This window comes from Geotrypetes seraphini, chromosome 5 (genome assembly GCF_902459505.1).
Source record: "Geotrypetes seraphini chromosome 5, aGeoSer1.1, whole genome shotgun sequence".
Taxonomy (NCBI): Eukaryota; Metazoa; Chordata; class Amphibia; order Gymnophiona; family Dermophiidae; genus Geotrypetes; species Geotrypetes seraphini.
This window is the reverse complement of record NC_047088.1, coordinates 191,998,835-192,507,921: the sequence shown is the minus strand read 5'-3', so window position 1 is coordinate 192,507,921 and position 509,087 is coordinate 191,998,835. Positions and strand designations below refer to the sequence as shown.

Here is a 509,087-nt window from a genome sequence, read left to right as displayed (position 1 = left end):
GGATTGTTGCTCCCAAGATACTGCCTGATAGTAGACCCACATAGCCTCTAGAGGCTCAGGGCGTTCTAATTTTTGTGGCTCCAGGTGCTCTCGAGAGTATTCCACTTTCATGTCACAGTTCTCCCAGGGCTACAGGCAGAGATTCTCTGGATCTAGGCATGGCAATGCCTAAGAGCCCCATGCTGCACCCTCCAGCAAGAAATTGCAATGATGCCAGGTTGAGGGAGGTATCTCTTCATATAGGGGGCAGACTGAGTTCCTACATTCCTGGGTTCAGAATTTGCTTGACGATTGGGTTCTGGACATTATTCTGTATAGCTACAAACTGGAATTTGCCCAGCCTCTGTGAACTCTCCTGCAGGGTTCCTGGAAAAGGCGGTCAAAGTATGCTGTGAGAAGGTTGCTCAGGATTCAGGCCATAGAGCCTGTGCCACTCAAAAACTCAGGCTCAGGGAGATATTTCATATACTTTATTGTGCCAAAGAAAGGCTCTGACGATCAGAAACTCATTCTAGATCTTACTCAAGTGAATGCAGTGCTCCAAATTCTGTGCTTGTGCATGGAGATGGTTCAATCTATCTTAGCGGTGGTGTCCCCGGGAGAGTTCTTAGCCTCTCTAGATCTGCCAGAGACCAACTTACATATTCCAGTTTTCCCAGACATAAGAACATAAGAATTGCCGCTGCTGGGTCAGACCAGTGGTCCATCGTGCCCAGCAGTCCGCTCATGCGGCGGCCCTGAGGTCAATGACCGGTGCCCTATTTGAATCTAGCCTTACTTGTGTATGTTCTGTTCCAGTAGGAACTTATCCAACCTTGTCTTGAATCCCTGAAGGGTGCTTTCCCCTATAACAGGAAGTTTCTCAGATTTCATGTCCTAGAAAATCATATCAATTTTCTGCCCTACCCTTTGATCTGGCAACAGCTCCCCACACCTTCACCAAAGTGATAGTGGTGATAGCAGCCCATCTATGCAAAATAGGATTACAAGTTCATCCATATCTAAATGACTAGTTGATTAGAGCCCCTTTTTTTGGCCGAGAATCGGCGTACTGTAGATCTGATGATTTGAGTCCTGGAGGAGCTGGGTTGGATTGTGAATTACTGAAAGAACAATTTGATGCTAACTCAATCCCTAGAGTACCTGGGAGTCTTGTTCGACAAAGCTGCTGGCCGCATCTTTCTTCCAGAGGCATGCAGACAGAAGCTTTGTTCTCTGATTTCTTGTCTCCTGGAAAGGTCTGCATTGGCATGGGACTATCTTCAAGTCCTGTGGTCCATGGTGGCCTCAATAGATGTGCTTTGGGCAAGAGCCCACATGCGTCCTCTCCAGCATGCACTGCTCTCCTGCTGGTCTCCCCAGAAAGATGCATTACAGAAGTGTCTACCATGGGTGCTGGAGGCTTGAGCCAGCATGGATTGGTGGCTTTGTCCTCAGTCCCTCTGAAAGGGCATGCCTCGTCAGATAGTGTCCTGTATGGTCGTGACAACAGATTCCAGTCTCCTCAACCTGGGAGCTCATTGCAACAGTCATCTGATTCAAGGGTGTTGGATGTCATCCTAGAGGAAGTGGCCGATCCAACAGACTGAAACTGTGAGCCATTCAGTTTACTCTAGTGAAGTTGCAGAAGACTCTGAAAGGTCAGTTGGTCAGAATCTTCTCTAGCAATGCTATGGCAGTGGTATATGTTAATCGCCAGGGTGGCACCAAGATGCATCTCTAACTCTGGAAATCTGCATGCGCTTCCACTGGGCAAGTGCTATCGGCAGTGCATGTTGCGGGTGTGGACATTGTTCAAGCAGACTTACTCAGCAGGCAGACCTTGGATCTGGGCGAGTGGATGCTGTCGTCAACAGCATTTCAGGCCATTGTTCAGCACTGAGGTCACCCACACTTCGACTTAATGGCAATGGCGAAGAACAAGAAGGCAGATAGGTTCTTCAGTCAAAGATTTGAGCCTGGAAGTGAGGGTCTTGAAGCTCTGTTCCAGCTGTGACCTCAGGGTGTCCTGTTGTATGTTTTTTCTCCCTGGCCCATGATAGGCCGAATCATTCAACTGATAGCAATTCACCAGGGAATGGTCATTCTGGTGGCTCCAGATTTGGCCTCACAGGTTGTGGTACACAGATTTAATGCATCTTAGAACTGGCCACAACCTCCAGTTGCAGGTGCATCCAGACCTCCTTTCACAGGGTCCAATATGCATGGAGGATCTGGGTCGCTTTACTCTTATGGCATGGCTCTTGATCGCAAAGTGTTAGAATGCAAAGGATATTCAGAAGTGGTCATTGCCACCCTTCTCAAGTCTAAGAAGTCGACCACATTCTCTGCTTACGCTTAATCATGGAAGACTTTTCAGCATTGGTGTGCCCAAGAATGTGCGGAGTAGAGAATGACACGGGGAGCGATCCCCGCAGGGAGCTGCGGCGTGGCTGCGGGTTATGGAGACTCCAAAGCCAAATCGCCGCAGACACGGGGACAAAAGTTTTCACCGCCCGCAAAAACGGTGAAAAGATTTGTCCCCGCAGGCCAATGTACCCCCTTCTAGGAACCGCTATTTACCTGTGTTTCACCGTGTTCGTGACCGGGTGTTTGATGTCTCCGCCATGTTGTCTGTCTCCTCCAACTCTCGATCCAACTTGCACGTTGCCGCATTGACTCCGCCCCCCAATATACTGGCTCCTCATTTGTCAGATCAACCCTTCCTGCCAATAGAACCCGCCCCCCCCCCGACGATCGCCGGCAGGAAGGTGCTCAGCCCTTCATGCCGACAGAACCAGCCCTCCCCAACGATCGCGGCAGGAGGGTACCCATCCCCTCCTGCCTACCCCAACAGCCCCCCCGACGATCGCAGCAGGAGGATATCCAACCCCTCCTGCCAGCTCCCCAACAGCCCCCCTATGATCACTGGTAGGAGGGTGCCCAACCCCTCCTGCCGGCCTCCCCAACGGCCCCCTATATCGCCAATAGGAGGGTGCCCAACCCCTCCTGCCGGACCCTCCTCCGCCATCCCGAAACACCACCCCTTAGTCTTACTTTCCAAGTTGGACCGGACAGCTCCTCGCTCGTCTGGCCAGCAGGCCTGCCTCCGTCCAAATGAGGCGTGCCCGCCCCTCCCCTTCCCTGCCTAACCCACAGGATCCTAGGGCCTGATTGGCCCAAGCACCTAAGGCCCCTCCTATAGCGGGAGTGGCTTTAGGTGCCTAGACCAATCAGGCCCTAGGATCCTGTGGGTTGGGCAGGGTAGGGGCGGGCCCGCCTCATTTGGACAGAGGCAAGCCTGCTGGCCATATGTGTGAGGAGCCGTCCAGTCCAACTTGGAAAGTAAGACTAAGGGGGTTCCGGGGTGGGAGGGTTCGTTGGGGGGGGGGTCCAGCAGGAGGGGTTGGGTACCCTCCTGCCGGCGATCTTAGGGGAGGCCATTGGGAGGACCGGCAGGAGGGGTTGGGTACCCTTCTGCTGCGATTGTCGGGAGGGCCGTTGGGGGGGGTCTACAGGAGGGGTTGGGTGCCCTCCTGCCGTGATCGCTGGGGGGAGGGGAGACTTGCAGCCGTAGCCACGGTCACTATGCTAATCACGGCAGGGAGATCTTTGCCGCGATTAGGTACAGCGGCCGCGTCTACTTACCATGTAGGCTAACATTGTAAGCATTAAAAGTACATGTCGTGTTTGTTTTTGTATAGTTATTAACTAATATTTAACTAAGTTTTAAAGTTTTAAAGAATGTTTCCTTTATACGTAAATAAAGAAAAGTATTTAAAATCGTACCCGTTTGAGGCTTTTATGTATGCAGCGGTGGCGGTGACGGGGCGGTGAATGGGGTTGCAGTGGCGGTGACGGGGCGGTGAATGGGGTGGCAGTGGCGGTGACGGGGCGGTGAAGGGAATGGCGGTGACGGGGCGGTGCAGAGGATGGTGAGACGGGGACGGGGCGGTGACGGGGACCAATTTTTTCACCGTGTCATTCTCTAGTGCGGAGCCATTTTCAGCTTCATTTTGGTGGTGGCAGTTTTTCTCCAAGCTGGCCTTGACAAGGATATCTCACCATGGCTTCCTTTTGGGTCCAAGTAGCAGCGCTCTCTTGTTTCATGGCTTGGCACCATAAAACTATGCTGGCGTTTTATCCAGACATTGCCAGATATCTGAAGGGTGCTCTCCGCATCAAACCACTGGTCAAACCACCTTTCCCTTCATGAGACCTTAACGTGGTTCTGTGAAGCCTCACCAAACCTCTGTTTGAACCACTAGAAGAGGCGTCCCTTTGGACTTGACGCTAAAGGCATGTTTTTCTTGTAGCAGTAACCTCAGTGAGACGAGTCTTTGAGCTCCAGGCTCTTTCTTGTAGAGAACCTTTCCTTAAAATCTTGGAAACTGGAGTTTCTCTGCTTACTATTCCTTCTTTTTTTGCCAAAGGTGGTTTTGGTGTTTCATGTTAATCAGTAAGTCCACTTACCTGTATTCCAACCTACAGGTTCAAAAAAACAGGACCGTATTTTGAAGAAGTTGGATGTGCAAAGAGTACTTCTGTGTCATTTAGAGGTCATTAACGAGTTTAGATACTAACCATTTGTTCATGTTGACTCATTCAACTAAGCAAGGTGTGCCTGCTTCCAACGCCATGGTTTCCAGATGGATCCGTAATGCCATTTCATCAGCCTACATTATTTGTGGGAAACGGTCTCCTGTTTCTGTCAAGGTGCATTCATCTGGGAGTGTAGCTTCATCATGGGCTGAAGCTAGGGCAGTCTCCCTTGAAGAGATTTGTAGAGTGGCAACTTGGCCAACTCTGCATGTATCTGCCAAATTTTACAGAGTGGATGATGCAGCATGAGAGGACGCTGCCTTTGGGTCCTTGGTTTTAAGGGCCGATACAGTTAGCCCGCCCTAGATTTCTGGGACTGCTTTTCTATACCCTGCTTGTCCAGAATGACACACTTATTGCACTGGAAAAAGAGATTATGTCCTTACCTTGATATCTTTTTCCAGTAGATAGGTGTATCATTCTGGACCCTCACCCTGTCCTTCCTGCACCTGCCTACTGTCTCATTCTGTTTATTTCTCCAAGGCTGTATCTTGGATGCCAATCAGTTCTTTGGCCCTGAAGAATTCTGTATACTATGTTGTTAGCATCCTGAGCTCCTTTGATACTTCTGTTGATAGTTAATTGTTCATGATTTTTTCAACTGTTATTGGATTCGAGCAGAACAGTTTGTTGGGAAGTTTCCCATTTTTCCTTACTTCACATAATTTCGATGGAACTTTTGCATATTTGGATGCTAACTGCAGTTGGCAATGGAGCTCCTGGTGAAATAGGAGGGTCACAGAAAAAATCCAGAATGGATTCCTTCTGCAAATGGTCTGTGGCCATGGGGAGATAACCCGCTTGTCCAGAATGACACACCTATCTACTAGAAAAGATATTATCAAGGTGTCCCAGTTTCTGTCCGCAGTAGGCTTGAACGCAGGCTGATTAGGTCTGTGGCTGTTTTGCAGGATTAGGCCTGACTGTGTTCCTTCCCCCAGTTGAAAGTTTCAGTAAGGGGATGAGGTCTTATATCAGAGGGACTGAGATGCAGTTGGAAGAAGCAAGCAGTCTTGGTTTTCAGACTTGCCTGAGGCAGAGGTTGTCCCCTTCAGCTGGTTGCAGTGTCAGCCTGTGCAGCTCCCAGCACAAAACATGGCACTGTGAGTACAAAACTGACAGCTCATACAAAGAAGATCAGGGTTTGGGGGGGGGAATATCTCCTCCCCCCAATTTTTGTTTTTTTTTTTTGGGCGGGGGGTCGGAGGTCTGGGATAAGATCCAGGGTCCCCCCAACCTTAAAATCCTATAATCACTATTTTTTAACCCAGGGAAGCTCCCACATTTTTAGCACCAAAATTATTTTGGATTTCCTGATTTTTGAATAAAAGCCTTTATCTGCCTCAAAACACCTTCATTTTGCTTAAAATCAGGTTAGATGGAATTCTCAGACTAGGCTACTCTGCATTCATGCCAGATTTGTGGTGGCTGGTCAAGGATAGTCCATGTTCTATGTACAGCATAGCATGTGAAGAGGGAGGGAAGAGAGCCATGGACTTTGCCTCCCCTAGTTCCCCTCTGGTGGTTTGGGTTCCCAGACAGTCTAGGTCCCAGGTTAGAGCAGGGAAATGCTGACTGTGTGGCCCTGATGAACCACAGTTGTGCCATAACTAGGAGACCCCAGGAGGAGACAGGGCAACCACAGGACCCCTTCGGGTGGCCTGGTCAGGGTTTTGCCCAGGAATTTATTAGTATAATGTACAAAGTGTACTTGAATTACAGTGGCCGCGTTAACCCCTCGGGCTCTTGGGAGCTGTAGCGCCGGGGTTTTCTCCCCTTCAGAGGGCCTGTACCTTGCACCAAAGCCATGCTCCAGTGACGGAGGTCCAGTCTGATGAAGACTGAGAGGAAGAGAATTCGGTTTCTATGCCATTACTCTCCTAGTCAGAGTCATCAGTAGCAGGCAATACAGCCTTCTACTTGGAGATACTGGAGGCTAATCAGATAGCGGCCCTAAATTTGGGAGAGGACATGACAGTGTGCAGGCTTTTCAAGTCATCAAGAATCTCAGAATTAAAAATAGAGCAGCCCCAGTGTTCTATAGCTCAGTGCTCACTGATTAAGCAGTACAGAAGCTCAGAATAGGTGCTTTCCCTCACACCTGGATATCATTAAGATGCTAACAGACAATTGGGATACTCCAGAGGGTCCACTCCGGGTTGCAAAGGCCATGACAAAGCTGTATCCTATGGATGCCAAATTCCAACAGCTTTTCATCATGCCTAAGGTGGATTCCTTTGTGGTGCAAGTTACCGAATGTATCTCCCTCCCCAGAAAAGGGGCAGTCACCACATACCGCAGGGTGTTGGACATTATTCAGGAGGGGGTTCAAGTTCAAGTTCTTCCCTTCCCTCTGAGATGTTTGCAGACTACCCGGCAGGAAGATTGGAAAAAGTAGTCAAGGTCCAAGCCACAGTGCGGAGGCTATTAGACCTGGCAGCTATCGAGGCAATACCAGATTAAGAATCAGGATTGGACAGATACTCTATATACTTCATTGTGCCCAAAAGACTCAAAAGATTGGAGACCTGTACCTGAAATCAGTAAGTGCTGCCCTCAAGATCCCGCACTTCAACATGGAATCAGTTTGGTCATTGGCTCGGTGGCGCTGGGAGAATTTCTGGCCACCTGCTTTGATACGAACTGAGGAGTATAGGACAGCCCAGAGAGAAGCGACAGAGCAGAAAAGTGCAAATGAGGCTTTCTACACCTTGTGGGTGAAGGTGCATAAACCTAGTGCTTCAAGACATTCCTATCTCCTAGAAAGATTAACATGGTAGATACGTAATCTTCCCATATTTACTATTGTTTTGATTGTGATTTCACTCCTTGTCTTAAATATACACACACATGGTTATATAAAGCTTTAGTAAGTGTTGATAGTTTAGAAAACTGAATTTGTTTCCAGAGGAAGGGAGATTTAGGAAAAATAGCATTAAAAAAAGAAGTCGTCTTTAAGACTTGGCTCTTGGTCTCCTTGATTGCTTAGGCATTTGTTAAAGTTTTCCAGTCATGCAAAGACAGAAAAATGAACTGCCAGTGTTACTTCTTTGCTAGCTAGCTGGGTTTTAAACTTGAGCAGCAAAGGATTGCTGCAGTACTTCAGGCCGACTCTGGTTGCAAGAGCTATTTTAAAAGTAATCAAAGCAGGTCACCTGTTACCATCAACCATAAGTGTTTAATGTTTAGTATCTGAAATCTTTCATTAAAGTTATTGATATTTTTGATCACAGCCTTCAATATTTTTGTGAGCTTGAAAGCACCAGAGCAATGAATGTAATAAGCTGTAATGCAGCATAACAAAGAAAAATGGGGAGACCCAGTGATCCACAGTGAAAACAATCCACCGATTAAAAACAAAAACTGTGGATACAGATGTTCTGGAGATAATTTATTAAACACCGACATAAAACCATGAAAATTCAATTTAAAAAAATACAATGATAAAAAATACTGTGATAAAAATCCAACCAGACCCTACACGGTCCGTGTTTCGGCGAACACGCCTTCCTCAGGGGTCCAATGGTTTGCAACCTCACATATAAAGAATTGGACTGAAAACAGTCTATTTTTTTTGCTACTTCAGCTTGTCTGTGGTGTTCTTTGCTCACATGTTTAAAGACAAAAGACTGTTTTCAGTCCAATTCTTTATATGTGAGGTTGCAAACCATTGGACTCCTGAGGAAGGCATGTTCGCCGAAACACGGACCATGTAGGATCCGGTTGGATTTTTATCACAGTATTTTTTATCATTGTACTTTTTTAATTGAATTTTCATGATTTTATATGTCAGTGTTTAATAAATTATCTCCAGAACATCTGTATCCACAGTTTTTGTTTTTATAAGCTGTAATGCACCTTCAGGAGGCAGGAAAAATTACAGCATTTTGTTTAACGAAAAATGGATTCCAGGACATGAGAAAGTTCATCACACTTTGAAATGTATGTTGTGTTCTTTGAGCTATTATATAAATGAGGGTGAGGGTTTATATTCGTTATACTGCATTTAATATATAGTGTGAAATGTTCAGCCTTTAAAGAGTGACTTCATATTTCTGTTAACACAAAACAAATGCACTAGGTGAGTAAGTTTTTATTAACTATTAGCTTCAAAGATTTGGGCCTTTTGATTTGAAGGTGCCTCCTAATCCTAAAATGAAGTATGTAGTGATAAATATTAACCTGAGGCCTCTTTGCAGAGATGTGAAGCAGTTTCACTGTATTCTGAATTTTGTACATAATGCCACAAAGTAGTTTCTAAGAAATCATTTTCTTTCACAGGTTCCCAAAATATCAATATGAAACTTTTTAAAACAGAATTTAAAAGTCTGCTTTTTTGTTTGTTTTTATGTTTCAAACGTTGTAATAATTTTGTAACTAATAAAACTGAGCCATCTAAAAGTTGTGAAAGTAAAGGTTGCCTTTTTTAAAATTTCTTTCCAACCCGATAGAAGTTGGAAAGAATTATACAAAAGGGGTCTAATGTATGACTGGGGGCAAATAACTCTGAAAATGAAAGAAAATGAGACGAAACTTAGCATGCAGAAAAAATTTGGTATAATGACACAATTAGTTTGAAAATAAGCCAAATTAGATTGAGGATGCCAAAGAAATAAGCACCCTACCAAAAATACAAATGCAAAGTGATGCACATTGGGAAAAATAACCTAAATCACAGTTACTGGATGCTAGGATCCACCTTGGGGGTTAGCACCCAAGAAAAGATCTAGGTGTCATTATAGACAATACAATGAAACCTTCTGCTCAATGTGCGGTGGTGGCAAAAAAAGCAAACCGGATGTTAGGAATTTTTTAAAAAGGGATGGTTAATATGACTAAGAATGTTATAATGCCCCTGTTTCGCTTCATGGTGCGACCTCAGTTGGAATATTGCATTCAGTTCTTGTCTCCTTATCTCAAAGATATAACGGCACTAGAAAAAGTTCAAAGAAGAGTGACCGATATAAATGGGATGGAACTCCCCTCGTATGAGGAAAGACTAAAAAGGTTAGGGCTCTTCAGCTTGGAAAAGAGACTGAGAGGCAATATGATTGAAGTCTACAAAATCCTGAGTATAGTAGAACGGGTACAAGTGGATCGATTTTTCACTCAATCAAAAATTACAAGGACTAGGGGGACATTTCGAAATTACAGGGAAATACTTTTAAAACCGATACAAATATTTTTTCACTCACAGAATAGTTAAGCTCTGAACGCATTGCCAGAGGTTATGGTAAGAGCGGATAGCGTAGCTGGTTTTAAGAAAGGTTTGGACAATTTCCTGGAGGAAAAGTCCATAGTCTGTTATTGAGAAAGACATGGAAGAAGCCACTGCTTGCCCTGGATCAGTAGCATGGAATGTTGCTACTCTTTGGGTTTTGGCCAGGCACTAGGGACTGGATTGGCCACCATGAGAACGGGCTACTGGGTTTGATGGACCATTGGTCTGACCCAGTAAGGGTAAATGCGTTTCTATAGAAAAATAATTTTGTTTGTAGAATAGAAACTTAAGAGTGAAATGTAGCAAAAAGAAACAGTATAAAGTAGTCTTTAAGTTGAAGTTCTCAGTCCAAAACCAGCTACCCCCTTGCAACTGCTACACTTCTCTGTAAACTGCCTCATCCCAAAAGTGAAGATCCATGACTGCTTTACCACTCTGCAAGCTGTGGTTAGATGCTATCGACTCGTGCTTGAGTCCTAGCAACTTGATGGATTGCAAATCTAAAATGAAATCAGTTTTGTGCTAGTACGGAAAGGTCCTCCTGCATCATCCCCATGGTTGTTTTCAACATTTCCAGCCATCTGATTGCAGGTTGCCCTCTTCGCCTGGTTCCTTCGATCTTCCCAAACATGATGTCCTCCTTCAGTGATCTCTCTTCTGATGGTGTAACTAAAATAAGACAGTCTTAACTTTATCATTTGGGCATCGAGTGACATAGCTGATTTGATATCTTCCAGAATTGATTAGTTCTTCTGGCAATCCACGACATGCTTAAAATCCTCCAACACCAAAGTTCAAATGAGTCAATCTTCTTTCTGTCTTGTTTCCATAGTGTTTAGCTTTTGCATCCATAACTGACCACTGAGTAAATGAGTGCGTGGACAAGTCTGATCTTAATTTGGAATGTTACCTCTTTCCCTTTGAATACTTTGTTTAGAGTCTTCATTGAAGAGCGACCAAGTGCTATTCTGCGGATAATGGGGGTAAATCGACAATACTCGGACTGGAAGAGTGTCACCAGTGGGGTGCTGGAGGGCTCGGTGCTTGGACCTGTGCTCTTCAACATCTTTATAAATGATCTGGCCATTGGTACGACGAGTGAGGTGATTAAATTTGCGGATGATACGAAGTTATTCAGAGTAGTGAAGACACAGGGGGATTTCGAAGATCTGCAATATGACATAAATTCAAGTAATGAGCATCGACATGGCAAATGAGGTTCAACAAGGATAAGTGTAAAATGATGCGTTGGTAACAAAAATCTCATGCACGAATACAGGATGTCTGGGGCGGTACTTGGAGAGACCTCCCAGGAAAGTGACTTGGGAGTTCTGATCGACAAGTCAATGATGCCATCCACGCAATGTGTGGCGGCGGTGGCGAAAAGGGCAAACAGAATGCTAGGAATGATAAAGAAGGGGATCACGAACAGATCAGAGAGGGTTATCATGCTGCTGTACCGCGATGGCCATGGTGCGACCTCACCTGGAATACTGCGTCCAGCAATGGTCACCATACATGAAGAAGGGTCCAGAGAAGAGTGACTAAAATGGTTAAGGGGCTGGAGGAGTTGCGGGGCTGGAGGAGTTGCTGTAAAATGAGAAACTGGGCCTCTTCTCCCTTGAAAAGAGACTGAGAGGGGACATGATCGAAACATTCAAAATACTGAAGGGAATAGACTTAGCAGATAAAGACAGATTGTTCACCCTCTCCAAGGTAAGGAGAACGAGAGGGCACTCTAAAATTGAAAGGGGATAGATTTCGTACAAATGTAAGGAAGTTTTTTTTAAACCCATAGAGTGGTAGAAAACTGTAACGCTCTTCCAGAGTCTGTTATAGGGGAAAACACCCTCCAAGGATTCAAGACAAAATTGGACAAGTTCCTGCTAAACTGGAACGTACACAGGTGAGGCTGGACTCATTTAGAGCACTGGTCTTTGATCTGGGGGCTGCTGTGTGAGTGGACTGCTGGGCACGATGGACCACTGGTCTGACCCAGCAGCGGCAATTCTTATGTTCTTATGAGTATTTCCTCCCTGCTAGTTGCTTCTTTGTTTACGAAAGAGCCCAGGAGATTGAAATCTTTTACATCTTCTATTCTATTGCCTTCAAGCTAAAAATCTTCATCATTTTCCATGTTCATGATCTTCGTCTTGTTTATGTTCAGTTCTAATCCCATGTTATGACTTTCGTCTTTGACTTTTCTCAGTAAATACAGCATGTCTTCTTTGCTGCTAGTGATAAGCGTTGTATCATCTGCATAGTGCAGGTTGTTTATATTTTGGCCACCAACTTTGAAACAGACACTTTTCTTCCAAATTTGTTATTCTAGTATAAATCATGTTTTATTGGCACATCATCAGTAAATACATAATACAACACGACCATACAACAAGGTCTCGAACATCAAATGTACCATCAAACACATTTTCACCCCAACCAAAGAATCCCCCCAATCCCCACCCACTCCAAAGCCCAAACCCCCACCCCAACCCAAACCCACACCATGAGACCCAATCCATACCCAAAAACCCCCCCAGCAAGAAAGGATTATGCTGAGCAAGCTGTTTGCTTATGCCGCTCAGCACAGATCAAACAAAACAAGAGAACCAAATCCCATCCTCCCACCCACAATGTGTAATCCCACCCTACCCACTGAACTCCACATACTTCCAACCACTCATACCCACCATTCACACTCTCCCAAACATCCACCCACCAACCCGGGGAAAACAGCTGAGAGCATAAGGTATCAACAACAGAGTGAATTCAAGACCAGACTTCTGGCCCTAGGGGAAAGCGAGGAAATGTAGGGGTCCCAGGTCTGCAGGAAAATCTTCGACCGCCGGACAGATAATCGAGCATGGCGCTGCTCCAAGAGCATCAAATTATGAAAACGATTCCTCCAAGCCCAGTAAGCAGGCGCTATGTCTTGCGTCCAAACGCTAAGAATGACCTTCTTTCCTATAACAGCACCCTTCCGGATCAGCAACCGATGTCTCCGAGCAGGCACTCGCAAAGATTCATATCTATCCAAAAGCAAGCCTACCGGAGACATCGGAATAGCGTGACCAACCAGCCGCTCCAAAAAGCGGAGTATGGCTCTCCAAAAGACTTTCACTCGAGGGCATCCCCAAAATGCATGAAAAAAGGAGTTGCAACCCAGTGTACACTTAGGGCAGATTGGAGAAGAAATGCCCCCAACCTTGTGGACCCGCTCTTGGGAAAAATACGCTCTATACACCACTCGAAATTGGCATTCCCTCAGTTCTGCACTAATAGAAATAGAAGAGATACGACCAATAAGGGAAGGAAAGTTCAAGGACTCACCAGGTATGCCCAGATCTCTACCCCAGCGTTTCTCCAAAGCCGTATAAGACTTCTGAGGAGTAAGCCGCCGCAAAGCCCCATGCAACGCAGACACCGTCAAGCCACAAGCATAAAATTGGGCAAAAAATAGACGAAATTGGTTACCCAATCGAAACCGTAAGCCCGGGCGCGCCAAGGATCTCACATAATGATGAATTTGCCGGTACGCAAACAGACCTCCCACACCCAAAGAATGAAGCATGGGAAAATCTCCCCAAGGTCTCATCGCCCCTTCCTCATCCAATAAATGCTCAAGAAGAAGAAAACCCTCTCCAGTCCATCGCACAAAGACCGAGTTATCACAGCCAGGCAGAAACTGCGGATTCCCCCGTATAGACAACTGATCCGAAACTTGATGGTCCCCCCCCAGTAACCCTACCAATGCCTTCCAAGAAAAACGCCACGACCTAAGGATGAAACTAGATCGGAACGCGGGGGGCAAGAGGCGAACAGGTAACTGAGACAGCGAAAACAAGTGCCAAGGAGAGAAAAGAGCATGTTCAAAGTCCCGAAAAAGATAGTCATCACTCTGTAAGCACCAGTCTCCCAAAAATCGCAGCAAGCAAGCCAGATTATAGAGGCCAATATCCGGAAGCCCCACACCACCGATCCTTCCCGAGCCGAACAGATAAGAGATCGATATCTGAGACTTCTTGCCTTGCCAGAGGAATCGGGTCAGCTGCCTATGAAGCCGTTGAAGATCGCTACGACGCAGACAAAGAGGCAGCAACTGGAGTACATACAACCAGCGGGGGAAAATAACCATCTTATACAACTGAACTCTACCATAAAAAGAGAGAGGTAGAGACATCCATTTTGCAAAACAACCCTCCGTAGCGGCCAACAAAACATCTACATTAGCACGATATAACCGTCCCACACTGCTCGTGAGTTGCACTCCCAAATATTTGAATACACCAGCCGCCCACCGTAAAGGGAACTGCCCCGGCCACTCCAAGCGCACCGCCTCGGCCGTAGCTAATGCCAAAGATTTATCATAATTCAATTGGAAGCCTGAGAAATCTCCATACTCCGTAAAAAGCGACATAAGAGCAGGAAAGGATTCCCACGGGGAGGTCAAATGAACCAACAAATCGTCTGCAAATGCCGAAATCTTAAACTCTCGGCCGCCAAGAGAAACACCCCGAACCGCCGGATTAGCAGAGATTTCGCGAATTAAGGGATCCAAGGTGAGCACGAAAAGAAGAGGAGACAAGGGGCAACCTTGTCTAGTACCCCGCTGAATTGGAAACACCGCCGAAGAAACTCCATTAACCAGCACCCTGGCCAGCGGAGCATGATATAACGCAGCCACCGCATCACTAAAGAAACCTCCCATACCATAATGTTGAAGAGTACAAAACAAAAAATCCCACAAAACCCTATCAAAGGCCTTATGGGCATCAAAACTGACCAACAAAGAAGAGACCTGCTCCCGCTCCACCCACTCCAGCGAAGCAAATATAGTACGTAAATTGCGAGTGGACGACCGACCTTTGACGAACCCAACTTGAGGCTCCGCCACCAGTGAGGGCAAAATACCCGCCAACCGGTTGGCCAACAATTTAGCAAAGAATTTAGCTTCAGCATTCAACAAGGATATGGGGCGATACGAGGAGGCCCTTAATGGGTCCTTGCCGGGCTTAAGCAAAACCACAATCTGAGCAACCCGAAGAGAAGGCGGGAGAGCCCCCTCGCGTACCGCAGTGTTAAACACATCAACCAGAACTGGGGCCACGTCCGCAAGTAGAAGTCTATAGAATTCACTGCGAAAGCCATCGGGCCCCGCCGCCTTCTGCAGCGGAGAACTACCAAGAACCAGCGATAGCTCTTCAACTGTAAAAGGAGCCTGCAAACGCGCATTCTGAGCGTCTGTCACCACCGGATGAGAGACCTGATCCAAATAAAGATCACCCGCCAACGAAGAAACCGGTGGAGCAGCATACAACTCCTGGAAATAATGGTGAAACACCGCCGCCATATCCTCATCTTTGTGGACCAAACCACCATCTGCCCGGCGGAGATGGAGAATTGGGGAAAACCCCTTAGCACGTCGAATCAAATTTGCCAAAAGCTTACCGCTCTTATTAGCATGCAAATACAGTTGAAATTTATAGTATGCCAAAGACTTCATAGCCCGATCATGTAATAGTTCCCGCAACGACAACTGCGAAGCCAATAATAACGCTCTATTGATTCCGGTGGGATGAGCCCCATAGCGGCGACGATCATCCTGAACCTGGCGCTCCAGCTGGAGCACCTGACGGTCGCGCCTTTTTTTCTTTCGGCTAGAGTAAGCAATGATCTCACCCCGCAACACCACTTTAGCAGCCTCCCAGTAAAGAAATGAGTCACCCCTATGAGACGCATTGTGAAAAGCATAGTCCTTCCATTTATCTACCAAGAAAGCATGAAACTCCTGATCAGAATAGAGCGAGAGAGGAAACCGCCAATGAAAGCCCCCAGGGATATCTCCAGGAAACTCTAAAATAAGAACAATCATAGCATGATCCGAAACATCATATCCTCCAATCTCCGCCGAGCTCACCTGCGAAAACAGGGAGTCCGTGAGCAACCAATAATCAATACGGGACTGCGTTGCATGGGCACTAGATGTATGAGTGTAGTCGCGGTCTCCAGGATGTAACACCCGCCACACATCAATCAAAGACATAGAAGAGGCAAACAAGGGAAGGCCTCTATTCGGGGCATACCTGTCGTGAGGAAGGGGATTAGATTTGTCAATAGTGGGATCAAAAGCTTGATTAAAATCCCCACCCAACACCACTGGAAGGTCCTGATGAAGAAGTCTGGTAAGTGAACGCATAAAGGACCCATCCCAAGTGTTAGGAGCATATATATTACACAAGAGCAAATCCTGCCTATTAAGTGTCACTTTAGCTACCAGATAACGCCCCTGCGGGTCAGACCATACCTTATGGGTAGTCAAATGCAGACCCTTACGACATAAAATGACCACCCCCGCCTTCCGGTGCAGACCCGAAGACTCCAAGATCTCGCCAACCCACCACCGGCAGAGTTTAACATGTTCCGCAGAAGAGAGGTGGGTCTCCTGCAAAAATGCTATATCCGCCTTTTGTCGATTCAATGCACTAAGAATTTTTTGGCGTTTAACAGGAGATGTAATACCATGGACATTCCAGGAGATAAACTTAATTACCATGAGTAGGAAAAGCTAAGATAAAAAGAAAGATAGCTGAATAGACTACCGGGGGAACCGTCCCAGCCAGCGGCTCCTTCCCAGAGCAAAAAGTCACCCATAGTCCAAAAAAAACCACAAACACAACCAAACACCAATACCCCGGGTCACACAACCACCTCCAGGCACACCCAAACACACCCTTCCAAACATTCCACACATACAAACCCCCCTCCCAAGCCCAGCCCCCAACCACCCAGCAGCCCTCCCCCCCCCAACAACCTCCCAAACTCCAACCCCCAAATTCTCATGCACAGATCCGGGAGAAACCCAGATACCAATCACGCTGAAAAGCCCTCCCGAGCCCACCCCCCAACTTCCATAGAAACTAAACACAAACCCACGAAGAAGAAGTACTGGAAATTAGACTAAAGACATACCTCAACAAATAAAACAAGAATGAACAATTACTGCGGAGGAACAGGCAGTTATGCGGGGAAACTTTCCCAATATAAGCCGCAAAGAAGACAACATATCAGTAAATAAAATAAAAGAAATCCCCCTTATGCTGAGAGAAAACAAAACGAGAACTATGTCAAAAGCAGATGGGGGCACCATGGCAGAAAAGCACGCCATCCCCCACGGGGGAACAGCGCCATATAATCCAATACTCAGGCAAACAAGAACAGCAGAAACAAAACCAAAGGGCTGGAGTCCTCGGACATGGGTCAGGCAGAGAAGATGGCAGCAGCTCCCAAATCTCCAGCACCACCGCCCCACCGGCAGCCCACGGCAAAGTCCAAGGCTGCTTGCTAGCAGCAGCAAAACAGCAAGAGAGCCAGCCCAGTACAGTCCAGAAACTAGGAAACAGAGGACGATCAGGGGCTAGGCGCCGCTCCCGCCAGACGTTGCACATAAGCCAAGGCATCGGCCGCAGAGTCAAAAAAGTGAGAGCGACCCTCATGTTGAACTTTGAGGCGTGCAGGATAGAGAAGCGCGAACTGGATGCGCCGCTCATGGAGTTGACGACAAACAGCGGCAAACTCCTTTCTCCGGGCAGCCAATTGAACCGAGAAGTCCTGGAAGCACAAAATCCTCTGATTTTCATAGGTGAGGGGGCCTTTCGCCCGAATAGCCCGCAGGATCTCCACCTTGTGGGCATAATTCAACACCTTGAAGATTACCACCCTCGGACGGGTAGCATCTTGGCGGCGAACTCCCAGACGGTGCGCTCTTTCAATCCGCAGGGGCCCCGCAGTCGAAGGAAGCTGAAGAGACTGCACCAGCCAGGATTCCAGAAAGGAGTGCAGCTGCCCATCCAACACCGACTCGGGAACGCCAACAAGTCGCAAATTGCTGCACCTGGAGCGATTCTCCAGATCCTCCACCTTAAGTTCCAGCTGGCGAATTTTGGAGTCCGCCGCTGTCTGAGCCTCCCTAGACTGCCCGGCCGAGTCCTCCAAATCAGATACCCTTTGTTGAAAAGAGCCAAACTCCGCTCTAATATGGCTCACAGAAGCATCCAAGCCATCCAGTTTGTCGGAGAGCTTTTGAAGCTGAGAGGTAAGGGTGTCCTGTATCGCTGCCCGCACCTCCGTTATAACATCCGCTACCCACTCAGACCGTGGGGAAGAGGGAGACACGAGGGCCGGCTCCGCCATCTTGGAATCTGCAGCCCGAGGCTTCTCCCGATCTTTGCGGGTCACTTTTGCAGCCATAGTGCCCCAAACCGAGCTCAAAACGCTGCCGGGACTTCCCCTCCGAAACCGGAAGTCGGGGAGAGCAGACCGCGCCGATAGCAATGCCGGTCGAGATCGAGAAAACAAGCGGGCCCGGGAGCTCTTCTTACGCACGTCGGCTCACCGAGACGGCATCACGTGATCTCCTCCAAATTTGTTATTCTAAAGATGGTTTCACTATACAGGTTGAACAGATAAGGTGACAAGATGCTAACTTGCCTGATGCCACGTTTTATTGAAAACCAATCAGTGTTGCTGTATTCAGATCTCACTGCAGCTTCTTGATTTTCATATAAGCTCTCTATCAGTTGAGTTATGTGTTTGAGTATTCCTATTTGCACTAGAGTTCTCCATAGTTTGTGATCCACACAGTAAAAAGCTTTGCTGTAGTCGATGAAGCAATTAGTTTGGAAATTAGCCAGACTGGGGATGCCAGAGAAATAAGCACCCTATCAAAAAATGCATTTATCTCTGGAAAAGAAAGTGATGTAATTGCAGCTAAATAACAAATATTTTCCTTGATTTACTCATGAAATAAGATATCTACAAAAATGTGTATTCTAACAGAGGAATAAATTAGGACACCCGCACATATTCTTCCACTTAAAGTGGCTCAAATCAGACATAGATGTACCACATCAGGTGCACATGATTAGAACACCATTACTCAGCATTTTGAAGGAGGTTTGCCCTTCTTAAACCTCAGACATTTAATTTGTTGGGCTCATGACTGCTGCGGTGAGAGTGAACACCATGGTGAGATCAAAAGAGCTGTCTGAGGCCTTCAGAAAGAAGATTATAGCAGTTTAAGTCTGGTAAGGGATTTAAAAAGATCTTGAAAGTATTAGCCATTCCACGGTCCGGAAAATAGTGTACAAGTGGAAGACTTTCCAAACAACTGACAACATGCCCAGGTCTGGTCGGCCAAGCGAGTTGACCCCCAGAGCAAAATGCTAAAAGAAGTCTCCAAAAATCCTAAAAGTCAACATGGGACCTAAAGCAGGCTCTTGCTACTGTTGATGTGAAAGTGAATACCTCTACAGTCAGAAAGAGACTGCACAAATTTAACTTACATGGGGGGGGGGGGGGGGGTGCAAGGAGGAAACCTTTGCTGTCTAAGAGCTGAAGTTTGCCAGAGAGAACGTAGACAAACAACAGGACTTCTGGAATAGTGTTCTATGGACAGATGAGCCTAAAATTGAATTATTTGGACATCAGAAAAGAGGACATGTTTGGCGTATACCAGCGGTCTCAAACACGCGGCACGCGGGCCGCATGCAGCTCTCCAGGTGCTATTTTGCGGCCCGTGGTCTGGACGCGATCAAAACAGCATTTCTTTTCCCCCTTCCCATCCTTTTGGAGCAGCAGCGTGCCTGGCCGGCTCAGTCAATCGTTCCGTTCAAAGCCGCGGGTTGGCGGTTCCTCGCGCTATCCACTCCTGCATCGGAAGCCTCTCTGACATCACAACATCAGAGAGGCTTCAGACGCAGGCAAGGATCTCGCGAGGAGCCGCTACCCGCGGCTTTGAATGGAACGATCAACTGAGCTGGCCAGACACGCTGCTGCTCCACAAGGAAAAGAACGGAAGGGGAGAGGAAAGAGAAATGCTTCTGCTGCATAGGACAGGGGGACCCTAGGGAAATGCTGCTGCTGCTGTACAGGGAAAGGGAGAGGGAGGGAAAGGGGAAGAGAAATGCTTCTGCAGCACAGGAAAGGGGGAAGGGAAATGCTGCTTCTGTTGCTGCTGCACCCAATTGGAGAAAGAGAGGGAAGGAAGGAGAAGGAAGACAAGGGAGAGGAGAGGAACAAGAGAAGCCAAGTTCATGGGAAGGAGGGAAGGAAAGGAGATATCAGACCATGGAGGGGGAGGGAGAGATGCCAGGGCATGGGGGAAGGGAAGGAGACAGATGCCAGACCAGAGGAAAGGAGGGAGGGAGGGAGAGAAAGGAAGGAAAGAGATGCCAGATCATGGAAATAGGATGGAAGAAGAGAGAGATAGGAAGGGAAGGTAAGACATGGAAACATAGATTTTGAAAAGAAAGCAGAAAAATTGAACATTAAGTTAATGCCAAAGATGGATGCAAGGCAGAAAGTGAAGACGGAGAGAAAAACAGTCAAAGGACAAGAAGGCCTTGGAAACATAGTTGAAAGCACAGAAAAATAAAGTCACCAGACAACAAAGGTAGGGAAAATGATTTTATTTTCAATATAGTGATTGAAATGTGTCAGTTTTGAGAAAGAAAAGATATTAAACTTTAAATGTGAGGGCTGCAGAATAAATAGAGTTCTTGGAGGGCCGCAGAAAAAATAGTTAATGTCTTATTAAAGAAATGACAATTTTGCATAAGGTAAAACTCTATAGTTTATATATCTTTCCTTTTAACTGTTAAAGGAAAGTTTTATAAACTATAAAGAGTTTACCTCATGCAAAATTGTCATTTCTTTAATAAGGCAACTATTTTTTCTGCGGCCCTCCAAGTACCTACAAATCCAAACTGTGACCCCACAAAGGGTTTGAGTTTGAGACCACTGGCCTATATCAAGTATAGCATTCTAGGAACAACCTCATACCAACTGTGAAGCATGGAGGTGAAAGTGTCATGGTTTGGGGATGCTTTGCTGCAGCAGGACCTGGCCAGCTCTCCATCATAGAATCCACCATGAATTCTACCGTGTATTAGAGAGGGTGCTTGAGCATGTGAGACCACCTGTAAGAAAATTAAAGATGAAGCGAAACTGGACCCTGCAACACGACACCAAGGACTGGCTGAAAACTAAGAAATGGAGAGTCCTGGCCGAGTCAAAGACCTGATCTTAATACCATTGAGATGCTGTGGGGTGATTTAAAATGGTCTGTACATGCAAGAAACCCCTCAAGCATCTCACTGCTGAAAGAATTCTGCATTGAGGAGTGGGCCAAACTTTCCTCAGAGACTGGTAGATGGCTACAAGAAGCGTCTCACTGTAGTTATTTCAGCCAAAGGGGGTAACACTAGCTACTAGGCTGTAGGATGTCCTAATTTATTCCTCAGAATACACATTTTTGTGAATATTTTTTGTTTCATGAGTAAATCGAGGAAAATATTTGTTGTTTACCTGCAATTACATCACTCTCTTTTCCAGAGATAAATAAAAAAAGATTTTGACATAGATATGTGAACATTTCTTAAGAAAGAACTGAATTTTTCATGGGGTATCCTAATTTTTTCATATGACTGTAGCCCAAAACCCAGCTACCCCCTTACAACTGCTACACTACTCTGTAAACTGCCTCATCCCAAAAGCTTGGATCAATGACTGCTTTACCACTCTGCAAGCTACCCCTTATACTTGCTCCATACCCAAAAACTATCTCCTGCAACTGTCACACAACCTCACACACTGCCCCATATCTAAAATATTGTCAACTAACCTTCCCCCCCAAACACACACATAACTACCCTACCTGTAATCGCTCTAACACTCAACAAATTATCCCATCCCAAAAACTAGGCCCACCTACTACCATATGTTCCAAACTGGCCACCATGCAAATGTCCTCTACCCCCTGCTGCCTTCCTCACAGACACAACATATGTTTAGCACATGCAACACAGAGCAGAGAGATATATACAAGGAGACTCCACAGATAATATACTGTGAAAGTAATTCAAGAATTATACAGTTTTCTTATTGGGTGCTATGTATATTGCCAAGCAATGGGTATTATGTGTTGACAGTTTTATGAGTTTAAAACCCTTAGCTGCAGTTTTCTAATCTAGCCTTGCATCCATGAATCTAGCACCAAAGATTTTAGGCAGGATCTAGCCAAAGGTGAAGGCTGAGGACTGACCTGAATCCATTTCCAGTCAGGAAGGAAGATTCTGTACTGTGGATGGAAGAGAAATGAATCCCCTCCAAAGTGTGCCCCAGTACATTCTCAGAAGCTTCAGTATGTACAATGGGGCTTGTAATCAAAACTTAAACATGTCTAAAAACCCATTCAAGTTGGCACTTGGATGACCTAAAAGACAGGTTGTCCAATAATCCGATAATCAAACTGAGTTTCTGGATGTGTAGCAGGACGTTTTAGGCTTCTGAATCCTGCTGTGCCCCCAGAGCTAAAAAGAGTGTATCTGGAGGAGTGGTGTGGGCGGAATGGGGGGGGGGGGGATAATCAAAAGTTTTACTAATCTAATCTTTAGTTTTATATACCAGATCATTCCCAGAGGGACTCAAACCGGTTAACAGAACATTATCTTAAGACCATAGATAAACAGTCATAACAAAGGAAGAATCAGTAAATATCAACAGAGTTACATTACATTAGGGATTTCTATTCCGCCATTACCTTGCAGTTCAAGGCGGATTACAAAAGAATTATCCAAGATGTATTACAAGAACTTACAAAAAAAAAAAAAAAATTGGTCATTTTCAAAAAGAGTAAGAAATGGGTAAGGTTATTTGTTTGGGGTAGTAGGCTTTAGTGAGAGGTGGAGTTTGAGACTTGCGGTATTATTTCTTTTTTCAGAGTTTTCTTAAAGAGTATGGTCTTTATTTCTTATCTAAAAATCTTGTAGTCGAGGGATGCCGTCAGTAGATTGGCGATTTGGTTGTCTAGTTTGGCTGCTTGAGTGGCCAGGAGGCCATCATATAGTTTTTTCCGTTTGACCTCCTTAATTGGGGGGTATGAGAATGGGGTGTGAGTTTTCCTATGTCTGGTTGCGGTGTTGTGGATGAGGCGGTTATTCAGGTAGTTTGGACTGTCTCCGTATAAAGTCTTAAATAGTAGGCAGTAGAATTTAAATTGTATTGCTGGGATCGGAAGCCAGTGCGATTGGAGATATGCTTCTGTAATGTGATCATGTTTCTTTAATGAGTAGATGAGTCTTAGTGCTGTGTTTTGGATAGTTTGTAGTTGTTTTGTTAAGGTTGTAGGGCATGGGAGGTAGAGGATATTACAGTAGTCAAGTAGGCCTAGTATTAAGGACTGAACTATGAGCTGGAATTGAGTTTTCTTGAAGAATTTCCGAACTTGTCTTAAGTTTCTCATGACTAAGAATGACCTTTGTATTGTTTTATTGATTTGCGTTTGCATGGTGCAGCATCTGTCGATAGTTATTCCTAGCAATTTTAGGGTGGTTTGTATGGGGTAGTTGATTGCGTTGATTTCAATGTTGGTTATGGTTGGTATTTTGTTGTTTTCTAGGAGGATGAATTTCATTTTATCTGGATTCAATTTCAGTTTGTGATCTTTCATCCAGGTTGCTATTGATTTTAGTGTTTGGTATATTATGTTCGTCATGGAGAGTTCAGGTTGATCGAAGGGTATGAGAATGGTAATGTGATCGGCATAGCTGTAGGAGGTTATGCCTTGTTTGTCCAGGTGACAGCTGAGGGAGGCTGTATAGAGATTGAAGAGAGTCGGGGATAGAGGGGATCCTTGGGGAACTCCGCAGGGGTTTGACCAAGGTTCAGATTTTTGTTTGTCTGATTTTACTCTATAGGTTCTTGATTTAAGGAATCCTTCAAACCATATGTATACTTTATCTGTGATATCTATTGTATCCAGGATTTGTAGTAGAATGTTATGGTCCACCAAGGTCTAATTGTATGAGCATCATTTTTTTTCCTGTGCTGAGATGTTGTCTGGCTGTGTCCAAGAGAGATCCTAGTAGTGTTTCCGTGCTGAAGTTGTTTCTGAAGCCGGATTGTGTGGGATGGAGTATGTTATGATTTTCTAGGTAATTGGAGAGGAATTTGGCAACTAGTCCTTCTATTATTTTGACGTAGAGTGGAATAGAGGCAATGGGTCTATAGTTGGCTGTTTGGTATATCGGTCCTTTGGGGTCTTTGAGGATCGGGGTGATGATGATTTAGCTGAGTTTGGTAGGGTAGTGGCCGTTTATTAGCGGCTGGGGCACGGGCAGTGTGTCTGGGAGGGAATGCATGGATGGGAGAACATCGCAGGGGAGGAGACATAGGCATCCTGGGACTGTCTGCCAAGTCTCTTCCCTGAAGAAGCCCTTTCTGGAAACGTCAATCGCTCCTCCTAAACTTACTTGCTCCACTTCATCACTGACGCTGAAACCGTGGATTGAAGACAAAGTTTTATTTTATTTTTCTTTCCAGCTTATGATTTATCTTTAATCTTATCTATTGTTTTGCCTTTTGTCTTTGTTTTGTTCAATTTCTATCATTTAAATTTCTCCAGAATTCTACTGTTCAACGGCTCCCCCTTCTGCTTCTATTCCTTTCTCTCCTCTCTTCTACCTTCCAAAGTATTTAGATCAATGCTGTCTTGTTAAAATGTTTATTTTATTTTTATTTTTCCTCTAACTCTACTTTTCACTTCTCTATTACCCTCCAGGTACTTTAGTTAGATTGTGAGCCTTCGGGACAGTAAGGGAATTTTTCAAGTACCTTTCTTATTTCTAATCTTAATGTATATTTTCTGTAAACCGCTTAGAACCTAACGGATGTAGCGGTATATAAGAAATAAATTACATTACATTACATTACATTTGTATCCAGTTTAGAAGAAGAGCGTGGAATTTTGTGCTGGATGTTTTTAGGAGATATGATGGACAGTTGTTGAGGTCACAGGATGTATGGCTGTATTTTTTGTAGTATTTGTTGAATTCGGGCCATTGTATGTTGGGGAATTGAGACCATATTCTATCTGCTGCAGTAGAATCTATCTATGGGGAGAATTGTGAATTCGTTAGGATGGGTAGAGGTGTCATTGAGGGTAGCTCTTGCATTGGTAATTTTATTTTGAGCTAATAGAGTGGCTGAGGGGTGGTAGTATTGTTAGTGGTCAGATAGGGTTTGGTGTTGGTTAGGGTTTTTAGAATTTGGAATAGTTTTTTGGTGTCTTGGGTTTCAGTGCCTATTAGGTTGGTGTAGTGTGCTTTTCTCTTGTCCTTTAATTGTAATTTGTATTGTTTGTTGATTTTTTTCCAGGCGGATTTTGTATGATCCGAGTTCGATTTTCTCCATTTTCTCTCTAGTCGTCTACATTGTCTTTTGAGTTGTAGCAGTTCGGAGTCAAACCATTTATCTGATCTCCTGCTGGGTCTGGATTTGGTTTGCAGTGGGGCTAAATCATCAAGGGTGTTGGAGCAAAGTCTTTCCCAATGTAAGATGAAGTCCTCGGGGTTGTTTTCTAGAATAGTTTCATCTATTTTAGACCAGAATATGGAGGGTTCGATGTGTTTGCGTGAGGTGTATATTACTTTATTGAGTTTTGGTATAGTTTTTTTTTTTTTTTGTCCAGTTGATGTTGAAAGTGTAGGTGTAGTGGTCTGACCAGATGGATCTCGACCATGTTCCGTTAGATGTATGAATTTCTGTTAAGGATAGTTGGTGGGTCCTGAAGGCTGCAATATCAAGTTGGCCTTTTTCATGAGTTGTTTGTGAATTTAGCATTTGGAAGAATAAGGCTTTTAGAAATGAGAGAAAGTTGTCTACTTGTTTGATGATTGATCATCTAGGTGTAGATTTAGGTCTCCTAGGATCATCTAGGCGTAGGTTGTAGGTTGCTATTAGTGAGTTTTGGTATATGAAGTCTTCCACTTCAGTTCTTGCTAAAGACCAGTTTCCCGGCGCTATGTAGCAGAGCATGCAGTTTAGTGTGTCTTTTAGTGTGGTGCTTGAGAGTTGGCAAGCTAAAAGGTCCATGTACGGGTTAGATGTTTTCTCAATTATATTAAGGGTTAGATCTTGTTTGATTAAGAATGCTAGGCCTCCGCCTCTTTTTTTTTCTCTGCAGACCACTGTAATTTTGTATCCTTGTGGGCTAACAATTCTAACAATTATCAGTAAAATATTCTAACAATTCTAACAATTATCAGTAAAATATTTTGTAAATAGATACGTTGTCAAGGTTTTTCTAAAACAAGTCAGAGAAGAGAGAGTTCTAATAGCTGAAGCTCATTCCAAATTTTAACCATAACGAATGGCAAAGAATGTGAAAGCCTGCCTAAAGTTTGAATCCCTTTAATGGCAGGGAACATTAATTTAAATTTATGTATATTCCTTGTGGACTGAAAATGATAGGAATTAAAAGAAAGAGGAAATAATGGGGAAAAGATCCCATGTAAACTCTTAAAGATCCTCCACTACATCGGAAGCCAGTGCAGTGGAGTAACATGATCATCCTGGATGAAACTTAAATGATGTAAAAACAGGAATAAGCGCCAAAAAGGTTTCCAAAGTGACCAGATAACCACTGCAGAGACAAAATAAAGACCCCCCTCCCCAGTGTTTATATCCCCCACACCCCCACAATGTTCAGAATAAAAACGCATATACCTGTCTCCAGAACATCAGCACCTAGTAACATAGTAGATGACAGCAGATAAAGACCCGAATGATCCATCCAGTCTGCCCAACCTGATTCAATTTAAATTTTTTCTTCTTAGCTATTTCTGGGCAAGAATCCAAAGCTCTACCCGGTACTGTGCTTGGATTCCAACTGCTGAAATCTCCGTCAAAACCTACTCCTGCCCTTCTACACCCTCCCAGCCATTGTTAAAACAGGTCTAACCCCAAATAGGCAAACTGCCCTAGACATTTTCTAAAATGTTAAATTATTTCAAAATGTCCAAATCATAAGCCCAACCTAGTTCTGCTCAGACCACGCCTCTAACATACTTCCTTAAAATTTAGACACGCTGCAACCACCTTAGAAACCAGTCTACAAAATGGGTTTTGAAAATAGCAAATTGGAAGGATTTGGCAAGAAAAATGACCATCTGCCCTCTTAAGGCACATTTTAGTCGTTTTTATTTTTTTTGAAAATGAGCCCCTAAGTGAATCAATGTGCATGGAGGGGCATAATCACAACATAAGTCTAAGTCCAATTTGGTCATAAGGCGCAAGATGCCCAAAGTCAACAGTAGGAAAATGCCCATTCTTGAAAAATACGCCTAGAATATATATATATATATATATATATATATATATATATATATATATATATTTTTTTTTTTTTTTAATCATCTATCTGGACATCCAGGCTATTGTTCATCCAGCCCATCCTCCCCCAAATGGCCATAAAGAGACCGTGCAAGTCTGCCCATGGTATAGGAAAGCCTAGTACACCTGCACAGAGGTGTCTTAAATAGCTTGGGAGGTGGGCTAGTGAACTATAGAGAGGAGGACCCATAAGTCACTCTAAACCATTGCATTTATGGTGGAACATGTGCGCCCACCAAACCCTACTCTCCTGCTATATAGGTGCCACCTGCAGCCTGTAGACAGGTATGTATAATGGATATGGGGGTATGTTGGGTGGGCTCACCATAATCTATAAGGGAGTTCTGGTGAGATGTTTATGTGGCACCCTATTTGTGAAGTTCACAGCAGTGCCCCTCTAAGGTGCTCTACTGCTCTGTTGCCATGTCTGGGTGGCTAGCCAATTACAAGAGTGGCCCCTCCCACACCTAAATGGTCTTGTTCTGGGCATTTGGGCTTGGTTGAAAATGTGGTATAAAGATAGACATACTGGCAGTCTGGATGAACAATAGCCTGCATGTCCAGATAGATGATTTAAAAAAAAAATAAAAATATATATATATATATATATATATATATATATATATATATATATATATATATATATATATATATATATATATATATGTATATTCTAGGCGTATTTTTCAAGAATGGGCATTTTCCTACTGTTGACTTTGGGCATCTAGCGCCTTATGACCAAATTGGACTTAGACTTATGTTGTGATTATGCCCCTCCATGCACATTGATTCACTTAGGTGTTCATTTTCAAAAAAAACAAAAACGACTAAAATGTGCCTTAAGAGGGCAGATGGTCATTTTTCTTGCCAAATCCTTCCAATTTGCTATTTTCAAAACCCATTTTGTAGACTGGTTTCTAAGGTGGTTGCAGCGTGTCTAAATTTTAAGGAAGGATGTTAGAGGCGTGGTCTGAGCAGAACTAGGGTGGGCTTATGATTTGGACATTTTGAAATAATTTAACATTTTAGAAAATGTCTAGGGCACAGTTTGCCTATTTGGGGTTAGACCTGTTTTAACAATGCATAACTGCCAAAAGGGATCCCAAACTGACCAGATGACCACTGGAGGAATGAAGGCATGACCCCCTGGCTATATTCACCTACTGGTCATTGATCATATCCCACTCCCAGCAGATGTGAATGAAACAGTACATACCTGCCTATATGATAGCTTCAGAGGTTATGGCCAGTCCTAGTAGAGCATCAAGCAGGTTCCTGGAGTATCCTAGTGGGTAGTAAAGTCAACCATAGAGATGGGGACTCAGGCCTATATTACATTACATTACATTACATTAGATACTTCTATTTCACCTGTACCTTGCAGTTCTAAGCGGATTACAATTGAAGAAGGCTGGACATTTCCAGGAAGTTGCAAATTTTAGGGATAGATACAGAGAGAGGCTAGGTTATGAATTAGGGTTAGATACATAATAGTTACAGTTTAAGTTACAATTTAGGGATAGATGCATAGTGGAGGCTAAGGGGAAATTTAAGGAAGGGGAGATATTTGAGGAAACTTGTAGGGAGGGAGGAGTTTAGGGTTGGTTACATGAAAGAGTATGCAAGGAGGGGGATGTTACGGAGGAGGGGGGATAAGCGGACAGGATAGTTTCTTTGAATAACAGAGTTTTGATTTCTTTTCGAAAAGATTTAAAATCACATGTGGTTGTCAACAGGATAGAGATGGAGGGGTCTAGCTTCGCCGCCTGCGTTGCTAGGAGGCTGTCATACATCTTCTTGCGTTGAATGCCCTTGAGTGGTGGGTAGGAGAATGGGATCTGTGTTCTCCTTAGTCTGGATGTGAAGTTTCAGTTTAGGTGGTTGTTCAGGTAGATGGGTGCAGTTCCGTTTATTGCCTTGAATAATAAACAGTAGAATTTGAATTGAATTTGGGCTTGTATTGGTAGCTAGTGTGAGTCTAGGAAGGCATTAGTGATATGGTCAAATTTTCCAAAGTGAATTGATCAATCTAAGGGCTGTATTTTGGATGGTCTGTAGCTGCTTTATCAAGTTTAAGGGACATGGTACGTAGAGTATGTTACAGTAGTCCACTAGTCCTAGGACAAGGGATTGGACTATGATCCTATAGTGTTCTTTGTCAAAGAATTTTCAGATTTTATGCAGGTTGCGCATGGTGAAAAAAGCTTTTTGGGTGATTTTGTTGATTTGGACTTGCATTGTACAGCATCTGTCTATAGACACTCCAAGGATTTTGAGGGATGGCTGTATGGTTTATTTGGTGGTGTTTACCTCAAATTCTGTTATGGAAGGGGTTTTATCCTTTTCAAGTAGTAGAAATTTTGTTTTCTCCGAGTTCAGCTTCAGTTTATGGTCTAACATCCATTCTTCCACTGCTTCCAGTGTTATTTTTAGGTTGCCTAATGAGATGGGGTCTTGGGTATCAAAGGGGAGCAGTATGGTTATGTCATCAGCGTAGATGAAAGATAATACATTTAGGGTATCTAGAGAGGTTGAAGAGCATAGGTGACAGCGGTGATCCACAGGGGTTAGACTTTTGGGGGAATATGTGAACCTTCCACAACCTGTCCTAATCCCACTGTACATACATATAGGTGATCTCTGTAGGCATAAGGGCTATTGGTACAGTTGGGTTCAGTAGGTTTTAGAACGATTTTGGAGGGCTCACCATATACCTTAAAGGAGTTATGATGAGATATGCACCTGGACCTTTCTATTTGAAGCTCACTGCAGTGCCCCCTAAGGTGCCCCATTGCTCTGCTGGCATATCTTTGTGGCCCTCTCCTATATTCCAATGGCTTGTATAGTTTTCTTTTGGATGTGTGTTTTTTTAAAAAAAATGGTTCTAAAAGGGGTGTGTGGCTTGCCTGCAGACAAGATGGTTGGGTGATTCCGTAGCTCCTCCTTCATCTGCACCATTCAGCTGATTTATTATTGCAAATAGAGAAATTTTTTCTCTAAAAAAGGGTAAATCTTACTAAGCTTAATTGGTACAACAATAGCTACTGGAAGACAATCAAAGTTAGAAGCAGCGTTTGCGGCAGGGGGAAATGCTAAGCAGGCCAAGTCTGACCCACCAACCCCCTCTAAAGTACTCCTCCCAAAGGAAACTTCAGAATTTGAACAGCTGATGGAAAAATTAAATAATATCATAGACATGCTTCAGGATAATACAGTGCTCCCCTGCGAATTCACAGTCCGCGATTCGCGCTCCTGATCATTTGTGGTATGCAAACTTCACATTAGAATTAGGTGACTCCATGTGAATGGGGAGATTATTATCATTGTTACTATTATTGTTATCACTCTCCAGCATTATTTTATGGACATTAGGGTGTTTGAAAATGTGAGGGTATTTATACGTTCACATGGTATAAAGTATAGTTATTATGATATAAATATATTTACAAGCAGGTTAGATAAATATAAGCTTAACATTAAATAATGCAGAGTTGATTACTATCCACAGAGAGGCAGCTTATGATCATTATCCCCCGAGGAAGACCCATTGAGTATTTAAAGAGTTTGGTAGGTGGTGGTGGACATAAATGATTATAACGATATACAAGACAGGAACTTGGAATGATAAATATCATAAGAGGTTCCGAAGACTGATGTCTGTATAATTTATGATATGTCCACCACAAATGTATGCAATTACTCAGAGAGGAAATAAAAAGTACTAAAATATACAAAATAGTGAACATTTGAATATTAGAAATTAATAAATAATTTATTTGTCATAACGTTTAAATCAGTTTTTGAAAATTCATTTATAATTTGTTCCTCTTGACTATCTGATAATCCCTTTCTCTCTTGCTATAAACATTTCGATACGTGGGGTTGATGTATTAAGGCTTTACTCTGTAATATAAATATTCAAATAGCACCACCACTCACCACTCTTTAGAGAGTAGCAATATTTAGTTGCTATCTGGACCGATTGTCCAAACAGATTTAGGACAGCTGGTCTGAGTTGTATATTACTTTATTGTATATTACTTTTGTGCTGGTCTGAGTTATCTGAGTAGCTACACTGAATATTGCTGCTACCTGAATAACTCTGGTCTGCACTCTAACACTATCCAGATAGGGCTGAACAGTCTATAAAGATATCTGTCTTGGTGGGATGTATTGAAGTAGCAAATCTACCCTCCTAAATCTTTTAAAATATTGACCTCATAGCTACAGTAGCACTGCAGGAGACTAACATAGAGGGAGTGACATGTGGAAACCATTTACCCTCTCACTGTATAACAGGTCACCTAATACCCACATAAGGTACAGAATACCCGCACTTCTACATGTGAAAGTTATACATGTAAATGCAAGCAACATGCTCAGTAGTAGTCTATAACAGTGTTTTTCAACCTTTTTACACCTATGGACTGGCAGAAATAAAAGAATTATTCTGTGGATCGGCATCGGTCCGTGGACCGGCGGTTGAGGAATACTGGGCTAAGTCGTGGGCCAGACCCCGCTCATCTATACCCAATCTCCACCCCAGACCCTGCCCCATAATAGTACTAAGTGCACCTTGTACGTCCCGTGCCTCATCTGGAAGCCTTCCCTCTGATGTTGCAACGTCAGAGAAGGCTTCCGGTTCAGGCGCAGGACACGCTTAGGAGCCACTGCCCGTGGCTTTGTGCACTGAATCAGTTAGGAAGAGGGAGCTGGCTCGAAGATAACGCCGCATCGATCGCACCGTGGACCGGCGGTTGAAGAACACTGTGTTGGGCCTGATGCACGTGCTGGCCCTGTGGACTGGCAGGAAATTTCTGTGGATCGGCACTGGTCAATGGACCGGTGGTTGAAGAACACTGGTCTATAACATATGAGCACACTTGCTCCTCCCCCCTTTTACAAAAGTGCGGAAGAGGTTTTTAGCACCGGCTGGTGCACTGAATGCTCTGTGCTGCTCCGGCACATAGGAATTCTATGACCGTCGGAGCAGTGCAGATCATTTAGTGCGCCAGCTGGTGCTAAAAACCATTTCTGCGCTTTTATAAAAGGTGGTGGTGGTGGGGTTAGTGTGTAAATGCAAAGGGGTGTTTACAGAGGGGAGGATCATGGGTAGAGTTATCAGATGATTCCAGAAAAAAAGCGGACAAATTGAGATATCTGGGTTTTACTTTTATTGAAAGCAAAGGAAGTAAAACCTGGATGTCTCAATCGTCCTCCTTTTTCTGGATCCATATGGTAACCCTAATCATGGGTATGTCTTCCACTTGCATACAAAACATACAGAGTTGTGTTATGTGTTAAAGTACTGTATTTAGGTGTGCATACTTACACCTACTATTGATATAGTATATTGAGGATGGTTGACAAGACTGGGAGTGTTATGATGCCCCTGTGCGCTCCATAGTGCGACCTCATCTGGAGTATTGCGTTTAATTTTGGTCTCCTTATCTCAAGAAAGATATAGTGACGCTGGAGAAGGATCAGAGAAGGGCAACCAAGATGATGGGGGATGGAGTTCCTCTTGTATGAGGGAGGACTGGAGGGATTGGGGCTCTTCAGCTTGGAAAAGAGATGGCTGAGAGGAGATGTGATTGAGCTCTACAGAATCCTGGGTGGTGTGGAATGGGTACAGGTAGATCAATTTTTCACTCTGTTGGGGATTGCAAAGACTGGGACATTCGAAGTTACAGGGAAATACTTTTGAACCAATGGGAGATTATTTTTCACTCGGAGTATGGTTGGGCTCTGGAGCACGTTGTCTGAGGTGGTGGTGGGAGCAGATAGCGTAGATGGTTTTGGGAAGGGTTTGGACAATTTCCTGGAGGAAAAGTCAGTGGACTGTTGGGGGGGGGGGGGGGACATGGGGGAAGCCACTGCTTGCCCTGGATCAGCATGGAATATTGCTGCTCCTTGGGTTTTTGCTGGGTACTGGTGACCTGGGTTGGCCACCGTGAGAGCAGGTTTCTGGTCTTGATGGACCATTGGTCTGACCCAGTAAGGCTATTCTTATGTTTTATATGTGGCTGTGCCTAAATGAAGGCACCTAAATGCCAACTTATGCCACCCAGATTCTATTCTAGGATTAGTGCTCAATGTGCTGCATCTTAGTGCTTAACTTTTGGCACTTTTTATAGAATTGCCACCCTAGTGTACGTAATGGACCATATTGGGGTAGGGATGAATAATCGACAAAGGGGGGAAGAGTAGCTCTGGAGAAGAATCATATGTAGTAGGGAAGCCCTGGTAAATCTGTTAATAATAGGATGAGGGATGATGGGGTAGGGGAGGAAAGGAGAGCAAATAAAACAATCAAGATATCGTAGAAACATACAATATATATCAAGCAGAAAGCAAAGTTCATATTTTATATTGTTTACACTGCAGTGTTCTGTAATAATTAAGCACCTATTCTTGAGGTTAGTATAATGTGTTTTGTTGATGAATATAATGGAATAGTTAAATGTGTTGGAGATCTATCAATAAATAGTTATAAAATGTTGACCACATAATATTTTCTAAAGACTTGGCTTGAAAAATTTACCACCCCCTTTTATAAAAGTGCAGAAGAGGTTTTTAGGACTGGCCGGTGTGCTGGATGCTCTGCGCTGCTCCGACGGTCATAGAGTTCCTATGAGTATTAGAGCAGGGCAAAGCATTCAGCAAGCTGGCCGGCACTAAAAACCTCTCTGCACTTTTGTAAAAGGGAGGGGAGGGCTAATTCATGACTGCTCAATTGTACTACCTAGATATAAATGATCTGCATTGCTTTCTGCTTCTGTCTATAACAGCTATAATACATCATACAACAGGCTGAAAAATGAAACAGAGTCTTGCATACTAAGGTGCAGATAACATGCTTTATTTCAAATCAACAATATATTCTCCAGGAGGTTCCATTAACTGAATTTATATTAAATACTACAAAAGCTACCCCAAATTGAAGTGAAGGGCAATTTCATTTCTTAGCAACAGTGTTTCTTCACTGTGGTCCACTCTTAGATGCCCTGAACTGACAATAATATTCTAATACTACCACACAAAAATTCTAATCATTGCACCCTATAAACCTCCAAGAGTTGGCACAGTTTCTGCACTGGAGTACCTAAACAGCTTGGTTAATTGAGGGTATGGCCAGGTGATGTTACTTTTTCAAGCCGTTTAAAGCAGTCCATATGTCAGAAACAGTGCTTTTAAATCAATGAATGAACAAAGTGCTGGCCGCTTGCACTTTGCCCAAAATATTATATTTGTCTCTGAAATATAGTAATGTGACATCATTAGTTCCAAGGTAAAACATTAAAGCATTGCTTACAGGAGGGTATTTGCAAACAATGCTTAATGTTTACATTTCTTGAGTCCACATAAATTATTTTCTTGCACGTACGAGGAGATCGTGTGCAGTATTCTCTCTTGGGTATAGGTCATCTTCAATAGGGAATCTCTCTACCTATTGAGGCATTCTTAAACATCAACGTTGTGTTGAGGCACAAAATTAGTTCAGGATTGAGCAGGGTATTCGCTCCTCGAGGAACTTTCTCCTACCAACCATTAGTTCCAAAAGTTACATTTTAAAATGTCACAAAATAAATGGTACAAAACTTCATAACCGTTAAAGTCGGCTATATACAGTATGTACATGTCAATGAACAATGTTTAAAATTCTTAAGTTGAAAGTAATGACAAGTTTCAGTCTATATCGCTGGACTTTTTTCATCCAGATAAGTACAAAAATATTTTTTCTTTTAAATATTTACAAATCCGATATTTCAGTTCATGTCAACCACTTGCAAAAAGTCAAGTGTAGCTAAGATAGATCAAGCCATTTAAACTGATCGAATATTAATATTCACAGTTGCAATATCACATCCAAAATCATTTGTTAATTTTAGTGTATAAAGTCCACCATCTTCTTTCCGAGTGTCCATAATGATAAGAGTAGTCAGATCTTCAGTGGTTTCAATATGAAATCTTCCCTGCTGCTCTTGACTAGAAATTTGTCTTCCACCACAAGCCCAAGTCACTTCAGGCATAGGCTCGCCTGAAAATGCACAAGCCACGGTGAGAACTTTTCCTTCATCAATACTGATGTCAGATGGAAGAGCTTCAATTTTTGGAGGTATTCCTTAAAAAAAAAAAAAAAATCAGAGAATACAGAAGGAAAATAAGTTACATGCTATATTTACTGTTAAAATAACTTACATGGAATGTATTGAGGTACACTGCATATTTAAAACTTTTGCAAACTGAAAGCTGAACTAAATTTATTTAGTGTGATCTTGAGGACCACATCTACACATCATACAGAAAGAATGTCAGCATTCTGAGTTAATTTTTTAACTCATGAGGTGAGTAACACACTTAGCTCAAACTTATTATCTACTGAAAGCTGTCTCTGTATAATTTACTTCTCTAAAACTGTTCTCTAAAACTGTTGCCAAGGTACCACTACCAATAATTTCGCTTACCTTGCAAACCTTTAATCATTTTACTAGCTGAACTCTCCAAATGTGTCAGACTGGCTTTTTCCATAATACTGCTGGAGCTCATTTCTACAAGGGATTCTGCCATGGAGGACATGGAAGACATGCTTGCAAATTTCTTTTCAGTCATGCTGCTGAAGGAAGTCTCTTCTCTAGAGGCCATTTGGATTGACTGAGACGAGAAACTCTGCTGCATACTTATATCAGCAGCTGTTTTCAACACTACTTGTTTTGATGGTTCTTCAACTAGAGCTGTGGAGCATAACAAATACAGAATGAACAATAAAGGACTGTAACATTAATTCTTATATCATCAGTGACAAAAATAGAAGTGTTATTTTATATTCTATCCATTGTTAAGTTATTGATATCTAGTAGTTTTTTTCCCTCCCTGAACCTCTACCCTGCCGTAGAAATGATACAGTAAATGGTGGATACAGAAATAAAGGCACATGGATATTACAAAATTCACTGCTTAGTGCCAACTCTCCAGAGCTCAAATACACCTCAAATTTTATGATATAAAGGCAATGTCCGCCGTCTTGTTGCAGTCAATTTACACATCAATTGATCATAGTCCAACTTACGAATCAGCTCTTGTGAGGCTGGTAGCTTCACGGAACGTCAACAGCGGGCCAAGGCCAGGGGCGATGGGAGTAGTCAGGCAAAGCAGAATTTAACAAACAGCATTGTATCAACATAGGACAATGTGTACCCACTAACACGCCCTACCATATACTGTACCATGGGATAGGCCCATCAGATATGCCAAAAAAACAACAATTGCCCACAACCCCTCCAACATCTCCCTGAAGAGCAGCTATAAATTTTCATCATATGTTGCGGTGTCATGTACCACCTATAGTAAATCTTATAACCATTTTCTATCAGAGAGGCAGATAGTGGGACTGTAAACAGAGATAATAATAATAGCTTTATTTATATCCCGCTATACCTTGCAGTTCAGAGCTGTTTACATCAAGAATAAACTGCATAGTATGCAGCAAAGATACAGCAACACTTAGCTAGAAGATACAACAATGTAGATAAGAAAAATCAATCAATAAAATTTAAACAAATTTATCAAATAAGAGAGTCTTCAATGATCTTCTAAATGTTTGATATGAAAATGAGTTCAGAAGCAGATCACTCAAGGTTTTATTCCAGATACCTGTCTGAAAGGATAATGTTTTGTCAAGATATCTTTAAAACTGACATCCATTAGGAGTTGGAAATGAAAATAAGATAATTCTACGTGTAAAGCAAATTCTGTCTGAAAGAACAAATTGTTTCCTGAGATACGTGGGTGAAGTGCCAAAAAGTGTTTTATAGCACAAACAAAATCCCAGGAAGACATTAGACCCTCTGATCCCAAATCCTTCTCCACTGCAATTTATAAGGGTCCATGGGATCCTCCCGAAGTAACAGTGCCTGGTATAAACAGGATATCCCACTAGGCCTGCTTACGTAAAAATATTCGTAATTGCATATAAGTAAAAGAATCTTGATCCGAAAGCCCAAATTTCTCCTGTAGATAATCAAAAGATCGAACATTCCCCTCCATCCAAAGTTTGGTCCACCATGCATAATCCTGCCCTCACCCAACCATGCCTAATAGGCTCTTCATGCCCAGGAGTGAAGCCATACAAAATATTAATGGGGTAAAGGCAAAATACAAACTCAGGAAACATTTGTTTGCGTATGGTATACCAGGCACCCAGAATCACTCTTAAGAAATGATTTGTGATTGACAGCCTAGCTCTAGGTTCTGCAATAGGGGCTCAGGGCAACTTCCACAGGGTAATATCTGGGAGGAAAGCCTGTTCTATACAAACCCAAGGTCAGTCCATATCAACTCAGGCTGCAACATGCAAAATAAGCATAGCTTTATAATAAAGAGCAAAGTGGGGCACTCCCATTCCTCCATTTTTTGGGGGTTGATAATAACATAGGTGGGTTTCTGCGCCAAATATAAGCAAAGACCTTCTGAGTTAATGATCAGAAAAATACCTGAGGAATCCTAATAGGAAGGGCCAAAAATAAAGTAATTTAGGCAACGACGTCATTTTAATAGCCGCAATTCTCCCCAACCAACCCAGTGTCAACCCCTCCCATCTATCCAGGTCCTCAATCAGCTGGCGCTCCAATGGCGGAAAGTTATCCTCTGGTTATCTGGGGGTCATATAAACCCCTAAATATTTGATAGATTTATCAGCCCATTGAAAGGGAAACTTAGATCGTAAAGCCTGCAACTGGCCCTCTGCCACATTAACATTTAAGATTTACGATTTTTCCATATTAATCTGAAATCCAGAGACCACCCCATAGCTATTCAAAATGTTCATCAATGCCATCAGGGAAGTCTGCAAATAAGATCTTATGCTGATGATCTTGAACTGAGATTCCCAAGATTCTCTCTTGCTGACGTATCTAGTAGTTTAATGATTTAAATGAAAAGGTACTATTAATGGCAATATTAATGTTTTGGAATCTGTTTTGGTCCTTCCAGTTATGTTTTTAAGATCCTTTCCTACCCTGGTTGGCCTTAACTGGTTCACTTTCCCCTGTACTTGGCCTGAATTAGGAAATGATCACAGGAAATGATTTGATAGTAGATGTCACAAGATTTACCTTTTGATTTTCTCTATCCTTTAAGTATCAGGTCAATATCTCATGGCTAAATAAGTAACACAGAGCTTCCTATATAACTTGTAGGACTTAGGAAAAATGGCTATCAGTTTACTAACAGGTGATTCTCTTTCCTGGCAGCAGAAAGGATTATTTTCATAGGTAAAGATAGGAGTTCTCTATTTGCTTTGTCTGCCTAGGGCTTGGTAGTAGGCAATGCTTAAGGTTTCCCATATAACTCATACACAGATCCTTGATGAAATGAGTCTTTCATGGATACAAATTATTGGGCTTTCAATCTAATTCTGATTTAAGATGTACAGTTCTCCTAACTTAGTTTCAATTTTGTTAGCAGCATTGTTATACTATGCATAAACATATAAAAGTATTCATATACCAATAAATCATAGAATGAAAATATTATAGGATAAAGTATGTGGTAAAAGTCATGCAGTGCCCTTGCAAAATGATGTGAACTTTCTAGTTTATAAACAGTTATATTTTTACATCTTGATAGCATAATCCAAAGACCTTAATTTAATCACACTGTATCTCATTTTATTAGGTTTGTACTATCAATCAAAATAAACCCATAACAAGCATGAAGTTTAAAATTCCAACTTACGTAGAACATTCAAAGATGCTGTAGCAGAGCACTGTCCATGGAAATTCTTTGCTTTAACTGTGTATTTTCCACTGTCCTCCTCTACTGCACTTCGAATTTCAAGCGTATATATATTTTTGGAGCGATGCACACTCACATGTGATGAAATAACAACCTGAAATAGATTGTTTGTCATTTTTTTTATTGTAGATACATAGCAAGAAGGCCCCTGCCTAAGAATTTGCTCTAGTAGTACAGTGGTGATGTTAGTATACACCAACTTTCCCCTGTAGAAAATTGGCAACAACTGTTTTAGCACTGGAACAAAATGAAAAATCTTCCAGCTGCATGCCAGTATGTATACCCAAGGTATATTACAGGAATTCAGCACTTGCTTGGGTAAAATGTATTAACCAGCCAGGTGAGTAGTCTTACCTTGCTGGACAAAATGTCACTTGAAATTTCAGCATGATATTCTTCAAAAATATTTTTTTGAACTTCATGTTTATATTTTCTGTGCTATCAATTTACTTGAGATAGGATGAACACCAATATGTTCATAGGGAGGGTAATTTTAAAGGGAGGGTATGTGAAGCACATTAGAATATATTTGTATGTTGCACCTATTTCATAAAGGCAACATATGCATCTACATAAGAAAATCTTGGCCTATATGGCAGTGTTCCTAAGGATTCTATAAATGGCACCTAGTGGATGATTGACAACTGCACAGAATGATGCCTAGGAATTAGACGCCATTTATATAATCAGGGCCTAGACAGAATGGTAGTTTCAGGTTTATTAAAAATTTGATATGCTGCCTTATCAAATATTAAGGCGGTTTTCCAGAGTATAAAAAAGAAATTATAAAAAATACATTAAAAAAAGATTTCAAAACAACAACAATCAGACGCACTAACAAACAATGACTTATTGATACGAGGGGTAAACTGGGCAGAACTACAATATTTTGATAGAAAATAATGGGGAGAGGGTAAAACAGATGGAAGGGGAAACAGGCAAATTATCTGAAAATACAAGGCTAATGGGAGGGAACAGACTTCCATTACTGTCCTTAAAAGGACTATCATAGGAGTTAGGCACCATTTATAGAATGAGGGCCTAGATTCCTGCATTTATGTGCTTCTAGCATGCATAAATTTAAAGAATACTAGAACTTTGCATGGAAGTGTGTACTTGCCTGCAAACATGTGAGCAGGGCACCTAAGTGCCATTCTATAATGGTGCGCTTAACATGCATAGCACATAAAGGCAAGGGAGCGTATATATAGATGAGGCTCCAACTTACATGCATAACTTACAGAAAACCGTGAATTACATGTGTCCCTGCCACACTTGTGCACTCACAGTTATGCCAAGTCTATGCTGGTGTTACTGTGAGTGTGGAAATGATAGGGGTGTTGATATAGGTTATGCTAGTATTCTAAATGCCATTATAGAATAGGTTCTCATCCGTTATTCTTGCGACATCTAACTGAATATGCCCAGTTGTAGAATTGCCCCCAAAATGCAGTTTTCTAAAATGACCCCCGAGCATCCATTTGAAATTGATAGAACTATCATTGACTATCCATTCTTTTGTTCTAGTACCCACCACAAATAAATAAACAGCTTCAGCTGTACTTTTTTCTCTTCATCTAAATTTGCACAACTATAGTTATCTCTAATAGCTTCGAACATTGGCTTGCCTGAACAGTTACCTTGAGAATTTACATGGCCTCTTCCTTTTGTTATGTTTCCTTTCACTTTCTAAAGTGTGTGTTTTAGGCATATTGTTTGACAGTAGAATACTGGTTAAGTTAAACAATAAACTGTCATCGATTACTTACTGGTTGGTTGTCTTTGAACCACTCAACCTCAGGAGATGGATCACCAGAAATTTCGCAAGTGAAAATAACATTTTGACCTTCATTGCTATTTTGAGACTTTGGTTGAGTAATAAATGCTGGTGCATCAGAACGCTCTTTACCAAGTGTCATATCAAACTGGCATTTAACTAAACCTTTTTCAGTTTTACCCTCACAGGTAAGTACTCCTTCATCTCTATGGCTGACTTTTCTGATGGTTAAAGTGTGTTCGCTTCCAGATACACCATATCTGTAATCTTCTGAATTATTTAGTTCTACACCATTTAGCACCCATTTCACTTGAGATGCATCAGGAATGTTAGCTTTAAGAGTAACAGTCTGATCAGCTGACACATTCAGTTGAGTGGAAGATGCTTTAATTTCTCTATAAGATGTTTTTGCTTCTTGAGACATAACCTCCTGTTTTAAAAACTCCTCCTGGACAACTGTTTTCTCTTCAGAAATTATAGCTGATTTCTTCTGTGCATTAGAGTCCTTAATATCTGTAGAAGAAGATAAAATCAAATATCAGTGTTATATATTTGTGTGTAGGAAAAATTACTTGACATTTTTCTTAATATGTATTAAGCAGTATAGAAAGAAAGAGAATTGGGCACTTCTAGGGGCCTGTTTACTAAGTCACATTAGCTGCTAATGCAGCAGATAGTAAGCTCTAAAAATTAATGCAAGTGCCACATTAGTAGTTAATGTGCCTTAATTTCTGCTCTGACTTCCAAAAGCAAAATGGTCATACAATTAGCCAGAGATCATTACTGCATGTTATCTGTCCTCTCCCACCAGCAGCTGAGGTATACTACATACACTAGTGAACAGAGAGTTATAAATTTAGAGCACAATCTTCAGAAAGAAAATATCATCCTCCGGGGGCAGATTCCTAGCCAATAGCTACAGCAGAAGAGCTACTTTTCCAAGCCCTAAAACTTCTGAACAATGCAGCCTGTGAAATCAGTGCTTCCCTATGTCCAAGGACTAGTGAACTACATAGATAAATTGCTAAAGAAGAGTAACATCAGAACACCATAGCATGCACTGGTGAAGGGCTGGCTAACTCTGCTTCAAACCTCTGAAGTTTACAAAATCTCATGCAGTTGCAGCCATTCTTACAATGGCAAGTCTGGCCTCACTGTAGACTACAAGAGCATATGAGACACCACAAACTCAGTAGCAAGGAAAAATCAGCTGTAGTCCTCCATGTAATACAATTAGATATAAGAACACAAAGATCTGTATATTTATTAAGCTATGTATATGAACCAGTCTTCTGTGATTAGCCCTTAGGAACATCTGTGTTCTGCTCAATGTCTTTTGGTGCTTTGTTTCTGCTTGCCTCTGGGCATTCTGAGAGGAACAGAATTCCCCCTCCCTCCAATGGCTTTCTTAAGGGGAATTAACGATATGATAGCTGTACCTAGATCACAAATCCAGTTTGCAGAGGGCATGAATCCACTATGCTGAGGCAGTAAACTACTGCTTGTTTTTTCCTCTCAGGATAGTAATTCATAATGAAATTTTACTTGTGCGGTTGTGAAGCTACCTGTTATCGCTGTGTTTCAGGCCAGCTGCAATTATTTCATAAATTCCTGAAAACTTTGTTGTTCTCGCAATTTTTAAATAGTTTAACTACAGTCTCAATGAAATGATAATATTATAGTTATTTTTCTTATGCTTTTCTTATGTACTTTAGTTTTTAATTAGTTCTTCCTTCTCCTATGTTTTCTGCTACATACTCTAGTCTTAATTACATGTGAACCGAGTCCAGCTCCACTGGGAGATGACCTGGTATATAAACCAAAGATAAGATTAGATTTCAAGCCCAGTGACTAACAGTTCTCCTTTCTGGAGAGGGCTGATCACAGACTCAGACTCACTCTGTCTGTACAGAATCCTAATCTGTCTCAACCAACAGTAATGATTGATCTGTTTTATCATGTCATCAACTGTTTTAAATAAAGAATGGGATTAAGGATGAGAGTCAGTTCTTGATAAAGAATCTAATCCTAAAATTAAAACACTAGCCAGAGGATTTGTTAACCCAATAGAATTTTGAAACCATTATGAGCAGAATTATCAACAACATCCCCCTGATGATTTTTTGGAGTATTGGGATAAATCAAGTGTAACAATCCTAGATGCTATAGCGCCAAAACATTTTATTAATAAACAAAAAAAGAAAACAAAATTATGGTTCGACTTAGAACTTCAAACACAAAAAAGAGTTTTAAGACATTATGTGCGAAAGTGGCTAAAATCCAAATCAAATGAAGATCGATTAATCTGATGTAAAGAAATAAGGGAGTATGTGAAGGAGTCGAGGATTCTCCCTCACGAGTAATGATATTATGCTAGTGGGCAGTAGAGGGTGCTGGCCAATTAGTGGGTAAACTACAGGGTCCAGAATGCATTGAGCTTTGTAGCTCAGAGCTCAACCCTCATCCATCAGTTGGCACTGAACTACAGGGTCCAAGATGCATTGAGCTTTGTAGCTCAGAGCTCAACCTTAATCCAGTAGGTGGCGCTGAACTGCGTGAACAGGCTACTCTGCTGAGTCATGGGGTGGAACCCAGGCAGGAAGAGCTTCATATGCGCAGTCTGGATTTCATTCTGAGAGGTACCCGTGAGAGGCCCTAGGAGAGGGTCACCTGTGTGAAGGTGAGAGCCTCCATAATGAGACTTCACTGAGCAGCGAAGGCTCAGACGCTGTGGGTTAAGGAGAACCCTGGAGGAAGCTTGGACAGTAAAGGTAAGCCAATGTTTATTTGATTGAGGCTATCTGCTGAAGAGCCTAACACTGCTGTGAAAGGAACAGCTAATATTTGGTGTGGCTGAGGTAAGCCACGCAGGTTTGGAAATTGCTGAGAGCTGATTGAATAAACATTGAATGGGAATTCATGCTGTATATAGACTAAACTAAGAAACTGAACTTAAAATATAGAGCTTTGGTTTTTCTGAGCTTGTGAAGGAACAGACTCAGGTTCTATCCTATATAATAAAATGCTAGCCGCGCATGCGCACTCAGACCTGCGTGATCTGTGATCCGTAGGTCTTTGGTCAGAGTGCGTATTCGACGGCCAGATCGGGAAAGCACAGCCGGCGACTCCCCCCTCCCGCCCTCACTCACCGCCAAAACCACCACCGCCAAAGCCTCCTCCTTCTCGCCGGCTCACCTGCGTTTAAATTGAGAAAAGCACTGCACCGCGCTAACGCTGGCTTTGCCGTCTTCTGTCCACTGCGGCCCGCCCTCTCTGACTACTTCCTGTTTCCGCTAGGGTTGTCCGCAGTGGATAGAAGACGCCGAAGCCAGCGGTAGCGCGGTGCAGCGCTTTTCTCACAATTTAAATGCGGCGGCTGGGAAGGGGGTGGCAGGAAATGCTGCTTCTGTACAGGGAAGTGTGTGTGTGTGGGGGGGGGGAAGTGGTGTTTCTGGACAGGGAAGGCCAGGAAATGCTTCTGTTGCACAGGGAAGGGTGGGAAATGCTGCTTCTGCACAGGGAAGTGTGTGTGTGTGTGTGTGGGGGGTGTGTGAAATTCTGCTTCTGCACAGGGAAGGCCAGGAAATGCTGCTGTTGCACAGGGAAGGGGTGGGAAATGCTGTTATATTCTAGCACCCGTTAGTACATCAATAAAAGTAAAGTGTTCATTATACATTCTATGAGTGTCTAGAAGTGTATAATGTGTGTGAATACAGAAAGGGTTGTTAGAAATCCTGGCCCGGAACAGAGTACAATAAAATGTTAAAAGACAATGTAGACAATTTTATTCAGCAAAAATAGGCTCTACTAAGATAAAAATAAGATAAAAGAACTCTTTTGACTAGTATCAAATATCTATGATGTTTCGGATTTAACAATTGCTTCGCAAGATAAGGCTCCATCATCTCTTGAAATTGCCACCTATTTTGAAAGAAAAATAAAGATTCTTCGTCAGTCCTGCTCTACTATATCAGATATTGAGCTGATTTCTAAAAAATACCTATAGATGTCTGTTTGGTAAACTTGAGTTGGCATTCTTTTGAGGCACCAGATTTGAACCAGTTTAAAAAACTATATGTAAAATATGCTGAATCCTCTTGCCAATTAGATTCTTGCTCTTCAAACATGATGACCTCAAGTTTAACCTTTCAGAGAGATCTCTATAACTGGTTGATGGATATATTGAATAAGGGAGAAATTCCAAAAGAAAAAAACCCATATAATAATTACCGCAATGATTAAAAATTAGAAAAACTCAATTACAGAGGTTAATAACTAGACTTGTTGCCTCTGTACCTCTATTTATGAAGTTATTGGAGGGTATTATTTGCCAGCAATTGATGATTATTTGAATTGTTTTCCTTTTTTACATTCCTTTCATTCAGGTTTTCGCGCTACATATAGTACAGAAACACTAATAATCTCACTTGTCAATTATTTGTATTTACTCTTTAGTAGAGGAACAGAAACATTAATACTGCAGTGTGATCTTAGTAGTGCATTTGACATGGCTGATCATGATGTCTTACTTGATTGTCTTGATGCCATATGTATATGGGGTAAGGTCTTACAATGGTTTCAGGACTTTCTTAAACTTCGTACTTATCAAGTATTTTTCAGTGACATTCTCTTTAGAATTTGGAGGAACCCATGTGGGTTTTATGATGGTCCCCAGTACTTTTTAACATCTATTTGGCATCATTAGGTAATAAATTTGCTTCTTTGAATGTGAACATCTTCAGTTATGCAGACGACATAACAATTGTGGTACCTATCTCAATGGATTTCTCTGCATCCTAAAACATAATCCAAGAGATTATGTTTAACATGAACAACTGGATGAGAGATTATAAATTGAAGTTTAAACCCAGACAAAACTAAGGGCTCCTTTTACAAAGCCGCACTAATGATTTTAACGCATGCACCAGATTAGCGTGTGCTAGCCGGAAATCTACCGCCTGCTCAAAAGGAGGCGGTAGCGGCTAGCGTACGCGGCAATTTAGCACACGCTATTCCGCGCATTAAGGCCCTAGTGCGGCTTTGTAAAAGGAGCCCTAAGTTTTTCTTTGCTTCTCTTTTTAAAAAGGTGGTAGATAGAGAGATAACATTAGGTGGGATTACTTATCCTATCGAATCCGAAATTAAAATCTTGGGAGTACATTTGAATAGAAATCTAAATATGAAAGCATTTACCTCGGTATTGGTGAAAAATGTTTCTTTATTTTGTGGAAACTGTGGACCATTAAATCATATTTTGAACCTATGGCATTTAGATTGCTTGTTCAGTACTTTGGATTACTGCAATTCAGTTCACATTGCCAGATATCGTACAAATGTAATTAGACTACGAAGAATGCAGAATGTCACAGTACATTTGATCTTTGGCTTAAAAAAATCAGATCATATCACATTATAATACAAGGAGCTCCATTGGCTTCCATTTGAGGCCCATGTGATATTTAAATATACTGAGAACATTCTGTTATAAAACCTTACACAGTCAAGCGCCTGAGTACCTGTAGAATTATTTACTTTATTCACATCAAACCATCCACTAAGTAATACTGCTTTATTTGTTTTCCCCCTAGTTTGAGGTTGCGTTTATAAGAAGTTCCAGCAATGCCTATTAGTTTTTTCAGGCAGCTAGCTGGGATAAGGAGTTACGCTCTCTATTTAGAAGGTCTTGTTCTTATACTGAAATATTTTTGTTTGTAAAATTTTTAGAGAATTGAATTGATTGATGTTTACTCTGTAGTTCACTGGGAATGTCCAGTCTTTTCTATTTTTGTGAACCGCATCGATCCATGAGGTTTTGCGTTCTAGAAATGTAATGTTATGTAATAAGCAGTTCTAAATTCAAACTATCATAAATAATGTTTCACATCCTATATGCAAACTCTGCAGAGCCACTTAAAATCTTTTTGTCAACTCCTGGTCAATATCAGCCAGAAAATTTAAAATATTTCAATAAATCCTTCCTTCTCCCAAAGATGTAAAATGCAAGCACATATTTAACTCACTATTCGCCTATCTCAGCACCAAGACCTGGAACAATCTTCCAATAATTATCAAGACAGAACCTAACTTTCTTTTTGAGAAAATATACTCCTTCAATACTTAACAAGTATGTTCTTCCACAGCAACCTACACAGCATTTCACCCTTCCAGAAACCACAAGCGCTCCTTCCCCAAACTCTACATAACATAGGGGTCCTTTTACTAAGGCGCGCTGCTGTTTTAGCGCAAGCTAAATATTAGCGCGCGCTAAACGCTAACAAGTCCAGTATAGTCTATGGACGCATTAGCATTTAGCACGCGCTAATATTTAGCGTGCGCTAAAATGGCTAGCATGCCTTAGTAAAAGGACCCCATAATCACACCAATCTACTTGAATCTAACTCAACTGTATTACATTACATTACATTAGGGATTTCTATTCCGCCATTACCTTGCGGTTCAAGGCGGCTTACAAAAGATTTATAAATAGGGTTACAATGGGATAACAATAGAATTGCTCGAGTGGTAGAGAGTAGATCTTTTGACATTTCTTTGGTAGTTAAGAACAGGGAGGCTTAACAGAAGATTTATAAACTACAATTGTCCTTGCTATGATAGTAAAGGGTAGATCCTTTGTCTATTATTAGTGTTGTTGAGAGAGCGTGAGGTTAGGGCTGTTTCAGGAATTTCTTGAAAAGTATGTATTGTACTTCAAACTGCTGTACTGTAATTCTAATGACGACTAAACATTCCCAATGAATGATTACTACATCTCCTATCTCTGGTAACTACCTCATAGTATACTGCTTACTTTATATTTCATTGTTGTAACGTAAAATCTTGATTTGTAAGTCGCTGTGAACCTAGATAGGCTTAGATCAACCCAGAAATGAAAAATTAGATTAGATTCAGTACATAACACTGAGACATACTCAATATAAAACATTGAATTGAGTTCGGAAGAAACAGTAACATACCTTTGATAGTTAGCCTGCAGCTTGAAGATGTAGATCCTGCAGAATTGGTTGCAGTGCATGTATATAACCCACTGTCTGAAACATCTGTGTCATAAATTTCTAAGTGGACTTTTCCTTTTTCTTCCCATATTTTATATTTTCCCCCTTGTGTGATGTCCTGTAAAAACATGTTAAAATGATTTTTGAACTCCAGTTTATTTCTATTTTATAAAGAATAACAGAGTACATGATTTTAAAAAATGTACCTTTCCATCCTTGGTCCAGGAAACAGATGGCATAGGATCTCCTGTCACTTCAATGGCAAACTTGGCAATTGTGTTGGAGGATACAGTCATATCGTTCAAACCAGCAGTAATCACTGGTTTTAAGGCAGGTTTTGGAATCATTTTTGCAGTTTCATTTTTGTCTGTCAATTGGGAATAAATGTTCTTAAAAGTTGCACCAACAAATTGCAAGGTAGTTCTGGAAGCACCTCCCTCGCTGATAACTTCACATACATATTCACCTTGATCAGCATCTGTGATACTATGGATTTTAAGTTCATGGATACCATCAGCTGTATCATGTAAATGGTAGTGACTGCCTTCCTTCAGTTTTTTGCCATCTTTGTACCATGATATTTCTTGTACATTTAAAAGAGGGCTTTCAACTGTACAAGTCAATTTTACTTTGTCTTCTTGAACTTCTGCTTTCAATGGCTGAATTATCTTAGGAGGAGCAGTAACTAGTAATTCTGCTTTTTCACTTGATGTGCTGACTCCAGTTGCAGACTTAGCTTTTGGGTGAGTGCTATCAGGTTCTGGAGATTTTACTCTTCTAGGTGATTTTGTGTGGTCTGGAGATTTCACATGAGGCTCAGGAGATTTTACTCTTCTAGGTGATTTTGTGTGGTCTGGAGATTTCACATGAGGCTCAGGAGATTTCACTCTGGGTGGTGAAGTAATGGTTTTTTCCACCATCTTTTCCCGTTTAATTGTCAAAGTAAAATGTGCTTCTTGTTTGCCATCAGAGTTCTCTACCAGGACTTTATAGCTTCCTTCATCTGAAGGCTGAACAGAATAAATCTCAAAGGAAGATTTGTATTTTGTTGTTGTAACTTGACAGCGATTAGATGAAACAATAGTGTGACCTACTCTTGACCAAGTCACTGTTGCTGCTGGTTCACCATCAATGTCACAAGCAAATCTTGCAGATTCACCCTCTGAGACAGTAAGAGATTGTGGTTTTGTTAAAAATTTGGCTGGTGTACTGGTCTTAGATTTCCTTGACACAAGTTTTTCTTCCATTGCCTTTGCTTCTGCAGTAACAGCTTTCTTTTCTTCAGTAATATATGAGACAGATTCTCTTGTTTCTGTCACCTTTGATTTGACTTCTTTCATTTCAGAGCTAGCTTCAATTGCAGATGCTTTCTTAAATGAGGTAAAGGCATAATCCTCTGTTTTTATTATGTCAGGTAAAACAACTCTTGGTACACCTTCATCTTTTCGTTGAGATGTACGGGCAGCATACTCTCCTCCTGCAACATCTAACGTTGCATAGTCGGAGGCTTCTCCTTTGTAATTTGTGCACATGGCACGATATGTTCCACTGTCTTCAGGCTGGCAATCAAGAATTTCCAAAGTCAAAACGCCACTCATATTACTGAAGTGAAACTTTCCACTCTCTTGAATTTCAATACCATTATGATACCATTTAACTTCAGCTGTTGGTTTTGACTGAACATTTAGAATAAATCTGGTATTTTGCCCAATAGGCACACGGTGAGATCGCATTCTTAAAGTGACACGTGGAGAGTGATCCAAGCTAAAAGGTTGCTGGCTCAAAACTTCATATTTTCTTTCTGATGTTTTCTGAGTTTTTAGTGCTGCCTTCATTGACTCATATCTGGAAAAGATATCAAATCTGGCAGTCCTCTCAAATCTAGAGAGTGATCTTTCACTAGAAACAGGACTAGGTGAACGTGGACGAGTTCTTTCAGGTGTAGGGGATCTTCTCTCTGTTTCTTGTTCTACAGGAGGTCGTGAATGGGGCCTAATTAACTCAGATACAGGCCGCATTAATTCTATATATGTTGGAGAAAGAGATCGTCTTCTGCCTAACAACCTAGAAACTGGAGGAGATGTTTCACGAACATGTCTTTTTACTACCTCTTCAGCTTCTGTAAATTCTTCAAAATCTGATTTTATTTCAGTTATTTCTCTTTCTCTTCTTGTTCTCACTCTTGTCTTTTCTTCTTCCTCCATATACTCAAGCTGTCTTTTATATTCAGAAAGTCTTTGTGTGGTGGTAAATGGACGAAGCAGTTCTTCATCTTCCCTTTCATCCATTACTCTTTGCCTTTGTTTTGTTGGCCTATATACAGTTCTATCATGACGCTGGCGAAGTTCTGAAAAACTTGTTCCAGATTCAATCTTAGCTGGGATATGATAGCTTCTGTATTTCAATTCTTTTTCCCTCTCATCTTCTCTACTTACAAGAGCTCTAGGTGAAGAGTAACGAAGAGCAGACAGCTCAAAGCGTGGAGGACTTCTGCTTGGAGGAGATGCAGAAAAGCCCAATTCAAGCTCTTCTTCAAGACGCATTCTTTCTTCTTCAACTCTTCTCATAGCCAAGTAATCATCAACTGGGAGGAGCAACCCATCATCTGAAATATCACTAAATGAGCGCCTTCTTGGCCTGTAATAAAGTTCATAATCAGGGGATGGTGTACGACGGCGAGCTGGCCTGACAATTTCAAGATCATCTTGGGATAGTTTTGGTATGCGCCATTTAGGTTTATATTGGTCAGAAATGCGTGGAAGTGGCATTACATAGAACTGTTCCCATCTGGAGAGACGGATACGCTTTGGTCTTTTCTGAACAATTCGTTCAAGTGGTCCTGGCATTTCATATTGATCTCGCAACTTCCTGTACCACTTCATATCTGACATAGGTACATACTGCTTAATATGTTGATCTTCTTCAAGGGAAGTTGCAATATGTATGCGAGGTTCTGGAATTTCATAAGGCATACGAAGCCGCTTTTCTTCTTTTCTCTTTTCCTCCTGAATTTCAAATTCACCCTTTACAGTCTTAGTGCTTACTGCAGGCTTATATAGTATGGCAGCTTCTCGCAGAGCTTCCTGGGCAACTGCTGTCAGTGAAACAGGTTCAACCCGAGCAAGAATTTCTGCCATTCTAAGTGTTTTGTCAATTTGTTTCTGTACATGTACATGGCGCTCTTCTTCAGTTTTGTACTCATGCTTGACATACTTCAAGCGTTCTACTTTCAGATAAGCTTGGCAGCTTGTAGAACCAGCACTGTTTGTAGCTGTAACTCTGTAATATCCTGAATCTTCTGGTAAGGTATCTCTGATGTACAAAGCATAATAATCCAGGCCTTCATGAATGACTTCTACAGTAGGACCAAATGATAGAGGTTTGCCATCTTTTTCCCATTTTAATGTTGGAGATGGTGTGCCAGAGACCCTTATTTCAAACCGAACACTCTGCCCTTCATGACACTCAGCATTGGCAAGGAGTCTTTTGAACATTGGTCTTAATGTATTATCTGCCACAGCTGGATGAGGAGTAACAGTTAGCTTAGCTTTGCAGCTGTCTTCACCATATTTGTTCCTTGCCATAACTGTATATTCAGCGTCATCTTCTAAAGTTAAATTATTAATAATAAGCTGATAGAGACCCTTGTCAGATATAAATGTGTATTTCTTGTCATCATCACCTGGTTTGATCTTCTGACCTGATTTCAGCCATGTTACTCGAGGTTCTGGATGGACTGTTATAGTCACACCAAACCTGATATTTTCACCAACATAAGCAGAACGATTATATAATGGAAGAGTAAATTCTGGGGGTCTTTCTAGAAGTCTCAAAGCATCCACCCTGCGTTTTACTTTCTTTACAGTCCTGCATCTGTAATAGTCATATGTTTCTCTTACACCTTTAACAAACAGTTCAGCATAAGAGCTGTCTTCACCATAATCATTGACCACTTTGCATCTATAAGTACCATCATCTGTTCTATGAATGTCTTTGATGTAGATAGTTGCTACACCTTCATGGAAGCTGATTTCATACTTCTCATTGTGTTCTAGCTGCCGAATACCAAAGTGCCAGGTCACTTGTGTAGATTGATCATAGTTGTCAATTTTACACACATATTTGACATGACCTCCTTCCTCTGCAACAGCATGCATTATCTGTCCAGTAACTGGACCAATTTCAATTGGTGCAACCTTCACTTTTGCTACAGTAACTCCTTTCTGAGATCTAATTGCTCCACCACATGATATTCGAGCTACTGACAAAATAAAATTCCATTCTTTCTTTATTAAGGTCTGATAATAGCGCCTGTGTCTCAATGTTTTAATGACTTTTGTGCTCATACTTTCTATCCTCTGCTTTAGCCATGGGTGTTCAAGGGCTTCAGTAGCAGTCATACGAGCCTTTCTTTCTTTTACTAACAGGCGATCAACAAAATCCATGGCTTCAATGCTTACATCTTTGAATGCTTCATCATCAAAATTATATTCTCCACTGATGATATTGTCAATGACTTGTTGATTTGTTTCAGCCATGAAAGGGTTGAGACCACTTAAAAGTATGTATACTAGGGTACCAAGTGACCACATATCAGTGGCTGTATTAACCATATCATGTTGGTGAACTTCAGGTGCATAGTACTCAGGAGCAGTAAACTGGATTCTAAAGTTATCCCCAGGTTTCAGTTGTCTAGCCTGGCCAAATTCAGTAATTTTAATGACAGAGCTTCTTCTTGTATAGTAAATAATATTTTCTGGTCTAATATCAAAGTGTCCAATGTTGTGAGTATGTAAGAATTCAAGTGCTTCACAGATTTGGCGTGTATAATTTATAATTTCTCTTTCACAGAGCTCAAATACAGATGTATTAATCCTCTCAAAGATGTCAATTCCAGATATAAACTCAAAAATCATAACTAATTCTTCTAGGCTTTCAAAAGATTCCTGAAGATATAAGATATTTCTGTGGCGTGCAATATTAAGGATAGAAATTTCTTTCTTTACCAGAACCTGATCAGCACCTTTTACCTTCACAAACTTGGCTAAATAAGCTTTCTTAGAAACATTTTCAACACAGCGATGAACAATTCCAAATTGTCCACGGCCAAGTTCTTCAGCAATCATGAATTTTTCATGGAGTTCTTTAGTTGATGAGTGTGATGCTTTTACTTTGCTAATTTCTGTGGTTTCACAAACTTCATCATCATAATTCAACATTCTTGTCTTATCTTCTTTTGTAACAATCGGATCTGTAGGGTCAGAAGGCTGGCTCTGCCCAAACTTATTTTCTGCTATTACACGGAACAGGTAGCTTGTCTTACCAAATAGATTAATTACAGTGTATCGTGTCTCACGAGACTGAGCAACACGAATCCATCTTTCTGATGTAGTGGGACATTTCTCAATAATATAATTAATGACTTTGCTTCCACCATCAGTAGCTGGAGGATTCCAAGTTAAGTTGACAGAATCTCTTGAAATATCAGTGACTTTTAGCCCTCTTGGTGAGTCAGGGACATCAGCCACCTCTAGTTCAACTGTCTTTTGATCAATACCAAATCTATTTTTGGCACAAACGACGTAGAATCCTGCATCTTTTCTTTCTACGCCATTAGTGAAAACCAAAGATGTAAAGGATCTTGTAACAATAACTTGATATTGACCATTATTATCAATAAGATCTTGTCCCTTCTGCCATGTGATGACTGGAGTTGGCTTGCCACTGAAAGGAATTTTGATGCTGACCACTTCCCCTCGGAGAGCGTGAACAGCTCCCATTCCTTCAAGATTTTTGGGCAAGTGAATCTTGGCAGGAACTGTATATAAAAATGGAAATAATATTGTTGTTAGTAATATAGTGACAAAATTAACAACCAATTATTTTTAGCATACATAATGCAGAATAAGGAAATAATTACCTTCAACATCCAAAGAGGCAGTAGCAGACACAGCTCCTCCCTGGTTTGTTGCTCTAATTTGATAGACTGTAGCATCATCTTCTGTTACATTTGCAATTACCAACTGGTAATAGCCACCTTTAAATTCTTGTATTTTGAACTTTTCACCATCTGCCAAAATTTCTTTTCCTTGCCGGAACCATTTAACAACTGGTTTAGGATACCCAGCGACCTTGCAAACAAAGGTTGCATTACCCTTATATTTCACATTTAAGTTTCTTAATTCTTCCTTAAATTGTGGTGCACGAATTGTTACATCGGATTTTGGAATAATGGGGTCAGATGGCTCACTCCATTCACTTTCACCACCAAGATTTTCACATTTTACACGGAATTCATATTCAAGACCTTCAATTAGACCATGCACTGAGTACACAGTTTCATGGATTTCTTCAGTTGTAACAGCAATCCATTTATTCTGTTTCTTTTCTCGTTTCTGAAGGTAGTAATTTCTGATCTTTGCACCTCCATCACTGGCAGGTGGTTTCCAGGACACCACACATGAATCCTTTGTAACAGCAGTTACTGTTGGTTGTCCTGGAGTACCTGGTTTATCTGAAATGAAATGAAGTTATTGATGTAAGAAAATAAGCACATATAGTTAAAAATTGTACAGAAGCATGCATTTAGTATAGAACATACCAAATGGACTCTTGATGACAACAAGAGATGAAATTTCCAGTGCTTCACTGATACCATATAAATTCTGAGCAGAAACACGGAAATAATAGCCTGCATTTTCTGTCAAGTTAACAATTCTGCAAGTTGTTCCAGAAATGGCTGAAGAAACCAGTTGCCATTCTTCTCCTTCCTTGGCTTCTCGTTTCTCAACAATATAGTTTGTTATCATAGCACCTCCATCATCTTCTGGTGCCTTCCAGCTGATTACTACAGAGTTCTTCAACAAAGCTTCAACAACAATGGGCCCTGTTGGTTGATCTGGTTTATCTATAAAATAAAATGTGCAATATTTCAGAATTTAAAAAATGATTTTCAAGAATCATAGTGTTGATAAAACTACTGAAAATGTTTAAAAGTTACCTTGTATTTCTACATTTAGAGTGGTGTCCACAGTACCAAAAATGTTGCTTAGCTGCACTTTGTATTTCCCAGCATGTGTTTTATGTTGTACATTCTTAATAACTAGATGTGTGTAATGTTCAGTGTTCTCAATTGTAATATTTTCAGATGTTTTCAGAAGTTTCTTGTCATGGAACCAAGTAATAGCAGGCACTGGACGACCAATGTATACAACATGGAGTCGAAGTGTGGAGCCCACCCCTGCATAATACTTCTCTTTTAGTGGGAAGCCAGAGTGGAATTGGGGAGTAGCCTCTAAGAGCAATTTGCCACTAGTTTCAATTTCTCCAGCATCATTGACAGCTGTACAAGTATAAAGGCCTTCATCTTCCTGTTCTTCTGTTAGTACAGTCAGTGAATGATTGCGACCATCTGAAGACATTTTATATTTCCGACTTTGCATTAGTTCCTTGCCAAAGCGGTACCATTTAATGTCGGGAAGAGGTCGTCCAATAATCTGGCATGCCAGTTTTCCAGCTTCACCCAACTTGGTAGTAACATCCTTCATTTCTTGTCTTAAGCTTGGTGCTTCTCCAGCTATAACAAAATAAGAAAACATTATTCAACTGTTCTGTTTATTATTGGAGTACATCTCCCATTTATAGTACTGTATTACTCCTTGACTATATTGGTTTGACACATTTTGGGCTGGATTCTACAACAGCCACATAACTTAATTGGTTTAATTGGTTTTAAGTGGCATGATAATTGGTTGAGCCATTAAAACCTAATTAAAACCTCATTAAAAAAATAGAAGCTGCTATGCAGCCTCTGGGACCAGTGCTTAGGCCTCTGGTGGCTAGCAGCACATAGTGATACCAAAGCCCGGAAATGGGCATGGTTAGGGGTAGCAATGGATTTCGGCATCACTATATGCCACTGGCCATGATTCAGCAAGGATGCTGGGCATCAGAAATGTAGGTTTGTAAACCCCTGGCCTACATTTCCAGAACCTAGGTTCCTTGGGAGCAGTGATTCTGAGAGTGGCGCCTGTCGGTGATTGACATGCAGCAGGCGCTGCTTACAGAATTGGGGCCTTTTTGTCTTTGGACCAATTATTTATTTATTTTTATAATGAATCTCCATTCTTAGTCTTGTCATCATTATCCCAGTACCACCCCAACCACAGAGTAGCCCCAGTGAAGAGGTAGAAAGTCATGTAGGTCTTCTGGGGACATTTCCAAATAGATTCTTTAGCTTGTAATTCTGATGGCCAGCTACCAGTGCTGCATACTTTTTCTCATCAGTGATTATGGGTTGCTTCTGCATTGCTTCTAGCTCTGCCTGTCTTGAAAAGCAAGCAAACTTGTAGTCTTTGGTGTGACAGCACAGACCACTAACTATTGTGTCAATGTGTTAGCTCTATGGCCCCCTTTTACTAAGGCGATTAACGCGGGCCAGTCAGGTAACAGTACAAAAGCCCTTTAAATCTCTATGAATCCGGTGCCACTTAGTATAAGGGGGCCTATAGTATTTAATCTCTTGGAAAAATTTTTTATTAATTACTATAGTGAAGAAAAGAGCTTTACTTCTACTATTAAATTTCACAATTCATCACAGCGTTACATATAATAGTTTGCCATGTAAAACCTTGGATTGCAAGTAACTTGGTATGCAAGTGTTTTGCAAGACAAGCAAAACATTTTATTGAATTTTAACTTGATAAACAAGCAAGGTCTTGTAATACATCATCACAATTGAGCCGATGGTTCTTCTTTCTCTGACACTGCGGGAATGTAGTGACTGTTCTACATGAGCGAGGTCTTGCAATATTTATTTATTTATTTATTTAGATTTTTATCCCGTCCTCCCAGTAGCTCAGAACGGTCTACAAGTGAACATACACAAATTAAGGGTAATTAGACATATAAGAAGCACAGTATTTTGTATTAAAGTTTTGGGGTTGTGGAATGAATCATCTGAGTTTCCATTGTTTCTTATGGGGATATTCACTTTGATATACGAGTGCTTTGGATTACAAGCATATTTTTGGAACAAATTATGCTCGCAAACCAAGGTTGTACTGTACATTATTCAATTCCTTATATATAATATAGGACACAATAAAAAAACTTACAAGTCAGTTTTGTCTTTACTGTTACAGCAGTTCTACGAGGTCTGCTGAGTCCAGTTTCATTTTCAGCAAAAACTCTGAATTCGTATTCTGTTGCCTCAAATAGACCACCCATTGTAAACTGTCTGTCCTTGAGACGCTCTTTATTGCACTTCTTCCATGCAGTCTCACCAGACTGACGGTATTCAACCCAATATCCAAGGATCTCTTTGCCACCATCACTTTCAGGGCGCTCCCACTGCATAGAAATACTATCCTTGGAGACAGTGGTGATTTCAATTTCTCCAGGCTGGCTTGGTTTATCTACATTTACAAAGAAAAGTTATCAGATGGTTGATAATGATATCTCTTTATATTAGACTAACTAAATATTTTCAAACTAGTTTAGACTATTTACTAAATTAAAGCTTGTTTTCCAAAGAAACTTTGCTAAAGGTAATGTGCAGCAGCATTTTAGAAAGAACATTTACCCCCAATTTTACTAAGGCGTGGTAGAGGTTTCTACCATGGCCTGGGGCGCCAAATGCTCTGACGTTGCTTCAATGCTCATAGAATTCCTATGAGCATCGGAGCAGCGTTGGAGCACTCAGCACCCTGGGCTGTGGTAGAAACCTCCACTGTGGCGTAGTAAAAGATTGCCTTAATTTGGAAAAATAGATGTCCAAGTCGGGACATCTTAAGTTCCACTTGTATTTTAGAAAGGAACTGCTGACATAGAGCCTGTTCAATAATACATGGAGAAAAGGACCGATTACGTTCTGCATAAACATCCATTTTAGAAAAATGGATATTTAAAATATCAATTGGGCAAAACAGGTACATGAATATCTATGTGGGAGCACATGAACATTCATGTTATGAAATAGTAACACAGATAATCATGTGTGGGTAGGGTAAACAGATGTCCGGGATTTACCCAAACATGTCTTCCTTTTTAGAGGACTGTTCAGGTGCCTGGATGGCTTTTCAAAACCTGGCACTTTGTTTGGGTTTTGAACAGCTTCGAGCTTGGGGCCAAGTCTGGAGAGCATCTGTGCATGCGTGGATGCAATGTTGTGATGTCACGGATATGCGCATGCGTGTGACGCCATCGCGTCACACCTGTGCATGCTTGGAGATCCTCCAAACATGGCTCCAAGATCAAGGAGAAGAGGTTGAGGGGCATGGCTGGGGCAGCATGGGGTGTGATGGACGGAACAGAGTGGGGCTGGATGGAACTGGGTAGGCCTGGGGTTGGGGCCATGTGTCCGGATTTTACAGTCATAAAATCTGGTAACCCTATGTGTGGTTGCACAAAAGGGAGAAAGAAAATCCAACGTAGCCTGCAGTAAACAACAGCAAGCAGAAAACAACGAACAGACTGCAGATAATGTACAAAATGCAGGCGTTGTTTATTAATAAATGCAGTAACATATACAACCTTATAGCCAACCAAGGGACCCGACACGGTCCGTGTTTCGGATAACACGCCTTTCTCAGGGGTCCATGGTGGTTAAGGTATAAAACAAACTGCATAAAAGATAACAAACACATACCAATCACGATCAAATGGGGTCGTGATTGGTGTGTGTTTGTTATCTTTTATGCAGTGTGTTTTATACCTTAACCACCATGGACCCCTGAGGAAGGTGTGTTATCTGAAACACGGACCGTGTCGGGTCCCTTGGTTGGCTATAAGGTTGTATATGTTATTGCATTTATTAATAAACAACGCCTGCATCTTGTACATTATCTGCAGTCTGTTCGTTGTTTTCTGCAACCCTATGTGTGGGAACATAAACTTCTATGTGAGCCATTTTAGAGATATGAATTCATTTTTCCTGAAGCTGTTACAGATCTCAATATCCCTTGATAGTTTTCTTTTGGGGGGGCACAAAACCACTGGGGGATTAAGGAGGACACTTCCCTTAATCCCTTCAGCACAGCACTGCTCAATATGAGAACTTATCTGACACCTAGACATCTTGGATAGTAACCTAAATGCCAATATCCATCTTTTTAGACATAGATATCTATTTTTTCTGTCCTACCCAAAACACCTACAGCCCATGTCCCTTATCATATGGATATTCTTCAGTTTGAGATGTCTGTTTCCTGGTTTTAGAAAGTTGAGATTTTGATGTTAATGCAACAGAGTTGTCTAAATGCCAGTTTATAGATGTCTAAAACCCAAAGGATTATGGATGGATTATGCAGCTGACTCATGGCAACATGCACAGTGAGGAGTCCACCCTGTCATGATCATGGCAGAGTACAGGGGTGGTTTGCCATCGCCTTCTCCCATGCAGTGTGCGGCTCCACTGTATTGCTGCTGTCCAACATGGGGCCCCTCAGCCTACAGCTTCTGATGGTAGGGGCAGGCCTACTCAGGGGGGCCAGGCCATGCACCCAAAGAGTGCTTCTAAAATAAGGACTATGATCTAGCATTTCATATTGATACAGGCAGTTACCCAGTGCAAAGTGGTTAATACATAAATAAATCATTTATTTATATTTATCAATAAAAGTAAAATATATATTATTTATTTTACCAAACGGATCTTTGCAGACAGTTGGTTCAGAGGCTGGGCTCGGTTCACTGAGGCCAACATCATTTTGTGCAATGATACGGAACTGGTATTCAGCATCTGGGACAAGTCCTGTCACAGTATACATTGTAGTTGTGATCTGAGTCTTGTTTTGTCTAACCCATTTGTCAGTGGTTGTCTCTTTGCGTTCAATATAATAACCCGTGACACGTGAACCACCATCATCTTTAGGCCTGGACCATGACAAACTGACAGAACTCTTTGTAACATCCATTATTTCTGGTGGATTGGATGAAGGCTCTGGAGGATCTGTAAGAAAAACATATAAATGTTGTCTTTTGAGAATTATGAATATAAAAGCATATCATTTGACAAAAAAAACATAATATACTTTTTATTTAAAATAATAACAATATATACATACTCAGAGGTGTTTTGGGTATAACAGGTTCTTCTGATTTCAGGGGCCTACTAATACCAAACTGGTTTTCACTAGAAACACGGAAATGGTATTCAACATTTTCTTTTAGGCCTCTGACCACCAAGGATGTCCCCTTTACTCTGGAATCAACAGTATACCAAGCAGCTTTAGGTACTTCTCGTCTTTCAACAATGTAGCCAAGTATGTCTGAGCCACCATCATCGGCAGGAATTCTCCAGCTTACTCTTACAGAGCGAGCTTGAATGTCATCATACTCTAATGGCCCTTCTGGTGTATCTGGGCTTCCAATGACTTTAACCTTGATGTACACAGCTTTCTTGCCACACTTGTTTTCAAGCACTAGATCATATGTGCCAGAATCTTCTCTAGTTGCTTCCTTGATCACAAGTTCAGTATGTGTATCAGATGTAGCAACCATTGCTCTATGGCTAACATCACGACCTTCTTTGGTCCATTTGCAAATTGGAATGGGTTTGCCCTTGATTGGTACTGGAATCCTAATAACTCCACCTTGTCTTACAATCAGGCCTTCCAGATACTTTTCATCTAGCTCATAATCAGGATATTCTACAAACAAAAAAAGAAAACATATTGAGGTGTATTTATTTCAGATTTAAAAAATGTATACTTCTGTTGAAATAATGATAGATTGGTGGCACCTTATATACTGCCAGCTTCTGTATATGGCACCACTATCAGTGTCCACCTAAAAAGTGACTGTTGATTGTGTGTCAATCATGTTATGGCACCAGATACAGAATCGTGCCAGAAATGTAGGCCAGTGTTTTCCGAGCCTATATTTCCAGCACCTATCTATGCCATGAATCATGCCTATGTAGGCTTTTTCTGGCACCTAATGCCACTTCAGCATTAGCCATGCCCATAGTAGTGTTAGGCACCAGAAAGCACCTATCTAGGCGTGATTCTGACGCCTTTTATTTAGGTGCTGGTAGGCGCTTGACCATCAAAGTTTGTTGCCATTTCTAACGTCATTTGTCAGTTAACTTAGGTGTTGGTAGGGTGGCTACCCACACCTAAGCTTCAGTGTCAGTTATAGAATTTCCCCTTAACTGATTTAATTAGACATGACCTTTTGAGGACATGAGTTCATGTTATCTAAAGAAGCAGACCCTTGTCCAGAAAATTTTATACCTCAAAAGATTGGTTAACCATAAGGTTCCAAAACTATAGTATATATCTTACCAAGCATTTCTGTTACTTTTACTGTCCCGGGTACATCAGAAGGTTCACCGGGTCCACCAGCATTACATGCTAGTACACGGAATCTATATTCAGCGCCTTGTGGTAGATGTGTAAGAGTGTATTCACAAATCTTGGTTGGAGTAGTATTACATTTAGTCCATTCATACTGATCAACTTTTTGCATTTCAATCAGGTAACCAGTAACTTTAGAACCTCCTTCTTCTTCTGGTGGACTCCAGGCCAGTGAAACAGAAGTTCTTGTAGTATCTGTAACTCTTGGATTCTGAGGCTTGCCTGGAGGAGCTGAAAGAGATATCAGGGTGAAATATTAAATGTATTTTAAAGCTTTTCTCATTTTTTCTAAAATGTTAAAAGTCAGAATAATGAAGGATGATATAATCTGCAATGTAGGATTTTTGCCCTTTGATTCTGTATATAGTTAATTCATGCAATGAAAAAAAATCTGTCCACAGGGAGATGTACCATAAATTGAAAATAAAACATCTTTGCAATTCTACACACCAGACACAAGAATCATAAGTCAGTTTATAATTTAGGGGGTATATAACAGTAGCTAACCAGCTGGTTGCCGCCATCTGAATTAGACATGAATATTCAGTGCCAGCCACTATCCAGGTACCAGCACTGAATATCTGGGTCTTTTGTGGCTGCCGGAAGTTATTTGGGTACAGATAATATTCACTGCTGGTACTTAGATAACTGTCTGGGGAAGTTAGAACTACTCTATATGCATTCTTGTCCAGCTAGTTATCTGGGCATTAGCACCGAATATCATTAGTGCCTAGTTAACTCCTCTAATTCTTCTGTTGCTCCAGGCCCAGACCACTCCAGCATAGTGCTGAGGTGGTCTGTGGTGACATTCCAGTTTAATGACGACTACAGGGCTTGATGGACCATTGGTCTGACCGAGTAAGGCTATTCTTATGTTCTTATGAATATCAGCACAGGAGCTGATCAGCAGGATTGAGTACTGGGTAGAAGCCCTCATACTGAATTAAATCCTACTGAATACTGACCCCCTATGTTTCTACAAATAATTGAAAATAGGTATATTGTCTGAATATTCATTTAAATTACTCAATATTATTTTCTGAGATTTAAATCTCCAAACTTGTATGCACAACTTATAAACTATCAGAGAAACACATCTATAAATACTTTTTTTATGCATTTCAAGTAATTTACCAATTGGATCCATGGCAACAGCAGGTTTAGAAGGACGGCTTGGTTTGCCTTCTCCTCTTGCATTTATTGCTGTGACACGATGCTCATATTCTAGACCTTCAACAAGTCCAGTGGAACGATAACGGGTCATAGTCACTGGTACTTTGTTTACACGAACCCATCTCTCTGCTCTAACTTCTTTACGTTCCACAATGTAACCAGCAATATGTGAACCACCATCATCTCCTGGTGGATGCCAAGTAAGTGTCATGCCATCACGGGAGACATCAAACACTTGTAGAGTGTCTGGAGGACCAGGGATACCTATGACAAATATTGTAAGTGGATTGTTAAAATTGACTATGAAAACAAAAAACACATTTGCATTTGAAAAGCTAATACTGTTGATAGAGAATGATACGGGGACAGGTACCCCATGGGGTGGGGACAAGGACAAACTTTGTCCCCATGTCATTCTCTATGTAAAAATGTAACACATCTTAGACGATTGGCAACTGAATTCGATGGATAAAATAAAAACTGTCAAAGCTGCTTTTGGATTTAAATGAACTACTGTTAAATGACATAATTTGTGTCTTGCCTGCCTTTGATGTGGCAACAAGAGCCTTCCATCATGTGCCCAGCTGCTCAGCATCTTACTGTTACTGCAACAGATTTATCATTGCAGTAACATCATTGCTAGCATCAAGGAACATTTCCAACATTTAATAGACACTTATTTTCCTGTTCATCCGCTACACAGTTTAGGCTCTTTTCTACACCCATGTTTGAAAGACAATCCAATTACCTTCCCAGATGATGTAAAAACATAGGCAATTGATTTTCTGGGAAGTTTGTATCAAAGTCAGATCAAAATGGAAGGCTCTAATTGTGAGGTGTAAACAGTTGTACAGAATGTAGTCCTTTTTTATACTTTAATAAAAAGATTTAAATATAAAATCATGTGTTCAAGGCTTGTGCAAATGAGAACAGAGCTTGTGGGGACGGGGCAGGGACAGAGACAGAATCTGTGGGAAAGGGGCGGGAATGGGGACAGAACTCAGAAGGTTGGGCAAGGACAGAGACAGAGCCCATGGGGATAGGGACAGAGCCTGTGGGGATGGGGACAGAGACTACGGGATCAGGGCAGGGAGAGGGACAAACTTTGTCACTGGGTCATTCTTTAACTATAGAAAGAGAAATATAATGCTGTATATATGTTTTTGAAAAAGTTTATATATATATATATATATATGCTTCAGTGCATTTGCAATGGCAGAATCACTACTAAGGCTTTGTAAAAGGGGCCCTTAATCTGATTTTCATAAACTCTGATAGTAGCAGTGGTCAACACAAAGTTGTGAATAGATGTAGTATAGTAAAAGAAAAACAGTAAACTTCAAACTTTTTAGTTCAGCAGTTAATAGGGTCTAGATTGCAAATGCAAAAGATATTTCCAGTGATTTTAATACGTAGGCTTTTATGGATAGAACAAAAAAAATGATATTCTATAGGAAATAGAATAAGAATGTATTAGAAGTAGCCAGTAATCTGCAGTTCTGAGCCAGATAATGCATTATGGAGAGGTTTTTTTTTAAAAAAAGTGAAACATTCAGGTTATTTGTTTATTAATAAGCAGCTATTAAAAAAATGTGCTGTGAAGTCCAATGGATATGTATATAGCATAAATAGTCTAGTAACTCGGAAACATATGTGAATGTACACTAGAAAGGTGCAAATTGTTCCAGACTTAAACATATAAAACAGAGAAAAAAACTTACTGATACGACTCCTGCATTCTACAATCTCAGATTGTAAATATGATCCAATTCCAAAGCGATTTGTGGCAGCAACACGGAACACATATTCACTGCCTTCAATAAGTCTTGTGTACTTAAATGTTGTTCTCGTTACTGATTCAGAAACTGGAAGCCATCCAGGACGATGAGCATCTCGTTGTTCTGCCACATAACCACTAATTGTAGCCCCTCCATCCTTCTCAGGTGGATCCCAGGAAATTGTTACAGAAGTGGCATCAATTTCATCAATTCTGACGGGTCCAGTAGGAGGTCCAGGTTTGTCTATGCAAAAATGAAAAGAATTTAGGTAAAACAATGACTCTTTCAAACTTTTATAGTGAAGGTAGGAAGAGCCTAGGACTAACATCTTACCAAGTATAACAACTTTTATTGTTTCGGTAGTGGTTCCAGATGTATTCTTAAGTTCAAGCATATATTCTCCAGTATCATTTATTGTAGTCTCTCGCACACTTAATTTAGTTACTTTAGTGGTGGTTTCAATCTTAATGCGTTCAGCAGTTTCTCTTAACTTAGAACCAGCAAAGTACCAAGAAACAGTTGGAGGTGGTCGACCACTGATTGGAATAATCAATTCTATGGGTCTGCCAGCTGGTACATGAACAGTCTTTTGAGGTATTCCAGCTAGATCAATTGAAGGCACCCCTATATAAAGAAAAAGCATATACATCAAATTAATATAATCACAATCAAGATAAACCATATGTCTTAAAGAGATCTCTATCGGTTCAACATACCTTTTCGTTCTTCTACAGTCACTGCTGTGATAATCTCTCTTGGTTCTGACACACCCATCAGATTTTGCGCTCTTACTCTAAATAAGTACTGTTCACCTTCATTAAGTGAGATGATAGTATGCTCAAGGACTGTGGGCTTTAGTGCTGCAACTTTCATCCATCTTTCTGTACCAGCTTTGCAAGCTTCAATAACATAGCCAGTAAGTCTGCTGCCGCCATCATGCAAAGGTTTCTCCCATGCAAGTGATACAGTCGATTTAGTAGTATCAATAACATCCAGCTTCTGTGGCACCATGGGAACCTCTGACACCAAAATTGCATCAGATGTTTCACAAGGTTCACCAATACCATACATGTTTTCTGGCAGTACTCTAAAGTAGTACATAGTTCCTTCTGTAAGTCCACTGATTCTGTAAATAGTCTTGCTACACTTGGTGGTTACTGTCTTAAATGCCCTCAGAGCAGCTTCACGTCTCTCAATTATATAGTTGTTGACTGGTGCTCCACCATCAATAGCAGGAACATCCCAGGTAATTGTCACTGAATCTCTAGAGACCTCCTTAACTTTCACAGATCCGCAAGGACCAGGTGTATCTGAAACAAAAGTTGTTTTATAATTTCTTGATTTTATAATACAAACAAAATCAAAATGAATGCATACTATTTCAGAATTTTACATACCAAATACTTTGACAGCGATAGTAGCAGATTTTTTGCCAGACTGGTTTTCAGCTTCAATTGTATATTTTCCAGCATCATACCGATTAACTTTATCAATCACGAGCAATGTGTAGCTGTCAGTTGTGTCAATAATACTACGGCTGGCAAGATCAACACCTTGCTTGCTCCATGTAATTACAGGACAAGGTCTTCCAGAGAAAGATACCATGAGGCGTAAAGAACCACCTGCTCTGACTGTAACGGTTTTCTTCAGATCATCGGCGAGCTCAAGGTCTGGTATTTCTAGAAAAAGAATTCATACAACATCATTTTTTGTGCTATATTGATTGGGAATAAAATAATCTTGTTGCAGTACTCGGGATGTTCTTATTACCTATTCTTTCCACAGGTTCAATTGCAGCAGATGATTCACTGAATTCACTCAAACCATTAATATTGAGGGCAGCAACTCTAAAGTAGTATTTCTGGCCAGTCTGAAGTTCAGTTAAAGTATATTCAGGGTTTCTAAGAGTAGCTGCAGTATGTGGCCTATACCACTGTTCAGTGCCTTCTTCTTTAATTTCAAGAACATAGCCTAAGATGTCAGTACCACCATCGTACATTGGCTTTGTCCATGCTAAGCTAATACTGTGCTTTGTTGTATCCACAACTCTTGGGGCAGAGGGTGCAGCAGAAGTATCTTAAAAAAATGAAAAAAGAAGGAAATGTGATACATACATCCAAATTTTTGCAGGCTTGATAGACATGTTTTATAATTATTTTATTTACATTTAAATACTTGACAGGTATTAATAAACAAACAAATCTAAAGGATATGAATTGAGATTGCAGGGAGGTAAATGGAGGAATAATATAAGGAAATTTTATAGCATAGCTTCCAGACTTATGGTTAAGCCGCTTCTCAAAAAAAAACAAAACCTCACTGGACCCCACCTGCCCATCTAACTATCACCCTGTCTCCCTTCTTCTTTTTCTATCCAAGGTACTTGATCATGCTGTCCTCCGTCACTGCCTTGACTTCCTTTCATCTTAACAGAATCTTGATCCTCTACAATCAGGCTTTTGCCCCCTACACTCCACAGAAACAGACCTCACCAAAGTCTGCAATGACCTCTTCCTGGCCAGATCTATGGGCCTTTACTCGATCCTCAACCTTCTTGACCTGTTTGCTGCCTTTGATACTATTAATCACTGCTTACTCCCTGATATGCTGTCCTTGATTGGATTTTGAGAATCTGTCCTCTCCTGGTTTGCCTCCTACCTCTTCCATCACACTTTTAGTGTATGCGTTGATGGATCCTCCTCTGCTACTATCCCGCTAGCGGTTGGTGTACTCTAGGGTTCTGTCTTAGGATATCTTCTTTCCTTTCTCTACAACTCTTCCATTGATGCCCTGATCTCCTCCCATGGCTTCCAGTATCACCTATATGCTGATGACTCACGGACTTCTCTACACCCGAAATTTCACCAAAAGTCCAAGGAAAAGTCTCAACCTGTTTGACTGACATTGTTGTCTGGATGTCTCGCCACCATCTGAAACTAAACATGTCCAAGACTGAGCTGCTCCTCTTTCCTCCTAAACCCTCTGCTCCTCTCCCTCTGCTCACTATCTCTGTAAATAATACTATTATTGTTCCAGTCTCCTTTGCTCACAATCTTGGAGTCATCTTCAACTCTGACCTGTCATTTTCCATGCATATCCAACAAACTGCTAAAGCCTGTCACTTCTATCTCTACAACATCACCAAAATTTGCCCCTTCCTTTCTGAGCACTCTACCCAGACCCTTGCCAATACTCTCATAACCTCATGCTTAGATTGTTGCAATTTATTTCTAACAGGTCTCCTGCTGAACCACCTCCCCCCCTGCAGTCAGTGCAAAACTCAGCTGCATAGTTTATTTACTGCCAACCTCGTTACACTCATCTTTCCCCTCACCTCAAATCACTTCACTGGCTCCCAATCTGCCTCCACATACAGTTTAAATTCCTATTACTAACTTACAAGTGTGTTCATGCGACAGCTCCTCAGTATCTCCTTTAGTTGCCTCCCTGAGAACTCCATTCCTCAGATAAGCTGCATTTATCTGTACCCGTCTCCTCCACTATCAATTTCAGACATTATTCCTTTTCATCTAGCTGCCCCGTATGCCTGGAATAAACAACTTGAGTTGCCCCTTCCCTTCTCTTGTATATAAACAGACTGAAAACCCACCTTTTTGATATAGTCTTCAATCCATAACCCTACGCCCCACTGCCCACTAGCCAGCAGACTACCAATACCTCTGTAACTATATCACCCATCATGGTATCCTGTTTGTCTGTTTAGATTGTAAACTCTTTCGAGCAAGGACCATCTCCTTTGTGACTGTGGTAGTGCTCTAGAAATAATACTAGTAGTAGTAGACTTACCCCACCCCCTTTTTATTAAACCACGATAGCAGTTATTAGCACAGGGAGCCGCGCTGAATGCTCTGCGCCGCTCCTGATGCTCATAGAGTTGCTATGAGCATCGGGAGCAGCACGGAGGCTTCAGCACGGCTCCCTGCGCTAATAACCGCTATCACGGTTTAGTAAAATGGGGGGTTAGTAACTTAGTAAATGATGGCTGATATAGATCTGTATGGTCTATCTTGTCTGCCTCTCCATGCAGTTTATACTCTTCCATGCCTTAGTTTCTTGTTTAGTTGTGAAAGTCATTTATATTTTGTTTTGATTCGAACCTCTTTCTAGGTAGGCATCCTCTGAGTTTTTAAATTCTGTCACTGTTATTTATTTAAAATATTATTGCTTGTTCTGTCCTACTCATTATTGACCTCTCTGCCTCCCCTGGGAGAGCATTCTAGGCATCCAACACCCTCCCCGTAAAAAAAGTATTTCAAAACATTGATTGATATGTTGCATTACATGTATTTAGAAATTACTTTCAATCTCCTCCTTTCAAAATTTGATAGGACTTCATCCTAGTCTCCCTGGCTGTCATTACAATAAGGAAATCTTGACAATATCTGCTGTCATTCATTCCCACTTCCTTTCTAACTGTACCTACATGGTGGCAGTATTTTTGGGCTTCACTTGGAAACTTTAAACTTCCCAGTAAATGCCACTGATATGAAATCCAGCTCATATTTCTGGTCTGTAGCCTTCTCATACCCTGGCATCATTAGAAGAAACAAAACTTTGGAAACAAAACATGATTTCTAGCAATACCATAAATGCTTTGTCATACATCTCTGTTTCCAAATTAGTACTTTTGTATATAATGGTGGTGCTCATTTATGTTAGAACGAATATGACTTTCTAAACCAGGGCATACTATACCAAATTTCATTCCAGATATATCTCTGTACAAAAAAAATGCTTACAAATGGGTGTCCAGAGACATAGGAGATACACTTCTCTCTCCATATTCACAGTTTCAGCATTCACGGTTTAGATTATTCACGGTTTGTAGCTTGCTGGCTCCTCTCCCCAAATTACATCAGCTTGCATAGAGAAATCACTGATTCCAAGCGTTTACAGAGAAAATCGCTGATTCCCAGCACTTTCTTCACCGTGTTTTGCCTCTCCTTCAGGAACAGGCCAGATCTCCCACCATGTTATTCGCGGTTTCACCATATTCACGATGGTTTTTAATAGAAAACAGCGAATAACATCTGAAAAAATTATTTGTGGTTCTGTTAATCCCCTATCACAGCGAATACGGAGGGAGAAGTGTACATGCCTATGGTCATCGAAGTGCTCTTCAGCATTAGTTTATCCTGTTGCCAATGCACAGGTTCCATTTTTAAATATTTGTCATGAGATATTAAGAAAACTTACATGTTGGCTCTTTGCAGAGGATATAGTGTGACGAATCACTAGGTTCACTGTTACCAGCAGCATTTACGGCACTAACACGGAATTGATATTCACTTCCTTCTAGTAAATTGGTAACTTTCAGTCTTGTATCATATACAGTAAAATCTCTGTTGACTCGGGTCCAGCGCACACTCTTCTTTTCACGTTTGTCTACAAGATAGGTGCTAATCTCACTACCACCATCTGATTCTGGTTTAAGCCACTCAATGATGATGTATTCCTTGCCCACGCCTACTGCCTCAGGCTGACCAGGTGGTGATGGAATAGCTGTTAAAAGGTATAAAAATAGTTAGAAAACAAAATTCTTCCTGCTCTCCAATTTCTGACCCTTATTTGCAGAAAATTGATTACTTACTGAAATAGTTTCTCGCAATGACAGGTTCTGATTCAGTTGCAACACCAGCTCCATATTTGTTCACTGCTCTCACACGGAATATATATTCATTATTCTTAATGAGTCTTGGGACAACGCATGATAGTGTTTGGCATTCGGCCTCCACAATTGCCCAGTTGAGCCTGCTAGTCTCACGTCTTTCTACAAAATAATGAGTAATCTCTGCACCACCATCTTCGAGAGGACGGTTCCATGCTAGAGTGCACTTTTCCTCTGTTACTCTGCTGACAGTAATTTTGCCTTCGCATTCCCCAGGTGAATCTGAAAACAAGTGAATACACTTAACAAATATGTTACTTTGTGTTATTACTGTGAAGTGTAATAAATGGACATCATAAATTGATAATACATACCAAGTACTTTGACAAGGACAGATACTGTTTTTACTCCACTAGCATTTTTAACAGTTAATGTGTATTTTCCAGAATCATTTCTGTCACAGTATTTAACGATGGCAATGGCACGTTTGTTAGTATATTGTAGAGAAATCTTTTCAGAAGGATCCAATTCTCTGTCTCTCTTGGACCAGAAGACCTTTGGTTCTGGCTTGCCACCAATTGCTGCATCAAGAACAAGATCAGATCCAGCTCTAATGGTTACAATATCTCCATGTAATCTGAAGTCAAGCTCTGCTTTGGGTGGTGCTGTAAAAAATGAAGTAGACATAAAAGCACAGTTTTAGTATTGAACAGAACTGAGAATAGAAAAGTTTTTTGAAGGACTTCATATGAAATACACTTACAGTATTCATCTTTACAAGTGACTGGGCCAGTTGATTCTGATGGAGCACTAATTACACCAATGGCATTCTTGGCCAGTATGCGGAATTCATAGATATCTCCTTCACTAAGAGCTGTTACGGTAAAGAAAGTCTCCGACACTATAGTGTAATTGCATTTCAGCCAACGGCCATCTCCAGTTTCACTGTATGGTTTGCGTTCTATAATATATCCAATAACTTTGCTGCCACCATCGTAAAGTGGAACAGACCAGCTCAATGATACTGTAGATCTGGAGACATCTGTTACTTCTGGTCTCCCTGGAGGATCTGTAAAAGTAATGTATAAAATAAGAAAAAAATGGTTCTATTTTCTTATTTATAAACCATATATTCTATTAGTTATACAGTACATGGTTATTTTTCTCCAAGTACATATTAAAAAAAATTGGCATTTTGACATGTGTCCTATATCCTTGTAAAAACTACTGATTGTTTTGTTAGCTTCTCAGAATTATGAAGTATTATACTAAAAGATAGATTTTGCATAGGCTGTTTATGTAGGAAAAGGATATTTAAATCAGAACATTCACAATTTTCCAAATATTTTACAATGGACTTGCCGAATGTGTAAAATACCTATAAGGCCTCAAGAAATACAAATGCAGTTTGCTACATGTCCAGTGGGATACATTAAAAAAAAGAACAGCATTATTTTTGAACATGGAAATATTGGCGCTTATATGTATAAAAAGTGATTTTTTTGTAGGCTAATCATTTAGGTTCCATCGCTTACCTATATAAATGTCAGATTTTTATAAAACCGTAGGACTAACTGGTACCATATATACTCAAATATAAAACCAGGATTTTTGGGCCAAAAAACTGGCTCAAAAATGGGGTTCTTGGTTTATATTCGGGCCAGTGCCCTCTTCCCAGAATTATTGCAGGCTGCCGCCAGACTCTGCACCCTGTCCTCCCTCCCTGCCCTGTCCTCGTACCTCCTTTGCTGATCCCTGGTTGTCTAGAGGTGCAGTGAACAGGAACGAGCTTTCCACTCTCCTGCCCCGCTGCTAACCCGGTTGGTGGTGGCTGCCATGAGATCGGGTTTCTTCAGCCACTGAGCAGCACCTGCTCGGCGCTGAGAGGCTTCCTGATTGGCTCCTGTGAATTCTCGTGGGAATTCATGGGAGCCAGTCAAGAAGCCACTCAGGGCCAAGCAGGAGCACCAGAGCACGCAATTTGAGTGCAGTTTTTAGATATAATTATGGGGGGGGGGTGATATATCTTTTTGTCATAGATTATAATTGTAATTAAGTGCTTTTATAGAGTTATACGATTGTATTATATTGTGTTCTTACTTAAGGCTTTAAAATGAATAAAGAAATTTAAAAACAAAAATAATTATTCTCACGATATACATTTTTATATCATACACTTACCAACTGGGTTCTGAGCCATTATAGGTCTTGAAGCTTCACTGGCTTTGCTGACTCCAGCAGCATTCAATGCATAAACTCTAAACTGATATTCCAGGCCCTCCACCAGTCCTGTGACTTTGTAGTTGCATTCATAACATGGCACTTTGTTGTCTTTGACCCAAAGAATGGTATTACGCTCCTTCTTTTCAACCCAATAGCCATTAACTTTGCTGCCACCGTCATGGAATGGTTCCTCCCAACGAATGGACATGGCATTGGCAGACACAGAGTACACTTCTGGTCTAGTAGGTGGACTTGGTGGAACTAATGGCAAAGAATAACAAAAAACATGTTAATTAATTGTCATTAATTGTATTAGATGGAAAAATATTAAAAATTGTTAAATACTTATTGTTTGCTTACTAAAAGGATGCTCTGCTACGACAGGTATAGTTTCCAAGGGCTTGCTTACTCCAAATCTGTTTTCTGAGCTTACACGGAAAGTATACTCCATGTACTTGGTAAGATGAGTGACTTTTATCTGTGTACGTTTAACACTGGAATTAACAAGCTGCCAAGATGTTGTACCCGATTCACGTTTTTCAACTATGTAGTTTGAAATTTCAGTGCCTCCATCATCTTCAGGTTCTTTCCATGATAAGACACATGACTCAGAAGAAACAGATGAAATATCAACGGGACCTGTGACTGGACCAGGTCTTCCTATTACAATTACTGTGACAGTAAATGTTTTCACACCAGCTGTGTTTTCCAGTGTTAGGTAATATTTACCAGAATCACCTCTCATGCTGTCTTTAACAGTCAGAGTAGTTCTCTCTTTTGTTGTCTTTATGCTTACTCTGTCAGTTTCCTTAAGCCTCATTTCTTCTAGTTTCCATGTTACTTTAGGAGCTGGACGGCCACTAATTGGTATATCAATGGTAAAGTTGTTTCCAGCTTTGCAAGTTATGAGTTGCCTAGTAATTCCACTGAGATCTGCTGTCGGCTCAATCTGTGGTTCCTTAATTATAACAGATGAGAAGGCCTCTCTTGGCTCACTATAACCAGCATCGTTCCTTGCCTTCACACGGAATTCATATTCAGTATTCTCTGTAAGATTGGCAATTGTTAATGTAAGTTGTTTTGTCTCACCAGCTTTGAACCAACGGTCAGTTGCTTTTTGTTTCATTTCAATGAGATAACTAGTTATACGACTGCCACCATCATGTTCAGGTTTAAGCCAAGCTAAAGTTGCAGAAGATCTAGTTGTATCAATGACATCCAGTCTCTTGGGTGGTGCAGGCTCTTCTGTAGCTACAATTGGCTCTGGTGTTTCATATGCTTCACCTACACCATATTCATTTTCTGCAGCAACACGGAAGAAGTATGGCAAAGCTTCCGCAAGATCTGTAACTTTAAAGATCTGGCGATTGCATTTTCCACTGACCTCTTGCCAACTACGCCGACTTGCTTCTCGTTTCTCTATGACGTAGTGATGAATACGTGCACCTCCATCATTTACAGGAGCATCCCACATTAGAGTAATTGATCCTCTGGTCACATCTTTAAATGTAAGAGGACCTGGAGGACCAGGGGTATCCTGCACTTTGACAGTAAATGTAATAGACTTGCTACCACTGTTGTTTTCTACAGTGAGGGTATATTTGCCTGCATCATATCTGTTGCAGTTCTCCACAGTCAGAGTACTAAATGTTTCAGTTGTATGAATGTTAGCACGCAAGCTAAGATTGGAATCTGCCTTGCTCCAGATGGCAGTGGGAATAGGTCTACCTTGGAAAGCAATAAACAGACGAATAGTTCCTCCAGCTCTAACAATATGGGTCTGCTTGAAGCTACTATCAATATCAATTTCAGGGGATGTCAGTCTGTCTGCTGTTTGAACTGGAGCAGGAATTTCACAGCTTTCTCCTCTGCCTGCTCCATTAACTGCTGAAACACGGAATTTGTATTCTTCACCTGCCTCTAACTCTGTCACAACATATTTTGTATTGATACAGGCTTCAGGATTAACTTTTTGCCATTCTCCCAGAGAAACTTTGGCCACTTCAATGATGTAACCAATAATTGCCATGCCTCCATCAAAAACTGGTTTAGTCCATTCTAAGCTCACAGATGTCTTTGTTGTATCTGTCACCTTGACCACAGAAGGGGCACTTGGTGGGCTCACGGGCTCTCTACATTTAACCAGCCTTGAGACACCACTTGATGGGCCTACACCTGCATTATTTTCAGCCATAACTTGGAATTCATATTCATTGCCTTCAGTAAGGCCAGTTACTCTAAATCTTGTTTCAGCAATGGGCCTTTTACTTGATACTTTAACCCAGTGCAAACTCTTCTTTTCTCTTCTTTCAAGAATATACTGGTTGATTTCATTTCCACCATCTGATCGTGGTCTCGCCCAGGTAAGAGTAATGCTGTTTCCACATACATGACTGGGTTCTGGAACACCGGGTGCCTCTGGGACAGCTGAAAAAATGAGCATAAATTAGATAATGCCTAAAAAAATATGCATAGTAACTGTATGATTATACTTCTAAAAAATACAAACTTACTGTACTGTATTTTTGCTGTAACTGGTTCAGAATCAAGTGGCCTGCCAACACCAAACTTGTTAACTGCAGAGATACGGAACTGGTACTCATTGCCTTTTATTAATTTAGTTGCGGTGAAGGAACAGGCTTCACAATTGTCCTCAATTAATGCCCAGGAAATTCTGGTGGTCTCACGTTTTTCAATCATATAATGGGTTATAGCAGCACAACCATCATTTTCTGGAGGGGCCCACCATAAGGTCATCTTCTCTCCAGTAATATTAGTGAATCGTATTGGCCCACTTATTTGCCCTGGTGAATCTGTAACAAGAAAATATGAAAAGTATAATTACATTTTTCCATTTTCTTCTGAATAGTTTAAACTAGAGAATTCCTCATCAAAAAATGTGACAGGTACCTTGTACTCTCACTGTAATATCTGCTGTTTTGCTGCCAGAAGCATTTCTTGCCTCTACCGTGTATACACCCCGATGATCACGAGATGCATCTCTAATAAAGACTGTGCTATATCCAATGCCATTGTTTATTTCAATATTTGTCTTCTTGCCAATCTCTTTTCCATCTTTAAACCAGGTTACTTGAGGTACTGGGCGACCTTTTATCAAAGCTTTAACTCTAATGCTGTCTCCAGACTTGACAGTCAGACCTTCAAAGTGCTCAGCACCAAATTCAATTGAAGGTGGAACTAGAACAGACGAGGAAAATTGTAAAAAATATTGCAAGTAGGATGCAATAGGTTATCAAATTTCTCAGATTTTACTCTCACAGTTTTGTATCTTTTTAACATTTTTAAAAAATCTCATTAGTATAACAAAATAATGACTTTATACTTACGATCATACCCCCTCTCCTTTTTACTAAGTCACGATAGAGGTTTCTACCATGGCCCAGAGTGCTAAATGCTCCAATGTTCATAGAATTCCAATGAGCGATAGAGCTTAGCGCTCTGAGCTGTGATTGAAACCTCTAATGCAGCTTAGTAAAAGAGGGCCATAATTTGGAATAACCCAATTTTACTGACTTATCATACTAATTATAAGATTCAAAACCATGTTCATAATATCAGACTATATCCTTTTTGGGCAGAGAATTATTGTACTGTATGATTGGCTAATTTGCTGTATGGCTGGTTTATCATTCCATGTAAATGCTAACGTAAATAAATAAACATGCAATATATCTTGTAAAGAAATATTTAAAAGATAATTTGTAAAGCTTTCTCTATGTGTTAAGACAGTTTTACACATGGAAAATGGTTCTTATAAAGTTGCACAGGAGTGTACATGCATAAGGAGTGGGTACACAGAAAAATAAGGCATTCACAGCTGTGTAGTTTGGGCATAGTTGCAATCTTCACATGAACTTCATAAAATACATAAGTGTACACATTAAACACATGCACAAATTTACACCATCTTTGTACTAGTTGCACATGTGTGCATACATTCACATTCTATTGCGGTTGGTTCTTGGTGTATAGTATATATTGTAAAGGCAAATCAGTGCCTATTAGGGGCATAATCAAAAAACTAAAACGTCCTAAAATTGCCTAAGTCAGCACTTGGACGTACAAGTGCCAATAATCAAAACTGGTTTCCTGGACATCTAGCAAGAGGTTTCACCGAAGTGCATCTAGAGTTCAAGGGAGTGTGTTAAGAGAGGTGTGATGAGTGAGCTAGACATGGATATCTTGTTGGGATAATCAAACTTTTTGCAAAACGTCCTGGATTGAACTTAGACATTTTGGGCTAGACCTCATTTGGTAGCGTCTAAGTGCCAAAAAGGTACTCAAACTGACCAGATGGCCATTGAATACATTAAGATATGCTCACTCTCCCACTGCTCGCTAACTCCCCCCATAAATCATAATTAAAGAGTACATACTTGTCTCTAGAACTGCAGCACTCGGTATGGGAAAGCCTAGTAGAGCATCACACAGGTGTCAAGTAATCTGGTGGATGGGGTAGTGAACCATAAAGAGGAGGACCTAGGCCCATAAGCCACTCTAACCAGTACATTTATGGTGTTAAGTATGAGCCCACATTGATTTCGGGAAAGTTTTGGTGGGCTCAGCATAAATTATAAGGGTATATGTTGAGATGTATATCTCGAACCCATTACGTGACGTTCATAGCAGTGCCCTCTAAGGTGCCCCATTGCTCTGTTGGCATGTCTATGTGGTCAAAAATGATGAATAAAGTTAGACATCCTGGCACTCCAGATGTTATTTATTGCTTTATTCATTTGAGTTTTTAGCCTGTCCTCCCAAAGGAGCTCATAATGGATTACAGATCATGTATGCAAGCATTTTCCCTATCTGTCCTAGTGGGCTCATAGTCTATCTAATGTACCTGGGGCAGTGGAGGATTAAGTGACATGCCCAAGGTCAAAAGGAGCAGTGTAAGATTTGAACCGACAACTCAGGGTGCCGAGGCTGTAGCTCTAACCACTATGCCCCACTCCTCATTTTGGCAGTCAAGATGTCCAAGTCCAAGGTGATTAAAAAAAAAAAAATTATTTGGATGTCCTGTTCGAAAAAGGACGTTTCTGTGCTTCCAACCTTGGATGTTTAGCAGGAAACATTCAAAGTTGGACTTAGACGTCCTTTTCAAAAATGGCCCTCCAAGTGTTTTTAAAAACAGCACCTAAGTAGGTGCCTACTTGACCTCTTAAATTAAGCAACTCCCTATAAAATTACCCCAATAGAGGGTAATTGTAATATAGGGTGCTTACTAAAATTGCTATTTAAGGTGCCTATTTTAAACTTAAAGAAAAGTAGATGCACACTTATACTCTCTGCCTTCGCTCTGCCCAAGCATATGCCAAAATATCTGCCATCAAGCAATGCAGATAATTTTATATTGGTTGTGATTTTATAAGAGGTTATTTAGATGCACATATGTTACCTCATATGTGCATTGAAAACTAAGGCCCCCTTTTATCAAGCCGTGTTAGCTTTTTTTTTTATTGCCGACTGTTGTGATAAAAGCTCCGACGCTTATAGAATTCCGATGAACGCTAGAGCTTTTACCGCAGCAGCTGGTGATAAAAACCCTAATGCGACTTGATTAAAGGGGGCCTAAACTAAGCCCCAGTTAGGTGCATACTTTTAAACTAAAAATACATAGTCCCTTATTAAATTTTCCCCTGCTTGGTTAGGTATTTATCATTAATTATTTTATTACATAAAACAAAACAGATAAATACAAGAAAAATATAGAAAAAGAACAGACAACACTTACTGCTTTCATCTTTGGTCATAATGTAGCCAGAAGACTGGGAAGGTGGACTGACTGTTCCCACAGCATTTCTTGCAAGAACTCTAAACTCAAATCGATCTCCTGGACTAAGCCCTGTAACTGTGTATTGACATTCAGTAATATCAGTAAAGTTGCATCTGAGCCAGCGATCATTTCCTTGACGTTTCTCAACACTGTAGGCGACAATCTTGCTGCCTCCATCACGCAATGGGGGGGTCCATTTAAGTGTAACTGTTTCTCTGGTGACATCAATGTAGTCAGGTGTGCCAGGTGGATCTAAAAAGAAAAAAAAAAGGTAATGAAGTTTCAAGTAGATATATTTATATGGTTTAAATAAGTACAATTGTTTCTAGGACATGCATTTTTATAATACGATATGTTTTTACTTACCTACTGGTGATACAGCTAGGGTAAATTTGCTTGGTTCACTAAATGGGCTAACACCAGCACTGTTTTCAGCATATACACGGAACTGGTAATCTAGACCCTCAATAAGTCCAGTAATTCTATATTCCCTGTTAGACAGTGATGTAATATTAACTTTCTGCCATAATATGCTATTTCTTTCTTTCTTTTCAACATAGAATCCAGTAACTTCTGATCCACCATCATAAACTGGAGCATCCCAAGATATTGTCATTCCATCACTGGTTATATTGTACACAACTGGTTTTCCTGGTGGACCTGGAGGTCTAAACTGGTGTTTTGCTACAATATCAGCTGAGTTGAGTGGTGGACTCACTCCATATCGATTTTCAGCCCGAACCCTAAACTGATATTCTGTTCCTTTAATTAGATTAGGAATTTTGAAGGTTGTTCTAACAACACTGGAACACACCATCTTCCAATTAGTTTGAGATGTTTCACGCTTTTCAATACTATAACAAGTGATTTCTCCTCCTCCGTCATCATCAGGAGCATCCCATGAAATAACAGCACTGTCAGCTTTAATTTCATCAAATCGAATGGGTCCTTTTGGTTTAGATGGAGGACCAAGTGTTATGACAGTAATTGTAAATAACTTTCTAGACACTGCATTATCAAGTATCAATGTATATTTTCCTCCATTTTCTTTCTTTGCATTTTTGATGATTAAACTTATTTTGTCTTCAGTTTTCTTGAGACGGACCTGTTCACTTTCTTTCAGAGGAATGTTGTCTTTCAGCCAAGCTATAGTTGGTTTAGGCTTACCTTTATAATGTAAATCTATGTGCACATTGTGTCCAACACGTACAGTAATTTGACCACCAGGTAATTCAGAAAGGTCAACATCAGGTGTTATAACATATTCTTTTACTGTAATAGGTCCAGTAGAAATAGCATCACTTAATCCTTTTTCATTCTTAGCACTTACTCTGAATTCTACAACAGAAAGTTCTTTAAGTTTTGTGACTTCAAATTCACATGCCTTGCTAATACCAGCATGCGACCATTCATGTTCTTCTTTTAGTTTCTTTTCAAGAATATACTCTGTGATAGAACTACCACCATCATAATCAGGCTTGCTCCAAGTGAGTGTAACAGATGTTTTAGTTGAATCTTTCATTTCAAGGTCCTTTATAGGCCCTGGTATTTCAGAAGGTTTGACTGGTTCAGTGGTCTCACAAGGTTCACCCATTCCATTTTCATTTTCTGCAATAACTCGGAAAAAGAATGAAGTTTTTTCTGACAAATTGGTCAGCTTAAATGAGGTGTGAGAACATTTAGTTGTAACGGTAGACCATGCTCTCTTAGTAGCATCTCTCTTTTCAATAATATAGTTAGTAACTTGAGAGCCACCATCAATGAGAGGTGGTTCCCATACCAGTGTAACTGTGCCAAGAGATACATTCTTCACTTGCAGGTTCTGGCATGCTGCTGGAGTGTCAAGCACTTTAACATTAACAAATGAAGATTTAGGTTCACCTATTCCATTCTCAATGGTAAGGACATATTTTCCTGTGTCATCTCGAGTAATTTGAGGAATGCTAACCAAAGTGGATGATTCTGTATTCTGAATGTTATATCTTGGATCATTGCTAATGTTTTTATCTCCTTTTCTCCATATGACATTTGGTGTAGGCCTTCCTTTGAATGGAATCATTATTTGTACATCTTCGCCTGCTTTTGCTATAATGGAAGTCCTGAGAGCAACATCCAGGTCAATCTCTGGCTCCTCTGAAGAAATAAAAGAACAGTAATAAATAATAACAGAAATAAAAATAGCAATTTTTGAATACACATAAAAATATCAAAATTACTATAAAATATAGCAATTATTTGTACGCACCAAGTATATCTTTAGCCTGTGCAGGTTCGGTCATTTCAATAGGTTCACCTTTTCCTGCACAATTTACAGCAGATACACGGAAATAGTAGTTGATCGTTGGTTTAAGATGAGACACAACATATTCAGTTGTTCTCACTTCTCCTTTGGTACTGACAACAGTCCATCCTTCTTCACTTCCTTCCTTCATTTCCACTACATAGCTGGTTATGGCACTTCCACCATCATAAACAGGTTTAGTCCAGTTAAGAGTTATAGATGATTTGGTAGAATCAACAATATTTAGCTTACTTGATTGCCCTGGTAAATCTGCAAAAATATATATACAATTAGCAAAAGCATAATAATATATATATAGAATATAATATAATACAATTCAATATAATATGTATACAATATAATATATATAATATACAATATAATATATATACAATATATATATATAATAATATATATATATAATAATAATATATATATACAATTAGCAAAAGCATAATAAGAGACATACAGCTAGTAAGTAATGTTGGTTATTGCTGTTAATGCATACTATTTTACTGCAGTTCCCATTTTATACAATAGGACCTAGTTACTACTATGTGTTATAGCATTAGCACTTGCTTAAAACAGCAGTATCATACATTAATAATTTCGGTAGATAGCATTACAAAACCTTGCTAGCATCTTTAGTACTGGCCACGGTGATAACAGATTGGATGCTCATAAGAATTCTATGAGTATCGGAGCTTTTACCAAGGCAGCCGGCGCTAGAAACGCTAGCACAGCTTTGTAGAGGAGGGGAATAGTTTGCAGATGTTTATTGTTGATCTGGCAATCCAAATTTTAGCCGTTCTAAATTTTTTCTCTTCATTTTATAATATTCCTTATGATTATGAGTATTTGATTTACTTGTATGTTTTATTGGTACTACCTCATCTTTTAAGTTACATTTTACATTGTTTTATGATACATAATAACATTTTTTAGCATTATTTAGTATAACCTTAATGTAAAATTGACAAATAAAAGTCAGTACTATCCTTGGAAAATATAGAATATTTCTTTATTTTTTAATAGGATTAACATGAATATGTTTTTTAAAATCATTTGATCAACACAATAAAAATGAATATTAGAAATAAACACAATGCTAGGATATATGCATGGATCACTTCTTACCAATAGGATCAGCAGCTTTGTAGAAATCAGATTCATCTGAGAATGGACCCTGCCCAGCTGCATTGATAGCAGAAACTCGGAAATGATATTCAGTGCCTTCAATAAGTCCTGTTACTTTTTGCCTAGTGTCACGAATAGACTCCTTGATGACTTTGAACCACTGTAAGCTCTTCTTGTCACGTTTTTCAAGATAATATCCAATTATTTCACTGCCTCCATTCACAGTGGGTCTGTTCCAGGTTACTGTCATTGAATTCTTGGTAATCATTGTGGCCTCTGGCATACTGGGTGGTCCTGGTGTAACTGTGATTTTAAAAAGTTGAAATTAGTTTATTTCAACAATTAAAAAAACCAGAAAAATATAGTACTTAATAACATCCTATGTTTGGTGCTTACCAAATGCATTTTTGGCTATAACTGGGTCAGACTCAAGTGAATCACCGATTCCATATTTGTTGACACCTCGGACACGGAACACATACTCATTTCCCTTGATTATTTTGGTAACAGTGACATGACATTGCTCCAGTTTTTCATCTATTAAGGACCATACTACACGACTTGTTTCACGCTTTTCTACAATGTAGTGTGTGACCTTTGCACCCCCATCATCTGTTGGAGGATCCCACGTGAAAGCAATCTTTTCAGCAGTAACTGTCTTGAACTGTATAGGTCCACCTGGAGGTCCTGGTTTGTCTGTTTAAAAAAGAATACATAATCAAAATCTATGATAATTCAAATACAAAATCAAAAATTGAATACTGCCATCTTAACTAAATACACACCAAGTATTTGCAGTCTGATACTAGCTGATGCAGAACCCATGGCGTTCTTAAGCTTTATTTCATAGTGTCCACTGTCAAAGCGGGCTGCATCTTTGATAATTACAGAGGCAAACTCTGTTGTGTTTTCAACTGACACTTGAGCACTGGTTGTAATTTCTTTGCCATTTCTGTACCATTCAATAGCTGGTATAGGCTTTCCTGAGATGCCCACTTTAAGCTTCACTGCTGAGCCTGCTTTGAATTTGACAATATCTGTATATTCCAGTGGTAAATCAATTTCAGGTGCACCTATAAGAAAAATTAATGAAAATAATTGAATAAAAGCTTTTATTTTAAATCTTATAAAAAACTGCAGACAAAAGGCAAACATTTTTAAATATAAATAACAAATGGCACTCAACCACCACCGCTCATTATTCTACTTACACCTCCCATGCACACCGAATAATTCCTCATCACTCATATGTCAACCTGGGAAAACATTTTTAGCTGCCACTTTATTCAGTACAATTGCCTTTAAGTACAATCATCAATATAGTATAACCTAACCCATTAAACACTAATACATAGTACGGCTATACAACTCACATGGAGCCATCCGGTATCGGAACTAGCTTCCCATATTAAATGTTATTCTTTCAATTCTACTTCCTTGGTGACTTACGGTGTCGCCTTGAGACTACAACGGGAACTCACAGCAGCCATTTTGATGATGGCTCTGCACGGGGCAAGAGCGTAGGAAGATCGCTCCTGCCCTGGGTCACCGCTAGACCACCAGGTAAGGTCAGGGATGCAGGAAGGAGGCAGGAGGGAGCTGGGGTGGGTTAGAGCTGGCCCAAAGAATTATTCATGATTTTTCCCTATTCGTGGACCAGCTCTGCCCCAACCCCCCTGAATATTGAGGGTCTGCTGTAGTTATAAACTATATATCACTAATTATATGCCTAGTCGCATCTGGTAGCAATCCTACTTTCATGGCCTACCCTGACCCTAAGCTGGAACAGATTCTCCCTGCACACCCAAAAGGTCTCACCACCAGTTCATCCACAATCCTGCAGTAGCATCCGAACCAGTCACTCCCCAATCCCAATACTCCCTCTCCCCCACCAAGAACAAAGGACGGGAGGGGAGGGTGAAACTTCCCATTCAAAAGTCACTTTCCTTCCTATTCCTGCCCATACCACAACCCACTATCCCTAGCCCGCCAAAATGCCGGTTCCTCTCCTCTTTCTCTCCTCCTCCCTGTCCCTCTAATCATAACCTGACCCTTTCTACTACCCACCTACCTTCCCTTCCTCTGGCTTTCCCTAATTTCCATTACACTCTCTTCTCGCTTTCCTTCTCCCCATTATTAGCCTTCCCCCGAATACTGGGCGCCAATGTTACTAGCCACCCAGTTTTGGTTATCTGGACCTATAAGAACACAAGGTCTTGGTTACAGGTTGTATTGATGATTGGTTGTAGATGGGTTTTTTTTTGTAGGGGGGGTGTAAAGTGTTAAGAGAAGGGGGCACTTGGTTATTGGATTATTCACCAGTTACAGAAACTTTGTTAATAGAGTTTGGGGATTCATAGCGCTGTATCATCTTTGTTGATCTTGGTTGTATGGTGCAATTCTTCTACACTTTGTTCTGTATTTTCCTGCTCTTCTTGTTCAATAAAAATTGTTTCTACGTAATAGCCACCCAGTTTAATCTGGGTGGCCTTCTAATTTTGATTGGTACTGAATCTTTAGTCCGAATTGGATTCTAATACACTGCAATTCATACTTCATAAATGCAAATGCAGCCACCTGTGTGATGAATGAATGCTGAGTACACATCATGCATCTAATATCCAGATTGCATAGAAACTTCAAAGAGACAAAGAGAGGAGGAACAATAATATTATTACAACCTAATAAGTTCTTTAAACATGTGCATATTGAGATAAAATCTTTTTTTTTTTTGCTAGTATTATAACCACACAATAACACAGGTTACCATCCAGTTCTAACAAGTAAAATAGATTAAGTGTTATCTATTAAGTAAATGAGATGCAGATGTCTGCTGGAAGGTATTGGAGATACCAAAACCAACACTAATATGGGACACAAATGGCTACAATGTTAACTTCTTTTGATGAGGTGTAGTTAACTTTCTAGCATTGCAAAGTCCACATTATATCTGTTAGGTATTAATACTTGATAGTGAATCCAGCATGAGTGCCTATTGAACTTATTTATAAAAAATAGTTCTCCTCTGGGTTATCTGTACATATGCTAGTGTTACTAATTTAGTAATGCTAACACACATGAAATCTATGCTTGTTACTGGCCTTAGTAGGTTGAACATTAGATAACATGTGTATTGAGCCTAAAGCTTGTTAGTAAGCAATCCTAAAGTGAATTATGCAAGTTAACACAAATGATAATAGTCAATAGAACTTATATTACAAAATTTTCCATATTTAACTGAATGATCTAAACATTAGAATATATTGTATCTCTTTTCATAGAAAGTTGAACTTTCTATTATTGTGCCCAAAAACCAGGATATAAACAACAGCTGCTATAAAAATGATAATTCAATCCTTGGCCTATGATTCACATTCATGAAATACTTACCATAGGTATCGATGCATGTGACAGGTCCTACAACATCTGATGGGTTGCTAAAGGCACCAACAGCATTCTTGGCAATAACTCGGAATTCATACTGTGAACCTTGAGTCAAGCCTGATACTGTAAATTGCGTCTCAATGACATTAGTGAAGCTGGCCTTTGTCCATCTGCCATTTGGAAGATCACGTTTCTCAACAACATAGCCTGTTATCTTGCTACTACCCTCATATGTTGATTTCTGCCATACAAGGCTAACAGAAGCCTTTGAAATATCTGTTACACGAACATTTCTTGGTGGCTCTGTAAAAATAATGGCAAATATTAATACTGGATAAATGAATACGGGAGTTTTTAACTGTCATACCAATTGTTAATTCTCAATGGCAAACAAGCAAAAGAATTTATCATTAATGCTATAGCATGTTTTGTTTCTAAAATACACCAAAATTATAACTAGAAGCTACAGACAACAAACACACTTTGACATACAAATAGTTTTGATTTATATCAGCATGTTCACTATTTCCAGCCTATTTTATAAAGGGCAGAATCTTTTGTAAAATATGAATAAGACAGTTGCAAAATACATGTGTTATTTTATTAAATGGTTTATAGTTTAATCATAACCATTTTCCATAATAACTCATTTGCAGTGAGAGCAAGCATTTTCCACACATACATGTTGAGTAATACTACACTGGAGACCTATGTAAAAAATGGTTGAAAACTGACCTTGTTAAGTCCCTACATTTTTAAAATGATATATAATGCCATCTTGAAGTGCTAACAATCTGTGTTACCTATCAGATGTGCTTTGGGTAGACACAGGAATTGACAATCTGCATTAAAGGGTTGCTAGAATAAACCTGAGCTATCGTATCACTGCCATATAATGCCAGCATGCTAAATTTTCCAGCACTGCAAACCATGGCAGCTGAAAAGATACCTCTAACATGAATTCTATCTATAAGTTAATACCAGATTTATTTATTATTTATTTATTATTCACATTTATAACTCGCCTACAACTAAATTTGAATTTGTCCTCATTTTCTAATCTTGAGCATGAATTTTGGAAGCAATTCTATAAGTGGTTGTCTTCATTTAGGTTCTCCAAGCTTGAAGAATGGTCTGAAATTTGGCAGCTAAAATTTAATGTTATGAAAGGCAAGGAAACGCATTTGGGGTGCAAGAACCAGAAGGAATTGTACAGTTTAGGAGGTGAAGAACTTATGTGCATGACAGAAGAGTGGGATGTGCATGACAGAAGAGTGGGACTTGAATGTGATTGTATGTGATGATCCTAAAGTGGCCAAACAGGTTGAAAAGATGACGGCAAAAGCTAGAAGGATGCTAGGGTGCATAGGAAGAGGTATGGCCAGTAGGAAAAAGGAGGTATTGATATCCCTATATAAGACTCTGGTGAGACCTCATTTAGAATATTGTGTACAATTCTGGAGACTGTATCTTCGTCATAAGGTGTATGGGGACAGACTTAAAGATCTCAATATGTATACTTTAGAGGAAAGGCAAGAGAGGGGAAGTAAGATAGACGCTTAAATACCTACGTAGCATAAATGTGCATGAGTCAAATCTCTTTCAATTGAAAAGAAGCTCTGGAATGAGAGGGCATACAATGAAGTTAAGAGGTGATCAGGAGTAATCTAAGGAAATACTTTTTTACAGAAAGGGTGGTAGATGCATGGTACAGTCTCCTGGTAGAGGTGGTAGAGACAGAGACTGTGTCTGAATTCAAGTAGGTGTGGGATAGGCATGTGGGATCTCTTAGAGAGAGAAAGATATAATGGTTACTGCGGATATGCAGACTAGATGGGCCATTTGGCCTTTATCTGCCATCATGTTTCTATGTTTCTATCATAGAATCTAGGTGCCCAGATTTGTATAACCTGGTATTGGCACATTCAGAGTTACAGCAGCCATAGAGCTGGCTTAAGTGCAGGCAAATAATGCAGCAGGGATACATGTAATTTACAGTTATGTACAGTTATGTAAGTTATATATGTAACCGAGAACTCTGCCCATGCTCTATCCATGTGTGTGACCCCCTTGCAAACAGACGCTGTGTATGTTACATGGATAGCACTTAGGCCTCTTGTTGGCACTTCCGCAGGTATGTATAGGGTCCAAATTCTATAGATGGCATCTAAAGTTATGCACATACATTAATGCACTTAGCCAATGTATGCACATAACAATTAAATAATAGAACTATTCAGTGCTGATAATTGCCAATTAATACCTCATAATTGGCATTAACTGGAGTTAATTGACAGTTGCATGTACAACTTGATAGACGTAAGGCAGAAAGCGTTATGCATCACATCTAGTGCGTGTAGCTAAAAGTAAGCATGGTTTGGGGGCAGATCGTGGACATATTTTAAAGTTATGTACAAGTTTTTGGCTTATGCATTGATATGAGCACAACTTAGGCACAGGCATTTAGGTCAAGAAAAACCTGGCCTAAAAATTATGATGCATAGTGATGGAAAGCAACGATAAGGCAGTGCTAAGCGTAATTCTATACAGTGCACATAATTTTTATAGAATCACACTTAGTGCCACACTAATCATCACTGATTATTTTTGGGCTGGATATATAGAATCAGGCCCTGTATGCATAAGATATTTACAAATGTAAGGGGCACATACATGTAGATACCAAGATTACAGAATTGCCTTCCAATCTTTTGCTATAATTCATTTCTCAAATTTCACTTTTAATCTTTTCCACATCTCTTTTCTATCATTCCCAAATTCACCTTAATAATGACATTTTATTACTCATTCCCAAATTCAACTCATTTCCAAATCCAACTGCCAATAATGACATTCTATTACTCATCTTGACTACAACAGTTTTAAAAATAGACAATGTCATAGATTATATGATGTTTGTCCAGTGGTTTTTGATTGGTTGAGATATCCATACCATTTTATCATAAAATAATTTCTAGTCCAACTACTATTACACTAATGAATGATTTTTAAGTAAGAAAACTTATATCATACATACCACATGCATCGATTGCAAGAACAGGATCTGAAGGATGACTAGCCTTTCCTATGCCAGCAGCATTTTCTGCATAAACTTTGAATTCATAAATAAGACCAGCAGAAATGGTTGTGACTTTGAAATGAGTTGTGCGAACAATGGTCTTGTTAACCTTCTGCCATAAAATACTGTTTCTGTCTTTCATTTCTATATGATATCCAATTACTGGGCTTCCTCCATTAGAGACTGGCTCATGCCATCCAACAGTGATGCTCTCTTGTGTAACCATGGTGACCCATGGTGTTGATGGTGGTCCAGGTGTTGCTAAAAGAAATTATAAAAATAGTTAATAATATAATATTTCTTAAGATATACTTCCATTATTAATTTTTTTAGATGTAATAGTGACTTACTGTATGGCAGCTTGACAGTTACACATTCAGAGTCAATATGATCACTGATGCCAAAGCGATTTTCTGCTTTAATGCGGAATTGGTATTCTTCTCCTTTGGTTAATTTCATCACTTTCATAACATTTCTAGCAACAGTGGCAGACACTTCAGACCAAACAGCAGTGCTTGTTTCTCTTTTCAGAATAATATAGTTGGTGACTTGACTTCCACCATCATAAGATGGTGGCTGCCATCGGAGAATTAAGGTATCTTCTGTGACATCACTAATGGCAACAGGACCAACTGGAGGACCAGGTCGATCTAATACTACAATTTTAAGAACAGCTTTAGTTGTTCCACTTGAGTTGGAAGCAGTAATATCATATACCCCTGCATCAGCAGCAATACTTTCCTTAAGATTAACAATGATACTTTCTGCAGTAGTTTCTGTATTAAATCGTAATGTTGGTCTTAATGGAAGTCCTTCCTTGGACAGTGTCACCTTAGGCAATGGTTTACCAGAAATTGGAATATCAACCTTGAGGTTTGATCCTGCTCTGACATACACAGTATTATTTGGGTAGCCTTTCATATCAATCTCAGGTGGTTCTAGAAAGAGAAATTTGAAAATGAATAGCGGTCATGAATTTTTATTAACAATTTACAAAATTTGATATAAAGGTATCATAGTCTATTACTAGATTTACCTAGGTGTTCTTTGACTGTAACAGGAAGTAGCAATTCTCTAGGTTCACTAAGACCAGCTTGGTTTTGAGCAAACACTCTGAAGAAATAATCAACATTCTCCTTGAGGCCCTGGATAATGTGGTGAGTTATCTTTGTAGTTGTACATCTAATCCATTTTTGTTGTCCTTTCTCAAGAACTTCAACAAGGTAGTTTTCAATTCTGCTTCCACCATCATGTTCTGGTTTCAGCCAAGCAAGAGACACACTGTCTTTGGTAACACTTGTTACACCAAGTTTTTCAGGTGGACTTGGTTTTTCTAGAATTATGCCATAAAAGAAAACAATGGTAAATAAGAAGCAGTTATCTAAATATGATATATAACTACTGTAAAGTTTCTGTTATTCTTTGAGAGAGCATGATTGGAATTTAGAAAAAGCAGTAGATTAAATGGTATTTAGAAATTCATATATTATATTATATTATATTATATTATGTACAATTTTAAATCCCGCAGAATCCTCATTAATTAGAGTTCTAGACTAGTTACAGGCAACCCATACCCCCTCCTTTACAAAGCCGCACTAGCGTTTTTAGCGCCAGCTACTGTGGTAACAGCTCCGACACTCATAGCACGGGTTTGTAAAGGAGGGGGATAGTTACATATAAGAATACCAACCTATAAACAACTTTATAAATTTTATTTTTATCTTGGCAACAAGTCATATTATTTTAGAGTCTACAACTATTAGTTAAAACTACAAGTTTATAATTTGATCTGGCTAGAGTATATCCATTGTTCTTTAGTTTAAAAAAATACAATAGAGTTTGGGCCAGATTCTATAAATGGCACCTAAGTACACCTACATTGTAGGCACTGCTCCATGTCGTTGTCAATCAACCATATGGTGCCGTTTATAGAATTATGCTTAGCAGTGCCTAAGTAGACTTAGGTGTCAATAGGTATACTTGAAATAGATGCCAGTATATTTGGCTTAATTTAGTGGCACCTATCTCCGATACCTAGCAACACTTAAGTAAATCACACTATTCTCCGCCCATAACCCTACCTAATTTTCAGATAGGCATTGTTATGTTTTGCTAGGTGCCTCGACTTAAGTGTGGCTAGGTATCCTAAGAGTTCTGTGCAGAAGTCTTAATTGGTAATTTAATTTATTTTGATTGGCTGAAAACTTGCAAGGTCAATTACCATGCAAATTAAGTCAATTAAAAAAGTTGCGCTTGGATTTTGAAGTTAGGCGTCGTAAGAACCCTTGATTAGGGCACCTAGTGGCACCTAATGTAGGCGTCCTATACAGAATCTGGCCATTTATGTTTACTTTCAAATAAAATAGAAACAATATAAAAGGACTTCAGAAAATATAGTATGTCACCTTACATATTTATGTTAGATTATGAAATGGAACTCAGAATGTATACATAATACAAGCACTAACCTGTTATTTTAACTCCTTCTTTTGTTTCAGCAGGTACACCAACACCAAATTCATTTTCTCCAGAGATTCTGAAATAGTATATTGCACCTTCTTGAAGGCTGGTAATTTTGTAGGTAAGTCGATGACAGTTGTTAGTAACAGTAACCCAGGCTTTCTTACTGGCTTCTCTTTTCTCAATATGATAATTCTTAACAGGAGCACCACCATCAATTTCAGGAACATCCCATGACAAAACAGCAGATTCTTTTGTTACTTCTTTTACAACAATATTTAATGGTGGGCCAGGAGAGTCAAGAACTTTGACAACTAAAGTCAATGAAATAGTGTTTAGAATATTCTGCAACATCAGAGTATATTTGCCAGAATCATTTCTTGTTGCTTTTTCAATAGTAAGTGATGTGCAAGAATCTGATGAATCAATGTTTGCTCGTGAACGTAGATCAGTATCTGGTTTACTCCACATTACATTAGGAACTGGTTTTCCTCTAAAAGGCACAGTCATTGTAAATGATTCACCAGCTTTTACAATTAAAGTCTTGCGCATTTCACTATCAATGTCAAATGCAGGTTCTTCTTCTCTTTCTTTTGCTATCTGAGGATCAGAGACATCACTTGGATCACTTGTTCCAACTTTGTTAGCAGATCTTATTCTGAAGACATACTCACTTCCTGATGTTAATCCTATTACTGTATATTCTGTACCCCTTAATTTTGTAACAGCAATTGACCAGTCAGTTTCATCTGATTTCTTGTATTCAACTGTGTAACTAGTTATTGGAGAACCTCCATCAAATAAAGGTTTTGTCCATCCAACAGTTATGCTTGACTTTGTTGAATCTACAATTTTAGGTTTGGATGGAGGAGATGGTAGGAAAATTGGATCTTCTGCAAGAATTAGTGGTGAAGGTTCACTGGGCTCACTGAAACCAGCAGCATTTTCTGCATAGACACGATATTCATATTCACAGCCTTCTCTTAGACCAGATGATTTCACTCGTAAATCATAAACTGGTTTTTTGTTTACACGTATCCATCGTAAGCTATTCTTTTCATGTCTCTCAACTGTATATCCTGATATTTCACTACCTCCATCATTATCTGGTCTTGCCCAGCAAAGAACCATTGATTCTTTGGTCACACTTGTGATCTCTAAAGAATGGGGTGCACTTGGGACTGTGAACGGATCTATTGCTTTTATTGCTTGACTCTCCAAAGGCTCACCAACTCCATATTTGTTAACAGCTATTACTCTGAAAATATATTCATTGCCTTTTAGCAGTTTTGTTATTTTACAGAATGTCATTCTAAGTTCTGCTTCACAAAGTGTCCAAGCAAGTCGGCTAGTCTCCCGTTTTTCTACAATATAGTGGTCAATTTCAGCACCACCATTTTCTTGAGGTGGACCCCAGGAAAGTGAGCATTTTTCAGCAGTAACACCAGTTACTTCTATTGGGCCTGCAGGTGGACCAGGCCTATCAAGGACTCTGCAGTTTACAGTGAATGATCTAGTTCCTGCAACATTCTGCAGTGTTAATATATACTGTCCAGAGTCCTGTCTAATGCAGTCTTTAACAGTTAAAACAGTGGTATTATCTGTTGATTGTATTTCAACTCTTGCTTTTTCTTCAATCTCTTTACTATCTTTTGTCCATGAAATTACAGGTATAGGACGCCCTGCAATGTCTGCATTGATTTTCAGGATTTCTCCAGCTTTAACAACAACAATATCTCTGAATTTGACATCCATCATGATTCTTGGTGCATCCATATCATCTTTGACTGTGATAGGTCCAGTTGATTCAGATGGTTCACTAAACAATCCAGCAGCATTTCTTGCAATAACATGAAATTCATATCGTTGATCTTCTGTGAGTTCAGTTACATCAAAGTAGGTTTCCTGTATGTTAGTAAAATTGCATTTCAGCCAACGTCCATCTGGAAGCTCCCTACGTTCAATAATATAGCCTGTGATTTTAGCTCCACCATCATATTCTGGTTTAGACCAAGATAGTGAGACAGACTTTCTTGTAATATTAGTAACTTCTGGTTGACCTGGAGGATCACATGGGTCTCTTGCAGCAACTGGTTCACATGATTTACTGCATTTTCCAATTCCCGCAATGTTTTCAGCATACACACGATACTCATACATCAGTCCCTCTTCAAGGCCAGTGACCTTTAGTTGAGTGTCAGCTATAAGAGTTCTATTTACTTTTGTCCATAGAATACTGCTTCTTTCTTTATGTTCAAGATGATACCCAAGCACTTGACTTCCACCATCATTAACCGGTATCTGCCAGCTTACAATCATAAAAGATTTAGTTGCGTGTTTAACATGTGGAGTTCCAGGTGGACCAGGTGGTTTAAATGGATACTGTGCAACAATAGGTGAAGATTCAGTATAGTGGCTCTTACCATAGCGGTTTTCTGCAGAAACACGGAATTGATATTCAGACCCGGTTGTTAGACGTGCTACCTTTATTGATGTTCTGGCTATTGTTGCAGATACTAATTCCCATGTTGTGGTGGTAGTTTCTCTCTTTTCAACAATGTAATTGCTAATATGACAGCCACCATCATACTCTGGAGGATCCCATGAAATTGTTATGTTATCTGCACTGACATTATCAATGCGTATAGGTCCTGGAGCTCCAGGTCTGTCAAGAACTATTATACTGAGAGAAACTATTGTTGAACCAGCACTATTTGAAACCAATAGTTCATAATTTCCTACATCTTCTCGTGAAGCTTCCTTAATGGACAACAGTGTTGAAGCCTTGGTTGTATGCACATTTACCCTAGTTGTCTGTTTTAATAACTCTCCGTCTTTCTTCCAGACTGCAGAGGGAGATGGTCTGCCTCTAAGGGGTATATCAATCTTTAGATCATCTCCAGCTTTTACACTAAAAGTATTGAAAAGAAGTTCAACAGAAGGTTGTATTTCAATGTCCTTTGCAACTACAGGAACCCCAAGTTGTCTTGGATCACTTTTTCCTTTTTCATTGACAGCAACCACTCTAAAGCTATATTCCTCTCCCATAGTTAAGCCTGATATTGTTGCTTCTAGAGTTTTAACTTCAGTGCATGTCCTCCACTTTTCACTACCTTTAGTTTGCATTTCCACTATGTAGCTAGTGATTTTACTACCACCATCACTTTCTGGTTTCTCCCATGTAATTGTAGCAGTATTACGAGTTACATCTACAAGGTTTACTCTTCCAGGAGGCAAAGGTGGTTCAGAAGCTTTAACTGGATCTTTTGTTTCTGCTGGTAAACCAATCCCGTATTCATTAGAGGCCAGGATCCGGAAATAGTAAATGCCTCCTTCTTGTAGCTGTTCTACTTTGAACATAGTCTTAGTGCAGTTATTTGTAACAGTGGCATATGCTTTTCTTGTAGATTCTCGTTTTTCAACAATGTAGTTTGTGATTTTAGCTCCACCATCAATCAGTGGTGGTTCCCAAGATAATGCCACATAATCTTTCCTTACTTCCTTAATTATTAGATTTATTGGTGCACTGGGTGAATCGAGTACTCTTACATTAACAAAAGCTGATTTAGAGCCACTATTATTTTCCAAAGTTAAATTATATTTGCCACTGTCAAATCTGTTCACATTATCAATAACCATCATAGTATATGAACTTGTAACTTCAATTTGTGCTCGGTCAGTAAGAATGCCTTCTGCTTTTTCCCATTTAACCTCAGGCTCAGGTCTACCTTTAATAGTAACAAATAAGCGCAATGTGCCACCAGCACGTACAGTAACAATTTTTCTTAAGTCAGCATCAAGTTCAATTTCAGGAGGTTCAACTTTTTCAGCTGCAATAACAGTTCCAGGTATACTTGCTGGTTCCCCAACTCCTTCAGAGTTGATAGCACAAATGCGGAAATTATATTCAGCATTTTCTTTAAGTTTTGTTACAGTGAACTGCTTTCCTTGTAATCCAGTTGGTGGTGTACAAGTGGTCCAGTCATCTGCAGATACTTGTTTCATCTCTACTACATATCCTGTAATTGGGGCACCACCATCATAAATGGGTTTGTTCCAAGCTAGGGATACTGAAGATCTGGAAGTGTCTGTTACCTTTGGATTACTTGGTGGGCCTGGTGGATACACTGCATCACAAGCTCGATAGAGAATAGATGGTTCACTTGGTTCCCCTACACCAGCAGCATTTTCTGCAGCAACTCTGAATTCATAGAAATGTCCATCTGAAAGTCCAGTTACTCTTAATCGCAAATCTGTTAGTTTTTTCTTGCTGCACTTGGTCCATCTAATACCATCTTTATCACGTTTTTCAAGTATGTAACCTTCAATTTCAGCCCCACCATTATCCACTGGTCGTTCCCAATTTACAACCATAGAATCTTTTGTTATTGCTGTAACCTCTGGCACCGAAGGTGGACCTGGTGTTTTGAATGGATTACGAGCCAATATAGGCTCAGATTCTAGTGGCTCTCCAATTCCATATTTGTTCACAGCCATTACACGGAATATGTATTCATTGCCTGTGAGAAGTTTAGTCACTTTGTAGCTAAGGGCCTGTACATCAGTTGCAACTTGTGTCCAAGACAGTCTACTTGTCTCTCTTTTTTCTATGTTATAGTGAGAAATGTTGGCACCACCATCCTGTAGTGGTGGATTCCAAGACAAATAGCATTTTTCTGCTTTGACTCCTGTGACTTTCAAAGGACCTTCTGGAGGTCCTGGCCTGTCCAGAACTCTTACTGTTATTGGTATAGATTTCGTGCCACCCACATTGCTCAGATTAAGTATATATTGTCCTCCATCAATTCGTATGCAGTCTTTAACTGTTAGAGTTGTTTTTTGAATGGTAGATTTAATTTCCATTCTTGCAGCTGTTGCTTCAAGTTCTCTTCCATCTTTGGACCATGTGATGTCAGGAATAGGTTTGCCATGGATGTCAGCCTCCAGAACAAATGTTTCTCCTGCACGAACAACAATTACATCTTTGTATTTGGGATCCATTGAAGCTCTTGGTGCATCAATTTCATCTCTAGCAGTGATTGGTCCAGTGCTTTCAGATGGTTCACTAACGTTACCAGCTGCATTCATTGCAATTACTCTAAACTCATACCTTTGATCTTCAACAAGACCAGTTGCAGTAAATTCAGTATCTAGTACATTTGTAAAACTGGTTTTCATCCAACGACCTTCTGGTAGTTCTTTTCTTTCTACAATATATCCAGTAATTTTGCTACCACCATCATATTCAGGTTTTTTCCATTTAAGTGTGACATAATTTCTAGTGATAACAATGGCTTCTGGGCGACCAGGTGGATCACATGGGTCACGTGCAACATAGCATTCAGATACTTTGCTAGCTTTACCGATGCCAACTATATTTTCAGCATAAACTCTGAACTCATACTCCAGTCCCTCTTCAAGGCCATCTGTTTTTAATTTTGTATCTTGAACAAGGGTTTTATTTACTTTTGCCCAGAGAATGCTATTTTTCTCCTTGCGCTCAAGATGATAGCCAAGAACTTTGCTACCACCATCATTTACTGGTTCATGCCACTGTACAATCATATGGTCCTTGGAAATTGATGTTACAAATGGAGTACCTGGTGGACCAGGCTCTTTATATGGATACTGTACAACAACTGCTGAAGAATCCAAAGAAGAGCTCTTTCCATATCTATTTTCAGCAAAAATTCTAAACTGATATTCAGAACCAGTAACCAATTTTGCTACTTTAATGGTTGTTCTGGCAACTGTTGCTGATACTATTTGCCAGGAGGTTGTAGTTGTATCACGCTTCTCTACTATATAGTTATTTATTTGGCATCCTCCAGTGTACTCTGGTTGATCCCATGAGAAGACAACAAAGTTTGAGCTAATTTCATCAAATCTAACTGGTCCTTTTGGTGGACCAGGCTTATCAAGAATAATTATACTGATTTGCTCTGTTGCTTTGCCAGCACTGTTTGATGCGGTTACAGTATATTTTCCAAAATCTTCTTTGTTACTGTCTTTAATGTGCAAGATAGTCGATGTTGGTGTATCATCAACATTTACTCTAGTTGTTTGTTTAAGTAACTGATCATCTTTTTCCCAAGAAATCTGAGGTTTGGGTCGGCCAATAACTGGTATTTCTATCTTTAGATTTTCTCCAGCTTGGACACTGTATGTATTAAACATAACTTTCAAACTTGGTTCAATAGTCAAATCTTTAGCTATTACAGGAATTGCAAGTTGTCTTGGATCACTTTTTCCTTTTTCATTATAAGCAATCACACGGAATTGATACTCTTGTCCTGAACTTAAACCAGTAACAACAGCATTGCAAGTTTTGGTTTCTGTAACAACATTCCATTTATCTATTCCTTTAGATTGCATTTCAACCAAGTATCCAATTACTCTGCTGCCACCATCATGTTCAGGTTTCTCCCAGATAAGCGATGCGCTTCTCTGAGTTACATCAGTAAGTGTGACTTTTCCGGGTGGTAAAGGTGGTTCTGAAGCTTTTACTGCATCTATTGTTTCAACTGGTGTACCAATACCAAATTCATTTTCAGCCATAACTCTAAAGTAATAAATGGCTCCTTCTGTAAGATTTTCAACCTTAAAACTTGTTTTATTGCATTTTGTAGTTACATTAGCATATGCTTTTCTGGTTGATTCTCGTTTGTCAATAACATAGTTCTTAATCTTTGAGCCACCATCAATTACAGGTGGCTCCCATGTTAGTGTGGCAGAATCTTTTCTTATATCTTTTACTATTAGGTTCTGTGGTGGCCCAGGTGAATCAAGAACTTTTACTGTAACAAAGGCAGATTTGGACCCACTGCTATTTTCCAACTTAAGAATGTATTTCCCAGCATCATTTCTATCACAATTGCCTATTGATAGGTGGGTATAGTTGATGCCTCTTTCAATTTGACATTTATCAGTAAGTTCAGCATCTTCTCGAGACCAGCTGATATCTGGGGTTGGTCTGCCTTTGAATGGTATATGAATACTAACATTTCCACCAGCTCTGACCACTATTCCTTTTCTCAGTTCTGAATCAAGATCAAGTTCAGGTGCTTCAAGTTTATCTTCTGGTTTAACTGTACCAGGAACTGCTGCAGCCTCACCTACACCAGCTTTATTAACAGCACATACTCGGATCTGATATTCTTGATGTTCAATAAGTTTTTTAATTTCATATCGTGTGACTTGTAATCCAGTTTGTGGGGTGCATATTTTCCATTCTTCTTCATCTGCTTTACAGATTTCTACAATATAGCCTTGGATTTCACTACCACCATCATAAATAGGTTTACCCCACACAAGTGTAATTGAATTTTTAGACGTATCTACTACATGGGCATTAGTAGGTTGTCCAGGTTTGAATATAGGATCACAGGCCTTATAGAAAATTGAAGGCTGACTTGATTCACCAATGCCTGCAGCATTTTCAGCAGATACACGGAATTCAAATTCATGATCTTCTGTTAAGCCTGTAACTCTGAAACGTAAATCTGTAACTCTGCGTTTATTGCATTTTGTCCATCTTATTCCAGTTCGATCTCTTTTTTCCACAATATATCCAATAATTTCACTGCCACCATCACTATCTGGTCGGCTCCAGCAAACAGTCATTGAGTCCTTTGCAATGTTAGTTATTTCCAGAGCCTTTGGTGGACCAGGAAGGACAAATGGATTTTTCATTAGTACAGAAGCAGATTCCAGAGGCTCACCAATACCATATTTGTTAACAGCCAATATACGGAAAATATATTCATTGCCTTCCAAAAGTTTAGTTACTTTTAATGATGTGGTTACTACATCTGAAGCGACAACAGTCCAGGTAAGACGGCTAGTTTCTCTCTTTTCAATAATGTAGTGAGAAACATCACTACCACCATCATGTTCAGGTGGTGACCATGATAATGAACATTTGTCACAAGTAACACCAGTAATTTGAACAGGTCCGACTGGAGGCCCTGGTCTGTCCAATACTTTTACAATTATTGGCACTGATTTACTGCCTGCTACGTTAGAAACTTGTAGAGTATAATGTCCACCATCAATTCTAATTGCATCTTTTACTGTAATTAATGCCTTAAAATCTGTGTTCTTTATCTCACATCTTGCAGATTCTTCAACTTCCTTATCACCTCTAAACCACTGGATAGTAGGGATGGGTTTTCCATGTACATCAGCTTCAAGTTTGAATGTTTCCCCTGCATTCACAACAATAGTGTCTTTGTACTTTGGATCCATGGAGACTCTTGGTGGCTCCACTTCATCCTTTGCTGTAATTGGCCCTGTACTATCAGAAGGTTTGCTAATTGTGCCAGCAGCATTTCTTGCAATAACTCTAAAATCATATCTTTGATCTTCAGTAAGACCTGTTATGGTGAACTCAGTTTCAATGACATTTGTAAAGCTAGCTTTCATCCAGCGTCCATCAGGGAGATCACGTTTTTCTACAACATAACCAGTAATCACGCTACCTCCATCATATTCTGGTTTGGTCCACTGGAGAGTAATTGCATTTCTTGTTACAATTATAGGTACTGGGCACCCTGGAGGATCACAAGGGTCACGAGCTACATAGCACTCTGAAATTTTGCTTGCTTTGCCTATACCAACAATATTCTCTGCATAAACCCTAAATTCATATTCAATTCCTTCTTCAAGATTAATTGTCTTCAGATGTGTATCTGGAATAATAGTTTTGTTGATCTTAGTCCACAAAATACTGTTTTTTTCTTTTCGCTCAACATGATAGCCTAGTATTTTACTTCCTCCATCATTTATTGGTTCATGCCACTGCACAACCATACTATCTTTAGTAACAGTTGTCACAAATGGTGTACCAGGGGGACCTGGTTCTTTATAGGGATACTGGGCTATTATTGGTTCAGAATCCAAGGCAAAACTTCGTCCATATCTGTTTTCAGCATATATTTTAAACTGATATTCTGTGCCAGTTTTGAGTTTAGACACTTTCAGAGTGGTTCTAGCAATTGTAGCTGATACAGTCTCCCAAACAATCGTTGTTGTATCCCTCTTTTCAACAATGTAATTAGAGATCTGGCAGCCACCTGTATACACTGGAGGATTCCAGGATATTGTAATGCTCTCAGCACTAATTTCATCAAATTTAACAGGGCCACTTGGTGGATCCGGCTTATCTAGTGTTATAATTTCAATATTTGCTGCTTTTTGTCCAATAATATTGGTTACTGAAATTCCATACATGCCAGCATCTTCTTTACTGGCTTCTTTAATATTCAGTACAGTGACGTTAGCTGAATCGCTGACATTGACTCTTGTTGTTTGTTTTAATGTTTGGCCATCTTTTGTCCAGACCACTGTTGGCTTTGGTCGTCCAGATATTGGTATTTCAACTTTCAAATCATGGCCCACCTGAACACTGTAGCTACTGAATGCTGGTCGTATATCTGGTTCAATGACCAAATCTTTAGCAACAACAGGAACAGCAAGAGTTCTTGGATCACTTTTGCCTTTTTCATTTACTGCCATCACTCTAAAGAGATATTCTCCTCCTTGTGCTAAATTAGTAATCGATGCTTCAAGTGTTTTCACATGTGCGCAGTCTGACCATTTATCACTTCCTTTAGCTTGCATTTCTACTATGTACTGAAGGATTCTACTTCCACCATCATGTTCTGGCTTTTCCCAAGTGAGAAATACACTATTTCTTGTGACATCAACTACTGTTAGTTTTTCTGGAGGCTGGGGAACCTCAGACACCTTAACAGGATCAGTTGTTTCTGCTGGAAGGCCAATTCCATATTCATTTTCAGCAGTAACTCTAAAGTAGTAATTACATCCTTCTTGAAGCTGGTCTATTTTCCATGATGTCTTATGACAATTTGTTACAACAGTAGCATATGCTTTTCTGGTGGTTTCACGTTTTTCAACAATATAGTTCTTAATTTTAGCTCCTCCATCCAATAAAGGTGGTTCCCATGTAAGTGAAACTGAATCTTTGGTGATTTCTTTCACTTTGAGGTTTACAGGGGCACTAGGTGAATCCAACACTCTTACACTGACAAAGGCAGACTTTGTTCCACTACTGTTTTCTAAAGTTAAAGTATATTTTCCACTGTCAAATCTATTAACATTGTCAAGCACAAGTGTAGTAAAACTACTGGTGACATCAATCTGAGCTGTTTCTCTGATTTCACCATCAACCTTTGCCCATTTGACTTCTGGAGTAGGACGCCCTCTAATAGGAACAAATAATCTCAATGAACATCCCGCCCTTAAGTTTATAATTTTCCGAAGTTCAAGATCAAGATCAAGGTCTGGGGGTTCCAATTTTTCTTCAACAACAACAGAACCAGGAATATCTGCATGCTCTCCCACACCAGCTTTATTGACAGCACAGATGCGGAATTTATATTCGTGTTTTCCCAGTAATTTATCTACTTCCAAATGTGTTTCCTTGATACCAGTTGGTGGAGTACACATAGCCCATTCATCAGTGCTAATATCACATTTTTCAACAATGTATCCCTGAATTTCACAGCCACCATCATAAATTGGTTTGCTCCAGGAAAGGAAAACTGAAGATTTGGTAACATCTACTACTCTAGGATTATTAGGTGGACCTGGCTTGTAAATAGGATCACAAGCTTTACAATAAATGGAAGGTGGACTAGATTCACTCAGACCAGCAGCATTTTCAGCATACACTCTAAATTCATAGTGATGGCTTTCAACAAGTCCAGTTACCCTGAAGCGCAGTTCACTGACCAAACGCTTGTTGCACCTTGTCCATCGAATACCTTCTTTGTCTCGTTTTTCAACTACATAGCCAATTATTTCACTGCCACCATCAGAAGCTGGCCTTTCCCATATGACAGTCATTGAGTCCTTTGTCACTGCTGTTACTTCAGGAGCCTTTGGTGCAAGTGGAACAGTAAATGGATTTTTTGCAACCACTGACTCAGATTCAAGAGGTTCACCAGCACCATATTTGTTTACAGCCATTACCCGGAAGATATATTCATTTCCTTCCAAAAGTTTGGTAACTTTGCAACTAAGAATTTGTACATTAGAATCAACTACTGTCCAAACTAAACGACTAGTTTCTCTTTTTTCCACAATATAGTGTGAAATATCACTACCACCATCTTGAAGTGGTGGTTTCCATGCCAATGTGCATTTTTCAGCAGTTACTCCAGTGATAACAATAGGTCCTTCAGGTGGTCCTGGCCGATCAAGAACTTTAACATGCACAGAAGCAGATTTTTCTCCTCCAACATTTTTGAGTAATAATGTATATACACCACTGTCAACACGAATAGCTTCTTTTACACTGAGACTTGTGGTAAAATCGGTGCTCTTTATTTCCAAACGAGCTGTATTTACAAGTTCTTGATTGCTTTTAAGCCATTGAACAGATGGTATAGGTTTGCCATAAATATCAGCATCAATCTTGAATGTTTCACCAGCGTGTAATACAATCATTTCTTTATATTTTGGATCCATACTTATACGAGGAGGCTCAATTGCATCTTTAGCTGTTATTGCCCCTGTGCTTTCTGAAGGTTCACTGAAAACACCAGCAGCATTTCTTGCTATAACACGGAATTCATATCGCTGATCTTCAACTAAACCAGTTACTGCAAACTTAGTCTCTATAACATTTGTGAAGCTTGCTTTCATCCAGCGGCCTTCAGGTAACTCTTTCTTTTCAACTATGTAACCAGTAATCTTGCTTCCACCATCATATTCAGGCTTTGTCCACTGAAGGGTTACTGAATTCCTTGTAATAATTATAGGTTCTGGACGACCTGGAGCATCACATGGGTCACGTGCTACATAGCATTCAGATACTTTACTAGGCTTTCCAATGCCTGCTATATTCTCTGCATAAACTTTGTATTCATATTCAATGCCTTCTTCAAGACCAGTTGCCTTAAACTTTGTGTCCTGAATAGCTGTTTTGTTTAATTTAACCCAGAGAATGCTATTTCTTTCCTTGCTCTCTAGATGATATCCAATGATCTTGCTACCACCATCATTGACAGGTTCATGCCATTGTACAACCATACTATCTTTTGTGACAACTGATACAAAAGGTGTTCCAGGGGGACCAGGGACTTTAAATGGGTATTGGGCTATAACAGCATCAGAAATAAGATATCCACTTTTCCCATATCGGTTCTCAGCTGCAATTCTGAACTGATATTCACATCCAGTCTTTAATCGACTAGCCTTTATAGTGGTTCTTGCAACAGTTGCTGAAACTATTTGCCAAACTGTTGTGGAAGTATCTCTTTTTTCAACAATATAATTGTTTATAGAACTTCCACCATCATATTCTGGTGGCTCCCATGAAATACTAATGCTGTCAGCTGTTACTTCATCTATCTTTACTGGTCCTTTAGGTGGTCCTGGTTTATCAAGGACAACAATATTAAGGTTCTCATGAGCTTCACCTGCAGAATTTGCAAGTTTTATGGTATACTGTCCAACATCATCTTTACATGCTTCTTTTATCATCAGCATTGAGTTATTTTCTGTGCTCTCTGCATTTATCCTAGTAGTTTCTTTAATTGGCAGATTATCTTTATGCCACGTTATAGCAGGTTTTGGTCGTGCAACAAATGGAACATCAACCTTTAGGTCTTCTCCAGCTAGCACAGTAAAAGTGTTAAATAATAGTCTTATAACTGGTGCAATCACAAGATCTTTTGCAATAACAGGCACTCCTAACTGACGGGGATCACTAATTCCTTTTTCATTTTGGGCTGAAATGCGGAACATATATTCTTCACCTTGAATTAGTCCAGTTATAGTAGCTTCAGTAGTTTTCACTGTTGCACAAGTTGCCCACTTCTCACTTCCTTTGCTTTGCATTTCTACAATGTAGCCTAAAATTCTGCTTCCACCATCATGTTCAGGTTTTTCCCAAGACAAACTTACACTGTTCCTTGTAACATCTAGTAAGGTTATTTTTCCAGGTGGAAGAGGTCTTTCGGACACTTTTACAGACTCTGAAGTTTCTACTGGAAGGCCAATGCCATACTCATTTTCAGCTAGTACTCTAAAGTAATAATTGCAACCTTCCTGCAACTGTTCAACTTTCCAACTATTCTTGTGACAGTTAGCAACAACTGTTGAGTATGCCTTTCTTGTTGATTCACGCTTTTCTACAATATAATTCTTTACTTTAGAACCACCATCTATGAGTGGAGGATCCCATGTTAATGTAACAGATGACTTTGTAATTTCTTTTATTTTCAGATTTTGTGGAGCTCCAGGAGTATCAAGAACTCTTACATTTACAAATGCTGATTTGCTACCTGAGCTATTTTCTATTGTGAGCATATATTTACCACTGTCAAATCTGTTTACATTTTGAACTATAAGCAGTGTATATGAGCTTGTTGATTCAATATTAGCTCTTTCTAAAGGTTCGCCATTTTCTCTTGTCCATTTCACTTCAGGATCAGGCCTTCCTTTAATTGGAACAAATAATCTTAATGTACAGCAAGCTCTGATGCAAACAACTTTTCGAAGTTCAGCATCTAGCTCAATTTCAGGTGGCAACATTCTTTCTTCTGCTTTAGGTGATCCAGGAACAAGGGCGGGTTCTCCAACACCTTCAGAGTTTATAGCACATATATGGATCTTATACTCCTGATTCTCTTTAAGACCAGTGATAGTAAAGGAAGTGGCTTTGAGACCAGATTGTGGTGTTACAATTTTCCACTCATCTTCTTCGGGTAAGGATATTTCAACAATATAACCTGTGATTTCTGAGCCTCCATCATAAACTGGTTTATTCCATGCTATTGTAATTGAAGATTTAGTGGTGTCTAAAACTCGAGGGTTACCTGGTGGACCAGGTTTAAATACTGTATCACATGCTTTATAGAATGGGCTAGTTGTGCTTGGTTGGCTAATTCCAGCTGCATTTTCTGCCATGATTCTGAATTCGTACTCATGATCTTCAGTCAGCCCAGAAACTTTGTACCGTAATTCAGTGACAATTCGTTTGTTGCATTTTACCCAACGATGTCCAGTTTTATCACGCTTTTCTACAATATAATTTATTATTTCACTACCACCATCAGAATCAGGATGCCCCCAACAAACAATCATAGAGTCTTTTGTAATAGCAGTTACTTCAGGATTTTTTGGTGCATCAGGTGGTACATATGGATTTACTGCATGCACAGGCTGTGATTCTAGAACCTCTCCAACTCCATATTTGTTAACGGCCATAACACGGAACACATATTCATTGCCTTTCAATAGTTTTGTGACTTTCAGTTTTGTAACTGGAACTTCTGTGGCTACACTTGTCCATGCCAGTCTGCTTGTTTCACGTTTTTCAACCACATAGTGATCAATACTTGCACCTCCATCATCCAGTGGCGGCAACCATGACAACACACATTTTTCTGCTGTTACTTCAGATACAACCAAAGGTCCTTCAGGTGGGCCTGGCCTATCAAGTACTTTAATATTAAAAATATGCTTTGCAAAGCCACCAGGATTAGAAGCAGTGAGTGTATATGCACCACCATCTCTTCTTGCTGAATCTTTATTGATCAGTGCAGTTGAGAAATCTGCTATTTTTATTTCTAGTTTCGAAGTATCTTCAAGATCCTTTCCTTCTTTTGTCCATGACATTGTTGGTAGTGGGCGACCAGAAACATCAGCATCAAGTCTGAAAACTTCACCTGCTTTTACTACTAAAACATCTTTAAATTTGGCATCAACCATAATCTTTGGCTCTTCAATTTCATCTCGGCATGTTATTGCATCTGATGGTTCAGATGGCTGGCTAACAGCTCCTGCAGCATTTCTTGCAGTTATACGGAATTCATATTTAGCATCTTCAGTCAAACCACTTACAGTAAATTCAGTCTCTAGTATATTGCTGAAGTTAGCTTTTAGCCAACGTCCATTAGGAAGATCTTTCTTTTCAACTGTGTAACCAGTTAACTTAAAACCTCCATTATATTCAGGCTTTGTCCACTGTAGTGTCACTGAATGTCGTGTTATGTTAAGAGCCACTGGCTTGCCTGGTGGATCAATGGGATCTAAAGCAAATGTAGGATCAGATGATTTGCTTGGTTTACCTTTGCCAGCCATATTTTCTGCAATTACACGGAATTCATATGCAATTCCATCGGTAAGTCCAGTTGATTTAAATATATTGCCTACCACCAAGGCTTTACTTATAGTTTGCCAAAGAATGCTGTTTCGTTCTTTTCTTTCAATATGATATCCCATAATTGGACTTCCACCATCAGTGAGAGGCTCATGCCAGCTAATAGTCATTGAATCTTTTGTTACTGCAATAACTTGAGGAGTTCCTGGTGGCCCAGGAACCTTAAATGGATAGGCAGCAATGATAGAATCTGAATTGAGAGCTGGACCAGTTCCATATCTGTTTTGAGCTTTAACTCGGAACTGATACTCGAGGCCAGTGGTAAGATGAATAGCTTTGTAGGCTGTACGTATCACAGTGGATGCTAATTCAACCCAAGATGTACTGTTGGTTTCACGCATTTCTACAATATAATTGCTTATTGGTACTCCACCATCATTTTCAGGAGGATCCCATGACATAATTATATGGTTGGATGAAATTTCATCAAATTTAATTGGTCCAGTTGGAGGTCCAGGAATATCATGTACTTGAACAGTGATAATATCACTGATTTCTCCAAGGATATTTTTAGCTGCCACTGTATACTTTCCAGAATCATTTCTTGTGCATTCATTAATGTTTAGGATAGTTGCATTTGCAGTGCGTTCAACATTGATTCTTTGTGTTTCTTTTAGGAGTTGATCTTCTTTTTTCCAAGTCACAATTGGCTTTGGACGACCAAGAACAGGAATCTCAATTTTGATATTGTCACCAGCTTTGGCAATAACAGTTTTTTGGTAAATACCACGAAGATCAAATTCTGGATGTGCCATTAGCTCTTTAACAACAACAGGTCTGCTTTCTCTTGGACCACTTCTTCCAGCACTGTTAACTGCCATAACTTGGAAAACATACTCTTCATTTTCATTAAGATTTTTTACTACATAGTCTAATGTTTTCACAGTTGTGACATGTGTCCAGTGAGTCGAACCCTTTTTCTGTAGTTCAAGTACATAACCAGTGATCTTGCTACCACCATCATGTACTGGCTTTGGCCATGCAAGGCTAACACTGTTCTTAGTCACATCCATAATATTAAGGCTTTCAGGTGGTGATGGTGCCTCAGAGGCTCTGATAGGTTCAGGAGTTTCTGCTGGTTCACCAATTCCAAACTCATTTTCTGCTAGCACTCTGAAGTAATATTCACATCCTTCAGACAAATTAGGAATTCTTAGAGAACATTTTGAACACTTAGTTGTTACTGTTGAATACGCTTTCCGAGTTGATTCACGCTTTTCAACAATATAGTTTGTTATTCGTGAGCCACCATCTATTAGAGGAAGCTCCCATTGAAGAGTGATGCTATCCTTAGTTACATCCCTTGCTTTGACATTTATTGGTGGTCCTGGTGTATCTAAAACTTTTACATTTACAAAACCAGATTTCTTGCCAGCAGCATTTTCAAGGAACATAGTAAATTTTCCAGTATCATTTCTGTTGCACTCTGGGATGATTAAAAGAGAAAATGATTCTGTATTTTCAATGTTGGCACGTAATTTAAGAGGCATATCGCCTTTCATCCATGTGACTTCAGGAGTTGGGCGACCTTTAATTGGCACAAATATGCGAATACTTAGTCCAGCTCTAACAACAAGTGTTTTTCTAAGTTCAGCATCCAATTCAAAATCAGGGCTTTCTTCACGTTCTTTGATTTCATCTGTAATTTGTGCAGGTTCACCAACACCTACAGCATTGATGGCACAAACTCTGAAGTGATACTTTGTTCTTGACTGAAGATTGGCAACAACATATTCAGTGATTCTTAGAGCTGTTCCAGTTGTGTCTTTTATCCATTGTTCTTCTCCTTCCTTTCTGTGCTCAACTGTGTAGCCAGTTATTTCAAGTCCACCATCATAATGAGGTTTGCCCCATGCTAAGGTAGCTGTAGATTTTGTTGTATCGGTCACTCGTAGGTTTGCAGGTGGTCCAGGTGGATCTGCAATTGTCAAAAAAACAGTCATCAGTGTATTGTAGTTCTGTTCCTTCTTACCTTTTGTATTAGTTGGTCTATAAGTCTATTTGTCTAACTCATTATTTTAAATTTTAAATTGTATGTCTAAATATATGTTTATATTTTTATCGATTTTGTATCTCGCTTAGTAAAACTAAATAGGCGAGTCATCAAACTCAAAACATGAAACTTGAACTTGAAACTATCAGTAAATATTTAACAGCAAGAAAAGCATTGACAATGTCAAGAAATTCTTACATGCCACATCCTTAATTAATACTGGGTGTGAGGCATCACTTGGAGGTCCAATCCCTGCTTTATTTTCTGCGCTTACACGGAATTCATATTCATTTCCTTCAAGGAGTCCTGTCACTTTGAATCTGAGGTCTGAAACTGGTTTCTTTGTTACCCTGACCCATCGCAATCCTTTCTTTTCTTTCCTTTCTACATAGTAGCCTGTGATCTCACTACCACCATCATCAGCTGGCCTTTTCCAGTTCACAGTCACAGATGACTTAGTCACATTTGTTATTTCTGGTTTGCCAGGGGCACCCGGAGGACCTAGTAAGAAAAAAAAGAAGAATTTTGAACTATATAAATCAATACTATCAAGAAACAACTTCATAATACGTCTACCTGTAAAGTCTATAGGTACTTTTCACCCAGAGACTTTACACTAGTTTTCAAAGGGAACAATTTCCACTTTGAAAAGTGATTTGAGAAAATGCCCAAAATTTTCACTTGCTATTTGTGTGGGGTTTTCTATGAAAACACATGCAGATACTTTAGTAAATCTAAAACCATATATGTGAATGCACATTCTGTACCAATCCCACCCTCAGGAACATCTCTCTGATACACATAGTACAGTTATTTGTGTATTGGCTACATGTACATAATTGTACCCATATATATGTAGTGGGTAATTTTCAACAATCCCATGTAAGCAAATAAAACTTTCTATGTTCCACTTAGCACTTTTAAAATCTGTGTTACGTACCATATCTATCCACCATCTTAACTGGTTCTGATTGTACAGGTTCACCAGTTCCATAATGGTTCACAGCAGAAACACGGAAGATATATTCATTTCCTTGAATAAGCTTGCTAACAATATGTTTGCAGACGTTAATATTTTCAGCGACTAATGTCCAAAGCAACCGACTAGTTTCTCTCTTTTCAAGTATGTAGGAAGTGATTGGTGATCCACCATCTTCAATAGGAGGTGTCCAGGTAAGAGTAGCTTTTTCAGCTGAGACACTGCTTATTTCAATAGGTCCAGGAGGTCCAGGTACATCTAATACTTTTACATGCACATGTTCCTCTTTTGTACCAAATGGATTTGTAGCAGTTATTGTGTATTCACCAGAATCCTTCCTGGTTGCATATTTGACAGAAATTGTGGAAGAGGTTGGGGTTGTATCAATCTGAACTATGTCAGAAGGTCTGAAATCCTTTCCTGCCTTAGACCATGCAGATTGTGGGAGTGGTTTCCCCAGGATGCTAGTAGCTGTTATTACAATGGTGTCACCTGCCTTAACTGTTAAGCCTTCTTTCACGGCAGGATCAATAACAATAGTTGGTGCTTCTGTAATTGATAAAGAAAATTTATTGTCAGAAAACAAATAGGCTTGGGTATCATATTCACACAATTACTCTTAATACAAATTTGCAAGGAGATACTAACCATATTCATCCTTGCATATAATGGCTCCTGTAGACTCCGATGGAGGGCTAATTGCTCCCGCGGTATTCTTGGCTTTAATTCTGAATTCATATTTTGCACCCTCAAAAAGATCATTAACAGTAAAAGCACATTCTTGTACATTTATATGATTAGCTTTCATCCAAGCCTTTGCTGGCAGATCACGTTTCTCAACAATGTAACCAGTTAGTTTATGTCCACCATCATATTTAGGTTCTGTCCAGATTAAAGTTACTGAGCTCCTTGTTACATTAATGACCTCAGGTTTACCGGGAGGATCTAAACATAAAAAAAAAACCATGTAGAGCAAACAGAAGCGTTTTTTAAAAGCATGAAAACTGAATAAACTCATTTTTATTTTTCTTACCAATGGGATCAAGTGCCACAACTGGTTCAGATGGCAGGCTTGGTTTACCTACTCCTGCCAAATTGATTGCCATAACCCGGAATTCATATTCTAGGCCTTCAGTTAACCCTGTTACTCTGAATTCTTTCATTCGTATTGGGGTCTTGTTAGCTCTCTTCCATAAAAGGCTATTTCTTTCTTTGCATTCAATATGATAACCTAGAAAATAAACACATGAATTGGATATGTCTTATTATTAATCAACTCAATAATCCCAACTATAGCGCAATGATACTTCAAAATACACAATAATTTTTTTGCTATAAGGGAAAACAGGATAGGGGCAAAAATCCCCTGGCATTACATGTTTAAGTGCACTAAATATAAAGAAAATAATTAAATGTTACTTAAATAAATAGTGAAAGCAGGGCCATCAGTGTGAGGTGATAAGCTTTATAGAATGGGTCCAAAAACCCCATTCAATGGCTTAAACAAGAAGGCTAAAACTCAATGTTTTGAGCCGCACACAATCATAAGAGCCCTGCTTGTGTGGGCCCTGTTTTCCCTATTTATTTAAGTAACATTTAATTATTTTCTTTATATTTAGTGCACTTAAATATGTAGTGCCAGGAAATTTGTTCCCTTAATATTATTTGTGTCACAGACTTACATATGGAAAAAGAAATTTTCTTGACTTGCATCTTCACAACTCTTCACAAATAAGATAAGTTTACCTATTTTCGAATTTATGAATTGAATGAGCACTTTTTAAGTTATTTCAAAAATATATTTTTCAATGGCCTAATGATAATCCTCTAAGGACTGAGTATAAGATCAAGTTACTTCAAAGACATACCTCTAAAGGTCATTTGCCTTAAATTAAAGTTTTCTGAAATCTATATATGTTTGCTTTTAATATTATTTATTTACATTAAAGGGGCTATTTTCAAAATGTCTGCCTTTGCCAAAGCCTGTTGCTGGCACTTTATAGGAGCAGACTTTGCACTATTATTCAAAATGAAAGTACACTTTTTTTCTTTGAAATTTGCCATAGAGTCATTCATACCAGCCTTTTCTACAGGTATTTTTTTCATTGAAAATAATGTGCATAGATTTGAAAATGCAATCTAAGTGCATTATTTTCTTCCATTAATGATAATTCTCATTGCATAAAATGGGACCTGTGCTAAAATATCATGTTAGTGATAAAACAATATGACTTAATGGTAGCCCATGTTGATAACTACATCTCTAATGTGGGTAAAGTGCTTTTTATTCATGCAAATCATTCTCTTTTAAAATGTTAGCTTCAATTTCTTCTCTTACAAAGTAGCTTAGAATGGAAAATTACCTGTGATTGGTGAACCACCAGTTTTTCTTGGATCTGTCCAGGTTAACGCTGCAGAATCATGTCGGATAGCAACGACTTTGGGGGGAGCAGGAGCATCAGGTACATCTAGAAATATACAGAAAATTAGATTGTAGAGCAAAGTAAATATAAGACATATCATTTTTTTTTACTGATTGATTCAATATTTTCATTTTTTGCTTACCAAATTGATGTTTTGCTACAACAGGATCAGATTTAAGGCCTTCTCCAACTCCGTATTTATTTTCAGCACTGACTCTGAAAGTATACTCTGATCCCTCGTGAAGCCTAGTGACTCTAAATTTAGTTTTTTGGACAGCAGAGGCACAAGTCACCCACTTGTTGGTTGTTGAATCTCTCTTTTCGAGAATATAGTTAGTGATTTCTGAACCACCATCATCTTTTGGTGGACCCCAGATCAGAGTTATAGCATCTGCTGTGATTTCTTCAAACTTTATTGGTGCTGTAGGGATACCAGGTTTCCCAACAACTTTCACAAACACAGCAGACTCTTTACTTCCGGCAACATTCTTCAGTGTAATTGTGTATTTTGAAGCATCGTCTTTCTGGCATTCTCGTACTATAAGAGTGGTATTAATTGGAGTAGACTCCACATTGACTCTTGTAGTATCAGTTAACAGATCTTCACCTTTTTTCCAGGTTACAGATGGGGCGGGTTTTCCACTTATTGGGATCTTAAGGTGGAAAGTGCTACCTTCTCTTGCCACATAGCACAAGTCAGGCAGACCTCTTAAATCCATATTTGGTGCCACTATAAAGTAAAAAGTTCAAAATATTTATATCCAATATCTAAAATATTTGCAGCTGAAATACAGTTTAAAATGTATTTATTATAGTTTGTTTACCTAGTCATCTTGAATATTAGGCAAAGCTGCAGTGTTCTCTATGTATATACATAGAGGGAAATTCTTTAAATTGTGCCCAAACATAGGCACCAGGTTGATCCACCCTAAGCTAATATTCTCTATGACACACTCTACATGGAATGACATTTACAGAATACTAGCTTAGGTGCATTTCATGCCTAGCTTTGGGCTGGTGTAAACACTCACACTCAACTGATGGCATTTACACATGCAAATGTAGGTACTTTATAACATTGCATTTAATTTCTGAGAATGCCCTGACCCAACCAAGGCCATGTCTCCTTTGGAGTTGTGCGCTATGAAATATGGGTCTGCATGTTATAGAAGAGAGCATAGGTTAGATCCTTGTGTAACTCATAATTACTTCAATTAAGTGGAGTGGAAGAGTAGCCTAATGTTAATACAGCTGCCTGAGAATCTAGGGGACCGAGTTCAATTTCCACTGCTGCTTCTTGTGACTCTGGGCAAGTCACTTAACCCTTCATTGCTCCACGTGCAAAATTTGCACCTGTATGTAATATGTAAACTGCTTTGACTGTAACCATAGAAAAATGGTATAACTTAATTTTTTAATTGATTCAATTGGCACTGTTAACCAGTAGGTATGTAACTCGATAGATGCCTACAACTTCAATGTAGGCATCTACACTAAAGTGCCTACCGGTGCCCACAGTCAAGTAGGCACGGTTGGGGCAGATTTGGGGTGGAGCTTAGGCATGGATAGATTTATGTGCCAGTATTTTAGGCCAAGAAAACCCTGGCCAAATATACTGGTGCCTAAGTTTTACACACCTACTAGCACCTAACTCAATTTAAGTGATACTATAAACAGCACATAATTTTGAATGACATGTTGCAGGTGCTGTTGTCCTACCGAGTTATGTGCTGTTTATAGAGTATTGAAAGAGAAAGTGATTAATAGGAGAATCGGAGGATCAGCTTTTTATATTAGATATCAGGAGGGAAGGGGATTGGTGCTTGGAAACATTTTCTTTATTTATTGGCTGTTTGGGGGTAAGCTCCAATTCCTTTCTCTACCTCCTAACAGCCAATAAATGAAAATGTTTCCAAACCTTTTACTGTATATTCTTTGGGTGTCAGGAAAAAAGGAAAGGGATCAGGGTTGATGGAAGATATTTTTTCTTATGTATTAGATCAAGGGGAGGGTTCCTGAGCTCAGATGTAGCACTGCTACTGATGGCAAGCTCTGAAAACCAGAGTTTGCCATCTAACTTTAACTCGCCAGACCTAGCCCTGCTTCCTAGACCACCCAGAATTTGAACAACTAAAGTTAGCCACTTACCCCCAGATTCTATATATATATATTGCATAAAAGCATGTATGCAAATTTGAGAACATGTGCAATTTGCATACACAATTTAATTGAGTAACAAACCAATCACCAGCAATAATTGGGCGCTAATAAGCAATTATTGGCATTCATTTACATGCACATCTTGCTAGGTGCATTCTATAAAGCTGCATGTGTAAATTCTTGTGCGTGGATCTGAAAAGGAGGTGTGACCATGGGGTGGGGGGCATGGGCAGGTAATTGGTATTCCAAGAATTTGCATGCAGTGTTACAGAATACAGCAGATCTGTGCCTAATTTAAAGATTTACACCAGGTTTCAATAGGTGTAAATTCTCATGCCTAAAAGTTTGGCATGTATCCTGGCACTAGGCCCATTTCAAAGTGCCATTTATAGAATAGTGCTTAGTGCTCATTTTTTTCTACAGCAATGTTTTGGTGCCATATATACAATCTAGGAGGACATGTTCGGGAAAATCCTAAGCTAGTGATACCTATTGACATGGTTTTTACCACATTCAAGATCAACCTATAATTATCAAACCATAATCTCAATCCTGCAACCCATCTGAAATTCTCTTTGTCATCTCATGTCAGTCCCAGTCTACCAGGATAGCCAGCTGAATATCATCAGCATAGCTAGAAGGCACCTTATTTGGACCAGGAAAATATTGTAAGAAATGGGCAGCATTATTTCTTACACTATTCTTGAATCTGCACCTCTCCAATTAACCTCTCTAATTAATCACTTGAGTCTGCACCTCTCCAATTAACCACTTTTCTATAACCCCCCCTCCACTTGCCACTAATCCTTTGTACCTGAGGTATTTGACAATTTTTGTCCTATCCACACTCACTCTCCTCTGTTCAATCCAAAAGATGTAGTTTTTAAAAGTGGGCAAAATATTTCACATGAGGCCTCAGGAATGATTTTAAACATCATATCACTATCTTCAACTATATGCAGGTTATGACTCTTCATATGTATCCCATCATCCCTGACTGTTTGGGCATTTACAATTCATTATATATGATCAGATTTCTTTTCCTGAATAGATCAGACAATTGCTCTGGCATTGTGGGTCTCTTTAACAGACTGAGTAATTACTGTAATGTCTTCCAGCACATGGTTCCCAGAGTAGAACAAAAATAATTTTTAAGAGTTGTCTTTCAGTATTATAAAAACAACCAAAAGTAACTGAATTGGTGACATGCAGAACATACCAACATCATCCTTTGCTACAATTGTGATTTCACAAGGTGAACTCAATCCAGCTTCATTCTCCGCTCTCACTCTAAAAGTGTATTCTTTTCCTTCCTGCAAGTCTTTCATGGAATATTGAAGATTCTTGGCTCTCATGACTTCTTCCCACTTGCCTTCAGCAGTCATAACATCAACAACATATCCAATAATACGGCTACCACCATCGCTGAGAGGTTTTTTCCACCCAAGGGTACAAGCAGATTTTGACACAGCTAAGGCTTTCAGGTCTATAACTGGTCCTGGTTGTTCTGGATAAAAGAAATAGATTAATAAGTCAATGTTCACAATAATTACAATCAATATCCTATTAGTAGTAACATATGGCAAAATACATATTATCTTACCAGAAGCTTTAACAACATCGTGTGTTTCACATGGCTCTCCAATCCCATATTCATTTTCAGCTAAAACCCTGAAGTAGTAAGATTTGCCTTCTTCTAAGTTAGGTATTCTAAAACTAGTCTTTGGGCAATCAGTTGAAACAGTGGACCAGGCTTTTCTCTCAGCATCACGTTTCTCAACAATGTAGTTCTTTACTGGACTACCACCATCAATGAGAGGAGGGTCCCATGAAATAAAAGCTGAATTTTTGGTTGTTTCTTTAACAATAAGATTAACTGGAGGTCCTGGAGTATCTGCAAAAAACAAAAACACAAATATATGAATATAAAAATAGACAACAGTCATATTCCCTCCCCTCCTTTTACAAAACTGCTGAAGCGATTTTTAGCACAGGCCGGAGCATTGAATGCTCTGCGCTGCTCTCGATGCTCATATGCTCGATGCTCTATGAATGTCAGAAGCAGCGCAGAGCATTCAGTGCACCAGCTGGCGCTAAAAAACACTTTCATGGTTTTATAAAAGGGGGGATTATTTTTAAAACACCAGCCATAGCAATTAAAAAATATGAAAATGTTCTATATTGTTATATAAGACCAATCTTAGAAAGTACAAATCGGAATTGAGACATTCGATGTTCGGACATGCCAATTTTTACTAGTATTTTAGAAAAGAAAGTGCTGATGTAGAGGTTTTTCTAAAATACAAGCAAAAATTGACATACACTGTATGTGTTAGCTATGTGTGGTGGCAGCAGCTATTTTGCAATGGTCAATATCCAAATTAACAATGTGGTCAACACAGCAATGCACACATGTATATGCCAGCACATCTTGTATGTCTGCCATTTTAGACACATACACATCTGTGTTTTCCAAAACTGTCACAGCATTCACCATCAGTTGTCAGAATTGCTTGGGGTGGGGGGGGGGAGGGGGGACAAAAACACTTGGGGAATGAAGAGGGACAATCTTCTCTAATGTCTCCAGGTTTCAGAAAAGTGCTCCTAATGAGCACTGCTCCACTGGAAGGAATAGGAGCGTTCACCCTCTTAATCCCCCTGTGGTCGATGTCCCCTCCAAAAGTAAAATTGGCAAAGGATCCTGGACTCTGACAGTTTTGGAAAAAATAAACATCTATGTTTTCAAAAGTGGCTAAGATAAACACTAATATTCAGCCATCTACACATTTATGTTGCTATTCTGCAACATGATTGTTCAAGTGTTAACAAGTAAATATTTATGTGCCTGTTTGACCCATTGATATTTTAGACTTTTATTTTATCTGAAATGGATATTCATATCAGATATAACCAGCATAAAATTGTCAATTTTTCCATGTATTTAAAAAACATGGTCTATCTTGGCAGATCCTGTCCTAAAATACTAGAGAACTCAAGCCTTCCTGACCTGGACCTCTCAATTCTGATTTGTTTGACCTATATGTATAGTAGTGATTTTTAGCTGCTATAGTTATAACTATGTTGTTTAATTTAGGACTACTGAATGGCATTTCTGCAAACCAGGCACTAGGATTTACATGCTTGTTGTATACATAAATATTTAGAATGCTATATAGGGCACATGTATGCCAGTATACTGCCTAAGTGTTATTCTGTAAGTATGACATGACTATCTTGCATAGTGTGTATTTGCAAGGAGGAAGAACATGTGTGGGATATAGGCAGAGATCCTACTTATGAGGTGAACTTACAAAATACTGTAAATTACACGCAGCCCTGATAAATTTAGGCACCCACACTTATTCCAGCTCTATTACTGGTGTAAGTGTGGTTACCTAAATGTTAGCTATGCTGATATCAAGTTATGTCTAGGAGTGCCTAGATTCTCTTATTAAATACGTTCCTATTGCCCACACTGTTCCCTCTTAGTTGAGTGGATATCCTCCAACTGCACTGCTACCAGTAGGTACTTCAATATTATGTTTTCAAACTCTAGGACAAAAGGCTTTCCACCAGAGACAGTTGGCTCTGGTGGAAAATCTTTTGTCCTGTCCCACTGTTTTCTCCATTGGCACTTTGTTTTGTGGACCCTCCTTCTGTTGGACCTTTTTTTTTTGGCATTCAATCTCAAGGGACCGACAGGTTCTCTGGAGTCCTATAGAACTTACCTTTCTCTCACCATTGAAAATATGATAATGAAATGGCACCCCCAAATGGAGGACTGTAGATGGAGGACTCCTGCTCAGCTTAGAGGGAACAGTTATTGCCCAGCTTTGGGTGCCTAAATGAAGGTACCTAGTTATAGAATTGCCCCAGTAAGAGTGAATCTATATGAAGCTACCTAGTTTTAGGCAGCCGAAAGACATATAAATAGCAATTTATGCATATAAATGACTAGTGGAAATGTATGCACCATAATTTGATTGTTTGTGCATTGCCAGTAGGCATGTGTAATGGGTGGAGTTTGGGGAAAGCGTGGGTGGAGCACACAGGTATGCACATAAATTACAAAATTCTATCATTGTGCTAAATCTAGGTACTGGCATTTGAACCAGTTGTAGGGCTGGTGTAATTTATTGCACCTTAAACATAAGTATATTTTCAGTCTTCATACTAGTATTCTAAAAGAAAAGTAGGCTCCTTATTTTCTTTACAGAATGGATTTTAAGTGGGCATCATAAACAGTGCCTATAGAATCACTCTCGTAGCTATTCCAGCCTAATTCTGCAATGACACTATCTGGACAGTTCCACTGCAGTTAGATAATTTTTTCTGTGGCACTATCCATGTATAACAGCTTATATGTTTAGCAGGAGCCTCTGTATGTAAATGTCCATTTTAGTATTATCCAGCATAAAGATATATAGCAAATAAATTAAATATACAGAATAATTTAGTATTGTTTTATGGATATTTACCTAGAACTTTCACAACAATGGAATATGTCTTGGTGCCACTGCTGTTCTCCAAAGTCAAGATATATTTGCCAGCATCGTACCGGTTTACATTTTCACAGAATAAGAAGGTATCATAGTCAGATGATTTTATTTCAAGTCCTTGTCTGTCTCTTATGTTTGCATTCATTTTAGACCAAGAAATCTTTGGTGGTGGACGCCCTCTTACTGGTACGTATATTCTCATTGATACTCCAGCACGTAACACAAGTACCTTTCTTAAATCAGCATCAAGATCTCCCTCTGGTGGAACTATTTTAGAGAAAAAATATAATATTTATAAAAATAAGAAAAATACACTTTAAATTGCAAAACATTAATAAATTTTGTATTTTTGAATTGTAACACCTACTTAAAATGTCTTTGGCAACATGTATATCAGGAACTTCACTTGGTTCACTGTATCCAATTTTGTTGACTGCAGAAACACGGAATTGATATTCGGTACTTTCCATCAGTCCAGTCACAACATATTCAGTATTCTGTAGGTTTTTCGGCACATTGCATCTAACCCAGTTATTAGTATCAGCTCTTTTTACTTCAACCAGGTAACCCAAGATAGGGCTTCCACCATCATAAGCTGGCTTACTCCAAGAAAGTGCTATGGTATTGCGAGTTGTATCAGTTACTTTTGGGAAGGCAGGTGGTCCGGGAGGATCTGTGAATTAAAGCAAAGTTAGAAATATTAGATACTATACCAAATGTCCAAAAATATATGAATTTAACAAAAAAATGTTAACTTACATCGAGGATCAGCAGCAATTGCTCCTTTAGAGGGATCACTAGGTTTACCCGGGCCAGCTTTGTTCAGAGCGGTCACTCTGAATTCATACTCTGTTCCTTCCTGAAGTCCAGTTGCTTTTACAGTTCTTTCTATTACAGGCTTCCTAGTCACTTTAGTCCAGGCATAAACTTTGGTATCTCGCTTTTCAAGGATGTAACCAGTGATAGGAGAACCACCATCATCTGCAGGAGGTTTCCAACTCACAGTCATGTGATCCTTTGTTATATTAGTAATTATGGGAGGATCGCAACGACCAGGAACATCTGAAAATAATTATTTAGAGCATTTTAATGTAAATCATATTTATTAAATTTCAAATACAAACAAAATAGTAAAAGAAATCATTTCAAATACAAGAAGAAAACTAAAAATTACAGAGTTAATATATAATAAACATTATCACTAAAAGCAAATAAACCCAATTCCCTCCCTTTTTTTCCACATTTTAGAACTGTAATTACATATTAAATAATAGCATATTAAAACAATTCTACAATCTTAAGACATAAAAAAGACAATCACATCATATATCTCTTACCATATGGATTTTTCGCAACCACTGATTCAGTCATTATGGGTTCCCCAACGCCATATTTATTTTCTGCAGAAACACGGAACTGATATTCATGTCCTTCAATAAGCTTTTCTATGCTGCAGCTTGTAATTTGTACATTTGCAGTGACCTGTGCCCAGTTAGCTCTACTTGTTTCACGTTTGTCAACAATGTAGTTAGTAATTTGTGCACCACCATCTTCAAGAGGAGGCTCCCAAGTAAGCATAGCACGATCAGAGTAGATATTGCTGATTTTAATTGAAGCTGGAGGACCAGGTTTATCTGCAGCAGATGTAAAAGGTTATAGTTCTAGTCAGTACTTGTCAGCTTAATGAAGTTCAATAAAGTGATGCTAAGTAATTATTTTCAACTTACCAAGTACTTTGAGTTTAAGAGTTGCTGATTTGGAACCACTTGCATTTTCAGCAGTGATAGTGTATTCTCCAGTGTCCTTCCTAGTGACGCTGAACAATTCTAAATTGCACAGATGTCTCTTAGTAGTTATTTTAATGCCTTCTGCTGGTTGTATAAGATCTGTACCTTTCTTCCAAACAACTGTTGGCATAGGTTTGCCAAATACTAAAGCTTCAAGACAAACATTTGAACCAGCTTTTATTGTAATCAGAGACTTCATTTCTATACTCAAGTCTATTCTGGGTGGAACTAAAAAGAAATAAAAATAGTGTTAAAAAGCAACATGTTTTCAAATTAAATGAAACAATAAACATTTTATTTATTAAAAGCTATATATAATGAATCATTATTGCAAAAGGGGAAGTTTTCACACTGTCCACATTTTTAAAATTCTTACCATTTTCTGGTTGGATGATAACTGGATCAGAAGGTTCAGAGGGTTTGCTAATGTTAATTGCTGTTTTGGCAATTGCTCTAAATTGATATTGAGCATTTTCTTCTAAATCAGTAGCAGTATATTCTTCAGTAGGTACTTGAGTGGCAGACATATTGCATCGAATCCATTTAACACCAGGAAGTTTACAAGATTCAACCAAATAGCCAATTATTTTGCTACCACCATCATGCTTTGGTCGGGCCCAGATCAGTGATACAGTGCTCTTTGTGATGTCAATAACTTCAGGTTTACCTGGAGGATCTACAATAAAATCAAAAGATTGTATTTATTGTATTAATCCTTTGCAAAGAGTGTTATAAAGTACATGCTTTATGTGTTTTCTAAATAGGGCTTGGTCTTCATAGGCATTGTAAGGCATGACTTTTTACTCAGGCATTTCTTTGAAAATTTAGGGAGGAAATTATCAACATGGGCTACTGTTAAGTTGGGTTATTTTTCAAAAGTCAGATTATTTAAGCACATGTTCCATTTTATGCAGTGAGACACTGTGTTAAAATAACCTAAGTTGTGGTAAAATAACTTTCTCAGTAGCCCATGTTGATAACTTCCTACCTTATTGCCATTGTGCCCTTTCTTATTCTGGTTTATGTTTTAATGATTATCTCACTATATGTTATGATTTTACATATTGATAATCTGGCTGCCTATATCAGATCCTTGGATTTCACTAATGTTCTACTATGGTATGAAGCCATATCCTACTCATTTTATTTTTTTCTCACTTATGGAGACCTTCTATACTTTCCAATGGAAATACATTTTTAAAAGATTTGTTTCTAACTATTTTCTTCAATTCGACTATGGTTAAACTAAATATAGCCAGTTGGAATATAAATGGTCTTAATAATCCTACAAAATGTAAAAAAGTCTCTGACTATGTAGTCCAAAAGAATATTGATATTCTACTTCTTCAAGAAACACATCTAAATGATGTGGATTGTTTTAAATTAAATTTGATTGGGTGAATGTATACTGTATTTTCATTCCTCGGCGTCCTTGAAGAAAAGAGGTATATCCATTGTTTGTGGAAAGTCATTTTTACATACAGTACTACAACAGGCAGCTGATTCGGAAGGGATTTGGAATAACTCATGGCTACACGACCTCACTTTATTATAAATTTTTTATATCATCGTCTTTAACCATTCCTACATGTACTAAATGTATTTGGACCTCTGAATCTACTTGGTCGGGATCTGATGACCAATGGATAGATTTTTTCAAATATACACAACGTCCTATGTTATCTACCAGTTTAATGCAATGATTATTTTTTTTTCAATAAAATATTTTGGACTCCCAGTAGGCTGCATAGGGCTCATCGAATGGATTCTAATGGAAGTTTGGGTGACCTTAAACACATGATTTATGATTGCCCAATTGTCCAACCATTCTGGAAACCTGTCTGGAAAATCATATGTACAATTTTTCCTATTTCCTCTCAACTATCTTTTGATATTGTTCTCTTTCGCTCTCTTGTTCTGCCTGATACCCTAGATAAATGGCATTCCAAGCTAATTGATGTGTTAATGGCTATTACTTTACAAATGATTCTATCACATTGGAAATCTGCCCAACTATTAAATGCCTCTTTTTTGTGGGCTACTGTCCTGGTGATTCATAATTATGAATATAAAGCTAATTCCCTCACTAATAAGTGCTTTAAAACTAATAAAATATGGTCGTCGATAGCAAATGTCTCTTCTCAGTCTTGAACTTTGGATACATTTCAACTGGTATATACACTGAATATAATATTTAACCCTAATGGTTCTTTCTATTGTTAGCTTAGATTAATTTGTTAGGTTATGGTCTAATATTCTGATCTCCATAGGAGTTTATGTTTTATATGGCTTCATATTTATATTAGATTAGATTACAAGGATGCTTGTTAGTCCTTTCTGCATCTGTGTTTAGTATGTATGTATTATCTGGACTGTAAAATTCCTTTTGTTATATTAATTTAATTTATGTTGCATTTCATCTGTTAAAATTACAATAAAAAAATTTTAAAAATGAAAATGAAAAGTCGGATTATTTAAGCACATGTTCCATTTTATTCAATGAGACACTGTGTTAAAATAACCTAAGTTGTGGTATAATAACTTGACTCAGTAGACCATGACGATAACTTCCTACCTTATTGCCATTTTGCCCTTTTTTATTCTGGTTTATGTTTTTATGATTATCTCACTGTATGTTGTGATTTTATATATATATATTATATAATATATTACGCTGATTTTACTGTTGTAAGCCACCTTGAGCCTATTTGGAGCTGAAGGTATAAATACAACATCGTACAGTGGCTGATTTGACTTTTTTTTAAATCTGAGTATACACCATCACACAATGGAAAAATAATGCTGGTTCTAATGGATGCACTATTTTTTAACTATCTTTAATGCCATATTTTTAACTATATGATGCTACTTTACATGTGAAGTATAATTTCAGTTTGGGTTATACTAGTTTTTTTCTCAACCATAAAAAAGGCAACACTTATCTCTAGTGGATCCTGCCACAGTCGGCGCTGGTCTACAAAAGTGTCTGTATTGTAGACCAGCTCTGACTGTGGCAGGATTCATTAGAGATAAGTGTTTGCCTTTCTTCACAGAGATGTTAAGTTAAGACATATGTATAGAGTGGAAGGGATTAGTGTTGATGTATTATTATTATTTTTTAAAACGTATGTTTATTATATACTTTTAAATGCATAGAGGAATTGGAAGGCGGAATGAACATAAATGATTATGGAAATAATGGTACAGTATGTAGACTTGAAATGATATATAGATCATAAGAGGTCCTATGATCTGATTTTCCAGTACATTATGATATGCTCACTCTCCAGTATAAATGAAGTGTTCAAGGGAAAGTTCTAAGTGCTATTGTGAAAGTAACAGTGCTTAAGAATAGTATTTTGTTCAGTGGATGAAAGAGTATTAATATTTAAGATTTTTTGCGTCCTTGAGGAGGTATTGAGAAATTTTGTTGATAGGAAATTGTTTAATCATCTTTTTACCCATTTGTTTTATAAAAGTTTTGATTCGGGTTGGATGTTATTTTGAGGCTGGTCTTTGTGGTAGATTCAGCTGATCCTGGCAGGAGAATCCACCATCAGCTAAGCTGGCAGGACTGCACCAAAAGTGACTGAGCAGATGGGGATTCCACTGCTGTGATCACACAAGGTATGTCTGCAAACTTGCTTTTATGTCTTTTTCATGTGGTCATTTTTATTTTGAAAATGGTCAAAAAAGATATACGTACTAAGGACCAAAATGTCTACATAGGTCATTTAAAAAAAAAAAAGAGATGTCTGACTGTTTTGAAAATGGACATTTTCTCTACTGGATTTCTAGATTTTTAAAAAAAAAACAAAAACGTCCAAATTAGACTTATGATCTGGTTAGTGGCACTGATTACCCAGATATTTTTTGACTGCACTGACTGCAGAGGCTGAATATTGTCCCATAAATGTTTAAGAAAATTCATATAAGAATGTAGTTCTTTAAAGGTTCTATGTTTTTTTTCATGCATACCTAGCATCATACTCTTTTTTGTATGTAATATATAATAAATAGGTTATGATAGCTTATAATGGGTGTGAAATACTTAAAATATACTTTTAGTATGTTCAAACAGAGGGAGGATTGAATGCTACGATAGCTTATAGATGTAACTTCTACTAGAAGCTGATAAGCTTTGTTATGAATTGTTCCATTAATGCTTACCGACAGGTGTTCTTGCTGTGACAAATTCAGTTGGTTTGCTAGGTTTGCTTGAACCAGCTCGGTTTAGAGCAAAAATCCTGAAAGTATATTCCAGACCCTCAATCATACCAGCGCAAGGGTATTCTGTTGAACGCACTGCTGTATCATTTGCTTTCACCCACAGTAAACTATTCCTTTCCTTGCGTTCAATCAAATAGCCTGTAATTGGACTGCCTCCATCACTGTCTGGTCGGTCCCATGCCACAAAAATACAGTCTTTGTTGACCTTGGTAACATGTGCATTCTTTGGTTCACTAGGAACATCTGTATAAATGACATGAAATAGGATTAATATTCTCAAGTTTATTACTAGTGATGAACCTGCAGAACTTAAATAAAAATGGACAGTCTATGATAATAGTACTGGATAATTGACTACATTGATAAAGGATTGATTTTCTTTAGGTTATTGGTTAAAATTTCTTACAAGTTGTCATTGGTTAAAAGGTTTATTTCTATCTGATGATCACTGTAAGATAATAGGAAATAAATTTTATGTTCTCATTCCAATTACAGTACCATAGAATAAGGGAGATATTCACATCTCAAAAAAAAATAGTGGCATTAGTGGCCTAATGGTTAGAACAGCAAGATGAGAACCAGGAAATCTGATTCAAAGCCCACTGAAGCTCCTTGCACCCTTGGGCGAGTCATTTAACTCACTATTGTCTCAAGTACAACCTTAGGAGCCCTTTTACTAAAGTTTATGCTATGAGAATTAGCACGCACTAAATGCTAAGCGACCCATAAAATGGGGTTCATAGCATTTAGCATATGCTAGGCTTTAGAAAAAAAAAGCCCTCTGAGGACAAGAAAAATAACTATTGTATCTGAATGTAACTTCCCTTGAGCTACCACTGAAAAAGGCTTAAGCTAACTCCAAATTCCCTTTCCTTCCCCACCAAGCTGTGGTGTCAGCAGCAAGGATCAGGGTCTGATTTACTAAGCTTTTTCCCAAAGACAAAGAGAATGGTTTAAGAGCATTAGTAAATTAGGACCCACCAGGGGTGAATTTCTTCCAAAAGGCAGTAAATATATACTAATTCAACAACAGGCAAATAAACTGAGCAAGTAGCTGTCCAAGAGGACACATGCTTTTAGCAGTCAGGGAGGAGTTTTTCTGGCATTATGAAATTATGGGAATGCCATTTGAACAACAAAGAGAAAATACTCTTACATACCAAATGAGAACTTAGGAATCATCCTGTCAGATGTTATAGGTTCGGAAACGCCAAAACGATTTTCAGCTCGTACACGGAAGATGTACTCTTGTCCAGGAATTAGTTTTCCAACTCTGCAACTTGTTTTTGTAACTGAAGGTACAGCAGTAACCCAGTCTCCTCTGCTTACATCACATTTCTCAACAATATAATTTGTGATGCTACTGCCTCCATCCTCAAGAGGCAGGTGCCATGACAGCGAGCAAGCATCAGCATCTATCTCAGAAATTTCAAATGGTGGTTCTGGTGGACCTGGGATATCTACAGTGCATCAAGAAAGCAGAACATTAGTAATTGGTATGATACAATATCAAAGCTATTTGTATCAACATCACCTTATTGTAATATTTGACTCACCCATAACAATTGCTCGAATTCTCTGAGAAGTTGTACCAGAACTGTTTTCTGCAGTCAAAGTGTAGAAACCACTGTCTTTTCTCGTCACATCCTTTATAATGAGAACAGAGGTATTTGGCGATTTATGCACTGCTAGACGACTTGAAGGCATCACATCCTCTTCTCCTTTCATCCATTTAGAAACTGGTATAGGCTTGCCATAAATATAGGCCTCAATCCTAAGCTTCTGCCCAGCTTTAATAGTCATTTGTTCTGGCATTAAGATCTTTGGTGGGACTGCATAATAAAATGAAGAATAACATAAGTGTTTGCTGTAAAATAATCCACATGTTAATTAAAAAACTAGTTTAGTTTTATAGAAATAACATACACGATTACAGTTTAGTAAAATTACTTACTGAGTTGATCTTTAATTTCAAATACTCCTTCAGCTTCCCTGGGCAAACTCACTCCTACAGAATTTCTAGCTGCTACTCTAAATTTGTATTTAACTCCCTCTTTAAGTCCAGCTACGATTATGTTCAGATCTTTCACAACAGAATATTGTGTCCACTTGTTTTCAGGCTGGCCTTCCTCATTATAATGTATAAGGTATCCATCAATTTTAGAACCTCCGTCTCGTAAAGGCGGTAGCCAAGTTAATGTGGCACTATTCTTTGTAATCTCAGCCACCTCAACTTTTCTTGGTGGGTCAGGTGCACCTGTGGGGGTTACAAATGAAAAAGGTTAAACAACATTCCTTAAACTGATAATTGAACAGTTATTTTAATTACATAGTCTGACTGAACAAAGTTACTGGATTCAAGATACAGTACTACCTTGGTTTGCGAGCATAATTCATTCCAGAAGCATGCTTGTAATCAAAAGCACTCGTAAATCAAAGTGAATTTCCCCATAGGAAATAATGGAAATTTAGACGATTCATTCCACAACCCAATAACTTTAATATAAAATATACTGTACATAGTTGTATTGCAAGACCTCGCTCATTTAGAACAGTCACTACACTCCCGCAGCATATTGAGATTAGGTGGGAACTTGGAATTTGGTAGGCCTATGTAGACTTTGAGCCAAATGGGATGAAATTGGACACTGGCAGAATGAGTAAGGGGTTCAGGGACTGTACAACGATGAAGGCAAGGCTGGGATATATTGGGCTACGGTATATTGTAATGCGGGTAAATTTTGTGTGCACGTTGTGCATGCTTGTATTATGCTTAATTGCTGTGTTCAACTGTGCTCAGCGATGCAATGTGCCCATGTTATGCATACTGTGATGACGTGGCATGCATTAAAGTGCTCGTATTGCAAGACAATGCACGTTGATCAAGTTAAAATCTTATCAGATATTTTGCTCGTCTTGCAAAACATTTGCAAACCGTGTTACTCGCAATCCAAGGTTTTACTGTACTTATGTTTGGGTATTTTTATGTTCATGATAATCCAAAGGAAAGGTAAAAGCTCTCACAGCTTGATTTAATTATGCTTCATGTGTTAAAACAACCTTACTGACTCTGAGAATCTGATCACAACCAAATCCCTTACTTAGAGCTATCCACTAGAGCACAGGTGTCAAAGTCGGTCCTCGAGGGCCAGAATCCAGTCGGGTTTTCAGGATTTCCCCAATGAATCTGCATGAGATCTATTTGCATGCACTGCTTTCAATGCATATTCATTGGGGAAATCCAGAAAACCCGACTGGATTCCGGCCCTCGAGGAGGGACTTTGACACCCCTGCACTAGAGTATCTAGAAACCAGGTTTGGATTTAGGCATAGGCAACTGCCTCCAGTGCCAAATTTTGATACATGCTGGAGTGTTGCCTCAGCTGCAAGCCTTGATTGGGGTCTGTTGCTCCTGTCTCTGAACACGGCAGCAACATGGGGCCTATCCAGGTCTCTCCATTCAAGGTTTCCATGGTAACAAGAAGACTAGTGTGAGAAGAAGGTAGGATGATTCAAAGTCTGAATAAGACCCCCTACTGAATTTTGTTATCAGCCTTGTGGCTAAGCTTAGGGACAGGACTGCTGAACTAGACAGTGGTAGGTGAGAGAAGGATATCAAGAGAGGGCAGAATCTGAGCAAAGGTGATTGGTGGAGGGCTGGGAAGAGCAGAAGACCTTTGCCTGGCTGCCCATGAGTGCCCACAATGGAAATCTGTCCCAGCTAGAAACTCTAACTTTTTTTTTATAACTAAAGTAGCTAAATGTATATCAGTCAGCATAATATTCCATAACCTTACCTTCCTCAAGGTGATCTCTTTTTTCTTAGTTAGACTTTCTATCTAATCCTAATTTATGCCCAAATGGATGTTCATATGCTTAAAATGTCCAAATATTGATTTTACAAAGGCAGAGAATGGACATCCAACATTGCTATATGTCCAAATAGCAAGGGTTTTTTCCCCATAATTAGGACATTCAACAGTGATTACTGAATAGGAAGAAACTTATATGCCTAAAATGAAGGATGTCTGAGCATCTGACCACTGGAGGGATTAAGGCATGACACCTCCTTAATCCCCCAGTGGTTGTGTCCCTCATCCCTCTCCCCTGAAATTAAAATTGAAAGGGGATACCAGGCTCTAGGACAACTTCAGGTATTATGGGTATTCTTGACAACATAGGAAGTATGCCCCTCTCTCTTGAAGGAATATCTGAAGTAGTTTGGAAAATACATGTCCCTGAATTAAGCAGGTGCAATTGCCTGTAATGCCTTTGCTGCCTCTGCCTTATCTGGGCCTGCACTTATCTGAAGTTTCAGAAAGTAATTTTTAGTTGCACATAACAAGTTGAATAGCAGTGTAGAATCCAGATGTTTAAGGAGTCAGACAAATGACTAAAAAAAGATATCTGTTAAACACTATGAAAGTGAAGGACTCCATATAATACTTACTTAGTGGATCTGTAGCCAGGACTGGTTTTGGAATGTCTCTTGGAACACCAGAACCATATTCATTGACAGCTGCTACTCTGAAGAAATATTCAGTTCCAGGTACAAGATTAGCTACATGAAAACTAGTTTTCTTTATATCTGCCATAACAGTCGCCCATGTCTTTCTGTCCACTTCACGTTTCTGCAGGATATAATGAGTTACTGGGCTACCACCATCATTTTCAGGAGGTGACCACGAAAGTTGACATGACATTTTTGTGACATCAGAAACAGTGAAGTCAGCCACAGGGCCAGGAGTATCTATAAATAAATACAAATTGAAATGTAAAAGGACCTTTTATTTAAAACACTTTTTATAACACAATTTTTTTTAATATTTGGTTACTCACCTAATACTCGAACATGCACAAACACTGCTTTTTCTCCTGCTGCATTAACAAGTGTCAAAGAGTATTTGCCTGAGTCATCACGTGTAGAATTAGGGATGACAAGGAAAGCCATAGTATCCACCAAATCAACCTGCCCCTTTCTGACCACGTTATCAATTCCCACTCTCCGCCAGGTAACACTTGGTGCAGGTCGTCCTCTAATTAGAGCAAATAGCCGAATCGGGCATCCGGCTCTGACAGTAACTACTTTTCTGAGGCTTGCATCCAATTCAATTTCCGGTGGTTCTGTGCATTAAAGAGAAATTATAATATTTAAAATGTTAAATAAAACATTAAATTAAGGGGTCCTTCACACACTTTTAAGTGGATCTTTCCTGTGCTCAAAGGCCATTTTTACCCCAGTGGAAAAATGGCTGATTTGCCATTTTTCAATTATTGGCTTTATGCTAATTTTGCCATTAACGATGATTAGTGCCATTAACGATGATTAGGTGGTAAGGACTCACACACTAATTTTGTGCTAATCTTGTCCACTCAGCCACCAGAAGTCCCCTACCAGAAACTTAAAAAAAACTATTTTTTAGCATGTGTTTTATGTGCAGATCCAAAATTTACTACAAGACACCTGAGCATGTCCACAGTAAGCTATTTTAAGCTGCAGTAAGCGGATGGTAGCACATACTGCAGCTTAGTAAAAGAAGGTCTAAATTAATAATATTCCTCTTTAACTTAAAAGAGCTGCTATAATTAAGGATGTTCTATACAGTCATAAATAAAGCTGAAAATTACCGAGTATTTCTTTTGGAGAAACAGCTTCCTTAAGTTCTGCAGGTCGCCCAAGCCCCACTTGGTTTTGGGCAGAAACTCTAAACTCATATTCTTGTTTCTCATCAAGACTAGTAGCAGTAAATTCTTTATGAATAAGTTGTGCAGGAGTATTGCATCTTTTCCATCCTTCATCAGGAACTGTACTTGTACCTTTAGGTCTCATTTCTACTAAATATCCAATTATTGGAGCACCACCATCATAAACTGGTTTTCCCCAACCTAGAGTAATGGAAGTCTTCGTGCTATCAACCACTTTCAGATTAGTTGGTGGACCAGGAGGTTCTGAAATGTAAGAAAGAGAACAGTGTTAACTACAAAATAACTATTAACTAAATTGCTCAATTACAATACTATTATGGTATATAAATCAGTACACTACCTATTGGGTCTTTTGCCACCACTGGCCTTGAAGGTAAGCTTGGATCGCCAAGTCCAATTTCATTTTCAGCCTTAACACGGAATTGATATTCATGTCCTGGGATCAGATTTGTAACATGTTTACGTCTTTCTGGGATTGGAGTTTTGGTAACTGCAACCCATCTTAATGATCGCTTTTCTTTCTTTTCTAGAATATATCCAGTGATTGATTTGCCACCATCATATTCTGGTGGATTCCAAACTACAGTCATGTCTTCTTTGCTTACTTTAGTGACTTCTGGTGGATCAGGAGGACCAGGTCTATCAAACTGTGTCTTAGCAATAATTGGCTTAGTTTCTGTTGGTGGACCAGTTCCTATCTTATTTTCTGCACGAACTCTGAAGATATATTCATTTCCTTCTACAAGATGTGTTACATGTGCCTTATTAATTATCAGAGAGGAAGATGTAGTAGACCAAATCATTCGTGAAGTCTCACATTTCTCTAATATGTAGTTTTGTATTTCACAACCACCATCATCCTCAGGCGGTTCCCAACTAACTATACATCTATCTGATGAAATCCCAGAAACTTTCAGGTCTCTTACTGGACCAGGTACATCCAAAACATTAACAGTTGCATATGCTGTAAAACTGCCAGCTGAATTTGTTGCAGCAATTACATATTTACCACTGTCAGAACGTTTTGATTTTGTGAGTAAAAATTTAGATGAATCACTTGTTGTTTCGATTTTAACTCTTGGCGATCTGGTTAAATCTGTGGCATCTTTGTCCTTCACCCACGTAACCTCTGGTTGTGGTCGGCCTTTTACACCAGCTTCAAGTCTAATTGATTCACCTGCTTTCACTACTAGTACTCCAGATAATTTTAGATCAAGGACAGGTTTCTGTAGTTCTTCTTTGACCACAACTTCACTTGTCTTAACCCAGTTACTTTCACCTCCTTCATTCTTAGCTTGAACTCTAAATTGATATATTTTATTTTCAATGCACTTATCCACTATGTAGTTTGTTTCCTTGATGCTGCCTTTATGTACCCTTTCCCATTCATCTGAATCTTTTAGTTTTCTTTCAACATGATAAGATAAATTGGGACTGCCACCATCATAATCTGGCTTCCTCCATTTCAGGAGAACAAAGGTCTTTCCTACATCTGCAATATGAAAGTTTTCTGGTTCACCAGGCTTGTCAATAGGGTTAATAGCAAGGATAGGTGTTTTAGTTTCAATTACTGGACCTGGACCAACTTTGTTTTCTGCACAAACTCTGAAAAAGTATTCATGGTTTTCTATAAGGGATGCTTTTATCAATCGTTTAGTAACATCAGCAGAAAGAACTGTCCATCCTCTCTGGCTTGGCTCACGATATTCTACTATATAGTTTGTAATTTCAGATCCACCATTATCTTCAGGATTTTCCCATGCAACCATACAAGAATCTTTGGTGACATAACTTGTCTTCAAATTCCGGCATGGTCCAGGTCTGTCAAGTACATTAACAAGAACCACTCCTTGTGCTTGACCACTGTTGTTTTTAGCCATAATAATATACTTGCCATGATCAGCTCTAGTAGCAGTTTTTACTTGCAGAGCAACATGAGGCAAATCGTGAGTCATTTCAATTCTTTTGTCTGGTATTAGAATTTTGCCATCTTTAGACCAAGTTATGTCTGGATCTGGTCTACCTTTCACTCGAGCAGAAATGGGAATTGTTTTTCCTACTCTAACAGTGATTAAATCACGACAAGTCACATCTAGCTCTACTTCAGGAGGATGAAGAATATCCTTTGCTAAAACAGATTCTGGTAATTCTCTTGGTTCGCCTTCTCCAACAATGTTAGCAGCTTTTATACGGAATCTGTATTCATTTCCTTCAATTAAGCCAGGTACCCTAAAGGCACATTGTCTGATTAGGTCATCTTTATTAATTCTGTTCCACTGTGTAGCTCCTGATTTCTGGCATTCTACAATATATCCAAGTATAGGGCTACCACCATCTCTGTTGGGCTTTGTCCATACTAAGTCAGCTGTTTCTCTGCTCTTGTCTTTTAGTTTAGGATTGATGGGTGGTCCAGGGGGAGAAATAGGACGTGAAACTTTTATTGGATCAGAAGGGGGAGATGGTTTACTTAGTCCAGCGATATTTTCAGCAAAAACTCTAAATTCATATGTATTACCTTCATAAAGGGCAGGGACTCTAAACTTCAGATCTAGCACTGGTGTCTTGTTAACAGATACCCATTTTCCCGATATTTCACGGCGTTCAATAAGGTATCCAATTATTGGACTTCCACCATCAGATTTTGGAATTGTCCAAGATAATGTTGCAGCATTTTCTGTAATGTCAGAAACCACTGGCTTGCCAGGTGGAGAAGGTGGATCAAACATATGCTTAGCAACTGTTGGTTTGGATTCAAGTGGTTTACCGATGCCAATCTTATTCTCTGCTTTTACTCGGAAAACATATTCAGATCCTTTCTGAAGACGCTGGATCTTAGCCTTAGTGCTAGTACTTCCTGAACTAACAATTCCCCAGGTTTCCTTTTTGCTTTCTTTTTTCTCAATAATATAGTTCATTATAGGACTTCCACCATCATCTTTAGGAGGCCGCCATGAAATAACCATGTGCTCTGGTGTAACTTCCAGGATATTAATAGGACCAGTTGGAGGACCAGGAACATCCAAAACTGTAAGATGAAGTGCTACAGTCTTGCTGCCACATGTATTAGTCACAGTAAGCAGATATTCTCCAGTATCCTTTCTTGTGCAGTTCTTGATAGTAAGCACTGTTGAATAACTGTCTGTGTCAATTTTGTAGTTGCCTTCAGATTTAATTTCACTGTTATCAAATACCCATTTTGGAGTTGGAACAGGAATGCCTTTCATGATTGCAGGAAGCCTTACAGTGGTACCTGTTTTAACAACTAGGCCTTCAATTAGCTTTACATCAAGCTCCACACTTGGAGGTACTGCAAAGAAAGAACACATATACATAAATAAGAATTATATTTTTTAGTAACAAAAAGTATTCAAAGTATTACATATGGAGATTAGAAATTATTCAAGATGAAGTACCAAGTTTTTCTTGACATTCTATTGGGATAGTTGTATCTGGACGACTAAGACCTGCAGCATTCTGTGCCTTTACACGGAACTTGTAAATCTTTTTGTGTTGTAATCCAGTAACAACACATTCTGGTATGGCAACCGTCTTGAATTTTATCCAGTCCTCTTTACCATCTTCTTGGTACTCAACTAAAAATCCAGTAATTTCAGACCCACCATCTCGATCAGGCCAATTCCAAGCAAGTGAAACTTCTGTCTTGTCAAAATCTACATGATGCAGATTCTTTGGAGGTCCTGGAGGATCTTTTAAAAGCAATAAAATACAGTGATTAAACAGGGCCAAATCAAACATTATGCATACCTTACTCTTTTTAAACTCTATTTTAAGACTTACATATTGGGTCAGCTGCTTTAATTGGCTTAGTAGATTCAACAAAGTCACTCCGTCCATACTGATTCTCAGCAGCAACACGGAAGAGGTATTGTGTGCCTTCCATCAAATGCTTAGCTATTATACTATGTTTCTTAGATGAAGATGAAATTGGTACCCACTCTGGATGTGAAACATCTCGTTTTTCAATTATATAGTTTGTAATAACAGAACCACCATTGTCCTCTGGTTCTTTCCAGGTCAGATAGCAAGAATCTCTTCTTACTTCACTAATCTGTAGATTTCTTGGTGGACCAGGCTTATCTAAAATATAGAAGTCAGGATTAAAAATATATCTATCTAAAATAAGAAAGCAACACAAATTTGAACAAAATCAAGTTATTACCTAATACAACAACTTTTACTGAGACAGTCTTTGAACCAGCTGGATTTTCAACTGTCAGAGAATAAACTCCACCATCTTCCTTGGCACAATTGCGGATTTCTAGTGTACTACCAACTTTTGTAACCTCAATATCTGCTTTGGTTGGCACTTCTTGATCTTCCTTCTTCCAAGATACTTTTGGGAAAGGTCTACCTTTAATTAAGGCACTAAGTCTTAAAGTATTTCCAGCCTTAATGTGCTGTTCTCGTGCCATGTTAGCATCAATTATCAACTCAGGAGGTTCTGAAAGACAAAATGGAGTTTTAGTATAAAATGGCTTTTCTATAGAAATCAGAGATACCAACTGCTAACTGCAAAATTAAATTCTAGGAGAAAAATGCTAGCTTTGCAGTAGAAAGGGAGATGAATTATTTTCTTATAACATGGCCCATTTAAAAACAAACATATCTACAAGAGTGGTTTGAAAAGTTTGGTAAAAAAACACAAGATAAACAATGTAGTCTCCATGAGGGCTATACACTTACGGTAGTCCAGCGAGTTTCCAGTTTTTTTCGTAAGATATATTTTCTACAATACGAAAAAACTGGGAAACTCACTGGACTAAGTATATAGAGCTTCCAGTTTTTTTGTAAGATATATTTTCAAACTTTTTTTATTGATAAATGTTTCTCATTCTTTAACAACTTTAGTCTATACCTAGGGTTAACAGACGTCCGGATTTTCCCGGACATGTCCTCCTTTTGAGGACATGTCCAGGGGTCCAGATGGCTTTTCAAAACCCTGCACTTTGTCCGGATTTTAAAAAAACTTGGAACAAATCACTGTTGGGCAGGAGGGCATCCGCGGATGCCATGCAATGATGTAATACGTGCGTGTGCATGTAATATTATCACGTCACATCCATGCATGCACGGATGCCCTCCTGCCCAATGAGAGCAGGCAGCGGGGTGCGGATCTAGGGTGGGATTGGGGGCAGGACTGGGGTATAATGGGGCGGGGATGGGTGGAACTGGGTGGGCCTGGGGTGGATTTAGGGGTCTGGATTTTCCAAATGGAAAATCTGGTAACCCTATCTGTATCTGATGCTGAAATTTTACAGAACCAGTGGGTCACAATAGTTTTTTTCCTCATCAGACTAACCCCCTCTTTTACGAAACTGGGATAGTTTGTGGAGCTACGCTGAATGGAGAGTGCTGCTCCCAATTCTCATAGGAACTCAATGAGTGTCGGGAGCAGCGTGGGCCATACAGTGCGGCTCCCCGCACTAGAAACTGCTATCGCAGTTTCGTAAAAGGAGGCCTAAAGGTTAACTTTTGCAGGGCTAGTGCAAGGGAATTGGATACCTTAGTCAAACCTTCAGCCTTATAGCCTCTTCCCCCATCCATTAACTTTCAGGCCCCTAATAAGCCACCCAAAGACATCATAACATAAACACACACATAAATGAGAACAATTTCCAAAATTCTTTTCCCCACCCCCCCTACAGGGAAAAATATTCATTATTGGTTCTTTCAGTTTTTATGGCTATTAAAATCTATTTCTTTCATTTGACTGCAGCTGCTCTTTGCTGCACCCAGAAACTGTCTAGCTTTGCCTAATATCTGAATCAGCACTGAACTATGTTGTAGGCATAGAATGATGCTTATTTAAATATTTCCTTGTAAAACAATTCAACAGTAAAAAACTTACCAAGTCTGTCCTTGACTTCCACAGGGTCACGGACATAGGCTGGTTCAGATTCTCCTGCTGCATTGACTGCCTTTATCCTGAATTTATAGGTACCACCTTCTGTAAGTTCAGTGACCTTATATTTTGTTTCAGGGCAAGAATCTGCAGTATGATTTGCTTTTTTCCAGTCTTCAGTTCCAACTTTCTGGTACTCAATGAGATAACCAATAATCTTGCTTCCGCCATCATGTCTTGGTGGTTGCCAAGATAAATCAACTGAATTTTTGGTTTTGTCTATTGCTTCAGGGTTGACAGGTGGACCAGGTTTAGCTGAACAAACACAAGACAATTAATTTAAGTTGGAAATATTGCATATATAATTAATTAAAAATGCAATTATGAACACATGTATATGTACATAGACATGTAGTTTTTAATTTTGATACTGTTAAAATGTGTTCTTTATCTCCATTATGCTATGTTAGCACAGGCACATGGAATCTCTTAGGGAGAGGCCAAGATAATGGATGCTGCGGATAGGCAGACTGGATGGGCATTTGGCCTTTATCTGCCATCATGTTTCTATTTTATGCAATGAGATCTAATTACTAATAATTGGGGTAAAATAATATAACTTGTCTTAATGGTAACCCACATTGATAATTTCCTCCTTTATTTTGTAACATACCAATTGGATCTCTTGCGAAGAAAGGTTTTGATGGTGGGCTAGGATTACCAATGCCAATTTCATTTTGAGCCGAAACTCGGAATTCATATTCACATCCTTCAAGCAAGTCAGACACTTTAAACTCATTATTTGGATATATAGGTTCTGAAGTGGTTTTGACCCATCGATTAGACATAGTTTCTTTCCTCTCCAGAATGTAACAAAATATCGGCTTTCCTCCATCACGTGGTTTATTCCAAACAACTACTGCAGAATCTTTGGTTATATCCTTAATGATTGGTTGCTCAGGTGCATCAGGAACACCTGTGAAATGTGAGTAAAAATATTAAATACTACTTCTTGCTATTCATCTATGAAATATGATGTTTGAATGTTAAAGTGAAATATAAAGAGCAAACATACTAAAACGATCCTTGGCCTTCATTTCATCAGATAACAGTGGATCACTTATGCCATAAATATTTTCAGCACAGATACGAATTATGTAATCTCGTCCTTCAATAAGTTTAGGAACTTTGCACGTTGTCTTGGTAGTAGCAGAGGTTACCGGCATCCAGAGGTCTCTGTTAGTATCTCTTTTTTCAACAACATAATTTGTAATTGGACTACCACCATCATCAAGAGGAGGTTTCCAAGTGATAACCATGTGATCTTTATAAACTTCATCAAAAATAACTGGACCAACTGGAGGCTGAGGACGATCTGTTATAGAAAGAGAAAATTATGACTGTTTTCCTCTATTCCAAAGATTTAAATAAATTAAAATGTTATTGAGTATAGTGCTTACCAACAACAACAACTTGACAAATGCCTTTTCTTGATCCTGTACTGTTCTCAACAACCACACAATATTTTCCAGAATCTTTACGAACAGCTTTCAGTACTCCCAGATACAATGTTGTTGGAGTAGTTTTGATCTTTGTGCGATCATCTTCTTTAACATTAATTTCATCTTTCAGCCATGTTACCTTTGGTGCTGGTTTACCTGAATAGCGTCCAGTCAAGCAAAATGATTCTCCAACACGTACAGTAAGCTTCTCTCTGAAGTCAAGATCTAATAATGGAGGAGCTAAAATTGAAAAGAAAAAACATCAGTAGTACTAATTAACAGTAGTAAATATACTAATGCATGTTTTACAAACTATACAAAAATGAATACATACCAAGTTCATCTTTGCAAGTGATTGGTTTGGTGCAGAATGAAGGCTTGCCTTGTCCAACAATATTGCAAGCACTTACACGGTACTCATAAGTGTCACCTTCTTTCAAACCATCATTTGTATATTTTCTGTCAAGCAATTTTTCCCTAGTAACTCTGGTGTACTTCTCTGTTCCAATGAGACGACTTTCGATCACATACATAGTTATATCAGATCCTCCATTATATTTAGGTGGGTTCCAGGCTAAGCTAACAGAATCCTTGGTAACTGCTGTAACTCGAAGATCTTCAGGACGTTCAGGTACAGCTACAAGTAAAAATATGCAATATAAAGTAGGCAATCCAATTTGCTTTATTTTTGTCAAATGACAAATATTAATAAAGTAGAAACATAAAAACATGACGACAGATAAAAGCCAAATGGCCCATCCAGTCTGTCCATCCACAATACTTACTTATTGGATCTCTTATGATAATTTCCCTTGGTGTTTCAACAAATGGGCCCATGCCAATAAAATTTTCAGCTGCAATTCGGAAAAAGTAAGCCACACCTTCTATCAATCCTTGCACAACAGCATTTTGTCTTGTAACTGTGTATGTTACTGGAGTCCACCCTCTACGATCAGACTCACGCTTTTCAATAACATAATTGGTGATTGCAGAGCCACCATCATCTTCTGGAGAGAACCATGTGAGTTTGCAAGAGTCAATGGTTAGATTCTCAGTTTGGAATGGCTGACTAACTGGACCAGGCACATCTAAGGATATAAAGAAAAATAAAATTTGTGAAATCCATGCTTTATATTTCCAGCTGCTATTGTTTAAAACCAGCATGGCATAAAACATTTAATGCTTCCAGTTTACCTAATACATCTACAATAATAGTCTTTTTTCTTTCTCCACTTTCATTTTTAGCAAGTAGTGTGTAGATGCCCTGATGTTTTCTTTGGCACTTCTTAATAACCATGGATGAACTAATGACTGTTGTTTCAATTGTAGCCTCTTCTGGCAAAGCTCTTTCATCCCTACTCCAGAAGATTTGTGGAGCTGGCTTTCCTGAGACATAAGCTATGATTCGAATAACCCCACCAGCATGAACAACAATTCTGTCTTTGACACTGGCATCTAATGAAATATCAGGAGCAGCTGTAACAGAAATAGAGAAATTAAATTATGTTTGCTCTTTCACCTGGACCATTTTTTTTTTAAACAATGAATATCTTTGATAAATACCAGTTCGGTCCTTGACTTCAATAACATCGGTAACTTCACCAGGTTCTCCAACACCAGCAGCATTCACAGCTCTAACTCTAAAACGGTAGAAACTTCCTGCCTTTAGTCCTGGCACAACAAATTTTGTGCCTCTTACTTCTTTGTCCTTTGCCTGGGAAAAAGAAACATGCTACATATAAAAACAATGGAGGCAATAGTGAGTGGAAGAGCTGAAGAATAAAGATATAAGGATAAATTATCTGGATATCTTTATGCAAATCTTCCGACAGTCTATCTTTACAAATGAGGCCACTCAGTATGAAGTCATAAACTTAACACAGGGAGGTCATCCATTTAACATTAGGTCTGCTATTTATGTGGTTCCCTTATACATATATAGCTATCTCAAAAGTAGCTGAATATGGCTCCTCTCTGTAACACTTCGCCCCTTCCTCAATTTAATCAGATACATTTTGGTTGTACATTAATATATGGGAAAAACTCCGATGAGGGGAGGGTTGATAATTCTGTATAGTGCATGTTTATTACTGTGCATTGATGCTTGAAAGAATTATGCTTTTCAATAAAAATGAATATAAAATATATGGAAAAATATTGGTAATTTTAAAAATAAAGGGTGGGGAGATTCTAAAACTGGCGCCTAAACTTAGGTGATGGTAGGTGCCTAAGCTAACAGCGAGGTTGAAGCACCAACGGGTTCCTAAATAAAAGGTGCCAGAATCATACCTATGTAGGTGCTTTAGGTCACAGACACCAAATTAGGCATGGCCTAAAGCGCCTACATAGGTACAATTCAAGCAAAGATAGGTGTTGGAAATATATGCCCAGAAAATCTATAGGCACGATCCTGAAACCAGCACCAATGCATGATTGACATGTGATTGGTAGCTGCTTTTAAGGTGGCCGCTGATATCGACACCGGTTACAGAATCTGGGCCAAAGTGCTTATTCAGCCTTCTGAGGTCAACCATCTAAATGCTTTTGCATATTTTACCAATCTAATCATGCACTTATAATCCATCTACCTTTTCCCATTCTTCTTTTCCTTCTTCTTTATATTCAACAAAATATCCTGTAATTTTAGATCCGCCATCCTTTAATGGTGGTGTCCATTCCAAATCCACAGTTGACTTAGTCCAATCAGTGACCTTTGGAACTGGAGGACCAGGTGGAGCTGAAAAACAAATAATTACTTTATATTTCCCACTATGTTCTATTTCAATATAATTAATTTTTAAAAATTATGATTTAAAAAATTTACCGATAGGGTCTCTGGCAATGACTGGGTCAGATGGCATGCTTGGAGGACCAACACCAGCAGCATTAATGGCCAATACACGGAACTGATATTCAGAGTTTTCAATAAGGCCTGTTGCTTTATATGAAACACCCAAAGGCATAACTTTGATGGGATCACGATTAACCCTCTTCCATCTTTTTCCAGTAGTTTCTTTCACTTCAAGCCAATAACCTGTCACTGGTGAGCCTCCATCATATTCAGGTTCCTCCCAATTGACAGTCATGGAATCCCGTGTTACACTGCTAATTGAAGGCTTTTCACAAGGTCCAGGAACAGCTGAAAGTGATCAGTAAGCAAAGTTACCTATTGTATCAGTAAGCAAAGTTACTTATTGTATTTTAATGGATTTAAAATCTGACTTCAGCATCTAGTAATACCACACTTACTGAACAAATTTCTTGCTGTTTCAGGTTCACTGTCAAGAGGTTCCCCAACACCATACTTATTTTGAGCCATGATTCGAAACACGTACTCATGGCCTTCTAGTAACTTTGGTATTGTGTAGACACACTCTTTAGCCTCATTAGTAACAGGAGACCATATCTTTCTATTAGCTTCTCTTTTCTCAATGACATAGTTTGTAATCTTTGAACCGCCATCATCTTTAGGTGGGAGCCATGATAAAGTCATTGTATCTGCTCTAATTGTTTCAAATTTAATGGGGCCCACTGGTGGTCCAGGACGACCTAAAAAAAAAGGGAACAAAGTGTGAGATTATTATAAAAGTACATAAACATAGAACATCAAATTTGTAATAGGGATTGTGATAAAGTGGGAACACATTGTTTCACTGAAAAATAGATAATAGATAATGGCTAATAAGCAAAATCAATTTGATATCAACCCCCCTCCTTTACAAAGCCGTACTAGCATTTTTAGTAAGAACCCCGACAAAGGAATTCTATGAGCATTGGAGTTCTTACTGCCACGGCCCATGCTAAAAAGGCTAACGCGGTTTTGTAACAGGAGGGGGCAAGTGATTAAACCATGCTTCCATCAAAAAAAATTTGTGTCATCATAATACAAAGTCATGAAAAGAAACTTACCAAGAACATTGAGTCTCATTTCCTTTGAATCACTTCCCAGATTATTTTCTGCCGTGAGGGTGTACAAGGCTGTATCATTTCTGCGTGACTGCTGGATCAGTAAAGTGCAAACATTTTCACCCACAACTTTATTAACATGTTGATCATACTGAACTGGTTGTTTGTCATCAGGTTTATTTGGAGGAGCTTTAAACCATTTCAGTGTAGGGAATGGTACGCCTTTAATTCTGCCTACAATGCTAACATCTGTTCCTTCTTCAACCTCCATAAATTCAGAAAGTTCAATAGATGGAGGACCTATAATAAAAAAGATAACTATTTAATTTGCTTATGGAGAGTAATTTTATAACAGATCACCTTTGGGTGAAGGTCAGGTAACTATTTCAGGCAGGTTTTATAAAGATGGGGGATTGATATACCACCTTTTTGTGATTATAATTTAAGCAATTTTACATATAGGTTTACATTTTGTACATGGGACAATGGAGGATTAAGGGTCCTTTTACAAATTTGGCACCTAAGTTACTTGAAGAACGCTTTTAGAAACAGCAAAAAATGTTGAGGTTGAATCACCTACCATTGCCTAAATAAAAGGCACCAGAAAGGCACCTACAATATGTAGGTGCTTTAGGATGTCGAATGCCAAAGTAGGCAGCCTACAGCACCTACATAGGTTCAATTCATGAAAAAATAGGCACCGGAAATGTAGTCCAGGAAAACCCTAGCCTACATTACCAGCATCTATCTTTCCCGTAGGTGTGATTCTGAAACCAACACCAATGCGTGATTGACACGCGATCAGTGGTCGCTTTTAAGCCAGCCGCTGATATCAGCGCTGGTTACAGAATCCAGCTGTCCATAGGAATTGAATGGGCTTCAGTGCATTTACTGCAGCTTTGTAAAAGGGGCCCTAAGTGACTTGCCTAGAGTCACAACAAACTGCAGTGGGAACTGAATCCAGTTCCCTTGATTATCAAGCCACTGCACAAACCATTACGCTACTCCTCCACTTATCTATGTTTGTAAAATTCAAGGGTCAAAACAATCACAATTGTTGCTAGATTGACAATGTGGACATTATGCCTGCTCCTGTCTTTGCATGTTTTTAATGAACGGTGGTATAGCAAATGTTCAAACAAAATAAATACAAGGCCTTATTATTCTCCATCTGTTGCTCTGGGAGAATGATAGGCAGCATTTCCAACTTTGTCTTATTATGTTTATGTTTTTACTAAGCTGTGGTAGAGGTTTCTACCACAGTCCTGGTTATTAAATGCTCTGATGCTGCTCCGATGCTCATTGGAATTCTATGAGCAATTGGAGCAGCATCGGAGCATTTAGCGCTCAAGGCCACAGTAGAAACCACTACCACAGCTTAGTAAAAGGGGGAATAAGTTATTTGCACTTTCTCATAAAAATTGAAAGAGAAATCCTCTGTAAAAATCAATGTGTGCAACTATCCCCGCTGCCTTCAAACATGCAGTGGTTAAGCTACTTCTCAAAAAACTCTCACTGCCTGTCCAACTATCGCCCTGTCTCTCTTCTTCCATTCCTACCAAGTTACTCAAACATGCTGTTCTCTGTCACTGTCTGGACTTCCTTTCAACTCAACAGATTCTTGATCTTCTACAATCTGGCTTTTGCCCCCAACACTCCACAGAGATTGCCCTCACCAAATTCTGCAGTGATCTACTCTTGGCCAGATCTAAGAGCCTTTACTCGATCCTCATCTTTCTTGACCTATCTGCTGCCTTTGATATTGTTAATCATAGCTTACTCCTTGATACACTGTACTCACTTGGATTCTGTGAATCTGTCCTCTCCTGGTTTGCCTCCTACCTCTCCCTTCGCACCTTTAGTGTATGTGTTGGTGGGTCCTCTTCTGCTGCTACCCCACTAGCGGTTGGCGAACCCCAGGGTTCTGTCTTAGGATCTTTTCTTTTCTCTCTCTCTATACCTCTTCCCTCATTGCTCTTATCTCCCCCCATGGCTTCCAGTATCACCTATATGCTGATGACTCCCAGATCTATCTCTCTACACCTGAAATTTCACCTAAAGTCCAAGAAAAAGTCTGCCAGTTTAACTGACATTGCTACCTAGATGTCCTGCCATCATCTGAAACTAGGAATAAAACAGGAGAAACAAAACCACAACCTCAGATACAAAAAGTAAAGAGTGGAATTGTCCTAATAAGACTGGTGAATACAAGCTATTGCAAAAATGTCCTTTTACTAATCCAATGGTTCAAATGACTTTATTCATCCAATAACTCAATAACTCGACATGTACATGTTTCAGCCAAACTGCTTGCTCCAGGAGTCTTGAGAATCTTCTAGATTATATCAAATGATGTTTTGAATAATATGCAAATTCACAAGTCAGTGCTATGATAGAGAGTATTTTGCAACAGTGCATGAGGCCCAAATGAACCATGGGCATGCTGGAACTTATATGCACATTCTAGGGGCTTATTTTATAAAGGCAGCATAGGCACCTTTGATGCTTTTATAAACTAAATCAATGCTTCCAGACTCATATAAACTCCAGGAAGGGCTGTACACTGATGACCTTAAGAAAGAACATTTTTATGGTGCCAAGGATTTTATAAAATAAACATTAAAATGCATTTTTCAAACTTGTTGTAGGCACTCATCATCATAGTTCTACTTGATGCTTTAAAACAAACAGCAAGAAAATTTACAAAACATGTTTTCAATGCTTACATGTCTGATCCTTCACATCGACTGGCCCTACAGTAGCTGAAGGTCTGCTAGGTCCTGCTTCATTTACAGCTCTGACTCGGAATTCATATTTTCCACCTTCTTTAAGGTCTTCTACAATGAATTTTGTTTCTTCAACATCTCGTCTATTGCACTGTTTCCACACCTCTTTTCCTTGCCCAGTAGGATCCCAGGCTAGTTGTTCAATAATATAATGTGTAACAGGGGCTCCTCCATCATTTAATGGAGGTTTCCAAGACAAGGCAACAGTATTCTTTGTTATAAGACCAATCTTAAGTCTGGTAGGTGGATCAGGTGGATCTGTGAACCAAAATAGAAGTTAATAAGATCTTAACCAGAGCTGAGTTGCACTACATAGATTGCATACAGGAAGGTATGTATTACATAAATCAACATTTAGAATACTATGAATATTATGTAAAGGCCTTAGAGAGAGAGAAATTTTATTGACAAAAATGCCAAGGTTTATTTTACAAAAACAATCTGCTGGTTTCCAGATGCTTCATAGCTGGCAAAAGATATATATATAATGTTTTATTGCAGAAAATTAGCTCCAAACTGCTATAAATGTTGGATTAGGAACAATAAACATTCTGCTTCTTTTAGAATTATCCCCCCAAAAGGGCTAAATGTTTTGCATTCAATTTTCCAGCAGATGGTCCGAAAGCTAGGGTTTCTAATGTGCACTACCACATTTAATGAATGCTGTTATTAACTAGTTAAAATGACATGCTTTAACGGCGTTAACTTGTGCTAATATGGTAGCACACATTAATATCTGTTTATAATTATCTTACAAATAATCACACTTACTGATTGGATCTCTGGCTTTGGTCCTTTGAATTGTTGCCACAGGGGGTCCAACACCAAAACGGTTTTCTGCACGTACACGGAAGAAATATTCTTGACCATCCACAAGATCTGGTACAAGTAGAGAAGTGCCTGCACAATCTGTTGAAACTTTTACCCAGGCCTTTCCTTCAACAGTCTTCTTTTCAATAACATAGTTCTTGATTCTGTCTCCTCCGTCATTATCTGGTGGTTTCCATGAAAGTTTGCATGTAGACCTTGTTATATCACTTACTTTGAGATCTTTTGGTGGTCCTGGCATGTCTGTTATACAGTGAATACAACATAAGTATTTTTTCTAAAAATACTATAAAACACAAAAAGACACTGAACAATTCAATAGCTTTGGCCTTACCTAAAACATTAACTCTAACATTGACAGTTTTTTGTCCTGCTTTGTTTTTTGCTGTAATAATGTATTTTCCAGAATGAGATCTGTCGCACTTAGGTATGGAAACCACTGATGTGGTGTCAGTCGATTCAACCTATACACAGAAAAATATCATTATTGTTGGGTCATTTGATTAATTTAGCATACTCTAGATCAAGATGAATCTTATAGAACTAGTTATATTACCTGTGCATCTTCTGGCAGATTATGAATTTGATCCTAAAAATAAATTATTATGAGATGCTGAATACAGAATATATGATGTTATTTGATTTTTATTGTTTAATGAAGAATGTGACAAGTCTATTTTATAATCCCACATATATATTTTTGGAACCCATTTAGGTTTAAATGGGATATATGTTTTTAAAATAAATAAATAAGAGAAATTAATTAGTATTAATTTTTTGAATATACAAGTATAATGATAGTTTATTTTCAATTTGCTCTACATAGCTTCATAAAAATATCAAAGCAGTTTAAATTAAAAACTCATAAAAGATATAAATATAAGTTACAAAATAGAATCAAGATTATAGAACCTTTCCAAGAAGCCAACCCTCATATCATCTCATATTATACTTCACTTAAGAGAAATAGTGGGTTTCAAGGTCTTAAACTTGGCAAAATAGGCCTCCACCCTCAAATGTAAGGGTAGCCATTCCATAATGCTGGTACCAGAGGATAAAAAGTTGGTTGGCATATCCATTCTTGTATATGCCATTCTTGTAATTGGAAATACCAGGTGATTCTGATCTTATGATCGAGAAGCTCGACCAAGTATCAGCAAATCTGATAAGTATATTGGCTGGCTTGATTTCAGTGCTTTATGTATTAACATCAATATTCAAGTACTTTATTTGTGTGGTTTTACCTTTACAGCTTTCTTTGCCTCTCCTTCAAATTCCCAAGATGATTTTGGAAGTGGACGTCCAGTGATTGTGGCTACAATTCTTATGGCTGAACCAGCTCGGCAATTGAGAAGATCTTGTGCTTTCAGATCAATTGAAATATCTGGCTCCTCTGTAGATTTATTACAAAACTGAATTAGAAACAACTTCACAATTTATACAAAATATTAAATCTTATATATTATAGGAATTACCTAAGATTTCTTTTACAGGTATTTCTGCAGTCCCAAGACTTGGTTCAGATTCTCCAGCAGCATTTACAGCTTTCACTCTAAATCTATACTTTTTGAGCTCTTTCAAATTTGGCACTACACATTCACAGGTGGGGAACAGTTTGTCTGGTTCATTAACCTTGTTCCAATCTGCTGAGCCTTCTTCTTGCATTTCAACAATATATCCTTTGATTGGGCTACCACCATCTTTTTCTGGACGTTTCCATTTAAGAGACACACTTGATTTGGTTTTGTCTTTTACCTCTGGGCTAGATGGTGGACCTGGTGGGTCTTTTAAGAAAAATAAATATACAATACTTAAATGTTGCATTCTTAAATATCAACGTTTCAATCTCTTGTTTCATCATCTCCGTTTTAAAAGACATTTCAAACTTATTAATTGAAACTTAGTAAAACATGTAGAGGGTTTATGTGGCCTCACAAGAAATGATTACGAAATAAATATTTTTTCTTGATTTTGTGGCTTTGAGTCTTATAAACCTGGCTTGCATATCTGCTTGATGGAATTAAATTTTATTCAAAGTAGAGGCAATGGACACTTTGGTTATGTCCACAGGAGATTTGAAGGCAACAAGGGAGGAAATTCTCTGCTATGTGCAACAAAAACCAAAATCCAAACAAATTTTTATATAAAAGTGTCAAATCTTTAAAAATGCAGGTAATCTATGGTTATGTCACAGATATCTGAAATATTTTGCCATTTACTTCAAAGTGGACTTCAGGACTTTCTGTAAACATTTGCAAATTGCCAGTGATTCATTTTTTAATTAATAGGACTGGCTATTATTTATTACTGATAACCTAATACAATAACATATGCTACCACATGATAATGTGCAATATGTATTTTATGTATCTGATGACGTGGACTCATCTTTAAAAGCACATTACTTAATAAACTGGGTGTTAATAAGATGCCTCCAGCCTCTTTCATTAATGGTAGAGATTGTATTCATAATTCTACAAATGAACTTCAACTTCAACTTCTTAAAAGTATTTTTAAATATGATATGACACTTACAGATAGGGTCTGCTGCTAAAGCAGGATCCGATGGTTCACTTGGAGGACCAACTCCAGCAGCATTTATGGCCATGGCTCTGAATTGATATTGAACTCCTTCAATCAAACGTAATACAGTGAAATCAAGGCCTTTTACTGATGGTTTTGTTACAGGGGCTCTGTTAACACGTCCCCAGTAAACACCGTCGACCTCTCTCTTTTCAAGCCAGTAACCAGTGATTGGAGATCCACCATTATCTAGAGGAGGTTCCCATGATACAAGCATTGATGATCTGGTACAATCTGAGACCTTTGGTTTCTTTGGAGGTCCAGGAAGACCGAAAGGATCCTTGATAACAACTTTTTCAGATTTACACTCATCACTTATTCCATACTTGTTGATTGCTCTGACTCGGAACTGGTATTCACCATCTGTTGTAAGTTTCCATATCTAAAGACAGATTAAAAAAAGATTTAAAGCATGACATTTTACAGGGCATTTTCACTTTTGTGAACATCCAGTTCTATCAATCTTACAATTGTTAAAGGAAATTCATTTTTTTCCCCTATTATCTAGTAAATGATCACTTACACCTCTTGAGTTATTAAATTAATTTAATGTGGTGTCTTATATACCGCTAAATCTCCCAAAGGATTCAAAGTGGTTTACAAAACAATTAAATTAAGTAATGTAAAAATCTAATCAGGCTTTGAATTTCCCTCTCTGTCCCAAGGGGCTCACAATCTAACTATATTACCTAAGAATGAAATAATTACATATAAAGGACATTGAATTATTTTCTACTGTGCTTACAAACATACATCTGAGGTCATTAAGCATGGGTTAAGAGTAACACTACTGCATATGCATTCAGGACTTTTGCCAAAAAATGAAAGAGCACCTTTTGGAATGTGAGCCTCAGTATTAAGGATCTAAAATATCTTAGATTTGACCTAAAGTAGTAAACCTATTTAATAAACATAAAATTATTATTATTTTGTGTAGTGGACCAAAACATAATCCCAGAAAACCTGAAAATAAGAAACATAGAAATATGATGGCAGATAAAGGCCAAATGGCCTATATAGTCTGTCCATCCACAGTAACCATTATCTCTTCCTCTCTCTAAGGGATCCCACGTGTCTATCCCAGGCTTTCTTGAATTTAGACACAGTCTGTGTCTCCACAACCTCTTCTGGGAGACTGTTCCATGCATCTACCACCCTTTCTGTAAAAAAGTATTTCCTTAGGTTACTCCTGAGCCTATCACCTCTTAACTTCACCCTATGTTCTCTCATTCCAGAACTTCCTTTCAAATGAAAGAGACTCGACTCATGCGCATTTACATTACGCAGGTATTTAACCGTCTCTATCATATCTCCCTTCTCCCGCCTTTCCTAGCTACATTTCTGGATGAAGCATCCTTAAATATCTTAATGCACTCTTTAGTCATAGCAAAAATTGATTATTGTAATGCTTTATATAAGGGAATTACTCTTAAAGAAATACACAGAATACAACTCATACAAAACACGGCAATAAAAATAATCACTAAAAAGAAAAAAATTGATCATGTGACTCCCCTTTTAAAAGAAAAACACTGGCTACCTGTTAACCAACGAATCACATACAAAATAGCTCTACTTTCACATACAATTTTAACAAACAAAGCCCCTGCGATTTTAGAAAAACTTTTAATTCCCTATACTCCTATAAGATCTTTAAGATCAGAAGAGAAATCACTCCTCCTAATCCCTTCGCTAAGAGTCATCTACTCTAGGAGAGACATGATCTTTTCTGTCACAGCCCCTTAAATCTGGAATTCCCTCCCAGCTAATATAAGGGATGAAAAATTGCTTGGCAAATTTAAAAACTTACTAAAAAGTTGGCTTTTTAAGGAAGATTTTAACTAAGTTACATGCATTTTATATATCCCCAAGACTTTTTTTAAAAATTTTTTTTATAGAAAGCTATAAGTAAAATCGAGCAGGTAATCTTTTACCCATCCTTTTGTTTTAATATCCTACTCTGTTTGATTTACTTTATAAATTGTGTTTAATCCATTTTATTTTTTCCTTGTGTTTGGCTGGTATATAGTTGTGTAAATCAATTGTCCGAGTAATGTGTTATTCTTATTACGTTACCCCAATTTTTAACAGTTTTTGTAAATCACATCGAAGTAAGATTTTGCGATCAAATCAAAATTTTATTAAACTTGAAACTTGAAACAAACAGACAAGAATATACAAGCTCCAAGCAGAGAAAAACAAACAGAACTACAATAACTAAACTGACCAATAAAGAAAGCACCATCAGTTTTTTTTTAAAAATGAGCAGTAACAATCCCCTCCCCAATCCCAATAGAAAATAGTTAAACTTCAGGCCACCATTTTAGGACCCTATACTCTTATAGATCCTGAGGAAGAATATCATCACTGCCCCCCCCCCGTACACTAGTACTGTATAAACACAGATTGAGATCTTTAAGTCTGTTCCCATACACCTTATGACGAAGACCACGCACCATTTTAGTAGCCTTCCTTTGGACAGACTCCATCCTTTTTATATCTTTTTGAAGGTGCAGTCTCCAGAATTGTACACAATATTCTAAATGAGGTCTCACCATAGTCTTATACAGGGGCATCGATACCTCCTTTTTCCTACTGGCCATACCTCTCCCTATGCACCCTAGCATCCTTCTAGCTTTTGCCGTCACCTTTTCAACTTGTTTGCCCACCTTAAGATCATCACAAACAATCACACCCAAGTCCTGCTCTTCTGTCGTGCACATGAGTTCTTCACCCCCTAATCTGTACTTTTAAAAAAAATCCTAGTATGCAACATCTATAAAAGAAAATAGAAGCAATTATTGGATCATTTACCCCATATCTTCTATCCACAACAGTGTTTGAGACTTCCTCCCATTCAATTTTCTTTTTACTGGCATCACGTTTATCAATGATATAGCTGGTTATTTCACTTCCACCATTGTCTAGAGGGGCATCCCAAATCAAATAGCACGATTCAGCTTTAATATCAGTAACAGCGAGATTTCTTGGTGGAGATGGCCGATCTAAATAAGGACAGGATACAAGCAATAATATTATAATATGAAATGAAAACAGACAAAATATTTTGTTTTGCAGATTTGATCACTAAAATTTATATCCTTACCAAATACTTGCACAACAGCAGTTCGATAGGCTGCCCCAAGGCGATTGGAAGCAGTGATTGTGTAATTGCCTCTGTCACTCCTAACAGCTGAAGGAATGATAACTTCTGATTTTGCCTCACTTCTTGATAACTCTTGCTTTTCAATCTTAAGGTCTGCTGATGGTTTCTCAATTACAACTTCATTTTTTGTCCATTCAATCTTAGGTAAAGGAAGACCCGTTATATCAGCCGGAATGTTAACAGGCTCTCCTGCTTTAACGCTGATAGTATCTCCTTTAACAGCCAAGCGTAATACAACCATGGGAGGAACTAAAAAAAGAGAAAGGGGCACAGTAATTAGTTTATGAGCATGATATGCATTAGACAAACACACCAAAGTTCATAAGGATAATCAAAATCTAAATATGCAATTCCCATATGTCAAGACAATAGAATTGACTAGAGCATCATTGTCAAATGTTACTTACTTACGTAGCAAATCATTGTACCAATCTCTGACAGTGTTTAAAGATGTGTTAATAACCCAGGAGGAATCAAAAAGCCTAAGAACCCCTCCCACACCAACCTTAGTTGAGAAAACCGGGGTGAGTTACCTCATCGGCATAAAAACCTCCTCGACTGAGTAATATCGAAAAAAGCCTTGCACAATACAGAGAACAGTGATCAAACACCGAACAAATCAACCAAATAACTTATCCGATTAATGGTTACCTTTTAATTGAGATATTCAAATTGAATTATCTAGTTAAATTGGGCTGGTCAATATATGTGATTAACTTTAGGACAGTGATTTTAACTGGACAATGCTGAAAATTAGCGCTTTCCATTTAAAGTTTAACCGCACTCTGGTATCCCTGTTCCCAAATAACTCGTTGTCCAGACAAAATTTATTGGTCTGCTGGGTGGGAAATTCATATGGTAAGGTTTGTTCAGGTATCTTCTGATGCTGTCCTGACAAATATTTTCAATATTGGCTCATATTCTTTTAGATATTTAAGTCTTGCAAAAGGTATTAAAATCAATTACCTTCATCATCTTGAATAACTACATTAAGAGGTAGGGATGGTTCACTTTCACCAATTGCATTGACTGCTCTTGCACGGAATTCATACATATGTAACTCAGTAAGATTTTCTACAACTAGTGAAGTATCTGGACAAAGTTTCTTGTTAACTCTTTCATATTCGGTCTTGTCATGTCGTCTCTTTTCAATGTAGTATCCTATAATAGGACTGCCACCATCATTACGGGGTTGTTTCCAATCAAGTGTAATTGTTGACTTTGTTCTTTCTGTGTATGTAAATCTTTCAGGAGCACCTGGGGGACCTATAATCACAAAGAAAACATAAATCACAGTTACAGAATTTTTAAAACGTGATTAAATAAATCCTTATTGATTACTATAAATTGCCTTCATATTTCCAATTTTAGACAGTTATATATTGTTTAGCCTTTGCCTAAATTAGATACTTCCTGAGGGTAATATTATAATAGGATGCCTTAGCAGGGAAGACACAAAAGCGCATATGTCATTGCATAGCTGCTTTGCATGTTCAGATGGGGAGATACAGCTATTTCATTGCATTGAGACAGTGGTTCCAGAAGAAGTATCAATTGAAATGGGGTGCTCTGTTGAATTGAAGATCCTGTCACAGTGCACAGTTAAGTTATTAATTATACTTTCATTGGTACACTGAAATGCATATTACTGTATTATTTTGTTCATTTGCTATTGACTAAAATATTGCAGATTGCAAGAACAGAGGGTCACATATCAAATCATCTATTGTATTATTTGTATCTGCAATTAGTTTTATTTTTTTCTCTATAAACTGCTCTAACACTACAGTAAAAAGCAATAAATAAAATTAATATATCCTAAATTCATCCTTATATGAATTGAAGACTTTTTTAATATGACTTTTTCATTCTTTAATATTTGGGGCACATTAATCACTATAGTATACATAGAATATACTATGGGCTCCTTTTACTAAGCTACAATAGTGTTTTTAGCACACGCAGAATTTTAGCGCGTGCTAAACCCACGCTACGCAGCTAGAACTAATGCCAGCTCAATGCTGGCATTAATGTCTAGCGCGCACGCTAAGCGCACGCTAAAACCGCTATCACAGTTTAGTAAAAGGAGCCCTATATTATTCATTGGGATGTTAATAATGTATAGCAAGCACTAAAATGAGAACCTGCATGCACAGGTTAATTTCATTATTGTAGCTTCAAGAATTACCCCCCTCTTTTACTAAGGTGCGCTAACCGATTAGTGCGCGCTAATAAATTTAGCGCACACTAAACACTAAAGCGTCCATTGACTAACATGCATATATTAGCATTTAGTGCCCACTAAATCGATTAGCACACGCTAATCGGTTAGCGCACCTTAATAAAAGAGGAGACAGGTATAATGAGCATTGCATTGGTTCCCAATTAATGCTACTCAATTGCATATTTATTTGCCATCGTAATTCTATAATTTTAGGAGGAAAATTTTTGTGTGTTTTATAAAACTCACATGTGCACCAATGCATGAGGCATTTATACCTGCTCTGACCCTCACTCACATTTCTCATTCTGTTTTACACAATTCTGCATATTTTTAAAATATCTGCATAAACTGCAGTTCTATAACATGTTCATCCAAATTCTATCCTAGGGAACACTTACACTTACTTTCCATAAAAGTAGGAGCTATATTGTCTTAACACCTATTGTTAGTGTGTACAGGCTGGGGTAAATTTATAAGTACCCCACTTCCAATCCTAGCCTTCTCAACTCCAGCAACCCCATTATAATCCTAGCCCTCCCCCCCAATATCAATCCCCTTGCAACCAGAACTCCCTAAATTATCAACCTGCTTCCAGATCCAGCCCTAGTATAAGTCCTGTTCCAGTCCCAGCTTCCAATCTGCTCCCTTCTACTTTTAGCTCTTCCCCAGCATTAGCCACCTTTTTCAGTCATAGTCCCTCAATAATCAGCTTATTATAGCCAAAGTGTCCTACCACCCTATTATCAACCTCCTTCTAACCAGAGCTCCCCTTCACACAGTGGTGAAAACTGCTCCTTCGCATGCACCACTGTGTTCTTCTGGATTGCACCAGTACTGTTGCCAAAACTGCTGTTGATTTTATATACGAGAATCTGTACTTCTTGTATTTTTGTGAGAACACAATATAGTGCTGGCTGTTGTTCAAATGGTGTAAATTGTGCCACATTATCTGCCATGTTAATTTGTGTTAATTACCACTGTGTTAACTGTAAGGAGTGGTCTCCATCCAATCTCCACCCTATTGCACATTAGCTGTTTACATGGAAACTTCCATGTGTTAACTGTTAATAAAGAATCTGCATTAACTTTTAGGGCATGCCTAATTGTCAGAATAGCAGGCCTCTTATTTAATAATCTTAATAAAGTGTACAACAGTTGCTTATTAAATTTGTTAAAATAAAAATTTAGACTAAAAAATACTAGTTGGTGTTTTGTATTTTGATTAATAGGCTTACAAAAGTTAAGATTATCATTCATTTATGCTGTACATCTTACAAATGCTATATGCATTCACTATATTATGTAGAAAACAACAATTTTTACCTAGAGGATCAACTGCAAGAATTGGGCCAATGTCAACAGGAGGGCCACTTCCAAACTTATTTTTGGCAATAACACGAAACATATATTCTTGCCCTTCAAGAAGACCCACTATGTCACACTTAGATCTTTCTGTTTCTATTGGTTGTCTCCAAATATGCATCTTAGCATCTTTTCTTTCTATGGTGAAGCCTATGATATCACTTCCACCATCATCTTCTGGATCAGACCAATTAAGCAGGGCCATCTTTCTGTTCACAACTACAGGTTTTAGGTCAAGAACTGGGCCAGGCACATCTGAAAAGAGAACATAATATTTATCAGAAGAGACAGGTTTTGTATTATTTAAAGAAAGCTAGCAAAATTCGTAAGTATTATTTCTTACCAAAGACATCTACTCTTGTTGCTGCAGATTTAGTGCCACTCTCATTGCTGGCAGTAATCACGTATCTTCCATGGTCCTTTCTCTGTGCATTTACAATTACTAACTGAGATGAGGTGCCAACATTATTTATGACAGTTCGTTCCTTGTCCAGTTCACCTTCCTCCAAGGTCCACACAATATTAGGTGCAGGCCGCCCAGTAACTGTAGCTGGGATATTAAGAGTTTGTCCAGCCAATATTTGAATGCCTCCTTTGACAGAAAGATCCAGTTCAACCATTGGAGGTTCTATATAGAAAATAAAAGAATGTTACAGAAATTTCATAACATTTGAGTGAATCCCTCAAATATTTTCAATTTCATTTTAGATGCAAATTATCATTTATAGAATTTACCTTGAGGTTCAGAAACTGTTATTGGTTCAGTTACAGCTGGTGGCCCTTCACCAGCAGCATTAACAGCACTCACACGAATCCTGTAGTCTGCACCTTCTCGAATTCCTGTGACTGTGTATGTACGTCTTTTTATCAGTTTATCTGTGCAACGTGACCATTCATTGGTGCCCATTAGCTGCTTGTCAACATAATAACCAATGATTTCACTACCACCATTATAAAGTGGAGGATCCCACTCCATTTCAATAGCAGATGAACTTGTATCGACAATCCTTGGAATTGGAGGCCCAGGTGGTGCTTGAAAGAAATGAAAATAGAATGAATTCACTAACATTGATATTTTAAAAAGGACATATTACTTCTTAGTGTGTTACTTACAGATTGGATCATGTGCTGTCTTTGGATCTGATGGTACACTAAATTTGCCAGGACCAGCTGCATTTTCTGCACATACTCTGAAGACATAGGTAAGTCCTTCCAAAAGGTCTTCAGCTCTTATTTCTAGTGCGTTAACAAGCTCTCTATTTACACGAGCCCAGTGTGTGCTATTAATTTCACGTTTCTCAATCCAGTATCCTATGATAGGACTTCCATTGTCTTTAGGTTCATTCCATTTAACTAACATGCTACTGCTGGTGACATCTACAACATCAGGCTTGTCAGGTGCATCTGGTGGAGCTGATGAAAAATCAAAGGAAGCTTGATCAAAGACTGCCAATAATTATTTTAATATTATGCATTAGTGAAGATATTGACAACATTGTTTGTACAACACAAACAAAACATTAATACAAAATTGTAAAACTTACTGAATGGATCTTTAGCTGTTACTGGTTTTGAAATGCATGGTGGTCCAGGACCAAACCTGTTTTCGGCCGTCACTCTGAATACATATTCCTTTCCTTCGATGAGTTTTGCAACAGGATATTTACAGTGCCTGATTGTTGATGTGACAGAAATCCAGCCAGTTTCATCTTTGTTCTTATCTTTCTTTTCCAAAATGTAGTTCAAAATTTCACTACCGCCATCATCAAGTGGAGGCTCCCATTTACAGATAACAGAAGTTCTCCGAATTTCATCAAATATGAAATTGATAGGAGGTCCAGGTGTATCTTTTACATAAACAATAAAATGGTATTAAAATATCACTTCTTTGGCTATTCTTTTATTTTAAATAATAAAACAATTATTGTCTTCTTACCTAACACATTTACATCACATGATGCTTTTGCTTCGCCATGATCATTTTCAACGCTGATAGTAAATATTCCATGGTCTGGTCTGATAGAATCCCGAACCCACAACAAAGATTCTCCAGCCTTTCTATTATCCAGAGTCATGCGTTCTGGCAGAGAGAGGACAAATGGCTCTTCCACTACAGCTTCCTTTCTTCTTCTAGCAGACACCATTCTATCTCCTCTCTTTTTAATTTCTTCTGGTCTGATTGTTACATCATCCTTTAACCATGTAATAGTTGGATAAGGCGACCCACTAAGGTGTGCTTCAAGTGCAATCTCATCACCTCGTCTTACGAGAAGGGTGGTAGGAAGCAATACCTTTGGAGGCTCTGTTATAAAAAGAATATACCATTTTAGTTAAAAAGTTATTAAAATCAGTGGGGTCAACACTCTGCATGGTTTAAATGGACAGGAGAGGCTTCTTTCCACTTAAACCATTCTAAGAGAGGGTAGATGCTGAAATTCAACAGCACTTAAGCAGACAGTGCTGATGAATATCAGCTCTGACTGCTGCAGCACTACTTAGATATTGCTGAGGCAGTCAGGGGGGCAGAGTTGGGAAAGAATTGGCAGTTAAGCAGGAACCAGCCATATTCAGTGCTGGTATCTGCATAGCTAAATGGGCAGATAGGACTACTTATAAGGCAGTCCAGTCTTTATCTGCTCAGCTATGAGGGTGCTAGCACTGAATATTGCACCTGCTTACTTGATTCTGGATATTCAATGCTGGTACCTGGGCAAGGCCCAGCATTGACTATCTGGGTTTTAATATGCCCACAGATCTCAGTGTCTTAAAAAATCATTGACTGCCAAGGGTTGAATATCGACTGGTGTATTTCTTCTATAGGATAACAACAGAAACTATGGAACATTTACTTTGAACAATCAAACATACCAATAGGATCCAAAGCTTTAATTCCAGGGGTGATACGAGAAGGATCACTGATTCCAGCAATATTTTCTGCACGTGCACGGAACTGGTATTCCTTGCCTTCCTCAAGGCCTTTTGCAGTGTAGGTTAAAATAGGAACCAATGAGTCATTGCACCTTTCCCATTTTTCTTCACCTTTTGGCAGTTTTTCTATAATGTAACCCAGAATCTTGCTGCCTCCATCATACAATGGTGGTCTCCATGTTAGTGTTATTGACTTTGAAGTTGGATTATGTGTATCAAGATCCACAGGTGGATCTGGCCGTTCTATAATATAATAAATCAAAACATTGGGAAAAAATTAATATATTAAAACTTTACATTATTTGTGTCAAATCTGGGCTATTTATCCATTATTATAAACTTACGTTTCGAGTCTTCAGCGATGATAGGATTTCTTAGCTCAAGATATTCACCTCCACCAATTTTATTTACAGCCTTAACTCGGAAGTAGTATTCGCCATTAGGTATCAGATCCTTCACGTTCCAAGTTAGTTTGTTCTCACCAGACATCACTGGTGTATATGTTCTCCTACCAGCTTCTCTGCGTTCAAGAACGTAATGTAGTATAGGAGTTCCACCGTCATCTTCTGGAGGCTCCCATGTTACCTTGCATGAATTCTTAGTTATTTCACTCACTTTGATATCCTTGCACTGGCCAGGTAAACCTGATTGAAATAATGATACAATGGTGATAAAAATGGTAGTATTCATAAATATATTTGTAATGTCAACACTGAACATTCTTTATTAGGTGGAGCAACTATATAGAATTTTTACCTATGACTTTCACATTGATAGTTCCTGTTGTTGAACCTAGCTTGTTCTCCAGGGTGATAGTGTAAACACCAGCATCTGAATGGACACAGTTGTCAACATGCAGCAAGGCAGACTTGTAATCACTCTTCATTGTTATTCTGTCTCCAGCTTTAAGTTCTTTGCCACCTTTATGCCAGCAAATACTTGGAGATGGAACAGCTCTGAATGGCACAGGGATATTCAGCTTTTCACCTTCGACAACAATAATATCTTTTGTTTTCAGATCAATAGTTGGATTGCCTGTAAAAGGAGAGAAAACTGATATAATATCTTAAAAGAAATAACACAGAAATACTGCTAGAATTATGGAGGTGGTTTTAGAACTACTCCAGCTGCATAAATAGAAGGGGTTGTTAAATGTGGCAATTTCAAAAAGGAAAAGTACACATATTTTTTTCTCTTCTAAAATTGCCTCTTAGACGTGCGAATAGTGATACCGGACATGTACATTTATTGCTTCAGAGCAGGCATAAATACACTTGCTTTGGTCTGTTAGGTTATGGACAAATACTTTGCATTCTGCAACATATATGTGCAAACCCTACACTCCTTTTAACTTTGATCTCCCCCTCCCCACAGGAAAACCAACTTTATACATGTGTGAAAGTATATGTATGATCACTCCCTACATATACTTTTATATGTGAATTTTGCACAGCTGGCTTTCTACATGTAAAATGATGAAATAAACCTTTCTAAAATCGTCTTCTATTTAGTGTGCTACTTATGGACTCAATTTAGAAAAGTGCATTACTGCGTTATCATGCACTAATGCTGCTAATGCACATTATTGGTAAATACATCCTATTGTAAAAAGGGTCCTGTAGTAAATAATGCAGGTTAATGTATGCTAGCGTGTGTTAACATTATAGCATATTTTAGTCAGTCTAGTCCTATTTGGATTATCTTGGGGCGGCTTCCAGAATATTTCTGGAAATAACCCTCTTTGTGTTACTTGATTATGTTAAATCATAGTTTCTTACAGTCTGGATCTTTTGCAACAACATTTTCTGAAATTTCAGATGGATCACTAGCTCCGATGGCATTCACAGCTCTGACTCGCAAGATGTACTCCTTTTCAGGAACTATGCCCTCTTCTGCTTTGTACTTCAATTCCTTAATTGGACGAGAGTTAATTCGCATCCACTTTTCAGTTCCTGCTTGGCACAGCTCAATATGGTACCCGATAATAGGACTACCACCATTTTTCTCTGGTGGTTTCCAAGCAATAGAAATATGCTCTCTGCTTGCATCAGTCACATGCAATTCCAGAGGTGGTGATGGAGGACCTAGAAAAAAAAAAAAAAGAAAAACCTCATCACTTTTCCACTCTATATTGTATGGGGCTGATATTTATTTTAAAAATGTCTAACCCGCTTAAAGCTATGTGGTTTACAAAATACAAACATAATCATAATAAATATAATTACTATTCACCTTTTGCATCTTCAATGGTAAGCATATCTGTGGGCTCACTGGGGTGCCCAACACCTGCTTCATTTTCTGCACGGACTTGAAACTGAACCTCTGTGCCTTCAATGACATCGGTTACTTTGTAGTGACAGTCTGGTCCACTTGTCTTTCCGGCTTTTACCCAGCGTGTTCCTAGTTTATCTTTCTTTTCAATAACGTATCTATACAAAATATAAAATAAGGGAGAGGAATATATATACTGAGCCCTGGTAAAAATGGCATAGCAATGAAAATTAACTGCTGGTTTTAATGTCCATACTATCAGCTGTGCACTACTATGTTATCACAATCAGACACTGTTAATTTAAATTATTAGCAACTAGGTCCCATTGCATAAAAAGGGACCTGTGGTGAAATAGCATACATTCATGGCATTAGTGTGTGCTAATGCGATAGCTCACATTTAAGCAACTTTGGGGTCAAAAGTCAAAGGATTTATGCTCCTACCTTTGAAAGTTATACTTTTGATTTGGCTTCTTTGATAATTTACTAGGGCAGATTATATTAATTTTTTACTCAAAATTCTACTAAAGTCTTAAATTTAGGATGCCACTTATTTTCAGTCCCAGGCTCCTAAATCTAGACAAAGGAATGGCAGGCTTAAATTTATGAGCATAACTTGTAAGCTCTTACATTAAGATGAATTTTCAACTAACAAATTATGTTCCTAGGTTTGGCTGAAAATATGGCACACATTTAGGAGACTAATAAAGGAGCATAAATTTAAGAGCACAGCATTTTCTGAACATTGAAACTTTTAGCTGTACATGGGGTTTTAATGCCTGATCCATATAGTAAAGAGATGCAGGATGCAGAAGTATTACCATGGCTACATTAAAGACAGTGTGCTTGTGGTATTGCTATTCTGTTTGGAAGCCCAGATATCCCCTGCAATAACTGATCCAACGTGAAAGGGTAAGTGCAGGGAAGCTCCTTATCTCCAAAACACTATAAAGTCTTCCCAACCTTCCCTTCATCCTATTCTAGAAGTCATCATACCTTTTGAAACACTGACAGACCTTCCATTATTTCCCCCAGTCCTCCCCCTGAAACACTCTGAGGTATTTTATGCCATTCACCTCCCACCCTTTTGACCTTAAAGTGCATTGGACTTTACAAACTTTCTACCCCTTCAACTCCGTTCCATATTATACAGACCCTACGAAGACAATTTTAAAAGCCATTTGTGTAGAGACAAACATTTATAAAAACTGTGCATCCAGTATGTACATAGAGATAAGGATCTGTGGCAGGTATATATGTTACCTGAAAGGAGTGGAGACACACCCAAAGGCACATAGGGGTTTGCATTTAGGTGCATACTTTTGAAAATGTGCATGTGGTAAGGTAACTTTACCCAGAACATTTGTGTTTACTAAAAAGTGAGCATTAAAGTAAGCACATAAATTCTTCAGCATAATTTTCAAAATGGATGTATATATGAAGTACATGCTTTCATTTTGAAAATTCGACAGACCCCAAATAGGGAAAACTATGCGCTCAGTTAAAAACTTATCTCCCTAACCTTAATAATTGCTAAATGAATGAAAACAGCACCTACCTCAAGATTGGTCTGCCACCATCATTTTTAGGAGCCTCCCATTTAAGATCAACATGGTTCTTTGTTACATCAACCACTGTCAGAGCATAAGGAGGCCCAGGGGTGGCTGAAAAAAAAATAAATTAAAGCATATTATTGAAGAATCTTTACACATTATCCTCCTAATTCTAGAAAGTTGCATACCTAAATTTGCAACTAGTGGGCAAATTTGCACATGCACATGTAACAATAATAGGCTATAATTGTTCTTAAATGGCATGGGGGGGGAGCATGGACTTCAGAGGTGTATGGTTGAGTCGGGGTGTATTAGGCAGTGAGGCACAAAGCTTATAGAATACTAGCGTTTACATGCCTAACTACCTATTGTTAGGAGTGAGAATTTATGTCACTCATTGAGCTGGTGATCACCCTGGAACTTATGTGCACAAATGGAGACTTACTGCTAATATATAATTTGAGCTTAGTGTGCATCATCCCGGCACCTAAATATCAGTGACCTCTTCTGAACTGGGTGCCTCCATTTAGTTGCCCTGAACTCAAGTGGTGGGAACTCCATAACTGCATCTGGGTGCCCAGACTCTGTTATAGAATGTTAGTTTTACCTGGTATCAATGTCCCTAACATTTATGCAAGGAAAGACAAAAAACAAGTCCACCAAAATAGTTCCACAAAAACAGAAGCAAAGTGGAAGGCCAAAAAAAATGTGGAACTGATGATCTTGTTAAAAGGTACAACCCACGAAAGTGTGAAAAACGTTTGGGGGTTGTAGCTCGCACCAGGAACATTACAGAGGTACCTGGGAAGGGAAACGGCACAAGCACGTGACAGTGGGGGGGGGGGGGGAGAAGGAGTGTGTAGGGTGGGGGGGCAGAAAAGGGGGTGGAGGAGGGGTACCACCTTCCTTACAGTATGCTGTAAGTTACACATACAACTGGGAGCCCTAGCTAAGTCCCACCCATATATACACCCCCCTTGCACAGTAACATAGTAAATAACAGCAGATGAAGACCTCACTGATGCATCCAATCTGCCTAATAGGTGCACACATTATAAATTCATGATTAAATTGTTTTTTCCCTTTGATATTTATGGCCACAGACCCTAGAAATCTGTCTGGTGCTGCCTTTAGGTTCCATGATAGCATGCATGCACACCCTGCAGGAGAGGGCTAGATACATTGGGACTGCTGAGGCTAAAACGCAACACCATGGGAACTGAGAGAGCTGGTGTGGCTTCAGCAAGTGACGTTCTATAATAATGTATGAACCAAACAGCCATGGTGTAATGGAAGCAGGTAAGCCACAGGAGTGTGAGAGCAGGGAAGGGGGGCAAGAGAGAGAGAGAAAGAAAGAAAGAAAGAGCCAGGTTGAGGGACAAAGGGAGGGAGGTGGCATGAGAAAGAGCTTTGGAGGAAGGAAAGAGAGAGAGAGGGAGAGTGTGTCGGGAGAGGGGTGATGCATGTTGGGGCACCGCAAATGATTTGTGGGTGTCTATTAAGTTAGTATAGTATAATGCAAAAAGAACAGAAAGCCAAACAAAAACTTACTGAATGTATCCTTAGCAAGTACTGAATCCTCAATTTCACAGTAGTCGCTCTGTCCAACAGCATTTTCCGCAGCAACACGGAACACATACAAAGAACCTTCAGACAGTGGTGTTACTGTACATTTAGTGTCTTTCAAGGTAGTATCAACTGTTTGCCAGCCTTTTCGTCTTACATCTCTCTTTTCAACAATGTAATTGGTAATTGGTGAACCACCATCTTTTTCTGGCGGGCTCCATTTAAGATCTGCAGTATTCTTGGTTATATTAATAACCTCAAGCCAGCGGGGAGGTGAAGGAGGAACTGTTAAAAACATAAAAATGCTTGTAAAGTTTGGAAAAAGCAGAAACAATAATCTTTGACTAATAATATTCAGAAATCTCAAAGGACTCTACACTCTCAGGCTATCTTCGGCCATAGCTTCACATGTTATCATAAGAACAAAGGAAAAGTCCTACTGGATCAGACCAATGGTCCATCTAGCCCCGTCATCACAGTGCCCAATCCAGGTCACAAGTATCTGGCAAAAACCCAAAGTGCAACATTCCTTGCAACTGATCCAGGGCAAGAAGTGGCTTTTCCCTTGTCTGTCTCAATAGCAGACTGTGGACTTTTCCTCCAGGAACTTGTCCAAATCTTTTTTAAAACCAGTTATGTTAACTGCTCTTACCACATCCTCTGGCAATGCGTTCCCGAGCTACTCTGAGTGAAAAAATATTTCCTCCTATTGGTTTTAAAAGTATCTCCCTGTAGCTTTCTCGAGTGTCGCCTAGTCTTTGTAATTTTTGATGGATTAAAAAATCGATCCACTTGTACCCATTCTACACCACTCAGGATTTTGTAGACTTCAATCATATCTTTCCTCAGGTGTCTCTTTTCCAAGCTGAAGACCCCTATCCTCTTTAGCCTTTCCTGATTCGAGAGGAATTCCATCCCCTTTATCAACTTGGTCACTTTTCTTTGAACCATTCTAGTTCTGTTATATCTTTTTTGAGATAAGGCGACCAGAATTGTATGCAATACTCAAGGTGTGGGTGCATCATGAAGCGATACAGAAGCATTATAACATTCTTAATCTTGTTTATAATCCCTTTTCTAATAATTGATGACATCTTGTTTGCTTTTTTTGGATGCAACTGCACATTGAGCAAAAGGTTTCAGTGTATTATCTACAATGACACTCAGATCTTTTTCTTGGGTGCTGACCCCCAAGGAGGAACCTAGCATCTGGTAACCATGATTTGGGTCATTCTTCCCAATGTGCATCACTTTGCATTTGTCCACATTAAATTTCATCTGCCATTTGGACGCCCAGCCTTTCAATTTCCTAAGGTCTGCTTGCAATTTTTCACAGTCTGCATGTGTTTTAACAACTTTGAACAATTTAGTGATGTCTGAAAATTTAACCACCTCACTCATTGTTCCAGTTTCCAGATCATTTATATTGTAAATAAGTTACATAGAACAGATCCCTGCGGCACTCCACTATTTACCCTCCTCCACTGAGAAATACTGAGCTGAAATACTTCTTTACATTAAAAGTATTACTTTTATGTGGAAATTTTGAGACTATAAGCTATTTAACAAATAAACATCCCTTATGAGGTTTCCCATGCAACATCAGGTCAGTGGTGCATAGAAACTTAGAAACTGAGCCCATTCACACCTGCTTTGTATGCACTTGCGCTATTAAACAATGTATGTAACATGATGCTGGCTCACACAAGTAAGCAATCTGCTGTGGCAGCATACCCCAAACCCTCCATTCCTTCACTCTCCGTGATAAACAACACTTCTACTGCATTATTCCTTCATCCTGATCAAACCCCCCACTCCAATCACACCCACCCTAATCCTCTAATACCTATCATCTTCCCCAGATCACTTCTACCCGTGCTATCTGCTTAACACAGCTTAGTAAAATGGCCTCTTAGTATTTGAGTAAAGTGTGATTGCAATACAAATTATGTATTTATTTATTTAAAATTTTTCTATACTGTTTAAGGAACTAAACAGTTCACATCAATTCAAAGTTTAGAAGTGAAAATAATGCTAGAAACTATTTGATAGCTTTCAATATTACCATAGCCACTACAGAACAGTGCATCTAAATGTAGAATATGGCATATATTGATGCAGGTGAGCTTGGAAAGCTTTAAGGGCATTGATCTGTAAGAATATTATTTTAAAGAACAATTTATTCAACATAAGCAGACTACTTACAGAGTCTTTCCTTAAATAGCACAGGATCACTGGGTTCACTAGGTTCACTCTCCCCTGCTTTGTTTACAGCTCTAACACGGAATGAATATTCTTGCTTTTCCATAAGTCCTTTAAGGAAATGTTCAGTAGAGGGAATGCCATCGGCCACTCTAACCCATTCATCTGTTCCAGTCTTCAGTAGTTCAATGACATAAGATTCAATCTTGGCACCTCCATCATGTTCTGGCTTGGTCCAGTTTAAGAATGCTGATGTCTTAGCAACATCTTTAACATTGGGCTTGCCAGGAGGCCACGGTGGATCTAAAAATATGAACATGTCATAATGTAAAATCTTAAACATCTTTCATTCAAACTGTATCATTTTAAACAGATTTTAGCGTACCAATTGGATCCTTCACTAAGATTGGCTCAGTTTCTTTGCTCGGTTTTCCAGGCCCAGCAAGATTTTCTGCCAAAACACGGAACTTATACTTCTTTTTGTTGGCAAGACCTTTCACTCTGTTAATTGAGAAAAGAATGTTCAGTGAAAAACTTGAACATAAAACAAGTTGTACATGGCTGATAATGACTAGATTAAAGGAAACCAACAAAATATTTTGGAATATCTTTAGAAGGCTAATGGATTTTAAAATATAAATGCTATTGGAATTACTACTATCTATCTATCATTTAATTGTGCTGAAAGGTGTACTCAGTTCCTCCCATCAGCGATGACCCTCCAATCACCTCCCCAAGTCCAACCCAACCCCGACCAGGAACAACACTTTCTCCCTCCACTCACCCCCCCACCCATTCCCTTCCCTTCATTCCCAACCTGCCCACTGGGGCTCGGCCACTGTTATTAGCCCCCAGTTGAATGCTGAGGGCCCTGATATACCAGTACTTAACAGTAACAAATGGGAAGGAGTAACAGAATACAAAACTTTATACAATATAAGTGAACAATCTAAATTTGGTGGAAGGCTATGAACACAAATGCTCACAGTCCTGGAAATAAAATTCCAGAATTAGAAATGGTAATGGTAGAAATGGACCTGATAATTGTGGTTATTATGAAGATATGGTTCAACAAGACAAAATGATGTAGACCTAATAAGTATCTAATATCTACTCTTTTTTTTTTTTACACTGCTGTAGAGCATTAACAATTAAATTTAAACTAAAGGAAATGAAAGTTATGACTATTAAAACAAGTATACTAACTAATGTTTGCTTAATGAAATTAAAACAGATTTTTATGAATAAACTTCAAATTCTCTTCTATTCCAAGCTCTAATTCACTAAATCTCCCAGCGAAGTAATATTCACTTATCCTTTGAAATGTTTCCCTTTGTTTCAGAACTCTTTCTAAAATACATGCTGAAATGGATGTTTATGTACCGATTATGTGCAGAAGCAGCATGCATTTTAGAATTATGACTGTCTAAAACAGGGGTGTCAAATGCCGGTCCTCGAGGGCTGCAATCCAGTTGGGTTTGCACTGCTTTCATTGTATGCTAATAGATCTCATGCATACTCATTGGGGAAATCCTGAAAACCTGACTAGATTGCGGCCTATGAGGACCGACATTTGACACCCCTGGTCTAAAAGATCAAAGGGGCCAAAATGGGAACATAAATATTTATGTTATAAAATACCAATATAAATGTTTATGTGTCGTAACATAAAAATTAATGTCACCCCTTTCAGAAATGTAAATGTTTACTTATCCTGAGGTTGTTGCAGAGTTCAGTGTTCCTTGGCAGTTTTACTTTTGTGGGTAGGGGAAGAAGACATCAACCACTGGGGTGATTAAGAGGGTGACCTCCCTTAATCTCTCCAGTGGAATGCTGTTCAATGGCACCATTTTCCTGAAACTTAGAATTCCTGGGTAGCAGGTGCAATCCCAACATTAATCTTTCTGAACATAGATATACATTTCCCTTCATAAATGAAGAAGACATATTTGTTAGATTTGCCCTAGTCCCACCTAGAACCCACTCAGATGACAACCTTTTGCCATAACGGGCATTTTAGAGTTTTATGAAACTGGTATGTAGATGGCAGTTTATGCATATCTAAAGTCTAAAATAAGCATCTAGAGGTGGTAGATATATGAAACAAACCTCCAAGAGAGGCCAAAACAATAAGAACATTCAAGAAAGCCTGGAATAAGCAAATGAGATCCTGCGTTGTGAGGATATACAGTAAATGTAAAACCTGAGATTGTATAAACTCTGAATTATTGTAAGAAGAACGGGTAGACTAAAAGAACCTCACCACCTTTAACTGATATTCTACTCTTTGGTTCACCATTACCTGAAAGTTGTATCCTTTATTGGAATCTTGTTGCATTTTATCCACTTGTCAGTTTCAGGGTCCAACTTTTCAACCCAGTATCCAGTAATAGGACTTCCACCATCTTCATCTGGTTCACACCACGTTAAAGTCAATGCATCTTTGGTAATGTCAGAAGGCTGAAGACGTGTTGGAGGACCAGGTGGATCTATATTTATATTAAAAACATAAATGAATATAAGAGATGTGGAGGGACGATTTCAATATGATGTCCAAATCCGATTTTGGACATTTTGCAAAAAAAGTCCAGAAATCCAGTGCCAAACATATTCATTTTTGAACCAGAAAAATGTCTTTTTGGTTCAAAATTGCTCTATTTTAGACATATTTGTGCTCAGTGCATCTTTCTTTAAGGGCCATTTTCAAACAGAAAAAATCCAAAAGAAAATGATCAAAAAAATAAGCTACTGGGAAATCTGGGGGTTAGCAGTCTTACTAGACTGGCTGCACAGACATCCCAGCAGAGCAGAACCTCACATAAAAGGTCCCAGTTAAACTTCACATCATAACCCCCTTATAGTGTATGGTGAGCCCTCCAGGAATAGCAAAAATATGCAACATACCTAACTGTACACCACTGAATATCCCTTATGCCTGCTGGGGTCACCTATATGTAGGTTCAGTAGGTTTTTGAGGCACTCACACTTTCCAACACAAGTGTGCCAGTTAGAGTGGAATATGGGCCTGGGTCCCCTTCTCTACAGTCCACTGCACCATTAGACTACTCCAGGGACCTGCTTTCTTCTCTAACAAGAATGCCCATTATATCTACAGCTGTCATAGAGCCTGGTAGTAGCAGTAGTATGTACTGTCATTTTTACCTCTTAGGGAGGTAGGAGATTAAAAGGGGGGGGGGGGAGGGTGTCATGCATTTATCCCTCCAGTGGTCATCTGGTTAGTTTGGGCACCTTTTTGGCACTTAGTTGTTACTGAAACAGATCTAGCCCAAAAAGGTCTATATTTAGACCTGGTGGTTTTTATAATGTACCATTATCATAGAAAAACTTCCAAATTGTAAACCCACCGTAATCCCACCCAAAACATGCTTCCAACACCCCCCTTAAAAATGAGTTTTGAAAATATCGATTTGGATGTTTTTGCACAAAAAGAACCTGATTCTATAAATGGCACCTAAAACATAGGCGCCGTGCAATGCAGCATATAGCGGCTGTCAATCTTGAGATAGGCGCTATTTATAGAATTGCACCTATCAACCCCTAATTTGGTGGGCATCAAAACCTTAGGCGTCCCCTATTTGTGCCAGGGTTTTCTTGGCCTAAACACTGGCATCTAAGTCTACATGCAACACAAATGCAAGATTTGCCCATAATTTATTTATTTACTTATTCAATTTTCTATACCGTTCTCCCATGGGAGCTCAGAACGGTTTCCATGCATTTATTCAGGTACTCAAGCATTTTTCCCTGTCTGTCCCGGTGGGCTCATAATCTATCTAATGTACCTGGGGCAATGGGGGGATTAAGTGACTTGCCCAGTGTCACAAGGAGCAGCGTGAGATTGAACCCACAACCTCAGGGTGCTGAGGCTGTAGCTTTAACCACTGTGCCACACTCTCCCGCAATCTGCCCATAACCTCACCTACCATCTAATAAATTGTTTTAATCACTATTTAATGGTGATTTTCAATTAATAGCAATAATTAAGACTAATTGAATAATTAAGTTAGGTGCCTAGATAAGCTATGCGTGCTGATCTAGGCGCCTAATTTTAAGCATCTTGTATAGAATCAGGGCCAAAGTGTCTATCTGTCGTTTTGTGCTTTTTGGGTGGATGTTGTTCTGTTTCAAAAATGCTGACCTATAGTTCACTACACCATGTTATCTGCACGTTATCTGCAGTTAATGAACGGTAATGACCTCTAAAACAAATGCAAGATGCCGTCCCCACCTATTCCCTACCTATTATATGGTCTAAAATAGTGTTTTTTGTGTTAGCTGTTTACCATGGCAATTAGCACATGGGAATTTCTATATTCAGGGGGAAATTCACCAAGCAGCATAAGCACTTTAAGTTGCTGTAATTGGTCCTTACTGTAATTTAAACAGACCTAATGCTGCTTTTCTAATCATAGTGCAGCAAAATTTAAGTTACCACATGTAATTGAGATGCAAAATATGCAATTGCATGTTTTTCATCTCATTACTATGCAAATGTATTAACACAACTTGCAGTAAGATGTTACAAATCGCTTTAGGGCCCAAAAGCCATGGTAAAATAACCCCTGTTTTTTGCTGGGGTTATTTTACCATCTGGGAGCATCAGGTCACGTAAAGCTGTGGCCCGATATTCCTGGGCTGAGGTGCTGGATTTCCCCCATGGACCTAACCCCATGATGTAGGGTTTCCCCCAGGTCTACCCAGCCCCCCTAGTGGTTAGTTGAATCATTATTAGTGGTCCGGGGAGAACCAGGGAGTTTGGGGGGGAGGGGGTCCTCTGTGGGAGGTCTGGGGTCCAGAGCAGTGCCAATCACTCCTGGCTACTCCACTGCCATCATCAAAATGGCGCCCCTAGCGGCAGTCTTGCATAACTATTGCTAGGGTCATATTTTCCTGGACCCTAGACCTTCCCCAGACTCCCTGGACCCCCATGGAAACCACTAATGATTCAGGTAACCACTAGGGTGGTTGGGCAGGCTTGGTGGGGTTGTTAGGGAGACCAAGCACCACAGGCCAGGAGCATCTGGTCATTGCTTTATGTGGTCCAATGTTCCTGGGCCACTGCTTACATGGTGGCTTGCAAGCAGCATTATTCCTGTAAAATGAGATTCAGCAACCTGCGATACAGGGATACCACAGGTTGCTGAATCCTGCGGGGCATCATGTTGTTGCAAAGGGTGAACCTTCACTGCACCTTGATGAATTACCTCCTATACAGCTTACATAACTTAATAAATGGTGGCCTTTAGTGCTACAATTATACCTTCTCTATGGGGTGATGAAATTGTGGGTTAAAATATATATATATATACAGTGTATATATATTTTGGGTTATATATATAAATTGTGGGTTAAAAAAAAAAATATCCTATAGAATAAAACCCTAGCTGTGCATGCGCACGCCTACCTGCTTATTCCGTTTTCCCTGATCCATGAGGTGTATGTCTGTGGCGGCAGGAGTGCGCATGCGCGAGTCCCCAGCCTTCAAGCACCTAACTACACTCGCGGCAGACTGGCCGCCAGCGCTGGATTCCCTGCTCTCTTGCGGCAAAAAACTATAAGTTTTTTGCGGTCTCCCATCCCTTCCCAACGTCTGACCGGTCCCCCCCCCCTTCCCTTCCCGCGGTCCAGACTCCAAACCTGTCTGCAGCACTCTACACATGCTGCTTCGGGGACTTCTACTGCCCTTATTTGCTCTGCCGCGTCTCTGATGATGTCATCAGGGACGTGCCAGAGTAAATCAGGACAGTAGAAGGCCACGAAGCAGCGTGTATAGAGTGCTGCAGACGCTGCTACAGTCGGCAGGTTTGTCAGGACCGCGGGAAAGGAAGGAGGGGGGGCAAAGGACTTTTAAGGGAGCTGGCCAGACTTCTAGCACCCTTTAATGTAACGGGCTAAAATACTAGTATATATATATATATATATATATATATATATATATATATATATATATATATATATATATTAACCATTCCTGAACTCTGCCCTTGGGAATGCCACATTGGCTAAACAGATGTATGCACATTGGCTAAACAGATGTGCATACAGGCCATATGCACAAGTTTGCCTCCATGCTGGGTAACAATTTTGCAACAGATTATTTCTACATATAAGTCCTACTTTAACTACAGAAAGGTCTTTGAAAATTATGCTCTCAGTGAGTAAGGGCAAGTATCTCAAAATGAGAGTATTAGTTAATTTCATATCAGCTGACTTAACTTACCAAATGGATATTTTGCAGTAATTGGGCTATGCTGAGCTGGTTCTCCAATACCATACATGTTTTCAGCACTGACTCTGAAAATGTATTCTTTAAATGGTACTAAATTGTTAGCCTTGAATGTTGTTTCTTTAATTGTTGATGACAGTTTGTGCCAGATTTCACTATCTGTAGCTCTTCTTTCTAAAATGTAGTTTGTGATCTTAGAACCGCCATCATCTCTTGGAGGGTTCCACGTTAAGACGCAAGATTCATTTGTAATTTCTGAAATATCAAATGCAGCTGGTGGACCTGGTTTATCTGTTGGAAAAAAAATAAGGATTTTAATTGGGTATGTCCTCATACTAGGCTGAATAATGCTTCTGCCTTTTGGAAAATACATTTAAAATACCTAGAACATTAACTTCAGCAACAGAAGTAGCACGGCCACAAGTGTTCACTGCTTCAATAATGTAAGTGCCAGTGTCAGTCCTCTTGCTGTCTGTGATAGTGACAGTAGATTTGCCAGGTATGGTGTCAATGGTGATCCTGTTATCAGATCTCAGGAGGAAATCAGCCTTGGTCCAAGAAACTTTGGGTTCTGGTTTTCCTTTTATCGTAGCGGGTAATTCAATCTTAGTTCCGGCCTTCACAGTGAGGCCAGCAAGCAATTTAACATCCAGGAAAATTTCTGGAGCCTCTGTTATGAGAGATAAATGAAAACAATGCTTTTATTTTATTTTCAAAGATCACCAGTAAACCTTGATTTTAGCTTAAAAACAAATTTTTTTTAGTAATGGAGTATGCGTGTTAATACCATCTGTTTCAATACTTCAACAGCTGAGTTAAAGCAGCCACAATGATATTTCATATTTATTCAAATTTGGGACTAGGGACTCCTTTTACTCAAGTGTGCTAGCGTTTTTAGCGTGTGCTAAAGATTAGCGCGCGCTAACCACGCGCTAAACGAAAAATACTAACGCCAGCTCTATGGAGGCGTTAGCGTTTAGCACGTGCGGTATTGTATCACGCACTAAGCGTGCGCTAAAACCGCTAGCGCACCTTAGTAAAAGGAGCCCTAGATTTTCTAACAGGTACTACCATCTTACCACGCATCAACACACGGTAATCAAAAATTTGTGCATGTTTGGCCAATAGAAAGGTCTCACCTTAACCTATTTGCTGTTTTTTAATTACTTCTGAAGAAAACTAAATTAGACATCCCTTCCCCTTCTGAAATTGGAGTTGTATATCCATATTTTGGACCCTCCCTTAGTCATACCCAAAACACACACCCTTGCCATATGGATGTATTGCAGTTTTAGACATCCATATCCTGGCTTTATAAAATCAGGATTTTTACATCATTGCACTATGGATGCCTATATGCCAGTTTTCAGACATACATAAACAACGCTTATTCCTGCATTAACTTACTAATGTGGAACGGGGTACATTAGAGAAGGGACTATACCTTACATTTAATGCAGAAATAGATAGCGTGAATGTATTCATCTTGCAGATAATGCAGTGCAATTAATACTACTTCTAAAGGTGTAGTTAAAAGTATCAGATTACCTGCAATGTAGTTAATGAGTGGTAGGTGTATTACCCCCTGCTAACTATCCCCCTTCTTTACTAACGCATAGCGCAGGTTTTAGCACTGGTAACGGCGGTAACTGCTCTGATGCTGCGCTACGTGGAAGGAAGGGATATATGAGATAATACTAAAAACTCCCCTAAATGTTGACATAGAAGTTTTGTCAAACAGAAAAGGCAAGGGAGGTGTGTATAATTAGGCATCTGTTATTTTCCATCATTACCGTGATTAAAGTTAAAGAAAAGTCTACATTTGGCACCTGAGAGGAAAAATTTGCATCAGTTCAACAGCGGTATGTGGTGGCTATGACAAGAAGAAATGGACTGCTAATTTGACCTGGCTTCACAGTGTTCAAATTCATGAATGTAGGAAACAAATTACTTGAAGAGAAAGGTGATGGTTACATTCACATTTGTAGAAGATATGCAGCTGAAATAATGAAACTGAAAATTCAATAAATATGTTACAGCAATTCAAATGAAATTATATTGCAAATCCAAAGGCTTCTGTCAGAAGAAGTGTCCCAGAAGCATGAACTTGCTGTTTGTAGCCCAGCACCATTCTTTTGCATAATGACACATGTAACAATATACTTGAAAGGCTTCCCCAGATTTGTTAGTTGACTCAGAGTTGATTCTACCACAGTTGTAGTCCAATGATTCACCTTGTTGTGTTGGTAAGCATTACCACCACTTGCACTTTCTATAGACTCTTTAATGATATTGCTTACTTCATCAATAATGAATGAGGTCGTGTCTTTTCAACCAATGATAAGTCTTTATTAAACAAATAAACGTCCCAACAAGGATTCCTGTTTCAGCGTATACAAACGCCTTCCTCAGGGGGCATGGCAGTACTCAGGCAGCAGTGTGCAGAGTACTATGAAACTACACGCTGCTGCCTGAGTACCGCCATGTCCTCTGAGGAAGGCATTTGCATACTCCCAAACAGGAATCCTTGTTAGGACGTTTACTTGTTTAATAAAGACTTATCATTGGTTGAAAAGACACCTTCCTTGCCTCCAAGGCAAGGCATTCTTCTGCCTATCTATTTGCTCAACATAGAAGTTTTGTTATTACTGTATAGTAATTATGGCAGTTACCATGTGCTAAATGCAAAATCATACCATAAATTAGTAAATGGGCCCCTACATGGACTAGAAATTCACAAGCAATGCAAAATTTACCTTTAGGATCAGCAGCAAGAATATCATCTGTTGGTTTGCTTGGTTTGCTTGCTCCTTGTCTGTTCACAGCCTTTACACGATATGCATACCACTGACCTTCGGTGAGGCCAGTCACTTGGAATCTGTTAATTGCAAATATTTTTTTAAACGAAAAAGTGACATTATAAGAAATTAGATATTCATTTGTTTTCATTAGTCATTGTACTTACTTTGTTTCAGGAACAAGATCCCCACAGGCTTCCCATTTTTCAGTGCCACGTTGGCATTTTTCTACAATATATCCCTTGATACGTGAGCCACCATCATACTTGGGAGGCTCCCAGGTTAAGAAGATTCCTTTAGCAGTTGCATCTCTCCATCGAACATTTTCAGGTGGATCAGGCACAGCTGTAAAATTTAAGCAATGTACCTTTTAGTTTATTTACGCTGGCTTTTACAAAGCTGCGGTGGAGGTTTCTACTGCAGGCTGGCAAAGTAAGTGCTTCGACATCCATAGAATGCCTATGAGCATTGGAGAATTTATTCACCGGCCCACACTAAAAACCATTAGCAGCATTTATAGGAGTAAACACCCTCCAGGGGTTCAAGACAAAGTTAGACAAGTTCCTGCTGAACCAGAATGTACGCAGGTAAGGCTAGATTCAATTAGAGCACTGGTCTTTGACCTAAGGGCCGCCGCGGGAGCGGACTGCTGGATACGATGGACCACTGGTCTGAACCAGCAGTGGCAATTCTTATGATCTTAGTAAAAGGAACATTTAATGTTTTCCATGTAGAAGAGGAGACTTATAGGGGATATGATAGAGACTTACAAGATCATGAAGGGCATAGAGAGAGTGGAGAGGGACAGATTCTTCAAACTTTTGAAAAATAAAAGAACAAAAGGGCATTCGGAAAAGTTGAAAGGGGACAGATTTAAAACGAATACTAGGAGGTTCTTTACCCAACGTGTGGTGGACACCTGGAATGCGCTTCCAGAGGACGTAATAGGGCAGAGTACGGTACTGGGGTTTAAGAAAGGATTGGACAATTTCCTGTTGGAAAAGGGGATAGAGGGGTATAGATAGAGGATTACTGCACAGGTCCTGGACCTGTTGGGCCGCCGCGTGAGCGGACTGCTGGGCACGATGGACCTCGGGTCTGACCCGGCAGAGGCATTGCTTATGTTCTTATGTTCTTATGTCCTGGACCTGTTGGGCCGCCGCGTGAGCAGACTGCTGGGCACGATGGACCTCAGGTCTGACCCAGCGGAGGCATTGCTTATGTTCTTATGTTTAAGTTATCACAAACCCAGGTGGTTTACATTATATAAAATATAATAAAAATGCAAAAATAAACAGGAACTCCATTATAAAATAAGAAAGACCTATAAACAGCCATTTAAGACCAATCAATCATCATAAAACCACCACTACTATCTGTAATGCAATTGTGTAGAACAGAGGTGCCAAAACCACTCCCTCCCAAGCATGCCAATCCATGACAGCTTGTACAAATAAAAAAAAAAAAATAGTCTTTAAAGCAATTTTTAATTTTTTTAAGATTCATCTCCCCTGAATGAGTCATTTCATTATATTACTTATAATCTGTACTTCCCTGTACCAATTCAGGCAAACTAACTCCAGCAATATATTATATGAAACACCTAGCCCTACATTTTGAATTGTTAATATACTCAGTCCCATCCCAAATCCCAGCCATAAAACAGCTCACTCTCTCTGACCAATTCATAAAAGCTGAACAACTTTTTCCTCCATTCCAACGAAATGTAAGAGCAGAATATTTTCTTGCATCCATTTATGTAAACAGAGTCACTTGCCCTTGAAAGAATACATTGACATTTTCACAGCAATTTATTTAGCTAAACATATTACTCTAATCTAATCTTCTATTTGTGAGTCATGCATACCTATGCAGGCTCAAGGCGACTTAAAGAGAGAAGAGGGTAGAAAGAAGGCAGGTCAGAATAAGAAGAAGGGGAAGGGGAGGAGTGTAAGAAAGACTTGTAGCTTTATAGCTTGCCAATTTCTTTAACAAATGGTGTTTTTAGATAACCAGCAACTTTCTCTATAGATAGTTCATGCTAGAATTAGATCATTTTCAAGAATTACTGAAATTCCATGAATAGAACTTACTGGCTGGGGCTGACATGTTTACAGGCTCATCAATGTATGCAGGCTCTCCTGGGCCACATTTGTTGCAAGCTGAAACCTTGAATAAATATTCCTTCCCTTGGATGAGATCAGGAACAGTGAACTCTTGGTCAAGAATACCATCCATAACCTGTGAAATATGATGTAGTGCAAATTCATTAAAACTTTTTTTTTTACACGAATGCACTAAAATATATTTTTAGGGGTACTTTGACTAAAGTGCACTAAGTCCTAAAGCACACTTAGCATGTGAAAAAACAGGCTACCGCAAAAAACATTAAAGTGTTTTATGGTAGTTTGTTTGTGAGCTACTTTTGAAAAATATTTTTGGCAAGGGACGTGACATAGGTGGAGAATGGGCATGGAAGCATTATTCAGCTAGAAACATAGAAACATAGAAATTGACGGCAGAAAAGGGCCACAGCCCATCGAGTCTGCCCATACCAACGACCCACTCCCTGACTTCTACTCCCCTATAGATCCCACGTGAATATCCCATTTTCTCTTGAAATCCAACACGCTGCTGGCCTCAATCACCTGCTGAGGCAGCTCGTTCCAATGATCGACCACCCTTTCGGTGAAGAAATACTTCCTAGCATCACCTTGAAACTTCCCTCCCCTGATTTTCAGCGAGTGCCCTCTGGTTACCGAGGGCCCTGTAAGACTGAAGATATCATCTTTCACCTCTATATGCCCTGTGATATACTTAAAGGTCTCAATCATGTCCCCCCTCTCTCTTCGCTCCTCTAGTGCATGCTAACTGGATAATGTGATATTAAGAAGTGAGCACTTTGTAAGTCCTAAATAGGAGGAAGTAAGTGGTTCCCCATAATGTTTTTCTTTTTAACATGCAAGCAACCAGAAAAATCAAAAATAGAAAATGGTCAATAATAGTGCAGTGTTGAATCTAGGCTTAGCACTCGCTGTATCCTTGCATTTACCCAAAGTCTAGCACATTTTAGTAAAAGAAATCTTTTGTTTTTTATAAAGTACCATGCCAAAGATTCCAGTTTTCTCTGGGACCAATATGGATGCTAGAACTTTAGATGTGTTTTTTTTAGTTTCAAAATAATTAACAAGCAATATACAATTGTCTGAATAGAAATATCACACTTATCAAAAAGTAACTATAACAGAAATGTTACCTTAGCCCATGTCTTGCGGCTCACTTCACGTTTTTCAATGAGATATCCAGTTAGTGGACTTCCTCCATCATTCTCTGGTGCTTCCCAGGACAAATGCACTGTGCTTCTGGTTATGTCTCCAACTTTCAAGTCTCTTGGAGCACTTGGGCGTGCTGCAAATGTTACATAAAATTGCCTACATCAGTACTTGGCGTTATATAAAAGATTTTTGAAATGGAAAAATTATTTTGCTGATAGTTGGTAAAACTCATATAATGACTGCATAAGGAAATTAAATAAATCTCATCTTAAATTTAATCCTATCTGATAACTCAAAACTTTGAAATGTTTCTTTAAAAAAGGCAAGTTCTAATTTATAAAGAAGGCACTTATAAAATATTTACTTAAAACCAGATTCACTTGTTCTTCACAAAACACCCAAGTGATGTCATTTTAGGCTTGCCTTGATTTATTTTATTTCTGTATTACACCCCCCCACCTCTTTTTACAATGTTGTGCTAGTGGCTGCCACTGTGGTAACTGCCCCGAAACCCATAGAGATTTAAAGGGTTTAGGGGCTTTTGCTGCACTGAAACACCATTAATCCCAACACCTGCTGGTTCAATCTTTAGTCTTGAGTCAACTGGACTATTGTAATATTGTCCATTTGGCTGGCACACAAAAAAACCTTGTGCAGTTTACATATTGTTCAGAATACAGCGGTTTGACATTTTCAGTTTGAAAAAGTATGATCATGTAACCCCTTTTATTTGTGAATTTCACTGGTTGCCGATGGAAGCTCAGGTTTGATTTAAGTTCGGTTGTATCTGCGATAAGATCTTGACTGGCTTGACACCTAACTATTCAAATTTAAGAGTAAAAAAAACCCAAACTATCTCTTAGATTCATTCACATTTACTAATAATAAAAATTCTAGATGTTCATATGCATTATTTATTTTCCCATCGGTTAAAGGGTGTAAATCTAAAAGATACTATCGTCGCCTCTTGTCATACCAGGCAGCAGCTTGGATTAGTTTCTCTAATTGAGACATCTGGGTCTTACCAATTTTTTAGGAGACATCTGAAAAAAGTACTTGTTCTCTAGATACTTAGGTGATTAAAACTTTTCATTCATCTGTATTATTATTCTTTTGTAAACCGCTTAGAACTTAATGGTGACTGCAGTACAGAAGTAAATTTTTATGTTATGTTTATGCTATGGGTTAGTTTGCTTTGTACCCATGCAGTATAAAAACAAGGAAACTTACCAATTACATTGACATCAATTTCTCCTGAAATGAAACCAGCTACATTTTCTAGTTCTATTTTATAGATGCCTTTATCAGGACGTTCACTTGGTGAAATAACCAAGCTTGCAAATGCATAATTAGTGTCTATTTTCACACGGTCATTGTTTTCCAGAACTTTTCCATGCACAGACCACTTTGCAGTTGGCACAGGGTATCCAGTAATGGGAACATGGATTTTGAGAGGCTCTGGGACAATAACTTCTAGTCCATCTTTGAATGCATCCAAATCCAAGGTGGGGGCCGCTGGAACAGAAAATTGAAATATTTGTAGCCAGAATGCTTTATTCCAACAATAAGGTCCTGGTTCTATAAGTGGAGCCTAGCCAATTTTCCATGCAGAACCTACATTTTTTTATTGGCTTAAGTGGTGTGATAATTGTAAACTAATACAACACACAAAGAAAGGGAAGTCTAAATACACAACAAACCAAATAACACCCAATAAAGAGTGTAGACGCTTGAAGAGCTGGGACATATATTTCTTATTCCAGATGTGATAATTGTAAACACCATTAAAAGCCAATTAAAAAAAACACTTAAAAAACTATTAAAAGCTCTGCGCAAAAATTGGTGTGGTATTGACGCTTAAAATGAGCCAGCTACCTGCACCTACCCACGCCTACATGAAAAGTGGGTATGGTTAGGGGCAGAGCATGGGCATGGAATGAATTAGGCATCAGTAGGCATCTATGTTGGGCACCAGTAAATTAAACCAGGACAGCCCTGGCTTAATATACTGGTGCCTAACATTAGGACACCTACCAATGCTTAAGTTGAGTTAGATGCTGCTAGGCAGGATTTTATAAAAGACACCTAGCAGTTGATCGACAACTGCACCGAACAGCGCCTAGCTGTTTATAGAATCAGGGCCTATAAGTCATTGTAATAATTAAGTTGAAATTAAGTTGTATGTTATATGGCTAGATAGGTAAATGAAAACAGCAAATAACACATTCCTTACCAGGAGGGTCATCAGCAAATAATGGTCCGAGCACATCAGCAGGATCGGAAATGCCTGCTGCATTTTCTGCACAGACTCTGTAATAATAGCTGACTCCTGGTTTCAAGCCTGTCACCTAGAAAAGGAAAAAAGCATGCAGAATCATTTATAAAATAAAAATATGGTTAACACTATGAATATATAAGGCTGGTCTTTCTTAAGAATGATTTATCCTACCTTGTAGGTAAGATGAGGGACGAGCCGTACGTTGCAACGTATCCATTTGTCTGTTCCCTCTTCACAACGCTCAACGATATAGCCTAATATAGGACTGCCCCCATCTTTAAGGGGTGGTTCCCATGTGAGCTGAACAGTTGACTTAGTCTGATCAGAATAATCAAGATTAATGGGAGGGCTTGGTTTTTCTGAAGAGAAATCAAAGATATCATATGTTAGTAGATATAATTTGATTCTCAGTAGCTTAAACTACACTACTAGTTGTGCAAATTCTTATCCGTAACAGAACATACATATATTTTGATCCCCAGTTCTGCTAAAATTAAAAGAAGTCAAAGATCTGTCCTTTTAACAATTTTGAATCAATAAGTTAATAGAGTATTCTATTGCTTTCCTACAACAATATATAGCTAAACTATTGTCATTACATTTGCATGTTCATATTTTTAGATAGAGTAAAAATGAAAAAAATAAAAAATGCTAGTTAATTCAGTCAAATTAGGGTGATATTCAAAAGCCTTTATGTAGTCAGCATCAGGTGATTTTTAACAAATGTTCCTGGCACTTATACAGTATAATCAAAGTGGGGAGTGGCTTGAAGAAGGTTGGGACCAAAGGATATTCAGTTAAAGTGAGGTGGGATTGGAGCAGGCCAGGGACTTGGGCCAAATGTTATACCAAAAAAGGCAAAATTTAGTTTCTCTCCATTTAACTTATGCATTCAAGTCTGAATGGTGCTGGTACTTTCAACATTCAGACTTGAATGCATATCTTTGCTTAAAATCTGCATAGATTTCAGGACATGCATATCAATTCTCCTAAAGTTCTTTTAGAGGCCCTTTTCATAAGCTGCATAAGGGGCTAATGTGTGCCTAATGTAACTTAAAATGGTGCTCAGGCATCTTGCAGTAAGTGTCAAGTTAGTATGTGCAGATCAATGAACTATAAAAATTTTAACTTTTTTGGGAGGGGACATACAAAATTAAAAGTCTTGCGTAGGGGGCATTCCTGCTGTAATCAGCACAACTACTATTCACTGGTAACTGCAAGATTACTATACGAGCCCTTACCACTTACAAGATTAGCACATGGCCATGGCTGCAGCAAAGATGGCCTTAGAATGCAGGAAAAAAAACCATGCAAGTGGCTATGGCCACCTTTTGCCACAGCTTAGTAAAAGGGCTCCTTAGCTCAAACTTATGTATCTTTGTTGCTGACAGATTTTGACTATAATGTAATAGTTGCATTTCATTAATTCTGATATATACTAACCGATTGGGTCCATAATTTTCACAGAACGAGTAGCAGCACTTGGTTTACCAACTCCAACCTGGTTTTCTGCTCTCACTCGGAAAATGTATTCCTTGTTTTCAACAACATCAGTCACGGTAGCAGTTAATTCATCTGGCTTGGTTGTCAGGGCTGGGTCCCATTTGGTGGATGTTCGATCACGTAATTCAATAATGTAAGCAGTGATTTCAGTGCCACCATCATACTCTGGAGGTTCCCAAGTAAGTGTAGCGCCAAACCTATTCACCTCGGTAACATCTACATTCAGAGGAGGACCTGGGACATCTGAAAATTAAGAAAAGACATAAATTATTCATTAAGAAGAAAATACAGAGAACGCAAAAAAACAGTAATGTAATAATGAAACATTTCTTAAAGACTGTTTACCAAATCTGCTTCTTGCTTCAACAGGTCTGTCAGTCTCTACTGGTTCCCCAGTGCCCACTCTATTTCTGGCGCTAACACGGAATAGGTACTCTGCTCCTTTCTGAAGACCTGTGACAGTATATTCACAACTATCTGCATGATCAGTAGCCAAAATCCAAGTCTTGCGTTTAATATCACGTCTCTCAATAACATAGCCCAGAATTTTACTGCCACCATCACTTTCTGGTTCTTGCCATGCAAGGCTCACTTCACCATCATATGTTTCAGTTACTTCTAAGTTTCTAACTGGACCTGGCACATCTGGAATACAAGTAAAAAAAATTATTTTGTAGTTCACACCATTCTTGTCTCAATCAGCTTCTGTAAATTGTAGGAAACCATTAGCTTACCAATCACATTCAGATTAATGAATCCCTCAGCCTTCCCATGTTTGTTTTTGAGAATAATCTTGTATCTTCCTTTATCAGTTTTCTTTGCATCAAAAATTCTGAAGCTGCTTTCAGTTGGTGTTGTGTCAATATGCAGATCAGGTAAGATTTCATCTCCTTTCAACCACTCTGCTTCCGCTCTTGGGTAGGCGTCATATGGTACAGTCATTGTCAAAGACTTTCCAACATCTACCACAAGGTTCTGATCTGCGGTCTTGATTTTTGGTGCCGCTAGTAAACAGAATTTCCATATGAGTAATTGTATTTTTTATGAAATATTTTATAAAATCTTACATATTAGGTGCATGTTAATCAGAATCATAGGCCTGTATTCACAATCAATTATGCAATTGACAGCAGGTAATAATCAAATAAGTGGTTTTGTTTCATGTCTAAGGGCTTAAAACATAAATTTTGGCCAAGTCACTATACATTCAAAATTAATAAGGTTTAAACTGAGCAAGATTTAGGGAGGCACACAAGCACCTATACTTCCTCTTCAAACTGTGCAAGGACAGCAGTCCCCAGAATATACATTCAAAAAGAAAATTAAACAAATCTTTAGGAGGAAAAATCCTCAGAATCATAGATGAAACAGTTCCAGCCATGCATTCTTTTTATATATTATGCATACAAGGAATTCTTAAAAAAAAAAAAGAACATCATAGATAATACTAAACTTACCTGCTAATTCAAGTTTTGCTCTGGCTTCCTTATCCTTGGCAATAAATCTGTATTCACCTTGGTCACGAGGTTTGATCTCACACACCTGTAGCCTATGAACTTTTCCTTCACTCATCATCTGGTGTTTATCACCCTGAACTATGATCATGTTATTTCTTAACCACTTGACTTCTACTCCATCTTTATTCAGTTCAGCTTCAAAGATCACATCAGAGCCTGGAGCTTCATAGGCATCTAGTGGTGGTCGGATGATCTCAATAGGAATTTCTGTAGAGAAAATAAAATAAATACCCAAGTGATTAGTACTCACTGAATACATCAATGCACAAATTATAGAAATGTGGGCAACTTTTAAATGTAGTATATTTACCCTCAACGAAAAGTCTTGCTCTGGATCTCCTCTCATCTACTCCACAAGAATATTCACACTCATCTTCTAGTCTGCAATCTTTTATAATTAATCTGCGCAAATTGCCATCTTTTTCAAACTGATACCTTCATCAGAAAAACAGATTTAAATTAGACACATAACAAGACAATTACATGAAATAATTATGTGCAAAATCAAACAGTGAACGTCCACATACTTTTTGCCCTCTCTGATTTCTCTTCCATTTCGGTACCATTTCACATTGGCTCTCTCTTTGGAAAGTTGGCAGGAGAAGATAGCATCCTCAAATTCAATGACAGTCTGATCTTGAAGATGCTCAATGAAGTCTGTAGGAGCTTCCGTAATAATGAGTTCTGCAACAGATTTGTCTTGTCCAGCAATGACAGTATATTCACCTTCATCCATAAAGCCACAGTCTTTAATGATAAGAGTGTGTTTGTATTTGTCTACTTTATACAAAACACGTCTGTCTAATGGAACTTCTTGACCATTCTTCATCCACTTTAAGGTGGCATTGAGGAGATTCACTTTGCAAGTGAAAGCTACCGTCTTCTTCTCCATTGTTTCAATGTCTTCAAGAGGCTCAACAATCCTAAGTTCCTCCTCTGATAGGATAAAAATAATATTGTTAAGTTCCTGTGTGCAATTTTGAAAGCAGTAAAATTTGTATGCAATATAAGCCAATTTGCTTACCCAGTACTGTTAAGGTGGCGGAACACTTAACATGTTCTCCCCTGTGATTTGTCAGTGAGACAGTATAATTGGCTTGGTCATCCATTTGTGCATCCCTAATTCTGAGAGTGTAAACCAAATCTTTGTGGACCATAACATATTTTGGACTGTCAAAGATTGCTTCCTCATTTTTGAACCATTTAGCTTTGGCACCTTCTGTGTTGACTTCACAGTTGAAGACAAGTTCCTGTCCCTCTTTGACATATTGGTCCTTAATAGGCGTTATAATCCTGAGTTTTTCTGTAACAGAAAGAGGAAACGTATATATATAAGCCCTGCATTCATGAAATGCAATACAAAAAGTTTGGACTAGATCAAACCGCCCAAACTCTAAAATTTGCCACAGTGATCAAAGAAAATGTATGCTTTTGCTTTGATTACTGTGCTACCATAAAGTACTTGCTCAAATTTGAGCCTTTCTTTTTCCAAGACAAAACTACACGCAGTTTTGATTATCCAGAAGTGCATACACTTTTCTCTCCCTACTTAATGCTGCCCCCAGAAATGCTTCTTAAAATGCCTGAGTAAAAATGCATGTGTTTGTGACACATGTATGTACTTTTACCCATATGTAGGTTAGGCAATAATTACAAAGCTCATTTCCACATTTTCCTGTGAAAATGGGTTCTCTGATCACTGCCCCTGATGTGCCCAAATTCACATAGTAACAATAATTACCAATCACTGTTAATTGAGCCGGAGCTTTGGAAGCTGCAACCATAGCAGTGTATTTTCCTTCATCCTCTTTTGGGATGCAATCCTTAATAGCCAAGATTCTCTTCTTGCCATCAGAAATAATGTCATACTTATCACCAGACTCAAGTATAGTATCACCCTTCAGCCATTTAACTTCATAGGTGTCTTTAGATACTGAACAGACAAATTCTGCTTTATCACCTTCAAGAACTTCTAGATTCTGAGGTCGAGTAATAAATTCTGCAGCAAGTTCTAGAAAAAGAGGTTGAGAAAAAACATTTATACCATGTTTCAATTCAGTGTATTAACAAAAGATATGCATTGTCTTTTTTCCCTTCAGCCCTATAGTCAAAAACACTTAAACTTGATAGCAGAAGCTGCTATTCATGAATGTTCAATGGTACTATCTGGAGATTGCAGCTAAAATTTCTTACAGAATACCCTGATACTACTCAACTAGTGCTGGAGCAGAGTGTGGGTATTCACCTAACTCTACATATATTCAGCAATTTTCAGCCACTATGTAGTTTAAGTTAGGAAAGCAAATATACCGTACTAACATAAACCGTATATTTATCCAGATAGTGGATGGGGGATTTTCTAGAGGTCACCTAAATTTAGACACTGGGATGATGAATGCTAAGCACAAATTCAATATTGGCAATTGCATGTGCAATTGACTTTATAGAATACCAACATGAGTCTGCAACTTTGTGCCCAATTTTATGCATAAGCAGTTCCTCTAGCTCATTGGCTGGTGCAAAGACTCACGCCTAAATGTAGGCAATTAGACAAGTAACTACTAGTATTCTATAATATGTGCACATAAGTGCTATGTATGCCCCTCCCAGGTGCACATACCCCTTGCAATTGTGCACTAGGGATTTTGCATGCATGTTTTATAGAATACCAACTAAAGGCAGTTATGCATTTAACTGAATATTAGTGAGTGCCATTAACACCAATTTTAGCCAATAATTGGTTATTAATGTCAATTAGCAGCTTGTTGTTCAATCAAGTTACACACATAATTGCCATTACTCTATAATTTGTACACACAGCTAGTCACAAAGTTGTGCATATAATGTTATAGAATCAGGGGATATCTATATAGCTATTAGTAGTCACCACTGAATACAAACGTCTAGTGCTGCTAGTTATGTGGATAGCAATGAGGAATATATAGGATAAGCAGCCTAAAATCTGTTTCACTACTTGGGATCTAGTAAGGTACTTGGGACCTGGGTTGGAAACAGGATATTGGGTTTGATGGACCTTCGGTCTGACCCAGTCTGGCAATTCTTATATTCTTATGATTTGACTATTGACCTGCATGTTTTTAATTTCTCAACAGTCTCTGCAGCTTCTTCCTTCCACAGATAGTCTGCCTAGGCAATGTAGAGGACTCATGTTGGCCTGACTTCTGAAGGGGAACCTCTTCCAATGCAAGCCCTTCAGTGTCACTAGTTGAATGTCAGGTTTCGCTGCAATAATGGCAGCAGTCTTCCCTTCTCTCTGGGACAGAGTGATCCTCTTTTACAGCAAATCATTGCCTATCCAACCTCGATAAAAGGTGTATATACTGCTTATTTTAGAGATTTATAGACAAAATTCATTCTCTTACCCTTTACAGTGAGGTTGGCACTTGTGCGAGAACTTGGAAGTCTACAATTGTATTCACCAATGTCATCAGGATTAATGTTTTGAATAACCAGAATTCTCTTTCTTCCATCTGTAATCTGTTCATATCTTCCAGCATCTGGCAATTCCTTATCACCTTTATACCAAATTACATCTGCACTGGGTTTGGATACTTCACAAATGAACTTTACAGTATCGGTTTCGGTTGCTTCAATATTCTTAAGATTTTTGGTAAAAACAGCTTCCTCTTCTGCAAAAAGAAGCATAGAAGTACATAACTAAAAATTACCATTTTATCTTTCTATAGAATAGATAGAAAAGTTCGATTTTTTTTCTCTTACCGATTACTGTAAGCAAGCCAGAGGTTCTAGCTGTTCCTGACTCACATACATATTCTGCTTCATCATCAAATACACTTTTGCTGATTACTAGGATACGCTGGGCACCTTTAGAAATTATATCATATTTTTTACCCTTTTTGATTTCAACACCATCCTTAAACCACCGAACCTGCATTTCAAAAACAGTGAAAACTGTAGTGTTAGATTTTTCTGAGAAAATAAATTGCCATCTTAGAACATAAATCTTGCACAAGAATTCAAAAGAAATTGTTATAGTTAGCAGCAAAATGATTACAGACCTTGGCATTTTCACGAGAAATTTCACATTCAAACCGAGCAGTTTCTTTTTCTTTAACTACTTGATCAGTAAGAGGCTTTGTAAACTCAACATGAAGTGCTGAAACCAAAGAAAGTACTCATGTTAAAGTTGGAACTATATATGTGGAATGCTGGCCAGCAAGTTTCAACAACTGAACACAATAAAGTAAATTTTAGAATCCTTAGGTGCATTTACATGTATAAAAAGCATTTACACATGTAAACCGGCATGTACATACAATTAGAGATTTTAGAAAAGAGATTACTTAGACATTTAAATAACAGCATGCGATAATTTAAATTAAACATATTCTAGATTAGCCTTCCTGGTATATGTGTATACTGTAGTTTAGAATAGCAATACAAGTATACCTCAAAAGATGACTTTATTGGCATTAATACCTGCTTAGAGTCATGTATAACCTCCAGCTAATTTATCTTTTAGGCCCAGGGCTTTGAGGAATGCTTGAGGAGGATATATGCTCACTTTTCTAATGTTCAAAATCACCTCACTTAAAGGAGGCATGTTCTAGAACAATGTTTGACTTGTGTGTACAGATTGCAAAATCAGTTACTAGCATTCACAGCACACTGCAACCATCCTTACCATTCATCCAACAAATAATAATTCCAATACACTATTTGTGGGAAAACATTGACCACAGTCCATTTATTTAACAAGTTTCAAATCTCTTTAACTAGTCAAATTCAAATCCACCTAACCATTATTACCAGATGGCCTTAACCTCCCCCCTTAACTATTTAACTGAAGACTAGTTGGTGCCGGCCTAGCCTTCACGCCTCCCCAACATCAATTTTTCCCTAACACTACAACAATTCATTTAAATTATCTTAATAAGCTTAATAATAACGCGGTATCATCAAACCTTTTTTCTTCCCCAACAACTACATTGAACTTTTATAGTTCTCCATTCACCCAAACTAAAGGTCCATCTGGCTTTCAACCCTTCTATCCTTGTAGAACTGTGACCCCAAAAAATATCTTCCCAAACACCCAACATGCCCCCATACTTGCCTACCCCAAAACTCCTCTTTATCTGCCCTCAACAGTCAGGGCGAGCAGGGAGGGTACACAAAATGTTTCTCTTTACACCCCGCCTAACTCACACACACACACTCCCCCATCCCACAACACAAAACTTCTGTCCGTCAAAACCTACACCTCATACAACCACAGCCCACCTCTTTTACCTCCCACCAATCAAAAGTCCTCTTTTCCTTCCACTTCACAACCTAATCTGCCCAGATACACTTCTTACTGCATCACTTTTATACCCCCTTCACACCTCACCCTTACCTCTCTATACCTCCACACTCTTATACCCTGCACTTTCACCCCTTCCCTTCTCCTTCTCGCACCTCTCTGCCCCTCCCCTTTCCCCCCCAACAGTCTAAAATCCTGTTAATATGCTGCTCAGCTCAGGTTAATAGCCCTTTGGTAATTCAAGGGGCTTTACTCATATGTGTATATATAAGCAGTGGCACACACAAATATATGAAGGTATATATACTTTGTATTTACAAAAACTGTGGTGTTTGATTATTGACTCATATGTTTTTAATTTCTCAGCAGTCTCTCCAGCTTCTTTCTTCTCCAGATGGCATGTGGAGAACCCACGTTGTCCTGAGTTCTGAAAGGGGACCTCCTGCAAGGCATACCCTTCACTGTCACTTTATGCCATGAGTTACATGTATGTCACCAAGTGCCACCATTCTTTTTTGGAATGTGTACATTTCTAAAACAGCACCCATCGTAGAACCAAATGTAAATCAAATAAGGTGACCAGTGATAGAATTGAGAGCCCTAGTAAAGATAGTGGGTATTTGAGTCTTTTCTTCATTGGTCTGTAGTATACACAGTTAACCTTATTTGGTTTAGATTAGTTCTGTGGTGGGTGATATTTGCAATATTTCTGAACACAAGTGAATTTCCACTTTATATTTGAAATCATTTCTAAAAGAGCCCTAAGTATATGTCATTTCTATTAATTCTTTGAATTAATGATTGCCATGCCTTCTATAAAATGCTCAACTAATTTCACCTAGGTTGAAAAACAACCATTTAAAACCTACCTAATCTATACCAAGTTATTCTTCTTATTTCTTATTGAACATATTTTTAATGTGTTATTATGTGCTTTATTATGACTGTTATTCAATTACTGTAACTGTTTAGATGTTAATGAATTAGAAAGTGAAATATCTGTGGAATGATTTGTCGGATGTATTAAAGTTGAAGAACTTTGAATCTTTCCAGAAACATTTAAAGGTCTGGCTTTTCCCTAAATAGGAAATATGTTTGCAGGTTATGGTTTGTTCAGATCTAGTCAATCTTGGCAGGTTTATGTATTGGGTGTGGGGCTTGAAGAATTCTGATGCTTTTATGTTCTTTGTAAAAGTGCCCCTAAATAAGTTATTTAGACTAGGTTCTATAAATTTAGAATATTATGCCAACTGCATTCTTTCTTATTTGAATCTGATTTTTTTTGTTTTTTGCTATGCTCTATTTTTCAATTACTGGGGTATTGTATGCCATTAGTTACTTTGCATTCTCATGTTTTACAAGGCATTCCTTTTATTCTCTTAGATGGTGAAAAGAAAACCTAGCAATAAAGAGGACAAAGAATAAACAACAAAGATAAAACTTGTTGTCTTGAACTTTTACAGAGATAAAATATTAGTATAAATGAAAAATAAAAACAGAATACTAAATATAAATAAAATAATTTCAGATGAAGCAAAAATACTAAAGGCACTGGGTTATTTAGTATGTTTGATATCAACAGGGTTAGTGGTATGTTTGGCAAGGCATAACTCTCAATGGGAAGAATTTACCCTTGTTTGCTATTGTACTTACGTTCTACATTCAGGAAACCAGAAGTCTTGAAATCCTTGGAATCACATGTATACATTTTAGTGTCATCCAATGTGCAGCCATGAATAATAAGTTTTCTGACTCTACCATCAGCGACGATGTCATATTTCTTTGTCTTGTGAATTTCTTGACCATTTTTGAACCACCTGACCTCTGCATTTGGTCTAGATACCTCACACTCTAGTATAGCAGTAGCTTCCTCTTCTACTGTTTGATCCTCAAGTGGTTTAGTAAATTCAACAGGAGGTTCTGAAAAAGAGAATTTGTGGTTTTGTTTTTAAATAAAATAATTTAAGATAAACTCAGAAGACATCATATAAACTTTTATTTTAGTAGCTATTTTTAGAAAGTCTTCTGGAGATAAATCAATTGAGATAAAATGTAAAACAATGATGTCTTTTTCAGGAGCACAAACTATAGACAATAAGAAGGCATTGCAATGACTTCAGATTTCAGCTTCAGAAAGAATTATCCTATATGCAACTGCTGTGAGTCCATTTAAAAAGTTGTTTATTGCCAGGCAATTGGGCAACTGTGACATGTTCCACAAGAAACAGCAAAATCACATTTTTACAGATTGACTTTAATCTCCAGAGGCTATCTTGAAATTAACTCTAAGAAAAAATATTGCAGATTTCTTTAGAAATCTAAACATTGATACAACAGAATATTTCTGGTGAATCAGATGTGGCTGATGTTACAGGACCATCTGTTTCCAAGTGGCAAGTAACATGACAGAGCATCTGTCACCCTTGTAACAAGATTATAAAACCACTGTATACTGCAGAATTTGCACAGAATTCCCCTCGTCCAAAATTCTGTTTTGCTATGTAGAATTCTGCAGAGACAAGGAAGCAGTGGTAACACCCCCACTGACTTGCTTGATTGCTCTCCTCTTCCAGCCTCCCCACCCCTATGGAACCTCCAGAGTGTGTGCACACATGCATTCACCCTTCTCCAGCTGATTATATGCAGAGTAAGAGAAGAATGTCTCCATGTCTGGTCACATCCTCTCCTTCTGTCACTGGGTGCTGAATTTGAATTTGAACCAAGGAGTTTATTGTGTCATGTGTGGTACATATTTTGCCTTCAACACCAAAGTGGCAGAGGAGGCGGACACAGCACAATGAGTACTCTCTCTCCTTCTCTTCCACTTGTGATCAGTGCTGGGCCAGGGACTGGGAAGAGAGTGTGAGCATGTATATCCATGTGAAGGTGCTACAGGGGTGAAAGAGGAGAGAAATCTGGGTGCCTATATTTCATTGGGTGGGGGGGGGGGGGGAGATAAAATTGAGGAGAGAAAGGGAGAGAGCTCTAAGCCATGGGGAGGTAGAGAGAGAGAGAGAGAGGTGCCTGTGTGCCAAGGGGGAGAGAAGAAAGCTGGGTGTTTGTGTACTGGGGCATGATGCAGCAGTAAGGGAAAGTGCTGGATGTTTTTTCTGGGGTGCAGGAGCTGAGGAGGTGTGTATGAAGGGAAGAGAGAGAAAGCTGGAGAGAAGTATGGCGTGATTCAGTTATGGGAAGTTGTCACTGGGAGGCAGCTTGGGGTATATGCCATAGGAAAGTGTATGGGGTGTGATCATAAAGAGATCTATGTGGGGGGGGTATATGTTATGAGGGGTGTTTTGGGGATGGTGACAGATAGAGAACAATGGGAGTATGTGCCAGAGAAGGGAGGGTTCAGAGAGAGAGAGAGAGACAGAGAGAGAGAGAGAGCTATAGGAATATGTGTGCTAGGGAAGACTGAGAGAGACAGCTAGAGAGTAGTCGGTGTGCAGGAGGCAGGGACTGACAAACAGAGGAATGGAGAAAGAATTGGGGTCTTGTTATGAGACAGGAAAAAAGAGAAAGAAATGTGTGAGGTATCTACCCTAGAAAGGGAGCAGAAAATATTGGGGAAGGGAGAGAGATCATCTAGGGAAGGAGTTCAAGTTAGCTGGTGAGACTACTGGGGCGGTGTGCAATCTGAACAAAGAGAAGTCTGAGGGGTAGGGGTAGGGGTGGGGCATGAAGAAGCTATGCCTTTAGGATGGAGGAATTCTATTAAAAAGTAATTACAAATTAAGGGCTTCTTTTACTAAGCTGTAGTAGATAGTGGCCCAAGCATGCCTTTATGTGGGTCTTTCCTTTGTGCTAAGGCCATTTTTGCTGATTTTCCATTTTTCCTATTAGTAGCCATACGTTAATGTTGCCATTACAGTGCGACCTTTATAAAAAATTACCATGTGAGCACATACCACCATCTAATTTGTAGATGGTGAGGGTTTATGTGCTAATCCTGTGCTAATCAGTTAGCATGAAGTAATGTAGCTGAACTAAGGGCTCCTTTTACTAAATGGTCGTGGGCTGGCAATGTAAATGCTCCAATGCTCATAGGAATTCAATGAGCATCGGAGCATTTAATTCACCGGTTCACAGTAGAAGCCTCTACTGCCATTTAGTAAAACCCAGCGTAACTGATTACTGCAGAAATACCCATTATCCACCCCCCAGATATGCCCCCTCTATGGAAAAATATTTTAAATTTTTTTGCACTTGTGGTAAGTCTTACACATGTACTAATACTTTCTGCAGCTTAGTAAAAGGGCCCCCAAAACTACAGAGTTTTACAAAATTCTTAAAAACTGTGCAGAATTAAAAAAATATTTTTGCACAATATTTATGCATTTTGTGCAGAATTCCCTAGCAGTATCTATTTTAAGACAATGTAGTTCACAAGCCAGACCTCTTCCCTCCCTCTTAGTAAGTAGTAATAAAATCTTTATCTGCTCTATAAACATTAGCTATTCCCTAGTTAACATACATCAATGTATCACAAACTGTGTGCCGTGGCACACTAAGGATTCAAGAATAGATGATGTGTACGTGAGTCTGTCACTGCTGGTGCCTCTCCTCCTTTCTGCTCCTCCCCCCCATGTACCTCTGTATATGTTTGCCAGCTTAAGAACTCATGGCTGTGTCTGGAGGGCCTCTGAGCATGTGCGGATATTGACATGATGATGTCACACATATGCGTGCATGATTGTGATGTCATCACGTTGACATTTACGCATGCCTGGAGGACCTCTAGATGTATCCCCAGGCTCAGGGATTAAGAGATGAGGTTCATGTGGGGGCGAGGCTATGGGTGGAATGAGGCGAGATCACATGTCCTCTTTTATATGTGCTATGAAAACCGTTTGCTGCATTAGTGTTCTGGAGCTAAAAAAAATGTTTGCGAAACAATGACATACATGAAAGGAGGTTTAGAGATTGTTCAGTTTTACCTTTCACAATAAGGTTAGCTTGTGTTTTGAAATCTTTTGCAGTCAGTTTTACTTCACCAGCATCTTTCAGCTGAACATCCCGAAGGGTGAGTGTATGAACTTTTCCTTCAGCACGTGTAACAATCTGAAAAATCAAACAAAAATTACCCACATGTCCATTATCTACCATTACCTAAGAAGTTTTAAAATATATGCTAGTATTGCTTTTGTTGGATTAACATTTTTATCAGACAGAAAATGCTATTCAAAATTGTTTTTCTTTGTTTTTAATAAGAATTTGTCTGACTGAGTGCTACTATTATTTGTCTGTTCCTTTTATTATCTTAACATTAGGTTCAGTAGCAAACAAATGTGAATGCACTAGCTGGTTAACGCTTCCACACACATTCTCCATCCATGACACTCCTCCTCCAGAAAATATTTTTTAAAATAGCTAACATACACTTAGGGCTCCTTTTATCAAGGTGCGGTAGGGGTTTAATGTGTGGAATACCGCGCGTTAAACTGCCTGCCGTGCTAGCCGCTAACACCTCCATTGACGAGGCATTAGTATTTTGGCTTGCCGCAGGGGTTAGCGCGTGATGAAATGTCCGACGCGCTAACCCCCGTAGCGCACCTTGCTAAAAGGAGCCCTTAGGCCCTGATTTTATAAATGGCACCAAGGAACACGGCGCATAGTGCAGGTCAATCTTAAGTTAGGCGCTATTTATAGAGTCATGCCTAGTTGCACCTAAATTGGACTTAAGTGCCAGTAGGTGTCAGAACCTTCGGCACCCCCTATTTATGTCAGTGTTTTCTTAGCCTAAATACTGGTGTCTAAGCCAAGTTTAGGTACTTATACCTAAACATTCCCATGATCCACAATACCTACTTTCTGGTAGGTGTCAGAGATAGGCACCTACCATCCAATTTTTATTTTTGCCAGTTATGAGTTGCTAGTTGCTTGTTATCGGTGCCAATTAAGCTTTTTAATAATTAAGGATGGCTTTTATCAAGCTGTGCTAGGGGTTTTTAGCACAGGTTAGAGCGGTAAATGCTCTGACACTCATAGAATTCCTATGAGCATCGGAGCACTTACCTTGCCGGCCTGCGTTAAAAACCTCTACTTTAGCTTGATAAAAGAAGGGGTAAGTTAGGTGCCTAACTTCAGGCACTGTTTATAAAATCTGGCTTTAGCACACATTAACAGGCAAAACAGCTTTTTGCAGTGGCCTGTTTTTCACATGCTAAGAGTGCATTAATATTTAACACCCCTAAAAGGGCCCCTATAACAATATTAAAATTTCACTTCCTCCTAAAACATAAATACAGAATACTGCCTCAAAAAGATTGCAAGCTCCATGGAACAGTGACTATATTTTTGTATGTTTCTCTACAGCTGGGCATACGCCTAGTATTGCTAGAGAAAAGTAAAGTACGAGTAGCTGTGGCAGTAGCATACCTATGAGGAATAGCTAAATACACTGTGGACTCTTTCTACTAAGGTGTGCTAGCATTTTTAGCTCGCGCTGAAGATTAGCATGCGCAAACCACGCGCTAAATGAAAAATACTAACGCAAACTCTATGGAGGCATTAGCATCTAGCGCGCAATAAAACCGCTAGCGCACCTTAGTAAAAGGAGTCTGTATGTTGCTTACATGAAAAATAGCTGTATATGCAGATCCATATACTGTATTTCACATCAGCCATTTATTTTTGTACAAGACAAGAATACTAATAATGAGAGGCATAGGGAAACATCCCTATTTACTTTTATGATAGAGTACGGTAGGTGCTTTGACTATTGATCTATCAGGAAAGGGTAATTTCTATTGCATTTGGGATAAAACATGAGATAGGCACATTAGAAATGAATTGTAATTTACTTAATACAGCTGGTTTTGCTTATGCCATATGAAAGTGATTTTTTTTTTCAAATAAATAAATAAACTATTGTCGAATTTTTAATTCAATAAATATGAATTATGCTTTTAAGGATTTAAAAAGAGGGACAGCCCAAGGTGGCAAGTTTCTTAAAATTATTATTCCAAAAAAATGCTGTACTCAGTGATTGTTCATTTAAACATATTTGTCTATAGGAAAACAAACTCCGTTTTACATGTTCAGTTCAGAGAGTTTTATGTGCATACAGATCACACTCTAAATCAGAGTTTCTCAACTAGGTCCTGGAACACCCCCTTGTCAGTCAGGTTTTCAGGATATCCACATTGAATTTGCATATACTTGATTTGCATACACTGCCTCCATTATATGCAAATTTCTTTCATGCATATTCATTGTGGATATCTTGAAAACCTGACTGGCAAGGGGGTGCTCCAGGATCGAGTTGAGAAACACTGTTCTAAATCAACTAACTTGCATAAAGCTTTGGAAATAATGCATGAAATTTGTTTTAAATGTGTTAAAAAAAATTTTATAGTTGTGTCTGAAACAAACTGAAAAAATGTCTAAGAATCAGCCACAAAAATCTTTTCATTGCACACCCCAAGTTATTAAAAATACATGGGCCTTAATTTACTCACATCTTTTCTGTCATTTTGCATCTATGGTAAAGGATCTTAGGTCCCCTTTTATGAAACCATGGTAAAGCTTTTTACCGCAGGCCAGAGAAGTAAATTCTCCGATGTTGCTACTTGCTTTCAAAACTAAACACACCCACTTCTCAGCCTTCCTATATAAATATCTTATCCCTTATGCCTATCTACGAGCTTTAAGATCTACTAACCAGAATTTACTAACTATTCCCTCCATTAAGGAGCTATTCTTAGATGCAATACCATATTTTACATTACAGCCCCTGTCCTCTGGAACGCTCACCTTCAATAAATTTAAAAGCAAACTTAAAACATTCTTATTCAAGGAGGCATATCAAATATGAGATATGACCATATCCTCTGCTAATTTCACTTAAGTACAGTGATGAATGAGAACCGCTTTTAAGAAGCGACACCCCCTCCTTTGTTTTTCCACTCCCCCTCATACTTTCCTTTTAAATTTATTTTTATCTCAATGTATTTCACACTGCCCCAACCCCAGAACCTCTCATATCTAAATTGTCTGTGTTTCGTCAGTCACTTATGATATACTTATGAAATGTTCCCCTTTCTTTTAAAATTGTACTTTAATTTTAGTATTGTAAACTGACCAGGTATTCGCAAATGGCAAGTATATCAAGTATAGAATAAACTTGAAAACATGGATGCTCATAGGAATTGAATGAGCGTCAAAGCGTTTACCTCACTGCTGCGCCGCCGGAGACTCACAACCCCCTCCTTTCGTGGCTCGACTAACCAGCCGTGCGCACTGCCTAGCCGCGTCGGGCCAGCGGCCCGCGGCACAGACTGCACCCGTCCGCGGCTGGAGACTCCACTTGGCGTGTGCGTCGGCTCTTGTGAGACGCTCTTACCTCACAGGATCCGAGGGGGCGTCTTGGCGGTCTCTTGCAGGCCGCGGAACAATAAGGGAGAGTCGGGGTGTGCGACGCTACTCACGCCGCGCGTGACTCCGTAGGAGAGTGCACGCCGGTAGCAGAGTTAGCCGCCTCGCCCCAGGGATTCCGTTCAGCGATGTACGTGGGGGAGACAAACCTGCCGATTAGGAGACATGCAGAAATGGTCTCCCGCGAACTCCCTTCCGCTCCCAATAGGTCGGGGACTGTTCCTGGCCGCGTGTACAGCGGCCCAACATCCCAACCCACACTCGCTCACTGGATACAGGAGCCGGAGGTGCCCTGAGGACACCCTGCCAGCTTCTAGCTCCGCGGGAGCGCTCCAGTAAGGTGAGAGGCAAACAAATTGTTTCAGTAGTGGGTGCGGAAGGGAAGCCGCGTCCGCCTCGTGTGATGCTGGATCGAGAGGGGCGACCTCCCCTCCGTTCACCCCTAATCTATCCTGCCCCCCTCTCCCACCCCCCCACTCCTAGCCGATTGGCCCCAAGGCTTCGGCCGATTTGTCTTCGCTCCTCCCTATGTGGCTCGGAGCTTGTTTTGTACTTTAATTTTAGTATTGTAAACTGACCAGGTATTCGCTGATGGCAAGTATATCAAGTATAGAATAAACTTGAAAACATGGATGCTCATAGGAATTGAATGAGCGTCAAAGCGTTTACCTCACTGGCCTGCGGTAAAAAGCTCTACTGTGGTTTGATAAAAGGGGCCCTTAATGAATCAGGACCATATAGTATCATTGAGATGGCAAGTTATCAACATGGGTTACTCTTATGTTACCACAAGTTTGGTATTTTAGGACAGGGTCACATTTTATGCAATAACCTCACTAGTGGTAACATAACCCAACTTAATAGTAGCTCATGATGATAACTCTCCCCTCCTTAATCATCAAAGACAGTGTAAGAAAATACAGCAGAACAATTAGGAATCATGCCTTCATGTATAGTCTTGTAATGTGTATTTAAATACTTAATGTCATTAATAACATATTTTTATTAATACACTGACTCTAGGTTTTTATTCTTACTCTCTGTTAAATGTCTAAAGGCTACAATGCTTTAAATAAACTATATTCATTTATCCTCCTTCCAAATTAATTTATATTTTCCTATGTTCTTTTTAAAGTAGACTGCAGGCTACTCTGTACTTTCTTAGACACAATAAGTAACTGAAAGATTTTTGAACAACAAATCAAGTATAAAAAGTTGTTAAATCTATTCTAAATATTCAAAGCAGTTATGGGTGATATAAATGTTAAGTAAGCTATTAAAACTTTCTGGCTTCCCACACTGTAAGACATATTGCTAGCACATTAAGAGGGATTAAAAATAGCTGGTGCGAAATGCTTAGAGAGCAAAATCTGGCCAGAACGTTCTCTGGAAGCTATGATCTATTGCCAAAAAAGGAATCTGAATTCTTTTAATCCCCATAAATGCAGAATGTTCTATACCAGCTATTCTATTCTATGCTATTTTATTTTATTCTATTTGTCACCTTATATATTCTTCCCTTGAGAGGTCCCAAAGTGGTTTAAAAAAAAAAAAGAAAAAATTTTGCATAAAAATAGTCCCCCACTTTTACAAAGCCTAATAGCGTGGGCCGCTGCAGTAACTGTCCAGAAGCCGATAGGAATTTAAAGGGTTTGGGACTTTTACCATGCAGCAGCTGCTAGCGTGGCTTTGTGAAAAGGGGGTGGTGGGGGAGAATTAACTATAGATCAGTAAAAAAAATCAGACTCACATATTTAAAAGAAAACAGCTTGGGAAAGGCATCTCATCAAAGTCCACTAATGATAGTGTTACTAACATTATATTTTTGCTACAATATAGAATCAGTTTTTTATATTTTATGAATTTACAATGTGATGTTAGACAAATGTGAATGTAAAACATTTGTTTCATTAGCTTCTTATAGTATTTAAAATCCAGTTGAAAAAGAGCATGATTACTCAGCTTGTTTTAATGAAAAATGGCTGACTCCAAAATATCACCAATGACATTAATAGTCTCCTACGAATGGAGGGATAACGCAAATTCATGTTTAGCTATAAGAAAAAGACAGATGAGCAGAGACGTTTTGTGGAAATTTTACCTTATCACTGGGCTCCAGTTTCTGATCTTTCAAGAACCATTCTACTGGAATACCTTCATATGAGAGCTCACAATCAAACGTAGCTGTTTCACCAGCTGTCACTGTCACATCCTTCAGGGGCCTCAGCAAGCCAATCACTCGAGCTTTTCCGAACATAAAAGACATTTTCAGGTTACTTGCCTACTCTCCAGAGAACTTCTGTCCATTTCTCAATGATCTCAAGTGCAACTTCCCCAAGAAGTCAAACTACAGCACTGGAGCTATTTATAAATATCAAGGGACGACCATTTAGGGATTGGAAGGGGTCTGATCACTGGAGACCCTCTACAAACGGATGCTGAAAAGTTATCAGCCCAACCAAGAAGAGAATGTCATGGATATGGTTCAATCAATGATCTGAAACAATGTCAGAAGAGAATTTCATTTCTGCAAATTGGCACTTAACGTAATAAGATAACACTCTTTTCAGATACTGTGGCAAAATCTAATCTAATCTAATCTTCCATTTATGTGTCGCTCATATCTATTCAGGCTCTAGGTGACTTACAGAGAGGGGTTAATGGGGGCTAGAGGGGCGAACTAGAAGGGGGCCTTGATTGTGAGGGAGGAAAAGAAGGGAGTGGGAAAAACTCAGTTATCAGAGAGGAGTTATCAGAAACATCCAGAATAAGGTGTGGTTATGTTCATTTCTGAGAGAGACGTATGGGTTCCGCTGTCAAATAGGAAGGCTTTCAGGAAGTTGGTTGGTTGGGTTGAGAACATTTTGGCATCCTCTCATATTTATATACATAGCCATATATAGTAATTTCACAGTACATATATTTCTCTGCCAATCGCTCCCCTAAGCCTTTTTCTACTTAAGAAATGTGCTTTCTAAAAATAAAGTTGACTGGACTAGATGGGAACAAATGGTATCTGGATAGATTTTATCTTTCGCTATCTATCAACCTATATGCACTTACACAAATGGCTTGATTCAATATATGGTGCTCAAAAATCAGCACGGATATGATAAAGGTCTATAAAATAACGAGTGGAGTAGAAAGGGTAAATGAGAATCGCTTGTTCACTCTTTCCAAAAATACTAGGGGGCATGCGATGAAGCTACTGAGTAGTAGATTTAAAACAAACCAGAGAAAATATTTCTTCACACCACATGTAATTAAACTCTGGAATTCATTGCAAGAGAATGTGGTGAAATCAGTTAGCTTAGTGGGGTTTAAAAAAGGTTTGGATAATTTCCTAAAAGAGAAGTCTATAGGCCATTATTGAGATGGCTTGGGGAAATCCACTGCTTATTCCTAGCATATGCAGCATAAAATCTGGAAACAGGATATTGGGCTTGATGGACCTTCTATCTTTCCCCGTATGGCAATTATTATGTTCCTATGAATGCTCTAGACTCATCCATGCTCCTCCCATGGTCACACCCCTTTTTGGGTTGTGTGCTATAGGATTTGGGCACACATTATAACAGAATAGAGAGTAGCAAGATCTGCAAATTGGCTTGTTAGTTAATTTAGTCGGGCACACACCTTGAATCAGTGTCCAATTTTGGGTGCCATATATAGAATCCAGGAGAAAATGTCATTTTGGTGAGCCCCCTTCCCATTGCTGAAATGCTAGCAGTACATTTATCTGCAGTGCTTTCATTTTATAACAAATGTTTATGAGAAACCACAATAACAATAGTGCATATGAAAACTTCCAGAGGAGTAGCATTGCTAGCCTGGAAGAGCCAAAATAAAAAATAAAATATTCAAAGCACTACAGTGTATATAAATAGGTGGCCTCTGGCACCATGCTCCACTTTCCAGTAATGCATTCACTTGGGGGAGGGAATGTAGATATTACCAGTTATAGGGCAAGGGAATACACCAACCTCTGCTACCAGTGCTCACCTGCCAATTTTTTTTTCCTCCGCTATGAAAAGATTGGGTGCTTCTGAGCATCCAATAGGCTCCTCCCAAGTTGCTTTGGGCCTTAATGCAGCTCCACACTATCGCATGACCACCTCCAGATTCAGGCCCAGCATATTGTGTGGCTCATGTAAAACCTCCAGCACCCTTATCTTTAGCCCCACCCAGTGCCGGTTGGGAAAGAGAGGAAGGGATGATAAGGAGGTAGCCCCTGCTGCTTCCCAATTCATGACCTGGCCACCACTCTCAGAAATATGGTCACATTCTATTATATGAAGCATTAGATATCACTTGAATTCTTGAGGCAGATGTGCTGTGAATTTGGCTTGGCATTTATTTGTAGTTGAGCCGTTTGTTCTTTCTATTATATGGCTTGTCACTTTGAAAACCTTTCACAGATAAAAGGCAAAAGGTTTTCAAAGCATCAGCATGTGGGCCAGTCATTGCTTCAGCAGAGGCTGGTGGTAAGGAGCTATAATAGTCCAGGCTTGTATAGAGCATGATATCAAGGGTTTGTGATTTATGGCAGGTCTTGACCCAGGGCCTTGTAACTGGAGGTAGGTTTTGAAACTGAAGGTAGGGGCAGCTACATTTAAGGACCGCAGTGTGGTTGCTGCCACATCCCTTTCAGGAGATGTGCATGATAAGCAGCCTTACTAGGAGAAGAATTGAGGGGCTAAAGACAGAAAGGTGAGGTTCTAGCACATATGACTGTTTCCTTTGTAAGTCAACCAATAAAGCTGCAATTATTATATCCACTTTGATGAATGAGTTTGACTTTTTCTATGGAAAGGAAAGGTTATGATGGCATGACTGGACAAGCAAATATGATGAATATACTTTATGAACAGCATTCTATCCTAGGGTTAAAATCAATTATTTCTGTTTTAAAAAAGGGCTACTCCCAGTCAGCAACTATGACAAAAACAGGGTTTTTAAAATGTTTCAATTTGTTTGATTACACAGTATACTAAATCTACCAGTACATAATAAAGCTAAACTAATTTTCATATACATGAAAATAATTACCTTTAACTCTGAGATGAGCATTGGATTTGGCATTAGCTGCTTGGAAATCAACTCCACCAGCTTGATCCAGTTTGCAGTTGTACAGGATAAGGACATGCTTTTTGCCTTCTTCCTTAATTTCACACTCCTATATAAGAAATTTGTATAATGTCAGTAAGCGAATTTCAACATTTTCCAAGTTACACATAAAGCAAGAAATACCCATTTAGCCCTATTTTAGATGGAATGTAAAAATCAGAATTGATATGTCCAGGTTGGGATGTGTACAGTCTCAGTAGTATTTTCTAAAATACATGTGGGAGTGCATGTTTATTTGCTGGTACATGCACCAAAAATAGCCATTGAATGGAGAATCTTATCAACTTACTTGTATTAGAACTGACATTTACACATGTATGTTAGTATTGCATAAAACATGTATGTCTGCCGATTCACAAACCTACATGTGGTCATGGTGCTAGTTAATAACAGGGGTTGCAGTGCTTCACTATATGTTATGTTAATCAGGTTTTCTACTCCACTTATACCTGTTCACTTCATGGTCAGAACACATTACAAGAGGACAGTTTGACAAAGACATTCAATAGGTGTTGCTAGTAAAGGTACAATTTGGAAATAAACAATGGCGGATTATGGGGGACAATACCCTTAATCCCTCCTGTAAATGGCTGGGCAAAATGAACAGTTTTGCATAATATAAGTGCAAACAAGCAGCGTGGGGTTACCGCTTGCGGTAATGCAGCGTGCGCTATAAACGCTAGCGCACCTTAGTAAAAGGAACCCTAAGTTGTATGTTACATCTATACTGTAAACGCTGTGTCCTATGTCCACCAAGTCTGTACTTTTATGTTACACCTATACTGTAAATGCTGTAATCTAAACCCCCTAAATCCGCCAATCTCTGTATTTTCATGAAAGTTTGTTCCGCTTTTACTGTGAATGCATTCTTGTAACCCGCTCTGGGCTCCTTTGGGAGGACGGGCTAAATAAATGATTAAATAAATAAATAAACAAGCTAACTATAAAACATATCCAATCCAGATATTATCTCGGGACTTTAAAGTATTAACGTTCGAAAAATTGCAATAACATAAATGGCTGCTAATAAGTAATTACAAGCTAATTTTTAAGGTAGGACTACTTAGCATTCAGTAGGGATTGTAGTTTCATATGTATCTATGCAAATACACAAATTACAAGACTTGGCACCATTAAAGCTATAAGTATATTAAAAGGGTTCTTACTGGTGACTGTTGCAAGGTTTCCCCTTTGAGTTTCCAGATTCCATGAACATCTTCCTCAGAGATTTCAGTATCAAAGCGAGCAGTTTCTGTTTCTGTCACTTCAACACTGTACAGAGGACGAACCACCTTAATATCCCGTTCTGAAATACAATAGCAGACAGTCATCACCAGTGAGTCTAGAAACACACCAGGCTCTCATAATCAAGTAGTGAATTTCACTCTCCTACCTTCAATGTTCAGTTTTGCAGAGGTTGTATCGGTGCCACAATCACATGTATATTCACCAATGTCCTTTTTCAAGGCTTTCTTAAGTACCAAGATTCGTTTTCTACCATCAGTCTTAATAACGACATTCCTGGATGGAATTATTTCCTTTCCATCTTTGAACCATTTAACTGGTGCCTTGGCTTTACTAATTTCACATTGCAGAATGACTTCATCTTTCTCTACTGCTGTGTAGTCCTGCAGCTTGGTGGTAAAATAGGGATCACCCTCTGCAAATAAAAATATCACAAAGACAAATGTCACGATTACTGATTTTAATTATAATTGGCTACATTTAAAGTTGATGACAGGAAAGTTGACTAGTTAGATGAACGATTCAAGTTACTGCAACTTAAAGGATGTGGGGAATATATTTAATAGGGGATATGCAACTTTTAGGAATAAGATGACATGGGAAATGTCAATGCTATTTCCCAAGTTTTACATCATATTTTTTAGCCAAAAATGAAAGGAAAACTCTGAAATTTCATGTAAATAATGCACACACTCCAAAGAGTGCATATTCTTTTTGAAGCGTGTGCACTATTGATGACATAGCCCCTGAAATGAAAAAATAAAAAGTAAAAATTGAGAATTCTCATAAACAATATGGGATGCTAAAAGAGGCAAATGTTTTGATCTGCAGACCCCTAGTAACTATTACCAGGGCCTATGTACCAAATTGTTCAATTAATGCACCATGTTAATGATATATTGCACCTGTGCTTAAATACCCAAATTAATGTAAATGCAGCTTTGAATGTAAGTGTACTCTGCAAAAGATTAACTTTAGTACATCTTTCCTTTCTCTACTGGCTCAAGGAAGAGGCTAGTGAGTGATGGAAAACCTCTTAAATGTAGCCCGATCCAGATGTCTCGAAAATAACACAAACCAGGAGAAAACGGTTTCTAGAAATGAGACTGTTTGTGATTGCTTTGGAAGCTAAATGTCAATTAAGATACCCATGTAAATGTATGATCTATTTTGATCAAACATCTTATATTTTCTATTAACCCTCCCAATTAAGATATTTTCTCGAAGGAAAAGGAGTAGTAATGTCCACCCCTTCTGTTGAACAGCTTAAGTGATTGACTCTAATTATAAGGTCCTTGAATTAATGGAAGAAGTAACACTACAATATTTTATGTATAATTTTCTTTTCTTTGTTTAGTTTCAAAGTAAGTCACTTTCTCAGATATGTGAATTGTCTCTCCCCAATGAGGACTATTAAGAGCCAGTGTATTGTTTAAATTTTGAATTGTATGTTCTTATATGTTAAAAATTATGGCAAAGTCTCTGATTATACATATATAAATTTCTTTGAGATGTATAAATGATATAATTTTTTTTAAAAAAGTAGCCTGATACACATAATGCCCTGATCATCTCTCTTTCTCCTGATGTCTTGCCCCTAAACAAAAATAATGACATATCCCTTTTCCTCTCCTTTCAATTTCCTCCCAGGCAAAGAAACTTCCTTCATCTTTTTCCTCTCTTTCTGACCAACCCACAAATCACACATAAACCTTTGATCTCCTGATGCTCATTATGAGCACTGCTACCAATGTTTGATCTTCAAAATTAAAGTATCTTTCTATGGATTTCCCCTCCAGAGGGCTCCCCCCTTCCACACACACCTTAAACTTCTTTCCACCTTAAACCTCTTTCCAGTTTCTTTGCTGACTGACAAAAGATGCTACTAATGGCACTGTATATTATGATCTGCATGCATTCTATAGGGTACGGTATCTTATTTAACATAGCATTTGGTGGCATATGACACAGAGAATTGAAAATGCTTTTTGAAAACAGGCTACTATAACTTATATATAATTATGCACATTATTAATTCACAGAACCTAATACAACATAATTAAAAGTATGCACTTTCAATAAAGTAAAACTTCTAAATACAGCATTCACTTACCGAGCACAGTAAGCTTAGCATCACATGATTTGCCCATAGCTTCTACTTTGATGAGAGACGTGTCATCAATGGAGACATCTTTGAATGTGATTGTGTGAAATTTGCCATCATCATGCATTGATACCAACTTGCTCGGGTGTAGGCGTTGGTCATTCTTGAACCAGCTGACCGGGATGTTGTCATGGGATAATTCCACAGTAAACACAGCAGTTTCCTGTTCTTTTACAGTTACATCCTTTAAAGGTGTAATGAATTCAAGACGAATGCCTAAAACATGAGATGAAATTTGTTAAAATGTACTTTTGAAGAAACAGTTTTTAAGTTCTTAAATTACTTGTTCATTAGATTATTTCATTATAATGGAACGTCACAGTCTACAATAATGCACACCTTCAATAATCAGCTTGCCACTTGTTAGTTTGTCTTCAGCTTCAAACATATATTTTCCTTCATCTTCAAAAGCAACTGTCTTGATAAACAGTGAATGCTTTGTACCATCTACTACAGTTTCAAACTTATCATCGCTCTGGATTTCTTGTGTTCCTTTCAACCAACGGAAGGTTTTAGGGACTCGAGACACCTCAGTCTCAAACTTAGCATCATCCTTCTCAAACACCTTGATATCACTGAGTGGAGTGATGAAGATAAGAGGTAATTCTGAAATCAAAGAAAATCAATGTGAGCTTAAAACATGTACTCACTATGGTTATTTGGTTCAGTGAGAATTACACTACATAAAATGTCATGAAAATATAATTGATTGTATTGAAAGTTAATGATATGCAGGATGGAAATGTGCGAAATAAATATATGATAGCAACATTTCTATTGCTTGTGGTGTGTGTCTCAATGAAATAAAGATAATGATGAGATTCCACCCATAACCTACCTTTTACTTTAAGGTTAGCTGCACTTTTGGCATTTGCGGCCTGGAAGGAAACTTCTCCTGTCATGTCCAATTTGCAATTATGAAAAATAAGAAAATGCTTCTTGCCATCTTCAATCATTTCACAGTCCTGGTTTTAAGAGCAAAAAGTAATCTTTGTAATAATGATTTATCTTAAGAAATACATTGTTTAATAAATAATTATTTTGCATTTTAGATATTAAGTGATAGGATCTTACAGGTGAAGGTATTAAAGTCTCTCCTTTCAATTTCCATATTGCATGAACATCAGGTTCTGAGATTTCTACTTCAAAACGTGCAGTTTCACCTTCAAACACCTCCACTCCGTGCAAGGGGCGCTCCACTTTGACAATACGAGCTGAAAGTGCAACATGATATATATTATTTTGCATCACTTGTATAAAAAAATCAGGAAGAAGGCCCATAGCTCACTGGCAATGCTGTGTACTTCCATGTAGGACCTCAATTCAATTCTTGAGTTAGATTTTGGCTTCTCAGGTTGGTTAGAGAGAACAATAATGCTGTTAACTATCACTAATTAGGTCTGGTTAGTGCTAGCTATCAGAATAGTAGGTGCTGCTACGTGATAACTAGCACTTAATAATTACCCCAACATCCTTAAGTATGGACCAGCCTGGTGGCTTAGTGGCAATACTGTGCACTGACATGTGGAGGAGCCCTGGTTCAGGTCTTCCACACCCTGAGTTAGCTGGGGCTGGAAATACTGCATAGGCAGCTCTTAGGGAAAGGGAAGCATGTTTATTGTTACTGGCAGCTGGTTCTAAAATGTAGGTTTTTGGAAGGAGTCCCGGTACGCTTCCTACTCTTAGGACTACTGCCCGATCAGAGGGGAAATGAATAGAGTGGAAATCATTCCAGGGTAATTGTGAATGAAGGCTCATGGAACCAGAGTCCCAGTAATGATTGCAACTAAAGGGTGATGTTATCAACATGGGCTATCGTTAAGAGATATTTTATTGTTAACCCCAGTTATTAGTAAGTAGGTCTCTTTGCATAAAATGGGACCTTTGCTTAAATATCACAAGTTAGTGGTAAAATAACGTGTCTTAACTGTACCCCGCATTGATAACTATGCCCCTAAGCTGAAAGAAAAAGGAGGAAGTTAATTACCTTCAATGTTCAAATCTGCTTTTGTCTTGTCTGTTCCACAGTCACATTCATAAATGCCCTTGTCTTTAATATCAGCTTTCTTAAGCTTCAGAATTCGCCGTTTACCATCAGTCTTCAGTGAAACCATCTTGGAAACTTTAAGTTCTTCACCGTCTTTGAACCATTTTACCGGTACATCCTTGCTGAGTTCACATTCCAGGATCACCTCATCTTTGTCTGTAGCAGTGTAGTCTTGTAACTTCACTGTAAAGTATGGATCAGCCTCTGGAAATGACACACCCAACATAACAGTGTGAGCTACCAATACTTTCACTCAAAAAGATACAAAAAATAAAGGTATCATGTACCTTGGTTGCTTCATTCACATAATATTCTTTACCTAAGACATTCAAGTTTGCAGTAGTGCTCAATGCTTTGACTTGTGCTTTAATCTGGGAGATGTCATCAAGTGTAACTTCGCTGATTTCTAATTTGTGTTTCTTGCCTTCCGCAGACATAAGAACCGTTCTGCTCGTATGAAGCTTTTTATCATTCCTAAACCAAGTTACTGGCATATTTTCATGGGAAAGTTCAAATTCAAAATGAGCCGTTTCCCCTTCTTTAACTGTTTGATCTTTGAGGGGTGTGATGAACTTCAGTCTAATACCTAAAATATAAAATAAGGAGTTAATAAATTAAAACTTTTGTTTTTACATGTGTTAGAAGACGTATACATATGAAGTAATACAAATGAGAACACATACCTGTAACTGTAAGTTTTGCTGTGCTCTTTTTACCATCAACTTCTGCTGTATATTCTCCTTCATCATCAAAGGCAGAGTCATTGATTATAAGTATGTGTTTCTTTCCATCTGCAATGATGTCAAATTTCTCACCAATTTTAATGATATCGGGACCCTTAGACCAAATGACATTTGCCTCCCGGGTGAGGACACATTCAAATCTGGCCTGACGTTTTTCTGGGACAGTGACATCTTTTAGAGGCACCGCAAAGTCCAGTTCAATTTCTGAAAACAAACAATATTATTGTTTTTTTTTTTTTTTTTTTAATATGCTTTCAACTGTGCTATGGTACATGAAATATTATATTTTCCTGCATGAAGTGTTGAAAAAATATACCTTTCACTGTCAGGATAGCTGTTGTGCATGCGTTTAGTGCTTGGTAAAGAACTTCTCCAGCCTGATCTAATTTGACTTTGTGCAAGGTAAGGAAACGTTTTCCTTTATCAGCTCTGATTTCACAAGTCTGTAAAACAAATAACATTTCAAGCACAACATATATTCCAGTTCCAAACCATGACACAGAATTATCACAAAATTTCAAATGAAAACAAAACTAAACTGATTCAATCTGAGGCCCAAATGCACAAAACTCACCGTACGTTTAACGATTGTCATTAAACCAGTTTTAACCGGATTAGTGACAACGTATTGCATTTATCAATGCCCAAAACGGCAAATCACGGTCTTTTCCGTGGTTTGTAGCAGCCTCCGATAATCATATGTAAATACATTACAATGAGCTCATCAATATTAAAATGAGTACTCCAATCGATGAACACATGATGCACAAAATGAAGTGCCAGATTTTAACACTCCGAAATCTTTGACAGGTCTGGAGGTGCCAGTAGCGTTAAAAAAACACTGAACAGCAGCTTTTTCAAAAATGGGCATAGATGTGCTTGTCACGCACAATATCTGTCCCCATTACAAATTTTAAAAAAAGGTTGTGCTGGGACTCCCTATGATGGCTCACACTCTCTGGGAGGGGTGTCGGGGATTCGTGGTGGGCCTCGGCAGCAAGAGCAAGTGGGTATCCCTTCTACCAATCTTCTATTTAAAAATGGGGGAGTCAGGAATGTGTGTTTGTGGTGAGGGGCCGAGGCAAGAGGAAATTAGTTTTCCCTATGCTTTTTTTTTTTTTTTTACAAAATGGGCACAGATGTGCGTAACCCACGCACATCTGTGCCCATTAGAAAAAAAATACTCTTCCTGCCCTGAACAGCTGAATGGCAGGCGGCTGCTTCAGGGCTTCTTCACCTGACAGCTCTGCGTATGTGTCAGTCGCTTTCTACAATGAGTGATTGGATGGTATTACAGCAGACCTATACGAACCTCATTTGCATGCAAAATTGTTTCCACATTGATCACTGTTTTCAAATCAGATCATATACCATTAACATGCCACTTACCACATGCTAATGATATTTTTACCGCATGAGTGGTTAACATGTTTCTACATTATCTATTACTGTGTGCAATATCACACATTAACAGCCTAACACAGTTTAGTAAAAGGACCCAAATATGTCACACATGATGAATAATATTTGTGAATGAAAGTAATTCTATACTGTTTCCAAAGCATAATAAATATTCTTTTTTTGCTTTCCCAAAAAATGAACAAACATTTACCCCATTTTATTTAAAACATGGCAAAATGTTTAAAGATGCTTACGGGTGAAGGTCTCAGTAGTTCTCCTTTTAGTTTCCATTCTCCAGGAATATCTTCTTCAGATATTTCAGTGTCAAAGCAGGCAGTTTCTTTTTCATAAATTTCAACATCCTCCAGTGGTTTAAGCAAGTCAACTTCACGTTCTGAAATTAAAGGAAAAGGAACAACCATATATATATTATAAAAATGCAAATATTAGCTGATTCATTTCTGAATAAATTTGTTTTTGTGAGGAAGTAATTTGTATATTATTTTCATACCCCCAAGAGTCAGTTTAGCTGTAACTCTGCGTCCTTCAACTTCTACTGAGTATTCACCGACATCATCAGGACCGGCATTCTTAATTTTAAGGAAGAGTTTATTCCCCTCTTTAATTAATTCTGTCTTATCATTTGGTATTATTGGGATTTCATCATCTCCCTTAAACCATTTCACATTTGGAGTATCCTTAGCAAGTTCACATGTAAAGGTAGCAGTTGCCTTTGGTTTCACATGCTGGTCTCTTAAAGGTCTTACCATCCAGTCTCTGATAACCTCTGCAAAAGATAAGAATTAGAAATACATGCTGTTAGGAAAAACCAGCACAATATGAATGTAAAGAATTGGATGACAGAATACCAATAATATGCAATAAACAGATGGGTAAATTTTAAAATATGTTTCTATTATAAGAAATTAATTATAAAAATGTCTAGGTCATACTGCAAAAGCCCAAAGGAGCAGTACAGTATAGTGGTGAAGTGATTCTGTGCACAAAAGAAGAGTGGAACTTGGGGGGTGATCGTATCATATGATTTAAGGTGGTCAAACAGGCAGAAAAATGACAGAAAAAGTCAGAAGGATGTATAGGAGCAAAGGGAGAGGCAGGACAGGAAAAAGGAGATGATAATGCATCTGTATAAGTCTTTGACAAGAACTTATTTAGAGTACTGTATATAAATCTGGAGACCACACCTTCAAAAAGATAAAACCAGGATGGAATCAGTCCAGAGCGAGATTACTAAAAAGGTCAATGGTCTTCAGCATAAAGCATATAGGGACAGACTTAGAGATCTCAATATATATTACTTTGAAACATCTATACAACTCCATGCAATAAATGCACAGAAGGTGAGCCTTTTTCAATTGAAAGAAAGCTCTGGAACACAGAGGTATAGGAGATTCAGGAGTTACCGTGTGCACCAAAAATGGGGATCTTAGTTTATAGTCGAGTCCTCTAGTCCGCACCTGTCCTCTACCACTGCCTGGACCTGTTGCAGACCTCTCATGGGCCTGCCTTAAACCCTGGTGGTCCAGCGATGAGCCAGGATAGGCACAATCCTTCTCACATCCTGTCCTGGCCAACTCTAAACCACCCCACCTTCCTCCTGCCTCCCTTCAGACCTTACCGTTACAGCCCTGGTGGTCTAGCGGTGAAGCAGGGCAGAAGTGATCTTCCTAAGCTCCTGTCCTATGAGAGCCATGATCAAAAATGTCAGCCTGCAAAGGGAACTTTACGGCAGGAAATTTTGAACGTGGCTTTCACAGGGCAGGAATGCTTCACCACTAGACCACCAGAGTTTTAAAGGTAAGGTCTGCAGTGCTCATGGAGGCGGGTGGAGGTGGGGTGGTTTAGAGTTGGCCTGGACAGGATACAGGAAGGATCACTCCTATCCTGGCGCACTGCTGAACCACCAGGGCTTCAGGCAGACCTGTAGTGAGCATCAGGGGTTGGCTAGGAAGGGATGGATGGAAGGAAGGAGGGAGAAAAGGAGGGCTGGGTGCAAGACAGAGCACTTGAATATAATCCCCGCAGTTTATATTGGAGTCAACCTTTTTTTCTCCTTTTTCGGGGAACAAAAGTTACCACAGTTTATATTCAGGTCAGTTTGTATTTGAGTATGTACAGTATCTAAGGAAATACTTCTCTACAGAATTATAAAATAACCTTCCTGGGGAGATAAGGACTTGATCTAAATTCAAGAAAGAATAATAGAAGCACAGATTTCAAAGGGAGTGGAAAAGATAGTAGAGGTTAGTGGCAGATAGGCCGTATGATCGTTATCTGCCATCAATTTCATTGTTTCTAGACTCCTAATATTTTTGGGGTACTTTATTTATACATTGGCTGATGTTGGTATCCTATAGTTTTACTGAAGGCTTACAATATGCTTTAGTAACACTTCATTGATTCAGGACATCAAAAGGCAATGAAGCACTTGGAACAGAGATGAAAACTATGTACTATAAAAATATATTATAAATCACATATTAAATGTGTCACTTTGTTATTTTTAATCAGTGTTTCCAATATATAATTGGGCTCTAAATTTGATTGGTTGAGGATGCAACAGACAGAAGCTGTTCAACCAATCAAATTCAGATCAATACTGTCAAGCCCTAGAGCCCTACTTTTTTGTTTGTTTGTTTAATCTTTGTTTGATGCAACTTGACTGGTTAAGCAGGCTGCTCAACACTAGGACTCAAACACGAGTCGATGGCACCTAACACACAAGAATTGGGGATTCACTGAATCCCCTGTAAGCCCTGACCACATGCCACGGGATAGCAGAATGGACAATAACCCCCCCCCCCACACACACACACACACATCGTCAGGTAAAGTGCTTCGGAAAGTTTATGAAAATAATAAAGAACCTAATAAATATATGTTTCAGAGGCTCATAGAGTCAATTCAATTATAATTGAAATCTAAGCTTGCTAATTACCACATACATTTCTCCCATTCTGTTGTTACAGAATAAAAAGCATATAAACTCTTTATGCAAAATCATTCATAAAATAAAAGCTATAGCTTGATATGCTTCCCTGTGTTTGCTTACTGTACATCTGATCATATCCAGCACACCCTGCGTTACAAATTAGGTACATTTCTATCATGATATGTACAAAACTAACTCATTTGAAGACACTACCCAGTTCTAGAAAAAAGTAAAAGTACTAACCTGTGACTTTAACATTTGATTCACATTTTACATCAGTATTTTCCACAGTACATGTATATACACCAGCATCAAAGTCATCGGCATCATTAACGGTGAGAACATGCTGCAGACCAATTACATTCACCACATGTTTTCCAGGAACAATATCAATTGGTTTGCCGTCCTTTGTCCAGACAACAGCTCGGTCTTTGTTCAATTCACAGTTTAGATACAGAGGTTGGGTTTTGACAACAGTGACATCTTCTTCAAGTGGTTTTGTAAAACGTACTGGTAACTCTGTGGGGATTGATATGCATGTTTGGTTAATGAAAAGGGGCAATTTCTGATATTTACTGAAATATATATATAGTAAAACCTTGGATTGCAAGTAACTTGGTTTGCAAGTGTTTTGCAAGACTTGCAAAACATTTGATTAAATTTTAACTTGATATACAAGCAATGTCTTGCAATACAAGTACATACAGTATACACACATCACAACTGAGTCGATGGTTCTCTGACGCTGCAAGAGTGTAGTGACCGTTCTAAACAAGCATAGTCTTGCAATACGAGTACATACAGTATACACACGTCACATCATCACAACTGAGCTGATTGTTCTTCTCTCTCTGATGCTGCAGGTGCTTAGTGACTGTTCTAAATGAGCGAAGTCTTGCAAAACAAGTACGTATAGTATTTTGAATTAAAGTTTTTGGGCTGTGGAACGAATCGTCTGCGTTTCCATTACTTCCTATGGGGAAATTCGCTTTCATATACAAGTGCTTTGGATTACAAGCATGCTTCTTGAACAAATTATGCTTGCAAACCAAGGTTTTACTGTATAATGCTTATGCTAGAAACAGTTAATTGAACAAAACAAAGTAGCTGAAGTTTGCAAATTGCAGATTAAAATAAATACCTTCAACAATGAGTTTGGCTACACAGGTTGTTTCCTTTTTCCCCAGGCGACCTACGCACGTGTACTCTCCGGCGTCTGGAACTTGTACATCTAAGATAAGTAGCTTCCGGTCTTTGCCATCGGAAATATACTTATATTTTGGACTTTCTCTCAGGTTGCTTCCATCTTTCATCCATGAAGTAATTGCAGTAGAAGGTGAAATAAGACACTCAAATGTTGCAGCTAACCCACCAGCTTCTGTCTCTTGTATTACTATGTCTTTAATTTCTTTGACAAACTTCAGTGGTACAGCTTTAAGTTGGTAGGAGAAAGGAGGTTCATCTGGCGGTTTTTCGCCACCACTACCTGGTTTTAACTTTCTCCGTTCTGCATCTGCAGGTGATGGTGTCTTTTTGGCTATAAGTCAGATGGGAAGAAGAACAAATTGAATATTGATTTAACTTTTTACTTGAATGCATGCTGTAGCAGATGAGTTAAAATGAGATTAGGGACCAGGCACTTGGGGGCATCTAACTTGTAGGCACCGCTCCATGTGGTTGTCAATCAACCATTAAGCATCCTTTATAGAATCACACCTAGCAGTGCCTAAGCAGACCTAGGTGTCACTAGGCGTCCTAGAGATAGGCACAGGTAAACCAGGCTAGGTATATGGCTTCCTGTTCATCTCACGATCCATTTCAAATGTTTATGTATTACTTTCAAAATCCAATATGGTATTTTTGCCCCTCTTGTCCCTCTATCTTGGAATGCTTATAGATTCTCCCATGCAAGAGGTACCCAAGAATTCAAACTTTCCTTTCCTTCAGTATAGGGAATATAAGGAACCAAGAAACTCAGTCAATCCTTCATTTTCAAATTAACACAACTATGGAATAAAATTCCTCTTATTTTAAGGGTCTCCAGTTCTTTTCAATTTTTTCATAAAACTTTAAAAACTATTTTGTTTGATAGACATTTTGGAAACCATCCACATTAACATTTTCCCCAACTTGTTCCTTCTTTCCATCTTTTGTATCTTTTTAATTATTATTGTTAACTAAGTCGAGCTCCTTTTTGGTTGAAGACCCGATATACAAAGCTAAGTTTTAGTTTAGCCTAGTTTAGGTTTTACCTGGCCTAATTTCCTGGTGCCTACTTCAGATTTTAGAGATGCCTAATTCATCCATGCCTATTCTCTACCCCTAACCATACCTACTTTTCAGGTAGGCATCATTAGGTGTTGGAGGGCACCTCGACTTAGGTGTTACATGCAACATAAATTGATAATTAAAATAATGTTTTTTAAAGCCTGGTTAATTTAAACCAATTAAAAACAATTTAGTTCTGCATGGAACTAACTGGGGGGGGATGCTAGATGCCCAAATCACTGACACCTAGTGACATCTAACTATCCCCTCCCCCTTTTACAAAACCACGGAAGTGTTTTTTAGCACAGGCCAGTGCGCTGAATGCTCTGCACTGCTTCCGATGCTCATAGGGTTCCTATGAGCGTCGGGAGCAGCGCAGAACATTCAGCGCGCTGATCTGTGCTAAAAACTACTTCTGCGGATTTGTAAAAGGGGGAGGGGATAGTTAGATGTCACTAGGTGCCAGTGATTAGGGCATCTAGCAGTGCCTAAACTAGGTGCCTTTTATAGAATCAGACCCAGAGTTGCCAATTTAACAAAATTTCCAAAAATGCAATTAGGACACAAAATGAGCAAATGGGTCATCACTGTAAAACCCGATCCAGAAAGTTTACAAGCAAAAGCTCAATACATTCTTACATTCTCAGTGAGTAAAATGATGCAAAGCACTCTTATGTTTAATAAGACTAAATTGTCTTTATTTGGCAAGCTTTATAAACACACAGTTCATAGGTTGCTATTAAGCCCTGCTTATACAAACCAAACTTGTCAATATAGGTCAGAACCAATGCATGCATACAGACATCCATCTAAGGGCTCCTTTTACAAAGGCGCGGTAGCGGTTTTAGCACGCGCTTAGCGTGTGCTAAAATGCCACGCGCACTAGCCACTACCGCCTCCTTTTAAGCAGACGGTAATTTTTCAGCTAGTGTGCGCTAATCTTGTGCATGCGCTAAAAATGTTAGCATACCTTAGTAAAAGGAGCCCTAAGTGTTAAATTTAAAGTTCTATAACTTTTATTTGAAAAATGCAGATTCTCTTTTCATCACTTTTTTTCCCTGAGTTTGAGCATGCTAATGTATTTATGAATCACATTAAAAATGAACCATTCAACAGGAATGTATTAAATGTTAATGTGATAAAAACGATACTCTCTTGTGAAACATTAGGGGTCATTTACAAATAGTTTGCACTAATGCCATTAATGCTCATTTATCGGCCGCAGGACCATTGCATCAAATGGGCTCGGGAGCAATAGGTGGCAATTTTATAAGTAGGTGCCTTCTTGGAAACACTCTGATGCCACGTGGGGACAGCCTATTCTATAATGGCTCAGAGTCCATTACAGGATACTAGTGTAACCTGGCATTGCTCTGCCTTATATTTAGGCACCAATAGTTACAACAGCCATAGAGCTAAATACAGCAAGGACATATGTAAGTTACAGAATCCCATTCTCCACCTATGCTCTTCCCATGTGTATGCCCCCTCCCCTTACATTTGCACTCATCCTTATAGAATAGTGCTTAGGGCTCTACGTCACCTAAGTACTACTTTTTGGAGCATATCAATGTGAAAAGAGGAGCCTAGCCACAGGTGCCTAGTTATAAAATTGCCCTTATAGTGCATGTTAGGGTGTTAAAACATGCACTTACTGTTAATTTATGACCTCCTAATTGCAGACACAAATGTTTTAAATGACCTTATACAAATGTTTGCTATTTAAGATGAGGCTTAGGAGCTCATTTATAAAATTATTCCTTTTTTGTGGCGCAGCTGGAATGGTGTAGTTTGATATGAGGTTTCACAAGCAAGAGATTAGAGATTTAAGGGTTAAGCAACCATTCTTCTCACCTTTGATGGGACTTATACCCTTAGCGACTTCCTCTTTTGCTGCTTTAGTGTCTGAAGTGAAACAGTGGCATTATTATTAACTCAATCACATTTGCTTCAGACAACTAGATTCAATAAATCGATTTTTTAAAAACTTATAATATCAATAAAATTCAGGCAAACATTAGAACTGTGAAGATAATTAGCAACTCTAATTTTTGAAACCTGGTCAAACATTAAATGATGTTAAATGAATATCCATAAAATAAACTCTTATGGCCTCTTCTATCAAACTGCGCTAGCAGTTTTTAGCGCAGAGAGCCGCGCTGAATGGCATGTGCTGCTCCCAACGCTCATAGGAACTCTATGAGCGTCGGGAGCAGTGCGGGCCATTCAGCGTGGCTGACCGTGCTACAAACTGCTAGCGCAGTTTGATAGAAGAGCTTAGTTTGATAGTTAGATAAAAGAAATTAAATAAAAAATATGCACTTTCCAGGCATGATTTAATTTATAAGAGGTCTTTTATAAACATAAAACAATTTTTTTCAAAATTACTCTCCACATGTGTAAGACCAAAGGTATAGAACAGATATAAACTGAAAACAGAACAAGAAAATCTAAGATTGAGAAATTATTCATAAGGTACACACTGCAACAATGCCAGACAAGTAAGCATACATTATACAATGTAAACTCCATCATATTATACCTGGTTTCTTTCCAACTACTGGAGCTGTTACTGGAGCGCCAGCAACTGTTGCTGCCTCCTCCTTTGGTTTTGGCGATTTCAAAGCTGTTGAGAGATTAAATTTTATTAATCCAATACTGTGTTCATAGGTTATATAGTACTTCTTTAGTGCGATATATTATGTGTATTATAATCCAGATTTCTGTGTTTATAGTAACTACTATAGGTTGCACTTACCATACCTTAGGAGGGTAATTCTATAACAGGGTGTCTACCATAGGGGCAAATGTACAACTGGGCTCCTCCATTTAGATGCCCCGAGGCCGTGCAGTAGAAGCCCATTTAATAATAGCACCTGAGCACTCAGGTTCCATTATAGAATACTAGTGTAACCTGCTACCATTTATGTACCCACAGTTAAAGCAGCCACAGATCTGGTATAACTGGGGATGCCTAAATGCAAAGCCCTGCTGATATGTATGTCCCCTTGCATTTATGCACTATGGGGCCCTTTTACAAAGCTGCGATAAGCATTAACATGTGCTTACTGCAGCAAAAAATTGGTGTACTATGGGGGGGGGGGGGTGTTATAGAATCCCGTGGTAATTTTGCTATGTGCATGTGCTACTCATGCACTAAAAAGTTAAATTTATTTTTTTGTTACAGGATCAATGTCTAGTACAGAAAGGCTCTGATTCTATAAAAAGCGCCTACCTTTGGGCACCTAGATCGGCACCAGTGGTGTAGTAAGGGTGTGTGGGTGGGGCAGACCACCCCAGGCACTGTCTTGATGGGGGTGACAGTACCATGCTTACGCCCTCCCTTTCCCACCTCCCCGTACTTCTTTCAATTTTCACCAGCGCGAGCAACGACTCAGACCTGCTGCTTGCAGCGGCCTGGCTCTCTCTGAAATCACTTCTGGGTTGGGGGCCAAAAAGTGATATCGGAGGAAAAGCCAACGTCGGTGCGAGCAGCAGGAAGGAGAAACTGCATGCGTTGGCGAAGATTTAAAGAGGCATGAGGTGGGAAGGGGAGGCATGAGTGTGGCATAGTGGACACGGAAACTGCCCTGGATACCTTCTACCCTCGCTAAGCCACTGTTTGGAATGCTTAGCCAATTAGGTACTAACTTAAAATTTTAATTGGTTTAATTGGCGCTGTTAATTGAACAACATCATTAAAAACCAATTTTTTAAAAAAAAAATAATTTTTGGGTAGGCACCTAACTTGGTAGGTGCCATGTAGGCATCTACACCGAAGCACCTGCCAATGCCTACCTGTGCCTACATGAAAGTAGGTATGGTAGGGATGGATTTTGGGTGTGGATTACCTTAGGCTCTGGTAGGCATCTAGATTATGTGCTGGTAAATTAGGCCAAGAAAACCCTGGCCTTATATACCAATGCCTAATGTTATGATGCCTACTGACACGTAAGCTGAGTTAGGTGCCACTAGACATGATTCTACAAATGGCACCTAGTGGTTGATTGACAACTGTTCCAAGTGACGCCCAACCACTAGGTGCCGTTTGTAGAATTTGGCTCAGAGCGGGCACTTCTATGCAAATTGGTTAGTGCATTGGCCATTAATGAAAAAATCTGAAAATCAGCTATTTTACCCCTGCAGAAAAATGGTCTTAACAAGTGAGAAAGACCTGTGTGAGGGCAAGTTAAGACCACTTTTTGCTGCAACTTATTAGCAGGGCCACTATGTAAGTTAGGTGCTAACATTCTATACATACACCCTGTATATGCATATAAGGGGCAAATGAATGGAGTTGCCTAGATTACAGAATTATCCTTCATAGGTGCTGGTTAAGGTTATGTAAATGAAGATGACTTAAATGTTAACTTGTTTTTGGTCATTTGTGCCAGTATTCTCCTATTTTGGTCATTGTGCCAGTAGGCTCCTATTTTTCTTTCTACTAAAAGCTTCAAATAAGTGCCTGCTTACTTCCGTATACTAGGTTCCCTTTTATAGAATGACCCTCTATAGGTGGAAAACTTTATAAAATTACTGCATGCATATTCACACACTTTTTTAAAAAATAACTCACATATATCACAACTTTGCCCCAACTCTACAGAAAATATACCCCCAGGAATACCTATTGCAGATCAAGTAAAAGCAGGCTTAATCTTGTGGTGTGCCTACTTTTTACGTGTGGATAACTGTGCAATTTTATAACAGCCATTCTCCAAGTGTAAAACATGCTCTACATGTGTAAATTAACCCCCCCCACACACACACACACCCCAAATAGGAAAATCCCATTAGTATATCACATCCAAAAGATAATAAATAAAAAAATATCTCATGATATCAGTCAGAAAGTAAACTAATAAGAATTTCTACCTGTCACTGGTTTTAGTTCAATGGCAGCCGGTACAGCAGACTTAACTTCAGGAACTTTAAAACACAATAACAATAAATTTATTAGCATAAATGCATCCTGAAAGTGTGCAAAACATTCTTCACTACAGAAGGATTTTAAAACTGTTTACAGCTGTACACTTTTTTCTCCTGGCATGCAGAAAGACATTTTTATTTTTAAAGAAAGAAAAAAATATATATTTTTTATACTGAAGAGTTTAATTCAGAAGAAAACAAGAGAAAAATGTAGAGTTAAGAACAAAACCAAAGGTTCCTTTATATGCTTAGAACTGAAGGGTTATGAGAATGAAGAAAATGAGAATGGTAAAAATGAGAAAGAGATGCCCAAGAAACAAAGATATTAGCTGCTAATTGGATTTAACATTCTATTTAGATTATAGATTTAGCAGCAGCGGCATCAGTGCTGGCATAGCCACAAATATTTGTACCTTTAATTCCTTCAGGCACCAGTTTAGAAACTGGCTTCACATCTTCCTTTTTCGGGACTTTAAATGGTTTTTCAACAGCAGGTTCTGCCTTCTTGGGAACTCCAGGTACTTAAAAATATCATATTTTTTTTAAAAAAATGTAACTTCAGACTACCAAAACTTATTTACAGGTTTCATTGTTAATATAACATTTTTAAGTAAAAGGAATATAAGAAATTTAATTTCACTTTTCAACTATGATTTTTCAACTAACTTTAAAATATTGAATGCCAAAAACCTTTGTCTCCTGCTTTTTTAGATTTATTTTACAGCTTATTAGTTACGATTGAATAATACTATAATATTGTTCTAATTCCTTCTTTACTCTTTGATAACGTCCTTTAATTTTTTGAAGAAATTTCATACCTTCTGCCTTTTTGATCTTTGCTATGTCTTCTTCTTTGGGAAGTTCTTCAATCCCAGGCTTCTTTAAAACTTCAATTAAATGCAAATAATTTACTAATTAAAATCAAAGCAGGCAATACCAGCACAACAGTGCAGTCTCTTTCCTATGATTTTTTGAATAATAATAATAATAACAACTTTATTTTTCTATACCGCCATAGTCAGACGACTTCTAGGCGGTTCACATCGAAAGAAGGCTGGACATTCATCGAATTACAAATGCGTGAGGGGAATGTTACAGAAGAGAACAGTTGAAGGGGAGGGGAAGTGAGAGGGGTTGGAATTGCCTGAGAGATTGCTTCGGGTATCTCCAGCTAGAAGCAGTTTTAAAAACAAGGCTCTAAAGAACAAAACTTATACTAATACAAAGAATGTAGGACAATAAATGGGAAAACATGTAATACTATGATCATTAATTAACTAGGCAGACAACACAACATGATATAAACTTAAGGTTTAGTTAAGTTTAGAATGGGATTTGATTGGTTCAAGCAATGCATGATATCATTAGGATGTCATAACTCAATTTAATTAACTGGATTCAGCCAGAATATGATAACTAGTAACATTCTTTACTATTATTGCTCCCAAGTTTCAATAAAATTTCAGGGAACAGTTTAAAAGAGAACTCACTAGATGCCACTACTTGGGGCTGGTTATGATGTCAAAATATTTATCATCAGGGACAGATTTAATATTTTGTCACACACAAAGGCAGAACTGGAGATTGGCTGGGGACTGATGAAATAATTAACAGCTAGAGTTTCTAACTTTGTTCTTCTACATTAGTACATTAGGTCCCATTTTATTCAGTGGGACTAAATTACTTATAACATGCATTAACAGGGTTACCATAGAATAATGCAGTATTACATTTTCAGTAGTAATTTTAGCTGTAAATATTTAAACATTTGTTTTAGATCAATGTATATTTGATCACTAGGAAAATGCTCTAGCTTTATATATATAATTTTTTCTATCACAATACAGGCCAGTTTACCTTTTTTCAAAGCAACCTCTTCTTTTGTGGGAGGTGTAATCTCAGTAATGCCTTTACGAGGAACCTTCTTTTCAGGAACCTTCTCTTCAGCTTCAGACACTTAAAGGAATATGATTTTTATTTTAGATTATATGAAAGCAATAAAAGCCAAACACTAACAAAACTACACACAAGAAAATACACATCACCAAAGAACTTTGCATGGTAAGATAGGATTGTGTTTTTGAATAACAAGCAACTTATGTAATACAGTCAAAGCCAAGCATACAAAATATGACGAACATATCAGACAAAATATTAGACTAACATATGGTATAAACAGATTCTTCTAAGACTAAAGAAACTTGCAATAAATTTAACAATTCTAGTACAACATAAATGCAAATAACAAATTTAAAAGAGGAAAAGAAAGACTGAAACACAAAATACTATTTTGGAAATCAAGAATAGAAAGATCCAAGGGTTAGAAGATGAGCATATGAATAAGAAAGATGCTGATAAGCTGAAGTTATAGCACATGCGCTCTGCTTTTTTGGATTGATAGCATATATACCTTTCATGGGTTTGAGCTCCACTTTTTCTGGTACTTTAGGTTTTTCAGGTACAACCTTCTTAACCTCGGGAACTTAAAAGAAGATAAATGTACTTTTACATTACAAAATTCAAGTTTATATTACCTCAAAGAAAGAGAAGGTGTTCTAGTTCTAATCAAATGTTGTGAATCTTCAGGCACTCCTTTGTGTTTTCAGTATCTAGAAGGGCCTGTTTTATGTCACTAGGTGAACACCTTGGATTGGCAAATAGGGGGACACCCAATTTAAGCTGGGTGTCAGATGACATTGGACGAAGGTAGAAGCCAGGAGTGAAAAGGAAGAGGATAGAATAGAATAGAATAGGGGGAGGTTCAGGATGGGAGCAGAGAAGGGATTGGTGGAAGAGGAAGGGAGGGGAGAAAGAGATGGGTAGAAATAAAGGATTTTTGGTGGGCAAAAGAGTAGTGAGTGGGAAGTCTGAAAGCATGGGAGGTGAGGGATATGGGATCAGATTTTCTCTCCCTCCCTTACGTTTAGGTTGGGGATGGGAGTTTTTTGGGTTGTTGGGGATTAGGGCGGGCGATCGCAGTATGGTGGGCGTAGGCCTACACAAGGGGATTTTATGTTAGAGGCGGATTGAAGTTTGAGACATAGGATATGTGAATAATTTAAAAATATGCTCGTGGGCGGCACCACCATGAGTGAACGATGGCTTGATGGCACTGTAAGCCACCAGAGGTCATAAGAGAAAGTATTATGTTGATATTGGAGCTAGTTTCATCACTGAATAGCTCCAGTGAGCCAATCTGCCGAATTGGAGAAAGTTGGTGGTTGATGTGTATTTGCAATTGTTTCAGCTTGATATTAAAGTTAAAATGTTAATAAATAAAGCTGTGGCCAATATTATGCCAATGATAAGAGTACTCATGTGGGAATTCTTTGGTGAGGATAAGATATTTGGAATGTATGAAGTAGAATGGCTGAAGTGCGAGTGCTTTTATTGGATAGCATGATGGGGGACATTGTAAGACCTTCACTGTTTCAAAGGAGTGGAAGCTTTGTCTCAGCTGAGAGTCAACAGCCTGGTATCTCCTTCCAACATGGAAGTATGAAAGTAGGTCCCATAGACCTTGCTCAGATAGTTTGCTGGAAAACTAGCTAACTCTGCATCATCTAAAGGCTAGTAAGGCATGAACAAATGTCCAGTTTTGTACAGGCCGATGGCCTTCACTTATTCAACTCTGATTTAATGTCAATACATATGAAATAATATGCATTGTTTTCAAGGGCATGGCCATAGTTATAGGGAGAGAAAATCTTTGCAAGTGAGGAACCATGGGTTCATCTGGGCAATTATTTCATTAAGTAACTTGTATAATATTGTCTCCTAAATTTCAATACCGTTTATTTTAATGTTTACTTATGATAATTTAAGACAAGGGCAGACTGCTCATATACTCAAAGAGAAAGGGTTGGCTATGCACTGCAACGTGAACAAAATGCATTCATTAAGGCTAGATATAGGTAATCTGACAACTGCCTACTCTCATGGATGAGGTGGGGATCTCAGCTTGGACAAGAAAATGAAAATGGGGAGAGATCAGATGACTTATAGCTCTAATGATCAGACTGGAGCCTCCTTACCTGTGGTTATATTTAGAATAACACCACAATACAATGAAAATGAGCTGGATCACTCTGCCCTTTGATAAGTAAGAGGGTACAGCAGGATAGTAGAAACCCAAAAGCATTCAAAAAAAGAATTCAGGGCTAAGAAAAAAATTTATAGCCATGGAATGTTGCTACTCCTTGGATTTTGGCCAGGTACTAGGGACTTGGATTGGCTATCGTGAGAACAGGCTACTGGGCTTGATGGACCATTGGTATGACTCAGTAAGGCTATGTTCTTAGTTATAAAAAATAATGATGCCCTCTATTGTCCTTTGTTCTTTAATTTTATAAAGGGAAAGCAAAGGAGATAAAAATATGGGTGTGGCAGTGAAAAGAGGCCCCTGACCTGAAAATCTGATTGGACAGTTGGACAGGATTATGGCATTACATCTCAAGGATATATACCTTTTGCTGGTTTGAGCTCCACTTTTTCTGGTACTGGTATAGGTTTTTCAGGAACAACCTTCTTTTTGGCCTCAGCAACTTCAAAGAAGATAATTGTACTTTCACTTTACAGTGTTCAGTGTTGCATTATTTAAAATAAAATTTATTCTAGTTCCAAGAAAACCCAAAACAACTCATTGGTATTCATGGTTATTTTATAAAGAGATCAATATTTACCATTCAAAAATATATCAAATTCTGCACACTGCAGTGTTTAAAGTGAGTGCAGGATAGGTCTAGATATATCAACTAAGGGGCCCTTTTACTTAAGTGTGTTAATTACAATTCACTAACTGGGCAACTAGTAATAAGGGCCGCCGAAAAGTTCTCAGCCCAACCAAAATGCTGTGGAGCCATGAAACTTACAAGTTATTCCACACTTTTCTTGACACGTTTTGTTTCATTTCATATCATAGAAATGAAAAGTGTCAAGATTAGCACGCGCTATAGTGTATGCTAGCCGAAAAACTACCACCTGCTTAAAAGGAGACGGTAGCGGATAGTGTGTGTGGCAATTTAGCGCGCGCTATTCCAAGCATAAAGGCCCTAATACACCTTTGTACAAGGAGCCCTTAGTCTAGTGATTTAACACATTTTTTGTTTCATAATTTTCCAATGGAACAAAAAAAAAAAAATAGAAAATCACTGTATTAAGTTTATAGCCCTTGATGGAAACTGCCCCAACATTGTTGGTTGGGCTGAGAACTTTACAGCGGCCCTTTGTAGCCTAACAGCTTAGATCAGGGTGGGGAACGAGAGCCGCAATCCAATCAGGTTTTCCCCAATGAATATGCATGAGATCTATTTGCATGCAATGGAGGCAGTGCATGCAATAGATCTCATGCATATTCATTAGGGAAATCTTGAAAACCCGACTGGATTTCACGTCTCATTCTCCACCCCTGGCTTAGAAAAATGAGTTCATTTTACTCATGATTTCAGCAGGATTTGTACTAGTGTTTTGGAAAGACACATAGGGGTTATTTTAATAAACCTTGCAAAGTGCTAACGCATGCTTAATGCCAGAAAATGATTAAAAAAAATTAAATCATTAAACAATTGATTAGACTCTGTAATGATATCAGCTCTTGGATAAAACATCCGCTCCTATAGATTTTGATGATGCCACCAAAGCATCTAGAAAAGGGATGTTATCAATTAACAGAGAATATATGACCTATGTAAGTATGTTATTATGCATTGACTTTTACTGCCAGAGGTTCACATGAAAACAGATGTGACAAACCTAGATTCTAAATAAGGAAATATATCAAAACCCTTTGTCAAAACTAGCAACCACAGGATATTGCACACTTGTAAATATACCTCCTAATAAACAAGGAAGACTGGCCTATAATAGAACAGCATACACAAATATTACCTTTTAAATAAACTATGAAAACAAAACATTATAGTAAAATCATGAAAAAAAACAACAGAAAGAAGATGCACAGGGGCTCTAAAGCTGCATAAAATATAAAGTTAAGTGCTTTGTATTTTTAAAGAGAATTTCAAGATGAAATGTATGAGGACAAAACTGAAAAATGCTTTAAAAGAGAAAGAGATACTTGGCAGTTAAAAAAAACAAAACCATTCTTGGTTTGTAGTTACATAGAACTGTTGATCTTGCCAATCACAGGTTTGGTGATTTAAAATTAGCAAATAAAAAACCCAAACATTAAATAGACAAATACCTACAAGACAGGCAGTACAAAAAAGAAAAAAGAATTCATAGAGCATATATAAATGTCGTGCAAATATGGAATGAATAATAATGCAATTATTTTGAAGAAAGATAACATTTTGAAATACACCCTTATATTATACCTTCAACTTGAATAAGTTCCCCTTTTGTTGGAGGAGAAATTTGTGTTGATGTTTCAGGAATCTTCTTTACGAGTTCTGGTACTTTAAAGAATATTATTACAGATTTAGTATCTGCTCATTGGAGCAAAGGTTATGAATGAATTTTTACTGAATAAAGATTCTTGACTGACGACATGTAACACTCACATACCAGGTAACAAACAAATGTACAAATGTACTTTGAAGGAAGACTAAAGACAACAAATATCTAAGCACAAATGAATCTGTATAAGAGTTCATGTATTCAAAATAAAGAGGAAATCAATTGAGCAGTCAAAAATGTAAGACGAAAAGAGCTGAGACATCTACAATAAACACACAAGTTCTTGGACGTGTCACAACATGGAAATGTGGAGCTGAAGCCGAAGCGCTATAGATACCTTTCTCAAGTAAGAACTCTTCTTCTGTTGGTTCTGGCTCATACATCTCAGGAAGTTCATCCACTTTAAAGAATATAGACAACTAGCATAAGACTGCCATTTCAACATGGAAATTTTAAAATATAAATACACATAATATCGTACATAAAAATCACAAGACATACATAGGGGTCTTTTACTAAAGTGCACTAACCAATTTAGCGATGCTAATGGCCACCGTGAGAATGGGCTACTGGGCTTGATGGACCATTGGTCTGACCCAGCACGGCTATTCTTATGTTCTTAGTAAACGCTAAGATGCCCATTATATTCCTATGGGTGTCTTAGCATTAAGCGAGCACTAATTGTTAACACACATTAAATTGATTAGCACAGCTTAGTAAAAGGACCCCATAGAATATTAAACTAAGCTTGCTATTACAATATGTTCTTTATTCAGCTTTTAGTGCTACCAATTATAAAAGTAACCCTTAGGGTGTAAGTATGCACTGTTGCAGGGATCTGAAGTTAATATACAATTCCCTGCACATATTCCTTTCTTCTCATTAAGGATAGAGTAGTAGATCATATAAAATCTACTGACTCTTCATTACTACTATTTATTTTATTACTATTTTCATAATTATGACTAAATATTTTTCGAAAGGCACTGGTATCATCTATGAATAAGTAACATTTCGTCCGATTAAAATTAAATAAGGTGCCATACATCAGAAAAATGTAAAGATAACAATACGATTTTGGGGAGAGAAAAAGCTAGATTTAAGAACATATACTAAGCAATGCCCAATATCCTGTCTTCACAATGGACGTACTTGCAACAAGTACATGACAGATCCCAAAAGTAGATCAGTTCCTTATATGACGGGGTGCTGAAAGGTTCTCAGCCCAACCAACCAACTTTCTAAATTCTGAGCATCATTTTGCCACTGTAGCTGAGAAAAGTGCTCTTTTATTAAATGCCAGTTTTCAGAAATGAAATTCCATGGGCCTCTTCTATCAAACTGGTTTTTAGTGCAGAGAGCTGCGTTGAATGGCCGGCGCTACTCCCAACGCTCATAGGAACTCTGTGAGCATCGAGAGCAGCGCGGGCTATTCAGCGCAGCTCACTTTGCTAAAAACTGCTAGTGCAGTTTGATAGAAGAGGCCCTATGTTTTGACATTGTTTCAGATCATTGATTGAACCATATTCACATCATTCTCCTCTTGGTTGGACTGAGAACTTTTCAACATCCTCTCATACCACAGACAGATACACAGGAATCTAAAAGAGGTTAGTAAAAAAAGAAGCTTTAAAATCATCTGCAAAATTTGCAGTACCTTTAGAAGGTGGAGCTCTTTCTTCATGGGGAGTAATAATATATACTTTTTCTTCTGATGCAACTTTCTTTGGTGCTTCAGATACTTGAAAGATATTAGTTTTGTTTAAGAATCTCAAAATAAATTGTACACACTGAGAAAAGCAGGACAACATAAAAGACTAATAATTCAAAGGAGGACAACTAATATGGTACATGGTTTGCAACACATAGAGTTGCTAGGAACAGCAATTGGCTCTTTCTTCTCAGGGACAGGTTTCTTTAGCACTTCATGAACATTAAAGATATTTATTTTTTTGTAACAACAGGATCTGGATGAGCTCCTTTGTTCCCTATGACCCAAACTCAATGTCCCCAAGATACTCATCCTAACTAATCAATAAAACACAACCACTCTATTTATTGGGTAATTAGCCGCAGCTCAGTTTATTGATATAAATCAACATATTAACATTTTATCATAACTTTAATCAATATAAATCCAAGAGCTCCCCCCGAGCTACCAAAACATACATTCTGTGCCCTCGACCCTGCCACTTCAACAAGGGTCAGAGGGGTGGCATGTCCCTCATGCCCCTTTATCCGGGTCACCTGACCCACCAGGCACGGCACCCCGCCGGCCCACCGCTCATCACCCGATGAGCCCCAATGACCGAGTAGCTCGGGAGATCCGCCCCGAGCTTCCCTAAAGCAAGAAAACAAAGGGAGGGTGGGAGGGAAAACCGCCTTGGAGGACCCGGACAGTTAAGTCCTCCGAGCCCTCCCCCTTTTATCCCCTCGCCTCGTCGCGCACGCCCTCGCCCGACCAATAAAATTCAAAAAGGCATTTAGCCTTTTGCCGGCCCAATCAGTCACAACGCTGATTCTTCTGCCCCCCGACCGCCCCACCAAAACGTAACTCGGAGCTCCCCAGCCCCTTGTTACATTCCGCCATTCGACACGAAGGTCTCTGGCTCCTATTTCTAAGTAATGTTTATTTTACTAATAATAATGAGCAAATACTTCTATTAAAACTTGAAGTACCTTTGACTGGTGGAACCTCTTTTTTAGGAACAGCAATAGGTACTTTCTCCTTAGGGACCAGTTTCTTTGAAACTTCAGGCGCTTTAAAGATATAAATTTTTTTGTTCTAAGTAATATTTATCTTATTAGTCACAGAGCAAATTCTTCTACTAAAATATGAAGTACCTTTGGCTGGTGGAACTCCTCTTTTAGGAACATCAATAGGTTCTTTCTCCTCAGGGACTGGTTTCTTTGGCACTTCAGGCACTTTAAAGATATGAATAGTTTGCTCTAAGTAATATTTATCTTATTAGTCACAGAGCAAATTCATCTACTAAAATATGAAGTACCTTTGGCTGGTGGAACTCCTCTTTTAGGAACAGCAATGAGTTCTTTCTCCTCAGGGACTGGTTTCTTTGGCAATTCAGGCACTTTAAAGATATGAATTTTTTGTTCTAAGTAATGTTTATTTTATTAATCACAAAAAGAAAATTCTTCAATTAAAACATAAAGTATTACAGACAGTTACACTGGAATCTAAAAGAGGTTAGTACAAAAGAAGGCTTTAAAATCTACAAGAATTGCTGTACCTTTAGAAGGTGGAGCTCTTTCTTCTTGGGGAGAAATAATATATACTTTTTCTTCTGGTTCAACTTTCTTTGGTGTTTCAGGTACTTGAAAGATATTAGTTTTGTTTTAAAAATCTCAAAATAAATTATAAACACCAAGAAAAACAGGACAACATAAAAGATTAATAATTCAAAGGAGGACGACTAATATGGAACATGGTTTGCAACACATAGGGTTGCTAGGATGATGGGTTGTCTCAGTTTCTCAGCAAAAGATTTTCAGCCTGATGATAACAGTATAAGGGTTGGTTTTTTTTTTTTTATTATTTCCAGTGGTTGGAATATGACTTTATTTGTACAATATACTCTCTAAAAGGATATTTTTTTGTTTAAATTAGACCATCAACATAGCAGACCTGATTTAGATAAATAGCAATGATAGCCTCTGCATAAAGGCATATTCAACAAAGCTACATTAATATATAGCACAGCTGGATATAAAAATAAAGTGTTGCCCCTTTTTAGGAAGAGTGACAGGAACTTTGTCTTCTAAGACATGTTTCTTTGATATTTCAGGCACTTTAAATATATGATTTTTTTGTTGTAAGAAATATTTATTTTATTAATCATAAAGAGGAAATTCTTCTACTAAAACATAAAATACCTTTGGCTGGTGGAACTTCTTTTTTAAGAACAGCAATGGGTTCTTTCTCCTCAGGGACTGGTTTCTTTGGTACTTCAGGTACTTTAAAGATATAAATATTTTGTTCTAAGTAATATTTATTTTACTAGTAATAAACAGCAGAAACTTCTATTAATATTTGAAGTACCTTTGGCTGGTGGAACCTCTTTTTTAGGAACAGCAATAGGTACTTTCTCCTCAGATACTGGTTTCTTTGAAACTTCAGGCACTTTAAAGATAAAATTTTTTTGTTCTAAGTAATATTTATCTTATTAGTCACAGAGCAAATTCTTCTACTAAAACATGAAGTACCTTTGGCTGGTGGAACTCCTCTTTTAGAAACAGCAATAGGTTCTTTCTCCACAGGGACTGGTTTCTTTGGCAATTCAGGCACTTTAAAGATATGAATTTTTTTGTTCTAAGTAATGTGTATTTTATTAATCACAAAGAGCAAATTCTTAAATTAAAACATGAAGTACTACAGACAGTTACACTGGAATCTAAAAGAGGTTAGTATAAAAGAAGGCTTTAAAATCTTCTACAAGAATTGCTGTACTTTTAGGAGGAGGAGCTCTTTCTTCTTGGGTAGAAATAATATATACTTTTTCTTCTGGTTCAACTTTCTTTGGTGTTTCAGGTACTTGAAAGATATTAGTTTTGTTTTAAGAATGTCAAAATAAATTGTACACATTGAGAAAAACAGGACAACATAAAAGACTAATAATTCAAAGAAGGACGACTAATATGGTACATGGTTTGCAACACATAGGGTTGCTAGGATGATGGGTTGTCTCAGTTTCTCAGCAAATGATTTTCAGCCTGATGACAACAGTATAATGGGTTTTTTTTTTTTTTTTAATTATTTCCAGTGGTTGGAATATGATTTTATTTGTACAATATACTCTCAAAAAGGGTATTTTTATGTTTAAATTAGACCAGTAACATAGCATACCTGATTTAGATAAATAGCAATGATAGCCTCTGCATAAAGGCATATTCAATAAAGCTACATTAATATATAGCACAGCTGAATATAAAAATAAAGTGTTGCCCCTTTTTAGGAAGAGTGACAGGAACTTTGTCTTCTAAGACATGTTTCTTTGATATTTCAGGCACTTTAAAGATATGATTTTTTTGTTCTAAGAAATATTTATTTTATTAATCATAAAGAGGAAATTCTTCTACTGAAACATAAAATACCTTTGGCTGGTGGAACTTCTTTTTTAAGAACAGCAATGGGTTCTTTCTCCTCAGGGACTGGTTTCTTTGGTACTTCAGGTACTTTAAAGATATAAATATTTTGTTCTAAGTAATATTTATTTTATTAGTAATAAACAGCAGAAACTTCTATTAAAATTTGAAGTACCTTTGGCTGGTGGAACCTCTTTTTTAGGAACAGCAATAGGTACTTTCTCCTCAGGTACTGGTTTCTTTGAAACTTCAGGCACTTTAAAGATATGAATTTTTTTGTTCTAAGTAATATTTATCTTATTAGTCACAGAGCAAATTCTTCTACTAAAACATGAAGTACCTTTGGCTGGTGGAACTCCTCTTTTAGAAACAGCAATAGGTTCTTTCTCCTCAGGGACTGGTTTCTTTGGCACTTCAGGCACTTTAAAGATATGAATAGTTTGCTCTAAGTAATATTTACCTTATTAGTCACAGAGCAAATTCTTCTACTAAAACATGGAGTACCTTTGGCTGGTGGAACTTCTCTTTTAGAAACAGCAATAATTTCTTTATCCTCAGGGACTGGTTTCTTTGGCACTTCAGGCACTTTAAAGATATGAATTTTTTTGTTCTAAGTAATATTTATCTTATTAGTCACATAGAAAATTCTTCTACTAAAACATGGAGTACCTTTGGCTGGTGGGACTTCTCTTTTAGAAACAGCAATAAATTCTTTCTCCTCGGGGACTGGTTTCTTTGACACTTCAGGCACTTTAAAGATATGAATTTTTTGTTCTAAGTAATGTTTATTTTATTAATCACAAAGAGCAAATTCTTCAATTAAAACATAAAGTAATACAGACAGTTACACTGGAATCTAAAAGAGGTTAGTATAAAAGAAGGCTTTAAAATCTTCTATAAGAATTGCTGTACCTTTAGGAGAAGGAGCTCTTTCTTCTTGGGGAGAAATAATATATACTTTTTCTTCTGGTTCAACTTTCTTTGGTATTTCAGGTACTTGAAAGATATTAGTTTTGTTTTAAGAATGCCAAAATAAATTGTACACATTGAGAAAAACAGGACAACATAAAAGACTAATAATTCAACGAAGGACGACTAATATGGTACATGGTTTGTAACACATAGGGTTGCTAGGATGATGGGTCGTCTCAGTTTCTCAGCAAAAGATTTTCAGCCTGATGAGAACAGTATAAGATGTTTTTTTTTAATTTCAGCCGGTTTCAATATAACTTTATTTGTACAATATACCCTCTTAAAGGGTATATTTTTTATTTAAATTAGACCAGCAACATAGCAGACCTGATTTAGATAAATAGCAATGATAGCCTCTGCATAAAGGCATATTCAACAATGCTACTTAAATATATAACACAGTTGAATACATAAATAAAGTGCTTCCCCACTTTGCCTTACTTCATCTTGTGGCTGCTACCACTGAAAATCAGGCCCTATGTATTTTCCCAACAGACATGATAAAAAAATATTTTGCATGCTCTGTTTTATGCTTGAATAATTTATAAATGAGGAAACACATGTCCTTTCTGCTTTAACTTTCATTTCAGAAGATAAACTATGAGTTTTATTTCTCAGCCCAGAGTAAAAAAATCAAATTTTGACATGGTAAAGGAAATAAATTGAGATATAGCTTTAGATTGGATTGGCTTGCTTCATTTTAGCAGGAGCCTCTTAGGACTTGGCATCATCCACACAACTCTTCTGGAAATAAGACATGAACACCCAACAAGACATTAGGACACCACAGAACTACAGCAAAAGAGAGTTGAAGAAAACTTCATTCTGTGCTTGAGGTATCTTTGGATGGCATTGTATCTTTTTTGGGGGGGAACACTAGGTATTTTTTCTTCAGGTGCAATCTTCATAGGTATCTCAAGCACTTTGAAAATATTGTATTCTATTAGTAATCTTAAATTACTTGCAAAAATACAGACTCATAAAGGGCTCCTTTTATCAAGCAGTGATAGAGCCATTTACTGTGCGCCTAGCGAGGTGCATGCTCCAATGCTCATAGGAATTGAATGAGCCCAAAGATTGTTAGAATAAAAGATTTTGTTTATTTTGATAATGAATGATGAACTAGAACTGCGTTCCTATAGTTTTAAGAAAAGGTACTTTTTTCTTCTGAGACATATTTCTCAGTAATTTCAGTCATTTGAAAGATAGTAATTGCTTGTTATAGGAAATGTAGGTTATATTCAAAATAAAAAGAGCAGATGCTTCTCTTTGTTACGAAATTCTCTCGGTAATGTCCAGATTTCTTATAATTTGTAATCCGCCTAGAACCGCAAGGCACAGGCGGAATAGAAATCACTAATGTAATGTAATGTAATGTAATATACCTTTGACTGATGGAATGTCCACTGTTTTAGGAACAGCAACAGATACTTTTTCTTCCAGGACAGGTTTCTTTGGCACCTCTGGCACTTTAAAGATATTAACATTTTTGTTTTATATAACATTAGTCTTTAATCCACTTTCAAAAGCCAGACACTACATACTTCTTTCAAAATCTAATGTACCTTTGCCTGGTGGGGCTTCCTTTTTAGGAACAGTGACAGGAACTTTCTCTTCTAAGACAGGTTTCTTTGGCACTTCAGGCACTTTAAAGATATGAATTTTTTGTTCTAAGTAATGTTTATTTTATTAATCACAAAGAGCAAATTCTTCTACAGAAACATAAAATACCTTTGGCTGGTGGAACTTCTTTTTTAAGAACAGCAATGGGTTCTTTCTTCTCGGGGACTGGTTTTTTTAGCACTTCAGGCACTTTAAAAATAGGAATTTTTTGTTCTGAGTAATATTTATTTTACTAATAATAATGAGCAAATACTTCTATTAAATCTTGAAGTACCTTTGGCTGGTGGAACCTCTTTTTTAGGAACAGCAATAAGTACTTTCTCCTCAGGGACCAGTTTCTTTGAAACTTCAGACACTTTAAAGATATAAATTTTTTGTTCTAAGTAATATTTATTTTATTAATCACAGAGCAAATTCTTCTACTAAAACATGAAGTATCTTTGGCTGGTTGAATTTCTGTTTTAGGAACAGCAATAGGTACTTTCTCTTTAGGGGCTAATTTCTTTGGCACTAAAAAATATTTTTCAAATATACTTAAAATAAAAATATGTTCAATTTTACTTTCAAATGTTAAAAAATAGATATCTATTTTAAAAACTAATTTACCTTTGGCTGTTGGAACTTTCTTTTTGGGAACAGCAGCAGGTACTTTCTCTTCTAGGACAGGTTTCATAAGGACCTCAGGGACTTTAAATATATTAATTTTTATTAGGATTTTTAAATTACTGTTAGTAAGCTATAAACTTGCAAAAGTTTTGAAAGAGATCCTAAAGACTGAAAACAATTAAAATCTTTCCAAACTCTAACTGCAATGGTCATCAAAGAAGAGGAAAAATTTATTTAATGCTGCAGAAGCATATTTGGGCTATCTGAGACTGATGGAATGTGCTCCATTTTAAGAACTGTCCCTGGTGCTCTTTCTTATGAGAATTTTCCTAGGCATTTCAAAGAATTGACTTATTTTCAGGAGCTACACAAGTTAATAAGAATTGACCGGCGACATGAAACAGAAGTAACAGAATAGACAAAGCAGAATTTATTTCAAAGTAAGGACTATAATCTATAAAGTCACTAATTTTCTTCCTATAGCTATCTATATGATATTAAGAAATAAGAACATAAGAGAAGTCTTCTGTAAAAGCTTCAACTGTAGTTGTACCTTTGGTCGGTGGAATGTCTTCCATTGCTGGAGTAATAACTTGTACTTCTTCTTCTTCTAAGCTCACTTTCTTTGGCATCTCAGGCACTTTAAAGATATGTTGTTTTTTTAAAAGATTTTCAAGATAACATACAGCACACTCAACATATAACAGAAATTACTTGTTAAAGAATATATTTGAATGTTAATGTACCTTTCACTGGAAGGAACAACACAGTACAACAGAAACGTAAATATATAAGAAATGTATACAACATAAAATAATACACATTAATAGTGCGGAAGAGAACAGTTTGTTTCATGGTTCTCCAGCAAGGAAAGAAGACTAATTGATTTCTTGATTAGTCATGCTAATGCATCTAACTAAGCAGCTTTTGATGACTGGAGATCAGGGCAAATACTGGCCATAGATTGGATACTGCAGTTAACACATGGTAAATATTGTATGCTATCACTAACGTGGGTGTACTTACTGCCTCCTCTTATCAACACTAATTCTTTATATGGCGCCCAAAAAATTGGCGCCGACTAGAACAGCACTTAGCATGAAACTATAAAAGTTATTTGCACTGTATAGATAGAATCAAGATAAGCACTAGTGGGTGTCATAACTTTTAGGTGCACCCGTTTAAGCCAAGGAAAACTAGGCCTAAATACCTACACCTTTGCTCATTGCTCATTTCAGGCGTATTCTACAACAGTGCACATAAATTTTAGGAATGCCCACAAACTGCCCATGCGCCTCACCTGGCCACACCCCCTTTCCAGATTCACACATTAGAACTGACACCCAGCACTTTATAGAATGTGCCTACCAAGCTGTGTGTGTAACTTCTAATTATTACAAATTAGCATCAATTATGAGGTGTTAATTACCATTTATCTGTGCCAATTAACACTTATTGGGTAAGAAATTTAGCTATATGCACCATTTGCACATTCAACTTAAGGTTCCATATACAGAATTTGGGGGTTAATGTGCAGTAAGGAACCTTTGGATATGAGAACTGCAGAGAACTGCCAGGCATGCCTCCAGCAGTTATTACATACCCTTTGCAGTTATAACTTATTAATTTTGATTTTTAAATCACTATAGGTGCAAAAATCTGTTGCATATTAATAACAAGGCTCAAAGTAGATTTGGATGTTGTTTATCAGAGCTCTAAATGAGAATTCAGAAACAACTGAATAAGGCAACAGGGAAGGAAGCATTTTTTTAAGTTAGAAAACCTTAATAAAGGATGCACATGTTTTACTACAAAGTGCAAAAAGAAGTAAATAAATCATATTTCATCAAAATGAAAAGGTGATCTGAAAATAAAACCAAAGATGGGCAAAGTTTATCAGGGAACATGTAACTTGGTATTTCAGAGAAACTAAGGGGCCCTTTACTAGAATAAATGAGGCAGTTAGGAATGGATTCAGTAAATGGTGCCCAAATTTGGGTGCCAGAAAAAAAATGGCATAGAGTACTATTCTATAAAGTGCATTCCAACTTGATGGCTCTAGAATAGCGCTTAGAGCGCATACCAACAACCAAATTTGGATGATGGCATTTATGCCAATTTTTGGCATTTGTTTGGGCATGGTGGTAGTCTATAACTCTGCTTGTAAATTTTTGGAATGCTCCTACCACACCCTTGGCTATGCTCCCTATTAAGTTGTACACTAGGGCAGTGATTCCCAACCCTGTCCTGGAGGAACACCAGGCCAATCGGGTTTTCAGGCTAGCCCTAATGAATATGCATGAGAGAGATTTGCATATGATGGAAGTGATAGGCATGCAAATTTGCTTCATGCATATTCATTAGGGCTAGCCTGAAAACCCAATTGGCCTGGTGTTCCTCCAGGACAGGGTTGGGAACCACTGCACTAGGGGACTTGTACAGGGTTATAGAATAATATGCAGGAAGATGTATATACAAAATCCAATTAATTCCAATTAACTGTAATAATTGATTGTTGGCATCAAATGTTTGCTAGTTAATGACTTGTTAGCTAATTAATTTGCACACACATCTTTTATCAGTGTGCAAATTTGAGTGCCCAAATTTGGGTGCCCTATGTAGAATCTGGAAGTTAATGTGCAAATTAGCATACATTAACTGTTACTGTATAAGAACGGTTACTGGTTTTGCAATGTTTTAACAGTTAGTATGTGCTAATTCATGCATTAAGGGCATTTTGTATTAGGGAGTGCTCACTAGGCAGGGACTGGATAGAGAATGGGCATGAAGAGTATATTACATAGGAGGTGCTAAGGCCCGGATTCTGAAAATGGCACTGTAAGTTAGAGACTGGTAGGTTCCTAGATCATGCCTACAAACATTTAACTTAGGCCCCCTTTTATCAAACCACGGCAGAGATTTTTACCATGGACTGACACTCATTCGGTTCCTATGAGCGTTGGAACATTTACCTTTCCAGCCCACATTAAAGAGCTCTACTACAGTTTGATAAAAGGGGGCCTTAATTGCTTTAATTGGCATGGTAATTGACTGTACCATTTAAAACCAATTAAAAACTGGTTAAAAAAGTAGGCCCCAGGAGGCACCTACCAGGGTAGGCACCGGGATCACACTTATAGCATGGCACCTAGCAGCACCTAGCATAAAAACATAGAAACATGACAGCAGAAAAAGGTCAAATGGCTCATCCAGTCTGCTTATCCACAGCATCCAATATCCTCTCCTTTCCCTAAGAGATCCCATGTGCCTTTCCCATGCTTTCTTAAATTCAGGCACAGTCTTTGGTTCCATGCATCTACCACCCTTTTGGTAAAAAAAGTATTTCCTTATATTACTCCTGAGCCTATCACCTTTTAACCTCATTCTATGCCCTCTCACTCTAGAGTTTCCTTTCAACTGAAAGAGACTTGCCTCATGTGTATTTACGTACATAGATATTTAAATGTCTCTATCATATCTCCCTTCTCCTGCCTTTTACGAAGGTGCGTTAGCATTTTTAGCGCACGCACAAGATTAGCGTGCGCTAGCTGATAAACTACCGCTTGCTTAAAAGGAGGCGGTAGTGGCTAGCGCGCGCTAAAACTGCTAGCTCACCTTTGTAAAAGGAGCCTTAAAACGTGTTAATAAAAGGGCCTCTAAGTTGTATAGTACTTTAAGTGGGTTTTGCTGTACAAGTTTATTGCTGTACCCTTTATTGGCACAGGTTCTGCTTTCCTATGGATAGTATGAGGGGCCACTGAAATATTCTCATCCCAACCAAGAAGAGAATGATGTAGAGCCATGAAACATACAAATTATACCACACTTTTCTTGACACTTTTCATTTCAATTATATGAAATGAAATGAAAAGTGTCAAGAAAATGTGGAATAACTTGTAAGTTTCATGGCTCCACATCATTCTCTTCTTTGTTGGGCTGAGAACTTTTCAGTGGCCCCTTGTAAGTATTTTTTTCTTATGGAGCCAGAGCTTTCATACAGTTCAGGTATTTTAAACGCGATTTTGTTTGAGGAAGTTATGAACAGTTCCCAAACACAAATGACATTAAAAACTTCATTCATAAAGACCATTAAGAACAAATACCATAATCAACAATAACAGTAACAACAAAGAACCAAGAACAAAGCCTTGTGAAGAAGAGTTTCTAAGTTTCAAATACATGCTTTACTTCGGACCAACTTGTGAATACTAATGAACAGTATAGTAAAGAGTAGGTTGATGAAAATGAATTTAGGAACCCTGGAATATAGTGAAGATGTATCTCCCAATGGCAGAGATTCTTCTGCCTTGAGATCAACAACAGGCACTTTTTCTTCAGATATAGTATTCTTATACAATTCAAGTACATATTTCATTTTTGCAGTTTTGTAATTAGTTCCAAACTATTAAGAGCAAATATGCTTGTGATTGAAAGATATAGTACAATTGTCTTATCATTAAAGTGAAAGAATTGTTTTACAGATGAGATGAAGAGGGTGTATAATTTGCCTGGAGGAACGTCTTCTTTTAGAGGAATATCAATAGAAACCTTTTCTTCTGGGACAGTTGTCTTATGCCTCTCAGGCATTCATAAGATAGTTTTATTTTAGAAATTTTGAAATTATTTCCAAATTACTAAAAGAAACGACTAAAGTTTAAGTCATTCTCATCTTCCAGAAGCATGAGCACATTGAGAAAAAAATTTTTTTTTTGTACAATGATGTTTAATTACATAAAGAATCTTTTTCAAAGATACTATAGTTTTGTTGAAAATTGAGTGTACCTTTCACTGGTGGAGCCTCTTTTTTCTTTGGAGGAGCAGCAGGCACTTTTTCTTCTGGGACAACTTTCTTAGATACTTCAGGCACTTTAAAGATATTGCAATTTTAAGAATTTCAAACTTCTTTCAGAAAGATTTAAAGAGAGAGCAACAACATAAAACACTTATTCACAAACATGTAAAATGAAATTCCAATAACAAATGGAAACTTGCCAACCACAAATTTTACATGAATAATGACAGGTGACACCGAAGATATTGGATTCTGACGTTACAATTATGCTGATGACTTGGTGTACCTTTAACTGGTGGAATTATCTTTTCCTTAGGAGCAGCAACACGCACTTTTTCTTCTGGCTTTTTTGGTACCTCTGTCACTTTAAAGATAACATTTTTTTTCATTTATTGTATATTCAAATTTGATTTTAAAAGACAAAAAGGAGGTATCTGTCAAAATGCAATACCTTTGGCTGGTGGGACTTCTTTTTTAGCAACAGGCACCTTTTCTTCTGGGACTGGCTTTTTTGGTACCTCTGGCACTTTAAAGATAACATTTTTTTTTTCATTTATTGAATATTCAAGTTTGATTTCAAAAGACAAATAGGAGACATCTGTGTTAAAATGCAATACCTTTGGCTGGTGGGACTTCTTTTTTAGGAACAGGCACTTTTTCTTCTAGAACAGGTTTCTTTAGCACCTCTGGCACTTTAAACATATATTATAGTATGTTTGAGGCACGTTGAAGTGATTTTCAAACATGAACATAGAAAAAAGAACAAGAAACACGAATGTACAAGTGAGCCAAAAAGAACTATGATAGACCACATGTTGCAAAGAGACCTGATAAAGCAGCCCTGACCTTTCTAAAATGTCAGGAAATTAGAAGACAAAGAGAACTGCATGGGAGTCTCATTAAGAGATTGATGTACCTTTAGCTGATGGAACCTCTTTCTTTGCAACTGCAACCGGTACTTTTTCTTCAGGCACAGGTTTCTTTGGTACTTCAGACACTTAAAAAATATTATTGTTTGCTTAGGAAGGTTTGAAATTATGAATAAGATGTATATATACAGAAGAAAACAAAGCAATACAAATGTACTGCTGGGCTAAAAATAATCGCAGCAGAATATATAGATATAACACCTAGAATTCTCTAAAATGTCAGGCAATTAGAAGAGTGAGAACACTTTACATATTCTAATTAAGAGATTAAAGATGTACCTTTAGCTGGTGGAACTTCCTTCTTAGGAACTGGAACATGCACTTTTTCTTCAGGAACAGGTTTCTTTGGTACCTCAGGCACTTTAGAAATGTTATTTAGGTCAGGAGTGTTGAAATGATGAACAAACATTTTACATACATAAGAAAAGTGCAAGAAACACAAACATATTGCTAGACAAAAAACAACAACAACCAGGATAAAATATATAGCAAACAGACCCGACAGAACAGTCTTGGAACTCAAATATCAGACAATAAGAAAGCAAAAAGCTTCAGAAACTGATGTACCTTTAGCTGGTAGAACTTCTTTCTTAGAAACTGCAACAGGCACTTTTTCTTCAGGGACAGGTTTCTTTGGTACCTCGGGCACTTTAAAGATATTGTTGTCTATTAGACATGTTGAAGCTACTTGAAGATGTCATGAAGAAGATTATCACTTTACAGGCTGAACAAAAAATTATAAAAACGAGGTCTCCAGAAAATAACATATATGACTTACATCTTAAAATGTACAGGTCTTAGTTCTGGGGATGTGAGAGAGAAGTAATAAAAATTTGTTTTTCTAGCTTTTCAGACAATATACCTTTAATTGGTGGAGCTTCCTCTATTCTAGGCTCTATGATTGGTGGTTTTTCTTCTGGGACAGCTTTCTTGCGCAGTTCAGGCACTTAAAAAATATATCAGTTTGGTTTTAGGAAATGGGAAATGACTTTAAAAGCATTAAGAACAGAAACTGCAGACAACATAAAGCATAACAATGCAAACTTGGTAGGCAATAAGAAAATAGAATGAACTATAACTGGTTAAACGTATTATAATGATTGTGAAATAAATCAACCAGAATAGAAAGCTTTTGGTTAAAGTTACAAAGAAAGGTTCAGATACCTTTGGCTGCTGGTGCTTCCTCCTTTTTAGGAACGGTGACAGATATCTTCTCTTCAGGGACAGCTTTCTTCGGCACCTCAGGAGCTTAAAACATATTAATTTTGTTTTGAGAGTTGCCAAATTATTTGCAAAATAGAAAACATCTTATTTTCAAAAAAGGTTTGGCATATGGCATAACACATGGGGTTAATTGTTTAAAGAGGTCACTGGCATTTAGGCACCATGAACACACATAAATGAGCAGAATACCAGCATTTATCTATGTATGTATGTGCATGTATACATAAAAGCCAATATTCCAGGTACATGCTCTTCTATATAAAAGAATACAATCTGAAGGTGGGCATGCAAATGAAAAGCATCTGGGAGAAATGTGGACAGAGTGCACAGTTATATTTATTAATTATATAACATTATAATTTATGCCTCTTTTTTAGCAATCTGTGCACAAGTTCTATGGTGGTTGTCAGTGATTGGGCCTAAAATATATGCATGTATTTGCCCTGCTTTGCTAATATTCTATAAAGGGAAATAGGCACCTACTTTCCTTTATAAAATAGGCTCCAATTAGGGGCCTTCTCGGTGCATGAAAATAGGTGCTGCTTTATAGAAGTATCTATCCATTATGCTGGTGTACCTGGGGAAGAGCAATGACAGACCACAAATATATGTGCGTAGATTATAAAATTAAAAAACTGTCATGCATACTTGATAAATATTGGAATGGATATTTATACCAGCTCTTGTATTAATAAAATAGGCTTCATATAAGTGTCTTAAATGGTGCTTTATCGAGAAGCCTCCTTATAAATTACCAACATTCTGTCTAAAATGAATTGCATACATGAGGGATGGGCTTTGCTTTGTATTGACAGTAGATACAACCTGTTGTTAAAAATTTCAAGCCATTTGATTAAAAAAAAAAAATCCCTAGAACTTCCTTCGAACCCTCCCCCACTCTCCGGTCAGGGGTGGCCTGGACCAGATATCCTCAGGGGTAAGGGAATGATCTTTATTTTCTCTTTCAGTCAATGAGTGAACAAGGATTGGCTCACACACTGATAGGAAACGAGAAAGAAAACCACATCCAATCAATGCAGAGAATGGCCATATTATTGCTGAAGAGGTGCATATTCTTTTTTTCTGCAATTGCACATTTCACAGTAATTTGCATGCCATTATTTTCCTTCAATAAAACTAGTAAATACATTCTCAGTATAATTTGCTTTAGGCCCTACATTGTCTTTATTTTCAAACTGAAAAATTTATTATGTTCATTTGCTTAGGCTCCCTTTTATCAAACTGCAGTAAAGCGTTTTAGCGTGGGCCAGCGAGGTAAATACTCTGATGCTCATTTAATTCCTATGAGCATCGGAGCATTTACCTTGCCAGTCTGTGCTAAAACACTCTACTGCAGCTTGATAAATGGGAGCCTTAGGTATTCAGTGATAATAAACCGCCTCCCCCTTTTACAAAGCCACACGGCAAACACTCTGATGTCCACTAATTCCCTATGGACGTCGGGGCAATTCCACAGCAGCAGCCACTAGAATGGCTTTGTAAAAGGGGGGATAGTAAATAGTTTAATTTACTGCAGCCATACTCATCCAGTACTTTGTTCATTTCAAAACTGTACAAGAAATATAACTCAGTTCATGTTTGGAAGTCAAACTAAAAGACACCGTGTATCAAGGAATCACAGGACTAAACAGCAGTTAGGACAAAACAACATACTTTAAGAAACACAAAGTAAAGAAGGGTTGTTAGAGAATGTTATTGTAAAAAAAAAAAAAAAGTATTACAACTACTGTACTTTCTTTGAAGAGCAGTTGTACCTTTAATTAATGGAACTTCTTTCTTAGGGACTGCAGCTGGTACTTTTTCTTCAGGTACAGCTTTTTTAACCACCTTAGGAACTTTAAAGAGATCACCTTTTCAGCAATTTGCAAAAAACTCAGACATAAAACATCAGCATTTGAACTGTCAACATACAGTATCCAATCACCACATATTTCTGAGAAAAAAAGTAATCAGAGACTAGAAACACTGACAATACAGCTGAATAGAAGATCATAAGTTTAAAATAACTCCAAAGAAGAAATCCTTCAAAGAAATCAAAAGTAGACACAAAGACAAACATGTATTGTAAACCAAGAAGTGAACATATAAGAACTAGGTTCTACATAACATTTATTTTAATGTTGAAGATATGAAAGAAGATATTTTTTTGAAGATTTAATGAAGAGTTGGTATACCTTTGACCACCCGAACCTCTTCTTTTTTAAGAATTACAGCTTGTACTTTTTCTTCTGGGGCAGGTTTCTTGGGCACTTTAAAAATATTGTTATTTGATCAGAATTCACAAAAACTATTTACAAAACATTAAGAACAGCAAAGCAATATAAAGAATAGAAGATATAACTTTTTCTTAAGACAATATAGTAAGAATGCCTGGGATGGAAATCATGGTTAGAGACATTTACGACACAATTAAGCATGGGTGTGGTTATAAAATATATCAGGTTCTAGTTCTGCAGAATCTGTTAAAAAATAAACCCAATTAAAGTGTTTTTAGATAATTTTTTTTCCTTGAACCTTACATGGAATCAGGATTTCTCTTCTTTTGTTGTACTTCTTAAGTTATAGCATATTTAGGGTTTCTGATTTTTTAACCAATGAAATATTTAAGGCCAAAGACTGATCCCTTCTATCTTGAGACCATTTATAAACCTCTGGAAAAATCAAGATCTTTCCTCCTAAAAATTCACAGAGGAGGTGTTTACTACTATTATTTCATTTCTATAGAGTTGTACATTAAAAGATGATAAATGGGATGGAACGCCTCTCATATGAAGAAAGACTAAAAAGGTTAGGGCTCTTCAGCCTGGAAAAGAGACGGCTGAAGGGAGATATGATTGAAGTCTACAAAATCCTGAGTGGAGTAGAATGGGTACAAGTGGATCAATTTTTCACTCCATCAAAAATTACAAAGACTAGGGGACACTCGATGAAGTTACAGGAAAATACTTTTAAAACCAATAGGAGGAAATTTTTTTTTTTCACTCAGAGAATAGTTAAGCTCTGGAACACATTGCCAGAGGATGTGGTTAGAGCAGTTAACATAGCTGGTTTTAAGAAAGATTTGGACCATTTCCTGGGTGAAAGGTCTATAGTCTGTTATTGAAAAAGACATGGGGGAAGCCACTGTTTGACCTGGATTGGTAGCGAGGAATGTTGCTACTCCTTGAGTTTTGGCCAAATACTGGAGACCTGGATTGGCCACCGTGGGAATGGGCTACTGGGCTTGATGGACCATTAGTCTGACCTAGTAAGGCTATTCTTATATTCAAGAGGCAGTCTCTGCTCAGTAGAGATTACAATCTAATCAAACAGACAAACAGGACAAGTAGGGGGTTAGGGAGTTTCTCAGGCATGGGTGCTTTACAAGCAAGTGATTTGTTTGTAGTCTAAGGGCTCCTTTTACTAAGGTGCGCTAGTGTTTTTAGCGCGTGCTGAAGATTAACGTGCGTAAACCACGCTCTAAATCACAGGTGTCAAAGTCGGGTCCTCGAGGGCCGGAATCCAGTCGGGTTTTCAGGATTTCCCCAATGAATCTGCATGAGATCTATGTGCATGCACTGCTTTCAATGCATATTCATTGGGGAAATCCTGAAAACCCGACTGGATTCCGGCCCTCGAGGAGGGACTTTGACACCCCTGCTCTAAATGAAAACTACTAATGCAAGCTCTATGGAGGCGTTAGCGTCTAGCGTGCGCTAAAACCGCAAGCGCACCTTAGTAAAAGGAGCCATCAGTGTCTAGTCATCCTATGGACCCCTCTCTAGTCATTTCCTGATAAGCCAGCTCCTTCTAGTACTTTTGTTTCTTGGTTTCTCCCACTGCAACATAGTGATATTGTTTTCCCCTTTCGATTTTTATGTTTAGATTTTTGACTTATGCTTTCTTTATCACACTGTTTTCCTGTTTCAAAGTTTCTTTGATGTAGTATTTCTTGGAGGCACACTGAAACATACCACTTTCCTTTATACTATCCACTATATACTCACCTTTTATTATACTTTATCTCATTCCTACAGCAGTGCTATATATCTTAGCTGATCTCTGTCTTTCCCTTCACTTCCATGCTACTAGGAAATGCTTTTGTTTACTCCATTCTTTCTTGAATTTCATTATTGCTTTTGCCCTACCCACCATGGCTTCTACATTCTAGTGCAATAACATTCTAGGAGACTCAGTGATTAGAACTGTACTAATAAGTCTTGTCAAAGTTATACTCAATAGTTCTACTATCCACAGCCTGGAATTGCATGGTCCTGGGCAATAGCCTTACAGCTAATATACTGAGCCTCTGCCCCATTCTTCCTTAATGCTGGCCCATCTTCCACTGTCCTTATTTAGTTTCTCAGGGGGCACTGTCACTAACCACTAGGAAGAAGAAAGGGGAGAAGGGATAAAGGGGAAGATGTGGCTTGCTGGCAGAGCTGCTACCTCTGCACCCAAAGGTTGTGAGATCAAATCATAGTGCTGCTCCCTGTAACCCTAGGCAAGTCACCCAATCCTCCAGTGCCCAACACCCTGAATGTCAGCCTTGAATGTCAAATCTCCCAAAGGGCAATACACAAATCCCCATTCCCCTAAACCAGTAGTCTCAAACTCAAACCCTTTGCAGGGCCCCTTTTTGGATTTGGAGGGCCTCATAAAAAATAGTTAATGTCTTACTAAAGAAATGACAATTTTGCATGAGGTAAAACTCTTTATAGTTTATAAATCTTTCCTTTTGGCTAAGTCTTAATCATAATATTGTAATTTATTGCTAAAGAGACATATGATCAAGAAACTTTTTTATTTTACTTTTGTGATTATGATAAACATACCGAGGGCCTCATATAGTACCTGGCCCCCGGGCTGCGAGTTTGAGACCACTGCCCTAAACTGAGTCTGGCATCCTCTCTTTGTGGATCATTCCATATTTTAGAATGAAAGGGACAGAGAATCTAGGAGTCATTCAAAAAATTGAAGTCTAATGCATGAGGAAAAGACAATGATAACTTTTTGTACATGAGAAGAGTTCTGGTAGTTGTATTGATCTTGGAGAAAATGAGATTCCTTGACCATTTGGAAGAAGACCCATAAAAAGGACTTATATGTTCTCAAAAGTCTGTCACATCATCCCCCCTTTTAAGAAGCCACGTTAGGCTTTTTTTATCACTGGACACGGTGGTATTAGCTCTGATGCTCATAGAATTCCTAATACCGACACAGCCAGTGATTTAAAAAGCCTGATGCGGCTTCATAAAAGGTGGGGATGTCATCTTTAGGTATCAAAAAGTATCTGTGCAAAAGAAGCAAAGTATCCACACAAAAGAAGAGAAGTCATTCCATGAAAGATTGTTTGCTTGGGTTGGTAATAGGGTGTTAAAAATTGTAAAAAATTATGTTTGGTAAATGCATTGATGCTTCATATTTTCAGTTAAAACCCAGTTACAGATAACATGCTAGTACTGGGAAAATGGCCATGTCAGTAGCAATGAGAAATTGGTTATTCTTTAGTTGCAATCAAAAGGAAAGCAATGTACCTTTAGCTGGTGGAACTTTCACTTTTTTGGGAAGTTTTTCTTCTGGGACAACTTTAGGCACTTCTGGCATTTCAAAAATATTATTTGGATTTTAGGAATTTTTATTTATAACAAATGACATTAAAGCAACATACAAATACAAAAACATACTTATATAACTTTAAAAAAGAACTCTGGAAATAAAATGTAATTGTAAGATTCACAAGATATAAATTAAGCAAATAAGACGAAAAGTTCTTTGAAGCTAAGAAAAGAGTGTGAAGAGTTTATATCCCTTTTACTAGTGGAGCTTTCTCTTTCTAAAAGTACAACTGAAAGAGACATATGATAACTCAAGGCCCCTGGGATAAGGCACTCAAAATATTACTCTGTATATTTATGTCACTATGCAGATATAAAACACATATTTAAATTGATTATACTGTAGCTGAACATACAGATACTTAACTAATAATACTGAGTAAAAAAGAGTGAAAGATTATATGTTAGAAGAAAACTAGTACCTTTTTCCTCATAAATTTCTTCTTTTTCTTCATAAACATGTTCATATATTTCTTTTTCTTCATAAACATGTTTATATATTTCTTCTTTTTCTTCAGGGACTTCTTCAGAAACCTCTTCTTCATAAATTTCTTCTCTTTCTTTATAAACTTTTTCTTCATATATTTCTTCTGGAACTTCTTCTTCTGGGACTTCTGCATAAACTTCTTCATAGACTTCTTTTTCTTCAGGGACTTCTGCATAAATCTCTTCCTCATAAATTTCTTCTTTTTCTTCAGAGACTTCTTCAGGGGCTTCTTCTACATAAACATATTCTTCATAATCTTCTTCCCTTTCCCCATAAACTTGTTCTTCATATGCTTCTTCTTCTTCTTCTTCTGTATAATCTGGTTCTTTATATATGTGCTCCTCATAAAATTCTTCCTTTTCAACATACACTTCTTCATAAATTCCCTTCTTTTCTTCATAAGTTTCTTTTTCTCTTATTACAGAAACTACGTCTACTTCTTTTTTCTTCACAGGTATCGCAGGAACTTTAAAAATAGTTATTCATGTTAAAACCAAGTATTGGATATTCAAATATATTCAATTATATATTAATTTTAGGGGCCCTTTTCTAAAATGAATTTCGCCCAACAAAGGCTAGAATGAGATTTACTATACCTATAGGCTGGCATTGAAAGGTGCAGGACTTTTCAACTAAATCATTCATTTACTACTTTGCTATTTATATTCTTTTAGTGGATTTTAGAAAGGGATATTTGACATGTTTGCCATTAGTTCACTATATAGGAGCAGTTCTATTTTACATCAAATAGGATAGAAGCTAATACAGTATATTAGGAGGATTTAATTTAACAAAACAGAACTGCATAAGTAATATTGTGTAGGATTTACTTTTTGGGAAAAAATTAATTTGTTTTAGCGAATTTACATTAATTCAACAAATAAACAGAACAAACACCAAAGTATTACAGATGTTTTTCCTGAGGCTAAACCATTACAGTGGCAGCCCACAAAGTCTAAATATACAATGTTAACAATAAATGAAGTTTCTATAATTTCATCATATTAGATGATACCTGCAACTGGTGGAAAAGCTTCCTTTCTGAGACGAAGGATGGGTACTTTTTCTTCTGGGACAGCTTTTTTAGGAGCTTCAGGCACTTTAAAGATGTAAATATTAAGACCCTTTAAATACTTAAATATATAAACACAATGACACTGAACAAACAGGTAAAGCTAAATGTGGATATTTCAACCAAACCAAGCAATACAGAAACATTAAACTAAAACAATATATAATATCAACATTTTACAGACAAATAATAAGATAACATATTGATTATATTTATCACTGTTTACTATACCTTTGGCTGGTGGGACTTCTACTTTTTTGACAACAGCAATAGGTATTTTTTCCACTGGGACAGGTTTCTTAGGCACCTCAGGAACTTTAAGATATTAATTTTGTGAGTTTTAAAACCTTTCACACACAAATATTCATAAACAACATATAAGTGACACATAAATCAGAACAAACGCTCTATTAAAATAAGACAGCAACACCATTAAATATATTCAGAAAATCTAAAGACAGAGAAGCTATGTTGAATTAAGCCTGATGTACCTTTAGCTGGTGGAACTTCTACTTTTTGGGGAATAGCAACAGGCACTTTATCTTCTGGAACTGGTTTCTTAGTCACTTTGGGCACTTTAAAGATATTAATTTTAAGATTCTTAAATTCTATCTCTTGAATACATATTACAAAATATTGATATTACATTGAAAGACACAAACATAAAATATATAACAGGATTCTAAATTAAACAATATACTGTATGTTACACAAGATCACACCATTACTGTACAAAGGTTTACAAAACAGAAACAACAAAGCTGCTTTATTTTATGACCAATATGAGAGATTGCTGAAAGTTCTCAGCCCAACCAGCAAAGCTGGGGCAGTCTCTATTGAAAGCTATATACTTACTCCCTCTTTTACTAAGGGGTCCTTTTACAAAGGCGCAGTAGCGGTTTAACATGCAGAATACCGCGCGTTAAACCGCCTGCCGTGCTAGTACCTAATGCCTCCATTGATGACGTGTTAGGATTTTAGGCTGCCGCGGGGGTTAGCGCATGATGAAATGTCCGACACGCTAACCCCCGTAGCGCGCCTTGATAAAAGGAGCCCTAAGATGCGCTAACCGATTAGTGCGTGCTAATTGAATTAGCATGCGCTAAACACTAACGAGTCCATAGACTAACATGCACACGTTAGAGTTTAGCGTGCACTAAATCGATTAGCGTACACTAATCAGTTAGCGCACCTTAGTAAAAGGAGCCCTTAGTCCAGTGATTTCCCATTTTTTCTTTCCATAATTTTCTGACAGAATGAAAAAAGTGGAAAATCACTGGACTAAGGGCTCCTTTTACTAAGGTGCGCTAGCGTTTTTAGTGCACACACGAAATTACCGCATGCTAAACTGCGCGGTATGCTTCTGGAATAATGCCAGCTCAATGCTGGTGTTAAGGTCTAGCACGCTTAGCAATTTAGCGTGCGCTATTCTGCACATTAAGGCCCTAACGCACTTTAGTAAAAGGAGCCCTAAGTGTATAGCCCTCGAAGGAGACTGCCCCAACTTTGTTATTTGGCCTGAGACCTTTTCAGCAGTCCCACGTATATCTTTAGCTGGCGCAGTTTTCATTTGGTGGTTGGGGGGGGAAGTGAAAATAGGCATTTTTCTTCTGTTTTAGGTTTGTTGGTTATTTTAGAAAGTTTAAAGATAATTTTAAGACTCTTTCACAGCACTGCATACTAGTAAAGACAAGCCAACAATGACATGCTTGACATAGACCCTTATACCAATGTAAACAGAAAATTAAATACAAGAAGACATGTGATACCACCACAGTATTCCAACACTACCAATATACAGTACAGAGAAAATATACATTTAAGATGTAATATACCTTTGGCTGGCAGAACTTCTACTTTTTTGGGAACAGCAACAGGTACTTTTTCCTCTGGTACAGGTTTCTTTGGTACCTCAGGAACTTTAAAGATACATTCATGTTTAAAAATTACAAAATTCTAATTCCAACACAAATTCTACAGACACAACAAAGAACTTAAAATATGTTGTTTTGATTTAGGATGAAAACAAATATGTCTTTATCATAGTTCAATATATTTCATAAAAATTTTGTTGTTTTTTTTTAACATGAAAATTTTGTTTAAAAAATTTTTGATTCATTACTAAGAGGCTTTTCTACTAAAAGGCATTAAAGGCCATATTCTATAAATGGATCCTATATTAGGTGCCGCTAGGTGCCCTAATTGCAGCCACCTAGCGGTTTGACTGCATAAGGTAGGAACCAGTTGGTTTATATTTTGGCAGTCTTTTTGATACTAACAGGCATTTTTTAAATGTTTAATTTACTGGTCTATTGTTTTTCCCTTGCCAGCGTGTATTATTCTCAGTGTTGCTTCTGCTAAGGTACTGCATTTCAGTCTCATTGTTCTCCCGGCAATTTTGTTTTCGATTGGTTTTTGCATGTCTGAATGCCTTCTCTTTTCCAGTTCTCATTTTTTACATTTGGCTATCCTTGTTGGTTCTCTATGCACATACTTTGGGATAATTTTTCAGTCCTGGTCTTTAATATCGTTCCTTCAGCTATGTTCTTTTGCATCTCACTTTGGCTTCTCATTGAACCAGAAATTATGTCTGACTGTCTCTAATATGGTTTATTTTAATCTATGTTATACAAATTGAATGCTAGTCCATTAGTTTTTATGCTTCATCTTAAGAATTTGCTTTATAGATTCGGTCCTTTGATTTTATGCTTTTTTCAGCATTTTGTATAAATGTTGATATGTTTGATTTCCATGATGATATATATATATATATGTTTTTTTTTTAAACTTGAAGGAGGTGTTTTTACACGTCGAAACTGGGATCCTTGTTGGGACCATTGTTTTTAATAAAGGGGTCCTTTTACTAAGCATGGTAGTCATTTTAGAACATGCTAAATATTATTGTGCGCTAAACGCTAACACGTCCATTATAGTCTATGGACGTGTTAGCATTTAGTGCATGTTAATATTTAGTGCATGCTAAAACGGCTAGCGCCCCTTAGTAAAAGGACCCCAAAGTCTTCATTACTAGTTGGAAAGACTCCTCCCTTGCCTTTTTGTGTGACTGCCTATCTCCTAAGGTGAGTTGTTCTTCTGTTTGCCTGTCTGCCATGTCTGGGTGGCCAGTCCATTACAGGACTGGCTCCTCCCAAGTCTAAATGCTCTTATTCTGGGCACTTGGAATATGGATGAATATTTTTTTGAAAATGTGGTAGACATCCTGGCAGTCTGGGCGTGCCAATGGCCTGGACATCCAAATAGAGGATTAATTTTTTTTATTTTTATTTCTAGACATATGGTGGCTTGCTTTTCAAAAATAGGCATTTTTTTACTGCCGACTTTGGATGTCTAGCGCCATATGTTCAAATTGGACTTAGACGTATGTTTTGAAAATGCTTCTCCACGTGTTTTGAGGGAATGTGTGCCTAACTTGCTCACCAGGATTTATACCTGGTTTCTGCAGGCATAAGTCCTTGCACCTTATTTTAGTTGCGAGAATCAGAGCTAAGCACTATTCTATAATGAATGCCCATCCCAAGGTACCCTTTATAGAATTGGGTGAGCACAGATTTTTCTGAGCCTCCCCCCCCCCCACACACACACACAATTTGGGTGTCATTTCTTGAATCCAGCCCGTAATGTGCAGGTAACACAGAACCATGTTAAGATTTTTTGTGGTAGTTTGCCTGTTTCTTTGCATTAAACTGTGCATTACTGAATTTTTCTGAGGGTGGAAAGTGGGTTTGGACAAGTTAGCCAGCAAGTGCATTACATTTTCTGCATGCTAACTGATTAATGCACAGTTAATGTGGAACCACTTATCACCATCTAAAAAGGAGGCAACAAATGCTTTTGTGTAGACCAGAAACACATATCGTGCATTAATCCGAATGTTATAATGCAATAAATGATAGTAGGAACACCCTTTCTTAATGCAGCATTAATTTTGAGCTTGCCATGCATTAAAATACCACTTGTTCAAAATGTAACCCTTTTTTGTAGAAAGGCCCCTAAGTATACTAAAATGACTTCCTCTGTGCTAAGATGAGCAATGGGAGCTTTTTCTTCTGAAACAAGGGGCTTTAGCAACTCATAATAATAATAATTATAAGGAATGGGCTCAGCCATGAGTTTATTAACTTGGGCTGAGCACACACAAGGGGAAGGATGGAAGGATGAAATACAGGTAGGTTCTGAAAAGAAATGATTAAAGGAGGGTGGTTGGTAACAGGGGAGTAGGTCTCTGATTGGAGGATATGGAGATGGAGGTGGAGCTAGGAGTGGGTAGAGGGAAGAAAGATTTTGGTAAGTTTGATTTTAGGGTGTGTAGGTTGGAAAGAGGGGTTGATAAAGTTGTCGATGGGAGATTTGTCCCACCCTTCCACCAGGGAGGTTTTGAGGTAGCTGTATGCCAGGGGTTGGGGTAAGGGTCACAGTTTGCAGGAATCAAAAAGGGGGAGAGTTTAGTTAAGGACATGAGTTGGTATATAAATATATGTTGGGCACTTGAATGCAACACTGCCTTAAGCAATTCTGGGAATTAGTTGGGCCCAGTGACACCATGGGCCTGTGGAGTGGGGAGTTATTTAACAATTGGTTCAGTACTGTCTAGCTGGATGGAAAAATGGGTACTGTAATAATGGTTTTTTCATTGTTGCATTTTTGATTTGAATTTGTTGTGACTGAGTTGTAATTCACATTGACAATTGTTGTAAAGTTAATAAAGCTGCAGCCAAGGTTTTGCCACTTTATGAGAACTCAGGAGAAATTTTGTTTGGGGGGTAATAGGGATTGCAAATGCATGTGGATGCTAAAGTTATTGCTCATAAAATTTCTTCTTCTAAAGTACCTATTATGTTTTCAGATGCTCTTGAAACAATACATGGTTTATACAGTAGAAAATTAAAACTAATTCTAAATAATAAACATAAACACTGGAAATGTGAAGCATTCCTCAGTATAAAGAAGATCATTACTTTGCTTTGTCTATTTATGATCAGGTATACCTTTTGCTATTGGAACTGCCATTTCTTTGGGAACAGGTATTTTAAAAGATATTACAACAATTTAGAAATATGGACAAATTAGGTAAATAAAGTGACACATACAATTTAGAACAACAAAAGTGAGAAACACGAATACAAAACCATATTTTACATAAAATGGTGTAAAGAAATGTGTGGGTTTTAGATTTTTTTTTTTTTTTTTCAAAATAAAAGATATATCAAGAATTGTACCTTTCTTTGGTGGAACTTCTTCCAATTTATGAACAGCAACTGGAATCTTTTCTTCTGGAACAATTCTTTTAGGCTTCTCAGGAACTTTAAAGATAGGGTTTACTCTTAGAAACTTTTATATTGCTCATAATAAATATAGAATAATCAGCGTAACATAAGAATAGAGATATAAGGACAAACAAATGAAAAAAAACCCCAAACAAACCCTGTGAAAGGGAATGAGTAGATAGAAACAATGGAAATTTTGATGTAAATGTGCTCAAAACTGTGCTTACATCTATTTATTTAAAATACTTATATTCTAATTGGCCAATTACAGCTCAGTTCAAAATGTATGTGAAATGTATATCGGTATGCAAGAAGAATCACTTTCGATCAGAAGAGAGACAAAATCTACATAACGCACAACACAACACCTTTGTTTTAACATTCCACAAAAGAAACAACAAAGGACACATTTGAAAACTATGAATAAAACATTTGCAATGTCAAAGAATAAAGATGTTTTGTTTTGAAAGATAACAAGCTGAAATACCTTTCACTGGTGGTGCTTCTTCCTTTTTAGGTATAGCCACGGGTATTTTTTCTTCAGGAATGATTTTCTTTGGTACATCAGGCACTTTAAAAATATTAATTTAAGGGATATTGAATTGTAAAAATTTAAGAGTGTTATAGTCTAGTGTTGTTTTTAAATCTGAAGCATTATAAACAAGATTTAGGAAAAGAAAAACTCAGTCAAAATAGATGCGCCTTCTATTGAGTATCAAGATTGTTAATGCAAGCGGATGCCTGTAATATAATTGCCAGGATATAAAAAAAATAAATTTAGGGGTCCTTTTATTAAGGTGTGCTATGGCATTTAGGGAACACTAATTTTTAGTGCATGAAAAATTGGCTAGCGCGCCTAAATGAAAGGACCTCTTAATGTTATGGCAAAGCTTAATTCCAAGAAGTGAGGCTGAGCAGTTAGAGCCTGAGATATTTCAACTAAAAGCAATATCTTTTCTGAAACAGAGAAGAATGCTGAGAGGAAGAGAGGAGAGCAGGGACAGAGAAGAATGGTTTTTTTTCCCTAAATTATGCATTATATAGTTTCAAGTTTATTAGGATTTTATATACCGCCTATCAAGGATATCTAAGCGGTTTTTACAATCAGGTACTCAAGCATTTTTCCCTCTCTGTCCCGGTGGGCTCACAATCTATCTAACATACCTGGGGCTATGGAGGATTAAGTGACTTGCCCAGGGTCACAAGGAGCAGCGCGGGGTTTGAACCCACAACCCCAGGGTGCTGAGGCTGTAGATCCAACCACTGCGCCACACACTCCTCTATATATATAATGGCTAGATTTTATTATGCTTTTACTATATCGTGTCATGCACTGAGTAAGGCTAACAACTGGAACTAAAATAAAATAAAAAGATATTAAGGGAAAGAAGTTATCATGGGCTACTATTAAGTGAGGTTATTTTATACAATGAGATCCTATGCTAAAATAGCCAGCTTATCATGAAATAATCAAATCTTGTGGTATATTAACCAGAGTTTACAGTAGCCCGCATTGATAATGTTCCCAAGTGTCTTATTGAGAAAAGGTAATATATAGAAATAAAACAACCCCCCCCCCCCTTTTACGAAGACACATTATGCTCTAAGGACCTCATTTACTAATGTTTGTTGATGGAACATAATGTAATCTTCATTATTCTCAATGATGCACTTAACCTTTCATTGCCCCGTACTGTATCTACTGTACCTAAATGTAACTAGGCCAGAGCTACTGTACCAATGAGAAGTTGTGAGCTAAAAATGAATAAACTTAATGCACATTGATTTGCAGTGATGTGAGTTAACTGGTTAACCTATGTTTGTAAAAGAGTCACTAAGCTTGTATGTGAGTATTAAATGAGAACTGGCTGCAGTGAATAAGAACAATAGAAAGGAGGGGCAGAGACATAAGATAAGAGAGTAGGAAAGAGGCTACAGGACAATACAATTACCAGAAAGCATAACCAAACAGACAGTTTAAGACGAGTGAAACCTGTAAGAATTGCTACTATAGGTCTGCCACACTGATTTTAGGCATTCTAGGATCCAGGGCAGAAATTTAGGAGAAGGCCTAAAAACCAGAGAGCAGGCTGCATTTTCTTCAACTTTGTGCAGGTTTGAGGTCCTCTATGCATGGTGCCTATGGTAATTGCTCTTTTTGCACCCTTCTAACTCTAGCTCTGTAAGTCTGAAATAGTGTACCTTTAGCTGGTGGGGCCTCTTCCTTTTTAGGGATGACTCTTGGTACTTTCTTTTCTTCTGGTTCAACTTTCTTGTGTACTTCAGGCACTTAAAAGACATTAAGCAGTGTTAAGCAACTTGAAAACCATTGTAACTCATAGTAAGACTATGGAGAACTTAAAAATGCAGTTCAATGAACACCATGAAAGCATTCATTCCACTCAATACTTTGCATGACAAATATTTACCATTATGACATATAAAGAGCAAGAGAGTTGCAGAATTATATTTGCTTATTTGAATAAGTATTTCTATACCTTTAGCTCCTGGAGCCACCTCTCTTTTAGGAACACCAACGGAAACTTTTTCTTCTGGAACAGGTTTCTTGTGAACCTCTGGCACTTTAGAACAATTAATTGAAAAAAAAACATTGAAATGGAATATTTAAATTTTGTTGAGGATGTAACAAAATATTCATGTGATAAATGCTAGAATATTTCAACACCATTATAATAGAAATACTAATATGATTTTTAAAAAACATATGTTATGACCATAGAAATACTAAAGACTAAAAGGGGAAAAGTCTTCTCTATTTTAAGAGCTGCACTGGGGATTTTTTCCTTCTGAAGCAACTGTCTTAGGTCCTTTAAGATATGAGGCCAATTTTCAAAGGCATTTACCTGGCTAATTTGCCTCTCTGAAAACTGTCCTCCTCAGAATGGCTGAAAATAAGTGCAAGGTTCACAATGTGTATGTTTTAAGCTGCTTATAGAGAGAGATGTCGAGGACTGGGTTCCTGGGGTCCCCACTGCTCAAGAGGCACAAACCTCTGATTTTCAGGGCTTTCTTAATGAATAAGCTTTAGATCTATTAGCATGCACCATCCACACTAATGGGTTGAGATCCTTGAGCAGTTGATTTAGGGACCCCCAGGAACCCTCTCCCTGACATCATTCCCTTACAAGCAGCTTAAAATTGAATCAAGGCAGGACATACTCACACCAGCTCATAGTGTTCATACCTAAATTACAGGCACACATTTTTGCTATTACTCTATTATTCTATAAGGGAAAATAAGCACCTATGTTCTTTTATAGAACTGGCATCCAGAATTACCTCCTTTATGTCTTTTTAAAGGCTAAACCCACTGTGAATAAATCAATCCCTGAAATAAAGGTATCAAAATCAAGATCACAGATCCTATATTCTTGGTTGAGTCCTTTGATTTTTCAAAATCATTTGTATATTGCTTTTAGAAAGGTTTTAAAAACACATTTGTTTGATAAATTTATTACATAATAATTTTTTATTGTTTTAATTGTGCTACCTTTTTAATGCTACTTTGTATAATCTTATTGTTTTAATGCTAATGTATAATTTTATTTTACATAAACACCACTGATTGTTCAGTTCTTCTTCTCTGTGAACTGCCCAGATCCTCTTTGGGTGGGCAGTATACAAGAATAAAAGTTATGTTATATTAATGCTCTGACTTCTAATGCTCCTTATTGAGGATTCAATCGAAAATATGTCAAGAAACCCTAAAACACATAGGGCCTGATTCTATAAATGGCACCTAAATCAGTAGGCATCTAGAAAAATGGTGCCTACACCATGTCAATCAAATTTAGGCACCATTTGTAGAATTGCACCTGGCGATGCCTAACTCAGCTTAGGTGCCGGTAGGCATCATAATATTAGGCACCAATATATTAAGCCAGTGGGCTCTTGGTCTAATTTGCTGGTGCCCAAGTCAATCCACACCCAAACTCCACCCCTAACCATGCCCACTTTTCAGGTAGATGCTGGTAGGCGCTGGTAGGTGGCTCAGTGTAGATGCATACATGGCGCCTACCGAGTTAACTGCCTTTTCGAAAATAAATTTTTAAAAATTGTTTGTCTTAATCAGTTTTTATTGGCGCTTTCAATTACCATGTCAATTAAGCCAATTTTAAAAACATCAATTTCGGCACCTAACTCGGTAGGCGTGCTGATCTAGGTGCCTACCAGCAGATGTCATTAACAAACTCAGGGCCATAGTCTGTTAATGACTCACACAGCATTTTGTATCAATGCACAAATAATCTAAGGTCAGCAAATGTATTACCTAAAAGGATTACAAATAAAGAGTACACTAATTTTATCTGTTTCCATTAAACCACAAATAAGACATTCCATTACATGCACTCCGGGCCACATTAGAAACGTCTACCGCGATTTAGTAAAAGGGGAGGAGGGTGGGGGGATAGTCAAGTACGATTTTCAGCCTTTAACATTAAACCACAAATTTTTTTCTGTTTGTATTAAACCACAAGTAAGACTTTCAGAATACATCTTTTAGAGGTCCTTTTACTGCTGAGTAGGCAGGGGGTAATTCTATACCTGAGCAACAGAGTAATTGTTATCAGGAGTCAAAAATGTGCCTACTTAAAGCCTATTTTATGATTCTTTATACAATACCAATGTAATAGGTTAAATTTGTGCCTATATCTCAGGTCCAAACAATTACACCACCCACAGAGCTGGTGAAAATATTTGTGTCTATATTATGAAAGTACATGCATAGATTCGTATTTTATAATTTATACAGGTAAATGTGAAACCTTCCTGTGTGAATGCCCTCCTGCAAAGTCCTCACTATTGATGATATAAGCATATTTATAGAACAGCATCTAAACCTTTGCACGCTCACATGCATATACACATATATTATGACATTTTACCCCCTCTTTTACTAAGGTACGCTAACCGAATTAGCATGCGCAAACTGATTTGGCATGTGCTAATTGAATTAGGACACGCTAAACGCTAACGTGTCCATAGACTAACATGCACGCGTTAGCATTTAGCGTGTGCTAAATCAGTTTGCGCATGCTAAATCGGTTAGCGCACCTTAGCACAAGAGGGAGTTAGTCATTTACACACTTAGGCCCATATTTAATAAATGAAACATAGAAACATAGAAGATGACGGCAGAAAAGGGCTACAGCCCATCAAGTCTGCCCACTCTGCTTACCCACCCCCTGTCTATGCCCTAATGACCTAATTTCCTTATCTTGACCCTCATAGGGATCCCACATGGGTATCCCATTTATTCTTAAAGTCTGGCACGCTGTCTGCCTCGATCACCTGCACTGGAAGCTTGTTCCAATGATCAACCACTCTCTCTGTGAAGAAATACTTTCTGGTGTCGCCATGAAATTTTCTGCCCCTGAGTTTGAGCGGGTGCCCTCTTGTGGCCGAGGGTCCCTTGAGAAAGAAAATATCATCTTCCACTTTGACACGTCCTGTGAGGTACTTAAATGTTTCGATCATGTCTCCCCTACCGGCACTTAACTTACTCGCCCTTTTATCAAGCTGCACTGTTGAGTAGCATGAACAAAATGCCAAGCCGCCCATTCTATTCCTATCGGTGGTTTGGCATTTAGCTAAAGTGTGTGTATGTGTGTGTGTGGGTGGATGGGGGATGTTAATTGATATAAGCATTTAAAAACAATTTAAAACTTGTTAAAAAAAATCGTAGGCACTCACTAGCGCCTAGAAAAACAGTGCCTTCATCACATCTACAGAGGTGGCTTAGATTGCCTAAAGTCAAACAGCACCGTTATCAGTGGCTGCCTAAGAAATGGCCGCTGATCATGTGTCAATCATGCAACAGTGCCGTTTACAGAAACCGGCCCTTATTGTCTCCTGCTTTATAAAACTACATCGTCAGTGCGTGAATTAGTGCACAGCAACTGTTAACAAATAGTCCACTAGCTGTTTCTGGACCGCAGAATAAATTAGAGTAGTTAGTAATGGTGGTTTCAATATACCTTTTTCTTAGCCACCCCTGGCACTTCAAAGATATTAATTTTAAGAACATTAAAATCTGCTACACAAAAATTTATTACCAGAAAAGGCTATGGTTTACTATAAAGACTATACTGTATCTTTACCAGAACTATGAATTAATACTTGGAACAATGAGATAAAGAAAGCATACCTCCTAATTGGTTAATATAAAGCAATACATTTTATGGTCTATTATCCAATGAATGCAAGAAAATCTAGTAAAGGCACTGCTGAAAATTATCCTTTAAAGTAATTTAGTTATAGAGCTGTATCAAACATTCATATTTGATTCGATTCGACCCAGAAACGTACCCCAGATACATTATTTGTATGCGACCAAATAGTGATTTAAATTTCAATATGAATAATCTGGGCTCTACTGTGCTAAATCCTATTGAAATAAACACTTGACCCCTGATTTCACATTGCTTCTTTTATTATTTGTTATATTAAAGATCAATGTCCATTATTCATATTTGGTATTTATATTCAGCTGAATGATAATTTTCATTATTGTATTGTACAGACTAGTAAAATATGCTATTTGGTACAGCTCTAGTTTTACAGCTGACAGCATTTCAGTTCCATGGGCAACACAAATCTTCAGGCTGTAGAGATGAAAGATGGCTGGTGGTGCTTCTACTTTTTTTTTTTGAAAATTTGACAATTTCTACAAGAACTTCCTTAGATACCTCAGCCACTTTAAAAGATACAGGGTTAGCTACTCAGGTGGTGATGGTCAGCACTTTTCGTCTACCGTTTGCTTTACGCCAGATTATTCAATACTGGGCCATGTATGGGCATTGGAATTGAATCTCTGAGCATACATGGCTGATAAAACATAGATCCTCTTTTACTAAGCCACGGTAGAGATTTCTACCATGGCCTGGGGTGCTAAATGTTCCGATGCTGCTCCAATGCTCCTAGGAATGCTATAAACGTTGTAGCAAAGTTGGAGCATTTAGAAACCTCTACCACAACTTAGTAAAAGAGAGGGGTGGGGGGGATAATCAGTTAGGTGTGATTTTCATTCTTTAACAGAGTACGATGAACCACATAAAGATAGAAGTGTGTTTTATGCTGTCCTATTTATATGGTTTTCCTAGTTGGCTAAGTGCTTAATATCAGTACTTAACCAGCTAAGTGCTGACTCTGCTTAGGTGCTAACTGGACATTTTCAGTGGGCTATCTTTTTAAGTTCTGCTGAATATGCTCGGTTAGTCCTGGACAAGCAATTTAAATGGCCAGAAGCTAGGTCTGACCATTAAAACCACTTTGAATATTGACCCTGGTCAGTTCAGTTATCCTGAAATTTGCTTTCTTCTAAGAGTGATAAGAAATTGAATAATGCCAAAGATCACGTATAAGTTATGAGAAAAGGCTTGGTGAGTGATTTTGAATCTCTGTCTTGCTCACATTCTTTATCTTTCCAAAAGGGTCTCCTTGTAGTACAGGGGATTACCCATCTTGCCATTCCCTGAAATCTGCCTTGGCAGCATGAAGAAAGTAGACTATTTATTTATTTGTATTAGTAGAAGAATTGTAGGCCTTTCTGGGACATTACATAAACTCATAAAATATCTGCACAAATCTGATTTTAAGATTACTGCTCATAAGAAATATGTGATACAGCTAAAAGATACATAACAGCAAGATGTCCCAATGTGAGAAACAGAAATAAAAACAAAGACTACATAAATAAAACATGATGCCAACAGATTCATTTTTAGATAACAGGGAAACAGTTAAAGCTGAGGATTTTAGCAGTTAATTCCATATTTCAATTTACCTTTAACTGGTGGAGCTTCTACTTTTTTAGGAATACCAACAGATATTTTTTCTTCAGGAGCAGGTTTTCCTGGCACTTCAAAAAAATTTAAATATTAAATTTAAGACTGCCAAATTGCAACAATCAGAATATTAATGAAGCACTTTGAAAGCAATTCTATGAAAGAATGTTTAAGAAGAGCCAATTTGGAGTCTATTCTATAAGGGAATGTATAGGTAGGACTGCTTCTTTTATAGAATACTAATATAGAAGGGCATAGGCATATATTTCATGTGTGACTTACACCAATAGTAGAGCTGGTGTAAATATTTCTGACTACATTATTAAACAACATGTATAAATTGTAGTATTCTATAAGAGTAATTTATGTGCCTGTGTGACCTTTATGTCCATCTTCAAATTATATGTCATTTATGTGTTCTTGGCACCTAAATGTTGTCACTCTTTTTATAGAATTACCACCTCTATCCTATGAAGACATGTTTAAGAGCATAGACTATGAACAAATACATGAAACACTAAACAAGCCATATACCACACCATGATTATATAAAAATTGACAGCACACACTCTATAATACGTGTTAAATAAGAAAGGAAAACAACATAAATGAAGGGTATTTTCAAAGCACTTACACACACAAAATTCCACCTTCTTAGCACCAAAATCTAGGTGACCCTTTATAGAATGCCCTCAAAGAAGGCAATTCTCACAAGATGCCAACATTTAGACACCAAATTTGTTCAGGCAATAAGCTTATTCTCTAAGAACACTTACCCGCTTGGGTTCTTATAGAAAACTAGCATAAACGAGCCATAGCATGTCTAAATATAGGCATACTGAATATAGTAGAGGGTGTGTGTAATCATAGCTTAAAGGGCAAAGAAGTCAAAGAATTACTGTATAACTGGATAAGACTTCTCAGTATGCAAATAAGCAAAATATATATCTAACTTGTAAAATAAGTAAAGTGTTCACATACACTCAGAATTGTGAAATTTGACCAAGAGCATTAGCTCCTATAGCCAAACCCACCACCCTATCACTGTGTATGACTTATTTTGAAAAAGAGCTTGAAAAAGACATACTGTTCAAGTGCTCAACTAATTTTCAATCGCAAAAGAGAGAAAAAAGTTCCCACAGCTTGAACAGTATGTCTTTTTCAAGCTCTTTTTCAAAATAAGTCATACACAATGATGGGACGGTGGGTTTGACTATAGGAGCTAATGCTCTTGGTCAAATTTCACAATTCTGACTGTATGTGAACACTTTACTTATTTTACAAGTTAGATATATATTTTGCTTATTTGCATACTGAGAAGTCTTATCCAGTTATACATAAATATAGGTTTAGACATTTACATTAGGTCTATGGTTGACATTAATGGGTGCACCTAAATGCAGCCTTTATGCAAGCAACTTACACTATTCTGTAAGCAACCCACATGAACGTTAACAACATCCAAGACATGTCCATGCTTCTCCCCATTTTAGCACACATTTACAGAATAGTGATTGACTTGCTATTGCCATTTATGCATAAACTTAGGACCATTTATGCATAAACTTAGTAACGGTGCCTACCTCGGCTGGCGCCGCCAAAAACGGCACCAGCCACATGTCAATCATACGTAGACGCCATTAAGAAAATCACAGCTTATGTCTAACACAGGTACATCCGTGAAGCCCAGGGTTTAGCAGGCCTATGTTTGACAAGAATTGCATCTACAGAGGTGCATAAGGTCAGCATAAACCATGCCTACTTTGACCTTAGGTGCCATTAGGCGCCTCTGTAGATACGATTATGGTGTCCTTTTTTTGTAGCTGCCTACAATTTTTTAATCACTTTTTAATTGCTTTTAAATGACGGAGTCAATTACCACACCGATTAAAGCCAATTAAAACAAGTTATGTGGTAGCAGGACGTTTATCGCTGCCTAACTTAAGGCATTTAGAAAATTTAGGCCTTACTGACATGAATGGCAGTAGCATGCAAATGATGCTTAATTTAGGTGAATTGTTATAGAATGGGGAATAAAATGCTTATTCAGCACCATTGGTCATATATGTATTGATTTACCTGATTATAAAACCGCTTAGATAACCTTGATAGGTGGTATATAAAATCCTAATAATAAATTTATACTCTAGCTGTAACACTGCAGACAATTATTACCATCATAGATTTGTAGAAGATTGTGAAATAACAGAAAGAATGCTAAAAACAATTTTCAGTGTCATGTTATCAAGGCACGGATTCTTCATCAAACTTACAGACAGACAATCTTTACTTCCTAAATTACAAACAATAAAAGTAATCAAAGTAGCTGGACACACAAGACATGCATTGAAAACATCAAAGTATTTACATAAGAAAAAATAAACTGATGAAGAAACAAGCAGGTCATACAATTGCCATTACTTTTGCAAATAAAACCAAAAAGATCTACAATACCTTTCTTAGGAGGAGCTGGTACTTTTTCTTCAGGTACAGGCACCTTAGAAACTTCTGCCACTTTGAAATAAATTAATTTTTAAGATAAATGTATTATAAACACAAAACTATTTTAAGTTATTTCTGAATTTTGTAATTGTGCAAAGTCATAGCCCCTGAAGGGAGGGAGCATGAAACACTGCTTCATGCTGATACTTTTTGGTTCAATAGGATACTAAAGCCTACTATAACTGAGTTAGTTGAGGTAAAAATTATAAATCATAATTACACAAGGGAGAAACACATTTTCTCTTCTGGGTAGTTGCATATGAAGGCTCATGACACTGCAGCAAGAGATCCATATATGGGAGCTTGACCCTTACTAAGACCACCACTAGGAACTGTAGGTAACATTTTGAACTCGGTATCATGAGGGACAAGAACACTGGGAACAGCTCCTGTCATGCAACCTATAGACCACACAATGATTCCTTCAGGTAAGTTTAGGGGTGGTGGGGTTTTTGAGGGGATGGGTGCAAATGAAAGTTGGAGGCAGGGTTTAAAGCCTTAAGAACTGCTCTATCTTCAGGGGCTGGGTGGGGAAGGGGGTGGAGGGGGGGAAACTTCAGGAAGTTCTTTGTTGTGGAGAGGGGGACCTCCAGACTGTGTTTTTTTTAAGTGCTGACCACTTTAATTGTCAGGAAGCACTAAGCTGCACATAAGCCTATGGTACCTTAAACTGATTTCCTTTATGGTAAAATAATATATTATTTTGATGTTTAATGTGCATTAAACTGCATAAATTATTCTGCTTCTTTCTCAAGAATGGGAACTGGTATTTTTTTTTTCTGGGACAACTTTCTTAGATACCTCAAGAACTTTAAAGACAGAAGTAATTCTAAGAGGCTTTGTATTCTTCATCTACCCCCCACCCCCAACCCTTTTGTACATCCCTACTACAAGAGGAAACATTCCCAGAGAGGGCTAGTATGACTTCTATGAACATTATTTCTTCCCAACATTTAGAAGTGTTAGTTAATTTACCTTTGCCTGGTGGAGCTTCTCTTCTTTTAAGAACAGGAACCTTTTCTTCTGGGACAGGTTTCTTAGGCACTCCAGGAACTTAAAAAGGCATTGATTTTATAAATATTGAATTTAAATATTTTAAAACAGTTTTTCTGAGAATTCTCTAACTATAGTTTCTACATACTAATAAAAATAACAGTCATTAAAAATAACAAACTATGTATGCAAACTCAGCGTCATTGTTACATATTATATATTGTTATTATAATATATATTATTATACTATAAAGAATACTGTAATATCATAAGGGACATATCTAAAGGTCACACTTATACATATAAATATGTAATAGAATAGAGTTTTGTAGGAGAGGATGTTGGTACTAGATTAAAATGCATGGCAAGTTTTCCTATGAGCACACACATAATCACAATTGTGTACACAACTGCCATTATAGAATTCATGCTTAGCATGCATCATCCTGGTAGCTATGAGAATTACTCCAATATTGGCAGACATATAAATTATATATAAATAGATAAGCATTAATATTTAACCACTATAAAGGGCAATTCTATAAGCATGGCCGTCATAGTTCACAATTGTTATGTGTGTAAATCTACACAGAGAAATCATATACATATGTGTGACATATGTGTGCAAATGGCAAATTCAGCCTATGCACTATTTTGTTAATTTTGCATAACGCATTTCTATGGGTGGCTGCCCATTCTACAGAAACACAAAAAGAGGCAAGAGAGATGTCTAAACCAACCAACAGTCACATTTATTTCAAAACAGTATTGATTTCAAAGCAATACAATGTCCTAGGTCTTTAAAAAGACCATTTGAAGTCCCAACAAAGTGGAATCCTAGGAAAGTCCCAACCAGGATCTAGGTTTCAGCAAATAAGGTTACCTTCCTCAGGGGACAACTATATCTTAAATACAACATAGCAAAGAAATTAAACAGATAATATACATTACTATAGCTGTGATTCTGTTAACAGCACCTAAGTGTGATTGACACACAGCCAGTGCCACTTTTGTAGGTGCCAAATGATTTAGGCACTGTTTACAGAATCCGGGCTTTAGTGCACAGTAATTTCCAAATGGTTAATATAGTTTAGTAAATTAGAGCCTTTAGTATTTTAAAACTCTACAAACAGATATAATTTGTTCACCTCTGTGTACTACATATTTCACTGATAAGACCTTCGATATCAATATACTTCTTTGATCATTAAGACATGAACTGTTTCTAAAAAAAAATCTTTTATGTTTGATTTACTTCCATATCAAAGTATCATTAGATAAACTGTTTCTAATGGTCCATTTGGTATTTTTAGTGGTGTATTTATTTATATATATTCTCAAGTTTTAAGTACAGAAAGAGCTTGAAATAAGGCTATATTTGTTAATATAGGACATAGATTTATACCTCGCTTTTCTGTAACTTCTTCACGGATCTGATCTGGTGGTGCACCCATTCTTGAAACTTCATGTACTGAAAAAAAAAAAAAATTATTTCTTGAGTTTTGTGTCATTCTTGTAAGACCAAAAATAGTTCTGCAGACATTTTGCATACAAAATAACATTTAAATCAAGGTTACAAAAAAGAAAGCATGACAATTTGCAAAGAAAAGTTAAGATATCCCACAATAACTGGCAAAGAATTATAAAAAGATGATACCTCTAGCAAGGCCGACTTCTTCTTCTACCAGCCTCCTGGTTCTTTGAGCATATTCATCAACAGGTTTGCGAGGAATTCCTGGCACTTTAAAGACAATTTATTTACAGTATTTTATATCATATATAAGTGTTGTTTTAAATCGTAAAAGTATAAAGCTATGTATGTTGCATTGTGAGCCACTTTGGTATAAAGCGGATTATAAATATTATAAATCAATCAATCATATTATATAGAAAGAACGGTGTCATTATCTCTATCATTAGTATTCAATATAAAGGGGAATATTAAAACAGGGCACCTAAATCTGTACATAAATATGTAAGTGTAGGAACATATTTTACATACTATGCCCATATATTGCAAATCTGCCTCAGGTTACAAAAATATGTGATACAAAATTGTTTCTCTACCTTCAGCTTCTTCCTCTTCCCATTCCTCTGGTGTTATTTCTGGCTCCTCTCCCTCACCAACCTCAGCCACTTAAATTAAAAAAAAATACATATACTTTGTTAAATTTTAAGAAAAAAGGCCAGATTCCATTATAAAATATGCTCCCACTGCACATCTTCTGGACAATTTAATGGAGATGCTCGATTGGATAATTGTCCCAATATATACATAAATTACCCCAGTTGTCAAAGGGAAAGTACATACAAAGTTTCCTTTTCAAAATTACCCCATCCAGAACACTTGCAAGCATTTACACCTGCTAAAGCAGTAATATAGTAACTTAGGGCTCCTTTTACTAAACTGTGGTAGAGTTTCTTACCACAGGCCGGCGAGGTAAATGCTTTGATGCTTATGCAATTCCTATGAGCGTCAGAGCATTTACCTCACTGGCTGACAGTAAGAAGTTCTATCGCAGTTTAGTGGAAACCAGCGATAGTAAATAACAGCAGATAATGACCTAAATGGTCCATCCAGTCTGCTCAATAGTTACACACATTATAAATTCATGATTAAGTGAAATTGTTTTTGATTGTTAAAAAATGCCATGTAAAATTATAGTCTAAGGCATAAGTGTATAGGGAAAGGGAAAGAAGGTACCAAGCCTCAAGGAAAAGCAGAACAAACAAAAAGAGGCAATGGAGATGTCAAGTCCAACCTGTGGTCATAAATCCTTTATTTGCAGTTTGTATCAAAGTTTTATAATAAGTCTTTAAAAATCACTAAAACAGGCAAAGTTGCAAATGACAAAGTCCTGACTAGGATCCAAGTTTCAGGGATACCATCGCCTTCCTCAGGGGACAGTTATAAATGCGTTGGTGTCTCATCGTCCAAAAAGAAGCGCCAAAAGCGCATAGAATGTTAAAAAATGCCATGTAAATTATAGTATTCTGTAATTTACAGGCATAACCCATGCTCCAACTAGGCTCCACTAATGTGTGCACCCATCTTCAAACTATGCACCACTGCATTTAGCCACTTTATAGTATAACTTGTAGCTGGATTATAGGCATTTTTTTATGTGCATATATGCATACATATACACATGTATTCTACTCATTTATGTGCATCCTCTTGATGTCAAAATATTGGTGCCATCCTTAATAGGATTATCCTCTCAGTGTCAAGAGCAAGATAAATGGCATTGGCCAGGAAGGGACTGTTGGAAAATTTTTGCAAGAAATGTTTCAGTATAATCAAGTTAGATGCTGATATAAAAAAAAGTTGAAGTAATGGAGTAAACACCACGTTTGAGTAGTTTGGATGTAAAAAGTACAAAAAGAATAGAATGATCATTAGGGCATTGTTCAGTGAAGAACAATTCATGGGATGGCAAATCCCCTAGGACTGCAAAGTGTTCTAATCAATTCAGACTTGAAAAACATTTAAATTATTTAATTTCTTTTGTTTAATAGTGTTCTGCAATTTGCCTTCTCATTGAGTGTTTTTTATTGCTTTATAACTAATTACAATGCCCCATAAAGGACATAAGCAACCATGGGTCTCATGGCCATAAATAGCCCATTTCAAGAAAAAACGAGAAGGCGGAATCAAAGCACAGAGGGCCTGATTCTCAAAATTGTGTCCCGATTGTAGGCAATGGTAGGTGTCCTACCACCATCTAACACAGTGGTTCTCAACCCTGTCCTGGGGGACCCCCAGCCAGTTGGGTTTCAAGATATCCCTAATGAATATGCATAAGACATATTTGCATGCCTGTCTCCTCCATTATATGCAAATCTCTCTCATGCATATTCATTAGGAATATCCTGAAAACCCAACTGGCTGGGGTCCCCTAGGTTAGGGTTGAGAACCACTGATCTAACAGATCAATTGGGTTGCACATTTAAAAAAAAAAATCAATGTGGTTAATGATGCCTACAATGTAGGCATCTGACTCACACCTACAGAAGTGCCTATGCATCATATGGATGCCTAAGGCCAGCGTAGGCCTAGCTTGCACCAGAAGTGACCTAAGGCATTGTAGTCATGTCTAAAATGCTGACCTATATTTAAGATGTCTGTGCAAAAAATAGACACGATTCTGGACACAGCACCTACCAATGATTGATACACTATAGGTGTCCATTTTGCAGGTGCCTACTATAGCAGGCTCTGTTTTCAGAATCAGGCCCAAAATGTTTTTGGAAATCAAGAGTGAAACAAAAATCTTTCAATCAATTGATACCCATTACATTAATGACCAATTCATCTCACCCACTAGTACCCCCTGTTCCCTAACTACATGGAAACACTCTAAACAGCATGATCAATAAGACATTTTTCCAGTAGGAAATGGTCTATTATAGATATGGCTCTTCACTTAGGAGGTTAAACATTCTTGTGGCCTTTTGAACTTCTGGGGTTGTTAACTAAGAACTTGAATGAGAAACTGAAGTTTGTGTTGATATGTTATGTTTCTTAAGATAAGGGTACAGAATATTTCCATTTGTGCCTAATAGATTTTATTTTTTAGTATTTGTGTTTGTCAAGGCCCTTATATGGCAGCTTCATCCCCTAGTGATAGTACCATAAAACTACCACTAGGAGTCACTCACAATATCTTGAACCAGCTCCAAAAGGGACAAGAGTAATTGGGCACTGTTCCTGCCCCAAGCCCACTCGATACCAGGAAGTTACTAGGTAGGCTAGGAAGATCCTAAGGGAGGTTGGGGGAGGTGCAGGGTCTTTGAGGCAGGAGGATGTCACTCAGGAGGGTTTCCGGACGGTGGGGGTTCAGGGGCAAGGGGTTGACATTGGGGAGGTAAGAGGAAGGGAAGCTCCTGATTGTGAGTACTGGCCTTTTTAAGAGGCACTGAGATGTATTGGGCCATGGCTTTGTGGGCTGATGCTCCTGGGATGGTAAAACAATGATGCTTGTAAGGTTGATCACAAGAAGTGGTATTCTTCTATTGTGCAAGTGACTAGCCTGTGATATTGAGCTAGTGCAAATAAGCCACTCTCATGGTAAATGAAGGTACAGTAAAATTTCTACTTTTATCTTACCATAATAACTACCCGCCTTGATGGTTTACATTGATAAGAAGAGTGAATAAGGATCAGAAAGAAAGCATTAAATATGAACATATACTCTACCTTCTTCTTCTTCAAGATATTCTTCCTCTTCTCCATAATGTTCTTTTACATAATATTCTTTTCTTTCTTCATAAACATGTTCTTCATAATATGCTTCTCCCTCACCATACGTTTCTTCTTCATAAAATGTTTCTGGCTCACCATAAATTTCTTTCTTCTTTTTGTAAATTTCTTTTTCTTTAATTATAGCCTCCACCGTTGGTACTTCTTTTCCTTTCTTGGGTACCATAGGAACTTTCAAAACATTCATTTAGGTTAACATTCAGAATTTACAAACAATAGCTACATATGATAAAGATTCTTTTTTACATAATAAAGAATAGATAATGAACTGAAACACCAATCTACAGGGCTAGCAAAATGACTACTGTGAAATTAGACAGTGACACATTTATGATAGTCACACATTTACAGTGCAAGTTTTTAAAAATGCAACAAATCTTCATTGTTAGTGTGAACAACATCAGTTAAAACAATTAAACACTCAGAACAAACTCGCATTAAATCATTTAAAAAGGGGGGCGTTACTTTAAGTTAGGTGCATATTTAAAGAATAAGGGCATCTGGGCCTAAATTTAGGTGCAAACTAAACAAAAAGTAGGGGTCTGACAAAATGTCTTCCAAAAAACAGAAAAGATTTATTCAATCAGAGCGTATTAACTCTTTGAATCGACACGGTGCTGTGTTTTGGCATAAACCTGCCTGTCTCAGGAGTCAAAAAAATGTCTACAATCAAAACACATAAATAACATATAAACCCTGACAAGCAAGGCACTGCACATACCCTGAGCAAAAACCCAGCATGATTTCCACAAAGTGTCAAGCCAGCCTTGAAGTTAAACAAATGGTCTTAAAACTTGCTTGATGAAAAAAGCAAGGGAAAACAACACCACAGGAACCAGAGTGAAACTGTCCAGATAAGAATGATGTGCGACAAAGAAGTTGTCCTACGATTTGTCTGGTTATATGAAAATCTTTTTTTTTTTTTTTTATAACCAGACGCAGGGGATCAGTTTACAGCATTCGTATCACAAGTGGTATGACACTCCATTTTTGGTTTTTGGTCAAATCTGTCTGAGAGCCAGCATAATCCGTATGTTATCATTTGCGATTTTTAAGACTTCTGAGGCAGGCCTGATGGCCGAAACATGTACATGTCGAGTCATTGAGTTGGAGAATGTGTTTGAACAATAAAGATTTTCATATAACCAGACAAATCGGAGGACAACTTTTTTGTTGCACATCATTCTTATCTGGACAATTCCACTATGGTTCCTTAAAACTCGCTTAACATTTAGGCCATTGGAAAAGACTGGGTCCAATTCAAAAATTAGAAATAGTAAAAAAAACCTGCATTAGAATCTCATATGAAACCTTTGCCATACAAAATGTTACACATTAGAAACTATAATCATGGGTTATTAAAAAGAATATACAAAACCAAACACAGAAAGTGAAGAGTTTTTGCCTCATCATATAGTATGTTAACCAAACAGAAAGGCAAGTGAGATGTCCAAGAGTTCAACCAACGAGAATATTTATTAAAATTATAAATAACAAAGGGCCTGTTTTACAAGGCCGCGCTAGCGGTTGCAGCGCGGTAATGGCCCCGAAGCCCATAGAGATTTAAAGGGCTTCGGGGCTGTTGCCGCACAGCTTTGTAAAACAGGCCCAAAGTCACAGTGCTGAAGATAACAAGATCCCAACTAAGATCCCAGTTTCGGCATCCTTAGATGCCTTCTTCAGAATGACTTACCAGCTTCTTGAGGTTTTGACAATCTGAGTGTGGAACTTTTTTTCTATTTCTTTTCACTATATGATTAGTTTATAATGTGTAACATGCTGGGTTTTTGTTCAAGGTGACTTGTCAGGGTTTGGGTGCTATCTGCAGACATATTGATGTATACTCTCTTTTTTATCTCAATATTTGTTTTACATTTTGCTCAGTGTGATTAAATAATATCCTGAATTGTTTATAGTATAAAATGATACATTTACATTTTTGTCTACAATAGTTTTTCATTACTATATATTTTATAATGATATTTCTTTTTTATGAAAAGAGCAGGTTATCTTCCCCCCCCCCCCTTTTTATTCAAATTGTAAGCTTTGGATATTTAAGCCCTCTTTTACGAAGCTGCAGTAGTAAAAGAAACATTGAAATGTATTGTTTTATTGAGCTCCAAAGAGCTTGGAATAAAAAAAAAGTCAAACAAATTTTGGCCAATATTTGTCTTTATCACAAAAGATTTTCCATATATAAGAATAAAATAACATTTTAAACCACTCCTATTATAAATAAAATAATGGATTGGAATTCCACTCTCATGTTAAAAGTCAAATGCTTGTAAAAACATTGTTCTTTGGTAGTAAGAAAACTATTCTCAAGATTCTAAACATAAACATCTACGAGGGGCTACTGAAAAATTCTCAGCCCAGCCAACAAAGTTGGGGCAGTCTTCACTGAGGACTATACACTTAGTCCAGTGATTTTCCACTTTTTTCGTTCTGTATTTTTCTGATGGAACAAAAAAAATACCCCAGCAGCCCTTCACACCACAGGACTCTTGACAGAGAGAAGAAACCCCACTGACTTGTTCAAAAAGAATTAGCTAACAAGTTATTACTTATTCTCTCCCCCCCCCACCTGCTCTTACTAAGCTGTGATAGAGGTATCAATTGCAGCCTGGAGCGTTAAATGCTTTGATGCTGCTATGATGCATGGCACCGAGTCGAATCAAATAGTTAATACATTCTGATTGAATAAATCTTTTCTGTTGGTTGGAAAACATTTTGTCAGACCCCCTTTTTGCTTTATTTGTTTTTCATTTCTGCGTAAGGGTTTCCCTTTTGCTCTTTTGGGTTTCTTCTCATTGCCTAAATTTTTGAATAGATATTTTCACCATGCTTTTGTTGGTGCAAATGGCATACCTAATTTTATGCATGATTTCCAGGCGTGCTATTCTATAAACTGCACCTAAGTTTAAGTGCAGTTCATAGAACAGTGCTTTTTTGGTGTTGATTTTTTAAGCACAATATATAGAATTCAGTCCTTAGTGTGAGAGCATACTAAATGCTAAGAAGCCCATAGGTATAAAAAAGGTTTTTTAACATTTAGCATGTACTCAATCTGTTAGCTCAACTTAGTAAAAGGACTCCCATATGCAATATTCTTCTATATCAAAGATGAAAAACTAAGATGGAATGGTCCTGGGGAATATTGTAAGTCAATAACATGACTGACCAGGAAGAAATATGACCGATGTAGAGACCAGTAAGAGATAATACAAGAAGCAGACAAAATATGTACAATACGTACAACACAAATCCTTAAACCTACTAGGTTGACAAAGCATATAACAAAATTCACAAAGTAATTAAGAAAACTATTTGAAAACAAATAGGATACAAATTTCAGTATACTTTGATGAAAATGAAGATTTCAAAGACAAACATATTTGTTAAGAAGTGGTTATTGTTAAAGCATCTGTGTTAAAATCTTCAAGAGAAGAACACTCAAGAGAGAAAGAGAGAGAAGAAAGAAAATGTATCACAATTGCAGAAAAGATGGATGATAAGATGCACTTTTTATGATATATGTACGACAAGTACGATTTGTGAAGAGGACAGTAGAAGAAAATTGCAAGCAGCAAAATCAGTGGGTTGTTTAGAACACAAGAAAAACTAAGGTGTTTCCTCTTTCTGTGTTTTTCCAACACTGCAGTTGAGAGTACAAATCAGTGATGATAATACTAATAACATATTGATAGTTGGTGTGATAGCTAGACCTGCCAATTTGTTGGCAGTTGTGTTAGTGGTTCCTAGAAGATCACATTGGTCAAGGATGACTCTAGATATGCCAGACAGTCACCTTTATTTTGAAACAGGGGGTAAAGGGTGTCTGGGTAACCACATGCTTGAAGTGGGCCTCTAGTTCTATGGTTGATACAAATGTCAATATGTCTTGCTGTGTTGGACACTGATGGGTATCTTTCTTTAGTGTAAGGTACATGTTAAAGAGCAAATTCTAAACTTGCTAGATGGATATGGTGAAAGGATGCATGCAGGACTGGTCACAATTGCATATGTCAGTGCTTTTCGACCCTTTCCCAGAGACTCATCTAGTCAGTTGGGCTTTCAGGACAGCTATGAAGCATATACATGAGATTCATTTTAATCCATTAGACACCCATTGTATGCAAATCTATCTTATAAATAATCATTTTGGTAATTCTGAAAATATGACTGGCAAGTGTACCTCCAAGAATCACAGACCTATATTTTATGACCCTGTCTAGGTAAATAAAACCCAAGAGAGAGAAAGAAAGAGAGTGCGAGAACATGAAAGGAGATATATCACAATCACATGAAAGATGGTAATGGTGAGATACACTTTATCAGGCATGTAAGCAAGACAAGTTGGGCAGTAGCTTCAGTATTTGCTTAAATCTGAACATAGACCAAGGAGTATTCCTATCTAAATGCTATAAAGTTAGCAGGACTGACTTCTGAATGTAAAAATACTGGCTTAGTAATAAATTAGAGTTTTCTTTACCTTTTCTTGATGGCACTTCTTCTTCTGTAGGAATAAGAGCTGCTGGGACTGCATCTAAAATTTCAACCAATATTACAACACAATTAGAGTCCAATGAATAATTATCAACCTCCATCATAAACTACTTGAAAATAAATTAACAATAGATCATAGAGCAGACAAAGGCAGTAAAAATGATGCCCTCTGTTCAGGTTTCCCTATTCACATAAGTTGGGCTAAATAGAAACACTGAAACAATACTTATAGGAGCAATTTATAAGCTGGCACCTAAATTTAGATGCCAGTAGTGCACCCAGTTTATAAAACTGTAGTGGCTAGATGAGTGATTGGTTCCAGTAATTGGTGGCTGCCTAGGTACGTGTTAGGCTCTATTCTGTAAACAGTGGACCCAATCTTCAAAACAATTTAACTGGTCAGAGATAAACACTGATGGTTAAATCACAGCTGTCTATACCTGGTTATCTCCACTGAATATCCGTGGTTAGTGCTTAACCATGAGACAGCTATCTTGGGGGCATCCCAGAGGTATTTTGGAAACAGGTCACAGTTATGCCCCAATATTCAGCACTGACTGGGCAAGGTTAGTGCATCAATGACTGACTAGTGCTCAATATCAGCTTAACTGGGCAAGCACTAGCAGACCAATGAAAACTCAGATATTCAATGCTGCCTGCCGCTGGCTGAAAATACTAAATTGTTCAGCATGCAGATGTCAGGAGTCATACGCATGGGTAGAGCACAGGCATGTCATGGGCATGTCACCAGACAATTCATGCAACTTAATGAATTCTATCAGATGTGAGCACTGCATGATGCACTTAGATGTGCCCACTGACACCAGCCACTGATCCATTGTAAGTAAGTTAACTTAACTTTTGGGGCACCAATGTGCCTCAGTGCTAGTATTCTATAACATCTTAGGAGAGCCCTTAAGCCATTACTTGACACTATGAGTATCCATTTATCATGCCAAAATGAGGCATCCAATTATAGAACTGCAACAATACTGTTTAAAAACACTAATGCAGAAAACTTTATTGTGGTTTTTGGAAGTACTGTACCTTTAACTGGTGGAACAACTCCTTTGGGCGTTGGAACTCCTTTGGGTACTTTCCTAAGTTTGAGTGCTTTAAAGAGATTTTATCAAGAACATTTTATTATAACATCTTTATTAGCAAGGACTGAAAATGATGGAACTCATCTAACAAAAACTAGGTAAGTAATGCATAGAGATGCTTTTCTTAAGGGTTAGATGTAATGTACAGCTAATAACATTGCTAGTAGCTACTTGCCCTACTCTAATTTAGGCTCCAGAACAGGGGTCTCCAAATTCCCTCCTCGAGGGCCGAATCCAGTCAGGTTTTTGAGATTTCCCCAATGAATATGCACGAGATCTATGTGCATGTACTGCTTTCATTGCATATTCATTGGGGAAATCCCAAAAACCTGACTGGATTCGGCCCTCGAGGAGGGACTTTGGAGACCCCTGCTCCAGAACATACAATGCAGGGTGCAGGACCTTCTAATTTTAGGCCATAACATTATTAAAACCTGCACAAAGATGCACAGATTAACATTCTAACACTGCTCAGAAGCAGTACCTTTTTACTTTCCTAATTTTAAAGAAAGGACAGACATAAACATATGACCTGCCACAAACAGCAAAACTATATCTTGAAAGGGAAAGGATCCCTACCATCTGCCACACAAAGCTAAGCTATTTCTCTGGGAACAATCACTTGATACATTAATCAGTAAAGATCTCTGTGCCCTTTTACAAAAGTGTGGTAAGTTTTTGCACTTACCCCATGTGAGGTATAAAAACTAGCATGTGGTAATTGCAAGGCTATGTGATAACTATGTGAGTGTGTCCACCATTCACTCTCCACTTACCTCATAGCGTAGTTCCCTACTGTATATTTATGTCAAATGCAAGAAAATTACTATGCACAAACTGCAATGTGTAGTCAATGATCAATATCTACAATGCCCTGCCCTGTCACTGCACCATTTTATATATGGTGCCTACAAAATCAGCGCTGAAAAAAACCTGTTTAATGCTATTCTATAAATGGCACTCAGAGTTAGGCATAGTTTATAGAATAGCACTTATACCCTGGGAATCGCGGCTAACTTTAGGTGCGTCCATTTGCACCAACTGAAATGGGGGCAAATCCTCATGCCTAAAATAGGCGTGGATCCCCCCTTTTTCTACAATTACACATGTAAATTCTAGACATGCCCTGCCCAATCCACACCATGACTCTCCTATTTCTGTGTCCCCTTTTCGGACTCACATGTAAAATTTAGGCATGGATCCCGTATCTAAATTTACATGTGTAACTTTTAATTAAATCTAATTACTGCTAATAAATTGCTTGTTAGGATGCCAATTATCAGGCCTAATTTGCTCATTATTCAATTAAGTTGAGTGAACAAATTGGGCGTGCGCAACTCAAAATGCCATTTTTTTTTTTTACTACGCTGACTATTATTATACATGGTAGCTGTTAGTGCAACTATGTGCTAACATTTAGCATGTGATTAAACCACACTTTACTAAAAGGGCCCATCTGTCTTCAAAAGATTTTCTCTTATAACAATGAACAAAGTATATTTATTGTACATTTGTTATCCCACTTACACAAGATATGTTCAGCACACTAAAGAAGAGGTATATAAACAAACTATATTACATGCTATCAATATATTTGGTAAAAAGTGAAATCAATTTTATCCATGCACAATAGCTGAACAAGATGTATAGTAAATATTAGCTGTTATAGTACCTGGCTGTGGCTTTTTCTGTTCTGGAACTGGAACTGGTAAAGAAAGAAAAAGAAATAGTTCTTAAATTTACAAAAAAAAAAAAAGCATGTATTTAATAGGGATGGGCTGTCATTTGCAAAACAAATCTCCTTCCCAATAGTGGGCGCATGTGTGATAGTTTGTGCATTAATGCACTAATGGGAAGAAAGTATGCACTCTTTTACATAATATACATTCTTAAGAAAAGGGCAACCTCTTTATACATACCCTCAGATTCTATAAAGGTCACCCAAATTTGGATGAAACCCTGATTTGCGAGCACAACTAAATTAGGCCCTCTTTTACTAAGCTTATGAGCAATTCCAGAAAGAACAAAGCCTATTTTGTGGATGTGACCATGGGAGGGGCATGGGCGGGTCATGGGCAGTCCCAAAGTTACTTGCGGTGTTACAGAATTGGGGGCTGAGTGCCCAACCTGTGTGCCAGGATTTACACCTGGTTTCATTAGGTCTAAATCCTGGAACCTAATTTACTCACAGGATCAAGCACTAAGGCCCCGATTCTATAAATGATGCCTAAAGTTAGGCGCCTATATTGGCCACTGAACATCAAAACAGGCGTAGGAAATGCTGGAAGAGGCATTAAGCAGCCTAAAGTGCCTAAAGAGCTGCAATTCATGCAAAGATAGGCACCAGAAATGTAGGCCTGGAAAATTCTGGCCTACATTTCTGATGCCTATATTTGCCGGGGGACCCCTCTCCTGAGTTTGACTCCCCCCCACCCCCTTGTACCTTTGATGGACAATCATCAGAAGGGATACCCACTCCGTCCTGCCGGCAGGTCTGCCTCATCAAAATAGTGGGCCTTCCTCTTCCCAGTACACCCTGGGATGCCTGATTGGCCCAGGTGCCTAAGGGCCCTCCTAAGGCTTGGTGCGCTCTGGGATGTCAGGCTCGGTGGATGGGTCTCTCCTTGGAGGTGTACTTGGGGGATTGGTTGGTGTGGAGGGAGGGAGGGAGAGAGGAATCGGGGATCTCCCTGCCAGTTCAGCTAATTGGGGCAGGGGAATCCCTAATCAGCTGAGCTAGCAGGACTCCCCACAGCTAAAGTTTCGGGGAGTGCTGCCAGCTTAGCTGATCAGAGATTTCTCTGCCACAATCAGCTGATGGCAGGCTATGGAGGGGTGCCAGACATGTAGGCCAGGGTTTTCCAGGCCTACATTTCTGGCGCCTGTCTTTGCATTAATTGTGCCTACGTAGGCGCTTGAGGTGCAATTCTCTAACTAGCGCTTTTGCATGATTGGCATGCAATCAATGACCACTTTTAAGGCAGCTGCTGACCTGGGTGCTGGTTAGAAAATTCAGGGGTTTGTCTTTTTAGGAATGAATCATCTAAAGAATTTTTTTAGATATTATATCATGATCTTGAATAAATTTCCAGTTTTCCTATTATTATTCCTGTTTATTATTTCTATAGCACTGAAAGGTGTACGAAGTGTGGTATATTTAAAAAATGGAAGGTTACCCTGATTTTTCATTTTTTTCATGCCCCCAATCAATTCTTTGAAATGTGGTTTGTAATATGCATGTCCTAGTGATATTTTTGAAAGGTATTTCCTTCTTGGGTTTTGGTTTTTTTTTTTACCTTTGGAATGAATATATTTTTATTAATCAAGTATATGCTCGAATGTTAGTCGAGATTTGAATAAATATAAAATTAAAAAAACAATATAAAAGATAATGTCAATCTTACCATCAACGGGCAGAATGAAAAATGGTAGTTTAGTGTCCGTTACATCTGTGAAAGTGAAATTCCATGTTAATATGCTATAATGCATTATACATTTTAAAAATCATTAAAATAACTATGTGATTTTTCTTACCAAATCATACTATTTTACTTTTTTAATTTTTGTAAATACAATGAAACATAAATAAATGATCAAAGGGGGAAGAGGCTGAATTTGATACATTAATTACCTCTTCTATCAAACTGCGCTAGCAGTTTTTAGTGCAGAGAGCCATGCTGAATGGCCCGTGCTGCTCCCGACGCTCATAGGAACTCTATGAGCGTCGGAAGCAGCAAGGGCCATTCAGCACGGCTCACCGTGCTACAAACTGCTAGCGCAGTTTGATAGAAGAGGCCCTAAGGGGTCCTGTCACAAATAGGCAGTTACTACATATTAATTGCAGAAATTAATGTGTGGTAACTGCAAAGCATCTATGGCAACTGTTAGGGACATGTCCAGCATCTTTAAATAGAGTTGATGCACAGACAAGATATTTATTGCATGTTAACTGCATAGCAATTAATGCAGACACACTTAGGGGGTAACTTTAAAAAGTCATATCAAAGTGTGTGGCCTTGTGAAATAGCCTGTTATAAAATTTTTATTGATCTAAAAGTATGCACATTTACACAATGGCACATACTTTATTGTTAGGCATGTACAAGGGCTGAGGCTGGGCGGAGTGAAGGTAGAGTTTGCTAGTATGTGTGTAGATGATGATTTAGGCATGTATTTAATAATCTTGATGCAGGCTTATACCTTTCTTTTTGAGCAGGCATAAATGTCTCCTGCATAGGATAGTACAGTGGTACCTCGGTTTACGAGTTCACCGGTTTGCGAGTGTTTTGCAAGACGAGCAAAACATTCGCAAAATCGGCGCCTCGGAAACCGAGCGTGCCTCGATTTGCGAGCAGCGCCCCCCACAATCTGGCACCCTCCCCCCCGCGATCCGGCACCTCCCCGCGATTCAGCACCCCCCCACCACGATTCGGCATCCCCCCGCCGCAATCTGAAGTCCCCCAGACTCACCCAAACCTGCTTCTTACTGTCATCTGGGCCTCGGCACTGGCACCGGCATGTCCTGTGCATTGGTGCCGGTGCCCGAAGATCGGCCTCCTCTTCTTGCTGGGCCTTGTGCATCTGTGCATGCTCAAGGCCTGCGAGTTCACGCTCTCTCTGAGATTCTCAGAGATCTCGGAGAGAGCGTGAACTCGCAGGCCTTGAGCATGCGCAGATGCTCAAGGCCCAGCAAGAAGAGGAGGCCGATCTTTGGGCATCGGCATCAACGCACAGGACATGCCGGTGCCGAAGCCCAGATGACAGTAAGAAGCGGGTTCGGGTGGGTCTGGGGGACTTCAGATTGCGGAGGGTGGGGGGGTGCGCTGAATTGCGGGGAGGTGCCGGATTGCGGGGAGGGGGTGCCGGATCACAGGGGGAAGGGTGCCGGATTGCAGGGGGGGCCTTCAGGGGGAGCAATGCAGATTCTTGTTGGGGGAGGGGGGGATAGAGCAGCACCGTTGGTCTCGAGGGGTGGGAACATATCAAAGCGAGTTTCCATTATTTCCTATGGGGAAACTCGCTTTGATATACGAGTATTTTGGTTTACGAGCATGCTTCTGGAACGAATTATGCTTGTAAACCAAGGTACCACTGTATTTTATAGAGACACATGAGTGCCTACTGGGGGCATTTTCAAAACTCTAAGATGTACAAAATTTGGCTCAGGCATTGTCAGGAAAGTAAAGTCTGACAGCTCAGCCCTCCCCCCTAGGGTTACCAGACGTCTGGATTTTCCCAGACATGTCCTACTTTTAGAGGTAATGTCTGGGTGTCTGGACAGCTTTTCAAAACCTGACACTTTGTCCGGGATTTCATTTTGAACTCCTGGTTATTTCTGGCTTTTCCACCTCTTTCATTTCAGATAAATAAAGGCACATGCAGATAATTCAAAATTTAAAGTCATACCATGATGTAACTTTTCTCTTACCTGAAGGTTCACCTTCCACTTCTATATCTGTAAGAAAATTAACATTTTTTTCTTTTTAGAATGTTGTTTTAAATACTGGGAATTGATGATTCTCATCACATTATATCAGTAATTTTCAACCTAATCTTGGGACACACCTCATCAGTCTGGTTTCCAGGATATTCTTAATGTATGAGATAAATTTGCATATAGTCAAGGCAGAGCAGGCAAATCTATCTCATACAAATTCATAGCGGATATTCTAAAAACCTGATTGGGTGAATTTCCAAGGACTGGGTTGAGAAACCCTACATTATGCTTAGAGCTTCTAGTCATAGATGCTTATAAATTGCATAATGAAGGAGTCCTTTTACATTAAGCCCTAATGTGTGCTTAGCACAGGAAAAACAAGCCTCTGTAAAGCATGTTAAATATTGTTACAGTATCTTGCCTCTTTCAATGCAGTAATGTTCTAATATTTTTTTTAAAAAAATTTTTTCTAAGCTGTTCATGGGTGGTGAATGGGAGTGGAACGATTAACCAGCTAGATTGCTAAGATTAACGTGCGCTATCTAGTTAACACAGGGTTAACATGGGGGCACAACAGTACTGCATACTAAACGCAGCATAAGTGAACAACCTGGAAAAAGAAAAATGCTTTTAAAAAAATGTCACATAATATCTGAGCGTAACAGGCAGAAATGTCCTGCATCAGAATGTGCTAAGCCAAGATTTTACTTTACCTTATTAAAAGGGTTCTTTATTTTCCAGCTAATTAGGGGGGTTGGAGGGTAAAAAAAACACCTGTTTGAATTTTTTTGTATTGAGGTGTTTTATCTGTTGTTATCAGTTAAAACCTAAGATCAGGTGCCTTAATATACTATGCAGTACCTATATCTAAGATCTTAATTCAAATTTCACTGTTCAGTTTTATAACATTAGGTCAGACTCATTATTTTGTTTTTTTTAAATCTGTTAACAACTCATTAGAAATGCTGTATCGTGATGGTAATTTCATCGTATTGTAATGAATTGCTAGTATGCTGCATCATTGCATCTTAATCATGAAATGTGGCACAAGAGGCATGCAAGCACAGCCATCAGCTTCCTGTCCTGACATGCATTTTGAACTTTCACTAACCTTTGGTTGTCAGGTAGAGTTCTGCAGTGCTTCTTGCTTCACCTCTTGGTTCAAGACGAGCAATTACAGAATAAACACCTACATCAAAGAGAGCATTCAGATATTAGTTTTCTATATTTTAAAGAACCATCGGGAAAAAAAATCTACACCCAGAATCACTTTGAGAATATTCAATGCCAATTACCTTCGTCTTCACCAGTAACATTGTGGATAGTCATATAATGACGGCGGCCAACATTTCTAAAGCTGTATTTCTTGCTTTCAACAAGTTCTGTTGCACCTTTGTACCAGCTGACAAATGCATCATCAAAGGACACTTCACACTCAAATGTTGCTGATTCATGTTCACTAACCACTATATTTTGAATGGACTTGGTGAACTGGATTGGTTCAGCTGTTCAGATAAATGATAATACTAATTGGTCATCTGTAATACTTCCATCTCTCTTATTCTCATGTGAAATAAACTTATCATATATCCTTATTCAGTATAACATATATAAAAGCTATGTACGGCAGGATTTACTATTTCCTCTTCACCACCACTTCTTTTTTATTCTGTCGTATACAAAATAGTCAGAGCTTGCTATGCTAATCTGTGAATTTGCACACATGATGTTGCATGAAAAAATGGTAAATAGAGGGCTTCTTTTACTAAGGTGAGCTAATGAATTTATCATGCACTAACGATTAGCACACTCTAAATGCTAATAAGCCTATAAATGGCTCCGGACTCCTAGGCGCTGTTGAGCACAATTGTCAATCACCTGTTAGGTGTTGTATATAGAATCGTGTCTAGCAGTGCTTAAGCAGTCTTAGGTGCCATAGGTGCCGAATCCTTAAACGCACTACCATTTAAACCAGGTTTTCTTGCTCTAAATGATTGCGCCTAAGTTAGGCACCTACCAGTAATCATGTTTGCGAAGTTGCTATCCGACCTTTTTCATGTGCAATTTTGCAATTGTAAACTCATTCATACAATTATGAGCTGAAGACTAAGGGCTCCTTTTATCAAGGCGCGCTATGGGGGTTAGCGCGTCGGACATTTCATCACGCGCTAACCCCTGCGGCAAGCCAAAAAAACGAATGCCTCGTCAATGGAGGCATTAGTAACTAGCGCGGCAGGCGGTTTAACGCGCGGTATTCCGTGCATTAAACCCCCCCACCGTGCCTTGATAAAAGGACCCCTAAATCACAAAATAATACCCTCATCCATCTCATAAAATTTAAATGAATCAATATAGCATGAAAAACGTCTTGTCATACTGGCTCATGTTACTTAGAACATCAGCCTCCCAGTGAGTTGTTGCCTGAATATCTAAACTGTTAGGTTCTCAGGGCCACACTGGTCATTATCTTGCTACATCCTACCAGCCTGGTTGGTTTATGGGGAGTTGTAGTTTGCAGTATTGCTAAGTTATGCTTCTATTGACTTCCCTTTGGATTTTCCTTAAGACCTCTCCCTTAAGATTTTCCTTAAGACCTCTAAGTTGTGGCAATAAAAGCTCTGATTCTCATAGAATTCCTTTAAGCGACAGAGCTTTTACCGTCATGGAGAGTGAAAAAAAAACCCTAATGTAGCTTCATAAAAGGAGGGGAATGTGAGGTTTGATGCATTTGATCTTATTTCTTACCACACTCCATTGGTTAATGAAAAAGTGAACAAACCTTCAACGACCAAATGAGCACTTGTTTCCAGATGTTCATATCTGCAGGAGTACTGTCCCTCATCTTCTTTGCTCAGATCTGTGATGGAGAGTCTCTGTACTTTATCACTTACATCTGCTGAATATTTATCACCAAGTTTTAAGATTTTGCCATCTCTGCGCCATTGGGTTTGTGCATTTGGAACAGAGAACTGGCAATCCAATGTGCATGTTTCACCTTCCTTGAAATAAGTATCCTCAAGATGCTTTTCAATTGCAGGTTCTGTTTCATATAAAAATTCTATTTTTAGTGTGTGCATATAAAAATTCTATTTTCAATGCATGTGTAGTACAATACAATTTACACTGAAGCTTATTTTGTTTTTGAATACAAATTTTAAATAAAAACTTACCAATTACAATTAGCTTAGCACTAGAGATATGAGGACCACAGACAACTCTATAATTGCCCTGATCTTCAAGCTGGCAGTTTCTGATATGAAGTATGTGACGGTCATCCTCAATGCTTATTTGATACTTCTCATCAGAATCCAATTTTTGAGTTCCTTTGTACCAGGAGAGTTTGATTTCTGGATAATTTATCTTGATTTCACATTCAAAGACAGCATCATTCTCTGTTAATACTGTTTGGCTTTCAATATCCTGGATCAGAGTGATAGGCTGAAAAAATTAAACATCAATTAAGTCTCAACAACACCATCTTTATGCTGTTTTCATTTGTGTACCCAGCAGTTTCCTCCCACTCCTTTGTATTTCCAGCTCATTTCAATTCAATGTCATAAGCCTTCATTTGCAACTATTTGGGAATCTTTTCCTCTATTTTATCCCAACCCCAAAATGCATCTTGACTGGTCATTCCAATGGGGGTCCTGGGCTGGGGGGTCATATTCTAGGGCTCATTCTGAAACTATGCAATCATGGGCCTTAAATACAGTCACTAGGTTTCACTCACTCTTTTAAGCAACATCCGCGACACTCTTCCAACTCTTACACAAAGCCCATGATACGCTTCCCTCTGTAGCATTCTGAGTGCCAGACAACCTGAGGAACACCAGACCTGACATATGGATTGGGACCTTCTGCTTGGCAATGCAGAGTTTTTGGCACCTGAGCCACTAGACCAGCTCTTTAGTATAAGCAATGTTAAAGTTACTTACATCAGCTTGTGTTAGTCTTTGCTGAATAAACGTCACAAGTTCCTCAAACTCCTTTTCTTCCACTCGGAACCTTTCTGTTCCTTCAAGTTCCTGTAGCAAGTTAAAAAGATTGTTATATTCAGTCTCATTAGCAAATACTTCACATTAGTCATGGCATAAGTTAAAGGATTGCAGCACCAGAGCTACATGAGCATAGCTGAGGAGAATTACTTACCATCCTTTGCCTTTCTTCCTCTTCTCTTTCTGCTTTTAGCAATTCAAATGCTTGAAGTAGGCCACGGAAATCTGTAATTCCATACATGCGGGCATACTTCTCATATTCCTTAGGGTCAACATTTTTGAGAAGTTCCATAATATCAATGATCTGCTGTTCTTCTTCTTTCTTTGTGGTTGGGGTCCTATACAAATAATAAGTAAATTATGAAATAATCATGAAAAAAAATCACATCTGCTATGATAGTCACTGTAGCAAACACTAAGGCAAATATAAGATGATGGGTTTTTTTCAGTAGTTGACACTACCATACATTATCATGATGGTGTTTGCTTCAGAAATATCTTCTAACATATCTATGTCAGAAACATAATGTGTTCATATACACATAAATAAGTGATAGAATTCTGTTTGTTTATTGACTTTTGATTAATTGTAAAATTTTGGTTACACCAAGTCTAAGTGATCTACAAATGATTAGAGCTACTGTATTCTCTAATATACACAGACCATGAAAAGAACTCTATTTTTTGATAGGAATGATAGACAATCACACTAGAACCTACTTCTAGTAATACCTAAACAATATATTTTTTTAAAAAACCTGTTTGGAGTATTTGTATGCTTAGGGTAATCAAGAATGAACAAGTAACACAAAGGGTACATCTCAAACTTATTACAATTAACTATCACAATTAGATAAAACCTGTCAGCCTGTCACAACTGTTGCTGAAGTTGGGCCCCAACAGCTTTATGGGGTATTAAAAGCTGCAGCAAAAAATGTATTTTTAAATTTGACTTAAATTGTTTACATGAGATCTATAATTTAGGTATGGATCTTGGCATACAGCTCATACTCCACTCAAGTCCAAACTATGTGTACACCCACCAGCAAAGTATGTGCCATCAACTCATGGTGTGTGCTTTCCCACTAGTCAGTATTTTGTAAGATATCTCTGTGCATGAAAATGTCAAGAATATAACCATTTATGTGTCTAACATTAATGGCCAGATTCTCTATATGGCAAAGAGGTCACCGATCGTTTGTCAAACACGCAATGGCGCTGTATTGAGAAAGATAGGTGCCAGAAATGTAGGCCAGAGATCACCAGGCCTACATTTTCAGTGTCTTTCTTGCCATGAATCATGCCTATGTAGGCGCTTTACAGTGCCTAACACCACTTCCGGCATTGGCCATGCCCACTGTGGCATTAGGCACCATAAAGCGCCTAATTAGGCATGATTTAGATGTCTTTTATTTAGGCACCAGTAAGCACTGTATTATTGTGGGTTTTTTGCCACTCTCAATGGTTTGTTAATTAACTTAGCTGCCAGTAGGGAGCCTATTGGCGCCTACGTTTAAGTGCCATTTCTAGAATTTTCCCCTAGGTGGCTCATTGTAGAATTACTCCCAAATTTATGCCAGTTTAGATCATACTTTCCTGCATAAGGATAGCTGATTATCCCTCTCTTTTAGAAAGGCGTGCTAGCAGCTGCTTTGCAGCATAAGCCCCGAAGCTCTTTGGGCTTTGGGGAAGTTACTGCAGTGGCAGCTACTAGCGTGGCATTATAAAAGGGTGTGTGTGTGGGGGGGGGAGGGAAATATGTTTTGTTTAAATTGGTATGTATAGACTCAGAATCCTACTTACTTATATTTTTGTCCTATGAATATAAATTTGCTGACTTGAACATACTTACTTCTTTAGTTTTGCTTTAAGATCTCCTTCAATTTCAACAATTTCTCTCTTCTTCTCCTCAACCTGAAGGGTCACAGAGCACTCAATTTCACCATGTTTGTTGGTGGCTACACATCTGTACTGTCCAGAGTCAGTTTTAGTTACGCCTTTGATTTCAAGTCTGGCCTCCTCTCCTTTCTGCTGGATAATGAGGCGACCTGCATGATTGAGCTGTCTCCATTTACCCTTCATCCATTTCACATTTGGGAGTGGATCGCCTCCAACTTTAGCAATAAATGTTGCCGTAGTCTCTGAAAATAATATGTATTTAAAGAAGTTATTTTATAGTAAGCTTTGGTAGAAGCAAACATAATATGTAGGAAAAAAAACCTCCCATGGCTGCTTTTTTACTAAGGTGCGTTAAACAGTGAGGGCCCAAATATCAGCCTAAAACGTCAGCACCGACTAGTGTGACAGTAAATGCAATTCTATAAAATTGTGATACTGTGATGTGTGTATGTGATACTGTGAGCCTCTTGGACAAAGGCGGATTAGAAATGTTTTAAATAAATAAATAAAACGCAGGTATCCATTACAAAATCACGCTTAGCATCGCATATTTATGCAAGGGTTTTCATGGCCTAAATGCCTACGCCTAAGTAAGGCACCCAGTGAAACCTAACTCAAAAACATGCATCTAACTAAAAAAATACGCCCATGATTCACCCTCTTAACCATGCCCATTTTAAACTATGCACTTTGCACTAGGCATTTAACTGTTGTAGAATTCATGCCTACCAACTTAGATGCCTAACTTTCAATTAGTGCCAATTAAAAAGTGCTGATGATCAGCGCTGATTTAGCATATTACGCTATTAAGTTAGGTGCCTACATCGGCTAGGTGAGCTGATGTAGGCACCTAACTTTAGGCAAACTTTATTAAATTTGGAGGTAAGGGCGTGATTCTACACATCCCACCTAAAAAATTGACGCCAAGTAGTGCAGGACGAAGTGTGATTCTATAAAAGTTAAGTGTAACTTATAGAATCATGCTTAGCACCACTTATGCATCATAACTTTTAGGCACACCCATTTAGGCCAGCTTATGACTGTGCCTAAGTTGTGCACACATTGGTGCATATAACTTAATGCAAGCCCATGATCTGCTCCAACCATGCCCTCTTTTCAGGTTCATGCACTGCAACTAGAGCATACTTTTTACAGAATCATGCTTTCTGAGTTGTACATGCAACTTTCAATTAGCACCAATTAGTGGAAATTACAAAGTGTCAATTGCTAATAATTGGTACCGATTAGGCCAATCAATTAATTAAGTTGTTCGCATACATTGGCTACATGTCCCAATGGGCTAGATTCACAAAGCAAACTGATCATGTACCGATCGATTTGCGACCCCTTAGCGACCCTGGCCTGATTCACTTACCTGTCTTCCAACTATCCTCCGATCCACGCATGCAAATGAGGGCAACGGCATGCAAAGTAGGCAGGGACGCGATTCACTAAACAAAACCCTGCAACACCAACTGGGCTGGCCAATCAAAAAAAAGCGACTTCTGAGGACCAGTTGCTGAAGCCCTTTGTGACTGCTCTGCCTTCTGCAGCCCTGCTCTCTGCCCTGTCAGCCCCGATCTGCCTGCCCCGAACTCCTGCAGCCCGATCTCTCCTGCCGTCCCGATTCTTCCACCCTTCCCTGTGTGTGCACAAAACCCTTCCCTTAAGAAGATGGAACAGTAGTGTCCTGGCAAGTCCTACACCCGTCTCTCAGTCTCTCTCAAGCCCCTCGTTCTGCTCCAGCACCTCCAAGATCTTAGGGCTAGATTCCCCGTAGTGCAAGCCTGTGGTTTTAACCCGCGGGCTTAAGCGGGTTAAAACCATGGGCTCCAAACGTCCTGTTTCACATTCCCTTTCCCTCTGCTCTAGAAAAAAAGAAAAAAAAAAGTTAAGTTAAAAAAAAAAAAAATAACGGCCCCGGTCAGATGGTCTGCGCATGCGCGCAGATCGCACAACAGCGATTCGGGCAGGCAGATGGGGTGTTCCTCTGATCTCCCCGATCTGCATATTTTTCCTTTCAGAATTTGTCGGACCTGCCTGGATCGGGCCTGGATCAGGCCCGATCGGGCAGGTTAGTGAATCCTGGCCAATGTATGCGCACAACTTTAAGCGCCATATATAGAATTTGGGGCTGAGTGTGCAATTTAGCATGTGTTAACTGTTACCATAGTAGCATGACAGCAGATGCTAATTCTGGCATTAATTGCATGTTGTGTTAGGAGATGGAAGCTAGATGGCCATGGACGAAGACTGGGCATGGACTGCAAACTACAGTATTTATTGTGGGCTGTACTTGTGTAGTTAGCACAGGTTCAATGAATGCCTCCTAATTAGAGGTGCTAAAAGGGCAACTCCATAACATGTCACCTATTATTAGTTCCCATTTGCAAGCCTAAATGTCAGAATATTAACATTTTTGTACCTAAGTGTTCATTTACCTTTGAAAATGTCAATAAGCTGCCTAATTGGTATTCGACAATACATGGTCAAATGGAATAGTATTTATCTGTAAGGAGGCATTCACATAGGCGGGCCACAGAAAACAGCCAACATTTATTCAGGACACTTAAGCTGCCTTTGTGACTGCTGCATGTAGGCACCCCTATTTTCACCAGTTCTATGTCAGGCATGAAAGAGCTTACATGTGATTTCCTGATATTGGGTTTTCACTAATATTCTGTAAGGGCACTTGGGCGCCCAAATGTTCATACAGAGTAGGATTCTACCCCACATTACTAGGACACCATGTTGTACAATTGCCCTCTACTCCCCAAATTCTATGTTAGGTGCCTACAGCAGCGCGCCTAGCCAACGTAGGTGCCTAACCTAATTGATTAATAGGCTAAATCAGCACCGATAATTGGCATTTAACACCTCATGAGTTATTTGAAAGTTAGGCGTCTAACTTGGAAGTCCAAAGCACATAGATAAAAATGGGTGTGGTTAGGGGGCTGGGTTGTGGGTGTGTTTTTGAGTTATGCACCTGTTTTGGACTTAGATGCCATTGTGCGCACAATTTAGATGGAAGCATTTAGGCCGATGAAACCCTGGCATAATAAGGTGCACCTAAAGGTTTTTACGCCTAGCGGCACCTAGGCAGCACTAAGCAAGATTCTATACAATGCACCTTGTATAGAATCATGCTTAGTGCTGCACTAGTCAGTGCTGATTTTTTAGGTGACATATATAGAATTGAGCCCAAAGTGTATCTCTGCTATTTATAACCAAGTTTGATACTCGTTAGGTTTTGCTGTTAAAGCATAGTAAGTGCAAATATTTAGCATATTTTAGCAAAAGGAACCCATAATCATATAATTAAACAGACTTACTTTCAAGTACTCTCAGGCTTCTAGGTTCTGATACAAAGAAGAGGTTTCCATCTTTTGGTGCTTTCTTCACCACTGTAACAGCAGCTTCTTTTTCTGGAGAAAATAAGTATAGGCATTGAATTTGAATAGTTTTCTTCAATGATATACTATATTTATATATAATATCAAACTTATTATATATACATGCCTACTTGTGTGGAAAGCACTACTTTATGTGCAGAAGTGGCTTTTAAAATAGTCCTCAATCAATTTCTCATTCTCTTAAGCTGATATTATGATTTATCTATTACTTTTTTTTTTTTTTTACAATAATTATAACTTTACTTAATTAATGCATAATAAAAAGAACTTCATAGAAAGAGCTGTGTCTTGTAGTAAATAATATTCAGTTTAAAATTTAATTTGTTTTCCAAGGTAGAACCACATTCTAGTTGTTATACCCCCCTTTTACTAAGCTGCAGTAGAGGTTTCTATCGTGGCCCGGAATGCTAAATGCTCCGATGTTGCTCTGACGCTGATAGAATTTCTATGAGCATCAGATCATTTAGCGCTCTGGACCACGGTAGAAACCTCTATTATTGCTTAGTAAAAGGGGGGATAGTTTGGCTCATCGAGTAAGAAATCTGGGTATAACTGAATTAAATTAACACAATTATGGGCTCTATTTAAAAGTTGGCCACTTGAATGCTTTTTTGTAGGAAACACTTCCTACAGAAAATACTTTCTAAAGTATGTAGAAACATGGATGGTTCTATCCACCAACTTAGTTATATACAACCACAAAGGAATTTTGCACAGTTTTGTATATGAATTACATTTTCCCCTGCTCCGCTGTATATTGGCTAGGCTCATCAGTATATTTGATATGCTCCTCTGTATCAGTACATTGGATATGCTCCTCTGAACATTGGCTAGGCTTATCAGCTCATGGCTTGTGCTGCTCCGCTGTACATTGGCTAGGCTCATCAGTGCATTTGATATGCTCCTCTGTATCAGTACATAGGATATGCTCCTCTGTACATTGGCTAGGCTTATCAGCACATTGCATGTGCTCCTCTGTACATCAGCACATTGCATGTGCATGGCTAGGCTTATCAGTGCATTGGATATGCTCCTCTGTATCACTACATTGGATATGCTCCTCTGTACATTGGCTAGGCTTATCAGTACATTGGATACGCTCCTCTGTACATTGGCTAGGCTCATCAGTACATGGCCATATATATATATATTTAATGTGCAGTACCCATGCAGTGGGTTGCATATATAACTTGATTACGCTGAAACAAGGAAGTTATCTGTACCTTGGCATATATATATATTTAGTGCGCAGTGGGTTAAAGTTATCTGTACCTTGATATATATATTTGGAGCGCAGTACCCGTGCAGTGGGTTGCAAAAAAAAAAACAAAAAAACAACATTTTCTGTACGTTGAGACGATGAAGTTATCCGTACCTTGGCATATATATTTGAGACGATGATGTTATCCGTACCTTGGCATATATATTTGGAGCGCAGTACCCGTGCAGTGGGTTGCATATATATATTTCAGCATATTTACATAAGGTGATTCAGTGCAAAAAATTACCTTGCCATCTATATTGGTGCGCTGTACCCGTGCAATGGGTGCAATGGGTTGCATATATATTTTCAGTATATTTTCATTACACTGATTCAGTACGAAAAGTTATCAGTACCTTTGCATACCCATGCAGTGGGTAGCATATAAGTGGGTAGCATATAGGCCGCAGCTTCAGCACTTGGGGGGAACCCGCGATAAGCGAGGTTTCGCTATCACGGGTAGTGGAGTGTAAGCACAGCATATGAGTCAACGACATACACCTTTACATTGCTTAGGAAATTGGGCATGTCACCTTGCTTGGACGGCAGGGAGGCCAGGCCATGATCTTCACAGCAACGTACTGCTGATGAGAGGACACATCCTTGAACGGGATAGGTCCAGCGAGCAGGGGAAGCTGTTACGGCAACCCACATTCGGAGAGGATGGAGAGGCATATGCTGTGCACCTGATCATGTGGTGGTCATACCTGATTGGTTATTCTGCTCAGTTGATGACAGTTGTGATGTAATAGTGCTGTTATGGCTGCGGCCTAATAAATTCCACACTAGTTGAAAACGCTTGTGTAGTGTCTTTGTTTTCAGGACAGGGGAGTAGAGCACCAAGTGCTGAGTGCACGATTTGAGAACAAGCTCCGAACCACATAGGGAGGAGTGATGACAAATCGGCCGAAGCCTTGGGGCCAATCGGCTAGGTGTAGATGGGGGGGGGGGAGGGGGGTAGGATAGATTAGGGGTGAGCGGAGGGGAGATCGCCCCTTTCGATCCGGCTTTACACGAGGCGGACGCGGAGTCCCTCCCGCCCACCCTCTACTTCTGTCGCAGCCAGACTGGAAAGGAGTGTAAGCACAGCATATGAGTCAACGACATACACCTTTACATTGCTTAGGAAATTGGGCATGTCACCTTGCTTGGACGGCAGGGAGGCCAGGCCATGATCTTCACAGCAACGTACTGCTGATGAGAGGACACATCCTTGAACGGGATAGGTCCAGCGAGCAGGGGAAGCTGTTACGGCAACCCACATTCGGAGAGGATGGAGAGGCATATGCTGTGCACCTGATCATGTGGTGGTCATACCTGATTGGTTATTCTGCTCAGTTGATGACAGTTGTGATGTAATAGTGCTGTTATGGCTGCGGCCTAATAAATTCCATACTAGTTGAAAACGCTTGTGTAGTGTCTTTGTTTTCAGGACAGGGGAGTAGAGCACCAAGTGCTGAGTGCACAATTTGATGGGCTCTATTTAAAAGTTGGCCACTTGAATGCTTTTTTGTAGGAAACACTTCCTACAGAAAATACTTTCTAAAGTATGTAGAAACATGGATGGTTCTATCCACCAACTTAGTTATATACAACCACAAAGGAATTTTGCACAGTTTTGTATATGAATTACATTTTCCCCAAAATTAAAAGTGATCCATGTTTTTCTTTCTGCTGTTTACAGTTTTTCATATCTTATAAAACAAGTTTTATTTAACCCCCTTTTTGCAAAACTGTAGCATGGTTTTTAGCGCTAGCTGCAGCGGTAACAACTCTGATGCTCACTATGAGCATCGGAGATGTTACCACCACAGCCGATAGTAAAAATCACACTACGGTTTTATAAAAAGAGGGGAGGGGAGGAAGATGGGGTAAATGAGGAAACGTCAACAAATGAGATGAATTAGGGATATCATCATAACAATAGGAATTCAAACTATTGATGGATTTCCCTTCATATATTGATTTAAAAAAAAAAAAATTCTTTAAGGAGGATACTAGCTTTTGTTCTCAGTTTTGGGCACTTTTGAAAATTTATGGTGTTAGAAGTATAAATTCAGGTGCTAAGTGTACAATGGCAATTTTTATGAAACAACACAACAGAAGAACAACCTCCACAATATACAAGAGGACACCACACACAGTAGAGATGACCACTAAGACAACAGGAAGCCGGAGGCAATGCAATCACATTAATATTCAACTTGCATCAAACTCAATGTTTAACTTTCTTTAGAGGCCCTCTTTTACAAAGGCGCGCTAAGCGTTTTAGCGTGGATTTAGCATGCGCTAAATCAGTATGTGCGCTAACCGCTAATGTGTCCACAGGATAACATGTACGCAGTAGCGTTTAGCGCACCTTTGTAAAAAAGGGGGTGAGTTTGATGCAAGTAGAATATTAAAGTAATTGCACTGCCTTCAATATCCCATTATCTTTCTGAAGGGAATAGACTTAGTAGATAAGGACAGGTTGTTCACCCTCTCCAAGGTAGGGAGAACGAGAGGGCACTCTCTAAAATTGAAAGGGGATAGATTCCGTACGAATGTAAGAAAGTTCTTCTTCACTCAGAGAGTGTGCACTCATAATGCTCTTCCGGAGTCTGTCATAGGGGAAAACACCCTCCAGGGATTCAAGACAAAGTTAGACAAGTTCCTGCTGAACCGGAACGTACACAGGTAGGGCTAGTCTCAGTTAGGACGCTGGTCTTTGACCAAGGGTCGCCACATGAGCGGACTGCTGGGCATGATGGACCACTGGTCTGACCTAACAGCGGCAATTCTTATGTTTTTTTGGTCATTTGCAGAGTGCGGTGTCAATTTTTTTGAAAATACAGGGCTCCAAAAGTCCTCCTTTTTCATGTGTTCTTTACCTCATTTGAGCACGGTTAAAATCATAAAAAACTAATGGGCTCTTTGTAGTGGTTTATACCACGGGCCAGCGAGGTAAATATTTTGATGCTCATAGGAATTCTATGAGAACTGAAGAATTTACCTCACAGGCCCATGATAGAAGCCTCTACCACAGCTTTGTAAAAGCCAGTAAATGTTTGTCCATAAAATATACCCCCTTGAAAAAAATGCACCTCTCTAGTTTCAAAAATAATGTTCAATTCAATTAAATTTATCTTTTGAAAATATAATTGAATAATATTAAAAAATAACAACTTTATATTATTTTACTAAAGCTTCTCTTCTCTTATACTTCCCTATCTCCTCATTAATGCCTTTTATTAGGGAAGTCTCTTATTATTTCTTGATCCATGAAATCCCTCAAGTTTCTTATTGGTCTTATATATTTATCTTGACTATTATGTAAGCTGCATTCTATGTATTAGTACATCGCTCTTTATGCATAGCAGCATGATAAATATTAGTGATAACAGTAGAAAGAAGACACGCTCTGTCGATCATGCTTGATGTATACAATAATCTAATTTAAAGATTTGAATTCAAGTAAGCGACTTAACTGAGTATTCGCAATCAGAAAGTAAAACAAAAATGTATTTAAGTCATCTGAATTTTTCTTTAATACTTTACCTTGAATGGTCACTTTGGCTTTGCAAGAATCACTTCCCGCTACATTAGTAGCTTTGCACACGTATTCACCTGCATCAGTTTTAACTACTGATTTTAGTACCAAACTGGCTGCCCCTTTAAACAAGCTCAGGCTGCATTTATCAGAAGATTTTATTTCCCTGCCAGCCTTGAGCCACTGAATCTTAATTGGCTGAGAACCTCGGACGCGGCAGCTGAGTTGCAGGGTTTCTCCTTCTGCAACAGTCACTGGTGAAAGAGCTACATCAAAGACTGGAGGCTGTTTTGTCTCTGTAAATGAAATAATTTTTGCAAGCATATAAGAAATTCAGAAGAATTCCAGATACTATTCATAAAGAAGATATTCATTTAGGCCCAGATTCTATAAACAACACCTAGCAGCACCTAAATTATAGGCACTTCTCAGTGGGGTGGCAACCAACCACTAGGCACCACTTATAGAATTATACCTAACTGCACCTAAGCGGACTTAGGCATTGCTAGGCGACCTAGACATAGGAGCTGCTCCATTAGGCCCACTTTTCACTTACTTAATTTGATGGAACAGTTTGGCACCTATGTCAGATGCCTAATGACACCTAAGTCAGCCATGTCTATTCTCTGCCCATAACCACACCTACTGTTTGAGATAAGTGTCCTTAGGCATGGGAAGGCACCTCCACTTAGGTGTCTCTAGGCATCCTAAGAGTTCAGCGCTGAACTCTAAAATTGTTTTAATTTTTTTTTTGATTGGCTGAAAACTAGCACGGTCAACTACCAAGCCAATTAAAATAAAAGTTAGGGCATGGATCCCTTACTTAGGCATTGCTATGCAGCAGCAATTAGGATGCATAGCAGTCATAATGTAGGTGCTGCTTATAGAATATGGCCCTTTAATAGCTAGCCTGTTTGCTGTAATTGTTCAGAGAGAGTTGTATAAGCTATACCATTGTACTTTTAATCTCTCCTGCTATTGACTCCTGATGTTGTCCAGAAATGGGTGAATTGTTAGCATGCTAGGCACATTTTATTTTAAAAAGACTCTTTTAGATTCCAGTTATTCCCGTGTGATTGACTTCCTTTGTACAACATGAGAAAGATAAGTCAGATACCGTAACTCACTGAAAGTGAGATAGAAATGTCAACTTTCAATTTATTACTGGAAAAAGTGCAAGTATAAAAACTGTAAATTGATTATAAAGTAAATCCACCTGGAAGAATAGCAAATGTGACTATAATTATATAAAATAGCTATAATATGGAATTTGACCTTATAACTTCCTTAGATACCTATTAAAAAAGAATTGCTGGGAATAGAAAGGAGTTTTAAATTGAAAATTTCCACTTAATAAGGCATATATTATGGATTGCTGTCTCAAGCATTCACAATTGAAAATATCAAAATACATGTACCATTGGCAACTTTCTGTACCATCAGCAAATAAGAAAAGGGAAACCCCTTCAAACCTCCCAAACAATTTGTTTCTTTTTTGGCTTTTTTTTATAAACACATTTTTATGAAATGGTCATTAGGAAGCATCTCTTACAGTCTTAAGTGTTGCTTCCCAGGGATCCAAAAACATACAGAAGCTCAGTTTTGTTTTGTCAGACTAAGGAGGTCATTTTATAAGCCTTGCATGGCATCTCCATATGTAGATTGCAGCACTTTCACTTTCAGATTGCATACATGTGAAAATATCAATTTTAGAATACTGCGCAGATTTATACAGGGAATGCTCCCATTTTGCAATGGGAATATATGAATAGTTCAAAATATTTCACCACAGGCATTTGCACTGGGTCTGAGGTATATATAAACTTCTGCAAAAATTCTTGAAATGAGAGATATGAAGGAATTACAGTATCCCTAAGTAATTTGCTTGGCCTTTAAAATGTAAAAAAATTGCTATTCATATATTTCTGCTTAATTGGCTGAACAATGGTTGTTAAACATATAGGGGATAAGTCTAATAAAAGGCACTAAGAGTTATTCTATAAAGGGTGCTCTGGACTGAGTGCCCTATGTAGAATAGTGTTTAGAGTGAATTTTCACACTCAACTTCGGGCCTGTGGACTTATGCCTGCTGAAATCCTAGCATGCAAGTTCTGCATGTAACCCCAGTATTCTATAACACTACACCTAAATGTCTGGAATACCCCTGACCTGCCCATACTTCTCCCATAGTCATGTACCCTTTTGGATTGTATGAGAGTCATTGTAGGTTTGAGTTACAGAATAGCAGTTATCCACATGTATGCATATCTTCAAATTAGTGCCAATTAACACAATAATTAGGTGTTAGCACCCAATTGACTAATTTGTTTACATGCACATCTAGTCTCCACATCTAAATTTGGGAGCACGTATTTGAGCAATTTATATAGAATCAGGGGGAGAGTTCCTGGCACTTACATGTGGAAGTAATAAAATCAGAAATTCCATATGTAATCACCAGCATTTTCACATGAAAGCTGCTAAATGATGGTATTCTTATTCTGCACGTCTAGATTCCTATAATGCTGGCCAATAGACATGTATTTGCTGGTGTTCCTATACTTATTTTTCCAAAAGCTTCACATTCAGTGTAGTTTTTTGAAAAATACTGAGGGAGTTAAGAACATCCCAAACGGGATACGCAAATTGGGGCTTTAAACTTTCCAGAATTTTCCTAAGATGCAACCATGACATGAAAAGTCTCCTACTGATCATTTAGGCAATACCAGGAGATCATGTGTGAATATTATTGCACAAGCTGCACAATAATACTGTCTTTACAGTTATGAGGGAAAGTAAAAGATGCATGACTAAAATATAAACATTATTCATTGGTAAGTGATTGCCAAAACACAATGAGATTGACAAACTAGAGACATTTTGTTAAACTAACCTTTTATAACTAATGAAGAGGTGGAAAGAGCACTGCCAGCTTCGTTTGACACTTTGCAGGTATATAAGCCAGCATCAGAGGCCCTGATTGCTTTAATATTCAATAACACTATATTGTTTTTGAATGATATTTCAATATTGGGAGTTGGTTTAATTTCCTGATTATTCAGGTACCAAGAAGCAGTTAAAGGATGTGAACCTGCAACACGACCCTGAAGTTGCAAAGCTTTGCCTTGGATCTCTTCAACAGTTTCAGTCAGTTTTTTAGTGAAAGTTGGTGGTTCCTTTCGTTCTGTAATGGAATAATATATTTCAGAAATTCTGCATGAATCCTTGTTTGAACTTTAGATACTGAAGAGAGAAAGAATTCCAAAATACAACTTTCAAAGAGAACATTATAAAAAATAACAAAAATTCAACCTTAATGGTGCAAGCAAACCAAAAGTACCTTGCACTCTGAGCTGGGCTGCGCAGGAATCTTTCCCAACCTCGTTACTGGCAGAACAAGTATATTGTCCAGCATCTCCCTTTTCTACTTTTACAACTGTCAGGTGGGCTGTGTTGTTTTCAAAGGTGATCTTATAGTTTCCTCCACTTCGAATTGGTTTGTTATCTTTTGTCCAAGTGATCTTAATTGGTTGTGTCCCGGTAACATGACACTCAAAGTCAGCTGCCGCACCCAGAGAAACATCAGTAGGGACAGCTTTTATATCAAAGAATGGAGCAATCTTGCCTTCTAAAATGTAAAATGAAAAAATAGGTACTAAGATTTCTATATTTTAATTCATTTGTTTTCTCTTAGTGATTATTCCATCCTATAGGCTCAGAGAGAAGTGTAAATATCATATACATTAAAGAATCTATCAATTATATGCCCATCAAAGATAAGAAAGGAAATATCATATCTAAATACTAAGTAGAAGATTTAATTCCAGGGGTAAATAAAGGTGTATTTAAAAAGAAAAGAGTATAAAGACTGACAAACCTTTGAGAATGAGCTTTGCACTAGAAGATGCAGTTCCAAGGAAATTAGAAGCTTGGCAAATGTATTGACCAGCATGATTATGCTGTGTTTTCAAAATTCGAAGAGTTGCTACATTAGCAATGAATGATGTTTGGATATTAGAATCATCTTTTAAAAGTACGTTATCTTTATACCAGGACACTTCAATAGGTGACGAACCAGTTATATGACAATCAAATGTAATTGCTGAGCCAACTGATTCCTGAATGCCCCTTAATTCTCTTGTAAAGGAAGGTGGAAGCTTGCGGTCTGAAAAACACACAAGTGGAATACGGTAAAGATTGTTGAAAAATTTCCAATTAGTGTTGAAAACAGCAGCAAAGAATGATGAGCTTGACACAAAGCTGATATAAAAAAGAGAGATGAGGAGGTGGATTTTAAAAAGGACATCTAACTCAGAAAATGGATGTCCAACTTGGTACATTGAATATAGAGGTCCATTTTTCATGAATTCTAGAACAGGATCTGCCAAAATGCAGCCTTTTCTTAATTACCTGAGAAATGGAACTTCCATTTTGGCTGTGTTCAATATGAATATCCTAATTTACATACTGAAATATCCAAACTATGAACAGGGAAAAATGAGGGACATGGAAATCACTGTAGCACCATTGGAATGTTTATATTATGAAATGGTCACATAGTCTTTCATATGGAGGAGTTGCCTACTGATTAGAGCAACTGGCTGAGAACCAGGACAGAAAAAGAAAAGGACCCTGGTTCAAATTCTATTACACCTCTTTGTGATTTTTAAAATTTGAGCTCTTCAGTTACAGAAAATTATGTACATTAACTTTCTTTAGTCCCTCCAGTGAAGAATTGATCAATCAGAGCAATGTTCTGCAACGTGCAAGTACCAAATACCAGGTTTAACATGGACATCCATCTTTTTGGACATAGCATCCCTTCCCCTTCTGAAACTGGAGTTTGCCATCCTATTTCTGTATCCTCACTAATCTTGCTGAAAAAAAATACAACCATATCACGCCCCCTTGCCATAAAGACATACTGCATTTTTAGAGGGCCATATCACAGATTTATAAAATCTGGATTTGGACAACCATGCAAGATGGTTCTCTAAATGGTGGTCTTAAGATATCCAAAACATGTATATATTGTAAAAGGACCAAAGTCATCTTTTAAATCACTCTGCTGTAATAAAATAAACTTTTTGAAATGATTAGTCCTGATTACTTTCATTAGAAAGATATAACCTTCATTTTATCCATTTGGGCAGGGATTTAAAAAGTATCAAGAACAAACATCCATAAAGAGAATAATTAAAAGCAATAAAACTTAGAAAGATAAAGAATAACTCTTAATGAAATAAATGATCACCTTGAACAGTTAGAAGAGCCATTGTGGAAGATTCCCCTACGTTGTTTTCTGCTTTACAAGAATATACTCCACTGTCATTTATATCCACTTGGTTGAAAACAAGGATAGCAATATTATTCCTAAAGTGCATTTCATATGCAGGAGTGGGTCTTAGTTTTGTATCTCCTTTAAACCATGACACTTTAATCTCTGGAGACCCATCAACTTGGCATTGTAAAGATGCAGAATCTCCAGCTGTCACCACCACAGGTTCCAAAGGTGCAACAAAATATGGTGGTACTAAAGGATAAAATGATTACAATGAGTAAGATGAAGCATTATAGCAATTATTCTGCTAAGGAGAATGAATAAAAAATATGAAATATGAGGATGACACACCTTGCATTGATACAAGAGCTTGGCAAGCATCCTGTCCAACCTCATTCTCAATTTGACAAGAGTATTCTCCTTCATCATCTTTTGTGCTACTAAAGATTTCTAGTATGCAAGATTTTTCTGTGGTGGTTATGCTGCATTTTTCTGACTGAGCAATTTCCATACCATCCTTCAGCCATGTGACTGAAATTGGTGAGGAACCAACATATGTGCATTCCAGAACTATGGACTTTCCTGCCTCAACACTATGATCATTCAGTTTCTTCACAAATGTTGCTGGCTCTATAGTAAAGATAGAAGATGGGTTATTAAAATAATAAAATACCAAGAACGTTTACAGTCAGAAAGTAAATTATTAGGTGGACCAACCTTTTACAAAAAGGTGTGTTGTACAGGAATCTTTGCCTGCTTCATTAGTTACTTGGCAAGAATATTCCCCACTCTGGGAAACCTCTATATTATAAAGCTCCAATACTGCAAGATTATTTTTCAATGTGATACTACAGGTTCTTCCTGTCTGTAATATGTTGCTGTCCTTAAACCAGGTAACTTTGAAAGGAGGGGTCCCTCTTAAGACACTTGTAAAAGTTACATTGGTGCCAGGTAAAACTTCTAAAGGATCAGGAGTCTTCTCAAAAGAGGGAGGTTCTGAACAAGGTAAAGAAAGATAAGATTATCCATAATATACAAGTGATTTATGCAATATATAAAGTAATAAAGTTTTGAATACAAAGTAAAAAGGAATTTAATTTCTGGGATACTATGTTAAGTACTTTCAAAAGTTAGCTACAAACCTTTTACTGATAAGACTGCACTGCAGTCATCAGAACCAGCTGCATTAGTAGCTTCACAAGTGTAATTTCCACTATCTGATCCTACAAGTGAGTTTATTTTCAAAGTACAAGCATTATCTGCAAGAGTAGCCTGATATTTTGGTCCACTGATAACTTCCTCCCCATCATGATACCAGGTGATAGAAATGGGTGGAGATCCTGAAACTTTGCACTCCATAAATATGGAGGAATGTAATATACCATTCAGATCTTTTAGTTTTCTTGAGAAAGATGGAAGAACAATACGATCTAAAGAGTAAAAGAAAGAGAAAAAATAATTAAATTATTTCAAATGGAAATTTTTACTCTTCCTTCAGCAAGAGACATGTTTGTGCTATTTCCCAATAATTTGAAAGAATTTCCTTATTTAAGACAGCAATCTTGCTGTATCATTATATTACATTACATTAGTGATTTCTATTCCACCAATACCTTGTGGTTCAAGGCAGATTACATAAAAGTTTTCAGAGATTACATAAAAGTTTACAGGAATAGCATAAGAGATGTCATAAGAGTTACATAAGAATTACCAAAGAGTTGTTGAGATCTTAAGGTGATAAGTGTTGGGTAATAAGAATTACCAAAGAGTTGTCAAAATCTTAAGGTGGTAAGTGTTGGGTAAATGGAGGCATTTTAGCATTAGTTGGGTAGTTAGAAGCATATTAGAGTATATTAAGGGTGTAGAGTGGGGTTTAGGCATGTACTGGTCGTATTAGATAGGTTTTATGTATTTTCACAATTTAAATGTTATAGTATTTGTATAATAAGATGAAAAGAAGTTAACCAACTGACCTAAAACATCAACGGAGACTGTGCAGCTGCTTTTACCAATAGTGTTGCTCACTTCAAATGTATATTCCCCTCTGTCTCCCTTTCCACAAGAAAGTATTTTTAGTGAAGCCACTTTGTTTGTGAAGCTGATTTTGTATTTCTGGTCAGTTTTTAGTTGTCTCCCATCCTTAAGCCATTTAGTAGTAAGTTCTGGAGACCCTGCTACTGTACACTCCAAGGTGCAAGTTTCTCCTGCAGCAACTCTGGTTGGTTCTGCTCCCTCTACAATCCTTGCAGGTTCTGAAAGGAAATGTAACATGTACTTATCTTTCAAAATAAGGAAGAAACTGAAATATTTACTATCATATGATACAGAGCAACTATTAGATGAGATATTCCTAAAAGATTACCACAATAACAGACTATGAACAATTTCCTGGAGGAAATGTCCATTGGCTGTTATTGAGAAAGACATGGGGGAAGCCACTGCTTGCCCTGGATCGGTAACATGAAATGTTTCTACTCCTTGGGTTTTGGCCAGGTACTAGGGACCTGGATTGACCACCGTGAGAATGGGCTACTGGGCTTAATGGACCATTGGTCTGACCCTGTAAGGCTATGCTGTAAAGTTTTGTCTTGCAACCAACCTAAAACTGTCACAGTAGCAAAGCATTCCTGTACTCCAGCATCATTCTTGATCTGACAGGTATATTTTCCTGCATTCCCAGATTCTGTCTCAGCAAATTCCAGAGTTATAACTTTTTCTACAAGTGACATTCGGATATTTTCACTTTCTGTGAGTATCTCTTTGTCTTTTAGCCACAGAACAGAAATTGGTTGGGTGCCTTCAATAGTAGCTTGTAGCTCAGCTGGTTCTCCAGCCATAGCAGTGAGATTGCTGATCTTCTGCACAAACCTTGGTGGCTCTGAAGAAAGAAAGGACAGGATGGCACATAAATACCAAAGAGTTAAATAAGAGCAGAGTAGAACTAAAAATATTAGGAAGAACAAAGAATGTTATGTACTAACCTTTTAACGTAACGGAGGCAGTACAAATATCACTTCCAACCTCATTCAACACCTTACATTGATATTCACCAACTTCTGAAATACTGACATTCAAAATGTGAATACTGGTAAGGAGATTTTCAGAAATAATCTTGTATTTCTTGCTACTTTTAAGTTCTTTTCTATCTTTTTGCCATAAAACTTTAAAAGGAGGCGTGCCCAGAAGCTCACATTCAAGGCTCACGTCGGTACCCTTCAAAACCTCAAATGGCTCTGGTGTTTTGATGAAAACTGGAGGTTCTATAAAATAAACAATGAACATTTATTTGTAAAAATCTAAGAGCAGCCTGTATTGACATAATGATGTTACAAATCAAATCACAAATATATTTCACTGGAGGACTGGATGGGTAACTAAATTAGGACAAGGATAGTGAACGTTCTCCAGGTTTTCAACCAAAATTCTGTGAAATGTGCTAATAGAGAGGAACAGCTTTTATCTAAAATTTGTTTTGGCAGATATATGATTAGTTAGCTGGGATGATTCTGATTTCAATGAATATTTATTTCATCATATGGTCAAAACAAGAAATAGGTATGCTTACTTCTTCATCTACTGATAAATAATCAAAAGTTTTGGTTGTTTCTTCTTGTTCTTTTTTGCTTCTTGCTGAATTGTAATGAATACTGGGATCAAGATGCCATGAGCATTCATTCACAACTATGACTTATTTTAGAATATTTTTCTTGCCCTTCTTCTCCCTGGGGCCTTTCCAGGTACTTGTGACCTGGTTTGGCCACTGTTGGAAACAGGATACTGGGTTTGATGGGCCTTCGGTCTATCCCAGTATGCCAACTCTTATATTCTTAAACCAGCTTATTAAGGGGCAGGGTTATCAAAGTGAGCTACTGTTAAAATGTATTAATCTGTACTATTTTAGCACAGGCTCCATTTTGTGCAATGAGACCTATAGTTACTATTAAATGAAGGTAATAGAAAAATAATACATTATTATGACAGTCCATGTTGATAACTACCTCATAATTCTGATCATTATAGTGAAAGCCCTCAGCTGGTGGCCAAATAACAAAGTCCCTTCAGAATCTTGCAATCGTGGCCTTAAATCTATCCTCATTCGCGCAGCAGAATTACGATTCACTACTGTTTTTAGTCTTAATCCACGTGCTTTTATATCAGGACTTTTAGGGACCCCTGAGGAAGACAGCATTGTCGAAACACGGACCGTGTTGGGTCCATATCGCCCAACGGTTTGAGTCCTAGATATATTTTATGTGGATTGTGAATTTGTATATTTTTAAATAAAGCCTGCATCTTGAACATCACCATCTCCACAGAGTTTTTGTTTTCGTTGGACTTGAATCTATCAACTAATTGTTATTCATAAGCAATTATCACATCTGCCTCCTTCCCAGGAGCAAGGAATGCTGTTTCTTTAGCATCCTCAACCTCAATGGAGTTCACCATATTTATCATTACATTTTCTATCATTGAAAGTTATACATGATATCCTGATTTAGGGCACTACAGATTTGTTAATAAATAATTCATTATCGGTTTCCTACATTTTAGTCATGCATTAATGATGATTCTTCAGTATAACTTGAAAAGATAGCTTGTCTTTCCACTTTAAGGTATAGACAGAAAGTTACAGTGGCAAAAATTAGAAGCAAGGTAGAAAATTAAAAATAAGAAGCACCGTGAATCAGTTCTGACCTTTTACTTTTAAAGCAATGCTAGAGCTTGCTCTACCAAAACTGTTATGCGCCTCACAGGTGTAATCACCACTGTCTTCAATTGTAGCATCAGTAATTTCAAGCACTGCCACCAAATCAACAAATGACATTCGGTACTTTTTACTGGCTCGGATTTCACTCTCATTTTTGTACCATACGGCTCTGATTTCTGGGGATCCACTTATTTTACACTGGAACTCTGTTGAGTCACCCTGTTTCACAACTCTGGAAGCTTCTAACTTCTTTACAAACTTCGGTGGTTCTATAAAGCAGAAGAAAATATTTATCAAATGAAACTGAACAAGAGATATAACCTTTTGTGTAGCAAAAAATAATTGCATTACTGAAAATAAATATGAAAATAAATGTATGTAGCATAATAATTTGAAAGTGGTTACAAAGACAAAAAAATAAAGTAAAATTTGGACATGTTACATCTTTTCTTTCTTAGTGAATCAAAATAAAATAATTATTTTGGGGTTCCTATGAAGCTGATTCTTCAGAAGTTATATATTTTTTAAAAACCAGTTTTGATTAATAAGATCCTGCTTTCCAAATAATTTTTCCATACGAAAGGGTACAGATTTTTGAAAATAGCTCATCTGGAACTGAAGGAGGATATGTTGGCAGTTTGATGTCATTTGTACAATTCATAACAAATACTTCCAGCTTTATTTGACACTTTGCAGGTATGAGGGTCCGCTGAAAAGTTCTCAACCTCACCAAAAAGAGAATGATGTGGAGCTATGAAACTTACAAGTCACTCCATATTTTTCTTTACACTTTTTGTTTTATTTCATATCTTATCATTGAACATAAGAATTGCCACTGCTGGGTCAGACCAGTGGTCCATCCTGCCCAGCAGTCTGCTCACACGACGGACCAGTGCTCTAAATGAGACCAGCTTCACCTGTGTGCATCCCAGTTTAGTGTCAAGAAAAGTGTGGCATAACTTGTAAGTTTCATAGCTCCACATCACTTTCTTCTTGGTTGAGCTTAGAACTTTTTTAGCGGCTCATCGTATATAAGCTAGTATCAGAGGCCATAGCTTCTCTAATGTACATGAGCACAAGATTGTTTTTGAATCAAGATATAGTTAATGGCCAAGAGCCTGCAACAGAACCCTGAATTTGTAAAGGATTGCCTTGGGTCTCATCAACCACATCAGGCAGTTTATTTTAGTAAAAATTGTTGTTTCTTTTCATTCTATAATGAAAGAATATGTTTCAGAAATTCTCTGTAAACTGTAGGTAGTATAGAGAAAGATTTTTAAAAAATGCAGATTTCAAAAAAACTAGAAAAAAATCAAAATTCAGCTTTAATACAGTAGCTGAACCAAACATACCTTGCACACTGAGCTGGGCTGTGCAGGAATCCTTCCCAACCTCGTTACTGGCAGAACAAGTGTATTGTCCAGCATCTCCCTTTTCTACTTTTACAACTGTCAGGTGGGCTGTGTTGTTTTCAAAGGTGATCCTATAGTTTCCTCCACTTCGAATTGGTTTGTTATCTTTTGTCCAAGTGATCTTAATTGGTTCTGTTCCAATGACATGACACTCAAAGTCGACTGCTGCACCCACAGCAACATCGGCAGGTATAGCTTTTATATCAAAGAAAGGTGCAACCTTGCCTTCTAAAATATAAAACCAATAAAATACAGATTGGAATGTTTCTATTTTAATTAATTAATTTATGCATTCTCTTTCTTTTAATAAATTGCCCATCCCACAGATTCTGGGAGAAGTGAAAGTAGTGCCTGTCAAAAGATACACATTTACAATTATTAAAATGCATTTGGTATAGTGTGCTTCTAAAAATGTTTTACATAAATACAGATAAACTATACAATCAAACAAAGAAGACAGTATTTAAAATTCAATAAAAAAAAGAAAGAAAGGAAGGATAAAAACATTGCTATTAATCCTCATCTGCAGTCCATCTGCCATCATCAACCAGTTTCCATTCAGTGAATATGTAATCACAAATCATCAAAATCTTCAATTCCACTTTAAACCTGTTAAAGTTAGCTTTATCTGTAAGATATTGTGGCAAAGTATCGTATAATATTGGTGTAAAATTTTAAAAAAATATTCTGCTATTCTTGATACATACAAAGTAGAAGATTAAATTCATAAAATAAATATATCTATACTTGAAAAGAAAAAATATAAAGACTAACAAACCTTTGAGAATGAGCTTGGCACTAGAGGATGCAGTTCCAAGGAAATTAGAAGCTTGGCAAATATATTGACCAGTATGATTCTGTTGTGCTTTCAAAATTCGAAGAGTTGCTACATTAGCTATGAATGATGTTTGGATATTAGAATCATCTTTTAAAAGTACACCATCTTTATACCAGGACACTTCAATAGGAGCAGAACCCATTATATGACAATCAAATGTAACTGGTGAGCCAACTGTTCCTTGAATTTCCCTTAACTCTCTAGCAAAGGAAGGTGGAAGCTTGCGGTCTGGAAAAACACAAGTGAAATACATTAAAGTTTCCTGAAAGATTTAGTTAGCAATGGAAAAAGCAGTAAGAAAATTATGACAGTGGCACAAACATAAAACAAAAATAAAAGAGAAAGATATCTTTTGAATCACTTTGCTACATAAAATAAACTTTTCTAAATTATTAGCATTGATAACTTTCTTTAGAAAGATATTAGCTTGGATTTTCAAAATGGCGCCTGAAAAAATGGCGTCTGTTGCATGACACTCAAACTATAGTGACATTTTGAGTATCGCAGCCTCTGTCAAAGATAGCTGCTGGAAATGTAGGCCAGGGTTTTACAGGCCTATATTTCCGGCACTTATCTTCAATGTAAAATCATGCTTAACAGCACCTAATGTTAATTGCACCCATAACCTCTTTTGACAATCGGCATCAGTAAGCATCTGTATAGATGTGATTTACGTGTCTTTTTTTTTTATAAGCGCCTCATGGCATCTACTTTTTTTCTTAATTGGTTTTTAATTGCACAGTCAATTAGTGCACAATAAAAGGCCAGTTAAAACATTTAACTTAGGCACAGTTCAAGTGCATACCAGTGCCGTTTTCAGAATCTGGGCCTTACTCTTAATTTTACCAATATTTGCAGACAAAAAATATGCAAAACATCGATAAATTATAGCAATTTAAAAGTGGTGAAACCTTCAAAGATACAGAATGACTCCAAATGAAATAAAATGATCACCTTGGACAGTTAGAAGAGCTACTGTGGATGCTTCTCCTACGCTGTTTTCTGCTTTGCAAGAATATACACCACTGTCATTTATATCCACTTGGTTGAAAACAAGGATAGCAACATTATTCCTGAATTGCATATCATGTGCAGGAGTGGGTCTTAATTTTGTATCTCCTTTGTACCAAGATACTTTAATCTCTGGAGTCCCATCAACTTGGCATTGTAAAGATGCAGAATCTCCAACTGTCACCACCACAGGTTCCAAAGGTGCAACAAAATAAGGTGGTACTAAAGGATAAAATTATTATAATTAGTAAGATGAAGCATTATAGCAATTATTTTGCTAAGGCGAATAAATAATAAATATTAGGATAACGCACCTTGCATTGATACAAGAGCTTGGCAAGCATCCTGTCCAACCTCATTCTCAATTTGACAAGAGTATTCTCCTTCATCATCTTTTGTGCTACTAAAGATTTCTAGTATGCAAGATTTTTCTGTGGTGGTTATGCTGCATTTTTCTGACTGAGCAATTTCCATACCATCCTTCAGCCATGTGACTGAAATTGGTGGGGAACCAACATATGTGCATTCCAGAACAATGGACTTTCCAGCCTCAACACTGTGATCATTCAGTCTCTTCACAAATGCTGCTGGCTCTGTAGTAATGATAGAAGATGGGTTATTAAAATAATAAAATACCAAAGGCATTGACAATCATAAGGTAAATTATCACGTGGACCAACCTTTTACAAAAAGGTGTGTTGTACAGGAATCTTTGCCTGCTTCATTAGTTACTTGGCAAAAATATTCCCCACTCTGGGAAACCTCAACATTATAAAGCTCCAATACTGCAAGATTATTTTTCAATGTGATATTACAGGTTCTTCCTGTCTGTAATATATTGTTGTCCTTAAACCAGGTAGTTTTGAACGGAGGGGTCCCTCTTATGACACTTGTAAAGGTTACATTGGTGCCAGGTAAAACCTCTAAAGGATCAGGAGTCTTCTCAAAAGAAGGTGGTTCTGAAAACAGAAAAGAAAGATAGGATTCATCTATAACATCTGGCTGCCTATTTTTAGGATATAGATAACATACAGTATACCCACAAGAACCATTTATGCAACACATAATGAAGATTTGTATATAAAGTAAAAATGTATTTTCAAAGTTCTGCTACAAACCTTTTATAGATAAAGTTGAACTGCAGTCATCAGAACCGGCCGCATTACTAGCTACACAAGTATAGTTTCCACTGTCTGACCCAACAAGTGAATTTATTTTCAAAGAGCAAGTATTGTCTGTATAAGTATGTTGATGTTTTTCTCCACTAATAATTTCCTTTCCATCATGATACCAGGTGATAGAAATGGGTGAAGATCCTGAAACTTTGCACTCCATAAAAATGGAAGAATGTAATATACCATTAACATCTTTTAGTTTTCTTGTGAAAGATGGAGGAATAATACGATCTGAAGAGCAAAAGAAAGAGAAAAAACAATGAAATTATTTAAATGAAAGTTTTCACTTTTCCTTATGGACTTCCATTTCCCAATTTCCAGTAGGAGACATATTTATGCCATTGCTCAACAAGTTGAAAATAATTTCCTTATTTAACACTGCCATTCAGTTCACAATTTAAATTATTATAGTATTTCTAAAATAAACTGAAGAGAAGTTAACCAACTGACCTGAAACATCAACGGAGACGGTGCAACTGCTTTTACCAACAGTGTTGCTCACTTCAAATGTATATTCCCCCTTGTCTCCCTTTCCACAAGATAGTATTTTTAGTGAAGCCACTCTGTTTGTGAAGCTGATTTTGTATTTTTGGTCAGTTTTCAGTTGTCTCCCATCCTTAAGCCATTTAGTAGTAAGTTCTGGAGACCCTTCTACTGTACACTCCAAGGTGCAAGTTTCTCCTGCAGCAACTCTGGTCGGTTCTGCTCCTTCTACAATCCTTGCAGGTTCTGAAAGGAAATGTAACATGTACTTATCTTTCAAAAAAAGGAAGAAACTGAAATATTTACTAGTATATGATACAGGTCAAATGTTAAATGAGATTTTTTTTCTGAAAGACTGCTACTATATAAAGTATTTTAACTTGCAACCAACCTAAAACTGATAAAGTAGCAAAGCATTCCTGTACTCCAGCATCATTCTTGATCTGGCAGGTATATTTTCCTGCATTTGCTGGCTCTGTCTCTGCAAACTTCAGAGTTACAATTTTTCCTACATGTGCCATTCGGATATTTTCACTTTCTATGACTATTTCCTTGTCTTTTAGCCAAAGTACAGAAATTGGTTGGGTGCCTTCAATAGTAGCTTGCAACTCAGCTGGTTCTCCAACCATAGCAGTGAGATTGCCGATCTTCTTCACAAATCTTGGTGGCTCTGAAGAAGAAAAGATGAGATCACACATATATACCAAAGAAGTAAGATAAAAGCAGAATAGTACTAAAACATCTAGGAAAAACAAAGAATAATATTTACTAACCTTTTAATGCAACAGAGGTAGTGCAAATATCACTTCCAACCTCATTCAATACCTTACATTGATATTCACCAACATCTGAAGTACTGATATTCAAAATGTGAATACTGGTAATGAGGTTTTCAGAAATAAGCTTGTGTTTCTTGCTACTTTTAAGTTCTTTCCTATCTTTTTGCCATAAAACTTTAAAAGGTGGTGTGCCCAGAAGCTCACATTCAAGGCTAACATCAGTGCCCTTCAAAGCCTCAACTTGCTGTGGTTTCTTGATGAAAACAGGAGGTTCTACAAAATAAACAAATGAAATTTATTTGAATATATTAATAAAATGCAAAGAGTGGTCCAATGGTAACATAATAAAGTTGCTGGTTGACTGACAGTATTGTGACAGGGATATTAAACTTTCTATCTCCAGACTGTCAATCTAAATCTTGCAAAGCAGGTAATAGAGAATAACTGCCATCTAAAATTATGTAGCATAGATATACAAAATTATTTGGCGGTGTCAATCCTGATTTCAATGAACATGTTTTCATATAGTTATGATTAAACAAAGGCTGTCAAAAGTAGTACCGGTATCTCTATCTTTCTATTCATGGTTCTCCATCATCTACTAATAATTTGACATATGTTCTGGTCCTGCTCATTTTCTCCTTTTCTTTTCAGCTTCCAGCTCAGTTGTAAGCAGTGCTGGGTTCCTGGTGCCATGAGTATTCTTTTATAGCTAACCAGGGATTATTTACACAATTTACAATCTCTTTCCTCCCTTCCTCCCCCCCTGCCCATATAAGGATACTGACACTGGTCATTGCAATGAAAGCTCTTAGCTGGAGGTAAAGCAAAACACCCTCTTCAGAATCTTACAATCATGGCCTTGAAATCAGTAACTTAAGCAATGACCACATCTACCTCCTTCCCAGCAGTTGTGAATGCTGTTTCTTTAGTATCGGAATGTTAGGCCACTCCCAGTGCATCACAGAATGCACTGTAAGAGAGGCCTAAGATTATGGGAAGTGGAAGGCCCACCATTCAGTGGAGGTGGGCCTGCTTGCTGGAGGGAGTAAGCATCCCTCTAGCCAGCCAACTCAATAAGGTATTTGGGGGTTCTGGGTGGGCTTAGGGTGGGGTGGGGGGTTCTGGCAAGAGTGACTGGGCATCCCTCCTGCTGAAGGATGTGTTGGGGGGGGTTGATATCTCAGGCGGTGTGTTCTGGCAGGAGGGACTGGGCATCCCTCTTGCCAGAGGATATGATGGGGTGGTGGAGGGGTTTTGATGCCTCAGGGGGTGGGGGGTACTGGCAGGAGGGACTGGGCATTCCCCCTGCTGGTAGTCTTTCCAGGGGGCATGGGTTCCTTGCCGCAGCCACTAATCTGAACACGGCAGGGAGATTCCCTGCCACAATCGGATCAGCAGCCGCGTCTATCTGAAATGTAGACCAGCATTTTACTGTCCTACATTTCAGGCACCTATCGCACACCTAGGGAGACACCTAGGGCTGCCTAAGCTCACCTAAGGCCACTTCTAGGTGAAACCACACTCACACCTAGTCTTAGGCGAGCTTAGGCAGACCTACATGCCTCTGTAGCTCGTGAAAATGCCTACAATGTAGGCAACCCTCTTCAGGGCTTTTTAAAAAAAAAAAAATGTGTGTCCAGATTGGCTGGCTAGACAGTGGTAGGATGCCTACCGCCGCATATAATTGGTAGCGCTATAGAAATAATTAATAGTAGTAGTATATAATTGGGACACCTTTTATAGAATTTGTTCCTTAGTCCTGCAATCTTCCACTTTTTTTCATTCCATATTTTTCCAATGGAATGAAAAAAGTGGAAAATTACTAGATTAAGGGGCTCATATTTGAAAGAAAAATACATCTAAAAACCTGCCCAAGTCAGCACTTGGATGACCTAAAAGACAGGTTCTCCAAGTGCCGATAATCAAAACGGGTTTTTAGATGTATCCAGAGACTTTTTAGGCCTCTGAATCCCGCTGTGTGCCCAGAGCCGAAAGGGATGTCTGAAGGAGTGGTTAGGATGTGGGTGGGATCTGGGCCAACCTAGACTTAGTCGTCCTGCAGGGATAATTGAAACTTTGACAAGACTGCCTAGACAAAACTTGTACATTGTGACTTAGGCAATCTAAAAACAGGTCTAAGTGCTCAGAAGGTATCCAAAGTGACCAGATAACTACTGCAGATACAAAGTACAGACCCCCACACACTCCCCCAGTGATCATTGACCCTCCCCCACACTGCCTTAATAATCAGAATAAAAAACGTACATACCTGCCTCCAGAACATCAGCACCTGGCATAGGAAAGCCTAGTAGAGCTGCACAGAGGTAGCTTGAGTAGTCTGGGGGGTGGGCTAGTGAACCATAGAGAGGAGGATCCAGGCCTATAAGCCACTCTAACCACTGCATTCATGGTGAAAAATGTGATTCCATCAAACCCTTCTCCCCAACCCTACTGTACTGCCATATAGGTGCCACCTGCAGCCATAAGGGCTATTGGGGTTGTAGACAGGTAGGTATAGTAGGTTTGGGGGGCTCACCATGAACTATAAGGGAGTTCTGGTGAGATGTTTATGTGGACCCTTTTGTGAAATTCACAGCAGTGCCCTGTAAGGTGCCCTACTGCTTTCTTGCTATGTCTGGGTGGCCAGTCTATCACATTGCTGGTCCCTTCCATGTCCAAAAGGTCTTGTTCTGAGTTTTGGAACTTGGACAAATATTTGGATGAGAATATGGTATAAAGATAGATGTACTGGTGGTCTGGACCAGTGGTTCCCAAACCTGTCCTGGGAGACCCCCAGCCAGTCAGGTTTTCAAGATATCCCTAATGAATATGCATGAGAGAGATTTGCATATAATGGAAGTGACAGGTATACAAATCTCTCTCATGCATATTCATTAGGGATATCTTGAAAACCTGACTGGCTGGGGTCCCCAGGACAGGTTTGGGAACCACTGGTCTGGACAATTAAATGCCTGGACTTACAGATAGACAATTAAAAAAAGAAAATTGGGGATGTAGTTTTCGAGAATGGACATTTTGGTGATGCCAACCTTGGGTGACTAACGCCCTAGGTCCAAATCGGGCTTAGATGTTTCTTTTGATTATGTCCATCCATGTGACATTGCCCCAGCTTTGTTGATTGGGCTGAGAACTTTTCAGCAGCCCCTTGAAACTTTGAAAAGATAGCTTGCCTTTCGATTTTAAGATTTGGAAAAAAGTTTACAGTGGCAAAAAACATGAAACATGGAAGAAAATTAAGAATAAGAAGCACTATAAATCAGTTCTGACCTTTTACTTTTAAGGTGGTGCTAGAGTTTGCACTACCAGCACTGTTGTGCACCTCACAGGTATAATCTCCACTGTCTTCAATTGTAGCATCAGTAATTTCAAGCACTGCCACCAAATCAACAAATGACATTCGGTACTTTTTGCTGGCTCGAATTTCATTCTCGTTCTTGTACCATACGGCTCTGATTTCTGGAGATCCACTTATTTTGCACTGGAACTCAGTTTTGTCACCCTGTTTCACAACTCTGGAAGCTTCTAACTTCTTAACAAACCTTGGTGGTTCTACAAAGTAAAAGAAAACAATGATCCAATGAAACTGAATTTAAAAAAAATATCAGCATTTGTGCAATATGAAGCAACTGTTTGGAATACTGAAACAATAACATGTATTTCATGCGGAGTGAAAATTTGGAAGTGGATAGAACATAAATACAGTAAAGAAAGCCAAATTTAAAGTATAATGTCTTTTCCTTCTCAGTATATCAAAGTAAAATAATTACTTTGTGGTTCTTTGTACATAGTACATTCTTTTAAAAATCAGTTTTGAATATTTAGGGCCATACTTTGGTGAGGGCCGAACTGTGGCTTCCGCTACAGTTCGGGTCACCGCCCTCTGCTCACCCCGCCCCCTAATCTTATGTCCCTGAACCTGATTGGCCCCCTCATTCCTAGCCCTATTTCTCTCTACCCCGATTTTCTCTCCCTCCCTTCCCTAACTCCCTTTCCCTTCCCCACCACAGGCAACGGCCTCGGCCATTTTGTCGCTGCTGCCCCCTTGTCCTTACTTTCTGTAGAATATTTCCACAGAAAAGGAGTAAAGATTTTAGAAAATAGCACATCCGGAACTAAATAAAAACTGCCATAATGAGTTAGGCCAAGGGTTCATCTAGCCCAGAACCCTCTTTGTTAACAGAGGCCAGACCAGGTCACAAGTATCTAGAAGAGTCTCAAAAAGTAGCAAAGATCTATGCTTCTTAACTACAGGGATAAGATGTGACTTTCTCAAGGTCTATCTTAATAATCATATAGACATTTCCTCCAGGAATTTGTCCAAATCTTTTATAAACCTTGCAACATAAACTTCTTTTACTACTTGTATCTTAACTACACATTGTTAATTGTTAAACAAGTGGAATTTATGATTAGCATTTCATTTAATTTTAATAAACTTGAAACATTCCATGGAAAATATATTTTCTCCTATTTGTTTTTAATGTGCTAGCCATATGAAAATTCTGTATCAGCATCTGTGCACCCAGGTTTTATTATTAGAATACTAGCTTAAGTCTGCATTTATGTGCCATCATTTAGGTGTGTAAGTAATGTGTACAGCAGTCCTTTGTACTGTTATACTATCACTCGTGTTCTCCACAAACAGTACTTCATAACATGTTCATTTATAATTTTTACTTATTCATTGGTCTTCAGAAGTGCCAGTATTAGCCAATTGGTTTGATCTTTGTCACAAAATTACCAATGATCGAGATGGTGTGAAGCTAAAGCAGAAGGGGGGACTTTTTCTTGATGCAGCCTTCGGGCGAAACATGTCGGAATGATAGGTCTCTTCCCTATAACTACTGACAAAAGGAAAACTCAGAAAATGCAGAAATAAAGATAAGTTGAAAGATTAAGTATTTATTTATTTATTCATTCAAGCACTGAAGTATAGAAGCACTAATGCACTAAAGCACTAAAGCACTTTATATAAAACATAATGGTCTGATGAGGAGGCTAGTGCCACAAAGTATTTGGCCACTCAGACCAATTGGCTAATACTGGCACTTCTGAAGACCAATGAATAAGTAAAATTAATAAATGAACATGTTATGAAGTATTATTTAGGTGTGAGCACTTACAGGTGAAAGTGTGTGCACCTAAGGGTTCCTTTTACAAAGCTGCGATAAGCGTGCACTTAGCGTGTGCTAAATTGCCACGCGTGCTAGATACTAATGCCAGCATTGAGCTGGCGTTAGTTCTAGCCACGTAGTGTGGGTTTAGCGCGCGCTAAAACGCTGTGTGCGCTAAAAATGCTATCGCAGCCTTGTAAAAGGAGCCCTAAATGTTGGTGTTCAATAGAAAGAATTTAAAAGTACAGCTTTCATAGATAAACTTAAAAAAAAAAAAAAAATTAAGATTCAGCTTCAATAATGTAGCTGAACCAAAAGTACCTTGCACTCTGAGCTGGGCTGTACAGGAATCTTTCCCAACCTCATTACTGGCAGAACAAGAATACTGTCCAGCATCTCCCTTATCTGCTTTTAAAACTGTCAGTTGGGCTGTGTTGTTTTCAAAGGTGATCCTGTAGTTTATTCCACTTCGAATTGGTTTGTTATCTTTTGTCCAGATGATCTTAATAGGTTCTGTTCCAGTGACATGACACTCAAATTTGGCTGCTGCACCCATAGGAACATCAGTAGGTACTGCTTTTATATCAAAGAAAGGAGCAGTTTTGCCTTCTAAAATGTAAAGTAAAAAAAAAAAAATACTTATTGGGATTTCTATATCTTGACTCATTAATTCATGCATTTTCTTTTCATGAATTGAGGCAAGGGATGCTCATCATAGGGCATACTACCCACAAACTGGCTGAGGGTGTTACACAGGGCTTTTAGGAAGGGGCAGGGGAATTGAGAAAAAGGCTAGAAGGTAAGGGTAACAGAGAGTAGCTAGGAAATGTGGGATAAAGGCTGATGGGAAAAAAGGGAGAGAGAGGGAAGAAAATAGGGGAAACTCTAGCTAGCTAGGTAGATCCAGTTAATTGCCAACATATTCAGTTGGAAGGAATACCTGTCAGATTAAGGTTGAGGCTATTTAACAATAAAATCTTCTTTACACTCAATGTGCTATGCACTCACTTCTCCAAACAATATAGGCTGCTATAGAGTCACCAAACTGAGACCTACTAGGTCAAATATTTTATAAAATTCTTAATGGACCTCAAGTGTTCGTGATCATAACACCACTAGAACATATCCGGTGTATGACCAAATTGCCAGTCCAGGTTGATGATACCTGAGCTAAGTACTTTTTCTAATCATAATAAGGAAGCATACAGTACAACATAACCGTATTTATAAAGAAATAAATATTTAAAAAACATATTAAGTAAATTAAAATTATAAAAATAAAGTTTGAAGTGATAAAATCTTTAAAAACTTCTTGGACCGGTGATAGTTCACAATTCGGTCATACACCGGATATGTTCTAGTGGTGTTATGATTGCGAACACTTGAGGTCCATTAAGAATTTTATAAAACATTTGACCTAGTAGGTCTCAGTTTGGTGACTCTATAGCAGCCTGTATTGTTTGGAGAAGTGAGTGCGTAGCACATTGAGCCTATTTAACTACATACATTTTGTTTATAAAGATAAAAGACTATCATACAAAGGCACAGAAACTATTTGTTCTTGATTGTTCTTATGCCCACCATTCCCCATGTCCAATGCTAGGTCTTTATAGGTTTCTAAGGAGTACACTTTTCACAGTATAGCAAGGATGACCACAGGGATGACCTCAGACATACACAGATAAAGGGAACTGTGCAAGAGTTATGAGTGTACCTCATTGACCTAATCTGGTCTCCACCTTGTTGCCATTGTAAACAGGTCAGAGGCAGTTTTGGCAGTTTCCTTGGATAGAGACCACGATCCATCATGTAAAACAGAGGTGGCTTGGACTTTAACAGGAAGGATGAAGCATTCTTTCATGGCATTAAGTGACATTAATATTGAAGAAGGAGTGTGTTACAGCCCTACATGTTGTTGTTTGCATTAAAGAATATTGCATTTCCCATTCAACTCAGCTTTAAGAAGGGGTACATGATATAAACAGTAAATATTTATAAGAATTTGAAGTTAAAATGTTGTGGTTCTCATTGAATGCAGGTCATCTGGTTATTGAAAGAGATTACTGTCGAAATGTTACATTCTATGGTTCCACTGTTTGTACTATGAATCTTTGATGATTTTATGCTGTGGCCAAAATTTAGACAATAACTCTTCTAAATATAACTCTTCTAAATTATGATAATGAATTGGTATTCTTAACTGAATGGGCTGAATGAGAAGGTGTTAAAAAGTTCTCAGTCCAACCAAGAAGAGAATGACGTGGTGGATATGGTTCAATCAATGATCTGAACAACGTCAAAACAGAGAATTTTGTTTCTGCAAATTGGCACTTAACAACATGTGATAACATTCTTTTCAGCTACAGTGGCAAATAATGCTCAGAATTTAGGAAGTTGGTTGGTTGAGCTGAAAACGTTTCAACACCCCCTCATAGCAAGAAGAGGATGAGTATCAGGTTGCCAAGTGCTGGAGTTTGAATCCATCTCACAGATCCAGGTATATATATCCATCAAAGATAATAAAGAAAATATTATATTTGATATATATTAAGTAAAAACTATAATTCCATAGGGAAACAAAGCTCTGTTTAAACAGAAAAAGAATGTAAATATTAACAAACCTTTAAGAATGAGCTTGGCATTAGAGGATGCAGTTCCAAGGAAATTAGAAGCTTGGCAAATATATTGACCAGCATGATTCTGTTGTGCTTTCAAAATTCGAAGAGTTGCTACATTAGCTATGAATGATGTTTGGATATTAGAATCATCTTTTAAAAGTACACCATCTTTATACCAGGACACTTCAATAGGAGCAGAACCCATTATATGACAATCAAATGTAACTGGTGAACCAACTGTTTCCTGAATTTCCCTTAATTCTCTTGTAAAGGAAGGTGGAAGTTTGTGCTCTGAAAAACAAGTATAATACAATACAGCATATTGAAAATCTTCAAACTAGCAATGAAAAAGACAAGAAAATAAGGATGTCAAAAATCTCAGTGAAAAGTACTGCTGCAGAAATTAACACATTTTCAAAATTATTAGGATAGATTAATTTCATTAGAAAGTGATAGCCCTTAGTTTACCAACAATTTGTGCAAAATAAAAAGAATAATGAGAAAGTTATGAAATCTACAATGATTCCTAATGATATAAAATGCTCACCTTGAACAGTAAGGAGAGCAATTGTGGAAGCTTCTCCTATGCTGTTCTCTGCTTTACAAGAGTAGGTACCACTGTCATGTATATCCACTTGGTTGAAAAGTAGGATAGCAATATTGTTGCTGAAGTGCATTTCATATGCAGGAGTGGATCTTAATTTTGTATCTCCTTTAAACCAAGATACATTAATCTCTGGAGACCCATCAACTTGGCATTGTAAAGTTACAGAATCTCCAACTGTCACCACCACTGGTTCCAAGGGAGTAACAAAATAAGGAGGTTCTAAAGGACAAAATGATTACAATGAGTAAGATGAAGCATTATAGAAGTTATTCTGCTAAGAAGAATGAATAAAAATAGAAGAATGGCACACCTTGCATTGATACAAGAGCTTGGCAAACATCTTGTCCAACCTCATTTTCAACTTGACAAGCATATTTTCCTTCATCATCTTTTGTGCTACTGAAGATTTCCAGAATGCAAGATTTTTCTGTGGTGGTTATGCTACATTTTTCTGACTGAGTGATTTCCATGCCATCCTTCAGCCATGCGACTGAAATTGGTGGGGTACCAACATATGTGCATTCCAGAACTATAGGCTTTCCTGCCTCAACACTGTAATCATTCAGTTTCTTCACAAATGCTGCTGGTTCTAGAGTAAAGATAGAAGATGAGTTATTTATTAAAATAATATAATCAAAGACATTTACAATCAGAAAGTAAATTAGTAGGTGGACAAACCTTTTACATAAAGATGTGTTGTACAGGAATCTTTGCCTGCATCATTAATTACATGGCAAGAATATTCCCCATCCTGGAAAGCCTCTACATTATAAAGCTCCAATACTGCAAGATTATTTTTCAGTGCTATGTTGCATGTTCTTCCTGACTGCAGCATGTTGCTGTCCTTAAACCAGGTAACTCTGAATGGAGGGGTCCCTCTTATTACACTTGTAAAGGTTACATTGGTGCCGGGTAAAACCTCTAAAGGATCAGGAGTCTTCTCAAAAGAAGGAGGTTCTAAGCACAGAAAAGAAAGATCAAGAGGATAAATCTATTACACCCTGCTGCCTACATTTCAGGAATGTTTATAATTATACATAACCACTACTTATATAATATATAATAAAGGAATGACTATAAAGAGAAAAGGAAATGAAATCCATGGTACACAATTTTGACAAATTTCAAAGCTTTTACTACAAACCTTTTACTGATAAAGTTCCACTGCATACATCAGATCCAGCTGCATTAGTAGCTTCACAGGTATAATTTCCACTGTCTGATCCTACAAGTGAGTTTATTTTCAAAGAACAAGTATTGTCTGAAAGGCTGGCTTGATATTTTTGTCCAATTATAATTTCCTCTCCATCATGATACCAGGTGATAGAAATGGGTGGAGATCCTGAAACTCTGCATTCCATTAAAATGGAAGAATGTAATATACCATTCACATCTTTTAGTTTTCTTGTGAACGATGGAGGAACAATACGATCTAAATAGAAAAAAAAGAGCAAAAACCAAGGAAATTATTTCAAAGTGAGGCTTTATCCTTCCTTCAGTGCCCCCTTGCCCATCTTTCCATCAAAAGACATATTTGTGCATTTTTCCAACAACAGTAGTTGAAAAGAGTTTCCTTATTTAAGGCTGCAGTAAATATTCCAAATCTTGTGTATCATCTAGTTCAAATTTTTTAAAGGTTAAGCTATTTCTAAAATAAGCTAAAGAGAAGTTAACCAACTGACCTGAAACATCAACGGAGACGGTGCAACTGCTTTTACCAACAGTGTTGCTCACTTCAAACGTATATTCCCCTCTGTCTGCTTTTCCACAAGATAGTATTTTCAATAAAGCCACTCTGTTTGTGAAGCTGATTTTGTATTTTTGGTCAGTTTTCAGTTGTCTCCCATCCTTAAGCCATTTAGTAGTAAGTTCTGGAGACCCTGTTACTGTATTCTCCAAGGTGCAAGTTTCTCCTGCAGCAACTCTGGTCGGTTCTGCTCCTTCTACAATCCTTGCAGGTTCTGAAAGGAAATGTAACATGTACTTATCTTTCAAAATAAGGAAGAAACTGAAATATTACTATGAAACAGGGGAAGTGTTATATGAGATGTTTCTAACAGAACATTATAAGATATAAAGTATTTTTTAACTTGCAACCAACCTAAAACTGACAAGGTAGCAAAGCATTCCTGTACTCCAGCATCATTCTTGATCTGACAGGTATATTTTCCCTCATTTGCTGGCTCTGTCTCTGCAAACTCCAGAGTTGCAACTTTTCCTACATGTGATATTCTGATATTTTCACTTTCTGTGACTATCTCCTTGTCTTTTAGCCAAAGTACAGAAATTGGTTGGGTGCCTTCAATAGTAGCTTGCAACTCAGCTGGTTCTCCAACCATAGAAGTGAGATTACCGATCTTCTTCACAAATCTTGGTGGTTCTGAAGAAAAGATGAGGTTACACATTAATATCAAAGAAGTAAAATAATAGCAGAAAAGTACTAAAACCTCTAGGAAAAACAAAGAATATTATATACTAACCTTTTAATGCAACAGAGGCAGTGCAAATATCACTTCCAACCTCATTCAACACCTTACATTGATATTCACCAACATCTGAAGTACTGATATTCAAAATGTGAATACTGGTAAGAAGATTTTCAGAAATAATCTTGTACTTTTTGCTGCTTTTAAGTTCTTTTCTATCTTTTTGCCATGAAACCTTGAAAGGAGGCGTGCCCAGAAAATCACATTCAAGACTCACATCTGTACCCTTCAAAGCCTCAACTGGTTCTGGTGTTTTGATGAAAACAGGAGATTCTATAAAATGAACAATGGAAGTTTATTTTAAGGTATTAATAAAAATCAAAGAGCGATCAATATTAACATAATAATGTTGCAAGTCAAAACTCAAATATATTTCACTGGAGTGCTGGATAGTTGACTGCATTGGGCAGGGATATTAAACTTCCTATCTCCAGATAGTCAATCCAAATCTAAAAGAAGTTGGAAAAATAAAAAGAATAACTTCCATCCAATAGCATTTTGGACAGATTTTTCAAAATTATTTAGCTATGTCATTCTTGATTTCAATGTACATTTCCTCATATGGTTGTGATTAAAGAAATGCCATCATAAGAAGAAACAGGTTTCTTTTTCATTCATTGTTTTCCATTATATAATGATAAATTTACATATGTTTTGGTCCTGGGCATTTCCTTATAATCTTTTCATCATCAAGCTCAGCTGTAACCGGTGCTAGATCCCGGTGCCATAGGTATTCACTTACAACTGCCCAGGGATTCTTCATTAAATTTACATTATCTTAATTAACTCCCACCCCACCCCCCGTACCAGAATATTAGGTCTGATAATTTAAATAAAAGCCCTTAACTGGGGCTAGAGCAACACAGCTGTTTCAAAATATTGTAATCATGGCCTTGAATCCAACAAATAATTGTCACTCATAAGCAATAACTACACCGGTTTTCTTCCCAAGAGGTGTGATTGTGGTTCCTTTAGTATCCTCAACTTCAATGGAATTCACCATATTTTTCATTATTAAATTCTATTATTTTTGTATCATTGAAAGTTATGCATAGTAACCTTATTTAGGCTACTCAACAAACATGTTAATTAATAACTAATTCTTGACTTTTTAATATTTACATCACACATTACTGATGATTCTTCACCATAACTTTGAAAAGATAGCTCACCTTTCCATTTTAAGGTAAAGCAAGAAGGTATACAGTGACAAAAATCTAAAACATAGTACAAGAAGTGGTATGGATTAATTCTGACCTTTTACTTTTAAGGCAGTGCTAGAGCTTGCACTACCAGCACTGTTGTGCGCCTCACAGATGTAATCTCCACCGTCTTCTATGGTAGCATCTGTAATTTGAAGCACTGCCACCAAATCAACAAATGACATTCTGTACTTTTCACTGGCTCGAATTTCACTCTCATTCTTATACCATATGGTTCTGATTTCTGGAGTGCCACTTATTTTGCATTGGAGCTCAGTTGAGTCACCTTGTCTCACAACTCTGGAAGCTTCTAACTTTTTAACAAACCTTGGAGGTTCTATAAGACAAAAGAAAACATCTATCCAATGAAACTGGCTTAGACATACAGACTTCTATGTAACTTGTTCTTAAACATTGAAAATATGTTTGGTGCATAATGAAAACTTGGAAGTGATTAGAAGAATATGTAAATAAAGCCAAAATTTAAGAATCAAATCAAGACTTATAAATTAGAAAATTTATTTGTAATTCCTAATAAGTTATTTCTTTGGAAACTATAAGCTCCTTTTAAGCCACGCTAGCAGTTTAACGCATTTAATCGCACATGTTAAACTGCCGGCCGCGCTAGCCACTACCACCTCCTCTTGAGAAGCGGTAGTTTTTAGGCCAGCGCGGTGGTTAGCATGTGATGAAACGTCACGCACGTTAACCCCGCTAGCGCAGCTTGATAAAAGGAGCCCTATATATTTTTTAAAAAACTTGTTTTGAATATTTTGGTCTTTGCTCTTCAAAGAATTTTTCCATAAAAAATGAGTCAGGATTACAAAAAAAATCAACGCATTCCAATTTGAAGGATGATATCTTGGCAGTAACATCAATTTGATGTATTTGTAAAATTCATTAGAAAAGTCCAAGAACAATGCATGTCAGGCTAAATTCTTATGGAGCTTAGTTCTATCTCGATATTATCCCCCTCTTTTACTAAGGCGCGCTAGCCGATTTAGCGCATTCTAAAAACTAATGCATCCATAGAATATAATGGATACATTAGCATATAGAACACACTAATATTTATTGCATGCTAAATTAGCTAGCGCGCCTTAGTAAAAGGACCCCTATATGCGGTTTTTTAAAGAAAGGACAAGCGCCCCACCGTATAGGGGCAGCAGCGACAAAATGGCTGAGGCCATTGCCTAGAACACTGAGAAATGGAACATCACAAACCATATAACAATAAACAATCAAACCTTAAAATATACTCTAAATATGTTTGATAATAAAAAAAAATCAATCACCAAATGAAATAAAAACTAAAAACATAAACCTAAAAAATATGACACCTAAGATATGTGAAATAAAATAACCACCTTGAATAGAGAAAAGAGCCACTGTGGAAGCTTCTCCTATGCTGTTCTCTGCTTTGCAGGAGTATGTTCCACTGTCATTTATAACAACCTGGGTGAACTCCAATGTAGCAACATTATTGATGAAGTACATTTTGTATGCAGGTGTGGGTCTTAATTTTGTTTCTCCTTTGTACCAAGATACTTTAATCTCTGGAGTACCATCAACTTGGCATTGTAAAGATGCAGAATCTCCAACTGTTGCTACCACAGATTCCAAGGGTGTAACAAAATAAGGTGATTCTGAAGGACAAATGATTACAATGAGTAAGATGAAACATTATAGTTCTTATTCTGCTAAGAGGAATGAATAAGGATTAAGAGGATGACAAACCTTGAATTGATACAAGAGCTTCACAAATATCCTGTCCAACCTCATTCTGAACTTGACAAGTGTATTTTCCTTCATCATCTTTTGTATTACTGAAGATTTCCAGAATGCAAGATTTTTCTGTGGTGGTTATGCTGCATTTTTCTGACTGAGCGATTTCTATGCCATTCTTCAGCCATGTTACTGAAATCGGTGGGGTACCAACATATGTGCATTCCAGAACTATGGACTTTCCAACCTCAACACTATGATCATTCAATTTCTTCACAAATGTTGCTGGCTCTAAGTAAAGATAGAAGATGGGTTATTTATTAAAATAATCAAAAATCTAGGACATTTACAGTCAGAAGGTAAATTGCTATGTGGACCAACCTTTTACAAAAAGATGTGTTGTACAGGAATCTTTGCCTGCTTCATTAGTTACTTGGCAAGAATATTCCCCACCCTGGAAAGCCTCTACATTATAAAGCTCCAATACTGCAAGATTGTTTTTCAGTGTGATATCACAGCTTAATCCAGGTAGTAGTACATTGCTCTCCTTAAACCAGGTAGCTTTGAATGGAGGGGTCCCTCTTATGACACTTGTAAAGGTTACATTGGTGCCAGGTAAAACTTCTAAAGGATCAGGAGTCTTCTCAAAAGAGGGAGGCTCTGAATACAGAAAAGAAAGATCAAGAGGATTAATCCGTTATATTCTGCTGCTTAATTCTCATGATTTTTATAAAATTTACACACAACCACTACACTGTATATGCAAGATATAACTCTAAAAACAAAAGTTAATCAGATCTTGGTACCCTACTTTGAGTATTTTTAGAGGTTTTTCTACAAACCTTTTACAGATAAGGCTGCGCTGCATTCATCAGATCCAGCTACATTAGTAGCTTCACATGTGTAATTTCCACTGTCTGATCCTACAAGTGAGTTTATTTTCAAAGAACAAGTATTGTCTGAAACAGTAGTCTGATATTTTTCTCCACTGATAATTTTCTCTCGATTATGATACCAGGTGATAGAAATCGGTGGTGATCCTGAAACTCTGCACTCCATTGAAATTGAAGAATGTAATATACCATTCACATCCTTTAGTTTTCTTGGGAAAGATGGAGGAATAATTCGATCTAAATCACAAAAGAAAGAAAACTAATGAAATTATTTTAAAAGTAAAGAATTTACCATTTTTAAAGTATCTACATCTTTTACAAATCTAACAGAAGACATATTTGTGCCATTTACCAACTAATTAAGAATTTAACGCTACAATAATATTATATATACAGTGGTATCTCGGTTTGCGAGTAACCCGGTTTGCGAGTATTTTGCAAGACGAGTAAAACACTCAGCAAACTTTTGACTCACAAACCGAGCACTGCCCCGATCAACGAGCACTTACAGTCCAGGAAGCACCGCTTCGGGGGATTCCTCTTCTGTCTTCCGGACAGCCTTCTACATCGGGTGCCTTCCGCAGGTTGGAGGACCTCTGTCTGGGCCTGCGCAGCCGGGTGCTGTCCCGCCTGCTCGTTGCGTGTGACACGCACAGCGTCAATCATTGTTGTTGTGCATGTCGTGCGCAGCGTGTGGGTGGGGTGGCGCTTGGCTGCGTGGGCTCGGGTGGGGGCTCTCCAGCATGCGAGGGGCATCCGACGTGGAGGGCTGGCCAGCGGATGGAGGAGGCATCCCTCTGAAGGCACTGCGAGGTTCTCCGGTGGCTGGCATCCCCCCCAAAGCGATACTGTGGGGTTCTCCGGCAGCTGGCATCCCCCCCGAAGCGGCACTGTGGGGTTCTCCGGCAGATGGCATCCCCCCCAAAGTGGCACTATGGGGTTCTCCGGCGGCTGGCATCCCCCCTGAAGCAGCACTGTGGGGTTCTCCGGCAGCTGGCATCCCCCCCCCCGAAGCGGCACTGTGGGGTTCTTCTTCAGATGACCGATGGAGGAGACGGCGCTGCAGCACCCGGCACCCGACAGGTATAGACCCCGGGTTCTAGAATGAATCATCTGAGTTTCTATTATCCCTAATGGGGAACTTTGTTTTGGTAAATGAGCATTTTGGATTATGAGCATGCTCCTGGAACAAATTATGCTCGTAATCCAAAGTACCACTGTATTGCTATTTCATGAGGTTCACAAAATAAATATTATAATATTTCTAGAATAAGGTAAAGGGAAGTTAATCAACTGACCTGAAACATCAACAGAGACTGTGCAGCTGCTTTTACCAACAGTGTTGCTCACTTCAAATGTGTATTCCCCTCCGTCTCCCTTGTCACAAGCGAATATTTTTAGTGAAGCTATTTTGTTTAAGAAGCTAATTTTGTATTTTTGGTCAGTTTTCAGTTGTCTTCCATCCTTGAACCATTTAGTAGAAAGTTCTGGGGACCCTGCTATTGTACACTCCAAGGTGCAGGTTTCTCCAGCAGTAATTCTGGTTGGTTCTGCTCCCTCCACAATTATTGCAGGCTCTGAAATTAAATCCAAAGTATAATTATATTTCAAAACAGAACTAAAATATCAAATATCAAAAATAGCAAGCTACTGGGGAACCTTTATTTGAAATCTTTTAAGCAAGAGAGATATACAATGATGGAGGAAGCAGTAGACTGAGAACCAGCACAGCTGGGTTTCACGTTATTCTCATTGACACATATTATGAATTTGGACGAGTCACTTATATTTCCATCTCCTCAGGAACAAAATTTAAGATTAGATTTACTAAGGTATATTATCATGTTAATGCATGGTAATGCCATTAACATGTGCTATTAGGAAAAAGGCCTCACTGCGTAAATTGGGACCTAAGGTAAAGTAATGCATGTTAGTTTATAGTAACGTATTGGTATCTTCAGTAAATCTAATTCTTAAAATGAAGTCCTCTTAGGCATGAAATATCTGTTTCAACTTTGGTTAACTGCCTTGAACTTAATCTTGGAAAGACAAGTATTCAAATCCATGGAGAGAAGGAGTGGCCTAGTAGTTAGAACTGCTGTTTTAACACCTGAGCCCCTCCTTGTGACCCTGGATGAATAACTTAAACCTCTGCTGCCTCAGGTATTGTAGTTAGATTGTGAGCTCACCAGGACAGATAGGGAAAAGTACCTAGAGCAAGTGAATGTAAACTGTTTCAGATAGAAGCGTTATATAAAAGAATCATACAAATACAAATCCACTATCAGAATGCTATATGAAATATTTGACCATCTTCGGGAAAACATGACAAAAGTTACAGATCCAAAATGCTGAGAATGGCTGATTATTACATGATGAGACCAATATATCAAAACTGAGTTTATCAAAATATCAAAACTGAGCTTAGTTTGTTGGGAAGTCTACAATTTTCTAACCTCCTGTAGTATAGCTAATTGTTTCCTCTAATAGAATTCAAACCTACCTAAAACCGACAAGGTAGCAAAGCATTCCTGTACTCCTGAGTCATTCTTGATATGACAGGTATATTTTCCTGCATTTTCTGGTTCAGTTTTTATAAACTGCAGTGTTGCAATCTTTCCTACATATGACATCCTTATATTTTCACTTTCTGTGACGATCTCTGTGTCTTTCAACCACAGAACAGAAATCGGTTGGGCGCCTTCAATAATTGCTTGCAACTCAGCAGGTTCTCCAACAAGAGCTGAGAGATCACTTATCTTCTTCACAAATCTTGGTGGCTCTGAAGAAGAAAAATGAAGTCAGAGAGAATGTGTTAGGGATATACTTTTCTTGGCGCTCATTCGTTTTGTTAGTGTTCCTTAAAACATTTTGGCCCATAGTTACTATGGTGTAGTAAAATTCTCTATTTTGCTGCATGAAAATTTAGTTTGGGATTCACTAACCTGCAGTACTGAAGTAAAGATACTTTTGCTCTGCTGGAACCAGGAATATCATATGTTCCTGGTAGGAGCAATCCAAAGATAGCAGGCTCCACGCTAAGCCACTGCCTTGCTGGGTAGTACTTTAAAAAATATTCCTCCATCCTACTGATAATCTTTACAAAGCCCACCTACACCAAATCCATTTAAAAAAATATCTCTGCTGGTAAAAGGGGTGTCAGGGGGATTGGGGGATCTTTGTAAAGATGATTGGAGGATGGGGTTCTTTCAGAAAGGGACTGCCCATACTTTTGTCAAGCACCGGACCTTTTGAGCTGCTTTCTAGGAGCATCAGGCTGCACATTAGCAGGAAGGAAACATGACAACGCCTCTTGAGGTAGCATTATGTTTTATGAATTATGCAGCCACTGGAACAAGCTCTGCTGGTGCTGTTGTTGCTTGAGTACCCGCAATATTGAGCAAACTCCTTGACTGTGTCCAGGAAGGTATAATTTCTGTTGGGTTTAGTACCCCAAATCATTTTGTAAAAGTGGTTCCCACAGTATGTATGCGACTTGTGAGATTTCACATGAGCAGCATTGTTTTACATAAAAGACATACAAACCATCCTATTTTAATGGAATTCTTTTTCTTTTTCTATTTTAGTTTTATTGTAAACTGCTTTGAGCTATTCATCAAAAAAGATGGCATTAATGCACATAAACCAAACACACCCATGCCCCACCTCTTCCACACAAACACTTTTTATGCATTTCCATGTTTGGCATTTCATTTTTTTTAAAAAGCCTAATATTATCCTATCAAATTGTGTGTTAAGGGCAAATAAAGTACTTTTTTGTTAAATTAATAAACACTATTTGGCAAATAACACAAGTTGTTCTGACTGCTTAGGAACTCTGTCCTTTTGTGCACAAAATTGATGTAATGCATATTAATTTGATTTGCACAATTAAGAACTTCTCATGGGTGCCAAAAACTTTATATCAAGCCAAAAAGTCCAAAATTTGAGACACAGGCCAAAGAAACTGAAAACAACCCATTTTTGCCCTTTACACATGCTTATAAAATAAGCAAAATGGGAATAAAACAGTACTAGGAAGAGCAGAACATATACTATACTTACCTTTTAACTTAAGAGATCCAATGCAGACATCACTTCCAACCTCATTCTCCACCCTACATTGATATTCACCAATATCTGAAGTATTGACATTGAGAATGTGAATACTGGTAAGGAGGTTTTCAGAAATAATCTTGTATTTTATGCCACTTCTAAGTTCTTTCCTATCTTTTTGCCATGAAACTTGAAATGGAGGCGTGCCGAGAAGCTCACATTCAAAGCTAATATTGGTACCTTTCAAAGCCTCTGTTGGCTCTGGTTTTCTGATGAAAACTGGAGGGTCTATAAAATAAGACATTTACATTAATTTAACAAATATCAATAAAAATTAAAGGAAAGACTAGTATGATGCTAACATTTTATAAGTCAAAACATGTGTACCGATAAGTTTCAAAGGGAAACTGTATAGTTCATTGAATTGTTACATGGATAATTCATCTTTTGACTGTAGGTTGTCAATTCAAACCCAGTACAGGTTAGTGATGGTCTAAACTCTAGAATCACTTGCATCTACATAAAAGTGTTTTAGAAGATTCTACAAAATTAACAATCCAGTTTCCAGTGGCTACTTGTGCAAAATTATGATAAAATACAGAATCATCATCATCAGTTCTAATTGTTATCCATTGTTCTTCATATTCTGAGAAGTTCATCATATTTTTGACTGGGGTATTGAATTAGGCTGAGATTCTGATGTCCACAACTTCCTTGGAATTTTCCCCTTCCCCTCACCACATTTCTTGCCTTCTTGTTACATTTAGCAAGGGGCCATTTATTAGGGCTCTTTTATTCAAACCAAAAATCCCTCTATCCAGTCATATGAAGGGAAATTCTATAAAGTACTGTGTGTGCTGACAGGTCAATTACATGTGTAAGTCATTCACATAATGGCATATACAGTACACATGTATGTATGCATCATATATGCCAAAATTCTGCCTATAATTCTGCTATTTTGTAAATATACATGTATTTTACATAGCACATATTTTACTGATAGATATATACAAAGTGGCATTTGGAGAGGGGTGGGGTTTGAAAGAAATTGCTGAAAAGTAAGGAAAAATAAGTTAGCATTTATAAACTACAAGAAATGCAGAAAGAAGGGACTACAATGCAGCAAATGGAAGTAAAATAGCAAAGTGGGGTGACAATTTTTTAAAAGGTATTTTAATGACCAGAGGAAGTGCCAAAATTGCATTGGTAGATTAAGGGGTGACGAGCAAGAAAATATAAATCCTGACAAAGCTAAAGAAGAAATGTTTAATAAACATTTCTGTTCTCTGTGTTCACTAAGGGCTGGGATTAGCTTGACAGAAAACAAGCACAAATAGGAATGGAAATGAGATTTTCAGAAGCCTTGGGGATGAATGGGATATATCTGAGGGTACTGAAGAAATTTTAGAATGTTCTGGTGGTTCCACTGTTTTCAATGCTTATTTAGAGTTGGGAGAAGTCCTAGGGGACTGGAAACAGGTGGCTGAGTTTCCTCTCTAAAAAAGCAGAAGGAGGAGGTGGAAAGTACAGGTTCATTGATCTGACCACAGTGTTGAATAAATTAATGGAAATGCTGCAAAACAAAGGACAGTACTGTTTCTAGAATCCAAGGCAGCATGGGGGAAATTCTAAAACCGTCACCCATGCTTAGGTGCCAGAAGGCGTCTTACTAGCACCTAAGTAGGTGTGGCCAACTCCAGAAGTGGCATTAGGTGGCCTAAAATGCCTATGTTGATGCGATTCATGCAAAGATAAGCACTGGAAATGTAGGCCCAGAAAACCTGGCCTACATTTTCAGTACCTCTCTTTCCCATGGGAACGATTCTGAAACAGGTACAATGCGTGATTGACACGCGATCAGTGGCCACGTTTAAGGTGGCTGCCAATATCAGCACCAGTTACAGAATTTCCTTGACTCAGTGACCAGAGAGTTGGGAGCATGGTAGATATGGTGTACCTATATTTCAATCCAATAAATCAGATGAATGGGATACTACCAAAAAACAGTCTCTATTATCTTTTATACTCAATGATTTTGTTGTGACCAAACAGATAGAAAAGGCAACTAAAAAGCCAGAAGGATGCTTGGGTACATAGGGAAAGAAATGGCCAGAAGGAAAAAGAAGTTGGCTGTATGCATCTGGTAGTTTTATAGAAATAATTAATAGTAGTAATATTAGTAGTATAAATTTTAGGTGAGATTTCATTTGAAGTATTGAGTATAGTTCTGGAGACTACACCTTTAAAAAGATATAAATAGGATGCAGTTGGTACAGAAGATGTCCACTAAAAAAGTCAATGGTCTTCATCATAGAGCATAGAGGGACAGACTTGAACATTTCAATATGTATACTTTGGAAGGAAGTGGGGACAGAAAATATATAGAGACATTTAAATACCTGCATGGTATAAATGCATTGGAGGCAAACCTATTAAATTGAAAAAGAAGATCTGTAATGAGGGATTATAGGATTAAGGTGAAAGGGGATAGACTCAGGAGTAATGAAAGGAAATATTTCCTTATGAAAGGGTGGTGAAGGTGTGCAATAGCCTTCCAGTAGAGGTTTAGAGACAAGAAATGTATCTAAGTTCAAGAAAGCATGGGACAAGGATAGAAAGGGATCATAGAGATTATTAGTTGGTATGAATGGGTAGACTAGAAAGGTTATAGTCTTTATTTACCATCAAGTTCTATATTTTTCTATTTCAATGCTGCCTGTGTAGCATTCCCACACCCAACTTAGTTCACCATATTTATAGGTAATTTCCCTCTATATATTATTCAAATATATGCATAGCAGCCTAGTTTAGAACACCTGATAGTCTAAATAAATAAAGGACAACTAGGGTTAGTGCAAGGGTATTAGGGACACTTTCACCATTATGCCTCCCTCTCCAAATTAACTTTCAGGGACCTAATCTGCACCTCCTCCCCCAAGGCATCATGCTTTTAAATATTATACCTTCTCCTGTTTTCTGTATATGGTGCTTTGAGTTGCGCATGTAAATTTGGGAATGCCAAGGGAAAGTCATAGGAAGATCAGGGGCATTCCTCAAATTTATGCACATGGTTCTAGAATAAGGGAGATCCGAAATTAATTTAGGTGCAAGGATTTACACCATGTTTCAGCTGATATAGATGGTCACAGCTAAATGTAGTTGTGGTGGGTCCAGGATGTAAGTGTTATTCTGTAAACTGAGCGCCATTTATAAAATAGCACTATACAGTGCTGATTTTTAGGCACCATATATAGAATTTAATAGTTTATGTGTGCACATGTGTCTCTGTGTGTACTGTATGCACATATGCACACAAATAATGAGGGCCATTTCCAATGGTTTAATACACAGGTTAATGGGCTACTTGGAAATTGTCCACCCTTCCTGCAGAAAAAATTAGCATTGATTATGTGTTGCTAACAAATCTACCCCCTCCTTTACAAAGCTGCACTAGCATTTTTAGTGCCAGCCATGGCGGTAAGAACTCAGACGCTCATAGGATTTCTATGAGTGTCGGAGTTCTTACCGCTGTGGCCAGTACTAAAAATGTTAGCGTGGCTTTGTAAAAGAGGGACCTATTGTTTTATTTTGACTGTAACTGTTCTTTGCTGCTCACCAGGAATTGCTGCTTTAGGCAACTACCTTATTTTGCCCAAAGTTTGGGCTGGCCCTGAAGACTGTCCCCCTCTTCTATTAAACTGTGCTAGCAGTTTTTAGCGCAGAAAGCCACACTGAATGGCCCGCGCTGCTCCCGACGCTCATAGGAACTCTGTGAGCATCGGAAGCAGTGCAGGCCATTCAGCGTGGCTCTCTGTGCTAAAAACAGCTAGCGCAGTTTCATAAAAGGAGGCCTGTGTGTCATTCCTTTTTAAAGTATGAAAAGAAGCTTATGGTGGCAAATATTTGCAATATAGTAGAAAAGTAAGAAAAAGAAATGACATGAATTAGTTCTGACCTTTTACTTTTAAGGCGATGCTAGAGTTTGCACTGCCAACACTGTTATGCGCCTCACAGGTGTAATCACCACTGTCTTCAATGGTAGCATCAGTAATTTCAAGCACTGCCACCAAATCAACAAATGACATTCGGTACTTTTTGCTGGCTCGAATTTCACTCTCATTCTTATACCATACAACTCTGATTTCTGGGGATCCACTTATTTTGCACTGGAACTCAGTTTTGCCACCCTGTTTCACAACTCTGGAAGCTTCTAACTTCTTCACAAACTTTGGAGGCTCTATAAAACACAAAAAAATCCCCATGCAATGAAACTGGATAATAACATTGAAAATACCGTATATTTAGTAGAAAATGAAATTTTGGAAGTGCTTCAGACAGGCATAAAACCTAAAATTTAATGTATTACCCACTTCTCAAGAAAGCAAGACTTAGGACAACAACAACAAAAAAGAATTAATTGATAATTTTAGGTGTTTCTTAGGAAGAGTTTCTTTTCAAACCAGTTATGAATATTTATGGCTCTGGTTTTCAAATAATTTTTCCACAGAAACAGACTACAGATTTTTAAAAATATTGTACATTGAAAACTGAAGGAGAGTGTGTCAGTAGTGACAGCACAGTTTGCGATGATATAATTCATTACAAACATAAGGGAACAACGCATGGCAAGCTAAGAGGTTTAAAGAGTTCTGTTCAATATCAGTTATCCTTTCCAAAAGAGTTATGCACTGGGCACAGAATGGGAGAAAGAATAATTAAGAAAAATGGGGGGACCCAATGATCCACAGTGAAAACAATCCACGATGAAAACAAAAACTGTGGATACAGATGTTATGGAGATAATTTATTAAACACTGACATATAAAACCATGAAAATTCAATTAAAAAAGTACAGTGATAAAAAATACTGTGATAAAAATCCAACCGGACCCTACACGGTCTGTGTTTCGGCGAACACGCCTTCCTCAGGGGTCCAATGGTTTGCAAACTCACATATAAAGAATTGGACTGAAAACAGTCTATTGCCTTTAAACATGTGAGCAAAGAACACCGCAGACAAGCTGAAGTAGCAAAAAAAATGTCAGTGTTTAATAAATTATCTCCAGAACATCTGTATCCACAGTTTTTATCGGTGGATTGTTTTTACTGTGGATCACTGGGTCTCCTTAGCATTTTTTTTCTACTTCAGCTTGTCTGTGATGTTCTTTGCTCACATGTTTAAAGACAATAGACTGTTTTCAGTCCAATTCTTTATATGTGAGGTTGCAAACCATTGGACCCCTGAGGAAGGCGTGTTCGCTGAAACATGGACCATGTAGGTTCTGGTTGGATTTTTATCACAGTATTTTTTATCATTGTACTTTTTAAATTGAATTTTCATGGTTTTTTATGTCAGTATTTAATAAATTATCTCCAGAACATCTGTATCCACAGAAAGAATAATTAAAAATAGGATATCTCAAGATTTTTTTTTTTTAAATTAATGCAAATGACAATTACAAAATGCCTAGATGAACAATTTGTCACACCTCATTTTTCTTCTTAGTATAACCCTATTCTATCAAGGGATCATTTTGACAAGGTCAAGATACTGTTGATTATGCAAAATGGTTCTGGCTATGTGACAGGATGGCATTCAGCTGCCCAAAATCATGGTACCCTAAGCACTTGATGTAAAAGGGAAATCTAATCCCCAAAGGGTGCAGTCATGTGATATTATCAATATTATATACAAAAATACATACTTAAGATCTTATGCTAGGTTTTACTGAACCATGGAAGAGCTTCTTACCGCGGGCCAGTGAGGTAAATTGTCCAATACTCATAGGAATTGAATTAACATCGGAGCATTTACCTTGCCGGCCCATGGTAAGAAGTTCTTCCATGGCTTAGTAAAAGGAGCCCTAAATTATCTGCTGTCATTTAAATTCAGAGGATCTACAACTCTTCAGACCCGACAAAAGGCCAGAAGGAATCATATTCTCCTTTTCACCCTTTATCTTCTTTGTTAGTGGATAACAGATATAAAAAAAGAAACTTGAAGATTCTATCGCAGGGATGCATATGTTCAATCCATGACAGCCTCCAACAGGTCATATTTGCAGGCTATCCCTGCCCAATGACCTTAACTTGCAAAGGTTTTCCCCTGTTTTAAGTCTATGAAGAAACTTAGAAATTTATTTTCCAAATATCCAAGCAAAATCAATTAAGGTAACATAAATTTACCAATTTGTCTATACATATATTAAGGTTTACCATGCATAAAGGTCACACGGGGGAGAGGTTCTTACTTATTATATTGTGTGGTTGAAATATCCACACCATCTTATATCTATCAATATAATGCCTAGATTTATTAAAAATATATGGGTAAAATTCAGTCTTCATTGGTAAACAGCTCATAAGCTGTTCCCAGTCATTGGATGAACCAACCCTAGATATTTAATCCTGGAGCATGTGTGGCTGCTAACTGATTAAGTGCTGGCTCTGCCCAAGCTGCGCCCCTGGACCACCCTTAACCTAGCCAGTTGGGGAATGGACAGAGGGGATTAATCACACAGGAGTCTCTCTTGCCCAGTTAAACCCTTTTTAATATCGACCCCATATGAATTATTGTTTATTCAACTTTTATATAAAATACATACAGTACCTGCATAGAATATTTAAACTGCTTTTAGTCATATCACAGAAAAGCAGTATATCAAATCCATGACCCTTTCCCCCTCTTACTACTTTGAAAATGGATAGATGAAAAGCTTCTAAGATAAATTTGTTTGATCACATATTAAATACATCTAAATTAAGAAATCTTTTTATTGAAGATAAATATTATTTTGACTTTAATACCTTGGGCTCCAAGTTTTGCCGTGGTGGAGTCTTTTCCAATTTCATTGCTGGCATAACAGGAATAATGACCAGAATCTGCTTTGCCCACTTTAAGAATTCTCAGGTGAGCTCTCCTTTCTGTGAAGGTGATTTTATAGTTTCCTCCAGATCGGATTTCTTTATTATCTTTTGCCCAGGTAATTGCAATTGGTTCTGTTCCAGTTACATGGCACTCAAAATCAGCAGACTCTCCCAAAGAAGCATCAATAGATACAGGTTTTATGTCAAAGAAAGGAGCTGTCTTAGGTTCTAGAAATGAAAAGGAAGACCATTAAATAGATATCTTCTCATCTTTTTAAGACATGATATATTAGAAATGGTTAGGAAAGATGCCATTTTTTTAGGGTTTTCACACTTTAAAGAAAGATTCCACTCCACAAAAAAAGTCCAGCAAACAACAAACCTGTGAATGAGAGCTTAGCAGTAGAAGAAGCAGATCCAATAGGATTGGAGGCTGTGCAAGAGTACTCCCCAGCATGGGTCATCTGAGTTTGCAAAATTTGAAGAGTTGCAACATTATCTACGAATGATGTTTGTATATTTTTCTCAGCTCTTAGAAGCACACCATCTTTATGCCACAAGGCTTCAATAGGTTGAGAACCATTTATGCGGCAATCAAAGGTGACAGGTAATCCAACAGTCTCCTGAATGTCTCTCAGTTTTCTTGCAAATGAAGGAGGTACTTTACGCACTGCAAGAATATAAGTTTGAAACAGTTTATCAAAATGTAACTACATTGTCCAGATTATTTTTTTTAACTCATAAGAAAAGATTTTTTAAAGTTGGGAAAAGAGAAAGATAATTATTTTGATAAGTATCTTGATTGCATTAAAGAAAAATTTTACCTTGAACTGTGAACAGAGTCTTTGATGAAGCAGATCCCAAACTGTTTTCAGCTTTGCAGATATATTCTCCGCTGTCATCTTTACCCACAGAAGTGAAAACTAGTGTAGCTACGTTGTTTTGAAAGTATATTTTATAAGCAGGCGTTGCTCTTAGTTTGGTACCTTCTTTGTACCAAGACACTTTAATCTCTGGTGTTCCACCAACTTGGCATTGTAAAGATGCAGAATCACCAACAGTTACTTCCACAGGTTCCATGTGTGTTACAAAGTAAGGTGGTTCTAAAGCATAAATGATAAAAAAAATTAGTAATAACGATCAGCTCTTAAAATGACTTGTTAAAAAAATTGACTAAATATAAAATAAAATAGCAAACCTAATATTGATACAAGAGCATGGCAAGCATCTCCACCAGCTTCATTTTCAATCTGGCACGTGTACTCTCCTTGATCATCATTTGTACTACTAAAAACTTCCAATCTGCAAGATTTTTCTGTAGTAGTTAATCTACATTTTTCTGACTGTGTAATTTCAATTCCATTTTTCTTCCATGAAACAAAAATTGAAGGACTACCAGTATATGTGCATTCCAGTGCAATGGACTTTCCTTTCTCTACACTGCAAGTGTTAAGTTTCTTCACAAACTTTGCAGGTTCTGTTGAAAAATACGAGAGGAAAAGAAAATACATTCTATTTTATATATGCTCCAAAGACATTGATAGTTATACTTAAACTACATTAAAATATTAGACCAACCTTGAACAAAAAGGCGTGTTGTGCAAGAATTTTTGCCAGCATCATTGGTTACCAGGCATGTGTACTCTCCACTATGAGCTGAACCTACATTGTACAGCTCCAGTATGGCAACGGACTCTTTCAGTGTAATGCTACAAGTGCTTCCTGGTAATAGTTCACTGCTTCCTTTAAACCATTTAACCTTGAATGGAGGGGTTCCTCTTATGACACTTGTAAAGGTTACATTTATGCCAGGTAAAACTTGTAAAGGATCTGGTGTCTTCACAAAAGAGGGAGGTTCTGTGTGCACACAAAGATAGAATTAAGTAGAATGGGTGAAATATAAATGTTTTGCCATTTTCCAATTAAGATTGACTAAAGATGGAAACAGAGAGAACAAAGACTGAAGAAAAGTTGTAATGTTGACATATTAGTTGTGCTTCTCCTACATTCACTGACCTTGTACACTCAATAATGCACTGCAGTCATCAGATCCACCTTCGTTAGTAGCTTCGCATATGTAAGTTCCACTGTCTGAAGCTACAAGTGAATTTACTTTCAGAGAGCAAGTATTGTCTGTAAGAGTGGCCTGATATTTTTCTCCACTAATAATTTTGTTGCCATCATGATACCAGGAAACAGAAATAGGTGGTGATCCTGAAACTTTGCAATCCAGAACAATGGAAGAACCTAATATACTCTTCAAGTCCTTCAGTTTTTTCGTGAAAGATGGAGGAATAATGTGTTCTAAAGGGTAAAAAGAAAAAAGAAAAGAACCCATTAAATTATTTCTGGGGAAATTTTTCCATCTTCTTCCACCTCCATCTTATAAATCATGTCCTATACTTCCAACAGAAGATCTGAGTGTGCTATTTATAATTTAACCCACAACAACACCTCCATCTGAGGCTGCAATATGTTCCATAAGTCTCTGTACCATCCAAATCATAATTGTAAATAATATAGTACTGCTAAAGTTGACCAACCAATCCAAAATTTACATAGTACTGATTTATATTATTTAGTTTGAAAATTTAAGGGGCTTTTTTTTTTTTTTTTTTTTACTATAGATTGTTAAGCCCTAACGCTGCTGAACATGGGAAAAACAGGGCTGTGGTATTTTTCCTACTTGTGCAAATTAAGCATGTGCTATGTATTTTAAATATTTTATAAAGGGGGCTTGTTATGGCTGGAGAATGAGCATTCTTAAATAAGAGGTGATAAGTGCCCTTATGTTATTTTTTTTTTTGCAAGTACCACATGCTAATGAAGAAGGATTACCTTCGAAAGCTCATCATAAAATGCATTGAGTTAGTCCAATAAAAAAAGGTATTACCCTATTTCCTTTGTTTTATTTCTATATATTACCTTGTTAAAATAGAAAGAGAAGTTTGCCATTTTTCACTTTTGTGCAAATGTGAGAATTTATGATCTCAGATGTGTAAATTTAAGGAATAATCCCTGGATTCTATAAAGAGCACCCAAATTTGGATACGATCCTGAGATCGTATGCAAATATGTATGCCTTCTCTAAAAATAATTAATACATGACACAATGAAATATTCACAGTGTATGCCCCTCAGTTGTGGAACTCTATGCCCTCTTTTCTCAGAAGCATGCCATCTCTAGACAAATTCAAGAGTTCCCTAAAAACTTTCTTATATAAAGATGCATTCGAAGAGTAAAACTCTGTGCGACTCTTTTTTCTTTATCTTATGCTTTCTTAAAGGATAAATGCCTTAAGTTCAGAAATAAAAAGGCTATGCTTATTTTCCCTTATTCCGTTTTGTACTTTCCCTTACATGTCGACTTTCCTATAAACAATGTAGTTCTTTCCCTTTTTTCCTTCTGTATCAAGTTATTCTATGTCTAAGTTGGTTTAATTTTTAAGCTGTAAAATAATGATTTTGTTTTTAATATGTACATCGCCTAGAAGTTTTATAGGTGATACTATCAAATTTTAAATAAACCTAAAACCTGATTTAAAAAATAGATAATGAGCCATTAACAGTCAATAATTGCTTGTTAGCAATCAACTATTGAAATTAATTGGCACTAATTTGGATTTGTGTGTGGATCTGGCTATGTACGATTCTATAAAGATATGTGCCCAAATTCTCTTATGTATAAGACAAAAGAGGTTGTGGCCATGGAAGAGGCATGGTATTCAATCCATGTTCAACTTGCATGGCAGGATTTACACCAAGTTTCACTTGGTGAAATTTCTCGCAACTAAAGTTGGGTGCAGGAATCCCAGAGTGTCCTTTATAGAATGGCATGGATTTTTCCTGGTGCCTAATTTCAGCACCATTTACTGAATCTAGTCCTAAATCTGCAATTCCAATTACTATCCTCCCCTCTTCCCTCCCCCCTCCCCCAATATTCAGACCACAGGAAATTGCTGGTGATCTCCCGCGGACTACAGTGATACCAGAAATTCAATGCAGGCATTGGCAATGCCTGCAACTGGCATTGAATTTCAGATCTATTTTTGGGTGGCTGCGACACAGTCAGCTATGCCAATATTCAGCAGTTAGCTGGCTAAGTATTAACAGCCACAGATAAACCTTCCTTTTTGGTGGCTTTATTTGGTTGCTATACTTAACTGGCTAGCCACTGAAATTTGGTGATGAATAGCTATGTTGCATGACATAGCCGGTCATTGGCCAATCTGGAGACTGGGATATTCAGAGTGAGATAGCCGGCTATACCCTGCTGAATATCACCGGATAACCAGCTATGTGCTATTTAGCTGGCTGGGAGCCATTCCCAGACTGCTAGTGCTGAATATTGGCTCCTATGTATTTACATGCCTCTAACTCCTTGATTCCATAAAGTCTGCCTAAAATTAGGCATTGATATCAGCGCCTAATTTAATGAGCAATAGGCTTAATCAGTGCCTATATTGGCACTCAACTCACAATCAGCTTTAATTGGACTGAATGGAAAGTTAGGTGCCTGACAAAAAAACTCAATTCTTGCTCGAAGCACCTACACTAAAAGTGGGCATGGTTAGGGGCGGATCATGGGTATATTTTTGAGTTAGATGCCTCTTTGTGAATCAGGTGCTGTTAGGTTCTGATATCGGCACCTAACTTTAGGCATAGAAAATCCTGGTATAAATTGGGAATGCCTAAATGTTAGGATGCTGAGTGTCACCTAAGCACACTAAGGATGACTCTAAGCATGATTCTATAATGGACACCTAAGTTTTATAGAATCGGTGCCTATTTTAGCACCTAACTTTAGGTGGACTTTATAGAATTAGCGCCTAATTGTATACTTTTCCAAAGAATTCTTTGCATCTTGTTTGGGCCTATTTATAATCATAAAATGCATACTTGTAAAAAATAATAATTTAAAAATAATAAAGACCCTTAACTGGTCACATAAAAAAGCTTAAATCTGTCAATTATTCAACTTCCTTTTCTGAAAGCAGAATCTAAGAACAAGTCATGAATACGAGTATGTAATGTTTTCACATTCTTTGACTTAAGACAGATTTTATAGATCAGTATTGCAATAATCTAATTATGGATATAAATTCAACAAGAGATTATCTAGCTGAGTATTTTCAGTTTGAAAGAAACCAACTGCTTTCCCTTAATACTCTACCTTGAATAGTCACTTTAGATTTGCAAGATTCACTTCCCACTGCATTAGTAGCTTTGCACACATATTCGCCTGCATCAGTTTTACCAGCTGATTTTAGTACTAAGTTGGCTGTTCCTTTAAAAAAGGTCATGCTGCATTTATCAGAAGATTTTATTTCTCTGCCAGCCTTGAGCCACTGAATTTTGATTGGCTGAGACCCTTGGACGTGGCAGCTGAGCTGCAGGTTGTCTCCTTCGGCAATAGTCGCTGGTGAAAGAGCTACATCAAAGACTGGAGGCAACTGTGGTTCTGCAATTAAGCATCATTTTCATTAGCAAATAAAACATTCAGAAGTGTTCAAGAGAATAATAATAAAGATATAAAAAGAAAGCACTTCAAATAAAGGAAAGATATAAAAAAAGGATAAATATGATAGAATGAAGATAAAAATGTCAGCTTTCTAGACAGTGTTTGATTCCAGTTCTGGAAAAGTGTTAGTTAAAAAATATAAGACAGAATACAATAGATAATTATTAAATGAATCTACTCCAAAGAATATTAAATATAATTATAATATAAGCTTAAGGGCCATCCAAACTGTGGTAAGGGTTTATGCTTATTGCATGTTAAATGCAAAAATTAGTGCATGGTAAGTGCAAAGCCTATGTGCTAAATGTTGGGGGTATTCCAAAAAGTTCTCCATACAGTTACCATACAGAAAAAGGTCTTTATTTTCTGGTAAACCGATTAACAATTAGCATCCTATCTAGGATGTGGTAAGTACTTCTATGCTAATTGCACAGGTGACAGTGTATGATAAAGTCATGTATGCTAACTGTAATATACTAAATATTCCATGCCCATAAACCACCCTTTTCCTGCCTAATAACACAGTATGTGTTTAATTGTGCTGTCCTATCAATGCTGTAATGGTTACTGTGCTCATGTGCTAATAGTAAGTACATGCTAATTCATGCTCTAACTGCTTAGCACTCTTTGGTAAACACCCTCCTTTGTTTAGTGCTGGCACAATTGGTCTTTGTCACAGCTCTGCAGGATGAAGAATTTGTCCACCATACTCCAAAATGATAGGAAATACTGTTCCATAAGGACTGCTTTGTAGAGCATACAGCAAACTTTGCAAGAATTTCTTTTTATCAAAATTGAGGATCTTTTTAAAATTTGTGCTGCCAAGTTTGCCCCAACTTTTCTGCACTGGAAAGCAAAAAGAACTTATCCAGTGCAATTTTTTTTGTCTCATGAAATCTTGAAGCAATACAATTTAAATATTAAAATTAAGATATACCAATAATATGGTCAGCTAGGAGGCAAATATCAGTGTTAACAGTGCTGGCTTTTAATTGTGTTCTTTAATAGCTCTCCAACTGTAATTCCAGTGCGAACAAGCAGCAAATTTGCCTTGCTGTAAATAATACTTCCAAGCCAACTTTCAATCAGCAAGGTAACTTCAGTTGTCCAGTCATGCTGACTGGAAAAAAGGTCTACAAAAGTGTATGGTGGGGGGGGAGGGGGATAATAACACTTACATACAAAAGTGCATAGAATTGTGCAAGGCCACTTTTCACACTTAAAAAGTAAATGAAGGGTAATTCTATAACAGGTTACCTTGTACATAAGAACATAAGAACTGCCATCTCCGGATCAGACCATCGGTCCATCAAGTCCGGTGATCCGTACACGCAGAGGCCCAGCACCTGGCGTAATTCTAGTCACCCATATCCCTCTATGCCTCTCATAAAGAGATGTGCATCTAGTTTGCTTTTAAATCAGGGAATGGTAGATTCCACAATAACCTGCTCTGGGAGAGCATTCCAGGTGTCTACCACTCGTTGAGTGAAGCAGAACTTCCTGATATTTGTCCTGGACTTGTCCCCCCTTAGCTTCAGTCCATGTCCTCTTGTCCGTGTCACATTGGACATTGTAAATAATTTTTTTTCCTGCTCCATTTTGTCGATTCCTTTCAGTATTTTGAAAGTCTCGATCATATCCCCTCGCAGTCTCCTCTTCTCAAGGGAGTACAATCCCAGTCTCTTCAGTCATTCCTCATATTCCAAGTTCTCCATACCTTTTATTAGCTTGTTGCTCATCTCGGCACCCTCTCCAGCAGCTTTAAATCCTTCTTTAGGTTGGGAGACCAATGTTGGACACAGTATTCCAAGTGTGGTCTGACCATTGCTCTATAAAGCAGCATTATAACTTTCTCCTTGTAGGAGTCTATAAAGCGGCATTATAACTTTCTCCTTGTAGGAATCTATTATATAAAATAAAGCATGTACCTTCTTTCTTTTATAGAACACTACCCTAACCAGGTAGATGTGTGCCTAATAGTTAGGCATGGACACTTATGCCAGCCATAGAACTGATGTTAGTGACAGCACCTATGTGTGGCAGATACCCATGTGACTTACAGTATGCATAAGTGGGTGCCTGACCAATGTCCTGCCCATACTCCACCTCTGCGTTATGCCCCCTTGCAAATACACACTATGTAAGTTAAATAGATATTTACTTACATAGTGTGCAAATACACACTATGTAAGTAAAATAGTGCTTAAGCAGCATGCTGGCATAAACACACGTAACTGCACATCTACATATGTATATCCTAGTATTTAAAACATTTGAAACTCAATAAGTTGTGTATAAAGTTTGTGAGATTTATGACTGGGTTTCTTGTCATAGAGTAGTATAATAGTGCTATGCGTGCAAAATGATGCACCACTGTGCTATTAAGATTATTTGCACAGAAGCCCTAGAAATAAAATTGTATATGCCATTCTATATAACTGTATGTTTCACCAAGGAATGTTAAAAGTGGAGCCAAGCTCCAAATCCTCCATCTGTTACTCATTGGTCTAGTAGGGAGCAGGAGCAAGTCCCAGTGATGCCGTTATTTAGTGACCTAATGTTAAGGGACAGCCATCATAATTTTCTAGAATCACTTCTCTAGCAAGCCAGTACTTATATGAAAATGTCAGCAACATCTCTAGCAATGTTATCATCTTTCCATGCATAATGCATTTTACAAAGTTTAATGCAATAGATGCATACTCAGTGTTGATCTTTAGTAAAATGCATGCCATGTAATCACTGTTTTTCCACTGCTAAAAGGGTAAGATCTACAAGGAAATAAAAGAAGATGCAGGAAAATGAGAAACTAACCTTTTATAACAACTGAAGAGGTACACAGAACACTGCCAGCTTCATTTGTCACTTTGCAGGTATATAAGCCAGCATCAGATGCCCTGGCGTCTTTAATATACAGTAGCACAGCATTGTTTTTGAATGATATTTCAGTATTGGGAGTTTGATGAACTTCCTGATTATTTAGGTACCAAGAAACAATTAATGGCTGAGAGCCTGAAACACGACCCTGAAGTTGTAGAGATTTGCCTTGGATCTCTTCTACAGCTTCAGACAGTTTTTTAGTGAAAGTTGGTGGCACTTTTTCTTCTGTAACAGAGGAATGCATTTCTCAAGATATGGACAGTTTATTTAAGGTAAATTGATGCATACTTCTGATATAAGTTAACACCTCATGCATTACACAAAACTTGTAATTGTTTTAGGGAATATGTAGAGGGATGCCTAGGCAGGAAAGACACCTAGACACCTATTTCAAAAAACACAATATACAAGTATACATTGATGTACCTTTATAAAATTAGGTAAACTTATGTTCATGCATGCATGAGAAAGAATATGTACATAAGCATGTATTTTATAACGCACATGTCAATCCTATCCCACTGCATTTATTATCTATCCCATTAATACCTATGTATACATTGCATACATGTAGGAAATGTGTTCCTAATTTTATAACGCAAAACAAGGAAAGCAGTCCAACTAATTTGCAGTAAGAAGTCAGGCGATGAAAAACAAAGGAAAAAGCTGCAGAGATGATGTACAAAGTACAGGATCTTTTATTGAAGTGGATACAATGTAGTGATCCTAACGTTGGTTCTCTTGTATGAAGATGCAGGACCTGACACGGTCCGTGTTTCGGCGAAACACTCCTTCTTCAGGGGTCCGTAATGAAAAGAATCTCATAGATAATAATAATAATAATAATTTTATTTTTTATTTACCGCCCTACCACATAGTTCTAGGCAGTTCACATACAGTACTAAAATTATACAATCAGTGAATAAAATACATCATGGGCATCTAACAGGATACACCAAATCAAGAACAAGAAGTGCAGAAATATTCAATTTTGCTGCTACGCAGTGCCAAACTGATGGTGTATCATGTTTTGAAACCCACGGTTCTCCATCTATGAGATTCATTTCATTACGGACCCCTGAAGAAGGAGTGTTTCTCTGAAACACGACCCGAGTCGGGTCCTGCATCTTCATACATGAGAACCAACGTTGAGATCACTACATTGTATCCACTTCAATAAAAGATCCTGTGCTTTGTACATCATCTCTGCAGTTTTTTCCCTTTGTTTTTCATTGCCTAATTTTATTACAAAATTCCTATTTTAAGCCTATTTTGTAAATGCAACATAGGCACTTATGTGCTGCCCTTATGTGCGTTTAAGAAATAGACAGCCAGAACTAGATCTAGTAGTGCATAAATGAAATTTATGGCTGTTCAACAGGTGTACATTTTTTATGTATGTACACACATACCCCCCAGATTCTATATATGGAACTCAAAATTGTATATGTAAATTTGAGCATGTACCCAATTTCTATATACAATCTAATTGAATAACAAAGTAATTAGTGCTGATAACTGGGCACAAATAATTATCAGTGCTAATTGGTAACAATAAAATTTATGCATACATCATAACGTGTGTGTAAATTCTAGTGTGCAGAGCTGAACAAGGGGCATGGCTATGGGAGGGGCATGGGTGGGGCCTGGGCATTAGAAAAATCTGTGTGTACTGTTACAGAATATTCCTGACTTCTGCCAACCTTTTGGTGACATATGAATTTGGCCAAAAAGGGATGATTCTATAAATAGTGCCTAAATCGGTCAGCACATAGAAAAATGGCACCAGCCATGTGTCAATCATACTTAAGTGCCATTTACAGAATTGCGGCTAGCAGCGCCTATGGAAAAACTTAGGCACCTGAAATGTAGGCCAGAGTTTCAAAGGCCTACAGTTCAGGTGCCTAAGTTTTTGGATAATCATACTTAGTGCTGCCTAAGTCACACTTTGCCCATACAAACATCCACTTAGGCATTAGGTGCCGCTAAGCACCATCCAATAGATGCCTATCATTTATAGAATCGGATTGGCGCCTATTGCTCAATTAACTTTTTTTTTCCAAATTATTGAGGCTATTAACAATATTTTTCCAATTAAGTTAGGTGCCTAAGAGGTGTCTAACTTTAGGTGCCCTTTATAGAATCAGCCCCAAAGTTTATAAAATATGTACATGCATCCCAAATCTGCTAGAGCTTTGTCCAAAGTATGCCCTTTGAAATGCCTATGCCCTGATTGCATATAAAGTTGGCACAAAGGGGCTGGTTCTCGAACTGTGCTTTCCAATTTTAGGTGGCAGTAGGTATCCTACCACCATCTGGCAGCCAATCGGGATGCACATTTTTAGAAAAAATGCTGCCAAAGAAGGATGCCTTTGAGGAAGGGATCTGTGGTGCATCTACAGAGATGCGCAGGTATGCTTAAGCATGCCCAAGGTGGGGTGTGGGCGTGGTTTCTCACAGAAGTAGCCTTTGGCAGGCTTAAGCGCCAGTATGCATCTCCACAGACAGAAGACAGATGCCTTAAATGTTGGCCTACATTTAAGGCATCTGTCCACGAGTGCAGACCAGATTCTGAATAGGACATCACTGCGTGACTGACATGCGATCAGCAGCTGCTTCTTAGGCAGCTGCCGATACCAGTGTCCTAAACAGATTCAGGCCCAGATTCTACAAACTGCGCCTAACTTGGCAAATGCCTAGGAAAATATCTAATGTATGTCTTTTAAAGTTAGGCACAGTTTGTAGAATCACATCTAGTAGTGCCTAGAGCTAGGTGCTAGTAGGCGACTTAGGTGCCAGTATATTAGACCAACTCAATCCACTCCCAACCTCCATCGCCTAACCATACCTACTTTTCAGGTAGGCGCTGCTAGGTTTCAGTAGGCGCCTTAGTATAGACCCCTACCAGGAGGTGGTAAGTGCCTACTGAGTTAGGCATCTACTGGCTAATTAATTTTTAACTGTTTTTTAATTGGTTTCTAATGGTGCTTTCAATTATCAGTGTCAATTAACCAATTTAAAAAAAAAGTAAGTTAGGCGCCTACATCAGTAGGCGCATTTATAGAATCAGGGCCAAAGAATCTGATAATCCATGGCAAATCTCGGTGGGGTATATATGTGATATACAAATACCTAAATAAATAAATAAGTAAATAAAATCCCACAGATTAGAATATATTCCTGTATTTTTAAAGACATGCTTAAGCACTGAAGATAGAATATAGCTTTCTATAATCAAAGTAAAATAAAAATTCAATTTCAGTAACATAACTGAACTAATACGTACCTTGAACTCTAAGTTGGGCTGTACAGGAGTCTTTTCCAACCTCATTGCTGGCAGAACATGTGTATTGTCCAGAATCTTTCTTATCTGCTTTTAGAATCGTCAAGTGGGCAGTGTTGTCTACAAATGTGATTCTGTAGTTTCCTCCAGTTCGAATCTCTTTGTTATCTTTTGTCCATGCTACCTTAATTGGTTGTGTTCCAGTTACATGACATTCAAAATCAACTGTTTCACCCACAGGAACATCGGTAGATACAGATTTTATGTCAAAAAATGGAGGAATTTTGCCTTCTAAAATATAAAAGGAACAGAATAACACATACAAATTTCTATATTGCAATATATACAGAGATTTTATGCCAAAAGTCATATATTTGAGCTATAAAAACCCAGAAATCAGTATGGTATGGGGAATGAAGTTTTTCTGGGGGTATAAGATGATCTTTAGTTTGCCAAACAGGCAGATAAAAGTAAAGCAAAACCTAAAACGATGCTTGGATGAAAGGGAGAGGAATGGCTTTGGAAAGATCTCAGCAGTTGGGGTGGGTTATAGGTTGGGAGGCCTGCAGGCAGGAGGGAGTGGGCATCCCTCCTACCAATGTTGGGGGGTCCCCTGCTGCAGCCACTCAGCTGATTGTGGCAGGGGTATTTTCCCACCCTGATCAGCTTATGGTTGCTGCGGCCTGACTTTAGGATCCTGTGGTTGTATAGATAGGGATATGAAATGTAGGCCAGGGTTTTCAGGGCCTACATATCAGTTGAATATCTTGCTGTAAATCGTGGCTAAGTAGCAACTTGTAGCTGGCTTAATGCCACTTCTGGTGTTGGCCATGCCTACTTTGGCATTCTGTGGTCTAAAGTGGCTACCTAGCCGTGATGCCAGCTATCTTTTTTTTAAGGGTTAGTAGGAGCTTAAACACTGCCATTTTTTGCCTTTTTTGATGGCATTTTTTAATTAACTTAGGCATCGGCAGGGTGCCTACCGATGCCTAAGTTTAGGCGCTAGTTATAGAATTTCCCTGGAAGTGAAGAGTGGATATGGCATACTGACTAGAGTAGCTGGGTTTAAAAAAGGACAAGATCTTGGAGGAAATGCCCATAGATTGCTATTTAGACAAACATAGGGGAAGCCACTGCTTGCCCAGGAATTAGTAGCATGCAATGCTGCTACTGTTTGGATTTCTGCCAGGTACTTGTGACCTAGATTGGCTATTGTGTAAACAGAATATTGAGCTAGATGGACCACTGATCTGACTTAGTATGGCTATTCCTTAGTATGGCTATTCCTATGTTTCTATGAAAAACAGTTCTAATTAAACAGAAAACAATATAAACATTGACAAACCTTTGAGAATGAGTTTTGCACTAGAAGAAGCTGTTCCAATATAATTAGAAGCTTGACAAGTGTATTGACCAGAATGATTCAGCTGGGTTTGCAAAATTTGAAGAGTTGCTACATTAGCAATGAATGATGTTTTCACATTATGGTCATCACGTAAAAGCACACTATCTTTATACCAGGTAACTTCAATAGGTGCAGAACCAGCTATATGACAATCCAATGTAACCATTGGGCCAACAGTTTCCTGAATTCCCCTTAATTCTTTTACAAATGAAGGTGGAAGCTTGAGCTCTGGAAAAAAAAAAACCCAGAAATGTAAGACAATAGACTTTATAAAATAAGTTGATCAGAATTATTAGTGTTGATTTTTTTCATTAACATACTGGAAAAAAAGGAAAAACCTCCATATGAAAGCACAATTGAAAAGCAAATTAAAATCTAGAAACAAAAGACTCCAAAGATATGTGAAAAAAAATGATCACCTTGAACAGTTAAAAGAGCCACTGTGGAAGCTTCTCCTATGCTGTTCTCTGCTCTGCACGAGTAGGCTCCACTGTCATGTATATCCACTTGGTTGAAAACAAGGATAGCAATATTATTCTTGAAGTGCATGTTATATGCAGGAGTGGGCCTTAACTTTGTATCTCCTTTGTACCAAGATACTTTAATCTCTGGAGTCCCACCAACTTGGCATTGTAAAGATGCAGAATCTCCAGTTGTTACCACCACAGGTTCCAAAGGTTTAACAAAATAAGGTGGTACTAAAGGACAAAATGATTACAATGAGTACAGATGAAACATTATAGAACTTATTCTGCTAAGAGGAATAAACTAATAAGAAATAAGAGGATGACACACCTTGTATTGATATAAGTGCTTGGCAAGCATCTTGTCCAACCTCATTTTGAATTTGACAAGAGTATTCTCCCTCATCATCTTTTGTGCTACTGAAGATTTCCAGAATGCAAGATTTTTCTGTGGTGGTTATGCTATATTTTTCTGACTGGGTGATATCTATGCCATCCTTCTGCCATGTAACTAAAACTGGTGCGGTACCAACATATGTGCATTCCAGAACTATGGACTTTCCTGCTTCAATACTGCAATCATTCAGTTTCTTCACAAATGCTGCTGGCTCTACAGTAGAGAAAGATGGGTTGTATTATTGGAATCATAAAAAATGAGACCTAAAGTAAAAAGTTAAATTATTATGAAAACAAACCTTTTACAGACAGATGTGTTGTACAAGAAGCTTTGCCTGCATCATTAGTTACTTGACAAGAATACTCTCCACCCTGGGAAACCTCTACATTATGAAGCTCCAATACTGCAAGATTATTTTTCAGTGTCATATTGCATGTTTTTCCTGGTACTAATATGTTGCTGTCCTTAAACCAGGAAACATTGAATGGAGGAGTCCCTCTTAAGACACTTGTAAAAGTTACATTGGTGCCAGGTAAAACTTGTAAAGGTTCAGGAGTCTTCTCAAAAGAGGGAGGTTCTGAACACAGAAAAGAAAGATAAAAAAAAGGATTCATCTGTAAAATTTGTTTTTAATTTTCATAATTTCCATGGTATTTATGCTAACTATTGCTTAGGGCAAGTTATAATAAAAAGAATATTTGGAACTGGCTATAAAGAAATATGAATTAAATTGATAATACAGCACATGCTAGCTTTATACTACAAACCTTTTACTGATAAGGCTGCACTGCAGTCATCAGATCCAGCCACATTAGTAGCTTCACATGTGTAATTTCCACTGTCTGATCCAACAAGTGAATTTATTTTCAAAGAACAAGTATTGTCTGTAAGAGTGGCCTGATATTTTTCTCCACTGATAATTTCCTCTCCATCACGATACCAGGTGATAGAAATGGGTGGTGATCCTGAGACCTTACACTCCATAAAAATGAAAGAATGTAATACACCATTTGCATCCTTTAGTTTTCTTGTGAAAGATGGTGGAATACTACGATCTAAACAGCAAAAAAGAGAGAAAGAGTAATGAAATTATTTTATATGGACACGTTTTCTCTTCTTTTTTTTTTTAACTTTCATTTTTTGACCAACTCTCTCAGCCTACCAGCAGAAGACATATTTGTGCCATTTGCCCTCTAGATGAAAAGAGATTTCTTATTTAAGGATGCAATAACATTCCATATCTTGCTGTACTATCTAGTTCACAAATATTATAGTATTTCTAAAATTAGGTGAAAAGAAGTTAACCAACTGACCTGAAACATCAACAGATACTGTGAGGCTGCTTTTACCAACAGTGTTGCTCACTTCAAATGTATATTCTCCTGTGTCTCTCTTTTCACATGAGAGTATTTTTAGTGAAGCCACTTTGTTGAAGAAGCTAATTTTGTATTTATGGTCACTGGTGAGTTCTCTCCCATCTTTAAACCATCCTGTAATAAGTTCTGGAGAACCTGCAACTGTGCATTCTAAGGCACAAGAATCTCCTACAGTAACTCTAGTTGGTTCTGCCTTCTCCACAATTATCGCAGGTTCTGAAATAAAATGGAATATATACTTGTTTCAGAAAAAGATACTACAGTATAAGACAGCATGTGGAAACCTTTATATAGGAATTTAAAAATGGAATATGAAAAATTATTTTTTGCTTGCTACCAACCTAAAACTGACAAAGTGGCAAAGCATTCCTGTATTCCAGCATCATTCTTGATTTGACAGGTATATTTTCCTGCACTTCCTGGTTCTGTTTCTGTAAGATGCAGAGTTGCAACATTTCCTACGTAAGAAATTCTGATATTTTCACTTTCTCTTATTATCTCTCCTTTGTCTTTCAGCCACAGAACAGAAATTGGTTGGGTGCCTTCAATAATGGCTTGCATCTGTGTGGGTTCTCCAACCACAGTAGTTAGATCACTTATTTTCTGGACAAATCTTGGTGGTTCTGATAAAGAAAATATGAATCATGAAAAGATATAAGGAATGAAAAAAAAGTAAAAATATAATTTCCATTTCTAATTTTTTGGTTCTGCAGATCAGGATTGCAATATGATCATGCTTTGTAGTTGTATGTTTACTTACTGTTTTTTTTCTTGAAATTTTAAAAACTTGTGCGAATTCATCAAGTATTACAAAAACAAGTCAAATTCTACACAGTCTAACTCTAAAGAAAAAAAATATAAAGAAGTTCACAAGTAACAGACCACTTCTAGGAGACAGCAGGACAAAACATATTGTATCCATTGAAGAAAAAATTGGAATAAAAATAATTCAAACTAATAACCTGCCTTTATATCTAATCCATACTCTCAAAACCCCCCATCTTGGCATTAAGAAACTGAACCTTCAAACACAGGGTCATGTATTTAGGCTAGAAAAACCCAAAGAAGAAGTACAGTTTATGTGGTGAAGTACTTTTGTGCACAACAGAGGAGCAGGGCTTGAATGTTAGCGAGGTTACAATAGACCATAGTTGACCAAGATAAAGAGAAGATAGATTTTAAAGATTAAAAATAATTTATGTCAACTACGGAACAAGTTGTAAATAGGAATGACAAGCATTTTTGAAATGTCTGCATGCAAATGCCAGAAGCCTAAGAAACAAGATGGAAGAGTTAGAATATATTGCACTAAATGAAAGGATAGATATAACAGGTATCTCTGAGACCTGGTGGAAGGAAGATAACCATAGGGATATTGTGTTACCTGGATACAGATTATATCGCAATAATAGAGTAGATTGAATAGGTCAGGGGGGTGGGGGGTTCTGCATGATAGCACCAAATATGAATAGAAATTCCATATGTGAAGGGAAAGAATATACAGGTAGAGCTGTGTTACCTTCCCCAGAACAGAATGAGAAGACAGGTGAAGAAATGTTTACAGAGATACAGTATAATAATGGGTGATTTCAATTACCTCAGCACTGACTGGATAAATATAACTCTGACAAAAAGAGGTACTGGAGATGTCAAATCCAAACGAGTGGTCAGAGATCCTTTATTAGCAGTTTGTATCAAGGTTTAAAAACAAGCAAAATGCCAAAAAGGCAAAGTCCCGACTAGGATCCGAGTTTCGGCGAAAACATCGCCTTCCTCAGGGAACAAATGTGGACATGTCAGCACCTCTTCAACCACTTTGGTCACTTCTTTTGGTTGAAGAGACGCCGACACGTTCACATTTGTCCCCTGAGGAAGGCAATGTTTTTGCCGAAACTTGGATCCTAGTCGGGACTTTGCCTCAAGTTGAAATGATTAAAAAATCATAATTAAAAATTTTATATGTTTTTCTCTTTGTATGTACAAAATCCTCTCATACAACAAATATTTAAAACAAGAATATGATTCTGATAAGAATATTGGTGATTTTGAAGAAGAACATAAAGTCTAACACATATACACAATAAAGAAAATAAGAATACAATACTACTAGCAAGAACAAAACATATACTGTACTAACCTTTTAACTTTATAGAACCAATGCAGATGTCACTTCCCACATCATTAACCACTTTACAGTGATAGTCGCCAACATCTGAAGTATCAACATTGAGAATATGAATACTGGTAAGGAGGTTTTCAGATATAATTTTGTACTTCTTGCCACTTCTAATTTCTCTTCTATCTTTTTGCCATGAAACTTGAAATGGTGGTGTGCCCAGAAGTTCACATTCAAGGCTAACATCGGTACCCTTCAAAGTTTCTATTAGATGGGGTTTTTTGACAAAAACAGGAGGTTCTATAAAATAAGACAATTAGATATATAAATATGTTAAACAAGATTAAAAGAAGAAGTAGAGAAAGCCAACATAATAATTTTACAAGTCAAAACCCAAGTATGTTTCAATTGAGGAATGGATGGGAACGTTTTTGTATTCAACAATGGCCAAAAAGGTTAGATGTCCTAAGGACCAAGATGTCCAAATAGGTAATTCTCCCCCCCCCCCAATTTGAACATTTAGTGGTTTCGAAAATGGATGTTTCCCCGCCCCAACTTTTGCATGTCTTGTGAGAAATATCCAAAAGCTGGACACAAGAAAAAGAAATGATGTGAGTCAATTCTGACCTTTTACTTTTAAGGCGATGCTAGAGTTTGCGCTACCAGCACTGTTGTGTGCCTCACAGGTGTAATCTCCACTGTCTTCAGTGGTAGCATTAATAATTTCAAGCACTGCCACCAAATCAACAAATGACATTCTGTATTTTTTACTGGCTTGAATTTCACTCTCATTCTTGTACCATACGGCTTTGATTTCTGGAGATCCACTTATTTTGCACTGGAACTCTGTCGAGTCACCCTGTTTTACAACTCTGGAAGCTTCTAACTTCTTAACAAACCTTGGAGGTTCTATGAAACAAAAATAAACAAAAAACCTATGCAATAACAATGGCTAATAAAATATGGACTTTTGAACAATATGAAAGAATTATTTGTATTACTGAAATATTAAAATATGTGTAGAGCAGATTGAAGATCTGGAAGCATGTTAGACAGAAATATAAAAGGTAAATTTAATATTTAGAGTATTACAGTCTAAGCTTTTTACACCTAAAATTTATGCATGACTCCAAATAGGGGGCACAGAAATGGAAGGATCATAGGTAGATCAGGGAATTCCTTAAAATTACAAGCATAAATATGGAATAAGGTGCATCTGTGCTTAACTTTAGGTGAAAGGTTGGTGCATGTTTCAGTTGGTGCAAATGGATGTACCTAAAGTTAGATGTGGTTCCCATACGTAAGCACTATCCTATAAACCAGTGGTTCCCAAACCTGTCCTGGGGGACCCCCAGCCAGTCGGGTTTTCAAGATATCCCTAATGAATATGCATGAGAGAGATTTGCATATAATGGAAGTGACAGATATGTAAATCTCTCTCATGCATATTCATTAGGGATATCTTGAAAACCCGACTGGCTGGGGGTCCCCTAGGACAGGTTTGGGAACCACTGCTATAAACCATACCTAACTTTAAGCATGGTTTACCACTCTGCAAGTTTTATTCAACACCAATTTTTTTTAGGCACCATATATAGAATTCAGTCCTTTATGGTATATTACACACATTTAAAGCGACTAAGAGTTGAGGGGTTCCTACTTATCCTAACTTACAATAGAATGTTTCAGAAAACCTGTTGTTATCCATATCATCCTATACCTATCAGTGACAAGACACCAATATAGTTCCTAGACTTACTGAAGAGATACCAACTCCCATTTATTCAACTTTTATATTAAAATACATACAATCTACTTTGAAATGGGATTGGATGCCCAACACAATTGACCTGGTTGTATGTTCCCTTTGCTATTGCTAATAAAGATATTAAAAAAAAAAAAAAAGAAATGGGATTGGTGAAAAGTTCCAAGATAAATTATGTTTCAGCATATATTAAAAATATTTGCATTAATAAAACTTGTATTGAAGACAATTATTATTTTAACAAATAGATACCTTGTGCTCCTAGTTGTGCTACACATGAGTCTCTTCCAGCATCATTGCTGGCATAACAAGTGTAGAGACCAGCATCTAATTTGCCCACTTTAAGAATTCTTAGGTGAGCTCTGTTTTCTACAAAGGTGATTTTATAGTTTCCTCCAGTACGGATTTCTCTGTTATCTTTTGCCCAGGTAACTTTAATTGGCTCTGTTCCAGTTACATGACACTCAAAATCAGCAGATTCTCCCAGAGGAACATCAATGGTTTCAGGTTTTATATCAAAGAAAGGAGGTGTCTTGGGTTCTAGAAGTCAAAATAAACACCATAAAATAGATAGTATCTTCTGATTTCCATAAGACTCGATATATTAAGAATGGTTAGGAAAGATGTCTTTATGTTTATGTTTTATTAGAATTTGTTATACCGTTTCAGCCTATGACAGATCTAAGCGGTTTACAATACAAATATTTTATAAAAGGAACTTCATTATTAAAAGTTCTTTGCATTTCAAAGAAAGATCACATTCATTAACAAAGTCCAATAAACAACAAACCTCTGAGTGTGAGTTTGGCACTAGAAGAAGCAGTTCCAATAGGATTGGAGGCTGTGCAAGAGTACTGTCCAGCATGGGCCATTTCAGTTTGCATAATTTGAAGAGTTGCCACATTATCTATGAATGACGTTTGTATATTATTGTCATCTCTTAAAAGCACACCGTCTTTATACCACAAGGCTTCAATAGGTTCAGAACCATTTATGCGGCAATCAAAGGTGACTGATAAGCCCATAGTCTCCTGAACATCCCTTAATTTTCTTGCAAATGAAGGAGCTACTTTACGTACTGCAAAAACATAAGTTGAAACAAGTCACCAAAATGTAACTACACTGTCTCAATATTTTCTTTACTCATAAAAGGCTTATATTTTATAGAAAACAAAAAGAAATAGTTCCATAAATTTCTCAACCATGTGAAATAAAGTTTTCACCTTGAACTGTGAGCAGAGTTTTTGATGAAGCAGACCCTATACTGTTTTCTGCTTTGCAGATGTATTCTCCACTGTCATTTTTATCCACTTTGTCGAAAACCAGTGTAGCTACGTTGTTTTGAAAGTACATTTTATAAGCAGGTGTTGATCTTAGCTTGGTATCTCCTTTGTACCAGGATACTCTGATTTCTGGTGTTCCTTCAACTTGGCATTGCAAAGATGTAGAATCTCCAACAGTTACTTCCACAGGTTCCAAGTGTGTAACAAAATAAGGTGGTTCTAAAGCATAAAAGATCATAAACAACAATAAAGATCACCCCTAAAATACACATTGCTTAAAAAAAAAACCTGTGTTCAAATGGAAAATAAGATGAAAACAAACCTAATATTGAAACAAGAGCTTGACAAGCATCTCGTCCAGCCTTATTTTCAATCTGGCAAGTGTACTCTCCCACATCATCATTTGTACTACTTAAAACTTCCAAGATGCAAGATTTTTCTGTAGTAGTTATGCTGCATTCTTCAGATTGTGTAATTTCAATGCCATTTTTCTTCCATGTAACAAAAATTGAGGGACTACCAATATATGCGCATTCCAGCACAATAGACTTGCCTTTCTCTACACTGTAGTCATTCATTTTCTTCACAAACTTTGCTGGCTCTATTGAACAATAAGAAAGTAACAGAAAAAACATACTATTTTATAAATGCTCCAAGAGGCTTATTTTATGTTGTGTTATCTTATGTTATATGTGATCTTATATCCTGACAAATCCTTATCAAGAAGAATTTTGTTATATAGTAGTAGATACAATGTGTAAACAACATGGAAGATACGATATAGATAACAACATGGAAAATACAATGTAGAAAATACAATAAAAGTGTTGGATCGAAAACAGGTAGATTTGTTATATAATAGGCAGATACAATGTTACAGTGTGGAATGAATTTGAATACTACATAATGGCGATGTGGGGTATGATAGATGAATAGTTTAGATGTCTAAAGACTACAGGTTGTTAGTAGCAAGGTTCTTATATTACAGCTTAGCATATTACAACTATCTGAAAATATTAGACCAACCTTGAACAAAAAGATGTGTTGTACAAGAATCTTTGCCAGCATCATTAGCTACCAGGCACGTATACTCGCCACTCTGGACTGAACCTACATTATATAACTCTAGCACGGCAAATGAATCTTTTAGTGTAATGTTACAGGTGCTTCCTGGTAAAAGTTCACTGCTTCCTTTAAACCATTTAACCTTGAATGGAGGGGTCCCCTTTATGACACTTGTAAATGTTACATTTGTGCCAGGTAAAACTTCTAGAGGATCAGGTGTCTTCACAAAAGAGGGTGGCTCTGTGTGCATACAAAGATTGAAGATAGAATTAAGAACAGATAAAAGAAATTAGAATATTTTGCAATTTTCAGACTGAGAATTAAGATTATGAAAGAAAATCAATGATACAAACTGCAAAGTTTCTCCTCCAGCCTCCACTAACCTTGCACAGTCAGGATTGTGCTGCATTCATCAGATCCAGCTACATTGGAAGCTTCACACATATAATTTCCAATGTCAGATGATTCCAAGCTATTCACTTTCAAAACACAGACATTATCTCTAAATGTGAGCTCATGTTTTTCTCCACTAGTAATCTTGTGCCCATCATGGTACCATGAAACAGTAATAGGCAGAGATCCAGAAATTTTACAATCCAAAGATATTGAAGAACCAAAGACACCACTAGCATCCTTAAGTCTTCTTGTGAAAGAAGGAGGAATAGTGCGATCTGCAGAGGAAAGGGTAAGAAATTGTTTTCAAGAGGAAAAAGAAATTTGGAAACATTGCAAAAGCCAAGTAGAACGTAACTAACCTAGAACATCAAGTGACACTGTGCAGCTGCTTTTGCCAACTTTGTTTGCCACTTCAAATGAGTACTCCCCAGTGCTTCTACTGTCTGCAGAAAGAATTTTAAGGATTGCAACTTTGTTCAAGAAAGTAATTGAATGCTTGTTGTCACTTGTCAATTCTTTTCCATCCTTAAACCACTTAGTAGTAAGTTCTGGTGAACCAGCCACAGTGCATTCTAAAGAGCAAGTATCTCCTGCAGTGACTCTTGTTGGTTCTGGTGTCTCTATAATTATTGCAGGTTCTGAAATGAGATACAAACCATATTCTAGCTTCAAATCAAAAATACCACAAATGTGCCTTTTAATGAAGAATATTTTGAAAAAAAAAAAAAGTATTTAGGCTTTGTTGTTACCAACCTAGTACTGATAAGGTGGCAATACATTCTCGCATTCCAGCATCATTTTTAACCTGGCAGATATATTTTCCAGCATTAGCTGGTTTTGTGCTTGCAAGATGTAACGTTGCAGTGTTTTCAATGTAAGAAATCTTGAGGTTTTCACTTTCTCTAATGATGTCTCCTTTGTCTTTAAGCCATACAATAGAAATAGGTTGGGAACCTTCTACTGTTGCTTGCATTTGAGTTGGCTCTCCAACAAGAGTAGTTATGTCACTTATTTTCCTCACAAACCTTGGTGGTTCTAATAAACAAAAGATGTCACAATTATAAGTTTGTATGGAAGACAGCTTAGAATAAACTAGAAAGAATTTGTCCAAGAATGCTGTATATAAGAACATATACAAACCTTTAAATTTAATTGCACAAATGCAAACGTCACTTCCAATATCATTAATTGCCTTACACTGGTATTCACCAATATCTGAAGCTTCAATATTTAGAATGTGAACACTGGCCAAGTGGCCTTTAGAGCTGATTTTAAACTTCTTGCTGCTTCGAATTTGTCTCCTATCTTTATACCATGCAACTTCAAATGGTGGAGTCCCCATAAGTTCACATTCAAGATTAACATCAACACCTTTAAGTGTTTCTACTGGACTGGGTATGCTGGTAAAAACAGGAGGTTCTAGAAAACACAGAGAAGAAATGTTTACAAAATTAGAGTGGAAATACCATTATAAGAAAACAAATTATAAACAGCTATGATTATCAATTACATAGCTTTTGTAATTCTTCATTTAAAATGGCATTATTCCCCTCCCCCCTCCCTTTTTACCAAACCTTGGAAACAGTTTTTAGTGAAGGCTGGCATATTGAATACGCTGACCTGATGCTCATAGGAACTCTATGAGTGTTGGGAGCAGCGCATAGCATTCAGCACACCAACCAATAATATAAACCACTTTCATGGTTTTATAAAAGGAGGAGGTATTTCGGGGAAGAAGTGATGTCGCCCAGCATTTTGAAAGAGTTGTGAATTGTGTAGCAGAGTGGCACAATTGCCAGCACAACTTTCAAAGTGCTAAGCAACAAAGTGGTGTGATCTTTGAATTGCACCAAAACAGAAGACATTGATTTAAAGAAGTTTTCCTACTCATGCTCATGCGAGACAGGAGCAGCATAAGGTGTATCTGAGATGGTGGAAAGAGGAAAGCCATGTGGGAGGCTGAGAGAGGAAGCAAAGAGTGCAATGAGTGAGTACCTTCAAGTAGAAAGTGAAATGTCAGGGACTTTACTGTAAAGTTGGCTTAGGGAAATCAGAAATGACGTGAACTTCCTTTAAAGGGGTCTTGAAAAATGTTATAGCTGAACTCTGTACTAGTTGAGGAAATGGAAGGAGCAACAGAAGGTAGTGCAACAATGAATTGTAGTCCTAGAATGGAATAACCAAAAATTATAGGACATGCTAAAGGACCTAAAAAACAGATCTCGATGGTGTAACATGTGCTGAAGAAGACGGGTAAAGCTGATGATTTCATTATTGTATGGATATAGACAGAATGATGAGTCAGGTTATTCTGATTATGGGTCAAAATTCAAGGTCAGAGACAGTGATTAAAATTGAAAGGGTGCATAGGGCTCTAGCACACCACACAGAAATCTCCCCAAAGTTATAATCACACCTTACTGCAAACATATGATGAAAGAAAATATTTTGGCTAAGTCCCAGGCTCTTGGACTTATATTATGGGAAGTAAACAAGCTGGAAGGATATACTGATATGGCACTGGCAACACTGAAAAAGTGTAAGGATTTTTTTTTAAGTCACCTAGAAACTGTGGGCAAAAAAACATTAGATAAAATTGCTGTTTCTGACTGATGTTCACTATCAGTTGGGTGACTGCTAGAGTCCTGATGGCAAGAGCTACTGTTCAAATCCTGGAATTATAGGAATAACAGGTCCTCAAGACATGGCATCCAAAACAGTAACACATCAAGGACAATGAAAAAAGACTGTGATGGAACTCAAATTCCATGAGCATAATGAATCAAAACAACAACCAGTGCCTAGACTCCAGATGATTATTTTTATTGAACTTTAACTAATCTAGTTTATCAAAGTCTAATATTAGTGAGCTGTCGGGGGGTGTGTGTGGGGGGGGAGGAGTCAAACATACTTCAAGGAGTGATTTAACTGAATTGGGGGGAAGTGCATATTGGTTTGGGGAATAGGGCGGAGGATGGAAGGGGGAATGTGAAATATTATAAAATGGATGACTGAACCAAAACAAAGGGTCAAAACTGATTAAGGCCCTCTTTTACTAAGCTGCGGTAGAGGTTTTTACTGAGGCCCAGAGCACTAAATGCTCTGATTCTCATAGGAATTCTATGAGTGTCGGAGCATTTAGTCTCCGGGCTGCAATAGAAACTTCTATCATGGCTTAGTATAAAGGGGGTAAATGAATAATCCTTTCTAAAAAAAAAAAAAAAAATGCTCTTCTGTACTATGTCTCATGGCTACTGAGAACTAAGAAGAGAATTAGGAATGCATGGAACCCATAAATTATGCATACCTAAAAATATTTCCTCTTTACACTTGTAGGGTATAATGATGAGGTCCCACTTGAGAAGGAAAAGGGCATTGTCAAATTATTGGAGGGAATAGGATTGTATAGTATAGACAGTTCTTTAGGGAATGAATGGTACATGATTTCTGATTTTGATGGAATGATACCAACTGGACAGAGGAAGATTTTTCTTTTACTTTATGATGAGACATTTGTTAGAGGACAAAAAGATAAAAAGTGACATGATGAAACCAAAGACAGTGTTTGAGAAGTTGAGTATTAAAGTGACAAAAGGCTAATGATAACCTATTTATTTATTTATTTGCTAGGTTTAGGTCAAACTTTTCAGTAGTAGGTCAAGGTGAATTACATTCAAATATACATACAAGTATTTCCCTTTTACTTCCCTTTGCCCTTTTACTAAGGAGCTCTAAGTTTTAACATGGGCTTAGTACACCCTAAAAATGTTTATCATAGGACACAGAACAACAATTGAATTTGAAACAGGCATCCTTCATTGTCAGCCCAGTGCTCTAACCACTAAAATATTTCTCTACCCCTCTATGAAATTTTATTGGTTCCCCCCTCCCTATGAAAAATAATGTTTACACAGAATTAGGAATTCATTTAAAAGAATATGTGGAAAGAAATATCTCAAAACAAATTTTAAGCTGTGGGACATGGAGTTAAAATGATGTACAGGTGGTACATTGTCCCCCTCTCAAAATAAAGAGACAATACACATCTCTGTGTGTAAGCTCTGTTGGAAAGGCTGTGGGCAGGTGAGATCCTTTTTGCCTACATGATGGAATTGTCAAAAATACTGGGGTAGAGTGAGTAAATGCATTGTAGAGATTTTGAAGGCGAATATTTCCCTGGAAGCAAATACATATCTGCTATGTTCCTTCCTAAAAATATAAGTAAAGGTGATGGTACACTGCATATTATGTAACCTTTACACACCTGGAGGTAACAAGAGCTTGGAAGTAACATATCATATTACAATAGTCTTAAAGACTCAGCACTAATGAATAAACAAGGAATTGAAAAGGAACACACACCTGTTCCTAAAGTATCTAGACAACTGATCCTCTCTTCTCTCTCCCCTCTATAGCGATTAACTTGTTCTATTGATCACTCTCTCCTCAAAAATGGATTTCCTGTCCTATTAACCCTCTTTCTTCCTCCCCTCTTAAAGTTAATCAATTTGTACCTTTGCTTAATCTTTGTAAACCGCATAGAACTTCACGGTATTGCGGTATATAAGCTGTTATTATTATTAATTTACACAATATAAAGAATCATTTTAAAGGTTGTAACAGAGGATGAGTTAGATCTTCTTATCTAAGCTAGGAGCAGTTAGGGTAATCTAATATTTTTATGTTCAGTGGGTGAAAAATAATAAGCTATGGGGAAGATAGGTTACAAGAGTATGTTGACTAAGGGCTCCTTTTACTAAACTGCGATAGCGTTTTTAGCGCATGCTGAATTGCCATGTGTGCTAGACCTACGCTACATGGCTAGAACTAACGCCAGCTCAATGCTGGTGTTAGCATCTAGTGCACGCGGTAATTCAGCACGCACTGAGCGCGCACTAAAACCGCTATCGCAGCTTAGTAAAAGGAGCCTTAAATGTGCCATTAAAGAAGTGAGTTTTAGGTAAATAGAAGGATGGAATGGAAGAGTAAAGAGATTGTAGTGGGAGAGTAAAGAAAAGAAGGTTTTGGGGAAAAAACTTATGTTGCATGATCTAATGTTTATATTTATGTTTATGTTGCTATTACTTGATAAAAATGTAAAATAAAAAAGGTATTACATTTTAAATCCACCTTGACTTGATAAGTATGGATATATTTTCACATTTAACACTCATTCATTAAGCCATAGGCAGTGAAATAAGATGGTCCACTGGGGCCATGGCCCTACCAATATTTTGCCCAACACAGCATTAGCAATTAGAGAACTTGGTGAAGGGGATGGAGATTGTTTGACCCCTCCAACCAAAAGGTGTTCTTCTGCCTCTGCTTCAAGTTGAATGTTGCCTAGTAGTTCTATTGAACTTTGCATAAACATTCACAGTTGTTAAAATAGGTGCAAGATTTAAAGAAAAATTAAAACAAAGTAAGAAAAAGGAGTGCAAAAATGAACCTTTTACTGTCACAGCTGTACTGCAGCTTGCGCTACCAACATCATTGTAAACTTCACAAGTATAATCTCCACTGTCTTCAATGTTGGCATTAGTGATTTCAAGCACTGCTACTGAATCCACAAATGATATCCTGTATTTCTCACTGGCTTGAAGTTTGTTTTCATTCTGGTACCACACAACAGTGAGTACTGGGGATCCACTTATTTTGCATTCAAAGGTAGCAAAATCACCCTGTTTCACGACTCTTGAAGATTCTAACTTTTTAACAAATTTTGGTGGCTCTGCAAAATCAAAGGAGAAACATGATTGCCAGGAAAATGGGTATATTGCATATGCAAAAAAAAATAGTGCCCATTGCTAGGGTAAGTTATAGATTTTCTTAATTCATTAAGCCCCCATTTTATCAAGCTGCGCTGACGAGCAGCATGAGCTAAATTCCGATTCACCCATTCTAACCGTACAGGCAGCTTGACATTTGTCTCGCACTGTTCGGCAGTGTGGCTTGATAAAAAAAAAGGGGGGGGGGTGAGGATAAAATACTTGTCAACTGAGCTTAAAGCCATTTGCAAATGTCTACTCAGTAAGAAGCTCATTTTCCATTGAGATACAACAATCAAATTTATATATCTGAAATACCATTTCTAGTCTCCCCTACAATGTATTTATTTTAATAAATCCTTGGAAACAGAACACAAATCACCAGTCTAAACTAACTTGTAGGACTTGTAGTGGCTGTAGAAATGCTCAACTTCTACATTTTATTACACTTTGAGAATCCTTTTATCGCCAATTTTTTTTTTTTTTTTGTAATAAAACTGGTGCCATAAGCCTTCATTTCCAATTACTTGCACATTCCTCTCTCATTTTATATCCCCCTCCATTTATATCTAGTGTGATCACTACAATTATGGTTCTGGGCTATGAGCAATCCACCAAGGCCCCTTATGGAATTCTGAAATCTTGAGACCTGAAGTCTTGAACGATGACCACTCCTTCTTCCTGGAGCTGTGAATTTTGCCTCTACAAAGTGGAAGACCTGATATAGAATTGGGACCTTCTGTACTGCTATTGAGCCACTGAGAACCCTAATTCTCAAAGTCTATGAAATAATATTAGAAAGCGCCCAAAAGATAAGGATAATGAGGATAATTCTGTAAAGAAGGTACTAATATTTACATGGCAAATATGCCTATAAATGACCTAATTACAGACATAGATGTACATACTCTATGTGTGCACATACACGCCTAAATGCCAATTATCCAACTATGCACCATTCGGTATGTGCATCTATTCAATAATGTGTACTTTGTGGATAGGCATTCACATGGACAGAGTCTGAATGGAGCATGGATGGGGTACAAATATATACAGGTAACTTATAGATTACTATAAGTTATGTTCATGTCTTCTGAATCTAGGCGTGAGATTTACACCAGCTTTATGGCTGATCCAGGTGTATACATATGTGCAAACTAATTATGCTAATATTCTATAAAGGAAAGTAGATACCTACTTCCCTTTATAGAATAGGCTCCATATAAGCACCCTCTAGGCCCACTTTTATAGAACTGCCCTCAACAGCCACATGACATCTAATATAGAGTGTGTTATTACTAACTGCCATTGAATCCTACATATCTTAGGAAATAGTTTTTCCAATCAATTTCTTGGATATTGTGTATTAAATAAAATACAATTTTAGAATTTTCTATAAAAAAAATTGCAGTCATTTCTTGTTACATTTCTCCAGTACTAATCTTAAGAATTTCATTTACATCAGACCATCAGTAGTCTTTATGGTAATAGGTTTGAATCATTACCCCCCTTTTATCAAGCCACACTGCCAAATAGCACAACCTAAATGCCAAGCCAGCCACTGCTTGTGGCTTGATAAAAGGGGGAGGGTGTTGAAACTTTTAAATTTGGATTTGAATACTCACATTTCAAAATTTAACTTCTTGGGAATTTACAATAGGTACAGTATTTCTCTGCCTTTAATGGTCTACAGTCTATTTTTGCATCTAAGGGCTGTAGTTATCAATATGTGCTACCATTAAGATGTGTTCTTTTACCATTAACTCTTGCTATTTCAGTACATGTCCTATTTTAACAGTAAAATAACACATCAACTGTAGCTCACATTGATAATGTCTCCTGAGGCAATGATCCTTAATAAATATCTCACATAGGGTTAGTATGAGAAGCTGGCTTTCCTGGTTTTCAACCAACTGTTCTAACTGTTCATAGTCTATTTCTCCATTCTGTAAAACATAAAGTATATCTTTCTGGAAATGGAATATTATTAAGCTCAGCTTTAGCAGGAAATCATATGTTTCCACACTGAACCAGTCTCATATAACTGTATTTCAAATTAGTAAAAGGGTCCATTTAGTCAATTTTAGACAACAATGTCTAGGTGAAAGACATTTAAACCTGCCTCTACAAAATAGATCAAATTCTACAAAAACCACTGTGTGCCTGGGTATGCGATTTTGCATACTATCATTTCTAAAATATATCTTAATAAAGTGTCAGTAAAAAAACCACAAAAAAACCAAACAAACCCTAAGCTTGGTATTACATGATAGAATTTTGACATGTCCTTTTGACTTTTGCAGAATGCTAAACCTACTTTTATTATGAAAAAACAAATAATTTAATAAATGAATTAATGTGAATACCTTGCACGCTAAGTTGAGCTGAACAAGATGCTTTTCCAACATCGTTGCTAGCATGACAGTCATACAGGCCTGAATCTCCTTTGCCTACTTTTAGAATTTTCACATGGGCTACATTTCCTATGTAAGTGATCTTGTAGTTGCCTCCAGTTCGTATTTCTCTGTTATCTTTAAACCAGGTGACTTTAATTGGCTGTGTTCCAGAAATATGGCATTCAAACTCAGCACTTTCACCCATAATCACACCTACGGATACTGCTCTTTTATCAAATGAAGGTGGTCTCCTAGGTTCTAGAAGTTAAAGAGAATATAATAATAAATACTATTGTATTTTAGAAAAGCTCACTATTCTTTAGATTTGTGTCTACAACAAGCACACTTTCATAAGTCAGTTGTAAAACAAAACAAAGCAAATTAAGGAAGAAACAAACCTGTAAGAGTGAGCCTTGCACTAGAAGAAGCACTTCCAAGAAAATTGGAAGCTGTACAAGAGTACTGACCAGCATAGCTTATCTCAGCTTCCAAAATCTGAAGAATAGCTATGTTATCTATAAATGATGTTTGTATATTGTGGTCATCTCTTAAAAGTATGCCATCTTTATACCAGAACACCTCAATTGGTTCTGAACCATTGATACGACAATCAAATTTAACTGGTAATCCAACAGTTTCCTGAATATCCTTCAATTTTTTTGCAAATGAAGGTTGAAGTTTTCTATCTGCAAGATAATAAAGTATGAAAAAAAAATGCATTAATTACTTTCTGTGACTTGATTTTCTAAGAACAGAAGTGCAAAACAGAAAAAAAATCAATTTAAGTAGCTGAGACAGGAATTTCACCTAGTACAGTGAGAAGTGCTGTTGAAGATGCTGATCCAACACTGTTGTCTGCTTTGCAGGTGTATTCTCCACTGTCATTTTTATCCACTCTGCTAAAAACTAGTGAAGCAACATTATTTGTAAAATACACCTTACATTCAGGTGTTGATCTGAGCTTTGTATCTCCTTTGTACCAAGACACTCTGATTTCTGGTGTTCCTTCAACTTGACATTGTAAAGATATAGGATCACCAACTGTTGCCTCCATAGATTCCAGGTAAGTAGCAAAATAAGGTGGTTCTAAGAAATAAATATACACAATCAGTAAGAAAAATCAAAATCTAAAAGTGAATGTTGTTGTAGGAGTTATAAATGAATATTTTAACAAACCTAATATTGATACAAGGGCTTGACAAGTATTCCGTCCAGCCTCATTTTCTATCTGACAAGTGTATTCTCCATCATCATCTTTTGTATTCCTGAAGATTTCCAGTATACAAGATTTATCAGTAGCAGTTATGCTACATCTTTCTGACTGAGTGACTTCTCTGCCATTCTTCTCCCAGGTAACTGAAATTGGTGGAGTACCAACATATGTGCATTCCAGAATTATGGGTTTTCCTGTTTCTATGCTGTAATCTTTAATTTTCTTCACAAATGTTGCAGGTTCTAATATATAAATTAATAAAACAAAAGAAAAGCTATTGGAACCAAATACACATATGGATGTTGGATAAATGGCAAGTAAAGAAACTGAAATAAATTAGCCAAACAAACCTTTCACAAAAAGATGTGTTGTACAAGAATCTTTGCCAGCATCATTTGCTACCAGGCAGGTGTAGTCCCCACTTTGTAAGGGCTCTACATTATACAACTGCAATACCGCAACTGAATTTTTCAGTGAAATGTTGCACTGTCTTCCTGGCAGTAGTTCACTGCTTCCTTTGAACCAGTTAACCTTAAATGGAGCACTTCCTCTTATGACGCTTGTAAGCGTTACATTTGTGCCAGGTAACACATCTAAAGGATCGGGAGTTTTCACAAAAGATGGCGGTTCTAAACAAACATGGAAAATTAAGACAGGGTATCAGCAAATTTGATGATCATTTGTGCACTGGTAAATATAGAAGACAAACTTCAATGAAGATTTCATAGTTGAAAAAAAAGAATAACATGTAAACAAAAATGATTTTCACTCCATGATATTTTTCTCAAGTGTCATAATGTGTTCAGGTACTGACCTAGTACAGTCAACGATGCATTGCACTCATCAGAGCCAGCAACATTAGTAGCTTGACATGTGTAGTTTCCAACATCAGTGGATTCCAGGGCATGTACTTTCAAAACAGAGATGTTATCTGAATATATGAGGTCATATTTTTCTCCACTGGAAATCTTACTTCCATTGTGAAACCAAGAAACAGAAATAGGTGGTGATCCAGAGACTTTACACTCCATAAGCACAGAAGTGCCTAATACACCATTGGTTTCTTTTAGCTTTTTTGTAAAGGAAGGAGGAATAATCCGATCTGTTCAAGAAAATGTAAGAATTCCATTTTGTTTTAAAAGATAGGACACAATATGTTTCAAGAAAACAATTCTACATATCAGAACTAACATGAATCAACTAACCTAGTACATCCACTGACACTGTGCAGTTGCTTTTGCCAATATTATTTTTCACTTCAAAGGTGTATTCTCCAATATCTGCCACATGTGCATAGAGAATTTTAATCATAGCAACTCTGTGGACAAAGCTAATTTTGTATTTTTCGTGGCTAGTGAGTTCTTTACCATCCTTAAACCAACTAGCTGAAAGCTCTGGAGTGCCAGCCACTACACACTCCAGGATGCATGTCTCTCCTGCAGCAACTCTCATTGGCACTGGCATCTCCACGATTGTTGCAGGTTCTGAAATCAAATACAAATTACATTCTGTAAACATGAGTAATCATGTGCTAAAATCAGAATGCCTCATTATTAAATGTACAAGCATAAATTGTAACAGTGCTTCATGTTGTTCTCATTGTTCTCGCTACTAACCTAAAAGAGTCAAGTTGGCTATACATTCCCGCATTCCAGCATCATTTTTGATCTGACAGATATATTTTCCAGCATTAGTGGCCTCTGCTTTCCCAATCTGAAGAGTTGCGACATTGTCAATATATGTAATTCTTATATTTTCACTCTCTCTAACGATGTCTTCTTTGTCTTTGAGCCACAGAACGGAGATTGGCTGAAAGCCTTCTATTATTGCCTGTAATTCAACTGCTTGACCGGCAATTACAGTGACGCTTTCTACTTTCTTCACAAATCTTGGTGGCTCTGAACAAGAGAACATGCAGTGTGGTAAATACATCAATCATTTCTTTTTCCAGGAAAAGAATAAAAGTGTATAAATGAATCGTTAAAGATTTATCTATACAAATAGTTACCTTTTAACTTAACAGCACAAATGCAATTGTCACTTCCAACATCATTTGTGGCCTTGCAATGATAATCTCCAATATCTGAAGCTTCAACATTAAGAATATGAATGCTGGCAAGGAGATTTTTCACAGTAACCTTGTACTTCTTGCTGCTTCGTAGTTGTCTCTTATCTTTATACCATGTAACTTCAAATGGTGGTGTTCCCAGAAGTTCACATTCAAGGCTAACATCAACACCTTTAATTATTTGCACTGGACTGGGCTTCCTGCTAAAAACAGGAGGTTCTATAAAAAAAAATAATTTATAATTCATTAACTTGCTATAACCATGAAATGAAAGACACTTCAACAAATATTCACGTTAGATATGATTTACTAAGGCATTTTCCCATTCTGCTTGCATTACTGTATCATTGAAGAAAATGGGAATAGACAGGACTCAGAGATATCAAAGGTCTCGAGGCTTCTTTTTAAGCCATATACCTAAATTCTTTGGAAGCAGAGTATCAATACATGAGGTGAGGGCCATTGGGATCCGAGATTAGGAGGGTAAGTCATAGAAACATAGAAAAATGAAGGCAGATAAAGGCGATATGGCCTATCCAGTCTGCACAACTATGCCATCTATCCCCTCCTTTCCCTTAGAGATGCTATGTACTTGTCCAAAGTTTCTTGAATTCAGATACAGTTTTTATCTCTGCCACCTCCACAGGGATGCTGTTCCATGAATTCACCACCCTTTCCATGAAGACATATTTCCTCAAGTTACTTCTATTTCATTTCACCTTCATTATATGCCCCCTCAGGTAATTACTAGAGGATAGTGGCATGTGGTCAGGGCTTTCAGGGGATTCAGTGAATCCCCAGAATATAACCCTGCCTTTTTTTTTATTGTTTACTTTTTGCTTGATGCAGTTTGATTAGTTGAGCAAGCAGCCTACTCAACCAGTCAAATGGCATCAAGCAAATAACAAAACAAAACAAAAAAATCAGGGCTCTAAGGCTGAGGATTCACCTGAAAGTCCTGACAATACTGATTTGAATTTGATTGGTTCATCAGATTCTGCCTGCTGCCTGCTCAACCAATCAAATTCAGAGAAGTGCCATCAGGGCCTTCAGGGGGTTGGATAAATCCCCCGAAGGCCCTGACTATATGCCAATGTCAGAGGAATACCACTCTCTATAGCTCCCTAGGTCCCCTCTTTGAGTAGGTGTACCAGTAAGAGTCCTAGAAAAGAATATGCATCAAGTATGTTAACATAGGCTGTCAATTGCTTGCCTTGGAAAGAGCATGATGCCTGTTCCCCCTCCAGGACCTTTTGGACTCACACTATTATGCAGCAGTATCCATAATTGCCTCATCACAATAATTTAGGTAGAAGCTTATAACTCTTTACACCCTTCCCCATCCCACTCCCTCTGTGAATACAAGGACTAAGCCATAGGCTTGATATTTGCCTCTTGGTTCGACAGGTTTGGACAAGAAACTGCATGAATGGCTTAACAAATATATGATCCATAGTGGAGTTGCATTAAGTGTGGTGGTAAGCAGACAGTAGAGGATGGTGTTCTTGAAGGTTCAAACACCACAGAGGATAGAGTTATCAGAGCATGCTCTTGGAGTGGAGATCATCTAGTAGAAAAGAACCTACATGTGAACATGGACATCATGAATATAGCTGGGCTAGAAGGCCAAGAAACCTTTAGCTGAGTCAAATGTTGGCTCTCTTTTGAATAGTTAGGTTTACTCATAAGCCCTGGGATGTGCATTTGTATGTAGTGGCTATTTAAGGAAAAACATGATATCATCACCTTTCTTTCAGATATTGATATACATCAGCCTATACACCTCAGCTCATAAATTCCATAGTGCATGTGGTAGCATAGCTCATATAGCATAAGTATTTATGGAGTTTATTTACTTTTCATTCTCTCTCAAAATTTATCGTATAACTAATAATAAACACATCTGAATGCATTTCTATGGGAATTTCAGATGCTGATCCCTAAGCATGATTTTCTGCAACTCAAGCTAAGAATTAAAATTTGAATTTATGTACTAATTTTCAGAGTATATTTGTTCAAAGTTATCTATTGAATGCCATTTCTGTTAGGCTGCTAGTGTGACTGATATTTTATACTATTTTCTCTGTATGGGTTTATGGAAATAAGGGACACAAGTCTTCTTAAAACAAGAGGGATGCCACTGCTATTTGAATGCTTTTATTTTTACAAGTCCTTGGGATCGGCACATGAAGTGATTATTAAGGGAGATATGGACAAAGTCATCACATAACTGGGTGGAAGATTTGTTCCTAGGATATCTGGAAATTTCCCACGCAAACATATCTGAAGTAATTGTCTTGTGGGGGAAAAGAGAGGGATAGAAATCTGGGACTGTGACTGCAAGAGAATTGTAAAAATGGAAAATTAAAAATACATAGAGAAGAATGATTTCTGACCTTTTACGACAAGCTTAGTACTGCAACTTGCACTACCAGCATCATTGCGAACTTCACATGTGTAATCTCTACTGTCTTCAGCGCTGAGATTGTTAATTTCAAGTACTGGCACAGAATCCACAAATGTCATGTTGTACTTTTCACTTGCTTTTATTTCATTGTCATTTCTGTACCACACAACTTTTATTTCTGGGGATCCACTTATCTTGCATTCAAGTCGAGTTGTATCTCCCTGTTTTACTATTTTTGATGGATCTAATTTCTTGACAAATTTTGGAGGCTCTATGAAGTCCAAAAAGAGAGAATAATTTAGATCAAGAGGAAAACTAATACAAATTTCATTAATCTGTACAAAGACTACAGGCCTCTGTGAGAGAAATATCCATGCTGCCAAAAATTTAACATCAAGGACAAACAATTATTTACGTGTAGAAGACAAGTAAAATTCAAATTCAAATCAACTAAAGAAAGAGCAATTAAATTCCCGCACCTGTGACAACTAAGACTGCAGTACAGGAAGCGCTACCAACATCATTAGTAACTTGGCAGGTGTAGTGTCCACTCTTTGAGACATCCACCGAAAAGAGATTCAAGAAACCTGTTGATCCTTCTATGCCAAAGAAACTTTTAGGTCCTGACACAATTTCCACATTTTCTTTGAACCACTTTATTGTAAAAGGTGGAGTTCCTCTTACTACTGTCTTAAAGTCCACCAAAGAATCTGGTATAGCTTTTTGGTCTTCAAGCTTTTCAATGAAGCTTGGCGGCTCTACAGTTTTTAAGAAAAAATTTATATTAAACTTTTAGCAAACAACATTTTCTAAATGTTTCAGCAAAACAGAGAGAAATAAAATGAAGCTCAAGCAAAGCATTTCATTTTAATTTAAGTTAATAAATACTTCTTGAGGTAATTAAAATTCCAAAGAAAGATAAGTACTGATTCAGTTTAAGTGTTAAAAAATTTGATAAGCAAATCATTTAGTATACATTAGTCTTGAAATTTTGATAAAAGCTATTTGTTATTGCTGCAGCAATTTCAGCTTTATGAAAGTTTAGAGTTCCAAACCTTTCACAGTTAGGATGGCACTGCATTCATCATGTCCTGCAACATTTGACACTTTGCAAGTATAATTTGCAGTATCAGTCAGCTCAAGATTATTAACCGCCAATGACGCTGTACTTTCATGGCATACAATCCTGTATTTTGCACTGGTGGAGATCTCATTTCCATCCTTGTACCATTTAGCAGTAATAGGAAGAGAACCAGAAAGTTTGCACTCCATTTGAACAGAAGATCCAAGAACTTTGTCCATTTTTGTTAATTTTTTGGTAAACGATGGAGGTATTGCTTGATCTGTTCAACAAAAATTGGTAGAGCACATCCAATTATCTTCATGCATCCTTTCAGAAATACATGTGAATAACTAAATTATTTTAAATAAAGACAAGGTACAAACCTAGTGTGGTCAAGACAGCTGTGCAGCTACTGCTTCCAAAGTCATTTTCAACCTTGAAAGTATATTCACCACTGTTTTCCTTTATTACCGAGTGAATCCTGAAACTGGCAACATTATCCTCAAAACCCATTGTGTAAAATCTACTGGGCATGAGTTGCCTGCCATCCTTAAACCATTTAGTTTGAAGTTCAGGTGATCCAGCCACAGTACATTCAAGAGTCACTGGGTCTCCCTCAGTCACTTTGACCGACTTGGCCTTGTCTATGATTTTAGCAGGTTCTGCAGTAAGAGTAAATATTTGCATTAATAGTATTCTTATAACCTGTAATATATGGCTTACCAGTTTATTATACAATTGTCATGAAATAAATGTATAACTATATGATTCACAAACCTTGAACCATAAGAGATGCAAAGCATTTTTCAAGTCCTGCATCATTTGTAGCCTGACATATATATCTTCCAGTGTGGATAGCTTCAACAGTTGCTATTTGCAAAGTAGCCAGGTTGTTTTCAAATGACATAATAACGTTGTGATCTTCCTCTATAATTTTATTATCTTTTATCCATGATACAGATAAAGGTTGAGAACCTGCCACCAAGCACTGAAAAACAGCTGAACTTTTCAAAACAGTTGTGACATTTTCTATCTTCTTTATAAATGATGGTGGATCTGTTTTTGAGAAATCACATAAAAATGATGTTATAATTATTGATCTCCTGAAAGTAGTTTCCCTGAAAATGTACCATATGAATAATACATCTTCTTGGTTCTAGCCCAATTTCTCAACGGCAATGTTGCATGCTGCCATACAGAAGATCTGGGTTTGTTTCATAGACTGCTTCTCAGACTGGCCAGGGCTAGGGACATTGGGAAGACAGTGTTCACAACCCTCCAGAAGAAAGTAATGGTAACTTTTACCAGTCAGAGGGAGCTACGGTAAGTCAGACCTAATTCAGGACTATCACCATGATGATTGGGTTAGATTAGAGGAGTTAAAATAGCACAGTCCAAGACAGTTAAATCCTGTTCCTGTTGATCTGGAAACCCCAAAAGAAGCATGATAAAACTGCAAAACCATATCCCCAAAATGCAGATCTCATTCAAAACTCATATACCTATATTTTATTATAACTAACCTTTCAAACTGACAGTGGTAGTGCAAGAACAGCGACCTCCATCATTGGAAATAATGCACTGGTATTCACCAGCATCTGAAAAATCACACTTCAGTATGTGGAGATTAAATATCAAGTCCTTCTGGGTGACTGAATATTTTTTACCAATTCGAATTTCCTTGTTATTCCTGAGCCATGAAACCTGGAATGGTGGGGTACCTTTAACTTCACACTCTAGCATCACATCACTGAATTTAACTACTTCAACAGGTTCCAGCTTCCTTTTAAAGGTTGGAGGCTCTAAAAAAATCAAAATGAAAGGAAAAAATCACTTACTAAACATGAACAATGAAAAAGTGCTTCTTATGTGAACAAAAGCTGAAATAACTAACCTTTCACTTTTACATCGGTGCTGCAACTCTCAGTGCCAGCTTCATTGGAAGCCTCACAAACATAAGTCCCACTGTCTTCCACATTAGAATCGATAATTTCAAGAGTGGCAAAACCATCTACAAATAAAATTCTGTACTTATCACCAGCAGCTATTTCATTGCCATCCATATACCAAGTAACCTTGATTTCAGGTGTCCCTGTAATGTGGCATTCCAAATATGTCGATTCTCCTTTTCTCAGCAATACTACTGGACTAGGCTTCGAAAGAAAATGTGGGGGTTCTAAACAAGAAGAAAAATGCAAGGTTCATGTAGTTTAAAATATACTTTAAATCTTTCATTTCACATGCAAAACAGAAGTAAGATTTTTTTTTTAAAAGGCAAAAATATTTCCAAAAGATGCAGACCTTTAACAAACAGTGTTGCTTTGCAAGATATTGTGCCGACATCATTGCTGATTTGACAGGTGTAGCCTCCTGAATCAGAAACTTTTGCTGAAAATAGCTCTAGAATACTCGAAGATTCATCCTTCCAGACTGACCAAGCTGCTCCTGAATGAAGCTCTTTGCTCTCCTTAAACCATTTTATTACCATAGGAGCGGTCCCATTCATAAAAGCTTTGAACTGGACTCTAGAACCAGGTAAAACATCTTGTGACTCTGGTTTTTCAATAAAATATGGAGATTCTATGCAAGTGAAAAAAAGAGGAAAGATTTTTAAAGAATCATGACCATTCAACCTGTAGCCCAAGCAACTCTCAAAAGAGAATAAAATTTAAAATTCAGACCTTTAACTGTTAAATATCCACTGCAGTGGTTACTTCCTGCTTTATTTGTTGCAGAACAGGTATAAGTTCCACTGTCTATGGCTTCAAGTTGATCAATTTCCAGAAAGGCAATGTTTTCATGAAAAGAGTATTTGTACTTTTCAGTGGCCAATATTTCTTGATCATCTTTCAACCACTTCACATATATCGGATGTGAGCCAGATACTATACATTCAAGATGAATGAAAGATCCTTTCATGCTGTCCATTTTCTTTAATTTTTTGATGAAGGAAGGTGGTATGATAAAGTCTAAGTAATATAGAGAAAACATACGCTATTAGTTTACATTTGTTCAATTACAATAAAATGTAATCATAATTTACTTAGAAAGAAACCAACTAATACAAACCTGATACATTAAGGGAAGCTTTACAGCTGCTTTGTCCAACATCATTTTGAACTTCAAAAGTATATTCTCCACTATCTCCTTTGTCCGTAGATACAATCTTTAGAATAGAAGTTGTATCGGTAACACTGATTTTATATTTAGGTCCAAATACCAATTCTTTTCCATCCTTGGACCATTTAGCCTTAATTTCTTTCGTTCCTGAAAATCTACACTGAAGGGCTGCTGGATCTCCTTCAGTGACATCTATACTCTCAGCTTTGTCTATAATTGTTGCTGGTTCTGTGGTAAACACAAGAATATATGTATTAAGTGCTCAAGGAAAACTTCACTTTGGATTACTAATGTTAAACTCATAGTCATAGAAAACCAACCTTTTACAGTTAGCACAGCAGAGCACCTTTGCATCCCTGCATCATTCTTCACCTGGCAAGAATATTTCCCACCATGACTTATTTCAACACCTCTGATCTGAAGCATGGCAGCATTGTTCTGAAATATTGTTTTTATGTTGTTGTCTTCAATGACTTCTTCACTGTCTTTCAACCACAAGACAGAGATTGGCAAGGAGCCTTTAACAACGCATAGGAAGGTAATCATTCCTCCTATCAATGAGCTAACATGCTCAGCCTTCTTTACAAATGATGGGGGCTCTATCAGAGAAAAAAAGCCATATAATCTCAATGAACATTAGTTTTATTTCACTTATAACATGCTAGCTCAAAATGTTTTCCTACATTCCACTAACCTTTCAAAGACACCTCAGAACCGCAAAGACAGCTTCCAACATCATTATATACTCTACACTGGTATTCACCCACATCAGAAGAATCAAATCTGATGATATTTAGGCTAACCAAAGAATCTTGCACAGTTGTTCTGTACTTTCTGCTGCTTCTAATTGGTTTGTTGTCCTTGAACCAAGACACTTCAAATGGAGTTGAGCCTGACAGTATACCTTCCAAAACAACATCTGAGTCTCTCAATACTTCAGTTGGCTCAAACTCTTTCTCAAAAGTAGGTGGTTCTAAAGCAAAAAGAAGTTGTTCATTTTAATCAATTTTGAAGGAACTTCTGAATTCTACTACAATGTGAAAAGAGAAAAACAAGATCTAAACCAACCTTTAATAGTGATTGTGCTACTGCAAGTATCAGTGCCTGCTTCATTCTGTGCTTCACAGACATATTCACCACTGTCATCAACAGCGACATTTATAAGTTTGAGTACTGCCATAGAGTTCAGAAAAGATATCTTGTGCTTTTCACTCTCATGAATTTCCCTATCATTCTGGAACCATTTGATTTTAATCTTGGGTGTGCCAGTGACTTTACACTCCAGCTGTCCAGAATCTCCATGTCTTAACAGTTTTGCAGGCTCTAGCTTCTCAATAAAGGTTGCAGGTTCTATGGAATTAAGAAATGTATTAAGATAAAGAAAGAGTAGGAAACCAGAAACCAAAGAATTGATGAGGAAATAAGTCGGAGGATGACAAAGAAAAATGATTCAAACCTTTGACAAACAAATTTGCACTGCAAGTAACTGCACCAGCAGCATTGCTGATTTTACAAAGGTAATTCCCAGAATCTGAGCTTTTCACTCCATAGAGTTCCATTGAACTTCCAAAGACTTCCTTTGTGATATAGCAGGCACCTCCAGTTATAAGTTCTTCATGACCCTTAAACCATTTGATTGTCAGTGGTTCTGTTCCTTTAAAAGTAGACTTTAAACACACTGTAGATCCTGGTAATACCTCTTGAGAGTCAGGTGTTATGATGAAGCTTGGTGGTTCTAAATTTCATTAAAAATATGATAGTAAAAATATCATGAGATATATATATATATATATATGAAAGACCTAACAAATAAATAAATAAGAGATAAGAAAATATCCATCAAACCTTTCACAGTTAATGTTCCACTGCTTTCTTTACTTCCAGTAGAATTGGTTGCTCTACAGGTGTAAATTCCTGCATCATTCATGTTTAGATGATATATTTCCAAAGAAGCAGAACCTTCCACAAATGACATTTTGTATTTTTCACCAATAAGCTCTGTTCCATTCGTAAACCAGGAAACACTCATAGGCAGGGAGCCAGAGATTTTACAGTCAAAACGGCATGAGGTGCTGACTATACTCTCAACATTTCGTACAGGTTTTATAAACAATGGAGCAACAGTACGATCTGTTTATGATATAATAGAAAGAGAATAAAATATAAAACAATTAATATAAGCCCTGAGCTAAACTGCAATTTTTTTTTTTTAAATATGAAAAATACTATGATTTACAAAATCAGATACCAACCTAACACAGAAAGAGTGATTTCACAACGGCTACTGCCAACGTCGTTCGAAACCTCAAAAACGTATTCACCACTGTCTTGTAGTTCAGCAGAATAAAATTTTATATTTGCTATGTTGTTCTTAAAGCTTGTTCTGTACTTCTTACTGGAAACCATCTCTTTCTCATGTCTGTACCACTTTACTTTAAGTTCTGGAGTCCCTGCCACAGTACATTCCAATGTTGCTGGATCTCCTGCAGTAACCTGAATCAATTCTATTTTCTCAATTATACTGGCAGGCTCTATAATAAAAATAAGAGGTTATTAGGAAATCATATCAATAAATTCATTTTGTATACATAGTGAAATAGATATTTTAAAAGTTCCTACACTGACCTTTAACTGTTAACTCTCCAAAACATGTTTGACTTCCCGCATCATTCTCTGCCAAACATGTATATTTGCTAGCATCATGACTACGTACATCAGTGAAACGCAAAGTTGCAATGTTATCTTCAAAAGTTATTTTGATTTTATCATTTTCATTGACAATCTCTTTTCCCTTCATCCAAGTTACAGAAATTGGCTCTGAGCCTTTTACAACTGACTGTAAAGTAACACTGTCTCCAAGTAGTGCCGCAGTGTTTTCTATCTTCTTCACAAATGATGGTGGTTCTAATTCAGGGAAAGAAAGAAAATCATAGTTTATGATGTTCATGAACACATAAAGCAGAATTTATAATATTTAGCTAGTGAACAGAAAAAGTACACTGTATTATATACAAGTACAGACTAAAATTTAATTGTATGGATTTCCAAAGATTTTTCCTATTGCCTTAGAATAGTGCACAAGGAAAATAGGGTCAAAGAAGGGATTTTATTCTCAGTTCTTATGACAGAACAAAACATAAGTAACCCCACCCCAAACAAACATATTTCCCTATTTTGGATTTCCAGATTTAGGGCTTCTTTTACAAAGTCGCATGGCAAACACTCTGATGTCCATTAATTCCCTACGGACATCGGAGTGATTACCACAGTAGCAGCCTTTAGTGCGGCTTTGTAAAAGGGGGAGTTAATTCTTCAAAGGACAGATAAATCAACAGATCAGAGTTATTAAGCAGCCAGCAAGAGAAAACTGTAAAAAGAAGAGAGCAAGATAAAACTACGAGGGGCCACTGAAAAGTTCTCAGTTCAACCAACAAAGTTGGGGCAGTCTCCATCAAAGGTTATACACTTGGTTCAGTGATTTTCCACTTTTTTGTTCCGTATTTTTCCGATGGAATGAAAAACGTAGAAAATCACTGGACTAAGTGTATATCTCTCAATGGAGACTGCTCCAACATTGTTGGTTGGAATGAGAACTTTTCAACTGCCACTCATAAGAGATCCATGTACAAACTTGTAAATTTTTTGTTTACTAAACTTCCATTTTTCAAATAGTAAAATGTTGCACATAGTCAATCGCAAAGTTATGTTTCTCATGAAAGTTTTCAACAAGAGCTTATTGTTATCCATGGCAAACTTTCACATGAATGGACTGTTTAACCCAAGTTAAATCAGTGCATCAACCTCTAAAACTGAGAAAAAAAGAGAAATTGGATATGGAAGTCTAGGTTTAAATATGGAAACTTCCATTCTTATCTACCCAGAATGATATAGGACCAAAGAGGTAACCAAAAATTGTTTAGATAAGGAGCCATAACCTGCAGTTGGTCAAATTGACAGCTGGGAAACTGCCTCAGTTAGAGTTAAGTAGGTGGGTCAATGAGGCAAATTGGGCAAGCCAGTTGGTTCTTCTCTGCTCACATGTATATTATGTTTATGCATAAAAATTTCTGTCAATGGAATTTATTATTCAAATAGCTCCATTCTTCTACTAACCTTTCAACTTGTAGGTTGCATTGCAGGAGCACTTTCCAACTTCATTAGCTACCGTGCACTCATATTGCCCAACATCTGCACTATTGAATGCGGAAATCTCCAGACTCGCAAGAGACTTCTGAAATGTGAGTCTGTATTTCTTACTACTTCGGATCTGCTTTTTGTCTTTGTACCAACTAACATCAAATGGTCCAGTACCAGCAACCTCACACTGAAGAATGGCATTTGCTCCTCTTACTATCTCTTCTGGTTCAAGACTTTTGGTAACAGAAGGAGGTTCTATAAAAGCATTAAATCAATAAGTAATTAGTTTTCCATAAGCAGTTATGCTCAGTATGTTCTTGAATAAAAGAGCCACTAATTTATAAAGAAAACAAACCTTTGACAATTATTTCAGAAGTGCAGCTATCACTTCCAGCATCATTAATTGCTTCACAAGAATAATTTCCACTATCATCGACTTTCATGTCAATAATGTCTAGCACAGCCTCAGAGTTGATAAATGACATTTTATGAGTATCGCTTGCCCTAATTTCCACGTTATTCTTGAACCAAGTGACATGAATCACAGGTGAGCCTTTGACCTTGCAGCGCAGATGGGCAGATTCACCTTGTCTTAACAAATAAGATGGTTCCACCTTCTTCGAAAATGATGGAGGTTCTAAAGAAAGAGTTCAATAAGAAAAATGCTAAAATATTAAAAGATAATTATTTGAAGATTGATTATTAGACAATGAAGATAAAATATCTTTATGCTTTTAGTAGCAGTCCTCAGGCACAGATAAGTAGTACTGACAGCAATCTCCTTTTCTCCAACTAAACAAAGATACCCAGAAGAAACCTTGAACTAAAGATATTTAAATGACATACATTTATGCTCTTTGATAAGATTACTAAGCATGTTAGAGTCAACTGACATGCTATGCAATTCAGTAAAAATACAATGCAAGATTTCCTATAAAAAGATGTGGTACAATACAAAAGTCCCAGACCATCTATTCATTATTATGTAAATTTGTGATTTCAGTTTCTCTTCACTCTATTACGACTTCCTTTCCCCCCATTTTTGTGGTCTAAGGAAGAATAGGTGAAATCCTTGTTCTTGCAGATTGTTTAACTCTGCAATTTCTTTTTTATGATGTTTCCTTCTGATTTTCTTAAGCAAGAGTTTTTTTGTGTGTATTATATTAATATTGCAATAAAATATAAATTTTAAAAAAAATCTCAGACCATGTGCAAAGTGCTTCAATCCATAGCTAGCAGAGTACTGAAATTGACTGATTGTAATTAAATATGGTTAATTTTCAAATTGTTACTTTCATGAAATTTAGTGCTTATTTATAGACTGCAGACCGAAATAACATTTTCTACAAAGTATAAGAGTAGAAGATATTGCATGGTGTTTATCGAATATCTCACCTCTTATTGTTACCGATGCAGAGCAGGAACTGCTCCCAGAATCATTTGAAGCAGTGCATCCATAATTTCCAGAATCCTTAAGTTTAGCCACAGGAATTTCAAGTGATGCAACTTTGTCTTCAAAATATATCTTGTAATCCTTGCCTGGGAGGATTTTTTGTCCATCTTTGACCCATACAACTGACACTTTTCTGTCTTCATCAACTTGGCATTCAAGACGTATTGTTTTGTTGACAGCAGAGTGCAAAGATTTTAACTCCTTAATAAAATGTGGCTTATCAATAACTATCAGTTCAGTCTGACAGATATCGGCCCCAAATTTGTTGGAAGCTTTGCAGGAGTAAATACCTTTATCTGCTGTAGTTATATTTGAGATCTCTAAAACATGCTTGTTACTGACAGCTGAAATCATGAAGTTTCCAGTTGAAGAAATGGTACAACCATCTTTCTGCCAAACCGCATCAATCACTGGGGTACCTGACACTGTACCTTGGAATTTTACAGTCCTACCCACAAAAGAAGTTACAGACTCAGGTCTGGTAATAAAGGATGGAGAAAATGCTTCTGTAAGAGAAATATTAATGATAATTGTGAGTTTCCTCAAATATAACTATTTTCTCTATTTATGACAATAATAGATAAGAGCAATGAGGCTCACCTATTAAGCTTCATGTTTTGTACATTTCCTATGAAATTGTTTTTTTCTACGCATGCTAATGAACTATGTAAGACAATGTTGTGTGAAATTCAGCTATATATAAAATTATAATTATACTTCATCAAGGTAGAGGGATTTGTTTGCTGATAGTTCATCTGCAAAGCACATTTTGTACACAGTTTACCTATTGATGTGAATCTTATGAAAATCTAGGTGTAAAATTGTACTTTGTGAAAAGATAAAACACTTTGTAAATATAGGCCCCCTTTTATCAAGAGGCGTTGTGGATTATGCCAAATCTGAAGAGAGGTCAGTTTTTGAATTAATAGCACAGAAACCATATTATGTGGTTCCTTTACCACAGATATCTCAAAAGAAGCAAAGAAAAGAATTAAGGTAGAACTTGAAGCTTTACGGACTATATTCAGCATGATTTAACCAGGAAAGAGGGCTCTTACCTGGTTAAATCATGCTGATCATTTTTCCACATGATATACAGTGACACTTTACTAGATACTGCAGCCAAATATCAAATGTGACCACTGCATCACCATCTAGTTAGAGCTGGAGTGGTCCAGAGGCAGAGCATTTATCGGATATTTATCAGACCTACTGAGCCAATGCAACTTGATTGGGCATCTTTAGTGAGCTTCGCAGAGTCTTTTGGGAAATACCAGCAAGATTAAATTACAATCTACTTGTGAAGGCTCTTTTGAAATACAAGGACCCGAATTGTGGCATGATTTAACTTGCAAACTTCACCAAATTCATTGTTATGAAAGATTTAAGAGGTTTTCCAAGGCTTTCCCCCTCTTTTACGAAACTGCGATAGCAGTTTCTAGCGCGAGAAGCTGCACTGAATGGCCCGTGCTGCTCCCGATGCTCATAGGACTTCAATGAGCGTCGGGAGCAGCGCGGGCCATTCACCGTGGCTTCCCGCACTAGAAACTGCTATCGCAGTTTCGTAAAAAGAGGCCTTAGTTTTTTAGGAAATGTTTTAAAGAGATAAGTTAGTGACTGAACATGAGTAATTAATGAACCGCATTGTATTTGATTTTATTTTCATTGTAATTCGCTTTGCGCTTCGGGTGAGGCGAAACATTAAATAAAGTAAAGTAAAGATGTCCGGATAACTATCTGGGCTAGTGGGAACACAGTTCTAAATTGTCTAATAGCCATCCAGGTATCAGCACTAACCCCTCTCCTCCTTTTACAAAACTGCGCAAGAGGTTTTTAGCGCCGGCCAGCACGCTGAATGCTCTATGCTGCTCCAACATTCATAGGAACTCTAAGACCATGGAGCAAGACAGAGCACTTAGCTCACCGGTCAGTGGTACAAACCTCTTGACTGGTTATGTAAAAGGGGTGGTGGTGGTAGTGTTTGAATATCAGCAGTACCCAGCTATCAACAAAATAAGTAGCAGTACTGGAAACTAGCAACAAAATAAGATATTCAGTACCGTTACCCAGTTATGGGCTGACACTGGATATCCAGTCACAAATCTGCCCACAGCGATTATCATTTCAAAAAAACTGTTTGAGGAATATAAATATATTACATTAAATGACAACCAACATTTCTGAATTACACTATAGCTAGGTGCAATATCTAAACATGTGCTTTAATAAAGGCTTAACAAAATCAGAGGATTATATTTCAAAATAAAAGGTACCTAGCTATAGCAAATAAAAATTTTCACTGTACTTACCAGACACAGATAGAGTTGCTGTGCTGCTTACGCTTCCGAATTGATTCGATGCCTTACAACTGTATTCTCCACAGTCAACAACTTGAGATTTTAAAACTTCCAGGGTAGAGAGGTAATTTGCCGTCTGTATTGAGTATTTATCACTTTCGTTAATTTCTCGGCCGGCCTTAAACCACTGGAATCTCACATTAGGTGCAGCCTCGATCTCACAGGTGAATTTTGCAGCGTGGCCAACAGCTACTTCTTGGGATTGAATTCTCCTCTTTAATACTGGTGCAGCTAAAATTAAGAATTTAAAAGCACGTTTGATATAGCCATTACAGGTTTGTGAGACAATTGTGCATTGTTTCTACATAAAAGTGAAGGTGTGGCCGGTCGGAATTAGATAGGTGCTGGTTGGCTAGAAGTTCATGGGAAGTGACAGCAATCCAAGTGGCATGACTGTAAAGAAAATGGCAGTTAAAATGAAGGATTCAACCTAGTAAAACAGTGATTTCGCTGTGAACAATGAAACCTGAGAATGATTAAAATGTGATGTGGTTAGAAACATGCACGAAGATGTGGAACATCATGTGACTTTGTGCTAACAGCAAACTGGGTAATCCCCATTTTACAAAATTATACAAAGGTACAATGACAATATACGAGGTATAATTCTATCAAATATAACATGCAAGTAGTAAACGTACTAGTGTTGTCGAACCAAGGCTAAAAGTGCTGGAACATACTATTAATTGGATGTAAGGACAAGTGAAATAGGTTGTTATAGAAATTAATGTTATATGTATTTATTGGAAAAAAAAGAGGAGTAACCCATAAATATGCTATAGATATGACTTTTAAATAAAAAGGAAGTGATAAATGTGCTCTACAAGAACCAAGATGTGAAGGGAAGTGGGAAGAAAAAAGGGCAAATTGTAATGTGACTGTTAAAGATATCTAAGAAATGTATCTGTATCTGGTCATATGGACACAAGGATACAGGCATGAAGTTTTTAATTAGTAAATCAGTGGCATTGCAGATAAATTTTTTATCCCCCATTATCCAACCTCTTTTTATAATTGTGAGTTTCGCTGAAGTTGTTGTTTTTCCACCTTCATTCAGTGCCTCACAGGTATATTCTCCTTGATGCACTTCCTTGTCTACTTTGTTGATTACTAGTGTGTATGTGTCATGATTTTTTAAACACTTGAACTTTTTGCCTGAAGATACCAGTTTACCCTCAAAATACCAATTTACCTTCTTAGTGCCAGTTATTTCTGTCTCCAAGTTGATGCTGCCACCTTCCTCAACAACAAGGTCTACTAGACTTTTCTGAATAATAGGGTAATCCTCTTTAATTCTGCTCTTATCTGATATCAACGCTTTTATAATATCTTCCTCAACTATTTCTTCCTTGATTTCTTTCTTTTTTAGAATTTCTACTGCTCCTTCGTCTGGCACATCTGCAGAGGTAACTTCAGTAGTGATTGCTGTGGCACCTATATCTTTGATGTCCCTTTTTACAGCACTAGTGCTAACCACTTGAGCAGGGACAAGCTGTTCAGAATATTTGCTTGATTCAGTTGTTATCATGACTTTTTGTGTTTCTAGAACATCACAAATAATACCAATGGATTCTTGCAACACTGGTTGATTTTTTACAAGGGCTGTAGTCAGTTCTTTCAAAGGTAACAAAGTAATATTCAACTTCTCTGGCTTAGCATCTAATATAGTACTTGGCTGATCTGCTAACAAAATGTGTCTTTCTTCTTGTATAACAGAAAACAAAGCACCTTTTAGTTCAGTCTTCAAGTCAGCAATCTTAGGATATATTCCTTCAAGAACTACTGTCAGTTCCTGGGGAACAGAACTTGTGATGAGACACGTGCATATTGTATATTTATCTTCTTTCATAATCTTAACTGTTTTTATTTCTATGTTTTCAGTTCCATCTAACAACTCAGCACAAAAGATATGTTGTTCATGTGTTATTGCAGATAATAGAGCATTTTTTATTTGAGTTTTTATATCTAAATTAAATAATTTTGGTATTAGAGGCACAAACATTTCTTCTTTGGAGAGGCTGCTCCTTTCTTGTCGTTCATGCACTCTCATCTCTTCTTTTGCTTGTATACTAATCATATGCGTTTGTGATTCGGGTCTTGTTAATTCATTGGAATGTTCCTCTCTGATAACTTGCTTTTCTTCCAACAATACAGGCAGCTTAATCGACTGTCCTTCATGGATTCTTGCAGCAAAGTCTTGTTCTGCTGCTTCTAAGATCTCGGCACTTTTGACAGATACACCTTGATCCTCGACACATATCGCTTCAAAGGAAAACTTTGGTTCATATTTACTCTCACATAAGAGTTTCTCCGCATTTTGAATAAGAGTCACATGTCCTTCATCTAATGCTTGACTTTCATTAACAGTTGATGACTGCATGATAAACTGACGGTCTTCTTTATGCAGAGCAGCCCTCTGCTCTTTTTCTGCAGCAATTATAATTAGCTCTTTTGTCAGCTGCCGTTCTTGACACACAACACTGAGGTACTTCTTTAACTGAGGTTCCACAGTATATATGGTACATGTACCTTTACTACTAATCTTAACAGTTTCAAGTTGTTCCGCAGATACTTTGTGTGTTTCTACTATAGTCGGTGCCCTTTGAAATAGTTTTTCAGTTTTACAGGATGCATTCTGCAGACCAGGTTTTCCAAAAGTAAGTTTATTTTCTTTAAGCAACACATGTTCAGATTGTATTGTTTGTAGATGGAGAAGTGAAAAGAGTTCTTTTGTAGCATCAATTTTAGCTGTACAACTGAGGGCTGAAAGCTGATTGGTACTTTCATAAGATATCGGGTTTTGCTCTTCTGATATCACAGAACATAGTAAACTTAAATATTTACTGATTACTGCTTGATCCTCGGTTGGCACTTCAAACCTAAAAGGCTCTTCTCTTGTCAATGTTGTTTGGCAACACGCAACCTGCAAGTGCATAGGTTGTACATCTTTTCTATGGCTCTCTACAGTGACTGCACAGTCTAAACCAGGAATAGTTAATGCACGATCATGTGAAAACAGTAGCTTTTCTTCTACCATAAGACTAGTTTTTAACATTCCTTCTTTCACATATGATGTTTTTTTCTCTTCTGCATCTGTTACAGCAAACCTATGCTCTTTGAATAACATGTTCTGGGCATCAATGAGAGGCCTATATAATTCTCTTGAAAATTCTTTTAACAATTTTCCATTGGTAGGCACGTCAGTGGTACATATTTTCTCCGTGTGAGCCTCAGTTATTTTTTGTTGCTCTAATGCTTCAGCCAATTGCAGCACCTTTTCTTTCTCATGCACTAAAAGACCATTCTCCTGCATCGACATTTCGAATGTAAATGATATTTCTTTAGGCATCTCCTCAATGCATTCAACTTTGTGAGTGTACAGTATTTGCTTCTGTTCACTAGCTGAGGTTGTATGTTTAGCATCTGATCCCATAAAAACTGCAACTCTGTTATCTATCATGCCATGTTTTTCTTCAGCAGTGATAGATACAAATTCTGATTTCTTTTCTTTACACAGCTGCAGTTCAATAGTATCTGAGTGAGTGAGGTTGAATTCTTTCTCTTTGAATTCCTGGCTCAGTTCTTTAACTATAGGTAAAGAAAAGTCAGACACTGTTTGCAGCTCAGATATTTCTGTTATTGGTAGACCTGAAATTAGCTCAAGATTTTCCTCCACAAGGCTTCTCTGTTCCTGGACTGCACTTGTAGTAAAAGCAGTTTGGCAAAGATGTTTTTCAATGGGAACTATGGACTCTGCAGCATGAGGGGGAACACCTACAGATTTTTCAGTCATTTGAGATTCATATAAGGCTGTGCTAATCTTTTCTCGATTCAGTATAACTTCAGATAAAGAAGCATCATATATTGTGTCTACTTCTTCACTAGCCAGAGAATGTCTGCCTTCTGTCTCAATTGTGTATAACATGGAATGCCCTTCCTGTGGCTCAGTTCTAGCCTCGCCAGGGAGTTTAACAGCATATAAACGAGACTCAATGATCTGCTGACTTACAGATTTCTGAGATAATTTAGTTACTTGCTTCTTTGTCCTACTCTGCTTCGTAAATTGAAAATCACTAGCAGAGATTTTTACACAGCCCTCTGCTGTGCTCTTTTCTGTTATTTTTAGGTATGCACTACACATGGTTTCTCCATATTCATTGCTGGCAATGCAGGTATACTCTCCTTCATCTTCAAGTTTGGCATACGGAATTATAAAACTATGCTCGTTGCCATCAAATACAAATGTGTAGTCCACAGAAGACACCAGTTTTATTCCATTACAGAACCACTGAATTTTGGGCTTTGGAATACCACTAACTATAACTGATAATCTGGCTACATCACCAACAGTTACTTCTGTTGAAGAAGCTTGTTTGATAAAAGCGGGGACTCTGCCCTTCTCTCTTGACATCTCTAATTTGTTTGAATAAACTGAAGATTCAGGTGTAAGTTCAAGTGTTTTATCATTATCAGACAACAGAAGGTCGCTGCTGTAGGTGTCTGTTCTGTCTTCCTCAGTAGATACAACAGAACTAGAAAGGTCTGTATGGGAAAAAAATGATTACAATTTAACTAATGAATTTTATAAACATGCCATGTATAAAAATCATAAATAAGTCAAGAGATCTGCTATTAAATAATATTTCACTTGCATACACTTTGCATTTATATTTTTATACCCAACAATTTGTTTGTTTTGATTTAGGAAGCTATGAAGATTTTTTTTTTAAAAAAAAAATCTTTAATCAGCTGGCCTTCTGGCTGTATTGAACATCGCTATCCAAGAGAAGTGGGTTTTATTTCTGAACCTTACTTTTGCCCCTTAGCAAGTCAGGTGTGGGGATAATACAGAAACAGGGTTCATAGATCCCCCAAAGAAAGAATTTTCAGCCATGGCACAATATCAGATCTAATAACTGAGCATGGTGTTTCAGATGGAGCTGTGCTTCCTAGCTGAGGATCACTGCTGCAACAACTGAACTAGAATGGGGTGGGAAGCAGGATTGTTTTATAATTGGGAAAGTCCACTTGTAGATATGAATGAATGGAGGCTAGTGGTGTTCCGTTTGAGGTAGAAACCCAAAGAGAACTGTGTCTTTAACAAGAAAAACAAATAAATGGATGAAAGGGTACATGAATAGATAAAATTAGGCACCCAGACCTATAGATAAAAATACTTACTGAATGAAATTTTATTGAATTCATCATTTGTATCTACTAAGCAAAAGTAGAAGGGATACAATATATATATTAGTAATGATTTACTGTTGCAGATTTTATACCCCCTCCCCCCTCCCCTTTTACAAAACCATAGTATGGTTTTTAGCGCCGGCCACAGTGGTAACAGCTCCGACACTCATAGGAATTCTATGAGTGTCGGCACTGTTACCACCACAGCCAGCGCTAAAAACTGTGCTATGGTTTTGTAAAAGAGAGGGTTATTGTCTATTGTTCCCAGCTGTCTAGTCATTTTCAGTAGCACTTAATTGGTTATCTCCATTGAAAATGACTTGGCAGTGCCAAACTCAGAAGCATCTAAATCTTGGACTTTCCAGGGGCAGAGTCAAGTTAAGGGCCAATATTCAGCCCCCCACCACTTAAGTAAAGTGCTTAAATCGGGGCACATAAATAGCAGTCCTAATTTTAAGCAATTTGGCTTATATGGTCAGAGCTGAATATTAACATAACAAACCGTGTGCTTCTTTTACAAAGCTGCGCAGAAAACATTCCAACATCCATTAATTCCTTTTGGACGTCGGAGCGATTAGTGCTATAGTGCACCTTTGTAAAATGGGGTGTTATTCAGCTAAAAAATAAAAACTGGATATTAAATGCCAAAGCCCAGACAGGGAACAGAAGAGAATATCTGGGAATAATGCCAGCGGTGAGCAATAAAATGTTCCCTACTGCTGGTTGAATATTGGGAAGAGGGGTAATGTTTTAGTGAAACCACGGTTATTGCTCTATACATCTGATGGATGAAAGGGGGAGTAAAATATCAATTAAATTAAATTTTAAAAGGCATTTTATATACAACACAGTAGACTCTCACTATATAAAATGGCTTTTGGTCAGTAGTATAACTTTCCAGAATTCACCAACATGGTTTTTCTGGCTGTGCTCCAGTGCTGTGGAAATCTCTAACCAGAAAAGCCCACTCAGCACAGATATGTCCCAATTTAAATGAATGGAGGTTTGTGGTGTAAAGACTGGTTCCGTTTGAGGTAGAAACCCAAAGAGAACTGTGTCTTTAACAAGAAAAACAAACAAATGGATGAAAGGGTACATGAATAGATAAATTTAGGCACCCAGACCTATAGATAAAAATACTTACTGTATGAAATTTAATTGAATTCATCATTTGTATCCACTAAGCAAAAGTAGAAGGGATACAATATATATATTAGTAATGTTGCAGATTTTACACCCCCTCCCTCCTCCCCCTGGAGGCAGCGTTTAGAAAAGCCATAAAAACTGGAGTTAAGACTTCCAGATTGTGAGCTCTCAAGTTCCACCAATGACATGGAGCTTCTGCTGATATTGTTTTGATGTTCTGAAATGCAGGGAGAAACCGCCGGTTATCAACAGCAGGAGCCTACATTTTAGAACCATGTACAGTACGTCTATGAGGGGAAGTTATCAACGTGGGTTCCCATTAAGAAAGTTTATTTTACTGTTAACCCAAGTTGTTAGTAAGTAGAACTCATACAAAATGGGATCTGTGCTAAAGTAGCATGAGGTAATGGTAAAATAATACATCTTAATGATACTAAAATATAAATTGGAAGCAGAACAGCAACATAAATATTTATGTGCTGGCACATAAAAGCATATATTCTGAAATACTAACATACAAGTTTATATAGCAGAACATATACCGTACATTTATGTCAGCCATTTAAATTTTTGTTGTTGTTGTTAAGCTGTCACAGAATCTAATATCATTTGCTATTTCACATTCAGAGAGGGATCTACTACCAAGGGATTAAGAGGGTGACTGCTCCTGATCCTTTCAGTCACATATTTCTTACTGTGAGTACTTTTCAGAAACTCAAACATCCCAAACAACAGGTGGAAGTCCCAACATCGATATTTTTGAATATGGTTATGCATTCCCCTTCTGAAATGGAAGGTACAGTATGTATCACATGTTTTTTTTAGGCCCTCCTTAGTCCTAAAACATGCTCAGACCATTCCCCAATTTCCCTACGTATGTTTTTCAGATTTAGGGGGTGTAGTTATCAATTGGGCTACTATTACGACAAGTTGTGTCACCACTAACTCATTCAATTTTTGCACAGATTCCATATTATGTAATGAGACCAAGGGGCCCTTGTACTAACAGGTGTTAAGTCCTTATCCCCCCAGATTCTATGGTGCTCATATTTGGGTGCCTATATTTGGGCACAGTCCCGAGATATGCATGCAACTTAATTGGATGAGTTGCTAACGAACAATTGGCTTCTAATAACCAATTATTGACCTACTTTTCGTTATAGAACATTAGTGCAAATGGCAAAAAACATATCTACATTTAGGGCCCGATTCTACATATGCTATCTAAAAAAAATCAGCACTGAATAAGGCGGTCCTAGGCGCAATTCTATAAAAGTTATGCGTGCTGTATAAAATCACACAATGCTGACTAAGCATCACTATGGGCTCCTTTTACAAAGCCATGCTACGGCCTTAACGCGTGGAATAGCATGCGCTAAATTGCCATGCGTGCTAGCCTCTACCGCCTCCTTTTGAGCAGGCGATAGATTTTTGGCTAGCGCACGCGCTAATCCGGGACATGCGCTAAAACCGCTAGCACAGCTTTGTAAAAGGAGCCCTATGTGTCCCAATTTTAGGCACATCCAATTTAGGCCAGGTAATTTTCCTGCAGCTTAACATGGGGCTACTGCAGGGCATATTGAGGTGCATATGTGCACACACTACCCATAGACTAAAAAATATTTTTTATTTTTTAGCTGAAGGGAAGTGCCTGTGGATGGAGAGTGGGTGCATCTGCACTAAGGACCTGATTCTATATGGTGCCTAAAAAATTAGTGCTGACTAGAACAGCGCTTGGTGTGATTTTACAAGGTACACATACCTTTTATAGATAGTGCTAAGTGCCAGTGCATCATATAGGAGTCCTTTTATTAAGGCGTGCTAACCAATTTAGTGCATGTTAAATGCTAAGATGCCCATTGAATATAGCATTTAGCGAACACTAATCTTTAGCGTGTGCTAAATCAGTTAGCGTGTCTTAGTAAAAGAACCCCATAACTTTTAGGTGCACCCATTTAGACCAGCTACAACCAAGCCTAAATGCCTCCACCTAAGATGTACGTGGATCATGCATATTCTACAACAATGCGCTTAACTTTTAGGAATACCCACGATTCACCCCTGGCAATGCCCCTTTACAAATTTGCGCACATACTTTTTATAGAATCATGCTTTCCGAGTTGTGTATGTAACTTTTAATCAGTGCCACTTAGTGTCAATTATGAGGTGTTATTTGCCAATTATTGGCACCGATTAGGCCAATCAATTAAGTTGCATGCACAAATCGGCTAAGCACACCGATTTGAATGCAGAACCTAAGATGCCATATGCAGAATTTGGGGGTAACTGATTAGCATAGGATTAGCTCATGAGCCCTTACTGGCTACAGAATAGATGGTGGTAAGGGCTCATGCACTAATTTTTGTTAATGGCTGCATGCTAATGGCTAAATGTATGAGGGAATTCAATCGTATATATCAAAATATATATGAAACGTATTGAAAATAGTGTTTAGTAGCAGGGAATCATTCATACCACATTAACAGAAACTCAACATCACACCATCAATATAACAAATTATAAAACAACGGAGAAAAATAAACCTCAATTGTGAGAGGCCGGGACTACACAAGTACCCGAGCCAACTCACATCATCACTGATTTATGAAAAAACTCCGTGTACATTTAAATAAATAGTTTTCATTCATGCACAATTAATATTTTTCAATGATTTTTTTCAAAAGATTTTTCAGGGTGAGCAATATAAACAGAGTTCAATATATTAGAACATATTCATAGCATGAACAGGATCCCAAACTGACTACAAAAAAGGCGAGGGCTACAGCTCAACTTAACGGGTATAAGCAATTGTTGAGGCATGGAGTTTGGAACAAAAGTAAGAGAAAAACATCCACTCATCTGAAGATACGGAGTGACTCAGAAGATTCTCAGTTCCTTATCCCGACAGAAAAGTCTTTCTGTGCATGCTAATGGCAACATTATTACATGGCCATTAAATTAAAAAAAATGGAAAATAGGCTATTTTCTGGCAATAGCAGAAGTGGCCTTAGTTCATGGGGAAGGACCTGCATAAGGGTGTGCTAATGCCATTTTTTAACCACAACTTTGTAAAAGGATCCCTATATAAATTAGCCCTAATACTATTAGATTGTTACCCAAAAACCTTAACTGAATACAGGAGATATAAGGAAGAAAAGAATATCACCAATTAAAAGTTTATCACGTTTTCTTTTATTTTATGAAGAAATGCTATACATTAAAATATAACATCACATCTATTATCAATTAATGAAAGACTAATCCCCTCTATTACAAAGGCGCGTTAGCCATTTTAGCGCGTGCTAAATAATAGCACTCGCTAAACACTAGCGCATCCATAGACTTATAATAGGCGCATTAGCGTTTAGCGTGCACTAAAATGCATAGTGCACCTTAGTAAAACTAGCCCTACATTTTCTGCTTCAGTTTTAATGGAAATTTAGGATAATAGTAGCTATGTACAATGGAACTGGCAAAAAATACTATACAGTATACTGTATCTATTGAGGTTGATATTCAAAACTTAGCAAGATATATTCTAACAGGTAGACAGGGCCACTGAATATCTCGATACCTTTTAAATGAAAGGAAAAAGTATTTAATTTGAAGAGAAAATGCAAAAATTACCACTAAATGGTAGGGAATAATTTTATAAAGACTTTTCTGCATATAAAGCATATTTTACATGAGGAAACAGATTTATAAAATTATGCAGCCAAATACTCATGTGTAAATACATACAACGACATGGTGCATACTTATGGCATGAATAGGTATTCCCAGGAACATAGCTGGGCCACAGCTGGGGCAAAATTGCAATATTTTATAAAGTATGCATGTACCTGCACACATTTTCCTTTCTTCAGGCAAGTCTGAATTTGCAGGACAGTTCTGCATTACTGAGGTCATTGAACAAACGTATTTTATATAAGCACATAGGCACCTATGTTGCCTTTAATATTTATAAAACAGACACCTTTCTTGGACTTTTCAAAAAGGTGCTAAGTTGTAAAATTAGCTTTCTTATTGCCGAGACTTTTAAGCATACTTAAGTGTTGCCCAGTGATAAACAAATTCTATGCACCTGAATCCAATGTAGCCACTAATCATTTCTATTTTCAAAATATGCTTACAGCATAATAAAAATTGATAATTTAAATGTAAAAATAATTTTCTAATAAAATCAATGTACCATATTTAGGGACATTTTTAAAGTTAATGTTGGGCATTGTAAAACACTTTTGGCAAAACCGCAGACTAAGGTGCAGCTGAATGAAAGTTGGGTGTTTATTAACTTTAAGGACAAGTCTATAAATTGGGGACTACAGACAGGCATCGATTCTGTGCATAAGTTATAGAATAATAGCACTTATCTGCATGATTGGCACAACTAATTGGCAGTTTCACATGCAAGTGCTAAGCACTCTTCTATGACACACACACCACCATTGCTTACTGCGTAAATATAAGGGGGCAAAAACATGGGTGGAGTATGAGCAGATCATGGATTTGTCTGAGATGTGTGCATAATTTCTAGAACTCTATAGGTTACGTGCACAGTTTGGCATCAACAGCTACAACTTTCCTTGACTTGGCATTAACTGTTGTCGCCTATGTTTAGATGCACCAATGCCGATGTATGCTAATATTGACAAAACTTTGGTGCCACGATGCCATTATAGCATTGGTGCTAAGCGCATAGCACTGGAGCACCTAACTCTTAGCGCCATTTTATAGAACTGCCACAATAGATTAACAATTAAACATAACATTTAGGATAAAATCTTAATCTTTATATCACAAATTTAATGACAATATTTAATGTCAATGCATTTGCCAGGCTTTATTAATAAAATAATTGTGCATTTCTACAATATAGATATACATATTTACACATACTGCAAACAATATACTGTATGTGCTGAATATACAACTAGGATGCATATTACGTGTAAGCATACAGCAGTTTAAAGAAAAAGTCTTCTATTGATCTTCACCTTCAGCTGTGGGCACTTAAAACCCCAAGAACTATATAAATACATTATTTCTACAGGTTGCTGACTGCACTATAGTGCAAATAGTGCAAATTTCTAATTTTAATTCTCAGTTACGTAGAAATTATAACTGTATTTAAGCTTTTGCCCATAATCCTCTGGTTTTTAGCAGTTTCTTCTCCATTTGTAGCTACACATTTGAGCACACTTCCATCATTCAAAATTATTGTTCATACAGTCTCTCCTTCCTCTTCCTTTCTTGCTCTGTCATAACTATTAGCTTAACAGCTTTCAAATTCAAATTCACATTCTGTCTGATTACCATCTTGAACTGTTTCACCAACAGGTAAGTCACATTTCTGAGGCTCGTCTTTAGCACTGCCTAAAGATATATCAGCCACTTCCTTGCCTTCTTTCTCTACAATAACCCTTTCTGATCTTGTTACAACAAGAAAAGCTTTACTTGTAATTTCCCCAAAACTATTTACAGCTTTACATATGTAAGAGCCACTATCAGAAAGGCAAACATTGAGAATTTTTAGACTTATATTTCCTCTCTCATCACTAACAACATACTTATCATCAGGCTTAATGACCATATTTTTTTTAAGCCATGTGACTTTTGGAACAGGAAGACCTATCACTGAGCATTTAAATATTGCTTCAGAGTTTTCTGGAACTTCCAAATCACGAATGGTATTTGTAAAACGTGGTGGCAGTTGAGTTACATCAAAGGTGATTTTTACATCTTCACTTTCTTTTGTGGCAAAGCTTATGTTGGATTCATCCAAAGATAAAGGAAGAACATCAAGAGAAAGAATCATGCTTTTGTTATCGAAGGTAAATTCAGGAATTGTAACTATTTTAATCTGTTTCTCAAATTCCTGAACCTCGTTTTCATCCAATTCTACTTCCAAAAGTATTTCTTGAGGAGAAGGAGATCTTGATGTTGTACTCTCTTCCAAGTCAAACTCTATAACATGTTGATGAGTTACAGGAGGTGGCAATGCTACACATCTTCCTTCCTGAGGCAAAACTTCAACCTGGGTGACAGTTTTTGCTTCTCCTTTAATATTCACTGCACTACATATATATTTTCCTTCATCTGTTTTTTGAACATTCTGAATCTCCAACACATATCTATTACCTTCCATTTCTATTTTAACTCTTTGATCCTTTTCAATCAGTGCATTGTTCCTGTACCATCTAACATCAGGAACAGGACAGCCTATTACCTCTGCAATGAAAGTCAACATACTGTTTTCAAATATCTTTTTACCTGGCAAGGGTCTGATAAATGCAGGAGGGATTTCATTCTTATTCAAATCACCTGCTTGCCAAGGTTTGCCAAATGTTTCATGGCTGCTCTCTTGATAACCTAGGTTCTTTGTTTCTACTGGAATATCAAAACGCAAAGGCTGAACATCTGTAGTAGTAGCTGTTTCCAATAGCTCATGGGCCATGCTGTCCTTTGTAAACCTTGATGGTAACAATTCTGGAGGCATTGAAAATGTATCAGGTGTACTAATAGGAGTATAATAAGATTCAGGAGATCCTGGAAACTCACGTTTTTCAGTTGATGAAGGTGGAGTATAAAATTTTTCAAGTTCTACTACTTCTTCACCTACAGTGCCATCAATGTCAATTGAAATTTCTGATTCAGGAGACATTGAACGGGCATGTTCCTGCTGAAGATTATAAAAGTCATATACAGCACTAAATGTTACATCTTCAATCTCAAAACTTGTGATATCATCATCCTGGACATATTCCATTTTTTCAGCAGCTTTAGATTGTGAATTTTCCTGCTTCTCAGCAGTGAGTAGATAATCTGTCAGAGAGCCAAAGGATTCAGGTTCCAACAATTCAGGAGCAATCTGCTTGTCAACATGAGAAATATTCTGTAAAGGGAATTTTTCAGCAGCATTTATTTTAGGAACACCTGAAGTCACATTTGTTTGTAACATACTCTCTTTTTCAAAAGAATGTTCAAGACTTTCTTCCTGTATGTCTTTATCTATTAATTTACTTATTTCCTCTTCCTTTAGACTGTTTGTTTTATTGGACAAAGAAAATGCTTCACAAAATGTACCTGGTTCATCTTTATTAGCAGAAAGTTCTTCAGGAATCAGTTTTTCAAAACACACTAGCTCAGGTGTCCTATCAACAATTGCAGAGTTGTGTGTTTCTTTGTCAAAGGTTTCAGGCAAAGTAAATAGAAGTTCTTGCTGCTCCAATTTGCATATATTTTGATATTTTTGTTCCTGTCTTGTTTCTTTCAAATCCAATACAAAATTATAATCATCTTGAGATCTGCTTTCTATACCTTCTCCATCAATAGGCATACTTTTGTCATGGGTTAATTTATGAAAATGCTGACTCTCAGATATTTGAGGAGTTAGTGAAATGGTATCTTCTCCATGGTCATATGTAAACTTCTCAGACTGTGCCCTTAGTTCTTCTTCTAAACCAATACTTTTCTTATAGCTGTGTACTTCTTGTGAATCTGAACTTTGTGCAACAACAAGCTTATCATTATCTAAATCATTTCTTGAAATCATATTTGTTTGAGCTGCATTGATTGAAACTCTCTTTTCTTGGGCATCAATTGCATCTTGCTGACAATGAAGCTCTTGACTTAAAGTTTCTTCAATAAGAACATTTTTTTGGAGATTATGGCTGGCAGACTCATTTTCTCCTGGAAAACTAGTTTGGTCATGGAAAAATATTTCTACCTGTTGTTTCTCACCATGGTTATACACTTTGTCCCTTGGCATGGCTTCCTGAGGAAAACAGATGACATTGCTTTTCTCATCTGGTATCAGTTCATAGATCTGGGCTACAGGCAGCTTTTCATCTTGGACTACTCTTTCTTCTTTAGAAACCATGACCTGGTTGGAAAAATCCTGATTGCAAACAGTATTAATTTGCACAGAGGCTACAGCTTTTGGTAAGACATCTGCATAGCTACATGAATCCAAATCTAAAGTTTTAGAAACAAATATCCTATCTTGCTCTATGTTGTTTTGTTCATTCAAATAATGATCTGTACTTTGATTAGTAGAAGATGCTTCTTGCAAATCTAATACACCTTTTTCTTTCTCAGGGCTCACTGTCTCCAAGCAGGATACTGGCTTCTCATCTAGTTGTACCTGTTTCTCTTTCTTTCCAAAATTTTCTAAATACTGAATTCTATATAATTCATTCTCTTGCTCTTGTAGTAAAATATAAGGTAAATGATTGACTCCTTGCAAAGACAACTCTTGTGCAGGAGGAATCTCTTTTATAGGCTGTTCTTCTCCTGGTTGAACTTTGAAACAAAATTGATCTTTGGGCAGACTCTGGAATTCAGATCTTGATTCAAAGGTATATTTCTCTTCTGAAACTGCTATATCTGGGGATTTTCTGCTAAACATATTTGTGAAATCATTGTCACACTGATCATTATACTCTTCGACCTTTGTATATGAAGGACTAAAAATCTTGTCTTGTTCCGTTTCATCAAAATAAGGACCTGCACCTTGAGCAGTCAAAGATACATCTTGCAAATCTAATATGCCTTTTTGTTGTTCAGGGCTCACTGTCTCCAAGGAGGATGCTGGTTTCTCATCTAGTTGTTCCTGTTTCTCTTTCTTTCCAAAATCTTCTGACTGCTCAGTTCTATATAATTCTTTGATTTCCTCTTGTAATAAAATATTTGGTAGTTGATCAACTCCTTGCAAAGACTCCTCTTGTGCAAGAATGTGTTTTACAGGCTGCTCTTCCACAGGCTGGTCCTGAGACAGACTTTGTAATTCAGACTTTGACTGAAAAGTATCATATTTCTCTTCTACCTTTTTATAAAAAGGACTATAATTCTTATCTTGTTCTGATTCATCTGAATAATGATATGTATTTTGATAAGTAGAAGGTATTTCTTGCAGATCTAATATACCTTTTTGTTGATCAGAGTTTATTGACTCCAAGCAATATGCTGGTTTTTCTTCTAGTTGATCCTGTTGCTCATTCTTTCTAAAATCTTCTGAATGCTGAGTTCTACATAATTCTTTGATTTCCTCTTGCAATAAAATATTTGGTAGTTGACCGACCCAATGCAAAGACTCCTCTTGTGCAGAAATGTGTTTTACAGGCTGCTCTTCCACAGGCTGGTCCTGAGACAGACTTTGTAATTCAGACTTTGACTGAAAATTATCATATTTCTCTTCTGAAACTGCTATATCTGGGGATTTTCTGCTAAACTTATCTATGAAATCATTGTCACTCTGATCATTATACTCGTCTGCCTTTGTATATGAGGGACTAAAAATCTTATCTTGTTCCATTTCATCAAAATAATGATCTGCACCTTGAGCAATAAAAGATACATCTTGCAAATCTAATATGCCTTTTTGTTGTTCAGGGCTCACTGTCTCCGAGGAGGATGCTGGTTTCTCATCTAGTTGCTCCTGTTTCTCTTTCTTTACAAAATCTTCTAAATGCTGAAATCTATCTAATTTGTTCTCTTGCTCATGTAGTAAGATATTAGGTAAATGACTGACTCCTTGCAAAGACATTTCTTGTACATGAGAAGTCTCTTTCACAGGCTGTTCTTCTGCAGGTTGATCTTGGAAACAAAACTGATCTTGGGCCAGGCTCTGGAATTCAGATCTTGATTGAAAGGTGTCATATGACTCTCTTGATTCAACAAGATCTGGGAATTTTTTACTCAAAGCATTTGTGAAATCATTGTCACACTGATCATTATACTCTTTTACCTTTGTATATGAAGGACTAAAAATCTTATCTTGTTTCATTTCATCAAAATAATGATCTGCACCTTGAGCAATAAAAGATACATCTTGCAAATCTAATATGCCTTTTTGTTGTTCAGGGCTCACTATCTCCAAGCAGGATTCTGATTTCTCATCTATTTGCTCCTGTTTCTCTTTCTTTCCAAAATCTTCTAACTGCTGAAATCTATCTAATTCGTTCTCTTGCTCATGTAGTAAGACTTTAGGTAAATGACTGACTCCTTGCAAAGACATTTCTTGTACATGAGGAGTCTCTTTCACAGGCTGTTCTTCTGCAGGTTGACCTTGGAAACAAAACTGATCTTGGGCCAGGCTCTGGAATTCAGATCTTGATTGAAAGGTGTCATATGACTCTTTTGATTCAGCAAGATCTGGGAATTTTTTACTCAAAGCATTTGTGAAATCATTGTCACACTGATCATTATAATCTTCTACCTTTTTATATAAAGGACTAAAATTCATATCTCGTTCTGATTCATCCGAATAATGATATGTATTTTGATAAGTAGAAGGTATTTCTTGCAGATCTAATATACCTTTTTGTTGATCAGAGTTTATTGACTCCAAGCAATATGCTGGTTTTTCTTCTAGTTGATCCTGTTGCTCATTCTTTCTAAAATCTTCTAAATGCTGAGTTCTACATAATTCTTTGACTTCCTCTTGTAATAAAATATTTGGTAGTTGACCGACTCCTTGCAAAGACATCTCTTGTGCAGGAGGAGTCTGTTTTACTGGCTGCTCGATCTGACTTTGATAATAATACTGATCCTGGGACAGACTTTGGAATTCAGACTTTGGTTGGGAAGTATTGTATTTATCTTCTGAGACAGCAATATTTGGAGATTTTCTGCTCAAAGTATTTGTGAAATACCAATCATTGTCACATTGATCACTATACTCTTCTATGGTTTTGTATGAGTGACTAAAAATCTGTTCCTGTTCTGATTTGTCTAAATACTGATCTGTACTTTGATTAGTAGAAGATACTTCTTGCATATATAATACACCTTTTTGTTGTTCAGGGCTCGTTGTCTCCAAGCAAGATGCTGGTTTATTGACTAGTTGTTCCTGTTTCTTATTCTTTTCAAAATCATTTAAATACCAATTTCTATGTAATTCTTTTTCTTGCTTCTGTTGTAAGATATATGGTGACTGTCTGTCTCCTTGCAAAGACCGCTCTTGTGTAAGAATGTGTTTTATAGGCTGCTCTTCTGCCATTTGACCTTGAAAATCCTGGTAGAGACTTTCAAACTCAGACGTCGACTGACAGATCGCCTCCGATAAAGCAATATCTGGAAATTTCCTGATCAAAGTATTTTTCAAATACAAATCCATGCCAATTTGATCATCATACTCTTCTACTGTTTTATATGAGGGAATGAGAATCTTATTTTGTTCTGATTCATCTTTTTTATCAGAAAGTTTTAGTTCATATTTATGAATCTGTTCCTTCACATTCTTTAAAGGCACATCCCTGATATTACCTTCATAACTTTCTCCTTCCATAACTGAGTCAATGTGTAAATCAGACATATGTTTATGCAGATCAGGTTCTATTTTATGTAAAAACTCTTTGGATCCAAGGACTTCCACTTTATTTGCACTATCAGCAAAATCTTTAATAGGAGTCCTTATATCTTCAACAGATTGTACATAAGCAAATGTATTTTTAATACTCATTTTCTTAGGAACATTTTTCTTTGAGGACCATAATTTCTCAAAATCAAGAATTTTCTCTCTCACTCTTTTTACTTTTGTTACTGTGTCCTGGCTTTCAGAAACCTTTTCTACAATGGTATGTCTAGGTCTTCTTATATTATTTGCAGATTTTGGTTGAATGTCATTTAAATATTCTTTTTCAGATATATTTGTGACATCTGTCAAATTTGCTTGTCTCTGCTTCTTTGAGTTGTAAAAATATTGATTTATAGAATATTCTTTTTCATTAGAATCTACAGAAGATTCATTTAAATGTTTACCTGGAATATATAGATTCTGATCAATGGAAGCTTGCTTATCACTGACAATAATTTTTTCTGAACTACTAAAGATGCTTGAGAAAGGACTTTCAATTTTAAGATCTGTTATATTTTCAACTACTCCTGCACTGTTCTCAGCAACACATTTATATTTGCCACCATCAAAAGCACAAACGTCATCAATGAACAACTGATACCTACAACATCCCTCCTCAAATATAAACTTACTTGAATGACTTAACACTCTTTCATTGTGATGCCAAGTTACAATAGGATCAGGATCGCCAGATATAAGGCATTCAAGCAAAATTGATTCTCCTTCTTTGCAGCTGATGCTTTTTTCAAGACCTTTTAAAATTTTAGGTGGCTTGCTCACAATATCAAAAGAGAATTTAAATTTGTGCTTTATTGCCTGAGAGGTATGGTCATCAGAAGCAGATTCAGTCCTGAATTCAGCTGGCTTAAGAAAAGGTTCAGCATCTTCATCTTGTTCAGGTGTTGGAGTAGGAGCTGTTATTTTAATTTCTACTGGGGCTGAAAGTAAGGCCGAGTCTGCACTGCATGGCAGGGGTAGGTTTATCTGCGGAACTTGAAGGGTGAATCTATCTTCACAGCTAAATAACTGACTGTGTTTATCATTGCCAAATATGATCATGAGTTCCTCTTCATTTTCTTCTTCAGCAAAGTCTTTTGACACCTGTATCTTACATGTTGTAAGTGGTTTAGGCTCAGTTGTTTCTTTTACTTTCACTTTCAAAGTGCTACAGGTGGTGTCTGTTCCATACTGGTTAAATATTAAACAAGTAATAGATCCTTCATGTTGAGCACGGGCACTACAAATAGTCAGCGTAGAATGACTTTCTTGTACATCAATCACATAGTCTTGATTATGTGGTATGGGTCTGTCATTGTTATACCAAATAACTATAGGCTGTGGATTTCCACAAAAATAGCAAATAAATTTACTCTTTTCTCCTTCGTTCACTTCTTGCGACTCAATATCATGAATGAATATAGGTGGCAATGGTTCTGAAATTTTTTGATAATTATTTTCAGATATTTGTGGTTCTTCCCTTATCTTAGTTACAAATTCATTGGGATTCATAACCACAGCCTGCTTTATTTGAGTTACATTTCCTTCACTTACAACTGAACTGACATTTTCTTCTCTTTTGGGATTTGCCACAGAAACAACAGCTTCAGTAACTACTTTCTTGACAGAATCACATGTCAAATGTTCAGATTTGGTGTTCTCATAAAGTCCATGACTCAAATATATTATGTATTCTGGTGTTTGCTCAGATCTCTCTATTTCCGTAGCATCATATTGGTCAAGTTCCATTTTGTCTGATTTTATATCTATTTGGGGGTTAGTTTCAAAAGAATCTTTGTATAAATAATTGTTTCTAACAGAGTAAGTTTTGTCTCTTATATTCACATCTTCCAACATAATTTTTCCTGAGATCTGGTCAGATAGAGTTTGAATTGGTTTGGACTGAAAAGCTCCTTGTTGACTTGCATTTGCCGGCAAGATATATTCTATTTGACTCTTTAAGTCATCAGATTTAAGGGAATCTGACGTAGCATGAGAAGTGTCCATATATCCCTTTATATCAGGTAAAGAAATGTTTTTATATTTTTCTGTTTTGTATTTTTTACATTCTTCTCTATTGTAAGCTGTATCACTTTTTTCACTACCTGAAGATTCAAGCTCTAACTCAGGAGATGTTCCAGAAGAAAGTAAAGATCTTTTCTTGTCTCTTAAAGCACTTCTAGCTTCATGCAAACGTTGCAATTTAAGTATTATTTCTTCATCAAGCATACTATAACTTTCTTTACCATTCTTATCATATGTTGGTTCTTGCATCCTCACTAGAGAAATCCTTCCAAAGCTTATTGTTTTTATGAGACCTTTCCTAGTTTCTTGCCTCTTGTCAAAAGGGGAACCCACACATCTAAGACGAACTTTCAACATATCTTCTGTCCTTTTCTGTACTAAAAAATTAATACTATCATGAGTTCTTTTCAGTAAACCTAAATAGTTTACATCTTGCTCACCTCTGAGTGCAACCAGCAATGAAGCAGTGCTCTCTGCTGATCCTGCACTATTAATAGCAAATACTCTATAGCTTCCAGAGTCCCCTTCCTGAACATTTTGAATCTGTAAGTTTGAACAATGAAAATGCATATCACTGTCAGTTTTAATTATTTTATGAAGATCTTTATAGACTGGCCTATTGTTATAAAACCATATAACTTTTGGCACTGGGCTGGCAATCAGTTTACAATGGAAATCTACTGGCTCTCCCTCCATAACAGATTTAAATTTAAGTTTTTGAATAAAAGAAGGCTTAATATATTCAGGCCAGGAGTTTAAAGGAGACGTTCTGCTTGCACATGTTCTAGAAGACACAAAACCAGAATCCAAGTTGTCTTCAGTATCTGCAAAATCAGCTTCTAAACCTCTTCTTTTTTCTGTACATTCATCCTCTTCATTAAAGAAAGGCTCTGTAAAAGAGTCCATTATATAGACTTTACTGTTTATCAAGTGCTTTTAAGGTAAATAATAATTTAAAATAAAAAATGATATAGTATATGAATTTTAATAATAAACATGCTCAAATCTATAAAAAAAAAGCCACTCACCATATTTGTTCGAATAAACGCAAGACCTTGTTAAAGATTCTGACACGAAAATCGTTCGCTGTGTTTTCTTTCTTCAAACTGTGGATATTTCTTCTTCAACAAACAAAAATGAATCTCGAAATAGGATGTTTATATACATGTATATTTAGCTTTCAAATAGGTTTTTGTATGATTTATGGTTAAGAAGAAAATCTTACCTGACTTGCAGATAGTAGAATAAACGCCCTTTCTGATCCTTTTGATCATGGGTAAAATATTCAAATACTTGAGAAAGTTTTGTTTGCAAAAATATGCAAAAACTATATTTGGCAAGTAATTAGCTATGGTAAAGTGAGAAGGCGTTTATTCGAACTAATACAGCCACAAACTTCATGATTTTATGCAAAAGCACAAGCAACATCATCCACATACTGCCATATCTGCAAGCCATGTAAGGCAATGGTTCTCAATTCTTTCTGGTTTTTAGGCTATCTGTAATGAATATGCATGAAATATCTGCATATAGGAGGCAATTCTATAACCGGTTGCCATAATATAGGCACCAAATTTCCACATATTGCAAGCCTGTTCTAGAAGAAAGCCACACAAGTGTTCTTATACAATGATAGCATAAAGTATCATCGATACACCTAAATGTAGACATGCACGTTTATGCCAGGTCTATGGCTGGCATAAAAGGGCACACCTAAAAGCAACATTTACATGTGCATTTTACAGTATTCTGTAAGTAGTCCACATAAATATTGGTCATACTTAAGTCAAGCCCATGACCCTGCCCTGTGAACGAAGGTACACTAACAGATATTAGTATAACAATTAGTACACACTTAGGGCCTCTTCTATCAAACTGCACAAGCAGTTTTTAGTGCAGAGAGCTGTGCTGAATGGCCCGTGCTCCTCCCAACGCTCAAAGGGACTCTATGAGCGTCGAGAGCAGCGCAAGCCATTCAGCGCGGCTCACCACGCTACAAACTGCTAGCGCAGTTTGATAGAAGAGGCTCTTAATGTTAAAAAAGCTCATTTTATACCTATGGGCTTCTTACCATTTATCACGTGCTAATTATTAGCATGTGCCAAATCTGTTAGCCTACTTTAGTAAAAGGATCCCTTAGCCTTTACAGTTAGGTTCATTATTGCCATTTATGTGCATAAGTGAATGGAAGTATTCTATAAATTTTAGCTCACAAATGGTGCTTAAATTTAGGCAACCTTTTATAGAATGAGGGAGATACTATACATAGATTTGTGTAATGCATATTCATAGTAGCTATCCCCCCAAAACAGACTGATTAGATGTTCTTCCTGGACAGGGTTGAGAACCACTGATGTAATAAATAAAGGCCGAATCAATGTACGGTGCGTGAGTGAGTGTGAATACAGAAGACAGAATGTATGAGGGTGGTTTGAAAAGTTTGGTAAAAATGCAAGTTAAACAACTTAGTCCAGCGAGTTTCCAGCTTTTTGATATTGTAGGAAAAATAGCTAATGAAAAAAACTGGAAACTCGCTGGACTAAGTGTACAGCTCTTCATGGAGACTATGTTGTTTAATGTGCTTTTTTTACCAAACCTTTCAAACTACCCTTGTAGGTCTTTTATATGTGTACATACATCTTTTATATTATATTTCTTGAATAATTACTGTTAAAGCAATGAGTTTAACAGTAAATTGTGGAGAGGTTTTACAAAATCATTTTTTTTTTTACATGATATCATGCATTACGGTGACACTTTTTGAAACATAAAATCATTGCAAAGCTTGGATTAGAAGCTTAAAAGTATAACTGCACACAATAGAACTCATATATCTGTATAGCACTATTATTATGTAGCACTGTGCTGCACCAGGCTAAACATTATGGGCCAGATTCTATAAAGGACACCTAAATTAGATGCCACTAGGCACCTAAATCGGCATCTACATTCATTACCTAAACAAGTTTAACACGCTCATAATTGGAAAAGAAAATGTAATTGGCCGATAGGCACCTACCCGATTCTATAAAACAGGGGTAGGGAACTCTGGTCCTCGAGAGCTGTATTCCAGTCGGGTTTTCAGGATTTCCCCAATGAATATGCAAGAGATCTATTTGCATGCACTGCTTTCAATGCATATTCATTGGGGAAATCCTGAAAACCCGACTGGAATATGGCTCTCGAGGACCGGAGTTCCCTACCCCTGCTATAAAAGGTAGGCGCTTAACACATAAATGGACATGTTTGGGGCTACTGACAGAGATAGGTGCTGTAAGGCGAAATTCTGCAAGCAGCGCCTAAGGATGATTGACATGTGGCCCGCACCTGCTGATTTAGGCGTCATTTATAGAATCTGGCCCTCTGTGCTAAAACAATGTGCCTCAGAGCTGTTCAAATACTACTAAAAATGAAGGTTCCAATCACCAGGGCTATTAATCAAGCCATTGTAAATTTAACATTGTCCCCAAAATAGCATTGACGGGACTGCAATTATAATTATTCTCTTGCGCAAAATGTTAAAACAAATAAAAATCCTACAATGCAAACACGTAACTCTCATTGAAAATTAAAAGCTTCAGAAAATATCTTTTAAAACTGGAAGCTGAAGATAGCATCTGCTTTAAAATGTTTACTCTTTATGGGCTCCCACAATGTAATTTCATTTATACATGGTATTAGTCAATGAATTGCTTTCAAAATGTCCCGTTTTCTTAGTCACCACACTCTTGGCTAAATTTTTAACTGGTGAACTATAAATCACATTCAGTATCCACTCAATAACTCAGTCAGTATATATACTGACTGAACCAGCCTATAGATATAAAGATATAAGCTGGTTCAAACCCTTTTCTTAGTTAGCGTACACAGTATAACAAAAGTTCAAGGCAGTCAAAATTCTGATATTAATAGAACCATACCTCTCTGCCTGGCACATATATTTAAAAACATAGCACCAACATGACACATAGATCTTTGATGATAATTTTATAAGCCATTTTTGTATGTAAATAGGTTCTTATATCTTATATCACATTCAAAATTATGCACAATGCAAAGCCAGCATGTCCTTATACAGTTGGCATACACCTGGCAGAGCACAGGCAGAGTCGTGTTTTATGCGTATATTTTACAAAATATGTGTGCTAAAAAAGGTTTGTCCAAATTCAGACTTCTAGGGCCGCAAATGGGGACCATTTTTCAGAATAGCCCTAATGAATATGCATGAGGGTGACTTGCTTGCCTGATAGCACCATGATATGCAAATCTCTCTCAAGCATATTCATTAAGGATATCCTGAAAAACTGGCCCTGTTCATGGCCCTCAAGGACTGAAATTGGACAACCCTGTGTGCTATTTATGACTGTTCTCAAGTAGATATTTGTAATGTCTGTGCCTTCAATCTAGGTACAATTTCTGTCAGATTTGTCTTTTTTAAATAGACAAATGGGCACCTTTTCTACCTCCAAACCTAGGCCTTCTTATATAAAATTATCTCTTTTGTGTCATGTTAAACTTTCTTGTATAAGTACTATTCCATTTTAAAGTTTAAAGTTTTAAAAAAGGACATACTGTAAAACATTAATATATGCAACCTATCAGACTTTTCCCAGAATTTTACTTTATGAAACAAGCACCTAAAAGTCTTACAGAACCATCTAGAATAATCAATTAAATCATCCATCTCTCCCAGGCAGCACTATCTGAGGAATGACAGGAGGGGAGAGTTGGATTAGGTAGTAGAATAATTTTCTTCAGTTCTGCTCTCTTCATTCTAGCATCATACCCCCCACCCTCTTGTTTACTGTATACTGGAGCAGGAAGTAAAGGATTCTCCAATAACCAACATATTTAATTATACTGCATGGGTTATTCCCCAAGCATGCTAGGTAATGTGACCTCTTCTTTACAGTAAATAATAGTTGAAAGCTGATGCTCATTTAAAAAGTTTACCTTTCAGTTCCATTTCAATCGTTTCCTGGATAACACCCTCAAGAGCTACAATAAAATACAAATAGGATATTTGAGTAATTACATTTTGTTATGTAAACCAACATTTTTCAATGTTAAGAATTTACCACCAACTTGCAAAGACAAGCCACAACCACATATACAGTATATACTAAAAATACATGCCCAAAATACATTTTGGGGAAAATTCTATAAGAGGTGCCTAGAGATGTTGGTGTCTAAATAACTAGGCGTCTGAATTTAACATTTTTTAATACAATGCTAATATGTAAGAGAAATTTACATTTTGAAGGAACCTGTATCATTCATTTTGCCTTGCAGAGTTAACATTTTTTTTAAATTAAATTTAGAAGTACCTATGAACTCAAACAAAAATTTTCTGCAAAAATGTTAAGTATACCAATAACTTCATCATAAAAACCACATGGAACACATAAGACAAAAGAACAAAGAGTTCTGTTATGACTTTGATCCTTGTTAAGAATTACTAGCAACTGGCACCATAATAGCAGCATTTCTTGAAAAATTGTCCCCTGAAACTCTGGTAAGAGAAGGAGGTGATATGTCATTCTTTTGTGTTATAAAAAGTGTACCAAGTTCTCTTTGATTTGATGCTCAATTAACCACTAAAGGAGGAGTCTACATCATATTTCTTACAATATGATGGGCCATTCTGCAGTTTAAAATTATTGAAAGCTGATCTTATGCAGAGTGGTAAATACACATTAAAAGCAATTCTTTAAGCTATGCTTATAGCGTGCCTAGTTTATAGCACATATGTATAAAAGTAGTGCTAATAATAAGTAAATATGCGTTAGGCATTATTCTATTAACAGTGTACCTAAATCATTTATCCCTATATTCTATAAAGATTACCTAAATTTGAACACCAAAATAATTAGTTAATGGATTCCAACAATTTAAATGGCGCTAACAAGCATTTAATTGGCACTGATTATTATTTGGGTGCTAATCTATGTGCTATTCTGTAAGAATGGGCGCATAAATTGGATTGGGTGTAATTCAAAAGGGGGCATGACCATGGGAGGGACATGGGTGGGTCAGGGACATTCACTATAGAAGCACGTAATATTACAAAATCCATGCCCAGTTTGTGCACCAGGATATACACTAGGGCCCTCTTATACTAAGATGACACCAAACTCTGCAGCAGGGTTAGAACCACGGAAGACTGTGAAGACCTGCAAAGGGACCTAACGAAGCTGGAAGAGTGGCAGATGTGTTTTAATATAGAGAAATGCAAGGTCATGCATGTTGGGAAAAAGAACCCGATGTTCAGCTATACAATGGGGGGAACATTGCTAGAGGTAAGTACCCTTGAAAGAGACCTGGGTGTGCTGGTGGATACAACAATGAAAGCATCAGCACAATGCGCGACAGCCTCAAAGAAAGCAAACAGAATGCTGGGTATCATCAAGAAGGGTATCATGACCAGGACAAAGGAAGTCATCATGCCACTGTATCGTGCAATGGTGCGCCCACATCTGGAGTACTGTATCCAGTATTGGTCACCGTACCTCAAGAAGGACATAGCAATGCTTGAGGGAGTCCAGAGAAGAGCGACAAAAATGATAAGAGGTATGGAAAACCTTTCGTATGCCGACAGGCTAGAACAGCTGGGGCTGTTCTCCCTGGAAAAGAGGAGACTTAGAGGAGACATGATACAAACTTTCAAGATCCTGAAAGGCATAGATAAGGTAGACAGGGACAGATTCTTCAGACTGTGGGGAACAACAAGTACAAGGGGGCACTCGGAGAAACTGAAAGGGGATAGGTTTAGAACCAATGCCAGGAAGTTCTTCTTCACCCAAAGAGTGGTGGACACATGGAACGCACTCCCGGAGGTTGTGGTAGGGCAGAAGACACTACAGGAATTCAAAGAAGGTTTGGATAAATTCCTGAAGGATAAGGGGATTGAGGGATACGGATAGAAGTAAGGATAGGTTTTTTAGGGCAGGGAACACTTGACACATCATGGACCTGATGGGCCGCCGCGGGTGCGGACCACTGGGCACGATGAACCTCTGGTTTGATCCCGGTGGAGGCAACTTCTTATGTTCTTATGTGTGCTAAGCGTTTTAATGCGTGTTTAGTGCACGCTAAATCAATGCATGTAATAACCGCTAACACGTCCATAGGATAACATGCACACATTAGCGTTCAGCATGTGTTTAGCATGCGCTGATATTTACCATGCGCTAAAAAGCATAACGCAACTTAGTAAAAGAGGGGGTAGGTTTTGGCACTCAAACTATTCTTCAAAGAGTGCACAATCTGACGTGTCCTTAATAGAACAGCGTTGAGTGCCAAATTTTTGGCACCTTTTATCAAATTTGGCACATATCATGGCAGGGGACGTAAACACGGTTGGAGCTTGGGATTAGCATGGACAAGTCCCCGAATGACATACACAACTTACAGAATATTATCAGTTGCACATTGCATAGTGCATTTAGGTGCGCTCATATGCCAGACATTGGCACAAATAGTAGCCTTATCATAAACTGATAAAATAACCATTTAAGATGCCCTTTAACTAATGCGGGTTAGACATCTTGGGCTAGATTCAGGACATGGCTCTCAGAAATTGTCAATGGAAAAAAATCAGCACTCAGCTGAACACCCTTTATAGAATATTCTATAGTGCCAATTCCTGCACGAGGACTTATACTTGCTGAAATCAAGTCTAAAATTTGGTGCACAACTTGGCCATGCAACCTCAGTATCCTATAACACTGTGCCCAAAAGTTTGGGATACCCCTTATCAACCCAAACAAATCTAGGGAAAGGACATATATAATCCACTAATTACTCAAATATATGTACTATTGGAAACACCCAGGGAACCTACCGAGACACTACAAGGTACACTTATCAACCCATGGCTGCACCCCATTTAAAGTTATACATTATGAGTCTCTTCTTCTGTAAACCGCTCTGAACTGCTTGTGGTATTGCGATATACAAAAATAAAGTTATTATTATTATTTTTATGGGATTTCAGTACCCATTGTCATAGAATAGCACACAGATAGATGCATGCATTAACGTCAATAATTGACTGTTAGCATCCAATTTTCACTTGTTAATGGCTTGTTAATCAGTTAAGTCGCATACCCATATTTGGGCAACCTTTATAGAATTTGGAGGTTAATATGCAAATTGGTACCTGTTACTGTTACCACACAAACATGGTGACTGCTTTTGGGATACTTTTTCAAGCAGTGTGGGCTAATTTGTGAGTTATAGGATTTCTGTGTTTGGGGCACAACTAGGTAGGGCATAGGTGGAGAATAGGCTTGGAGACATACTGCATTTAGAAAGTGACAACTACTGCATGTTGAGTTTTGCAATTAATACAGATAAATGTGCATCAGTGCTAATTACAACCAGAGTACTGCATGCAAATAGCCATTTAAACCTAAACCTACAATAAAAATTATTGTCAAGCCCCCAATAGGTACTACATGAAATCTTTAGTTACCACATGTTAATTTCTTGTGTTAAGCAGCAGTAACTGCAAACATTTAATGCACTTTAGTAAAAGGATCCCTAAGTATATTTTTACTAAGTTAAGGTTATAATATTAGATTAGAATGATTTTTACAAATACTCAAATTTGTTTTTATTTTACCCAAGATAAGTAGTTTGAACAAGATTATTTCTTTACTGGATTAAAATCAACAGGGCATTTTTACCTCTGTTGATATAGTAAGCATGAAATGGTATAAAAAGAAACCAAGCAGTTGATGAAGGGTAAAGTAGATATATAATGAAGTGCATTGTAAAAGATGTGGTGAATGTTCAAGATCCCATGAATAAAAAAATACATGCCATGGACATTTTAAGATGGTAATGGTTGGTAGAAACAAATGACAGTGACAAGATGGACAGATGGACAGAGACTCAAATCAACATGTATTTTTTTTGTATTATTATGGTACAAACTACACTTGGTGGATATTTCTTATAACCTACCTTCTAATCTTAAGGTAGCAGTACATGACACTTGGCCAACAGAATTGCTGGCCACAAAAGTGTAAATTCCCTCATCCTCAGGGTAGGCTTCAGCAATTTCCAGCTGGTAGGTATCTTCAAACTGAGTCATCCTGAAGAAGCGTGATTGCTTTATCTCTCTATCCTTGCTATACCACTTTACTTTCAGGTCTGTACAAAGTAAAGAAAAATATTAAGACACAGAAAGTGAAACATAGCATTAAACTAAACTTTGTAACTGAACAACTTGTAATTAGACATTGTTTGACAATTAAGCAGAAATGACCCCAGCAGTTAAATATCACTCACTAAAGGTAGAGAGAACTGCAAAACTATCAAAGAAACAAAAAACTATTTTTAGTAACTGCAACACTGCTGACAAAAGGTTATCATCAGAACTCCAGTATTTTTTATAGCACTAAACATTTCCTACCTTGGGGAAGGGAGAAGTTACTAAATAAAATATAGCATTTACAAACAATGTAGGTTACATAGGCGTCATCAAACTTGCAGTAAATGAATAACACAAATTGCAATCAATCTCTTAAGCTGTGTATTCCTATTTCTTGTAAGGGCAATGGAAGGTTTGGGTAGTGGGAGAAGGTAGTACAAGGGGAGGGGCAGAGTATTAGCTATTTCTTTGGAGGTGTGAGGTATTTCTGTTGGGACAGAGATTTTGCATGGGGGGCAGGGTTTGTTGTGTCAGAGGTCTTTCTGTCTTGGAGGAAGATCTAACCTGCAGAGGGTGGATTGGGATGGGAATTGCATATCTAGGGGTAAACCAGGAGGTGGTTCAGGCATCAGAAGGGGATCAGCCATTAGGGAAGATTAGAAGGCCAGGGAAGTGCATTACTGCAGCAATTCACCTGTCACCAGCTGTCCTACCAAAAAGCTGGTGGTGCCTCTTAGTTAACAACTCCTTTTGAGTTCAGCTTTAGGTAAGTTCAGCTGTTCTTTCAGCAGTTGTGACAGCTAGTATGTGGATTAGATCAGCAAGTTAGCTGTCATAGCCTACCACTCTTCCCAAATTACACAATTTTCACCACTCATGGCATTAAGTAGCTAGCATGGGATTTATACTGTGCTGGTTGTTTTAATATGCAGCAGTCATTAATACAGATACATGCTGATATCTATCATGTGGTAAAACCCAAGCAATCTGCCTAGTGCAGCTTGATAAAAGGGCCTTCAATGAAAACTAAAAATGCAATGAAAAGCTAAAAATGCAAGGTATCGTTATAGTTCTATCAAAAAAATATTCACAAGATCAAGAGTTTTATTTCAAAAAAAGTTCTCTTTCCCATTAGCGCAATCCAAATGGTGTCCATTTAATTCACACATTCAATTTAATTCAAAATTTTTAATGAGCATTTGAACATTTTAACGTGAGCTAGAAGACAGTACACACATTCATTCATAGGCTAACATGCATTAAATTAATTTAGCACACACTAAATATTACCATCACCCCCCCTTCGTCCACTAAGGAACCAAATGTGCATCATAAATGCGCATCCCCATTAACTAGACATTACATAAACTTCTATAAAACCATTTGTTTCTTTTACTGACCTGTCCCTGCAATTCTGCATTGAAAGCGTGCCGACTGCCCTTCAGCGGTAACAGCATTTCGAATTGGTGCTATGATAGTTGGTGGGAACACTGGCATTTCTAGATCAGGAGAAACAGCTTCTACAACTAAAAAGAGAGTAAACATAGTTATGCATATGTCATACAAAAAAAACATATACCATACAGTGGTTACACCAACATTTCCAATACGATTCTGGCATTGCAGTCCTATAACTTGCCTTCAACTGAAAGTGAAGCTGAAGTACTGGCCACACCATAATCATTTGTGGCTTCGCAACTGTAGAGTGCCTCATCTTCAGGGAAAGTTTCAATCAGCAGTAAAGTGTATTCTTGTGCATCATGAAGAAACTTGCACTTAAAGCCTGGAGAAAGGGGTTGCCCATCCTTGTACCAAGAAACCTTGGGCTCGGGTCTGCCTGAAATGATGGCACAGAACCGTGCAGGTCTGCCAGACTCCACAGCACAGGGTTCCAGTTCCTTAATAATCTGAGGTGGTTCAGGCACTAGAAATAAGAAAAATTATCAGAACATTTTGTTCTTTCAGTACTGCGATACCTTTCCCATAGTGTTGCAAATAAAGCTCAATATATCTCAAATCTTTTTCTCCCACATGAGATCTGTATATTTGTAGGATAATGGATTTACCAAGATGTAATACACCTAAGAAGAAAGCAGGTTAGAAAATTAAATCCATACATACTATTAACAAAAAGGGTTACAGAACTCCGGTTCCTTCCTGCTGCGAAGGTATATTCTCCAGAATCACTTGTTATGGTCTCAGTGATACTCATTCGATGTATTCTTCTCTCTACAATGTATTTATATCGTTCTTCAACCTGGAAATTAATCTCTATGCCATCCTTATACCAGTGAGTATCAATATCATCTTCATTGACTTCAAATTCAACGACTGCTCGTTGTCTCTCAACAACCTGCAAATAAATCGACCGAATAAAAAGACTGGTTAAACACAGGTGCATGATAAACAGTGGCAGATCATCTTTGTAAGGTATATCTAGCCTATTGAAATATCCTCAAAATCTGGTTTTACTCTCACTTCTCCACCACTAAGGATCTTCTTTGCTTGTCCCTTGCCTTTTTTGAATTCTGGTTGATGGTTTGAGGCATCCAGCATTTTTTCTGAGTGGCAATGTTTTTGAAGTTACTTTTTTAATCTACCCACTCCAGATTCAGAACAATATCAACAATAGTGCTTGCACAAATACTTTGAAGTATTTAAAGTATGAGCATGTAAAGATATTTTAGTTTCCTGAACTATTCTGAAATATTTAGCATTTTTTCAACAGCTTTACCATAGACACACTGGAGTCATTCAGAAGATTTATCTAGTTAGATTCAGGAGAGGACTAGAGGTACAGCCTAGTGGTTAGGCCAGTGAGTTGAGAACTTCAGCAAATTTTATGTTTTATTGTATTTGATTTGCCACTTTACCTACACTGATCACCTTCCGAGTAGTAAATGCACTTTCATGTTAGTCTATGCTAACACCATTAACGTGTTATTACCAGACGAAGCCTACAGTAAAATAATGCATGTTAGTATCTCCATCTGTGAGACTGCAAGTCCTCTCAGGACAGGGAAATATCTACTGCACCTGAATATAATTTGCATTGAGCCACTACTGAAAAGCTGTGAGCTAAATCCACATACATTTAAAAACTTGGGCCGGCAGGTTGGTTAAATTTTAATCAAATAACTCATTATTTGGCAACTGAGGTGTTCCAGGCCACAGCTTAAAATTAACCAAATGGGCTAGAAAAATAGATGATCTAAACTAATCAGTTAACTTTATTTCTGTATTTTGAAAAAGCTCGGACATAAATTGATATTTATTTATTAACCACCTTTATGAAGTTTTGAAAATCGGGTAATCTAAGTATTTTCCATATCTGTCCCAACAGGCTCACAATCTAACTATACTATCTGGGGCAATGGAGGATTAACTGACTTTCCCAAAGTCACAAGCAGCAGTGCTAGGATCAAATTCACAACCTCAGGGTGCTGAGGCAGCAGCTCTATCCACTAGGCCACTCCTCGACTCTTTCTAGATATACATTTACAGATAACCAACTTATACATTCCTCTTAATCAGATAGCCAGTGCCTGAATATTTACTTCACTGTTCATAACAATGTTCTAAAAATGTATGATTGCTATGCCAAATGTTTCACGGTACGTACATGAACGTTTTTCCGAACAGGAGTGATGCGAACATCACGGCCTTCCACATACAGGTTAGCAGTGGACATATTTCCTCCAGCTATTGCACTATATTGGCCAGCATCCGACATCCGCACATTTGGGAAATGCAGACGATGCACAAACCTTTCCTTCTGAACTTTGAATCTACAAAACACATTTAAAAATGCACTTTATTAGATTTACTAGAAACATTTTTTTTTTTTAACGAGAGCCCGATATTCAGCAGCACTTATCTAGGTAAGAGTATCACCTACTTTGATAAGTGTTGATCACCAGGCCAACCAGTGATTTTCAGCAGTATTATCTGGATAATAATTACTGACCACTTTGTGCTATATGGATAGTGAAACTAAGGCAGAGCCACAATCTATCTGTGTACTGCAGATATTCTACCCCTGTACCTGATATATATATGTGAAAGTTTTGATAGCAAACCAGATGACCTAACATACTTGAATATGCATTCAGGTAAAGGCACTGAACATTAGCTTTACATGGATAAGCTCTGGCAGATGGCTTATATCCAGATATTCAGCACCAGAATCTGGGTACTGGCTGCTGCTGAATATCCAGGTTTAACTTTAAGTGCTGTGGACATCATCTGAAGTCAACACTGACCATGGGGTTTAGATATGAGAAGAGAGGGCTATGGAATAATAGATTATTTGTATTAATACATTTTATGTTATTGTATTAATACATTTTATGTATTTGTATTAATACATTTTATGTTATTGGCTTTACTTTTTTGGTATGATTCAGACATATTGTATATCTAACGATAAGAGAAACATCTTTGTAAACTAGGCCTTCAGATTGACTCAAATACCACTGAGCAACCACAGATCTCTGTTTTGGATAGAAACATTTAAATTAGGCAACAATTTTAGGCCCCCTTTTATCAAGGTGTATAAGGTTTTGTTTTGTTTTTTAAATCACAGACCTCTGTGGTAAAAGCTCTGACACTCATAGGAATTCTATGAGTGTCAGACCTTTTACCACAATGGTCTGTGATTAAAAAAGTTCTTATGCAGCTTGTTAAAAGGGGACCTTAGTAAAATGCTTGAATTCATATTACCTGTCTGTAATTTGGAGCTCTTGTCCATCTTTCATCCACTGAATTAAAATATCAGGCTCTGAAATTTCACATTCAAAAGTGGCTCGTTTCTTCTCAACAACCTTGATATCCTTAATGTGTTTCCTAAATTCAATGTGGCGAGCTAGGGAAATTTCACATACAATATTGCTGTTACTATTCACTGAATAGACATAATTACAATATCAACCAAATGTAAAATTTCAAAGGCAATACCTTCTACATATAAGGTGGCTGATGATACAGCTTTTCCAGCAACAAAACTATATTGTGCTCCATCCCCAAAGTGGACATTTTTTATGGTAAGAGAATGTGAAAGATTTTTGGATTTTATTTGGCAGTGATCAGTTGATTTGATCTCAATACCATTCTTCAGCCACTTGTAGACAATGCCTTCATGGTTCACAGTTACTTCAAATGTGATTGTGTCTTTTTCTTCAGCCTTCATGTCCTTGAGCATGGATGTTATCAAGATTGCTGCAAAAAAGGACAAAACATACATGCTAAAACTGAGCAAGGATAAGGCATAGCAAAGTATTCAGAGAATCACAATAATTATATTTCTAGGTATTTTTTTTTACTGAATGTGCTAGAAAATGTTTTATGTTGATGCCAGCTTCTATCAGGGCTGCAGCGTGAATGGACTGCTGGGTCCACTGGTCTGACCCAGCAGCGGCAATTCTTATGTTCTTATGTTTTATGTCCTTTTTCAATTTCAACATTTAACTCTTTGTTGTTAGAAAATTAAACCGGTGCATTCTGTGGAACAGGTGTCTATGCTGCCCATATCAGATGCAATCAAATGGCCTCTATTCTATTGTTTGAATTCACAAAAGGGGATTTTTTTTTATAGACCATGGAACCTACACATGTAAGGGGAATTTTATAAAGGATTTTTATGCATATTTGCTAATGTGCCTAAATGCCTCTCATATCATTATTCCCTGCATACAAGTATGTAGTGATTTGGGTATATAGGTTTGTTTGGGGGAGGAGCCTAGGCAGAGAAGGGGTGGGGGCCACACAGTGCATGCTTAAATGTATGAAATATGCATCTTTTTCAGGGTATATAGGAAAATACTTTTAAAACCAATAGGAGGAAATATTATTTATTCAGAAAATAATTAAACTCTGGAACATATTACAAGAGGTTGTAGTAAGAACAGTTAACATAACTGGTTTTAAGAAAGGTTTGGACAAATTCTTGGAGGAAAAGTCCTTAGTCTGTTTTTCAGCCAGACATGGGGGAAGCCACTACTTTCCCTGGATCAGTAGCATGGAATGTTGCTACTTTTAGGATTTTTGCCAGGTACTAGCGACCTAGATTGGCCACCATGAAGACGGGCTACTAGGCTAGATGGACCATTGGTCTGACCCAGTAAGGCTATTCTTATGTTCTTATGGCTTTTTAACTGGTACCACAAAGCTTGTTGATCTTTTTCACAATAAGGGTCAATGTTCAGCAAGCAGTGATCTGTGTTTTTTGGGTGCCAGTGGCATTGTGCCCAGTATTCAATGCTGGACCATATCCAGATACCAGCATTGAATATCCAGGTTAAGTGCAATATTCAGCAAAATATATCAAAAATGGATAAAGCTAGAACTGAGTTTTTTGTAATCCAATTATTTTTGGTTAAGTTAAGCAGTTAAATACTGAGTATTATCACTTAACTGCATAAGTGCTGACTCCATCCCCAGACTCTCCACAAAGTAGCCAGCTACAGCTTTAGTGATTAATGTTGATATTCAAAGGCACAAATAGTTGCACTAGCCAGAAGCCTCTTCTGTTCAGTTAAATTAATTGGAATATTGCTCCTATAATTTATAAATTTAGAAAACATTGTATGATAATTCAGCATCTGACTTACGCTTCACGGTCAGAGTTGCACTGACTTTGTCATTCCCACAGACAAAGGTATATTCTGCAGAATCTTCGGTGCTTGTGTTCATAATAATCAGCTGGTGGAGTTTCCCCTGAACCACTATTTTAAACTTCTCACTCATTTCAATTTCAACTCCATTTTTCAACCAAACAGCAGGAACATTAAAATGAGACACTTCACATTCAAAAGAAGCTGTTTTTGTTTCAGGCACTTCAATACTCTTCATAGTCTTTGTGATGTGTAAAGCTAAGGTGCAAAAAAGTAGAATGAAAAAAAATTATGCATGCGATTTACAATTAGAAGAGATCGTGTAATTTTGGGAATGTCCGAGTCAAGACAGAGAAACAACGATGAAAACACTTACTCTCTACAAACAGTTTTGCCTTGCATTCCAGTTGTCCAACCACAGCAGTGTACTCTCCAGCATCAGATGGGATTATGTTTTGCAGTACCAGCTTGTGAACTTTCCTTTCTGAAACCATTCTGTACTTGTCGCTTGGCTTAATCTCCAAACTCTTGTAAAACCATTTAACAGGTACAGTATCATGGGAGACACTAACTTCAAAAGTAGCCATGGTGTTTTCCAAAGCAGTAACATCTTTTGGCTTCTTGATAATTTTGACAGCTTAAATAAATCACATGATAATAATTACATAAGAATTTTGAACTGAAATTAATCTATAATTATAGTTACATCTAACATTAACCTAGGATAACTTACTTTCAACATGAAGTCTGGCATTGGCTGCTATCTTTCCAAGTTTAAAACTGTACACAGATTCATCAGTAACTGCGCAGTGTTTAACTCTGAGCTTATAAAGAGTTCCTTCCACTGTGATTTCGTATTTGTCATTTGATTCAAGTTCAACGCCATTTTTAATCCACTGAGCTCCTTTAACATCAGGGTGCGTCAGCTCGATAGTGAAGATGGCATCCTGCGTTTCTGTCACGGTTAGGTTTTTTAAAGTCTTCTTGATCTTAACAGCTGAAAAATATGCAAATTTAGTTATTGAATTAAAATAATGTGCAAAAAGATCTAAAATATTGCCTTGTTTAAAAACTGTAACAACAAATAGGGACACATCAGAATACCATGATCTGCTATCATGATCAAAACTGTTGCTCATTGTCATCCAATTGTTCAATATATCTGAATTAGCAGATTATTTTGGCTGGGATAGTGGACAATTTGTAATTTATATGTTTTGATTGTTAGAAAGGTGGAAGAGGGGAGATATGATAGAGACGTTTAAATACCTACATAATATAAATGTGCATGAGTCAAGTCTCTTTCATTGGAAAAGAAACCGCAATGAGAGGGCATAGGATGAAGTTAAGAGGTGATAGGCTGTGGAGTAATCTGAGGAAATACTTTTTTTATAGAAAGGGTGGTAGATGCATGGAACAGTCTCCTGGAAGAGGTGGTGGAAACAGAGAGTGTGTCTGGGATAGGCCTGGGAGAGTGGGCCTGGGATAGGAACATGGGATCTCTCAGAGAGAGAAAGAGATAAAGAAGAACACCAGATTCATCTGGTGTGATATAACATTAGCTGAGCTGATGTCACCGGCTGGTAATATTTATTGAGTGATGGGGGCAGGGTGGACAGAGGGTAAAGGGAATATATGAGGTGTTATCAAGGGTCTGTAGAATAAAGATTGACAATTTTATAAGAGGAAGTAAGAAAGGGTTAACAGACAGAGCTTGTAAGAAAGAAAAATGATTAGGGAGGTTTCTAAGGTGATGGGGTGGAGCAGTCACGTGATTGGTTGGATGTTGTGGCAGTTTGGAGTGAATTCTGTGAGGAAAGGGGAACAGTAGAGTAGTCTCTTCAGGAAAAGATTATTCTCTTCAGAGTATATTAATTCTTACTAAGAATATTATTCTTCGTTGTGATTTTAATGTTAAGAAGTTTGTTTTATTTTGAGTAAGGGAATTTTTTGCCTTGTTAACTTTCTCTGTGTCTGTGTTTTAGTCAGAGCAGGCTATTTTGTCTGCCAGGTGCTGGATTTGTTGCCTGATTAAGCAGAGACTGCAATGGAGAGGAGAAGTTTGGGCTCTTCTGTGTTGGTTTAACAGCCTGGCAGTACAACAGTCCCCTGTGAGGAGCAGCAGTTAGCGTTGGGCTGCCATTTGGTGAGTTGTCTGCACGACCGTGGGCAGAGTGGGTTGGCTGTGAGGGAGATGGGATGTGAAAGGTGTTTGCTCGCTAATGTACAGTATGTCAGAGAGGGACTTACCTGTTGGGGTTATTTCGTGTGACACAGAGAGGTCTTTCTGTTGAGGTGTAATTTAGCCAGGTTGTTTCTTAGTAGGCTAGTTTAGGGGAGCTGGCAGGTGGTTGGTCTTTAGTTCACGAGGGTAGTGACTGGCTGCTCTGTGTGCCACACGGTTGGGCACTTATGGAAAGGTTTGAGGATTTGACGTGAAATTCTGGTGTTAGAGGTAAGGAGGGAGTTGGGAGATGCTGATGCTGCATTCAGGTGTTTGTTTTTTACAGCTAGGCAGAGTTGTGGATTTGCGGCCTTCGCAGATTTGGTGTTCCCGTGTCTGGGAGCTGAGGAGCACTGGCAGCTGCCATTGCAATAGTTATGTGCTCATCAGCTGCATGACTGTACGGCATCACTATTTTCACAGCATTGTGATTTAAAATGTTGTTTGGAGTGTCAATAGGGGCCATTTTCCTAATTTTTCTTTTGTGCTGTGGCCTTTCTGGTTCTCTTGTATCTTCCTGTGACTGGCATTCTTTCTGTGTCGATTCAGCTTGGTGTCAGCTGTCCTGACTTGTTAGCTTAGCTGGAGATGACCTATTCTTGGTGTTTCAGGTACATTCATATTATGTACTTGTGGGTTGTTGTTTTTTTTTTTTTCTAGGTTTGTGGTGTGTGTGTGTTAGGGGAAATAGATTTCTTGGTGTCTGTCTCTGTGGAAAGGGGGGCATTGTAATAAAAATGAGGGTTTGGTTTATTTGTGCTGGAGAAATTAAAGGGAAAAGTTTTTATGGTGTTAGTGGGGAATCATCTAGGTAAGTAGTAAGCAAATTTGAACACAGTTATTGTGTATGTCATGTATAGGAACTACTGAGTGGAGTGCAGAGAAAAGGGTGGATGTGAATTGCTTATTCACTCTTTCCAAAAATATTAGGACTAGGGGGTGTGCAATGAAGCTATTAAGTACTAGATTTACAACAAACCAGAGAAATATGTCTTCACACAACATGTGATTAATCTATGGAATTCATTGCTGGAGAATGAGGTGAAATCAGTTAGCTTAGCGGGGTTTAAAAAAGGTTTGGATACTTTCCTAACAGAGAAGTACATAGGGCCTTATTGAGATGGCTTGGGGAAATCCTCTACGATAGGCAGCATAATTTCTGTTTTATTACTAGGGCATGGAATTTGGATTATAGGATCTCACTAGGTTCTTGGGTCCTGGGTTAGCTACTGTTGGAAACAGGATACTGTTCTTGCTGGACTTTTGGTCTGTCCCAGTATCACAATTTTTATATTCTTATGAGGTGCAAGGCATCAGAGGCACTATTGGATAGAGTTAAGGAGGGGTTAGTCGAGTAGTCTGGAAAGTGAAGATGGAGATGGAAGGATAAATAGCTGCCACGGTAATGATGGGGTACAAGACAGTTTTAGATTTATTAGGGATAGGAAGACATGCAAAGTGATATTGTGGAACCCAAAGTAACAGCTGATAAAAAGATAGCTGACTTCTTCACTAATATTTTCTGTTCTGGGTTCACAGCTGAAGTGTTTGGGGATTAGGGTGTACAAACACCTCATGTGACTGGGGCAGGAGGTGTAATAAACCCTGATTGATTTTCAGTGGCTTGGGTTGTGAGGGTTCGTTAGAACTACAGGTGGATACTGCGAGGTACATCCAAGGGTAATGCAGGAATTTGGGGGTAGTTCTGGTGACTCTGCTGACTGACCTTCTCACTGCTTCTTTAGAGTCGGGAGTGGGTAATGCAGGAATAGAGCAGGGAGGATGTGGTTTCTCTCCACAACAAATGGAAAAAAGGCAGCACTAGGGATATACAGGCAGGTAAGTTTGACTTTTTGGTAAGTAACTCAATAGAAACACTTTTACAACAGAGCTTGGGGATTCACTAGAGATGGGTTTGGATAAGGAGAGTGTGGTGAATATGGTGTATTTTGATTTTAGTAATTTTACCATTTTCATAGGCATATCGTACTCAGTGTTCTCGGTATGGGGGGCTCCACTGATGGTCTGGGGCAGGAACTAGTTGGTCAGTAAGGTGTCAGTGGGTTATGGTCCCAGGAGATGGCTATGCCAAGGGGGGATCTTATCAGTAGTGTGTTTGAAGCTTTGTTATTGGGCTTGTTCTTTTCACAATTTTGTAAGTGGGATTGTTGTAGGGTTGTAAGTAAGATTTGCCTTTTTGTGGAGGAGGCCAAAACAGTAATGGACCAGACAGTCCTGATGGTGTGCCTAACAAGGATGGGCTTAAGTTTGTAGAATGGCTTCCTATTGTGCAGCTCAGATTTCATGCTCGCATGGTGTGATTCTGGGATGAAGAAAGACCTTGGTGTACGAATGAGAAGTGGGGTTTAGTGTGATTATATGTGATGAGCTTCAGGAGGCAACCAGGTTATAATAGTGCTAGCAAAAGCTAGACAGATGTTTGGGTGCATGGGGATCTGTATGGCCAGCAGGACAATGGAAGTTTGCTGCCCCTGTAAAAATTTTGGTAAGACCTCCTTGTGAATTTTGTGTACATTTAAGTTCAGTTCAAAGGAAAGCTACTAAAAGGGTTGATGGTCTATGTCCTATAGGCATATGGGAACTGAGTTCATGATCTCCATCTGTATACTTTGAGGAAGGGCATGAGAAGGGAGATAATAGTGATGTTTAAATACCTATGTGGCCTAACTATACATGAGATGACTCCCCTTTTATTAGACAGCAAATCCAGAGTAAGAGGGCAAGGGATGCAGTGCAGCAGTGCTGGGCTCTGCAGTACTGTATGGCACTATGTTGTTACAGAAGGTGAGGTAGATGCATGAAATAGTTTCTGAATTGGGGAAGGCATTGGATAGGCACATGGACTCTCTGGGAGAGAGGAGAAGTTAATTGTTGCTGTGGAGGGATATACTGGCTGGACATTTTGGTCTTTATCTGCCCTTATGTTTTTTCTAGGTGGCTTTGCTTATGTCCTCAGACTGGGTTACGAGGAACTGCAAGGCGCTGGCTATGTACTGGGAGCCAAACTGCTTTTTTGTCTCATTTTCTGCAATTTTTGGGTGCCAGAGGTGCGTTGCTCTTTTCTCATATGAAGCAGCCGAATGTTCTATTAGTTCTGTATGGTTTGTTTGTAGGATGATTTTGGAAGATGGTTCACTGGACATTTGCTGGTGTGGGAATTTTATGGAAGTTATGAAATTGGTACTGAAATTGGTTGTGGGTGTGTGTGATCCAGTGTCCATGTGCAGGGTTTACTTGTTTGTTTGTTTTTTGTATGAGGGTTTGGTGACATTTGTTTGCAGTATTGCCTGATGTGTGCACTTCATGATTTGTAGTGGTGCTCTGGCGATTAGCCTTTTTGTGGCACTTATCAGCTTATCGAGTGGGTGAGCTGGCACCTTCTCAACCTGCTATTGTGTTCAAGGGGTAGCTGTTTGAAGATGTTGGGTTGACTGCAGGTTAAATGCAATTGCCTATTCCCTGGTCACCTGCTTGGAAGGATCAGGAATTTGGATTCTTTTGTACGTGTGTGTGGAGTAACGGGAATGTGCAGTATCTTGTGTACCATTCTAGTGGGCTGGGGAGGATTGTCTTAGCTGTTTCTGAGTCCAGTGGGGCATGGACTATAGATTTTATGGTTAGGTGAATGGAGCATTTGTTGGGAATGACTCTTGCTAATCCTTTTACAGCAAATCCAATTTCTTAATCTCCTATTCTGTTTCACTTCTGATTCTTTAGATGGGTTGTGACATTTGTTCAGCAAAAGGAGAGGATTTCATACTGCCCCTGAGGCGGGATCTGTGTCTGTGTTTTCCCTAATGCCCTCACCCCTTTTGTTTTGTTTGGTCCTCTATTGAGTGTGTAAGGAGGACTGGGACATGGTTGCTATTGAGTGGTTGCATAAATGGGTTTAATACTAAGCTTTTGGAGTTACAGATAGCTTTTGGGGGTTTAGAGTGGCTTCTCATGAGTTGTTGCAGCTATTTTCCCTAGACATTATTATCCTGATGCTGTCTACTTTTCAGGCATAGGTTTGGCCAATTTTATTGGGGTACTCTATAGAATTTGTTGGAGACTTGTTTTAAAGATGTTGGCCGCAGCTTATGAGGTGGGGGGAGCGGTGACAAGCTCGAGGCTGTCACCGCTTGTGGCGGAAAATGGGGTTTGGCCCAGTTGGATCTGGGAGATGAGCAGTTAATAAATAAATAAATGTAACACTCGTATGCGATACCGCTGCGAGGGGAAGCATGGCCTTGCGTCACCGTGGATCATGTTTGGGGGGAGGGGAAGCATGACCTGGCGTCACCGTGGGTCATGTTTGGGGGGAGGGGAAGCATGACCTGGCGTCACCGTGGGTCATGTTTGGGGGGAGGGGAGGGGAAGCATGGCTTTGCGTCACCGTGGGCCATGTTTGGGGGAATGTTATAAATTTAAAGACTTAACTGGAGCTAGTTTCGACACCGAATAGCTCCCTGGGGATGTGTGAAATATGCATTGGGGGTTTGTTGGTTTTTGGACACAGATTGTATTGTAAGTGAAGATAATATTCAGATAGATAATAAAGCTGCGGCCAAATATTTATTCCAATAAAACTGAGTTGTGTGATTATTGATTGATGGTGATTAGCTTTCAGTTGCAGGTGACGGGAATGCGAATGCTAATGTTAAGAAGAACACCAGATTCATCTGGTGTGATATAACATTAGCTGAGCTGATGTCACCGGCTGGTAATATTTATTGAGTGATGGGGGCAGGGTGGACAGAGGGTAAAGGGAATATATGAGGTGTTATCAAGGGTCTGTAGAATAAAGATTGACAATTTTATAAGAGGAAGTAAGAAAGGGTTAACAGACAGAGCTTGTAAGAAAGAAAAATGATTAGGGAGGTTTCTAAGGTGATGGGGTGGAGCAGTCACGTGATTGGTTGGATGTTGTGGCAGTTTGGAGTGAATTCTGTGAGGAAAGGGGAACAGTAGAGTAGTCTCTTCAGGAAAAGATTATCCCTCCCTCCCTCCCATTTGTGCTGGTGTTATGTTTTGTGTTAGTGTTGTGGGGTGGGGTGGGGGGTGTACATGTTATATGTCGACTTGGGTGGATTTGGTGAAGCTTATGGGGTTGGGGGAGGTGGTCGCAGCTTTGGGTGGGGCGGAAAATGGGGTTTGGCCCAGTTGGATCTGGGAGATGAGCAGTTAATAAATAAATAAATGTAACACTCGTATGCGATACCGCTGCGAGGGGAAGCATGGCCTTGCGTCACCGTGGATCATGTTTGGGGGGAGGGGAAGCATGACCTGGCATCACCGTGGGTCATGTTTGGGGGGAGGGGAAGCATGACCTGGCGTCACCGTGGGTCATGTTTGGGGGGAGTGGAGGGGAAGCATGGCCTTGCGTCACCGTGGGCCATGTTTGGGGGAATGTTATAAATTTAAAGACTTAACTGGAGCTAGTTTCGACACCGAATAGCTCCCTGGGGATGTGTGAAATATGCATTGGGGGTTTGTTGGTTTTTGGACACAGATTGTATTGTAAGTGAAGATAATATTCAGATAGATAATAAAGCTGCGGCCAAATATTTATTCCAATAAAACTGAGTTGTGTGATTATTGATTGATGGTGATTAGCTTTCAGTTGCAGGTGACGGGAATGCGAATGCTAATGTTATGGTTACTGTGGATGGGCAGACTAGATGGGCCATTTGGCCTTTATCTGCCGTCATGTTTCTATGTTATAATAGGGTAGCTAAAGAGGCAAGATTTGAATAAAGCAATTTCTGTGAATATTCAAAAGGACTTATTCATCTAGTGGCTACCATTATACAGATGTCTCCTATCTATGGATTTTCAGCTGCACTGTTTGGATGGTGCCAATAAACAGCTCTTCTGACAATTCCTGCAATATTCATATGGTAACAGAATAGAGAAATCATGGAGAGCGGGTTTTTATTCTTGCTACCAGCTTTGTGACTCTGTATAGTGCTGACTGTGTCTGGTAGCGCTATAGAAATAATTAATAGTAGTAGTAGTAGTAATGCTCAGTCACTATCTTTATAGTTAAGTAGTATATGTTAGGACAGAAAAAGTTGGGATCTTAACCATACAGCTATAAATATAGCAGCTCAGTATCACTGCTATACATTTAAAGGGTAATTCTATAACTACAGTTTTACACCCATTGTCCCCCTAATTCTATATATGGTGCTCAAAATTTTGAGCCACAAATTTGAGTGTGCACCCGATTTGAATGCACAGATTAATTGCTCAACAAGTCAATTACTATCAATAATTGGGCATTATCAATTACTTGTGTTAATTGGCAAAAATTGAAATTTGCTCATCTTTTCTATAAAGATGAGCACGTACATTTTTCTGTGTGGATCCAATAAGGGGCCGTGGTCATGGGAGGGGCACGGGCAGCTCAAATTCCTGGAATTTGTGCACAGTGTTACAGAATAAGACCTATCCATACCAATCCTCATACTTAAATTTGGTGCAGATCCTTGTGCCAAATGCTATTTTATAAACTGTGGTCTATAATTTAATGCACAGAAAAGAGACATTTATATGAATTAACCCTCAGATTCTATAAAGTTGGGCATCGAAATTTCAGACTAGCATACAAATTTGGGTATACAAGTTTTAGAATAGTTCCAGTTGTACGGCCAGCTTAGGGGTCCTTTTACTAAAGTGTGATAACACCCAATGTTAGGTGCATGCATAACAACTTACACCCTATTCTATAATGGCAATTTTGCACACAATTGCCATTACAGAATTTGCGCTTAAGCCCTGATTCTATAAAAAATGCCTACAGTTAGGCACCTAGATTGGTACACCTAGCCAATCTAGGTGCCTAACTTAATTTTCTTAATTGGCTTATTCAGTGCTGATAATTGAAAGTGTTATTAAAAAACAAAAATGATTTTAAAAAAATTAATTTGCCAGTAGGTGCCTAACTCAGCAGGCGCCTACCACCTCATGGTTGGCGTCTACACTGATGTGACTACATAGCAAGTAGGCATGGTTAGGGGTGGTTTCAGGTTGGAGTTTGGGTGTGGAATGACTTAGGCCTAAATGGTAGTGTGCCTAGGGAGTTAGACACCATTTAGAGAATCAAGGCTTTAGTGCTCATAGTTTTGGCACCCTTTTAACAATCCATCCTTAACCGCTATAGCACATAACTGCACAGAAGATATAGATGGGCAGGGCTCCCAGTTACACACATAAATTACAGAATAATGTACTTTACACATGCCCTTACTGCATTTATATACCAGCAGTTATGCCAGGTCAATGGCTGGTTTAATTGCTGGTGCGCATACACACATACGCATATACTGTATATAAATATATTTATATACACATATATATATGTGTATATATTTATATATATATGTGTATATATATAAATATATATACACATATATATATATATATATAAATTACAAATTGTATAAATATTACAAATTGTATATAAATTGTATGTATATTACAAATTGTATATGTTACAAATTGTATATATAAATATGTGTATATATATGTGTATATATTTATATACACATATATTTAATGTGTAATATGTGTATATAATGTATAATATGTATATTTAATGTATAATATGTGTATATATATAAATATGTGTATATATATGTGTATATATTTATATACACATATATTTATATGTATATATATTTATATACTGTATAGAAATGTATATGTGTATATATTTACTGTGTGTATATATATATATATATATATATATATATATATATATATATATGTATATATATATATATATATATATATATATATATATATATATATATACATATAGACACACCAATTTTGGAAAGCTGTAACAATGCAGGTTTGCTAAAATCACAGCAATACTAACCTTCAACCTTTAGCTTAGCACTTGTTTTAGAGGTTGCAACTTGGTAAGAATATTCACCAATATCATCAAGTTTAGATACTGCAATTACAAGTCGTCTTTTTGTGCCATCTTTTTCACTTTTGACACTGTCAGTGAGAGTCAGTGGTTTTCCTTCCTTCAGCCACTTGCCCTCTGATTCTGGGTTAGCCACTTCACACTCAAAGACAGCTCTCTGAGATTCTGCCACTGTTTGATCCACAAGTGGTTTACTGATTGCACCACCTGCAGAGAAAGATGAATAGGAATATTACATTGCATTGCCATGTGTCTTTCAGCAGCACTGCAATGCAGTGATTAAATGGTTTGTTGAATAATCATAACCAAGTTCTTTTTTTTTTTTTTTTTTTTGTAACTCAGAGGACAAATTATAGAGCCCTCCTACAACAGTTTAGTAAAGGTTTGCATGTGCCATGGGTCAAACTATAAAGCCTGTGTAATAACTATTGAGACATTCCTAGCATGTTCCCATTCAGTTAATGCAAAGAAGCATTTTTTTTTTTACCACATGATAGATTTATTCATTATTAGGACAGATGCACTTTATGCTTCCTAATTAGGAATACTATGCAATAACTGCAATGCATAGTCCACATTCATTCTACACCCATAACCAGGGACAGCCCTATAATGAGGCAAACTGTGGTGGTGGCTTCAAGCGGCAGGTTTCAAAGAGTGGCATGACAGTCTGCTACTGCCCCGCATAGCTGACATTCAACTGTCTTATTCCACCACTCCCACCACACTGCCTTTTTGCTGCTGCCACCCATCTCCCGTACAAATATAGGGAGTACTGCTATACATCTTCTGTTCAATTCAGGGTGTACCCCTCCTCCTCAACAAATCTCCTTCCTTTCCAATCTCAGCTTCCCTAGTCCAGCAGTTCTTCTTCCACCACCTTCTCCCAGTTCAGCAGTTCTTCTTTCAGTTCCCCCTTCCTCTCCCACCTTTTCTAGTCCAGTAGCTATCCTTCCCTCTTGCCTGGTCTACCTTCACTAATCACATGCTAACTAGAGGTCTCCGGTTTCAGAGTATTCTCTGTACAGCATTCTGCTCTCTCTGATGCCATTTCCTGATTTCTTAGAAGTGGGCGCCATACAGAGAAAACACTGGTGCTGGCAGGCAGCATGTTCGAATGGCTGCTGCAGACGACCACTAGATAGCAAATTATTAGTGAAGGTAGACCAGACATTAGGAAATGAGAGATGAGACCACAGGGAAGGGCGTGAGATCATAGGAGATTCTGGACTGGAATAGGAAGGACTGGAAAAAGAGAGAGAGAAAGCCAGAGTTGCAGTTATGGGTGGGTGGGTGCAGTTGCAGTTATGGGTGGCAAAAGGTGAGCAAGAGATGAAGTTCTGTGAGGGGATAGGTAGGGAAAATGCCATGAGTGGTGGAAACATGTGGGAGAAGCAATGGAAGGGCTATCAAAGAAATGAGTGAGAGGACAATAATGAGTGCAGATGGTAGAAATGTGGTAATCGGAAGTAAATAAAAGGGAAGAGAACAGATAGCTAGGGGGTAAGAACAGATTGAAAATTGCTATAGATGAAAAAGAAGAATGAGAGGGTAAAATTTGAATGAACAAAGAGGCTTTAAGGAAAAGATCAGTATGTCAAAGACAGGTACCATGAGGGAATGGAACAAGGCATAAGACAGAAAGGAACACAGAAAAGAGAAACTGTGACCAACATAATAAAAAAAATAAAATATCCAGACAACAAAAGTATGTTTATGTTGTCCATAAGACATAAGGACATAGGCATATGACAGAAAGGAACACAGAAAAGAGAAACATCCAGACAACAAAAGTGTTATTCCTTAAGTAGGTGTGTTGGTGTTTTAGGGCCTAGTATATTATTTGTAGTGCTACCTGCGGGAATTCATTGTTTAGTCCTAGGGGAATTCTGTGACACTGTGCAATGCAGAATTCTGCACAAAGACACAAGGAATAGAAGGCAGAAAATAAATTAGGTTTCTGATTACCTCCCCGCATGGCACATGTCTACAGAACTCTTGTATAAACTCAGCCCCACCTGCCTTCCCCTGCCTTCCCAGATCATGTGGCATAAGGAAGAAGTAAGCAGCTGCGCATTAAACCACTTCTTCCTCCTCTTCTACCGGCCTGGGCCTATTGCATATTTGAACTACATGAAACTCTGTACAGATATAGAATTCAAATAAGCACCTGGGCACATGCCAGCAAAGGAGGAGGAAGTAGTTTGATGCACAGGTGCATACTTCATCCTTAATGCCACATGGTCCAGGAGGAAGACATAGTAAGGTAGGAGGCACAGACAGAAAGAAGAGGTAGAGGTTGAGGACTAAAGGGAGAGAGAGAACTCAGTGGGGGAGGAGGCAGAGAAATCTGGAGAAGTGAAGGGATTCAAAGGGAAGATAGTGAGAAAAAGCTGGGGATGGTGGAACCTGGAGTGAAAAGTGATATTACTAGGGAATGAGAAAGTTGGAGGAGTGGTCAGGCCTTATGACTGGGAAAATTTTGCATAAAAATTACAAATAATTTTTAAAATAATGTGTGCAGAATTTTCATTTTGTGTTGAATACCCCCAGCCATAATAGGTAGGGTTCTTGCTGTTTGACTCATACTGTATATCTGTGATTTATGCATTTTAGACCATTCTTCAAACTTAGCTAGATCCACACCATCAGGGATATGGATCCTATTACAGAGTTTGCTTTCATCTACAAAGAGGCAGACCTTGCCAGACAGTGTTACCAGTCGTGTGCTTGATCTGATTCTTTAAACATTTTGTGAGTGATTTTGTATAAATCTCTAAGAACTTATTTAGATTTCTGTACAATTTTGGAGACTGCACTTTCAAAAAGATTTAAACAGAGGGCGACTTCAGAAGAACGAGACTTGGGAGTAATCATCAGTGCAGACATGAAGGCTGCCAAACAAGTAGAGAAGGCCTCATCCAAGGCAAGGCAAATGATGGGATGTATCAATAGAAGCTTCGTCAGCCGCAAACCTGAAGTCATAATGCCACTGTACAGAACCATGGTGAGACCTCATCTGGAATACTGTGTGCAATTCTGGAGGCCACATTACCGTAAAGACGTGCTTAGAGTTGAGTCGGTTCAGCGGATGGCCACTAGGATGATCTCGGGGCTCAAAGGTCTCTCGTATGAAGAAAGACTAAACAAATTGCAACTCTACACTCTAGAGGAACGCAGGGAAAGGGGGAACATGATTGAGACATTTAAATACATCACAGGACGTGTCGAAGGGGAAGACGACATTTTCTTTCCCAGAGGACCCTCGGTCACAAGGGGACACCTGCTCAACTCAGAGGAGGGAAATTTAATGGTGATACCAGGAAGTATTTCTTCACAGAAAGAGTGGTAGATCACTGGAATAAGCTTCCAGTACAGGTGGTCAAGGCCACCAGCGTGCTTGACTTTAAGAAAAAATGGGACATCCACGTGGGATCCTTGCGAGGGTCGAGATAAGGAACTAGGATATTAGCACCCAGACCTAATGGGGGGGGGGGTCAGTAGAGTGGGCAGACTTGATGGGCTATAGCCCTTTTCTGCCGTCAACTTTCTATGTTTCTATGTTATAATGATTAATGGTCTTTCTAATAAAGCATATGGGGAAAGACTGAAAGATCTCAATATACTTGCCAGAGAGGAGAAATGAGGGAGCATATGATGAAGGTTAAAGGGGGTATACTCAGGAGTACTTTATAGAAAGGGTGATAGAAGCATGAAACAGTCTCCTGATGGAGGTGTTAAAGATGAAGTTTGTATTGAATTCAGGTGGGCATGGGATAGGCTTGTTGGATCTCTGAGGGAGAGAAAGGGGTAGTATATGGTATGGATAGGCAGACTGGATGGGCCATGTGGTCCTTTTCTATGTTTCTAATTTTATAGTAACATAGTAAATAACAGCAGTTAAAGACCTGAACAGTCCATCCAGTCTGCCCAATAGTTATATGCATTATAAATTCATGATTAAATTGTCTTTTTTCTTTGATATTTATGGACTATAGACCGTAGAAGTCTTCCTGGTACTGTCCTTAGATTCCAACTACTTGAGTTGCTGTTGAAACTTACTCCAGCTTAACAAAACCATCTCATCATTTGTGGGATACAGATCATAAAAGTCTGCCCAGCACTGTCCTTGTGCTCCAAATTACAGGAGTTCCCGTCAAAGCCCTCCCCAGCCCATACTAAACCAAATTGTCATATATGGGACACGGACCATGAAAGTCTGCCCAGTACCAGCCTTAGATGTTCAATTTATACCATTCATGTTCTAATTAGAGATCCTCTGTGTTCATCCCACACTTTTTTGAATTCCGTCACTGTTTTCATTTTCACCACCTCTCTTGAGAGGTCATTCCAGGCATCAATCACCCTCTCCATGAAAAAGAATGTCCTAACATTACTTCTAAGTTAGGATATTCTTTTTCACAGAATCAAACTTACCCCCCTTTTACAAAAAGGCACAAGAGGATTTTAGTGCCGGTTGGCATGCTAAATGCTCTGAGCTGCTCCAATGGTCAAAGATTCTATGAGCATAGGAGCAGTGCAGAGTATTCAGTGCATTGGCTGGCACTAAAAACCTCTAGTAAAAACCTCTAGTAAAAACCTTTTGTAAAAGGGGGGCATAGTTATTTGATTCCCATCAGTTTGCTGTTTTCTATGACTCCAAACCTCCATACGTTCTGATTGTAGTTCTGGTGCTGTGGAGGTGCCTTCACATTTCTTGCCTCAGGCAGCATATTGCCTTGAGCTGCCCCTGCCTGCAACCCTTCCATTTTTTTCACCATTACAGGCTATGCAATTACAGTGTAGTAATGGTTACTGCATTGCGCGCTAACTGTGCCTGCTAATTCACATACTCAATGCTCAATACATTAGTAAAAATGCCCACAGTTTATTTCATAGATGTACTAAATACAGTAATCTTGTCAATGAAAATTGTATTCTAATTGATTTTAAGAAATTGATTTTACTATGTGAGGAACCACAAAATTAATTTGAAAAAAAACTAGCTTATATCAATATTTTAATATTGCAAAAGATGTAAATAATTAGTAATATTATTTCACTTCAAAGTATGATTTATTTGAACAATTTAAACCTGCTCACCAATCACTTTAAGTTTTCCACTTGTTTTATTTTCTCCTGCTACAAATGCATATTCTCCTTCTTCATCTTTCATCATGTTGAGCACTTTCAGTTTATATATTTTACCATGTGCTTCTATCTTGTACTTAGCACTAGGTTTCAGCTCTTCATTCTTAAAGATCCATGAAACATCAATGCCAGGATGCGACAGCTCAACCTCAAGGGTGACATTTTGAGTTTCTGCGCAAGTTGTATCCTTTAAGCCTCTAATGATTTTAATTTCTTGAAAACACAAAAGGTATCAGTAAGTAAAGCAGGTATACATTACAGACCACCTTAATACATGTCAGTTTTCTATATTGCCCTAAGATACACTTACTTTCAACTGTTAGGTTGCAGCTGGTTTCAACTTTGCCAATCTGTAGTTTGTAGCTTCCTTCATCTGATGCATAGGATTTAGTAAATACTAGACGTTGTTTAGCTCCTTTGCAAATAGCTTGCACACGGTCATCAGGTTTTATCAGTTGGTCATTGAGGTACCATTTGACAGAAGTTACATCTGGAACTGAAACTTTACATTCAAGGACAGCTTTTGTGCCTTCAATAGTATCCACATCCTTGAGAGGAGTCACTATATCAACACCTGTGAAAATCAAAATAAGACTCAATGATTTCAAGGACAGTTAACATCTTTAAACTGGTACATATTATGAGATATATAATATTAATATCTTTTTTTAAATAGGCACATACTGTAAACTGATAAGCGTCCGGATGTTGAAAGTAATAGATTGGGAATATTGAAAGAATAAGTGCCGCCATCATCTGTTGTTACATCTTCGATCAGCAGCATATGCGATTGTTTGTCGATCACAATGTGAACACGATCACTGGGGTGAATTACATGGCCATCCTTCATCCAGACACCTTCAACATTTTCTAGAGACAATTTTACTTCCAGCTGTACAATGTCCCCTTCACAAACCTTCTGATCAGAAAGTCCTTGGAAAATGGTAATGGGGCGGGCTGTATATCACAAACAAAAGAAAAAAAATTATGCAAATAAGTAAAAGCACGGAATCATAATAGTATATAAGTGGCTGAAATTATATGTAATTATAAAATCTTACGCTTCATCCTCAGTTTGCAGCTTGTCTTTTTCCCAGCTACAACAAAACTATATTCTCCTTGGTCCTCTTTATTTACATCTTTAACAGTAAGAATATGGCGTCCACGTCGCGATGTTATTGCATATTTATTGTTAGCTTTGAGCTCAACATCACCATGATACCACTTCCCTTCTGCGTCTTCAAGGGAAATTGTGCATTCTAATTCACCTGAGAAGGATTCTGGCACTTCTATATCCTCAAGTTCTTTAACGAACTCAATGGGAGTACCTTAATATAAAGTAAAAATATTAAGTAAAATATATAATACAATCATAACCCTATAGGACGATAGTTCATACAATGGCTATACAATATTTCTTCTTTCAGCTCTGCTGTACAACCTTTGGCCCTCTTTTACTAAACCACAGTAGAGGTTTCTACCATGGCTTGGAGTGCTAAATACTTCAACACCACTTTAATGCTCATAGGAATTCTATGAGTGTCAGAGCAGCTTCAGAGCATTTAGTGCTCTAGGCTGTAGTAGAAACCTCTACTGCGGCTTAGTAAAAGGTGAGGTTTATTTCACTTTCTTACTCAAGTTTCTAATATAGATTCAAACTGGTACTAAACAGCAAAACTATCTTCAGCCATTTTGAAAAACATTTAAAAGTGGTTTCAGAGTAATTGCACACAAGTTCTCTAGCTTCTATTTAAAAATATAGAAAAATGAATTATACTTAGTAATAGATAGAAATTATATAATCGACAACATACCTTCAACGATAAGTTTAGCCATTGTTTTTACAGACTCATCTTCTGCTGCTACACAGCTGTAGTCTTCAGCATCATGCATGCCGATTGTTAGAACAGAAAGAAAGTGGACTTTCCTATCCGAGTGCATTCTGTATTTATCACCAGAATGAATTTCCATGCCATTCTTAAACCATTTCACTTTAACAAATGGTTCAGATGTTTCACATTCAAAGGTTGCCATAGTGTCCTTTTCCTTTGCAGTTACATCCTGAAGTTCTTGTGTGAAATATATCAAATGTTTGGCTGCAAAATATTAATTAGGCAAGTGAATAAAAGGCAAATTCAGAAATCTTACTGTAGTTTTTCTTTTGATTCACTCCAATCTTTAAAATATGCTTCATAGCCCTAAACTGGTGGATGGCAGGCACAGAAACCCCTCTTAAATTTGAAAATTCCAATGATTTTCCAGAACCAGCTAGTACCACTAAACTGGATGCCTCCCTCTGAGATGTAATGAGGAAAAGCTTGTTTGGAGAGATGGCAGAAAATGTAAAACTCCTGCTTGCCCAATTCCATATGTTCCTAAGATCTGCCAATCACTGTTTCCCCTAAGCTGAGCGGGAATCCTCCATGTTCAGTCCTGCCAGTGGAGAGTGCTGTTTCACTATCACATTTTCAACAGTGAGGGATAGGCAGGTTCTACAGGACAACAGGGAACCTGCCAGTCTCTAGCCATTGAAAACACAATATTTGAAGCACTGACTTTCTCTGGCAGCAATGCAGTTGGAGGACTCCTGCTTAGCTTAGAGCATGCACTGCTTTCAATGCACATTCATTGGGGGAAATCCTGAAAACCCGACTGGATTGCGGCCCTCAAAGAGGGACTTTGAGACCCCTCTGGCTTAGAGGGAACAGCGCTGCCCATTATGGGGCTGAGTTAATAAAGTGCACTAGGCTTTGTTCACCCGTTAGCTCAGTTTTAGCGCACAGTTTTGTGGGGTTCCTATACCAAAATGGAGTTTTGTGGGGACCCCAGCTCAAACCACATTTTAATTGATGTTAATGAAGCTGTTAGCTATTCAGAGCAAATGCACAGAAGTGTGAAGTAAATGGTTGAGTGCAATGCTGGGGCTTTAATGTAAGGATTGAGGAGGTGTAAAAAGTTCAGATTGTTCTTTTGCAGAGAGCATTAATGAGGTTTTCATGTCTGTTTCTTATCTTTACCACAAGCATACATGACCAGCAACTCTTTTATAGCTTCCATACAGAGTGTGGGTAAAAAAAAAAAAAGAACTAAATGGGACGTATGCTAGAACAAAGAGTTATGTACTGAGATGCTGAGACCTACATGTGCAAGTGGTCTGTACAAGAAAAAATTGTATCAGCACGCAGAGTTCCACGTACATACATCTGTGCATGTGCCGGAATGCTATTCTGTTCATAAATATTGGTATGGCAAAAAAATGTTAAGCTCCTCCCACCCCGTTACCGGCAGCTGGTTTCGGGAGTATTTAATGAGTACTGTTGCACACCGCGGCCATCTTGATAGCAGCATTTCGGGTGGTCTAGCGGCGTGTGAACAAAACCAAGGTAACATGAGAAACTTTTTGAGTATTTAGAGATTTTAAACCTTGTGGGTTATAATGGGAATACATTGTATCAGGGCTAAGATGGTTTTCCTTTTATTGTAGGGGCTGTAGCCCTGAGGAAACCCCCTAAGGGTGAAAGATGTTGGTATACTTGTCCCTTACCACCACCACCGAAAGTTAAGTACAGTAGCAATTATGCTTTATTAACTTTATACACTGAAGGTTGAAGTTATATATAAAAACACACATAAAGAATAATATTAGGAGTGACCCGGTGAGGATTCAATGTGTAAATCCAGGTGTTATGAAAAGATATTGAACACGTGGTGGCATGTCTGAGGGTCTGTACAAGAACATTTCTTGATAGAAGGAGTTTTAAGGGTGTCCAGAAGGAGGTCATCCTTTAATACATGTTTAGACTTATACCTTCTATATCAACATCGATCTTTAAACCAAGTCATCAATTCAAAATTGTATTACAGCATATATGCAGATGTATGCATATGCAACACCATGTGCACTTTTGTGTGTAAGATATAACGATCACTAGTACAGTCCTATGTGCATATGTGTCTGGTGTTCTCTCCCATTTTAAGTACATATTTACACTTGGTCTATTTACATACTATTTAGTTACTGCATTGGGGAGTAAAACGTGGGTTATATCCTTCATTAGGAAACTGTGTGCTAAGGGTTAGCGCATGGATCTAACACAAAATTTGTGTATTTGCCTCTAAGGGGATTAGTACTAAGCTCCATTAAGGGAACAGCGCACAATATTTGCCACTGTTGGAAACAGGAGACTGAATTAGATGGACCATTGGTCTCACCCAGTAAGGATGTTCTTATGTTCTCTAAGGGTTAAATGGAAAACTCATGTGCTATTTTAATGTAACAAACGTGAGCTACATAATAATGAAATTCAAAGCATGCAACGCACCTCATTATTATGCAAATCAAATAACACAGCTTACATTGAACTTTGCAGGCTGAATCATTTGTGCAAAAATAAACCAGGTTTGATCTGGCTTTATTTTTTCCTATGAAACAAAACAGCTCCAAAAGGGGATCACCTACTATATTTATAGATTATAGATTTATAGGTGAGCCCCTTTTGGAGCTATTTTGTTTGATGGTGATTTTTTCCTATTACTCATATTTGTTTATTATTTCTTACCCAGCAGCATTGGGCCTTCACTATGTGGTCTGATGCTCCCAGACCCATCTTAAAGGGCCATAGCTGTAGTAATATGAATTGTGGTCTCTCATTCCCCTCCTCTTCTTCTCCCCCAGCATATATTCCAGAACTGACCCTGCCACCCCCACCCTCCTATAGACACTTTTAAAATTCACAGAACCCCCCTCCCCCACCAGGCATATCTCAGTCAATCCCTGGTGGCCTAGTAGAACAAGGAAGGAGTGATGCCTATTTGTTTCTATCCCATGCATCTTCAAGCTCAAAATGGCTGCTGTTGACCACCAGAGGTAATCATGTGGTACTACTGCTAAGGGTCAAGCTACCATATTAAGCCACTCCACCTTCAATGCCCCATCCTCCCAAAGGCATAACTGATCCCCCTGGTCAAGCCCCTACTCATAGAAGGCATCACTTAGGTTTCTGGTATCTTAGGGCTAAGGATAGGATTGATCCCAAGTCACTCTTGCCTACTCGCTATTGATTATCTTCCCATACTATGCTAGGAGTCAAGCTTTCAAGTAAGGGAAAAGCTCTGGGGAATTTATCTTTGAAAATCCTAGTGTCATAGGGATTTCTTATTTAGCAGCTGCAAGATACCTGGTGCAAAGCATGAAGTACAAGGGACCACTGAAAATTTCTCAGCCCAACCAACAAAGTTGGGGCAGTCTCCACCAAGGACTATATATTTAGGGCGTCTTCTATCAAACTGCACTAGCAGTTTTTAGCACAGAGAGCTGCGCTGCTCCCGACACTCATAGAGTTCCTATGAGCATCAGGAGAAGAGCGGGCCATTCAGCGCAGCTCTCTGCGCTAAAAACTGCTAGCAAAGTTTGATAGAAGAGGCCCTTAATCTAGCAATTTTCCACTTTTTTTGTTCCGTCAGAAAAATACAGAACAAAAAAAGAAGAAAATCATTGGTCTAAATGTATAGCCCTTGATGGAAACTGTCCCAACTTTGTTAGCTGGGCTGAGAACTTTTCAGCGTCCCCTTATATATATGCAGATTTCAAAATAAAATCCCTATTCAAACTTCGCTGGCCTCATCCTAATACTGTCCCTTTTCTCCAGAGGGAAAACTGGACATCACCCTTACTTTATCTGCATACTGAAGGGAACAATTTTCAAAGAGCTTTTATTAAATCCCTTTTGAAATGGACCCCCAAATTGTGGCATTTTGGAGCAGGATTAACCCTAACAAATCTGAAAAAAAAACAAAAAAAAAAAAACAGTCTCTAAAAATTTATATTACCTTGAACCAGCAAAAATGCATGGCTTGAGGTTTCACCAGCTACATTGCTTGCTTTCACCATGATACTGGCAGAGTCATCAGCAGTTACATCTCTTATAACAAGTTCACAAACATTATCTTCAGGCCAGTACCAGTACATACGATCAGACCTCTCAACCTTTACTCCATTTTTGAACCACTGGCATTCAGGGTCTGGTTTTCCCATCACTCTTAGACGGAAGTGAGCCTCATCTCCTTCTGCTACTGTTTGACTCTGAATTCGTTCAAAAATCTTAGGAGCCTCCATACTTGGGGAAAGCCCAATTCTATCTGGTTTAAAAGACGGAATAGTTAGTTGGCCTTCTTCAAGGAGAATTTTCTTTTCCTCCTCAGTTAATTCTTTGGTCCAATGAAGAAGTTCTTCCTTCTTCTTTCTCAGCATTTCTTCATAGGCTTCATCTCTTTTACGTGTTTTAAGCTCAACTGCAGTAATAGCTTCATAGTATCCCTCTTCTGTTCTACGTTTGAATTTACTGCGGAGCTCTTCAGTTTCTTCAGATACTTTCTCATGAGTTATTCTTTCAGCTCGCTTCAGTTTCACAAGTTCTTTATGTTTTGTTTCAGTTGGTCTTTCTATTTTAACAACTTCAAATAATGGTTTGCCAGGCTCTGATATTCCATATTCAGGCCTGGGTTCATGAGTTCGGCGGAGAACAGACCTAAAGTCTTCTCGCTGCTGAATCTCCAGTTTTACTTTATGTTCAATTATGCCTTCAGGATTTTCTGCTGTGATTTTAACTTCTCCTGTATCATAGGATTTACAGTCAACAATGTCCAAGTAATATATACCATCATATCGAAGTCTAAATCGTTTGCTTTTACGGATGAGCTGTCCATTGAGATACCAATTGACTTTTGGCAGAGGATAACCAGTGACACGGCAACGGAACCGTGCTGTTTCATTTTCAAGTACTCGTGCTGGCTCAGGGAATAAAACAATTTCTGGTTTTTGCTTTTCTTTTACTTCTTCAGTAATACCAATAATGGCACCTTCATGAGCCATTCGTTCTAGCTCCTCAATTTGTTGCAATCCCCTCCTGCCTTCAGGCAATTGGGTTTCTTCAACAAGACTTTTCTCATCTTTAACTATAAGTGTTGCTGAGGTGTGGTCAGTGCCATATTTATTAGTAGCTCTGCAAGTGATAACACCACTATCCCTAGGATATGCTACCTGATAATCAAGACTGCAGTAGCCAAATTCATTAACCATGCGAAGTCTATTTGCAGCTTCTAGTGGTTTACCATCATGAAGCCATTCAACAACCATTGTTGGGTCTCCAATTGGTGTAAGTCTACACTCAAAGTGTGATGGTCCAAAACGTTTTAGCCTAACTGAAGTGAGCTTTTTCTTAAAGAATGGCTTCTGTTGTTTCTCTTTATCATAAAGATCGCCCTCTTCCCATTGCTCTTGACCATAACGCAGATGTAAAGGTTCTAGCTCTGGAGCTGCAATCTCTTTAGCTCTGTATGTTCCTTTTGGAATGACTAATCTTCTTTCTGGCTCAGGTTCTGCAAATTCAGCTTCAACATTTACTTTGCATCTTGTAGTGTCACGTCCAGCTTTATTAATAGCAGTTGCAGTGTACCAAGCAGCATCACGGACAGTTGTGGAGTCAATTTTAAGTGCAGCTTCTCCTTTCACACCATCAATTCTAAAACAAAGCAAGAGCATGAATAAGTATAAAAGTAGTATAAATACGTACTTCTAAAAAATCTTTTTCTTTCACCAAGAATACTTACTTTATGTTTGGGAACTTATGAGGTACAATAATGTCACTATTCTTCAACCAAACAATGTCAGGGTCAGGATTACCCGTGGCTTTTACTGCCATTGCAAGTTTGGAACCTTCTTTCACATTGACATTCTTTAGTTTTTCCACAAAGTGTGGCTTCAAGAGGTGTTCTCTAGCTGAAAGAGCAAAACAAAGGACAAATATTTACATGAATATTTTCTTACACATTATGATGCAATATTTGTTTCAAAACCTCTCCATACCTTCCACATGTAGGGTCATTGAAACGGAGGCTTTGCCTGCCCTGTTCTGGGCAATAACAGTCCATTCTCCAGAATCATTGGGCATAGCTGGAACTATAATTAATGATTGTGTACCATCTTCTTTAATCACAATTTTATGTGTGTAGTCATTAACAACTTGTTGACCTGTTTAGAGAAAGTATATTATGTGTTGAAATAGTTAATACACAGGGAAACAAAATTCAAATTTACAGTATTTGATTCACTATGTCACATTTTTTATTTACCATTGTGAAACCAAAATGTTTCAGGCATAGGTCGTCCAACAACTTTTAAGTCAAATCTTGCAGTTTGTCCTTCAGCACATTTAAAAGATGCAGGCTTCATCACAAAGACCGGTTTATACAGTCTTTCCATTTGTGCCTCATCAGTTTCATCTAGTCTACGTGCAGGGGAACGTATAGGGGAGCGTCCAGGTGAACGTGCTGGAGACAAACTTGGGGAACGTGGGGAAACAGATCTGCAAAAGAATAAAATGAAACAATTTGTGGGTTACAGTAACATAGTCAATGTCTTCTGCTCTTATGTCATCTGAAAATATCTGCAAATTTTAAATGTGAAGCAGTAAGATGCTCCTACAAAAAGGTATATGCAAGATGTAGATCAATTAGGTTCTATATTTATGTTGGATATTCAAAAGACAGCAACAAACCAAAACAAGGGGAAAAAACCCAGGGTCCAACTGTCTGCAGTGAAAAGCAATCCAGAACAAACAAACCAAAAACTGCAGACTTTGTACACGATGCAGGCAGACTTTATTATGACAAATGAATCTTTGATTAAAAACCTTTTACCAGGTGAGGGACCCAACACGGTCCGTGTTTTGGACTAACCTTCGTCAGGGGTCCACTTTTGATAAAGGGGAAATTTTATCAAGAGAAAAAAGCCTTGGACAAATAACGATGAGTAACAAGCTGAAAAACCGCCAGACGAAGGTTAGTCCGAAACACGGACCGTGTTGGGTCCCTCACCTGGTAAAAGGTTTTTAATCAAAGATTCATTTGTCATAATAAAGTCTGCCTGCATCGTGTACAAAGTCTGCAGTTTTTGGTTTGTTTGTTCTGGATATTCAAAAGACCTCAACCAGGTACCGTAGCTTCGGAAGTTAATATAAAAGTGCAGTAATAGCCATAGCATCCATTAAATCCAGTATCCTTTTTCCAATAGTGGCCAATTCAGATCAAAAGTAACTGACAGATCCCCATAAAGTAGTAAGATTCAATGCTGCTAATTCCCAGAGGTTTTTCCCCAAGTACAATTTAATTACAGTTTATGGACTTTTCTTACAGGAATTTGCTGAACTCTTTTTTAAAACCTAACTACACTAGCTGCTTTTCCCATATCCTCCAGTATAGCAGAAAATCCAAAAGGTATAAAAGATTTACTGTGGCACAACTTAATACTATTTTAAATCATTTTTTTCAGGTCATGCACTAATGCTTACATTAGCATATGTTACATATAAAAAGTTAATGTGGAAATACTCACTGTCTTATATTTAAGAGGTACTAAGGCCAAGATTATATAAACGATGCCTAAAATAGCCTAGATCTGCATGTCTAGCCAATCTAGGCACCTAACTGGATTTTCTTAATGGACATTGATAATTGAAAGCACCATTAAAACAATTTAAAAACATTTAGAAAATAATTAGTTGGTAGATGCATACCACTTCAAGATGGATGTCTATACTGAGGTGCATACCAGCAAGTAAGTGTGGTTAGGGGCAGATTCGGGCAGGATTTTGGGTGTGGTTTGATTTAAGTGCACTCATTTAGGCCAAAAAAATCATGGCCTAAATGGCAGTGCACCTAAGGATTCAAAGCCTACCGGTGACTAGCACCAATTATATAAAACTTAGATGCCCATTATAGATTCATCTAAATGTGCTTAGGTGGTGCTCAGCATCCTAACATTTAGGTATCCCCAATTTACTCACATACCAGGGTTTTATTTACCTAAAATTAGACACCGATATCGGAGTATAACGGCACCTAATTCACAAAGAGGCGTCTAACTCGAAAACACACCCATGACCCGCCCCTAACCATGCCCACATTTTTAGGTGCTTTGGGTTAGGCATTTACTTTTATAGAATCGAGTTTTTTGAGTTAGACGCCTAACTTTCATTTAAGTCCAATTAAAGCCAACTGATATCAGCGCCTAACTTTTGGTAGCCTTTATAGAATCAGAGCTTAAGTACCCTCATTATGGGCCACAAAGTGATGGATTGTGTTAGGAACCATTTGAGTGGAAGGTGACAGAGGGTAATGGCAAATGGGGATCACTCCAAGAAAAGGGATGTTACCGGTGATGTGCTGCAAGGTTCAATTCTTGGGGCTGTTTTTTTTACATTTTTGTATATTACTAAAGGGCTTTCTAGTAAGATTTGCCTCTGCTGTTGATACCAAAACCTGCAACAGGGTAGACACCCCTGATGATGTGGATAACATGAGGAAATACCTAGCAAACCTTTAAGAATGGTCCCGAGTTTGGCAGCTAAGCTTTAATGCTATGAAATGCAACGTCATACATTTGGGTTACAAAAACTCATGGAAACGGTAGAGTTTAGGAGGGGAAGAACTTTTATGCACCAAAGAGGAGTGTGACTTGGGTGTGATAAGATGTGATGATCTTAAGGTGGCCAAACAGGTAGAAACGGTGATGGCAAAAACTAGAAGGAGGCTTGATTGCATAGAAAGAGGAACAGTTCGTATAAGATTCTGGTGAGATCTCCTTTAGAATATTGTGTAAAAGGAAAGAGAAAAAGTACAGAATCGAACAAATAAAAGCACAAAACCAGAATAATACAAACCCCCAATGCCCAAATCCATTCCAGGTCCAGCAATTCAACTGACAGCAGAGCTCCCCACATCCAATTCCTCCACTTCCAGGTATCTCCCCCAGATGTCGTAATATTGCTGCCATCGTCTAGTCAACAGGGCCTTGGGGGGGATTTCTGGTTTACAGGGGATGACGGGTGTTGTATGCTGTTACGGGGGTGGGGAGGGGTGGGGGGGGGTGGGAGGGCTGGGAGGGAGAGGGGTGGGGTTGTTATCAGAGGGTATTGCTGTTCTGCAGATTGATTGACTGTACTGTTTTTGTACTGTACTGCTGTGTTGGTGTGTGGTTCTTTGTTATAAATAAACAATTACAAAAAAAAAAAGAATATTGTGTACAATTCTGGAGACTGCACCATCAAAAAAATATAAACAGGATGTAGTCAATCCAGAGAATGGCTACTAAATTGGTAGGTGGTCTTCGTCATATAGCGTATGGGGACAGACTTAAAGCCCTCTATATATAATTTAGAGTAAAGGCAGGAGGGGGGAGATATGAGAGAGACATTTGCACACCTATGTGGCAAAGGTGAACATGAGGTGAGTCTCAGTTGAAAGGAAACTCTGTAATGAGGGGCATAGATGAAGGTGAAAGGAGATGGACTAAGAAGTAACCTCAGAAAATACTTTTTCACTAAAAGGATGGTGAATGCTTGGAATGGCCTCTGGTAGAGGTGGTGAAGATGAAAAGTGTATCTTAATTCAAGAAATCTTTGGATAAGTACATTGGATCTCTAAGGGAGAGAAAGGGATAGTAGATGGCTTGGATAGGCAGACTGAACATGCCTTATGGTCAGCATCTGCCTTCATTTTTCTATGTTTCTATTTACCTTAGAGGACAGGAGAGAAAGGGAGATAAGATACAGACATTTAAATACTTAAAAGTTATGAAAGAAATTTCCCAGAGAAAGGAAAATAGTAGAAGTAGAGGACAGGAAATGAGGTTATGAGGTGGTATCCTTAGGAGTAATGCCTGGAAATTATTTTTCATGGATAGTGTGGCTGATGCATGGAATGCCCTCCTGAGGGAGTTGGTGGAGACAAAAATTGTGATGGAATTCAAAAAGGTATGGGATGAACACAGAATCTCTACTTATAAAATGAATGGTATAAAAAAAATCAACTTAAAATGGCTACATGTGTTGTATTGAGTGATGCTTACATGGCAACTCAGGCTGTGAAGAACTAAGGCTTGTGCCTGGCAGACTTGTATGGTCTGTGTTCCATACATGGCAATCTGGTTTAGGATGGGCTGGAGAAAGTCCAATAATTGGAACGTGAGAACAGGGCCAGAGAGACTTTTACAGTTTGTGTCTTGCAGATGACAAGATGGATTCAGATAGGCTGATGTGGACTTCAATAGCAACTCCAATAGCTGGAACCTAAGGACAGTGCTGGGTGAAATTCCATGGTCTATGTCCCAGAAATGCCAAAAAAGTATTTTATATCACCTTCATTGTTGGTTTAATCATGAAATTATAATGAGTGTGACTGTTGAGTAAACTGGATGGACTGTTTAGGTCTTTATCTGCTCTTATTTACCACGTTATTATGTTATTTATGAGGTTTGCACCACTGTATGCAATGAAAGAGGTGATTCCATTTGTAAATTTAGCTACAGTATATACGCTGCCTCCTATCATGTTTAGGTGTTACAGCTTCCTGTGTTCTCTATTTTGGTACCTTAATATCCCCTATAATATTGCATGTGGCAAACCAAAATAAGTAAACCTACCGTATTCTTTTCATGGTATCTGGCACAGGGATGTAACCAACTGGAGCAGTGGGTTCAACGTACAATTTCCCTGAGCAAATGGCATTCCCTTTAATATTACTGGCAAACGCAGTATAAATTCCTTCATCTTCAGGTAGCAAAACTGGTATACGCAGACTAGCTCTACCATCATGTAGAACTTCCACCTGGTAACGTCCTTCAGGCTTAATACGTTTACCATCCTTGTACCAGGCAATCTAGATAAGAGGGGAGGAAATTCTTATTAGACTCAACTAGTGAAACTAGCTTAGCCATACATTGGGCTCCTTTTATCAAGGCGCGCTATGGGGGTTAGCGCGTCGGACATTTCATCACGCGCTAACCCCCGCAGCAGCCTAAAATCCTAATGCCTCATCAATGGAGGTGTTAGGTACTAGCACGGCAGGCGGTTTAATGCGCAGTATTCCGCGCATTAAACTACTACCGCGCCTTTGTAAAAGGATCCCTTTATCTTTTCCTTTATCATGGTACTACTTCAAATTTTTCTAGCTTATTCTGATTTGCATGCACAAATTATGGCATTTATTTATACACACTGTAAAATTTGGGAGTATGTGTGTAAATTTAGGCATGGGATCTGCACCTAGATCATATATGCAAATAAAAAAACGGGGTGCAGAAATGGGTAGGTCATGGGTGGATCAGGGTATTACTTTAAGGGCTCCTTTTATCAAGGCGCGCTATGGGGGTTAGCGCGTCGGACATTTCATCACGCGCTAACCCCCGCGGCAAGCCTACAAACAAATGCCTCATCAATGGATGCGTTAGCGACTAGCTCGGCAGGTGGTTGAAAGCGCGGTATTCCGCGCGTTAGCCGCCTACCGCACCTTGATAAAAGGAGCCCTAAGTTGTGTATGTAATTAGAGAATTAGGACCTCCGCTACAAAATTTAGGCTTGGATAATTATATCACGTTTTCATTGGTACAAATTGCTGCGCCTAAATTTAGTCACATTTCTGGGAATAAGGGCTATTTTATAAACTGCACCCAACTTTAAGCGTGGCTTATAGAATAGTGCTTTTTTGGCACTGATGTTTTGGGTACCACATATAGAATTAATGCTTAGTGGATTTCCAAAGTTAATTTATTTGGGATAAAATATGTTTCATTATGGCCATCAGTGTCCTATGCATAAGATTCATTCAATTACCAATTGTGTACCTTTATACAAATTTTCGATCAGGGTATGTATTCAGCTATACGTGCTGAAAATGCTGGCATCATTTTATACAGAGAAATTATTTATTTATTCATTTTTAAAATTTATATACCGTCTATTGTATATCTAGATGGTTTCCATATAAAACATACATAAAATAACATTATCATTAAAAAAGCTGAGTCTATATAAAGTTATTCCTGCCATTTCCACATAGGGTATTACATATTAGAAATGTTAATTTTCTTTTTTTCTTTCCTATTTTTAATGGAGTTCTTTTCACAAATTTGATTAAGTTATATTGTAAACCACTTTGATCCTTTTTAGCTGTATATGCAGAATATGAAGATTTTAATAAATATAAACATTAACCAGTCCACCATGCATTCTTCTAGTTATTGATAACCTTTATGACAGTGGTTAACATAAAATTGAACAATGAAGCATCTTCCTTAGACAGGTTTGTTTCTAAAGCTTAGAGTAGCCTAGTAGTTAGAAAACTGGGCTTGACATCTAGGGGAGCTTGATTCAAGTTCCTTGTGATCTTGGGCAAGTCACTTAACCCTACATTACCTCAGTAAAATATTAAATTGTGAACCGGACATGAAAATACCTAGGGCTCCTTTTACTAAGGTGCGTTAGGGCCTTAACGCGTGGAATAGCCCGCGCTAAATTTCTGCGCGCACTAGACCTTAATGCCAGCATTGAGCTGGCATTATTCTAGAAGCGTACCGTGCGGTTTAGCACGTGGTAATTTTGTGCCTGCGCTAAAAACACTAGCGCACCTTAGTAAAAGTAACCCCTAGGGTACTTCAATGTAACTCATTTTGAGCTACTACTGGAAAAGGTGTTAGCAAAATTAAAATAAATAGAAAATAAACTTTCAAAGCAACAGAGAATTATTCATGTATACACAAAACTCCAGAGATCCATTCCCACATTTTAGGAAAAGTGCCTTTAGAAAATTACTGCAGAATATATGTATGTACATGTATGCATGATAACAACAGCACATATTATATAAACTGTGTGTAAGGATTCCCAGGGGCATAGTTGCAATGTACCAGTATGTTTTTACAAAATACATGAATATACAAACACTTTTACACCTGCTCTGTTATTAACTTGAAGTAGCAACTTTTTTCTCTCTGTTAACTGCAAATGTTTTATAGTTACCATACATTCATTTTGGCTATTACTGTGTAGTAACTGCAAAACTCATAACTTGAAAACTGTACCTTTGGTAATGGGTATCCAGACATCTTACAATGGAAAGTGACACCCATTCCCTCTAGGATTCGGTAGTTCTTTAAACGAACATCAAACCCAGATTCAATAGCATCAGCTTCAGAAACATCTACTACCATTTCTTCACCATCTTCCTCCAGAAGTTGTTCTAAGGTAGTCTTAATGATTCTGTATTCAATTTCTGTTATAAGTCTTTCTTCAAATGATGAAATGTGATACTCCTATATGTGTGAAGCAGGTAAGAGCACTGGTTAGGAGGGCAACATCAGGCTCCACATTTATTTAAACAAGAGAAAGGAAACTAGCCATATAAACCCACAATTGTTGAATGAAAACTAAAAAGGTAATTTAGCCAAGACAATACTTTAGAAGACTCACAAATATTTAAAGGTACAACTTTTAAGACTACTAAAGTCTCTTGATTAAGTGCAGGAATTTCATAATCCAGACAGTTTGCATTTGAAAACATTCATTTTTCTTCTACTCAATTATTTTAGAAACATAAAGACATTAAAAAAATTAATGCAGATAAAGACCATGTCGTCCATCCTGTCTGCCCATCCATGCCATCTACTATCTCTTCTGCTACCTTAGAGATTCTATGTACTTGTCCCAAGCTTGTTTGAATTCAGATACGGTCATCTCCACCACCTCCACTGGGAGGCCATTCCATAAAGAAGTATTTCCTCAGGTTATTTCTAAGTCTGTCCCTTTTCACCTTCATCTTATGCCCTCTCAATTCAGATCTTCTTTTCAACTGAAACAGACTTGCCTCTTGAGCATTTATGAGACTAAGATATTTAAATGTCTCTAACATATATCACCTTTTCTGCTTTTCTTTTAGAGCAGGGGTAGCGAACTCCGGTCCTCGAGAGCTGTATTCCAGTTGGGTTTTCAGGATTTCCCCAATGAATATGCATGAGATCTTTTTGCTTGCACTACTTTCAATGCATATTCATTGGGGAAATCCTGAAAACCCGACTGGAATACGGCTCTCCAGGACCAGAGTTCCCTACCCCTGTTCTAGAGTGTACATATTAAGCTCTTTAAATATGTCCTATATACGCTTTATGATGATGACTACTGGTTGTAGCTATTCTCTGTCTGGACTTACTCTATTCTGTTTATATCTTTTTGAAGGTTTGGTCTCCAGGCTAATAACTTTTATTTGCAATTAAAAGACCTTAATACCTTTTCACTTTAAAAGCTGGGCATGAAGGATTTACCTGTTCTTCTACCAGGGTTTTGATCAGGGTTGTATCCTTTGCCATTTTACTCCTTATAAGTGCTTGCTCTTTTTCATATTCTTTTTCATATTCAGTCAATAAAATTGTTGGTGCTACTTCAGCAATTTTAGGTTCTTCCACGAATGCGGTTATTTCAGTATGATAAGTCGCCTCTAGATAATGCTTCATGTAAAGCTCATATTCAGCTAAGAATGAGAAAAAAAAACCTGACATCAATTATATACCGAATATATTTAAGTTCAAAGACACTGAAGACTCAAATATTTAGGCTAATGTTTTATGACATCTTCACATATGCTATTCACTACTAATCTCATAACACATAATCAGTTCATCCAAACACTTCTTTATTAACTGAGAACAAAAGCTAATACACAAAATATGCCCTACAAGATCTAATACACGAATCATATCCTATGAATGCAAATATGTGAAAAGCCCTATTTTACATAGAATGTAGATATCAAATTTTAGATGTCCAGACTGACCTGTGCTCAATTCCTAAGCTATTTTAGAACGTAAATGCCAATATTCTGAATACAGTCTCTTTCTATAACGTAGTGCCGAAAATGCAATACGCATTGTTTGAAGGTGGGCCTACACATGGATGAAGTCTGAGCAGAGCATGGGTGAAGCAGAGTTATGTGTATAAATTCTAGAATACTATAGTTTAAGCATGTTTTTCAGCAGTGAGCATTTACACCAGCTATACGGCCTAGGTAATTGTTGTAGCTAAACACAATGCACTTATATACCTGACATTCTCTGATGAAAGTAGGTAGATGGTGTGCACTAAGGGCCAGATTCTATAAATGGCACCTCCGCCAACCACCTATAAAATGATCGCATGTCAATCACGCAGTGGCAACGTTTATAGAATCACTTATTCGTGAACGATAGGCATCGAAAATATAGGCCAGGGTATTAAAGGCCTACATTTCTGGTGTCTACCTTTTATGTGAATTGAGACTATGGAGGTGCTTTATGATGTCTAATGTCACTTCTGGTGTTAGCCACACCTATAGTGGCATTAGGTGTCATAAAGCTCCTCCATTGCTGCAATGAAAGCACTGGTTTTCTAGGCGCTGTTAGGCACCTACTTTTTTAAAAAAAGATTAACCATGTTTAAATGGCTTTTTCCTACCAGCCTACCAGCACCTAACTTAAGGTATCATTTTTATAGAATATGGGCCCAAGGGTGAATTTCATAGCAGGAAATTAGACATATAAATGCTAGTCTTTTATAAACTGCATGTGTAACTGCCTGGCATGCCAACAACCCTGCACATACCGCCCCCCCCCCTCCCACCCATCCCGATCTACACTTCCTTGAAGTTGCGCATTCTGGAATTTGAGCACAAACAGAATACCAACTAAGGGCAATCACAGGTATTGGTGTCAATTAATGCCATTAATTGCTCATTAACATATAGCATCTCATTATTAAATTAAGCTGTGCACACAACTGATCTTATTCTATAACTTTTAATTTTTTTCTAGAATTATAGAATAGGTACTTAAATATAGGTGCCCCTTTATAAACTTGCCCTCCACCTTGCCTACGTGTCTTTATAAAATAGGCTAACAACAGGTGGCTGTTGACCTCCACATGTTTACTTCTACTTACCTTCTTCCATTAATTTGACAGATGCAGAAGTTTCTCCATATTTGTTACGAATAATGATGCTGTACTCTCCAGCATCATCTGCAAAGGTCATGGAGATTTCAAGCTTGCATTCTCCGGTCTCCCTGTTGTAGCTTATTTTATATCTTTTGGAGAGTAAAAAAGGAATAAAGTTTAGATAATTGCATGTACTTACATAACTCAGTCTGTTATAGTGTACAAATGTATGACAGAAAGGATTACAAAGGATCCTGATTGATGGCTCTCAAAGCCACCACCTAATTACACCAAATGGAATCTCACTAAAACTCGCATGCCACCACAAATATAACCAGAATTACTACCACATTCTCCAACAACAAAGATGCTCCAACCTGCTAAGAAAAGCTATTTTACCTCCATGTTATATCTACACTGAAAACGCTGCAATTTAATCCACCCTACGTCCACTAAGTCTGAATTTTATGTCTACACTGTAAATGCTGTAATCTAAACCCCCTTTGTCTATACTGTAAATTCTGTAAAGTTTGTATTTCTCACTAAAGTTTGTCCTACCCATTCTATGAATGTACTTTTGTAACCCGTTCCGGGCTCCTTTTGGGAGGACGGGCTAAATAAATAAATTTGTTTCAGCTCAAAATCCTCAACTCTATGTCATAAACTAAGCATTATCCAGGATAAAATAATGAAACATAATTAGAAAAAAGAAATACCTACTGATACAGCAAGATATATTGGCTATGATTAAACATAGTTATGTAAAGAAAAGAATGATTTGTTTAAAAAAAGCAACATTTTCCCCCTGTTTATCACTCCTATCAGCCTTTGACCTAATGCAATAAAGTTTCTTTAAGGACAGCACAAGGCCAACTGTATTCAAGTCATTCACTAACATTAATAATATTTTTTATTATGTATACAGTAGATCATGGATATATTACAGGACTGCATCATAACATTCTTATCAGCCATTATATTATTTACATGAAACTAGGAGTGGAAATGTCCAAAAAAAAGGTGGGCCTTTTATTTATCCAAAAATGGTTCAAAAACTCAATGACTCGAAATGTACATGTTTCGGCCAAACTGGCCTGCCTCAGGAGTCTTTCCAAGTGCTGCTTGTTGTTGTTGAGCAGCAGCAGCAGCAGCCCAAGCAGCACTGTGCCTCCGAGACAGGCGGCTGGAGGCGGCCGTAGCAGGACAGTGGGACTGAAGCATTGAGTTTTTGAGCCATTTTTGGATAAATAAAAGGTTATTTTTTAAAATCAAATTGTACCCACCTTTTTTTGAACATTTCCACTCCTAGTTTCATGTCTTTGAGTTTGTGGATTTGGTTCTCCTGTTGTATATTTTTATTATATTATTTACACCATGGGTCCCCTTTTCTAAAGTGTGATAAGCTTTTGTACATACCCTGCATTAGGTGCAAAAACTAGCATGTGCTAATTACAAAAGTAACTGCTAGAAGCATGTCCAGCATTCCCCCTACAGTTATAGAAAAGTTCTCTATGATGTGTGAATGTAAAAAAATGATTAGCATTGGTGCACCTAATGTCACCTGAGGTGGTGTTGCGAGCATTCACACTTAGGGCCGGATTCTTTAACTGGTGCCTGTGTCGGTGGCTGCCTTAAAAGCGATTGCCGATCGAATGTCAATCACTTGACAGTGCCAGTAACAGAATCACGCCCAAATTCAATCAAGATAGGCAGCTGAAATGTAGGCTGGGAAAATGCTGGCTACACATCAGCCACCTATCTATGCTGCATGGGATCCTAAAGTCAGGACGCAGCAGCCATAAGCTGATCATGATAGGGGGAAGTCATCCCCAATCAGTTGAGCTTGCAGTACTCCCCAAAGCTACAGCCCACTCCCTCCAGCCGGAACCCCTGAAGCACCCCCCCCAACCGTGTTAGGCAGGAGGGATGCCCACTCCCTCCTGCCAGAACCCCCGATGCACCCTCCCCTCCTAACTGCAGCCCCCCCAAAAAACTGTAACCCAAATAACTTAGGCGTCGGCAGGGCACCTATCAACACCTAAGTTTAGGCACTGGATATAGAATTTCCCTGTAACTGCATATTTGAGAGTTAGCAGGTGCTAATTACCTTGAGCTAACTGCAATGTTCGGTTCACACCCCATCTTCACCCATACCCCACCCACTCACCACCTGTCCTGCACTAAGCAGTTATGTGATTTTTACCACACTGGCTGTTATCTGCGTGTAGTAACCATTAATGTGAGCATGCATTGATTGTTAGCACATTCTAAAACTGTGCCAACTGCTTAGCACACTTTACTATATCATAAATTATACTATACAAAATTCTAATTAAATGGGCAGATAAGAAGAATGGCTTAAAAAAAATCAAATTGAGCAAATAGTTGTGGATAATTATATGAATTACAACTGTTTTCTAGATACGTTGGGCCAGATTCTGTAAATTACATTACATTACATTACAGATTTCTATTCCACCTATACCTTGCAGTTCAAGGCGGATTACAAAAGATTTGACTGGACATTTTCCAGTGAAGATACAATTTTTTTTTTGTTATAACAGCGGAGAGATAGCTGGGTAGATTCCGAGGGGAATGGCACCTAAATCGGCAGCCGCCTAGAAAAATGGTACTTGTAGATTGTCAATCATGCTTAGGCATTGTTTAAAGAATCACAGCTAACATTACCTAGCAGAAAACTTAGGCATCTGCAATGTAGGCCAGGGTTTTACCTGCCTAAGTTCTTTTGAGAATCGCAGCAAACGGTGTCTATGGTCATCCCCACCCTTAACCATGCCTACTTTGACCTTAGGCACCACTAGGCACCTGCTTAGATGCAATTACGACGTCTACCTTTGTAGGCATCTACTGGCACCTACTTTTTTAATGAGTTTTTAATCGTTTTTTAATGACGCGGTCAATTACTGTACCAATTAAAAGCAATTAAATTAGGAAGTGGTAAGGAATCTACCGCCACCTAACTTAAGGCATCGTTTATAGAATTGTCATGTGGTTAGAAAGGATGGTCATGGAGCCTTAGCTTAGTAGATGCCTGTTCTGATTAAGCTTTGACCTTAGGCGCCACTAGGCGATTGCTTAATCACAACAGGCATCTACTGAACTAAGGCTCCATGACCATCCTTTCTAACCACATGACAATTGTCCCCCATTTTTACAAGCTTACTCTTTTCAGCTGTTTTCATCTAGCACGGGGATCACAGGCTGCACACTTTCCCTCAAAATTACTATGAACACTGCCCAAACAGTCCAAGAAGCAGACGAATTACACTTAGGACTCTCAGAGAGTAGTGATCATTATCACTGAGACATTGGTATCTGATACTGCTGTTTGGAGTCAGCACAAAGAAATATATTGATTTTATTCATACACATTTATCAAAACTGTATAGAAAAATCACTTTTCACTTTGTTAAGCATAATATTCAATAAATACTGAAAACAAGGATTCCCAAGCCTGTCATAGGGACCCTACAGCCAATCAGGTCTTCAGGATTCCACAATGCATATGCATATTCATTTTGAATATCCTAAAAGATAGACTGACTGGGGAGTACTCAGGACAGATTTGTGAAGCAAGTCAAAATGATTATAATGTTCTTAAAACAGAAAAAGTTGCTCTGAACTTAGCATTTTTAGGATAACATGTAGTAAGATGTTTTATAAAGCAAAATTAGCTTGTGAAAGCAAGTTTTAGATTATAAAAGTCCAAATGTAAATTAAAACTAAAAACAGAATAGTAAAATTAAGAACTTAGAAAACACCCAGTACCTGTATCCACTGGTGAGAGGAACACCAGCCTTTTTCCAGTAAACGTGTGGCTTGGGGTTTCCACCAATCTGGCACTCAAAAATAATCCTTGCGCCTTCAATTAACTTCTGTACAGTAGGTTCTCTAATGAAGAAAGGAGCAACTCCTTCTCCAATCTCCATTGGTTCAGGGACAGCAGCAGGCTCAACCACCTTTTCTATAACTGCTTCAACAAATCTGAAAAATAATTATCAAATAATTGAGCATATTGTACAATAAAGTGTGTATGACTTTAAATAAGGTGAGTAATAAAATAGAGAATTAAGTATAGTCAGGCAAACATGATTAGACATTCATGAACTAGGAACACAAAACTGTAGAAAGACTGCTCGGCATGCTAGAAAGACTAATAGTGTGTGCCATTCACAGTAGCATACGTAGAGGGGCATTTTTAAAAAGTTGCCTAAGTCAGAATTGCTATATCCTACTCATAACATTCAAAAGAAAAGTTTATCTCAAAGCCAATTTCAAACAGGAAAAACCTCCATATTTGCTGTTGAAAAATGGCTGTAAGATGGATGTTTTTATGCTGAGGTCCAAAATGAAACGTCCAGCTTATAAATGCAACCCCTCTCCCCCCCCCCAAAAAAAAAAAGACAGGGATGGGGGGAGGGTCTTTCTGGCATCATTTTGAGAAAAATGGCCACATAAACATCCAGGCAGAGTAGAGGGAGAGCCTGGTGTCTAGTGTAGTGGATTTAAACCAAGGGTCTCTAGTTTAAATTCCACTTTAACTCTTTTATTTTGTAGTTGTGAGCCTTCCAAAAACAGAAAAATACCTATTGTACCTGAATGCAGCGCCAATAGCCTTCAGGCTTGCAGGTGGATTATATATTTAGGTACAGTAGGTAGACATTTTTTGGTGGTCATTCTGAGACATCTATGTGCTTTGAAAATGAACACCACTGATTCCACTTTTAGCATGCAGACTATAACGATTTTGCATAATTCTAAACATGAAAAATTTTACTTTAATTCATGGTTAAGTATACAAAGTGGCTCATCCCTTAATAGTGCTGACATCTCTAACCAAGAAGACTTAGCCATATTTTAAGCTAAGTATTCACCTTTATAAGAATTTATCAAATAATATAAATAAGATTAAGCTCTACCAAAAAAGTAATAGACCCGATGACGAATCGACACATAAAGCTTAGGACGATGAGAAGTTTGAGTCCTGAGTGGTGCCACTGAGGGTCAGGGAAAATTTGAACAAGGTGTTATATTCTGGCTATAAGATTGATTTGAATGTATTGGTACCTTGATAAACATCTAAAATTAGTGCATTGATTTGATTCAATAATTATGAGTGCATAGTAAAATTATCTATAAAAATAACTTTTCAAAAGTAATTTTGCAAAAAGTTTACCTTTACCTTAAGGAGGTATAGATAAAAGATTTTGTGAAAAAGCATTTTTGCTATTGGACTCCTGAATTTGCATGAAAATACTTGTCGCAAAATCATACATGCAAAAACTAAACAGCACATGCAATTTTTGCTGCTTCATAGAATGGCTAAGGAGGGACGTTGTCAATATGAGTGACCATTAAGATGTGTTATTTTATTATTAACCCCCAGTTAATAGTAACTAGCCCCCTCTTTTACGAATGTATAGTGCGGGTTTTAGCACCGGCAGTGGCGGTAACTGCTCTGATGCTCATAGGAATTCTATAAGCGTTGGAGCAGTTACTGCCGCTGCCGGCGCTAAAACCCATGCTCCATGTTCGTAAAAGAGGGGTAGGTTTCGTTGCATAAAATAGGACCTGTGCTAAAATAGCAAATTTGTGCTAAAATAACCCATCTTAATGGTAGTCCACATTAATAACTTCCCCCTAAGACTGTTAACTTTGCTACAAAATTAAACCAAACCAAATACCAACTTTAACAATAAGGTTGAAGGATAAGTGATAATGCTGTCACCAAAATCCTAGGATAATGCTAACAGCTAAGTTAATCCACATATCATGGTTATTTCCACTCTTGTTTTGCCACTCTTTCTCCCAATCAATGTTATTTCTCTCACTTATTTTCTCCAAGCCTCATTCTTTGGTCAGTGAAAAGCTTCTTTTTCTAAACTATCACACTGTTCAACTAGACATTTAAAAAATGTTACCGTTTTTCTTCTGTGATGACCTTCTCTGGCACTACAAGAACCTCTTTGCTCTCATACTCTTCAGTTACTAAAGGAAATAAAAAATGTACATATATTTAAGGATATAAAAGAAAAAATCTTGTGCATTCAGTTTCATAAGTAAGACCACAACATCACATCTGTGTTCAAAAATGTGTAGCTTGACCTTTGAAATTAAAGTTAAAGTAGATGACAGCAAATATTTGACTTAAAGAAGATGCATGGTCAAGAAGACAAGTGGGTTAAATAGGGGGACGTTCCCTTGAGAAAGCCTGACGGCAAAACATGTTAGAAGGTGCCCTTGCTGATATAAAGCTAAGTGCATTTAAGCTCAATGTTTAAATGATGATAACATTCTAAAAGATTTTGGTAAAGCTCCAAAATATGGGCATTTTGATAATAAAATAATAAAAATATTAGAGAGCGATGAAGAAGTAAGTGCCTACATACCCAGTAATCAATTGGTTCCTGGGCTGCACTACTGAGGTCTATGTTGTCTAGTCTAGAAGAGCATTATATTATATATTGGACAAGCTTTTTTGAGTTTTGGTTAATCCAGTCTGGGTAACAAGATAAACTCATACTACATGATATGATACCATATGCATAATTTATCTGTTCTTGCCATTTTCAGTATTTGAAATACTTATGAGTCGAAGCTTAATATCATCCCTATAATGAAATAAATGTATTCTGTGATTTGTGGGGGGAAAAAAATGCAATCAATTGATTCACTTACCCTGAATGACTAAATAACATGAAGTGCTGACTGTGCCAGCCTTATTTGTAGCAGTGCAAGTGAATCGGCCACTATCTTCTGCAAATGCTTCACGGATTACAAGTCGGGCTATTTCTTTTTCAAAGGTAATTTGGAAGTCAATAGAACTTTCAATCTGATAGTTCTCTCTGTACCAGTTCACCTCTGGGGCTGGAAATCCACTGATCTGACACTCCAAAGTGACAGATTCCCCTTCAGTGGCAGTCACATTTTTCAGACCCTACATTAAATATAGATAAAAAAAATATACACTGATAGAAATCCTTGGTTGTTATCAAATATATATGCCACACACTTCAATATAACATCTAATTTGATTCATTATGGGAACCCAGCAAAAGAGGTCTTCAATGCATATCAGTAAGTTTTCAGAACACAGCGAGTCAAAGATAACTAAGGGGCCCTTTTACTAAAGTGCAGTAATGGCTTGCACTTATCACACAATAAAAGGGCAGCTCTATAATCCAGGTATCCATATTAATGCACCCTTTATGAGTGTAAATGTCTAGAATTATAGCATTTATATGTGTTAACATGTTCATTTACTCACAGTCATGCCAACAGGGCATCTAAGAGCTATTGCATAAATGCGTACCCAACTTACATAGGTAGAAATTCTAGAAATGGTGCCTAAACTTAGGCACTAATAAGCTAATTAAGAAATGCCATTTAAAATGGCCAAAAACTGCAACATTAAAGCGCCTATCAGCACCTAAATAAAAGGCACTGGAATCGTGCCTCTGGAGGTAAAGCAGCCTAAGATCACTGTGGGCGTGACTAACGCCGGAACTGGCAGGCATCCTAAAACACCTACAGAGGAGCAATTCACGACAAATATAGGCACCAGAAATGTAGGCCTAGAAAACCCTTACCTACATTTCTGGCACCTATCTTTCCTGGAGGCGTGATTCTCTATACAGCACCATCATATGATTGACATGCGATCGGCGGCTGCTTTTTAGGCAGCCGCCAATATCGATGCCGTATAGAGAATCCATAAATGCAAAGGGGTGTACACAAGGGCAGATAGGGAAATATGATAAAGTACCTGAATGTAAACCACTTAGGATATAAGTGGTATATAAATGATTAAATAAATAAATTAGGCCCCAACACTTATGCCAGCTCACTCCCTCTTCTACGAAACTGGGCTCGCAGTTTCTAGCACAGAGAGCCGTGCTGAATGGCCCGTACTGCTCCCAACGCTCATAGGAACTCTATGAGTGTCGGGAGCAGCGCAGGCCATCCAGCGTGGCTCCCCATGCTAGAAACTGCTAGCGCAGTTCGTAGAGGAGGGGGTCAATGTCTGGTATAACAGCAGGTGCATAAATGTTAGGTAGGGATGTGTATACTGCCTATTTGTTATTTTACAACCACACTCTAAGCGGTTTACATACAGGTACTTTAAGCATTACCCTATCTGTCCTGGTGGGCTCACAGTCTATCTAATGTACCTGGGGCAATGGAGAATTAAGTGACTTGCTCAGGGTCACAAGGAGCAGCGCAGTGTTTGAACCCACAAACTCAGAGTGCTAAGGGTGCACATATACCAGGCTATACAAGTATTCTGTAACAGCATCTGGGTGCCCAGCACTGATCCTTCTAAATTGAAAGGGCATCCATCACCTAGAATCCTGCTAGTTAGGGGGGGGGGGATTTACTATTTCACCATCACATTTTCAATAATGAGGGACTGGGAAGCTCTGCAGGACTTAGGGAACCTCTCTGTTCCTAGCAGTTGAAAGCACAATATTGAAACACAATTACCTACTGGTGACAATGAAATTGGAGGACTCCTTCTCAAATTAGAGGGAACCATGGTGCCCAAGTGCTGTTATAGAACTGCTTTTAATTCAAATCCTTGGGGGTTCCTAAATGCAGACACCGAGTTGTAGAATTTGCCTCTAACAGGGAAATTCTGTAAATGGTATCTAAAAATATAGATGCCTATCTCTTGTCAATCACACTTAGGTGCCTATTGCAGAATCACACCTAACTTAAAATTTAAACACCTGTAATATAGACCATGGTTTTAAAGACCTACATTATAGGTACCTAAGTCTTATAGAAAATCATGCCTAGTGGCGCCTAAATCATTTTCTGCCTATAAACATGCCTACTTTGGGGTTAGGCACCATGCAATAGGCACCTATCTTTTGTACAATCGCACCTAGGAAGATATGTGCCTATCACTCAATTAATCCCCCTGCCGTGATCAGCTGAGCGGCTGTGGTAGGGAACACCCCCCCTCCACAAAGTCATCCAGCAGGAGGGATGCCCACTCTCTTGTGTCCTGGACCCCCCTGAAGTAAGCCAGGCAACCCCCCCCCCCCAGAAGCAAGCCTGGCAGGATGAATGCCCACTCTCTCCTACCACCACCACCCTGAACACGAACCCCCCCCACCCCCGACACCTCCCAAGGCTCAGTCATCCCACCCCCAAGACTAAGTCCCCCGACACCCCCAAGGCTCACCCCCCCCTACTCTATCCCAAACCCCCTCCCCTACCTTTCAGTTGAATGTTTGACTGGTGGGATGCTCACACCCTCTGGCCAGCCAACCACCACTTCAAAATGGCAGGTCTTCCCCTTCCTGGTACATTCTGGGATGCACCAGGGAAGGGCCTATGACTCTGATTGGCTCAGATAAGGCTCCTCTTCCTATGCCACAATCAGCTTAGCAGCCGCATCCATTTGAAATGTAGGCCAGCATTTTGCTGACCTACATTTCAGGCTGACCTACATTTCAGGCCCTAGAGAGACACCTAGAGCCACTTAATCTCGCCCAAGGCCACTTCCAGGTGAAACCACACCCATGCCCAGCCTTGGGCTAGCTTAAGTGTTCTGATGCATCTCCCTGCACCCGCGACAGATGCCTAAAGTGTAGGTGCCCTGCCTCAAGGGTTTTAAAAAAAACAAACCAAAAAATATGTGTCCTAATTGGCTGGATAGATGCTGCCTAAAATCAGGATGCTATTTATAGAATTTGCCCCGAAAAGCATTAAGCAGGCATTGGCAAATGTGTAAAATATAATGTAGTTATTAAAAAAAAAATCAGATCATCAATTTATGCTGATAACTGCCTAGAATGGTACTTACTGAAACTAATGATGGTGGAGATGCAGGAATTTCTGCAGGTTCAGGGACTCTTGCAGCTTCTGGCACCTAGAACAATTATAGCAAATACCATTAAAAATACTGTGCCGTCATGCAAATACACATGCAAAAATCTAATTTTGAAACACATTCTCTGTCACAGGCGTCTGCTGCACAGTTAATTGCCTTCTGAAAACAAACTTTCAAAACTTAACATAGGATATATAAACATCAGAAGGATTAAAAGACTTGTAGCATAGGCACATTTTGACTCTCTTATCCTTTGCCTCCCCAAATTAAGCAGACAAAACTGCATTGATGGCTTTGAATAAGGGAAAATTTAATTTAAAAAAATGTTACACAGTCATATGCTATATTAATCAATGAAATAGAAATATTCATGATGACAAACCTCAGCTTTGACTTCTTTCATTATCCGATAATGCTCTTCTCGAACCACAGGCTCTGAAATCCTTACATCTATGTCTTTTTTCACTTCATAACCAAAGCGAGTCTTGAAGGAATCTGCTGGCTCCTCCGCAGGAAAGGGTCGAGGAACCTCTTTCTCTATCACCTTATGCCCAGCAGGTTTTAAAATAGGAGCTTTCACTGATTTGGTGATCTTTTGAGTAGATGTTGTTATCAATTCTTTTTCCAGAGTAGCCATAGCACTACCTGCTATTGAAACCTAACCAGACAAAGAGAAAGAAAGTTATAGTTTTGCTACTCAATTTTGCTGATCTAAAGATGCACTTTCCCCCCTAGCAAACTGATTTTAAATGTGTATTATGTGAAATTAGATCTGACTTCCGCTATCAAATTATTGATTACACTGAAAGCATTAACCACAGTCTGTGCCGCATTTACTGTAGATACTCACACTTATACCAGTTCCATGGCTGGTATAACTTTTGTATCTGTTAGGTGTGCCAAAATCAGAAGGGTGCCAAAGCTACATTATAGAACAGGCTTCTACCACACAACCTTGGGGTGCCTACATGCCTTCTTACAGAATAGTTTATTGATCTAATAAAAATTGATTTGACTTTGCTATAATCCTTGTCTCCTTATAAAGGACTGAAATGATGTGGCATACTTTAAAATGTGTACTGTATAGTACAAAAAAGTTGTAAATATAATGGGGTCAATATTCAAAGTGAATTATCCAGGCAGGAGAGGCTCCTGGCTGGTTAAATTTTTTGTGAGGGTCTATCCACTGATATTCAGCATCTCTTAACCAGCTAGTGGTGCTGAATATCAGTATTAACCACCAAACATGAACCTGGCTATTTTGTGGGTGGTCTGGGGCAGAGCTGGTACTTCTGCAGCTGTGCCAATATTCAGCACTTACTTTCCTAAATTAACTGGAAAAATCAGACCTCATAAAACAGTCTTATCCTTCTCTGGTTTCACTTAGAGAATTACGTGCTGAATATCAAACTTAACTGGATAAAGAATAGTTGACGCACACACCCAGTTATTCAATGTCAATGCCTGGACATGGCTCAGCATTGAATATCCGGGCATAGTACCATCAGCGGCCAAAAATCACTCCTTGCCACTGGCTGAATATTTACCCCAATACATTGTACATGTTTCATTGAGAATGTTATACATACCCTTCCTCCACTTCTTACCTCATAAGCATGATCTGGCTTATGCAATGCAATTTTTGAAACTGCAAAATGAGGAACTGGGTGGGGAAGTTTTGGCTCCACATGGACTGAAGGCTCTGGTAGAGGTTCTGGCGTTCTTCTGATCTGTATTAACCAATAAAATCCCATTGAGCAGCTATTGACAAATCAAAATCTTTACTGTGTAAGATGAAAAAAATACTGATGCAAAGTTAAATCTGACCTGTGTGATGTGTGTTGTTACACGATCAGTAGTGAGGATTTGTGTTTCGGGAGGAACATATACTGGCTTAGGGACAACTGGCTTGGGGACAGCCTGGCGCTCAGGAGACACCTCAACAGTTCTTGCAGCTAGAGCCCGCTCTTTTTGCTCATATTCCAACCTTGTTTCGTCTATAAATGTTTCTTCAGCACGTCCTGGTTCTCTGGTACGTGCCAAATCAACTGCAGCAACAACTGTGGCTACAGCTCCTGCTCTTTTGCCAACATCAATCTAGAGAAAAAATTTATAGAGTTCATATACACATCCATAGTAACAACATATAAGGGGCTATGAATTCAACATTCACATACCACACTCATATAACTAATGAGTATGTCACGCTGTATGACTGTAGATCTGACCACAAGTTAGTGATAACCACTGATAATCATGGAAGTAATTAGGATATTAGTCAGTTTCTGAGGTATTTTTTTATGCAACAGTATTATTTTTTTAAATTATCTCTGCTGTGCCCTTGAAGAACAGCTACATTTTATTCTTTAAAAAGTCATATTCCTGCAGTTAAGCATTCAGCATCTTGATTCTGAAAGCAGGCTTGTTTTGTCTCTTCTTTTCTTTATAAAAACTGCTTTCTGACCGATTCTATTTTAGAAAAGTATTCAATTAGGGTTATATTTTGGATTTAATTGAGACCACTGTTGAATAAACAAACATCTATTACAATTTATATTAGCAAATAAGGTATGGTATGCTTATACACATAAAATTACATAATGGAGGTAATTCGAGAAATTGGTGCCTCCATTTAGGTGTGCTGATGCCACGTACTGGTCACCAATTCTATAACACCATCTAAGTACCAAAATGACATTATAGAATTATAGCATAATTGGCATGGATGCATCTAAGTTAGGTGCAATGAATTACACCATGCCCATGGCTAATGTAAATGGCCACATCTATATGTGCCAAGTGACAAAGGTAACTCATAATTCACGTGTCACTTGAAGGCACTCCCATGTCCTGCCCATGTATACACCACCTAAAGTTATAAGTTACACTGCTTAGGTGCTACCTTATAGAATACTTTCTAGTGTACATTCACAAATAACAACCAATTAATGGCACCTATAATGTGTGTAAATGGCCCATACATCTAGGCACCAAGTTGTAGAATTACCTCCTATATATATAATTTTATGTACATATATGTAATGCAGAAATAAACATTTTTGTATACATACAAGGGGCTATTGAAAAGTTCTCAGTCCAGCCAACTAACTTCCTAAATTCTGAATGTTATTTTGCCACTGTAGCTGATACGAGTGTTCTTATTTCATTAAGTGCCAATTTGCAGAAATTAAATTCTATGTTTTGACATTGTTTCAGATCATGGATTGAACCATATCCACATCATTCTCTTCTTGATTGGACTGAGAGCATTATCTGGAAGAACACATGCTATATGTGTTATATCTATATGCAATAATCCTGCAAATATATGCCACTGTTGTGTACTCAATCAGATTGTATCACACCTTTCTTGACTTATATCTCTCAACAAGGTTGTAAGTTTGGCATAGGCTCCCTCAAATGTTTTCCCTCGACCCTAAAGAAAAGTTTCATCTGAAACATGCATGTCAGGAGAGGTGAATGAACAATGAAGGATAGTTCACTATAAAGTTAAGTGGCATCCTTCCATTTTTATATTGAATAATATGAAAAATAATGATAAAGGTAAGGATAAAGATATGGATAAAGAATTATACTAAAATAAATTTAAAAAGAAAATATTATGAATACACAATAAAAGTTGGACTGACGAAGAGGTTTGCAACTGGTAGCATTTAGTGCCCAGCTGCGGTCTGAAGGTCCGTATAATTAAGTATAAGGTGATTTCATCCGTCTTCAACCTTGTTGTGAGATATAAGTCAAGATAAGTTGTGATACATATCTATATGCAAAATATACATATAAGTATCATATTTATAAAATCACACACAGACAGTATGTGTATGGTATGTAAACATACAAATTTATACGTTAAACATTCCCTGCCATTGTGATTTCATTAGTACAAAGAGAAATGGAGCTAGACTAATTAGAAAGGTAATTAGTGAACACTGAAGGCCTCTTCTATCAAACTGCGCTAGCAGTTTTTAGCACAGAAAGCCGTGCTGAATGGGCTGCGTTGCTCCCGATGCTCATGGGAACTCTGCATCGGGAGCAGCGCAGGCCATTCAGTGCGGCTTACCGCGCTACAAACTGCTATCACAGTTTGATAGAAGAGGCCCTGTGTGTTAGAAAATAAGCGGAAATATTCCTGGGGTGGAACTGGGGAGAGTTGGACTTACAAGTTAGTGACTCCCATAATACATTAAGCTATGGTAAAATCTGAAATGTTACCACAGTTTAGTACATTCCCCCCATGTGTCTTTAAAATACTAGTAAGAATTCAACAGAAATCATGCCTTAATTTAAAATGTAGATAATACACCCGCATGAGAGCAGATGTAAAGATGTACATAAGGAGAATGGGATACATAAAAGCAGTAGATCCGAATAGAAAACCAATGCAAAATGTATTCACTACATAAAATCATAAATACATAAATAATTAAAAGCCTGACATGGCCATGTTTCGCCTCTTAAGGGCTGCATCAGGGGCTGTAAAAACTGACAATCTAACTAAATAAATAAGTTAGAATGATACATAAACAACAGAAAAAAAACACAACAATTATAATGCTTTTAAAATAAAAACCAAAATCAAATTAATATCTTTTTAAAAACATTATAATTGCTTGTTTTGCTTTTTCTTGTTTGTGTTTCAATCTTTTTTTTAAGCCCAGTTCAGCAGGTCTGAGGTTGTACAATGCTTTGTATATTTTGGCTCTGTATTATTGAGGCCTTCTACCTTTTATAACCTCTTAGCCGCACTTGCTGAACTAGTGCACTGTATTAGGTGTTCTTAATTCAACTCTCAGTGCCAATTAACCAATTACAATTAATTATCTGCCTAACTTGGTATGTGCCCTGATCTAGGCATCTACCAGTAGGCACCTTTTATAGAATCAGGGTCAATGTGCACAATCCTGTGTATTTTATAAAATACATGTGTGAATTTTGTGACTCAGACCAAACCCTGCCCCTGAGAATGCCTCTATACAAGTATGCGCCCTGTTTCTCTGCATTCTTTTAGGTGTGACTTAATTTTATAAATGCCCACGTACATGTAAAAATAGTTTATAAAATTACTCTCTACATATATCACATATTGATGAAAAGGAAACTCTGGTTATCACGGGGTACCCACATCTAGTTTGGACAGTTTTATAACAAGTGTTTCCACATATCTGTTTTATGCATACAAATTGCTTTTAAAATTACCCACCTAATAAATTACATGCTGGTATGGTTGTAAATGGTTTAACTCAGTGGGGCAACTATTGTTGTTTCCCCATGATTAATATTGTCACACATAACTTTTATCTTTTCCCCTTAATATGGGGAGGATGGCCAGGCATCTGTGTTGTTAGGATTTTAGTTACAGCCAGGATGATTTGTTTTTTATGATCTGGTAAGTGTTGATTTTATATTGTAATTTCAGATGTTGTAAATCATATTGAACAACTGTATCTGGGAGTGATATAAACATGTGGAAATAAAATATGATTTAGATACCAGGAAACAAAGCATGACTTAGGGCTCCATTACAAAGTCGTAGGTAGCAGCTTCTGGGGTAATCGCTCCAACATCCATACGGATTTAATGGGCATCGGAGCATTTGCCACATGGAATGCCACTACCATGGCTTTGAAAAAGTTGGGGTTAATTAGAATATATTAGTACACAAAAACTACCAAATGGGAAGTTAAAGGATTATCTTAAAATGGTGCATATTATGAGGTGAGTTTTGGTGGTTTTACAAGTTTGGTGTTATAGTTGCTTTCACATAAGGAAAAGCTAAAGTCACCTGATCTTGAATTAGACGTTTTTGTTCTCGTTTGATATCAATTCCTTCTATGGTTCTTGATACTGCCTCTTGCCGTTTGGCCCTCTCAGAAGCAACTATTACAGTTTTCTCAGCTTCCTTTACCCTCTGACATTTTTATAGAAAAAGAAGAGTTTCTTTTAGTATCCAATCTCACAAAAAAATTACAGAGGGAAGCAAATAAAGATAAATGAAAGTCATGTAAAAGAAACCAAAAGGATGGATGTGGATGAAAGATAACTATATATTGGTCCTTAATGAAATTGAGAGGCAGGTGCTTTTGAGCACTAGCATCCAATTCATCCGATACATGGAGTAAATTTCAGAAGGTAAATAAATATACATGAAGGTGAATGGGAGAGGGAAAATATAGAGTTGTGACTCATTAAACTGGTTAATCTGTAAGGCAGAGTTCTCCAAACTGTGGGTTAGGACCCCATATGGGATCACAAAGCCCATGTTTGGGGTCACAGTCTAGGTGAGCTCTCTATAAGCACATCATCATTCTACACTTCCAGGGGGTTACACAATTTTATTTGGCAGTGTTTATGGGGTCATGGCATAAAAAGACTGATAAGTATTTAAGGTGCCACCAGCCTCTGTCATTTTTGTTAAACCAGACTAACAAAGCTACCCTTTTTAAAGATTTGACTCTCAATGATTATCTTTGTTAGGAGATTCTGGGATAGTGGTCTGATTAATTGCAGCTAATATCAGTGTAATAGCTTTTGTCTTTACAATTCTATAATTCATATGGATGTGTATATCAAAATAACATTATGCAAGCATCCATAGGGATGGATTCAGTAAATGGCACCGAAAAGTAGGTGAAAAACCAAATGTGTAGAGGGATACAATCGTATATTAAAACAATTACATCAAAAACGTATTTTATGTTAAGTTTAGTAGAAGGATCTCATTCATACTACATCAAAAAGATTACGGACACAAAAAAATATAATAATATGTACAAAAACGGAGAAAAACAAGCCTCATACACAGGCAGCCGGGACTACACAAGTACTCTAAACCACCTGTATCATCACTGGTTTGAAAAAAACTCCGTACAAATATATAAATATACTTTCATTTCATTCATATCAAAAAAAATTTTCATTTTAAAGTTCACTTAGTCTCGTATATCATAAAGTGTGAATGGCAGTCCAATCTATCTAAAACAATTCCTTCTTAGCATTTTTTTGCTACTTCGGCTTGTCTGCGGTGTTCTTTGCTCACATGTTTAAAGACAATAGACTGTTTTCAGTCCAATTCTTTATATGTGAGGTTGCAAACCATTGGACCCCTAAGGAAGGTGTGTTTGCCGAAATACGGACCATGTAGGGTCCGGTTGGATTTTTTATCACAGTATTTTTTATCATTGTATTTTTTTAATTGAATTTTCATGGTTTTATATATCAGTGTTTAATAAATTATCTCCAGAACATCTGTATCCACAGTTTTTGTTTTTGTTTTCATCGGTGGATTGTTTTCACTGTGGATCATTGGGTCTCCCCATTTTTCTTTATAGTTACTTTTACATGCAGAAAGGTTATAGTCACCTGCTCTTGAGTTATTCGCACTTGCTCTCGTTTGATAGCAATTTCTTCTTTAGTTCTTGATACTGCTTCCTGCTGTTTGGCCCTCTCAGTGCTAATTACAACAGTAGCTACTGGGGGTTTTTCAGCTTCCTTTATCACCTGAGTATTGTTAAACAAAAAAGAAGAGTTTTTCTTTAAAATCCTACTTCGTGTGAAAATGTGAAAAGGTAGCTAGCTATCCATTAAAAGAAGGTGACAAATTTGTTAACAAATTATTACAAGGGAAATGAGTAAAAATGTGATGGGAAGGAAAAGAGTTGTCTTGCAGAGGTCAATAAAATAGGTAGTACACAGCAAGCTCTGGTTAATCAGATGACAAAGGTTGCATTTGAGGTGGAAATAAAAGAACTTTCTTTATGTCTACCTTCTCTTTAACAGGTTGAATGTGTACTGCAGTCACTGCTGCCCTTTTGGCAGCTTGCTCTATGGCACTTGAGATTGGTTCTCTCTCTCTGGCCTGGTCAACAGCAGCAACCACAGTAGCAACAGCTACTGTTTTCTCAGTGTCTTGTCGTACCTAAATTATTTACACCAAAAGATACGTTTCATACACAAAACAGACAGGAACATTTGAACATTTCCGGAGGACACATGTAAAATGTTTGCATTAAGCATGCGTTTTTATATAAGTACAGTAATGAAAATTACTGAACAGCACATTACAATTCACAACTCACATTACGTACTCACAATTCACAATTCACATTACATTCACAAGTCACCATGTAAAAAGGCAGAAGCCGGAATTATTTTTGTTACCTCTGGAGCAACTGCAGCAGCAGCAGCAGCGCTAATGGACACCTGTTCTTGGGCACCATATCTTCCTTCCCATCTTTCTTCGGTCCTTATTTGAGTGGCAGTTGTGGATACTGCAGTTTCTCTCATTCGTGCTTCAGATACAGCAACATATCCCTCCTGCTTCCACGGTGGTAAAACATCAGGCCCACCAGGTGCCTGTATCATTTTACGCATCAGTGCAGGAGATTTTACATGTCTAATAGGTGAGGTAGAGAGTCTTCCAGCCGGAGACACTGACCTAATAAGAAAATTAATGACAAGAATATGTTATATTCCTTTACAAATATAAACTAAGAATCTAGAACTACAAAATGGGTCAAAAGAAAAGTGCTTCTCTCATTTCAAAACATTGGATTTATACAGCAACCTTTCCCCTAGAGGGCAGTATTATACTGATACAATATACTAGATTCAACTATTTGTTAATGCATTTTTCTGAGTAATTGAGTTATACTACATTGAAGTTATGCTACACTGAATATGTCTTTTATTTTCTTATTTTGTATAGATTTTTAAAATTTTATGTATGTAACCCCTTGTGAACCATTTTGGATAAAAACGGTATAGAAATTTTAAAAATAAAATAAATAAATAAATATAATTTGCTGTTTGTGCCACAAGGAGCCAATAACAATTAGTTAAATAAACTGAGCCTCAAAGCTTCCGGTATAGACTTCAAATGTAACTTAGTACTCCATAAAGCCCCACTTATTATCATCAGCTCAATAGTAGACTGAGGGGGGGGAAAGAACAGAGAAAAACTCAAACTGAGAAAAGTCTGTTCTTTAAAAACCCAGACCTGCTGCTTGTACTGCCTCAAGGAGCCTTTTTCTATTTTTCTTTATATGCAGCATGTCTTGGTCTCTGACTATTCTCTGCCATTCCAGAAAATACTATTAAAAATATAAGTAATATGATTGAAACGTATGATATCTTCTGGCTCATGGGACCCTTGACCACCAGAGGGCATCCGCTGAAAGTCAGGGGAGGGAAGTTTCATGGCGACTCCAGGAAGTACTTCTTCACCGAAAGAGTGGTGGATCATTGGAACAGACTCCCACTCCAGGTGATAAAGGCCAGCAGCGTGACAAATTTTAAGAGAAAATGGGATACTCACATGGGATCTTTAAGGGAGTAAACTCAGGGGGGAGGGATACTTGGAATGGGCAGACTTGGTGGGCTATAGCCCTTTTCTGCCGCTTTTTTCTATGTTTCTATGCACGTCACTGTGTGCTAACAGGTACTGCAAAATGCTTTAACACATTTTACAGTAGCCTGTTCAAATGCTCAAACTATGCATTAAGGGCTTCCACCCCCCCCACCCCCCCCCCAGTATGCAAAGTCTGCAACTCTGGATTGTCTGAATGTTTTGTAATTCAACTAATTAAGGGTTCCTTTTACAGTACTAAAGGATGTCCGCTCGCTCTTTTTACGATAGCAGTTTCTAGTGCGGGGAGCCGCGCTGAATTGCCTGCGCTGATCCCGATGCTCATAGGAACTCAATGAGTGTCGGGAACAGTGCGGGCCATTCAGCGCGGCTCCCTGTGCTAGAAACTGCTATCGTAAAAAGAGCGAGCGGACATCCTTTAGTACTGTAAAAGGAACCCTTAATGAGTTGAATTACAAAACATTCAGACAATCCAGAGTTGCAGACTTTGCATACTGGGCAATGGCTCTTGATTTTATATTCATATGCCCTGGGCATCTAGCTCTGGGGGCTATTTAACAGTACTTTTGTTGATAAGAACTGATATCCTATGCCATTGCTGTAATGTAGATGCCATTTAAATAATGAAACACCATTACATGAAGCAGGAAATGGTTTGTTGTACAAATCAGTTACCGAAAACCATGTAGTTACAGTTACTTAAGTTATAGGAAATAGGATTGCTAGTTCTTCTGGTTACCATGTCCTATAAAAGTGTTTTAATTTCCTGTTAAAATTGAGTGGGCAAGGCATCTGCAAACTTTCTTTAAGCACTGATCTATCTGCCCTGTTACTTCACTCTTCCTGAGGCCAGAGTGTAGCTCTGAAATAAGAAGGATACTTTTATAACTAGTCATGTAAAAGTGGATGTGGAAAGTACACTGTATGTATGTAATACATATATATTTTCCCTTGTAAAACTACTACTTCTAAGTGCAATCAGTGGCAAAAAAATAATTTGCTTATTTATGCCTGCTGCTGAGGAAATCCATAGTTTAAGGCTCAACTTTATTTAATATACCACAAATCATAGAAAGAAATCTAAGCAGTTTACAAAGAGAAAATACAAGAGAGCTATATAAAGTAGTGGTAGCAAATAAAAGGAAACTAGGTTACAAAGTAATAGTATAAGGGAGGGAAGAAAGGAGTTATAAATTTAACCCTAACCAAAACAAAAAGAAGGAAGAAAGGAAAAGGGAGAGAAATGAACAAACAGTATGGCAAGACATCACTGCAACTCCCAGCTAAACAACTAGATTGCATAGTGGCGAGATTGCAAATATACACATGCATGTCTGCTGGTTACACGTGTATAGTTTTGCATTTTGTAAAGTACTTATATAGAACTAACATTTTGACCTTCTTTAAATATCCACTTTAAATACATATGGAAGAATGCACTGGGTCACTCCCTCCTTATACCTTTATAAAAGTACTTCTCAAGCCTTTAATAAGGCAAGTGGGTAGAAATAATTTCTGCAGAAACTTCTTTAAAGACTGGAAATTTACTCTGAGCTATAAATTAAAGGAAGTACTTTAGCTATGTTTTCTGTTTACCATTTGCTGTAAATGTGTTTAACGTTATATTAAATAAAAAAGAGCCCAAGAGCTGGTCTCGATGGGCGACTATAATGAGGGGCTGGATGGCCCGGGTTGGTCGCCCATGGAGAAGCAGCTTATAGGTGACGGAAAGGGGTGGAGGGGTGGAGGAGGAGCAGGGCATGATGGGAGGAGGTTGAACAATACATGCCTCTGAGGTTCAGGGTCTATCCTGTCCATCGGAGGTAGCTTTCCCTCCCACCCTCCCTTTTTTGCACAGGGGGTGCTTGGGGCTGTCGCAGCGGCTGTGATTCCGAGCGGTTATGTGACAGTGTGATCAGCGGTTATGTGAAGATGAGCGGTTATGTGGCAGTGTGATCAGCTGAGGGGTGACGTCACGGGTCATGTGACCTGGCATGGGGGGCATGGAGGTACATGCCTTACCCCCGCAGGCTCATCCAGAGATGAGCCGTTAGGGGGAAGTGAGCTCAGGGGAGCTAATGGGCTTTTAGGCACGTGTCACGGAAAAGGGGCATGGAGGTCAATGCCACCCCCTAGACTCTTGCTTCATGGCGGGGTCATGTGGAATTTAATTTTGATTTGTCAAATTGCAATGTTTTTGTAGCTCGGGAGGTGACGCAATTGTTAATTGCTTATTTACTTCTTGTCCCAATAAACAAAGCTGCGGCCTGGTTATAACCATCAATAAAGAGTCTGTGGTTTATTTATGGTTGTTATTATTGTGGAGGTTATATGAGATCTAATAAATAAGAAAGCGTGGAGATTTGGTGTACAAGAAGGTAAGGGGGGTGATGGGTGATGTGGGGCGACATGTGGGCCATTCCAGATCCATATGTTAAAGAAGTGGGGTACAGCCTGGAAGAAGCTTTTCATATAGTTATCCATCCTGTTTTCCTTACACAGATTTTCCAACAGCAGAGAATTGGATATACTGGCTTTTGTTCACAATTCTCAGAAATTATTAGGAAGATCAGATAATCCATTGTAGTTCTCTACAGTGCTAACCCTCCCCAGGGTTTTCACCTGACTCCAAGTTATATGGTGCAGGCTAATCCAGTACTGGTTTTCTCCAATTGTACTGAGTGATTGTTGTTCTGATCATATATTAATCAAAAGGAAGTCCTGCCTACCATGTGTTGTTCATTATTTTAAGGTTACCCAAGGCAAACACTGATATTTACCCAGATCCACATTTTTTCTGTAAATAAGTCACATCATATAAAAAAAACAAAAAAACCCATAGGCTGGTGAAAACTTATATACTAACATATTTCTTTAAGCATAAGTTTTTGAAAACAAGATCATATTTGGTCAGTTACCCTGGTGACTCAAAAGCCTTCAATAAGTTAAATGTTATTCCTGAATTCAGATTGGATATACAGGGCCAGATTCTATAAATGATTTCCAAATTGAGTGCTGCATTCTGCACTCATCTTTGGATGCTAAACTCAGTGCTCAACCTTTGGACATAAGGACTTATTCTAGCTGAAACCTGGTGTAAATTCTGGTCCCTAAATTGGGTATGAATCCCCGCGCTTCTGTAACGATGCACATCTTTTGTGAATGCCTCTAACCCACACATACTCATCCCAAGACCGTGCACATGATCCAATTTAAGTGTCCATTGTTACAAAATAGCACGTAGCCAGATCAACGCCCAAATCATAATTAGCGCCAATTAAATGCTTGTTATCTCCAATAATTAAATCATTGGGGCCCCATTGTCCCTTGGAGCCACGAGGAGTCTGGGAGCTGGAATTGGATGGTAATATTGGGGCCCCATTAACTACTTATTTTGACACCCAAATTTGGATGCTCTTTATAGAATCCAGTGAACATTGTAGAATATATTGTAGTACTGGATAGAGCACTTACCAATATGATATATACAGCAGCTATTATATCGCCCACATTTTGCCTACAGATGCACCTTTATTTAGCAATCTAGAATACATTGGAATTGATGTTACAGCTATATTAAGAAATATTTTGGGTTGACTCACCTGACAGGTGATGGACTTGGAGCCCTGACATGCCTTACAGGAGACGGTGAATGTCTGATAGGTGATGGAGACTGCTGCCTTGCCATCTGTATTTGGGCATGGATTATCGGTGGAGTGGGCGACTTTGATGTAGGTTTAGGAGGAATTCGTGGAGGCATCTTATGAGGCAGCTCTTGTACTGCAGCACTTTCTGCAGCCATTTCAATACTGGTAACAGTTCTCGCATCATAGCGGGCTTCTATCCTCTGTAAAATAAGTGAGGTACAAAATTAAGTGGAATTATATTTCAAAATAATCTTTATGTTTCTTAAGGCTGCTGGCATTGTGCTTGTTGCAGGTTTCCAGGTCTCGCTACGTCTTTGTCAGGTAGAAACCGACGTTTCAGCCACCATACTGTGGCTTTCTTCAGGGTATGCTCCGAAGTCTATAGTGTGACTTTGTAAATAGTGGGTTCAGTGACTGGGAACAGAAGCAGTCCACCAATTTGAATTTTAGCGGGAAAGTCAGTTGGTCAGAAATTTGAGTTTTGTTGTGGTGGCTGAGACATCCTAACAAAGACGCAGCGAGACCTGGAAACCTACAACAAGCACAATGCCTGCTGTGGAAACCCTGAGATAACATCTAACCCAGCTCCATGGGGAGAACATCTTTAAACCTACCAGAGACTTCGTTTTTTCCATTTCATGGACTTTCACAACAAAACTCAAATTTCTGACCAACTGACTTTCCCACCTCAATTCAAATAGGTGGACTGCCCTTTTCCCAATCAGGTCAGTGAACCCACTATTTACAAATTCATACTGCAGACAGTATGGTGGCTGAAATGTCAGTTTCTACCTGACAAAGATGCAGCGAGACCCAGAAACCTGCAACAAGCACAATGCCACCTGCGGAAACACTGAGAGAACAAAGAACATCATGTCGAGCCAGTAAATCTGACTGGCTTCTCAGTGGTGTGTCTGCTCCTTACAAAGCAGACGTGAAAGGGGGAAGCTTCACAGAGCGATGGGCACCTGAATTTTGGAAATTAAGTTGTTATTAGTTGATATGAGAAATTTGTAAATTGGATCTGAGAAGCTTCAATATTAATATTCTGCAAGTAGATTAAATGGAAGTTTTATTCAGACTAATGATAGCTCAGCAATAAGGAGTGAGGGCAAGAAAGTATCTAAGACCTCCCCTCCTGCAAACACCTGAAGTCTTTTTTCCTTTCTTCTTTAGGGTAATAATTAGTGTATTAAGCAATTTACTGTATACTGCTGTATTGGTAGTTGCTACATATAATCGAGCCTAACATAACAAAGAATTTTGCAAAAAGAACATACCTGTTCAACGCGTGCTTGTCTTGTCTGGGATATCTGAGCAGTAGTTATTGTCTTTGTCTTTTTAGCTGGTATTTCTTCTTCAGCTAATAGAAGGCAAAATAATTGCTATAACTAATAATATTACAATACAAATGATCAAAAAAACTAATGAACTAATACAATACAAATGAACTAAAAAATAAGATGTTTAGGAGTGGAGAGGTAAGGGTATAAAAGTTTTTAGCAAGACAGTATAGGCACCATCAACCAACAGCATAGGAAAAGAGAGTCTGGCAATAGAAATGTCTAATTCTCATATTGTAAATTCAAGTTATGTCTGTTATTTGATGTTATAGATGTGATGACACAAAAGAAATACTGCCACTATTGTATTAATTTATTAGTTTTGTAGTTTAGTGTTTTTGATGTATTTTGATGTATATGTTTGAAATATTGTAAATCCTCCTGTGTCTTTACTTAACGTAGTAAGCATATATGAAGAGTTGCTGAAAAGTTCTCAGCCCAACTAACAAAGTTGAGGCAGTCTTCATCGAAGGCTATACGCTTTAGTCCAGCGATTTTCTACATTTTTCATTCCATATTTTTCTAACAGAATGAAAAAAGTGGAAAATCACTGGACTAAGGGCTCCTTTTACTAAGGTGCACTAGTGGTTTTTGTGCATACTACAATGCCACGCATGCTGAACACTAACGCCTCCATAGAGCTTGCGTTAATATTTTTCATTTATCGTATGGTTTGCACGTGCTAATCTTCAGCGTGCACTAAAAATGCTAGCGCACCTTAGTAAAAGGAGCCCGTGGAGGGCATAATCGAAAGGGACGTTTAAGTCCGTTTACGTCCATCTCGCAAGTCATCCAAAGTTAAAAAGAGCTTAAGACACATTTTCGAAAGATACGTCCAACTTTTTTTTCATTTCGAAAATCGTCTAATTATACGTCCTGCAGATCTGATTGTCCAAGCCACTAAATCGTCCATCTTTATACCACATTTTGGTCCAACTTTCCGTCCAAGTCCGAAACGCCTAGAACAAGCCCTGTTGGACGTGGGAGGGGTCTGAAAAGTGATGGACTGCACACCCAGACATGCCACCTAAACAGTGGGGTACCTTACAGGGTACTGCTGTGAACTTCACAAAAAGGGTGCCATGGCTTCTCCTCCCTACAGCTCCCTTATAGGTTATGGTGAGCCCCCCCAAACCACCTCCAAAATCCCCTAGACCCACTTATCTACCACCCCAATAGCCCTTATGGCTGCAGGAGCCACTTATATGCTAGTACAAAAGGGTTTTGGGATGTATAGGGGAGTGCACATGTTTAAGTATCAATGCAGTGATTACAGGGGCTTATGGGCATAGGTCCTCCTCTCTATGGGTCCCTAACCCACCCCCATGATGACTTAAGCTGCCACTAGGCTGGACGACTAGGCTTTCCTATGCCAGGCGGCCAGGTGATGATGGTCTGGAGGCGGAATTTTAAAGTTATGATTAAAATTTTGATGGGGGGGGGTTGGTGATCACTGGGGTAGTATGTGGGGGTCTGTTTTATGTGTTTGCAGTGCTTATCTGGTGACTTTAGGTGGGTTTTTGTGACTTAGATCATGTTGACAGTATATAATGCCATAACAACCTTTTTGCTAACCGCTGTAAATGCCTCCTCTGGCAACAAGTTCCAGAGCTTAACTTTTCTTTGAGTAAAAAAAATATTTCTTCATATTTGTATTAAAGTATTTCCATATCATTTCCTTGACTGTCTCCTGGTTTCTGCACATTTTGACGAAGTGAAAAATTGATTCACTCTTATTCCGTTCTATACCACTCAGGATTTTGTAGACCTCAATCATATATTTTCCATTTTTCCAAGCTGAAGAACTCCAACCTCTTTACTCTTTCCTCCTACAAGAGGAGTTCCATATCCTTTATCATTTTGGTTACTCGTCTTCAAATTTTTTCTAATTCCACTATATCTTTTTTTAGATACAGTAACCAAAATTATGCACAATACTCAAGGTGAAGACGCATCATGGAGTGATTACAGAGGCATTATAATATTCTCACTCTTATTTACCATCCCTTTCCTAATAATTCCTAGCATCCTGTTTGCTCTGATGCCAACATTAGCACATGGCATTATTTGTGAAAATAGAAAATTGGCCATTTTCTAACTGCAGAAAAAATGACCTTAGCACAAAGAAAATCAAACCACATAAGGCCAGCTTTTCCTGTGGCTTGGAAAAAGGACCCCATAATTTGTTATCTCCAAAAATCAGATCATTACCTTGAACATGCAGTTCAGCAGTTGAAGTAGCACGTCCAACACTGTTAGTAGCATTGACTGAATAGGTTCCAGAATCTTCAGTGTAAACTTCTGTAATTATTAAACTGTAGAGGTCTCCATGTTGTGTAATCTGAAAATCATGGGAGCTTTGGATTTCAGCTCCCTCCCTGTAGAACTTCACCACAGGTGTAGGGATTCCAGTCACTCTGATGTCAAATCGAACTTGACTGCCTTGCCTTGCTGTTGTGCTCTGTAGTCTTTGTGTAAAATTTGGGGGCGCTGTTTCTGCTGCAAGTTGAGTAAAATAAATTAATTTATTAACACATAGGTAATCTTAAAACATATACAGAAATAAAATATGTGGATTTCTTAACACTGAGGTCCTTTCACTAAACTGCGGTAAGCACACATCTCATGATAAATTTGCTGATTTGCATATGCACACCATACAATAAATAAATATTCTGTACTTTTATGGAAGGGGGCGTATTTGGGGGTGGAGAGTGGTCATGATAGCATTTCTAAGTTAGCGCACAGGGCATTGCCGGCGCTAACTGATTAGGACGGGATTAATGTATGGGCCCGTAAGGCCTGATTCAATAAATGGTGCCTATTTTAGGCACCGCTAAGCACCCTAATCATGGATGCCTAGTGACACCTAACTTAGCCCCCCCCAAAAAAACTTTTACTAAACCGTGATAGCAGTTATAAGCACAGGGAGTCACGCTGAAGGTTCCACACTGCTCCTGATGCTCATAGAATTCCTATGAGCGTCGAGAGCAGCGCAGCTCTGTGTGCTAGTAACCGCTATCACGGTTTAGTAAAAGGGAGGGTTAGTTTCCTGTGAAACTTAATTGTTTTTAATTGGTTTAAATGGCATAGTATTTGACCACACCATTAAAAACCAATTTAAAAAAATCATTATTTTAATTGTCAATTTAGATTGCGCATGTGATGCTTAGTGATACTTAAGTTGAAGCACCCTTCAATGCCTAACAACATCCATCTGAAAAATAGTTGTGGTTAGGAGTGCGGAATAGACATCGCTAGTTGTTGTAGTTAGGTGCTGGTATATTAGGTCAGGAAAATTTTACTGATTTATTTTATTTTCTATCCCATTCTCCCCCACGAGCTCAGAATGGGTTACAGATATATACTGGTGCCTAATACAAGAACACCTATGGCCTTTTCTATCAAACTGCGCTAGCAGTTTGTAGCGCAGTGAGCCACACTGAATGGCCCACGCTGCTCCCGATGCTCATACAGTTCCTATGAGCGTCGGGAGCAGCGCAGGCCATTCAGCACAGCTCTCTGTGCTAAAAACTGCTAGCACAGTTTGATAGAAGAGGCTGTTTGTGACACCTAAGCATACCTTGGGGGAAAAAGTGGCTTTGATTACAGCCCTGAATTTCAGAATTATATTGTATTTTTGCATTATTGTATAATGCTTTTTCCTGGAATATTGTGAGTGGTTTAATATGCCCAGAGATCTTCAGAAAACAAAATTACAAAGAATTACATTGAATATTTGCTTTTTAATGTAGGCTTTTAATAAAGAAGTTTTAAATTGTATTTTGAATGCTGTGGCCATAGAATTCAAGACTGATGGGATAAATCAGATCATACTTAGAGGATGACATATTAAAATGCAAAGTGATGTCACAAAAAGAGATTTTGCAGAAAAGTGCACAAGAATTCCATAATTTAAGGGTATCAATATTTTCAAATGAATTTTCCTTTTATTACACCATTTTGCTCTGCCTCAACGCAGGTAATAAATTTTTGTAGGTAGTCTGCTACACAAGAAAGTTTGCTAAATTTCTAAATTACACCCCCCTTACACATACACACACACCTTTTACAAAACCGTACCATGGTTTTTGGTGCCAGACGCGGTGGTAGCAACTTCTACATAAAAAGCACACTACGGTTTTGTAAAAGGGGGAGGGGGGAGTTAATGAGTTGCTGTCTATAGCTAAAGTTCTGAAGAAAGCATGCTATGGAGTTTATTTATACTGTATATGCAGCAAACCTTTTCTGGAAATGATTTGCCAAATCACTACAGTATTCCCTCTAAGAGGAGTCCTCTACCTACAGTCCTACCAGTGGGAAATGCTGTTTCACTGTCACATTTTTAACAGTGAGGAACAGGCAAGCTCAGCAGAATTCCAGGGAACCATTCTGCTCTGAGCAAGTTTTTGAGATGTGCTTTTTGGCTTCTTCTTCTTCTTCTTCCCATTGTTTTGAGGTATTGAGTGTTGTTAACCTGCCTCTTCCCATCAATTACCGTATTTTCACGCATATAACGCGCGCGTTATACGTGTTTTTACAAACTGTGCATAGCCTTGTGCGGTATACGCGTGAGCGCGCTATATAAAATTTTTTTTACATAGTTCCCCCCCGACGCACCCCCACCCCGAATGACCGCTCACACGCACTCCCACCCATACCCGCACCCCCACCCTGAAGGACCGCTCGCACCCACACAGCCTCCCGACCCCCCCCCCCCCATCATGTAGAAGCTCCTACCGGTGTCCTGCTGCTTCCTCTTCCGGCGGTTCGCCCTTTCTCTAACGTCAAGCCCTCTTGTCCCGCCGACTCCCCGACACGATCGGGGCAAGAGGGAACTCAAGCTCTCTTGCCCCAGTCAACCCCGGCACCCCCGACACGATCGGGGCAAGAGGGAGCTCAAGCCCTCTTGCCCCTGCCAACGGCGGCACCCCTGACACGATCGGGGCAAGAGGGAGCTCAAGCCCTCTTGCCCCCCTGACACGATCGGAGCAAAAGGGAGCCCAAGCCCTCTTGCCCCGCCGACTCCCCAACTCCCCGATAATATCGGGCCAGGAGGGAGCCCAAACCCTCCTGGCCACGGCGACCCCCCACCCCCACCCCGCACTACATTACGGGCAGGAGGGATCCCAGGCCCTCCTGCCCTCGACGCAAAACCCCTCCCCCCAATGACCGCCCTCTCCATAGAACCTCCGACCGTACCCCCCAGCCGACCCGCGCCCCCCCTGGCTGACACCCACGACACCCCCACCCCCCTTCCCCGTACCTTTATGTAGTTGGCCGGACAAACGTGAGCCAAACCCGCCTGTCCGGCAGGCAGCCAACGACAGAATGAGGCCGGATTGGCCCATCCGTCCCAAAGCTCCACCTACTGGTGGAGCCTAAGGCGCCTGGGCCAATCAGAATAGGCCCGGGCGCCTTAGGTCCCTCTTGGGGGCGGGGCCTTGGGCACATGGTCGGGTTGGGCCCATGTGCCTCAGGCCCCGCCCCCAGGAGGGACCTAAGGCTCCCTGGCTTATTCTGATTGGCCCAGGCGCCTTAGGCCCCACCAATAGGCGGAGCTTTGGGACGGATGGGCCAATCCAGCCTCATTCCGTCATTGGCTGCCTGCTGGACAGGCGGGTTTGGCTCCCGTCTGTCCGGCCAACTACACAAAGGTACGGGGAAGGGGGTGGGGGTGTCGTGGGGGTCGGCCAGGGGGGGTCGCAGGTCGGCTGGGGGGGCGGTTGGAGGTTATTTGGGGGGGCGGTCGTTGGGGGGAGGGGGGTTTGCGTCGAGGGCAGGAGGGCCTGGGATCCCTGCTGCCGTAATGTAGTGCGGGGTGGGGGTAGGGGTCGCTGTGGCCAGGAGGGTTTGGGCTCCCTCCTGGCCCGATATTGTCGGGGAGTTGGGGAGTCGGCGGGGCAAGAGGGTTTGGGCTCCCTTTTGCTCCGATCGTTTCGGGGGGGCAAGAGGGCTTGAGCTCCCTCTTGCCCCGATCGTGTCGGGGGTGCCGCAGTTGGCTGGGGCAAGAGGTCTTGAGCTCCCTCTTGCCCCGATCGTGTCGGGGGTGCCGCGGTTGGCTGGGGCAAAAGGGCTTGAGCTCCCTCTTGCCCCGATCGTGTTGGGGAGTCGGGGAGTCGGCGGGGCAAGAGGGATTGATGTTAGAGAAAGGGCAAACCGCTGGAAGAGGAAGCAGCGCAGGCGCAGGGCTCACGGAAGGGCCGGGACCGCCAAGAGAAAGCAGCAGGACACCGGTAGGAGCTTCTACATGATGGGGGGGGTCGGGAGTCTGTGGGGGTGCGAGCGGTCCTTCAGGGTGGGGGTCGGGTGCGGGTGGGAGTGCGTGTGAGCGGTCCTTCAGGGTGGGGGTGCGAGCGGTCCAGCGGGGGGTGAATCGGACGTGGGGGGGGGGCATCAGGCTTTCAGGGTGGGGACAAGAGTTCAAGGGGGAGAGGAGAGTCGGGGCGGGCAAAAGGAGAGTCGGGGTGGCCAGAGGAGAGTCGGGGCGGGCGAAAGGAGAGTCGGCCAGCATGCGCGGTATACGGGTGTGCGCGGTATATAAAAATTTCTGTACATAAATTTGTGTTTTCCGTGTGCTATACCCGTGTGCGCGTTTTACACGGGTGCGCGTTATCTACGTGAAAATACGGTAAAAGCACAATATTGAAGCACCACAACCCTGTGGCAGCGAAGCAGCTAGAGGACTCTCATTCAGATTAGAGGAAACAGTGGCTGCCATCGCCTAGGAAATCCCATGGGTTAGTACAATGGTTGCCCCAAATTATTAATTCAGTCTGAACAGTTTTTCAAAATCATTAATATACACCTTTATGGCCACAAGAAATTTGTTCCATTAAGCAAAAATAATAGCAAATTAAAAATGGAACTTTATGTAGTCATGGCTTTGAGCGACCCCAGGATAGGCTTTAAAAATTTTTTTTAATATATTTTCTGTTCAAACACAATCAAATTCATGAGAAAGACTTCTATTCGCACAGTTTTTCCAACGTTAGGTGTTTCTGGACAACCCTACCCTACATGGATACCAGTAGGCCAAAAATCTAGCAATCCAACCACTATCCAGGGCATGGACCATATATTTATTTATTTAAAATTATTTATAACCCGCCTATCCACAAATCTAAGCGGGGAACAAGAATCACATACAAAATCACACTAAATAATACAAACAAATACTAAACAGCCAAAGAGAAACAGCATAAAAAGGAACTACCCTATCTCAAACTGTCACAGGGCTCACACCAAAGAAGCGCTCAAGTAGCACAGTTTTCACCCCCTTTCTAAATTGCCAGAGCATGTTAGATTGGCACATTCCACAGCACCGGGCCCTGCACAAAGAGAATAGACTTACGGTTCCCAGAAAGCCTCACAACTGCTAAATTATTTACTTTAGTCCTACTCAATAATAATCCTAAAGTAAACATTTATGATAGTGCGTCTAAGTCCATCTTTGGATGTTTCCTGCAAGACGTCCAAAATCTTGGCCAGGAAACATCCATTTTTGAAACCACTAGATGGTTTGTTGTTTTGTTGTTTTTGGGGAGAGGGATTACCTCTTTGGATGTTTTAGTCTTTAGGACATCTGACTTTTTATCCATTTTCAAATACAAAAATGTTCATGTTCAAAACGTCCAAATCAAGCCCATTTGGACGTGGGAAGGGCCAGCATCTTAATGAACTGGCTACACAGACATCCCAACAGTGAGGCATTTTAGAGGGCACTGCTGTAAACTTCGTATAAAGGGTGCCAGGTATATATTTCACCAGAACCCATTTTAGTGTATGGTGAGCCCTCCAAAACTCCCCCAAAACCTAGCATCCACCTGTTTACCACCCCAATAGCTCTTATGGCAGTACAATAAGTTTTGGGTGTGTTTTGGTAGTCTCACACTTTCCACCATAAATGTAGTGGTTAGAGTGGCTTATGGGATTTGCTATTCCTCTCTATGGTTCACTAGCCCACCCACCAGGCTACTTAAGACACCTGTGTGTAGGTCTACTACGCTTTTCTATACCAGGTACTGCTGTTCTGGAGACAGGTATGTAATTTTGTATTCTGACCTTTATGGGGTGTTAGGAGGTCAGTGAGCACTGGGGAAGTGTTTGTGGGTCTTTACTTTCTCTGCAGTGGTTATGTGGTCACTTTGGGTACCTTTATAACACTTATACCCTTTTAAAACAGGTCAAACTCAAAACATATAAGTTCCTGTTGATTAGAATGTCCAAATGCTGACTTAGGAGGGTTTTTGGATGTCTAGATGTTTTGATTATGAGCCCCATAGGCTATCAGTACAATAAATAAATATTGGCACTATACGGTGCTAACATTATTCGGCATTGTTGATTAAATATATAATGGAACTGAATACACTTATTTTTTTAAACATTGTGACCAGTGTTTGTTTTTGTTTTTTTTTAAAGCTGACTACTGCTTTTGAAAATAAACTTGATCAGGTGCAGCTCAAGGCAATCTGCTGCCTGAGCAGAGGGACGAGGTAGAGCCTCACCCCAAGGCATCCAAAAATGAGGGCCCCTTCAAGAGACAGGAGGACCATTCACAGAACACTGGGCAAGCAGTTTCACCAAGATAAAGGAAAACAATGTATTTTCACAGGCTATATAATAATACAGTAATTATAAAAAGAATCTTTGCAAGTACTGGTTATACTCAGCAAAAAATAGTAGTTTAATTATGTACTATGGGACTGTGATATAAAAAATAAGGACTTCTGACACTGCATACTGGACTTTCACATTGTTGATTTAAATATATATTTTGCATTTACAGAAATCACTTCCCAAAAAATGGGTGAAGAGCATAAAGCATACACAAGAGGGAACAAAACATACAAAAAAATATCTGATTTTGGTGTCATCTCAGTAACAGCATAAGAACATAAGAATAGCCCTACTGGGTAAGAGCAATGGTCCATCTAGCCCAGTAGCCTATCTTCACGGTGGCCAATCCAAGTCACTAGTACCTGGCAAAACCCCAAATAGTAACAACATTCCATGCTACTGATCCAGGGCAAGCAGTGGCTTCCCCTATGTTTGTCTCAATAACAGACTATGGACTTTTCCTCCAGGAAATTGTCCATACCTTGCTTAAAACCAGCTACATTAACGACCTGTGGCAATGCATTCCAGGGCTTAACTATTCTCTGAGCAACATAAATCTTCTCCAATAGCAAGGTATATGGTGAAATAATACAAAACTCTACAAAAGTCACTCATATCCTATAGAGTAAATCTACCAGGAATCAAACAACAAAGATCTTTCTTGAAAAAGGCAGCACAATAAATATTGCAGTGGGCCTGAGAGTTTCAATACATATTGGTAAAACTAAGCACATCAGATTATTACAGATCCCTATCCAGACATTCACCCCCAGATTCTCTATAGGCCACTTAAAGTTAGGCATGATTTGCAAATGTACATGTACACTTATTAGTCAATTAGGCACTAACAATCAATTATTGGAATTTATTGGCACTAATCAGAAGTAATGCACATATCTGCCCTAAACTCCATTCTATAACATGCAAGCCTAAATTTCATAGCGTGCAACTCAAAGGTGGGGGGGGGGCATGGGCATATCATGGGTGTTCCCAGAAATTAGGCCCAATGTTAAAGAATATTCACAGTTGGGTGAGCATTTATACCAGCTTTTGGCAGGCTTAAGTGCTTTTGCCCATAGTTAGGGGCGAGAAGTGTGATAATCTATTGTTCTATAAAGAGTGCTGTGCAAAGAGGACCCTTTACAAAATACTGTCTTAACGCGGATCTAACTTTGGGCACAATTTATTGAGTCTGGCCCTCAGTGCTAACAGAATAATTAACATCAGACAAACATAGATAGACCTTGATCAAGCATAGAATAAGTAGCCACAAACTAAAAATATAAATATGTAGACAAAAATGAAACTGAAATCCCAAGCAACCAGACTCTGCATATAGAACAATACCAATGAAACAGGAAAAAAAAAAAAAGCATGCAAAATATAAAAACAGCTAATGTTAATGTCAAAAACTGCTATATTCCAATCACTAAATGAAAAAAAAAAAAAAAGATTTTTTTTCTACTATTACTCTCTGGCCATTTTATTTTTCTAATACTATCCCATCTAATCCTATTAGTCCCAGACTCTGGTTTCTGCTTTTCTCTGTCTTTTCATAACTTTCTCTTCATGGTATCCTGTCCATTAGCCATTTCTTTTCTCAACTCCTGTCTTCTCCACTTTCCTTCCTACATCCATCTCTGAATTTTTTTTTCCTTTCAGCCTTTTTCCACTCAGATTTCACTCCATTTCCTATTCAGTCTTCAATCCCCATGTTTTTATTGGCTCTACCGCAGGCTCTACCTACTGTATATCCTTCTCTTTTTATGTTCTGGTCCTCCATTTCCCCATCCTCTTATTCCCCAGACTTCTACTAACTCTCCTATCTCATCCTCCTCTATCCAAAATCTCCTCTTTCTCTCTTCCCCCTTCCAGCATTTTTGTCCTCCTTTGTTCTGCATCATCCCTCTCACTATCTTTCTTTGCTCTCTCACTGTTCCTTTCCAACCATCATCTCTTTCCTCTTTCTTTCCTCTCCATCCAGTTTTCCTATCTTCCTTCCTGTTCCCATGTCCAGCATTGTTCTTCCTTCTTCCTTCTCCTTACTTCCACTTCCATGTCCAGAACCCCCATCCCTTCTCCTATGTTCAGTACCTCCCATCTTCCTAATTCCCCTCCCATGATCCAACATCTCTCCTGTTTTCCTATTCCCCTGTATCCAGCATCTCCCCCTCTGACTTCCTTTTCACCATGTCCAGCATATCCCTTGTCATCCTATTTCCTCCACCATGCCCTTCATCCCTTCATTGTGTTCTCCTCCCCGGAGCCTTCATGTCCCCTCTATCACCTTCCTCCCCCACCATGATATCCCATTTCTTTTAGCCTCCCTGATCTAGTTTCTTTTTTCCTTCCCTGTCCTGGTTTAGCATCTCCCTTTACTGCACCCCTTTCTTCCCCTACAGTCACCAGTACCACTTTCCAAGATGTGCAATAAAACAGATAAAAAGACAAAGAGCCTTGGAGCTTGTGCATGCCACTAATGGTTCTGCCTTTCCTGAGCCCTCTGAAACAGAAAGTCTATCTCAGAGGGTGCGGGATCATTAAAACTATCAAGGGCATGCCTGAGCTCCAGATTTTTCCTGTTTTATTGCTGCTGCTGCTATGCATGCTGGAAAATGGCAGCAGCCAGGATTAACTGACAGGAGCCAAGTGAGGCTTCTACTAATTCAGAGGCATTTTGGAGCACTTCTGCCTCTCCCACCAAGAAAATTTATCACTTGACCTATGAGAGTGCTTTTCCCAATAACAAATTTGCATAAAGTTAGATGTGGAATTTCTACAGTCTACATATAACTTCAGGGCCTATCTCCTGAATCACTCCTAATCTTCGCCAGTAACAGCATAACTTTTAGTCCTTTATCAACTTCAGTCAAAAGTTATACTGTCCTTTTTTTGGGGGGGTAGGGTGAGGAAAGACCCTTATGCAGTAAGCATGCTGGGCCCCTAAGGTAGAGCTAATCTAATTACCCAGTTCTTTGAGCTTATAAACAGATTGCAGACAAATTCATCCAGGTGTATTGATTTCAATGTGTGTAATCAAGGACTAGAAATATTTGGGGTTGTAAGTTCAAAACCAGGGCAGTCCAAAATGTCACCCTCCTGAAACCTGGCAACTTGACAGCTCTGCTAAGAGTTGTTGGATATAAGCCTCAGAATGCTTACAGGTGGAAGTCGATACATTTTAAAACCTTTATTTTACGATTTATTTTCCTTACATTTGCTATACTAGTGTAGTTTAAAAAAAAAAAAAATCAAAAAAGCTTCATGAGCATTACAAGCTTAATTTTTACTTCCAAGACCGTACATTAATCCTACAGTAATCTTTACAGTTAAGTATCCCAAATTTAAGTGCTTCAGATGCTGCTGCCCAACTGTGCCTGCGCTGTCGATCCCCTAGCTTCAGGCTCGATGCACGTACACAGAAAGGTGGTGGGAAGCAGTGACCTACCTGTGACGAGTAGTTCGGCGGTACTAGTTGCTTGTCCGGCTCCGTTGGTGGCTCGCACGGAATATCTTCCACTGTTCGCTGCTGATACGGTGGGGATCATCAATTTAGCGCGGCCATCGCTAAATGAGATCTGCACACCGGGTACAGCTGCAGCGGAGAGAACCTGGCCATCCCGAAACCAGCTCACCTCAGGAACTGGGAAACCTGCCGGGTGAAGGGAGACAAGAAGAGAGGTCAGTCCCTTCGGAGGCTAGAGGGGAATGTGCAGAGGCCCGAGGTCAGGCTGTCAAAACAGAGACTGGAGGAGACAGGTCTGTGCGTGCCTGAGCATCCTCAATATTAAACAAACTCCTTCCTTGACTGTGGCTTAAGGAGGGGTAAACTGGTTAGGGAGAAGCTAGCAAATGGGAGGAGGTGCTGAAAAGTTCTCGGCCCAACCAAGACGAGAATGATGTGAATATGGTTCAATCAATGATTTGAAAACAATGCGGAAAAAAAACAAAAGCAAAACAGAATTTAGTTTCTGCAAATTGGCACTTAAAACAAGTTCACACTCTTTTCAGCTACAGTGGCAAAATAACACTCAGAGTTTAGAAAGCTGGTTGGTTGGGCGGAGAACTTTTCAGCATTCCTTGTAGTTACAGTTTTTTCTTATTGAAGTAGTGTTGTTGCTGTAACTGCAGGTACTCTTTTGCTATCCCTCAGAAGTTGCTGCTCTCCATGACTAACTGGCCTTGCCTAATGGTGGCCCTGTCTCCTACTAAAAGCAAAGTTGCAGTAATTGAATTGGTCCTGTAGAAAACTATAATCTTTCTAGCTGTGCTGAAATATTAAACCAACAAAAGAGGTGTAGCACATGAGCTTTTGAGATAGGTTTCTTTTTCACATCTGAATTTTGGAAAGGTTATATACTACAACCAGTGGAGTAGGAGTTAAGAGAGGCGAGAGATCATGTGTTTTAGTATAAACTGTTTACTATGACCATAGCTGAAGCATTGCTATATGTCAAGAAAGTGGTTAGGTTTCAGTAATGCATTTAATAAAATATGGAGCCCATTGACTGCATTTGGTAAATAATAAGGATAATGTAATTTTTGTGGGGTTTTTTCAGGTTTTTTTTACACATCCAGGGTGGGGGGAGAGAGGGATATTTTGAGGGGTTAAAATATATGAGTATATTATTGTATTAAAAAATGATTTAATGTGTTAATAATTGGATGATTGGGGGGGAGGGAATGGTTGTTTCATTTATATTTTGTGTATTAAGGTGCATTTTATGCAAGCTTTTAATGTTATGTTATCTGTAATGCACTGCCAATGTATGAAAATTCAATAAAGTTTTTTTTTAAAAAGAAAGAAATACATTTCTTCCTGAACAGTGCAAAATATAGACAGCCGTTGCAAATTCTGAAAAGGGACACATTTCAATCACTAAATTGAAAATAAAATCACTTTTCCTACCAAAAAAAAAGAAGGTGGTTAGCAGAAGAGGAGGCATGCATAATGGCTTAGGCAGTGAAAGAAGATGGACCACAAAAGCCATTACCCTTCCAGTGTTTTGCCTCACAAACATTAACAACCAGGGAGAGAGGGATGGCAGGGTCAGCACTTGATTCAACCCTCACAAACAAAAAGATAATCCATGTAGTATGCTAGAGAATGACACGGTGACAAAATTCATCGCCGTTCCCGTCCCCACGGATAACCGCGGGAAACCATCTTCATGTCATTCTTTAAGGAGAGAGGGAAGAATCAGAGTATAATTGGGCACAACCACTGACCCACAAGCTTTGCTTTGAAGAATGCTGGTGTAGGATTGAGGTTGAGATAGACACTACAGAATGGCAGTCTCTGGTATCCAGAGCAGATATTGTGATGTCATAATGCCTCATTCCACCAGTGCCTAGAGCCAATCACATCAGTGATGTCACAATGGCTTCATTATCCTTGGCTCACATAAGAATCAGAGTATGAATGGGCACAGCCACTGACCCTTAAGCTTTGCTTTGAAAAATGCTGGTGTAGAAGGACTGAGGTTGAAATAGACAATAAAAAATGACATGGGATTATTTCCCGTGGTTATCCGCGGAGACGGGAACGGTGATGAATTCTGTCACTGTGTCATTCTCTATAGTATGCACCTGCAATGCTTCCCCCATACCAAGGTATCACTAGACAAGGGGGTTGAGATGGGGAAGGGGGGGTCCCTTACAGTTTTACAACATTATCCAAGATCAGAATAACATGTAGTTGCTGATACTGTGTTCAGCAAAATATTGGTGGGGACAGTAGCCTCAGTGACCCACCCCATTCTGCAACTTATGATGCAGTTTTATTATATTGGCCTGTGTGTTTGCCCCTCTCTTTGGTCTGGTCTGTAAATATTTGCCTTTGGTAGACAGCCCCCTTCTCTTTTACTTCAGGTCAGTGCTTGTACTGATACTAGAAAAGCACAAATCTAGTAAACTCAACTTTGATATTAAGCTTTTTTTTTCCCTCATCCACAAAAACTGGGGGGAAAAAATCTTAATAAATCAGGGCTTAAAAGATTAGGTCAATCAAACATAAGGTACAGAACAGGAAAATAAATTAAATCAAGATATGCATGCCTGCTGTCAGTGGTTTTCTCTATTAGCTGATTTGACTCTGCATTCTACAAAGATTTCTATAATGGAAAAAAAGAGCATACATGCTCTGCAAAGAGGCTTGTTGCTTCAGACAGTAAAAGGGCAATTCTATTACTGGATGTCACTGTTACCTCTTAGCAGGGTAGGAGTCCTTCACCTAGAGTTCTACTGCTGCTGCTGCTGCTGGTTGGGGGCTGCTGTTTCACTATTACGTTTTCAATAGTGAGGGACAGGCAAGCCCCACAGGACTTTAGGGAACCTGTCTGTCTCTAGCAATTGAAAATACAATATTGAAATACCATCCTCCACTGGCAGCAATGCAGTTGGAAGACTCCTGCTAAACTTAGAGGGAACAGTGCTAGGTGCCATCTTTTAGGCACCCCAGTGCTGTGCAGGAAATGCCTATTCTCTAACAGCATCTGGATTCCATTGTAGAATACTAGTGTAACCCTACATTGGCAAACTTAAATGTAGGACTGCCTATATATGCCAGGTCAGTGACAAGTATGATGGGTGTGCCTAAGTATAGTATACAATGTGCATAACTTACAATATTCTGCAAGGTGCATGCGTTAAGTGGCAAATCCACCCAAGCCCCTCCCATGCTCTGCCTTTGTACAATTCTATTCTATAAGGGTGTGCATAAGTGTTATAGCGCATAACTACAGGTGCTCAGTGACAAAATTGCCTTTCACATGGGTAATCAAAAATAAGTTCACAAGACAATGTTAGTACCAAGCAGTAAAATATAAAATAGTCTTTCATTATTATTATAAAGAAAAGGGGATTTGCAAGAGAAGCAAAGAAGTTGGTATGAGGATATGGCATATGATATGGAAAGAACATAAAAGATGAGAAGCAGGAGAGTCAGAAAATAAGAGCTGAGTGCACAAATGGGATCAGGCAAGAGGAATGGGCATGAAGTTCTATGGGAGGCTGGGGAGAGAATATAATGGCGTTAAAGGAAAATAGGGAAGAATGGTTTGATATTCTGTTATAAAAATGCATTTTCTTCCAGCAGACACATTTGTAAAAATGCAGAAATAATAACAGAAGTTCAGGGAGTTGTCTCAGCGAGTATGCCCAGCTATTCTGATCCACAATACTACAAGTACTTTCCAGCAGCCAATGAGTAGTAACTAGGCCTCATTGCATAAAATGGGACCTGGTGTAAAATAGCACAAGTTAGCAGTGAAATAAATCATCTTAATGGTTCCCATGTTGACAAGTTCCCATAAACAGTGCATAGGTTAATTTCATTAAAAATACATGTTGCTGCACACTTACAATGCAAACAATATTAACTACAGCTCTGGAAGCAGTCATGTTTAGCATTAATCCAGGTTAAATTTAGATGAGTTACTTACTTTTGTCTTGTGCATTATTCCATTAATAAGAAAACAATTATGCTTAGTAAATAGATGAAGCCGCTTACAGTAAATATTTATATGTTGATTGGCTTAATCTTTTAGTTTAGCACAGAACTTCCCAAACTTGTCCTAGGACTCTCAGGGCCAGTCAGGTTATCAGGATATCCAAAATGAAAGTGCATAAGATCAATTTGCACACAGAAGGCTCTTATGTTTAATTTATCTCATGTGTATTAATTGTGGTGGTCCTACATACTATATTACCTACAAATCCAATTATCTGTGAAAACATCAGGAGAGGATTGGGGAAATGTGGCTTATGAGGATTGCAGTGTATGTGTTTGTGTGTGCTCCTTTATTCCCACCAGTTCAAGGCAGTGTAAATTCTTTTGTGCCAGCATTCTAACTTCATACATCTTCTGCATTGTGTTCTAGTTTATAGTTTTATGTCAGACTGATATTTGTATTCTGATACCATAATCATGAATGCCTCTGTACTAAGAGACTTTAAAGCATATTGCATGATATTCAGTGTTTGATTTAAATACCAGCTGTTTATTAATACCTATATATTCAAGTTGATATCTGAATATCCAGGTATAGCATGACCACTGCCACTTATCCAGGTATTGCTGATATTCAGACCAGTACCTAGAAAAAGGACTAAATAATGCCACCTACTGGATAACCTGAAACTTCCATTGTTAGGGTGGTTAGAAAGGATCATAAGCTTAATGCTGCTGAAAGTCAAGATTTCTGTAATGGAAATTATTTGTAGTGAAATCATCAGTGATATTAACTGAAGCTAGAAAAAAAGTAATCAACGTTGAGCTCTGTTCTTACCACTAATACAAGCCTCAAAGGTTGCGACACTACCCTCCAGTGTCACAACACTTTGTAACGGCTGTAGAAACGTTGGTGCTTGAGTTGTCATCTTTGTAGGCACTCTGAAAAGAAATTTTTAAAAAATTGTCAGAAAGCTTGCATTCTGAAGTGCTACAATACTACAGTGTTAATATTTGCTCATAATACTAAAGGTAAGCAGAATAACTAGAAGAGTTCAAGGAAAGTCTCCTAGCTACAGTTGGAAATATGAAAGTTTTAATGGCATTTACTTATTTAAAATGGGATGCTTTAAAAATTGCATGTGTTGCTTAAATTTCTGGGGTATTTTATGCAAAAATTATATATAAATGAAACATGTTTACAACAATTGAACATGCTGATGTGTCTCAAAAATGTAGATACTTCTTCTGCTACATCTATTTTTGAAATGCAAATTAGGGAATATGATGCCTGCTGACATTGATGATTTCAGCAACTGGACAGAGTACTGTGAAATCTAAAAGTAGAAAATGCTGCCCCAATCCTACTCCCATACAGCTTCTTCCTTTTCTCTGTCTAAAACATGCCTTTTAAAAAAGAATCATAGTCCTCTTTATATTGAAGGCTAAAAAAAAATGTATGTTTCATATATTTCAGAGATTTAGCTCACACCTGTTTTCAATCATAGCTTAAGGTGAGTTATATTCAGGTACTGTATGTATTTAACTGTCCCTGGAAGGCTTCTCTATCTGAGGTAGTGGTCTCAAACTCAAACCCTTTGCAAGGTCACATTTTGGATTTGTAGGTACTTGGAGGGCCTCAGAAAAAATAGTTAATGTCTTATGAAAGAAATGACAATTTTGCATTAGGTAAAACTTTATAGTTTATAAATCTTTCCTTTTGGCTGTCTTAATAATAATATTGTAATTTATAGCTAAAGAGACATATGATCAAGAAACTGTTTTATTTTACTTTTGTGATTATGAAAAACATACCGAGAGCCTCAAAATAGTACCTGGCAAGCCGCGAGTTTGAGACCACTGATCGGAGATAATAGAGATTTATATGACTTGACCAAGATCATGTACAGCATTTCATACGCCTTTTAGCACTATATAAGTGATAAATAGTAGCAGTATCATGAGGATCGGCAGTGGAATTTGAACTGCACTATCTGATTGTCAGCCTAAATGATTTCATTAAACTCTGGTGAGTTTGCAACCATGTTTCTAATCACTTTTCATCTTTGTTAAAATCAAATTTAAGTTCTGAGCTATGAGCTTAAAAACATCCTTCCTTGCCCTTTAAGCTAATAGTCATACTTTGGAAAATATGAAGGATTAATGTGCTGCAACACTACTTCACTGGAGACATGATGCTGGATCATGCACAGATTAGGAGGATCAAACCTCTTATTAAAAGAAATCTTTAGCTTCAATCATGTTACATTCAAGTACCCACTGCTATAAAAAAAATCGTTTTTCTTTAATAACTCTGGGCTCCTTTTACAAAGCTGTGGTTGAGGTTTCTACTTTGGGCCAGTGAGGTAAATGTTCCGACACTCATAGGAATTCTATGAGCATCGGAGCATTTACTTCTCTGGCCTGGGGTAGAAACCTCTAATGTGGTTTAATAAAATCCAGCATCTGTAAGGAGAGAGGGACAACATTATAAAATTCCAGCATTCTTGAATTCTTGCCTTTCTTAGTGGGTATCGTTCCAAATACTGTAGTACTACTGTGTGCCATTTGATTTTGATGTAATTACATATCCATACCCAAGCTCAAGATGAGTTACATCAGAGTGGATATTTTCCTGCTCCCAGAGGGTTTACAATCTAATTTTGTATCTGAAGAAGTAGAGGATGAAATGGCTTGTCCAAGGTCAAAAGTTGCAACAGCAGGATTTGAACTTTAACTACACTGATTCTCAGCAGCTGCCTTAACTATAAAACTTATTCCTTACTTCATCTCTGCTTGGAATAAAACCTTGATGATATATATCCATTATGGATTCTCTGAATTTTCAAATGATTTATTTAGTATGATAGCATATATGTATAAAGTAACTATACAGTTTTCAAATATATGTGGATAAATTAAATGTGTAGTTTATGGTATATACCGGTGCATATGTAGCATAGTTTGTTTAAATTTATGAGTGTAAGTCTTTTTAAAGTTAATTGATTTTATTGAGACATATTTCAACAATTAATATTTAAATTGTATAAAGATTTAGTTTACTTAGACTTAATAGGTACGTGTCTAAAATGGCATGTTCCAGAAATAACCTGCTCTCCTGTGATTGACAGCAGACAAGTGTCTCATGGCTGGAATGCAACTGATACGCTAGCAGTTGATTCCCTTAAAAAGTCATCTGTGCAGTGCTGATACCACATGTATTTTATCAGAGCTATTCTTGTCCTTTCCCAGTATGTCTAATATAACCTTGAGCACTCCCTAACATGCCAGAATATTTTTAAAGCATTAAGCAACCACTTCCACATATATCATACATTTTAGCTTCTAAACACTCTTCTAAAGCAGTTTGAAAGTAAATCATTGTCAAATGCTACTTAAAATCATTTTCTAGGATTATAGTTCAATATAATAAAATGGTGGATTTTATATCAGTTTACAGAATAGACATGCAATATTTGTTATAGTATATATATTTTTATACACACACATATACACATATACGCTTTTAACTTTACATATAAGTGTATGCATTTACTGTTATTTATACGTAGCATAGTGTGTTTGATTAGGAGAAATGTTTGCTCACAAGTAAAAAGTATATACTAACCTGATTCCTCAGGAGTGCCTAAAAGAATGGGACAGAGCCCAGCGGTTGCTTATCTTCAGAAACGCCGTCCTTATCCAGGATTATTTTAGACAAATCTTTGATGTGAATGGTTGAGCCTCTCAGCCTAAAAACAAAACTACACAGTGTTGGACTGTGTAGTTTTGCTTTCAATGCAATCCCTACACCCGAGGCAAGGCTGGGAATGCACGCACTGCTCAGAAGTGCTAACATAGTTGTTTTACTTTATATACCCCAGATCTGCTGACAGCTAAGCATCATCCTGTCATAGTCACCTCTGATTGGATTCCTTAAGCAAAGGATCATGGGAGAAGGAGGCTGACTTTATGCAGTTGCAACACCTGTCAGTCTAACTGGCAGTGCTAATTTTGGCATAATTTAAGTGGGACTCATTATTGAAATCAACAAATATGTTTACATGGAATTTTGAAAAGGTATTGTATAGATCTATTGGTAATTGTTTCTCTGTTTTCATATATAACCAAAATAAATATAATGAAGGCTTTTGTTAGATATGAGAAAATTAACAGCCCAAAGAAATATTTGTCATGCCCCAAATAAATCTGACCCAGCATTTTCTTCCCTAGCAACAAGCAGCTACCAAATGTATCTGTCACTCAGAGGCATATCACTAAACCAATCCCATAGATGGAATCTTATTGTTATATAGAGAATTTTACATTTTATATTTTACATCTTTACACTTTGCTTATACTTCTAAATTATATAAATAATCTTATAAGTAAAAAAACAATTTATATATAAAACCAAATAATCACAATATAAATTCAAAATTATAATTCTCTCTGAGGACAAGCAGGCATAATCCATTGAACCTGGTATGGACACAAGCAAGCAAGTGCACTGTTACTTAAAATTTTATAGGCAGTGCCTATACCACTTGCATACCAGTGCCTTCTCGCCTGATGTCAGCTTGCAGGACCATCAGTTGTTTTCCGTGAAGCTGAGAAGCTGTGTCTCCAGTTTTCTCTTCAGCGCATCAAACTTTTCTAATTTTTTGTGCCTTCTTATCCTTTTTTCAGTCTTCTTCAAAATTCTTTATTTTGATAGTGCTCCAGTATTTAACCTGACTTTGGTTTATTTTTGTCAATTTTTTGACCCCAAAATCCCGGTTTATATTTGAATATATAGGGTATATAGAATTAAAAGAAATCAAACAAAAGGAATAAAGGTAATATCTTTTTATTGGACTAAGTACCTTTATTCCTTTTGTTTTGCTTAATTTCTTTTATTTTTGTATATTATTTCAAACAGTGGATTAACACAGCTACCACACCATTTCACTCTAATAAGCATTAGCCTTAAACAGGCTGTTCCAACTAGATGGAACAGCATCTATAAAATGCTAGTATTAATATGTAAAAACTTAACACATCTTAGACAATTGGTAACTGAATTCAATTATTAAAAATAATGCAGATGTTGCATTTGGATTTAAATGAACTACTGTTAAATGACATCATTTGTGTCTTGTCTGCCTTTGATGTCAGACTGCTACCACCTGCAACGTCCTTCCATCATGTGCCCAGTTGCTCAAGCATCTTACTGTTGATGCAATAGATCCATCCATTGTTGCTGGCATCCTTTTCCAACATTTAATAGACACTTAATTTTCTATTCATTAACTACACATTGTTGGTCCTCTTCTACACCCATATGTGGAAAAACAATCCAATTATCTTCCCAGATGATGTAAAAACACAGGAAACTAAATCTTTGGGAAGGGTGCATAAAACCAGATTGAAATGTGCGTGGCGCAGTGGCTGAAGCTACAGCCTCAGCACCCTGGTGTTTTGGGTTCAAACCCTGCGCTGCTCCTTGTGACCCTGGGCAAGTCACTTAATCCTCCATAGCCCCAGGTACGTTAGATAGATTGTGAGCCCACCGGGACAGATAGGGAAATGCTTGAGTACCTGACTGTAAAACCGCTTAGATAACCTTGATAGGCAGTATATAAAATCCTAATAAAACTTGAAATGGAAGGCTCTATTTGTGATTTACAAATAATTGTATAGAATATTTACCCTTTCTATACTTTAATTAAAAGATTTAAATATAAAATCATAAGTGTTTGAGGCTTATGCAGATTAGGGACAGAGCCCTTAGGGATGGCATGGGGATGGGGACAGAGCCTGTGAAGACAGGGTGGGAACGGGGACAAACTTTGTCCTCATGTCAGCAGCAGGCACTACTTGCCAATAAGAGCTGAAGTGGGGACAGTCTGAACCATCTTGGCTGCAACAGTGAACCAGTTCATTGGTGTGATCAAGCAGTTGACTGCAGAGTTTCCGATGTGCCCAGACCAAGGACCAAAAACCAAAAGATCCCTGATAAAGGATATCACTTCAAACCAATATATAAATTATATCCTGAAAAAGCTGATGAGCACTATCCTAAGTCAGATTAATGTTAAGAATTGCCAAACTGGGACAGACCGAAAGTCCATCAAGCCCAGTATCCTGTTTCCAACAGTGGCCAACCCAGGTCCCAAGTACCTAGCTAGATCCAAGGAATAAGCAGTGGATTTCCCCAAGCCATCTCAATAATGGCCTATGGATTTCTCTTTTAGGAAATTATCTAAACCTTTTCTAAACCTTTTTTAAACCCCACTAAGCTGACTGATTTTATCACATTGCAGTGAATTTCAGAGTTTAATTATATGTTGTGTGAAGAAATATTTTCTCCAATTTCTTCTGATTGTTAGTAGCTTCATCGCATGCCCCTTAGTCTTACTATTTCTGGAAAGAGTAAACAAGTTATTCACATCTACCCTTTCCACTCCACTCTATTATATCACTCCTGAACTGTCTCTTCTACAAGCTGAAGAGCCCTAACCGCTTTAGTCTTTCCTCACAGGGAAGTCATCTCATCCCTTTTATAATTATCAACACCCTTCTCTGTACCTTTTCTAATTCCGCTATATCTTTTTTGAGATATGGCGACCAGAACTGCACACAGTATTCGAGGTGTGGACGTACCATAAAGTGATAGAAGGGCATTATAACATTTTCATCTTTTTTTTTTCCATTCCTTTTCTGATAATTCCTAACATTCTATTTGCTTTCTTAGCAGCCACTACACATTGAGCTGAGGGTTTCAACGTATCCTCAACAATGACACCTGGATCCTTTTCCTGGGCAGTGGCTCCTAACTAGAATCCGGCGTCACATAGCTATAGTTCATGTTCCTCTTTCCCACATGTATCACTTTGCACTTGCTCACATTTTGCCATTTTGATGTGTGGAGAGATATAATAAAAACAAACATCTAACTCCCCTTTTGGCCTAAGTCCCTAGACGCAGAAAGTAGGCAGCAGGGAAATGTCCATTCTAAAAAAAAAACATCCAAAATAAGGGTTGTTTTTTTTTTTGAATGGTCTACTTTTACGTTCATCAGTTTAATCGCCCAAACCACCACTACGTCTATCCTTAAAACACATTCCCAACCCAAAAATCGCCCAAGTCCCAAACGCCCAAAACAAGACTTTTTAGGCGAAGGAGGGGCCAGTCCTTCGCCTAAAAGCAGGATCCTCTAACCGGCGTCTGTCAAAAACAACACCGGTTACAGAATCCTGGAACCGTCGTTCCCCCCACCCCACACCTATGGGCCCCAGTCCCCTCTATGTGTATCCCACAATGCACTGGGAAGGGGCAAGCCTGCCATTCGGAGGAAGGCGAGCCTGTCGAACGGACGGAGGGAGAACCCAGCCGGCCGGCCATCTTTTGGGTTAGTGGAGGGTCCGGGGGGCTGTGAAGGGGGTGCCCAGGGGGAAGAGGGTTCAGGTTCAGGGTTGTCCGGCAGGAGGGCTTGGGCTCCCTCCTGTCGGTGATCGTGGTGGGTTCAGGGGGGGGGGATTATTTCTGGCAGGAGGGCTTGGGCTCCCTCCTGCCAGTGATCGCGGTGGGTTCAGGGGGGGGATTCTTTCTGGCAGGAGGGCTAGGGCTCCCTCCTGCCGGTGATTGCGGTGGGTTCGGGGGGGTACTTTCTTTCCGGCAGAAGGGCTTGTGCACCCTCCTGCCTGTGGTCACTTCTGGTTCAGTCATTGTTGCTGAGTCTTCTTGAGTACTTCAACATTGTTTATCTGACAATTTTTAAGAAAAATATGGCCAGACTAAAGTTGGTTCAGAATACAGCAGTCAGATTGATCTACAGCCTGAAGAAATATGATCATGTGGCACCATTTTATCGTGCGCTGCATTGGCTTCTTATGGAGGCTCGTGTTGTTTTTAAGCTGGGCTGTCTTTGCTACAAAGTTGCCTTTGGGACAGTTCCACTTTATTTAGCTAATAGTTTTCTTGTAGTAGCTAATAAGAACAGTAGGAGATCACATGCCTTCTTTGTCTTTCCATCGGTGCAGGGTTGTAAAAGTAAGAAATTTCTTGGTCATTCACTCTCATACCAGGCAGCCATTCATAACAAAGAATTTAAATTGTTAGTATTCACATCCTATTCTTATGAACATTTTAGAAATCAGTTGAAAACATTTCTCTTCTCAAAACATCTGACTGAATGTAACTCCTTCATTTGTAATTTTTTTTAAACCACATTGAACTTATGGCTATGTAGTAGAGAATGACACGGTGGCGGTTTACCCGCGGCCACCGCATTTTAGCCGCGGGTCACCCGCCGAAAACGGGGAAGAAAACTAGCAGTCGCTGCGGCGACGGGGACAAGGCCATTCACCTAGTCTAGAAATATGGTGGTATGTTATGTTATGCTTTGACTTGGTCTAAGTCAAAACATATAAGTTCCATCTGGCAACCTATCAAACCTTTTTGGTAATGGCTGCCAGATGACTAAGTCTAGGTCGGTCCACCTCCTGCCCTTTCTACTCCTCCAAAAACACCCCTTTTCACTCTAGGCGTACAGAGGCAGGGTAAAGGCCTAAGCTGGTTTTAGCGTCTAAAACCATTTTTGTTTATCGGTACTTGGATGATCTGTCTTTTTGATCATCCAAGTACCAACAGGCCACTTTTTGAATGTTTTTTTTAATTATTATTATGAACCCCCTAGTATCCAGGACTCACAAGGTCCTCCTGTATTTTTTCACAATACTCATGCGATTTAATAACTTTGAATAACTTTGTGTCATCAGCAAATTTAATTATCTCACTAGTTATTCCCATCTCTGGAGCATTGATAAATATGTTAAAAAGCAGCTGTCCCAGGACAGACCCCTGGTAGTACCCCACTATATAAACAAACAAACAAAAAACTCTTTCTAATGAAATATCAATAAAGGGGAAGTATATATGGTTAAAGGAGAAAAAGCATCACATCCCCGTCCGCTGCCAATTACTTAACTCAGACCTTTCAATATCAAATCATTATTTGTGATTTTCAAAGAGACAGTGGCCAGTCAGCATTTTGCTGCGTGCTGTTAGGGAATAGATCAATGTGTTTCTGATGGCACAAAACCCACTATTTACTCTTCTCCATTGAGAATATTGACCATTTAAACTTACTCTCTGTTTTCTGTCTTTCAACCAGTTCTTAATCCATAATAGAACATTACCTCTTATCCCATGACTTTCTAATTTCTTCAGAAGTCTTTCATGAGGTACTTTGTCAAATGCCTTTTGAAAATCCAAATACACAATATCAACTGAATCACCTTTTATCATTCACCCCTTCAAAGAAATGCAGTAGATTGGTGAGGCAAGATTTCCCTTGACTAAATCCATGTTGGCTTTCTCTCATTAATCCATGCTGATTTATATGTTCTCTCATTTTGTTCTTTATAATAGTCTACCATTTTCCTGGCACTGACATCATACTCGCCGGACTATAATTTCCCAGATTACCTCTGGAACCCTTTTTAAAAATCAGCATCACATTGGCCAACGTCCAGTCTTCTGGAACAATGCTGGATTTTAGAGAAAAATTACAAATTACATTACATTACATTAGGGACTTCTATTCCGCCTATACCTTGCAGTTCAAGGCGGATTACAAAAGAGCTAACTGGACATTTACTAACAATAGCTCTGTAAGTTCATTTTTCAATTCTATCAGCACTCTGGGATGTATACCATCCAGTCCAGATGATTTGCTACTGTTCAGTTTGTCAAATTGACCCATTACATCATCTAGTATTACAGTGATTTGTTTGAGTTTTTCTGATTCATCAGAATTGAATACCATTTCTGGCACCGGTAACTCCCCCACATCTTCCTTGATAAAGACCGAGGCAAAGAATTAATTTAATTTCTCCGCTATGGCCTTATCGTCCCTGAGAGCCCCTCTTATCCTTTGGTCATCTAGCAGTCCAACCAATTCTCTTCCTGGCTTCTTGCTTTTAATATACGTAAAAGCTTCCTGGCTTTTATTGTGTACTTTTTCTTCCAAAGCAATCTTCTTTTCAAGGTCTCTCTTTTCTTTCCTCATTAGCACCTTGCATTTCTCCTGTTTGTTGTCTGTATAATTATTTTCAGTCAGATCCTTCTTCCATTTTCTGCAGGATTCTTTTTTAGCTCTTTTAAACTAAACTAAACCTTAAGTTTGTATACCGCATCATCTCCATAAAGATAGAGCTTGGCACGGTTTACAGGTAAATTCAATAAATGAGGGAAGGACATAATAAGAACTTAAAGGTTATGAAGAGGATAGCTAGCTTTACATTTTAAATAGATAGCTTTACATTTTGGAGAAAAGCCAGGTTTTCAGATGCTTTCAGAATAATTGGAATGAGCCTAGGTTCAGCAGCGGGGCAGGGAGGTTATTCCAAAGCTCAGTGAATTTGAAGACAAGGGATTTCCCTAATTCACCTGCATACATGATGCCTTTTAACAAGGGGAAAGATAGTTTGAGTTTGTGGGCGGATCTGGTAGTGTCAGGTCTCGAAGAATTCCAGGATAGTGGAATTAGGGGAGGAAGAATGCCATGTAGGATTTTGAATATAAGGCAGGTACATTTAAAGTTAAGTTTTGACAGAAGCGGGGAAACATGATCGAATTTAGTTTTTGCGAAGATCAACCTAGCCGCAGTGTTCTGGATCTGCTGAAGTCTTTGAAGATTTTTCTTGGTTAGACTTAGATAGATGGAATTACAATAGTCCAGTCTGGAAAGAATGATTGATTGTACAAGGACAGCAAAATGTTGGTGGTGGAAGCAGGATCTCGCTTTTCTCAACATGTGAAGACTAAAAAAACATTTTTTTTTACCAGAGAGTTGAGATGATCATTAAAGGAAAGTGTAGAGTCAATGATGATGCCCAAAACTTTGCTTGAGAATTCGATCTTCAGTATAGGACCAGAAGGTAGTGGAATGAGCATGGGTAACTGATCTCGTTTTGGGCCAAGCCAGAGTAGTTTTGTTTTGGACTCATTCAGCTTCATTTGTACAGAGAGGGCCCAGGATTGGAGTTTCATTATGCAAGCTGTTATATTTTCGGTGAGGTTAGTGAGGTTCGAATCTATCTCGAGAAGGACTAGGATGTCATCTGCATATGTAAATAGTTTCTAAGGGAGATAGATGGAAGAATTTCAAAGAAGACATATAAATGTTGAAAAGAATAGGGGACAGGGGTGATCCCTAGGGAACACCATATAGCGGTCTCCAAGGAGAAGACATGGTTCCATTCATGTTAACAGTGTAAGAGCAGGATCGTAAAAATTTTGAGAACCAGTCTAAGACTGTGGAATCAATGCCTATCCCAGAAAGTTGGTAAATTAGGATATCATGGTGGACAACATCAAAGGCCACAGATAGATTGAATTATAGTAGGAGATAGCAAACTTATTATGAGATTGAAATTGTTGAATCTTTGAGATTAAAGAGGCCAGCAGGGATTTAGTGCTGAAATTGGGTCTGAAACCATATTGGCAAGGTAATAGAATGGAGAATCTCTGTAATAAAGATGAGAGCTGAGTGGATATAATAGCCTCAAGCATTTTGGTCAGGAGAGGAATATTTGCTATAGGACGATAGCTGGAAGGGGAGGATGGATCTAGATCAGCTTTTTTCAGTAATGGAGTCAGGGCAATGTGTCCCATTTGTATGGAAAATAGGTCAGATAGTAAAGCTGAGTTGATAAGTCTGGTGAGAGATGAAATAGCCTGCGCGGGAATTTTCTCGTAAAGGTAGGAAGGGAACGGGTCCAGGGCACATTTGCAGGATCTTAATTTGTGGCACAGTTTAGAGACCTGGGCTTCGGATACATGCTCAAAGACTGTCCAGGATCTGTCTACTGGAATAGGATTAGTGTCGCTGGACACCAGAGAATTGTAAGTGACTGCTGATGGAAAAGAGCTTCTTATAGTAGCAACCTTTTCATTGAAGAATTTTGCTTAGTCGTCCGCTGCTGGAGAGGAGGGGAGAATAGAGGAGTCATTTTTAGAGGTTAAGGAGCGCCAGATGTTAATGTGCTGCTCTGGTTATTGGATCTGGTGATTTTGTCACCGTAGAAGTTCTTCCTTGCTTTTTTTAGTACTGTATTGTAGAACTTGATACTGTCCCTCCAGGACTGTCTATTTGCGGGGGATTTAGATTTTTTTCCATTTACACTCCAGTACTCAACATTTCTGCTTTAGTTCTATGTGGTACGGAAGATACCAGGGGGGCCTTACGGGAATAGGAGACCATTTTAGTAGATAGAGGGGCAAGAGACTCAGAGAGGTTTATCCAGTTGTGCCAGTTGGTTTCTAGGGTATCAGGTTTGGGACAAAAGGAAAACTGATTGAGAAGTTGGATCCAGAACTGTTTGCTTGCAATTTTTTTACGGAAGGTAATAGATTTTATTGAAAACACTTAAGGGTTGAAAATACTTGCACACATGTAGTGATAATTATAGATGAAAAAGCCAGCACTGTAGCAGCCCTCAGAAGAACCACCCACATAAAGAGGCACGCCAAAATCAAGAAACAAATTGTGTGACCAGGATCTGTACAATAGCAAAAAAATCACCAGCAACTTCCACAAAAAAAATCCAAAAGCAGAAAAAGACAGAGAAACTTAGCTGCCGATATGATCTGGGTAATTCATAGAACACTTCACTCGGTACTCCCCCCTCCAGACACACTTCCACCGATTCGATCCACCCTATCACTACGATATAGCTTGTATCCTGGTATGACAGTGACCCATTGGTTATCTTCCTTCCACCAGATTTCAGAGATTCCTATCTTTTCATTTAGTGCAATATATTCCAACTCTCCTATCTTGTTTCTTAGGCTTCTGGCATTTGCATACAGACATTTCAAACAATGTTTGTCATATCTATTTACAATTTGCTCAGCAGTTGGCATGGATAATTTGCAATTTTTAAAATCAGCCTGCTCTGTATTTAAGGAAACCTGGTTTACTGTGGCCTGTATTGTAATCTCACTATTGGGAAGCTCTGTCTTCCCTTTTATGATGATATCTTTTACCTTGTCCCAAACCATGCTCTTTTGAATGACTGTCAGCCTTCCCCTAGTTTCTAGTTTGAAAGCAGCTCTATCTCCTTTTTAAATGACGCCAGCAGCTTGGTTTCACCCTGGTTAAGGTGGAGCCCATCTTTCTGGAATAGGCTCTCCCTTCTCCAGTATGTTGCACAGTTCCTAAGAAATCTAAAACCCTCCTCCCTGCACTATCGCCTCGTCTGGAGCTCTGCCTGTCTCTTGGTTTCTGCACGTGAAACAAGGAACACGTCTGAAAATGCTACCTTAGAGGTTCCTACCTAAGAGTCTAAATTTGGCTTCCAGAACCACCATACCACATTTCCCTATGTCATTGATACCCAGATGTACCAAGACAGCAGGTTCCTCGCCAGCATTGTCAAATCTTATCTAGGTGATACATGAGGTCCGCAACCTTTGCACCAGGCAGGCAAGTGACCAAATGATCCTCACGTCCACCAGCCACCCAGCTATCTACGTGAGTGAAAAGAGGTCTCTTGTATAAGAACATAAGAATTGCCGCTGCTGGGTCAGACCAGTGGTCCATCATGCCCAGCAGTCCGCTCACGTGGCGGCCCTTAAGTTAAAGACCAGTGCTCTAAATGAGTCCAGCCTCACCTGCATACGTTAGCTTCTAAATAGGCTCATAAATTATTATTGGAATCTCTTGTGCCATAATATCTAAAATCAAGAAGTGTATGCTTTTCATATATAAACATCACTTGAATACACTTATTCTAAGGCACTCTTGCTCTCTTCATTACTTTGTCCTTGCTTCTTTAAATCATACATACAGTACTTAGCCACAAGACTTCAGAAACACCACTCTTCCATCCCGTACTAAGTGTCTTTCTACGGGGAGATTCATGTATTAACTCCTCACTGGTCTGGGCTCCATTTTAACAATTTACTATGTTTTATTTAAATCTCTTACTTTTTTTAATTGTTAATTTTATAATTTTACTTATCTTGGTAATAGTCAACTGTCTCTTTACTTATCAGCAGACTAAGTGGTTGGACCCGACATGTTTCACCGTAGTTTCATCAGGGATCCACTCTACAATAAATATCACAATAGTTATAATTTTTCAATCTATCACATTACCATCATATAAAAAACATCTCATCCACCTTTTCCTTACCATAGCCTCTATCATCCAGCCCACACATTCAGTTTTAGTTGTAAGATGGCGGCGGTGTTTTAGGGCTCATTATTTATAGTTTAACAGCTGAAATACCAACCCCCCTTCAGCTCAACCTATTGCTGGGAAAGCCCGCCTCTTGCCCCAAGGACGCGCGCTGCCTCACGTCAGCTGAGATTCTACCGATCCCATTGGTGGAATCAGAACACAGAAGCTCACTCAATTTCAGCATTTAGTCCAGTCAGCTCAACTGTACCAAGCCTATGGATCCAACGCTGCTCTTTCAAATTTAACACTCTTTCCATATTACCTCCAACCCTCCCATCTTGCTGCAAGCTATCTATCACCCTCCATCTCAATTGCGATATCGTGTGTTTAAAACGCATCATATGTTAGACCATCGGAGCATGAGTGTGTTCATTGTTAATACGAGATTTATGCTCGTTTAATTGGGTCTTTATCGAGCGGCTCATCCTCCCTATATAATACATTATATACGCAGGGGCATATAATGGCAAAAATCACCCATCTGCTATTACAATCAGTGGTAGTTCTTGAAATGATTGTAGTGTGTTTCCCCAATACTGACCATTGTGCTCCCTCTATAGTTGTACTACACTATTGATACCCTCCGCATTTTAAATGTTGGCCCTGGTCAGTCCTTTTAGTATGAATAATTTTTTTTTAATTCAATGTTTGGCCGATCGTTTTACCTTTACTAAAAGCTATCAAAGGGAACTGACTGAGCCCCGTATGCAATGCTAATACATGCCAATGATTTTTCATCAGTTCAAATTGTAACAAATTTTTGGCAGCCCCCAAATATGGGAGTACACATATCAATTTATCTTCCTCACTACGATTACCTTCTTTATCTCTAATTAACAATTCCCTTTGAACATACCGGGCTCTCAAGTACGCTTGCTTAGTTGCTCATTTGGGATACCCTCTCGCTAGAAATCTTTCCTCTAGGATCCGGGCCTGATGTTTAAAGTCTTCTAACTCAGAGCAATTTCTCCTTATCCTCAGGTATTGACTGATGGGTAACCCAAACTTTAACTTAAGGGGGTGGTAACTAGAAAAGTGCAAGAGGGTATTGCGGGCCATTGGCTTCCTGTATATTGTGGTGGAAAATCCCCCAGGGGTCTTTAACACTGTCAAGTCCAAAAATTCAATCTGTTGGTGATATGTAAGCGTTAATTTTATCTGGACATCCACCGAAATCAAATACTCGACAAAATCCTTCAGTTCATCCCAAGACCCTTTCCAAAGAAAGAAAATGTCATCAAGGAACTTGGCCCAAAGGGGGTACTTTGGCAAATTGAGATGTTGTGTATACATGTAGCTCTTCAAATTTTGCCATGTATAAGGTGGCTACCGAGGGAGCCAAGGTTACTCCCATGGCTATACCCTGAGTTTGCTTAAAAAATTCCCCTTGATATTGGAAATAACTTTCATTGATGACCCATCAGGCTAGTTGTAATAAGAATCCAGTGGAAATCCTATGTGGAGGGCTACGATTTCGGAGCACCTCCTCAATGATATCTAAAGCCTGGGGTTGTGAGATTTTAGTGTATAATGATGTTACGTCCAGAGTGGCCATCCAAAGTTTTCCAGAAGTTTGTTGTACCCCAGTTAGCTGTCTCAAGAAATGGGCAGTGTCCTTCAAATATGATTTAACTTTGTGTACTTCTGTGCACAGGAAATAATCGACTAATTGGGATAATGGGTCCAATACTGATTGGCGTGTGTTTACTATGGGACGTCCGGGGGGTGGGGGGAGGGAATCAAGAGCTTTATGGATTTTGGGGACAAAGTAAATCAGCGTATCTTGGGAAATTTTTGAATCAAAAATTGGTATCCTTTTCTTGTGATCATTTTATCCTGATAGTGCATATATACACAACATTCCCCCTCTTTTACATAGCCCCGAAGCCCTTTAAATCTCTATGGGCTTCAGGGCCGTTACCGCAGCGGCCTGTGCTAAATGGCTTCGTAAAAGAGGCCCATAGTCTCACAGATAGGAGCTAACTTTTCAACATGATTGGGGGGTGCTCAACTCAGCACTAATTACCAGTTCCAAATAAAAGACATTAAAGCATGTCAGGCTTTCATTAAATGAAGAGCACAGCAGGTGGTGCCACACAGGGAGGACTTGTGGCTAAAAGAAATGTTAGGGGTAGTACTGCAGTTCCTATCAGTCTCTCTCCCTCCTCAATCCCAACTCACCACCTCAGTTTAGTATTTTATTCCCAGCCCATGTACACCACAGTCACACTATGCTTTCAGTCCACCCTGGTCCATATACAACCCATATTCTCCCATTCCCAGCCAGGCCTCAGTATTCTCTTTTCTTTTTTCTCAGACCATCGCCACTTCTTTCTGTCTTTCCCTGCCTTAATGTCTTCTTTCTCCTCTCATATTCTTCTTCTGTTTTTCTCTTACTTCTTTCTCCCAATGCAGTTTGACTTTTGCTTTGGGCGTAGAATGCTTAGCGCCCCCCCCCCCCCCAAATACCTTCTCTACTCCCCTTTCTTACTGATCTACACTCTACTTTCTCCTGATCTTACTTCCCCTGTCTCCAACTATTTCCTACCCCCCATTAAGTTCCCTCTCATTCTACCTTCATCAATGTCCCTCCCCTGCAGACTAGGCTCATCCATCCCTCATACCTTCTAAGCAGATTTATCACATATTTCATATTTTTTATTCCTGGGAAGGATCATATTCCTATTCCCCTTTCCCAAAGACCAAGACACTATTAGATCTATAACTCAATGACATAAATACAATAGCAATTCCATATCCAGAAAGGTCCCATGAGCTGCATGTACAGTACAAACTTTAGAAGCCCAGCAGTCATTTGCTTCCATAGGTGCCAGCTCTGTGGATGCTGTGGGCTAAAGCATCCCCAATATTCTGTCCAGCTCTGCCCAAACAACAGAGCTGAAATGTTCCTGATGTAGAGCTGTAGGGGAAAGTAGGAAGTAAGGGTGTGTTTCTGAATCTATTGCTCCTGCCTATTCCTGCATCCTATTGGTCAGATATTCCTCAGCCAGCCAATAAGCTGCAAAGGAGGCAAGACCAGTAGCTTAAGAGACACCATTGGTCAGACAATCCATAGCTAGCCAATAGAACGCAAGGTAAAGTTGGATGAAAGGTGTC

At 38.4% G+C, this 509,087-nt stretch overlaps 1 protein-coding gene across 18 annotated transcripts; it reads right to left on the bottom strand.

Annotated features, from left to right (window-relative positions):
• Positions 1–33,872: 33,872 nt before the first annotated feature.
• On the bottom strand, positions 33,873–495,569 carry TTN (titin). Of its 18 annotated transcripts, XM_033947057.1 has the most exons (341): positions 495,365–495,569; positions 492,575–492,678; positions 487,735–487,938; positions 477,876–478,163; positions 475,602–475,684; positions 474,277–474,521; positions 469,468–469,744; positions 469,073–469,225; positions 468,670–468,807; positions 467,093–467,218; positions 463,117–463,386; positions 462,897–463,019; positions 461,672–461,947; positions 461,263–461,328; positions 458,127–458,385; positions 457,370–457,436; positions 455,217–455,432; positions 451,434–451,576; positions 449,786–449,991; positions 448,550–448,780; positions 446,114–446,349; positions 441,766–441,998; positions 441,500–441,664; positions 441,244–441,412; positions 439,465–441,155; positions 435,450–435,731; positions 434,697–434,963; positions 434,320–434,592; positions 433,946–434,209; positions 433,588–433,848; positions 428,431–428,691; positions 419,052–419,315; positions 418,695–418,955; positions 418,316–418,576; positions 416,664–416,924; positions 416,430–416,571; positions 415,330–415,495; positions 413,829–414,060; positions 413,347–413,631; positions 413,108–413,233; positions 411,518–411,706; positions 407,501–407,545; positions 383,833–387,372; positions 382,783–383,061; positions 380,416–380,979; positions 379,376–379,657; positions 378,997–379,275; positions 377,509–377,787; positions 377,136–377,414; positions 376,729–377,013; positions 376,340–376,618; positions 375,952–376,233; positions 375,578–375,856; positions 375,204–375,482; positions 374,833–375,111; positions 374,445–374,732; positions 374,065–374,343; positions 373,658–373,939; positions 373,287–373,565; positions 372,541–372,819; positions 372,147–372,425; positions 371,756–372,043; positions 371,180–371,458; positions 370,690–370,971; positions 368,234–368,512; positions 367,842–368,123; positions 367,431–367,709; positions 367,040–367,327; positions 366,576–366,854; positions 366,189–366,467; positions 365,820–366,098; positions 365,411–365,698; positions 364,983–365,270; positions 362,298–362,579; positions 357,989–358,267; positions 357,602–357,883; positions 357,208–357,486; positions 356,836–357,123; positions 356,414–356,692; positions 355,710–355,988; positions 355,328–355,606; positions 354,895–355,182; positions 354,357–354,644; positions 352,967–353,248; positions 352,361–352,639; positions 350,565–350,846; positions 350,161–350,439; positions 349,615–349,902; positions 349,146–349,424; positions 348,782–349,060; positions 348,406–348,684; positions 347,927–348,214; positions 346,585–346,872; positions 343,233–343,523; positions 340,071–340,358; positions 336,914–337,201; positions 336,476–336,754; positions 336,096–336,374; positions 335,722–336,000; positions 335,280–335,567; positions 334,838–335,125; positions 331,986–332,267; positions 328,037–328,315; positions 326,475–326,753; positions 325,270–325,548; positions 323,921–324,208; positions 323,460–323,738; positions 323,091–323,369; positions 322,721–322,999; positions 321,409–321,690; positions 320,146–320,424; positions 319,767–320,045; positions 319,348–319,626; positions 318,810–319,097; positions 318,344–318,622; positions 317,976–318,254; positions 317,606–317,884; positions 317,062–317,349; positions 314,762–315,049; positions 312,594–312,875; positions 309,297–309,575; positions 308,915–309,193; positions 308,491–308,769; positions 307,984–308,271; positions 307,546–307,824; positions 307,180–307,458; positions 306,809–307,087; positions 305,795–306,082; positions 304,957–305,244; positions 303,592–303,873; positions 301,878–302,156; positions 301,496–301,774; positions 300,870–301,148; positions 300,039–300,326; positions 299,614–299,892; positions 299,248–299,526; positions 298,870–299,148; positions 297,493–297,780; positions 296,956–297,243; positions 296,509–296,799; positions 293,624–293,911; positions 288,745–288,837; positions 285,366–285,654; positions 283,668–283,851; positions 283,454–283,543; positions 282,689–282,956; positions 282,298–282,558; positions 280,814–281,023; positions 280,630–280,707; positions 279,510–279,536; positions 277,486–277,530; positions 275,754–275,786; positions 274,026–274,091; positions 272,965–273,018; positions 268,410–268,643; positions 265,277–265,345; positions 264,867–264,950; positions 264,615–264,680; positions 263,192–263,269; positions 262,169–262,228; positions 259,714–259,788; positions 254,405–254,488; positions 254,109–254,195; positions 252,394–252,477; positions 251,859–251,942; positions 248,457–248,540; positions 247,113–247,196; positions 246,853–246,936; positions 246,565–246,648; positions 245,485–246,015; positions 244,982–245,044; positions 241,640–241,714; positions 241,220–241,300; positions 239,385–239,468; positions 239,083–239,166; positions 238,788–238,868; positions 238,500–238,580; positions 238,208–238,288; positions 237,909–237,983; positions 237,743–237,817; positions 237,578–237,655; positions 237,282–237,365; positions 233,053–233,139; positions 232,500–232,580; positions 232,168–232,248; positions 232,002–232,082; positions 231,836–231,916; positions 231,656–231,739; positions 227,207–227,287; positions 227,043–227,123; positions 226,878–226,958; positions 225,856–225,939; positions 224,536–224,598; positions 224,117–224,197; positions 222,251–222,328; positions 220,195–220,266; positions 219,642–219,740; positions 218,603–218,671; positions 218,198–218,305; positions 217,731–217,784; positions 215,398–215,481; positions 214,710–214,760; positions 211,729–212,124; positions 210,831–211,106; positions 208,146–208,421; positions 207,889–208,028; positions 206,550–206,676; positions 206,174–206,437; positions 205,810–206,076; positions 205,431–205,694; positions 204,518–204,657; positions 204,282–204,408; positions 203,783–204,049; positions 203,393–203,659; positions 201,428–201,694; positions 201,201–201,340; positions 199,957–200,083; positions 197,009–197,151; positions 191,469–191,592; positions 188,185–188,451; positions 185,288–185,385; positions 184,989–185,157; positions 184,631–184,897; positions 182,989–183,258; positions 182,272–182,550; positions 181,775–182,183; positions 181,558–181,682; positions 181,188–181,454; positions 180,465–180,734; positions 180,076–180,375; positions 179,671–179,973; positions 178,399–178,586; positions 178,183–178,297; positions 177,180–177,464; positions 175,931–176,082; positions 174,768–174,915; positions 172,842–173,019; positions 172,633–172,754; positions 170,259–170,546; positions 169,871–170,167; positions 165,932–166,118; positions 164,015–164,130; positions 163,633–163,932; positions 161,413–161,712; positions 159,867–159,972; positions 158,270–158,466; positions 157,816–158,121; positions 156,794–157,072; positions 156,382–156,681; positions 155,978–156,280; positions 155,046–155,411; positions 154,654–154,956; positions 154,223–154,522; positions 153,845–154,141; positions 153,453–153,737; positions 153,071–153,364; positions 150,490–150,789; positions 149,464–149,772; positions 149,172–149,362; positions 146,310–146,739; positions 145,250–145,558; positions 145,019–145,167; positions 144,331–144,363; positions 144,109–144,238; positions 143,718–144,017; positions 142,887–143,204; positions 140,164–140,460; positions 139,504–139,803; positions 139,079–139,393; positions 138,843–138,991; positions 137,818–137,968; positions 137,449–137,730; positions 137,040–137,342; positions 136,589–136,891; positions 136,213–136,494; positions 135,828–136,127; positions 135,426–135,728; positions 134,759–135,067; positions 133,070–133,351; positions 132,688–132,987; positions 132,303–132,596; positions 129,230–132,196; positions 128,812–129,132; positions 128,023–128,307; positions 127,634–127,933; positions 125,138–125,440; positions 124,740–125,015; positions 124,344–124,643; positions 123,124–123,426; positions 119,330–119,629; positions 118,894–119,181; positions 118,504–118,800; positions 117,926–118,228; positions 117,534–117,839; positions 117,146–117,433; positions 114,271–114,561; positions 113,887–114,174; positions 110,650–111,237; positions 110,448–110,552; positions 109,118–109,315; positions 108,733–109,029; positions 108,046–108,633; positions 107,304–107,606; positions 89,928–107,030; positions 88,493–88,789; positions 87,807–88,394; positions 87,415–87,717; positions 84,384–84,680; positions 81,779–82,066; positions 81,390–81,689; positions 80,994–81,296; positions 79,821–80,126; positions 77,942–79,708; positions 77,534–77,827; positions 74,689–74,976; positions 74,292–74,591; positions 72,139–74,205; positions 71,737–72,039; positions 70,319–70,624; positions 69,930–70,220; positions 69,538–69,837; positions 69,144–69,449; positions 65,697–66,002; positions 65,324–65,605; positions 64,643–65,236; positions 64,260–64,550; positions 63,870–64,169; positions 62,110–62,412; positions 60,904–61,206; positions 59,683–60,267; positions 59,262–59,567; positions 56,734–57,033; positions 54,618–55,193; positions 54,219–54,524; positions 53,538–54,131; positions 47,824–53,435; positions 47,579–47,735; positions 40,597–41,117; positions 38,768–38,921; positions 35,500–35,766; positions 33,873–35,156 (listed from the first exon to the last, which is right to left on the bottom strand). In XM_033947057.1, the coding sequence occupies exons 2-341, from the start codon at positions 492,663–492,665 to the stop codon at positions 34,858–34,860; spliced, it is 114,204 nt and encodes a 38,067-aa protein (XP_033802948.1). In that variant the 5' UTR covers positions 492,666–492,678; positions 495,365–495,569; the 3' UTR covers positions 33,873–34,857. The 18 variants fall into 18 exon arrangements, with proteins under 18 accessions (XP_033802948.1, XP_033802964.1, XP_033802965.1 ...); XM_033947073.1 differs by lacking the exons at positions 231,656–231,739; positions 231,836–231,916; positions 232,002–232,082; positions 232,168–232,248; positions 383,833–387,372 and adding exons at positions 227,447–227,530; positions 228,090–228,170; positions 228,256–228,336; positions 228,420–228,500; XM_033947074.1 differs by lacking the exons at positions 231,656–231,739; positions 231,836–231,916; positions 232,002–232,082; ... (2 more) ...; positions 467,093–467,218; positions 469,073–469,225 and adding exons at positions 227,447–227,530; positions 228,090–228,170; positions 228,256–228,336; positions 228,420–228,500.
• Between the last annotated feature and the right edge of the window lie 13,518 nt (positions 495,570–509,087).

Excerpts from the sequence above, each read along its gene's own strand:
- TTN (XM_033947057.1), bottom strand. The coding sequence starts at position 492,665 with ATGACAACTCAAGCACCAACGTTTCTACAGCCGTTACAAAGTGTTGTG. Across the intron at positions 448,781-449,785 it reads AAACCCTGGTAGAAGAACAG|GAGTATCACATTTCATCATT; the intron begins GTAAATCCTTCA and ends TCACACATATAG. Across the intron at positions 446,350-448,549 it reads CTGGATACCCATTACCAAAG|ATTGCCTGGTACAAGGATGG; the intron begins GTACAGTTTTCA and ends CCTCTTATCTAG.